Source organism: Desmodus rotundus, chromosome 9 (assembly GCF_022682495.2).
Source record: "Desmodus rotundus isolate HL8 chromosome 9, HLdesRot8A.1, whole genome shotgun sequence".
NCBI lineage: Eukaryota > Metazoa > Chordata > Mammalia > Chiroptera > Phyllostomidae > Desmodus > Desmodus rotundus.
Genome location: NC_071395.1, coordinates 70224798 through 70730395, shown reverse-complemented (window position 1 = coordinate 70730395; position 505598 = coordinate 70224798). Strand labels below are relative to the sequence as shown.

The following is a 505598-nucleotide window of genomic DNA, read 5'->3' as shown; positions in this document are numbered from 1 at the left end:
GAGCTGCACTGGTCAGGGCATGTCTCACCCAGTTTGATGCAGATTCAATGCAGCGCCAAGAAAAACTCCCATAGAGTTGCAGTTGGAACTTGCTAAGGTGTGCTAAACTGATGGGGAATAGCGAAGGACTAATAATATACAAAACACTCCTTAGGAAGAAGACTATGTGGGTGGTCAGAGGTACTGGTGGGTAATTTTCTTACACGAGATAAAAATGTATTCTAACTTTGTGACTATGTGGTATTGTTGCAGGTGTAGACAAACGCAAGTCAGTGGAAACAGGTCTACATATATGTGGGAATGTGGTTTACGAGAGAGGCGGCATCACAGATCAGTGGGGATGGGGGAGCACGTTCAATGAAATGGTGCTGACACAAGTGATTATCCACACTGCTTTTTATTGCTAAATAATATTCCATTGTATGGATTTACCATGATTTAAACATTTACCTTTGACGGACATTTGGGCTTTTTCCAGTTTGGGGTTATTACAAATCAATCCGCTGTGATCATTCATGTGCAAGCCTTTGCAGGGACGTATGCTTTCACCTCTTCTGGACAAATACCCGGAAGGGAATGGCTGGAGTATACGGTAGGCATGTGTTTAACATTTTAACAAACTGTTAAACCGTTTCCCAAACTGGTTGTATTATTTTATATTCCCACCAATATGTATGAGTTCCAATTGTTCCATATCCTTGATAACATTTTGTGGACAAGACTCTATAATTAATCTAACCAAAAGTAACTCAGGCCTATAACATCCTTAGTAAAAGGATATCTTTGCCTTAAGCAAGCCCTGCCCATTGTTTCTGTACATCTAAGTTAATGCAGCTTTGAAATGCATTTTTTTCCAGACCCCCTCAGGAGGGTAACCACCCTCAAGAGAGCACGTAATCATGTTACTGATCCTGTGAGCCAACCATAGAGATTTCCGTGTCTTGCTTTCTCTACATTTTCCTTATTCCCTTCTTAATTCCAAATGCACAAAAGAAACAGCAAATTACCATTCTGGGAAACATTTTTCTCAGTCTTTCGAGATCTCGTTTCCAGGTGTGCTCTCTGTTGGGCTCTAATAAACTCTAGGAAACTCTTAGAAACATTTTCTACAGGTTTGGGCATTCTTAAGTTGACAATTTAGTATTATCTTTAATTTTTTTTAATCCATTCTACTGTGTATGTAGTGGTGTCTACTTGCGGATTCACTTTGCATTTCCTGGGTAGCTAATCATATCGGACGTCTTTTTTTAATTTGCCACCTACTTTTATGTAAGAATGTCCCAAACTGTAGAATATTTTTATTAGAGTTTGTTTGATCCAAACAGAGGATATGCCTGAGAGAAAGATCTCAATAGACTGAGAAATATGGTTCCCAGGATGACAGTTTGCATTTTTTTAATGCATTTGAAATCAAGGAGGGAGCAAGACTACATGAATGTATGAGGAAGGTAGGCAGGGAAATGCCTGTGACTGGAATACAGCATAGTTGTGTGCTCTCTTGAGGGTGGTTACCCTTCTGAGAGGCCTGGGGAAAAAGGCATTTCAAAGGTGTGTTAACTTAAATGTACAAAAAGGTGTGTTAACCTAGATGCACAGAAACAATGGACAAGGCTTGCTGACGGCACAGATGAGCCTTTTACTGAAGACGTTATATGTCTGTGGTGTGACTACCAACTCTGACTTGCTCAGTTAGGAATTTATAATCAGTTCACCCTGGGAGGTTACTTTCCCTAGAATCCCTGTCCCCTTTTTCCCCACAGGTGTATGATCCATTTTCACTTATTTTTGTGAGGTATGGATCCAAAGTTCTGGTTTTTGGTTGTTGTTTTGCTGTTTTTACATATGGGTATCTAGTTGTTCTAGCAAGATTACCTCTTTGTCAAACATCATTGACTCCTTGTGTGTGGGTATACTTCTTTTTCTTTTCACTTTTTTCTTCTTTTTCATTTTTCTTATTTATTGAAATATATTGACATGTAACTTGGTGTAAGGGGTACAGCATGTTAATTTAATACATTTACATATATTTAATTTTTTTATTTTTCAATTACAGTTGGCAATTCCCAATTACAGTGGGAATTACGATGTTCAGTTTCAATTCAATGTTATATTCACCTCAGGTTTATAGCATAGCGGTTGGTTATTAATATAACGTATGAAGTGATCCTCCAATAAGTCTAGTACCCACCTTGCACTATACATAAGCAGTACAGTACTGCTGACTATAGTCCCTATGTTGTACTCTATATTCCCATGACAATTCTGTAACTGCCCATTTGTACTTCTTAATCCCTTCACTTTTTTTCACCCAGGTCCCCCACCCCCTCTCTCATCAGGCAACCATCAGTTTGTTCTCTGTATCTAGGAGTCTGTTTCTGCTTTGTTTGTTCATTTGTTTTGTTTTTTATATTCCACGTATAAGTGAAATTATATGGTAATTGTCTTTCTCTGATTTATTTCACTTAGCACAGTACCCTCCAGGTCCATCCATGTTGTTGCAAATGACAAGATTTCATTCTTTTCATAGCTGAATAATACTCCATTGTATATATGTACTGCATCTTCTTTACTCAATTGTCTGTTGATGAACACTTAGGTTGCTTCCATACCTTGGCTACTGTAAATAATGCTGCAATGCACGTAAGGATGCGTATGTCTTTCTGAATTAGTGTTTTGGACTTCTTTCAATAAGTACTCAGTAGTGGGATTGCTGGGTCATATGGTAGTTCTATTTTTAATTTTTTGAGGAACCTCCAAACTGTTTTCCATAGCAGCTATACCAATTTGCAATCTCTGCGGGTCTATTTCTTGATTCTCTGTTTCATTGATCTGCTTGTGTATCTTCATGCCAATACCACTCTGCCTGGATTAGTGTAGTTTGATAAAGTCTTGAAATCAGATAGCATAAGTGTTGTTTTAATTTAATGTTAATTAATGTTTACTTTAATGTTGTTTTGCTACTCTATGTTTACATTTTCAGATAAATTTTAGAATCATTTTGTCAGTTTAAACCAGAAAGATGCCTACTGGGATTTCACTTGGGATTTCATTGAATCTATGGATCAGTTTGGGCAGAATTCCTATCTAATAAGTATTGAGTCTTTCGATCCAGCAACATGATATATCTTTCCATTTACATGGGTCTTCTTTAATTTCAGCAATATTTTATAGTTTTCATTATATAGGTCTTCAATATCTTTACCAGATTTATCTCTAGATGCTTTATATTTTCTGACACTTTTGTAAAAAGTATTGTTTTTTTAATTTCAATTTTTAATTATTTGTTGGTAGTCTATTGAGATATAATTGATTTTGTATGTTGACCGTATATCCTGAAACATTGCTAAACTCGCTTATTGGTGGAGTAGCTTTTTACACATTCTTTGGGATTTCTCCATAGACAATTATGCTCTTTGTGAATCAAAATTATTTTTATTCTTTTCCTACCCTTTTTCTTCTGTGTTATAGCCATCAGTTTTCTGTTGAACTGTTTTGAGTTTACCAGGGGCACTGTTAAATCCCTGCGCCCTTAATTTCAGATATCATATTTCTTAATACTGAAATGCCCACTTGATTCTTTTTTAAATCCAACTCCACGGAAGTTTTCCATCTTTTCATTCATTTTGTCTGTCTTTCCCTCTGTTTCCTTTAACATACTTATAATAGTCATTTTAAAGTCACTGTCTGGCTACTCCAACATCTGGGCCGCCTGCAAGTCTGCTGCTGCCGTCTGATTTTTTCTCTCGATTATTGGTCATGTTTTCCTGTCTCCATACTTGTTCCATTAATTGCCATTGTATGCTGGACAACGTTTATAAAGGAACCGTGAACACTGAAGTCAATGTTATTTTCTTCCAGTGAGAGTTTGTCCTTTCCTGGGCTAGGCTCATGGAGTGAGGGGTTGAACATCTCAGTCCAATCAGAAACAAGCTAGTTCAGGAATGGAGCCCAGCTCCAGCTCCCCTCAGTCCACCTTTGATTTAAGTGTCTGCATGGCGAGACCGATCGTGTATTTGCGAATTGCAACTCTCTCCAGCAGGACTATGTACTATTTCTCAGTACTACGAGACTACAGGAGACCTCATGCTGCATTTACAGCCCAGCTCCCCAGCTTCCACGCTGTCCCAGCAGTCAGCAAATATCCCATGGGCAAATCGATGTTCAGTTTGAGAACTGTCCGATTCCAGACCATCACGCCAGCACATGCAGCCGGTGAAGGCACTGCTCATTTCTCTTTCCCTATGAGAAGCCTCCCTCTGTGGCAAGCCGGATCCTCAGTCTTTGCTTGGATTCAACAAATGTCCTTTGGAAGAAAAAGGTTGTTGGTTGGTCTCGGCTCATCTGAGAAACGTTCTTCCTTTTCTGAAATTTCAGCTAATCTCCATCTCTATGGTTCTGTTCCTGTTCTAGTTGTTTGCCTAGTTTGCTCTTGTTTTTGTTGTAGGTGTGGTCGTTAATAACTGTGAGTTTGCTGTCATTTTTACTGTTCATGTTTTTTATCTTCTTTTTCTATCACATGGAGGGTTGTCAATAGGGGAGTAGGAGGGGGAGAGGGGGGGAAAGGTACAGAGAATAAGTAGCATAGATGATAGGTTGAAAATAGACAGGGGGAGGGTAAGAATAGTGTAGGAAATGTAGAAGCCAAAGAACTTATAAGTATGACCCATGGACATGAACTATAGGGGGGGAATGTGGGAGGGAGGGGGTGGGCAGGATGGAGTGGAGTGGGGGGGGGGAAATCTGTAATAGCATAATCAGTAAATATATTTTAAAAAAGAAATTTCAGCTCATCTAATTGTCTTCACTTCCTCGGCTCTTTGATGTGTTTAAAAATATGATTTTTGTAATTTCTCCAGCTGTTTCCAATTGTTGTGGCAGAAGCTTACTACTACTTACTACACTCTACTTGGAACTGGAAGTCCCCATGCAGATTAAACACTTAAAAGTGAAGATAAAACTTTAAAACTTTGAAAAGAAAACATATGAGCACATCTTTATGACCACAGGTTAAAGAAGGATTTCTTTAACATGATAGAAAGTCTTCATCATAAAATAGGATTAAAATATTTAAACCACCTTAAAGTTAATATTTATATTAATTAAAAGACACTATAAATAAAATAAAAAGGCAAACCTCAAGAAATACATAGAAGATATATTTCCAACACATATAGTTAACACTTAGTATCCTGAATACTGTATTCAGATAAATAAATAAGTTAAAGAAAACATCTCAGGGGAAAATGGGCAAAAGACATGAACCTGCATTTCACAGGAAACAAGAGCACAGGCAATAAACAAATAAGATGCGCAAGCTTATTAGTAGTGAGCAGAAAAATCACACGCAAAGTGGGGAGAGTGGTGAACTGTGGAAAGAAAAAGGGTGGTCGGGGAGAAGCCCTTGGCAGGCGTGGATGGGGTGGGGTAATACTTTATTTCTTGGTGGTAGTTAATACATTTAATAACCTAGAAGTCATTTTCTCTCCCTAAGATAATTCTACCCAGTTCTATGAGACTTAAGTCTGCCCCACCGCATTATTATGTGTTTCTCTCACAGGCAACATCATCACTAGTATTTGCTGGCACCTGGGAGGAGCCCCACTGCCTCCCTCATGCACTAACACCTGCAGGATTTGGAGACTCCACTGAAAAAATATTTTATTTATTTATGATTAGAGAGAGGAAGAGGGAGGGGAGGGAAGAGGCAGGGGAGGGAAGAGGAAAGAGAGGGAGAGAAACATCGATTGGTTGCCCTGACTGGGAATCGAACCAGTGACCTTTCAGTTTGCAGCCTGGCCCTCAGTCCACTGAGCCACACCAGTCAGGGCTGGAGGTTCCAATGTTTGATGTCTCATCTCAAATCACTGCATCAACTGCTCGTGGTCTAAGGAAAAACACCGTGTTCATCACTCCCTACCTACTCCTTTCTCCTTGACCCTGGCTGTCCAGAACGCCACACCCGCACCATGGGTCGGCAACCCCTACCTCAGTGACAGAAGAGGGTCTAATTGAACCAGCTTTGTCTGAAGCAGGCGTCTTTAACCATGTTTATGTCACGGACCCCTTTAGCAACCCAATGAAGCCTATGAACCCCATTTCAGAATATTTCTGAAATCCATAAAATAAAATACATAAGATAAAAAGGAAAACAGTTATACTGAATTACAGCTTTAAAATACCATTTAAAAAATTGGAAATCCAGTAACACATGTGCTTCTTTATGAACGTGCTCAATAACACGATCCGGTGGCACATTTGACAGCTGGCGTAAGTTCGACAGTGATGAATGAAAATGATACTGCAGACTACCTGCCGCAACTGTAACGCGAAATAAAAACACCTGTCCGTTGCGACAAGGTCACCGGTGCTGTTTGCTGACACTACTATGATTTGTTGCGTGCATTCGCTATCAAAGGAAATGCTAAATTTCGGTTGGAGGCTGGTGAAAATGAAGGTGTGTGTGTTTCCTCTCAGTTCAGCGACTGCAGGTGAAGAACCCTGAAGGTGGAGGGAGACTTACTCCCACCAGGGGGCGCGGGTATTTTGGAAAGAGGCGCTAACTCCTCTAGCTGAGGGAAACTACCCAAAACAGAGGCTCCCGCCCTTTTCTCTGCTGGGCCTCGGATCCTGCACCCCACGCCATCTCTTCCTCACCTCCATCCCCCTCCCTCACACACACCTGTTGACGGGAGGGGTAACTCTTGGTGGAATCATCTCTAACTCACACAGAGGCTTCCCGGCGTGAACCATCTGCCAGCCGGCAGGCAGAGGGTCTGCCCCCATGGGGGACGCCCCTCGAAGCTGCCCAGGACCGGGCCCTTGGCTGTCACAGTCGTCCTGACTCCGGTCAGTCCGACCAACAAGAACTCATAGAAGTGACACAGGCTCCGGTTCCAGGCCGCCCGCCTGGGCCCTGCCATTCTTCTTTCCATGGACGGTGGGAAGCCAGCGCCCACGGGGGCAGCTTCCGATGAAATCTCAGGAGGGCCACTAGCTTTTTGGAAAGTTCCCTGCTCTTATCTGGGGGCCCCCCAGGAGAGAGTAATGATCTGCACGTTGCCTGCGCCCTGAGTCGTGATGCTGCGATGCTGGAGCTCCCTGTGCTGGCACCTCCCTGACCGGTGCCTCGCAGAACGAGAGTGGAAATAACTTCCTCTGGGTTTGACTGTGTCGCTGCCATTCCCCATACACAAAGCGGAGGAAAGTGTCAGCCCTCCCCTCCTCGCGCGCTCTGTCGCTACCTGAGCTGGCTTTGAATTCATCCGAGAGGCAGCGCAGCGTGATGATGGAGTGGTTAAGAAGCACCGTCCAGACAACCTGAATTAGAAGCCTGGCCTCGCCGCCTACTATACCTGTGAGTTTAGGCGAGGTCGTTAACCCTGTGCGTCCATTTCCTCATCTCCAAAGTGGAAATGATAATAGTCCTGACCTTATAAGGGCGTTAAGTGGATTAAGTGACATGTTACACAGAAAGACCTAGAAGAGTGCCCAGATCACGGAAGTGTCAAATGAGGTTTTGCTACTCTTAATAATTGGCATGAACTTTATAAAATAAGTAAATAAAAACACTTCAGCTCTTCTTTCTGTCCTTAACTCCACTTACCCAAATATCCATTCCAATTTCTTCCTTCCTTCATGACTGTTCTTACCCAAGAAATTAGTCTTTCCCCCTACTTTTCTTTTTATCCTCACCTGAGGACATTTTTCCCCCATTGCTTTAGAGAGACAGGAAGGGAGAGAGGAAGGGAGAGAGAAACATCGATGTGAGAGAGAAGCATCATTTGGTTGCCTCCTGTATGTGCCCTGACCCAGAGTCATACATGCCTGGACCAAGGATCATACGCTCCCAGGTGGGGGGTTGAACCCACAACCCAGGTATGCACCCCAAGTAGAAATCAAACTTGCAATCTTTTGGTTATAAGATGATGCTCCAACCAACTGAGCCACACCAGCCAGGGCTTTTCTTGCCCTGTCTATTCCTTTCCCCCACAAACTTGCCCTCCCCTCCCTAGTCTCTTTTCAGAGCAGTGGAACAAGCGTAGAAGACAGAACCCAGAGACCTGCATCTTGTCCTATTTCTGTGCTTCTCCTCCATGAGCCTCAGCGAAACGTCTTGGGTCCCTTTGGTTTAAAAGGTAGGCTTTACCATTATGCAGGTATGGTCAGGCCAACAGATCAGGAGACAACTGCTGCTGCTGAAAAGGTCATTTGTTACAGTTCCCACGCCCTGCAGGGCCACACAGGGAAGCCCCAGGATCAGCCTTGAGACACAGGAATGGAAGGAAACCCTGGCAAGAGCCTCTATTGTGGTTTTGATGGAAAAGACAAGGTAAGGCAAGGTGAGTAGGCTCAGGAGTGGCTAGTTTGAATCAGTTCAGCAGCTTTGAGGTAAAGGGCACGTCTCTAATTGCATCCCCTTTGCGGCTGATGCATTGCCCTGGGGTAATTAGGACTGGAGAGATGGTGGCGCATCCTGTGATAGCTTGGGTGTGGGCTCTGAATTGGTTGGTTTGCATATCAAAGGCATGCTCCCAGGGAGCTGTTCGCTGTCTCTAAGAATTAGAGATAACTCTGGGAGGCCAGTCCCTCCAGAACCAGCAAGGCCCCAGATGCCCGAGCATCAAGGGTACAGAAAATCAGAAAGCGTAGTTGACTCACCCTTCTACTGTGGACACACATGTGCAACATATATATTTCTATTATGACCATCGTATTTGATCTGACATAGAGGTTAAAGATTCAGTCTCAGGTAGTGGCATCACCAAGAGGGTGAAGAAGGAGACCCCAGCCTCTGTCCCCTGACAAAGACCCACGATTACACAGTCATCCCCAAATAAAAATAGCTCCAGGAGAGTTCGGTTCATTTAAGGAGCTGTAGGCCCTCCAGCTGTGTGTCTGTATGCCAGCGGCCTGGCCCCTTTCACCAGCCTCTCTACTGCCATGTGCACGCCCAAGGTGGGACCCCGCAATGCACACCTACAGCCCGGGTTCCCACAACCACCAGCCTGCCTGCCGTTGGCCCTGGCTCTCACTGCTGGCCTTGGCCCCACCACTACGTGTGTTTGTGTCTGCAGCTGACCTCTGCCACCACACAAGCACCTACAGCAGGCCCCCACACCACTGGCTCCAGCAACCACTGCTGCCTGCCTTGGTCCCTAACTGTTGGACCTGGAGACCCTGCTGAGGACTCCAACAGCCCTTGCAGCCACTACAGATATCCCACAGCTCTTGCCAAGAGCCATGCAGTTATTGATGCTGTGGATCCCAGCGGCCGGAGCTGATGAGACATCATGCCCATCTCCGACCCAGAGACTCCATATGCCCCTGCTCCTGGGGACCTGCACCACTAGACCCAGGGCCACGACATGCTCCAGCATTCTCCAACCACAGGTGCAAGTCTTTCCCTGCTGCAGTCTGTCCATGAAGTCTGGAAGGGGTGACTGCTGCTTTGAATGCACAGGCACCTATAAAAGTCTGCAAGGCCGTGAAGAACCAGGGAAACATGACCCCACCGAAGGAACACAGTGCATGGCCAATAACTGACCCCAAGGAAATGGGGATGTGTGAAGGGCCCAGCAAAGAATTAAAAATAGTTTTCTAAAGATGCTCAGGGAGCAACAAAGGTACACATGGACTCATTAATGGAACCATGAAAACAATACAAGAACAAAATGAGAAGTTCAACAAAGCTAGAAAACAAAAAAGAAGCAAACAGAAATATTGGAGCTGAAGAATGCCGTGACGAACTAAAGAATTCAACAGACATACATCAGCAGACTAGGCCAAGCAGAAGAAAGAATCAGTCAGTTAGAAGACAGATTAATTTAAATTATCCAGTCAGAGGAGAAAAAAGGAAAAAGAACAGAAAGGAATCTGATAAGGGGTTAATACCCAAAATATACAGGGAACTCATACAATTCAACAGCAAACAAAACCAAACAAAAATTAAAAAAAAAACCATACCACAACCCAAACAATCAGATTTTAAAATGAGCAGGGGACTTAACTAGACATTTCTGCAGAGAAGATGTACAGATGGCCAGCAGGTACTGACACATGAAAAGATGCTACACATCACTAGTCATCAGGGAAATGCAAATCTAAATCACAATGTGGCACCCCTCACACCTGTTAGAATGGTGGTTGTCAGGGGCTAGGGGCGTGGGGGACAGGCAGATGATGGTCAAAGGACAGAGACTTTCAGCTGTGGAATGAGTAGGTCTGGGGATGTGCCATACGGTGTGGTGACTATAGTTAACAACACCGTATTTGTGCCCAGAGAGTCATCATGAGAGCGGAGCTTTCATGTTCTCCCCGCAGCAAACACAAGATGGTGATTCAGTGAGGTGAAGCCCGTGGAAACTAACTTTATTGTGGTGAAAATACATTTCAACCTATTTATGTATGAAATCATCACAGTGTACACCTTAAACCCACAGAATGGTATGTGTCAATTATATCTTAATAAAGCTGGGGGAAATTTTTCTTCAAAAAAGGGATACAGTCTCCAGAGTTGGAGGACCTGGGTCCCAATGCTGGTGTCATTTTGTCGCTGTGTGACTTTGAGACAGTTATTTAACCTGTCTGGGCCTTGGATTCTTCCTTTGTAATACAGGGCTGATCGCATCTTAGGTCATAGCGCCATGGGCATGGGAAGAACCCACACGGTAAAGCTGTAAGGATGCGCTGGGCACACAGTGCGGGATCCCTCAGTGCCGATGACCATGATTTCTTGACAACATCAAGCTGCCTTCTGACTCAGGGCCTTCGCCTCTGCAGTCACCGCCGCTGGACAGGCTCTTCCCCACTCTCTTCTCCTGGACAATCCCTTTGTATCCCTCCGATGTCAACCTAAATGTCACTTCCTCAGTGTGGCTCATGCCCAGCCTCCTGCCCTGCCTGGCCTTTGTTACAAGTCCCTCACTGCGCTCCTGTATTCTTTGTCACACTCACTGTCATTGCAATCACATCTTGGTTGTTTGCGTGCTGTTTACTGGATGTCTGTCTTTCCCATCAGGCTTTGAGCCCTGTGAGAACAGGGCCTATGTCTACCTGGTTTCTGCTGCACGCACAGTGCCTGGCACACAGGAGGCGGTCAGTAAGTGCCTGCGCCCTGGGCGAGTCACACAGGCTCACAGCTGCAGGTGCATGGATGCCTCGCCGAGAAGCCATCTGGACTGCTGTCTGAAGAGCAGAAGTACACGGAGTCACAGGCTTCTGACCTTTTCATTTGATGATGGGAAAGCTTCTGGGCCCTTCAACTGCCCTTTATAGACCAAAGAGTCTGGGAAGGAATTCTTGAGGCATCAAAACCTGTGTTGTAGATGACCAGCTGGCCCTGAGACATCAGTTGGCAGAAGTGATGGAATGTGTACAGAAACCTGCAGCTGGCCTGCTCAGGAAAGATGCCGTCTTGGTTTGCTAAAGCAGCTGAATTCCAGGAATACCAGTGGGGAGATTGGGTCATGTCCTACCTGCCTCTCAAGACAAACAAGCTGACAGTTGGGGTAAGGTAGGGGGGAGGTAAAATAACTGCTGAGAGAAAGGAAGGGCCAGATGCATGGACCGGAAAAAGCCCCATAGCAGGTGGAGGTGGACATAATTAATGGAGCCCAGAGAGCGAGCCTGTACATGCCAACTTGTCAAAACCTTGTCCCAAGGAGTCCTGGTCTCGCTAGCCCCTCCCTGAGAAAGCAGAGTGAGAATAGCTTGAGACTGACATGCCAAGCAAACGGACAGCAGGAAATATTCACAAACCAGGGGTTTGCTCAGAGGCCCCAGCCCCTCTGGCTAAAATCAGGATTATGTCTGTGCTGATTTACTTCCCAGCTGGATTTTAGGAAGAGCCTCAAAGAGACCCCTAGGTTATGCCCGAGATTGGCAGGCACGGCCTCCCCTCTCTGGACAAAGAGTTAACATGAAGAGAGATAGGGGAAGAGGCCCCATCCCACAGCCTCTTTCTCTCTGGAACCCCCTTGAGCCCTGGCTCTAGTCCCAGAAGCACATACCCTTTAAAAGTCGAGCCCTTCTCAAACCAAGTGCCCACCTTGCTAGCAATGCACACAGCAATTTTGACCCGGGCCCAGAAATTCCCAGTGGAGATGGGATTGTTCCACTGCAACTTTGTGATGCAGGGGCTCCGAAGGCCACAGCGACTGGGGAGCACTGCTCTTCAGCAGTCAGGGGCCAGAGGTGCTGGGCATCTGCAGCACAGAGGAGACAGTCCTGCACAGCATGACATCCCATGCAGCTTTTAAAAGTCCCGCTGGACATTCACAGATGAAAAATCATCTGTGCCCAGAGGGTAACTTTAGTTCGTCTATGAATGCAAAGGTTTGGTTTGGTTTCATCTTGATGCACAGTTTTAACATGCCTTAGCATTTCCAGGAAGGCAACTTGACCAAGAACTATTGGCCACTTTGGAAAATCATGCTGCTTTGTGCAACGCCACTCAAGATGTTTGGTCACCAGAATGACACACCTCTATCAGACGTCATTTATTACTGTGATCTTCTTGGTAATTCTACTTTTAGACGGAGGCATTCAGTTATGCCATCTAATGTAGTTATGCCCAAGCGTTTACATATTGAAATGCATGTTAGTATACTATGTGCAACCTAATTTTTAATTCTTCCTTATATTACCATCAGGCCGCTATGTTGATGGAGGGAGAAAATTATGCGTGACGGAAAACTATATTGTCTATAAATCTCATTTCAGGGTGATCAGGGTGGGTGTCACAAAGTACTCATGGTAAAGACGAGGAGGGTGCTGTGGGGAGCCTCAGGTGGGTTTCACGGCCTTGGGTGGATGGTGGAACATCAGCTGGTGTGCAGCTAATGTTTTAGCTTAACCATGCACTTGATTTGTAGACAAGCACTGGCTTCTCTGGATTGGAGAAAATTTTGTCTAGTGAGTGGCACTGAATAGAAAATTTTCCTGAATTATAGGTGATGTCGCCGTATATGGCTTACAGACGGAACCACAAAAACAGCACTAGCAAATGATTTGCATCGTTTATCAAAGCCCAGAGTTCTCTGGGCAAGGGACCTAGGGCCATTTACGTTTCCCCAGGTGTTGCGCCTACGCCACCTAGTGGGACACAGGAAAGTAGCAGGTCTGTGAGAAGTTGGGCACTTTAATTTTCAGATCGTTCACAATAATAACTGAATAATATCATCAGCTAATGCTTATGGGGTGCCTACCACAGACTATCATTTTATATATATTAACTCATTTAAGTTACACAATCCTTAGGACATAGGCACTGTTGTCCCCATTTTGCATGTGAAGAAACGGAGGCACAGAGAAGGCCAGTGTCTTGACTATGCTCCAGGCAGGGCTGGGGTTTGAACCCCAGCATCTGGCTCCACACTTGGTATTCTTTTTCACAGTTTCTATTCTCAGTCACCGTGTTTTGGCCTTGCAAGCCTTCTCTATTGGAAGACACTATTCTGAGAGTTAAAAACTACACTGAGTCCGTAGTGCTGCCTGCAGCCATCTCTTCCAGGGCAGGGGGAAGAAGAACAAGTTAATACCTAAGTATCAGGACACATTAAGATGAAGAAAACCCTTTCCTTTTTCAGAGTCATGGAAATCCTTGTGCCCAAGTGGGAGGAGGGCGTTTCATGCCCCTGGCAGATTGTAGGGCCCTGCAATGGCTAACCCCCAGCTCTGCTGTGAGCCCCATGAGGGCAGAGCCCACATGGGCTTGTTCACTCCTGCAGTGCAGTTACTCACCCCAGTGCCTGACATGTACTGCGTGCTCACACGTATTTTTTCCATGATATCTGCAAGGAGATAGCACTCACATACCATACAGTTCCTCCCTCTAAGATGTGCAATACAATGGTTTTTCATATATTCACAGAGTTGTCCAGCCATCATCACAATCAATTTTTATCACGTCCAAAAGAAAACCAGTCTCGTAAGCATTCACTTCTCATTATCCCCAACCCCCAGCCTCAGCCCCTGACAACGACTAATCTACTTTCTGTCTTTGGATTTGCTTATTCCGGGCATTTCATGATAAATGGAACCATATGCGATGTAGCCTTTGGTGAGCGCCTTCTTTCACTTAGCGTATTGTTTTCAAGCCTCATCCATGTTGCAGCATTTATTAGTACCTTGTTCCTTTTTGTGGCTGAATTATACTGCATTAAGTTGCCACGTTTTACTCATTCATTCACCAGTCGACGGCCATTTGGGTTGTTCTCCCTTTTTGGCTATTGTGAAGACTGCTACTGCCAACATTTGTGTACGAGTGTTTGCATGGACTCGGTTGTCATTTCTCCGGGGTGTGTATATACCCAGGAGTGGAACTGCTGGGTCATGTGGTGGCTGCATGTTTCACCTTCTGAGCAGCTGCCGGACTGTTTTCCAGGGGCTGCACCGTGTTTCCCATCCCCGCCAGGAATGCACGAGGGTTCTAGTATCTCCACACCTTCACTAACGCTAGCTGTCAGCTGTCTTTTTATTGTAGCCACCCTAGTTGGTGTGAAGTGGTATCCTCGCGTGGGGCTGTGGGTTTTTCATCAGAGACTAATAGGCTCCCAGGCTGTTGGACCTGGATGGGGCCTCAGCAATCACGTAGCTCGATGTGCTCATTCTACAGGGGAAGCAGTGAAGGTGAAGAGGGAAGGGACTATCCCAAGCTCACAACTGGCAAAGGAGGCAGTACAGAATCTACATAGTTTTTTCTTTTAAAAGGTAAAGAAAACTAAAGGCAGATATCTTAAAAAGAATTATATTTTCTCTAAATCTAGAAGTTTGTAGGGCTATAAAAACCAGAAGACAATGAACCAATAACAAATAACTGATAGTCACAAATAGTTCTGTTCATGGATCCTCTGCATGACTTGGCACAGAGCAAAGCAAGCACTTCTCTTCCACTGCCCTGGTTAAGGCCGAGAAGATCCCTGCCTCAGAGCTGCGAGTGTAAATAAAGGGTTTTGGACCCTATACCTGAAGGGATCCTATGTCTAACACGTGTCTGTATATAAGTTAACAGAGACATTCTTGGACATGCAAAAGCCCACCATCAAAAAGTCCACCATCCATATACCCTTCCCCTAAGGATTACTCAAAGTAGCATTTCAGTTCTGGAGAAATTAAAATAAGTAACTGAAGAATGAGACGTTTATATGAAAGCATGGTGAACAATGAAGACAGAAAAATGCAATTTTAAATCTCAATACAAATATTTAAAATAATTTCTGAAAGAGAATGCTGATGATATAAAATATTAATCAGATGCAGTCGTGGTTCATGCCGGCAACCTCCTGTAGCAGGTGAGCTGTGCGGAGGGTCCTAGGGGCCCGCTGCGTGCGGACTCCCGACCCTGAGCCTGGAGGAGGCACACCGGAACAGGCTTGCCCCAAGCTCTTCCCTGGCCGACTGCTGCTTCTCGCCTGATGAATGTGGAGTTCCTTCACCCTTCCGTTGGGTCCTCTTAAACTTTTCTGTTTCAGGAGTGTGAATGACACATTTCCCTAGTTTTCGGTGGCGACAGTCATTTCAGTGGTGATTGGAGGAGGCGTGTCACTAGCTATCTTGGATCAAGGGCGAGAGGACTAGGTTGACACGGTCTTGAGGTGCTTCCTGACATGATGACAGTGGGCGACATAACTTTGACACGGTCTTGAGGTGCTTCCTGACATGATGACAGTGGGCGACATAACTTCGCGTCTTTGGACAAGACTTCTCAACCCTCCCAGCATCAGCACCCTCCCCTTCCGAAACAGATCTCTCCACCCCTGAGGCCAGCGCAAAGCTAGAGTGGGTAGGATGGGCGTCTTTCTCTTGGACATCCGTGTGCCCTTGTGATACCAATCCTGCCCTCCTGTGCTTCTGGCTCAACTCCGCTGGAGCGGGCGCGGCAGGATGCGAGGTGGGAGCGAGGAGTTGGGGTTCCGCCCAGGGCGGCCTGGGAAGCAGGGTGGCCGCGGGGGTGAGGAGCCGCAGGAGCCGGGCCGGCCTGACACCACCTGGCGGAGTCTCGGGGAAGAGTCTTAAAAGCGCGCGCTCCTCGGCGCCCAGCGCACTCCAGCAGGAGCCGCAGAGAGCTCGCCTGCTTCTCCCACCGGGCGCCTCGGGAGGTAAGTGCCGTCCGCCGGCCGGAGTCGGGGCCGGTGGGGGCAGCCCGGAGCGGACCCGCGCTCGCCAAGCCCTAGCTCGGGCTGTGGTTGGAGGGCGGCGCCCAAGTTTTCTGAAGGCCTTGGAGGGCAGCTGGAGCAGCTCGGTGCCGGGGCGGGGATGGCGCGGGTGGGCGAGAGCTGGGACCGTCTGGGGGCGACCTTCCGGGCAGGGCTTCGGGGAGAGACTCCCGCGCGCGGCGTACGCGCGAGCCCCGACCCCGCGCACTGAGCACTTGGCGCGCTCTGGCCGCCGTCCCAGCGAGCCCCAGCCTGCTGGAGCCACCACCCGGCTCCGCGCCTTCCTGCCCGCCCGGGTACCTTTGCAGCCCTCTAGCTCCGCGGTCGCTCCGCGGTCGCTCCGCGGTCGCGCCCGGTCACGCCGGCTGGTCGCGCTCGGCGGCCGGCCAAGCCCGCCCTGGCCCCGCCGCGCCCGCGCCCCGGGCCACCCCGCCCGGCCTCTCCGCTCTACGCCCCTCTCCTTCCCCATCTCCAGCCGCTCTCTATTTTCACACCTCCCAGTGCCCCGGCCCCGGCGCCTGATTCAGTGCTTAGTAATTAATTTGGCGTTTCAGAATGGTCACCGGGCTGGATAATGGGCGCATTCATCCCCCGGGCTAATCTGAACAGAGGTGGGAAGAAAGGCTTTCACAGACAGAAAATGCCATTCGCTGAGCGCTCAAAGGGGCTGTCACTCCCAGAATAAATCGCCGCCGCGCCCGCCGGCTTCTCTGGCCATTTCCATACAGCCTCGGCCGCGCCGCGGACTCGCCCGCCTCGGCCCCGGCTCCGGCTCTCGGGAATCACTCACTCGAGTGCCTTCGACGGGAAAGCCGGGCGAGAACGAGACCCGGGCAGGGGCCTAGGGGAAAAGGGAAGGCAGGGGGCTCGGGTTAAGGCCGCAGGGGACAAAGAGCTTGATTAGAAAATCAAATCTAAACTAGAAGGAGGCACAGCTATTCAAGGCGAGGACTTGGGAGCTGGGACTTGGGAAGCACCCGTCCAAAACCCCGCGGTTCGCAAAAGGGAAGGACCCGCGCCGCCCAGTGCGGTGGGTAGCGCGCCAGAGGCCACACAACAGGTCAGCGAATCTCCTCACCTGCGCGTGGAATCCAGTGCACAAGCGCGGATCACAGAAGCAGGGCCCGCTGGTGCAGTTCTGACCCTCACCAGATGTTTAATTCGGGTTCCCTGCGATATCAGCGCTTTCGCCGGCGGGGCAGGGGAGGTGACCACGTGCCTGCCACTCTCCTCGCCTGCCCGGACCCAAGGGTGACCACGGCTTTATCGTCTGACCTCCTCTTGACCCGGGGTCTCCCCTGGTGTTGGACACGCTGGTCTGCGTGCTCCGAAAGCCAGGGCCTTTCCCTGGCGGCGCCCCTGCCTTGGGGCGAAGCCGCGTCGTGCGATCCCGCCGCAGCCCTACCCCAGAGCCTCCGGGTGAGCAGGGCCATCTTGACTCTGTCCAAGGGGAAGCTCCAGGCTCTTGATTTTTCTGCAGTAGGGGCTCTCCGAGCTTCCCTCTCGCGGGGTCCCGTGGGGCCCTCCCTTCTGGGGAAGAGACAGAGCTGTGGTTCTAAGCTAGAAACTCAGCTTGATTGAGAGGCTGGAGTGACAAGGGAAACAGCTGGCCAGAAGGGACATTCCTGGAATAGCCAGAAGGGTGTCCAGAGTGTAGAGGGGATCGAATCCCATGCCACGCACCAACTTCTGAGTGGAAGCCACACCTCCCTTGAGTGTGGCTTTCCTTGTCTGCAAAGCAAGAATGAAATGAGATCACATCTGGCTCCACATGCAGGGCCCTCAGCAGAAGGACCCCACATGCCTCACACCCCCAACCACCAGTCGGGCCACACACACTCCCGGCATCTCCCCAAGTCCTCACCGATACCCCTCCTTGGGGCTTTAGTGACTCCCCATTTTTGCCTCAGGCTGCCTCCACCCACTTTTGCTGCAGCTCTCCTGGAAACTAAACATTCCAAGAGCTGGAAGGGGCCTTTCAAAGATTCTAAGACCATTGTACAGATGGTGATACTGACACCATCAGTGACCTGCCAGTGTCTTCCAGCTTGTCAGAGAACTTGAACTAGAATGGATTTCACAGCAGTGTGAATCTCAGACTCTGGGCAACAGCCCCTCCGCGAGGGAGGAGCTCAGAAATCTGCATTTTAAACAAGCTTCCTAAAGCATTTGATGTAGGTGGTATAGGCACTATATTTAGGGAAATGTGGCCCAGACTGGGCTTTCCCCCTGCAGTCTCTTCCCTCCCAGGACCACAGGCCCAGCCTCCTTTCTGGACTGGAATAGTCCTGACTATCTCCTATCCCTATTGGAGGCCTGTAGTGGGTGGAGTCTACTTCTAGGCAGGAGGTACCTCTGGATCCCCTGGATGTGCTGCTTGTGAGGGAGCAGCTGTAGGTGAGCTGAGCACATGAGAAATGGTCTAAGTGAGCAGAAGACTCACTGGACACTGAGTCCCAGAGCTAGGGGCCTTCACTTACCAACACACATGGATAGCTGGACCTAACACTGTGCACCACAGGCCCCACACAGACAGTACAAATGTGCCTGGAGGGCCCCTTAGCAAGGCAAACCCTGCCCACACCAGGGAGTGAGCAGCCCGCCGCCATAAGGAATCTGTGCCAGCAATAACCCAGGTGCGGGCTGTGGCCCAGAATACCCAACACCTGCCCCTTCACCACCCTGGGGCTCAGAGAAGAGAAGGGGGGACAGAGGAAAGGTCTGGAAGGGTGGGTGGGGAGGAAAGCTGTTAAGAACAGAGAGAGGGCAGGGGAAGGGACGAGTCCCTATTTATGTAAGCCGTTTGTAGCTGCGGATTGTAAAACTAGGCAGGATTCTCTGGAGTAATTCATAGTGTTTGGACAAGACAAACATTGTTCTGCTTTAAACAAACCTCCAGAAAGGTCAGCCTGGTTCATCCCTTTGCTGCAAGTCGCTGAGACTATCCAGATGATGAGAAAATCAGATCTTTGCTGAGGGGGCCTGGGCAGGAGGCGGTTGTCTCCTGAGGCCTTTGGATGCAGGGTGAGGGCACTCAGCTCAGGGAGGGTCCTTGGCTCCCACTGACAAGGCCTGGCTCCCACTCTGGAGCCAGGAGACATGTGTGTGTGTGTGTGTGTGTGTGTGTGTGTGTGTGTGTGTGTGTGACAGATGATGAGGTCTTGATGATGCCAAGGAACATCCAAGTTCTGGAGTAAGGCGAACATGACCTGCATTGTGAGTCCTCTTTATGTGGAATTGAAACAAAGGTTCGTGGATATAGAACTAAATTAGAACCACTAAGCCCAAGCCCAGATATGCTCCTGGATACCAAGAAATCACTGTTCCTTACATATGAATGCATTGGCTGGGCCCCTCTCTGTTCATTTAGCAAACGTTTTTTGAGTGCCTACTATTTGCTAGGTGTTGAGTATATAGTAGTAGGGAGCAATAAAGATGTTGCACCCAGCTGTGGGGCCTACAGTCCGGCTCCCCCACCCCACCCTTGTTTTCCCTAAGAAGAGAATCTTCTCACAATTTTACTTCTAGTATCTCTCCTACCACCATTGCCTCTGTAAACCCCTGGCTGAGATAACACATTGGTTCCCAGACTGAGCCTGGCAGCTGGTGCAGTCAGGGTGCGGCAAGTGTGAGCTGTCACTGTGACTGTGATTGGGACTATGAGTACAGACTCCACTCTTGAGCGGTCTACCTGACCCCACACTGAAGTGAGTACTTTTTATTGATACTTATTATTCATGCTCATTGACCTATTGTGAATTAGTAATTAGTGAAGTGTTACGAACCCCAAGTCCAGTCTTTCTGTAGTGCTAGGTGTCACTGTCTTGCACATGATCTCCAGTTGCCCGGGGCAGCTCATCGTCCTCTCGAGTGGGTGGCGTCCCTGTGGTAACCATGCTCATGGTAGTGGTGCTGGGTTAGCTGCTTCCATACAACTTTATACAGATTGTGTTTGTTTAGTGCTTTGGACACTTCAGGCTCTTTTGAATATACTTATTTACTCAGTACTTTTGATATTCATGGGAGACTTGGATAGATGGAAGGAAGGAAGGATGGAAGGAAAGAAGGAAAGAAGGGGAGGAAGTGAGGAAGGAAGGAAGGAAGGAACAGACACAGACAATATTAGTATCCACATTTTTCAGAAAAGGAAATTGATGCTCAAAGAGGTGAAAGGACTTGGCCACTGTCTTTGTTCAGGCTGCTATAACACAATACCATAGACTGGGTGGCTTGAGTAACAAACATTTATTTCTCATAGTTCTGGAGGCTGGGAAGTCCAAGACCAAGGTGTAGGCCAATGTAGTTCCTGGCGAAGGCTCTCTTCCTTGTTTTCAGACAGTTAGCTGCCTTTTTGCAGAGGGATTTGTCTGTCACATCTCTTATAGGGGCACTGATCCCACCATTGGGGATTAGGGCTTCAATCTGTGAATAGGGAGGGGCACGATCACTTAGCCCATAGTACAAATGGGCTCAGAGGGGCGGGCAAAGGTCAGAGAGTATGTACGGCTGGAGCACAGTCTGAGCGATATTCTTCGTCCTGCACCATCCTGCTGACCCCCTAAGGAGCTCTCCGCCAGTAGGCCTAGGAGCCTGGGCTCCCTGTAAGCGAGGTGTCCAGTGAGAGGTTAGGAAGTAGCTTTCTAGGCTAGGTCATGGCCATCCACCCTATGTCTAGTTTCTGGCATCAGTCTGGGGACTAGCCTGGTGGCAGTCCTTGCCTGATGTTAGTGGCATCAGTGAGAAAGAGGTCCCCTCCTTCCCCCATATCCTACTTTCCTTTAATACCTTATTGTGCTTGAGTAATTCACATCCTTATCCAATCCGTTTGGAATCAATGGGCCATGTGTGTTTTCATCCTATCTACCCCTTGGATTAAGCCCCCTTACATGTTCTCCCTATGTGATGTGCAGACCAGTAATACCTCATTTTACTATTTGGGGAGAATAAGCTGTTTCACATAGGTTTTTTTCTTCCTTTTGCGGTTAACAGGAGGTTACTCCTTTAAGCATAGAAACATTTTATGTAATAATTTTTTATTTAAAACATTTTTCCATCCAAATCATGATATTTTTTCCACCTAAGTCAGCAGGATTGACTATGAAGCAGGTGTTCCCGAGATGCGGTTGAATGGGTGACCCACAGCCTATTTCGATGACTCACAGCCATCATTAGGAACATCAGCTCTGGGGTAGTTTAGTCAGTCTCCTTGCCTCAGTTTTCTCACTTGTAAGCTGGGGAGCACTGGATGGTTGCTCTCTAGGGGCTCCTTCTAGTCTTGTTTATTTCTGCTGGGCTCTAATACAGTAATGAATCTAGGTGGGACCTGTCCTGAGTCCCTGGGTGGTAGCTGGGGTGGATTCTACTGTCAGCTGTCACTTCTCAGTGTAACAATGTTCAGCAGTCACCCCATTCCCCCAGGGATCCCAATGTGTGGTTCTCTGTGACTCCAGAAGAACAGATGATGCCTGACCTCAGCATATAAACATATCTAAGTGAAGAAAGTTCTGGCCTTCTGTGGACTAAAATCCCTGACATCGTGGCTCCTCTTCTCTCAAATGATCAGGAGGCTATCGACTTACTTCTGCAATATCTTCGGAATCGTAAACAGTGCCACAACCCTGCCCTCCAGGAAAGAGGGTTTGCAATTCCTTAATAGTTACAGCAAGCGCTTGGCAAGCTTATGTTGAAGGCACTGAACTCAGCATTGTGGGAGGTAAAGGACAGTGAGACGTGGCCATAGCTCATGAGAAGACCTAAAGGAAGACTTCACAGATTTCAAAGCCCAGAATGTTTAGTGTTTCCTCTTTTTGTTCCTTTCATTTACCCCGAGCTTACCTTTTAATATTTGCAAGGGACCCTCTTAATTCTGGCCTTTCTGGGTTGTTGGTATACTAGCTTCCTCTGGCCACTGTAACAAATCCCCACAAACTAGGTGGCTTAAGACAACAGAAATTTATTCTTTTACAATTCTAGAGGCCAGAAGTTTGAAATCACTATCACTGGATTGAAATCAAAGGATGTGCTCCCTCTGCAGGCTCTGGAGAGGAATGAGTTCCTTGTGTCTTTTAGCTTCTTGTGGCCGTCAACACTCCTTGGCTTGTGGCCATACCACTCTATGTCTGTGTCTTCACATGGCCTTCTCCTCTTCTATCTTGTCAGATCTCCCTCTGCCTCTCTCTTATGAGGACACTGGTGATGGCATTTAGGCCCCACCCAGAAAATCCATGATGATATCCCCATCTCATGATCCTTAGTAGCATCTGCGAAGACTTGTGTGTGTGTGTCATATAAGGTAACATTCATAGGCTCCAAGGATTAAGATATCATTGGGGGGGAAGTGCGTTTTTCAGCCTAACATAACTGGTCACTGCCATCAGTTGTCCGTAATTCTGTGGTCTTTGATCAGTTTTAATGAATTTGTAATACACGTCTATTCTGTGCCAGACAGTCTTTTAGACACTGAAGATTGAGAGGAAAGAGACACAGTTCCTCCCTCAAGAAGCTAATGGATTAGTCAGGGAAGCAATATAATATTAAGAGAAACAGGGAAAAGCAACTCCAAGGCCTTGGAGTTACCCAGGATGGATCCCGAAGACTTTAAATTACTGATCAATGTCTGTAATGGCCTGCATACCCTGACCGGTACCTACCTCTCTGTCTTCACCTCCTACCCCTCCCGACCTGGCTCACCAAGCCTCCACCAAGCTGGCCTCATTCCGGTCCTCATATAAGTCAAGCTCTGCCTCAGGATCTTTGCACTTCCTGTTTCCTTTGCTTGGATGCAATGTCCCCCTTCCCCCAATATCCCACAGCTCACTTCCACACTTAACTCTGCTCTACTGGATCCTTCTTAGAGACACCCCAGCCCCCAACCAAGTACCTTGTCTAAAAGCTACCTTTCCTGCTGGCCCTCTCTGTGCCTTCCTCTGTGTTATTTGTGATCCTAGCACTTACCACAACCAAAGCGCTCCTGTCTGGGCCATCTCTACTTCCACAAGCATTCTGAGATGTGGTAACTAGAATTCCTAGAAGACCCTAAATGCATGTTATTTTCAGTTTTTACTTCCAGTTTTCTTCCCAAGAATGCATTTAGCCTTTTGTTGTTGTTTTATTAGCACAATGGGCTAAATTTCAAATGGATTAGAATGGGTCGGGCCCTTCTATGGGGAATTTGTGAACGCGAGGAACCGGCTTTTAGCTGCCCTAATGACTGGAAGTGTGCAGAGGGTGGGGCCTACTGGCATTGAGTGGACAGGGGCCAGGGATGCTAAATGTTCTGTAGTGGGCAGGACTGTTGTGCCCAATGAAAAAATTTCTAGTCCCCAATGTCAATAGCACCTGTGGAGAAACAATCTTAAGGAAATAGTTGGTATTCAATTACCAAAATAGTATTTTCAACCTTTGGCCTTTTTCATCCTATAAGAGTATTTCAAATTATTTCTCCCTAAATGCATCCCCTTCTGCTAACCTGTCCATGTTCCGCGGCCCATTCATGCGGCCTCCTGAGATCCTCCAATCCTCCCCCTTCCTCTTGGTAGCTCTCCTGTGTCACCTTTAAATTTTGAGGTTTCACTGAGAAGACTCCCTCCTTCGGATTTTGTCTAAATGTTCAATGAATTGAGCCCCAATTTTGGGCTCAGAGCACCCCCCGCCCCCACCACCACACACACTATTTTCTCCACCTAGAGAGCCATCCTTTTATTTGCATCCTTTGTTTCCGGCCTCCAAGGCCGGGCTTCCATCCATGACAAAGCTTCCCCCACGGTGCCCCATTTTCTTTATTTTAATAGAGCGTTCAGGGTGGGACCTTGTCAAAAGCTTTTTGCAAATGAAAATAAATTACATCTGCTGGTTCCCCTTATCCACAGGCATTTCACCCCTTCAAAGAGCTCTGGTAGATTAAAGGATTTGCTGGATTTGGGGTTTGTATGGTTTCTATGCCCAACTCCTGAATCCTCAGCCAAGAAGCCTGCAATAGGGAGGCCTGAGTTGAAGATGCAGATAAACAAGACTGAAGAAACAGATAAATCTCCGGGACCCCTACGCACTGTGCTAGCCTGTCTTCCCATGCTCTATCTAAAACCTTCTCCAGGACAGTCACCTCGTTTGAAATCGTGCCCAGGGACCTGGGATGGATCCCTTGAGCAATCTCCAGGAAGCTGGTTAGATGAGCGGAGCTCTAGAAGCCTTAAAATAAGAGGATGCCCCTAATTCTTCCAGGTTGAAGGATCTGGAAGCCTGATCTGAGAATTACAAGTATTAAAAAAACAAATAGCCCTGGCCGGCATGGCTCAGTTGGTTGGGTGTCATCCCACAAAGTGAAAGGTCGCTGGTTCGATTCCTGGTCAGGGCACATCCCTGGGATGCAGGCCTTATCCCCGGTTGGGGTGCATGCAAGAGGCAAATTGATGTTTCTCTCACACATGGATGTTTCTCTCCCTCTCTTTCTCCCTACCTTCCCCCTCTCTAAAATAAATAAATAAAATCGTAAAAACAAACGATCCCCCTGTAAAAGATCACATATTGAGCCTCTACTCTGTTCCAGCTTCTTTCCTTTCAGATACATCTTTGTAATGCCCCTAACAAGCCCATAAGGTAAGTGTGATGACCCCCATTTCACTCTGAGAAAGCTGATGCTCAGATGGGTTAAGAAACTTGCTCAAGGTCATATAATCAGTTAGTGGTGGATTGGAATCAAACTCTAAGTTAAATTCTTTCCATTTCCAAAAGAAACACAATCAATCCGGGCCCCGCCTACCCTTTTGGAAGGGCCAGACACTGGGATCACCTTTGCTGCTACAATTTCCAGTCTCTGTTGGGAGTCCTGGAAATCAAATCATTTAATGTCTGTCCTTTTAACTGAACCAGACATGCTCAGGAGCACAGCTGAGCCAGGTCACAGCTCATATTTCCGGTAGACCTGACTCCCTTCTCCTGTCTCAGGATGACTGAGACCCATTGATGCTGGAAAGCTATGGCAGCCACGCCCATCTTGCCTATGGGAGCCAAGAGCTCCATACACTGGAACCAGACCATTAGTTCAAATCTCTGCCCCTCTACTTACTGGTGATGTCATCTTCAGCAAATTCCTTCTCTGTGTCTCAGTTTCCTCCCCTGTACAATGGAGATAATACTACTTACCTCATCAGGTTGTTATGAATATTATGAGGTAGTGATTGGTAAAGTCCTTGGAAGAGTGCTCGGCACAGAGCAACCATTATATAAATACTTGATGGAAAAAGTGAAGCTCTCAGTCATGCCCGACATGAAGGCCCCTCGGGTCATCTCATTTCTCCTGAGCCCTCAGTCTCTTCCTGTCCTCTTTCCTCACAAACCGTTAGCCTGTGCCATGTGGTGCCCCTGACCCTGGGACTTGCCCTTCCCCGCATCCTCACCCTGTGCACTGATTGCTCCTCCCACCTTCAGGTATTGCATGTTTTAGGAATTCTTGCGGCACACCAGTGTGCTGTGGCATACTGGTTGAAAATCGCTGATCTACGTCACTTCCCTTTCTTTGAAGACATCAGCCCCTGGTTCAGTCTTCACCTCTGACGCAAAAGCCCTGATGTTGGTCCGGAGTGTCTACAATACCCAGGTGGACAGCCCATGGAATACCTTGACCTCCTTATCCCCAGTCGTCTTCACCTCTGCTTGCCCGCAGAGCCACCCCTCCCTGTACCCTCCCTCAGTGGGCCTGTCCCCACCCAGAGCTCTCCCGCTCCGGAATCCTCAATTCAGGCGTCTGGTTTGGGAACACAGTGTCCTAAGTTGTTCCTCACCACATTTCTTCTATATTCCTGAATCCTCTGGGCCAGCTCTGTCCAACAGAACTTTCTGTGACGGTAGAAGTGTTCTCTTTTGGCGCTATCCAAATCAGGGGCAATTGAGGACTTGAGCTTTAAATTGTATTTAACTTTAATTCATTCAAGCTGAAACTGAAATAGCTGTGTGTGGTTACTGGCTGTCGTATTTGAACAGCACAGCTCTAGACCCCTGGCATCTCTATTTCCTCTTCTGTCTGCGACCTGTCTTCACTTCCTCCGCTCTTTAGCTTTGTCTCCATGGTCCATCGCATCAGCCACCCTCTTCCCCTTGTCCTCCTGTTCCACCTCCTGAAACAAATCCTCAACTCTAGATTAAACCCACTGTTCTGCTGCTTTCTCTAGGCCTGCACTGGGGGCCGCTGAGCACTGCTGGGGGGAGGGGAGGCCTGTGACTTCGCTGGTTTGCATTCTTTCTCATAGTCAGCCACTTCAACAGGACTTTTATCTGCCCTGCAAACATTATCCTCTTTTCTGTAATGACCCAATCAAGCCTTCTCCCCCATCCCCAAACCTCCAAAGCTCCCACCTGCTCCCTCACTCTCAGCAGGGGGTGCCACTTCCTATCCTATGGCAACCAGAGAAGCTTTCAAACCACTTGACCACAAATTTCTCAAGGCTGGTTGTATCTGTCTTCAACCTTTCTCCTTGTGCTCCTTCCTATCAACTTTTAGGCACGTTTAAATAGCTTTATGTTGTAAACAACAATAAAAATCCCAGTCTTCCCTCAATCCTCCCTCTGTCACCCCATCTATCACTTCATTCCCACTATCCCCCTATCTCTTTCCTACCACTTGTTTTCACACTTCTTGACAGTTGTCTGCACTCACTATCTTCCACTTTCTCACCTCCCATTCACTCCATAACCTGCAGCAGTCTGGCTTCTGTCCTTATCACCCCTCTGCCACTGCTAGTCAAGGTCACCAGTGATTTCCTTGTAGCTTAATCCAAAGGACTCCTTTCAGATCTTATCTTGACCTTGAAAGCGTGTGACCCTGCTCACGGCCCCTCTTTCTCTGAACTTGCCTGTTGGTTTCTAGGACACCTGAGTCTCCTGTTTTCCTCCTTCTATTCTGGCTACCTTTAGGTTTTCTTGAAACTGCCACATTCTCCTCTTCCTAGGGTGATCCTTGGGCTCAGGTAAGGCTGGGTGCCAAGGAGGGGCTCCCCCTCCCCGCACATTCCTTGCAGAAACACCTGGGAATTTGCTTTCTCACCCACGAGCCACACTGGTGTGTTTTGAACTCCAGTTTGTACCATGGATCCTGCTGCTTAGAGCCTCACACGCCTTTGCGGGTGTGTATTTATAACCCCACTTTGGAAGCTCTCACGACACTTGGACATCTGTTTTTTTCATTTGTCCCCTCAGAAGGCAGTATGCTTTCGGAAGGGACACTGACAAATTAGAGGGCACTGGGAGAGTGCAGACTAGTCAGAAAACAATGTCCTATGAGAAACCTTTAAAATAACTGGGAGTATTTAGCCTAGAAGACCTAAAACTGAGGGATGATGGAGGGCTGATTTCAAAAATTTGAAGAGGGAGAACCTCGGTCTGGGCTGCTGTGTGGAGTTGGAATCAGACCAACTGTACAAGTGACAGGGAGGTGGGCTCGAGGAGGCAGCAGGTTCTGCTGGGTCCCAGAGTGCTTCTGACTGCCAGATAAAGGCGAGACCGTCCTGCTCACCAGAACTACCAAAGAACATACGCTTAGGCCGAAGGACAACAATAAAAGTGGAAAGGTCTCTCTCTCAACTCCCCTCCAGAAGAGCAGTGGCCTGGGATCAGCGGGCAACTTAAGAGCTACACTCCAGGGAGAGCAGTTTCAACCCTGCTGCCTTGCCCAGCCCAGTGGGCTGGGGGGCAAGTGGAGCACCCTGATTTGCCTCACTCAGTGTGTCTTGTCCCGTGTTTTGGTGGGCCCCACCGGCTTATATTGTGCGCTATCCCCAAAACCGCCCCCCAGAGCCCACCGCTGGGACTGGCAGGGGGATGCTGTTGAGTGTGATTGCTTGTCACCTCACACTGAGTTCCCTTTATGAAGCCTCCCAGCAGAAGTTCCTGTCTGGGTTTAGTACTGAGAATAGTTGTAATTCTCTTGAGTAACAGGTCTGTTTTTATCTCATGGACACGGAATTGTGTAACTGACATGGTCTCCTTTTCATTTTGGCTGCTTGGTGGGCGTGGGGGGAGGAAAGCTAAGGGACAGATTTGTGGCCCACTCACAGGAGGTGAACAGGGCCTTCCAGAATGCATTATAGCTTCATTCCCATCTCTACTTGGTCTTCCTCTTGGTTGTTCTTTCTTCTCTTAGCTTCCTTCTTATTTTGCTATACAAAATTGAGAACATACAAACAAAAATAAGTAAAAATCACCTTTAATCTCACCATCCAGAGATAACCACAATTAACAGTGCTGTCTTTGTATGCATACTTTTTCAAAGAGAATCAGTGAGAGTATACTGTGCACCGTGCTTTTTGGACTATAGTGTTATGTAATTTGCTTGTTTCACTTTATAATTCTATTAATTAAAATGTTTATTAAATAATTTCAATTTTCTATAACAATCTAGCAATTTAATACTAAGAACAAATGGTTTCTACACCCACTTACTATGTGCCTGGCTTTATGTGTATTTACATATATATGTGAAAGTATATTCATATAGATTATATAAGTGCAATATGTACATATATACATGTTATAGGCTATAATATTCATATGTTCACTCGTTGGTGCTCACAACCCTATGAGGTAGATATCATTGTACCCCTTTTGAAAATGAGGAAAATAAGGCACAGAAAGTTGCAAAACTTGCCAGCGTCACACTCTGGCTCCAAACTGCTAGGCTGCCTTTCATACCATTGGAATTTCACAGTCCACAGTGGTTAAACATTTTGTTTATCTCCTTTCAGCTCACCTTCTAATTTATGTTATTTTGCCATGCTTTAAGTACCCTTGTAAGTCACCTGAAATCCTCTCTGCCACAAGGTAAGGCATAAATAACCGGTGTAGAGTGGTAGTGGCACAAGAAGGCAAAGCTAATGTGCTACCCCAGGGGAGAGGATGGGCCCAGGCAGTCCTGCGGTGGAATGGATTTATTTCCTTGGGCTGGGTGAACTCCCATGCCTGGAAGAGCTGGCTTGGGTGGCTGTCTCGCAGGGACGCAGGGAAAGGCATTCTTTCAAGACTGAGCTGGGCCAGACCAACCCTGAGGCCCCTTCTTAGAGTCTCAGAGTTTATGAAAATGCCAATAAGACAAAATAAAGCACTTAATGGAGCTAATGCAGCAAGTCAGCTGTAGGGCCAGAACCAGGACCCTGAACTTTCAATCCAGATCTATTACTAGTAACAAATAAACCAAGAGAAATTGAGTCCAAACTGTCATCAGCCCAGTGCCTTTCTTTCTCCAAAGCTCTTTGGCTGCTGCTACAAGATGGTCAAAGGATACTGTCGCTGTGCTCAGTCCTTTTTAAGGTGGCAGAAAGTGAGTCAAGAAGGAGAAGCTGGGTGGGCCGGAGGATGTCCCATGAGACTACAGTTGCATGGGAATATCTATTTGGCAAATGTGAAGAGAGAAATGGGCCGAGGTCTCTAGCCTTGGATTTGATGTTTACTAGATGGGAGATTTGGACAAATTTCTTCACCTCCTGAGACCTCAGTGTCTTCAGCTGCAACGAGGAGTTCATACCTGCTTCGTAAAGCTGTTGTGGGGCTCCCGTGAGGTAGTATGGGGTACAGTACCCTTTAAAACCCGGGCCAGGAAGTAGTATGAGCCTGCCGCTGGGAATCCGGGGAGGCTGGGCTTCCCCCAGCCTGAGGCTCCGCAGACCTGTCCAGAGGTGCGTTGGCCGGTGCCTGGGTGCTGTCCGGCATCTTTTCCTGCCCACCTCAGCTCCCCCGGCAAGAAAGCAGACAGGTTCCCGGCAGGCCCAACTGCACAGTGACAACCGTGCGTGTGTGGAGGGCGCGTTACGGAGGGGCAGGCGGTTCTCGCCAGACCCCAGGGGCTTCGGGCGGGAGGGGTGAGCAAGCAGAGGTTCCGTCCCCTCTTCTTCGTGACCCCGGGATCTTTGCGGACAGGGGCACCGCGCTGGACACAGTGCCACCGGGGCCATCAGGCTGGGTTAGAGGAAGGCCCGACCTCAGCGCAGCAAAGAAAACAAACACAGATGTGTTTGGATGGGACCATGAGGGAGAAAATCGTCCCCTCCCCCACCCCCACCCCCGCCCGCGCCCGCGCGTTCCCAGAGGCGTGGGGCCGGCGGAAACCTGCTAGGCTCCCGGGGCAGCGCGGGGCCGGGGCCAGGCTGACAGTCCCCGGCCGGCCCCTCCTCCCTCCAAGGGGTGCGCGCGGGCCCAGCCCCCTCTCCGGGGTTTCCCCGGGCGCTCTTCTAGCTTTCTCTTTGTCTTTGCTTCGCTTCCTCGGGCTCCCGGGTTCCCACCCGCTCGTGTTCTCGGCTCTCTCCGCGTCCCAGGCCGGTTCCGTTTTACTTTCTTCTTTCCCGGGGTGAAAACTTTGCTCGCAGGCGGCGGTTGCTCGCCGACGTTATTGGCCGGCGCCCCGCCCGGCGGTCCCGCCCCCCGCCCCCGCGCTCCCCTCCGCCCCCCACTCCCCTCTCGAGTGGCGGCGGCGGCGGCGGAGCCTTCCGAGGCGTGCGTGCGTGTGTGTGAGTAAGCGCCAGCGAGCGTGAGTGTGTGTGCGCCCCGGGCGCTGGGTGGGCAGCACTCGGACCGCGGCGGGAGACGGGCGGCCGCCTCGTCACTCGGGAGAGACAGGCGGCGGCAGCGGCGGGGCCGGGGCCGGGCTGGGTAGCGGCGGCCGCGCGGGGCATGGAGTTGGCAAGCCCGCGCTGAGGCAGGACGCGTCTGCTGGCTGCGAGTGAGAGGCTTTAGCTGCGCGGCGTGCGGGCTCCCCGGCCGGGGCCGGAGCCGGAGCCCGGCAAACTTTTCTTTCTGTTTTGCCTTCTCCAGAGGTAAAGTCCCGAATGCGGAGTCTCCGGCGGGGACGGGATCTGGGGCACCGGAGAGGGATCCCAGTTTGCAGGAGGAAGAGGCGCGGATCGTGCGGGGTTGGGGGCCCCCGCGCTCTTCCGCACCTGAGACTTGGGGTGCTAGGTGGGCTCTCTGCGGACAGGCAGACCCGAGCGGGCATGCCCCTTGGGCGGCGTGGAGGCGGTGATGGCTGGGAAGCCGAGCGTTAGCCTGCGGCCCCGGTTCTCCGCTCAGCCGGGGAGAAGCGCGGGCAATTCTTGCTTGGGGGCCCCGGATTCGCCTTCCTCTGCGAGGCGGGCAAGTCGGGCGCGGGGTTGGTGCTGGAGAAGCTGGGCGTTCGCCCGCGCCCCGGCTCTTTGCCCCGCGGGGGATGGAGGGCGCGGGGCGGGCTGGCTGAGCACAGCTCCCCTCTTTCCGCAGGCGCCTTCTGCGGCGGGCGGACCGACTCCTCGGCGCGGCGGGGCCGGGGCAAGCTGGACGCAGCATGATGCGCGCAGTGTGGGAGGCGCTGGCAGCGCTGGCGGCGGTGGCGTGCCTGGTGGGCGCGGTGCGCGGCGGGCCCGGGCTCAGCATGTTCGCGGGCCAGGCGGCGCAGCCGGACCCCTGCTCGGATGAGAACGGCCATCCCCGCCGCTGCATCCCCGACTTTGTCAACGCGGCCTTCGGCAAGGACGTGCGCGTGTCCAGCACCTGCGGCCGGCCCCCGGCGCGCTACTGCGTGGTGAGCGAGCGCGGCGAGGAGCGGCTGCGCTCCTGCCACCTCTGCAACGCGTCCGACCCCAAGAAGGCGCACCCACCTGCCTTTCTCACCGATCTCAATAACCCGCACAACCTGACGTGCTGGCAGTCCGAGAACTACCTGCAGTTTCCACACAACGTCACGCTCACGCTGTCGCTCGGCAAGAAGTTCGAGGTGACTTACGTGAGCCTGCAGTTCTGCTCTCCACGGCCCGAGTCCATGGCCATCTACAAGTCCATGGACTACGGGCGCACGTGGGTGCCTTTCCAGTTCTACTCCACGCAGTGCCGCAAGATGTACAACCGGCCGCACCGCGCGCCCATCACCAAGCAGAACGAGCAGGAGGCGGTGTGTACTGACTCGCACACTGACATGCGCCCGCTCTCGGGCGGCCTCATCGCCTTCAGCACGCTGGACGGGCGGCCCTCGGCGCACGACTTCGACAACTCGCCGGTGCTGCAGGACTGGGTCACGGCCACCGACATCCGAGTGGCCTTCAGCCGCCTGCACACCTTCGGGGACGAGAACGAGGATGACTCGGAGCTGGCGCGGGACTCGTACTTTTATGCGGTGTCCGACCTGCAGGTGGGTGGCCGCTGCAAGTGCAACGGACACGCGGCCCGCTGCGTGCGCGACCGCGACGACAGCCTGGTGTGCGACTGCAGGCACAACACGGCCGGTCCCGAGTGCGACCGCTGCAAACCCTTTCACTACGACCGGCCCTGGCAGCGCGCCACCGCCCGCGAGGCCAACGAGTGCGTGGGTGAGTGGAGGGCCGCGGGGGTGCGGGCGGCAGGCGGGGACTCGGGTGGCTGCTCCCGGGCCTCGCAGCCACGAGTTCTCTGCAGCGTCAGCGGCAGCCGCACGAGGATGATCCGTTGCGGTAATGCCTTTGGGATGGTGGGATGTGCATTCCGGGATGTAGTGGGCCCAAGAGGGCCGAGAGCACGACCACTCTCCGGCGTGGCGCTGGCCGTGGATTCTCGGGTTTGCACCCAACACACCCTGTGAAGCCAAGAAGAAGCGCGAGAAATGCCACGGGGGAGAGGGTTTTGCAGAAAATCTGCCAACTGGTCCCTCTATCCTCGGATCCAAATGCAAACTCATTGCCTAACCCTTAGTTTCGCGGGTCCTTGCGATCCATCTCCGCCCCACCCCTCCCCCCTTTCCGAGGGCTGCAGCTGGGCGCGCAGTTGGGGATCCCGGCCGGGTTCCCGGGAAGTTCCAGCCCCACAACCGTAAATCCCTTGGGAGATGGCAGAAGGGTTTGCAGTTTGGGGCTAGTTCTGTACCCGACGAATTGTCTTTTATGGTTTGAAAAACAATTTTTTTTTTTCTTTTGGACAGCGTGTTTGTGTTAGCAAAAGAATGATGTGATTTAAATTACTATCTACAGATTACAAAGAAGAGTTCAGTAATTTTAAACCAATTCAATTCTGGTTCACAAAAGAAGTATTCCAGAATTTTTTGTTAGTGTGAGAGTTCGGTGCAATTACACAGTTTTGAATTAACCAAAGGTCCAGATTCTCACTTTTTAATGGGTTTTCAGTTCCTGTAAGAGAAAACTGACAAAACCGGCATTGGGGAATACGTTGTGTCAGAAATGAGGCTTTTGAAAAAAATGGATACGTTCTATTTCTGAATTGCACAGTTTTGCTGCTATAGAAACTTTCAGGCACCAGTTTCTCCCGCCCGGGGTGGGGGGAAGAGGGGGCAGATAGTAAGACAATACTTTACTTTTCCAGTATGAGGCGTAAATTTTCAAATCCATCATTTTGTTTCAATGAAAATTATTTAGTTTGTAAAGTGCCATTTGGTGTGCATCTTTTGTGAACGTACAGAGCTTCCCTCCGCCTCTCCCCACCCCCCAGACAGCCGGTGTGAGTCTGCAGGGGCTTCGCCCTCTGCGGCGCATTGCCGTTTGCTGGTCCCCACAAACACACGTTTTGAGGTCTGGTTCTGATTAATTGTGTCATGTTGTTGTCGAATAGTTTGTGCCTCATGACTGCGGATGCAGACTTTTGAGCAATCGAATGGAAAACATGTCTTGGAGAGCCGGGTCGCGCTGAGGCCCAGCAGGGCCTCCCGTTGCATGGCGGGGCCTCCATTTTTGCACTCAGTGTGTCCCGAGTTTGCAGACCTAATTGTTCACCCCCCTCGTTTTAGAGACGAAGCTGGTCGCGGGTTTGAAGAGAGTTTTCAGGATGCCCCAGTGAGATAGTAGTTATACCCGGAATTAGTGCTCTTTGAGAATAAAATTCCTTTGATCTGGTCAAGTTCTTCAGAAATGTTGGTTTTTCCCACTCTTCCCCTTTTCTCGCTTTCCTCTTTTCTTTTCTTCCTTTTGTGCGGAAAAACCCTGTATTGACATTCCAAGGGCCTCCCAGGGTTTTGCTATCAGTTTTAGTTTGTATGTGCATATGAAAGATACCTTTGAATTGTCACCAGCAGGGTCTAATTGGACGAATGCAAGTGAATACATTGAGGCAAATAAACTGGACTTTGTGGTAACATTTTACTGGTTTGAAGATTCCTCTCATTGTTGGATTTGTTCAGATTTGTCAGCCACCCCTATTTCTCCCTTTGCTTTGGAGACAGAGCCCACATTTGCTGTAATACTGGTTATGCACTTGAAATAACCTCTGTCATTTAGGATTTTGTCTTTTGACTGAAGCACTAACTATGCACAAATTGGATAGACCGTTTTTTTTTAGGCCAAATTGAGCAATCAACATATTAACTAAATGTAATTAGTAAGCCTTTTTGCTCAAAAAGTTTAATTAGGCCTAATAAGTACATAATCTACATGACAAATAATAGGCTAACGATATTTTCTGGTTTTTACTGAAGTTATTTTAATTCTCAGTAGCTAAAGAATCTTTAGATTTTGCCAATTACTCAGTCATGTTATAAAAGCAAAGCCAATTCAATTTATTAACTTTGTTGAAGTTATTTATAGTTTCCTTTTTGAATAGATGTTCTGACACCTTGTAGATACAGACGGGAAAGTCAGGTTGAAGTTTTCCTAAAGTCTAAACTGAAGCCTTAGTGATTTTTCCATCATTCTGCAAAAGAGAAAGCCAGTAAAGACAATTTAAAAGTGATTTACAATTAAAGGTCGAGCTTTTTATGAAAAGGCCCTGTAGTGGAGATGCGTGAATGAATTACTATTTGACAGGTGTTTGAGACACTACGGGGCCCTGTGCTAGGAAAAAGCATTAATAAATCCTTCAAACACTAACTTTTGTACTATCAGCGGCTCAGATTTTTCCCCCAACATAATCCCAGCTTGCGAATTTCACACTGTTGACATATAAAGCCAAGCTACCCAGATTATTTACAACTAAGGCAAAGTAGAGAAGTGTCTATATTCTTTATTCCAAAAATCAGTCTTGATAAAAATAAAACATGGTCACAGTGCTAGTCTGTCTTTGTCTTTTAAAATGAAGCATGATTAAGAATAGACTGAAATGGTACCCTTCTCCAGGTTAACCCCATTCGTAAAACTCTAAAAAAATGGTTGCTACTATTTCACAAAGTCGCTCTTCTACATAGGGCCAGGATACTTTCAGATGAGTAAAAAATGCATTTATCCTATAGGTTTCCTTTGGTCCAGCTTTCTTTCTGGTGTTGTTTCAAGGTTGAGTTCTCTGTGGAATAAATGTGAACCTTTGTAAAACCCAATTTTATTTTAAATGCAATTTTGGATTTCTTCCGGGGGAAAAAACCCCCCTCAAAACAATATGAAAGACAAGACTATGTATAATGTTACAGCCTCGACAGCTCTCCGTGGAATAACTAAATACTTTCTTCTGCCCATATGTATCAACAGTACTCACATGTGCATTTACATTCATGGTGGAAAGAAGCATCCATGCATGGTGGGGGGGGGTGCATCAAGGGAAAATGCATGAACAGTTTTAAACCACCTGGGTTGCTAGGCCCTTTTTTCTCCCTTCCTTTTTTCCCCCCCAAAAGAGCATCTGAAGACCATATTGTGTTTCATAAATTATTGACATCAGTTTTAATCAGTGTCCCCCTGACGTCGGAGCTGTGTTAGTATTTAGTGCCTGACTAAGCATGCTGTTTAATCTTACTGTGGGGATGTCAGCGTGAACCCCTGCCTGGTTTGTGACAGGGTGAGCTTGTGAAAACTCGTTTTGCGACTCACTCTATGGTTTTGCATTGCCCAGCTGAAACCCAAAACCCACACAAAAGACATCTCTGCAAGATGAGCACAGTGCTGGGCTGGCCTCCTGTGGTCATGGGTACCTGCCACATAATGCCCGGAATTGTTTAAACATGGCTTTGGGAGGGGGTTTTCATGCTGTAAGTGGCCCTAGTGTTTGGGCCTACCATCACCCCCAGCAAGAGAAGGAGGTGAGGTTATGTTGGTGGCGTTGCCGTGAGAAATCCAATGCCCCACTAAAGACTCCTGCAAAATCAGAAGGCCCTCGTTGTTTGCTGCCTCGTCCGGAGTCTGGCACAGAGCTGTACATCAGTGGATGCTTTTGTAGTCGTAGTAATTATTGTAATGATTGTCATTGTGATGATTAACTCCCAAGGGCTTATATTTTGCCAAGTGCTCACATTAATTTAGTCATTTAATCATTATGCCTATGCTAATAATAGGTGCTGTTATTGTTTTTATTTTACAGGTGAGGAAACCATAACCTAGAGACATTAACGGTTTACCCAAAGGCTACTAGCTATTAGTACTACACATAGCTAGTAGGTGGTGGAGCTGGAACTCCAACCTGATATTATGCTCTTACTGCATCCTCTGCTGCCTCCCCATGGGATAGATGGGTGGATGAACAGCAGTTACACATCTGCGAACAGGAGAAAAATTGGCACAACCTGTTACTTCTTGATAAAACAGGTGGTTCCCATGTTATATTACCTAGTACTATGTTATATTACTGTATGTATTATGTTTATGCATGCTTAAATATGAGATTATGTATAACAAGTTGTTCTTTATTTTAGTTGTCAGGCCTAGTGGGAGCTGGGAGTTAGGAACATAAATGAAAAGGGTTTCAGTACTCTCTTGTGGGTGCTCAGCATGCACAGGCGTTGTGGATGGCCAAGGCTTTCTTCATTCCAGGGCCTGTGATCTCTCTCGAAGGTGCTAGACAGAGGTCATAGTCAGAAAGTCCTCTTGAACCGAGGCCTTCTCCTTTCTCCCTGATGCTTGGATTCTCTTTGCTTCTTTGGAACATACTGAAAAAAAAAAAAAATCTAGGCAGTGACTTAGAAATGGCGTTGTTAAAGAGAGGAGTTTAATGGCATATCCTGGTCACCAGCACCGTGCTGGTGGGGGCAGCTTTTGTGCGTCAGCAGCACAGGGCTGTCATTTATCTCTGCTGGCCCCATGGCAGCTGGAGTGAGGGTCTTTCGGGGGCTCTCATTAGCGCCTGGTGGGCCGGGCGGCTGCTCCCTCCTGTCTGCAGAGAAGAGAAACAGAGTGGCGTCGGGTGACCCCCGTGGGGCGGGTCTCTGCACTCCCAGGCCCTGCCAAGCTCTCCTTCGGCCCTGCCCAGACTTCTCCCTGACCTCCTCCTCCTGCAGAAAAATGAGATCCTCGGAAAAGTATTTGAGACTTCATGTCCAGAGAAAATATTGGAAAGGCAGTGGGTTGAAATTCAAATGTTCCCTGGAAGGAATCCCCTCATTTTCTGCTCACAGCTGGTATCGATATTTCCTTCTTGAGATGAGTTGTGCTTTTCATTAAGTAGATTTTTTGTCTTGGGATTAAACCAACATTGTATTCTTAATAGACTTTTATGTTTACACTTCAAAAGTCCACTGGGTTGGTATTCGTGTTATCTTGATGGCTTCTATAGTTTCTGCTGTGCACACTGGCCTCACCAAAATAAATGGCTCTCCAGGGAACTGGATTATAAAACAGCCTTATCTGTCGATGCACAAGTACGGATGTTTTGTGAGCCAGTATTTTTTTCTTTCTTTTAGAAATGACAATCATCCCTTGGGTTTCTGCAGTGCCTTAAATTAGTGGGAGACCAGAGGTATAAGAGGGCTTATAAAACACTCAGGATTTAAGCCCAATACTTGCAAAGCAGCCCACAGCAGTTTGTCTGTCGTCTGGAGAGACACACATCAGTCCTTGTGGTCTCCACAGCCGTGGAAGGTGTGGCATTGGTTGGGGTGGCTGGGGAGCCTCAGACTTTAGAATGTCAGTCCACGGTGCTTGTCAGGTTGCGTCCTGAAAACAGACTACAAACCCCTACTCAATGCCAGGCATTGTACTAGGTGCTTCATATGTGCTTTGTTTCAATTAATCAGATTGCCACAAGGAACGGAAGCTTTTCAGAAACAGATGTCCCTGCCACCAAAGGGCAGTCTTTACACAGACTGAATTAAGTGCGGACAGGTCTGCAGGGCACATCTTGGCTTATTCAGTGACAGACGCCACTGCACGCACAGAGAGCGGGGGGATCAGCAGCGCTAGTTCTGAAGGCTGGTCCATGTGAAAGCCGTGTCCTATTATAACCGGCTCTGAGGCCCGGTATTTTTGAAGAGTGCCTGAAATGCGCGAGCTGCCTGGGACAGTGCTCCGGATGCAGGGCTGTTAGACGTCGTGCTGACTGCTCTCCTGAGGTCTGACTGGTGTAGCACAGCACAGTGCTACAGTATTGCATTCCCATGTTCTTGTTTCAAAGATGCATCTCTATTATAACCTCAGAATTAAGTTTGAATCTGCCTTCGGAACGTTGTGTGAATTTTCCCTCCATGTCTGGAGGCAGAGACCCATTTCAGTCATCAGGCCTTTGCCTGTAGAGATAATGCAGGCTCTTCCCACCCCCAGCCCCTGGGACACCTCAGCTAGGTGAGTGTTCAGCCCTGGCTACACGATTTTGTGCCAGTTCTACCCTCTGACAGGGAGAAGGGACTGTGGTCCCGTGATGGAGGAGATGTGGAATGCCTCTCCTCGGAGCTTTTCCCTTCTGACACGTTGGTGCCTGTCCCAGGCCTCCTTGGTGATGGACATTTCTATCAGAGGCATCTGCCGGCACTTGGAGAACAAGGGAAGATAGTCTGAGAGGACAGGTGTCCAGGAGTTCTGCCAAGAAATGGAGAAGTGTGCTCTGCCTTTTCCCGTGTTAGGGTCATGCCTGCAGGCCATGGATCTTTCTGCCCTTGGGATTAGCATAGTGGCTACAGTGTGGTTGAAGTGAGTTCATGCTGCAGTGTGTTTATGCCTGTAAAGAAGACCCAGAAGAAGGATGTCTCCATAGGTATGGTAGACTTCCAGGCTTTTTAAAGGGGTGGCTCTCCAGAGAGTGGAGTAAATTTGTTGGGTTAGAACCTTGGAAGGCCGAAAGTAACACCCTAGTTCATTGTGTCGACTGTTACTGAGCCTTCCCGACTCAGCTGGAGCCTGGAGAAGATGCTGGAGATCTGTGTCACGCAGGGTTCGTTCGGGATCAGCCTGTGTGAGGTGTCGGGCCTCCTCAGACGGTTGCTTTTTCACTGGGGGCCCATCCCTGCCCTCTCCTTGACTGCTGCTGTTGCTAGATTTTCTAGGTTTTTCCTCCAGTCCTTTTCTGCCTACAGATGAGAGATTATGGGTTGTCATGTCCAATTTCTACCCATTCCAGAGGCTCCACTCCTACGTTAGACAATGTGTAAAACCTCAGGGATCTTTAAAGGGGCTGGATCTGAATAACTGAGTCCTAGGCAACAAGGAAATGAGATACCTCTCTTAGTTTCTGGGGGCCTGTATGTTGCGCTGTATTCCATATTTGAGATCCCCAAGCGACGCACACTTCCTGCCTGCCTGATGACCAGTGTCAATGCTTGGAATGGCTCTGAGTGAGTGCTTAGTAGGTATGCTGCCACTCCCCAATTCTGAAACCAGGGCAGACATTGCTAATCAATCACAGCACTCTTTCCTCCTAAGTCCAGAGATGGTCTTAAGGCATTGGATCCTTCTTGATATAATACCCTAGGCAGCCATTACTACTTATTCGGAATTAGCCTAAGAGATGAAAACCATATGTCATTTTCAGTCTCAGAAGACTTTCCCCCGCCACCCCAGCCAGCAGACAAGGATGTGTACTCTGTAAGCGGATGTTGCTGGAGCTTTCCGTGGTCAGGTGGCTCTGCTGGCTCTGGCATGCAGAGAGTGTGACGTGGATGCCCTCCTGCAGGTGGAGTATGCTCTCACCTGGGAGGTTCTGCATGTGGAAAGTGAATACTTGCACTCATCGTAAACATGGGTGGGTCCCCAGAGTGAGGAAGTTTGCCAAGTGCCCAGGATGCTAGGGAGGCACTGAGGGTCTCAGAGCAGGTGTTTGATTTGGCTCCTGTGTTACGGGAGAATTGGAGTGTGGTTCGCTTCATGTTTCTCCTGCATTTGTTCTGTCGTGGTGCTTTTGTTTCCTTCCATGCCAAGATTGTCTAGAGACCACAGTTCCCTGGAAAGGGGGGTCTCCTGGGAGCGGCCGCTCCAGAGTTCCTCCGGCAGTCCCCTGTACCGGGAGAGCTCCACACTCCTCCTAAACATGACCTACTTGGCTTGGATTCCCTCTCCCCTGCACGAGGGTTTTCCACCTGGGAAGCTGGGCCCTTGACCCCAGGCCACGTCTCTGTGTGGCACTGAGACGTGGGGACTCTGCGCAGACCCGTCCCTGAGCACTCTGCTTCCACTTGGGCCGGCGCAGAGAGTGCTGAACAATAACAGCCCCGACCCCAGCATGAAAAAGGAAACACATTGTGTTTACAGATACAGAATTTGGCATCTGAAACATGAAAGTACCTTTGGGTTGGGCGCCCCAGGGCAGGGCTGTTGGACACCAGCCCCCCTGCTCTGAGTCCTGCGGCCAACTTGTTTCCTCTGCTGGAAGCCAGGCCTTAGAGGTGGGCAGGTTGATCTCAGCCAACTCTTTATTCCCAGACCCAGCCCTGTCTCACTTCGTGGCTCAGACCCGGAGAGATCCACGGTGAGAAAGTGCTCGGCCTTCCCAGCTGCCCCGAGGGAGGAAATTGCTCCTCATTCCAATCCACAGAAATCAATCCTTCTTAACCCACATGGTCAGACAGACTTGCCATCCTGATACGCAGGAATGCTGGGGAGGAGTGGTCTGGGCGTTGTTCCCTTGTATTTCTCACCCTGTTTATGGTTGGAACCAGGGTTTGACAGTTGGAGTTTCTGTTGTTGTTGTTGTTGTTGGGTGGTGGCTTTTTTTAAAAAAAAAAATTAAAGGTCTTTGCAGAAGAATAAGATCCAGTGAAAGTGAAAAGCATGTATGGCTATTTCTGATCCATGGGAAATAGTTCTAAAATCAAGGTCAGAGAGCTCGGCATTTTGTTTAATAATGTATGAAGTACCAAGATGTACGCGTCAGGGGTGTGGGCGAGAGCCCCTCTCCAGCCTGGGGCTGCCTGGGTTAAATCTGGCTCCACCCGCAGCCTGAGAGCTTGGGCACCTTATTTGTTCTGGGCGGTCACTGTTCTATTGTCTTGGGGGCTGTGCTCAGGACCACGCTGGTGTATGATGCAGGATGGGGAGTGGGAGGAGCCCTCGCAGTTTTCTGTGGAGGGGCTCAGTGGAGGGTGTAGGAAGCACGCCCAAAGGCAAAGTGCTCATCCTCAACTTCGGGCTTTTGTCAGCGTCCGTCTCTATAGCTCTCTCCCAGTCACACGCTCTGTGCTAAACACTTTACAGGTGTCACCTCATTTAGTCCTCGTCAGGGCGTTACAAGGTGGGTTCTATTATTATTCCGTAAACTTCATTGAAGGTAACATACATGCAGAGAAGCACATGAGTCATAAGCACACAGCTCTCGGACTTCTCACAGTGTGAGCACACCTGCATAACCAGCTCCCTCATCAAGGACATGCCAGCACCCCAGAAGCTGCCCTGTGCCCCCTTCCAGTCACCACGTTCCCTGCCCACCATGCAATGGTTTGGACTGTTTCTGAATTGTATGTAAATCGAAGCATATTCTGGCTTCTTTTGCTCAGTAGTCAACTTGTGGTATTTACCCATGGATAGTCACAGTTTTATTAGTTCCTGTTGCTTTATAGTGATCTATGATATTCACATATACATTTGTTTATTTGTTCCATTTATGGTGGCCATTTGGGCTGTTTCCAGATTTTAGGTATTAAAAACAGTGCCACTGTGGCCACATGTGTCCGTGTCTCCGTGTACATGTGAATGCCTTTCTGTAGGGTGTGCATCTAGACGTGGAATCTCTGGGTCCTAGAGTCGGTGTGTCTTCAGCTGTAGTGGAAGGTGGTTATACACTGGCTATACATTTTGTGGAAAGTTTTACACAGCACTTTACAGGTGAAGAAACAGAGGCACACGTAGGCTACATAACTTGCCCAAGGTTGCACAGTCGCGCGGCCAGCAAGCAAGTGGTAGAGTTGGATTAGAGTCCGAGTGGCATGGCTCTGGAGTCTTGCTTTTCCACCACCTTACCTAGTTGTCGTTCATCTTCAACTTGTACATACCCCGTCAAGGAAAACTGGTAACACCAAGGGGCAGAGGTGACTTTGGGGAAGTTCAGTTGCTTCTCTGGGCCTTATTCTTTTCTTCCGTAGAATGAGGGGTGGGGCCACGAAGACCATCTTCAGCCCCGATACTTGGTGTCTCGGGGAGTGCACCCCCTTCCTGATGACTTTCCCGGTCTACACCCCCCATCCCGTCTCTACCCGAAGCAGCTCTCAGCTTGAATGATGTATTTCCCATCCCCTCCCTTCCATTGCGGTCCCTCAAAGACTGCTCAGGCTCTGACTGGGGACCTCACTTGGCCTGCCCTCCAAGACTACTGGGAATATCCCCATCTCTCACTCCCGGCTCTTCCGTTTGGCTATTGGAAGACATGGGATCTATTCCGTCTTTGCCCTCTGGTGTGTTTAGCTGGATGAATGTGTACAACGTCCACTCATCTGTGTAACTAGCTCAGTCATCAATAAATAAAGTATTTTCCTAAGGCTCCATTACACCCTTCCCATCACCCCTGCCCCCACTCACACACTGTAACCACCATATTGACTTCCAACACCATAGATTTCATTTTGCTGGTTCTTGAACTTCATATCAATGAAATCATAGTGTGTGTTCTCTTCAATACTTGGCCTCTTTGGCTCAGCACTATTTCCTTGTAAAGAGTTTTAAATATAACTTACCTTAGTCCTTTTTAGTTTGGTGGATGATCTCAACTTCGTGGGGGGGGCGATCCTCCCTCTTGCTTCGTCAGCCGACCTTACCTCATAGTGAGTGATTTCCTTGTGTGTTTCGCCCTGTCAGACTGTGAGCTTATCTTTATTGGGGATTTTGTGAAAATCACATTGGTCTTAGTTCTGGAAATGCTTCTATTGAGTGATTTTGCCAGATATCCTAGAGTTATCATTGGCTTGGGACCGATTTTTCCATTAATTAACTACCTTGGAAATTCCTGTGTCAAATAAGGAATACGCATTTTGCCTCTCATCTCTAGCAGGCCCAAGTTTCATTCTCCCACTGAAGACTTTTTCTCCCTCTCCTCAAGAGTTTTGTTGTCACTTGAGGCTGATGGACAAAGATGCTTAGTCTCCCTTTCCCTTCAGGTGCATTCGGAAGGTCCAGGCCTTGTGCCACCTGGGCTACTTGCTGCAGTTTCTCAACTGGTCTCCCTGCCTCTGCCCTTGTCCTCCGGCCTCCCAGTCTGTTCTTCCTGGTGGTTCTCCCTGCTCAGCTGTCTGAATGGATGGCTTCCTCAGTGCCTCTTAGTCTTTGGTCATTTGTCATTTCTCAGTGCAGCCTGCCCTGACTATCCTATTTAATATCCTAAAACAATTTCCTTATTAGTGCCTGTCTGTGTCTGTCTCTTCATCCCCCCCCACATCCCTGATCACCCTTATCTTGCTCTGTTTTCTATCCCCATTATATTTATCAGCTTCTAACATACTATTTTATTTACTTATTATGTTTATAAACTGTCTTCCCATTCTCCCACTTGTTTTATTCTAGCACTTGTTAGAATATACATTTACGCAAAGGCAAATTCCTTGTCTGGTTTGGCCACAGGGGGCCTGGCATGTCAGTAGGGTCTCATTTCTAACTCCTGGCCTTGTGGGAGCCTCGGCCTCGGTGCATGTCATGTCTCTGTGTGGGCACCAAAACTCAAGCCCATGGCCGTCAGGCCTGTTTCCAGGTCTCATAACTGGTATTTCTTTCCCCTTATCTCCCCCTCTTGATTGCCCCAGCCCCAGTGTTCCTTTGATACTTTGGCTTCAGATCCTTATTTCCTCTTACATCTGAGGATTTCCTTTTATTTCTTGTGAGATCTGCTGCTCATTAAATATTTTTAAAAATGACATCTCCTCTAGTATTTTTTAGAGGTTTGCAGTAGGAGTTCTGCATTAGCTCAGGTCACTTTGTTGCCAGAACTCGAGTTGTATATTTATTCCTTCATCCATCTGGAATTGTGACACATGGTGTGAAGGTAAAGATTTCCACTTTTTCTCACCAAATATTTAGCCAGTTGTTCAGTGACACTTATTGAAAAAATTATTCTCACTGATTTAAGATGCCACATTTACTAAATGCTTAAGTATTGTATAAACTTGGATCTGTTCTCTGGATTTTCCATTTGTTTCCCTGATCTGTCGAATATTTTCCTGCCATTTCCTATCTGGGTAGTGCATTTCAAAATCTCGTGGGATCAGTATTTACTCAGTATTTATTCACTTATTCTTTTTCATTGGTTATTTTTTGGTTATTCTCATTTGCTACTTTTATTTATTTATGCATAGGCTTTAGATGAGTTTGTCAAGTCTCAATGTAAATGCCATTGGTAATTTGATAGCAGTATTGTTAAAATAAAGGTGGGGATCACTGATAATCTTACACTTTTTAAATTGGAGCACTATCAATACAACTGTTGTACTTAATGACTAGATTATTTAAATGTCTCTGTTAGGGTTGTTAGGACATCAAAAGGGTAGGTACAAGTCTGGATAAAATCACAAATTGTGTGTTTCCCTTTGGTCTAGCAGATACATTTTAAATTTTATTGAGGTATAATGGAAATTCAGTGAATTGCGCCTATTTAAATGAGTGTTATTTGGTTAGTTTGGCATATGCACGTGCCTATGACATCATTACCACACTGAAGATAAAGACCATATCCATCAGCCTCATATTTCTGAATGGTCCTTGGTAATTCCTTTCACACCTCTTGCCCCTTTTTACCATTGTACTTTCTGTCATTTCATATTAGTTTGTCTTTTCTAGATTTTTATATAAATGGAGTCATAGCATATATTCTTTTTTGTTGGGTTTCTTTCAGTCTGCATGAGTATTTTGAGACTGCCCGTGATGTCATGTTCAATAGTCACTCACTCCCTTTTACTGGGCATACCATTCCGTTGTATGGATATACCACAATTTATCCATTCACCTGCAGGTGGACATTTAGGTTATTTCTAGTTTTGGGCTATTACAGGTAAAGCAGCTATGAACATTCCTGTACCCATTTTTGAATGGACTCTGCTTTTATCTCTCTTGGGTAAGTATGTGGAAGAGAAATGACAGAGGATGATATGATAGGTGTATGCTTAACTTTTAAAGAAACTGCCAAACTTACTGAACTCATGGGATTTGTAGCTTGGGGTTTGTAGCTTGGGGTGTTCTATTCAAGAACCAGATGTGATGTTGCAAGATAATTTTATTTACTGGTAGCAAGTAAAGTAGATAGGATTCACATCCTGTCTAAAGCTCTGTATTCCCCAAAGAGACACTTAGCTATTGCTTATATACACTATTTAGTCAATTATACATGGATTTCTTCTTTGCAGTTAGCTACACTTATGCTGTTCAGTTTCTGTCAGACTCATCCTGTTTACAGCTGATGTGCTACATTTTAACTTTTAGCAAAAATAACACTTAGTAACAACATTTAGAACTGCCCAAACCTTGAGACCCTTGCCCTCTCTAACAATTCCACCCTCCTCTCCTGCTCCCGATTTTTCATTCCTCATTCTTGAGGGAATGTGAATGAGGGTCATACTTCTGTAACTGCTTCCTGCTGAACATGGATGGGGGTATGTCTTTGAGTTAGAGGATTGAAATTCTCTGGCTGTCTGACTTATGAAAGCCTTGGGGTCCCCTAGGTTCTGGGATTCCAGAGATCAGGAGTGCTTAAAGAGAGCTCTACTCTAACAGGAGACATGCATTATAAGGGGTGAGGCAGAAGTGGTAAAATCAAGGAGACGGAGACCCTGCCACCCATAAACTCATACTCCTGTGGGGATCCAATGAGCAAGGTGGACCAGAGTGACAGCCTCCTTGAGGACAAAGGTACCAGCGAGGGAGAGAAGGGGAAGGTGCTGTCATATTTGAATCTCTTTCTGTATGATCCAGGACACCAAACCATGATTTATATTCAGGAATCACTTACTGACCCACTAAGTCTACCCAGGACTTTGAAGCACAGGTAGGATCTGGGCAGGAGGTGACTATGCAGAGAGGGTGAGCCCAGGTCGGGAAGCACAGCAACCCCAGAGGAGGAAGGGATACCAGATACCTCAGTTCCACACAAGATCCAGTGGGTGTCCCCTGGTTCCTCCAGCACAGTGATGCCTGTTGCCATGTGACGGAGTGAAAATCTGCACCTCCTAAGGCAGCTGGGCCTGAGGAGGGCGGACAGCTTGGGAGGAGGTCCTGACACAGCCTCTGCATCTGCTCTCTTGGGACAGTATACCACAGAACACTCCTGCCCCAGAGGAGGGTAGAAGGTAAGGCCGAACACGAGAGGCCACCCTGTTTAGGCCCCAGCACAGGGCCCTCTGTGATCAGACATCCCATTAGAATACCATTCCCTAGTTAGCCAGCTCCACAGCTGCAGCTTCTAGATTAAGCCCTTCTGAAAATCAGGATAAAAGGAGAAAACATTCACCACCTTTGAAAATTTTAAAAAATTTAATTCTTTAAAATTTTTTATTGCTGACACTATTACAGATATCCCCCATTACCTACCCACCCCCGAGCCCTTACCCTCTAATTATTTTTATTGATTTTTAGAGAGAGAGAGGAAGCGGGGAGAGACACACACACGTGGATTTGTTGTTCCACTTATTTGTGCATTCATTGGTTGATTCTTGTATGTGCCCTGCCCCCAGGGATCAGACCCACAACCTTGGTGTATTGGGATGATGCTCTGAGCAAGTAAGCTACCTGGCGAGGGCTCACTTGCTACCTCCTTGTCTCTCAAACTTGCTGCCCAGTAGGCGCTGGGATGAGCCCTGAGATGAGATCACCTGAGATCTATATAACTCATAGTTTCCATCTTTCACAGACTGTGGCCCCTTTGCCCCTTGTCCCCAGATTGGAAACAGTAGGAGCTCGAGACTGAAGGTGAGAACAGGGGACAGCCACGGGTACCAGCTGTGATGGGACAGGAGAGGAAGGGAAGGCGAGTCCGCTGTGACGGCTGGAGCAGTTGCTCACAGGGGACCCCGCCCCACCTCCCCTCTTCCTCCCCCGCACCTTTCCCCTCGCTGCAGAGGCCCACAGCACTCGCCTCTTATGGCAGTGGCAGTCCGGCTCCTCTCAGTCTCTGGCTTCTGGGCTGCTAGAGAAAAGGGGCTGATAAGGCCTCCCCAAGGCTGCCCCCCCTGCCCCTAACAGGTGGCGCTGTGAGAGGCAGAGGACAGGCCCAGGATGCCTGGCTTAACAGTCAGGGCTCACATGACTCAAACTGCTACGAGGAAGGTTCGTGTGGTGTGGCCTCCCTGCCCATCTCCCTTGCAGCTCACACTCAGCAGTGTGGTGTTCTGTCCCTAAACCTCCATGGCTGCCTCTGCTGTGACAAAACATGGGGCTGCTCCACCCTGCTGCTTTTCCAGCAGAGCAAGTGCCCAGTCAGCCCATTCCACTGCCAGTCAGCAGACTCCCAAAGACATAGGGGGCTGAGCCCAGGCGGAGTGGAGGCCACTTCCTAAGGAGGGGACACAGTTTAGAAGCACCTCATCCTGCCTGTGGATGCAGACAGCAAGCTCTCTCACCTTGGCCTGTTAATGGAACATCTCTTTATATCAGTTAAACTCTTTGAAGAGATGTGGCATGTAATTTTTTTTATCCTTTGCAGCGGTGTCCAACCCGCGGCCCACAGACTGCATGCGGCCCAGGATGGCTATGAATGCAGCCCGACACAAAATCATAAATTTACTTAAAACATTATGAGATTTTCTTTTTGTAATTATGTGTCACAGTGTATTTAATGTGTGGCCCAAGACCACTCTTCTTCCAGTGTGGCCCAGAGACGCCAATGGCCACCCCTGCTTTAGAAGAAGAGAAACAGTGGCAGTCTTACTCAAACAGTTCATAGATAAAACTGGTAATTCTTTCTGGATAACCCGAAGCATATATCTTTATACCATTTGCCGTAGACTGGCCTGCAAGTCCCACAGCCAAACCTTTGCTCCTCATTCTTGCTTGTAAGGGATCCTCTCTTCTCTCCCAGTCACCTCCACTGGAAACCATAAGCTCACCTGCTTGTCCTCAGTGAAGGGGTGTGGCCTGTCTGGTGGGCATCTCTCTTGTCACTCAGGAAACTGCTGGGGTGCCATTCCCATCTCCCAGCATGAGCTCCACCCTGGCTGTGGGTGCTCCGGAGAGTGCACTCCTTGGGTGGAAGCAGGACTGGGGTTGTGTGGGCAAGCTTATGTGTAACAAAAGTGATCCTAAATGAGCTCAAGGGAAACGCTGAAACCTGAGGAAGCAAAGAAGCCTTGCTTAGAAAACAATGCCTTCCAAATCCACAGTAGACTCCCAGCCTGGAGCGAGGCTGCCTTGGACAGGACAGGCAGGTTCCTACCATGGACCCATTTGTTATATTTCTTAATTTATATGAGGCCTTAATTTCTTTAAGTCAAATGAACAGATCCAGTTCTGGAGAGTACACCCCAAGGGGCTGCATTCAGGGATAGAATTTGAGTTTCCCATAGCTGGCACATTGACATATAAGATGAACCAGGCAAACCCAAACGTACTCACAAAGAACAACATCCCACACCTGCAGGACAGACAACCAAACCAGAGATGGTCTCCTCAGGATGTTTTGTATTGCCCTGCAGGCATTCCTGAGCCCTTCAGAGTTAGACTAGGTCAGGCCCTGTATCCGGTGTCCCAAGCATGCACTGGAACTGAAACTATTTTTCTGACAACCTATACCCCAGATGGAAATAGGAACATTAATTAAAGTGACCAGAGGGGCTGTCTACCTCCTTTCCAAAATGCCAAATGAAACAGGCTCAGGTGGCCAGTCTGCTGCACTGTGGAGGCAGAGCAGGCAGCTGTTCCTCAGTGGCGAGAGCCCAGTGCAGTCTCCTCCAAACAGATCTCTGTCCAGTGGAGATGCAGGCAAGCAAGCCCTGGATGAGCTGCCACTGCTGACTGCCAACTGCTTTGCCAAGTGTCCACACCAGGCCAAGGAAGTCCTTTGAAAGTCCCAAGTCTTGAATCCTCAAGTTTGTTAATGAACTCAAGGGGTTTGCCTCTTGGGGTGCTCTATTCAAGAAGGAGAGGTGGCTGTAGCAAGGTACTTTTATTTACTTGCAGCAAGTAAAGGAGACGGGATTTACATCCAAAGCTCTCTCCCTGAAGGGAAGCGTAGCCATTGCTTATATTTATTTTTACATTTGGTCAATTACATTTTGATTTCTCCTTTGTTAGCTACACTTACCCTGTTGAGTTCCTGTCAAGCTCATCCTGTTTATGGCTGCATCTGCAAAACACTGTGCTACATTTGAACTTTTAGAAAGAATAACATTTAGTAATCACATTTGGAACTCCCTAGAATTTGATACCCTTGTGTTGTTTAACAAAACTGTTTTCCAAATTGGTAGAACCACTTTACATTTATAGCAGCAATGTATGAGAGTTCCAGTTTCTCCAGTTCCAGTTCCTCATCGACATTTGGTATGGTCAGTCTTTTTTAGTTTTATCCATTCCAGTAGGTATGTAGCATTTAGCTTTACAATTTTAAGTGTTACAATCCAGAAGCTTTGAACATTTCCACTTATTTATGTCTTCTTTTATGTCCTTCTGTAGAGTGTATACATTTCTTTGTATTAGCTGCACACTTACATTTATTTCTCTGTACTTATAATATTTATTACTATTATGAAAGGGATTTTTTTCTAATTTTATTTTCTAATGGGGTATTGCTGACATATAGGAAAGCTGTTGATTTTTATGTAAGTATTTTGTAACCAGCAACTTTACTGAACTCTTTAAATTAGTTCACATAGTGTTTCAGTTAATTCTCTTCTCTTGGACTTTTTTCATGTTCAACTATAATCCACAAATCATGAATATTTTAGTTCTTCTTTTCTAATACCTGCATTTACATTTTTCTTGTCCTATTGCATTGGCTCGAAGTTCAAAGTTACAGTATATAATAACTGTAAGATAAACCCATGGGTTGATCCTGACTTGAGTGGGAATGTTCTAGAGTCTCATCACTGAGTATGTTAGCTACTAGTTTCAGATCAATACTCATTATTGTTCTCAATGCAGTGATCTCTAGTCCCGGTTTAGTGGGAGGCTTGCTCCTTTTTGTTGTTGTTTTAAATAAAGAATATATGGAATGTTAATCCTTTGGATGTCAGTCAAAATGATCATACGATACTTCTGCTTTGACTGTTAATGAATTATAGTAGTTGATTTCCTAAATTAACAGCTGTATTGAAATATAATTTGCATAACATACAATTCATTCATTTAAAATGTATAATTCAGTGGTTTTTATTATGCTTAGAATGGTACAAGCCTCACTAAAATTAATCTCAGAACATTTTTCTCATCTCCAAAAGAAAGCTTGTACTCATTAGCAGTCACTTTCCATTTCCTCCCTGGGACCAGCACTCAAGCTCTAGGCAACCACAAATCTACTTTCGATCTCTATGAATTTGCATATTATGGATGTTTCCTCTAAATAGAATCACGCAATATATGGCCTTTTGTGACTGACTTCTTTCACTGAGCTTAATGCTTTCATGGTTCCATCCATGTTTTAGTATATGTGTCAGTATTTCATTATTTGTATGACCAAATAATACTGTGTTGTGTGGATATGCTGCATTTTATTTATTTATCCTTAATTTGGTGGACATCTGTGTTGTTTCTACTTTTTGGCTATTATGAATAATGCTCATATGAACACTGATGTACAGGTTTTTCTTTGCATACATGTTTTTATTTCTTTTGCATTTATAATTAGGAGTAGAATTATTGGGCCATATGGTAATGCTGTTTAACCATTCGAGGAACTGCCAGAATGCTTTCCAATGCGGCTGCACCATTTTACGTTCCCATTAGTAAAAGATGAGGACTCCCCTGGCTGGTGTGACTCAGTGGATTGAGTGCTGGCCTGTGAACCAGAGGGTCGCCAGTTCAATTCCCAGTCAGGGCACATGCCTGGGTTGTGGGCCAGGTCCCCAATAGGGGGTTGTGAGAAACAACCACATATTGGTGTTTCTCTCCCTCTCTTTCTCCAACCCTTCCCATCTGACTAAAAATAAATAAAATCTGGAAAAAAAAAGATGAGGATTCCAGTTTTTCCACATCCTCATCAATATTTATCTTCTACCTTTCTTTATTGTAGCCTTTCTGGTGAGTGTGAAGTGAGATCTCATAGTGGCTTTGTGATTTTCTAAGTTTGAACTGTCCTAGCATTCTTGGAATATAATCTACTTGGTGATATATTATGGTTTGCTAGTATTTATTTTTGAGTTTTATATCTGTTCAAAACTGAGATTTGTCTGAGCTTTTTTAAAAAACAGATTTTATTTATTTACTTTTAGAGAGAGAAGAAGAGAGGGAGAGAAACATGGATGTATAAGAGAAACATCGATTGGTTGCCTCTCACAAGCCCCCAGCCAGGGATCAGGCCTGCAACCCAGGCGTGTGCGCTGACTGGGGATCAAACTGGCGACCTTTTGGTTTCTGCAACAACACCCAACCCACTGAGCCACACCAGCCAGGGCCGAGTTGTTTGTTTGTTTGTTTGCTTTTTGTATCAGGGCTATTCTAATCTTATGAAATGATGTGAAAAGTTTTCATTCTTTTCTGTGCTCTGGAATGATTTCAGTAGCATGAGAAATATCTGTTCCTTGGCAATTTGTTAGAATTAGACCATCTGGGCCCTGTGCCATTTTTGGAAGTAGTTATTTGATAACCATTTCAACTTCTTGCATGCTTGTATGTTTATTCAGGAATTTTTCAACTGATTTTTGAGTCAAATCTGGTAATTTCTTTTCCAAGAAAATAATTATTTGCCCAGATTTTTTAAAGCCTGTTTTTATATAGGCATCGCTAGAGATATTTTAAAAAGTTTCCATATGTGGCTCTATCACCTTTCTAATTTCGATTAGTGAATAGATTTATTTTCACTCTTTGCCTGAGTTCTTTGTTTTCTCGACATTTTTTGAAGTGATGATAACAACACCTGACGACACCTACTGACTGCTCACGGTGTGCCGGGCCCTGTGCTCAGTGCTTCGTACGTGCAGTCTAATTTTTAAAGTCGTTACAACTCTGGAGTTGGGTACTATTACTGCCATTTTGCCCGTGGCTGAGAAATTCAGCGGTTTCACTTGCCTGATGTCGCACGGCCACAAGCCCGGAGCTACAGTTCAAACAAGACCTTTCTGCTCTCAGAGCTGGGGAGCCTATCTGCTATTTTAGGCTGCCACTTATGCATGAGTGTTTGATTGTTTTTAATTTTTCTAATTTATGTTTGGTGTTTATTCATTTCTTATTTAGTCTTTTGTGGTCCCCCTCATAGTTTTAGTTGAATGCTGAGTTCAAGTGATATCACTGTTTTCTTATTCCTGTGGAGCAGCACAGCCATTTAAGGCAATGACTTTTCTTTCTGGGGCTGCTTTGACCGCTTCGCATCCGCTTTGCTTTGCTCTTGTCGCTGCTGTACAGTGATGGTGGTTTTGATCTTCTTTCTGCTCCGAAGTTATTTGTGAATTGGGTTTTCATTTCCAGGAGGCTATGTCCTCACTATTCAGTATATATTTTGTGATTAATTTCCAATTTTATTTTATTGCAGCTAGTGCTTTTCTAAAAGAATCTTCTGTGTGTAACATTTTCTTGATATTCTATGGGAACTGATAGAGAACTCTGTTTTTAGGGTACAAACTTCAATGTATTTATTAAATCATCTTACTGATTACATTCTGCAGGTACTCTGCCTTCCCGTTTCTAGTTTTGCCTTCTTGGAACAAAAACACAATATTAATGGGGGACTTTCACATATCACTCTCAGTATTTTTTTTTAAAGATTTTATGGTTTTATTTTTAGAGAGAGGGGAAGGAAGGGAGAAAGAGAGGAGGGAGGGGACAAAGAGAGGGACAAAGAATGGGAGAGAAACATTGGTTGCCTCTCATGTGTGCCCTGACTGGGGACCAAGCCCGCAACCCAGGTGTGTGCCCTGACCAGGAATCGAACCAGTGACCTTTCGCTTTGTGGGAAAACGCTCCAATCAACTGAGCCACACCAGTCAGGGCTCACTCTCAGTATTTAACAAGTTAAGTGACCAAGTCATCCAACCTTTTCAAAGTTAAGAAATGTGCAAAAGCATGTGAGGCAAACGAACACCAAGTAAAAGCAGGGGTCACTAAATAGTATCTACCTGAAGTGTAGAGTTCAGAGCGCCACGCATCAAATAGAACAAAGCTGGTTGTTTTACAGTGACATTAGAAAAAGGACACCACATTAGAAAAAGGACACCTTATCTTCAGCTTGAATAGACATCCCCTGGCCTTGGTCTGCTCCTTGGCGAAGAGGGTGAGTTGGACAGATGATTTCTCAGCTCCTTCCAGCACTCTTCCATGATGATGATTTTGGGGTTCCCTACCAAGTGGTGCCAGGGAGGGAATAAACTGGGAATGAGGATCAGAAGCAAAGAAAAGGTCAGGATGACTCCTGGCTGAAACTGGAGCAGTTTGAGCTGACAGCTGGGGCTGAGATTATTGCTTTGGCTCATCCCTGTCCTTACATGAGCATCTGCCTCATTGACTTTTGGCTGCAGAGCAGATTTGCTGAAATAGAAGCCAGGCTGCAAGGACAAGATGGTGAGGCCACGAGAACTCACTGATACGGGCGCCGCCTCCTGTGATGAAATGTGACCCCAAATGGCTTCATTTGGCCCTGAAATGGGCCACCACCACCCTCCAGGAGCTCTCAGCTCTCTGAAAGAGCGTTTTCATAGGTGACTTCCTATCCTATGGGAACAGGCAGGTTACCTAGCTCCTGCCTCTATTTCTCCCTATTCTCCTGCCAAGGGATAATTAATTCATGGGAGAAAGAGGGGATGCTAAAGAGAGGCCTGTGTTTCACAGGGTACCAGGACCATACTGAAAAATCATGAGCTAGGTATCTCATTTAAGACGTTAAAAAAAATTAACAGAATAACCCAGAAAAGAAAAGGAGGGGTGGATAAAAATAAGAGCAGAAGCCACCGAAATGAAAAACAAATATCCAAGAGAGGATCAACCAAAGCCAAAAGTTGGTTGTTTGGAAAGACTAATAAAATAAACTAACATCTGGAAAGATTGGTAAAGAACAAGAAGAGAATTCATAAATAAAACATTAGGAAGGAGAAGGAGACATAACTAGAGATCTGACAGAGTCTAAAAAAAATCATACTACAAACCACCTTATGCTACTAAATCTTAAACCCACGGCGTGTTTCTCATAGAGCTGTCCACAGGTGATCTGCACCGAAACCCTCTGTGGGACGAAATGAAAAACACGGGTAACTGGGACGTCATCACAATTTAAATTTGTGCCTCAGGAAAAACAATAAATAAATAAAATAAATTTATGCCTCAAAGGACACTGTCTAAGAAATGAACAAACAACCCACAGAGTGGGAAAAAATTTAAACATCAAGCATCCGATAAGAGTCCAGAATACATAAGCATTATAATATTCGTGTATAAAGAAATCTTACAACACGACAAAAAGACAACCCAATGTAACAACAAAGGACTTAACAGACATTTCTCCATAGAAGACAAACGAGTGGCCAATAAGCACATGAGAAATTGTCAACATCATTGGCCATTAGAGAAATTTAAATTAACACCGTAATGAGATTTTACTTCACACTCACTAGGACAGGTAATAATAAAAAAGACAGGTAATAACAAGTGTTGAAAGAATGTGGAGAAATTAGAGTCTTTATGCATACGAAAATAGTTCCTCACAAGGTTAAATAGTCTCAGTGTGACCCAGCAATTCCCCTCCTGGCTGGCATACACGCAAGAGAAGTGAAAATACATACCACACAAAAACCTGTACACAGATGCCCGAATCAGCAATATTCTTAGCAGCCAAAAAGTGGGAACAAGCCAACTGTTGAATGGTATATTCACGCAGGGGAATGTTATTCTGCCATATAAAGGAATGGAGTACTGACACATGTTTAAACATGGATATGCCTTGAAAACTTGATGATGATTGAAAGCCAGTCCAGAAGACGTCATACTGTATGATTCGACTCATGTGAAATGTCCAGAATGGGCAAATCCATGCAGGAGGCAGACTAGTGGGGGCCAGAGACTGAAGGAAGGGATAAACGGGGAGTGACTCTTTAATGGGCATAGCTTTTCTTTTCTTTTTTTTTTAATTTACTTTTTTTAATCTTGTGAACTCATGTTCCAACTGGGGAAGTGAGGTTCAGTTCTTTTATTTTAATACTATTTCTGTTATTTTATTTATTTTTTAAAGATTTTATTTATTTCCATAGAGAGAGGGTAAGGGAGGGAGAAAGAAACATAGATGTGTGAGAGAAACATCTATTGGCTGCCTCTCGAATGCCCCCACCCTGGGACCCAGCCCACAACCCAGGCCTGTGGCCCACTGGGAACTGACCCAGCAACCTTTCGACTCGCACCCTCAGTCCACTGAGCCACACCAGCCAGGGGCTGGATTTTCTTTTTGAGATGATGAAAATATTCTGGAATTAGGTAGTGTTGATGGACAACCATATGAATATATTAAAAAAAACCCATGGAATTGTACACTTTTAAAGAGTAAATTATATGGTATATGAATTATAATGTAGGAAAAAAAACTCCATGGGGAGTGGGAAATGCTTATTAAAATGTGTATTTCTGAGCCTTCCCCTAGCTTAATGAGGCTACCTCTTTGGGGATGGGGCCTAGAAATCTATGCTTTGGTGAATACTTAGATGAAACCAGAGCCCAGAAAGATCTAAGAAGACTGCCTACTTTTCCTGTTAGTAGAGTTCCAACACTAATGTAAAAAGAAGGATGGAAATAAAATATTACTGTTTGAGTGAAAAAAACCAATCCCGGTAATAGTTGTCGAGAACCATAATGTCTGCTAAAGTTAGGAGGTGAAAGTGTGATGAGAAATAGAAAACTTACAGAGTGTCAAAGTATCCCCCCACAATTTCAAATGGAAACAATAACTTTACAATGAGGAAATCAGGCAGATATCACTGTAACCAAGTGGTCCAAATTAACACTGGAATATACTGATACCAGGTGCCACCTGATAGGATGCCCTGAGGAGACACAACATCACTTCCCTGGGATCTTGCTAAAAGTACATAACCTGAGTTTATTCCTGAAGAAACAATAGACGATCCTAAATGAGAGGCATTCTACAAAGTGACTGGCTTGTACTCTTCAAGACTATCAAAGTTGCTGTGATTGGTGTGGCTCAGTGGGTTGGGCATCGTTCTGCAAACCAAAAAGGTGGCCAGTTCGATTCCCAGTCAGGGCACATGCCTGGGTTGCAGGCCAGGTCCCCAGTGGGGGATGCGCAAGAGGCAACCAATGGATGTTTCTCTCTCTCTCCTTCTCCCTCCCTTCCCCCCTTTCTAAAAATAAATAAATAAAATCATTTTAAAAAAAGTATCGAGGTCATTAAAGACAGAGTGAGAGACTGTCACAGACTGGAGGAGACAAAGGAGACATGAAACCTCAATGCGGTGTGGAGTCATCCTGGACCAAAAAAGGACGTTGGTGGGACAGTTGGCGAATTGTGTGAGGTCTGTAGATTTCAGTTTCCTGGATTCAACCATTGTGGGATGGGTATAAGCACTTGGGGAAGCTGGGTGAAGGGTATACAGGAATTATTTGTACCATTTTGCAACTTTCTTGTAAGTCTAAGATTATTTCCAATTGAAAAATGAAAAAGAAACCACTATCCTAGAGCACCATGGTTCCCAGTTTGCAAACCACTGGTGTTGTAGGAAGAACTGGCTTTGGAATCAGACGAGCCTCAGCTGGAAACCTAGTCCAACTACCAGCTACACTTGAGCCTCTCAGCCTCACTCGCTCACCTATGAGATGGAGTTAGCTGTGCCTCTCTCCAAGGGCTGTTGGATGGTTGAACTGAAACTATGTATGTAAAGTGCTAAGTGCAGTGTCTGCGTATCTCAGGTGCTCAGGAAATGCCTACCCTCCCCAGTGATTCATGCACTCAGAGTTATTCTCCCTACTCATCAGCCTCAGGTCCCTTGGAGGAAGGCAGTCAGCCTTCTGGGCTGGGCTGTTTTGGCCTGGCAAGGAGCCATTTAAGCTTCCTGGCCTGGCAGCTGAGCAAAGGTGCATCATGGGAGAGGGGGATTTGACCGAGGTTGCGATGGGGAAAGTAGCCTGGCCTGGGAGCTTTCTCACAGGCTTTCCTTGGCAGGCTGCTTAAAGTTACACCAACTTCAAACAAAAAGAGTTTTCAGACACAAAGAAAGGCTCAACCTGGCCAGTGCCAGGCCTGGCTTGGCAGTTGAAGTCAGAAATCCTAAGTTCTTGGTGCTCACAGACAGGCCAGACCATCCTGGAAGTTCTCCTGCCCCCACTCCAGGAATGCCAAGAACCTGCAGTAGAGCTCTCCTCCGTGCCTGCTCCAATTGTTGACCCTGGGTCCAAATTAATTAGAGTTAAATAAGAGCCAGTTCCCCCATGGTGTTTATTCTGTTGACAGCTGAGCCCGGGCGACAGGCCCAAAGGTGGTGGTCCTCCCACCTGCCTTTGCTCCTGCGTCCTCCCACTTTGCAGCCTGTGCTGTGTGTGCTACGATGGCTTTCAGAACTGATTATTTATTTAATTGATTTATTTTCCCAGCTTTTTGGAGAAATAATTGACCATCATCACTGTTTAAGGTGTACATACAACATTCTGGTTTGATTTACATAGAGTACTGTGAAATAATTACCACAATAGGCTTTGCTAACATCCATCATCTTATACAGATATAATAAAAAGAAAAGAAAAAATTCCTCCTTGTGATGAGAACTCTTAGGCTGTGCTCTCTTAACAACCTTCTTGTATGTCAGTCATACAGAAGAGGTAGCTACAGTCATTGTGTTGTACATTACATCCCTAGTGCTTATTTTTTTTAAAAAAGATTTTATTAATTTACTTTTAGAGGGGAAGGGAGGGAGAAAGAGAGGGAGAGGAACGTCAGTCAGTTGCCTCTCTCACGCCCCCAACTGGACACCTGGCCCAAAACCCAGGCATGTGCCTGACTGGGAATTGAACCAGTGACCATTATGTTTGCAGAATGACGTCCAGCCCACTGAGCTACACCAGTCAGGGCCTAGTACTTATCTCTTAACTGGAAGTTTGTACCTTTATATCATAAAAAAAAAAGAAAAGAAAAGAAAAGAAAAAGCAGGTAGTGTTAGCTTCCCATTGGTTCAGGTACTTGGGGTAGTTTTTCAGTTGTGTTTTTACTTAGGCCCCCTCCATGTCCTATTACTTGGGACTGCATGTGACAAAAGAGACCCAAGAGGGTGAGCCAGAGTTAAGGCACAGCTGTAGAACCTTGGAGGGACCGAGTGCATTTTACATGTGCTTCCTCCACATTCCACCTCTCCGTGCGCACCCTGGAGAAACGTGCACAAAAAGGCACATGCAAATGTGTGTGTCCCGGGTTCAGGTATGTCTAGATTGATCTTTCTCTGTTACCTTTCTTATTTATTGTCTCTACATTACACACACACACACACACACACACACAACTCCCTCGAGAGAACACAGCCTTAATATCTACCAGTAAGGAAATAGCTGGATACACTGAGGTACTTGCAACATAGAATTTAATGCTGCAGGTAAAGTCAGAAGTCTGCATGGACAGGACTTCATAATACACCCAGTACCATATCACTGACACACCAAACCGAAATCATGCTTGTCTGTCAGGGAGCACAGTGCTGCCCAGAGCAGAGGGGCTCCGCCCTCCTCCTCTCTCTGCCCCTGCCCCAGCTCTGGCACCTGAGAGCTCTCATCGCCTGCTCTAGCAATGGCATTGGTTGCAGGAAATGGGTGACTTAATTGAGTTTGTCGTTATTATGTGGGTTATTAATTCAATTCATTAAATTAATGAAGAACCAGGCCCAGAGTTGATTCTTTCTCAGTGCTGAACTGGACCATGTAATTGGCAAACTGCAGCCTGTGGGCCAAAGTCTGCCTGTTGCCTGTGTTGTAAATAAACTCCTATTGGAACACAGCCACGCCTGTTTGTTTATGGATGGTCTGTGGCTGCTTTCCCCGCAACAGCAGAGCTGGGTAGCTGCAAGAGACCCCATGGCCTGCAAAGCCTAAAAGAGTTACTCTCTGGCCTTTTACTGAAAGAGTTTGTTGAACCTTGTCCTAAATCCTTCTCCCAGACCAGTCCCGTTTCTTCTAATACCTGGGGGATAGTGAAAGGCACTGGCCCCTCCTGCTGCTGCTGCTGCTGCTGCTGCTGCTGCTGCATGACTCTGGGGTTTGGAAGAGCTGTCAGTAAAAGCCTGGACTAAAGGTTCCTTTATTATGAATTAATCGTTCAGAGAGTTGCTGCATCCCCTTGCCTCTAGCACTCGAAGTCCTGCAGCGCCGTCCTGTTGAATGAAGGTTCTCTGTGGGCATTAGCTCGAGAACTTCTGAAATGCTTTGTTTGATAACTGACCTCCCCCTCCCCCGTCCAGCAGACTGGACAGGCCTCTGACTGTTATCTTTGTGTCTTCAGGGCCTAGCAATATGCTGGCACATAGCAGGTACTTAATAAAGATACAGTGGATAAATGCATCTGTGAAAAGTATTTTTTAAAAACAGCATCCTCTTCAGTCTGTCTCTTCTTCCCCCTGGGACAGCCTACTTAGAGAGCATCCACCAGAAATTAAAGAAATCCATTCACCTTAATAAAATGACCAGCTGTGCAAATGTCAAGCAAATGGCTCACGGGTCTAGTGCGTCATGGGTGAAAGGGAGTGTTTTGCCTCCTTCCCCGGGGCTGATGAAGGTGGAGGGTGGCCTAGGTGCAGTGTGGAGCCGCCCACCTTGCCACAAATGACTTGGCTCCACCAGGTCCACAGACCCACAGACCCATCGTGTTTGTCACAGCTGCTGAGACGCTTTCCCACAGACTGGGTGGCCACCCTTTTGCTTTGGCCGAGATCCCCTGATGGTTGCTTGACATCACATTTTGAGTCCAAATGTAGGAAATGCGAGGCGAGAAGGGAGAATCTGACCTGACGGGATCTAAGGGGAACGCGGGAAGGGATCTAAGGGGAACGCGGGAACGTGATTCTCTCTCCTAGGGAATCTAGCAACTAGGTTAACGTTTCCAGAAGTGTTCCTGTCTTATCCACAAGCTGATTTCAGCACCAGGGCGATTAGCTAGAGCTGTGTGCCACACAGAGCGAAGTCCCTGACAAGCTGAATGGGAACTTCAGGAAGAATCACTTGTTCAGGCCTGCCTTATGTGCGGAAGCAGGACAGCCCCGCCCAGGTTCCTCCCACTGGCCTCACTGGAAGTGGCCCCCGCTTTCTCCCTGCACAGGGATGGAGGGCGAAGTACAGGGGTGGGGGGGGGCCGGGGGGGCGGCTCAGGAAGGATTAACCCCCGTTTGTTCTATAAAGGAGATATTCATCTTGCCTTGTGGAGGGGGCTTTCACTGGAATGAAAAGTTCCCCCATGCAGTATTTATCAAAAGGTGCCCTCATGAAGCAGAAAGAAAGGGCGGGGGAGGGGAGCGAAATTCTTCAGAACAAGAGTCAGAGAGCGAGCACACACTCTAAATAAATGAAATACGAGGGCAGGTTGAGTTTGGCCAGCGAGGAGGGAGATTATGCCAAGCCGCAGAGCTTTCAAGGGCCCGAGCACCTCGCCTGGCCCACCGTCCGTCTGTCCGTCAGCCTCCAGCGGGGCTACACAACGAGAGCTTTGGGATGCTAATGGCCCTTTAGGAATGCTAAATGGAGCATTTCTGTTGCAACAAAGGGGCAAAATGAGAGGAGAAAGGAATTTTAGTTTTGAAGTTTCCTCAGGGGAGGACCAAACAATGGTGTTCAAAATGGACAGTGTAAAAGTTTTATCTGTGTTACTAAGAAGAAGAATGAAGTGCACACGGCCCTCTTGGCGGCATCGCGGTGGGGTTAAATGGGTACCAGAGTAGATCAGTAGAGGCTGGATGGGAGTTTGCAGGGTTTCATTCAGCCCTCCCTGGGCAAAGGGCAGCCGGTTCAGTTGAGGACTGCTAGGTGGGTGCCCGTGTAACCTGAGACACTTCTGCCTGCCTTGCTGCATGCATTTAAGCACTCGCTTATTCCCCCACTCATTCACTCCGTCCATTCATTCACTTACTCATTCTCTCATTCATGTGTTCAGTTATCTGCTCATCTCACCAACAGTCAGATGCTGAGTATCCACAGTGTCCAGGCAGAGTTCTGAATGCCGCAAACACCGTGGTGGACAAGCAGGGTCTCTGCTCCCCCGGAGCCGATGCCCTTTCCCGGACCAGACATTAGACAAGTCAACGATGGGAGGTAAGAGCAGGGAGTGCTTGGAGGGCAGCAGGGGAAGTCTCTCTGACAAGGTGCATTTGGGCTGAGACCTGAATGAGAAGAAGCCAGCCATGCAGAGGTTGGAAGTAAGGCTGTTTCCTGCTGAGAACAAGTGCAGAAGGCCTGGCTCAGGGAGGAGCTTGCTGTGTTGAGGAGCAGAGAAAAGGCCCACAGGAAGGAGAGTGGGGACATGGGAGAGGCAGTAGAGAGGAAGGCAGGAGGGCTGCCCCCAACACGGGGTTTTATGGGCTCGGTAAAAAGGTTAGATTTGATTCTGGGGACCATGGGAAGCTTTTGGAAGATTTCAGGTGGGCTGGTGGCCTGTCTTGCTGCTGGTGGATAATGCAGGGAAGGGCCCTGGGCTGGACATCTGAGATCCAGGGGCTGCCCACCAGCCTGAGGTGGAGAGTGTGGGGTGGTGAGTGGTGGCCCAGGGCAGTTTGGGGCAGAGGAAGAGCAAGCATTAGCACTCTCGTGGGCCAGTGTTCATTAGCCCAGGCCATGGGGACTGTGCCCATGGCCCTGGAGTGCCATTCTCAAACAGGTGAGCGCTTACCCCCGTGTGCCCAGGCTCTGCTCAAAGTCCAGAAATAGAATTTCCACCCTATGAGGTTGGGGGAGGGGAGCCAGGGCAGGAGGCCCAGAGCCCCTAGGAGCAGTTACCAGGTAGGGATGGAGGGGACCCTTTTGCTGAAAGTGAAAGCAGGGTACTCACACCTGCAGCGGCCAGCCTGCTACCCTGTCCCTTTTCTCTGGGTGTAGTCGTACCTCATCAAGGTCTCCATCAGGCATCCCCTCTGCCCTCCAGTACACCCCCAGGGCCAGTAGGGTGGGGCTAGGAGCACTTTCTGGAGCCTCAGAATGTAACTTGGACACATTCTCTTCGTTGTCCGGGCAGGGGCACCAGGGAGAAGTGAGAGGATCAGCAGTCTGAGATGCTGGGGTGCTCGAGGGCACCTCTCTTCCTGGCCCAGGCTGTTGTTAATAAGTCCCTCAAGTTCAGAGTGCCATGAGACACTCTCTGAGGCCGGAGGACACTTGAACCCTCTGGGCCACAGGTAATATCAGGAAAGTGTGCTCCATGCAGGTGAGCCATGTGGGGTGGATCAGGCCACTGGCAGCAGGAAGGCTGTTGCTGGAATCCAGAGGAGAGGACAACTGAGCCTGGGTTGGTGGCCTTGAGGATGGGAAATAAGGGAGTCAGTCTTCTGAAGGAAGACGTCCTAAGATTTGGGGCTGTCCCAGGATGATGACGAGCTGTGCGTGTGTGCTTGCTTCGCGCTCCCCCCTTTGTGATACCGTCGCGCTTGCCTTTTTACCCCACCTGCTCTTTATCCTCAAGATTATCTTCATACAAAATCTTTTGTGGAAGTTCAGTGAGGAAAACAGCTAAAAGTTGAGCTGCTCTGGCCGAAGGAGGTATTGGTGACGGGGGTGGGTGGGGGGTGGCTGGAGTGTGTCGCCCCTCAAAGGACCAAAGAACCCCGAGGGCTTTGGGGAAAATGGTCTGTAAACAGAGGCCTGAAACCAAATATACAACCTTTTATTTTTGACCTCACTGAATTACTTCCTAAACAACCAGCAATCACGTATGTTGGCTGAAATAATTTCATGCTTTTGTTTTTAATATCCTCACCCAAGGACAATTTTGTCATTGCTTTTGTCATTGAGGGAGAGAGGAAACAGCTAGTGGCTGCCTCCCATATGCACCCTGATGGAGGACTGAGCCCACAACCCAGGCAATATGCCCTGACTGGGAGTCGACCTCACAACCTTTTGGTTACGGGATGACCCTCTAACCAACTGAGTGACACCGGCCAGGGCAAAATAACTTCATCACTGAATCTTCACTTCGATGTATGACTGGTTGGTTGCACACAGATCTGGGGGACCCCCGAGTCTGTTTCCTAGTGCCTGCCCCGGTTATCACTGTCTTCCCTGCTCTTGCTCTTCTTGCTGGACCACTTTCCAGGGACAGTAGTCTGACCTGTCCGCCTTTTGCTTGGTGACCGTTCTCACTCTGCTTACTGCACCTTCGTCTCCCTGTGTTCATTGATTTCTCAGGTATTTTCCATTCCACAATACTTTGACTGTTCTTTCTTTCTTGTTTTTATAATTCGTCTGCTGATTGCAGTTTACAAAACATCTCCATGAAGACGTCAGGTGGGAAGGCGATGTTGTTGACCCACAGAGCAGGCTCGGTGACGTCCGGCCAAGGTCAGGTTTGAGAGGCCCCATGTAAGAACATTTTCCAGAATATTATACATGGCCCCTTTAAGTGCAACACTTTTTATATCATCTTATTCATTTTGAATAACAATCTTTCTAAAATGCATTTTGTACTCCTATGCCTTAAACAGAGCATCCCAAACCTAATCCAGCTTTTTCTAAATGACTCAGGTCATCTGTCTGAAGCTTGTCAGTGACTGGGTTGTGTTGAATGCGGTTTACAGAAGCGCGTAGGACTCCAGGTCCTGGCAGTCAGTGGCTCCGTGTGGCCAACCACGTCTTTTTTTTCTTTTTTTAATCTTCACCCAAAGATATGTTTTTTAAAAAAATGATTTTAGCAAGAGAGGGAGGGAGGTGGGGGGGGAGAGAGAGAGACAGAGAAAGAGAAACATTGATCGCTTGTCTCTCATATGCACACAGACCCGGAATCGAACCCAAGACGTTTTGGTGTACGGGACAGTGCTCCAACCAACTGAGCCACCTGGCCAGGGCCACCAACTAGGTCTTGACAGTTAGCATTGTATAGTGGAAGTCTCACTTTTCCTGTCCATAAAATGGGGTTACTTATACCTATTTTATAGGATTTTGGTGAGGATTAGGGCCTACAGAGGGTATTTGACCTATGGTAGGCCCTAAAAAGAGTAGCGTTAAGAAAAGAATGAAAACTTGCAATAGATGCTAAGGAGGTCAGATGGTTTCCATTGTGAGCTCTTTTACTGTGTTTGATCTAGTTTTGTGTTTTGAGCCCCAGGTACCAGGAACCTCCCCCACCACACTTTCCACCCCAATGTTTGTTTTTTAGGAACTGAGGGAGACTGATGGTATAGTGGTTTAAGAGCTTACATTTTGGAGGCAGACTGCCTGGGTTCTAATCCTGGCTCTGCTACTTTCCGGCCATTGACTTTGAGCAAATTCCTTAATTTCTCTGCATCTCAGTTTACTCATTGCAAAAATAGGTATTAGGAACATTAAATAACTTAATACACATAAAGCTTGTAGTGAAATGCCTGGCACATATTATATTATTATTCTCTATAATAATTATATATTATATTATGACTCTATATTATCATTCATTGTGATGCCTACCTACTACGTGTGCAGGAGCCGGAGCATAATATGAAGATGTCTGAGGCTCTTTTCCTACCTACAAATAAGCCTGGGGGAAAATGGGGCACATACACATTGAGGAAGTCTTGTAGGTATCTCAGAAAATAAACACAAAATTACCACATGACCCGGCAATTCCACTCCTACACATATATGCAAAAGAATAGAAAGCAGGGAAGCAAATTGGATCTTGTACACCAGCGTTCATAGCAGCATTGTTACCAACAGCCAAAAGGGGGAACAGCCCAAAGGCCCATCAGTGGATAAGCGGATAAGCACAATGTGGTATGTTCATATAATGGAATATCATTCAGCTATAAAAAGAAGTGAAGTACTGATACATGTGGATGAACCTAAGAATGTGCTAAGTGACAGAAGACAGACACAAAAGGTCACATGTTATATGACTCCATTGATAAGAAATATCCAGAATGGGCAAAGCCATGGAGACAGTGGTTGCCAGGCTGGAGGGAGGGGAACTGGGGAGTGACTGCTTACTGGGTACGGGGTCTCCTTTGGGGATGATGAAAACGTTTTGGAACTAGCCGGGTGATGGTTGTACAATGATGGTCGTACAATGTCGTGAATGCACTAAATGCTACTGCATTGCACATTGAAGTGGCTAATTTTATGTCATGTGAATTTCACCTCAATTAAAAAAAAAGGGATCCGTGCAGAGGGCGAGTCTAGCCCACCAGGGTCATGTGCGGCTGAGTGAGCGTGTCTGTGAGCACTGAGGACAAAGCAGGGGCTGGCAGGGGGCAAGAATGCCATTGGTCAGAGGAAATGGGGCGCAGTGCACTCGGGTGCATGTGTGTTTGCATATTTGTTCCACACCCTGGCCATCAGGGTTAGGGTGGGCTGTGGAGGAATAAAAGTGTATTTTACAACAAGGTGTGGTGCCAGCCATGGGCTTGGGGACGTGTGTGGCAGGGAACATGGGAAGTTGTCATGCTCTTTGCAGAATACTCGCTTGTATGTCTGGCTTGCTCTTAACTAGCCAGCACTCAGATGGGACAAGAGGAGCAGGCAACAAAGGTATAAGTGGGAGAAATGAATAACTGAGAAAGCGTCACACTGAGAACGTTCCTTTACAACCAGTTACTCTGCCACAGTTACTTTAACTGAGTCACTTCAGGTGGGTTCACTTTGCTTTGGGGAAAGACTGCCGCGTTCTGTTTTCCTGGTAGGACACTCCAGTCCAGCTAGTAGAGCCCCAGGCTTCCAGGGCGGTGGAGGAGGCCTGGAAGGAGAGGTAGGGGAGGGCTCGGTAGGGGTTACTGGGTTCTCTTTCCTAGAAAAGAGAGGACCTAGGTGGTGGGGGGAGAATGGGGTGAGGAAGGTGGCAGATTCTAGGCAGGTGAGTGCAGTGCGTGATGATGGCCCAAAGGGAAAGCATGGAGCTGGCACTTCCGGGGAACATCCAGTAGTCAGTGAGAGAGCAGCAGGGGATGGAGCAGAGAGGGGGCGGGGCGGGGTGGCGGCCAGTCAATGAATGGGGGATTTACACGGGCAAGTGGTTGTCACACGGTAGCGTGCATCAGGGCCACAAACTGCTGGGCCCTGCCCAGATTCAGCAGGTCTGGCGTGAGGCCCCATAATTTGTTTTCTAACAAGTTCCCCGATGGTGCTGATACCTCCTGGGCTGGGGACCACACTAGGAAAATCGCTAAGAGGCAGAGCTCCGCCGCCCCCTCGCCCCCCAGCAGTTTTTTAGCAGGGTCGGGTCAGGTCTGACATCGGTGCGAATGGCGGCCCCAGGACAGGGCTGCGGGAGCCAGTCACTCATTAAATAGGCGGTTGTGTTGTTCAGTCAGTCTCATATCAATTGTTAGCCCTGGATGCTCGACCTGCTAACAAAGCATCTTCAAGGCCTTTGTATTTTAAGGACTACAGCCTTTCTCGGTATGAAGTTTTCCAACTCCAGATTAGGGCTGTGGCCTAACAGAAGATTTGTATGACCCTTCTGGGGTTACAGAAGCAAATCTAGAAACACGTTGTTTCTGAAGTGTTGAGATATTCTGGATGTTTTAATGAACCATAATGACAAAGAACAGACCATTTGAACTCGGATCCTTTCTGGAAATTTCAGGCTGTGATTATTGAGCCAGAACGTTTCTCAAGCTTTTCGACACATTTTTTGAGACCCCCCTATTCAGGGCTCTCCTGCAGAAATACGGCTTCTCCAGGTGTGCATTTAACACTTCATAGCAGCCAGCCAAGTCTTGAGCTAAGGGAAAAAGCCCTCCTACCCTCGGTTTCAAACGGTTTTGAAATGCTAATTCACAGCCCTGCAGCGTTCTGACAGCCCTGAGCGTTACTCAGGGCAATCAGGCACCTTGATTATCTCCGATGTGTGAAAGGGAAATTGCTGCTACCCAAGAGTCACCCTGCTTTTTAAGAGAAAGCTCAGAAAAATAGCACATTAAATCATGTTCAGGCATTACATTTTGCGTGTCCTGGCTGAGGGTATCGGATACCCAGCGTATCCGCAGGTGTGACAGTGTGGACTCACAGTTGAAATGTAACGGATTTGCCAGTGTTGCTTTATGTTGGAAAAAAACACAGGGTTGTGGCCAGTGTTTTCAGAATTTGTTACATGCTTCGTTAAAATCTGAAAGCGCATTTGCTTAAGCTTCTCCTTTTCTGTTTTCCACTGAGAAATCCTGCCCCGGAGATGAGGCGGTCAGTATCTTTTTGTTTTTAAGGAAAGACTAATTTTTCACCCACCCTGTAGCCTTTTGTAGATATCATTAATGACCTTTAAAGCTCTTTTTTTTGGTATTTTTGCCACAATACATACAAAATAGTGTTTCTCCATGGTTCAAGCTCAAAGGCAGGATTGGGACCATCGTGCGAAGGTGCCACGTGATGCTCTGAAGGGGGCTGGTGTGGGTGTTCAGTAGAGTGAGGGTTCTCTTCCAACCGAGACTCAAACATGCCTCGCCTCTCGGAGGGAGCCGTGGTCAGAGCCCACTGCTTCTGGGAATGAGAGAAGCCCATCTGGATCCCTTTATCCAGGGTTGTCCAGTATGATTTACATGCTTTTTAAATCATCAAGTAAGCAATACAGCGCATCCTGGTCACCAGTCCCTTATTTGGCTATTTCTTGTTCAAGATCAAGTGGGTGGCTGTAGCCTGTTGTTGTCCTTGGAGGAGTAGGAAGGAGGGTTATGCTGTCTTGTAGAAACCAAGTCAATGGGTGTGTGTGTGTGTGTGTGTTGAGTAAACAGTCCTGTTCCCTGGCTGATTACACAGTAACTGGTTAGGGCTGTAGGCGGGTAAATCTGTGCATCCATCCATTTCTTGTCCAGCCGTCTCTCCTGGTTACTCCCCCTCTACCTGACCTTTGCACGTGGGAGCTTGCTCCGGATGGAGTTCTCGCCTCTCTTCTTCTGACACAGTCTCTCTGTAGGTGACTTCATCCTTTCTCTTGACTTTTCTTAAAGCTGTGCAGGGCCTCCCAGTTTTCCCTCCCTGGCCCTGGCCTCTCTTTGGAGCTCCAAACCCCGCTGTCCCCCATTTCTCATCTCCACTGGGATATCTACTGGGGACCTCAAACTGCTCAGGCCAAACACCTAGGAGAGTTGCCTTCCATTCCTGTCTCTCACCACCTCCCCTTTTCCCAAACAATTTATCACCCAGTCTGATCAGTACCCTCCAAAGTATTTCTAATCAGTTTCTTTCGTGTCATTTCTCAGACGACCACTGAAGCCTCTTCCTTGTGCTTCCAGGTTGACTCATTTCCACACTTACTGCAGGGAAGACACAACCCCCCTGCTTTAAACCCTGAGTGGCTTCCCTTGAGTTCCCTGCCCGTGACATGCCAGCCTGCATCTTAGGCACATGCCCCGCCCTGCAGCCACACTGGCTGCCCATCTTCAGACCCCCTCCGCTCTAGCCTGCTCTTTCTCTGTCCCTTGGGCTGTTTCCCCTCATCTCTCAGGTTTCAGCCCGGATGCCTTGCTCAGAGGCCTTCCCTAACTAGTAGTGACCCCACAGGCCCACAGTGTCTTATTGTCATGTTTTCACCATCTGGAAGATCTTGTTTACATATTTGCTCACTCATTTGATGCCTGTTTCCTGACACGAGACTGCAGATGCCACTGGGACAGGCACCGAGTCTGCTGTGAGATCTCTCTCCCAGTCCCCGGACCAGTCCCCAGTTCAGCGTGTGAGCTCAGCAGAAATCTGCACTGAATGGAGGGCGGCCGGCAGGCCTGCGTGATCACGTTCAGACACTGTGCTGGGCGCCTCCCAAAGTGTGGACAACGTGCTCGTGTAAGGGAAGTACGTGGAAATTTAAACACTTTTTACTGACTGGTTCCTTGGAAGGCAGGAAAGCTTAATTTAAACAAATTATTATAATGAACAGAGTTAAGCATAAATGCACCAAATCCTCATTTATCACTTTGCTAATCCTAGCTTTTGTGCAAGAACATTTACCTTTAGTTTGAGATTACATGCAGTCATGTGTCTGGAGAATGGCATAAAATATATGTATTACGAATGGACACCCCAATCTGGATGTACTCATGAGACATTAAAAAAATGGATAAAATGCAATAGCAAATATCATTGTCTGATTAAAAAAGTCACTAATTGTATCAAAGACATCGGCTGTCATTGGTTGCATTCAAACAGGCGCTAGCAGATTCTCAGAGTGGTTGAACTGAAGGCACAGGTCGTGCAGGTAAAGCACTGAAAATGGCACTGCTGGTGTTGGCGGGGATGTGGACATGGCATTGACTAAAGTCATTGAATACACCTTTAGAAGAGGGTGGAGGATGAAGGAGCCATATGTGCTCTGAGATGTAGAGTGAGCCATAGAAAATAATAAACATTCTGAGTCTCAGTTTCTTTGAGCTTCCTGTTACCACAGAATAATGGCTTATTGAGAGCAAATACATTTGTCAGTGAAATAAGGTACATTGTCTACACAACACTGTAGTTGCATGCATGCACCCCCATTGATCTTTGACAAAGTGCCACCCGTCTGCCTTCTGCTGTGGTTCGGATTCTTCATCCCTGTCCTCTACAGAATCGGGTCCAAGTTTCTTCACATGGAATTTGAGGCCCTTCTCAGTCTGTCCCTAATGTCCATTCTTCTAACTTGTTCAGCCACCTTCTGTGTTCCATCAGGTTTGTGCTATACAAGTACCCTTGGGCCTGGGTCCGGAGTTCTTCCAGCATCTCTGCCTGTCTTGCCCTTCAGTAGGTGAGTTGAATTGGGGTGGGGCCCCAGGCTTGGGAGGTGAACACCTAGCCCATCATTCTTCAGCCAGAATGCTCCCTGCCCAGGTGCTGGATGTCCTGGTGCAAACTCACACCTGCTTCTGCCCCCGCGGCACAGTGCCTCTGAGGAGACGCTTAAAGGGTTATTGACTGGGTAAATGAAAGAACAGCCAGGCTAAAGGGGATTGATGAGCTCGTGAAGTTCCGCTTTGGTGTGAATAGAGTCAGATTATGTTCCCTAGTTAAGGCTCCCCCCCCCCCACTTTTATAGGCCTTTTCTCACTTTAGACACTCGGGAGGGAACAGCATGTCCACCTCAAGTTTTCAGTGTGGGATCTAAGGTGCAGGAGAGGGTGCGGCTGGATTCCACAGGGCACAGCAGCAATGCAAACTGCCCCTAGCTCTCTTCCTGCCCGATGTCCTGCATTCTGGACACCGCCCCCCACTCCGCCATCAGTACAGGAATAAGCTCGTCTGCTCTTCAGGGTAGTACGCTGAATTTTCCTATCCTTGCACGGGCCTCTGGCTTCCCTGCCTGGCTCCTTTCATCGTTTGTGAAGACTGGGCACCGAGAGGCCTGTGCCAACGACTTTCACAATCCTGTGGGGATGGTGGGTTGCTGAGACACTTTTCTCAACTGTTAAATTTGAACCTCTTAGACACCAAGATCTCGCTTCCCCTCCCAGGAATTTTCCTATTAAAACATTTTAAAGGTCTATTCAACTAGTTTATAGTTATGGGAATTAAAAAAAATGAGTGGAAATTAAGTTTTAGGAACATTTCTTTCTGGTCTTCTTTAAAGATCAGTTTAATTTCCACTTTATTGGCTTGTTATTCCAAAGCAGAAGAATGAACATTTTTTTCTTTCATGTTTCATAATTAAAAAACCCTCAGCAGACTCTGCACATAAACTATTTTAGTTTGACTATGGATTAATCACTTTCACTTTGTTAAAACAAAATAATGGAGCCAAGAAGGTCATTTTCTTTTAGAGAAGAGTTTGAATCTTCTGAGTGACATCCTTCCTTAAACTCCCCGGTCTCTCTACGTTGGAGGTCTTGCCTTGTTTGCAAGGGAGACCTAGCTTCTTGGGATTTGGGACAGATGGGCCAACCGGCAACTTGAAGTAAGAGCCCGAGCGGGAGTGTTGCATCAGGCTTCCCCTTGCTCCTAAGGAAGAAAAACTGGTCAGGTTGCCCCCTCCCTGCACTAAGAAAGTGTTTGAAGTTTGGATCCCCTGTTTGTGACTCTAATATGTTTCACCTTTGACGCCCTTGGTGAGGGCACCGAGACCCAGGGTCACGCTACAGGCCAACTGAATCGCGCATCACAGCCCTCCTGGGAAGATACTGGTGGGGAACCCACATACAAGCAGGCAGCCTTTTGGGGAAAAGAGTGAGTGAGTCTAGCTTGTTCCCAGGCATGTGGCTGCGAGCTTTTATATCCAGAGCACGTTGGGAATCCTCCCCTCGCCTTTTCTTAGTGGGCTATGTAGCGACATAAGAGGTGGGACTCCTGTGGAGAGAGGTTCAAACTTCTGTCGTGTACTGTGACGTTGGACAGGTGTCTCAGCCACTCTGTGACTCAGGTTCTCCTTTTATCTGTTGGGGCTGACATTAATGCCTCCACCCAGGATTGCTGTGAGTTAAATGAGCTGGCTCGAGTGCTTACTTAGAGTTTGGGTGTTTGGTTCACATCAAGTGCTCAGTGAGAGTTAGCTGTAAGCCTTCTGGGCGGGTGTTATTTGATTGCTGGTCAGGACGATTCAGAAGTGTCACGTGTGGTTGTTCCCCCCACCCAGAAAGGAAGTTCTGTCTAAACCCACTGGCTGTGTGGAGAGGTCGTAGAGGCGCAGGGGAGCGGGCCCAGAGCCACGGCAGCTCCTCTAGCCTGCCTTTGGAAAAGGACTGTGTGATGAAAAGAAGGAATTAGAACCCAAATCTCCTATCTCCTTGTCCAGTGTTTTCACCGCCGCTCCAGGCCGCCGCTGGTTTGGAGCTCACAGTTATGGTATGTGTGCTTTATGGGGTCAGACCCACACCTGGGGCTTCTCGAGACTTCTGGGGTGCTCTGTTTCCACACGTCCCTGCCATGTGTGACTGCCACACTGCTTCTCGCTAGAGCCCTTCTCTGGCCCTCAGCTCATCCTGCTCTCCACAGACTGCTTCGCAGTTCCTCCAACTCTTGGAACGTTCCGTATTCGAAGAAGAGCCACAAACCACGAAGGCTGCAGGCTCGGGAATCAGCTCCTTCCCACCTCTGTTAGCTGCCTGGGGAGTCTGCCCTCCCAGGGGACACGGGTCTGATTTTGAGGGAACGCAGGTTGCCTGACACCGATGCCCCTGGACAGAGCGATTTTCTTTGGTTTTCCTCGAGCATTTGAAGGGCAGTCTCTGGAACGGCCGCATTAAGCCCCCGACACGGTCCAAGACGTGCTCTGAGCCTGCTTTGACCACTTTTCTAAGACAATAATATCTCTTCACGTTCTCGGTAATTAGACTCTGTAATCCCTCCGGTTCTACTCGGCTTGACCTTTATCTTAAATTAAATTTTTTATATGAAGTTGGGAAAAAAACCCAACAAACCAAAAATGTAGCTTGCAAAGACAAAAATGTATTAAAATGAATTATAGTTCCTATGTCGGGGGCTGTAGGACTTGGCTTAGCCTACCCTGCGTCTGAGGGTGTGCCCACCTGCCCGCCTGGACAGCGAGGACCCCACACACATGCCCTTCAGCCAGCAGCCTGGAATGGAGGTCTGGGGACAATGTGGCAGTCACACGGTGGCCAATTTCACTTGAATTGTTTCCCCTACACCCTAGAAAGGGACTTAAACTGCAAACATATGTCTCCACAGTCACGTTCAGGGTCTCATTTCCCTCCGGGAGAAGTCTGAATGGATGCCGGTGAGGCTGAGATACGGGGGTGTGAGGAGCTGCCCTACGTGGCACGGTGGTCTCTGTACGTCACAGTCCCTCGCAGATGCTGCAGTTTCAGCATCCCTACAGAGGGGCCTGAGAACCTGCATTGGCCTTTGGGGGATCTGAGCAGACAGGCAACCCAGGGAGATGGGAGGGGAGCCAGGGCTGGGAGACAGCTGCTTGCCCTTCACAGAGCTGAGCTCTGCCACCACATCTCTGGAGCCAGAGCCCCAGGGGGAGCACCTTCTGTGTTGACCCACCTTTTCCTGGGTGTCTGCAGGAAGTCCCTTGCCCCAGCTCTCCAGCTTCGCACCAGCCCCCTCCCTGGTGGCCCTGGAGCCTGCGTTATTTGCTGTTTTTTCAAGCAAGCACCACACCCTTGGACTGTCTGCCAAGAAGGACCATTGTTCATGAGAATTCCTCGCTGACTCCAGCTAACCCTTAGATGCACTGTACTGGGGTTGTGCCCTGAATTATTCCTTGTCATTTTTAAGTGCCCCTCCTCCTGACTTACCCTTTTCATTTCTGACCCCAACCTTCTCATCAAGCCTGCTGTTGTTGTCCAGAAGGCTCTGAGAGGTCGGCAGGGGTGAAGCCCTTCGGGGAAATTTAAAGAGGCCTCTTGACCTGGCCTCTGAAGCAGCTCTGCGTCCTGGGCTCAGCCTCAGAGAGGAGGAGGCAGGGTGGCCCCAGCTCAGGTGGGGAAGGATGTCAGGTAATCTCAGCTGCCGGGAGGGAGTGGGGTGGGGTGCAGAGCACCAGGGGACGTGAGTGAAGGCAGGCGTGGGGTGGGAATGGGAGAGGAGGCTAAGGAATGAAAACCAGTATCTTCCCCCAACCAGAATTGAGCTGATTAACCTGTAGAAGTGGAGGTCCTGCCAAGCCCAACTTCCTTGTTTCCAGAAACCTTGGCACAGAGGCCCCCGTTCCTGGCAGAGGCCCGTCCTCATCAGGGGAACCAGCAGAGCAGCTGCTGTGATTTTCTTTTTCCTCTCATTTCTGGCAATCCCGAATGGGACTGTTTACTTTTTTCTTCCCCTTTCCTTCCCCACCCTCCTGTAGCAGGGAGTTGGTTCTGGTTAATGTTGAAGATCATAACATGATTACCCCAAGTCTCATGAAATTAAATCACTTTTCTTCAAAGAGAAAGGGGTGGGGGGGACCGTCTGGCTGGTAGGCCGGCGAGGGACGAGCGGATATTGGAAGCAGGCTGACAGCCGCGCTTCAGTGTGCCCGGCGAGGCCGGCGAGGAGGTGGCAGCTGCACAGGGGCCTGGCTCTGCAAATGGTGGCACTGGCAGTGGCTTGGAGGAGCTGGGCTCCCACCTGTGCCCCAGACACCTGCCTGTGGAGTACAGGGAATGGTGTGGGAGGTGGTGAAGGTGTGTGGGGGGTGATTCAGGGAGCAGAACCTGAAAGTCGTGTGGGAAGAAACTGAGCTCTTAAAGCAAGTCCCTGGGAGAGTTCTCCACCACATCCGGGCTGGGAGTTCATCAGGGCGGGGCACGTTTTTAGGGCAGCTTTCCCACTGGAATAGCCTGGGATGGAAATCTCAGTTTTCGCAAGGAAGGTGATAATGTCAGTGGTAGGCTTGGGGCTTGTGTGTGCGTGTGTGTATCTTTCTCATTAAATTTTAAGGGTCAAGAGGATTTCAGGGATTCTCCAGCATCTGACACACTTAACCCTGACAAAGGACGCCCAGTTTCTGCTTTGTCCCCTCCTGTGGTGTCCACTCTCTTGCAAGGCCAATTCTTGGAGAGATGTGCTGGGAATTGCACCTGTTCATCCCGGTTGTGCCTCCCCGGAACGCAGGACAGGGCAGTCCAGCGTGCTCAGTGGTAGGTGTTTGGAAAGTGCTTGCTGTGAGTGTGTCTGTCGCTGTCTCCTCGGCAGGGCAGGCTGTTGGGATTACCAGTTCCTCTGGGTGCAGTAGGTTCAGTACTCCCTCTTTGGGTGTTTTCCTGAGCTGGTCCCCACCATTTTTCAATGGTCTTGCAAGGGAAACAGGAAAGAGGGAAGCCATTTAGAAAGATGCGTGATTCTAATGCATTTAGGAAGATGTGTGATTCTTGTTGCCAGTGTCCAGAATGCTGAGGACAGAAACCAGCCCGAGAGGCCCAAGAACTGGGGGTTATGTGAAGACTTTAGGGGGTTGGTCTGCCGGCACCAAGAGCCAAAGGGCGCCACTTAGGCAACAAAGGGAGCACTGGAGAGAAGGCATTGGTGCTGGCCACTGGCGGCGTGGAACTCCAGAGCAGGAGGGAAAAGGTAGTGAGGGTGGCAGAGTGGAAGTTCGGCGGTTGCATTTTTCAGAAGGATTAAGGATGGGATGCGGCCAGCTCACTCCTGTTGGCGCTCTGTGCTGTGACTCATTCTCATCAAGGGTCACTGAGCGTCTCTCTGTGCGTGGCCTTGGGCTGAACTCCTCACCTGGCCAGCCTTCTCGAAAATGTGTGTCATTTCTTACAAGGCAGAGTCGTGGAGCGGGTGAGCGGGTGTGCAGATCAGTGGAAATTCATCTCCACCGTTGGAAAAACAACTCCAAGTTCATGACTCGTTGGCGTTAGAGGTGTGACTGTAAAGGATGGAGCGATTTTTTGTTTTTCACCAAACAGATGAGTGTCCCGTCCACTTTAGTAGCCACTCTGGGAGGAGAAACATTTCTTCCACTGGGCGGTGGAGCCGTTCTATCAGCCCCATGGGGGAGGCCAGTCGCGTTACTTCATAGTCAACGATGAGTTTTTATCCAACAACAACATCACCCAAGCTTGATCCTGGAGCCTGGGTGCACCGTACTTGACACCCAAGGGTTGAGACTGGATATAAAAGTACTCTCTGGATGCTGGGGTCCAGGAGCTGCCACCACCTGGGATATTCAGCAACTCCTGAGGGTAGTTCCTGGAGACCAGTCCCAGAAATGTTTCAGGCAATGGTGTCGTTGTTGGAATTATTGCACAGTCCTCACCTCGCCTTTCCCAACACCCAAGGGTCTTACTCAAAGAATGTGTGGATGTGGAATGTTCTGGCTTGCTAAAAAGTCAGTCTCACCATGTTGTGGTCAGATCTAGTTGGTTTGTATAACATGAGGCCCGTTGAGAGGTGGTATAGCACAATGGTTGAGGGCCTGGATTCTGGAGCCAGACGACCAGAGTTCAAATCCCAGCCTTATCACCTAATGATGGTATGACCTTGGGCCAAGAAGTTAGGGAGGCCCCATGGGCTAGGGGAGGTCTTGAGGTGATGCCACTAAATCCAGGGCCCCTTGAGGCATTTTAGAAACTAACTGGCCAAAGAAATGGAGCGATTGCCCAAGATCACTCAGCTGGTGTCAGTCATGAGAGCAGGTTGGAGAGCCTCACCCTGTGGAAGACATGGAACCCACTGTGTCCTTGAGTACTCGTGACAGCTACCACCTCCACTAACAAAAGGGTCTCCCCATGCCAGAGTGGTGCAGACACAACCCCAGGTGAGCAGCCTGCAAAGTCCCCTGCCCACCCCATCCCCACACAAACTGGCATGGTGGAAAGAACTTCAAGGTCAAGGTATAACAAAGGAACGCTCAGGCACGCCCCCCTTCCTACCAGTTCACAGTTTTTTGCCTTTCAGCATGCCCAGCAGGCAATTAAATGAATGCACAGAACCATGCATTTTGTGCTGGTGGTGATTTAAGTATTTTGATAATCAATTATTGTCACTCCTGTGTGACTTTCCCAACTGCCCAGCACCACCCAGGGTGGGGTGTCCCTAGGCTAGGACTCAGGTGTCCTGGCTCCACATTGTCAGAAGTGCTCCCTTGCTGGAGGGGACAGGGCTCCCCTGCACTGGTGCTAGGAAATCTAGTGGAGACCATCATCACGTCCCCAAGTAGTGGTGATTTAGAGAAGCTTGACTCTGAGTTGTGGGTCAAGAGTATGAGTCCTAGAGTTTTGCTTACGTGGCATGGAAGTCAGAGGCAGAGGAAACACAATTCTGAAGCACTGGTCACAGTGCTGCTTTCCCCGTCTCTTTCCTGGATGCGCACCCTGCCCTGTTCTGCAGCAGGTGATGGTCAGACAGTTGGGCGAACGCAGCCATGTTATCATTTTCTTTCCGGTTTTGGGCATCTTGAAATCAACAAAGGAAGAGACAGAAAAAAGAACTGATAACAGCTGGAGATAAAATGTCTCCAAAATGTGGGCCATGGAAATGGAAAGACTTTTTTTAAAGAAAAGAGATGGAAGAAATGATGTAGGTCTTGGCCAGGGAGAGAGACAGAGTTTGGGGCTCCATGTTGTTTGAGGAGCAGACCCAGGAGAACATAAGTTCAGATGCATTAGAGGTGAGACAGAGGGCATCCAGAGGCAACAGGATATTGGAGGTGGAGCCCGGGGCTGGGAGACAAGACTTGGTTTCTGATTCAGGCTATACCAGCAGCTCATTTTAGTGCTTTGAGCACCACACTTTACTTCTCTGAGCCTCAACTGCAAAATAGGGCTAATAAGCCCCAGCTCCCTCACAAGGTGATCGTGAAGAGTAAATAAATGAGCTAAGACAAAGATGGCATACTTTATTTTTAAAGTGTATAAATAATAATAATTATTTATTACAATATTATTAGTATTATTAATATGATGTACCTGGTAGCTATGGAGTGGAAAAGGTTGGGGAGGTGAATTTGAACTGCTAGCAGAATATCCAGGAGAACTGGAAAGATGGTGGAGAGGTCACTGGAAGACACTTAAGGCAGAAGAAATGACGTATGAACCACCCCTTTATCTCCTCTTAGAGAAGATATGCAAAACCTCACAAGAGGGCCAAGAATCCCTCTGAGTGGGGATGGCAGGGCTGAGGCTCCATCACCCTTTGTTGGTCATCGTATCTGTGGGGTTTCTGGGGCCCTGGGTACCAGGTTGGGAGTGTAAAGGTCAACCCAAAGCTGTTTTCCGTGACAACAGGCTGCATTGCCATCCCTCAATGCTGGTGCTCCCGTTCCCAGACAGTGGTTAAGCTCTCCTTGTCCACACTGAGTATTTGTTCTTTTGCCCTTCCTTCTCTCCTCCTCTCCTGTCTTACTTTGAACCCTTTCTTTGGGGAACATAGAAAATGACTTAGGAGTCTGGAGTACAGCTGACTGGAAAGACCTCACACATCTAGGGATGGTCCCAGTGGCTTCTGTAGCCTCCCCAACATTTGCCCCTCACACATACCAGCCTTTGGATCTGGGGAGGAGACCCACTGCAGGAAGCAGGGCCTGAAATGGTAAGGCAGAAGAAGCTGGACGCTACGCAGCTCCTGAACTCCCCTGTGTAGCCTGGAACTGAGGTCCTAATGAAAGGGCCCCTCTGCAGACCTTTGCCGCCATGCAGTCGGAGTAGAACCCTGCTTGAGGACGGTGGGTCATTAGTCTTGGGGGGAGCAGGTGCGTAGGGGGTGAGCCAGGTGGGCTTGTGCTCCTTCTCTTCCAGCCTGGCTGTCTCTTCCGTGTCTGACATACTTCTTCCTGAGCTTTGGGCTTGTTCCTAGTCCTCCTGAGAAAGAGTCTTGCACCCTGGCTGGTGTGGCTCAGTGGGCTGAGTGCCAGCCTGTGAACCAAAGGGTGGTTGGTTTGATTCCCAGTCAGGGCACATGCCTGGGTTTCAGGCCAGGTCCCCAGTAGGGGGCATGTGAGAGGCAACCACACATTGATGTTACTCTCCCTCCTTTCCCCTCTCTAAAAACAAAATAAATAAAATCTTAAAAAAAAAAAGTGCCTTGTATAATGACATGGGCTGGGAGCTTACCTTTCTCCCCTCCCCCCGTACTGATGGCTTCAGGGGTTAGCAAAGTTTCTTTTTTCTTGAACACCATCCTCTTCCCCTAACACTCCCTCTGGCTGCTCCTGGCCCCTGAAGGAGGAGAGGTACCCCAGGCAGCTACAATTCCCAGATCTCCACAGGCTCCCATGGTTTCTTCAGCACACCATGGAAACAGTCTAACTGTGCCAACCAGTGACCTTGATAGCAAAATTCACCGGCCCTGCTTGGCCTCCCTGAAGCATTAGGCCCCATGGCCTTTTTCCCCTTTGAAACTCTGTTCTTCACCCTCGTCTTCATGGGCATGGTTCCCCCCCACGTCTGGCCTCTCTTCCTTCTTCTCCAGCACCTGAAATGTGGGTGCGCTCTGAGGTGAGCCCTGCCTTCTATGCTTCTTACCCCAATGACTTCATTTATTCTTAGAGGTGAGATGTAAATGGCTCTGAGTTATCTGCCTGTGTTCTCATCTGTTTGGAAACATTAAATATGTTATCTCACACTTCAGACATTTGAAACCGCATCCATAAGCCAAGATGTACTACTACTCTGTCGTCTTTCCTATTTAGGCTGAAGCAAGCCCTCAGGAACCCCATCTTCATCTTTGATTTCTCAACCGATCACCCAGTCTCATTGATTATCCCATTGTAACTTCCCATCTGCACCTGTTCCTTCCCACTCTTACCACCAACATGCATCTTCTCTTCACCTGGAGACATGACAACCCTCCCAGTTAGTCTCCTCGCCTGCCGCCCTTTTCTCCACACCCCACCTGTCCTGCAGATCCACGCCCACTGTTATAAAGTCCCTCCTTCCATCCTGACCCATCAGCAAGGAAGCAGACCTGTGGGCACAGGGACAGTTCTAAGCTCAGGCCGCCTTTCTCAACATTTTTATTCCTTTGAGGGAAAGATTGATGACAGGCCGGTAAAGTTATGTGTGACAGGAAGCTGGGGTGCGTGTGGCGTGGGTTCGCCATACAGGAAGCCCTTTAATGTCCCATGGTGGAAGGCAGTAGATCGCTGGATAATCAAATAAGTCAGATAAACATTTAAATATTCCATTTTAACTTAAGACATGTAAATGTACGTCCATTAGCCAAGCTTTTTCTTAGGGCCAAGACATTTTCTTAGCATCCGGGTGTGCCCATTGGCTTCCATGGTCTTTCTTGAGTGTAAACCTTGCCTGCAATACATCGTCTCTAGTCTCCAGTTTCACGGAAGTGAAGCAGGTCCTTGGAGAAATTTGAGAAGTTATTTGAGTCCAGAATCTTAGATTTTTTGTGACTTCTTTTCAGTCTTTCTCAGATACCTTCTCACATCTCAGTTGACAGCGCTGCTTGTGTAAATTCAGTGACTGACTTTTGTTGAGTCCAGTTTAGCTTTGGTAGAAACAACAGCACTTCTCACGCTGCTTTAAATGAGTGGGGAGCCCACCCAGCCGCCTGGCGAGAGCGGCAGCGCCCAGACGCAGTGCAGCGAGCCTGGCAGCTCCGAGCGGCGCTCGCGCTGCTGTGGGTCCTGGGCTGAGGGTTTCACAGAGGGAAGGGAAAGTGTAAATTATGGTGGCGGGTGTTATGAGCAGAGGCTGGTCACGAGAGCTTTGTTTTCTAAGTTTGGATGACAGAATCAACTGAGCTAATCAGTTGAAAAATTCATGGGGATAAAATCTAAAGTCTTTGCTGTACGTTACAGAAATGGATAGCACTGTTACAGTATAGTGGGTAACTATATTATCAGAGAGACTGAAGGGTTTTAGTTGAAGGGAAAATTTATGAGTCCAACTACGCAGTGTGGCTGCCAAAGGAAGCTAATGTAATCTTCAATCACCAATCACCCCCCCACAACATTCGTTCCACCTTCCTCTGCGTACAGCCAAGCCGCGCAGGGGAGAATTGTCTGTGATTTGTATAATCCAATCAGGATGACTCTGTCTTCTTTGCCACATGATTGATCAACACACAGCATTTCCCTGGCTACAGAAATTGGTTCCGGAATAGACGTATGACCCAGTTTGGTCCAAAGAGGCATAAGAGGATATTGGCTAGAGGCCTTTGTAATAAGGTATCTTAACTCTTCTGGAGAAGATTCTGGAAACCAGCCCTCTCTCTTTACCTTGGATGGTATGTGGATACAGAGCCTGGAACTGCTGCATCCATTTTGCCACCCTGAGGAACAGCCTCCCTAGGAAGATACTGATACCACAGGGGCCTACAGCACAGATAGAAGATACCCAGTTCTTGATGATGTCCTCAGTGAAGCCAGTTCTACCTCCAGACCTTTCAGTGACCCAAACCAGAAAATTCTCTTAAGCCTTTTTGACTTGAGTTTTCTGTTCCTTGGTACACAGAGAATTTTATTTGCCACAGAGATGAGAGCCCAGCTTCCTCAGGCAGAGCCACATGTACTTGGGACACTGCATTTGCTTCTGGGTCTCGGCCTTGTAAAGGCACAGCGAGGAGCTGCCAGACAGATGATAAAGACCTGCTAGGCTCCAGGGGGATATGGAGTCAAGTTTTTATAGCACGTACAGTGGGGGTAATGACTCACTTTTATGTACAGATTCATAACAGCGCTCTTTTAATTGGAAAGCGCAATTATGAGGTTTAAAAGGATGAGTTTTGTAGAAATGTGAAATTGTTCATGTTTCAGGAGCACATGTATTGCATGCGATAAGATATACTTGCAGCCTCCAGGAACATGCTGGGAATAGCAAGAGAACATTTTCACAAAGGCATGGGATGATTTGAATAAAAAGAAGCTGTTTTGTCTAGTCATTTTGTGGGAGGGAAACCCAAATCCCAAACTGTCATCATTCCAGTACAGAAATAGCCACTAGAGTGTTGTTTTCACAAGAGGCTGTCACAGGGTGGCCGTTGAGGGAGTGTGGAATGACTTGTTCAGGAGATTTACATCTGGGGAGCAATATCCCATGAGAGTTGGCCCCCCTTTCTGACCTCGCTACAAGTGGAGGTGGAAGGAGACCTCTGGACATGCTACAGCTCACTCCGCAGCCTTCCTGTGGGCTTCTTCAGTCCTGGTTCTGTTCTTCGCAGCTTTAACACTTCCTTCTGATACTCAGAGTAACAGGAGTGAGGCCAGCAACTTCTCTCCCTTGTACAGGACACTGCAGAAACAAACAAAAGGAATGAGCTGTGTGTCTTGGGCAGGAACCTCCTGGCTAGCTGTAGGCTGTTTCTGTACCACAGAAACCTCAAAACATACTGGCCCAGGCAAAGTGGATGTTTATTTCTCTTTTGCTCAATAGCTCGGAGTTAGGGGGTGAGCTGGGTGAGGAGGCAGCCCTGCTCCATGATGTCGTTCAGGACAGGACCCAACCCCCGTCTTGCTGCTCTACCACCCTCTGGGGTGCTTTCCTTATCTTCATGGTAGAAGCAGTTTCTCCAGAACCCTGGGTTCATTCCAGCCTGCCAGAGAGCGGAGAGTAACTTCCCTTAAGGAAGTGATGCGGAAGTTGCACGTATCATTTCTACTCATCTTGCAGCACCTCGAACTGGTTACGACCACACCTGGCTGTAAGGTGTCCTAAGAAGTATGGTCTCAAGCTGGGTGGCCTTGTGCCCACAACTGAAAGAGAGGGGCAGAATGGGTAGAGACAGTTAGCTTCTCTGCTATAGAGCCTCTCAGTTCCTGCACCTATAGTACAGTGCCCATAGGATGGCGAGCAGTCCCTCCAGCCCTGGCCTTACCCCTGCTAAGCCTCAGTAACTTCCCCTGTAAAACGGAAATAACAAAAGTGCTGACCTTGATGACATGTGGGAAAGGACTTTGCCCAGCACCCGTACACAGGTGGGTGCTCAAATGGGAGCTTCCCTTGTGGCTGTTTTCAATCAGCCAATCCACACACAGGTTTTGTGTTTAGAGTTCTGGAGATTCAGTGGTGAACACACCAGAGGGAAGCCCCAGTCCTTGGGGAGTTCCTGTTCTAGTGGGGGCACAGTGGTGCATCCTTGGGGAGAATGGTCTGTTCTTCTGACCACCCTCCGCCCTGGCTCTCCCTGTTACTGAACGTGGGATTTCCAGCTTGGGCTCTTTGCAAGAGTCGTCCAGGTGGTTGCTTGCAGTTAGCATTTATTGAGCACCTTGTGTGTGCCTGGCAGTGTGCAAAGCTCTTTGCATGCATTGCCTCATTTATTCTCACTGTGATCCGAGGAAGTCGAACTATTATTCTCATTTTAGAACTGAGAAAAATGAGGTTCATAAAGGTTAAGCAGCTTAACCAAGGTGACACCATAAGTCTGTTCTGTCAGAGTCAGACTCAGGATTCAAGCCCAGGCTGCCTGCTCTGGAGCCTTCTTTAACCTGCCACACTGGAAGGAGGAATGGGAGTTGGCCAGGTGGGCTGGGGTCAGGAGTATTCCAGGGAGAGGCAGGCACAGGGCCCACAGATGACACATCTCAGGGAAGTTGAGGACCCAAAGAAGCTCTGTGTGGCTGCAGTGGTGTGGGTGAGGGGTGAGAGAAGAGGCCGGGCAATGGGGCAGGATCCAGCCCACAAGCCCATGTGGACCATGTCTGATGAAAATAGGAAGAAGGCATTGAAGAATTTTAAATGGAATGGGGGGCTTGTTAGGGTTTGTGCTGTGGAAGGATCGTTCTGATCGCAAAGGAGACAGTGGACCTGAGGAGGAGGAGACTGAAACAGGGAGACAGCAGTTGGCAGGAGGGGAGAGGTGGGTTCTGAAGTCGACTGCTTCCCCCAAGAAAGTCCTGGGGCTGAAAGAGGAAGGCTGCCCGCTGCACATGCTGTTACCCTTAGAGCTCCCGCCAGGTGCCCTTCCCGCAGACGCTGGTGGGGAAATCGAGCTGGGGGAGCAGATCTCACTCCTCTCTTTTCTCAGGACAGTGCCCTCCCTTTTGGGGGCTCTGGGCCTGTGCCGATTTGCCCAATAGCCTTCAAGTGAATTCACAGACTGATGAAGAAAGCGATAGCTCTATCTTTTATATATTTCCTTTTTGAAGGCTGAAGAAAAGGTCCACACGAAGCCAGATCTTGGCTTCCCAGAGTTGACCCTTTTAAGGACTGTGACTTTGTAGAACACAAGAGAGGAAGGTTTCCATGTGGGTGCTCCCCGAGTGTGCCCATGCTGTGGCCAGGTGACCCTTCAACCTGGCCCAGGGTCCAGAGGGAGTGCAGTGCATCTGAGCCATGCCTCTCAAGGCTAAGGGCCTGGCCCAGGAGGGTCAGGGTGTAAGAGCCCTCGTGGTCCCAGGATAATAGAGAGAGCTCCTTGGACTTCCTGCCCCAGGGAGCGCATAATCTACTCAGGAGCAGATGTAGAAACACCAACTCCACCAGGAGGCTAAATGAAGCCACTCTGTCCCATGCTCCCAGATGCTGTCCCCACCTTCCCTGAGGCTGTGCTGTGGCTTTTGGTGCCTTTCCTGGAGGATGGAGCTGCCATGTGCAGAGCTGAGTGCTGTACCTCCAGGCTGGGCAAGTGAGGGAGAGCCCCAGCTCCACCAAGCTGGTGCCGGTGGTGAACAGGTGGCCCTGATGGGGACAGGCAGGAGGCAAGGGGAACAGCTGAAGCCCATGCTGAGAGGGTCCTGTGGGCGCCCAGATGGGCATCCATCTGCAGATTGGCCTCCAGGGTCCTTTGGCCACCTGTTCTATGACTTGAAATTTCCCATCGTCCTGCTCTTGAAGATCTGGAGGGATCTTTAGTGAGTTGGGGTCAGGAGTTGGGGTCCCAGGCCCAGTTTATCACCAGTTCACTGGGAAATGAGGGGCCAGCCCTTCCTCTATCTGCACCTAAGTCTCCTTTTTAAGAAACAAGGGGTTGGCCTAAGCTGAGACGTCCTCTGAGGTCCCTCTCAGCTGAGAGGCTGGGCAGTGGTCTGGAGCTGCTCACACCCCAGGGACCAAGGCTAAATGGGGGTCCCAGACAGATGGGTGGACAGGCTCCAGGTCCGACTCTTCAGCACTCCCAGGTGGGTTGGGCATTTGGGGACCGAGACCTCGGGCAGACCCGGAAGCCTGGAACACGTTCAGATGTCGCAGATGCGGGAGTTTTCTGCTTCAGTTCTCTTCTTTGCAGGGCTTGGGTTTTTAGAAAGGGTTGGCAGCTTGGCTGAGCCACAGTAACTATTTCCGAGCTGGCGGGAAGCATTGCGCGGATGACCTCAGGGTTGAAAATCTGTTCTCCTTCCATTATAAAGAGTTTGAATGACTTCAAATGCAGAGGAACAGCGTCTCTCCGGGTTCCTTGTGGCCAACCATCATGAAACCCTCTCGCACCTGTTCACCCTGCAAAGCATGAAGTGTCTGATCTATTTAAATGGCTGGGTTGACTGATTAATTTCTCTGTAGCCCCATGCCTGGGCCTTGGGTGGCCGCCATGGGAACGGAGGTGATGGATGTAGGGTTGGTGCGCTCAGCCTGGGGAAAGGCACTTCTCCGTTGTGGAGAACTGAGAAAACCAGGCACAAGGAGCCTGATCTGTGCTCTCTTTATTACTAAATTAATGCACATGTTTTCGTCCTCTGCAGTTGTTACTGTCTGTGCTTTTGACAAACACGTTGGAGCAGCTTCTGGAAGACGGTGCTTTCTTGTTGAGAACGTGCATCTTCATGAAAGTTTTGCCTAAGTCTTTCTGATGCTCTCTTCTGGGTCCCTGGTGGGTTTCTTGCTGTTGGTCAAACCTGAGGGATAATTGCCTCTTCTGAGAACCCCTGCCCTGCCCCCTTCCCCAGCCCACACAGGCCCCCTTAGCCTGGGCGCCCTCAGCCACTCTGGGCCCTTCTCCCTCTGCTCACCCCAAACACCCCAAACACCGTGCTGCTGGAGACCGGGCTTGTGTTCACAGCTGCAGCCCTTGCGTGTGATCTTCTTTTTCCAGTCCGGGGTTTCATCTCCCTTTTATAACCTGGCTCCTGCCGCCAGCCTCCTGCAACTTCTGGCGAGCACTTGTTAGAGTGGCCAAACAGATTATTTTTTAAAAACATGAACAAAGCTATCTGGACACAGCAGCATAGTTACCAAGCAAAGTGAACACTGCTCCATTTTGTACCCAGAGATCCCGAAGCCCACGTGTCTGCCCATCCCTTTGAGGTCCAGTGGGGAGATGGCATTTGAGGACATGGAGATCTGCCGAGGCCACAGCATAGGCCACGGGTGTGAGCAGAGGATGGTACTCACACCTGCTTCCTCCCAACTTCAGGCATCGATTCATCTTTTGGTGGGAACCAGGGGCAGTGCCCTAGGCTGGTGGTTGATTTTTCTCTTCCCCAAGCAATTAAGGACTCACCCTGTGACACTGAGGAAGGGAGTCATTTAATGTCTCTGGCCTCTGATGAGCAGAAAGATGGGCATATCGATGCTGGTGTATGAAGCCGCATGGTATGCGAGGCAGCAGCTCTCGAGGACTTGCTGGGGCTGACTTCTTGCTGCCTGCCTTCTTCGGCCATCTCTGCTCCCCCACAGAAACCAGGCCAAGTGCCCGGGGAACATTTAGCTTTTTGTTGTGAGCAGGGGAGAATTAGAAAGTCAAATGCTTTTATGGACTGGGAGCCAAGAGAAGTGGGCAGGGAGACTGGTAGGGCCTGGCAGAGGCTTGGCTGCACTTGGGGTGCTTGTCCTTCCTGAGACTGCTGCAGGGAGGGAGGGTGCACCCAGGGTCTGGGAGGGGGCCCTGCCGCCCCCACTGTGCTCTCTAGTCCCGAGGCTGGCGTGGCAGAGCCGACAAAAGGGAGGGTGTTGAACAAGTGCCAGCTTGAGAAGGGCACTGGATGCCAGGCAGAGAAGGCAGCAGTGCCAAATGAAAGGTCTCTGGAGTGCTGGTTATGTCTCACTTTCTACCGTAACACCTCGTTTATTTGGCATTATCTGAGAGTAAGCTGTTCTTCCTAAGTGGCTTCTAAAGAACTGAAGCTCCTCCCCTAAACTTTAAAGATCAAAGCATTTTGTGTGTCAAGCTTTTTAAAAAAAATTGTGGTAAAATACTCATAGCGTAAAATTACCATCTTAACCATGTCTAAGTGTACAGCTCAGTGGTGTTGAGTATATTTACATTATTGTTGGGCAACCATCGCCACCGTCTGTTTCCAGAACTTTTTTATCATCACAAGGCGCACCTTAGTTGCCATTAAACACAAACTCCCCAGTCCCCTTCCCCACCCCCTGGCAATCACCGTTCTGCTTTCTCTCTCTGGTACCTCACATGAGTGGAATCACACAGGATTTGTCTTATTGCCCTGGCTTATTTTACCTAACATAATGTCCCCAGCGTTCACATATGTTGTAGCATGTGTCAGAACTTCCTTTATTTTAAAGAATAAATAATACGCTATTGTATGCAGAGACCACATTTTGTTTATCTGTCCTGTTGATGGACACTTGGGTTGCTTCCACCTCTTGGCTATTGTGAGTAGTGCTGCTGTGAATATGGGTGTATTCAGGTTTCTTTTACAAACAACTTAAAAAAATTTTTTATGTCAGAAGTGTATTTATTTAAAAACATTTTTAAAATATAGACAAGTTGACATCAAAATTTCAACTAAACTGCAGAACGGTCATTACTGAGAAACACCTGAAGTCCAGCTGAACAGAAGTCCTATAATGAGGATACGAAAAAGAAGCCACGTTGAGGCTGTGGGAGGGGTGGAGATGCAGAAGGGGCAGGCCCCCCACACACACGTGTGGTAGTTAAAAATTGGGAGGGATAATCTCAGCTATGGAGGTCCCCCCTGAGGAGTGAGGAGTCCCGGCCCTACATAAGGCTCCCCAGCCCAGGGCTCCGGGGCACAGAAGAGAAGTCTCCATAACTTCTGGCTGTGGAAACCAGATTGCGGCTGAGGGAGATGGAGGGCTTCTGGAGTCCCAGGCATTCCTCTTAAAGAGCCAGTGCACAGACTTACCCGGACTCACTTGCTCTGAGCTCCAGCACTGGAGCAGCAGCTTGAAAGGTGCCAGGGCCACATGGGAGGAACTGAATTGCCTGGCTTCAGGAGATGGCTAATGGGGCAGCTTACTCCCAGGCAGAAGTGCTGACAGAAGCCACTGTTCCTTTGCTGAGCCCTCCTGCCTACAGGCACTGGTGGGTGCCATATCTGAGTCTCCACAACCTGACTGACAGCATTGTCTGCCTCTCTTCCAACAGCCACCCTGCCCCTGTTACTCTCTGAGACGCTGCCCAACCAACTTGCAGGCCTATCCATGCCCCTTCCAGTGGTGTTTCCATAAAAATGGCCTGTCTTTTCTCATGCAGCAGACATTCCTAAAATTTCTCAAAGGTCTGCACACCCCAAACAAGCAGCATCTGGCCTCAGCATGTCCTGTATTTCTTGCTAAACAACTCCAAGTCCTGCACTAGTGTCAGCTGGCCTCCATTCACAGCTTGGCCTCTCCCAAAGGGCACTTCTAAACCCAGCAAAGTGACAACCATCTGAAGATTGCTTTGTAGCTCATGCTGGGTGGCCCTGCGCAGGGCACAGGCAGTGGTTGACCTTGGTCTGCACCTCCTGGGAGGCCCCAGAGCCAGTACACGAAGTGGACAACTTCAGAACACATTGGAGCACCACCCAAACACTTCCAGAAGTGACACAATGAAGGGGTGAACTTGGTGGGCACCAGAGCCCTGCTGAAGACAGTCCTACTCTGTGGGGTGGGCACCCGCACAGCAGCTCCTTCCTTGTAGTTGTGGCTGGTCCTCATAGTGGATCAGCCTCGGGGTCGATCCCCCCATTGACTTGCCAACAACAAACAAGCTTCAACTACAACAGGAGATTACACACAGCCCATGTGGGGAGCACATCTGGAGCACCCCACTTGGGTGACCAACTAGAAAGACTGTGCCACTGGGCCCCACAGGACATCTACTACATAAGGTCACTGTACCAAGAATGGGAGACATAGCAGCTCTAACTAATACATAGAAACAGACACAGGGCAGTAGCCGAAGTGAGGAGACAAAGAAACATGGCACAAATGAAAGAACAGGATAAAACTCCAGGAAAAGAGCTAAATAAAATAGAGACAAGCAATCTACTAGATACAGAATTCAAGACACTGATTATAAGGACACTTAAAAAACAAGGTCCTGACCATTGTAGCTCAATTGGTGGGGCTTCATCTCTCAAAACAAAGGGTTGCTGGTTTGATTCCCAGGGCAGGGCCTGTGCCTAGGTCCCCAGTTGGGGCATGTACAAGAGGCAGCCTGTCATTATTTCTCTCACATCAGTGGTTCCCTCCCTCTCTTTCTTCCTCCCTTCCCCTCTCTCTAAAATAAATAAATAAATAAATAAATAAATACTAAAAATGAACATAGGAGAACACTTGGGGTGATGAACACATAATAAATATACAGACGATGTGTTATAGAATTGCACAATTGACACCGATGTGATTTTATTAACCAATGTCACCCCAATAAATTCAATAACAGTAAAATAGAATAAAATTTAAAAAACATTTTAAAGTTTATTTGAGCAGTTTCAAACCAGGAAATGGTTAGGAGCCCTCTACTGACAGGAGCTCAGAGAGAGACTTTTACAGAGAAAAAGTAGAAACAAAGTAGGGGGAAATAACATAGGGGAAGAACAGATCAACTTGGCAAGAGCTTAAAGAGATAGGAAACATAAAAATGGAGATAGAAAACATGAAAAAAAGGCTAATTAGAAATAAAGAATACAGTAACTGAAATAAAGAATATCCTAGAAGAAATCAACCACAAATTAGCTGAAGCAAAGGATCAAGTCAGCAATTAGAAAGATAAGGAAGCGGAAAAACAACCAATCAGGATAGCAAAAAGAAAAAAATAAACCGACAGTGTTGGGGACAATATCAAACATAACAACATCCACGTGATGGGGTGCCAGAAGGAGGAGAGAGCAAGCGATTGAAATCCTATTTGAAAAAAATAATGGCAGAAAACTTCCCTAGCTTGGTGAAGGAAATAGACACACAAGTCCAAGAAGCACAGAGTCCCCCAAAAGATGAACCCAAGGAGACCACACCAAGACACATCATAAGTAAAACACCAAGGGTTAAAGAGAGAGAATCTTAAAAGCAGCAAGCGAAAAGCAGGTAGTGACCTAAAGGGGAACTCCCATAAGACTCTGCTGATTTCTCAAAAGAAGCTTTGCAGGCCAGAAGGGATTAACAAATATTCAAAGTGGTGAAAAGCAAGGACTTGCAACCAAGATTACTCTACCCAGCAAAGCTATCATTTGAAATCAAAGGACATTTAAAGAGTTTCCCAGGCTTCTGGCCAAGATGGAGGCGTAGGTAGACACACTGCACCTCTTCGCACAACCAAAAGAAGGACAACAACAATTTAAAAACAAAAAACAAACAGAACTGACAGAAAATTGAACTGCATGGAAGTCTGACAACCAAGGAGATAAAAAAGAAACATCCAGACTGGTAGGAGGGGCGGAGACAGGCAGCCGGGGTGGAGAGGACTCGTGGCAGGGCGGCAGCTGGTGGACCCAGCGAGGTGGCAGATTGTGGAACAGGGAGTGGGACAGCTAGCAGACCCCGAGACCCCACATTCATGCACAGATAAACCGGGAGGAACAGCGGGGAGCAAGGCAGACTGTGCAGCCCAGGGTCCAGTGCGGGGAAATAAAGCCTCAAACTTCTCATTGAAAACACCCGTGGGGATTGAGGCGGCAGTAGGAGAAACTCCCAGCCTCACAGGAGAGGTCGTTGGAGAGACCCACAAGGGCCTAGAATGTACACAAGCCTACCCACTTGCGAATTAGCACCAGAGGGGCCCAGTTTGACTGTGGGAGCGGAGGGAGTGACTGAAAACAGGCAGAGAGTGGAGCAAGCACCATTGCTCCCTCTTGGCCCCTCCCCCACATAAAGCGTCACAGCCCAGTGACCAGCATTACCCCGCCCTGGTGAACACATAAGGCCCTGCCCCTTTATGTAACAGGTGTGCCAAGGCAAAAAAAAAAAAAAAAAAAAAAAAAACCCAAATGAAAGAACAGATCAAAGCTCCAGAAATAATACCAATAAGCAACGAAGAGATAGCCAACCTATCAGATGCACAGTTCAAAACACTGGTAATCAGGAAGCTCACAGAATTGGTTGATTTGGCTGCAAATGAGATGAAAAAATGAAGGCTATGCTAAGAGAAACAAAGGAAAATGTACAGGGAACCAATAGTCATGCGAAGGAAACTGGGACTCACATCAATAGTGTGGACCAGAAGGAAGAAAGAAACATCCAACCAGAAAAGAATGAAGAAACAAGAATTCAGAAAAATGAGGAGAGGCTTAGGAACCTCCAGGATATCTTTAAATGTTCCAATATCCGAATTATAGGGGTATCAGAAGGAGAAGAGGAAGAACAAAAAATTGAAAACTTATTTGAACAAATAATGAAGGAGAACTTCCCCAATCTGGCAAAGGAAATAGACTTCCAGGAAGTCCAGGAAGCTCAGAGAGTCCCAAAGAAGCTGGACCCAAGGAGGAACACACCAAGGCACATCATAATTACATTACCCAAGATTAAACAGAAGGAGACAACCTTAGAAGCAGCAAGAGAAAAGGACACAGTTAGCTACGAAGGAGTTCCCATAAGACTGTCAGCTGATTTCTCAAAAGAGACCTTACAGGCAAGAAGGGACTGGCAAGAAGTATTCCAAGTCATGAAAGGCAAGGACCTACATCCAAGATTACTGTATCCAGCAAAGCTATCATTTAGAATGGAAGGGAAGATAAAGTGCTTCTCAGATAAGGTCAAGTTAAAAGAGTTCATCATCACCAAGCCCTTATCATATGAAATGTTAAAGGGATTTATCTAAGAAAAAGAAGATAAAAAATATGAATAGTAAAAATGACAGCAAACCCACAGTTATGAACAACTACATCTAAAACAAAAACAAAAGCAAACTAAGCAAACAACTAGAACAGGAACAGAACCACAGAAATGGAGATCACATGGAGGGTTATCAACAAGGGAGTGGGGGGGGGGGAAGGTACAGAGAATAAGTAGCATAAATGGTAGGTAGAAAATAGACAGGGGGAGGGTAAGAATAGTATAGGAAGTGTAGAATCCAAAGAACTGATATGTATGACCCATGGACATGAACTATGGGGGGGGGAATGTAGGAGGGAGGGCGTGGGCAGGATGGAGTGGAGTGAAAGGCGGGAAATGGGACAACTGCAATAGCATAATCAATAAATATATTAAAAAAAAAATTTCCCAGAGAAGAAAAAGCTAAAGGAGTTCATCACCAATTCAGTATTACAAGAAAAATTAAAGGATCTTCTTTAATAGAAGAAAACAGAAAGAGAAAAATAAGTAATTAAATGGCAATAAGTACATACGTATTAACAATTACTTTAAAGGCCAATAGATGAAATGTTTCAATCAAAAGGCACAGAGTGACTGAATGGATGAGAATACAAGACCCATACATATTGTGGCTACAAGAGACTTCAGATCGAAAGACACACACAGACTGAAAGTAAAGGGATGGGAAAAGATATCTTGTGAAAATGGAAACAAACAAAAAAGCTGGGGTAGTAATACTTATACTAGACAAATATATTTTATCATTATTATTTTTAATTCTCACCTGAGGACGTGCCTATTGATTGTAGAGAGGGAAAGGGAGGGAGAGGGAAAGAGACAATTAATGTGAGAAAGAAATATCAATCGGTTGCCTCCTGCACACACCCCAACCAGGGACCGAAACTGCAACCCAGGCACGTGCTCTGACAGGGAATTGGACATGCAACCTTTCAGTTTATAGGAGACCCTGCAACCAACTGAGCCACACCAGCCAGGGCCAAAGTACACTTCAAAACGAAGGCTATATCCAGAGACAAAGAAGGATCCAGCAGTTCCACTTTTGGGTATTTATCTGAAGAAACCCAAAACACTAATTTAAGAAGACATGCATCCATATGTTCATTGCTGCATTCTTTACAATAGCCAAGATACAAGTGCAATCTAAGTGCCCATCGTAGATGAATGGATAAAGATGATTTGGTATATATATACAATGGAATATTGCTCAGTCATAAAAAAGAATGAAACATTGCATTTGTAGCAACATGGATGGACCCAGAGGGTATTGTGCACTCTGAGTGGAGTAAATCAGACAGAGAATGACAAATACCTATGATTTCACATAAATGCAGAATCTAAACAATAAAATTAATGAACAAACAAAACAGAAATAAACTCATAGGTACAGAGAACACTTGGAAGGTAGCCAGTGGTGAAGGGGTTGGGGGAGCTGGGTGAAAAATGGGTTAAGAAGCACAGATTGGTAATTACAAAATAGTTGGAGGGATGTAAAATATAGGGAAATAGTAATATTGTAATTACTATGTATGGTGTCAGATGGGTACTAGATTTATTGGGGTGATCATTTTATAAATTACATAAATGTCTAATTATTAAGTTGTACCCCTGAAACTAATATAACATTGGACATCAATTGTGATTGAAAAAGAAAAAATTATTTTTAAAAAAGAAAATAGATTACTCAGTGACAACTACAGGACATTAAGCTCTATAAAGCTCTAAACATTATATGTTGTAATCATTATCAAAGATAATCAGGGAAATTATTTAATAAAGATGGAAATCTGAGAGAAAAAAATGTAGACAAGTTAAAACAAAAAAATCACCCATAGTCTCATTATTCAGGGAAACTTTTGGTGTATATATGTTTACACTTTGATATACATACTTCAATATCACTTAATAGTACATATATACATTCAGCTACTAAAAACAAGATTTTATATTCAAGCACACACTATTTTGTAACTTGCTTTGTTATTACCAATATCTTGACTCCATCGCTGCAACAATTTTAATAATTGCTTAGCACTTTAGCACATGAATGCACCACTAATCCTAACCTGTTTCCCACTAGTTTTCCAGTTTTTCCCTGTCACCAACAGCTTGTGAAATTCATCCTTGGGGTTCAACCTCTTCTATGTGTTTAGTCCTTTCTTTGGGATAGAGTCTTAGAATCACAGTTGGTGGATTAGAGGGTGTGAACGTTTTTTAATTTCTTGAGTCTTTTAGGCATATCGGTAAATTGCTTGTCAGATGAGTTTTACTTATTTGTATTTTAATCAGCAGCCTGGAAGAGTAGTGTTTTCCCCACCCCCTCATAGATACTAAGTACTATCATTTAAAAAGTCATTTGCCCATTTGAATGGTAAGAAACAGCATCTTGGTTGAAAAAGTATGCATTTCTTTGAACATTTTTTATATGTTTGTTAGCTGTCTATATTCCTTCTTTTGAGAGTTGCTTATTCATGCCCTTTGTGTATTTTTCCATGGGGTGATTAATATTTTCCTATCAATTTGTAAGATATCTTTGTATATCAAGGCTGTAAATTGTTTGTTCTATCAATTGCAAACAGTTTCATCCCAGTTTGCCCTTTGCCTCTCAGTTTTGCTACTAGTGCTTATTGATATAAAAATGCTTTTATTTTTTTATGCAGAGATGTTTCTGAATGTTTTCTTTTTAAGTTCTCTCTTCAGGGTCATTCTTAGCAATTACGCTTCTCTAATATATTCTCTAATATCTATATGTTATATAGATGAAGATCTAGTATAGATCTTCATCTATATTTTAGTTTATTCTAACACTTCATACTTAAATTTTGAATCCCTTCACTTTTTCACACTTAAATCTTGAATTTATTTCTAAAATCATCTGATGTCTCAGGGGAGGTAAAGAATCCAACCTTGCGTTTTCCCAGTGCTGTCCTCCTCTTGCTGGTTCCCAGTGCTTCCTTTGTCATCTGTTAATTCTCACATATTCTTGGTTCTGTTTCTTCAGTTCTTTGTGTCCGATGATATGAATCTCTGTTCTTTTGCCAGTTCCACTCTGTTTTAATATTTTAATTATTTTAGGGCATGAATCCCATGATTACAGAATTTCTTGGCTGTTCTCTTGCATTTTATTTCCAAATTAATTTTAGAGTGATTTGGTCAACTTGGAAAAAAAAATTCCTGTGTGATTCTGATTGAAATTACATTAAGTTTGTAGATGAATGTTGAGGTAATTGGAATCTTTATAATATCAGATCTGCTCATCTGGAGCAGTATATCAATATATCCATCAGCTGTTCACATGGTTTTCTCATATAGGTCCCTGTACATTTCTTACATTGACACTTGGGTATTTTGATTTGTTTGCAGGCAAGATGAATGGTATCTTTCCTCAGTATATTTCTGAATTGTTTGCTGTTGGTTTGTATAAAAGAAATAGATTTTTATGTATTTTTTAGTAATTGGCTTGCCCTCTGAACTGAGGGACAAGTCTTCCTGGGTTTTATGGTAGTCCATTATGGCATCTTCTGTCTCTTTCTTTCAGCATTTCTGTTATTCATTCTCTTTTCTTGTCTCATTGCATTGGCTACACCACCCAGGCAGCAGGCACCTTTTCTGAATTCTGACTTAGGTGAGAATGTCTCTCTTTAGTGTTTCAAATGTCTGTGTTTAAAGAGTGTTATGCTAATCTTATTTTGATGTTTCAGAGACATTGTTAGTATATAATTAAAGATCATTCTGTCATACAGTAAAATTGCCAGGGATACATGAATGTTACATGTCTATTTGTGGGTTCCAAAGTTTATTTTCTTGCACTTTCACTCTTTCTCTCTTACATTTGTGACTTTCTGGAACTATGCTTCTATCATTCCTCTTGTTCCCAAGCTGTTATCAATTATGTCTGCTATCACCGGGTCTACTTCCAAAAGTTACTCCTCTCCTCTTCTTTCTTTTTTTAAACCATTGTTTTAACTGAGTATGGAGAACATTTTAAGCACTACAAAAGTAAAAATTCAATAGGAAAAAACTCAAACACTGAAGTAAAAAGTGTGTCCTCTCACACCAAATGCTTGTTCACTTGGAGAAAGGTAGTATTTTGTATCCTTCCAGATACATTCAATGCATAGACCAGAACATATATGAATATATATCTTTGTATTTTTTTACATAAATAGAAGCATGGTATTCCCACAGGTAAGTGCTTTTTTCCACTTAATATATAGTGGAAATCTTTCTAAATCAGCACATACAGATCCCTTATTATGCTGTGGAATGGAGGCAACATTATTTATTTATACAGTCCTTGGTGTATTTAGGTTCTCCCGGTCTTTTGCTATAATAAAAACAGGTGCAGTAAATGTCTGTATGAATATGAACCTTTGCTCTCCTCTAATTTTCTGCTCCTCCCTTCTCCCTCTTTATTACAAAATTCTATAAGGAACATTTTAGATGTACATTTGTATCAATTCATGATTTCCTTATAATGAATTCCAACAGGTGAATTTCTGGGTTAGAGGATAAGCATGTTTTAAATTTAAATTTGCTTTCCAAAAAGATCAAAGCAATCATGTTTATACCAGAAATATATGAGAATTCTTCAAACTCCTGCCCACAAAAGTTACTATTTAAAAATTTTTACCTATGTATTAGGTGAAATAATTACCATATATCATATTTAGAAGTTAAGTTTAAAATCTACATTATTTTGAAAAAATTAAATGATGTAGAAAAAATGAGAAGAAAAAGCTATTGAGTAATCCTTTTCTAATGAGAAATAATCACCACTAACATTTTAATGCCAGTCCTTCAAGACATCTTGCTATGTGTAACTGTGCATACATTTTACCTGTGTCATTTAGTAACCTGCATTTTCTGCTTAGCAATATGTCAGAAATATCTGAACTGGTCAGTAAGCTAGATCTACATCATCATTTTAATGGCTTATGTGGATTGCTAGAATTCACATAAACAACTAACTTTGTCTACCTTATGATGCAAATAATTTTTTTCCATTATGGCATTTGCCTTTTAATTATGTTTGTGGGTTTTCTTTAAATCCAAAGGTTAATTTTTATGATATGTCAGTATCTTTTTTAAGGGTTTTGCCTTTGTCATTCTCCTGCCAAACTGAAAATTTCTCTAGCCAACTAACCTCTGTTTACCCAACCAAGTGGTTTTAGTTCATGCTGTTCCCCATCTGGAAGGCCTTCCCTTCTAGTTTCTAAGTGTTGGGATACCCTATCCATTCACTGTTCACTCAAACTCCTCTTCCTCCCCGAAGCCTCCTTTATTCTCTACAACCAGGCATTTTTTCCTCCACTAAATTCATGATGTCATGTCTACATTATATTCTCATCTCACTTGTAACATTTATCACATTGTCCCTAACAGTTATGCTCTTGTAGACCATATGCTCTTTGAGGGCTAGGACCGTCTTCCATGTCTGTGACTCTAGCATCATCCAACTCAAAGCTGGGCACATAGCAGGGCCTGAGTAAATACTGGCTAGATTGAATCAAATTGGCTTTGGGAGGACCCACAGATCAGGTCTAGCTCAGGGAGTTTATTGGCATGACTCGAGCAAGACCAGACACGGGTTACTCCTAGTTTCTTTACTGATTGCGGAATTCTCCATACTTGTGGTTTGTCATTCCTAAGAATTGCACACTTGTTATTTGTTGGCTTTTTACACATGCCGACCCAGTGACATCTGGCTCTCTTGGCAAAAGGCCTGGCCCTTGGGACACTGTTATGAACAGACAATGCTTGAGGAGCAGGCCAGTTGTGTCTAATCCAGCCCAGGGCCCCTGACAGTGACCTGGCCAGGTGAGTGGAGAACTTAGCCTTAACTTATGTAGCACAGCTCAAGCCTGGATTTCATCATGAGACCTGGCTGGATGGGAGGCCTGGAGACAGCCTTGTAAGACATTAAGATCCCTGTTGTATCTTCTCATTGGGAGGTGTGTGAGCTGTCCCTAAGAAAGAGAAATAATAAACGAGACAAGGTGCTCTACTTCATTAGTCATCAGGGGAGTGCAAGTCCAAGCCACAAGGCACTACCACTACCAAAGTGGCTAAAAGGATAAGAAAGTGTCAAGTATTGGTGAAATACTCTGCTGGCAGGAGTGTCAAGTGGGACAGCCAGTTTTGGAAAACTGGCTTAATCTACTAAAGTTGATGTGTGTACAGTGCTGTACACTACACCGTACAGCCCGGTGATTCCACTGCTAGGTGTACACCCATAAGAAGTGTGTACCTATGTTTACCAAGAGACATGTGTTCTAAGCCCATAGCAGCCCTCTCTGTAATGGTCCAACCTGGACCCTAGTCATAAACACCCCAAACAATAAAATAGAAAGATACATTGTCATGTCTCATGCAGCAGAAAGCCGTACAAGAATGAGTGCGAATAACCCACAACTACATGCAGCAGCTGGCTGAACCTCACAAACATAATGCTGAGTACAAACAGCCAGACACAGACTGTATGATTCCACTTACATAAAGTGTAACAACAGGCAAAGCCAATGCGCGCTGTTAGGAGCCAGGATATTCGTCGCCCTGGGGTGCTGGACGGTAGTGACTACGGCAGGAGGGCGACTTAAAGGGCCATCTGGGGAGGGTGGCAGTATCCTGGTCCTTGATCTGGGTGCTGATGACATGGGTGTGTTCAGTTTGGGAAAATTCCATGAACACTATACTTAGCTGAGCCTTTTTCTGACAGATACTATATGTCAAGACCAAGTTAAAAAGTAATTGACAGGGTATATACCCAAAAGAATTGAAAACAGGGACATGAATAGGTATTTGTCACCCACGTTTATAGCAGCATTATTCACAACAGCCAAAGGTGGAAGCAACCCAAATACCTATCGACAGATGAGAGGATAAACAAAATGTGATTATATACATATATTTTTTCAGCCTTAAGAAAGAAGGAAATTCTGACATGCTACAACATAGAGGAAACTGAAAGACATTGTTATGCTAAGTAAAATAAGCCAGACACAAGAGGGTAATACTGTGTGATTCTACTTATATGAGGTTCAGAGTCGAATTTATAGAGACAGAGAGTCGGAGGGCGCTGTCGGGCTGCGGGCGGGGAGGAATGGGGTCAGGGTTTACCGGCACGAAGTTCCTTTCGGGAAGATGAAGCAGGTCTGGAGACGGATGGCGGTGATGGCTGCACAACAGTGTGGATGTGCTTAGTGCCACTGAGCTGCGACAATGAAAAATGGTTAAGATAGTGCATATTTCACCACAACAAAAAACCCAGATAATTGTAAATAATTATTGACAGCACCAGAGAGGCTCTGACAGGAAGTGTGCTGCTGAGCCCTGGAAGGGAGCTGTGAGTGCAGAGGGCTCTGGAAGCCGTTCTGAGGGGTGGAGAAGGCCCCGTGTGACCTTGGAGGTAACAATAGGATCAGAACCGCCAGGCAAACAGCCTGACATGTCGAAGCTGGCACATTTGAGGGTGCTCCTGCCAGCCAGAACGCTGGCACATCCGGCTGACTGTTTGCCCCACAACGCCCTGGTCCGGCTGTTTTGTGAACTCAGTGCAGTATTGCCGGCGGGTGGTGGAGACAGGGAGTCTTCGGAGGAGGCGACTTGGCCAGCGGAAGGGCGGGATTTCCCATGTGGGCTTTAGTCTGTGGAGAGGGAGGTTGGCATCACAGTCCCGACAGGACAGCCAGGGCCCGCTGCCCACAGGACATTTCAGAGTCACAGTCGAATTCCTCCACATGACGGGGCCAGGCCTGGACCACAGGGCGCGCCTCCAAGTGGGGCACCCCAAGGGTGGGGTGACCTGTCTCCAGGTCTCACTGTGGCCACAGAGGCCCTGCTGACCATGTGGGGCCCATGAGAGACCCAGCAGTGGGGGTCCTGGGGGAGCACCCTGTACTCGGGACCCACTGCGGGCAGAGCTCATGCTTCCTGTCTGGGCCAGGATGCTGGGAACTGTGTGGTCAGGTGTTTTGTTCTGAGTGTCCACTTTGGAATGGGAAGGCATAGTGTTAACTCTTTTACCAGCAGGGACAGGGTTCCCAGAAAAGCTTCCTTCTGACACCTGGACTTCTGGGGCCAGCCCCTGGCCGGTCAGATGAGGCTACTCTGGTCCTAGGAAATCGGCTTTTCCATCTCCACCACCCCACCCAAGGCTGGTCTTTTAAGCAGCCAGCCGCCTCTGTGGGCCTTCACTGGAGGATCTGGAGTCTGGTATGTGTGAACGGTGGCCTGGAAAGGCTTACGAACATTTTTGAGCCGAGAAAAGAATGTTCCCAGTCGGCAGGTGGATGTAGGAGGCATTAACCCAGAATAATCGTTCCTGCTCTGATGGTTTCATTATAAATCTGTGGAGACGTGGGAGTTCCTCGGTGTTAGTGATATTATCCTTAGCTTCTACGTGGAGAGGAAGCGGGGGGTTGAGGGCTCCATGCTAAGGAGGAGCAGGATTTGCCTGTAAAGGTTTTTTTGGGGGGTTCCTTGGGATCTCTCTCTCTCTCTCTCCCCCGCGCCCCTCCATGCTATTGATGGAGAACAACCAACCTATCTCTGGCTCTCCAGGAACTGTGCGAATCCCCCACCCAACCTGTGGGTGGGATAAAAAAGGGAGGCTGCCCAAAGATAGAGGGGAGAGGAGAAGGAAAAAGGAATGAATGGTGAGCGGACATATCCTAGTGTTCTGATCGAAGTGACTAGTCTGGGGGTGGGGGAACCAAGAGACCTTCTAGGTCAGTGGTTCCCAAAGTGGGGCCTCAGGATACATCAGCATCCCCTGGGAACTTGTTAGCAATGTGAGTTTTGGGGCGCCACCTCAGACCCACCAAATCAGAACCTGCATTTTAACGAGAGCCTCCAGGTGACTCATGTGCACATTGAAGTCTGTGAAGCACTGAATGGGCCACACTTCCTGGCCCATTCACAGCCCAGAGCTGTGAAGTGGCTTGTCTGTGATCCCATAGGTGGTTCACTTCAAAGGTGGGACTTTCTACCTGCTGTATAGGTGAGATGGGCAGAGTTAGTCCCTGACTCTTGGTACTGAGGATGTGTGCCTAAGTAGACCCATTTGCGTTTTGTGTCTTGGGGACAGATATTTTGTGCGAGCTATTATCATAGAAAGATGGTGGAATTGTGAAGCTGGGGACCTCCCCGAAGTGAACACACGGAGCTGAATACCCTAGATGCTCTGAGCTTGGTTCTGATCACAAACTTGCCATCTGGTTGCTGGCATTTCAAAATATACTTTGTTCTGTCATCATCATCGTCGTCATTGTCATCCTCACAGCCCTGACTGTTTATCAAGCATTTACTGGGATCTGTGCCCTGTGCTTATTAACATGCAGGCTTTCTCACTTGTCACCCCAACCACACACTTATTTAAAACTGAGGAAACTGGGGCCCAGAAAGGGGAGCAATGTGCTCACAGTCACTCATCAAGATGAGAGAAGCGACGGAACTTGGACCCAGGCCCGTGTGGCTCCGCCATTGCACTGGGGAGGTGAGGTAAAACCATAATACATTTTGTATTTGTGACACTTTCCACATTTTATGGTTCTAGGGCAGAAGTTATCCTGATAAGTGCCAAATCTGTTTAGTTATTATTACCATATGTTAAAGTATATCAAGACACTTTATAAATGCTAATGTCTCCATCAGTTTAAGTTTCCATATGCATTTTAATTATAAAGACTGAAATGGAAATTCTATATATCTCAGCCAGTTGAGAGAAAAAATTCCTAAGTGCTCAAATAAGTGTTATTTATGCTGTTGTCAATGAATAAATAAATAAATAAATAAATAAGTGAAGGACAGGTGGGCACTTTCTCCTTCGTTAGGACTGTTTGCAGATTTTACATTCGAAGTGAAAGAGGAAGTCAGAGTGGGAAGGAGGCCTGTGTAAACAGGGGGACCCAGTGGATTAGATCTGTGGCTCATTCCGCTGCGAATGGGCCATAGATGTCCAGGGCTTGCTGGCTTCTCCCAACTTCCCACAGGTTGGAGTCCCTTTGGTGATTGATTGTTGTATTTTTAGCTTCTGGTGGGAGGGGGTTGGCAAACTGTGGTCCATGGGCAAAATCCAGCCAGTCAGGTGTGTTTGTGAATCAAGTTTTATCAGAACACAGCCACACTCACTTGTTTACATTGTGTCTGTGGCTGCTTTCACACTGAGTTGTGAATGGCCGAGTTGAGTCACTGAGGCAGAAACTGTATGTCCTGAAGCCAACAATGTTTACTCTCTGGTCCTTTACATTAAAAAGTTTGTCAAACCCTTGCCTAATCTCATCTTCTGGGTGTTTCAAAGTTTTCTTTCTACTGTGTGTCATAGATGCTTGAAACTCATTCATACATTGGTTAATTTGTTTGTCAAACATGGTTTGATCATAGTGGTAAGAAATCTTAGCTCAAGAGGCTGTGGGCTCATGAGAAAAAAGATTTAATCAAAGACTGTGGGCTTGATAATAAACATTTGATGAACTTGCTGTGGTCGGGGTTCTTAGCTGCAAATAACAGCATCCACTAACTCAAGCAGAAAGGGATTTGTTTGTCAATAGTTTAGATAACTCTCAGAATTGTTGGGAGGACTGAAGAAAAAACTTAAGGTGGACGTCCAGGAACAAAACCCTAAAACCACCCCCCAGAACAAGCCACCAAGGGAGCTGCTGCCTCTGCCACAGTCAGGAAGTTGCAGAACCAGGTGGTAGAGCCATTTCTGCCAGCTCCAGAACACCGCCTCCCCCACAGCCCAACCTATGAAACAGCGCCACACCCTGCCACAGCCCCACTGTCTCACGTGAAGTGCAAATCACACACAGAGCCTAGCTGCAAGGGAGTCTGGAAAGCGTTTCCAGCTCTCTAGCCCCTGGATGTTGATCGGACAATCCGCAGCTACACAGCCACTACCTCCGTAGTTTTGCCTTCAAAGATAAATATAAAGTGTTCAACTCCTTTACTTACACATTAAGATTTGAAAACTTAAGACAATATATATTCAGTAAACGTAGCATATGAGTCTGGCCCAGAATGCCCAAGAGAGCAGGAATAGGTACTATGGAAGTTTTTCTCAGACACATCTCCCAATCCCACCTGTTTATCTTTTTTTTGTTCTATCAGTTTTATTGGTCAGATATCTAGAATTTATTATATAAATCTTTCAAAATAACTAGATTTGATAAGAACAGTTTACAGTTCAGTTCGGATTGCACAAATACTTGACACAGGAATCCATTTTTACAAATTCATGTGTTTCCTCGTGAGTATACTTTAATAAAGAAAGTAAGTCTCTGCACTTCTTACAGAAGAATGTGTGCGGTTTTCCCCCCATTCATCACCGTTCCGGGTTTTCTGTCATGGGGTGTCCATCTCACCCAATCAACCAAATCACATTTGCTGCTGCTTTTCATTTTCAACTACTGTTGAGATTCACACTGCTAGGAATTTGGGGGCTTCTTTTCTAATCTTTCCCGATCTGAAAGAATCCATGTATTTAGGCTAGAAGAGATCCTTTAAACAACACTCCTCAATGGAACTTGCATCAGGCTAATCACCGTGCTGGGTGAATGACCTTTGTTCGCTTTGCACTTAGGCAATAGCTGCGGGTAGTTTTACTGCCTCTGTATCAAGCAGAAGGGGTAAATGCTCACATTCCCAAGTTCCTAAATGAAAAGAACGAAACCCTGGAAACAAGAGTTAAATAGAAATATTAAGGAAGCTAAAACATTTGCTGTTGATTAGAGTAGAGAACATTTTTAAGTTCAAGGTCTCTCCCAGGTTGAAGAAGACATAAAAGAAATAAAGTATAAGGATATGGCAGTAATTTTATAAAATATGGAAAAACTGAAAAAGGTTAATCACTTAGGTCAGTGGCGGGTCATATTCAGAGTGCCAGAAGATACAGACTTTGTGGTTAGCTGAACTCAATATTTGACCTTCGTTTTAATGCTGTGGCTTTGAAATAACTTAATCAATGCTCACCTGCCCAAAGCACATAATCATTCAGGCCAGGAGAACTTTACAGAACAGTGCGCACGTTTACCTGAAGGGACAGGACCCACAAGGGGCAACGTTTGGCGTTCATTCCATTCCTTCACTGTTACTGAAAAACGTGTCCACTTGGCAAAGCTCGTCTTACTTTTAGTAGCAAGAACTAAAACCAAGAGACTCGCATCACATTCCTGAGTACTCAGCTCCACTTATCCAACGTTCTTAAAAAGATTCTGTAACCACGCCCTTGTCCGACAGGAGATTTAACAGTACGTGGGGACTATAATATGTCCCATTTCTCTTCTCTTTTATTTCTCTTGATTTCTTTCTTATCCAGTGTAACAAGGGCTACAAGTTTTTACCAAAATAGTTCAGCAGTAGTTGGAAACTGAAAGTGTTCCATCACATTATAATGGGTCACGTTTACATACTAACTAGAAGATGGTCAAAGTGTCTACTGCAGTGATTTTGCAAATGCAGCGCTGTTGATGTATCCATCATTGTTCTTGTCTTGTAACATGCCATCTATTAAGTTCCTTTGCTCCTCTTCACTAGTTGGTGGTGCCTGTTCATAGCTTCTTCCTTGTGGACAGGAGTGATGGCTGTGGATAGTACTGGGCTGTCAAGCAAATTATTGCCGTCATAAGCATGCATTTTGAAATAATGGAGCTGCAGTTCTTGTGGGGACGTCTCCCCCTCTGGTTTGTTGATGACATCTTCTAGATGTTCCATGATATACTTTTGATTGTGCACAGTGTTCTTACCCACACCCACGCTGCCGGGATGGGAGGAGCCAGCTTCCCCGCCTCCCTCTCCCCTGGGCTCCTGGGCCCTGGCACCTGGGGCACAAGTGGCCCAGAGAAAGCCACCCAGGAAGGGGGCTCTGAGCAGCTGCAGAGATCTCGCAGTCTCCGGTACCCTCGCGGCCCCTCCCCCCTCCTATTTCTTTCAAAGCTCTAGAGTCACCCACCACCTTCAGGTAGAAGGAGGTAGAAGTCTACCCTCTGTGCTCTGAGAACACTTGATGGGACCACCATCCAAGAAGTTGTGATATTCTTCTTCATACGATAATTACGTGCTTGCTTGTTTTTTCTTCCATTTTTTAAACTTTTTTAAAAAATAAGAGAACAATATTGACACAGTACCTTGATAGACCTTTCATTCTGTTCTGTTCCACTAAACTCTCTTCTTCCCAGAGACGAATAGTATAGTTGATTTATCTTCCCATATTTTCAACTTTTACTACATATGTGTGTTTATGCACAATACAGAGTGTTGTGCACAAGCTAGTGAGTTTATGTACAAGGCTGTCACACCAGATGTATCATTTTGCAATGGCTGTGTTTTTGAGATGGGTCCATGTGGCTTCATCGGGCTCTACTTCATTCATTTTCAGGGTCATAGGGTATGACATTGTATAAACAAGCTGCAACTCATTTGTCCATTTCCCGCTGGTGGCCATTCAGCCTCTCGCCCCAGTTTTTTTTTTTTTAAACATTGCTGCAATCAGCAGCTTTATCTATCCTTCCTGGGGTTATATGTGAGATTTCTGGAGGGTAGACACCAAGAACCAGAATTGTTTGGCTGTTTCCACCACAACTAGCTCAGATGATTGTTTCAATTCCCACCAGCTCTATATGGAAGCTTTCATTTCCCTATTTTAGCTAACACTTGATATTATCAGATGTGTATATTTTTGTCAGTCCAATGGGCTTGTTTAAATTTTCATATGCATTGTTTTAATTTGCATATACCTATTATTAGTGAGATTGAGCATCTTTTCATATGTGTATTGGCTATACAGGTTTCCTTTCTGTCACATGAATATTCATGTGTGTGTGTGTGTGTGTTCTGTTGGGTTTTCTTGTTTATTTTTTGGAGTTCTTTATATATTCTAGATACAATCCTTTGTTGTATGTGGTGCCATTATTTTCTCCTGGTCTGTCATTGTCATTTTTCCCTCTGTCCTTTGTATCCTCTGACCTGGTTTTGCTTCATGCAGATGTTTGAATGAAGACAGGATGATGCTTCCCTACCGGATGCTGGCTGACTCAGAGTGCCAGCTTCTATTTCATTGAGTAAACCCGAAACCCCGTTAACTGCTGCCCCTGGAGGTGGGAAGAGCAGAACTCCTTTTCCTTCCTCCCACCTCCTCCATCTTTCTGTACCTCAGTGTGTTCGTTTCCTAGGGCTGCTAGAAGACCCACCCAGTCTGGGGGGCTTAGAACAGCAGAAGTTCGCTTTCCCACAGTCAGGAGGCCAGAAGTCTGAAATCCACACATTGGCCAGGTTGTTTTTTTCTGGAGGCTCATAGGGAGAATTTGGTCCCTGCCCTCCTTAGTCTCTGCAGGGTGCTGGCAACCCTTGGAGACGCCAGGTTCCAGTCTCTGCTTCCGTCTTCGCACGGCCTTCCCTTCTGTGTGCCGCTGTGTCTTCTCCTTTTCGGCTTCTTATAAGAACGCCCATCACTGGATTTAGGGCCCACCCTAAATCCAGGGTGATCTGATATCAAGAGCCTAAACTTAATTACATCTGCAAAGACCCTGTTTCTAAATAAGGTCACATTCACAGGCCCTGGGAATTAGGACATAGACATGTATTCTGGGGGCTATTCAACCTACTGCATTAGACAAACTCCTCAGATCCCAGAGAAGAACGAGGCTAAAAGCAGGCCATGTGTGTGTTGGGGGGGGCGGTTTAGGGTGCAGTTTTGGGGGTTCGTGGAGGAGGAAGAGCACGTTCTGAGAGAGGTGGTGTGTTCTGTGAGGTGCCACTCATTCCCTTGGAGAAGAACAGCCGTACGGGTTGGGCATGTAGTTTGTCAAGAGTCCCAGAAAACAGGCAGTGGCTCCCAACCTATGCCTCTGCCACGGAGCCGAGCTGGTGACTGTACCCTGCAAAGTGGGCCGAGAAGGGGCCAAGGGTGGGCTACTCTGTCCATTAAAAGATATTGAACTTTACAGATTCTGCCCCTTTAAAGATAAGCAAAGGGAAAACAAATGGACTTCTAGGGGAAATAGAGCAGAACCGAGGGAAAAGAACGGCACCATTGAGCCCCGTTACTTGTGGAGTCCGTGTTTGCGAATTTGCGCAGTCCCTAATACTTATCTGTAACCCCGAAAACAATCCCCGTGGCCCTTTCACAGTGATGGTGGCTGAGCAGAGCAGTTCAAGAACCTGAGTCACCCGATGTACCCGTCCCCGGCTGAGGAGAGCGAGGCCAGGCTCTGCCCTCTTGTTTCAGCTCTTACTGTGAACAAGTGTTGCTTTTTTGTTTGTTTTTTTTGTGGTCTACTTGGTCCCACGTTTTTTAAATTTTTGTGCTTTTTCTTGGCAATTTCACCGTTTAAAATGGCTCCAGGTATAGTGCTGAAGCTCTGTCTAGTGTCCCTAAGCACAAGAAGGCTGTGATATGCCTTACAGAGAAAACACGTGTGTTAGATAAGCTTCCTTCAGGCATAAGTGACAGTGCTGTTGGCCACAAGTTCATTGCTAGTGAATCAGCAGTGTATATAAAATACGGTGTCTTTAAACAGGAACACACGTAAAACAAGGTTCAGTGTTGATCAATTTGTGGAAATGGGACCAGAGGCTTGCAGGAACCAAACTCTGTGTTTCCTAAGGAGCAGGGTTCAGAATTCGCTAAGCGAGTGTTCCCAGCAGCTTTATAGGCTGTAACTGCCGTGAACAGTGAGAATCCACCGGATCTGAGAGAGCCTGCCTCCGAAGATGATTACACCATAAGACCCAGGAGCACCTGCCAGGAAATTGGCGCCTGCAAATTGCAGGAAGACACATTCTCAGGGCAACTGAAGCCAACCTTCCTCAGCATTGGACAGTCTGAGATTAGAAGGCATCAGGAGAAGATGGAAGTGGAGATGAAACAGGGGGAAAGATGACGAGAAAACTACATAGTTAATCTGCAGGATTGAAATACATTCAGCAGAAAAATGTGTCCAACAATAGATTAGTTAAATAAACACTAATATAGCCATAAAGTGAACTACGTACGATTCGGTTATTAAGAAATTGTGCCTTATTTATTGACTTAAAAAGAATAAGAAAAAGAGAAGAATTTAAAATAGCATGAGCATGTAATGTTTTTAATTTCTTTTTTAAAAAAAACCATGTACGTGCTTACTTAGAAAAAGGTCTGGATGACTGCATGAAGGTATTCAAGATGGGATAAATGTTGCTGTTAGTAGACAACAAGCATGTGTTTCCGTAGAGGATGATTTTTTGCAAAAGATGTATTGATGTATCAACTTAAGTTTAAAAATATTGAAGTGAGGGTGAGAGGAAAAAGGCGTCCTCCATGCGAACGGAGGGGAAAGACACCCCCCCCCCCCCCCCCCCCCCCCCCCGTCCTGTGTCGCTCCTGGTGGCAGCACTTACTGCATCTGCACCTGTGCCATCTCCCTCCTCAGACGGTGGAGCCCCCGGGGGCAGCTTTTGTGTTTCCAAACCCCATGGGAGGGCTTGTGCACGGGGCTCAGGGCGTCCTCCTTGGGGGGGAAAGTGTGGAGGGGCAGTGCCCAGCCTGGGCTGCATCTGAAGGCTCTGCCCCCCAGTCCTCCTGGCCTGTGGGTCTCCCTCCACTCCTCTGCCTTCCTCCAGCGCAGGCTTCCTAAGCGTGGGGACTGTGACACATGGCAGGGTCCAGTGAAAGTGGGGGGAATGGAGAACAGGTGAGCTCGTGCTCCTCCGGGTGGACCAGAAGGTGTTTTGACACTGATTCTGGAAGTGCAAGGCCTCTGAGAAAACTTTTCCAGTTTTGGGTGGGAGTGTAGGAGATGGAGGTGGTTCTGCGAGTGCTGCAAAGATCCACTCTGTTGGTGTCAGCTTAGCACGTGTCCCCAGGGTCGGGGTGGGGTGTGCAGGTGTCCTGCTGACCCTGAAAATCTCCCTCTCAGTGCTCAAGTCAGGGAAGGAGCCCCATCTCTGTGCTGAAACGGAGTCCTTGTCTGCAGATGCACCTGGAGCTGGACAGAGCCCGGCTGAGATCTGGAGAAGGATTTGATAAACCTGGAAGGCTCCCACTCCAGTGTGCCAGAGCTCATTTAAACACCAGCTTTGCCGGCACACTAGGAGGCCTCAGAAAGAGGGAAGGCAGGCAGGAGCGAGCTCTTTGCACTGACTCATCTTCCCCCCAGGGCCCATGACACATGGTGCTGACATTTTCTGAGGCCTCAGCCCCCGGAGACAACAGACAGGCTGTGGTGAGCCCCTGGGGGCTCTGGGGCAGCCCTGGATGGACTTGGGGCTCTTGATGGCCCCGTGTGTGATGGAGGAGAGCCTGTGAGGCTGAAGAGTGAGGTCCTTGCTGCCTGCTAGGCCTCAGAGAAAGGGAACTCATGTCTCCCTCTCTGTGAATAGTCGGAGAATTTTCCTCTCATAAACAAAACAAATGTGAGCTGATAGGGTGGAGGCCCCAGAGACAGGCTGGGTGGCCCTTTCTTCAACGTCTTTGCATTTGTTTCTCCAGGGGGCAGATTGCGGAAGCTTTTTAGAAGCCCGGAAAGCCGCCTGTGGGTCTCATCAACTTACTTGGTTAACCGGTGCTGGCCAGGGCTCTGTTGTTCTTGGAGAAGAGGCTGTGAGCTTTTCAGATCCCTGTGCACACAGGCAAGTGGCTCAGCAGAGCCCTGAACCCAGGACGATGGAGCAGGTGCTTCGTGTGAGGGCAGGCCTTGTGGTATCGTGGGCAGAGCCCTCGTGGGGTCAGAAAGCAACCTCCAGTTTTGACCCACCCCTCCCACCAACTCCCTGGGTGGCCTTTGCAAGTCCTCACTTCATTGGGCCTTAGCTGCCCCATCTTTGGCTCCTGAAGGTCAAGCTGGGTGATTCCTAGAGTCTCTACTGGCTGTTTGGTTCCATGAACCATTTGAAGGAACCACTGTGATGGTGGGGGCTTCCTCCCGAGGCCCCCCCTCCCCCGCCCCCTTTCTCTGCAACATCTCACTGACTTGGCCCGGTTTTGTTTCCAAAGCTGAAGTCCCAGGCTTTCTGTGGAGCCGAGGAAGACGGGGCTTGCCTCAGCTTGACAACCGGGGCCGGAGAACACTGCCATCCATCACGTTCTCATTGTCACTTTAGAAGGTCCCAGAAGGTCAGCTTCCAATTGCCTCTCAGTACAGAGTCTTGTTTGTATTGCTTGGGGACTGCCCTTTCACAGAGCTAGCGGAAAAACACGCCTTGTCCGCCCCAGAAGAGGTGATGAGAAATGTATTATTTTGAAGGTCGACCAGAAGTAGAAGTTTGGAGAACGTTTTCCTATATTGAAGTCCAAGTATGGGATATAACTATTTTTAAGCAGTGAGCACATCCTATTTATTTTCTTTATCATTGACTAACTATATTTTGGCCACTTTCAGGAAGGATTTGTGGTTGAGGTACCAGGGGTGGCTTTTGATATGAAAATGTGTATTGTGACTCCCTGAATGGGTGTGGGGGCCGGCAGAGGTGGGCCCCACTGGGTGGAGGAGGGGCCTCGGTGCAGGTCCTGCCCTGCGGGGAGCGACACCGGGGAAGCTGTGAGGCCTGAAAGGGTGCTTTTAGGAAAGTCTGGATCAGACATGATGTTATAGGAAAAAATGCAGCGTCTAAGGAAACAGCACATGAATAGAGAGAAAGCCGAGAGACGGGGCAGGGAGGCCGAGAGGACATAAAACAGATTGTCATCGGGAGCTAGGGAAAGGGGCTGGGCCGCTGACGGGAGGGAAAATGGCAGAGGCTCTCGCTTCTCCAGGGAAGGCTGAGCGTGCGGGTGGAGCAGATGCAGAAGGGCTGGTGAGGCCAAGAGCCGGGCCTGTGCATTTCTGAGGCATGAAGACGGCAGAGCCCCAAGACAGAGCCACTGGCCCTCGGGCCATGCCCGTGGGACAAGCATGTGCCCTCTCGCCCTGACCCCCACACCTTTTTGGGTGGGGGACAGGGTCCACAGCAGGGGGAAGGAGTCATCTTGCACAGGACACGCTCTAGAAAGGAGTGAGAGGGAATCCGCCCCCATTGTTCCCGCCATACTGCAAGTGAGACAGGCGGGTGCTCTGTGGCAGGCTGCAGGCGGTTTCCAGCAGGGCTGTAGGGTGGCCAGGTGACCCGCAGCAGGTTATTCCCTGTGCCTCAGTTTCCTCTCCTGAAAAAGAGGGTTGATGTCAGTGTCTACCTCAAAGGGATGTGAGGATTAATTCTTTTTTAATGTCAATATTTTCTTTATAGCTCAAACAGAGCTTATCTCTTGATTTTCACAGCTTTAAAGAAGCGAACGTATCAATAACAGTTTAACGTACCCTCCTGAGTTTATCTCCTTTTCAAATCAATGTTACCGTGTTACCGGGTTTGACATTTTCTCAGAAACCAGTGATGCATACCCAATTTTAAACTTCCTTTGATTACTTAACTGTTTTTTACTAGACAGCTCTGTGAGCTGATTTAAAAAATAAAGTAAAATCAAGGGAACTTTCTAATTTGTCTTGGGATTATAGTAAACAAAATTCGTGAATCAGGTTTAGATCAAAACAGCTTCCTGGTCAGGTGGGCTTCCAGTAGGCTGGTGGAGGCTGGTTTACTGAGCTTTGTTTCCCTGGGGGCTCCACAGGCCCTGGGGGCAGCAGAGAGTGAATACCCTGGTGGCGTTGGTGGGGGGAGGGGGTGTTAACAGCCTTCACAGGGCCACTGGCGAAGGGGTACATTCAAGAGCAGACGTTAGTTTTGATTGTCCTGAACTTGGCACGACTTGTCAGGTCTCTGGCACACGGTGGCAGGTACTTGATAAACACCAGATTCCTTCTGGAGCTCCCGCTGGTTTGCAGCTCCACGTCCTCATCCTCCCCATCCTCGCTCGCCCTCGCCGCAGGCCAGACCAGGAGCAGGGTGTTCACTGTCCTCTCTGTGTTTCACTTCTTCAGGAACTGCCGGACTGGACCGTTTCCCAAAGTGGCGGCACCGTTTTACATCCCCCCCTGGGGAAGCACGGGGGTTCCACTTTCTCCGAGTCCTCAGCCGCACGTGTTAGCGTCTGCCTCTTGATTCTAGACATCCGAGAAGGTGTGCGTCGGCATCTTACCATAGCTTTGGTGTGCCTTTCCCTGATGGCGAGTGGTGTGAAGCCTCTCTTCATGTGCTTCTTGGCCATTTGTGTATCTTCTTTGGAGAAATGTCTGTTTAAATCTTAAAACAATTTTTTGCTTGTTTAAATCGGTAAGTTAGTTCTTAGGAGTGCTTGGCGGAAGGCCTTGAGTGCCGAAGTGCAGTGTAAGTTGCTGTTAGGGAGAGTCCCCAGGACTTGGCGTGCCTGACTCCTCACCTACCTGTGCTAAGGATTTGGGGGTCGGTGGGTGCTGCATAAATGACCAAACAGGCAGAAGCCGATGGTTTTATATTTCACCTCTTGGGGAGAGGCTGGAACACTTGCCACCCCACCAGACTTTGGGGGGGGTTTCCCCAAGTCCCTATGGTGGGGCACAGGCCTGCCCATACCTGATGACTTTGGTGACAACTTCAGTGCCACACAGGGTTTAGATTCTGTACACCCACAAGCCCCTGAGAGGCTGCCGGCAGGGTGTTGGCTGGCAGTGTCGGTGGGGGCCAAGTGGAGACGTCCCAAGTCCTGACCCCCACCCCTCACGTCACAGCAGCTTCCTCTGGTGCTGCGGTTCACGGCGCTTACATCGTCCCCGTGTTGCTTCGTACCAGCTGCTCGCTGCTCAGGGGGCTGTTTGGCTCAGTACAAGCTTTCCTTTTCATTTTCTTTTTGCTTAAAAATACTCAGGTTTTTCCAAGAGTCGATTAGTCCTTGGTGATGAGTGATCAAAGGTTTGGTTCAACCTCGGCAGTTCAAGTACAGCAGACCCCGAAATAACGAATGTCGTTTTGTTCAACGTCATTAAAGCATCGATGAGAAAAAACACGTCGGTGCCTGGGCCGCTGTGTGCGGAGTGGACCCGTTCTCCCCACGTCTGCGTGGTTTTCTCCGGGACTCCGGTTCCCTCCCATGTCCCCACTCTGCGCGTGTGCCGTGAATTGGCAAGTCTCGGCTGTCCCAGGAAGAGTGTGAGGTGTGTGTGTGAGCGGCCCTGCAGCGGAAGGGCGTTCCGTCCCAGGTGGGTCCCACTTTGTGCCCTGAGCTGCTGGGATGGGCAGCGGGCACCTGAGACCCTGAACAGGAATAAGCGGGTTGGAAAAATAATGATCTGACTTGTTTTTATTAACATTTCTTGCATGTATATGTGGCTCACATTTATTTCAGTGCTTAATATTAGAAGTGTTTTGAGTCTTTATTTAGAGGTTGGTGATGTGTTCGTGACCAGGAATATGCTGTAGGAACTTACCTCTTGTGTTTCTCGATTGGCCTGTGATAAAATTGGTTTTGTTGTACATCGTTGTGTTTAAACCCGAAGTTTCCAAGTACCTACTGATGTTAAGTGACGACATCTTTGGGGCTCCCTGGAGACCTGCTGTGAGCCTCAGGACAAGAGACAATTAAGGACCTTGAGGAATAAACTACCAGGCTATACGTCATCCTGTGTGGTGTGTGGCGGGACTGGGAAGGAGGCCAACCCTGTTTCAATAGAGGGCCATGAAGGGCAAGGGAAAATTAGGGTGCAAGGGTCCAGGTGGACACTTCGGGCAGGTGGCTGGATGCCGTCATTAGTATTCCCCTGAGGGACGCGCCGGGCATTGAAGAACTGGGTCCCCACAGCCAGCTTGTTACTGACCCTGCTGGTGATGAAACTCCTGTCTCCTACTGAAGGACGGTTTTCCCCTCTTCCTAGAGGCCATTTATGTTCGGGTTCGAGTTCCCTGTGGCCTTCCTTCACTTCTTTACCCCGAACTTCCCGGCTGCTCCCTCTCTGGCTGTGTGGGTGTGCTGGTGCGGGGAGTTTATTTCTCCTCCGACGTTGCCTCCTGGCAATGGTGCCTCACTCATCCCACTTTTGATTTCCTCCCCCATCTTCTCTGTTAATCCGTGCCTGCTTGAAGCCTGCTTCCTCTGCGCTTTTCCCTGCTCAGTTCAGGCACCGCTTTTCTCTCTGGGACCTTGCAGCATTTCTGTGCGGACCTATGATTATTATTATCCCGGCGCTGGGATCCTTTGTGCTTGCTCATCTGAGCGGTGGAGGCCCTGCCACCTTCCCACCCTCTGCCCACGCCCCTGATGAACGTGGTCTACAGCCTCCTGCACCCGGTCAGCCGCCCCAGGGCCCAGCCCAGGTTGGCAACTCTGGTCAGTAATGCGTTTGTCCCTGGACACAGAACAGCTGCCCTTCCACTGCCACAGAACACTGCCCCTCCACAGCCCTGGTCTTTTCCTCACCCTGCAACCGGGTGATGGCACTCGCTTCCTTAAGCCGGTCCTCCTGTCACCATTGCTGGAACTCTCAGTGACACCCCCCCACAATTGCTCAGTGACCCTCTTCTTGATGTGGGAAAGTTGGACTGTGACCCGGTTGGTGCCCGGGGCTGTATTATCTTTCTCAGTCGCATGCAATTTGGGGGTCTACGGAGTTAGTTTCAGAATTACACTTTTTTTTAGCAGCAACCCCCCCACCACATACCCTGAAGCCCCCTCAAGTTTGACTCATAACTAGCCAATGGTGACTTGGATGGGAGGCTTTGGGGCCCAGGCGGCGCTTGAGTTTCCCAATGATCCCCCTGACCAGATGGCCCTGAGCAGGGGGGTCTCCTGGACCGTGGCTTCCCCAGGCGTGGGCAGGTTGTAGGCGTAGCTCCAAGCCCCTGCGCTGGTGCTTCTGTTCTGATTAAACTTTTTTATTGTTTTATTTCTCATGTTACCGAATCAATGCCGGTTAGCTGTAGAAAAATTACAAATTAATAGACTAGGGGGGGAAAAAGGAAAATGCAGGTAATGGTTCATCCCACCTGCTGGGGAGACGGTGTTAACCCCTGGACTGTCCATGGCCTTGTAGACCTTTGCACGTGTGCGTGTTTCTGTTACGCATTTCAGTCACCCTGCTCTTGGTTTAAAATATTTTTATTGTCTTTCCATCTTATTGAATAGTCTTCTAACCTGTGGTGTTGTGTGACTGCGTAGCACTGCATCTCTGGATGGACCAGACTCAATCAGCCAGGCATTTGGATCGGCGCGTTCGGGCTGTTTTCGGGTCTGTTGCACGCTAAGCTTTGCTGTGTTGAGGATCCTTCCACCTGGCATTCCCAGTGCTCCCTACGGATACACTCCTAGACCTGGGGTTGCTAGGTCAAAGAGTAAGCACATGGTTAAGACTTCTGCTACAGGTTTCATTATTGCTCTCCCCAAAATGCGTGTCCCTGTTTCTTTAAATGTATTGGGCATTTGTTGTGCTAAAAAATATTGGCTACCTTGGAAGACAAAAAGTGGTCTTAGTTGTTTTAATTTGTATGTCTTTGAAAACTAACAAGGAAGAGAGAACATTTTTGTAAGTTTATGTTTTGTGTATTACATATTGGGGAATTTATACATTTTTCTAGTAAGAGTTCACTTTTTTCCTTAATGCACTGTTTGTATATTAAAGATTGTAACTTTTTGCCCATCTTTTATCTTACAAGTAGTTCTCTCAGGTTGTTATGGATGTTATTGTTATTTAAAATTTAGAATTTGTGGTGTTTTTTGACATAGAAAGTTTAAAATTGTCATGTATCCAGATATATGTTTTAGGATTTTTGCTTTTGGTGCTGTCCTGTAGGAAGGCCTTCTCAACCCCAGGATTATAGAAATATTTACTTACATTTTCTTCTAGTAATTTTTGTAGTTTTGCTTTTCAATCTGCCAGGACTGTCGTGGAAGAAGGCATGGGAGCAGATACAATCGTTACACTTCCCGAGTGGTAAACCAGCTGCCTTAGCACCACTTGTTACTCATTCCGTCCTTTTCCTCCCAGCTTCCCCCTCACTTCATGAAATAAGTAGGTCTCACTTCAGACTTTCTATTTGATTACATTCTCTCTCTATTCTTGTGCCGAGTTGACCCTGTTTTCATTCTTGTGGCCAAGGACGCACTTTAAGGCTCGGGGGAAGCTTTGTGAGTGGCACAGCTCCATGTGAAAAGCCAGGGACTGCTCACCTCGTTCTCCCATCTCTGTGTGTTATGATCACTGTCTTCTTCCCTGGTGACCGTAAGTCATCTGTATGTTTTGAAGCTTTTCTTCAGGGATCCTGAGTACAGTGACTGTCACCTGAACCAGCAAGTGCTGAGGTCTGTTACTAAATGTTAGGCTTGTCCCTTGCCACAGTGCCCAGCGCCCAGGAAAGGCAGGTCTGTGTCAGCCCGGGTGCCCCAGTTGCACTGCCATGTCAGAATCACACCTGTTTTTCTTAAAAACCAGCAGCCCCACTCTGTTGGTTCTTTGACTGTTACATGCTTTTCTTCCCCAGTTGGGCGTGCCGGGCACAGTCCTTGCTCTTTCCTTCCTGGGTGGGGTGGGCGTGGGGGGGGTGGGAGTTCAGAGTGGAAATGTGGTGGAGGACATGAAGCCCCTCCCTCACTCCCACTGCAGGGCGGTTGCCGCAACAGTCAGTCGGACAGACGTGTCCTCCAGGTACTTCCCCCCACACACCGTCGCTCTGATTCCACTTCCTGAACTCAGGGGATCGTGTGGGTGGGAAGCCTGCTGGGTGGTCTGCCCAGACTTCCACGGGATCCTTGGCCACACCCAGGGCCCAAGGTGGTCCTGGGCTGCCCTCAGACCACACTCAGTCATGCTGTCTCTGCCAGCGATGCCTTTGGTGATGGTGACGATGAGGAAGAGCTGCTGGTGACCAGGCAGTGGTTGATGATGCAGTGGAAACCCTGCAGAGGTGTCCTGTTCACAGACTAGAGTTTAATTACTGAGCACCTCCCTGCTTGTGCCCTGCGTGATAGTAGATGCCATGGGGGGTTAAAAGGAACTGTGTTTTCAGCGCTCCCCTCATTCTGTTAGCCAAGGCCATAGTCAGGTGGCCGAGCTTCCCGCTCCCAGCCCCTGGGGTCTGCCTGGCTCAGTCTGAGCCCTGACTCTGCCACCACTGTGACATTTGGACAGATGCCTTAACTTTTCCTCAGTTTCCTCATCTGTCAAATGGGCTGCTTCCCAGGGTTGTTGTGAGGACTAATGAGCTAGTATATTTGAACATTTCACAGCGCCTGATGCATGCCGTGTGTTTGCAGTTACCGTTGTTTCTGTTGTATACGTGTGCGTCTCTCCTGCACTTCACGAAGGCCTTCTGTCCTTTGTTGTCTTCCACAGCTGGGTGCCCTGTAAGTATCTGTTACTGAGAACACCAGTGTGCAGTATTATTATCCCTCATCGTGCTGGGCGCTCTGTCACATCACCTGATCTAATCTTCAGAAAGCCTTTAAATTAGGTGCTGTGTTAGTTTTACAGATGAGAAACCCACAGCTTAGGGAGGCTAAGTAACTTGCCAAAGGCTGTCCAGCCAACAAGTGGCAGGGCCAAAATTCTCCCCCCGCCCCCGCACAGCCAGACCCCAAAGGGGAATCAGGATGAGGATGTGTGAAGAACGGGGTGGGAACAAGGAAGACACATTTGAAAGAGAACAATAGAGCATATAAGGAATTTAATAGGTTCTACCGATGTGGGTGATACAGAACCAAAGGGCTAATGGGCAGTCCCGCGTGGATTTCATGGCTTTCAGTTTCTGAAGGAAATGAAAACACGCTTTGCACATAAAAGGGCTTAGACACTCAGTTGGACTCCCAGGGGTGCTCTGCCTGCCCACTCTGGCCTGCTGAGCTCCAGGTTCTGGAGCTGTGGGGGAGTGTTCCCGGGAGGAGAAGGGCTTGAGGGTCTGGCTCCAACAACTGGTAGGAGGTCTGTGGTTAAGGGTCAGGTGGGAGCCCCGGGAAGCCATCGCACACAGGGGAACATCCAGCCTCGTTGGGAGTCGCAGCCCTGAGAGCATCCCACTGTGGGAGGGCCACAGGCACCAGCTGGAGGGTGCTGGTGTCTAGGCAGTGGGGAGCCAGGCTGGGTGTTTATGTGAGGAGCTAATGGGCTCATTTTCACCTGGGGGACAGGCTGTACAGCAGGCTGCCCTGTGTCCCATTACATCCTGAAGAAGGACCTGGGGAAGGCAGCCATGGGTGGAGCAAGTGGGAGGAAGGAGGCTGGGTGATGGGAGCAGAGAGGCAGGCAGGGGATAGACTGCGGGGGCAGAGAAGAGGAAAGGGAAAATGAGGGTGGGTGCTGAGCTGAGACACGACATGAGCCCGTCTGTAACTTCAGAAGATCAGCCTGGCTGCTCTGTAGGAGGCAGGGGAGGACTCGGGAGTTTCAGGTCAGAGGTGATGGAGGCTTTGGTGTGGGTGGGTGCTGTGGACTCTGGCCAGCAGTGTCTGTGGTGTTGTGGATGAGATGAGACAAATTCACAAGGACTACCGCAGTCCTGTGGAGAAAAAGGGTCGGCACAGCCACTCTCTCAAGGGGAGAGCGCCTCGACCCTTGCCTTGACAGGCTTTTATTGGCTTTTTAATAGAATGCATCAAAGAAGGTTTTCATTCATTATGCTCAGGTTTGCTTTAGGTAATTACTTTTTACAGATAGCAAAGAAAAGGATGTTACTGATTACTTCCTACAGATTAACAAGGAAAAAATGTTGCAAATGCCAGGGAACGATAAAGAGTGATTAATCTGGTTACACTTCAATCCTTGGGAGAATCAGCACAGACTTCAGGAAGTTACTTTAAAGATATGCAGTAAGCTTTTGCTGCTTCAACTCAGGGTGAGGGAGTTTTAGCAAGAGCAAGTCTCAAAGCAGCCTAGGTACAATGCAGGTCTGGTCTCCCATGGGAGAACCTGGGTTTGGTATCCTGTGTGCTGCCACGTGCCTATGGGCTTTCCAATAGGGCTGGGCTACATTTGCCATTGCCAAGCAGATCGGTTCCCTATAGGTGGGATGACGGAGAGAAGCGGGCACATTTGGGATCCTTGTGGGAGTGGTGCCCCCAGAACTCAGGGTGCTACTTGTGGGAATAACTGTAAAGAAATGACCCTGGGTCCTTGACCCTGGGTCCTTCTCAGGTGGTTGCATGACTCCGAAGCTTGGTGCCACTTGTAGGAGGATGGGGCTGTGGTGAAGAGTGAGAGCAATGGCTTCTGTGTCCCCAGTGTGTGGCCTTGGGGATCCTGGTGTAGGCTGGAGAGTGGGACGTTCAGAGGGGTAGCAGATGCAAAGGAGAAGGGACCAGGCTCTATTGCCTGATTTTCCTGGGCATAGTCAGCCTCTGTTGGGCAGGCACACTTGGCCTTGAAAACCACTTTGGGCTCAGGGGGCCGGAGAGGCAAGTATCACGTCCCTGCAGCCCAGTCCTGGGGAATGGTGGAAAGTCTCCTGAGAAAATATGCTATCATCAATTATTTTGTTAATGAGACATGAGTGGCTTGGCGGTGGAGTTAATCTTCCTAGAAATCAGGAAAAAATTTTCAAGTTCATCTGAGGGTATCCTAGGCTCTCATGGCCTCTGTGGTCTGGGAGTGGGAGCTTCTGATCCGATCCTCCCCCCTCCAGAACCTTCCTGTGGTTTACCAGTGGAGTGGAAGGGTACTGAAGGCTGGGCCATGAACGCGATGTTTCTGGCAGTGAGCCCTGGACCAAGGGGACCAGCTGGAGGAAGGTGGAGGTGGAGGTGGCTCCCTAGCCTGACATCTTGAATAGCTCCCTGTCCCCAGTGCACAGTGGAGGGAATGCCCCGCATTTTCTCCCACTCCCCTGCCTTGCTTCACTCTGTTTAGACTAACGTTCTGCACCTAAACCTAAGGCTGCACCTGGGTGTTTTCCTCAGATTCAATTCTTGGAAGGAGGAAGAACCTAGGGTCCTTGACATAGCTGCTCCTTAGGTATATTACCCAGGGAGTCCTCTTACCTGTCCCTCAAGGTCTGTACAATGTTGCATCCCTGTCCTGTTCGAAGGGCTGCCTGGATGAAATTCACTTAAACCGAGTGCAGAGTCCTGACCAAAATCAGAACCTTCCTGGAATTTCCAGGCACTGAGAGAACAGAAAGAAATGGTCCCTAGAGCTAAAACAAACAAACAAAAAAACCCCCTCAGTTGACGTTTATCCAAGGTGCTATGGAACAGAAGAAAGAGAATTTAGAAATGAACCGAGGGGCCTGCCTCCCCGTCTTGGATGCTGCCCTGAGTGACCGGGCCAGGGCCTCCTTTCCTCGCTTGCAAAATCAGGGGCTGGCTCTCATCTGCAGGCCCCTTTCAGCAGTAACACTATCCCGTGCAGCGCTCGCTTTCATTACTTAGTCCAGCAAAAAAGCAAGGGCCGAGATTAACACCCTCAGTTACGTCTTTGCAGAGCTCAGACCTGAGGAAATTGAAAAACACTCCAGCCAGCATGGAACTGGGTTTACGGGGCGTTCATTGGAGACGCCAACGGGCCTCATTAAAAGGCACTTTATCTGGAAGCCCTCGGAGAGCTGGTCCTTGCGGAGGGAAGAGCAGCGTCAGAGATGGAGGCGGACGCGCCGAGCGGCCTGATGCAGTGGAAAGAATGCCGAACTGTGCGTGTCAGCTGCTCTGACTGCTGCCACTCATTAGGTACTTTCCTCTCCCTGATGGCTTTTCCTCTCTGGGAGGAAACAGTCCCTTCAAGCGCCAGTACTGAGTGACCTAGTGAGTTTCCTCGCGTCTGAGGTTCTTTGGAGTCTAAGGTTTGTGTCTATGTTAAAAGGAAAAAATAAATGAAATAAGGAATGCCCCCAAATCATGTGCCACCAGCATCCGCACCCCCCACCCCCAGCCCCCCAGTTCTCTGCTGCCTCTCTGAGATGTCAATGCCTGTGTTTTCTATGACGTTCTCTTTCACGCTGCAGGTCTAGATGCTCATCTGCAGCCAGTGACTAGCGAGCCACACTGGCTGCCTGGCTGACATTGGTTCCAGAAATGGCAAAACGTAGAAGACTGTGCATGTGAGGGTGGATGCAATCTCGGTTAACAAAAAGAGTTTGAAAGCTGTGGCCTCACTGGGCCAGCCATTGTGTCTACACCTCCTGAAGTCAGCCAGATGCTCGGGCATGGGCTGTAGAAGAAGGTGGCTTGTTTGGGAGCAGGCTCTTGGGGTGCTGGTGCTCAGAATCTCTAGGAGTTATATCTTTGTCCCTGAAAGCCATCAAGGGCTTGCTCTGACACCCATGATGGAAGTCTGGTGACTCTTGGGTCCGGCTGGTTGATGGCTGTCTCTTCTGCTCTCTACCTTGATGCGAGTTAGCTTGCAAGTTTAGATTTCTCACCTGAGGAGGCAGGTGATGGGGTGGGAAGGGCAGAGCCTTTGGGGCGGTCAGACATGGGTCTCCTCCCAGCTCTGTCATTCCCACAGGTCAGGTCTTCATGTGCTTGTCCCCTTAGCTCTAAGATAGAGGTAACCCTGAGGACAAAGGGAGGTGGCAGGGAGACCCTTCTCCTCCTCCTCTTTCCTAGGTGCTGGGGGAGGTGATCGGAGACTAAGCAGATGGCTCAGACACTGTCCTCCAGAAGTTTCTGATCTTGTTTGATGATCTCTCTTTCCCCAAAGCCACAGCTGGTTAGGCAGCTCCCACTAGCTGTCCCTCCAACTCAACCACCCCGGGCCTAGTCTACCTGCACCCCCAGACCTGCTCCCACTCTGGGTTTCCCCTTTGTTCCCTGGCATCTCTTGGACCCTAAATGGCTCAGGGCACTCCCCTTCTCCACATGCTGGTGACCCCAGGTCTGCCTAGCACCCCTCCAGTAGGTTTCTTCCTCCCCCCTCCCCCCAACGCTGATTCAGGCCCCTGGCCCACACCTGAATGGTCTCCAGGCTCCATACTGTCCCGCCCAAGTTTGTGAGGCCTTGTGGCACAGTGTTTGTCTTTCCTGTCGTGAGCACTGTATCCCAGCTATCTCTCTGACACTCAGCACCCCATCCTCCTTTCCTGCCTTATTTTTCTCCGTAACATTTGTCATCCTGCACGCCATGTGACTTCTTTTGTGCCCTGTTGATTGTCTGCCTTCAGTCACTGGCCACAGGGATTTTTGTCTGTTTGTTCACTGCTGACTCTCCTATACCTGGCAGAGTGCCTGGCATGTAGCTTTCAGTAAATATTTGCTGAATGAATGAATGAATACATGAATGAATAAAGTGCATTTGCCCCATTTTTAAATGGTCCATTTTGGCCTCTCCAGTATACTCTGGCCTCTTAGAAGGCAGCAGGGCCCTGTCCCTTTTGTCTCTGCTTTGGCCATAGCATTTCCTTGGTTCCTTTTTGATGAATGAATGTGGTCTCAGCCTCTGCCTGCATTGTCTCTAAATAGAAATCTTTGAGCATGCACCTTTGGTCTACGAAAGGCTGGCTTTTGGGGTGGTTACTCTACAGCACCCACTCATCCCTTTAGCACCTGCCCACGGACCCTCTTTCATCCTCTCCCCAAGCCCCTCATCCTCACACTCAGGGCTCAGTATTTTCTCACTCTGTCCACTTATAAGCCGTGTGCTTTCACAAACATTATACAGGGCCACTTCCAAGCCTTTGTTCCTGCCGTCCCACCTACCAGGAGTGTCCTCGCCCTTGGCCTCCTGGAAAACTCCAGTGCATCCCTCACTTGCTTTGAAACCTTCTTGCCTGTGCACACCCGACTGTACCTCCCCTCTAGCAGGGGTGTGCTCCCAAGATCATGTCTACTTTCTGCGCCGGTATGTGCACTTTTCAAGCCAGCTACTAAATTCCTGTGCTCCTTCGTGCCCCTTGGGCCTGGCATACTTTCTGGCATGCGGCTGATCAGTACATTTATCAGGTGAATCAGCAAGGGAATGAACAGCACGTCCACACGGATACTGCTGAGCTCCATTTGACTGAGGGTCGGAAGGAGTGTGGTCTAGCCTGACTCCTGGAGTATTTTAAATGCCACTGGTTAAGGTCCTGGCCAAGTCCCTGCACAGATTATAAATGCTCACAGCCTGTGTGAGTTCTTTCTCCCCTGGAACTGCTGACCATGTTCACACCCAGAGCCATGCCAGCTTCTCAAGCCCTGGGCAACTGTTTCATCCCTTTCCTGTCCCCTCTGGGGGGCCTCCAGTAGGGAAGTCTGTGGCTACCCCTGGGGTAGTCAGAGGGACACAGCTAATTGCATCGCCTGGAGGCCTCTGGGAAGGCAGATGTAAAGTACTGAGCTGGTAGCATCAGGTGTAACTCCTCCCCTGACCTGTTCTTCGGAGAGGTGGTCTGGCTGCAGGCCTTGCTCACTGGGCCTATTGAGCTGTGGCCAGGAGGCCGAGTGCCTGCCCGAGGATGAGCTGCAGAGAGCTGAGCAGCCCAGCACGGGCAGAGCCATCTCTTCCTTGTGTCCCGGAGTTCAGCTGTGCCTGAACCTGGGCCTTAGGTCTACGCAGCAGTTTTTGTCTAGACCTGTAGTGACCATGGTGTGTGTGAGCTGGGGCCCTCGCTTCATTCTTGGCAGAACTGAGAAGCAAGTGGGCCAGCCGTGGCCTTCCACACTGTGAAAGGGCCTTCCGTGTGAATTGTGAAGGAATGGGTGAAAGCCCCATGAATCACAGAAGTGGGGATCTCCCTAAAATACAGACCCCTTTGTTCTGGGGCTGATGATAGCTCTCCTCTTGTCCTCAGATGACTGTGTGTTGTTCTGCCAGTTTCTCCTTAGTGGTAACTGGGTGTACCACCTCCCCCCAAGTTCGTAGCACTTCTGGGGTTGTAGCCACTGCTTCCTCTACCTGTCTCTCTGGATCTTTTGTGAATAACAAGGCTGGCTTTATGGAGGGGCAGCGTTCTTACTCCTTGTGTGTTAAAAATCATCTAGGGAGCTTACTTGGACTAATCAACCAGACTAATCAATTCCTCTTCTGGGGTGGGGAAACCATGCTTTTTTCTTTTTAAAGCTTTCCAAGTGAGTGCACTATGCAATAAGAGCGGGGAACGTTCAGACCGGATGCTCATGCCACTGTTAGACCCAGCTGGTCCTTGTGGCAGCCCTGGGCTTCTGGGGCCCCTCGGTGCACAGATGCTCATGCTCACTGCCTGGCTGGGACGGCCCAGGTGTGAGTGAGTGCAGAAATGGCCCCTGCCTCACGGAAGCTCACAGTTCAAGCCTGAGGCTGGTGGTTGCTTGCTGGGTGTTTACAGACCCGAAATGAACCTCGTCAGGACCACTCAGTACTGGGCCCTGGGAGGGGGGCACACTTGCTCCAGGACTTGATGGTCTAGTTTGGAGGCCAGACCCTGGGACCCAGGCCCAGAGGGTGCAGTCTTTTGAGTGAGCACCCATCACATGCCCCCCCAGTAGCTCTGACCCCGCTGCTCTGACCCAAACCCTCCAAGCTCTCTACCGGGAAACTGGCATGGCCATCCGCCCCAGGGACCCGGGGAGACACAGTGCCCCCAGGTCCTGACACCCCCAGGCACGCCCTCCTCTCCGCCCTCACTCCTTCAGCTGAGGTCTTTGCCTTTGCCAGGTCTTTGCATCTCCCCCTGCTATCACCCCCGATCTGGTCTTTCTGCGCCATCAGAGGGTCACTAGCCTATGGAAAGTGTGTGACAGCTGCTGTCTGGTTCTGAAAGTGCCACGCCCCAGCACACCTTTGCCGACCTCTATGCCTGTCTCCAGCGGCCATTCCCCCCCCCCACCCCATGCAGCCTTTCTGCCAGCCAGACGGTGCTGCTGTCCTTCTCATGTGAGGCTGCTTCTCGCCTCTGAGCCTTTGCGCATCCTGCCGCCTGGGCTTGGAAGACTCAGTTTGTCTCCTGTTCCTGGCAGTATTAGTTCACTAGCCACTCCCAGGGGTCAACTACTCAGTGGTTTGTGACCATCAGACTCTTAGCCTGACCCCTGGAGCAGAGGGCTGGGTTCCCTGGAGCCCATCGAGTTCCTCTGAGGTGTAAAGGCCCCTGGCACTGGTGGGCACTGATGGTGCGTGGAACCTGTTCCTTCTGTAGAGACTAGATGGACCTCTGGCGCCATCCTGCCACCCACAGATTGAGGTTCTGGAGTGGCTGCAGCAGAGTCCTTGCCCTTAGACCACCCCCTGGCAATCTGGTGTGGCTTCTAGATCCCACAGGGCAATGGACCAGCTTTGCTTGTGGGCAACTAGAGTTCCAGCCCTGGGCCCACCTGTGCCAGGCTGAGTGTCAGTGAGTATTGATGGAGTCCAGGCCACACCCAGAGTGTACTCCCCGCCGAAGCGTGTTCTGGGTCACAGCCCCACGCCGATGCCTGTGCGCTCGCTTCCTGCTGCAAACTCTCAGCCCGTTTCCTCACATTTTCCTGGTGCTCTGCACCATCTGCTTTCTGGAACCTTTCTGGAACCTTTCTGGAGTCAGTCCCCACTGAGGAGAAGCTGTCACAGGCCATGCATGGAAGGGGCAGCTTTCCCTGAAAGGAATGGTGGGAAGTTTTCCAATCCCGGGCCAGCAGCCAGGGTCTGTGGACTGAGCACTCACTCCGTTCTTCAGTCTCCCAAACCAAACTGAAATCCACTTTATTCTGAAACAGTCACAAGAACAACCGCACAGTTAAGGGGATGGTGTAGTGAATGCCTGTGTCCAAGCCCAGCTTTATCAGATTGCTACATCATGCATTTTTTCCTTCATCCTCTTTTTTTTTAAAAAAAAGAAATTGGCCTTTAGGAAGTGCCACCCTCCTCCCCACCTCATCTCGCGATGTGGGAACGTGCAGTGTGGAGACAGAAAGGACACAGGAACCAGGGGCAGACCCTGCCCTCTGCCCACCCCCGCCATGCTCCTCACAGAAGTTAGGGTTCTTCCTCTGTGGGACGCCCATCCCTCCGACCTCTGCTGCCCCACTTCTCACTTGTGGGCGGAAAGTGGGTGGAGTGAGGGCAGCGGGAGGCCCCATCTCTGTAGTACCCCAAACTGAGCGTACGTGGATGGTAAGAAAGCAATCAAGTTACTCCTCATTCAGGCAGACTCTGTGCTTCTGGGGTGGGGAGAAAGGCTGATGATCCACTCTCCCGTGCTATTCTGTATTCTGTCTCTGCCGGGAAAGCCTTCCTCCCCTCCCCTGTGTGCCCGTCTTCCATCTAGTCTTCAAGGCCTGGCTCAGGTCACACCTCCTCTGTGAAGATTTGTCTGTCAGGCCCATCAGCAACAGTCTGTGTTTTCTAAACCCCCCTCACGCATCGTCAGTGCCTGGACTTTGAGGCCCATCCATGCTTTGTGCCTCCCTCCCACCAGACTGTAAATTCCCAGAGGCCAGGGACTAAGTATCCTCTCTATTTTTTCACCGCACCCGCTCATTGCACAGGCTGGTGGGCATGAAGATTTAAAAAAATGTTTTTATTTATTGATTTTTTTTTTAAGAGAGAAAAAGAGAGAGAGACATGGATTTGTCCTCCACTTACTTATGCCTTCACTGGTTGGTGCTGGTGTGTGCCCTCTTCAAAGATGAAATGCACAGCCTTCGGGATGAAGCTCTAACCAGCTGAGCTACCTGGCCAGAGCAAGGGCATGAAGATTTGTTGAGGAAATGAATGAATGAACGAATGAATGAATCCACAGATCCAGCAGGGACAGGCATGCTTTACTAGTAAGAGTTGGGAGCATTCGGAGTGTCTTGGGCTGGACCTGGAGCTTTCTCGGGTCTGGCTCCAGGAAGGAGATGGGTGTTTCAGGATGCCCAGAGCAGAGGCTGTTTGCTCAGGGCGGGCCACACAGAAGTCCCGCTAGTCCCGTCATGGAGAACAGTGAGCAACAGGCCAGGCTCCACATCCTCTCCCCCAGCCAGCCTCCCTCTCTTCCCACAGTGAGGCCAGCGGCCTCCAGAAGCCACAAGGCCTGCTAGTTTGCAGGAATCCCGGTGTGTTTTTTCCTGTCGAGTGACTTTAAATTGTCTTTAAAATGATTGCTCAACTTGAAAACCCCTGCCGGCGGTGTCTGTGGTGGTTTGGATCCTGCTCTGCATTTCATTCCTTTCCCCAAATTGTTCGTTATTTCATTTGCATAAATTTTAGTGGTGAGATATTGCCCCAGGCCTAGGAGGCTCAAATAGACCTCTAATGGGGCAGCAGAGATGTGGGGCAGGACTCAGTCTGGCTGAGGCCTGTGTGCCTGCGATTTTCTCAGCTCTGTCCTCTCCAGGAGCTCCTGCAAGGGTGGCTGCAAGGAAGACAAGAACACACTGCTTCCAGGAGGCTCACAACCTCCTGCCTGTCCTTGGCCTTGACCCGTCCCCCACTCTCTGCATGTTGTCACCAGGGTCCTTGTCCAGGTGGGAGACAGAGCCAGACAGACCCTCACTCCCACCTGGGCTCTGGCATCCCCTCCCCATCAGTCAATCCATCCGCACTGACTTATTGAGCGCCACTGGGGTACTGACAGCCAGGCGCTGGGTGCCGCAGTGGGCAGACGGAGAAGCGAAAGACACAAGGAGATAAGACTGTTCTGCAGGGGCCAGTGTGGACAAGACAAGGCAGCTGTGTTAGGTACCAGGCCGGGGGGTACCGGCAGTCAGAGCTTTAGCCAGGGGGGTGGGTGGGTGTGAAGGGGGCTGGGGATGGGATGAGGGGGAGAGAACCTGACCTGAGGGCTGAACACTGTGATTTGAAGAAGGTCGTGGAGGTTGGCCAGGAGCTCTCTGGGGCTGAGCTTCCCACAGGAGTGCCGCAGGCCAGCCTTCCAGTAAGCAGCCCCGCAGGGCCGCAGCCCCTCAGGGGTGCCTGAGTGTGCTGTTTCTTGACAGCGCTTGTGGTGGAGGAGGCGGACAGCTGCTCTGGGTCACCTCGTCGGTGCCATGGAGGAGGGCTTCGTCAGGATCTCGGAGGGAGAGGGAGTGGGTGGCAGGGCTGCAGCACAGACTGCAGTGGGGGGGGAGTTGTGGGGGCAACACAGGGACTGGGGGGACGTGAGGGACCTCAAAAGCCCAGCCGGGGAATCTAGATGTGTCCTTCAGGCTCAGTGGAGCCAGGACAGGTTTCTGGTCAGATGAAGGGCCTGATAAAACAGACACTTGAGACCTATCGATTGGCAGTGGTGTGAGTGCAGGAGGAAGGATTTGGGGACAGAAGCCCTTACCTGATGCCACGTGGGTGGGAAGCTGGCACAGTGAGGGCAGAGGGAGCTCCCAGCAGGCAGCCCCCACTTCTCAGACCTGGCACCGGCCACCTGCCCTCACCGGCCTCCCTTGAGGTAGTGTGGAGGAAACCGATTTTCACCAAACACTGGCTGCAGGGTGGCTGCTGAGGCTGTGGCAAGGACAGACTTGGCTTTCACCTGGCCAGGTCCGGATTTCAGTTCTGAGAGAAGTGACTTCCTCTCTCTCTCCAGCAACTCAGTCATCCCTTGTCTCTCAGTGTCTGCCAAGAACTTCTGTGGGCCCAGCCTGCCTCTGTGTCCAGTAACACAGCAGGGGAGAGCTAAGACAAGGCCCTTAGCCTCAAGGACGAACCGTCACCACACTCAGTGGAATTTACATTAAACGTTTTTGGACCGTGACACATAGTAAAAATACATTTACCGTGGTGAATCATGACCTAGTCATCTATCTATCCATCCGTCCAAAAAAATTTTTAATGAACCCTCACTACGCATGGTTTACCCTGTTTGCTTCTGTTTCTTTAAACACTGCCCCACAGTCCACTCGGCCATCTCAGGACCCGCTAAAGGGTTGTCACCTTCACTTTGCTAAGTGCTGACCATACTGGAGAGGGGAAGCCCAGGCGAATGGCCGTCCGGGAGAGCTGTGTGCTGCTGCTGAAAGGCTCACCCGGCAGCCTGCTCTGGTTTGTGGAAAGGGGGGTCATCGCCGGGGACCGCAGTAAAGACCAGGAGCTCTGCGGGGGGTGGTGGCATTGCTCCCAGCCCCATGTCTGCACCCCCACTTCTGGCATGTAGTGGAGTAGCTACCCTGCCTCTGAAAACAACAGAAGCAAACTATAGGATGAAATTTCAAAAATAAACAAAAACAGAAACTTAAAAAATAAAACAGCAGGGCACCATTGAGCTGGCAGGAGAGAAGGCAGCTGTTGCGGCCCGCAAAGGGAAAGTGGACTGGTCGGGATATGAGTGTCTGTGTCAGACCCTTGTGACCTGGAGCCTTAGCTCTGGGGGGCTTGGGACCAGAGACAGAGGCAGGCAGTCTAGCAGTGGGTGCACCGAACACTTGGGCCCTGATGGCTCCGCTCTCCGTGTTCAGGGCCACAAGAAACAGACCAGCCTCTTGGACCTTCTCACCGGACAGATGGGAAAGGAGGTCTGTAGAGCTCCTGACTGCGAGCCAGTCCTTGGGTGGGGTCAGGGCCCAAATTCACAACCCCTGTGCAGCTCAAGGATGCCTGTGACTGGACTGGGGAAAGAGTAGAGGGATATGGGAGTGATTTGGGGATGTAAATGTAGACAGTACTTGGTGATGGATTAGATAGCAGGATTGAGGGAGTGGGAGGTGACAAAGGCGGGGACTATATTTCCAGCTTTCACTTAAGAGTAGATGGGAGCATCCTAGCCTGGATTTGGGAGGGACTATCATGACTTTGATCTTGGAGCACGTTAAGTTTGAAGTGCCTTTGAGAAGTCTGAGCTGGATATTTGTGTCAGAAGCTTAAAGCAGATTTTTGGACTGGAGATATTGGGTGAGATTATCAAGGGAGCTAGACAAGGGAGAGGAGAGAAGGCCCGAGTTCTCCTGCAAGCACTCCAGCTCTGACTGAGGGCAAGCGTGGAAGGAAGACAGGGCTGTAGGAAGAACACCAGGTGTGGGGGCTGCTAGGAATGTCAAAGGAAGCGAGGATGCAGAGGAGATGAGGCGGACGCTCTCAAAACTGCCGAGAGATCTAATAGGGCTGATCAGACATGCAGCACTGCGGTTGTGGATGCCCTGAGTGTGGCCACTCTAGGGGAATCCTGGCACGGAGGAGGCAGAGGTGGGAAGACTGGAGAGTGAGTGGAGGGGAGGCAATGGAGAAGCTGAGCCGGGAAGGCCAGGGGAGAGGGTGGAGGGGTGAGATGGAAGCTGGAGGGAGGGCTTTCAAAGAGGAGCAGTTTGAACATAATTGCCAGGAGAACTGGACGACAAAAGGGGACCAAAGGAAGAGGCTGAGTACCTGCGTGACAAGGGTGAGGGGATGGTTTATTTTGCCTAAGGGGTGGCAGGGGAGGACTGGCTCTATACAGGGGGGGGGGAGGGTGCCCGCCCCCGTGAAGGCGGCTTCCAGCTCGGGAGCAGCAGGTTGTAGGAGCTCTTGTTTGTCAGCTTCTGTTTCTCTGAGAAATAGAAGGTGAGGCTGCAAACTGCCATTGTGGAGATGAAGAGGGAGACTGTGGGGCTGGAGGTTTAAAGGGGGTGGGGAGTATTGAAATAGGGAATCGGTCCAGTTCCAGTGAGTGGGAGACAGTTGACAGTCTTAAGGACTCGTTCATTCATTCATTCATTCACTGGCAAATATCATTTATTGTGTCCCAGCCACTATGGTCTAGGCCCTGGGGGGTATACACCAGTGAACGAAAAGACAAAAAAAAAAAAAAAAAAAAAAAATCCCTGCCCTTATGGAGCTTAGATTCTGGATGTGGGAGGCACCGTAAGCAAACAAATATGTAAAGTATGCATGTGCTCTGATATAAGAAACAAAATATGTAAAGTATGTGCTGCTGTTAAGATGATAGATGCTGTGGAGGAGGGGTGAGGGGCTGAGGTGGTGAGTGGTCCCAGCAGGCCTCACTAGGGAAGGGAGGGGCCTCTGAGCTAAGGCCTGAAGGCAAGGAGGGGGTGAGGTGGGGCTGGGGAGACTCTGGTGGTGAACTGGGGGAAGTGCCCCCCCCCCCCACCGCCTGACTCCTCCAGAGGGGCTGGCTGTTTGGCCGGGAGCAGGGAAGAGGGAGAAGGTCCTGGTGATAAAGGGCCACACACCCAAGGGCCTGGGGCTTGACTGACTTGTTTAGATGGATGCTGCTGTGACCCGTGAGGGTGGCAGGGTGAGGAGTGGAGAGAAAGCAGGGGTGTGGCCAGGTGACTGGGGCAGGGGGAGGAGCCTGGGCCGAAGGTAGGGGAAAAGATCCCCAGGGAGTTGTTCCCCTTGGCTGGGATGTGAGGGGGGCAGCATGGGCTCTGAGGTTCTGCTCCACCAGCGCCCCCATCTGCAGCAGAGGCCTCGGGAGGGAACCCAGTCGGCTGGTCCACCTCGGAGCCCTCAGGCTGCTTCCCGCGTGTGGGTCTCACCCTGCCTCTTGGCTGTCTTCTGCGCATCACTGACTGAGTTCAGCTCCTCCTCTTTGCAGTGCTGGAATCCTGTGTCGGTGAAGAGTGTGGAGAGCTGGGAGATGGCCTGTCTGGGGCTAAGTAGCATCAGCCTCAGTGGGGAAACCTGGCAACCACACTTCGGCTGCTCAGAGAGGTTTTCCCCCTTCTGTACTGTTCTGACTCTGTTCTGGTGGTTCAGGTTCTGGGAAGGAGAAGTGGTCACACTGAGATCCCCTTAGAATGCCGGTGCCAGCCCTGCCAGGGGAGTGTCAAACTGCCAGGGCCCTCAGAGGTGGGCTGGCCCTGCTCTCCCAGGGACGGAGGCCTGCGGGCATTAAGGCTCTCCCCTGAGGGACTCCCCTGCATCCTGTTCCCCTGGCAGAGTGTCCTGAATAGATTGCTGCCTGCTTTTGGGTCTGTCACCCCATGAGGAACCTGTCCAGGGCACAGGCCACCTCAGCCCTGTGTCGCCATCATCCAGTGGACCTTCCCCAGCTGCCTGGAGCGGTGTTGTCAGAATGGTAACTGGTCCCCTGCGTCGGCGGCTACTGACAGGTGGGCACCTTGGTTGTCCTCATTCCTGGATAAGGAAACCGAGGCACAGAGGGGTTAACTAACCTGCCCAAGATCAAGTTTACTGTGCTAGTATTTGACAGACCCTGTTGCACCCTCGTGCAGCCAGCTCCCGGCCTACCTTCTGTGCTGTGTTTTACTAGCCTTGTCTCATCTGATACAGGGGTGCTGGTAATTACTGTTTCTTTCAAGACCGGGAGAGGTCAGGGCGTACAGGTGGAAGGTTCTAACAGGCCCCAGATCCCCCTCTTGGCACTTCCTACTGCTGCCTCAGTGGCATTTGCTGATGAAACAGACCAGCAAATGGATGAAACCAAGTCCCCACTGGGCCTAATGAATCCTGCTGTTACAGCTTGTTTGCATTTGTTAAGTTAATTCCTTTTCCAGACAGAACCACATCCAGTGTCCCTGCCTCCTTCCCAGTGTTCCGCACCCCTGGGGGCCCTAGCATCCGCCCCAGCCCGTCTCAGTGTCCTAGCTCTGGGCCCGGGGACAAGAAGGGGCTAGCCGGCCAGAAGAGAGGCTGGCCGTGAGGACAGTGGAGCCTGGCTGGGCTCCGTGCTCCCTGGCTGGGGCAGGCGCACGAAATGAAATCTGAACTCTGGAGGGAAGTTTACTGCACAATAAAGGGAGAATGGCCCGCTTTGGGGACAATTAAAGCCATATTACTGTGGAATTACAGAGGACGCCCAGGGAATTAACCAAATCCAAAGCAGCCAAAAGTACCAGGGCCAAGAAATGTGGGGCGTTCACATGTGGGTTCCCCTCGCCCCCCCACACTTGTACAAGGAACCTGTCTGGTTCCCAAAGCCCCTAATTTTAGGTCAAGAAAAGACATTTTCAAAGACTTTACCTGAGGGGAACTATTGTCATAAAACAACCCCTGCCCGGCCCAGCTTGTGCCTTAAACAGTTCTGCTCTGGTTCCATAGCCAACCCAGTCCCCAGCGGAGGGCCGGGGGAGGGCTGACCCCGCCATGTGCAGCTGGGAGAGGAGGGATGGGCCAGGACTCTGAGCAGGAGCCGAGCCAGGTCCAGTCTGGTCTCCGCCGAGAGCTGTGTGGGAGCAGCCAGCGGCCTCGCTGTCCTCACCTGCGAACTGGGCGTGACAGGGCTCTCCTCGCCCACTGTCGGCGACGGCACCGCGAGGGCGCAGCATCTGACAGCAGGCCCCTGCTGCCTTCAGCTTTTTAACTTAATGGCCTCCTTTGGTGAGAATCATGTCAAGCTGTACAGTGTAGGGTGTTTACAGAGCAAATGTGTTTGCACTAGCTTTCTTCTCGTGTCTCCCGAGGAGAGGAAGAGGGCTAGGGTTTGGGGTTTCTGAAGGCACAGGTAGGGTGGCTTCTGCTGTCTAGAATTGGGAGGCCCCTTGGGAGGCCTCCACACTGTTTCACGCGAATGCCGCCCTCGTCTCCACGGCTTACCTTGGGGACGATGGTGGGCGCTTCCCAATGGGCAAGCTGAGGATGTTTAGCAAGGTGGGGGGGTGGGGCACTCGGACCCCTGCATCAGGGGAGCTTGTGGAGTGTGAATGGGACTCTGAGTGTCTGGTGCAGGTGGGTCACCTGTCACAGCTGTGGGGCGGCTGAAGTGGGTTGAGACAGCCAGGTATAAGCTATTCCAACTCTCAGCGCTGGCTTCACCTCCTGCCTTGGCCCTCTGCTCCTACCGCCTGCACACGTCGGGCTTCTGGCTGTGCCTGGGCTCGGCTCTCTCTTCTTTCTCAGAACCCCCAGAGGTCCCTCAGCACACAGCTCTCTTGGTGCATTTCTGCCATAGAGCTTTGAGACCTTGAAAGACCGGCTAGTTTTGACACGAACCCTCCCCCACCCTCCAGCGCTGTCGCTGTGGGGGCCGTGGCAGCGCTGACTCTTGGCTGTGGGGATGTGGTGGCTGTGGTCCCCGGGCCCTGCTCTCTCACTCTAGCTGGTAACTTAGGACATGGCTCCAGAAGGACCACTTGGTTCATTTTCCGCAAATAAATCTGCAAATAAATCCCCCGCGTTTGCCCACAGGTAAGTTCTTCTCCTGTCGGTCTTCCAACACACACAGCCCCTGCCCCGAGGACTGAGGGTCATTTACAGACTGGAAGACTTCCCAGGAAACCCTTCACGCACTCAAGTGTAAGAATATTAACGAGGCCAGTCCTGGCCTCAAACCTGGAAGGTTCTCACAGCCCAGAGGCGAGACGGTGTCTCCCCGAAGGCTCTCGGAGATGGAAGGGACTTTCTCAGTCTAGTTTGTACTGCGTCCCTCTGCTCAGATGCCTGCAGGAGCGGCAGGACCACTCTCCCCGGTGGCCCATTCTATTCCTGGTCAGCTGGGACCTGCCTTCGCCTGTCACTTTCTCAATTCTGTGGCAGGCCACCTATATTCTTCAGTGATAGGATGATGTTTAATTAATTGTAATCTCATAAACACTTTACTGATATCTACACAAATTGTGTCTACTGGTTTGGTTAAACTAGCTGGATTCAGAATTGGGGTTCAGAGTTTGATCAGTTTTCACCACGAAGCACATCCTGATGAAAATGGCCTTTTTTGGGTAAAGACTTTGGGCCATTCTGGTCATAACTGGCTTCCTCTTCCTGTTTCTGCCTAAACAGCAGCTTGATTCCACCTGGGGGTCTTTGCATGTGGGATTGAGGCATTCTGGGGGCTACCAGGGTCCCCGAGAGCCTGCTGGGGACAGCGAGGCGGCCTCTCTGCTCCGCACGGATGGCGGTGTAATGTGAGGCCGGGAGAGCACTCCTGGGGTGGTCAGGTAGGCAGGTGCTCCCCGTCTCTCATGCCCATGTGCCCTCAGACAGGGGTTCCGTTCTCATGGAGCAGCTGGAGAAAGGAAGGTGACTGAGGACGGACAAGGTGATACTGGCCAAACAGGAACTGGAGAAATCAGACAACGCTTGGGGCTCAGAAGGGCCCGAACAGGCCTCTTCCCCGCGGGTCCTGTTGAATTGAGGGCCCTCTTAAGCTCTTCTGGGGCTTTCAGGTGCTGAGAAGATTAGTGTTCCCTTTAATTAAAAATTGTCATGTAAAATCACAGATCGCAGGCAAAGCACACGTTTGATCGGGTGTACAAGGTGCTGGAGACAGGATTGCCAGGCAGCATGTGGGCACACTTCTACTGAAAAGCGTTGGTTGAAATTCCAATTTAACTGGGTGTCCTGTCTCCCCAGTTGCTAACTCTGGCAACCCCAGTTGGCAAATGAACTAGAATGAGAAGGCATGTCGATGCTGACCTGGAGTGGCCCAGGGGATCCCGGGTTCAGCCTGTCCCCATTCATGTGAAGAACCTTGGACTGTTGGGCTAAACTGGCTGTGTGTGTGGTGTCGCATTTCTGGAGCAGTTTAGGCTGCAGGTGAGGCTGGTCTCTGAGCTGAAAAGCCCAAGTCAAAGTTAACTGAAGAATTGAATTAAATAACTGGTCAAGCGGAGAGGGACGCTGCCGTGAGACGGTGGTGACGGGAATGGAAACGGTGTCCTCGGAGTCACATGCTTTCCCGTCTGGGGTCAGGGGCATAGAATCAAGGGCAAGTCATTAACCCACCCTCACCGTCAGCCTCTCCCGATTCTGCTGGAGTCTGGCCTTGCCTCTCCAGCCTGGTCTGTGCCAGACTCAATGATAGGACCCCTCACGGATGGGAAATGACTCCAAGGAGGCAGGGGCCAGGCTTGGCCAGTGAGGCTGGCAAGTCAGCGCTCATAGATCTGTTCCATAAAGCACAGGGAGTGTGTGTACCACCTCTGGGGAAAGAGGTTGGAAGGAAGCCTCGTGCTGCCAGATAGGCATCTGGGCAGGGGTGGGCAAGCCACAGGCAAAGCGCATTTCATGGTGGTGCAAGCCATGGGGGCGGCTTTGCTCAGACGTCTTGTACTTGGAAAATTCTAGGCCTTCCAAAATGGGTTCCAACAGCCATGGAGGTTTATCAAGCTTCTCTCTGCCTACGGCCATGCCAGCCTTGCCTCACCGTGTTGGAGCTCTGGGAGAGCCCCAAATTAGGAGTGCTCCCTAACTTGTGCCAAGTCCTAGGCGAGGTCACTTTGCCTGTTGGGGCCTCATTTTTCTTCTCTCTTCCTAGACAAGAGGGTAAACTTGGACACCTTGGAAGGCTGCCCCAGCCCCAAAAGCCTGCTTCTGCCCTTGGAGGACACCATCCCTTCCCCCTGTTTGGCTGATGGATGCTGGGTTTGGATGGGAGGGGAGCAGGGCTGTTTCTATGGGGTCCTATTATAAGGAAGAAGCAAGACCCCATGTCTGGACCTCTATGTGGAAACCAATACTCTGAAGGGCAAGAGAGTTTCTATCTGGTAGTCAGTAGACAGCCACTGAAAGTTCCAGAACAGGGCAGTGACAAGGTAAGAGGAGTGCTTGAAGGAGCCCTAGGGATGGAGGAGACTGGAGTTGGGAATGCCACACAGTGGGCTGGGGCTGAAGTCCCCAGGGAGGTGACAGGGCAGGGCCACTCTCCCCTGGCTGCCTGGGGGAGGCCAGCAGTGGGAGGACGCTGCAGACAAAGAACTGAGGACGGCTCCGCTTGCACAGGCCTCTTCGCGAGGCATTTCCTCCGCACAGCGCAGGATGTTTGTGCAGCAGGAGCCCCGAGTTATTTCTCCACAGTGAGAGGCCTGGGAGACGTTAGGAGGGGATTGTTTCACAGCCTGGGCGTGGGGTGGGGGTGGGGGTGTGTGGTGCAGCAGCCAAAATAGGGTAGGGGAAAGAAAAGGCTGAGATGTTTACAGAGAAAAAAGTCAGTGGAAAATATGATGGTGAGGTCAAGCCGATGCAGGGGGATGGCCTCCATGCCGTCAGCCAGGGAGAGGCCGGTCGCCCCACACAGTGGGAGAGAAAGCCGCCAGGCTGTGGCTGTGCTTTGGGGAGAATGGTGGCTTCCTGCTACTTTTAATCCTCCCTGCGGCCGTGATCCCAGTTCTGCGAATGGACCGTAGCTTTATCAGCTGGTCTCCCAGCCCAGATGGAGTTCACTCATCTACCTGCTTGAAGGAGGCAAGAGGCACAGATCCCAGATTCATCCCCCAGTCCCTTCTCCAGAAGCCTCAGAGGGCCTGGCTGGGCCTGGGCTCTTCTGTCTGACATCTTGACAAAGGGGCCAGGCCTTTCCCAAGCCCCACAGGTGTGAAGAGCTTGTTACCCTAGTGTTTGTTCAGCCCTATTAGTGGCCTGAAGGACTGTTGACAGAGGGCCCCTTTGTGTGGGACTCAGCTAAAGCTCTCTAAGCCCTCTACAAACACAGGCCACTTATCTCCCGGGACTTTATCGGGAACCATCTGAAGCCCTCCTGGGCTAGGGAACCCGGCCTCCCTGACTCAGGCCTGCCGGGGGCTGGTTTGCCAAAACACTTCCCAGTTTTTGTTTTTATTTTTTATTCATTTTCTCTACCACCTTAGTCCACAAGGATCTCTGTTTCTGTTACCAGAGATAAAGCACAGGTGCGGTCCGGGATCAGAGACTTTGTGTTCAAGTTGGAGTTTTTAAAAACAAGGTTACAGCTTTGCAGGCCTCTGTCTCCCAGAGGAGGCGCCGTCAGAGGGCTCAGTGGGCTCCCCACTTCGAGGCCTGGGCTTCAGGAGCTCCCAGGCCCACTGGGAGGTTCACGGCTGCCAACTGCCCTCCTGGAAATCCTTTTGGCAAGGCTTCCCTGGGGAACCCATGCCTAAAAAGGGGACTACTTTTTTCTCCCTCAGAATGGTTTCCTCTGCCCAGTACCCTAGAGAAGATCCTTGCCACACCCTGTCCTTTTGGAAGACCCAGGTAGTCACCAGTTCTGTCAGGTACTGTCCTTCTGAGGCTGCTTCTCTGCGGAAGGCCCCTGCCACCTTCACTGCGCAATGCCCTTTCAGGGCCGTGATACCGTCATGTCCCATCTCTGATTTTCCCGGGCTGGTGGTGGTCGTAGTGCTCAGCCCTGTAACCTGCCTGCATGGTCCCACTCCTGTGGCGTGTTCACACCTGGAGCACCTCCCACAGAGCTCCCAGGTACCCCCCCCCCCCCGCCCACACACACACAGAGCTTCCCTTCTGATGTGACCCTGACCCCTTCCTTCCTCCCAAGATTTCAACATCCTGCAGCTACAGACTTTTAGGCCTGGAAAGAACTCAGAGGTCATCAGACCTGATGTTCTCATTTTCCAGATAGCCTCTGGAGGCTCAGGGAGGCCTGTGGGCTTTCCAGGACCACATGCGTGGGTGGGGCGCGGGCCCGGACTGGTGCCCAGGTCCCAGGTTTACCACTTCAGGTCCAACTCTCTCCTCCGTCCTTGCTGCCTTGTGTGCCGTTTGATTTTTACGTACTAATAATTACATCATGTATGGGCTCTGAGGTCCTTGTGTTCAGACATCTTTTCTCTCCTCTGCATTATCAGTGGTTATTGCCACCAAAGTGTGGCCCTCGACCAGGCGTCTCAGCCTCACCTGGGAATGTTAGCAGTGCAGAGTCTCCGGCCCCCCTACAACCTACGGATCAGAGGCTGCTGGGGGTGGGGCCCAGCTGTCTGTGGTTTGGTAGGCATCCTGGTGATTCTGTGTGCCCGAGTCTGAGCACCATCACGTGTTGGGGTCTGGGGAGGGAGTTAATGGCTACCTAAACTGAACACCAGAGCTGGAGAGAAGGAGCGGGGGGGACAAAGTTTGGAGAGAGAGAAGCGCAGGCATGCGGACCCTGTGGCGGCTGTGCTTCTCTAGTCGGAGGGGCTCTGTGTGTGTTTGTTGAACAAGAAATGGATGAACAGTCACGCAGAGCAGGTCCTGTTGGGGGTGTCACGGTGGCCCCAGCTCATGTCCTAAGGTGCCATGTCTTTCCTCATGTGCTCTGTGGGGCCCCTGCGAGTCCCATAGGACGTCCTCACCTCACCTGGGCTCTGTCTTGCTCTGCACGGACACTGACTGTCTTCTTGCAGACAAACAGGTTGTCCCGTTATCCTGGCTGTGGCTAGGTGATGTTTTTCAACAGCTGATTTAACATTAACATTGACACAAACACCCCTCAAATATATGCAAACCCTAGAGCCTTGACTAGAACCAAACTGCCCCTGGCTGATGCTTCTGGTCTTTTAGTGGTTGCCCCTGGTCTCTTTGGCTCACCCTGCCAGGTCACCACTGCACTGCATCTGGCTGCGCGATGTCCCCAGTGACAAGCATTAAGCCCTGTGGTCGGTGGTGGGGGTGGGCCTGGGAGTGAGGTGTCAGTGAACTAACCAGACTTTTATCACACCAGGTATCTCCAAAGACTGTGGGGCAGGGACCACATCTGTCCTGCTCACTGTTATATCCCCAGTGCCTCGCCTAGTGTCTGGAACATAGTAGGTGCTCAGTAAATATTTGTTGAATGAATAGATAAATCATGAGCTACCAGATTTGCCATTTGTAAAGTGGGCTTTGACTGTTCTGCAAATGTATCCACGTGTACGATTATTTCTTTTATGCCTGGCTCACCTGCAGACATGAAAGGGTCCAGGCCCTGGAAATACTTGGGCCACTCCTGCCTCAGCCCCTCTCCCAAAGGAGTCCTTTGAGAGCCCGGCTCAGAGGGTCCCCAGGTGCTGGCGGGAGCCAGGTGTGTGGGGAGCAGTGACTGATTAGCCTGGTCATTTCAGGAGAAGCTGAAAACTGGGTTTAGAGTAGACCCCCCTGGGTCTCTTAAAATTCATTATAAACACGGGTCAAACAATTTCTAAATGAATAATATACTAAATAGAGTAACTAAATAGTAAATAAAAGGAAGTAAAGACTACCCCAAACTTTTAAAAATAACTCTCAAATAGTTTTATTATTCTGAAACAATCATTGAAGGAGACGTTCCTTTTAAAACCAGACCTCTGCCTACTGCGCTGACCCAGACTCCCCGCAGCAAACTCTCCCTTCACCTCCCTGGGGACCCTCTCCCCAGACAGTCCTTTTCAGTTCAGTTCTGATTCCAATTCTGCCAAGTGCTTGCGTGCGTCCCCTCTGAGGGCAGGCCTCGGTCCTCCCCGTCCTCCCACCGCTGCCGCCTCCGCACTCTGCACCAGCCTGTGGTCCTCTGAAAGGCTGCAGTTGGTGGCATTCGTTGAAGTTGAAAACTTCTCAACTCCCTGGGTTGCGTTCAAAGCTGCCGGCCTTGCAGCGAAGAGGTGCAAAAATTCACATACCCTGGGGTTGGGGATGTCAGGGCTTCTCAAACTTGGCACTATTGACATCTTGGGCGAGATGACTCTGTGGTGGGGAGCTGTTCCATGCACATTTAGCAGATCCTTGGTCTCTGTCCCCCCATGCTGGGAACACCTCCTCCCCTGGTTGTGATACATGAGAGTGACTGTGACACTTATTACTGCCCGATGTTTGCTGGAGGGCACATTCACCCCCAGGTGAGAACCACGCTCTACTCCTCTCTGCCCCCCTCCCTCCTCCCCCCACCACGGAAACTGAATGCTGTGTGGTGAAGCAGATCTCGCAGTCCTTACTCAGCAGCCCCAGGTAAAATGAGCAAAAGAGCGGGTGAGAGAAGCAACACCAACCCCAACCCTGCAAGTGCCCATCGAGCCCCATCTCCCCTGTGGCCTAGACTCGTGGAAATGGGTGCTAATCATGGCAGGTCTGAGCTGTGCTTACTGGGGGCATGGGGAGCCCTGGGACTGGGACCCATTTCTTGCATGCAAAGCTCCCAGCCTGTGGACAGTGTATATGTGGGCCAGTTACTTTGGACAGTTCAGCTACAGATAAGGCAGTCCAAAATTCCTATATGTGCTGCAGAAATGCCATGGGGCAGCCCTCTCCAAAGAACTGCCCCGGAAAGGAGGGGAGAATGCTGGGGTGATCCTGTGTGCTCGAAGGGCAGAGCAGGGTCCTTGGGCCAAGCACAGAGCTTCTGAGGAGGCTCATCACCAATGACCTGCCTATTCCACTGAAAGCCCCTGAGTCACGTGAAGTTTGGGGGAGCCAGGCCCAGATACCCTGAGGGCCAGGGCCAGGGTATAGCTTGACTATATCTATCCGCTGGATTCTTTCTGGGCCTGGGATAGCCCTGGTGGGTTGGGGGTTAGTTCACCAGGGTCTTCCGGGAGAGGGCCAACACCTGTGTTTGGTAAACTCATCAAACCAATGGATGCAGAGTCAGTCCCTATTGTATGCAAGGGTCTTGGGAGGAGTCTAGGGCATCCTACATGTGGGTTCTTCTCCTTAAAGTACTGCAGTCTACTTGGGCAGCAGAAGCTACATTGATGAGTTAAGAGTAGCAATATAAGTTTTAAATACTTCAAAGCAACAATAAAATAAATGTCACATATCACAAGACCATGCCTTGTCAGGGTACAGTCTAGGCAGACCACACAATCTTCCCTTCGACCTACTACCCACCCCGCTACCCACCCACCCATTCATTCATTCAGCCACCCATTCCCCATCCACCTGCTCATCCATCCACTGCTCCATCTATCCAACCACTCACCCATTCATTATCCATCTGTCTATCCACCCATTTTCCACCTATCCATCTACGCTCACCCACCCACCCACCATCCACTCACCCATCCATCATCCATCCCTCTATCCACCAATCCATCCATTCATCCACTCACCCATTTATCATCCATTCATCTATCCACCCACCCACCCATCTGTCATCCATCCACATTCTCTCTGCCTTACTCTTTCTCTCTCTCATTTGTGCAACAAGAACATACTGAGCTCTGCTCTGGGCTGGAGGGTATAAGGGCAAACACTGTTCCTGGGCTCTGGGAACCCACACCGCTGAGGAGAGCATTGGTGTCTCTTTCTCTAAGAGCTTGCTACTGAGAGTGCTCGCCTGTCCCTTCACCCTCCACCAGAAGGGGTGCTCTGGACAGCTGAGAGTGCATTGTCCATCCTGGTCTCCCTCATGGCTCATCGCACAGGGCCTGGCATATAGCTGGAGCGCCTCCCTGTGTGTTGAATTGAACTGACCTGGGGTTGGTGAGGGTTTGGGCAGTCCAGGCTGGTGGGAGAGGTTTGGAAAGGCTCAAGGAATGGTGGTAACCGGCATATGTTAAAATAGGACCTTGAAGAACTTTTCATGGGAGAAGAAAATGGATCCTCATCTCTTGTGCCCCATTTCCCGTCAGGTTTCTGGGTAAGAAGTGTGTTGGGGGGTGGTTCTCTTCCTTCTCCCTCCTGCCCCATGTTACACCCCTGGGTCTGAAATGCAGCCGCATATGATGTATCCTTGGTGATCCCCACATGGCAGTTGAGTGGGGCATAGAGTTGGGGTCCAGACCAGGCCAGCTCTCTCTGGGTGGCGGGGGGAGCCCTGGACAGGGCAGCCCACGCAGGTTCCTCAGAAGTCGTGCTGCCCAGCCCCCGCCCTTCTTCCCAGGGGTGACCTCTCTGTTCTCACAAAGCTGCCCTTTCCTTCCCGCCTTGAAATCTGATAATGAAACTAATACCCAATATTTTTGCCTCCAAGAGAGGCAGGAGATAAACAAGAAGGCACAAGGGATTAAGGTGTCTCTCTTGAGAAAGGGACTGGGGACGGGCTGGGAGTTGGGTGACATCTTTGTGTGGAGCTGAGGTATCCAGATGTGAGCGGCTTTGCCTGATGCATTTTTCCATTTGTGCAGAGAAAATAAAACAAAGAGAAAAGAAAACAAGCTATAAAATACTTTGCAGAAGGTCTAGCGTGAGCAATTGCCACTTGATGTCCCCTGACAGCTCCAAGAGCAGGGGGGAGGGAGGGAGCCCTGCCTTTTGATGTTCAGCCTCTGAGTTTTCTTTTGTGTGACCAGTTGTTTGGGAAGAACCTTTTGTCGGTGGAAGGGAGATACCGGCCCAAGGTTTTCCTTGGGGTGGGGATGGGGGCTGAGCTCCCAGGAGGGGCTTATAGTCTGGGATTGTCCCATTGGGGGAATGGGGGACAGCTGGAGCCATCCTTAGAGAACAGGACATAGGATTAGCATCTGCATCCAAGAAGGACCCAGAAGATGCTGCTACTGAGGACTTTCCCAGTACAAGAGAGGCCTGCGGAAGTGAGGCCTGGCTGGTCCATCCGGATCCCTGTCCCTGGGCAGGTGTGTCAGGCCCCATGATTTCTATGCTAGTAGGAAAGACCCGATTCCAGGCTCTACTCTAGGCCCAGCTGCTCTTCCTTCCAGTGATGTGGTCCATTCCTCTGGGGCAGTGGAAGAGGAGCCCAAAAACCCGGGTTCCGTCCTGGGGTCCCCACTTACTGGCTTGGTGGTCCCAGGCTGGTAGGTCACTTAACCACTCTGAGTGGCTCCCTGTCATCCTGGACTGGATGAGCCCAAAGGAATGGTGAACTTGTGTATGTACCACAGTCTCTAGTGCTGGTGGGCTGCAGCTTCTTCCTTTGTACTTAGCTGAGCTCTGCCCCAAGGGCTGGAGGTGCTGAGGGATGCTTGTATAGCTCTCAGGAGTCATGTTCTGGCATAAGGTGGGGTCCAGCTGCTTCCAGACTTAAGGTGTGAGCTGAGTCTTCTGTCTCCCCACAGAGCCTCTGCTAAAGCACTTGTCCATCTCTCTTTGTAAATTGAGTGACCAAGTGGGGTGTGTGATTTGGGGGGTGAGGTCAGGAAGAATATTTAAAGAAGCTGATAACATCACAGAAAAATTAAAAGGGCAAATATTTATTTAAAACCTCAAAAGTAATATATAACTAAGAAACTGATAAAAATATTTGCAGTTTGTATAGTAGAAAAGACAAATGGTTTTTAATCCGTTATATTTAAGAGCACCAGACATTATGAAAAAAAAACAAAACACCTTATTTGAAAACTGGGCAAATGGCATGAACAGGCAAAGCACAAAAAATAAAATATAAATAGAAAAACAAACATGGGGAAATGTCCAGCCTCACTGGTAATCAAAGACATGCAAATTAAAGTCATGTGTGTGTGTTTTCCAGACAAATTGGCAAAGATTAAAAAAAAAGAATGCTGATACCAAATGCATATTGTTATTCTTTTCAAGGGTGTGTTGAAATAGGAGCTCTCACATCCTGCTGACGGGAGTGTGAGCCAGGACGGCCTTCCTCGCGGGGAATTTGGCAGTTCGGATCCCTCATAAAAACATGCAGACCCACCCTGGCTGGTGTGGCTCAGTTGGTTGGAGTGTCGTCCCATACACTCAAGGGTCGGGAGTCTGATTCCCGGTCAGGGCACAGGCGTAGGTTGTGGGTTCGATCCTCAGTTGGGGTGTGTATGGAGGCAACCAATCAGTGTTTCTCTGTCTCTCCCTCCCTTCCTCTCTAAAATAAATAAACATATTAAAAAAATTTAAAATGGGTAGACCCAAAATTTAACTACCAATTCTGTTGTGAGAAATTTGCTGTACAACAGTCATCAGAGCAGAGTACAAATTCGTGAGTTCGAAGGTGGGTATCGATGTGCTGTTTGTAATTGTGAAAGACTGGAAACGACCTAACTACCCAGCGCGGGGCGGCCCTGCTTTTAAGTGTGCCCACTGCAGAGCCAAGCATCTCACTGCACACGTCTGTGCACCAGGGCGGTAGACAACCTTCCAAAATTAGGAAGAGTGTTAGCTGACACTAAAACACAGTCACGGTGATGAGGAACTGGGCTATGAGCCTGAGGTGCGCACGTGTCGTCATTGTCTGCGAGAAAGAATTAAACCGCCCCGCAGCTGAGCAAATTGTTCATTAAAGCCGCAAGGACGGACCCCGGTGTTCACAGCAGTCAGTGGAAATCTGAGTGCAGTTTTTTCCTTTCTGCTTTGGTTTTTCAAGTGTCTGGCATTAAACATGTATTTCCTTAGAAATTACATAAAAGGTGATTTAAAACAAGCTTAGCGCAAACACAGGGCAAATCATGTCACTGGGTGAGCAGGACTGGGCTGGAGTTACCCTGGAGTTAGAGACCTAAGGGAGATGGCAGGCCTCAGCTTCCCAGTGGGCGGAGTGAGGAGGTCTGTGTGGGGGCTGGGCTGGGTGCCTGAGCCAGGCAGGTGAGAGGTGAAAATGGCCATGGAAGTGACATTGTGACCAAGACCTGGAAGGTGAGAAGGATGAAGGCAGATGAGGAGGGGGCTTGGGAGAAGAGGGTCCTAGGAGGCAAGGGACAGCATAAGCAAAGTCATGGAGGGGCAGGCAGGCAGGGGGTCCTCACACAGGGCATACTCTGGAGACTGAAAAAGTTTGCTGCCGCTGAAGTTTAAGAGCAAGAGGAGGAAGCAGCATCAGGTATCCAGAGCCCTGGAGGCCATGTTGACTTTATCCAGAGGAAAACCGGGGGCTGTGGAAAGATGTCCATAGGTAAAGGGCATCCTCGGATTGGTGCTCAGGACGCCCGTGCTGGTTACACTGTCCATTCAGAGCAGCCTGGAGGGCTCAGCTCAGGAGACGAGGGCTCAGGCCCTGCAGCCCGGAGAGGAGTGACTGGATTTGGAGCAGACCCTAGGTGCAGACCCCAAAGTGGAAGCTGGAAATATGGGTTTGGGAGTCAGGAGCACAAAGGCGGTCCTGCGGCCATGAGGGGCGAATGAGGCTGACCCGGAGGGCCTCAGAACAGAGGGGAAAGGGTGCTGAATGCTGAGGAGTGTGTAGGGAACAGGAAGAAGGAGCTGGCAGAAGGGAGTCTGAAATCAAGGTGCTGGCAGGGCCGGTCTCCCCTGAAGCCTCTCTCCCTGGCTGGCAGACGGCCACCTTCCCCCGTGTCCTCACTCGTCTTTCCGCTGTGCACGTGTACCCCTGATCTTGCTGTGTGTCCAAGTTTCCTCCTCTGAGGGCATTGGTCAGGTTGGGTGAGGGCCCCCCTTAACAGACTCATTTTAATGTAATTGCCCCTTTCCAGGCCCTATCTCCAAATACAGTCACATTCTGAGGTCCTGGGGTTAGGGAAGCCCATGAATGGGGGGCACGATTCAGCCCCTAGCAAGCAGGATGTGGGCACAAGGAGGATGCCAGCTCCACCTCCCCACTCTGAGGTGTGTACCATGGAGGGAAATGAAATTTCCACCTGGGAGGGAGCAGGAGTCTCGGCCATGGTTCAGGTAGGGCGAGGTTGTCCATAAGCGTACAGATATGTGCAGGGGAGCCCAAGAGCAGCTTTCCCTGGCCTGCGGGAAGGAGGGGCAGAGTCTCCCTGGGCTCCCCTACGTGCCCCTGCCTGACGACTCTCCCTATCTCCTCCCAGCCTGTAGCTGCAACCTGCATGCCCGGCGCTGCCGCTTCAACATGGAGCTCTACAAGCTGTCAGGGCGCAAGAGCGGGGGCGTCTGCCTCAATTGTCGCCACAACACGGCGGGCCGCCACTGCCACTACTGCAAGGAAGGCTACTACCGCGACATGGGCAAGCCCATCACCCACCGGAAGGCCTGCAAAGGTAGGTGGCAGGGGCCGGTCCTTGGCCGCACCGGCTTCCCTCTCTCTGCTCAGCACTGCTTCTCTTTCTTTTTCTGATGATCACACACGCGAATGCAGGGCCCCCGGGATTCGGAGGTGTAGACGGAAACAAAGGGGCGATGGAGAAATGACTCCAAGGAGAAGAAAGGAGAAGGTGTGATCTTTGCAAGGGTGCAGGGCTCCTGGCCCGGCGCCCCGCCCCCTCCCAGCTGCCTGTCCCTCTGCACAGGTGTGCCGCATACCACAGGGCGGGGGTCACGTTCACCAAGCTTACTGTCACACAAAGGGCTCTATTTTACCAAAACCAGGCAGACGGATTTCTTTGGATTGTGCACGCACCTCCCCCCACCCCCCAACGGTCGCACAGACACAGACGCTGCCTGGGCCAGCTTCAGGGGCAGGGTCTCAGAAGGAATATTTAATCCACCTGCAAATAGCTTTACTTCTCGGGACAAAAAATTAAAGGGATCCGGAAGACTATTTTTGTTCACGGGAGCAAGTACTAATGTTTTAACTTTCTGCTGTTTTCTCCCACTAACGAACATGAAGCACGGGTGAGATGACTCAGAGGAGCTGATGGAATGCCAGGGAATTTAATAGCGTTGGGGCAGAAGTGGGACTCCCCATCCCACATTAGCATTTTGGAGAATCAGGGCTCTTCGGGTGCAGAACTTGGGGCCTGGAGCCAGGGCTTGCTGTGAGCGTGGCTTCCCAAGACGATGTCTCTGAGGTCTCTAGGTCCACAATCCAGCACAGACAGGGCTGTGACACTTGAGAGACCCAAGTCGTGGTGGACTCAGACCCAGATGATGAGCTACAGCAGAGAAACCCTTCTGTGGCCACTGCTTAGCCTTTGGATGAAGCCAAAGTATCATCGTCCTAACAGGAAATCCACCAGATGTTGGGCACTTGTGCGTAGGACCAACGAAATAAAAAGCCAGGGCTTCTTGTTCAGGAATTACTAGGAATTTCAAAATGGCAACAGCAGAGCCTCAGCCAAGCACGTGTCCTTACGAGCACGGGGCCCGTGAAGCCAGCCTTGCTTGAATGGAACGCTTTGCTCCAGACAAACCGCTTCCCAGTCTGCATCTTCTGGGAGAAATCCCTCTGATTCCAGAGGAACAGGTGGTTCCAAGCAAGCTCTTCTTTTAGATCTGTGGACTTCAGGCTGCCTCTGGTGGTTGTCTAGGGAAATTTAAGCATAAAGGTAGTTGGGCTATTTCCACCTCAAAAACAACTCATCCAGGTGAGAATCTTCTAGGAGAATGAACAGGGACTGAGAAGGGTGGCCTGAGCAAAGGGACCCAAGAAACGCCTACAGTGGCAGGCAGGCGTGAGCAGGGGCATGACTGGGGACAGAGGGCTTTGGGTTTTCAGAGGACATAATTGGAAGGTATCCAGCTCCCTCACCTATGCCCAAGTGTTTGTTATGTTTCATTTACAGAAGAAATTGAAGCCAGGGTTTTGTAAACAACGGCTTGCACATAGATTTCCTGGGGATTTGGCTAAGAAATGTTAACCAAAAGTGGCCACTCAGCTGGAATATTGCAGAAATCTGCCGGTGGGTGAGAAGGTCCAGGTTCTGTGTGGAAGGGCAGTGGCCACGTACTGTGTTTCTGCTGTCAGAGCAGGAAAGGCCTGTCCCCTGGAGAGACAGGAAGGAGCAGGGCCTTGGCCATCTTGCCATTTGCCGCCCCTCCCTCTCCTCTGTTGCCAGGGTTGGGGGTGGGGTAAGGGCCCCTTGTGGCCTCTTGCTGCGGTGAGTGAGATGTCCAGGAGCCACAGAATTCTGGGAACCTGCAGATGTCCTCTGAGGCTCTGCCACTCTGGTTAAAAGGTGTGGAGACACCCAGCTTCCAGGAGGACGAGATGCAGGCACACCTGGGTGTGGTCCTATCTTACTATTTCAAACGCTGTGTCCTGCCTTAGTGGCTGTGTCCTCCCTCTTAGCCCTGGACAGCGGCTGCCCCCAGGCTTGGTGGGAGCACCAGGAGAAGACCCCCACAGAAGAGGAGAAATGAACGCATGGATGCTGCTCAGAGGGATAGCTGTATGTCCTGCTGGGGCAACGTGACAGGAAAGGGTGGGACTCTCAGTGCGTCCTGATTGGTGAGGAAAAACAATGCTTCCAGGATCCTGCCACCTGATTAGCAAAGGAAAACACTACCTGGCCGGTCCTAACACTGATTGGTGAGAAAAAGCATTACCTGAGGGGCTCTGCTTCATGATTGGTGAAAAAAGACACTGCCTAAAAGAACTGCTGTCTGTGGCGAGCAAGAAAAGGTGGCCTGCAAGGTCCTGCCATTTCACTGGTGAGGAAAGGCACCTTTTGAAAGTTCCAGATCTCTCCCCTCTGCTCTGCTCTTCCTGGTGTCACTTCCTGCTCTTCCTGGATGTGGGAACTTTCAATCCTCAGTTCCCTCACAGGACACTTCTCACCAAGGAGAGACCCTGACATCTCGTCCGGAGCAAGCTGCGGTTCAGTTGCTGCCTGGGGGATGTGTACCCTTGAGATCTGCAAACGGGGGTCTCTTCATCACCTCCGTGGAGTCCGCTGTCTTGTCTTTGCAGGGCTGGACGGTTTCAGGAAATGATTCCTTTGGTGGGAGCATTTGGCCCAGTCTTTTGATCTCTGATGGTTTGCTCTTAGAGGCTTCCAAACTCTTGTTTGGAGGAGCTAACCCTAAGGCCCTGGCCTCCTGGGGTTGACCTCAGGGAGCCCCAGCATAGCCCTCAGGTGAGGGCCGCACTCCTGTTTCAGATGCATTTCAAAGGGGAACTGCGACAACGGGCCAAGGCTCTTGACTCGGGTTGGCAGTTGACCTGAGCAAGGTTAGCAATGGCATCAGGGCCCTCTTTACCCCCTGACTTCCCAGGGCCTGGGGGAAGCCCGGCAGGGGGCTGAGGCCACCCATACACTCCTGGAGACTGGCTAGCTCCCAGCCTCGTTCAGTTTAGAGCAGGGGTGGACCCAGACAAGAACCGCTTGGAGCAATGGCATTAGATTCCAAGTGTTACTATGCAGTCCCCCATTTGGAAAGTTTCATAGCAACAAATTTGTTGGGTTTTTTCTCCTCTCCCGTGGGTTAGAACCAGCCTGGGGCCGGCAGGGCTGGTGCGCACAAAGGGCTGTAATAAACATGCCTGGGGAACAGGCGGCTGCACTCTCCGGCTATTCAGCGCGATTTCACAGCGCTGGGAAGGCCTCATTACGGCGTGGGCTGTTGTCCTACACAAAGTCAGATGAGATGGATTTCTCTCTTTTCTCCACAGAATAGTTTGTGAATGGTACTCGTCTCGGAATCTGTCAAAGATAGGCGGTTTTGTTTACCATTTGTCTTCTTTATGGACTGGGGGGCACTTTCTCTTTGGAGCCAGCAAAGAGGACGTTGCTATTTAACCCTTTCAGCTGTGTCTCCATTTGAATGATATTAATTTATCATCTTCCCAAACCATCTGTGATGGATAAAGACATTCCAGGAGCCTCACGTGAACCGAATTGCGATGAGAATGAAGAAAGTAACCACTGCATTTAGCATCCCTGTACAACGTGCTCTCGTTCCATCTCACTGAGCAGCCCATTCCTTTCACTCATTGCCCTGCCCCCTTCAAGTCCACAGTCAACGTGGCTGAGTGTGGGCTGCCAAGAAGGTGCGAGGCCTGCCTGCGATGGTCCTCACCCCTCACCGTCTTGGCCACTGCACACACTTGCTGCTCTTATCCACCGCATTTCTTCAGGCAGCTCGGTCAGGGGTCGGGGGAGAAGCCAGTACCCTGGGCCGCCCCTGTGGCCCCCTGCCCCCGGATGCTGCTTGCTATTTCTTTCCCACTCCCGCTTCTTTTTCTTCACATCTGGGCACCCTCAGTACAGCAGGTTCCCAAATATTTGCTTTGTTCAACATCGTTTCGTCATGTTGAGGAGCTGTCCCAGGAACTGAACTTGCTTTTATCAGTTAGCCTACGGTAAAATGGTTTCATTGTGTCTATTTTGCTTCACGTCACAGAAGCTACTGACGATGTCTGTACCTTTGTCTCTAACTTGGTGCAGAGCTTCTTGCCCTTGGCTACACTTCAGAACCACTTGGAGATTCAAAAATACTGATGCCTGAGTCCGACCCCCAGAAATTCTGGTTTAACTCATGGGTCTGGATGAGACCCAGGCCCCAGGAACCTGAAAAACTTCCCAAGGTGGGTCCAATGTGTAGCCAAGGCTGAGAACCAGGGCAGTGGGAGAATAAGAAATGAGGACAGTCAGCTGTTCTTGGCTCAGGAAAGGTGGCCTAGGCCCCAGGGTTTATTCTTTTGAGGGGGAGAGACTATCAATGAATTGAAGGTTTTCTTTTTTATGGCTCTCTTGATGAAACTGGGTGGAGGGGATGTATATTTAAAAGTTTTTACAGGTTTAAGTCTTGCCAGGCAAGGCTGGGAGCTTAGCTAGTGCGGCCTGCTGTTCCAGCACCCGGATGAAAGCGCGGTGGACATGGCTGCCAGACTGCGCTCCTGTGTGCGTGTGGGTGTGCCTAGATCCGATCGCTGGAGTGGTTTTAGTCAGGGCAGAGCTAGGAACCTGGGACTGTACCCCTTTCGGACTCCAGGGTGGTGTCCATGAGCCCACAAAAGCCTAAAAGTGTCAGGAGTGTCCCTTCACTTTGTGGGTCTCTTGTCACATTTCCGTTTCCTGTTGTCATTTCCAGGGTGTAGGGAAAAGGGTCAGTCACCTTAGGCTGGAAAGGTACTCGGTGGCTGGAGCAGCTCCCAGCTCAGAGGGCAGAGGCCATGACCCAAGGAGTGGACTCTGTTAGGGCGCAATGAAGGTCCGTGCCCCTGGGGAGAGAGGAAGTCAGAAGACAAGAAAATCCCCATGGAAACTCAGTGCTCAGCTCCAGCTGTGGCTTCTATGGGTGCATCCTTTTCCTGTTCCCTGGGGACTTGGAGGGGGGTGGGATTCAGAAATCTGATCTCCAGATTTGGCTCGAGGGTGAAAGCCTGTAGAACATCAGACAAGTCACATGACCTCTAGACCTCAGTCTTCTCATCAATGAGTCTTTTTCAGATGTATGGTCTCTTGAGTCTCATCCAGCTTTGGCATTACCAATTCCATGTGTTCTTTTTAAATAGTGAAAATTTTATCAGCCCCTGACACACAGAACTGTGTCTTATGTCAGGGAAGTTTGTGACCTGAGACCTTGGACGAGCTGGCAGAAGTCAGGAGGAGGTGCTTTAGTTCCCAGGTCCTTACAGAGGAAGAGCCCCTGCTCTGTGCCTGGACCCATACCGGGCCCTCCTGGCTCCATAACTGGGTCTTCAGGCCCAGCTCTTTGTCTCCGTCCCTGGGGCATCCTTGGCCACTTTCTGCACCTTTCTGGTGCCAGTGCCCTGTCTGTGAAGCCTGTTCTCTTCCCAGTTCCTGGGTCTGGAGCAGACGAGCCTCCGGATCTCGAGCCCTCTGTTCATGGAGGGCGTGCCACTTGGAGAGCAGCAGGTGGGCCCCAGCCAACAGCCTTGGGATGAACAGCTTTTAAAAGCAGGGATCTTAAGAGTTTATCGTGATCCATCCCTAGTTCAAGTTCCATCCCTGGGCAAGGTGCACACTCTTCGATGCTTCAGTTTCCCCATCTGAAAGTGGGGTTAATAATAGTCCCTCCTCCCTCCTATGATTATGGTGTAGATTAAATGAAATGATGTAGAGGTTCCTGGCACGTGGTGTCACTCCATACCTGTTAGCTGGTAGGATTATTCGTACAATTAGAGCACAGGTGGCAAACAAGGCCTGTGGGCTGAATCCGGCCCTCCACCTTGTTTTATCCAGCCCGGCACCTTGTTTCTACCCAGCGACAGCGCTGAGCTGTCGCTTAACTATTAAGGAGTAGTTACATTTATACAGTCCTCAAATGACATTCGGCCCTTTGAAGGCAACTGCGAGGCTGATGTGGCTCCCGGTGAAAATGAGTTTGACACCCCCGAATTAGAGGAAAACAATAACCAGAAGGCCCTGCTGTCACCAACATGCGCGTACAGCAGAGACGGCTCCCTCGCCTCTCCAGTTGCCTTGGTTCTTTCAGTGAGCGGCGGTGCCCCGGAGAGCCAGGCCCCTCTCGCTCGAAGGGCTCGGCCCCAGTGTGGACTTTGAGACTGATTCCCACAGGACTGGGCAAGGTCCTGGGGATGTGTCCTAATGCCTTTTACACTCTGGATAAAGGATTCACACACTTTGGGAGCAAAAATGACACACGAGTTGAACAGCAGAGATGAGTGCCCACCAGCTGCTCATGGAGGCCCTGTGCAGAGAGGTGGGGACGGGCTGCGTGTCCATGAGTGTGGTCGTGTGGAAGTGCCGCTAAGAGAGATCTGGCCCCTGCCCGGTGGCCTGCCTGGGGCCTGGGCGTGCAGACTCGCTCCTCCGCCCCACCCCATCTCCCCCTCCTTTGGGAACCCTCTGTAGGAGCTGTGCCTTTCCCCTCAGCTGTAAATCAGGTACAGAAGACTATAGTTAACTAGATCAGGAGGGTCAAATAACCCAGTTTGGGATTATGGGGCTCCCCTCCCCTTCCACTTCCTGCTGTCTGCACCTTGATCCGAGAGTGGCAGGGGAAAGGAGAGGTTGTGCAACTTGAAACATTAATTCTTTTGTGCCTCGTTAGCGACTGCTGGGAGAAAGAAAAGCATAGCTGTGGAGGAGGTTGACACAGACAGCTGAGATGAAGTTTGTGGATTATCTGTGGGTTTTACCGTGTCTCGCCCCCTCATTGGTGCGGAGGAGTCAGGAGCAGGGAGTGTTCCTAGTCAGGTCATTCTAGGATGTGAGAGGATGGTCTTCCCCTCTCGCCCCTCCTTCTTCCCTCCAGTTCACGGGGTGAATCTGATAACCCGCGCCCCCGCTGTGGAGAGGGCGGCAGATCTGGCCTGAGCTCATTCCCTGATCCTGTGAGTATTTACTGAGCACCTGCTATGAGCAGGAACTGGGGTTATGGTGCTGACCGACAGCCCACATGTTTCCTCAGAGCTCGCCCTCTGGGGGAAGGTTGATAATAAACAAAGAAGACAAAAATGAAAGAGTATTATAAATTGTGCTGAGTTACACGGAGGAAATAAGGAGAGTGGAAAGAGAGAGTATATGTCGGGGGGGGGCCGCTCTGCAAGGTGGTGGGGGCAGGGGACCTCTCTGAGGGCCGCATGTTTGAGACCAAACCTGGGGTGTGAGGAGCGACCAGCCGTGGGGGAGCTGAGGAAAGAGCAGCGCCCATGTCTGGAAGCAGGAAAGGGCTGGTGGGCCTGTGGTCAGAGGGGGCACGAGGCGGGCAGGGTTCGCCCTCAGGCTACAGCACACTCCTGCTTTCTCTGTGGCCGGTGTCCAGGTGCACGGCCAGTCTCACCCAGAGCAGAGAAGTGTCTTCCCTTAATCAAGTGCCATGAGCAGATGTCCCGCCTTGCAGTGACCTGTAGGCCCGGAGTCCCAGGCAGCCTCTGGGGGGACCCCAGGGAGCAGTGACACTTGCTGACAGCCCTGTCCTAGGATTCAGGGCAAGGCGGTTCCTCGGCCTGACACATCTGTACCTGGGAGGCCTTGGGAGGACCAGAAAGGGCATCTCCCCCCTGGACTGTGGTTGGGAAGGGGTTGCCTCCCACACCTGGTACCAGTTTGGGTACTTCCTTCTTACAGGACAGGAAGGATATCACATCGGGTTAGGGCCCACCCCGATGACTTTATCTCAGTGGTCTCTTTAAAGACCTTATCCTGAAACCTAGCCACGTTCTGAGGTATTGGGGTTAGGACCTGAAACATCTGAATGCTGGCAGGGGGTGTGATTCAGTCCATAACTCGAGTTGGGCCCAAAGCTGCCCTTCACGCCTGGCAGGCGGCCTGGGTGGCAGCTATTGGCAACATCAAAGTGAGGATGGGTGCTGTGGCTGTTCCCTCTCCCACCCTCCAGCCTGGAGCTGCTCCAGGGGGTCTGCCCCACACCAGCTCTCCCTCACGTGTCCTGGATCACTGCCATTTGAAGGTCCTCCCTGACCCCAAAGGCCCCTGGAGCCAGGTTTCAGGGAAAGTAGCCAGACCTCCTGATAGGACCCGGATGGATTCCCAGGTGCCATGCTGTGAGCTGCAGTGAGGGGCCAGCCTCAGGAACGTGTCCCCTGATACGGCTGGAGGCCCTCAGGGATCCAGGACAGAGGGCAAAAGCAGCTGCTCAAGACCAGCAGCCTGGGGGCAGGACTGTCTGCCTGCCGGGTCGGTTCTGCCAGGGCTCGGAAACCCTGGGTGTACTCCCCCCGACTGACAGGGAAACCTAGTCTCAGCGAGGCGACCGGGCACTACCTGTAGACAGTGGTGTTGGGCAGGGCGGTCGGTGGGTGTGGACGGAAGGCCTGATGTGGCCAGCAGTGAGTGAGCACTTCCCCTGCCCCCTCGGCCAGGACACTGCTGTGAGCTGCAGCATTGGGGCACTGGGCCCTGGCTCTGGCCACCACGCTGGGCCTTGGGAGCCATATACACACCAAGCCTTGGGCTGTTAAGTTGGAAGTGACTTTAGTGGGAGTGTAGACCTCTGTCCTTACAGGTGAGCCGCCTGAGGCTGAGAGCAAGTGAGGCACTAACCCAGGGTCACACAGTATTACTAGCAGGACAGGCCCAGACCTGGGCCCCCTGGTGCCCACCTAAAACCATCTGTGTGCCCTGAGCTTCTGTCCCTATCTGGTGGCCCAGAGCAAGGACTGTTGGGCTTTTCCTCTGCACCTGGAGGCCCTCCCGCCCGCCTGGTTCCTGAGAAACCTAATCCTGCTGCCTTCTCAGGGCCCTGGGCTTCCGCCTCCTCTCACCTTCCTCGTGTGGAAAACCCCTGGGGTGGATTGTTTCCCATGACCAGGTGCTGCCTGCTCCGTGCAAACGAGGTGACCTCCTGTGGAAGGGATTGACCTCTGCTGAAAAAGGTGGCTGACTTCCAGGGAAATGGGAGCCGCCAGTGGGCTTCCTGTGGCGGAAGATGCTCGGAGCCAGACCAAGTTCTCAGAATTAGGGAGGCTCTCTTCGTCCCCTCACCAGACCCCCTGCAAAGGGGAAGACCTCCACTCAACTGCAGTCCCCATTCCTTTGTTCTCCGCTCAGCCCTGCCCCTGCCCACTGTGCGAGTGTGATTCTGCGCTCACGTGAGTTCTTCTGTGTGTGTCTGTGTGTGTTCATGTTGAAGAAATACAGCAGGGTCCCTTGGGCATTCTCTCCCTAAGGGTCAGGGCCTGGGGCCTCCCTGGCATCGGGCGGGTGGCTCAGGCCCCTTCCCCTTGACACTGCTTGCTGGGTGCCCTCGTCCCAGGCTGGAGAAGAGACCACTGTGGGGTGCTGGCTTCTCTCAGTTCTCCCACACTCTTTTGCACAGAGCGGTAATTTGGACTTTCCTTATAAATAGGATTTGGGGGGAAGTCCTCACTTTGAGTGCAATGCAAGTCTGTCTGTTAGGATTGTATTTGACCATGCTTTACAAAACCTGTCTAACACTGGTTTCAACAGGTTTAAGTATGAATGTCTCCTTGCAGAATAAGAAGGGGGGCGGGGGGGGGCGCATCCCGAGAAGGTGAGGGCTCCATGACACCCTCAGAGATTGGACCTCTGCCACCCCCACGTGGCCTCCTCCCTCTGCCTGCAGGCTGCTTTTTGTTTGTTTTTGTTTTTTAGATTTCATTTATTTTTTTAGAGAGAGAGGGAGGTAGATGGGAAGGGGGGAAAGAAACATCAATGTATGAGAGAAACATCAATAGGTTGCCTCTTGCATGCCCCCAACCAGGGGGTCTGGCCCACACCCCAAGCATGTGCACTAACCTGGAATCAAACAGGCGACCTTTCGCTTTGTGGGAAGACACCCAACTCACTGAGCTGCAGTGGTCAGGGCCTCCGCAGTTTTCCCTGCCAGTCCGCAGACTCACCCTCTGCGTGGCATGCCACTGTCACAGGCAGGTGTGAGGACCGGAGCTGACAGCCGTCTGAGAGTGTGGACATGCTGAGGTGTACACGGTGTCTGGGTGGTGGCATCGCATTGGAGGAACTCTGCCTCGATGGGCCCACGCCCTGGAGGGGACCTGACTAGATTTCTGAGCACTGCCACCCCTCATACCCTATCTCTGGGACCCTTATGGCTTCTCTTCTTGGAACACCGATTTGTGTGGAAGTTCCTGCTTCTGTTGGACCAGGCTGAGGGGCCAGTTGGTCAGTCTCTGCAGAATCCCAGGAGAAAGATTTGGAAACCAGAATAAAGCATCCCCAACTCTCATCAAAGGGTGGGAAATGCCTGCTCCCCCAGCAGACACAGCTGCCCCACTGTCACAGAGGGTGGCCCTCAGCTCCACCTGCCCTCAGCTGGCACAGCTGGAGGTCACCAGCTGCCAGGGTCCTTGGAGGAGGGACACGTGGTACTCCCACTGCTCTCCCATGATAAGGGTGACCTGGACCCATGGTGGTGCCCGTGGGTGACTTCCTCTGTGATCCATCAGTGAGCGAGTAGCGTTTGGTGACCTCCGTCCAGCAAAGTACAAGGGTGCTGAAGTTAAGGGTGCACAGCTCTGCTCTGTCAGTAGTGAGGGGGATGCCCTGGCGTCATCTGAGCATTACCAGCAAACGTGCAGAAGCTGGCCAAGGGCCGCAGCCAGCAGGAGCCTTAGGAGCCCATGTCCCACTGGGGCCATGTCATGAGCTTGGGACCGCAGGAGCCTGTGCTACGGCCTCTGCTTTCTTGTGGCCAACTGAGAGACGCTGCCCATGCTTAGTCGCCTGTCCGGTCCCAAGGGTGGAGTTAAGGGGCAGAGGGAAAGGTCAGCGGTATGGTATCTCCAACCATCCCCTCCTCACATCACCCGTAAGTTACACCAAGGCTGAGTCTCTTCTTACTGTGTTAAAAAAAAAAAAGCCAAAAACAACACCACACCAACAGCAAAAGAAAAGAAAAAACAATGGGGAATGCACCTGAATTTGGGGTAGATTTAAGAAGACAAGTCTCTACCAGAGGGATTTCCTGCTATCTCCAGGGGCGAGCTGGGACAGCCCACTTTCCTCCTGTGGGTCCAGCGGCATGAGAACCCCACAGACAGCCCACCAGGCCGCCAGCTCGGCGCCCAGGGCCTTCTGTCCTGGGTCTGTGTCCGCTGCCCTCTTCTCGCCCATCAGGGAACACCCACGACCAGGACGCCCACCCCTCCCAGAGTTCTGGGAAGCTCTCACATGTCCAGACCCAACTTCAACAAACAATTCCTCACATTCCTGTCCTTTCTGCTCTCCCCGCCTGCCCCCTTCCTCTTCCTAATTCTCACCAGCCAGTCCCGGGCGCAAGGCTGGCCAGGAGGGGCCAGGGCTACATCGGCAGGCTCGTGCTGGCATGGAGAGCAGCACTGGCCGGAGGAGCTCTAGTCCAGCTCTTCTAGGAGCTGTGTTCTCACTTCCTTGGCTTTTATTTTCCCCTTTGGGGCAGAAGCACATAGCAGCTTGTGGCACTAATTGAAATTGCTGCAGGATGCCTTCCTGCTGACAGCCCCACCCCACTTTCCTTGGGAGGGGAAAGGAGGAAGAGGAGAGGCAGAACATTGCACCCTTCATCCTGTCGTCCCTTCCCACTCCCACTCAGAGTCCTCTGCCTGGATTCAGGGCGACAGGACTGAGCAGGGGACTTGGGTCCTGTATTGGGTGAAGCTGTTCTTGCCCAAGCATCAGGAGTGGGTGGGGGCCTTGGTCAGCTCGGGCTGCTGTAACAAAACATCACAGCCTGGGAGACGTAGATAACAGATACGTATGTCTCACAGTGTGGAGGCTGAGAAGTCCAAGGTGGAGGTGCCTGCAGGGTCAGTGCATGGTGAAGGCCTGCCTCCGGGGTGGCAGACGGCCGGCTGCCTTCTTGCTGTGTGCTTGGGGAGCTCTCTGTCCTTCCTCTCATAAAGGCGCCCCTCCCACCATGAGGGCCCCACTCCATGGCTGCATCTAAACCTAATTACCTCCTGAGGGCCCCACCTCCCAATACCATTGTATTGGGGGTTAGGGCTTGAGTTTGGGGGATACAGTCAGTCCACCACAGTGGGGATGGTCCCCCAGTGTCCTCCGGCTGCTGCACTGCTGGATTGGGTTCTTGGGGCACAGGAAGGGAGCTTCAGGGTGCAGTGTGACAGAGTGAACGGGCAACCCTAGCTCTCCAGCCCTTTGCAAACCAGGAGGACGGGCACGAGGCATGCTTTTGCGTGCAGTGGCCACTGGCTTGAGAATCGGGGCTTCACTTCACTGCTCAGCTTGGCCATTCCCTTTCTGTGAGACCTTGGCGGGGGGTTCCTTCACCTCCCCATCTTTGCACATTTAATCAGGTGTTTAAGTAAATGATGACTCTGGTTTCCCCCAGGGCTATAGTTCCTGGGCTTTGTGATCCAGAAGCCTGAGCCTCAGACTCTGGGCTGCACAGGGTAGGTGGGCAGAGCAGGTGGGGAGTAGCAGCCTGGCAGGTCGCACCCCCCTGGTGACACCCTCTGACCTGGCAAACCCCTGGGCTCCATTCGGGTCCAAACCCTCTCCCTCCCACCCAGAGAGTCAGCGAGGAAGCTTGGGGGCCAGCTGCTGGCAATGGTGGAGGAATGAGAAGGCATAAACTTGCCTCGTGGAGAGAAGTGCACCCCCAATTCTGACTCCTTCACTCATGACCAGACCTAGCCTTCCTGCAAACGTACTTGAATGTCGCCTTCCTCTCTGGCCCTTGGAAGGGCTCCCTGACTTCACTGTGCTGCCGCCAAAACAGTCCCTTCAAGTCAGTCCATTGTGATTTTCCTTCCCCGTTTCCAGGTAGGCAGGTGGCCAGTTATCAGAGTTTCTGGAATGTGTGTGGGCTTGGCTGGGCCTGCTCCCCCATCCCTGCTCTTCCCCTGGGTGGCGTCTGTGGGGTGCCACTGGGTGGGGAGGGACCTGAGGAGGGTGTGCACCGGCCCCTTCAGCCCAGCCCGCTGACCTTCCTGTTGTGTGTCCTCCACAGCCTGCGATTGCCACCCTGTGGGCGCTGCTGGCAAAACCTGCAACCAAACCACCGGCCAGTGTCCCTGCAAGGACGGTGTGACCGGCATCACCTGCAACCGCTGCGCCAAAGGCTACCAGCAGAGCCGCTCTCCCATCGCCCCCTGCATAAGTACGTGCGGGCCCCCTGTTCCCAGAGGCTCTGGCTTGGGTGCGGGTGGAGGCCCCTTCCCAGAGGCTGGTCACTGACATCCTGTGAGAGTGGTGCTCATGGATGCCAATCTCTGTGCTCAGTGGGACCCTGTGGGAGACCCTTGAGCCAATGGGGTTCTTGCAGAAGCAGCTAGAGCTCAGCAGAGCCGCTTGTCTGTGGCTGTCTGTCCTGACAAAAAAGTGAGTCTCCTGCTCCTCAGTGGAAGCAAGCCCCCCCCGCCGCTTAGCCCGGGTCCTGTTTCCATATGCCACCTTGACCTTGGACCTTGGACCTGGGATGGGCCTGTACCTAGGGCCACCACTGCTGTGTGGGAATTCCAACACCCAGTGTCTCTGGCAGATTGAGAACAGAAAGGACTGGCACTACACAGCCTGTGAGGGAAGCTGGGCGGGGCTCCCACGGCCCTTTGGGAGGATGGGAGCACCCCTGAGGGTCCTGGAGGCCCTGTCGGGCCAGCCATTCTCCCTGAGTTGCTGGAACTTGGAGAGGGGGTGAGCAAGGTGGCAGGCGTCACTCAGGGGCCTTGACTGAGACGATGTTGATATCTTACACCCGGTAGGATCACACAGGTGTCATGAGCAGAGACTTAGCCCTGGATGGAAGTCAAGCCTGGTCGCCAGCTGGCCCCAGCCCTGGCCTGGTGATGTCCTGTGCAGGGCGGGTCCACACCCAGCAAGGAGGGCAGAAGGAGGAGCCAACCCCAGTCTGCCTGCTGGGCGGACCCTGAGAGGGAGCCTGCTTCTCCAGAGCAGGGTTAGCATTCCTGGCGAGGGAGCTTGGCCCACCACCTGGTTCTATGTGGCTCAGAGTTGTGGGAGTTTTGAGTGTTTGTTTTAGCTTTTTAAATTGAAACAAAAACAAAAGAATACTGTTGCATGACATAAGAAAATGATATGAAAGTTTAGTGTCTAAGTAAAGTTTTATGGGGATGCAGCCATGCCCACTGTTTTTCAGCCCAGCGCTGAGCTGTTTCAACAGAGACCACGTGACCTGCATGTAGAACCTGAAAGGTTTTCCAACTGGCCCTTTGTTGAAGTCGGCCGTCCCTGCTTTAGGGGCTTGGCGTCCCTCAGCTGTGGGAGGGCACTGGCTTTCTGGTCAGACAAAAGGCACTTAACAGTCTTAGACATTAGCAAGAATCTGGGGTCCCTCATGCCAGCAGCCCCTTGGGGTCCTTGGAATGGTCCCCATGGACCTTGCAGGGAACCCCTTCCCCCACACACATCGATAACAGGTGGGAGCTTTAGACCCTGCATCCCACCTGCCCCCATTGGGTGTGGCCTTCACTTCCAGACACACTGGGCTGTGTGGCTTTCTAACCCAGATGCATCCGCAGGTGTTTTCAGGGGTCCCGTAACCGCAGGTTACCCACACCCCAGGCTCGGGAAACTGACCTCAGTGTTCATCCGGGGCAGAATAAGGTGAAATGGTTTTCACAGCAACGTCTAATTGAAAAGTCCTTTTCCATCCTTCCAAAAAGCTGCATAGTATGGCCACCTGGGGTTATGAAAACGGGGGAGGGGGGAAGAGGTCTCACTTTTGAAGGGAGTCAGGCTGTCAGGCTCTCAGAAGTGGCGGGGACCACCGTGTCTGGCCGCCCAGGGCACACATCGGCCTGAGCTGATGTTTCCGAGTCAGAGACACAGAGGCCTCAGACGTGCTCTCTACTGTCCTCTCAAGAGGGCAGGGGATGCCCGGAGAGCCTTCCCACCTCCGACCTGGGCACCTGGCTCCCCATCCTGGGATGTCCCTGTGCTCTTCCTGAGGGCCCTGCCACAGGCACCCAGACAGTGAGTGGGGGACGTGTGCCCTGCTTTGTCAAAGCTCCAGGGGCCACAGGCCCTCGGCGCACACCCGGTGCCAGGCCTAAGGCCAGTGTGGCTCCGTGGCCTCAGCCCCATCTGTGGACTCGCAGGATCAGGCTGGACCATTCCGGTGTTCCCTCTGGAATGTTTCTGCTGGGACCAGGTGGCTCGTAAGGACTAAGAGAGGGCCTAGCCTAAGGTCTGGCTTCTTAATGAGCTGCTGCAACAGGGCACCTGTGGGCTGTTGCTGGAAAACCCCTCAAGAGCAAGATTTGCCTCCAAATTGAGGGCTGGGGCCTCTGCCTACTCCTTCCTGAAGGTGCTTGTGCTGGGGACTCTCAGGTTTGCCCCAGGCCTGCGTGTCCACCTCTATCCACCAGGGCTCCAGTCCCCGCTGATCTGGAGCATAGGGGTCCAAGGGGGTCTTGTCCCAAACAGTCAGATGGGGGCCAGAGTCATCTGGGCTTGTGGAGGCTTTATGACCCTTGTTCACGTGGTCACTCCCCGGGGGGGGGTCCCTGCCCCTCAGGGACAAGAGGAAGCAGGAGCTGGGATACCTGGCCTTCTCCGGAGACTGGCTGAGCCCCTCGCCTTTGTAGAGCACAGGGTTGGAGCCAGAACTCCTAGGAGCTAACTGCCATTCGAGGTAGAAATGGAGCGATTCCAATAAAGCGCATGCTTCTGTCAGGCCTGGTGATCTTCAGTACTGTCCTTTTCTCCTGCCCACAGAGACAGTTTTAGCTCGTGACATGTGCCCATGGGACCCCCGGCAGGGGCGCACCCCACTCCGCACGTGTAAGATACCTCCCGGCCCCCTTACATGGCACCCTGCCATGGGCACCTTCCCCACTAATGAGTGAGGTCAGAGGTGATCAGGGTCTAGTCAGCCATGTGGTGATCAGCAGGGGGGCCTGGGGGAGCCCCTCTCTTGACACCCCTGGGGCCAAGTAGAAAGTAGGGCCAGGGCGCACATGCATACACACAGCCGGCCCTGGCTTGGGTGCGAGGCCAGCCCTCCATGCCATCTGCCCGTCTGCCTTCTCCCCACTCCTGTCCCTTCTTCCCTCCTCAACAATGAGGAGTGTCGCCCTCCATGTCATGTGGAGGGACAGCCTCCATGGGAGACCAGGGAGGTGTGCCGGGGCACCCATGCCAGCGTCCTCCCCCTCCCTGCCCAGGCCTCTCTGGAGTGCTGGTGGTGGGGTTGCTGCAGGAAGGCTGGGAGAGGTCTGCACTGTACTCCTTCTTCTCTAAGGTCAAAAATAACATCATCTCACGTGCTTTCTCCTCCTCCCGTCCTGAACCACACAGAGATCCCTGTGGCACCGCCAACCACTGCAGCCAGCAGCGTGGAAGAGCCAGAAGGTAGGCTTTCCCCTTCCTGTTCATTTCTCACTTTGAGGTGGGGGGTGGTATGGTAGAAAGGGGAGGGGGACTAGAGGGGCCGGAATCCTCTGAACCACCCTCGAGGTGCTACTTGGTGTGAGTGGGACCCCAGGCTGGCCTGAGGAGGATGGAGCCATAGGGCACTTTTCTGTGAGGCCCCCAAAGGAATGAAAGAGGGGGTGTGAGTGCCTGCCGGCTCACGTCCCTCCCAAGCCCCGGAGTCTCGGAGCTGCCCCTCCTGCTCGTCCACCAAAGGTAAGAAGTTGCCTGCCGCCCGACACCAGAAATCAGGGTGGGGGGACAGTGACCTGGGACAGGGAGAGAATCCCACCTTCACTGTGGCTCACGTCCCACTGAAATGGGGCACTTCCTCCGTTGCAAAGGTGGCCCACAAACCACAGCAGGGCCAGCTGCACCCGCGACCTGGCCACCTGCAGAAATCACAGCTATTCTCGCATCTCGTTAGAGGTGAGGCAGACAGCATGCAACCCTGTGAATGCTCACTATTGCTCCACAGTTACAGAAGCCACCAGGCCTGCTGCTACACCCTGATTTAGAATCATTAATAAAGAGCGTGCACATTACGAACTGCTCCATAGATCTTGGTTTTTGAAAATATTTGGGTAAGCGTATTTTAGTATATTAGTTTCCTTTGTAATGCCGCCGAAAGAATGTCCAGCCTAAGAAGAAGTGTTATGAGAGTGTATTTGAGCCAAACTGACAAATCGCTGAGATGCAAAAGTCAGTGGTCTGGAGAAGGGCAGCTCTGCAGCTGTCTTCCCCATCAGAATCGAAGGAGGAGCTCTGACGAGGGCTCCCTGCAATCCCTTGATGGCATTGAGGGGGCTGGAGAAAGCAGACTGGGGAGTCTCTAGGACTGGATGGAAAGTAAAACAGAGAGACACGTACTTCTTTTACATTGGTGGATACAGGCTAGTTAATAATGGGCACGTGGAGATGAACGAAAGAACAGTGAGGGGTGCTGTGGTCTCTAGTGGGGTGAGTGTGACCTGCGGGGTCTGGAAAAGGGGAGCACTCTGACTGTTTAAAGGGACATTTCCCTAGATGCAAAAAGCCAATAGACAGGCTCCCGTAAGGTAAAGACTGATCTTCACCGAGGAAGCTGCTGGCCTTGGATGTGACTCCCTGCCACAACCCGCTTTCCGTTGGGATAGTACATTCATTCAGCCCATCCTGTGTGGTTATGTTCCATCTCCGAGTTTGTAAGGCCCACCAACAGGCCTCCCTGAGCTGTCAGATTTAGTATGTGGTCTCTTTTTCATCCACAGTAGTCCTATGTATTTTACTTATTAAAAAAATGTTTATCCTCATCTGAGGACATTCTTTTAGAGAGAGAGGGAGGGGGAGAGACAGACAGACAGACAAGATATATTGATGTGAAAGAAAAACATTGATTGGTTGCTTTCTTCTACATGTCCCGACGGGATCAAATCTGCAACCTGGGTTTGTGCCCTGATGGGGAATTGAACCCACGACCTTTCAGACTACGGGATGATGCTCCAACCAACTCAGCCACACCAGCCAGGGCCCTATGTATCTTATTTTTGTATTTAAAGATATTACTGTGAGAAAGGGTTTATGGGCGTCACCCTGTCCTTGGCACAAGAAAGGTTATGTGGGTCTCAGAGCCTGGCTGGGTGGGGTGCCCTGCAGAGAGCAGGCCAGGCTTGTACCCAGTAACCTGGTCCTGGGGTCCCACAGTCTTGTGCACTAGCACTTGGAGCAGGAGTGGGAATGGGGGCAGGGAGAGTGACAGTGGTCCCAGCGGACGTCAGTGCTGGCTCTCGGGGACCCCTTTCCTCCTTTCCAGGGAGGCCTGTAGGGAGGTGCGAGGGAGGCTTGCACACCCTGAGGCTGCCTGAATATTTTAGAATAAAGACTGAACTTTTCGAGTGTTGGCAGCGCACTGGGAACTTGAGAGGAAACAGATTTCAAACTTGCATAAATGCACAGTGTACAAAGAGCCCCAGAGAGGAAAGGACAGCGACGCCTTCCAGGGAGTGCTGAGGCCACACTCGGGAAACCCCGAGATATTTTGGTCTTAGGTTGTGGGGTAGAGTCTTCAGTCACCTTTGGTTGAGCTACAAGGGACACTTGGAGGAGAAATGGCGCTGGAGGAAGCTGCCTTGTGGGTACCTGGGCGGTGGGGTGCCAGAAGCCAACGTGGGGGACGAGGAAGCTCTTCTAGGAAAAATACAATTCAAAGGAACGCCCCCAATTCAGCTGTAGGGTAGAGCAGTTTTGAAGCAGGAAGACACTTCCATTTCATGGAGTCTTGACTCTTGCTTCCTTGAACTGACATTAGTCTCGTCAGAACTCACCTGGACGAGCTCCTTGGGCCGTGCACCGGCTTGCCCAGGCCAAGGTGGATCTTCATCATCTCTCTCTTGTGTCTTTTTCCAGTCCTTGCAACTTGACTTTGGATTTCTTGCAGGGGTTTTTTGCTATTTCACTTGTGAATCAGAAATGGGCAATTGGAAAAAAAATTGAGGGGGAAAGTAAAACAATCATAAGATTTCTGTACGGGCCACAGGAAGCTGGCGTAAAACATGCGATGGTCCTCGTTCAAGCAGACAGAGGACTCCTGAGCGAGTACTTAGGAACACTGGCAGCCTCCTCCTTGAACAGTCTGGTGGCAGTTGGTTCATTAATTAACTTTCTGACTCCCTTTGGTTTTGTTACCGTTTATTTCCTTTCTTCCTTCTGAACCTTTGAAAACATGATTTAAACAGAAGTAAGCAGTAATCAAAACCTTACAAAGCACTTTGCTCACAGAAAGGGTTAACCCAGCAGGTGCAATGATTATAGCTTTGACCAGAGCCTTTCCGACCTTCTCTGGTGGTCTGTGGGTGCCCAGGACCTCTGACGCTCACACCAGAGAACTAAGGCCATGCCTGGGCCTCAAGTGCTGGACCCTGGGCCTGCTGCCACACGGCTCTCCTCATCTCGGTAGGCGGGACCATGTGGGCAGGAGGCCAGGGGGCCCCCTGGGAAGCCAGGCCTGGGAGCGCAGCACTTGCGAGCCTGTCAATTCTTGCAGTGTTTGAATAGGGAAGGCCTCTGTGCCAGGGTGCCTGAGAAAAGCTTATTTACTTTTGCCTGCATAACAGAGGAGAATTAATAAACCGAGAATTTGTCCTGAAAGCTGACGGACATAACCTCGCCCTGAACCCATCCCCTTGAAGGGCCAGCTCACTTAGGGAATGCGGTCCACCTGCTGTCGGAGCTGGCTGGAGCCCCATCGTGGGGCGGGAGGCGAGGCCCGCCATGCTCGTGGGAGGTCTGGGGCCAGGGGCCCAGGAGGAGGACCGGCTCGAAGGCAGTAAATAGGGACCACCCACTCCAAACCATCTACTTCTGGTTGTAGAGACCTCTAACTTCTGGGCTAAAAGAGGGTCCCCTGCCTCCCATTGGCCTTCATCAGCTCTGGTAGTTGTGGGTTGCATGTTGTTTGGGTTTGTGGAGGCCCCTGGGTTCAGTGGCTTGAGCCCCAGTTTGGGCCAGGGCGTCTGGGATCGATTCTCTACTGGCTGTGAGGCCTTCAACATGTGAAGACTTCTCCTTGCCGCCTTTTCCCCCCGGGGGTTGGGGGGGTGGCTTCGCTGCCCTGCTTCTCAGGGTGGGAATGACCTTCTTTCTCACCCCTCTCCCCTGCCCCCGTAAGCTTTCTTCCTTTTCAGAAGTGCCTGCTTACTCCCCTCTGCCTCTGATGCCCAGCTTCTCCCACAGTCCCTTGCAGAGGTCTCCAGGGGCAGAGGTGCTGGTGGGTAGTTAATACCTGGCTGGCGTGATGTCTAGCATTTGCCACCTTCCCTGTGTAAACACTCCCTTGTGGCTGATTTCAGACACCCCATCTGATGTCGCTGAAGGTAGGGTTGGGAAGAGACGCATAGGAGCCCCTGTGAGCTGACTCCACCCAGCACCCGTGGACTTCCCTGGAAGTGGAGTGTAGGCATAGGAACATGAAAATACAGGGGAGGAAGGGCTTTTCTCAGCAGGGTCAGAGGCTGTTGGTCTTTCACTGGATTCCTTGGTGCCAGGGCGCTCGGCTCTCTTTTGAGTGGCAACTAGACTCAGGATGGAGGTGCGAGAGCAAGGAGCCAGCTCCTGGGCCTCCCACCTCTCGGCAGGGCCTTGGGTCCTCTCTCTGGGCCCTGTCTCCCCGTGGCATTCACCCTATTTGGGGCCCTGTGCGGTGCCTTCTGCCACCTGTGGCCCCAGCCGGGTAGGGGGGCCTTATAGATGTCACACCTGGTGTCTTCTCAGCACCTCCATTTTTTCATGGAAGATAATTGGGTTTATATAGACCTGTAACCTGGTTAAGCTTCAATTATTCTCGATTTAGACTCTTGTTTCCCAGGATAGGGAAGAGGTGGGTGATTACGGAAAATGAGCCGATGAGACTGGCCTGCAGTGTCAGCCCGGTGCTGGGGGGCGGGCTGGGGGGAGGAGAGGACACTGAGCTGGGAGCTGGACACCTGAGTTCTGCCTCCTCTTGTCCCTCCTCTGTACGGCAGGATGGTGATGACCCTGCCTTGTAGGGTTGATCTGGGGTGGAAGGGGGTGATCCAGATAAAGCTTTCGATTCAGTGATGGGCTTATTATAAATGCTCAGTGAAAAACCAATGGACCCGCATGGAAAACAGAAACACCACAGGACATCAAGGGTTTGAGCTGAGTTAAGGTCTCCGTCCCTTGCTGGGAAGGTGGCGTTGGCAGCGGGAGGTGTCGGCATGAGGACAAGCGTGCAGAGTGGAAACAGACAGCTCTTGAGGAGACCGTGGCAGGGCACAGGGGGCTGCCCAAGGCCAGGGCGGCTGAGGGAACTCTATAACGGCCTCATCCCCACCTCCCCAGCAGCTGGTGTTAGACCCCGAACCCAGCAGAGAGTTGAAGACTAGAAATCAATTAAAGGTCAAGGGCTTGACTTCACTTCACGATAGCCAAAAGGTGGAAGCAGCTGAAACGCCCCTCAGTGGAAGAAGGGATAAACGCAGTGTGCCGCATTCCTGCGATGGTGTAGTATTCAGTCAGGAGAAGGAGCGAGGTGCTGCCACGTGCTGCCACAGGGTGAACCTCGAGAGCATCGTGCCGAGTGAAAGAAACCAGGCGCAAAAGGCCATGGAGCGCGTGACGCCATGTATGTGAAATGCCCGAGTAAGCAAACCGGGGACAGAGTTAGATCTGCCGTTGCCAGGGCCCGGGAGGAAGGAGGAGTGGAGAGTAACCGTTTGGTGGGTGCAGGCTTTCCTTTCGGGGTGATGGTAATGCTCTGGAACTAGGCAGTGGTGACACGTTATGTAACACTGGGGATGCACTTAATGCCAGTGAACTGAACTTTTTAAAAATGGCTAAAGTGTCGAGTGCTTGAGGTCAGAGTCCAAGGGTGAAGTGAATCTGGCTTGTCGGGTTGGGCGAGTGAACAGACCCAGCCATGAGGCCAGGGTGCTGGGGCATGGGTGTGCCTCCCTGTCCCCTTGCTCACTGGCAGAGCTTTGAGGGCAGGGGGTGTCTCTTAGCACCTCCCCATCCTGTCTTCAAGCAGGAATAGCTCAGCCAGCACAGGAAATGGCAGATGTCCTCGGTCGCCTTCCAGACATGTCCCAGTGGCCGTGTGGCCCTGTGTGAAGTAGAAAAGGTCCGGCCGCACGGCCTGCAGCCTACTCCACCTCTCGGGTCATAGGAGACCCAGGTGAGGGACCCCTCAGCCCTCCTGGCGTAAGAGGAAGTGACCTGTGGGTCCGTGGGTGGGAGTGCTGCTGGCTTCAGTGAGGACCTGGCCATGTGGATAACCCAGGCCTTGTACAAGAAGGAGGTCTGGTCGTTGGCGGAGGCCTGGCTTTCAGAGCGTGGTGTGACACAGGGTGCCAGGCTGTCCAGCATCAGCCGTTCAGGAAATGACCATCAAGTGATTATTATGCTGAGGAAATACTGACCCTTGATAAAAGAGAAATAGATTTTTCTGGCTAAATGAAGGAAAAGAGATGACTTTACATACTGCTTACTCTATGCTAGTCACTATTCTTAATCATTAACCGTGTAAGCGTCTCTTCCACCCACACACGGCAGGCGCAGCCGTTCCCCCTGTGTTACACGGGGGAGGCGGGCGCCGGCCGGTCAGTGAGCACCGATGTGTAGCTGGTGTAGCTGGGGTTCCAGCCGAGGTCTCTGGCCTCGGAGTCTGCACTGCATGACCTCTGTGTCATTCTGCTTCTCAGTAGTTACGCTGGTTGGTCGATTCAGGATGATTTTGTAGTGTTTCTGACTGTGTGGTAACATCCTACCAAGACAGACTCACGTGTCCACAGGGAACCTGAAACCAAGGTAGAGACCAAGGGGCGGCCAGTTAAAAGCCAGTGTGCTTGGCAGGTGCCAGTTAAAGTGGCTCTCAAGAGTGTGGTGGCTGGCGTGTGAGGCTCGCATGGCTGCATCCATGGCATCTGGGCACGGGAGGACCAGTTAGCAGAGCTCTGTCCCTTTGGTCACAAGGCAGACCGAGAGAGACAGAGAGGGCAGGTGAATCAGCTTATACCAGAGAGCCAGTGTTGGGGGGGCAGGTCATGGTGACTTCTTTACACACAGGGCAGCCCTCGCATGGTGAAAACACGCCTGTAGACAATCAGCTGAAAATTGCTAAGAATTGTGCAGGGCAGCCATTGCAAAATTAACAAAGGTCAGTGGCTTACACATCAGCAATAACGAGTTAGAAAACGGTGCCATAGCCACTGAGAAGCATGTAATGGGCTACCTGGCCTGTAGGAAGTGCTCAGTGAATGCACGTCATTTTTACGATCATGGAAACAAAATCCCAATTAGAATAGTGACAAAAATATCAGGCACACAGAAATAATGTAGCAATAGAAGGACAGAATATATATTAAAAGAAAGGATGAAACTTTCCAACAGAACACTAAAGAAGACCAGGAAAAAAAAGGAAGGTCTTACATGTTCAGGGAGGGCAAGGCTTAAAATTGTAAAATGTCAAATCTCCTTGAAATAATCTGTAAGTTTAGCATAATTATAGTCAAAAATCCCAGTTGGATGGGACATGAGTCTTAAATTCAGCTAAAAAAATAAATGAGTGAGAATAGCCAAGAATTATTTTTTAAACCAGAGTTAATAAAGAGTGACTTGCTTGCTCTACCAGATTTTTAAAATACTGTGAACAGGACATTTAGATTAGTATGATGCTGGCACAGGAGTAGGGAAGTCACAAAAGCTGAGTAGAAAGTCCAGAGATAGACTCAAATGTAAGCCTAAGAATGTAGAGTGACGAAGCTGTGATAAATTGCTGAGAAAAGGGTGATCAGCAAATGGTGCTGGGAAACCTGGCTGTTTATTTTAAAGTGATAAAATTAGATTTCTCCTTGATGCTGTAAACCAACATAAATCCTAATGGCAATGTTTTAATGAATCCTTAAAAGTTCTAGAATAAAACATGTCAGCATCAATGGAATCTTAGGGTGAGGGAGGCTTTCCTGGTATGATGCAAAAGTCAGAATCATAAAGGGAAAGATTTTAAGCAGGCAAAAATGGAAAACTCCTGTACTTCAAAAATTATTAGCAACATAAAAGCCAAGCTAAAAGAAATATCTGTGATTGGATGACCAAAGATTAATATCTTCAATAAATAAAGAGTGTTTACAATTCAATAAGAAAGGGAGAGCTCCTAATACAAAGTTAGGCTGAGAAAATGGACTGGAAATTTAGGGAATTTGTACAAATGGCAATAAACATCTTAAGTATTATGCTCACTAGTAATAAAGAAATAGCATTAGCAACAATACCATTTGTTTAAAAAAAAACACCGTTCAATCGACACCATTTAGAAAACAAAATTTCCCAGGGTTGACAGAGTTGGGGAAACAGGCGCTCACCTACTCTGGTGATGGAGGGGTGATTTGGCGGTATTACCTTTGTGAAGGAAGGGTCATTAACGTCTTGTATCAAAATGTGTCTCTGACCCTATCATTTCACTTCCAGGAATTTAGGCTAAGGAAATAGTGGTGTGTGCCAAGGTTTAGCTGCAAGGTTGCTCACTGCAGCATTGTTTGTTATAAAGGAGAGAAACAACTAAATGTCTTTCAGGAGAGTTTCAGTTACACAGTTATGGGAGATCCATACAATTATGTTGTCAGAGAAAGTAGAAAGATACAATAATATTGCCGAAGCAGATTACTCAACAGATTACAAATGGAGGGCTGGTTTGGGTTGGTGGAAAGACTGGTTTACAGAGTATTTCAAGTCAATTGTTTTACTATTCTCATATGTTTCTGTGGTTCTCAGCCCGTGGCTATTTTGCCCCCACTGGACACTTGGCCATTTCTGGAGACATTTTTGATTGTCACAGCTCAGGGAAGGGTGCTTCTGGCATCCAGTGGGGAGAGGCCAGGATGCTGCTGAACATCCTGCAGTGCGCAGGACCACCCACCCACAACAAAGACTTGCCCGACCCCAAATGCAAGTAGTGCTGAGGTTGAGAGACTCTGTATATTTATACAGGATAGAAGCTGTGTGTTCTCTCGAAAAGTGCTAAGGAGAGATGCCACTGTATCCGTAGATAACCAGCTCATTTGTGGGTTTCACATTATCTTGAAACGGATGTAGCTGCGGGTTTAGAAAGCTCTGTTTTCTCAAATCAGCAAGCAGTTTCTATGTGATCCTGGGAAATGCTGTGTTCACACAGGGATTTTTGCCTGGTCCTTTTCCCTGGTGAAACTGAGCCCAACCTAGAATGAAACTTATCCCACATTCTGGGTTTTACTATGAATTACTATATTTTGAATTAATTTGATTTAACTGATTGTTAAACATTTTTATTGTGAAGAATCTCAGAGAAGTGGAGAGAACAGTGGACACCCACCCGTGCCTCCCACCTGGACTTAACAATTGGTGTGTTGTTCCATTTGCTTCGACAGGTTATTTTCTGAAACATTTTAAAGAAAAGCTGGCATTATGACATTTCATCCCTAAATCTTTCAGAATGTCCTCTCTGAAAAACAACATTCTCCTCCATCTCCTCCACAGCATCATCACCCCTGACAAAATGACCGGCACTTTAACGTCACCCAGTACCAGTCCGTCTTCAAACTTTCTCAGTTACCCCCCAAATGCCTTTTATAGCTGGTGTGTGCAGTGGTTTAGTTACTGACGCAGTGTGCAGTGACATGTCTCCCAAAGCATTGCATTTGGAAGTGGGTCTGGGTCCCCAGGCGCGGGCTGCTTGTGAGGATATAATGCACATGGAGCGGCGTGTCAAATGAAACGTGCTACCCACATGTCACGTGTCATCATCGTTAGCCTCATGCCCTTAAAGAAGAGGCAGGGCACCTCCACAGCAGAGGGGACAGGGAAGTGAGACAGCACAGTAAATCCTTGCCACACTTCTCCACGGGAGAGCAGAGGGGGCAGGAGCTAGGAGACACTCCGCAGTGATTTAAGGTGCTCATCAAGGGTCAGAAGAAGGGTTTCCGGATCCTGGCTCGAGGGGAGGCTGTCCTGCGCATTTGGGATGGTGTGTGGCATACCTAGCCTCTGCCCTCAGGTTTCCTGACACCAGCCTAGTCCCCCAGAACGCTCCAGGAAAGGAAACCATAGACAGAGTCAAAGGGACAAGGGGCCTGGGGGTGGGACCTGCTCACTCTGCCCTGGCTGGAGACCAGACTGACCCTATATGTATTAGGTTGGACTGAATGGAATTGCCATTTTATTTGACCAATTGTGACCCACAAAAATGGCAATTATGGTCCAACTTACTGCTTACTTTCCCTTGGCCAGGAGACCCTGCTCTGGACAGCCCGCGTGAAGCAGTTTCTCTCTGTCCCTCTTCCTCTCTCTGCCTTTCCCTGACTCTACCCTTCTCTGCCTTTCTCCCTGTGTCCTCATCTCCCTCCTCTTTCTCCTCCACCCCTCTCCACCGCCTTCCTCATCCCCTCAGCCTCCCTGCCCTCCTCCCCCGCCCCCTTTCTCCCTGCTTTGAGGGACTGCACAAAGGGCTGGGGCAGAGGTCAGGCTGGGGGTGAGCAGGGCTGGGAGGGCTCAGCGGCCCCCACCCCTGCCCGGGGCCTGCTCACCCCAGGGAGCACAAAGGAACCCTTTGCTTTGCGTGTTGCAGGCCCCCCATTGTTTCCCTGTGGGGGGCCTTTGCAGGTGGAGCTGCCACCGGCCTGGAGGAGGGCAAAGGGATGAGCTGGGAGGCCAGAGGGGCGAGTAGGGGTGGGATATTTAGCCCTTTTTCCCACTGGGCACTCAGGGGGAATGGCTGATGGGAATGGGACAAGTGACAGATGTCAGTGAGAGGATTGGAATCCCCAGGATCTGCCCCGTGTCACACACTTGTCACAGGGTCCTTGCTGGATGGGGGGTGATGGTGGGGGCGGTGCCGGCTGCAGAACTGGGCTGAGGGGGATGGATGCAGAGACATGCCCCACTCCAGGGTGGCCCCTGCCCAAAGCTGTGCCTGACCCCTCCTTGGGGACTCCTGCTGAGGTCCTGGATGGGTGGGGCACTGGTGGGAAGGTGTGCACAGTGGCTGGCTATGCCAGGCTCCCTGGCCTGAGGCCTGAGGCACACAGACAGCCCTGTCTCCTGTCGGGGTTGCGGCCAGGCTCGGCTGGGAGAACCTCGACGGCCATTGAACTGCTGTGAGTAAAGTCTCCATCCCGGGAGGTGGGGGGTGGGCAGCACCCACAGTGGCCCCTTTGATTTTCTAAATACCTGCCAGACTTAACCTGTGTTAGTCTGCCCCGGCTGCTATAACAAAACACCACGGCCTGGTGGCTTCAACAACAGACACTTATTTTCTCACAGTTCTGGAGACTCAAAGTGTAAGATCGGGGTCCCAGCAGGGTCAGGGTCTAGTGAAGCCCCTCATCCTGGCTTGCAGACTGCTCACTTCCTGTCCTCACTTGGCAGGAGAGAGCTTTCTGGTGCCTCTTCTGATGAGGGCCCTAACTCCACCCTCATGGGCCCCACCCTCTTGACCTCACCTAACCCTGCCTACCTCCAAAGGTCCCGCCTCCAAATACCATCACACTGGGGGTGAGGGCTTCAACGGGGGCACTTTGTTGGGATGCAGTTCAGCCCATAGCAAGTAGTGATAGCAGCAGTCTTAAATACAACCATTTACTAAGAGCATGGATTTTGAGTATTTCATGGCCCTCCCCCCACCCCAATTAAAGTGTCCTGAAGGCCACTTGATAGCTTTGGGCTCAGTCTTCTCAATGAAATGAGGGGGTGAAGCTAAATGATCAATTTGGTCCCCTCCCAGCTCAGAATTTCCTGGGTCCTCACTGGTTGGGAGGCCGACTGGTCACAGGGCCTGGTGGCCACAGAGCTCTTGCCTTAGAGACTCCTTCAGGGCTGTGTTGAGGGGACTGTGGGCGATTGGGACCAAGAAGAGTGCCCAGACCCAGGGGATGGAAGGAGAAGGGAATGGACTGGGGACATTGGCTAACCATTTGCCAGGTGTCCTCCCTGCTATGGACATGGACTTCTAGGGCTGGAAGGACCAACATGGCTTCAAGGCCGGGGAAGCTACCACCTGCCTCTACCACATCTGGTGTGACACTCAGCCTGCCCCCGCCCCACCCCACCTCCCATTGAACAGGACTCTGCTCTCCACTTGCTGTGTCCCTGTGCTCCTAAAGCTTCCCTCCGGGGAAGAGCACGGGGCCTGAATTCAGTAAGATCGGTGGATCTGCGTCTCAGGAGGGGCAGCGTCCCTTTCCGTTCCTTCCACTGGGGAGGTTGGCTTCTCCTTATGAGACATGGTGTCAAGTGTCATTGGCACTGTTTGTGGTCTCTGTTCAAGAGGAAAATGTATTGCAGAATGGAGGAAAGGAGGAAGCCTTCTCGTGTGTAGAGATTAGAAGTGAGTCAGGGTCTGAAATGATTGTATTTTGTGCAGTGAGGTATTTGAAAACCCAGGGTGTGCTGGAGCCAGCGTGCGCCTGCTCACACTGGCCCACGAGAGCGCACTGTGGGCGTCTCTTCCCAGCTCTGCGTTCAGGGCACCATGCTGGTAGTTTGGTATTGGCTGCGATGGGAATATTTACACCTTGGAAATTGGCATATGCTATAAGTCAAAGTTTTTCTTCCCAGAGAGCTGGTTGTTAAATGTTTCTCAGCATTTCTCCCAAAAGGCATCCTGGGAGTGGAATTTTGGATCTTGATACCAGTAGGAAACCTAGAGATGTTCATACAGTCTGGCCGCCACATTTGACAGATGGGGAGATTAGGCCCAGAGAAGCACGGTGACTTGCCCTAGTTGATGGCAGCACTGAGGAGAACCCAGTTTCCCAACCTTGTTACCCACAGTGCCTCAGGCAAGCATCCTTTCAAGTGTTAAGTTGTGGAGAGAAATCAGACCCGGGCTTTTGGAAAAGATTCCTCCTGCTGAAGGAGGAAGTTAGTTCGTGAATGTGTGAGGCAGCACCTTTAGTGAAACTGCTTTCAAGTTTTCTTCGAGCCAAATGGGGTTAGGTTTCTGCCCACTGCTTCCCACCCTCTCCCACCCCCTACCCCCACCTCCCAGCACTGAGCAGTTAGGGATACTTCCCTAGTGTCCTGGCCAGGCATTCCTTCTGTCCCCTGAGGTCACCTTCTTCAGCCCCAGGATGGAAAGTTGTACTTTAGCATCTGAAATGTCCCTGCAGGCCATGGCACCTGTACAGTAGCTGCCACCCTCACCAAACACAGAGACCCCTGAGAAGGTGGCCATCTGTTTAGGTCTGATAGTGCACAATTATCCCGGCTCTGAACTTCACCCCTGTCCTACTTCCTCTTTGTGGCAAATGTACTTCTGTGGATGGGACACAACCTGGAATTCCAATGCCAGGGGCCCTGGGGCCCCAAGACGGGGATTCTTGTGCAGGAGGTTTATTGAAGGGCGTTCTCGGGGGAAACTGGTAAGGGAGTGAGGGAAGCAGGATAGGGCAGGAGAAGAGGCTAGGGAAACGCAGGTTCAAGAGAAGTCAGGTCTCAACGTGATGCCACGGGAAGCACTGGAGAGGGGGCTTACTGGCCCAGTGGAGGGGCTCTGGGCGGGGCACTAGCCACATCTGCTCTACTTGGTAACCTGTTTGAGGGGAAAGCAAGTTTTCCTGGAATTTAGGGACCATCTGTGGATTTCTGTTTTGCCCTCTCTCCAGCAGCCCTATGCTGTAGAAGGACCTGGTGGTGGTTCTCTGGGGCCCCATGTCCTCCCCTGATGTCCAGCCAGTCACTCAGTTGTGATAATCTTATGGTATCTCGCACATCTCTCCTTTATGCCATGCACGCTGCTGCTGGTGGTATCCTAACCAATCTTGGTTTGCTTTCCACCACGCTCATTAACCGGGGAGAGCTGCATGTGTCACAAGCGGCCCCAGCAGGCCATCACAACCTCACAGGTGTCCTGGTTGGGTGGCTGTCTTCCAAGCAGTGAGTCAGGGGTCCAGGCTTCTCCCGTCCTGTGGTTCTGTCCTGCTCTAGGGCCCTGAACTCCTTGCTGGTTTGGAAAGAGGGAGCATAGGGGAATAAATCCGAGACTTTTCCTGGCTGGACCTGCAAGTGTCCTTCATCACTTCTACCCATGTCCCATTGGCCAGAACTTCATCACATGACCACACCTAACCACAAGGAGTTCTGGGTAATGTAGTCTATAAGCCCAGGAGGAAAACAAAATGGTGTTTGGTAACTATATTCAGCTGTTGCCATAGAACTTGCTGTTCACTTTGCTGACTTTATGGGCATCCGTGGCCACCTCTCATTTTATGGAACTGCAGTTATTGGCATCAGAAAGGGATGGTGGACTTTAAGGGTCTTTTCTCTGTGTAGGAAGCACTCCTGGCCGAGGGATGTGCATCCTGCATGATAGCTGCCTGGGCTGGGGGTGTAGGCTCCCTGGGAGCTAAGCCAAGGCAACACTGGGCTCCTAGGCATGACCCCGTTGGCACTGGCTTAACCAGCTAGGCTAACAGGCTGACCAGGCAGCTGGGTGGATGCTACCAGGCTACAAGCATCCCTGTCTTTCGTGACCTTCCCAGTGAGCCCCAGCTTAGTCTCCCCGCCTCCGCTTCACTGAATCACCCTTAGTGTTGACAGCAAGACCAGGCTATGTCCACCACTGGCTCTTGCTGGAAAAGCGTATCCAGAGCCAACTGGATCCCCATTGGGACAGCTTTGTTTTCCCTGCTGAACACAAAATCCCCTGTTCACTTGGAGAGCCGACAAGGAGACCCCGTGGGGCTGGCCCTGTGGGAGCAGATACCAGTGAATACAGTGCCCGAATGGCATCAGCTTATTAAAGGCAAATACACAGGCTAACTCTGCCCTCTTGAGTGGGAGATAGAATGGAGGGCACAGAGCCGTTACAGCGGATTAGCAGCTGCAGACTGACGGAGGCAGGTGCAGCCTTTTCTGCAGTTTGGAAGGGTTTATGAAATACTGATCTTGTGCTCTATAAATCCTTCCCTTGGCCTCATCTGGGCTACAGGCTGAAAATGGGGATTTCTTGTTCATCCAGGCTTGGTAGTGGTTTGAGTACTCCCCTCCCTGCCCCAACTCCCAGCATTCCTTGAGAATTCCGATCTGAGGATTTGTACACTTGTCTGTCTGTTCATTTTCTCTTCATTCTTTCATCAATTACACATTTACTAAGAGCTTGTGCGAGGTGCTGAGGTTACAGAGATGGCTGTAGAACGTGGAGCCTGGAGTTCAAGGAACCATGGTTTACTCAGCAAGAAAGACACATAAACAGGTGACTCTAGTTCAGACTGTTACCTGTTGGAATAGATCCAGTGAGCGTGTGTCAGCAGATGCCCACGTGGTCTTCTAGTGTCAGGCTTGGCCAAGAGCCGGCTCTGTCGTTCTGCCCTCGTTCAAGCTTTAAGTCCAAGGTGGCTTGTCAGCCCTCCAGATAGGCTGCTGTTGTCTAATGCCACTGATGGCAGGTAAGGAGAACCGGTGACACAGCTAGAAATTATGTGGGGTCTACCAGCAAAACCTCTACAAAGCCTATCTTCTGTGGCAGAATTTGCATCTTTAAAAAAAAAAGATTTTATTTATTTTTAGAGAGGGCAAGGGAGGAAGAAGGAGAGGGAGAGAAACATCAATGTGTGGTTTCCTCTTGAGCTCCCCCTACTGGGGACGTGGGCCGAAACCCAGGCGTGTGCCCTGACTGGGAATCGAACCAGCAACCCTTTGGTTCTCCGATCAGCACTCAATCCACTGAGCCACAGCAGCCAGGGCAGAATTTGCATCTTGAAGAAAGCTTAGGGGGCCGTGTTCCTGGGCTCTGACGTAGAGTTGGTCTCCATGTCTTTCCCTTGTAGAGGCGGGACACCGCACCTGTCCCCGCCAGACACCCTTCAGCCAGCTGGGCTCATTTCCAGCAAGCAGAAGTCTCTGTCTGTACTGTCCACCGAGGTTTACAGGGCTCGACTCCAGGCCAAGAGTTTTGATTTTTGACTCTGACCAAAGATGTTTGCATTTGTTCTGTGGCTGAAGGGTTTGACGAGCACTAACAGTGGCGAGGGGGTGACGAAGATGGTTTGGACTTCAAGGTTACCAGAAAGCCCAAGGGCAGAGGCACATGAGATCCAAAGGCTCTGAGGTGACTTGTCCCAGGGGCCCAGGTAGCTGTGCCCCAGTTCCTAACAGGAGCTGGTGCTTTTGGGTGCCGGAATGGAGCTAGACGGTGTCTCCCACACCTGTGGCCTCCTTGGTGGGTGGAAGCTGGTCAGTCCTCTGCCCACCAGAATTGTCTTGGAAGCCCTTGCAGGCGGCCCGTGTGTGAGCTTCGTCGCTGCAGGTCGGGTGCAGCAGTTGGGGGGAGCCCGTGGAACTCACGGCCAGGCCTGAGCCCCAGAGGCACGTCATCCCCTGGTCCCTCTGGTCTTGGGTGGTGGGTGGGAGTCAGGGGAACTGACTCTGAGGGTGTCCTCGAAGACTGGGCAACACGTGGAGCGCCAGCTGGAAATCCTGTGTTTGGGGAGTTCCTGGAGACAGAAGAGATGGCTAAGAAATGGAAGACTGGTAGAAACGATGACCTTGGCCATCTTCTTCCGATATCAGACGAGATCGGGCGCATTCAGGGTGGTATGGCCGTAGACACCTTCTTAAAGCCTACATGTGTCCTGGTGGGGAGTGTCAGGCAGGGATGAAGTCCAGAGCATCCACTGGCCTCTTGGTGGCCTTCAGCCTTTAGGCCCTTCGGCGACTCTTGGGGAGGACAGCCGGGCCTCTGCCTAGAACATGAAGACTCCTCACACCTTCTGAGGGGGGCCGGGGTCTGCGGGTACCAGGAGTATGCAGGGAGCCCTTTACTGTTCACAGCAGATGTAGTGCCTGTGTCCCCCACGTGAGAAGGCAGTGGAGCCTGTCCCGACGGGCGGCGTCGGGGTCTGCCGCGGTTCTGGTGGTGGAGTGAGCCGCCCCCACGATACGGTTTTCAGACACCTGAGGCATAATTCATGGAACTACCATGTACCTTTTTAAATTTTAGCCATTTTAGACGGAAATCTTTCCCAAAGGCATTGCAGTTCCCGGCCTTGCGAAGCTGTGCACAGGGAACACGGTCCCCCGTCAGGATGACACAGCCGTGGCAACAGCGCGCTGGGCTCTAACACGGGTGTGCTCTCGGCGCCTTCTCAGCTGGTCTAGTCCCCGTGGCCTCTGTTCGAAATGGCCTGTAGGTATCCTGTCTGCTTTTCATAGCTTCATGGTCTTCTGTCCCCACCGTTTGCTGGCGGTTCCTTCTTCCTGCGGGCCAGTCATACCTAAAGTCCCTCCAGTGGTGATGACATTTTTTATCAATGTTTGTAAGTAAAAGATAATAAAGGTAGGCGTTTATTAATAAAAACTTGAAGGGGTTTCCTTCGTGAGGGCAGTTAGGCCGCTTAGACCCCTTCCTTCCTGGTTCTCACCTGTATCCCAGAGACTGAGGTAAGCAGGTGAGTGGCCTCTGGTTAAGCAGGATTTTACCTGTACTCAACTTCGATGTTCAGAAAGGGGAGACAGGGTTAGTCTCTTCAGTTCTCACATCGGATGACTGAGGAACAGAGAGGTTAAGAAGCGGGGCCAGCGTGACAGGGGTTCTAAAAGCCGTGTCCTTGGGTTTTGAGGAACTAGGAAGGCTTGAGAGGGCCGGGTACCCTCTCTGAAAGTCTTGAGGGCTGATCTGCTGGTGGAACAGGCTTTTGCTGGGCTGTCCCAGAAGGTGGAAGGAACTAAGGCCACCTGGGGGAGTTAGAGAAGCCGGTGAGGCTCGGCTGGCGAAGTCCTGCCCTGCCCTAGGATGTGGGGTTCAGGCAGCTGGGTGGCAAGCGGAGGTGCAAGGGGGGCCCGACCTTCAAGCCCCCTTTCAGCTCTGAGAAGGCAGATTTCGTGGCCTGTGCCCAGTCTATCAGCAGTTGGCAAATGACAGAGTAAACAGGGATGACAAGGATGTGTCAGCTTTCCTGTGATCAACCAGGAGCATTTTATTGAGTTCTGGACTCCCGTCGGTGCTGAGGTTGATTAATAGTGTCTGCCATGAGCTTGGCCAGGAAATCTGGTGGCTTGCGTGCTGCCCATTTGCTTTTCCTGCTTCCATACTCACTCCCAATCAGTGTCTCCTCGGGCAGCTGTCATTTTTTTCCCCCTGGAGATAAGTCAGTCATCATCGAGTCTTTCAGAGTAGGAACCCGAGTTTCATTCCTGCTCCTTCCTTTCTCTGGCAGCCCGTGATCACAGGCTGAGTCTGGGAGGGGGTGTGGGGCAGGAGGAGGATGGGCAAGTGGTTACCCCAAGGTACTCCTGAATACCAGCAGCCCAGCAGGGGTCCCTGGAGAGGGGGCAGCCCCTGCATTGGTGTGGGGGGAGGTTAAGGGTCATTGCTTAATGGTCATCAGGTTGCCCATAGCTTTGGGAACAAAGACACCCCTGGGTGGCCCTGACCTGGAACGAAGGGCAGCTGGTGTTAGCAGAACTTCCCCCACTGGCAGGCGACCTTGCACACTGAACATTCGGGTGGTCCTGACGCTGCCCACCTAGCCTCCCTGCATGCCCCTGGGCTGCTCACATGGGGTTGTGGGTGGGGAGTGCTTTGTGAGGGCTGCCCAGGTGTGGACTCATCACTGCCCCCTAGAGACAGACTGAGTGCCAGCTGGGCCACGTGGATCGGACACGGTCTCACTCTCAAGAGTGAGGGAGGCAGGGAACAGGGTGAGCCCAAGGCTTGTGTGGCGGGTGGCAGAGCCGGGTCTGCAGCCACCTTCGTGGGAGAATTAGTTCTCTCAGCGTAGTGCACACCGGCTGGGAGGGCTGAGGTGGGCGGCCAAGGGTCCAGGGAAAATTCTGGATGTCCAGGAGCTGGTTCAGCCCACTGAGGTCTCCTGCCTCCAGTCAGGAGGGATTTTTGCAGCCCTGAAGGCTCTGGGCAAGAGGCTTTAATCTAATTACATGCTTTATTTGAGCCAATTTGTTTTCCAATCCATCTTGTTCAGCAAGAAGAAAGAACATGCTGGGGACTCCTGGCACCCTCCAGTTCCCGGTGGAGAAGGGGCTGCCGTCCTGCCTCCCGTGGCCAGCGCAGCCCTGACCTCTCCCAGCCTGGGCGCCCCACCCCACACCGGGCTGCAGGCTGCCCCGGCTCAGGAGGGAGCTGGAGCCGGAGCCGGTCAGCCACTTTCATCTGCTGTGGGGGGAAAAGCTGGGCTTGCTGGTGCCGCTTCTCGTGGAGTCCCAGTGCACCGGGAGGGCTGAAATGCAGTGGGCGTCCAGGCAGCAACCTGGGGGTGCTGCTCGTTCCCCAGGGTCACCCCAGCTCCAAGCCCTCTGGCTCCTCCGGTACAAGCTGCCCTCAGAATTCCAGGCCCAGTATTTTAAATCTGCAAATCTATTTTTCATAATAAGGCAGGCAGTTTAGAATCTGTGTTATTAAAGTCCAAACAAAACACCAAAGCCCTTCAAACCTGCCCGGAGGGGTGAGACTTCTCGGCTCCTGCTGCTCTCCCCAAGTGTCAGCGTTTTGTGTTGAAGCATTTTCCAAAATTGTCTTTTTCTGCCCTCTCCTCAGAATCCTGCTTTGGGTCTTCGCTTTCCTGCTGCTGACTCAGACTCACTCCTCCGGGCAGGTTCCCTTGCAGGGTCTGGTGTCTCCTGCCCTTGGACTAAGGGAGCGAAGGGATTGCTGGGGCTGCAGGCCTCTGCCGGCCACAAGTGGCAGCAACTGAGCCCCCTTTAGTTCAACTCATTCAACAAACATTTTTGAGAGCTCGAATGTGTCCTGGGCTCTGGGGAGCGGGTGAGGCAGAAGATGGACCGAATTGAAAAGTGTGTGACTGCACTCTGACAAGTGCTGGGCCGGAACCAGAACCCTAAAGATGAGTTGGCCTTTCAGGACAGCCACAGGTCGGTCAGCACATACCGGAGCAGCAAATTAAAAAAAATGTTCTCAACTGGGTGTGCCAGGCTTGCAACGAGATTGTTTTGTGTTCCGTGGCTCCTAAATCATAGTGAAAGTAAGGATTGCTAATAGTTTCCAGAGCTATCGTGTCAGGCTGCCTCTCACTAGAACTTCAGGGAGTCATTCCCGCCCCCCCCCCCCCCCCCAGCGTAGGGAGGGAGTGAGGAGCCTGAGGCTCGGACAGGCACGACAATGTGCTCTCGAGGCGCAGCTTGACTGTCACGGGACCAACTGCTGCCCGGCCAGGCTGGAGTCCATCACTGTCCGAGCAGACCATCCCCACCAGTGCGGCACAGCAGTCTGTCCAGCGGACACTCCGGAGCCTGCAAACGGCAGGCTGTGATGAGCAGAGAAGCCCTGAGGTCCCCAGCTCTGGGGCTCCTCGTTTCACGACACAGGTGTCAGGCCCCCTGATTCTGAGTGCCACTGGCGTCCTCTCCAGTCCGGGTCAGGCCCTCTCTGTTGTCAGAAAGCTTAAGGTTTTTTTTTTTTTTTTTTTTTTTCTCTTTTCTTTTTTTTTTTTCTTTTTAATATATTTATTGATTATGCTATTACAGTTGTCCCATTCCCCCCCCACTCCACTCCATCCTGCCCTCCCCCCTCCCTCCCACATTCCCCCCCTATAGTTCATGTCCATAGGTCATACTTATAAGTTCTTTGGCTTCTACATTTCCTACACTATTTTTACCCTCCCCCTGTCTATTTTCCACCTATCATCTATGCTACTTATTCTCTGTACCTTTCCCCCTCTCTCCCCCTCCCACTCCCTTAATGACAACCCTCATGTTCTAGTTGTTTGCCTAGTTTGCTCTCGTTTTTGTTTTATGTGTGGCCGTTAATAACTGTGAGTTTGCTGTCATTTTTACTGTTCCAATTTTTGATCTTCTTTTTCTTAGGTAACTCCCTTTAACATTTCATATAATAAGGGCTTGGTGATGATGAACTTCTTTAACTTGACCTTATCTGAGAAGCACTTTATCTTCCCTTCCATTCTAAGTGATAGCTTTGCTGGATAGAGTAATCTTGGATGTAGGTCCTTGCATTTAGAAAGAAAGCTTAAGGTTTAGAAGATGCCTATGCCCTCCACCCAGGCGTGTCATAGGCGTCCCCAGAATTGCTGTGAAGGGAGCCGACTGTGTCTTGCATTTGGGGAGCCTGTCTGGGTGGGGTGTTGGTCTTACGGGAACATTGCGCTCAGCTTGTTTCACACCACCGTGTTCCTGGGCACATGGGGGCCTAGAGTTCACGTGCAGTGGTGACCCCGCACTGTGCCAGCGGCCAGCGTTTGAGGCACTGCTGGGACAGGAGGCAGGTGGACAATTCTGGACCCTGAGGTGGGGGCTGAGAGCACAGAGGCGCCCAGCTGTGCTCTGGAGCAGAGAGGAAGGGCCCACACATGGGGAGGTGACCCAGGGCTGCGTTGTGAGGAAGGTCGCCGAGGGAAAGGCATTGATGGCTGACCCCAGGAACGAACGGCCCGCTGCAGAGTGTCCGGCTTCTCCAGTGTCCATGGGGTTATACCCGAGATACCCTGCAGACAGTGTGATTCCGTGCCATTCACTGGAATGGAGGAGAAGATACGCTCGCTGCCTGGCTCTGGGGCCGTCGCATAGCCTGGAGAGGGTCTTGGGGGCAGAGGTGCTTCTCTTGGGAGCTCCGTTGCTCAGACCCCACGACACCAGCTGTTTCTTGGTGTGGGTCAGCTGTCGTTTCCACTGAGGCCCGGGGCCAGCTCACCCCATCTCAGATCTAAGCTCCCCTCGTCACGAGGCTCGATGGCGGGGCCCCACTTCCCTGCTGCTCCGCCACCATTTGTCCTCCCCTCGCCATCCCTCAGCTGGGGCCCTTCAGCCCACCCCGCCCAGTTAGCAGAAGCTTCTGGTCCTTCAGGTCCCAGCCGAAAGGTCATCTCCTTGAGAGATCGTTTCTGATCTCCCTTGTCACACCAGTTATTTCCTCCTAAACCCTATGCAGGGTAGGACAGTTGTTATTACTTCTGCCCCATTTCACAGATGGGGAAACTGAGGCTCAGAATGGTCAGGTCATATGCTGGGGATGTGTAAACAGGAAACAACCTCTTTCTCTGGAGCCCCTCAGGGTGGACCCTTGGGCCACAGTGGGGACACAGCCATGGTGAGCTGCAGGGGGTCTTTGAGGAAGGGTGTGTGACGTGGAAACGTGGAAGTTTGCTATTTGGGAAGAGAGGAGGTTGGAGTTGGAGGAGGCCACAGCCACTGTGTCAGACACAGGCCCCATGTCTGGAGCTGTCCCAGTGGGTGGCTCCTGAGGGAAGGTGTGGGAGAGGGGGACAGTGGGCAGCCGGAGTGCTGGCCCCCACTCTGGCCAGCTGAGCCGCGGGTGCGGGAAGAGGGTCCTGTTTACCAGCAGGAAGCACAGGCATCAGACTAAGGCCCTTGACCACCGGTCTGCAGGCCCCGAGAGAGAATGAGGCTCCTGTGGCAGAATGGTAACAGGTTTCTAAGGGCTTGGAGACTGGTCTACATACATCCCTGTATTTAGGTGTCTGCTACATCATATCCCTGTAGCCCCAGGTGTGAGACCCCAGGTGTAGCCCCAGTCATCCATCTCTGATCGTGAGAAAGTTCGAGCCTCCCTTAGCCGGTGCAGCTAAAGACCCTGACCCCTGCAGCCCGAGTGGCCGGGACTGGCTAGGCCTCTCTGGTGGCTTTGCGTTACATTTCAAATAGAATCCAAAGCCTGTGCAGCGCCACACGGCCCACTCAGGCTGTGCGCCTCCTCTCTCTGCCCCTCTGCAGCCTGCATGCGGTCCCTGGGCTGTGCCGGGCTCCATCCTGCCTTCCTGCCTTCGCACGGGCTGTCCTTCCTGCTTGGAATCGCTCGCCCCAGGCCCTCTTAGCCCTGCATCCTTCACTCTGTTCAGGTCTCATTTCTGTGTCACCTCCTCAGGGACCTTTCCCCCGACCACCCCAGCTGGAGCAGTGTCCTTGCTCCCAACCACGTCACCGTCTGTGCACAAAGTCGGCTGGCAACTCACTTCTCCTTTGTCCCTTGGTGTTAACATTGGGGGATTGGGGGAGGATGAAATGACACGCACATGCAGCATTTCTCCACGGCGGGAACCCCACAGGCTGGGAACACAAGTGTCCCCTTGTCGAACACAGATGTCATCTCATCATAGGGGTCACCCTAGCACCCCTAAGTGTATGGTTCCCATCCTCACTGAAGAAGAAACTCTCCTCAATTTTAAATGCAACATTGTATCCTCATTGAAGCAAGATTAAAGGTGTAGGTAAGACAAAGCAACAGTGTAAAAACCAGACATAGTCCTACCACCCAGCATTTCACCTTATTCTATTTCTAGAATAAAATCCAAACCCCTGCCATGATTGATGAGCCCAGGGACCCCTATAAACCATGCAGTCTCATCTCTGGCTGGGCTTCCCCTTCACCAGCTCCAGGCTCCCCGTCTCTTGTTTTCTCACACCTGCCTGGCTCTTTCCTGCCCTGGGTGTTTCACAGGGCTGCGTCCTTGGCATTCTAAATGTCACCTCCTCAGCCTGGCCTTTGCACCTAATTAATTCTCCACCTCCTGCCTCCCCCTGCTCGCTCCCCATCCTCTGCCTGCTCAGTGTCTTCATTCTGGGAGTGTCACTCTGTTCTATGCCCGCTGCATGCAGGGAAGTTTGTATTAATTTTCATCCCAACTACATTGTATAAGTGTGTCTGCCTTTTCCAGTTTGCCAGACGAAAGTCGTATGTTGATTTGACTTTCTCTGATTTTTTGAGATTGAACATTTTTACTTCTCCTTATGCTCTTTTTTCTTCTTTGGCGAATTGCTTGTTCCTCTCCTTTGTATTTTAGACCATTTGTTTGTTTTAATGATTCAAGAGAGTTCATTATATATTAAATGTATGTCCCCTGCCATGTATGTTGCGAACACTTCGGGGCTTTTTTCCAGTTATTTGCCCCCATAGGTTGCAAGGCACCTCACGCCCAGCTGCTCTGCCAGTATATTGCTAGAGGGGGCCTCATTTGGGGGTTCCCGGCCTCTCTGTGCCAGAGCCCAGAGGTAAACGGGCCTTATGCTGTACAGGGCTTGCCGGTGATTGAGCGGAACCAGCACAGGCTTGGAGATGTGGCCGCTCAAGAGCTGCCTGGGCCCCTGCTCTCCCGGGGAGGGAGCTCCGTCCTGGACAGAGCGCTTGGGGGTGAGGGTGCTAATAACTAGGTGGTCTGCCCAGGGGAGGGCCGTTGAGTCCCCTGTACCCTAGGACCACGAGGTGAGAGCTGGCCTCACGGGGGGTGCTCCCCCACACTCACCCCACGAGGGCTGTGATGGAGCCCATGGATACGCGCAGTGGCTTGAGAACTGCACGCATCGAAAACTGGACTCCGGCCTGAGGAGTTCCAGGCAGCTCAGTGGTTCGAGGTCCAATGGGGCCAAAACACTCTCTGTGCAGACTGTCCTAACCTGTCTTTTGTCCCCTGCTGGTGGGCAGAGTGGCCCAGCCAAAATGGCTGGAGCCAGCTAGGCACTCCTCCTGGCCCCAGCACCTTAAGGTGTTCCACCCTGGGCCGGGGGTGGGGGGCGGGGGGGCGGTTGGAGGGGGAAGTGGGACCAGGAACCCGTCCCTTGAGCCAGGCTAGCAGAATCTGAAACTCACTCAGCCCTCCAGGTCTATCCTGGGAGGGACTGTGGTCACCGGGCATCCCTCACTCATGACCCGCACAGCCCTGCCTTCCCGAGTCCCACAGCCCAGAAGCAGAGAGGCAGGGGTGCCGCTGAGAGGAGGCCTTGGCCAGCTCCCCACCCAGCTCCAAGGGAGGTGCCAGATGCAGCGCCCCTGGCTCCAACCAGGGCACGCTGGGCCCCGCCTGCCATATGCTCGGAGATGAGCCTCGCTCTGCGGAGCAGGCCTGCCCAGCAGGACTCTTGGCACCTGGGCACAGGAGGCAGGCCGGCGGGGCCAGCTATGCAAGGTGGAGGAAGAGGAGGGAGGGGCTTGGCCGCTGGGATTGGGCCTGCAAGGCCCCCTCTTGGTTCTTGGCTGTGGGTTGGTCAGCGGAGCAGGTGGGGGGAATAAAAGGGAGGGTTGGCTGCTCCCAGGAGGAGCCAGGACGCCAGCCAGCCAGGATGGGCCTGCTGCGAGCTGCAGATGGCAGCCTCCAGGCCTCCGCGGCTCTTCCCAGGACAGAGCCATCTGAGTGGGGAGCCAGGCGGTCCCTGTGTCCTTCCCTGGCAGCTCCCCTCTCATTAGGGAGGAAGGTGGGAGTGGAGGGCGTCGCAGTGCAGGGGCCCCTGCAGAGCTTCCAGTAGTTGCCCGCACCTTGATGGGAGCCCTGGAGGGCCCCCTGAGAGTGTGGGGGCAGGGAGCTCCCTGCTCATCCTGCGCCCACTGTTCCCGTGGGTCCAGGGCAGGTGGGTCAGCAAGGACGGGAGCCTGCCGGGCATCCAGTACTGGGCCCCGGTGGGCACATGGGGTCGGCCAGCTGACCTGTAGGGTCTGTGTGGGCATGAGCTTATGCTAGCTTTTATATTGGGGTTGGACCGTATGGAACTGCTCTTTTATTAAGTTGAAAATGATTGATTTTAGGCACTTTTACGTGGTTCATCCTAATAGCTTTCCCTCTTTCTCTGTGTATCTGGCCAGACCACACTGCATGAAAAGGATGTGTCTTTTATGTCCACGTGGCCCAGCCTCAGAAACTGTGTGGGTCTGGAGAATTCTTAAGATTATTTATTCAGATGTGATACCTCTTTAGTTCAGCTCGGTCGTGGATGTGACATGCGTCATTCCGATGTCCAAGATCTCAGCCTAAAGCTGTCTGTATGAAGTAGCCTCATCGCTGAAAGGTCTTCAGAGCGTGGCCCTGCTGTTTCAGCCCTTACTTCCTGCGTGTTTCTCTTTTACTCATGGCCGGACACGGCCGTGTACTGTCCACTGTGGTTTTCAGTCTGTTGGTCTTGGGGCTTTACTGAGAATCAATTCTTGGGTGTATTTAGGCCTTTCGAGGTTTTCAGTATTCTACTTTATTAATATCTGCATCTGTTATCAGGTCTTTCCTCCTGCTTTCTTCAGGTTTTGTTTTGCTCATTTCTAACTTCTAGAATTGAATACACTTCATTTATTTTCATTCTTTTTTGCTTAAAACAAACACTATTTATTACACTGTGGTCAGGAAATGTGGCCTGTACAATTTCAGCTCCTTGGAATTAATTTAGCATTCTTTCATACTTTGTGTTTCTGTTTCTCTTTGTATTTCTGACAGTATTTGTTTAATATATTTCAATGTTATTCCACACAAAATGTTCCTTTTTTTTAACTAGTAAGTGAACTTTTTTTGTTACCTAGTGACAAACTTCTTTAAAGCGCTTAAAACTTCTTTAAAAGTTGTAAACTTAAAGCCCTGACACCCGCAAAGCGAAAGGTCACCGGTTCCATTCCCAGCCGCGGCACACGCCTGGGTTGCGGGTTTGGTCCCTGGTTGGGGGCGTGCGAGAGGCAACCCATCGATGTGTCTCTCACGCATCCATGTTTCTCTCCCTCTCTTTCTCCTTCCCTTCCCCTCTTTCTAAGGAAAAAAAAAAGTTGTAAACCTAAATAATTTGCTTTATTTAGTTATGTCCCTCTGAAAAAGTTATTTAATGCATTTCGATCAGTTCTCCCATAGAGTCGCCCCCCTTACAGTCACTGTTTCATTTTAGACGGCTGCTCTCCTACGATGCTCGTGATCGCAGCTGCATTTTATACATTCCACTTGTCCTGTTATTTTCCCCTTCTGGCATATATTCTATAATTTATTGGCATCTTCTCAGGTGTTTTGTGGTTTGTTTCAAAAAGCACTATTTGATCTCATAGCTCTTATTTGTCCGAGTAAAGCTTGAAATGGCGTCTTTTGAGTCCTACCTACTTAAGACAAGAGAGTTGTACTTCCTACCTCATTTTACTTCTTAGTTTTTGTTAATGTGACCTGAAGTTTCAGATCATATTTCGATCACATCAGCATAAAGTTAATATGATCTAAATGTTCATGGTTACTATACATACACATACATTGTCTCATGTTCCCTTTGAAACACTATTTAAATTGCTTTGATAATGGTCTCCAGTTTAAGAATCAAATTTGAAGTCTCTGTGTGCACCAGTTTCAGCGCTCCCCACCAGTGTGTTCGTACTTTGACTCCCCCTCTTAAACTCTTAATTTGGTTCATTTCATAGTTGGAAAACATCCTCAAGTGTTTCTCTCTAAACACTTGGAATGTTTTCCTTGCACCCTTGAGAATGTCTTGTTTATTGTGGCCCGAACACGTGTAAGACAGACTAGCTAGGTATAAAATTCTTGGGTCACAACCTTTTCCCTCCTCAAGACCTGTAGACATTGGTCATCTGGTCAGCTTTTTCCTCTTCTTGGTTTTTAATGTGCGTGCATGTTTTTCCTCATCCTGGTACTTCATGTGTTTTGCAAAGATGTGTTTGGGTGTTGGCCTCTTCCTTGATTAAAAAAACGTTCAGTGAGCCCTTTTCTTGTGCGTGCGTAGAGCTGTCTTTAGCCCAGGAATCCTGTCGTTGGGTGTCCCACTTGGCCTGCACTGCGGTCCTCTCCCAGTTGTATGTCACCTCCCCACTCTTCCCCTTGTACCCTGGTCATTCTCTCTTTCACAGTTCCCACGTCTCTACCCTTTTCCTCGAAATTTTGGGAGAATTTCTCTCACTCATCCTCCATATTTCTGAATCAGTTTTCTACACTATCATTTTTCTTCACTGCTTCCAAAGTGGATTTTAATTAGGCTGCAGGGTTTTTAGGTTTTTGTTCTTTCCAGCTTTTCTTCCTCTGATACGTCACCCTTCTTGTGCCATCGTATGGCCTGTTCAGCTCAGCCTAGTGCTCCCTTACAGCTCTCTTCTGCTATGTCATAGGGGACGTGTCTTGCTAGAATATTTTAGTCTGCCATCCTCATTCAGTTACACATGATCTATGACTGTTTTCCAGCTCTGGCGCCAGAATTTGAATAGTTGTGATGGAGACCGTATGGCTTGCAAAGCCTAAACTATTACTTTTGGCACTTTGCAAAGAAAAAAAAAATTACAGATCCCTGTGCTAGAGTGACAGCTGGATCGCTGTCTTAGCTCCAAGCTGGATGGCAGGGGAATGTATGCAGCTCCATCTCCAGTTCCTAGCTTTTGCCTACCTCTTCCCTCAGTTCGCCCCTGCTCTGTGGAGGTGGTATTCTTGCGCCTCCGCTGCCTGATTTCCTCGCTGTCTGCATCTGTGACTTCGGGAAAAGTGCAGGTTCCAATACCTACTGCAAGCACTGTCCTTCCAGCCCCTCCCCTTCCTGGAGCCTCACCTCCCTGGAGGAGGCCACTGCCACCCGTGCCCCCTCCACTTCCTGCCCACTTGTTTTCTGGTTGTTGTCTGTCTGTCATTTCCCCCTTTTTAAAGATCTTTCTGTTCATCAGACAAAGAACTGTGTCCGGTGGTAAAACCTGGACAGGTTTAGCTTGCTCCAGCACCATCTGCCTTTAATTAATAGAGATTGCTCCCAGATTCCAACACTGGGTCATCTATCAGTTTCATTTTTGGCATTAGTGTGAACTTTTTTTCATTGTCTTTATAGCTATTTTGGAACAAGACAAGGAGGGGCTACATGGGTGCCTGCCAAGTAGATGCCATTTTGAAGGAGTCAGAGCTGCATTTAAGGCTGCGGTCTGTCCGTCTTGAAGCAGTCTCTGTAGCTTCGTGTGTGTTTGGTAAAAGAAGAAAACACAGGAACACTTCCTTTATCCACGGCCCACTTGTCCAGTGACCTCAGTTCTGGAATACAACCCAAACAAAGAGTCCCTATGCAGCCAGATAGCTGCCACCGTGTCCATGTTCTGGAGATTGTTCACTTTACCCAAAGGGAGCATTTTAGTCTCTTATTCCAAGCCTGTTCACCCGTGTCTTGCATAGAATCCTAACAAGCTAGGCCCTCCTGTTTTCCTAGCTCACAACTACATGGGAAGCAGTGAATCTGAAGAGAGTGGGGGACATTTTACGATGACAAGCACACTGACCTGACAAGAATTTCTGGCTGACCAAAAGGAAAGACGTAGGACCCCCCACTCGCCCACCACACACAAAATTATGACCACAAATGTTCAGAGGCTGGCACCGTTTTGTGTAGGGGCAGCCAGCTTGTGTTCCTCTATGTGAGCACCCCCAGTTTTTCCTTGTGCTCACTCAGCTATCTGGGCCTTTCCTTTGCCAGGCTGGGTGCCCTGTGCTAGTCATAGGTGCAGAGACCCTGTCCCCTCCCCCCACAGCTACAGTTGCTTCAGACACTGGCTGCACAGTAGAATCAGTCACCTGGGGGACTTTAAAATCTGGACACTCGGGCTCCCCATGTAATGTATTGGGGGTGGGACTCAGGCGTTGGCTGTTTTACAGTTTCTGGGTAATTCTGCTGAATAGTCCAGGCTGGGAACCAGGGGGGTAGGAGTACAGACTCCGCTGCCAGTCCGCCTCATCCGTAGAATGGGGCCGATGGGCAGGGCGGAGCCATGCTGCGTGCCTCGTTAGCGCCACGTGAGTGGCTGCCATCACCGAGGCGCAGACTGGGTGTTCATGGGGACCGCTGTGATTTGTCAGGCAGGGTCTGGAGCTCAAGCTAATTAGGCAGTGATGGATGCCACAGGTCTTAGTCCGGTTTCTCTCTCAGGTGGATGGCACTCGGCTCTGAAAGGAGAGCTGTAGATGTTACTGGGAGGGAGAGTGATGGATGGGAAGCGGGGAGGGACAGGGCAGGTTGATGCAGGGCTCGGTCACCTTCCCTTCGGCTCTGTAGAGCAGATCTCCCGTGGGACGGGCACCCGGAAACTTTCTGATCTCTAGTTTCTGCCTTGTCTTGCAGAGGGACTCAGTCCCTCTCTCACGGAGTAGCTGTGAGGCTCTGGGGGTGGTGGGTTCAGGGCTGACAGGGAGCGGTGTGTCTTGACCCATGCAGAGGAGCAGGGTGGAGGTGATTTCCTCCTGACCAGAATGCAAGTTCTGACGTGGGCCAATGACTTTCATAAAAAATAACAAATGAGTGACGAGCGTGGATACGAGGCTATCCCGGTAACAACGTCACTGGCACCGCTCGCATTCCATCTCGCTTCCCTCAGCAGAGAGAGCAGGGCGGGCTTCCAGCCGGTGCACTTGGGACCACAAGGACTTGTGCACAACCAGGGCCTTGCCACAGCAGTGGCTCTGCTGTGAGCATCATCTGTCCCTGAGCTGGCAGAGACGTGGCTGAGAGTGGCTGCTCTGGACAGCGAAGTGCAGTGTGATGATGGTGGTGCCCAGGTTGCCATCCCCTCTCAGCTCGACCTCTTGGACTTGGCCATGGCAGAGTGCAGGCCCCTCTCCCTAGGCGACCCAGCCCCTGCATTCCAAGAGGCTCTTCCTCCAGTACCAGCCAGCCAACGAACCAGCTGTCCAGCTAGCCTCCGGTGCTCCTGGGCAGGGCATCCTGGGGTGGGGCTGGGACCAATGGCTCGGACCACAGCAGAGCAGGCAGGGGGGCTGCTTTTCTCTCAGTTCCTGAGACTGGTTCCTAGCTTGGTATCCCAGGGAGCTGGCTCAGGAGGCACAGGGAGCTGCGGGCTGTGACTCCCAGGGCAGCGGGATGCAGCTGTTGTGACTTAAATTGCGGCACCACTCAGTGTATCTCAGGACCTTGAAGGAGGCAGCAACCTCCCACAGGGTCAGAGACTGACCTTGGGGTGATCTCTGACTATTCCCTGCAGACCTCAGCCATGGGTTGGGGGCCAGGTGTGGGGGAGCAGGTGGCACTGGGAGGCCTGAGTTCACGCTCTGCCTTTGTCCTGCGCTCCCACACAAGACACTCCTTCCCCCTAACTTGGCCTTGGTTTTCTGCTCTGCAGAATTAGAGGCTGGTCGCTGCTCCTGGCCAGGCACTTACGTGTGTGTGTGTGTGTGTGTGTGTGTGTTCCTGTCACCTTTTTGTCCCCTTCCCCCACCCTCACCAGGACATATGCCCAGCTCACCTCCACCACCCCACGCTGTCACTGTGTCGAGAACAAGCTGAGCACTCCACAGCCCCAGGCCAACCTGTCCGGTCCCCGCCAGCAGTCCAGGAGTTGCTGGAACACAGAGCGCTCTTCATCCTGGCTCTGAGCCCAACACCCTACTCACTGAGGGCAATGACAGTGACACAGCACTGTTGGTGTTTGGGGGGCACAGCATGGCGTAACCAAGAATGCAGTGATTTTGACATCTCAGACCTGTGTTCGAGGCCCAGTCTTGGTGCCAGCTGTTAGGGATGCATTGTGCAGGTGACCTCAGTTTTTGTATCTGCAGAGTGGGAATAACACCCCCACATCAAAGAGTGGTTGTGAGGATTGAATGAGATCTAGCATGTCGAGTAGTGGTGCAAGGCAGGATGGAAGGATTAATTGGGCATCATGTCTGCCAGGCAGGGAAGGAATTAGACCACCTCATCTGAAGAGCCGAAAGATCTAGCAGGGAGAGGGCGTGATGGGCGGGGCTTGGAGGTGTGTATTTGGTGGGCTGCCACAGGCCGCCCCCAAGAGAAGCAGGCCCATCCCGGGGGGCCCATCCCGCCTGGCTCACACTTGGACTGCGGGAAGCCCCCAGTGATGCCTGGCAGACACAGGCTGGGCAGCCCGGTCTCTCGGCTATAGGGCCCATTAGAACTGAACTCTTCTTCAGGGGGCATTTTATTTGCACACTCCAGTAGAGTGGACACCAAAGGGGTTTTCTAATACTTCATGGGCTGCTAATTTCCTCCATGACCTTTTTTGTTAGGGCTGACCCCAGCCAGAGGCTTCGTGCCATGAAAGCCAGCGCCTGACACGGACCCGGGGCGCAGGGTGACAATGAGGCCTCTATCGGCTTTAATCAGTCTCCAGTTGTGTCTTAAGAACGAGGGAATTTGTGTGGCGTTCAGAAGCCCTGGGTGGCACCAAATGGGGGCCCTCACGGTCCCTCAGGGAGGCCAAGGGGGCTGTGGGCAGCAGCTAAAGGATTCATCAGACTGGGGCGGAGGGGGGACCAGTTCAGGCGAGGGTCTTTGTCCCAAGTGCCTCTTTAGAAGCCAGGCCTGCCCTGAATGGCCGCCCGCCCGGCCTGGCCCACGGGTATCACAGGCCTCTGGGTATGTGGGGAGGCAGCCCCCCTTCGCCGCCAGCCTATTCAGTGCCCGCCTAATTAGGTTTTGTCTGTGCTCCCCTCCCCTGCAGACTGTGATTCCTACTGCAAGGCCTCCAAAGGGAAGCTGAAGATTAACATGAAAAAGTACTGCAAGAAGGACTATGGTGAGTGAGGGTCTGGGGAGGGGGCGGGGCCACAGGACCCACAAGGAGCTGGAGTTGGGCTGCAAGTGGCCCTGCATGGGAGTGGGCGATGAAGTCCCTGTGACTGAGCAGGACCGAGCTGGACAGATCGCACACCCAGGAATTTCTCATCTCCTCCACCTTGGTCCTTGGAGGCAAGGGGCCCGAGGGGCCACAGGGTGTGAGGGCGGGTGTGCCCCAGCTCTGCAGGGTGGCCTCTGGCCTCCAGTGCCCTCACACATTCTGTGGCCATCCAACCTGAGCCTCTGTTGTGTACAGGCTGGTCCATGGCATGTTTAAAGTGAAGACTCCTGAAGCCACCTCTTTATGGGGCTTAACTCCAGCAGGGGCCGAGGTGGGTCAGGGAGCCTGCATTTTAGCAGCTCACTGGTAATTCTGATGCACCGAAGGTTGAACACAACTGAAGGGGGGTCTCCTGGGGTCTCTTTCGGCCAGGAGTTGTGGGGTGGCAGCCCTGGGAGCCACCTGTAGAGATTCCCTGTCACCTGAGCCCTCAGGCTCCCTGAGCTGAGAAGGGAGTGTCCCATCTCCCTACTCTCATCACGCACTGCTCTCCCCAACCCTGGGGACAGTGAGCCCCCTGTACCCTTTCTCTGCTGAGCTCCCCTTTCCTGCCCCCGGAAACACTTGCTGAGAATCCCCTGGTGCCCGCCCTGTCCAGTGGGAGGTGGAGTCCCTTCGTGGTTTCTGGTCCCTGAGAGCGTTCTCACTAGGCAGACCCCTTCGTTTCTGTTGGGGGGGAGCCTATAGGAGGAGGGGAGGCCTTATCGACCCATGTGCCACTGTGCAAAGAGCCGAGTGGGCTCTTCCAAGCAGGACAATCAAACAGGGGTCCTGGAGGAATCACTGAGCCACCCAGTGGCAGAGCTAGGAAGGCCCTGTGTAGAGTCTTGGGGCATCCGTGTGGCAGCCCAGGCCCTGGTTGCCCAGCCAGGAAGTGGCACAGCCAGGAGGCAGGCAGAGGGGCTCTGGCCCAGGTTCTGGTACTCTCCTCTGTGGGGCCCTCTTCCTGACCTGGGAGGCCTGGTGAGTGGGGACTGGTGCCGGTCCCCTTCTAGCCCCTGACTGCTGGCTGTGCCCACCTCCTCACTCCAGCTGTCCCCTCTCCAGAGGCTCCTGGGGTGAATTCCCCATGAAGGTCTGTGTGGCCCCACCAATTCCAGCATCACTCTGGCCTCATCTGGGAAAGGGAGTGGAGGGGCCTCTTCTTTCTGCTGAGTTTCCCAAGTCTGCCCTGGCCATGCTCCTCCGGTGGGGCCTGGGGCAGGTCCAGTTGCGTATTTCAGCCTCCGTGTCCGTGTCTGTAACAGATGTGATGACCTACTGCACGTGCGTGGGAACCACCCAGCACGAGGTCCAGTGTCTGACAGGCTCCCCGTGCAGAGTGACCTCCACTTGTCCACAGGAAGCTGGGCGGGGAGGGTGGGCGGGAGGAAGAAACAGAGCTGGAGCAAGAGAGGTAGAAGGAAGGCCCCCCATGAAGAGGTGTCCTCACCCAGGTCCTGTGCTCCGCCCCTCCTGACGCAAGGGCGTCTGGCAGCCTGGCCCCGTGGGGGTCCTAACTAGGCCAGCTGTTTGAACTACACCTAAGGATTTTTTTCTTTACTAAGGACAATGGTTAGGACCTTTTCGCAGAGTGAAATGAATGATGGGGCCCGAAGGAGCCCAAAGGAATTTTGAGAACTTCTAAAACTTTCTCATTTTACTGCGTGTGTGCAGACAGACCTGCGCACGCACACCCCCCGCCCTGACGCCCTGGGGCGACCAGTCGATCCCAGAGATCCAGTGCACGCCACCCCGGGTTTTGCATCTGTTCAGAAGTGGGCAAGTCATGTACCCCCTGTTCAGACCCCCCTGGGCTTCTGCAGCAAGTTCCTGAAAGCCCCTCAAAGTGTCTGTCCCCCAGTGCAGTGCAGAAACGTCTAGCTTGCTCTGGAAGACAAACCCGGATTTTGAAAACAAACTTTGAAGTGGTTTCAAGAGAAAGGACGCCCGGTCTTTGAGCCAGGGCGACCGCCACATGGAGAGGCCCCAGGTTGTTTCGGATGAAGCTGGTGTGTCCCCAAGCTGCAGAGCCTCGTCTTCCCAGCCCCAGGCGTGCGGGTGTGCTGGGGACCTGGAGCTGAGCCCCTGTGGAATTCAGACTCAGGCGAGAGCCCGGGGATCTGCCCATCCCCGCTGGGCCCCGGCTGAGCTGTGGGGGCCGAGCGCAGGCTGTCCTCACAGGCCCAGAGAGCCCGGAGCCCAGGAGAAGAGCCCCCAGCCTCTTGCTCTGCCTCCCCTCCCAGAACAGGGGCAGGAAGGAAGAGGAATCATTGGCCTGCCTGGGGAAGGGTTGTTTTAATCTTAGTCTTGACGCATCTGTGGAGAGAGGCTAGGAGAAAGAAAGAGCTGAGCAGTCTTTCTGTGAGATGTTGACCCACTGCCCCCATTCTTTTTTCCGAAGAAAAAAAAGGAAAAATTGGACTTTTATTTAAAAGTTACCAAAGTGGATCCCGTTTTCCACCTGGTTCTATTTGACTCAGCCCTGTTTTGCCCTCTTCTGACTTCCTGTCCACCATGGAATTCTCCCCGCCCCACCCCAATACTCCTGGGGACACTTGGCCCCTCAGGGCTCTCCTGGCTTCCTCACCACCAGCCGGCAGGCCCCGCTCTCTGTTCACGGACCCAGAGGGATCCCCAGGCCCTCGTGAACCCTGTCCCTGCTGGGGGCTGCTCTCCTGATGGTGGGGGTTGGTGGGGCAGTCTCTGGGTGCCATCTGACTCCTGCTCCTAGACTCAGCCCTTGTCTTCCCCTCACTCCCGACTCCCTGTGGATCGTCAGAATGAAGTAGGTGTCCAAGGAGGCGGGCTTCATTTCCTCCTACCGCAGGTGGGACCCCGGCCCAGCCTTCTGCTCCTTCTGCAGGCCCTTCCCTGGGTCCCCCTCCTCCCCACATCCCATTTAGCCCAGGGCCCTACCTGTCCAAGGCCAAGGAGGGCAAGGAACAGCTCCACCCGGCCCCCTTTCCAGACTTCACTGAGGCCACCGCTGCTCCTGCCCCACAGCCACAGCCAGGCACCACCCAGCTGTCCACATTTCCACTGCCGGACAAGACATGGGGAGCAGCATGTGTAGGAGAGAAGTGGGGTGCCCCTCCAGGGGCCAACGAGGTCGTGGTCTGCGAAGCTATTGCACCACCCCTTTAGTGTCCTGCTTACCACACCCCAGCCCGTTGCCAGGACTGGCACCGCCCTTCCCACTCCCCCCAAACACTGTGTGATCTGGTCCCCAGGGCTGCCGCTGATAACTCTTGGGGTCACCTAAAAGTTGGGCAGCATCCCCACCCACTTCAGGATCTAGGCCTGTGTGTGCGGCAGGAGGCAGGACAGAGAAGTATCAGGAAGGGGATCTCAGGGGCTTCTGGGGACGGTGGCATGCCAGAGCCTAGCAGGATGGGCGGGCAGACCTCCTGCAGGGGCTCGCTGAGGAGGCGTGAGGGGCACCTACAGGCACAGCGGGAGGATAGCCCAGCAGCCGCTGCAGGCCTGGCTCTGAGATGGGGGTTCATGTCTTGGCTCAGGCCTGAGATTCTCCTTGTGGGGAATCTCCCTGTGTCCTGTGTCCTGTTGGGGATCCTGGACCCCCAAAAGAAGTGTAAGCAGGGGTGTCCCTCCCACATGGGGAGCCGACCTGGGCCAGCCCAGGGAAGATGAGCAGGAAGAGGATGAGGAGGGTGCTGGCCTGAGGGTTGGTGAGCAGGTGAAGCCGGCCAGAGGAGGCCGGGCAAGGAGGGCAGGGAGGGAGGGAGGTCGGAGGGCTGGTAATCTCTGCTCTCTGACTGACAGCCCGGCGGGGAGCCAATTAGGAAACACATTTCCTTCACTGAGAGCCGGGGCACTTGGATGTTCCAGAAGCTGCTAATTGGAACCTTGGGTTTGCCACCCCTGCTGGGTGAGGAGCAGGCCCCTTCTCCAAGGCCAGCTCACAAGCCTTGACGTGGTGCTGTGGTGGAGCATGGATGGGGGGTCTCCATGACCTGGGCCGTGGCCAGCGGACAAAAGGCTGGGGGAAGCGGTGGAATGAGGAATGCCTGGGGACTGGCCTGCCCCGTGTTTTCTCAGACATGTTGCCAGCGAGAGGGGGCCCAGCCTGGGTAGGACTGGGGTGGGCACCGACCGAGACAAGAAGGCATTAAGGTGGGGAGGGCGTCAGGACCAAGCCCACCGTGCTGCTCATGTCTGTCCAGAGAGACCCTACAACAGGGGAGAGGGCCTTCCCATCTCCGTCTGGAGGGAAAGGGGCGCTGGCCCAAGAGTGCAGACGCACACACCCCTGATTTGTTCTGTGACTTGGACAGGGAGCCCCACCAGCCTGGGCCTCAGGGTCCTCATCTGTCACCTGGAGGTGTGACCAAGGGGACCTGCCGTCCAGGTCACGGCTCCACCATGGCGGGTGCTGAGGGCAGGGGTCCGCTGTGACACCTTCATTGCTGCCCACCTCTCCTGGGGCCGCCTCAGTCCTCTGTTGCCCTCTAGGGGAATCAGCTCACCTTGCAAATGCCTGACAGGGCGCCCTGAGAAAGCTGAGTGCGGACAGTTGTCCGCGAAGGACACAGAAGACAGTTTTTATTACTTTTAAGTGTATTAGCAATTCCTGCCAAGTTCTCAGGAAACCTGGCCTTGGACAGGCCCTTCCTCTGTGTGAGTGCTCCGAGTGAGCTACTTGTGGGACAGTGTGTGCACGCGTGTGCACACGGATACCACCAAGTCCGATGCATGTGCCCTCTGTGAGAGTCACCTGCCTGCGGCTCACGGCCTGGGAGCCGGGCTCCAGAACCTGTGCTGTAGAGTCAAGGTGACGAAGGTGACGAGGGTGACGAGGGTGATGGATGACACTCAGTTCCCAAGCACCTGTGGCATGAGGACGTTGGGCCGGGCCTACCCAAGGCCTGGGCACATCTGCCGGTGTGGGAAACACCCCCTTGTAGCCTCCTCACTGGCATGGCGGGAAGGAGGCAAGAGGGCCTGACTTGCCTGCTCCCCTGACCTTCTGCCGTGATGTCCTCACCCCCTGCATCCCGCTGGGCCGTCTAGCCCACTGGCCCCACAAGGCCCCCTGCCCTCCTCCCCGGCCCTGCCTCTCAGCCTCCTGACTTTTTCTTTTCCCATCTCCCTTCCCTCCTCTCCACTCCATCTTGTCCCTGTGGGCCTTTGGAGGTGCCCCGTCTGGTCCTCACCTCCTCGTGTTTGCACAGCCTCCCCTCATCTCACACAGCCGCTGTGCACAGGCAGCCCCGCGCACGCACGCAGTCCTTCCCTCCTTGTGAACTCAGTCGAGTGCCCGCTGTGCACCCATCCTTTTCTGGGTGCTAAGCTTACAGATTCCGAAGGGACATGGGCTGAGCCTCCAAGGCATTTACAGTCTTGGAGGGGCCCAGACACACAGATGAGAACACCGAAGGCAGGCGTGTGGCTGGGGTCCTGCCAGAGGTGGACATAAGCAGGATATAGACTGTCCTCTGAACAGGGTGGGAGGGAGGGCTTCCTGGAGGAGGGAGCCCCAGTAGCCAGTCCTCAGTGGGCGAAGCAGGGCTCCCAGGCCGAGGGAGCAAGGTCTCTAAGCTCAGAAGTAGCAACAGGCTGGGGGAACGGAAGAAGAGTGAGGGTGGGGTGCTGGGTGTAAGGGTGGGGCCAGGGGGAGGCTAGTGTGGGCCTCAGCAGCTGTGTCCATGTTCATGTCCAGAAAGCCCTGTGACCCACCAAGAGCCAGTTCAGCTCGAGGTGCTCCTGCCCACTCCCCCCGGTGCTGCCGCCTGCCTCTTCCCTCTCCGAGATTCAGAAAGGGGGAAGACAGACAGCTCACATTCTGAAAGGTGAGATCATCTCACTTTTGCCAGTTCTTGGAAAAATTATTCGTTCCCAGAAATGTTTATTAGTCACCCCTTTTGTTGAAAGACATTTTGGCACCACCAGATGGAAAAATGAGAATGCCTTTCAGAAGATGATTTGTCTCAAGTATTCCTCCTGAGATCCCACAAGGACCGTTTCTGAGGATACAGCTCAGAGGGGAAGACGTTCTGCGGGGAGAGCTGGGTTTGCGAGACTGTGCGCTCACATGCGCTTTCCCAGCCTGCGGCAGAGGCGGCCTGGGGGCCTACGCGGAAGTCCAGTTTGTAGCAACACACCCCTCTGTGCCCAGGTGCCTCCCAGGCAGTGGAAACCCGAGAGAAGGGCCTCGCCAGGCCAGTGACTGTCCTTGCCCTGAACACCCTGGACCGGGCACCTCACGTCTTTGTTCTCATCTTCACTGAATCCTCAAAAGCACCTGTGAGGCAGGAATTTGTTTCTGTCAATGGGGTGTTGAGACTCAACAAGATGAAACAACATGCCCAAGGTCAGGAACCCCAAGGCCAAGGTCTTTCTCCTCCCTGGTGGAGAGTGCAGCACAGAGTGGGCACAGCGGGCCCTTAGGAGGCTCAAGAACCAGTTTCCTCACAGGACCCTTGACGCTCAGCTATGGATAAGCCTCAGAGGGGAGGCCACAGAGACATCTTCACTGGGGTCACCGTGCTGTTGAGGTGACCGTCACAGTGGTGAGGCTGTGGGAGATGATGAGCCGAGGTGAGGGGTTGCATAGCCGGGATGTCAGTGGTGGTGGCTGAGGTGGGCTTGGCACAGCCATTCTGGCGAGGGGCATGGCTTTGGGGTAGGGGAGGGTCATGGGGAGAACCACCAGGGAGGACGGGGGCCCAAGTGGAGGTGGGCATGATGGGGCTGGTGTGAGAGTGACTGCAGAGCACCGTGGAGCTGTCGGGGGTGAGGGGGTGATGCTGGTGGAGGTGGCAGACATTCCCAGCCCTTGGTTAGCTGCTCAGGCTGGGAATCCGATGGTCAGGAGAGCCTCCCACTGGAGACTCTTCCCCAGCTGGCCCCTGGCTCATGGGGCCTCTCAGCGAACGACGGCCTCCCCTCCTCTCTACACCCCTTCCCCTTCCTTTTCTTGACCTTGGGGTCAGGAGCTATTCTGATCAAGACCAGTCCCTTCGAGGGCAGGGAGCCGGTGGTCACTAACCACGGACGTCCTAGAGACACAAGTTCCCATGTCCGTAGCATGCTGTGACTTTGGGGCTTGGGCGTGAGTGTAGATCTTAGAGGAGCACCCTGGGGGCTGTCCCCCAAAGGGGAGGGCTGCTTGGGGAGCCGGGCAGCTGGCAGGACCCTGGCTGAGGCTGGGGGAGGCCAGCCCCTGACCCTCAGCCTTGCCCAGAGCCCCAGGGAGCAGGACGAGGACCAGCCAGCAGCACGTGTCATGGCGTTTCAGAGGCTCACTGACCCTTTCCTGGGGGTCACTGGCCCCCTGGGGTCCTCCGATTTCCCCACCAGATGTGACCTCCCCCCTTCGGGAGTACCAGCCCCATATGGAGGCCAGATGTGGAGCTGGGTCCGCATGAGTCAGCCTAGGGTGTCGGAATGCGGGTGACCAGGTTGGGCAGGGAGGGCTGGGGGGCCCCAGTGACAGCTCAACATAAAAGCCCACAGGACACTGCATCGACGGGCCTCCTGCCGTGGGTGGGTGGGTGGGGTGCCCGAAGTCCCGGCACAGGGACCCCCGTCCGCACAGACGGGGCAGGGCTTCAGGGCAGGGGCTCCGGTGAGGCCTGTCCTGAGGGCCTGGCAGCTCGCAGCCCTCATCTGTCCTCCTCTGGGGCTTCCTCCTGTCTTTGTTCCTCGCACTGATTTTCCCTCCTCTGAACATCCTGTGTTTAGGAAGGAGGGGTGGGTAGGGAAGGCATTAAGGGGCCGCAAAAGCCATCAGATGAGCGGTAGCTCCTCTCATATCACAGATGCAGGCCCTGAGTCTCCGAGTGGGGTTGGGGGAGACGGGGATCTGCCCAGTGTGCCCGGAGAGCTGGTGCAGTCGGCCTGGGCACATGGTCCTGCTTCTCTGACAGCCCGACGACATGTGTTCTCTCCCTGCTCACCAGGGACCTGTCTCCGGAGCCACAGAGCACTTCACACCGTGCTGAACTCAGATGGGCATGCTCCCCGGGGGGGAGGGGGGCTGCTGGGTCCAGGTGCCCCCCTTCCCCTGAGATCAGTGCCTTGGGCACCAGGGCCCTAGCACCCCGGTCACTGTTCCTGGGGCTTCCTCCCCGAGACCTGCCTGCACCTGGGGGGCAGTCTTCACACACCTGTCAGCCCTGCCTGCGTGTGCCTGGCTCAGGCCCAGACGGAAATGCGCGATGCGGGCACCGCACCTGAGGCCTCCACCCCTCCCAGCCAGGAGCTGTGGAGGCACGATGTAGGTCAGGAATGCCTTTCCAGTGCTCACAGACACCTGAATAGGTCCGTCCGGGTGACCACGGCAGGCTAAGGGTCCCTACCCCCCAGGGCAGCGGCCCCTGTAGAGTGCTGGAGTCTGGGCTGGGTCCTGCTTTGGTTTCTGTTTCTGGACCTGAAGCCCTTGGAGAGGTGGTTTCATCCTTTGAGGGTGGTTTGACTTTTAGGAGCTGGAGCTCGAGCTGAGTGTGGTACTCAGAGGGTGAATGAGGGGACAAAAGTGGCTACTGGGTGCCCACTCCTCCTAGGAGGGGGCAGCACGCAGGGTGTCCTGGGAGTGGGCTGGAAGCACTGGCCCAGCTGGGGAGGAGGGGCTGCTCTTGACTCCCCTGCAGAGGGGCTCCCTGGGGGCTGGGGGCTTGCTGGAGAAGGGGCTCGAGGTCAGGACTGCTGCTCGGGGGCTCTCAGGGGCTCTTGGACGGGTGCACACCCATGGTGGAACAGGTCTAAATTTGCAGCCCGAGCACCCTCTGCACCAGGCCTTCTGTGAGCTCTGAAGGCAGAGAGGCCCTGAGGGACTTGGGGGTGATCAGGGGCTTGAACTGATGCCATGTGGGGGAAGCCTGCCCTCTCGCCATCTTTTCCAGAGGCTGGGACTGCACGGACGCTGAGAGGTGGGGGACGCTTGTTGCTGGACCTTCCAGAAAGGTGGTCCTCAGTGGCCCAGCCAGGGGGCCTTGCCTCTGTGTGTGGGGCTGGGTGGGGGAGCAGGTTGGGCTGCTCCAGCCAGCACGGGCCGGGGGGGGGTGGCAGATGTGGGTAGTGGGGCATCTCCTGAGGCTGTGTGAGGCCCTCAGGGCAGGGACGCTCACCCCTCCTCCAGGGTGATGCCCTGGTAGCTCTGGCCATGCTCATGCTGGTGGGGAGAGGGACAGGGGGCAAGCACTGGATTAGCAGTCCCTTGGGCTGTCCCAGCTCCTCCTTACTGGGAGGGGGAGACTACCAGAGGCGTCCTCCCTGGGTGGCAGGCTCTCTGTCCCTTGGGCTAGTTTTCTAGAGGGCCCAGGCCCAGGGATGAGGGCACCTCGCCAGGGCAGGACGGGGCTCCCCAGGTCCACTCTCCTACCTGAGCCCTTTGAAGAGCAGGGTGGCCAGGCTGTGCTATCTCCTAGGGTATGGCGCTGATGTTGTTTTGAGTTTGGGCTTCCCGTTCCCGTCCCCTCCCCTGGGGATGCCCTGCAGTCAGATGGGCTCAGGCTCCTAACTGTCCCCTCCCACGAGCACAGCTGAAGCACCAGGACCTGGCAGGGAAACTGAGGCAGCCTCCACATTGCTTTTGGTTTTGAGAGATAGGGGCATAACATTCTTCCTTTGGCTGAGGGGGAGAAAGGGGGAACCCTTAGCCAGGTCTAAGTTGGGTGTCCCCACTTTATTCAAGGCTTGAGGCAGGGCCTTTGGGGGTGTGGGGGGAGGTGGTGGCCCCTGGATTCCTGAGGATTCCTGGGGGTGGTGTGTGGCTGGTGGCCGGGTTTGGCCACAGTGAGCCTCCAGGCATCCCCTTCATTTAATAGAAACTGGGCAGGGGCTGCTGTGGCGCCCGTCTTGGGTGTGCTGGCACTGCCCCTGCCCTGCAAGGCCCGCTTGGCGTGCTCGCCCCGTGAGCTCGCCCAGCCCCGTGGCAGGTTAGCTTCCCCGAGAACAGGACTTGGCACTGCTCAGCGGTTCCTTACCTTCACAGGGGACTGGGAAACATGTGGTCAGAGCTGCATTTTATGAAAGCAGCTGCAACTCATGACGTGCTTTCTGTGCTGGGAGATTTATGGGGCTGCATGGTTTTAATGGTTTCAGTGGGGTTAGTGTCCTCCTCCCATTCATCCTGGCCGCTGTCTCTGAGGCAGATGGGTGACAAAACTTCCCTAACTGGGCTGGCCCAACAGGAAGGTATGGCGGGGGTGGGGCAGGGGGGCTGACCACCCAGGCCTCCTTGGGAGGGGCAGCTGCTGGGAAGCCCCTGGGGGCCTGCTGCAAGCAGCCCGTAAATCTAGGAGACCTCCAGGAGGCAGGAAGCCTCCCTGTGGAGGTGTCGAGGCACTCTGGGCTTGCGGGGAGAGGAACCCTCCGGCAGCCCCCAGGGGCCTGTGCCAGGGCACACCCCCAGGCTGACCCCAGCAGGTTGTCTGTCTCAGGTGGGCTGGGCCAGCAGGTGAGCGCATGAGCAACTGTATACTCCTCACTGACCTAGCAGCTCTCCCAGAACCTGGCCCCAGGGCCGCAGCTTTGATCCTAGCAGGGGACCTTCAAAATCTGCAGGGGCACCCCCAATCAGCTGGAAGCTGCCCAAGGTGGTGGCAGTGCCAGGTCCGCAGAGGCCCAGAGCTAGCAGGGGGCAGGCTTGAGGGAATGGGGCACCAGGCAGGGAGGCACAGCCCACTCCCGAGGAATCCAATCACAGAAGGGGACCTGGAGCTTCCCGCTTCTCAGACTGCCAGGGTTGAGGCACCCTGGGAAGGTGGCCAGAGGTCTGCTGCTACGGAAGGACACACAGGTGCCTTGAACTTTGGCTGGGGGTGCAGGAAACAGCACCTGCGAGGGCCCCCAAGCGCTGGGCATGGCCCCCAGGCTGCCGGGTGCCCACTGCCCAGGCCGCTGCCTCTCCACTCCACACTGGCACAGGCTGTGCTCGCTGACTCTAGCCTCCATGGGCCTGGTCCTTGGTCCCCCTCTTGTCCTCTTGGGGTCACAGTATCCCTCCAGAGCCAGGCACAGGCTTCTGCCAAGGAACAGAGAGGCGTGTGCTCCTGCCGGCCAGAGTGGCAGGCTTGAGTTGGAGCAGGGGAAGTCAGTCCTTGCAACCCTGCCCAGCGGCTGAGAAGGGTTAGTTGCATGCAGGCCCTTCCTGTGGGCCCCAGCGTTGCTGGGGGCGGGGTGGGGGTGGCTGCTCCCCGGCCAGCCTCAGTCTCACTAGCAGAGCTGTGCGGCTGGCCTGGCCGCCGGATGGGAGCGTGTACTACACCGGTAAGGGCAGCCCAGGGACTCCAGGAGACAAGTGTGGCCGGGCCCCAGGGGCCTGGAGATCTCACTCCCTGGAACCTGCTCCCTTTCCACTTGTTTTTCCGCTGGTGCCTATTCCATCCTGCAGAAGCCTCCTCTGTAGCCTGCTGGGGGCCCTCAGCTGCCACAGCTCTATTGGGCTTTCTGGGGCCAGTCTCACCCACGCCTCCTCGTGGGCTCCAGCGCCTGCTTCTGTCTGCACTCTGAGAACAGAGCCCCATGGGACACGGGCCCAGCCTGAGCCCCCATTTTTGGTGTGAACGAGGGCTCCTAGGAAGGGAGGGCCTTCAAGGTGTGGACCCCGAGATGGGACCAGGTGGGGCCCACAGCACCAGGGTTGGCCAGCATCTGCCTCAGGCTCTCCCTTGTCCCTGCATCAGAGAACAGCTATTCGGCCTTCGAGCTGGGACCCTCTTCCTGCAGACCAGTCTCCAATTTAAGGCCTCTCAGTGCGCCTCTCATTGTCCTCTTCCGACCTCGTGGCCGGCCTTCCTGAAGGTCATCTCATCTCCTTCAAATCCGAATACAGGGTGGGGGATCCTCACCAAGCCCATGTTCTGGCCTCCTTGGGGTCCACTTAGGCCATCAAGCCAAGGGGACTTAAGTGTCCTAAGGTCTGAGACGAACTGGCCCGAGTGAACGTTATGTGGAGGGGAGGGGCCCACTCTCAGGGGCCATGGTCCCGGGACCAGCAGAGAGGCCGAGGCCACTGTGCACGGCGCCAGGAGACCCTGGCAGGCCTGTCAGAAGTGGCAGCGGCCCCCATACTGTGCTGGGCAGTGCCACGCTGTGCCCTGCCGAACGCGCCTGCCGCGTGCTGAGCAGCTCTGCCTGAGGTCACTGTTTCAATGTGTATCTTGAATATTTTCAGCTGTATGTGCACTGCGGGGACTTGGCCCGTGCTCTGCGTGTGCAGCTCATACTTGGTGGGCTGTGTAATGTGCGGAGGCGTTGCCAAGGGCAGCGGAAATGTGGATTTTTTCCAGTATAATCACGCGAATCCTACCGCCACCCTCTCCTGCCCCTGCCCCAAGCCTGTGCTCTCACCTTATGGAGAGGGAGCTGCCAGGAGCTCCCGGGGCGGGAGCAGGATGAGGGCCAGTGCTTTGTCCTGACTGCCTGGTGTCCCTGCTTTGACCCCTGGGTTCTCGAGAACAGCTAGGTTTCCAGGGGTGGGTGCCCCTCTGGGCTGTGTCCTCAGTGTTAAGCAGGTGCCCTTCAGGCTGTGCTGGCTGTGCCCGGGGAAGTGGGGTGGGGCTTCCTTTGGGTGCCCTGCTCAGTGTTCCAGGGCATTCCTGGGAAGGGGCACGGTGCTCCAGACCAGGGAAGGTGGGGCAGGTGTCGAGTCCTCCTTCGAAGGGCCATGTTCTTGCAAGTCCAGGGAGTAAGAAGGCCTGACCGTGCCCAGCCAGTCCTTCTCAGCACGGCTGGGCCTCATCTGGTCTGCCCCCGCCTGGCCTGGAGCTGCAGCCCAGCATCTTCAGTCACTGGTTTCAACTGTGTTAGTTTTCTAGGGCTGCCAGAGGAAAGCACCACAGACGGTGGTGGGGGTGCAGCACTTAAACAACAGAGAGGTTGGAAGTGCTAGGTCAAGGTGTCGGCAGGGTTGGTTTCTTCTGAGGCCTCTCTTCTTGGCTTGCAGATGGTGCAGCCTTGCTGGGTCTTCACATGGCCCCTCTGTGTGTGCCTGTGTCAGGTCTCCTCGTCTTATCAGGACCGCAGCTGTACTGGATTAGGGCCCACTCTACTAACTTCATCTTAACTTGATCGCTGCTTTAAAGACCCCATCTCCAAATACTGTCACATTCTGAAGTACCAGGAGTTTGGACTTCAACTTGGAAATTTGGGGGGGGGTCACAATTCACACCAAAAGATGCTTAGTGCCTAAGATCAATGCCAAATTCTCCGGGGCCCCAGCGAGAGGCGCCTTCTGTAGCGGCCTTGTGGGGCCACCCCTACCCGCCTTGGCTGGGGGATGCTGTGGCTAGGCTGGGGGTCTGTGGTCCCATGCAGAGAAACAGCCACATCCTGAGGGAGGCTCATTTTGTATTCAGCTCAGTCCTGAGGAGAGGAAACCAGGGCTCTCTGGGAAGCAGGGGGTGGCTCCCCGTTGCTTAGCTAAGGGGCACTCAGTTGCCACGGTGACCTCTGTCTGCACAGTCAAACACACACAACCCAGCCACTTCTCTTGGGCTGGAGGGTTCCCCACCCCCCAGCAGAGTTCACACTGAGTGTTGAGTCCCTTGGTGACAAAAACATGGAAACGGTTGCCATGGCAGCCATTCTTTGGAGCCCTCAGACTGGAGTGCAAAGTTCAGGATGCCCAGGAGCAGCTGAAATGAAAATATGGGAAAATCTGCCATTTCCCTCGCTCCAGAGCGATGACTTGGATGGTATTTGCTGCTGCCCTGGGCCCAGCCATCCCTGCCCCTCCCTGTCTCCCAGCACAGGAGGGGGGCACGTAGGGCCCTGGGAGTGAAGGTGGCAGAGTGGCCCCCAGAATCCTTGAGAAGCCAGCCAGCATGGGAGGCCGGGCTGAGGTGTAGGTGGGCCCAGTTACTGGAGCTGTCAGTGGGCAGGTGATGAGACCTAGGCATTTCCTGGGGACATGTTCTCCTGGTTGCTGAAGCCCCTGAGCCTGCCTGTGCCTCAGTTTCTTCACCTGTAATCTGGAGGGACAAGCTACTGCTCCTTTCTCAGGAGGGCTCAAGCCCACTCAGCAGCCAGCATAATCTCCAGCATGATCCAGGGGGAGGGTGCAGGGTGGGTGGGCTGGGTGGGCTCAGCAAGGGGAAGGCACTCTGTTCTGGCCAAGGGGAGGGAAATATGGCCCCAGGCAGATGGGCCTTGACCCAGGGATGTGGTCAGTTCCTACAGCCTTGCTCTAGTCTTTCTGGACCCTAGTAGCTTGGGGCTCGAGTCCATGAATGGAGACCATTTCGGCAGAGGCCTCTCCATTTATCCCCTGGGGGTGTCTCCCCGCCGGCAGTTCCCTAAGGAGACCCCACGGGTCGCCGGTGACCTGAAATGCACCAAGCAAAAGGCGCTGCAGTTGGGTTGTCGGGAAGCCCACACGTGCACGGCATGTGCGCACACAGAGTCTGTGGATTAGAGGCTCCGGAAAGTCCTGCAGGAAGGAAGTTTCTAGACTTTGTTTAACCCAGTTTGAAAAATGTATTTGAGCCAGGGCTCCCCTCTTTTTGTTTTTCTAAAGCCTTTCCTATTTTTGAAAGATGTTATTTATTTTTAGACAGAGGGGAAGGGAGGGAGAAAGAGAGGGAGAGAAACATCAATGTGTGGTTGCCTCCCGCTCACCCCCCACTGGGGACCTGGCCCACAACCCAGGCATGTGCCCTGACTGGGAATCGAACAGGTGACCCTTCGGTTCACAGGCCAGTGCTCAGTCCACTGAGCCACACCAGCCAGGGCCATTTCCTCCTATTTTTATTTTTTAAAAAAACCTCTTATTATCCAGTGGAAATAACATTCGGTAACACAAGCTGGTGCACTGACTCTCGAGGTGGGTTCCCTGGGGCAGCAGCTTCAGCAGCACTGCGGAATTTGTGAGAAATACATATTCTCCTCCCTCCTCCCCAGATCTTTTGGATTAGAAACTCATTTTTTGACAAGACCTCTGGTGTGAGAACCACTGTACGAGGGGAGATGTTAGCAGAGAATTGGGAGGAAAGGGAACAGCCTGGGGCATTTGAGAGGTGAGGGTGGGAGGGAGGGTGGCCTGGCAGGGATGGGAACTGGGCAGTCCGAGAACTCTGGACTCTGGAAGAGGTGCTGTGGGCACCTTAAGGGCAGGTGCGGGGTGCACTGTGCCTGGGCACTGAGATTCCATTATGGTTTTCTGAGATTGAGTCAAGTACAAGGTTATGTGTCTGGAGGTATCGTGAGTCTTGGTGTTAAGTGGTTGGGACCTTTGGAAATGCCTGGGGAGACACCTGAAGCGGTCTGTGTCCTGTCTGTGTCCCGTCCTGTGTCCCACCCCCCTCCTGTATTCAGCACTGCTCTGAAGGCACCTGCCCTGGGCAGATGGACCTGGTCCAGAGTGCTGGGTGAGGTGGGGAGGATCAGTTTCTATAGGTTTCTTCTTGCCTTCCTCGACCCTAAGAGGGGGCTTGTCCCCAAAGGCAGTGAGTGCTTGGTGGCACCTTCAAAATAGCCATGAGGTAAGACTTGACGCGGTGGCCCTGGGCCGGGTATCAGGAGTTGGGTTACAGTTTAGCTTTGCCACCGTTAGCCCACTCCTTGGAGGGATGCCCTATGCAGCCACTTCCCAGCGCTGGGGACACGTCTTCCTTCTCCATTAAACAGGTGGCCCCAACATTAGCCTCGTAGAGGACAGGACCGACCTGGCCACAGGAGCTGGGCACACATGTGGCGCTACCCATCGCGTGGCCCACCGCCTATCTGTGCTTCCTTGCAGCCGTCCAGATCCACATCCTGAAGGCAGATAAGGCGGGGGACTGGTGGAAGTTCACAGTGAACATCATCTCGGTGTACAAGCAGGGAACAAGCCGCATTCGGCGAGGTGACCAGAGCCTATGGATCCGCTCACGGGACATTGCTTGCAAGTGCCCCAAAATCAAGCCCCTCAAGAAGTACCTGCTGCTGGGCAACGCAGAGGACTCGCCAGACCAAAGCGGCATCGTGGCAGACAAGAGCAGCCTGGTGATCCAGTGGCGGGACACGTGGGCGCGGCGGCTGCGCAAGTTCCAGCAGCGCGAGAAGAAGGGCAAGTGCAAGAAGGCCTAGCGCGGAGGCAGGGGCGCGCCGGGCGGCGGGCGGGGCGCGGGCCGGGAGAGCGCGAGCGGGCGCGGCGCGCCACCGCAGCGACTTGGACTTGGCCCGCGAGGGCTTTCCCAGGTGGGGGGAGGGTGGGGACGGGGCCACGGCCGGCACAGGGGCGGGGCTCTCGGCTGCCTCTCTCCTGGGGGCCCTGCCCCTCGCCCCACTCTGCGCGCCTCCTGGCTACAGGAGCCGCGCGCACGCGCGCGGGGAGTGGTGCGCAGCAGGCCAGGCCCTGGAGAAATGAGGACGAGACTTAGCTACCTCACGGGCTCCTTCCAGAGCAGGGACGGACGCGCTTCCCTAGGGCCAGGATGGGTCGCTGTGGCGGGGGCGGGGCAGACTGACCTGGGCCCCAGGGACTGGCGCAGAACCGTGCAGGTGGGGCCGCACCTGCGGCCTGTGTATGGTTAGGGAGAAGGGCACGTGAGGAGGAGAACTGTGAATTCTCAGGCCCCTAGTTGGGCCGGGGGCTGAGCGAGTCCGGCCAAACTACCACACCAAACATAAAAGACCGAAAATCCCCTCATTTTCCCCCTGACCTTTTTTTGTCACAGGACCCCCTGGTTGGGACAACTTGGGCCCCATCTGAAGGAGCTAGGCAGGCAACTGGGGGCAGCAGAAGCAGCCTGTGCCACCAGGATTCCTCCCACAAGCTGTGGTCTCCTTTGCCACCTGCTGAACTGGTTCTCCTGGGTGGGGGGAGGGGTTCACAATCTGCGAGTCAGAGTAGCAGAAGCCCCTGCGGGTGTCCGTCCCCGCCCAGCTGGGATTTGGGTGCAGGCCCAGGGTTCTGGCCCAAGCACAGGGCCGTGGACCCAAAGACACCCCTGAGAAGCTCAAGCCGGGTGGTCACTGCCTCATACTGGAGCTGCCTGTTGGAGGAGGCATCAGGAAGGCAAAACCTCCCAGAGAGTTTCCTTTTTGGAAACTTGGAACCAGCCCCTTTATGACATTTTCCAGGGGAGGGGAAGGGGCACTGGCTGGGTTTACGGCAGTGACACTATTTGTGTAATGACATCAGCTCCCACAAGGCCCCTCAATAGTGTCAACAGCTGGGAAGGGCCTGGATAGGCATGGAATGCAGGCTGCAAAGGTGGTTAAGCCTGGCTGGGGGAGGGGGCTTGCCAGGGTGGGCTTGCTGGCTCAGCAAGGTGAGGGACCAGGGCCAGAAATGACCAGGTTCCTGGGCACCTAGGAAACCGTGACCACTTTCTGTCACTCCCCAAGGGAAGGGACAAGAAAGCCCGCTAGAACTGCCCCCACCCCGCTATCTTGGTCTAGCGTGGGCGGCACCTCGCCTACACCTTTCCAGCTGTCCCCTTAGTGAGGCCTCCCAGGCCCCCAGGTGTGGCCAGACCCCCATTCCAAAGCTTTCTAGAGACACTGTCTTCAAGCAAGCATCCCAGCCCTTTGGGTCTGATCGTCTGGCCCTGGGCCTGTTTCTCTGCCCTGGGGCCTACTGCTCCGTCTCCTGAGCTCTGCACTGCCCAGCGGCCCTGCTGGCACACGGAGTTAGAAGCCTGGCTCCCTTCTCAGGCAGGAAATTGGTTTCACTTTCCACTGGAGTGTGGCTGCTCAGGAGGGTCACATTAAGTCTGAAGGGTGCCCCTGTGGTCTGGTTTCCCTCTGTCTCCTCTGCTGCAGCCCCCATTCTGGCTGCCATTTAGCGCCTGGCACCTTACCCACATGACCTCTTGTTATCCTCCTGACAACCCTGTGAGACAGGGATTCTCACCCCCGTCTCACCAGCGAGGAAGCTGAAGCACATGTACCCAAGGTCCCCAGGCAAATAAGTGGCAGAACTGGATTCCCACTCCAGAGCCAGGCTTTGTGATCACGGGCTGTGCCGCCCCTGGCTCGCTGCCCACAAGCTTTGTTCCTGGGGGTCACCACTGAGACACTGCCCCTGGTTACTGCCCCTGGTCTGGAGAATGGAGGTGTGTGTGGGAGGGATGGGTACAAGAACACCTTCAGAGGTGCAACAAGAGTGGTGGGTGAGGCTGGTTGTGAACTCACCTCGGGGCAACCCCTGGAAGTCCCAGGTTTTGGAAGGCGGCCTTGGCTGATGTAAGATGCAGTGGAAAGGACATTTGGCTGCTTGGGGTGTTTGGAGGAATTCCAGAAGAGACTGGCACAGATGCCCACGGGGGCAGGGAGAGGACAGAATGGCTCTGGGAAGGGATATCTGTGTTCCCTGAATCCAGGCCTGAGGCTGGGAGCATAGGGGCCTCTCTCCTAGCAGTCGGGCCTCCTTGGACACCTTAGCATTTTGCAGGCACACAGTCCTGTAAAGGCACTCACTACTCAGGCCCTTGTCCTATTCCTACTTTTCCCAGCCTGGCTTCTCTGATTGCCCAGAAGAGCCCCACCGCCTCCTGCCCAGCCTTTGAGTCACCCAGGTTTATGAAGGGCAGGCGCTGGTGGTCTGTGAGGTCCCCCAGCAGCCTGCCAAGCCGTAATGTGTATTGCTTTAAATTCAGCCAGCCTCCAGCCTCGCCCTCCTGTTCAGCACCCTGAGGGCTAAGGCATTCTGGTCCACCAAGGGCCTGGCCCTGGGGAATGTGTCTGGGTGGCCGGGTCAGCCAGGTGGAGGTCATGAGGACACTGTGGGATGTCAGCCCTCCCAGGCCTTCTGCACCTCATAGCCCAGCCGGAACCAGTCCACCGCTCCTCTGAGTCCAGCCACCGACTTCGGCAGTGAGGACCCCTCCTTGGGAGCACCCTCTTCCACCCCACCCCCATTCCGGGGTGGAGACAGAACTAGGAGTTGAGGTGTGCAAAATTTGTACAGTTAGGAAGGGATGTAAAATGGAACTAGATTTTGATTTTGAAGAGTGTATTAACCAGAATTGTGATATGTAGGTGTTTGGAAAAAAACATACCAGATTAGTCTTCTTTTTTAAACAAGCAGATTGCCCAGTTGTCCTTTTTCTCACCTGCTGGGTGGTCTGGAGCCCTTGACAGCGGGGTCCCTGCTTTACTGACACACAGTAATGCTAAAAAGTGGGGTGGAGAGGAGGGGAAGGACAGGGGGCTGCCCCCGTGCCCGCCTGATGGCTGTGGCTGCTGTCCTGAGAAAGTAGGGCAGGAGGCGGCATCCCCAGGTGCTGGGACATGGCAAGGAGGGACACCTCCCGTCCAACCAGGGAGGCTCTGAGCTGCCTCCAGGCTCTTAGTGACCTCCTGGAATTCTGCCTCCAAAGTAGTGTGCAGGAAATGGGTCCAGCCCTTCTTGGGTTTGCCCCAGGTTGGAATGACACCAAAATCAAGGAGACTCTGAGGGATCAAGAAATGGCCCCTCCAAGAAACTGGAAAATGTTGGGGTCTCCATGGTCAAGGGAGGCCCCGCATCGAGAGAGAGACTGAGTGGACAAGGCAGACTCACTGGGGCTCCTGAGCCGAGGGTCGTGGCTGCAGCCACGCCATCCCCTAGTGGTATCAAATGTGTGCTCCAGGGCCCTGCCCTCTGCCCAAACCAAGCTGCCCACTCCGGTGTCTCGGCTGTGCCTTCCCACCCCTGCTCCCCAGTGCACCGCACACCCTGCCTTGGCCCCTCCTGCGTCTTGGAGTTCTGTTCACTCGGAATGGTAAATGTTTAGTTGTGACCATGACATGCTGTTTGGGTCAGTGTCCCTTCCAATGCGTACTAATATATTATGGTTATTATATATGAATATATTTAATGACATGGAAAAAGTTGTGGATTTTTTTTTAAGGGTTTTTTTTTTTTTTCAGTTAGAGTTGTAATGGACCCAGATGGAATGTGTAATGTGGGCCCCACATGATAGAACTAAATTCAAATATCAATTAAATAAACTCTTGTACACTGTTCTTCGTTTCTCAGTTGTGACTGTTGCCTGAGCTATGGGTGGTGCACATGCAGGGAGAGAGGAGGGTGGTGGGTCTCTGGTCTAAGAACTCCCCAGCAAATCAGAGCCACTGACTTTTCACAAAGCCTAACACAGAGCTCCAGCCACCAAAAGGAGGGGTGGGGGCAGCTTTGATTGGAAAGTCCTGTGGGTTTGGTGACGTCAATGTGATTTTAAGCTCAAAGTCTCTCAAATGGGTCAAGCTGCATTTAAGTCCCCAAGACCCATCCCTGCGATCCATCCTTGCTACTCTTTGGGGCTCCAGGCTTGGGGCACTGCAGGGGAGAGGGCAAAGAGGTATTCTGCCCACCTGCCCCAAATTCAGCAGCCGGGCAGGGCACACCCTGGAATGTCCCCACCTGACTTGGCACTTGCAAGCAGAGTTCTTGTCTTTCACAGAACCAGTTTCTTCTAGTCAAAGCTAAGAGGAGACTCATGAGAAAAGATAACAGGGTTAGTAAAACTCAAGACTTTTTTCAGCCATTGCTAAAGGCTCTGTGTGGTGCAGGGACTGGGCCGCTGCCAGCACCACGCAGCCACCAGGAGCTGAGCTCACTGGGTTTCTGAGAAACTATATTTAAACCTCCAAATGGTCGTGATTTCTTTATTAAATAAACAATTCTGTCATTAGCAACATGTTGTGTTGCTATGCAAAGTGGAGCTGATCATCACCAGGAAGCCATAATTTCTGCACCCAGCTGTTTCTAAGACGAGTCTCCAAGATGGGCCTGGTCCGGCCCCTCAGCAATGCCGAGTCAAGTGGCACCTGGGAGGCATGGCAAGCCCTTTCCCTGCAGTGTGGGGAGCTGGCTGAGGGGCCTGCAGCCCCTCCCTGCCCAGCCTCCTCAAAGGGCCAGCTTGAGGAACAGGAGCTGTTCTCAGAACCAGGGGTCAAAGCCAGGGCAGTGAGAGACAGGGGTGGCCTCCAGTGCCCCTGCTGGAATGGCAGTTCCTGACACTGGGTGGTCAGGGACAGGATGCAGGTCGCAGGTGGCCGGAGAGGACAAGAAGGAAAAAGCCGCCTCTGCAGTCTCAGGCCCTTCCCGAGGTCAGCGCAGACCTGGCGGACCCTTTGCCAAGAGACGGGGGCTCAGAGGCTTGTGCCACAGGTGGAAATCTCAGCTGTGGTCATTCTGTTCAAGAGTCCAGTTCTCAAGGACTTGCATGATGTGCTTTTTTTCTGTCCTTCATAAAAAAGTTGTCTGTGACTGACAGTGTCATCTCCTCGGGGAACCCCCACTGCCGGGCCCTGTGGGGCAGCTGCAGCTCAGTCCCAAGGCCTGAAGGAAACCTCTGATTGGAGACTCAGTAGAATGCAGGTTGTAAGCCGCCCCGCTGCCTCCCAGCACCTGCCTCACTCTAGCCAGAGAGAGGCTTTGCCACCTACAAACACAGAGCAGGAAATAAGGTGGGTCACTGCCTCATACAGGCCCCAGGTGGTCTGGAGAGTCCATTTTAGAGACTGACATAGTTAGGCACGAGGAAGCTGAGCGATCCCCATCAGGACACAGGGTCTAGCGCAGTTGTCAAAAGCCCAGACCCCGCTGGGTGGGAGCGCTTCACAGGGCCGGCCGACTTCCAGGGAGGCGTTCGTCAAGCGCCACCCTGCCTGCACCCCCCCCCCCCCCCCCCCCCCGCCTGCCCAGAGCCAGTGCCTGGGGGTGGGGTCTGCCCACTCATGGCAGAGACACTCTGGGGTTTCAGATTTTGTTGCACAGACACCTCTTTCTGTGCTCTCCGAAGACTAAATAAAGACATCAGAAATATGCCAAGAAAAACGGGGAGTGAGAGACAAACAGAGCCAGTGGGAAATACAGTCACGGATGGATGAACTCACTGCTTTATCGAAGGGCAGACCTGACAGCACAGCAGCTCATTCTGGAAGGAGGGACATTGGGAAGAGGTCTGAAGTTGTATAGACCTAGAGGGAAGGTGAATCTTGGCCCACTTGTTAAGGAGATGGTGGGGGGCGGATCTCCACTTAACCAGCAGGGCGAGGTTAGAAAACCCAACCAGATAAAAGATGATCGTCAGTCTTTGCAGACAGCTCTCAGGGTAACCTGGGAGCTGAAGAAGCAGGGATGGGGGTTCTTGGGAAGGGGTGGCCGCCCTGCTGGCTGGGAGGGAAAATGCAGCTGTAAGCACGTGGGCAGCTTGCGCTGACCAGTCAGTGGAGAGCCTGCCGCAGCCTCGTGGAAGGAGGTCCCGGGGCCCGGCAGGGGCCCAGCAGGTCTTGAAAGGAGCAGATCATCCTGGGGCTAAGGAAAGCCAAGGCTTAGTTACAGTTATTAATAATAATGACATTTCAACGGAACAAAAGTACCAGTTGCAACCAGGTATCTGGATTTCTTTATATGGTAACCAGACTCAAAATGCTTATAATTAATAATCAGCTAAGCTAAACAATACTTATGCTGTTATTTTAGTAAAGTCTATTTTCACTGAAAAAGCACCCAAGGTAGGGGTGCTGAAGCCGTCTTGCCGCTTGTCTTTGTGCTGAGAGTAAGGCCTCACAGCTCACAGGACGGACTCCAAGCTTCCCGACACCTCGGAAGGGGAGAAGCAGCCCTTACACCAAACGGTGCCAGAAGATGCCAACTTTACCTTAGCTGTCACTCCAGAGTGGGTCCTGATGCAATACATCCCCAAGAGTGGTTCGGAAATGCCTTGCCACTCACTTCCGGTCTGCCAGTTGGTTCAGAGTGGGGTGGGTATGTCATGTGGGAAGCCCACCCCAAGAAAGCTAAGGAGCAGGGGAGCCTTCCTGCCCAACGCTCCCCCGCCCTCTGGGCCCAGTGCTGCCCAAGGCCCGGGTGGCAGGTCCTTGCAGTCTAACCTGGCCGGCTCTGTCACCCCTCCCCGGCCTGCAGGTCCAGAGATGTGAAGTCACTCGTGCAGGTTGCCCAGCTAGCTGTGCTGGGACAGGCCTCGAGCCCACTCATCTAAAGAACAGAAGCTGTTGTGTGCAGACATCAGCTCAGTGTTTGGCTCAAAAAGGCCTTTCCATGTGGCTGAGCCAGAACGCTGTGGCTCTGGTTCAAAGACGCCCCATGAGTTGCCGGGGCTCCGTGCTGAGCAAGTCAAGAGGAGGTGAGAAAGTCAAACAGACCTTCGGTGTTGCCTCCCGTGAGCCCCAAAGTGGGGGGCTCCAGGGAGACACTGTTTCTATAGATTCGGGGTTTTGCACGACAGCATAGAGAGACGTGGCTCTCCAAATTCCTGATCTTCTGTCGGGTGATCCATTGGCAACCACTCTGCTCCCACCCCACAAGCAAAATGCAGCCAGGGCGCCTGTCCCAAAGCCCTGCCCCCTGTCCAGCACAGTTCCTCTTTCGGGAGCGTGCTCATCTCGCATCAGCTCTGCTTCCATTTCCTCTCCTTCACTTTGCAACCCAGTGCCGCGACAGCGGGGTGGCTCGTGCTCACACCTGCCTCTGCTCCCTGCCCTCTCAAACCTTGGCCCTTCCCATCAGAACACTGCCTGGCCTTTCTACCAAATCTGTGCTGGGGCCTCATGGGGCCTCACCATCTGAGGCCGAGCCTGGGGCTGCGTGTGCTGGCCGCCCCTGGAGGTCCACAGGCACTAGGGTCAAAGAGACAGGAGAGCTCTACCCTGCCCAGGCTTGATCACTGGCCCTCACAAGAGTGTGCTCTGTCATGCTGGGTGGAAAGAGTGGGGTGGAACCCCTGAATATGGATTTGGAGGCTGTCTGGCCCACTGGGTTTCGAGGTGGGGCCGAGGAGGAACATTTCCAGTGGAGTGGAGCAGTGTGCTCCGTGTCTAACTCACTTGCTCCTCACGGCCTCGGTCACACAGCTGGGAAGGGCTGTGGTCATCACTGGGGCCATTTGCCACCCGGTTCAGGCTGTCTGCCTTCTGGGTACTTCCCGGTCCCCTCGTGGGTGAGCAGGGCCAGGTGACTGTCCTGGCCAATGAGCTGGAAGCATAGGAGGTGGTAGCAGAACCCACAGAGGCTATTCCACCGGCCCAGGCTCTGGGTGAGGAGATGTCACTAGAGTGCTATGTTGACCTGCGAGGGACTCAGCACCGGAGCAAGATGCCCAGGTCTGGGTGTGTCTAGGTCACTCCCATTTGGATGTCTATGCAGGCGGCGCTGTCCTGCCTGTTACGGCTGATACAGAGCAGAGTCCCAGTGTGAAGTTGGGCAGGGCTGGAGCGCCTCTCATGGGAGAGAAGCACATGTCACAGCCACACGCACACACCAGATGGAAGGAGGACAGTTCAGGCGTAGCAGGGCCTGCTGGGGCCTTGAGGTGACCCAGCCCCTCTAGGGAAGAGCTGCCGGGAATAGATGGCCCACACTTGGCAGCAATTTACAACTAGCCCAGGAAGTCATGGTCCCCCTCGCCTGCTCCCCCACTGGAGGTGGGTGGACAGGAATCTCAGGTCTAGGAAATGGCACTGTGTCAGGCAGCACCACACTCCTCCTCCTCCTCCATCTGTCTCTGTCCACAGGGGGGTCCAGTCATGCCCTCTTGAGAGCAGTTGCCCACAGTATCTAGGAGATCCACCATAGGCCTGTCCTGTGCTCTTCCTCGGTGAAATCCTGTGCTTTGGATCTTGCTCTGTCACCAACCCGAGTTCCTTCCCCTTTTGCCACGGAGGGCAAAACAAGGTCAGCTGGCCTGGCCTTCTCTCTATACAGATGGGAGAGTGGGCATGAGTCTGGGCCCTCCCCACTCTAGCCCGGAACTCCCTGGCACTCCCATGGGCCTGGGGTCCTTTGCAGGTCTGCCCTTTCCGTACATGCACACACACAAACACACACACATGCGCTGTGCACTCTCACGCACTGGTTGTCAGAGCCAGTTTAGGAGCCAAATGGAGGTGTAGTTCTCCTAACTTCATAATCAGACCTTTCTGTGAACTCTGAATAGTACTTTCCAGACTGATCACTTCCCACCCCACCCACCTTATTCAATAGGCTTCATTCTGGCTGCTTCTAAAGATGTTTCAGCCCTGGCTGGCGGCTCAGTGGGTGGGAGTGTCATCCCATACACCAAAAGGTTGCAGGTTCGATCCCTGGTTGGGGTGCATGCGGGAGGTAACTAATTGATGTCTCTTTTTCTGAAATCAATAAACATATCCTTGGGTGAGGATTTAAAAAAAAAGAAAAAATGTTCCAGCCCTGGAAACTGGGTTACTATCACTGAAGAAATGAAAAAGAATCTAGGTCTAAAGGGAGTCCCAAGAGAACAGCTCTGAGCGAGGCAGCAAGCACCAGCGGGAGCGGTGAGCCTTGTGGGCGATGAGGACAGGTGTGGTCACACACTGGGACATGTGCCTGTGACACAACCCTTGGGGACTCCTTCCTCCTTGCCTGCACAAGCACCCTTGACCATTCACTTAGTTCCTACATGGACATGTGACTTCCTTAGCAGACCACAGTTACAAGGTTACAAGGTGCCTACTGGTTTGGTCTCATCCCCCCTGTGCCAGCTCACCTTCGGGGTAGGTACAATCCACGGGTAGCCACGGGCAGTGACCGTGTGAAGAACCTTGGGCTAGGACCAAAATGACCAAGGTAGGAACCAAAGGGCCACGCTGCGCCTGACACTCCAGTTGGCTCCACAGCTGCCACGCAATTCACTTTGCTGAAACAACGCACACCAGGAGCTCAGAGCTTCGAGGGAATTTATTGAGAGCAGCTTTCATGTATCAAAAGGGTGCTGAGCTTCCTCCATCACCGGCAGGTGTCACAGCTGGTGGTCCCTTTATTGCCACTACTTGGTAGGCCAGACAGCAACGACCACGATAGCCACAAGCAGCAGCAAAATCACCATTATCATCCCTGGAAAACAGAAGCACACGAGCCCCTTTGAGAGACTCACACCAGACGAGCACTGCACATCCATTATGCATCCTCAGAGAGGACAGGGATGCAGCCCTCCAGGAGGCCTGTTCTCTTGGAGCCTTTGGTTTGTGCTTCAACGTGTAACAGGTGTCAGCAGCCCCAGGGTGGGCTGGTGGGTGCAGAAAGGAGGGGCTCCAGGGACGCTGGCGAGTCGGCACCCACCACCTTGCGAGTGCGCCAGCAAAGTGCAGGAGCTCCTGACAGCAGGCCTGGAGGGGGGGACCCGAGGGGACTCCCCACTCAGCATTGGGCGAGGAGGGGTGTGCGCACTCAGCCCCCAGGTCCAGCTTCTGTGTGCAGCCTGGCCCTATTTCCCGTTTGCGCTGATGCAGCAACAGTAAAGCAAAATACTTGAGTTGACAACGATATTCATTCTAGAATCCAGGATCTCTACTCTCCACAGGGCTTTGCCTTTTCTCCTTGAGGCCAAGATACTTACGTCATCCATCTGTAAAAATATCCAAGAGAGGGACTTTTTCTTCATATATAAATTTTTATGTTAGTACTTTTTTTCTGTTTTATTTCCTAACATTTTTGGCTGGGGAAGACAAAGGAGAGCATTGGCCCTCCCAGCCAGTCTGCTCCCTGTGCTCAGCTCTGCCCGCCAGCCCGCCTCACCTCCCCAGCTCATGTGTCTGGCTGGACTTGGGATTGCCTGTTCCCGCGAGACTGATGGAGACCCTGGGGAATACACTTGTCCAGCATGTAATGAGTGCTTAGCACGGCCAGGCACCGAGGCCAGCAGGATCCCGGCAGACAGGAGAGATGGGCATGGCTACCACAAAGGAAGCCGCAATAAACTTACCCCTGAGCTACTGAGGCCCCAAGAGGGAAGCGCGGAGCAGATGCGATCAGGCACCTGGAAATGCTCTCCAAAGGGACAAGAAGTCAAACCCACGAGATCGTGGTGGTGTGGCCACCAGGGCTGCCCACCTCAGACTGCGGCACCGTTGCCAGAAAGGTCAGGGTCCCGAGAATTCAACAGCGTACTTTCTTATAAGAAGCCATTAACACATTATGACCTTATTAGCTGATAGCCACTGGTCATATCTGGCTATTTACATTTCAGTCAATTAAATGGAAATAAAGTGAAAAATTCTGTGTCTCAGTTGCACTAACCCTATTCCAAGTGCGTAAGAGCTACTGGTGGCCAATGGCTCCCACACTGCACGGAGACGATAAAGAACATTTCCATCATCATACAAAGTTCTTTGGACAGAACTGACAGAGTGGGCTGACAGAGTAAGGAGATTTGATTATTCCATTTACCACTGCAGCCCCAGCTTCTCTGAGTGTGCCTGGCGCGGAGACTCAGTCAATGCACATTTGTTGAATCAATGAATGAATGGCTGCTCAGTGTCTTTTCAACACTCACTCTACACTTGGACAGTTTCCCACACTGGGAATTCTGTTTTTTCCCTCTTGTTGAATCAGTTTTGTTAAATTATATTTTTCTGGGAAATTGCCCATTTTTTTCCTGAGTATTCTAAAATACTGGCATAAAACTGGTCATTATTTTCTCGCGATGCACATACTACGCTGTGTCCGTGTCCTCTTCGCCTCTGACTGTGCATCCGTGCGCACCCTCCGGCTCTGCTCTCTTGACTGGTCTGGCTGCAAGTGCGCCTTTTTACTACCCTTTTCCAAGAACAAGTTTGACTTTGCTGATCATCTCTCGTTTATCTGCTGTCTCATTAGTTTCTGCATTTATTTTCCTTATTCCTATTATGCAAATTCAGCCGGTGAACCCTACTATTCAGAGACTTTCTCTGGATTTACTTTACTGTTCTTTCTCTAACTTCTTGAATTGAAAATTAACTCCTTCTTTTTCCATCTTTCTTCTAAATATTACCCCTCTAAACCTATAATTTTGATAGGAAATAATCACTGTTAGATTCCAAATTCTAAATATTTAAGAAATTTCAACAATTTTTCTTTGGCCCAATAATTATTTAGAAGTGTGTTTTAAATTTTCTAGTTATAGTGAAACATACTAACCAAAAAATATATATATTAAATTCTGAGATACTAATACATACACTAATACATATATTTTGATGTGAAAATATCTGTGATTTCTATTGGTGACAAACACCTAAGACCTACTAACACTACTGCAGTCTGTTAACTCCCTTCTTAATTGAAGAAAACGCTAAATCTTAGTTAGAGGTTAGTGAAACTAAGAATGCAATTAGTCGTCTCCTCTGGTTCACAGACCCCCAGGGCTCACTGCGGTTCCGGTAGTGTAAATTTAAAACCCGACCCACGTAAGCCAGCGCATCCATGGTTTCAAATACTAAGAAGTGACAACATATGGCAATCTGTCATCTCCCTGTGACAAGGGGTGCATTTTTCCTAGTACACCCCCTTTCTCTGATGGTCCCATCTTTTCAGAATACTCCCTCTGGGGAACTAAGAACCACCCCCTGCCCCCACTGCCGCCCTGGCTTCATGTGGACATAAACCCAAGTCTCTATGTCAGGCATCAATAAGCTGTGGCCCATGGGCCAAGTCTGGCTTTTGGTCTGTTTCTGTACAACCCATAAGCTAAGAATGGTTTGTATATGATCTAAGAATGGCTTGTATATATTTACAAGGTTGTCGAAAGAAAAAGGAGATGTCGTACTGTCTGCGGTCTGCAAAGCCTAACCTATTTACTGCCTGGCCTTCACCGGAGTGTGCCAGCCCTGCTCTATGTCACTATGGCTGATAACGACCCAGCTGCAGCGTCGGTCCATTCATTTCTGTTCTGGTTTCCAGCTCTCTCTCCATTTATTTCATCTGGGGAGTTCCTTTCTTCCTTGTAAATTCAGCTATGCACTAACATTTTAGGGGGTGTTGTCAAAATTTATCTAGCATTTCAAAATGCTTGTAGTGAGGGGGGTGGTGTGTGTTTGAATATTATCTCCGTCCATCTTCTTGCCAGAACCAGAAGGACAAATCTTTTTGTTCATTTCTGTCTCCAGAAAGGTCTTTAGGTTGATCAAAAGCTCCACTTGGGCAGGAATCCCACTACTTCCTGACAAGGGTGAAGGATTTATATCGCACAACATAAAATAATAACGGAAATGGGGGAAGCAGACGGACCACAGTGGAGTGTCAGGGGCGATGGCTGGCCCCGCAGAGACCAGGCTTGCCCTGAGACAGGGAAGAGCTGAGGTTTCAAGGAAAGGAGAGAGATAATGAGTGGTGTTTCAGGAACAAGCGCTGTCACCTGCTCAGACAGGATCAGAGCCGGGAGGACACTCAAGGAAGAGAAGAAGCTACTCGTGCAGCAAGCATTCTGGACTGAGGCAGCTGCGATGGCCCGAAAGAGAGGCTGATACAAGTGACCTGGAGTTTTCAAGTCAGAGTGATTATGAGAATAGCCGAACAAGTGATGAGAACAAAGAAACCAAGAACAACGGGTTGGGAAGAAGAATCCACACATCCAGTTTTAAACGAACGAGGAGGTCTCAGGGCACTGTGGGCCACTGCACGGGACCGACCTGCCACTCATTTAAGCCAATCCATTCTCCACAATTCAGCTGGAATGGAAATCAGATCTGGCTACTTCCTGGCTTAAAACTCTCCAGTGGTTTAAATTGAAATCCAAACTCTTTGTGGTGGCTTGGTGGGCCCTGTGCAGTCTAGCCTGCCCCCTGAAGCTGCACTCCGTGCCTGTGCTCCAGCCATCCTGGCCTCTGGTTCCCCAGCATGCCGTGCTCCTTCTGGCCTCCCGGCCTTTCCTGATGCCACCCCTTCCACCCAGAAGGCGCTGCCCACCCTTGGCCCAGCGAATCCCTCTTCATCCTTCAACACGCAGCATCAGTGTCATCTCTCAAGGGACTCCGTCTAGACCCCAGTTGACCATGCTCTTGTTGACTCTATCTCTGTAGTGACCCTTCCCAAATCATAAGTTAGGCCCTCAGTCGCTGCCTGTCTCCGTCACTGGAACGGGAGCATCTGTGGCAGGGACTGTGCCTATCTAGTCCACCGCCACAGCCCTGGACCGGGCACAGGGCCCGGCTCACAAAGAAGGCACGGCACACTCTGTTTCACATGAGTAAATTCATATGTGGGCTATCTAGAAGGCACAAGAAGAGCCAATAAAAAAGACACAGAAGCAATAGTCGGTAGTGAGGGAGAAGCTGAGAAAATGTGTCAAGCAGGCCAAGAAAGAGACAATTCAAAAAATGGTCAGCACTGGTCTACGAACACTCCCGAGCCAGCAGGAGGACAGAGAGGAGAGGTCTCAGGCCTGGGCTTCCGGACTGGGACAGCACCCCGCTTGCAGTGGGGAGGGCAGGGCTCCCGGCACTATTACTACAGTGATTTCTCTTTAAGCTGCTAGTCACTCCACTGCAGAAACTGAATCACACAAAGCACGCCCCAGCAAACGTGTGACAGGGCACACAATGCCTGTGAAAAATGAAGATGCACTTCGGCGACTGACAGCAGAGATAGTGTCCCTTGATAAAATGTGATAAAGTGGGTTCTTGTCCCAGGATGAAAAGGGGGACTTTGAGAGCGATGGCAAATAAGACTTCTACATTTTAAACCCTTTCAGAATAACCAGGGGTCCTTTGGATAGGAGATTTTCAATAGGTTTAAGTAAACTTGTGTGCACTGAGGGTCAACTAAGGAAGTCATTTTTAGATGGCAAGTGACAGTGATAAGCAAAAGCCAGTTGCGTCTTTTGGATTCTTTTGGACAAAGAACGGGTGTTTACATACCTTATCACTACGATCTGTTGTCTTTGAGAAGTGTGGCTTTTTTGGAATGGGACCACAGCTCTGACACCTTTCCTGAATGGAGGCTCAACAGGACGTTCCAGAAGGAGTAACCAAGGGTCTTCTTAGAGCTGGGACGCCTCCCTGCCGCAGAGGGAGTACGCACACCCGCCAGGCCCTGCACTGGCTGCCCCGGGTGAGCCTGCACAGCCTTGCTGAATTCTCGGCAGCAAATGACTCACCTCGGCTTCACAGACGAGGGAGCTAAGGTTCTGGAAGGCTCACTCTCCTACTTAAGACCCTACAGCTGGTGGGAGGAAGAGCTAGAATTGGAATCCAGGTGGCAATGAACTCTAGGCCATGATCTTCCCCTTTCTCTGCACAGTACAGGGGGCGGAAGGGCGGGGTGGGGCTGTGCAGTGGTTGGGGAAGAACCTGCTCCCCACAGCGTGAGTTTATCAGGGAGGGAGGCCCAGACTTCTGTGGGCTGCAACACTGGTATAAGGAGTTTCTTCTTCTTTTCCCCCCACCCTATTCTCTCTCCTTTCTCTTCCCTTCCTGCAACTTTTTATGGTGAAAAGCTTTAAACAAATATAAGAATGGACGGAAGAGGATGATGAGCTGTGAGGAACTCATCACTCAGCTTTAACAAAGACTGAGTGGTGGCCAATCTGGTCAACACCCTCTCACCTGCTCCCTGACCCCAGTGCAGTACGAAGCAACTCCCGGGTATATTTCATTAATGATCACTGCAGTATGTATCATTAAAAGAGAAGGCATCATTTAAAAAAAAACCACACCACCACCACCTAAGTCAGAGGGTTGACTACTATTTCTTAGAGACAGAGGCAGGGAAGAGCCTCCACTGTCGTAGGTGCAGGAGCGGCTCCAGCGAGGGGTGCAGGGGTCACCCTGGGGTGGGGCATGAGAAGACTGTGAAGGGTGTTCAGTCACATGTGGAAGAGAGAATGCTCTCTTGCCTCAGACCAGCCCCTAAACCTCAGGGGGTCTAGTCATCCATCCCCTAGCTAAGGAAAAATTGGACATTTCAGAACGAGGAAAGACAGTGAACTTCTGGGAACCTGCCAACTTCTTAAACAATGAATGCTCTTTGCCCACAAGCCCAGCACAGAAACACCTGGTGAGGCTCCGTCCCAAGGGGAGGTGCCCTCCGTGCTTCCTCGGCTCCACACTCGGGCACCGCGGGCCCCTGGCAGGGCGGGCTCGGGCTGCCAAGAGTCAGAGGAGTGGAAAAACATGCCCATTTCCTTTGGTCAGTTCACCAGATGAGTATTACTCAACCACTTACAATATTTACAAGTCCAGCTCACAGCAATTCGAAAAAGATGTGAGAAACCAACCTCTTTTCAAACTGGGAAAGGATATGAAACCCAGTCTCTCAGGAACAGTGTTGTGTTTTCTGAAGATTGTTCATCGGATTAATGGTCCATATTTTTTCCAGTGAAACACTGGAAACCTGCAAATGAGGGAGGCTGTGCTGCCAGCACCTCTGTCGCAGCTGAGTGCAAGCAACAGCTCAGCACTCACTGATGAGGAGGAGGAGGAGGAGGAGGAGGACCTGGCTTTTCTTGAGAGTGAGGGCAGAGCTCTGTATGGGCCACTCCTCCCCTTGGCTGTAGGAAATGCGGGAGATAAGGGTGGTGGGAGGGGGATGGAGGGGCAAGGGGGTGGGAGATAGGGGACATGAAGGGGCAAGTTTATCTGGAACTCTTTTTATCTTTTTTTTTTTTTTTTTTTTTATCAGAAGGAAAGCCATACTGGTTACCTGTTGTTGGTCGTTTTGAAACAAAATATATATTCTCTTACTGTCTGGCTGGTTCTTCACATTGGGGAAGTCATGGCCAGCAAACAAGTCTCACAGAGCTCACCGCCTCTGCAGACCCCTGGAGGACATTTACGAAAGGACCCTGCAGCTGTTCCCCCGACTGCGCGCATCAGTAGGTGACATTTGCTTATGTATTAACCGGTTCATTCCACCGACCAAACACATGTTTCACAGCAGACTCCTGAGTTAGGGTGGGAATAAGCAGGAGAGAAGACAAAACTGGAATATTTGTTTTCAAAAGTTCATGTAAATGTTCCCTCTAATCCCATTATTGGGCAAATAAGCTAAGAAAAGAGTAGACGCCAGCAGAGAAGGTGAACATATTTACACTTTGATTCTCAGATTGAATTGCAGTTACCCTTGAGATCACCCCTTGGCCTAGACCTGCCTGTTCTGCAGCTTCCTGTTTCGCTAGTCGGTCACAGGGCCCAGGCACTTGCCTCCTCCCTCCAGCTGCCACCAAGCTCAGCTGCACTGGGGAAACCATCACAGGGTCGGGTTTGCCCAGATGCAGGTGCGGGGGACAGGCTCCTAGTGCCCCACTGAATATATTTCTCATCACCACTCCAAGGTGCTTTCATTAAAATGCTGTGTCCTCACCTGGCCCTCACCGCTCCCTCCAGGCTTTCCCTCCCCTGTTCCTGGGACAGCGGCCTCCCCAGCTCCTCAGCCACTTCCCTTCCCCACCCTCCCCCAGGTCCAAGGGGTGGGACTTGGATCAGATGCCGCCCCCGACCCCCCAAGCTGCTCAGCCCCTGAGGGAAGCATGGCTCCCCCACACAGAGAAGCATCGACAGCCAGCCAGGCTCCTGCTCTCCAAGGACTGTCCTCCATCTGTGCATTCTTACGTTATTTATCACTATTTCTTTCCTTCAGTCACAGGTTCTCCGAGCACAGGGCTCGTGTTGGTCAGATGTGGTGGAAGCTGGTGGTTTTGGGAGTCAGGGAGACCTGACTTCAGACCTGTTACTTTCCAGCTATGAGACGCTGGGGAAGTTCTTTAACTCTGAATTCTGCCACGTGGAAAATAAGCGTGAAAGTGCTGATGTCGTAGGCTTGTTGTGAGGGTTCAGTACGATGGAGTACATGAAACTTCCAGAACATAACCCGCACCCCATAAACAGGAGCCATGGCGACAACGATTATTCCTGCTCGTTAACCCACTGCCCAGGAATGGGGCCTTGCGTACGGCAGATGCTCCACTAACAGCCTGTGAGAGAGCTGGCCTCCCGGCTTTACAACAGAAATAAAATGTCATTCATTCCAAAAGACCAGGAAGAGGAGTGAACATAGAGGAGCACCTGGGTAGCATTTGGTGCAGGAACAGAGAGCCCAGTTCTAGCTGGGGCCTGGAGGTGAGGACGGGCATCCAGGAAAGGCTGGAAGTTCAGGGTGGACTATCTGGCAGCATCCGTTTCGGCTAGTAGCCACCGCAAGGGCAGCTGTGCCGGGCGAGATAGTCGGGGGCGTGCAGAGCACAGCCAAGCGGACGCCAGGTGAGCGAAGCTGTGAAAAACCGCCCTGTGAAAGGCCTTTGAGGGAGGGAAGGGCAGGGCAGGGACACGCATTGAGGACGGAGGACGGGTCCAGGGTCGAAGGCAGGAGGAGAGGCTAAAGCAGACCCCGGGGGGCCTGGAAACTGCAGGAAGCCTGAGGCAGTGCCCCACCTTGCAACCTGCTCCACGGTGTGCAGCTGACTGTGTGCAGCTGTGTGAGAGGACTGGTGGACAGAGACTTGGGGCTGGGAGCTGGGCACTTCCGCTCTGACGGCACAGACAGTAATGGGAGTGACAACCAAAGTAAAACAGCAAGAACAAAAGTGGAAATAAAGAGGAGCTACTGTCACGCCACACGGCGCACGTGCACACGACGTGGACGGTGCTTAGATCCCTCACTATTCTTGCCACAAGACAGTGAGGCCGGCAGAACGAAAACCTCCCCCTGGTGTGTAGGTGGGAAAATGGGAGCTCAGCGGTCAATCGTGCCACTCAGCCCTTAAGAGAGACCCATGGAGGCAGGAGGCTGGCCGCTGGCAGCAGGTCGGGCTTTGGGCAAATGGCCACATTCTCTTGGGAGGGAGAGTTGCAGAGCTGGGAGCAACCTGGGCAGCCAGGGCTCAGGAAGGGAGGGGCTACCTGGGAGTCCTGTGGATGGGTGGGGGGGGGAAGCCCATGGTGACACCAAAGTGAGAGTGTAACCGCAGAAGTGCCAGTGCGACTTCTCAAAGAAATACATTGGAAGCCGAAGAATTGGGCTAGAATCTGCCTGTGTTCTGGTTCTGACTGAAAACAAAGAAAACTGGAATTAAACACTTCCTAAATTTTCACTGGGTTTATGTCACACTGACCGGATGTGTTTGTGCCTGTGTCTTTCACCGAGATTACAGCCCAGAACACAGCCGAGGGGGAAGAGGCAGGAGCGGGAACTCCAGCCGGGCTGAGCCTCAGTGAGCAAGTTCCCCAGCATCTCCACACCCCGCTTTCCAGGGCTCAGTGGGGGACACATCTCCTAAGGGTGCAGGAGGCTTACGTGGGTGCGTGGCCAGTGCCGCCTACACGCTGGCTCTGTTCTGAAAAGTACAGGCTTCTTGAAGGCAGAAACCATGGTCTTCTCTGAGGTAACTCTTTGGAGTGGCAAGCCAGGTGCCCCAAGTGTGTCGAGGCTGTATTTGTGCTGAGGTGACACAGGGAGGGCGGAGGCACCTTCTTCAGGCTGGCAACTCAGCCCTGTCGTCTGAAGGCCCAGGCCCCATCTGGGGAGAAGTCACTTCCCCCGTCCCTGGGCTGGGGCCCCATTTCAATGCAGACAGGAGGCAATGCTCTGTGTAAATGGAAAAACTTGCAAAGAATCAACAAGAGAACAGTGTAGATAGAGACATCTGGGGGCCAGAGAGCGTGAAACATTCTCAGCAGGAAGCAGGAATCAGGAAAGGTGACCTGAGAGGAGTGGGGGTGGGGAGGACAAAAGAAAGGGCTTGCCTAGAAACAGGAAATTAAAAGGGATTAAGACTGCACAAGACGGGCAGAGGAGCTAGATGGCGGTTCGCAGGGTCCAGGCAGCAGGTGGCTGGGTCACAGCCATGAGGGTGGTGAGGCGAACCCTCGGTCAGCGGGGCCACCACGTGACAGCGTGTCTCGCCAGCCCAGGGAGAGTCAGGTCGCAAGGAGGGGTCAGACTTGTTAGTCAAGCTGTCCCAGTGGGCAGCTGACCAAGGGCGCCGTGCTGAGAGTTCGACTGACCCACACTGAAACCACTCTCAGCAAATGCGTACCGAGTGCCCACTGTGGCTCAGGAACAATGGGCGCCAGGGCACACGCTGGCTCGTTGAGCGGCTCCTGGTCTCACAGCAGAGGCAGAAAAGTCAACCCACCCGCCTCCCCAAAACAAACCCGAGAGCTCTGCAGATGGTACCTTCCGCAGAGGGAGTCTGCAAAAGCTCAGCCATTACTGTTGCTCCCCGCACAGAGAGTGCTGACGAGTTTCTAGGCCCCATCCCTGTTCCGAAAGTGTTAGTCATTTCCTCTCCCTGAAATAAGTGCAGCCTGGCCATCACCACGATTCAACAGCAGAATTCAATTGCAAGTAGATAATCCTTCATATCGGCAATCAGAAGCAGCTGATGATGCGTTGTCAAGTCAATAATTTAATGCCAATTCTCTGAAGCTATCAATAGTTGCTAAGAAATATCCCCTTGGTGTGCTGTGAGTTACTCCCGGGAACGCAACTCTGCCTGGAGTCTGGCAGGAACTCAAGTGTCTCTGAAAAGACAGTCAGGAACTCTGCTGTGGATGTCTTGTTTTGACAATTCCCTCTTGACTAAGTGTCAAAAGATTTCTGGATGGCTCCAGTCAGGCTGTGAATTCACCATTACGGCCCCTTCATCTGTGCCGTTCGGACTGGGAACATCACCTGGCATCAATTAGGGGTGCCAGGCAAGGCGGCAGGAGGGCGCTGCCGCAGAAGTTCTAACTCAGGTGCTGCAAGGCAGGGCGGAGAGGGGCGGCGTTGATCAAGAGAATCCTTTCCAATGTGCCAAATGCTTATGCATCTGATTTTTTTTAAAGGGAATCGTTTGACCAAGATGCAAAAGGCTACTGGGTGGTAGGTCTGAACTGAGTGTGTGTGTGTGGGGACGGGGGGCAGTGGCCATGTCTGCTCCACTCGACTCTGCCTCATGCACACGCTGAGGGGTCCAAGTGAGGCTGACCACACTCTCTCCTCCAGGAATTCTGGCTTTTGGACGAGCAGTGTTGGGGCTCAGTCACAGTAGGTGTGCTAGTCCAGAGGGGTGGTCCACAAACTCAGGCCAGAAGGTCACAGTACGTGCCTTTGTTCCGACTCTTCCTGAGACGTGGCTGGCCCAATTATCCCTTAGATTCTGGCAAGTAACCCAACACCATTCAAATAAATTACATGTTCTTCAACCTAAATGAGCCAGAGTCATTTCCTCTTACTTGTAACCAAGACCTTTCGGTAAAGACACCATCCGCACAAGTAACTGTCTCTCATTATTTGCAAAAATAGGAGCAGCATGAGAACAATCTCACTTTACTGATTTAATGCTGAAAGGCGTTGCTTCTCTGAGGCAACGGCATTGCTTCTCTGAGCATGCGGCCTGGTGTTGCACCCAGCACCCAACTGTGAACGGGCCAAGGCTCCAGCTGAAACATCTCTCGCTGAGAAGAGCCTGCTCAGACCCCGCGCTCTTCTCTTTCACAGCCACACAGCCTACGATGTTACAGGCACTGTTTGATTAGGGCTGCGGGTGCTCAGAAGAGTCCGAGGGAGCTGGAGATGCACTCACGCTCTGGGGCAAGCGGTGTTTGGAGTGAAGGTCGGGGCAAGAGACCTCCCCCCTTGGGGACCCCCCTTCCCTCAGGGCACACTGTGTGGAGCCCATGGGTCCCGGGTGAATGCACACTGTTCCTGCCACCACACTGCTCTTCGTAAGAGCCACACCTGCCACCATGAGGGGTGTCGGGCCCTTTGTATACATTATATTCATTCACACATTGAGTTGCTCAATAAATGCTTAATCCACAAATGGAAGAGAAGGTCCCCACTCCTGATGTGGTTAGGAAAGCAAACACAACACTGATACCCTGGATCTGCACCTCTATTGGCTTCTGATGTATGTGACAAATATTGACTGAGCCCATACAGGGTTCCCGGCACCGGTCTAGGTGCTGGGGACACAGCAATGGACAAAACAGACAGGAATCCCTAACCTCACCGAGTTGCTGTACGTGCGCGTGTGTTGAGGGGTATGGTGGGTGAAGAGTAATGGGCTAGAAGGCCATAAATGCTCCAAAGAAAAACACAGCTTATCTCCCTTCCTACGAAAATGCTAGGTGGTTGCTCACAGGCATGCATCCCTTTCCCCTGGGGCTCCGGGAACGTATGGGAGGCAGGAGCGCTAACGCTTTCCAGAGACCGGCCGGCCCACAGTGGGATTTGGAAACACAGTGTGGGTAAGATTAGGGTGCCTTCCTGCGTGGCACCAGGAAACTGCCATCCCTGAATGTTAATAATATGTAAGCTTAGAAATAACACATTACGAGCGTTGGTTGGAATGAAGAGTGATGTAATGACAACTGGAAACAGAAAAGGGACTTATTATGGAGTGTAGAAAGGAGGGCTGGAGAGGAGGGACTTGCCAATGGGTGCCTGGCCCTCTCCAGGGCGGGGTGGGCGCCCTGGTCAGTGACCTCTGCATCTGCCCAGTCTGTGGGAGCAGTGGTGTCACGAGAAGAAGCGGAACCCTGCGGCCGTTCCTGTGCCCGGTGGAAAGTGTGCGTCCTAAGCTGTTGGCTGCCGCCAGCACTGGGGCCATTTCACTTTGTAGCGGCTCTGGCTGAGCATCACCACGTGCTGGCCGCCAGCTGGTTGCTAAAGTCAAACGGGAGCCAGGTTGTGGTGGGGGAAATAGGGTGGGTAACAGACACAAGATGTCCCCAGAAGTTTGCAGGAATCCGGGCAAATGCATTTCAGTTAAAGTGGGAGTTGCGAGCACCCCCTCTGGGACTTCGGGTGGAGGGCCCCTGGGTCATCCTGGAGGCCACATCTGCCCCCACCTCATCCCAGCATTCCTGTGGCCTCCAAGGTAACATGGATTATATATAACCAAGAGCCACAGTGGGGAGGGCAGAAGAAAGATGACTGTTAAGAGCTGTGGGAGAAAAGAAAAATAAGGGCTGGACAGAGCAGCCAGACGTGGTCCTTTCACTTTAAGAGCCGAGCCTTTTTGCAAATAACCAGAACATATGTCATGACCGCTCACTTTGGCTGCGAGGCTGGTCCTCACTGTTGGGGCAGAAAAATTAGCTCCGCTGTGTTCAAAGGGTCACACCTGCTTTCAAGTGGTCACTGTTAAGCGACTGTAAGCTCTCTGTCCCACCAACTTCCCCCACCGTGTGCATCAGTCCCCAAGGGTGCAGTGAATGACAGAGGATGAGAACCTGTGTGTGTGCATGAACACGAGCTTTCCCTCTTTGGGAGGCCGTGTGTATAGCACACCAACTAGGGCTGCAACCTGGGCGGAGGAGCCAGAGGGCTTGCTTGCATTCAAATCACCGCGCGGTCACCTGGGTAAGGGATCCAATCCCCTGAGCCTAAAATCAGGCGAGTACCACCAACCCTCAGCTCCCACAGCGGTCATGGAGAAGAAAGGAGGTAAAAGCTTAGTGCCAGGTGTACGGCCTGGCACGTGGCGTGTTGTCAGTTGACGTTAGCTGCTCTTACTACCTACTGGAAACTGTTCTTGCTACAAACGGAGCGTTCACAGTCATAAATGGGGAGAGGACACTGATCTGCCCCCTCTCCATTAGCACCTCAGCCACCCGCGCCTTCTCCACTGCACAGCGCTAAGCATGGGAGGAAGGGAGGGCTTCTGGGGAGAAGCTGGCCAGCTTCCTGCCTTCAGGTGCGACCAGCGCCAGTGCAACCACACTGGCTGCCACACTCTCCTTGAAAATCTTCTCTGCCTCACTCTCCAAAAACTCCATCGTGAAATAAGATTTTGAAATTTATGCTTGTGTAAATTCTTCTAACAACCTATGTGCCTAAATGTATACAAATACCTAAAGTGAGAGCGTGGCGATTGTGCTTGCTCTGTCAGAGGGAGGGGTGTCTTCCTCTCAGAGTGCGCCCGCCCACTCACTCGTGTCTGCCTCCTCCACAGGCCCTGGGATGCTAATTCTGGGACGTTGCTGCAGTGAGGGGCCTGGGGGCAGGGATGGCGCAAAGACTACCAGGCTCACTGGTCTGCTGCTAGTTTTTCATTAGTGGCAGGAAGACAGGCAGCAGAGTTGTGAGCCCCATGGGCAGCCCAGGGCTGGTAGAGTGAGAACAAAAAAGAGACTTGGAAGCTGCTCTGCACTGGGTCATGGAAAAAGGGCCTCCTACCAAAAGTAGCACCAGGCTTGCAGTGGGATCTAGGAAATACGCAGGCACCACAGGGACATACGGGCTGCTGAGCTCCGACACCAAATGCATGGTGACACTACAGGGGACACTACACTACGGGGAAGGACACTACACCTGGGCATGGGGAGTGCTGCACTGGTGACACCTCCACTCAGTGCTACGTTCAAACGCTTTCACCACCCCCAGACACCCTCCTGTGGACAGCATGCCGTCTGAGAGCCACCGATCCGCTCAGTGCCGCTGAGTGCGGTGCCAACCCTCTGTGTAGCAGCACACGGCAGGGGTGCCCGAGCAAACCTCCAAAACCCTCTGACACTGTGCAGCTTTGGTGATGTCACCAATGAACCCCCTGAGAAAAACGGACAAGATCCCTGGCTGTACATTCCAGAATATGATTGGCCTAAAAACTATTGAGCAAGAGTTCTGCTGGCAGGAAGGATGCGTGGAGGTATGTGAGGCCCAAGGATTCCTGCAGCAGAGCTGAGACCGGGAAGCAGTGACAGCTGAGGGACACGGACTGGAATCCTCTCACAAGCAATGCGGCTTACATCATTTTTTAAGGATAAGGCAGTCTAGGTAGAAGTCCCCCTCTCCCCTCCTCGGAAGGTGGTCAGTGTGTAAGGCGCTTGAGTAGACCATAAAAATACAGTCACACAAAGACGCATTGATACCACAACTGAGTGTCGTGGGTCACATAATGGCCTGTTCCAGCCAGTATCAGGTGTTTGCCTATCACGTACCAGGCAAAACCCACAGAATATCTGCCCTTCAAATGTGTGTTGTTAGTGCAAATAATAAAGGTGTTCGAAGATAATATTAAAATGATGTCACCACCTTCTCATCCACTCTTCTGAAAAAAGTGTAACAGACCATTCAAAATGTTAGACTTGGCTTTGAAATATTTGTAGACTTACGAGGTCTCTCAGATATTTCAGAAGTCATTTCAAAGGAAAATAGAAAAGCTGGATGATGACACATTCCCCATGAAGTGACCCAGTTTCGCCCCTTGGCCTCTCATTCCCACACGCCACCCTCCCTGCAGCCCTGAGCCTTGCCAGGGACCATCACCGTCTCCAAAGCCCTGTGTCAGCTTCTGCACACCCAGCCCAAGATCCGCTTTAGGCCTCAGCTCACTCATGCTCCCTCCCCACTGACGCACGGCTCTCCAGCCCAAGGCCGCCTCGCGATTGCTTTTGCTAGGCTCTCCTAAACAGTGAGCCCACAAAAATAAACGTGCTCCTCGAGTAAAGTAACAACGGACTGGGTGCATGATTCAAGTCCGTGAGTTCTCCGAGAGGACAGACCATGTGTTTCCATGTCTGTGTCCCAGCAAGGGATACGCAGGGGGCCAGCAGAGACGTCATTTAATACACACTCAACATGTTTTTGTGTTTCGGTTGATTGGACTCACTTATTTAGATTGTTTAGACTCAGATATTGCTTGGATATTAAGAGTCACCGGTACGGATTTCAAATGACATTTTTACTTGGTGGTAGTTAATGTAGGGATGTTCTAGTAGCTAGAACAGTGCTTGGCACATAGTAAGTGCTCAATAACTATGTGTTGAAAATGAATGAATGAGTGAATGAATGAATGCATGAAAGAGTATGAACTATCAATGAAACGGGTTATTAAGGAACATTGGTTCTAAAGAACTACAAAAGGATACAAGTGAAGTAAGTACAGTTGGTATTGCCAAACTCAAAATAACATATTACCCATTAGTGGTTAGTAATTTGAATTTAAAACTCTAGGATAATATATTCTAAATGCATCTTTCAAATAAATGAACAGTTACATGTTAGTGAAACGGTGGGGTTTTACCAGATGTTCATGGGTCTCTTTCTAATGCAGATGATTCAGACTCAGAATTCTCAGCCAAGTGGACCCTTTTTGTATCGAATCCAAAAGTTCCAGTTCAGATTGCACTCATTCCCTGTGAGTTTTTATCACCCTCTGTTTGCAGATGTTCCTGAGAAGGTTATTTCCAAAATCACCTGCTGCTAGAAAGGTGATGTTAGAGCAATGCTACTCTCAGCATGGCCTCAGGTGCATCAGCATCACCTGAGAGCCGGTTAGAATGGGAACTTCAACACCTACTGAGCCTGAGGCCCTGGGGTGGGGGCCAGGAAGCTGGGGGTGAACAAGCCCTCCATGTACTTCTCCTGACACTAAAGTTTGACACTGGGTTACCAGGTAGCATCGAAAGTTCACTAGATGTTCTCTGCTCCATGTAATCAAATGTCATCTGTTAGCCGACACGAAGAGCTGTGGCTTTCTCTGGGCACTACAAAGACAATGAGTTGGGGTCCCCAGCTGGTAGGGCCACTGTCCTGGGGGCAAAAGAGGCACCGAATGACTGTCCTTGCTGGAGACACACAGCCGCACAAGGAAGCGCAGCAGCCGGTTTGTGTTTGACACACAAACTCGTTTTGCTGTCACAGTTCACCCCCAGCCCCACTCCCAGAGTGGTGCGGCCTCAGTTCCTCGGACGGATGTGGTTCTGTTGTGAGGAGGTCTGCAGGACCAGAGCAGCAGCTGAAGTGGCCAGAAGACTGCTCTCACTTACGTAAAAAGAGACTCAGTGAAGCATCTGCACTGGACTGCCAGACTTTTCTATTGAGCATCAGGCTGAGCCAAATGGTTTTCACTGCTGAGGAACTCTGACCCTCTCCTTGGCCACAGAAGCCCAAGAAAAGGCCCAAGAAGAACCTGAGGTGAGAACTACACAGCGGGAAGGAGCTGGTGTGATGTGTTTCAGACGCAATCGCTGGACGCCAGTGGGCCAGTGTGACAGTATGTCCCCACATCAGGGGCCCAGTCTTGGATAGCATTTGTATTCCTAGCACACCCGAAGAATGAAGATTTGGGATGCTGAAGCACTGGGTGCAAAGTAAGTGGAGGGGAGGTGCTTTGTCACTCATGCACAGCTAGCCGCACTGCCTGCCACCCCAGAGCATGCCGGAGAGCTTGTGCTAAAGCAGCCTTCCTCCAGCACTGGGTGGGGGGTGAGGAAATGGGAGAGGGAACGTCCAGTGATTAGTTCCGTATGGTCCTGACATTCTTGAAGTACACTCTTTACACCCCCTGGAACACTTCTGCATTCCTGATAGCAGGACTGCAATGTAAGGTTTTTCCGTCCCGAGCACTGTCTTTTATGGACTCCCCGCAACATCCTAGGAGCGAGACTTGCCTTCCCTCCCTCTTCACGCCCCTCCTCACCACGGCCACGCTCTCCACGCCATTCCTTGTTCTCTTTCTAAGAATGCAATAAACATTTCAGCACAATCTTTTCAATCCACATTATTTATAATATTCTGAACATCCATCGAGCCTGGCTAGAATGCTAAGCAATAAATCAAGCTTAACAACAACAAAAGAGGAAGGGAGAAAAAATCACCCTTTGGCTGGGCTAAAGCCTGAGACATTTCATTCCCCAAAGGGTTTAGTTATGTTAGGGAAAGCGAGATGGGGATGAGACTCAAGGTTTAGAATGACAGAGCCAGGAACTCGAATCTATAGGCATAATCATAACTGTGTAGAAATCTCAAACAAACTTACCTCTCAGGGGTGTCAGGAGGAGAAATGAGATACGTGGGAAGCACTCTGAGTGCTGAATGAAAGCAACTGGAGCCCAGTTCTCCTTTTTGGGCCTGAAAGGTCATCTTCTTGGAATGAAGAGGCTAAGAGTTCTCCTCCTCCACTGGAGCCCCCGGCCTTGCCCGAATGTGGGTCGGGGAGCCTTCAAAGGGGGCCAGCGCCAGGGCCCAGGCAGGCAGAGTGAGTACGGCGCCTGGACACTAGGCCCCAGCTCCGCTAGCAGCGACCCTCCCCACCCCTCCCGCCCCACCCAGGGAGGACCACTCCAGGCCACACACAGCCAGAGGTCTCTCCACAGAAGATTCCACTCCTGCCCGGGGGCGGGAAATGGAACTTGACCCACACCCATACTGTGTGGCGCTATGCGGGTTTATATAGTCTGACTTTCTCCTCACAAAGAGAGTCTGGCTCAAGAGCTCGCTGATGATTTCGAAATTTATCTAAACAAACGTGGAGGCCAGCATAGGCTATTGGCTAATTGCATAATTGGCCTGAGGCCTTCCTGCCTTGGCGACTTCCCCACTCATTCCAAACCTGGCCCTGGAAATCCAAGCTGCTCGGTCTTGCCACGGAGCAGGCGTGTGTTTACGTGGCTGGGCCTCAACTTCACGACTCTGCTCGTGTATAGTCTGTCGTGCTTGCCAATCTGCTCAGAAGTGGTCTCTTCTGACAGTTTCCTGGATATGAGGGCTGCAGCTTTTCCATTCTTGTTGAGTGGCACTGAGTATAAGATTGGAGTAACCGCATCACACCCCCCTTTTTATCATTGTAGGCTCACGCTGGTGCTGGGAAAGGACCGCAATGAGTTGGTCATGAGACTTTTCTCCAAGAAAGTCAGGCGAGAAAGTGACTTTTCTTACTAAAATTGTCAAGGTTGCCGACGAGTCTAGCTTCACCACTCTCCCATTTTGCATTTCAACCTGATTTACTCTTCATGTAGGACAGATTTTGTCGCCCACTTGCTGGATTGGGTCCCACCAACGTTCTAAAAGGTCCTAGCACCAGCTTTGCTTTGTTCATCACTTCCACCAGTGCCCAAAACACGAACAAAGCCAACTCTGTTGATGGTGTCCACGTTTGTTTAAAAAGCTTTCTAAAATACCACAACTTCTTTACCGGGTCCCTGCATCACAGGAGCCACACACTCCTCATGGCTCGACCATCACAGTTAATGGTCCGTTCACAACTCCTGCTTTGTTTGCGTCTGACCGCACGGACCTTCTCCTTCCTCCAGACAGTCAGCACTGAGGGGCCCGCCCAGCCCTCCAGGCTTCCTCCTCACTGGGTTCCCACTCTCACTCCTAGCATCCACGGGGACTTCCCTTCTTAGCTCTCAGCTCCTCAGCTGAACTCTTCTCCCCCTGGAGCTTCGCCCATTCCTCCTACAGAGACAGTTGGCCCACCTCATGCAGGGACACCACCATGCTCTCTCTGCTTCTCCCTTTGGTGCCCTCTCCCTGGTCATTCCACCTTTTCCAACTTGACCCACTCACAGATGCTACCTTCCTATCTTTACTCATACAGTGTCATTGACATGTAAGGAAACGTTAAGCCCACGACTTTAGAGCCACAAAGCTTTGGTTCTAATCCTGGCTACCCCACTTCCCATCTGTGTGATTTTGGGCAAGCTACTCCACCTGTCTGGGCCTTGCCCATAAAATGGGGGTAACAGTAAATAGTATCTATAATGTGCTGGGAATAGTATGTGTGACACAGTAGGTGCTCAATAAACATTCAGTTTTCTTCTTAAGGTTTTACTAGGCATGTTTTATGCTGTGCCCAAAGACCCTTCAAATGGGATCTGTTTTGACCAAGGCTCTGGTTAAGGGGTGAGCCAAGGTAGCTGTGGTTTATATCCCAGGATCCCACCCACCAAGCCATGGTGACTTGGGCATACAGAGAGTCAGCCACTCCACAGGCTGGCCGGCTGCCTCTGCCCATTTAAGCCCAGCTCATGAAGCTGCACTGAGTAAACAGGTTTTCTCTGGAGTTGAACTAGGAAATAAGGAGCAGTGCAGGCTTGCCAGGGTTGCCCTGCTTCCTCGCAATGGTAACGTGTGTCCTTGTAATAAATCAACCTTTACTGGACAATGGGAGTGATTCTGTTCTCCCTACCCCCACCCAACCAAAAGATCTCCCAGAGAACAAAGTTTAGTAAATAGTATCTCATGCTACAGATATATGCACTTTAAACAAAGGGCAGAATTTGTGTAAAGGATCACATTTTGAGTCATCAGCAAGATGGCTAGAAGGCTTTCTGTTACTTTTGAAATTAGGCTTTTTAGGCCATCGGTGGGATATTTACAGCATGAACAATATCCGCCCCATTTCAAACCCAGATTCTACAGTGTCTGCAGATATAATCAGGATGAAAGTCTTCACAACTTAAGGTAAAAGGAAACTTTTTTCTGGTTAACTTCCTTGTCATTCTGGAGAACGTCCCCACCACTATATCTCAGATGCAATAACTGAAGCTTCCTGGAGCACAGGTTTCGGGTGGAGCTACGAGAAGAGGCAGCTGGAAATGAGAGCTGGTGAAGGTGAGTGAGGGCAGGACTTCAAAGGTTCACGATGGGGTTTAGGTAGAGTAGGGAGGAGAGAAGCTGGTCAATCTCCATCTATCACGTATTCTGGACCAGGCAGCACGTTAGTCACTGGGGGCACAACAGTGGCCAAGATGGAGGGGACACATGGCCCGAGGAATTTGTGTGCCAATGGGGGAGAGAGACACCCAGACTGTAATTAAACCCTTATGACCGGGTAAGTGTTCAGGTAACAAACAAGGAGCTATGATAAGAGCTACTTAAGGGAGCGGCCAGGTAGGGCCTTCTCAGGAGGGGATGAGTTGGGACCTGACAGTTAAGGGTTCTGTCACAAAAAGCAGCTGAGAAAAGACCATTTCAGGCGGAGGGAGTAGTAACCACAGAATACCTGGGGCTTGCACAGATGGAAAAGAGAGCTACTGTGGCTAGACCTGGCCCTGTGAGGGAGAGAGAAATCAACATGAGTTTGGTGATAAGCAAGGGACTAAGTTATGTAGGGCCTTGGGGGCCATGGTAAGGAACTGGGTTTTATTCAAGTACAAGGGAAACCATTGACGGGTATACACAGGGAGTAGCGCTATCTCATTTGTTATACAGACATTTCTGCACTGTGTGGAGACTGAACTGGATGGTACAGACTTCAGGACAAGTCAAGTCAACAAGACCCCCCTGAGAGAACTATCACAGCGTCTAGGCGAGAGGTGGTGCGTGGGCGGTACGGGGTGCTGGCTGTGGAGATGGGGGGATCTGAAATATATTTTAGGACAGAATTACCACAGCTTGCTTCTGGATAAGAAAGGGGGCTGTGATGACAGAAGGAGAAGAAACAAGATTTCAGCTTTGAATAACTAGGTCCACGGTGCCACTTCCTAAAATGACGCGAACAAGGAGGTTCTGGCTATGTTGCACAGGGATCCAGGCTGAGACAGCAAATCAGCAGTTGGTGAGCAGCATAAATCTGAAGCTCAGGAGACAGATCCTGCTTGGCTCGGCGGTGATGGTTAGAGATGGAAAGGCCAAAGAAGAGCCGAGAGAGGAAAGATCCTGGGGGTGCAGAATAGTAGGGATAGGAGAGGAGCAGCAGCAAGAGGGGTGGGGACAAGTAGGGTGGAGAGAGGGAACTCCAAGTGTAGGGACTTCTGACACTAGGAAAAAGGGTTGGTGAAGGGGACTGAAAGGTTAGTCTCTGACTCTGCTACACTGTGTGGCAAGGGCACAGCAGCAACCAAAGTGAGCGTTTATGAAGGGCCTCCTGTGTGCCAAGCACAGCGCTGTTTTGCATGTATCACCTCTAATTCCCATAAGGATCCTCCCTACTGACTTTACTCTCATGGTGATGAGGACGGGGACAGACCCCGAAACTCAGAAAAGCTGAGCAACTTATCTAAGGTTTCAGAGCTCTTCAGTTTCCGGCCTGGGATGTGTCTGGGACTGACTAAGAGCAATGGGCATAGTCAGATGTGTGCAATAACATTACGGCTGTACTTACGTACAAAAGGGCCCAAGAATACCAACAACGTAACTTCCAAACCATCTTCTCTGCTTCCACAGCCAGGTGCCCTGTTCTAGACTAAACTACAAGGACTTCTCGCTGTCTGTCATACCACCCAGTGCCCATGGGCCTCCCTTTAGCTGCTGAGTCCACCCTCTCCTTAAATGTGAATTGAAAGCCTAACCCCATCTATTCCTTGGTTTCCCTTCAGGAACTAAGGAAGGCAAAATTATTACTTGCAGATTCTGAGAATGCCTAAACTGCAAATAACAAAATATTCAACAGAAAACCAATCTGAGCTACAGAGGCTAGTTAATAAAAACATTCATAAATTCCAGCCTCTTCCTCATGAATCAGTCATAGTCAATGAGAAAATACAACTTAAAAGTTTATTCGTACCTAAACTAATGGACAGAGAACAACGGAATTAATAAAAATGGACAGGAGTGATATTTTGAAAATCCTGTAACTTTATTGAGGGTTATAAAAGAAAATTTGAACAAAGAAAGATACCATATATCTGGACGGAAAGATTCAGTACTATGTGCATGGCCGTTCTCTCCAAATTAATATAAACATTTAATTAAGTTTCAAAAATAGTAACAGGATGTTTCAGGAACCCACCAAATTACTGGGAGGCACCTAAGACTATTGCCAGTTTGCATGTAAGGAGACTAGGGCTCTGGGAGGCGAAGGGGGAGGCACAGAACAATGGTCCCACGGTGTCTGCGGCAGAGCTGTGTGTGGGCAGGAGACAGGAGGAGAGTGGGCCACAGAAGGCCCAAGGGTTGTCAGGAGGAATGTGGGCAATGGGGAGCCTCCGAAAGGCTTTACCGAGTGGGGAGAAGTGGAAGTGGAGGGGAAGGGTTGATAAACACCAATCCACATTTTCCAAAGCTCACCCTGGCTCCAGTGCAGAGAATGGTGGGGGGCGGGGGGGCGTGAGGGGGAAGGAGCAAAACTGGGCACAGGGAGACAAGTTAGGAAACAACAGGAGCAATCCTGAAGGTGATGGGCATGTGAAGGCAAGGACAGAAGCGTGTGACTTCCACAGACACAAAGGAGGGAGACTTGACAAGCAGAGGCACCAGCTTGCATGTGGGGCCTGAGCGAGAAGGAAGTGCTGGGAGCAACTCCTGAGAATCTGGCGTGAGAAACTGAGTAGTTGGTGGTCTTGCTCATCAAAATGGAAAAAAGAGAAGGAAGAGCAGGGCTGGAGAAGATCATGGGTCCAGTTGTGGACATCCTGGGTATTATTTTGAGCAAGGTTTGACAGCACGGTATTTGCTTGTCTTCCACTGGGATCATACAGAACTCTTCTGTTGGGCTAGCAAGCCACTGAGGAAAACTTCCTGTTCTGGTGGGCGCTTGGGAGCAGACGGACATCTACTTTAAGTGTCTGAACTCTGAAGCAGATACAGCCCCTTGGAGTGATTGCACACGTGGTGAAAGGGCTCAGGGGTAGGCCCAGCACGACGGCTGGCAGAGGCCTGCCTGGCGAGGCCCTCTTTGGGGTCTTCTCTCCACACCCCTGTCAGAGGCTAAGTGTGGTGCCCCAACTTCATTTTCTCCCCTCTACCCCAAGACTACCAGAGAGTCATTTTATGTTTTTGAACATTTGATAATCTTTTGGTTGGTACTTGAAGATATTTTCTTACTACATCCCTCCTCTTTGACATCCTAGGATGCATTCCTTCATTCATTATATTCCTTCAAACATTATGTTGTTTCAAAGTACGGTAATAAAGTTTTCAATAGAAAGGCATGTCATTGGATGTCATGCTTAAAAAAATATATATTTATTTATTTATTTTTAGAGCGAGGGGTGGGGAGGCAGAAAGAGAGGGAGAGAAACATCAATGTGCGAGAGATACATTGATCGGTTGTCTCTTGAATGTCCCTAACTGGGGACTTGGCCTGCAACCCAGGCATGGGCCCTGACTGGGAATCGAACCAGCAACCTTTCTGTTCACAGGCCAGCACTCAATCTACTGAGCCACACCAGCCAGGGCAGAAAGCCATGCTTTTTGTTAACAAAGTGTTAATGCCTCTGGGTGTCTGTTTTCTTACAATGACCTGCATCACCCTATCCTTAGACTAAGCTCTTTATCATAGTGTAAAGGGAGGTCAGCCAAAGGAAAGCTGGCTGTCTTCTCCGTTGGACACTCTGCTGGAAACCTATTTGGCCAAGAGCAGACCCGAGGTTCTCCGCTCACCTGTGGCAGCACACCACACTGAAGGAAAGGCTCTCAGAGCAAATATCCAAGGAAGAGCGAAACTTACAAATTAGAATATGTGAAACGAGCATGTAGCTTTATGGGGACACACTGTTTTCTTCACCAAACACAACTGTGTGTCCCTGTCGTCTCACAAATGGGTGTCTAAGACACCCACACAGGCGGAAGCAAGGGCATTCGATGCTTGTGTGGAACCTAGGTGGGGCCCCGGGGGCAAGAGAGTGCAGGCCTTTGGACAGGCGTACTCAACAGGAAAAATGGGGGCTCACAACGACAGACCCCAAACCGACTGTGACCCCAGGTAGTGAGCATCTGAGAGAATCCGTTTCACATGAGCTCACACAACAGCCCAGAGTAACTTCCGAGCCTTCGCCATCAAATAATGTCTTTCACTCCGATAAACAGTTGTGGAGAATTAGAAATGACGTTTCTTAAATGAAGGAGGTTTTTCCTTTTTATAAATATTCAACCTTCTGTGTTTGAAATAGAATTCTCAGAGTGTTCATTTCATGGGGGTAAAGTATGAAGTCAAGAAAAGGACACACTATACCAATTAGGAATGTAGAGCTTTTGCAATGGATGGAACGATACTCTTTTCATTTCATGAGCTTAAACCGCATGTATCTTTTTAAATTGAAAACAATTTTCTCGAGCAACTAAAAGTTTCCGACAACTTCTGTCTACAGGGATTAAATTGTCGTTCTGTGTATTTTCTGGAATTATTTTATTAATCAAACACAAAATTATTGTCTATTCCAAAAATCCCGATGAAAACTGTAACCCAAATAATATTCAGGGGTTTTCTTTTGAAGCTGGAAGCCAGCAATTACTGTGCTGGACAAGGCTGCTTTGCTGTGGCGCATTTCCCCGGGAGAGGAAATGATTTTTGAGAATACTGAAGCCTTTTTTATTCTCCAGCAGGCTAGCGACACCTGTGCACGATCTTTCTAGACAACAATAAGACTTTTCTGAGGTTTCATGTCATGAGCATTTAATTTAATAGCTCTGAGAGTTTAAACAGGACACTAATACCTCCGTTCACTGGCACAATTGGTGACCTGGGGATTCCAGTTAACTTAATTTTCCATCCACTAATAGTAACCCATTTAAGCCATGAACTTTCCTCAGCAGAATAGGGGATCTGGACATCGCTTTGTGGGCACATACACTTGTATGTTTTGTCTCTCAGTTCTATACTTTTAAAAAGAAAAATTAGCATTTTGCCCTCCTTAAATCTTCAAATTAGTAAACCAATCAGCAACCATATATAAGAGGCCTCATCAAAAGAGAGAGAAGAGCTTTAACTCTGACAGTCTTAGCTAAAGAAAATAACCCCGTGAAGACAATAAGCTGCATCTCTCGCACCCATGCAGCACTCGTTTACCGTGCGGGCACTTACCTGCACCGGGGGGGGGGGGGGGGGGGGGGGGGATAAACAGTCCGTAGGGGTTTGGGGACTTCAGAAGCTCTCAGATTATATATAGATAAAATCAAAAACTTCATAAGATATGAGAAATGACAAATGTTTAAAGCAAATGAAATGTACTTTTTTGAAATAATTAGTGAAAAGAGAATAAATTTGAAGTTGCCTCTAATCTTTTCACTGGCAGAATAAGGACTTATTTTATATCTTGACTTCAGCTTAGCAGAATTAGAAAGCTTCAAAAGTTCTTAGAAATGTAAAGGTAAATGGGTAAAAATAACAAAAAAAATTCTAATTTTACTTGCGTGGGACCCAAAGACTAGAGGTCCTCCTCAGTCTCCTGTAGCTTTATGCTTTAATTAACAGATGCCAAGTCTTGCAAAGTCACGGGTGGGGCTCAGTTTCTTTCCTCTGATGATTTCCAGCAGGCAACCTTGGCCTTAAGATCTTAAGTTTTCTGGAATACTAGGTTCTATTCTTCCTGGTTCCCAGGCCCCGCCCCTCCGAAGATCTTGATTCAGTGGTTCCAGGAAGAGGCAACAGGCGTTTGGGTTTTTCCGTGAGAACATCATGTGATCCTAATTATCAAGGAAATCTGGAAACTTTGGCTATGAACAAAGACTTGCCTAAGAATGGAGGCCTGGGGGTGGGAGGGAAAAAAGCAGGTTCCCAGGCCCCAGGGTCCAGAGAGTCAGGACCAGTGAACCTTGGGCCAGGAACCTGCCTTTTTAACGAGCACCTCAGGTCACATGTGGTCAAAAGACTAATTGCTCCTTTTGCTGATGATCCACCAAACCCTCTTCTGCAAGTGTCGGAAACACCCAAATTGGGAGAAACCCACGTAAGTCCGAAGTAGTGACATGGGGGCAGCAGCTGGGACACCTCGGTCTTCTGGGCCCCAGCCTGCTTCCTGAAGTTCCTGGTCTAACCTGGATGGGCTGCTGCTCAAAGCCCTGCCTCCAGGGGAAGCCAGGGGAAGCCCAAAGCATCATGGACAACAAGGCGTCTGCCTGTCCCCACCTGGGGCAGATCTAGGATGCCTGTTGGTGCCACTCTCGTAGTTGCAAACAGCGATCCCCTTAGGGGAAGAAACACAGAGTGACAAAGCGCCTTTTGGAATGGTCTTGGCGTGGTTATATCATGCCTGAAAATTGCAAATGAAACTATGACATGTACCATCGCCTGGTCATAAATGAACACACTGTTTACCACAAATTCTGCTGAAATAAACCTGTCTTCATGTACAGTTGCTAAGGCATTTGTGTTTAGAAAAACAAATACTTTAAAGACAAACAATACCTTCATATTTTCCTTTCAAAAGTGACTAATCTACTCAGTACCTCTGAAAAGTTGTAACGGGTTTCTTCTGGAATCCCTGTATTACTGCATTTCACACTTGCCAATAACTATATGAACGTCTTTGGGAATGCAAGGGAAAAAGCAGTCTCGCTAAAGCTTAAAAGAGAGGGGGGGGAGAGGGGAGAGAGAGAGAGAGAAATAGGGCAAGATCATAGATGGGATAAAAACTCCACTTGAATGCTTCCCCATGAAGTCAGTCTACGTTCTGTCCAAATGGTTGAACTCCAGAAGTACCTCAGCAGTTCAGCTGTCTTGATTTCAAACGTCTGCCCACATGGCTCAAATTTGCAACTTAAATATTCGGTATGAAAACAAAGTTATTTAACTGTTAGCATAGGATTCTTCTCCAAAGGGAGACAGAAAGGCACATGTTTCAGCCCACACACATACACTGATCCCTGACTTCTAAATATCGACACACAACACACAGTTATTTTGGCTTTGGAAGACTACACTGTCTGCTATGTTGGGGTGGGCAGTTAAAAAAAAAAAGAAGCTTGTCTTGAACACTGCCAGAGCTGGAGATTTTTATGCACGTACAGTACAAATGGTCCTTTTTCATTTTGTAGAGAAAAAGCACTTTTAAAAAAACAGGTTGTGGGGAGGCTTTGCAGCGGTATTTCACCTCAATACATCTTTCAAGTTTGATAGCTTGTAAGCTCATGGCTTTGGTTCTCGTCTTCAACCTTCAGACAACTCTAAGCTGTCCACAGCAGCTGCGGAGGCCGAGTCTCTAAATGTAATGAAGAAATAATTGCTTCAGGGAACAAAGGGAAGAAAAAAAAGCCCTGCTAGCTGAACTACGTGGCCCCTTGGGATTGCGTGTGGTATGTATTCCTGATTATTACTGTTCAGTGTGGTAAAAAGGAATCCCAGAGCAATCCTAGGGAACCAGAGAAAGTGTGATGTGGTCGCAAGGGTGTGAGTTTCAGGGGCATGCCTGGGTTCAGATTGCAGCTAAGCCCTGATCAGCTCCGTGACCTTGACAAAGTGCCTTCACCTCCTCGTCTTTGATGCGGGCCCAGCTCTGCGGGCCTCACAGGGCTGGGATAAGGGCCGGAGGGGATGGTGCCTGTGGTGTGCTGATTCTGCTAAACACAGCAAATCGAACACCCCTGGTCATCTTGCCCCTCCCCAGCTCCGCCTAAAGGTGAAAAATGATGCAGATTCATAAGTCAAAAGAATAGGGGGGGAAGTGATATCCAACCAGATATGTCAATAAAAAGTTGAAATTAAGGGACAAGCAATAAACGGCAGAGTAAAAGATGAAACAGTGATTGGGGAGTGGGTGGTGGCGTCTAGAGTAGGACACTCCTGTGCTGGGCCCCTGGAAAGGCTGAGATGGGGGGGACCCAGAGTTTCTGAGGGAAGAGCTAACAACAGGGGGACTGGTTAAAGGCTATGTGAGGACCAGTCCAGTCCCAGGTCCATCCACCACCCCCACAACTGGGCAAACCACCTCTTTACTATCCCCTCAGGGAGAAATTGGACCAAAGGAGTTCTAATATGGCAGCAACAGGCTCAGAAGAAAGAAGGGATAAGGCAGGAGGTTGGAACCAGGGGGATGAAATACCAGTTTCCACAGGCAACGGCGAGCTTGCTGTCCTACCCCGTCAGGCTCCCGGGCGCTGACAGCTGAGCTCCTGCTCACCAGGTAGAAGGCGCTCCTCTCGGCAGGAAGGGATGCGGTGAAGAGAAAGACCTAACACACTGTCTGGGGTCCCCAGTAACATGACTAGGTCCTTCCCTGTCTGACAATCCTTTTATGAAACCTACAGCTCAGCACAACCCACCCATGCCCACAGAACTTCTGGTGCTTTGCTCTCACACAGTAATGGGCAGCCATGCATCACTACATGTTTGATGAAGACACGACAAAACCCCAAATCACCCCAACAACACCACCAACACCTGCAACATCAACAAAGCCAGGAAACAGAATTCAGTGAAAAGATACAATGCAAAGAACAGAAGGAAACTTTAGAGGAATACTAATATCCTCAGAGATGCATTTTGTATCTATAAAACTAGAATATTTTAAAGTCAGAAAACATACGAGTTACAAAAATGAGACAGCAACAATAAAGATATTCAATGGAAGAGCTTGAAGATGTAGTCGAAGAAGTGCTCCAGAAGTGAACAAAAAGATAAAGAAACAAACAGGAGGTAAAGTAAGAAGGAAATGAGAGGGTTAAACCAGGAGCCCAATACCACCCCTCTCTCATGTCCTGTGCTGGACAGGATGCCTCTTTGGGGGTTTCCCCGGGTGACTTCAGGTCGGCTTCAAGAAGAAGATGCTGCACGGTGTGGAGAGCAAATTCTGGGAGGAAGGTTTCCATCAGTTCTATCTAAAAGGAGTATCAACTCAAAACCATGTTGCTATCAACCAACTTGAAAGAGTTTCTGTGTGTTCTATAAAATCGCTGCTAAATTACATGCTTTAATTACTGTGGTACATATTCAGTACCAGGGAAACGCGTGCCTTTCCTGAAAAAGCATGTTTCTTTTCTATTAGATACTATCACTGTGTAACACATCGCAGTTCCCTTCTTTGTGTTGGTTTTTCAGGATTCTATTCTTGGTGACAAATTTGACACTCAAACATGGCATTAGTGTAGTGATTTGATATATTCTATTTACGTACTCATATACAGTACATTTAAACACTTTCTACTTCTTCTTTAGCAGCTTTGAGATATACACACATTATATTGTAAGCAATCCCACACGTTCTTTGGAATATAGAGGTTACAACTTATAAATAAAATCTATCCTAGGATAGAATTTGGACTATCTTTGTTCATTTGTTCTACTGGATTCTTCTATCTCAAGGTGGGGGAAGAAACTAGGCTTTGAACAGTCCGCAGGCCTTGCTGCCGGTCTTCATCACTTGCTCTGCAGGCCAGACTCCATGAACTTATCCATGTATTTATGCTGTTGTGTCGATGTTGCTGTTGTTTCTAAGGGAAAGTTCTTTTTCGAAATCCTCCAGCTTTGCCTGAACCAAGCGGGATTGCTCTTCTCATCTGTCTGTGTGCCCCTGAGTGTTGGGTACTGCCAGCTAACCAGACCAGAACCAGAATTCGGGAACGAGCCATCAGAGTTGGGGGCAGATGCCATGCCTGTCCACTGGGCAATTCCTTTACCTGGCCAAAGAAAAACTTCAGACAAATAAGCAGATACGAAGTATCTGAGTCGTATAAGGGTAAGAGTAAAAGCATCTTAAAAGTCAGTGACATAGTCTCAATCTCGGTGCCAGACGGTGGGGCTTCAGTGTGACTGCCTCAGTGGAGACCTACCTCTGCGGTTTCGGCAGGTCACCACCGTGTGGTGGAAGAGAGAGTGACAGGCACATGGGACCAAGGGGGTTCTGGTGTCCGGTTCCGGTTCGGGAATTCGGAATGCTTTTTTTCCAAGCCATAGTTCGGGACAAAAATAGCATCTGTTTATTAAACTTGTCTACGTCCTAATATAACACAGGCTTCAGAAAGACAGTCACGCAGCAAAGCAAAGAGAAAGCACTCGTTTTTCTCTAGCCGCCCCCGTGTATCTCCACCATGCTTTACTCTGCGGCCCCCAGGAAGGCGTTTCTTCTCCCGCCTCCAGTTAAAAAGAGCCCTCTTTAACTTTGACCCTAGCCCTCCCTAGCTCTCACCGCTGGCTTCAGCTGACTAGGGCTCACAAAATCCTCTCACTTAACGACCCTAAACAGCTCTGGAAAAGGCAGAGCCAGTAAGTCTTCTCCAAACTGGCTGTCGCCTGGCTTTTTTTCAGAATTTTCCCCTCAGTTCCTGTGTCCCCAATCTTCAGATACCACTAAGTATCCAATGTCACACCCTGTACCCTTCTTTCCAAACACACGGCCTTATACCTGCACAGAAAGCTGACTCTGAAGATTATTTTCATTCCAGATTAAAGTTATCTGACAAAAGATGGAAGAAAACATGAATGTTGGATAGCTTTCATGATGGGTCACGATAGCTTTCATGTTGGTTAAGCAAATGTAAATTCAATTCACCAACACTGAATTGAGTCTAACTGCCACATAACTGCTGGGAGACTATAGCCATGTGCCTCCCTGTGTGTTGGCCAAACAAGGAAAAGTAACAACAAATATAACACTTGCTTCATGCCAAGCATGTTTTAACTCATTCAATCCCCAAATCTCCTATTAGAGAGAGGTTTCTCTACCCCTTGTTTCTTGTGCTAGGCCATCCTTCTTGCTGAGAGTTCTCTGTGGGCCCTGCAGCGGAGTTAGCAAGATGTGGCGGCAGACAGAAATGGTTGCCAGCAAACCGAACCCTCAGGTTCCAGTACGGAAACAAAATGAGGGATTCTCAAGGTCACACAGCCGGCAGGCGATGGAGCTGGGTTCAAATCCGGCAGTCAGACTGCAGAACTCTCACTCTCAAAATCTCTGCATCACACAGCCCTAACCCTAACTCTAGCCCTAGCCCTAGCCCAAGCCCTAATCCCAACCCAGTGAAGTCATTCCAAAGTCTCTAACCAGTTCAAAAAGTCTTCACAGAAGGTCTGGAACTTTAGAGACATTTTTTTTTTCTTTTCTTTTTTTTTTTTAAATGAGAGCATTATAACTTGGGCATGGGAGAAAGATGAATTATGTTTCTGAGGCAGTTTGGAGAATTCTCAGGTACTTGGTTAACGTCTTGAGTCTGTAACTACACTGACATAGAAGGCACGATCAAGTCCAATGACCCACCCAGAAAACCTCATAATGGGAAAGGACTCTTTAAAAACCATGGGTAGGGGTAACATGCGGTAACTCACCGATGAGGCCAGGTAGAGTCCTGACCCAATAGGGCCAGTGTCCTCATAAGAAGAAGAGACCCCACAGGGCTTGCTCTCTCTCAGCATGCCCACAGGGAAAAGGCCACGTGAGGGTGCAGCCAGAAGGCAGCCACCTGCCACTCAAGGAGAGACCTCACCAGAAACCACCTCTGCTGGCACCTTGACCTTGATTGCCATCTCCAGAACTGGGAGAAAATACATTTCTGTTGTCTAAGCCACCCCATCTGCGGTGGTCGGCTATGGCGGCCTGAGCAGACTAATGCAGTGAGCCTTGGCCTTGCCACCCCCGGCCCGGGGCCGCACTCACTCCTCTTTCCAAATGCAGGGCTCTCTTCCATGGAGCGCTTCTCGTCTGCCCGAGCCACCTTCTCCTGGATGTGCTCATTACACAAAGAGATTTTGTCATAGAACCCACAACACTTTACTGACCTAATTAAAAACAAAAAGTCTGTCTGTCCCTGCTAGACCCTGAGCCCTTTGAAAGAGGAGACTATCTTATTCAACTTTATATTCCTAGTTCCTGGCACATAGCAGGCATTTAATAACTGTTTATGGACTAAATGAAGACATGAGTGAGTTTAGGACATTGTCTTAAAAATGTACATTAGTATAAATGTTATGACATGATTTATTTACTCACTCATTTATTCAGCAATCAAGAAGTAAATGGTTGGGAGAAAAAAGAAGTAAATCATTAGAAGACTAAAAATTAGGGACATTTCTAGATAATAGATAATAAAGAAATGACAAAATGAGGAACTAGCTGTGTAAGAGAATGCAAATACCAGGTATTTGCATGAACTACGTAACATGTGACATGATATAATCTACAATTGAATGTGAAGGATGGCAGGAGAGCAAACGGGCTAAGTGAGCACCACAGTGAGGCACGTGGTGGTCGCATTCCGCCTCTGCTGATACAGTTACGTGGTGACTTTGGGCAAGCTACTGAACTTCTCTGGGCTTCCATGGCCTCATCTTTTTAAAAAAACAAAACAAAACAAAACAAAAAAACAGCCCTGGCTGGTGTGGCTCAGTGGATTGAGCACTGGCCTGCAAAGCAAAAGGTCACTGGTTTGATTCCTGGTTGGGGCAGATGCCTGGGTTGTGGGCCAGGATCTCAACTGGTTGGGAGCTTGTGAGAGGTGACCAATTGATGTATCTCTCACACATCGATGCTTCTCTCTTTTTCTCCCTCCCTTCCCATCCCTCTAAAAATAAATAAGTAAAATCTCTAAAAAAACCCCAACAAATTTTACTGAAGTATAACTCATACAGAAAAGTATACAGGTTGTTAAGGGAAGAGCTCAATAAATTTTCTAGTTGCCACATCTCATAAATGGGGATAATAATAGTATCTGTCATGTAGGGCAAGTGTGAAGGTTAAATGACATAATGCTTGGGAAGTGCTCAGAATGGTGTCCAAAACATAGGGAGCCCCCCACAAATATCAGCTCTCATTCATGTACATTTGCTCAATGTAACTGCAGTTCTAAACCTGTTCAAACCTTGTGTCATTTTTCATATAGCCTGGTAGTATATACCCAGACTTAAGAAGAAAACTGTGGCCTGGCTGGTGTGGCTCAGTTGGATGGAGCATCATCCTATACACCACAAGTTTGCAGGTTTCATTCCCGATCAGGGCACATACCTAGGTTATGGGTTCGATCTCCAGATGGGGCATGCATGGTAGGCAATCAATTGATGGTTTCTCTCTCACATTAATGTTTCTCTCTCTCAAATCAATAAATATATTTTAAAAACTAAAAATAAATAAAAATTAAAAAAGAAAAAATTGTGACTACTACTCCCAATACACTTGTGAATACAGAAACCCACCATCAGAACTGAACATTAGAGTTGCATCATTGCCACCTTTCCTGCCACCCCGGTTTAATGGAGTGACTCTTCATCTACTTAAAATGCCAAGTAAGCGTAGAGTTACAAACAGGGCTAAAGGAGGCAACAGAATAGATTGGGAAATGCTTCCTTGGTCGGTACACGAGAGCGAGAAAACAAAGACTCAGTTTCAGCGTGTGGCTTCTCGGACCAGCTGAGTGGGGGTGCGGTGCTGGGCAGCAGCAGACCCTCGGTGCTGCTCCTTAGCTAAGCGAGGACAGTCAGAGGCACTGTGGAAAGCACAGTTTGGGACCCTGGTGTATTTTAAGCAGTATTCCTGAAAACAAGCTATCTCCATGTGCCTAACAGGCCAGGCCAGACGGTTGCCTAATTGGGGATAACCTGGTGGCTAAAAGGAAGTCCTTTCTGCTCCCAAATGTCCTCCCAGCATAGCTTCGGGGTGCCCCAAATTCCACCACTGGGGGATTCCTGTTGATGTCACGATCATTCTCTTACTCTGTTCCCATTCTTTTACTCAGAAATAGAAGTATCACAGGTGGGGACACTGTGCCCACTATCCGAGCAGGAAGGAACTTAGGGGAGTCCTTTGCTCTTGAGCAGAAGAGGGTGGACAGGAAAGGCACCAATGACGGAAGGGAGCGTGTGTGAGGAGGTGAGGGAGCAGGGCGGGGAACTGGGGAAAGAAGCTGGGCACACAAGAAGAACTTCCTGATCTCCAGATTTTTGCCCAGGGCCAGCCCTGGGACCCACAGGCACCAGAGGGTGTCTGGCAGTGAACAGGCTGATGGAGCAACTAGTCAAGGTTTTCCTAAGTGACTTTCCAACATCTTCCTCACCCTGTCCCAGTGTTGCCTTGTTTTTACCCTCTTCCAAATCACAGATGTACTTCTGTTGTTCAACTTAAAACAACCCCCCCCCCCCCCCCCAGCCAAACCTGAGTGGCATTCTTCCTTGCAAACAGTCCTCTGCAACTCCTCAGAAGATCCAGGTTCTTCTAAGGAGCAAGGGCAGATGTGGCTTAAAAGAAAGATGCTTGAGGGGAATTTACAGTCTGTGACCAATTAGCCAGATGGGCTAACCTTACCACCTGGTTTTTCTCTTGTCGGTGTTTTGTGAGCTCTGTCTCTCCCATTCACTCTCCATTAGCTGGAGAAGGTCATTTCCCTTTGGCCTAAGGGGCTCCTGGTCTGAGGGCCATCTTGGGTTCACATATGCTCTTGGATTTCAGATGGCACTGGTGACCAGGATACGCTTTCTCCAACAGGCATTTGAGCACAGGCACCGTGACCTTTTCTCCTGGATTCATGTCTCCGTAGTTTTCCACAGGTTTGTGAGTTCCAGCTTCAGCTGGTGCAAACGTGCTTACGTGATTAATTCCAAACACATGCCACACAGAATGCTAAATCTTACCATATCTGCATATCATTTATAAAGCAAACCGAGGAACTGAATTTTAGCTACAACACCCAACTATGTGGGACGAGGAGGGGGACTGACTGCCTGTTTCTGTATTCATTCTTGTGCTACTTAGCAGTGATCCCATTATTTCTTGCTTCCAGTCAGTGGACCAGGGTTACTTCTCTTTTTAGAAGCAATCCTTTCGAGTTCTTTGTTATTCTGAATGTAATGTAAACTCCCTTTCTTTCATCTTGGGTTTGCCTCAATCAATGAACTTTTCCAACTCTTGGAGAGGAAGAGAACTTTAAATGGTTATCTAATCGAGATCTTTGAACTTAGGCAGGGTATGAACATAAATCACACAAGATAAACATTTATCTTGCCTATTTTTACAAATTCCGAGTTGAAAATTCCCCAATTGTTTCAAAAGCCACAGAAACTAGACAGGACACATGTTTACAAAGGCATTTCCATGCATCGCACATTCACTTTCCCTGTCAGCCATGGGTTTACTTTCCCAAGAAGAGTGCCATTCGCAAACACAGAACAAAATGACAAATGCCACTTTTCCGACCTGCACTTACTTCCCATGCAAACACTTTTTAACTGACACTTCTCCATCTCTTTATTCTTCCTTTGGCTAGGGCAGGCAGTACATGCTCTCTTGCTTACATCAGCTCCAGCATCATCGAAAATTTTATACAAGGTCAGGTTCTTACAAAATATATGTAAAACTACACAGCAAGAAAAGCTTTAAAAATTAGGTGTCAACACTGAGTCATATTTAAAGCTAGGATAGATGATAAAACACTGAGGTGAAGATATATAAATTAAGGTGGTCCCCCTACATTGGACAGAATTTTCCTAGCCCACTACCTATGTCTGTTGTTGCCGATGAACTTTAGAATCATGTCCGGTACGCCCCAAACTCCCTTCAGAACTCTAAATCAGATGGTATGAAATTTATGTATTAACTTAGGGGAAAATCTGTATCTCCACAATGTAAGCCAGCCTGTCTTTGAATACGGCATACCCCTACATTTATTCAAATCTTCTCTCTGTAAATATAATTTCTCCTGCCAATCAACTGTCACCCTGCACACCACGCTGATGATGGAATAGCTGGCCTGTACCCTTGACCGATGGCTGAGCCAAACACTAAAGCCCATGTTTCAGGGACGGATGTGAGACCCCAGCCAGCCCAGAAAGAAACCTCCCTATGACTTTCCTAATCGTTGTATGGAAGGACCCTTTCCACGGAGGAAGGAGTTGAGTGTGGGGCTGCAAGCGGCCATGAGGAGAGAGCCAGTGTGCAGAGCAGGCAAGAATAAAGCTAAAGCAGGTATAACAGATGGGGTGCAGCCCCACCACCAACCCAAATGGTGTGTTTGTGTGAACTAGAAACAAGTACCCCTTCCTCACATGCCATAAAACTGTTGTCCTGAATATGTAAATCTATGATGATCATACTTTCGAATGGCAAGCCCTTAGGGTAGAGTTGTTTATTGCATGGAACAGCTGAACCCTGCAATTCTAATGGGAAGAGTCCTGGGAGCTTTGGAAGCTGTGCCGGCTCCTGTAGTTCTTCCTTGGGAGTTCTGAAGGCCTCCACTACAGTTATGGTCAACTTCCCCCCTCCTTTACTTTGCCTCTCCTAGGGCTGGGTTTTGAACCTTGTGATGTTTTATAGTTTTATTCATAGGCCCTACTTCTTATAGAGTTTCTGTAGCTATTGTTAATATGATCTCTTCTCTGTTTTTGTGACATTTTCTAACTGATTACGGGCACTATATGAGAAAACAATTTAGTATGTTCATTTTATAACTGGCAAAGGACTTGGCTTTCCTTTTACTTTTTCCGTTGATTCTCTGGAATTTTTCCAGGTAGAAGACTGTAAATATATACACATGATAATAATTTTGATTTCTCTTTTTTAATTTCCATACTCTGGAGGCTAGATCTTCCAAGTTAATTTTCTCCCTGATCAGATCTCACTTTTTACCATCAAGCAAAGTGGAAGCATTTAGCTTGTGGCGTTTATTATGTGGCACAACTATGAAGCGCCCTTTAATGCTTTGAACAGGTGCTTTCTTTTTTTGAAAAACTAAGAACAGACACTCGGTTTTATTAAATGCCTTTTTAGTGTCTATCAAGGTAATTATATGGCTTTCCCCCCATTTATTAGTGTGAAGAATTATGTTAATATATTTCCTAATATGAACCCCTCTTCTCATTCTTGAGATTGATTGGACTTGGGCACAGTGCTTTATTCTCTTAAAAGAGTACTGAATTGCTAGTGTTTTATTTATGATTTTTCTCTTTAGGATAATTATACTCATATGGACTACAGATTTGTGAATATACATTCTTTGTTGGGTTTTGATATCAGAGTTATTCTACCTTTATAAAGTGAAACAGGAAGACTTTCTTTCCCCCTATATTCTGAACAACAGTTTACATAACATGGAAATTATTTTTCCAGGGAAGTTTGAAAAAATTGGCCTATAAAGCTGTTTAGAGCTAGAGCATTTGGGGGAAGATACGTGCTTCTTTTTCTTCTTTTTGCCATTATACTTGACATCTACTTGACTAGTCTTTTTAAATAGGCAGCTCTGATATTTATTAATACATCTATTATTTACATGTATTGAAATGCACTGAATGGTTACCCTCCTCTAGAAGCTACCCTGGCTTTTGCTGACCACGGGCTGTTACATTTGTATTCCTCATGTTTTAAGGTGTCATTCGGCCCAGTTAATAGTAATCTCTAAACAAAAAGATGTGCTCAGTACCAGGCCCTCTCGTCCTCTCCCAAGCCCACAGTGCACTGATGTGGCCTTGTCCGCTCCCTGTGCCCTCTGCGCAGACCTGCAGTGCTGGCAATACTGCTTTTGTGCTGTTAATGATGTTTCTTTACGTGCTTGGTTTTTCTGGGCTGCTTTTTACGGAATTTATTCACACTCCTACAACTTAACCCTAAAAATTAGGTGGTAGGAAATTGCTTCCCAGTTTTTTATTAAAATTACTATAATAACATAATACATTTAGAGATAATGTATGTGTGGTAAAGAAATAAATGCTTCTTCATAACTTGTTAACTTTAGGCAAGCTCATGCAAAAATTGGCCAGTTTACTGAAGAGACGGAAGCACAATGTCCATAAAACTGGGGCCTTCCAGGGTTGGAGAGGCTAACCCCGGCTGCCCCTCAAGTGGTGGAAGGTGAGACGGTGGGTGTCCACAGCCTTCTGGGTGGCCTCCCTGGGAGCCGAGGACAGAGGTTCAGCCCAGTGGCAGAGATCGGGTGTACTGTCATACCTTCAGGCAGCCCCAGAGTAGCTGCTTTTAAAGTGGGGAGGACAGTGTGAATCCAGTTGGGAGTCAGAAAGCCAACGAAAACTGTGTACAGAGACAGAACTTGAAGGTGGGGCCTGGCATGATGAATGGAAGTCCCATAACTTGTGAAGGAAATCACAGCCCTGGGGAGGAGATGGGAAGGAGAGACACAAATAGCTTGTGCAGTTTCGAGGTCACTAGACCACAGGGAGCCACCTCAGGACCTGTTGGAGAAGACTTTCTATCACTCAGAAACCCTGGCCTTTGAGTGGGATTTAGTCATTGGGCAGGGTTTGGGGTTTCTCTCTTGGGAAGGGGATGTGTTCTCGTGTGGAAAAGATGGCTGTGGCTATGCTGGTGGCCAGGCTGCAGGAGCGATCACTAGATGCATCCATCAGGACTCCCTTTCCCTTTCTTCAACAGCAGTGGAGTACATCTCTCAGCCAGGGGAGCACGGAGCTAAATTCTCACCAGTGGACAGCAAGCAGGTGCGGCATGTCCCACATCCAGGTCTGAGAATATCAGCGATGCATGTTAACGCTCTTTTCCTCCTCCTGACATGTGGCGTGGTATGCGCTGGCCCAGCTCTGACCACAGGGGTGAGGGTCCGCACAGCATGGGGGAGAGACAAGACAGAGGGAGAGAGTTGGCCAAGAAAAGGCAATGGCCCCATGAAAAGGCAAAACCATTAGGGACAGACTTCAGATCAGGGATTACCAGGGACTGGGTGGAGAGTGGGGGAGGAGGGAGGGAAGAAACTGACCACCAAAGAGTGTAAGGGAACTATTTGGGGTGGTGGGGATATGCGATATTTTGACTGTGATGGTGGTTACACAATTGAATTTGTCAATAGTCATAGAACTGGTCGCATAAATATGTTGAATTTTACTGTGTAAATTAAACCTTAATACACTTGCCTTAAAGAAAGAAAAGAAATAACCCACTGGAGAAGAGACCTCCCTTTTTCTGAAGAGTTTCTAATTTTTATATAATTGTAATGGTCAATCTTGTATGATACCAAGATTTTGAGCAATGGTAAGGTCATCTCTACTCCAAGGACATAAAGAAACGCTTCTGTGGATTTTTCCTAGACTTCTAATGGTTTTGTTTGCTGCATTTAAAATTTTGACCCTTCAGGAGTTTATCCTGGATGAGGTATAGACCCACCCAGCTTTTTCTTTTGACTGAGAGCTACTCAGTCGTTCCAATACCATTTACTTAATAAGTCCATCCTTATTCCTGATTATGGTTGTAACTATGACCATATGTTAATTTGGAAGATTAATTTTAAGTCCTAACAATTTATTTTAACTTTTTGGCTCAAAATATATATATAAATCAGGTGACATTTCTTTAAAATACCTTCTTTTACATGTAGAATTAATATATGTTTGAAAAAAATAATACACTCACTGAATAAAATGCAGATGAGCAACACTGGGAAAATGAAATAGCCCTAGTTCTGCCATTTGCTAATGTTGGTGTTTTTATGTGCATATGATGTACACACGCACAGGCACGGTGCTGAATAAGCTACTGTAGCAACCGTACTGGAGCATCTGTCCCTTGAACAACATGGATTGGACCTGCATGGGTCCACTTATATGCAGGTTATATGAAAAAATTTCATCATAAGCAAAGTCAAAATACAAATAAGGAAAAAATATTTTAAACTTATCACAAAAGATTCTTTTCCCTAATGTATAAAGGGCTCCATAAAACTAATAGGACAAAGGCCAGCAATAGAAAATGCACCAAGAACATCAATATACTGTTCAGAACAAAAAGAAATACAGTCATTCAAATACATTGAGAGTGCCCTGGCCGGAGTAGCTCCGGGGGTTGTGTGCATCGTCCCACAAAGCACCAGCCCAGTTCCCGGTCAGGGCTCCTGCCTGAGCTGCGGGCCCAGTCCACACACAGGGTGAGTGTGAGAGGCAACCCACTGATGTTTCTCTCACACGTCGATGTTCCTCTCCCTCTCCTTCTCCTACCTTCTCCTCTCTCTAAGAATAAATAAACAAAATCTTAAAAAAAAATTAAAAATGTATTCTGTTTCACTTATAAAATACAAAACAAAGCTATGAGGTTGAACCATATGAAATTACTGATGGTCTACCATTTCTGACCTACATAATTTGCAATTTCATGTGGTTCACCTAATACAGTGAAATATTTTTCATCTATCAGATTGGCAAACTTCCAAAAGCTGAGCAACACACCCTTCTAGTGAGGCTGTGGGGAAACGCTCACACACAGCACCACTGGGAGCGCCAAACCGCACAGGCGCTGCAAAGGGCAGTCTGGCCAAATTTATCAAAACGTCTACGTCTGTCGGTTTATCCTGCAAATATACCTACATGCGTAGAAAACAATGAATGTGCGAGATGCAGGAGATATACACATATGATACATATTATACATATGTAATATGCTACCTTTCCTAAGGGGGGATGGGGTGTAACATACGACACACATATGGTCACACATACACATATTTTTCATATTTCGTTGTATCTGCAGAGAAGAAACACTAGGAGGAGACATGAGAGACCGATAAAAGTGGCTACCTGTATGTGGAAAGGAAAGAGTCAAAAAGGCAGAAGTAAAATTTCTCAGGGCATACCCTGTTCATGGTGGTGGTGGTTAAAAATCAACATAAACAGTAAATAGAAAAGTTGAAAAGTAAAATTGCAGGAATTTGGAAAAACTGACCATTAAAACAACTCATTCACCACAATCTTAAATAATCAACATTACTACAATATGTAATTTATATACTTACAAAGACTTTTACCACTACCAACAAAATAAATTTAAAAAACATGAATCTAAATTCTCTCATTGGGCTGATAATCTTCCATTTGCCCCTGCATCCTTCCTCTGCTCTTCTCTGCCCTCTGTTTTTTTGTGGGCTCTCCTGCCTTCTGCCTTTCTGTTGGATTTGGCAAATGGAGGCACTGGCTGGCGATCAGAGTTCAGGAGAGAGACAGGCTGGAGTATTTCTCCTGTTCCTGCGGCGCTGTGTGCCCTCCACTCCACGCCCCCCCCCCACAAGCACGCCTGCTGCTCTAGCTCTTACTGAGCTTCAGGAACACCGTTTGCTCCTTTGGGAAGGGGGGTAGCATGAGTAATCATTTGCCACTATCGCTAGTCCTGTGTGCCCCATATCTCTCGTTGGTTCCCCCCTCCCTGCATACCCTTCTGCCACGGACCCAGCTGAGAATGCCGTCTATTTTACGGTGGAAACCTGGCTGATAAGTTCAGTCATCTGTTTCTTAGAAAAGCCACTCAAAATTCATTCTTTTATCATTTCTATACCCCAAGGCCAGTTTATTTCTAGAATATTTCACACACCCGCACAAGCGTTTGCTCCCCTGTACCTTTACTACACTTTCTAGGTTAACAATTTTTCTTCCTCTGTCTTCCTTTTAACAAGCCTCTTAAATCCATTCTGCATAGCCGTAAGTTAACCATGAACTCACCCTAATATCCTTCGCCAGAAATACTTTGAACAACTGTACTCTCATCTATCCAGTCATTTGTTCGGCAAATACTGGTTGAGAACTTAGACACTGAGATTATAATGGTGTCTAAAAAACAGACAAGATCCTTACATACTCATGGGGGGTTAAACTCTGTGAGGAGAAAGAGATAATAATTTTTTAATTTTATTTATTTGTTTTTAGAGAGAGACTGAAGGAGAAAGAGGAGAGAAACATCAATGTATGGTTGCCTCTTGAGCGCTTCCTACTGGGGACCTGGCCCACAACCCAGGCATGTGCCCTGACTGGAAATTGAACCAGTGACCCTTTGGTTCGCAGGCCAGCACTCAATCCACTGAGCCACACCAGCCAGGGCGAGAAAGATAATAATTTGATCATACTACAGAATGTGAAATTACAACTGTGCAAGTGTTATAAAAGCAAGATGTAAGAGGGTACAAGTGTCTAGTTTGAGGACAAGAAAGGGCTTCCTGGCGGAAGTGGTGTTTGAGCTGAGAGAGATGGGCAGGCACTGACACGCAGAGAGGATGACCAGACAGAGGAGAGCAGGTGTTTCTGGTTCCTTTTTCCACAGCCTTCTTTCCAACAGGAATGCTCTCCTCCCTCTAAACTCTCTGAGCTTTACCTAGTAGTTAGGTGATGTGGGGAACACAGTATCTGTTTCAACCCAATTTTCGTTCCATCTCCTCACATTTCCAGACCTTCAATTCTATACAAGATTGTATGTCAACCTCTCAACCTCTCAAGACACAGTGCAGAACAGCCTTGTCCCCTCCTTTCAAAGTAAACTGTATTCTAATGACTTTTCCCTAAAGAGAAAACCCATTTTCTACTTGCTAAGTTGATGTGTTTAATACTAAAAACTTCAAGGATAAATGTGAAATGAACCTAAGAAAAATACAACCAGAAAATTATAGGAAGTATGTTTTATTTTTTCCTAAGTGATTTTTTTCTACTTGTTTGTTTGCAATGAGCAGCTTATTCTTTAATTCTGACAACTAAAAAAAAGGGGGGTGGGACAAATTAGCGTGATCCACTGGAAAAACAGAAACAAAAATTCCCCCAACTCCTTCAGGTCGCCAAATCCAGCACTATTTGCAAAGCTGCTAGTCCTGTCTCTAGGACATTTTTCTCACCCATTTATATTGCACAGGATGAAGCAAACATTTTTAAGATTTCAGCTTTTCAAATGCGTGATACTTGTGATAAAGGCTGTGTTCAAGCCCTCCTCTTCACTTAACCTGCCAACCAACATGGGAAACCATTAGCTCAGGCTGCTACAATTAACTCGGGGCTGCTTCTTGAAAGGCTCACACAATTCCCAGCTACTTATCATGCAAACAACCTGGGAGACTCATTTTCCTTGCAATGCAGTAGGAGGGGTAAATTACTGAGATAAGTAGATTATTGGGGAAAAAGTCACACTCAGAGGCCTTATGAAATGATTAGACCCTGGGAAATTCATCCCCTGAAGTCCCGGCCTGATGGCACACATTCACTCTGACTCCTGGACAAGCTACAATGAAGAACCCTCTGTGGAAGCACCAAATACTCCAACTCTGCCGCATTTTCATTAAACTTTTCAACCAGTGGGTTCTTTAGTTTTGATGGGTGAGATTCACCATCTATGAAACAAATTAAAGAAAAGGGGGGAGGTTATCAGACTTGTAAGATTTATAATTTTTTCTAATGTAGTAGAAGTACAAACACAAAAGCCAATAAAATGATTACTGTAGGAAAATACAGTCTTACTGACTTCCTTGTATTCAAAAACTGCATCGAGACAAACCATTTCATATTTGATTAATAGCTGTGTGCAAGTTTACAGCAACAAAACGTATCTTCTCTGTAAGAAGTACTTCTTAGCGCACACATTAGTCAATGATCAAGTTGACTATTATTAGTCGAGTGGATGAACTGCCTGAAATAATGTTTCAGAAAAATATATACGGAAAAGTAATGAAAATAAATGTAACCATGACCGGGAGACAGAAAATGAATCTTTATTTTCTGGCAAGAGGGAGAAACCACCCAACCAGCCAGGAGCTCTGATAACCAACCCCTGAATAAGAGAGTCAGGGAGGTGCCTGTGAGTGTTAATGTGGACTTCCTGGCCCAGCGACTGAACGACGGCCAACAGCTGGTATAAACAAGCACATGTTTCTGGTGAGGAGAACTGTGGGACCGGAGACACTCCAAGGCAGGGAGGCACTCACTTGTCACTACTCTTGGAAATAGTCAAGGAATTACCAACTCTTTAAGTCAAGATTGAAAACCTTAATTCAATGGAGTGAAGTACTTCTGCTTCATATAAGGAATAGTCCCCGACTCCCAGGAACTTAGGCTTCCTCCCACCTGTTTGATAAAGCAGACAAGTGGAGAGATTTTGCCTGAGCCAAGGCCAGTAGGGTGAGGAGCAAGGAGGCTGGGGGTGTGTGTGGGAGGGGGCTTCAGGGAAAGAACAACAGACTACAGAGGAGTGACTCTCCTTTCTTTTGAAGGGCAGATTGGCATTTCGGGGTACAAGGTAACCTGTTCCTCTGTTTCAATATGAAAACTTCAGTGCACTCTATAATTTACTGAAATTCTTGAAGCTCTTCTCTGTGTGTACAATGGGTATGTGCTTGTTTTGGGAGGGAAGTGTGATATGGGATTAACCTTTTGGAGTGGGGTGTGTTTGGAGGTTAGGGGTGGTGGTCGTCCACGTTGATCTGTTCCTATTCAGCTTAGCTACCCTATAGTTATAGATGAAATACCTGAAGTGTAAGAGGTTAGGAGCTTGCCCAAGGTCTCAGTCTTGAGATGGGGTTCAGGTCTACACTGTCTGATTTTGGAACTCCAAGTCTAACACCACACTAGACTTAGAAGGCAGTGGAGGGAAAAGTACCAGCTGATACCGCAAATTGCTTGCTTCATTTAGGAAAGCATGCTTCACTGGGTGCAACAGAATTGATATTTGTAGGGTGATACAGAAAATCCATCACCCTAGATATGCAGTAGTTGCCTAAGTACATTTATCATCAATGGCATAACACTATATTTCGCCAACAGAATTGGGAATCAAATCAGAATGTACAGCAAGGAAATAACATGGGAGATAAAAAGGAAATTTTCTCATTAAAAAATGGCAGATATATTAATGGAGTGCTGCTTTTCGAAACCACAATCTGAGATAGTAACAGTGAGATATTAATCATACTTATGGTTAAAAGGAAAAAAATGTTTTTAATATCTATGTAAAGATGCACATATCTTGGCATCTTTTAAAATAGACAAAGAGAATGAAAATAAAGTACAGTAATTAAGAACATGGACAGTGTGAATCACAGCTCAGACATTTACTAGCTGTGTGACCTTGGGCAAACCGCTTAGCCTTTCTGTGCTTCAGTTTCTTCATCTGTCAAATGTGCACATTAAATGTCCCTGTCTCACTGGAATGTTGGGAGGGTTCAATGAGTTAATATATTAAAATGCTTTGAACAATGCCTGGTACATGTACTATTATATTCTCATCACTCTGTGGGAGCAGGAGGTGCTATCTGAGCACACGCATGTTAAGGGTTATCACTGGAGCCAGTAAATGCACAGGTAGGTCCATGTTGAAGAACCTGCGTGCTGGTGGGCGTGTAGTTGAAATGAATACCCATTGGGTTGGGGCTTACAGGGAAAGAAAGCTGGACTAGTATGTGAGGGAATAGAGATGGGTTAGGAGACAGTCACTCTCAGGGTAAAATGCAGGTCAGAGCAGAGTGAGAAAGTGGAATGATATGTGGTTGGGGTCAAAGAGGACCTTTAGAAGTGATACAGTCCCACACAGACAAACTCCAGGAGGTAGCCATGGAGATGGAGAGTGATGAAACCCTAGTGTTGGACAGATCATCCTCCCTTAGCGTGGCAGCCCGGGACAGGCGACAGAGGTAACTGAACTGAGTGCCCAAACCCTCAGGAAACATGGGGGGATGACTGGACTGTCAAAATATCGTAGCAGTGGAGGTTTCTGTTGTTGATGACAACTCCACTCTTGTTAGTTTGGGCAAAGGGGAATTTTTTTTAAAGGTACTGGGAGCTTAACAAAATCTTTAGGACAACCAGGAAACCGGACTTGGAGGACACACAGCAGGACCAGTGGAGCCAACCCCAGAGGACAGTTGTGCACCACTGCTGCAGCTGCCTAGCACGTGCGCGTGCCAGGTGGCACCACAAGAATGAGGGCTAGACTCTTTGTTGGGCCCCCACAAAGAACTGGACACTCCCAAACACCATCCCACCTGAAGAAGTCATCTCCCCGTGTGTGGCTCACACCTCATAGTGGCCGCTTCTACCTCCAAGTCTTATAAGACAGAAGCCGGGCCACACGGGGATTCCCTGTGGCAAGGAGTCCATGGAATGTATCTTTTAACTTTCCAGTCTCTGTAGTTCAGGGAGGAAAGGAAGGAGGGGGCTGAAGTGGGTTGTGAGGCAGCCAGTCAAAACTCTCACCCTGACTGGTGCGGCTCAGTTGGTTGGGTGTAGTCCTGTAACTGGAAGGTCGTGGGTTCAGTCATGGTCAGGGTGCATACGAGACAGCAACCGACCGATGCTTCTCTGACATCAATGTTTCTCTCCCTCCCTCCCTCCCTTCCTCCCTCCCTCCCTCTTTCTCTGTCTCTTCCTCTCTAAGAGCAATGAGAAAACTATATATCCTTGGGTGGGGGATAAAAAAAAACACAACCCTCGGCCCTCCACCAGTACTGGCAATGTGCAGAATGGGAGAGAGATGCTGCTACAATACAGTATGACTTCCCTGAGGGGAGGACAGGAGAACAGGGTGCTGAGAGCAAAAGGGGAGAGGGAGCGGTATTTTTATGGTTGTGAGATATTAAAGTCATCGAAGAATAAAGACCCTCAGTGAAACAAGGTGCTATAAGAGGAAATCTGTGCTTCAATTGAGCCAATGATAGAAGCAATGTTCTAGGAAAAGGGAATTACTTGATGATGACATATTAGCGAGCATCTTGAAATTCTGGGTCCAGCAGAGATGAATTTCTCCTTGTACCTGGAACTCACCCCAGTACCACTCCCTTCTCACCACTTCCACTTGTCCAACTCCTCCCTTTCAACGGGCCTGTTTTATTTCCCCTACTCTGTCCGCACACACTTGCAGGAAGGAGTTACTCCCTCTACTTGAACCTCTCATACACTCTACCTGTATTATTCTTATCCCGTTTGCCTCATTTTGCCTTGTCTTTACGTTATTTTCCTTGTTTAGCAAGACAGAAATACTAAACAGGATAAGTGAATATTCCATAGCTGAGTACTGAGGGTGGAGGCTGAAAAACTCTGAAAGTGTAACTTGTTTACTGAAGATGTGTCAGTTTCCTGAGTCACTTAAAAATGCTTGGGTATTCCACACAGCAGTTTTTAAGAAGTATAACAATTTCATAACTTAATAAAGCTTTCCTGCATGCAAAAAAAAAAGTGATTTAGATTTCTCTCTCCTTCTTGTGGCAGGATATCTATCTGATGGACTTCTGTGTTCTTCTCAGCTCCTAGTGCAGCTCCTTGCACCATAATACTCTCTGACGAACAAAGAATGAATGAGTTATCATATGCCCTTCCCCATATTATCTGCCAATTTCCAGTTTCTGTGAAGCCAGGTAGCCAGCCACTCTGAGGTTCATTCTAACCAAAATGCTAAACCTCTAAAAGTGTCCATAATTCTGGGTCTTGCTCTACCTATATTACGGGCTTCTCACTGAATTATGAGATTGGAAATATGTATCTTTCATATCTTTATGTATCCTGTAATGCTTACTGTAGTACATACTCAAAGAGAATACTTACTGACTTGTCTAAGCCCCAGATGTGGACAGGCCCTCAACTCTGTCTCACTAAGAATGTCTACTAAGATTTCTACAGGATACTGTACATCTGGATAGAGGAATAGCAGTGACAGATATCAGATCAGATTTACACTGGAAAAGATGTGGTTTAAGAAGAGATAAACAAGATGAGAGGCATAAAAAAGGTATAGCTCTGCAGAAATGAAGAGAACTGGAGAGGAACCCTCAGTGAAAGAGAGATTTCCACAAATTTCTGGGAGAAGACTTATGGGACAGGGATGACTACTTAAGCCAAGGAGGAAGCTGAGGCTTAGAAAACACACGAGGAGCCATAACCAAAGAGGGTGCCAACTTGCCAAGCACAACTGCTGAGAGGCTCCAGAAAGAGAGTGAGAAATGGAGATAAAAACAGATTCATTTAATATCTTCACATGGATCCTCCCACTTACCAGGTAACAAAACCAGCAGGCAGCCAAGTGCTTACACCTACAGAAAAAGCTGGAGTGGGTAGAGCTGCTAGCGTGGATCCTGCTGTCCTCGAGTAGAGTTCTTTGCTTTTTGGCAAAGGGGGTGGGGCTCCCCAGCCACCTGGCCGTGAGGCTTGTTGTCAGCCGTATGCATCCACTCACATAGAGCTTCCCATCAGCCTTTCTACTTCCAGATTTGTACATATGAGCTCATCCCCAAGATGCATCAAGCATATAAAGCAAAGCCCATAGTACGGCATATAATGCATAAATAAAGAAAGAGGAAAACTGACCCTAGAGGGTACAGAGATAATTCTGATAGCAGAAGAGAACTGAAAAACAAACAAACAAAAATGCCCCAAATCTCTAGGTAGCATTCTTGAAGAGACTTGGGAAAAATACCATACCCATAAAAACAAAGACGGGAGAACCAAGATGGCAGCGTAGGTAGACACACTGCGCCTCCTCGCACAACCAGAACTGACAGAAAATCTAACGGCAAGGAAGTCTGACACCAAGTAGATAAAAAAGAAACATACATCCAGACCGGTAGGAGGGGCGGAGATGGCCAGCTGGGGCGGAGAGGACTCGAGTGGCCGTGGTGGGACCCAGACTGGCGATGAAAGGGGCAGGCAGTCTGACCACTAGCAGACCCTGAGGCCCCACATTTGCGCACAGATAAACTGAGAGGGCCGGACTCAGAGTGGCAGAGAACGGGGCAGGCAGAGCGGCGGGTAGTACCCTGCAGCCCCACACTTGCGCACAGATAAACAGGGACGAACGGCGGGGAGCAAAGCAGACCACGTAACCCAGGCCTCCAGGTGGGGGGGGGGGGGATAAAGCCTCAAACCTCTGATTGAAAACGCCCATGGGGGTTGGGGCGGCAGCAGGAGAGACTCCCAGCCTCACAGGAGAGGTTGTTGGAGAGACCCACAGGGGCCTAGAGCGTGCACAAGCCCACCCACTCGGGAACCAGCACCAGAGGGGCCCAATTTGATTGTGGGTAGCGGAGTGAAAGATTGGAGTCCGGTGGAGAGTAGAGCGGGCACCATTGCTCCCTCTCGGCCCCTCCCCCACGTACAGCATCACAGCGCAGCGACCAGTATTACCCCGCCCCAGGGAACACCTAAGGCTCCGCCCCTTTAAGTAACAGATGTGCCAAGACCAAAAAAAAAAAAAAAAAAAAAGGCCCAAATGACAGAACACTTCAAAGCTCCAGAAAAAATACAACTAAGCGAGGAAGAGATAGCCAACCTATCAGATGCACTTCGAAAAGTAGATGAAAAAATGAAGGCTATGCCAAGAGAAACAAAGGAAAATGTACGGGGAACCAATAGTGATGCGAAGGAAACTGGGACTCAAATCAAATATCCAACCAGAAAAGAATGAAGAAACAAGAATTCGGAAAAATGAGGAGAGGCTTAGGAACCTCCAGGACATCTTGAAACGTTCCAAGAGTAGTATAGGGGTGCCAGAAGGAGAAGAGGAAGAACAAAAAATTGAAAACTTATTTGAACAAATAATGAAGGAGAACTTCCCTAATCTGACAAAGGAAATAGACTTCCAGGAAGTCCAGGAAGCTCATAGAGTCCCAAAGAAGCTGGACCCAAGGAGGAATACACCAGGGCACATCATCATTACATTACCCAAGATTAAACAGAAGGAGACAACCTTAGAAGCAGCAAGAGAAAAGGACACAGTTACTTACAAAGGCGTTCCCATAAGACTGTCAGATGATTTCTCAAAAGAGACCCAGCAGGCAAGAAGAGGCTGGAAAGAAGTACTCAAAGTCATGAAAGGCAAGGACCTACATCCAAGACTCCTGTAACCAGCAAAGCTTTCATTTAGAATGGAAGGGAAGATAAAATGCTTCTCAGATCAGGTCAAGTTAAAGAAGTTCATCATCACCAAGCCCTTATTATATGAAATGTTAAAGGGAGTTACCTAAGAAAAAGAAGATAAAAAATATGAACAGTAAAAATGACAGCAAACTGACAGTTATTAACAAACACACCTAAAACCAAAACAAAAGAAAACTAAGCAAACAACTAGAACAGAAACAGAACCACAGAAATGGAGATCACATGGAGGGTTATCAACAGGGGAGTGGGGAGTGGGAGAGAGGGGGGAAAGGTACAGAGAATAAGTAGCATAGATGATAGGTAGAAAATAGACAGGGGGAGGGTAAGAATAGTATAGGAAATGTAGAAGCCAAAGAACTTATATGTATGACCCATGGACATGAACTATAGGGGGGGAATGTGGGAGGGTGGGGGTGGGCAGGATGGAATTGAGTGAAGGGGTGGAAATGGGACAACTGTAATAGCATAATCAATAAATATCGGAAAAAAAAAACAAAAACAGAATCCAGTAAAAAAGAGGAACAGTCAAGAATAAGAAAGAGCTTTTACAAATTGAAAAACCAACACACAGACACATTGTTTTGACATTTGGAAACAGAAATAATAAAAGACCCTAGAGAGAACGGGACATCTGGCTTATGAATGGGAACCTCTGTGACATGTGTGATGAGACAGTGATGTTAGAAGGGGTGAAGTTAGGAGGAGCAAGATTTTTGTTCAGAAGTGAGCCAGTGCCATACTGGGGAGAAGGGAGACAAGCACAAGACTGGGCCAAAGCTCCGTGGTCTATTTGGGTGAAAGACAGTCCAGGCCCCTCGATTTTCCTACACAGATGCCAACAAGAACAAAGGTATCACGGAGGACGGAGGCTACACTGATGGAGTATTTGGAGAATCCCATGAAGTACAGTACATCCCTGGAACAAAAATGGTTTTCTCTGGGATTAGGAAAAGTACAGAAAGGGCAGACTTGATAGCTTATCTCAAAGAAGCTATTAATGAGTAATAGTTGACCACTGCTTTATTTATTACAAAACAGAAATGTCTCATGATTTTTTTTATGTGTACCATATTAAAATCCATCTCATGCACTAGGATTCGGATCATGCGTGGCTGATAGAACATTTCTTTTGGGCAGGCCTAATTTAAGTAAGATTGACCTGTGGTTAAATTGATGTGATCACAGCCTCTTGAACTTTGATGGTAATTTCAATGCAGCAGGTCCATCACTATTTTCCCTTCTACAAGTATATTGGGCTTGATTCGTAATGTTCATCTTTTCACAGAGATGGTGACTGCCATCTCAAAATGTGTAGGAGATTGGTTTTAAATTAATTAATTTTTTAGAGAGAAGTGAAAGAAGGGAGAACAAGAGGGACAGAAACATTGATGTGAGAAAGAAACATCAATCGGCTGCCTCTCATTTGCACCCCAACTGGGGACCAAACCCACAACCCAAGCATGTGTGCCCTGACCAGGAATCGAACCAGTGACCTTTCGCTTGGTGGGATGACTCCCAACCCACTGAGCCACGCCAGCCAGGGCTTGGTTTTATACGTAGATTAATATACCTGGCTATAGTAATATGTTTAAATACTGAGGCCATCCCTTCACTGTCCTTTAGAACAGCAAGGCGCGTCTGTGTTTCGCACTGTGTTCAGGAGCCTGTTAAAGGTGAGGGCTGACGATAAGCCGGCAGTGTCCCCTTTATCTTTTTGGTTCTAACTACGTCACTTCAGTTAACATTCCCTGTATCTAAACTGTTGCCTTTTACTTAATGAAAGACATTTTAGTGTGGTTTGTGTATAATATCAAAAAAGAATATTTAACACTTCTCACATTTTACAGATAATCTCTAAGGTCAGATACTTTTAACATTCAGCATGACATGATATAGCAGAGAACTTTGCCGGTGAGTTCTTTAAGTCAGACTAAGTTACAATTAAGAACTGTCTTGAACAGCTATTCAAAAGCACAGCTGTACTAGTTGTTTGCTTAGTTTGCTTTTGTTTTGGTTTTAGGTGTGGTTGTTAATAACTATGAGTTTGCTGTCATTTTTACTGTTCATATTTTTTATCTTCTTTTTCTTAGGTAACTCCCTTTAACATCTCATATAATAAGGGCTTGGTGATGATGAACTCCTTTAACTTGACCTTATCTGAGAAGCACTTTATCTTCTCTTCCATTCTAAATGATAGCTTTACAGGAACAGAACCACAGAAATGGAGCTCACCTGGAGGGTTATCAACAGGGGAGGGGGAGAGAGGGGGGAAAGGTACAGAGAATAAGTAGCATAAATGATAGGTGGAAAATAGACAGGGGGAGGGTAAGAATAGTGTAGGAAATGTAGAAGCCAAAGATCTTATATGTATGACCCATGGACATGAACTATAGGGGGGAAATGTGGGAGGGAGGGGGTGGGCAGGATGGAGTGGAGTGAGGGGTGGAAATGGGACAACTGTAATAGCATAATCAATAAATATATTTTTAAAATTAAATAAATAAATAAATAAATAAAAAGGAAAAAAATCTCTATTCTAAAAAAAAAGCACAGCTGTAGAAGGACTGTGCACACGTGATGGGTGATGGTGCCCATGCCGCGCACTGGAAGGGTGAGCATACAGGAGATTAGGTCATCAACAGAAAACTGTAAATTATGCGATCATAAAGCTTAAGATAATGAAAAACAAATCTCAGATCAAAAAAGAAAGAAAGATGCTGAAAGCTTCTAAAGTGAAAACAAATAGCATGGCAGTGATGGGGTAAATAAAAACAGACCATGAACAAAGGAACAAGGACCAGACTGGCACGATTTCCCATCGGCCACGCTGGATATCATGAGACATTAAAGCAGATGCTGAGTAATTTACAGTTTAGAATTCTACACCCAGCCAAGCTATCGACTGAGCATGAAGATAGAACATTTCTACATGTGAGAATTCATAAAGTATACACACTACACTGTCCCCCTTTTAGAAAGTTGAGGACGAGGGTTGTTCAGCAAATGAGGGTTAAAATTTTGAGTAAAAGGAAGACACAAGATCAGAGACACAGTGTAAATACACAGGGTTACAACAAATAGAAGTACCAGGATGACAAAATATGCAAAAAGCCCAGAAGAAAACAAAGGCGACCTAGTTCAGATTGGGGCAGAAATGGGGTCTAGAAGGGATAACCTCCAGGAAAACACACAACCGAAGAAGGTAAACAACGAACAAATGAAAAGAGAAACAAATAAAAACCTTGCGGGATTATCTGATACATTTTCCCACGTGGAAATTATTGGGAGGCATTTTAAAGAGATGCTGACATGTTGGGGGGAATTACTCACAAGTGCACTATAAACTGAACAAAGAGAAAAAGGAGTTACCAAGATCTGGAAAATAAAGAAAGTATCAGGAAACAGAAAATAAAATAGTGCCACACCACTTGATTCAGCAGTAAACCATGTTTAGAGTCATGATCCCATCCACATGGGAACAGGACACCCAGGGCTTGAGGATTTCGGTTTCCAGGAAAAGAAGGGGACTCTGTTTAGAAAAACTTCAAAACGAAGTAAAGGCAAGGAAGGTAAGAAGAAAAGAAAGACAACTGTAAACTCCAAGAAATATAAAAGGCAGTATAAATTTTTTTTTTTTGGTATAAGTAAGAGGCTATTGAGAACATGCACATGAGAACAGAGAGTTGGTGGATTTCTGGAAGAGTGAAACGGATTCCAAAGGACAGAGTGAGTTAGAAGCTGGGAGATAGTGGGGAAATGGCGAAAAAGACACATGTTGCCTCTCCTAACAAGAAAGAACGAGAGACTTCCGGCCAAGGTGGAGGTGTAGGTAGACACACTGTTTTCTCCTCGCACAACCAAAAGAAGGACAACAACAATTAAAAAAAAAACAAAACCCAGAACTGACAGAAAACCAAACTGTATGGAAGTCCGACAACCAAGGAGTTAAAGAAGAAGCATTCATCCAGACCGGTGGGCGGGGCAGAGAAAGGCAGCCAGGTGGAGAGGACCCAGTGAGGACGCAGATCCTGGAGCGGGTAGTTCCACATTCGCATGCAGATAAACCAGGAGGATCAAATGGTGAGCGAGACAGACCACACAACCCAGGGTTCCAGGATGGGGAAATAAAGCCTCAAACCTCTGATTGAAAACACCCGCAGGGGTTGAGGCAGCAGCGGGAGAAACTCCCAGCCTCACAGGAGAGTTCGTTAGAGAGACCCACAGGGGCCTAGAGTGTGCACAAATCCACCCACCCAGGAATCAGCACCGAAAGGGCCCAATTTGCTTGTGGGTAGCAGGGCAAGTGATTGAAAACCATCAGAGTGTGGAGCAAGTGCCATTGCTCCCTATGGGACCCCTCCCCCACATACAGTGTCATAATACACTGACATGAGTTGCCCAGCTCTGGTGAACACCTAAGGCTCCGCCCCTTACTACAAAACAGGCGTGGAGGGAAAAAAAAAAGGCCCAAATGAAAGAACAGATCAAAGCTCCAGAAAAAATACAACTAATGCACAGTTCAAAACACTGGTAATCAGGATGCTCACAGAATTGGTTGAATATGGTCACAAATGAGATGAAAAAATGAAGGCTATGCTAAGTGAAATAGAGGAAAATGTACAGGGAGCCAACAGAGACAGGAAGAAAACTGGGACTCAAATCAACGGTGTGGGACAGAAGGAAGAAAGAAACATTCAACCAGAAAAGAATGAAGAAACAAGAATTCGGGAAAATGAGGAGAGGCTTAGGAACCTCCAGGACATCTTGAAACGTTCCAAGAATAGTATAGGGGTGCCAGAAGGAGAAGAGGAAGAACAAAAAATTGAAAACTTATTTGAACAAATAATGAAGGAGAACTTCCCTAATCTGACAAAGGAAATAGACTTCCAGGAAGTCCAGGAAGCTCATAGAGTCCCAAAGAAGCTGGACCCAAGGAGGAATACACCAGGGCACATCATCATTACATTACCCAAGATTAAACAGAAGGAGACAACCTTAGAAGCAGCAAGAGAAAAGGACACAGTTACTTACAAAGGCGTTCCCATAAGACTGTCAGATGATTTCTCAAAAGAGACCCTGCAGGCAAGAAGAGGCTGGAAAGAAGTACTCAAAGTCATGAAAGGCAAGGACCTACATCCAAGATTCCTGTGACCAGCAAAGCTTTCATTTAGAATGGAAGGGCAGATAAAGTGCTTCTCAGATCAGGTCAAGATAAAGGAGTTCATCATCACCAAGCCCTTATTATATGAAATGTTAAAGGGAGTTACCTAAGAAAAAGAAGATAAAAAATATGAACAGTAAAAATGACAGCAAACTGACAGTTATTAACAATCACGCCTAAAACAAAAACTAAAACAAACTAAGCAAACAACTAGAACAGGATCAGAATCACAGAAATGGAGATCACATGGAGGGTTATCAACAGGGGAGTGGGAGGGGGAGAGGGGGGGAAAGGTACAGAGAATAAGTAGCATAAATGGTAGGTAGAAGATAGACAGGGGGAGGGTAAGAATAGTATAGGAAATGTAGAAGCCAAAGAACTTATATGTATGACCCATGGGCATGAACTAAAGGGGGGGAATGTGGGTGTGAGGGGAGTGTGCAGGGCAAAGGGAAATAAAGGGGGGAAAATGGGACAACTGTAATAGCATAATCAATAAAATATATTTTTTAAAAAAGGAGAAACCATCAGAAGAATCACAAATACAACAATAAAATCTAAAAACAATTTTAAGCAAACTAAAATGTGGTGTGTTTTTAAACCAGTGATGGAACGTAAGGTCAGAGGATAGACTTGAACACTGTCCTCTGACCGACACAGGGACCATGACAGAACGCATGGCGCACGGCCTGGCTTTTCAGTGCACCTATGTTCGTGCAGATTTGATCATGTAATAGCTGTCTACTGACTTCTAACTTGGAATCAACCTAAAACCACAGTATAGAAATCTTAATTGTGGTCAAAATGGAATGCGAATTGTCAACAGCTGACAGAAGTGGAGGGTATGAGATGAAAAGAGGGGGAAGGAAGGTAAGGCAAGCATAATGCCCATAACCCATGGAACACGAAATAGACGGTTTAAGTATGTTACTTAAAGGTACAATAGTAATCAACAGAGGAATAAAAACAATGATGTTGTCAAGAGGTGAGGGACTCATGGAGTTGGAATGAAATCCTATATATCAGACCAGGAAGTCAATAGGTAATGTACAAAGTTGAGAAATAATAGAATGGTGTGCATAAACACATTATTTAGAAATATGCAAGCAATCGCCAGAAGAAGGAAAAGCAAAAATGGTTACAAGTGATTGACACTGGGGGTCAGGAGGGACAAGGCTGGGGACTGGTCGATTTAAAAAACAAAAACAAAAACTGTGTACATGCATTACCTAATCCTTTTAAAAGTAAATATTTACTCTGGGACCTGACTATTTTGGCTCATGCCTGCTAAGAAGTGAACCTGTGACATGTGCTACTGGATACACTTATTTTTCCCAGTGTACTTTCCCTCTGGTTATCTAGACATTGGGCAGCAGCACACTCAGATGCTGCCTCGCAGGGCGTGATGAAAAGGATGTAGGAAGTATAAATGGCGGGTTACTGATCCCATAGGGAACTTCTACTACAGTCGTAAAAGAGGAAGATCTGCCCCAGGCTTATTGCCGGAATAACCCTGGTCTTACCAGACTTCCACGTTCCTGCTGGACAGAATAAGTAAAATGTCTTATATTTTCCCTTTGAAAGCACCAGGAACAGCTCAAGGATTTGCACAGCAGAATGAAAGAGGAGCTGTCACTTAGTTCCTTAGGACTCACAGCTTGAAAGGAAAGAGGAGGCCCAGAGGGGCCTGAGGACCGTACCCAGCAGGGGTGACGGAGCACTTCCCCAGTCCGGGGGGTGGGGCCACAGCTCTTAAAGCCACAGATCTCCTCCGTAGGCACAGAGACCCTCTCAGCAGGAATCCATTCACACCAGTCACCCTTGGAGACTGCTATTTATGCTAAAGAAATTTATCCCATTCCATTGTACATTTCTTGTCCAGAGTTCTCTTGGATCCCTTGTTTAAGACCATAGTCCTATATTGTGAGCTGTGGAATGGACAGGCCATTTAAGAGGGCAGAGATGGCTAATGATGGGTCTGTTAGCTTTGCAGTCAGTCTTCCTTTGTGAACCAAACCCAATTTGGGTGCATTTGCTTAAAAAGAAAAGAAAAGAAAAGAAAAAGCAACCTCCCGTTTGGAGTTTAAGAAACGTTAGTTGTGTTCCATTCTTTTTACTTGGGGGAAAAAAACAACACTGGAAGAAACTTTGTAATATTTATAACCCACGCTTTTGGTTGAAATACATTATCCAATGATTTCAGGTGTAGGTGTGAATACAGCCGCTGTGGCTCCTTAAGGTTGGAAGGATATTTGAAAACGGGGGGCCTTTTCATCACTAGAGAGAGGCTAATTTTTATCTTGCAAAAAGTAAAGGGAAGCCCCTTCTGAAATGTTTTCTTTTGAGGCAGAATTTAAACATATGCTACTGCTTTCATTAGTTCTGTGAGCCAAATCCTTATAAATCCTTTGAGTTGACAGATCAATTATTCCTTCTAACAGCTAATGAACTAATAACCCTTGGAAATTTCTCCTTCCCTGGGTTTAAAATAGAAAAAAAAATACTTTAGGGGGAAAAAAATCAATGAATGACTACATAGCAATAAAAAACAATTAAATTCATTATAGCTTTTTAAAAAGAGCTATATTTTGTTTGAAAGCTATGATTTAAAAATTAAAAACATGTCAAATAACCTTATATTTTATAAACATCACAAACATTGCTAAAGTATGCCTTAATCTCATATTGTGTCCTGTCAAAGGAACTGAGAAAGGGCAGAACAAAGAAAAGGAGAGAGAGAGAGACCCTGGAGAAGATGTGAGTGAGAACGGTGGGGTTACCAGGCGCCTGCCCTGTACCAGGCTTTGAGGTGGACCCAGATGAGGGGAGAGGATACACATGAACAGCACTGGAGAAAACGGGAGAGCGCAGGAAAAGGAAGAGACTGTGTTACCCCGGGATTCAACAGCCTAGGACTGTGAAGAGCGGAAGCCTGCACTAAGTAAGCATTTTGCTAACAGGGGGACTAGGGTAGGCGCTGGCACATAGCATAGGGTGGGCATTCAAGGGGTTAGACACGAGGACTCCTCTCACTGAACCATGTGGCGTTGCCCAAGAGGAGCTACGTAATTTGTGGGGCCATGTGACAAGTGAAAATGAGGGTCCCTGGTTCAGAAGTTGTTAAGAATGTCAACAGGGTGACTGCAGAGCATCGGAGCAAGCCGGAGGCCCGCCTGAGCAGGGGCCCCTGTCCGACGGCTCATGACACAAGGTAGACACTGAGGGCTGGAGCCAGGGGCAGAAAGGGGGCTGGAAGAAGGGGAATGCACGAGGCACTGAGTGAGCTCTGATTCCAAGAGTGAAATGGTGTGTCTTCTGTGTGAGCAGGGCACCTCGGGGCAGAGAGGCTTCAACCCTACATTATGGGGAAGGTCAGGACTTCAGTAGCTTCAGAACACTGAAGCACTGGGAAGCTGAGTGAGTGACCTGCTCCAGGTCATGCGGCATCACACGCATCCGCAGCTGTACTTTATGCACAAGTACATACAAGAGTCTGTGTGTTTTTCACTGAGGAACTAGAGCATGGTGACGGTCCAGCCTCAGGCTCCTGAGCATCGCTCTCCTTCCTTCCTGCAGTGCAGTTCCTGGAAGCGGCCAAGTCTTATTTCAAATCAAGTGAGTAGTCTTCTTCTACAACATTAAAATCTCTGCAGGATGATGCCCTGGGAGCACCGTACATGTCCCAGGGAAGGCCACACAGCTCTCCACGCTGGGAGTCCCTGAGCAGCAGGGAGGGTGTGCAGAAAGGGGAACGTAGGAGTCAGAAGACCTGGGCTGGAACCAGAGCGCCAGCGTTACCTAGCCTTGTTCGCTCTAACCGTAACATGGGGATAATTCTAGTCACACCTCCAGCTGTGGGAAGGAAATAAAATGAAACCACACTGACACATCAGAATCTACTTGTGTAGCCTTATCGAGGCCCCCAGGCCACCTGCGTCCCGATGGCCCTGCCAAGATGAAGCCAGGACGGGCTTCATGGGTGTGCACCTTGAGCAGGCACCCCTGGCTTGCACCAACGCTCTGCTGTCGCCTTCTAGACATTCTTAACAACTTCTGAACAAGGGACCCGCATTTCCACTTGTCACACGGCCCCACAAATTACGTAGACCCTCTTGGGCAACGCCACATGGTTCAGCGAGAGGAGTCCAGGAAGATGTCCACCTTTGGCAAATAATGTCCAGTGACCTGCGAGTTTGCAGTAGACACAGTTTTCCAGCATCTGAACCCATTTCTTACTTTTGAGGAATTCTCAGCTATGTGAGCCTTGGTAGGCAGCAGGCCAAAAGGGCCACAGGCTGGCATTTCCTGTCTCTTGCCAGCTAGCTCATCGCCAGTTAGGTGCTATGACTCTGGAGCACGGAGAACTCATTTTGGCATTGGCGGCAGTACCATCAATTCTCCAGGGACCTCAGGGGCCGCCCCTCTAGCTAGAGCAGGTCTGGTGACGAGACCCCCCACTAGGTGGCCTGGTTCTGTGGCAGGGGTATGGTTGCGGGTCTAGACACCTTTGGTTTCCCCACAGGTTATAGCCCGACTCTCCAGCTTCTCAATGATTTATTTTCAAACTACTGAATATCCTTAAATTTTTTTTTAATCCTCCAAGGATATGTTTATTGATTAGAGAGGGAGAGAGGGTGGGGGCAGGGAGAGAGAGACATCAATCGGCTGCCTCCAACACATGCCCCGACCAGGAATCCAACCCTCAGCCTTCTTGTGTATGGGACAACGTTCCAACCAACTGAGCCCCCAGACCAGGGCTCAATATCCTTTTAATAAATTCCTCTTGTATTTAAGTAATCAGAGATGGGTTTTGTTGTTTATAGCCAACAGCTTTTTCTGGTCAAAAGTCGAACTCCGTTATGGGGTTACTACCCTGATGCACACTTGGCTGATAAAAAGCAAAGGAGTCCCGTGTCCCAAGGCAGCACCTGTAGGACCCTGTGGCCCTGGTGACAACAGGAGTGCTGGCACATGCCCACATGGAAGGGACCTGGAGGTCATCTGCTCCACACTCATAAAAGCAGGAATCATCCCAGAATAATTCAATGTCTATATAACATTCAAATAAAGCAGCTCCTGATAACTAGAGGGTATGCTAAGCAGAAGGCCTTATTGCGGGTGACAAACCTCAAGGCTTGGCAGCTCCCAGTTATTCCTTTCCGGGCCAATGGTCACCTTAGCACGTGGGAGGATATCCCTAACTGTCATCAAATTGTCAAGGATGAAGTTCAGGGAACTTCCACATCACTCACGGCAGGCACGTGGAATGCCTTTCCTTTGGACTGGGTGGTATTAGGATGGGACAGCTACCAGAGCATGGTGGGGCTAAGTGCCCTGGGGCCGTGAAAACCAGGGACCACCCAGTAAAGAGCCCACACAAGTACCACTGCCGGATAGAAAACCACAAGTGTCGGACGTGGTGATGCTGCTTCTGGCATCAGGGTCAAAGACGCCCCAGGAAATTATTTTCTCTTCCTTTTATAGCATGTTCTATGGATGGCAACAACATTCTACATTTTGCCAAGGGTTGCGAGAGGAGGCGAAAAGAGAGTTCTGACAAGCTCAGGTCCCACAGCCTGAACCACACTCTGGGCTGAAACAATCGCTCGATCGTTGGCATTACAGCTCTATTTCCACAGTGCCATTCGGCTGGCTGGGTGAGTTCCCAGCCACCGGGGAGTGACATCGGTGCCATTAGCCTGAACAGCAGAAAGGCCCAATTATGAGGGGCCTTCCTGGGAAGTCCAAGATGCAACCCACCCAACTTTGTCTGAACAGCAGGCATGTGAGCAGGGGCAGAAAGGCTGCAGTGACAGAGATGTAATGGCTAGGAGGCAGAGTCCCACAAGGCCACCCAGACAGCTGCAAAGTGGGTGTCAGGGCAGGACACCTAATGCCAAAGGAATGAGTAAGGTCCCTCCCCTCACTCCCAAGCGAATGGCAACAAGACCATGAGCCAAGGGCTGCCGGGTATCACAGGCCAGAGGCGGCAGAGAAGGAGGAATAAGGCAGTTATCATTTATTTGGGATCTGAAATTGGATCTCATAAAGTCAGTGAGGTGCAGGGGAGCACGCAGGCTCAGAAGGTCCAAAGGAGGGCCTGGGCTGGGGTGACCAGGTGAATCAAATGTGGAAGGGTGCCTGCAGAAGGGGACACGGCTGGTCACCGCCAGGAGGAATGCAGGGTTGCAGGGCCCTGCCCCAGGGAGGAGGGGACAGAGGTACGGAGGCTTCAAAGGGAAAGGGAGCACAGTGGGCAGGGAGAGAGAAGCAGAAGGGAAAGCCCTCTGCTCCCTCCTGGGCTTTCCAGCCAGAGGAAAGTACTCATACCAGGGCTTTATTTGAATCTATCACCTCTTATTAGTGTCTTTTGAAATGCGAATTAGCTGATTAACCACTGCTCACAGCCTTCCAACTGCTCTTTATTCTCCAGCATTCAGCAACTTTGTTCTAAATAGGGTAGGCCACAGTAGCCCACCAGGGGGAAATTATTCTCAAGGTTACAAGAACAAGTGACCAGGCAAACTTACTCCCTGGCTGGGTGCAAGGAGCTGGGGGTTAGACTGTGCCTGATGCGGGCCCTCGCTGCCCCAGGCTGACTTCAAAAGCCCTCCGAGGACACCCGGTACCTCCTAGGTGAGCGCTTCGGCCCCTCGTGAGGCCTGATGAACAGGACTCTGGGGGACAGATGGACTCTCTTCTACCCCACCACTCCTGTGTTTACTACATTCATTTTATAACCGATCCATTCGTTCTAGGTCCCTAAGGAATGTCCCTGCACTTGCTTTAGCTCTCTGTTTGGGCCATGGGCTCACGTTTAGGGACAACAAGGGATGACCTCTGGCAGAGCCTCGTCCGCACTTGCTCCTGCCTCCAGTTTGGCAACACGACACAAAGGGGGTATGGCATGTATACACTTTCCAGGCTGAGCCCCTATTCAGAGTGGGCTGCAGCTTGCGCGTAATGGGCCCCCTACAGACAAAGCCAGCAAGTTTCTTAATTAAGTCTAAGTGAAAGACAGATCCCGCTTACATCTTCAGAGAACCTTCCTTCAGAACTTCAAAAACACCCGAGACTGCCTATCAAATCTAGGCAAGAATAACTAGTGAGCAATTTTTTCTCTTTTTTTAAATATAGAAAGCCAAGCCTCGGGCGCCAACTCTTCAGCCCCCTCTCACTTTCCCTGCAATTTTAGACGTGCCTCTGGTTTATAAAACAGGAAACAAAGGGACTTCTTGTGTGTCGGAGGAGCGCTCAGAGGGTCTGCATTTCATTCCGGCCTTCCCCAAAGCACCGGCTGTGTAAAGAGCTCTTTAACTGGTTTCGTCTCATTAACATTACCATGAGGTATCACGGGGTGTGTTAAAGCCCGGCGCATGCACATATATCACATAGGGACAGGTCCTAGTACGGAATTATATTAAAAATTAATTATCGGCTAATTGCCTTTTCAAAAATGTTATTTTTTTCACAACGCCCCACCCCCTGCCGCACTTTCTATCCTAGCCCCAGTACCGCTCCCTCAGACAGACCTTTCTGTTTTCTGGTCTTTGCTGTGATAATGTTCTCTGCAAACAGAAACCAATTATTCTGTAGCAGTAAGTCATCAGGAGTATGAATTGCTTTAATTTTTCCCTCTTTTACCAGCTGCCCAGGGTGGGTGGTGAGGTGGCTGCAATAACGAAGCTGGAATGAATACTAAAGCAGCGCCGAGGCCCGGTGTCCTGCAGGGAAAATGATGTTCAAAAATAAAAATGCGCTTTTGTTGCAAGAAGCTAATCAATGAATTAGACCTTTCCAAAAATGCGCTTTCCACTCCGAATTTGCATTGCCAACGCAGCTTTCCCCAGTGACTCCTGTGCACCTGACTAGCTTGTAAAAATGTCACCTTACTGTTAAAGTGCTAAACACGCCCTGTTTTTCCTCGCTGTTCTCTTCTCCCTACCCCCTTTTGCCTTTTCCCTTCTGCAATTCTTTGCTTTCTCATTAGAAATGCCCGGCAACGTCTGGCAGACAAAGACACTACAAACAAAGTGTATGGAAAAGGGAAAAAAATTAAAAAGGAAAAAAGTGCAGAGGAATTCTTCACTCACTGTTCTCCAGAATACATTAATATCTGAAACTGTTGGCAGAGCCTAAAACCCTTGGGCAGCGAACAATGCAAGCAATGATTCGGAGTCTGGGATCTTCAAATAAACCGGCGCTGTCATGGCCACCAGGAAGGGGATAATGGCGATATTAGCTGACCTTCGCCGAGTTGTTTCTTCAGACCTGACTGCTGAACCTCTGTTTGCTTGTTACTAGGATTTCTTGGCTAAAAAATTTTTTAGCATTTCCCAGGCAATACAAGAGCCAGTTTATTAGGCAAATAAACTAGACCTTAAGCAGTCTTTTCTGCTTCATAATGGGAACCGGGTGAATTGGAAGGAGGGTAGAGTTGGCATCAGGGAGAGTGACTATGAATCGGAGGTCTCACCACTTTTCCTTCACCCAAAGCACCGATGGACAATGAGGCAGATTTTACCAATTATCAAGCGTGCTGGCTTTGGTTCACTTAACCAACACCATCCCTGAGGTAAGGGAGGTAAAGGCTCACAAAAGGAAAGAACAGAAACAGCAGCTTTCTTCCTCCAGACATCTAGATCTTCAATGACATTTCCCTTATCCTAAGTGGACCAGTAACTGAAGGCTGTGTTATAACACATTCAAGTGGAACTAATGGTATTGTATTTCATTCCTCTGTCATAATTACCTAAACGCACTTACGTTATCCAAACCACTCTCTAGTGACAACCTTAATGATGTTCATAAAGTGAGTAATACAGAACTGGATCCTTTTTCAGAGCCTTCAGATTCACAGGGTGGGGCTCTCTGGCTGTCCAGACTATCCACTGGTAATGACTGCATTGCTGTGTGTGTTGACTGCCTCGCCCCCTCTCCCCACTGCAACAGAAGCCCCACTGGGACAAAGACCGCCGTTGTATCCTATCTCACCCAGCACAGCACCTAGCACCCAAGATACTGTTGCCAAAGGAGGTGTTATTTTTTGCCTTTGGAAAAATACGCCGTATCTTTAAAAGCTTTGCGTTGCCACACCCAAAAGGTATGGCTTGCAATAGTTCCTAAAATACGGTATTTCTCCACCATGGTTCCCAACTTTGAAATCAACATATATGATGACAACTGCTAGAAATGTATACTCTTGACTAAAGCAGGAGGTCATGTAAAAATATGATATACACACCTTTCCAAAAAGTTATATACTCATTAGAGTTGGAAACTATGTAAAGATAGAGAAAATTTCTGACTCCAGGAAGAAAAGCAGGTTACATGGCATGTCAGGTAAGATTCCCAACCGGTTTTAACAAGGTAATTGTTACATACATGTGGACATATGTAGGCATGCACACACACAAAAAGACTGGGAACATAGCCCCCACATGTTCATTGTGATGGTAGGTGGTGAATTTTTACTGTTTACTATTTACTATTGTATGACATTTTTTACAGTAAACCTATTATGTTTAAAATCAGAAAAAAAACCTTCAATAAGCTTTTTGCAGGAAAGAAATACATTATTAAATGAGCTACATCTCTGCCTCAAGAGTTTTGAGAAATAAATCACAGTTAATAGAACAGGCACCTAAATGGTGTGTCTAATACACACTCACACACACAAAACACACAGACGTGCTCCCTGGATACACGTGCCTAAAGCTATACAGAAACATGATGGGGGGGGGTTCTGTGGGTATTTATTTATTCATTTCTTTTTTTAGTTTATTGAGACAAAATTGCTGTAGGAATCTGGAGGAAGTTTTCTCTCTCAGCTTGAAGCAACGTGGTTTAACATTTCTGGGTTTTAAAGGAGATTATCTTCAAGGATGCTCAATTACTCTGAATAGGTGTTACATTCCCAGCTGATGGGTTCTCATACCTGTCAGCAGCTGTAAATTAGCATTTCAGAACCCTTCTACAAACATCTTCAGTAGGAGGGTTCAGCACCTAGCAGAAAAGCAAAGGCTGCGTGCAAACCAGGGTGAAATCCCCTTCTCTAGGGAGTGGTAGCTGGAGGGATGTTACAGACCCAGCGGCCAAGTGCAGCCCAGCAGACCCATAGGTCCGCAGTGACCCAGTCAGGGCCCGGAAAACAAACACTGCTGTAAACGCTTAACCGGGCACTGAGAGGTAGGAGCCGTGCTTGGGGAAAGTGTTAGGGCGGCCTGGGATGTCTGATGATCTTTATTCACCAAAGATCCCCATTAGCACTCCCCATTAGCATCGCTCTTTGTGCATTTCTGCTCTTACTCCTACCAGGCCACAGTGAGAAATGGGAGAGGGAAATGAAGTTCAGAACAATTATTGCCTATTTCAACTTAAAACATTCCCTCAAAAATGTCATTCATGTTAATGTACGATGGAACCAGGCAGTCCTAACTGTTCAGGAAACACTGAAAGGGAACTGAGAGCTTCACACATCAGGAAGACTCCCAGGCAAGGCCAAAGCAGGCTGGAAATACATTTCTAAGATGTGTCTGTCATCCCTTCACACCCACATAAAAACCACCCTGGGAATCCCACGGGAAAAATACACGGGGGACCAAAAGTTTTGCACCCTGAACCTGCTTTTTTGGTTACTGATTCTAAGGTGGTTATTAGGAAACAAGATGAAGGAAGAAACTCTGACCCACCCCTCCTCCCCAGTTTCAAGAGATTCAGAGAGAAAAACCTGCTTCAGGAAGGAAGTCTTAGGATGTTTGTCGCAGCCTGATTTGAATTGAGTACGGTAAGTAGGAGGGCTTTGTCGGGGGCCTGACAGCTGGAACCGACCCCCACCCTTTCTCCAGGTGTCCCATGGTTTCCGAGTTGATTAGGTAGGAGTTTTCCTGCCGTGTGTGTTCCCGTCTTCTTCAACTACCTGTAAATCGCCACCCTCACTTCTGAAATCTAAGGCCCTGTCCCCCATCCTTGTCTCCGTTGTCCAAAATGTCACATATACACCCAATGTTGCCTCATTGTCTTTTGAATTTTCACACCTATGTGAATTTCCTATGTACATGTACTAAAATTTTGATTTTATCCTTTTAGTCTGTCTCTGTTAATTTGATTATTAGCCTAGCTAGAAGGACTTAGAAGGTGGGACGGCTGGGCGCACTATCCAAATCTTGTGGACCTGGTTCTCCCTTCCTACCTCCACTCCGCTTCTCCTTGTGGGTGACTGTCTTCTATTTCTACTGGTAATCTCCTTCCAGGGAGCTCCTCCTTATTTTTACTACTTGTTTCCTTTCCTGATAGGTTTTTCAGGCCCTTTACTTCTAATTGTTCAAGTACAGTATAATAATTCAAGCATAGTAACCTCTCTAAATATGATGGTCAAAGTTTCTAAAAATCCCCACCGTGGGAGAGAGTTAAGGAACTTAAAATGATATGGGGGAAAATGGGTTTAAGGTAGTGAGTGAGCCTAAGAAAGCCCTTATGAAAGAATATAGAAGACAGAACTCCGAATACGGAGGTTATCCAGGGCACGTGACACACAGGACGTGAGTCACACCTGGCAGGAACGGTAACCTTCCAGTTACCAAAGCTGTTCTCAAGACCTTCTAGAATCTCCCTCCTCTACAGTTCCCAGTCAATCCATTCTGCTTAGGCACAGATGTGTATGCTAAGCAACATCTTCCTCCTACTCTTCTTAGCTCTCCTTCCAACTGCTTGATCATCTAATCATCTAATCATGTGATCTAGGGTGGGTTGATACCTGCCTCCAAGCTTCCAACCACATCCAGAGACACAGGACACCTTGAGGATTCCAAGCACTGTGGTGACAACCACCTCCTTCCAGTCCCCTACCCTCATTCTCTCCATTCTTCCTTCCCCTCTTTCCTTCTTCACTCATCTGGTATGTACTTCCTAAGGGCCCATCATGCCAGGCACTGTGCTAAATGATGGTTCTCCTTCTATACTTTAAATTCTGGGAGCTGGGGCCAGGTCTGTTTTGTATCTTTAGTACCATACACACTGCATAAAGCAGAACAGATGCCCCATACACCCTTCCTGAATGAATGAATGAATGAGTGAATGAACGAGACAGCTTCTGCTCTTGGGCAGCTAAGGGTCCACTGAGGGACACAGGCCAAACAGTCAGTCTGTAACTGAGAATGAGCACCCAGTAGGTGTCTGTTATAGCCCAGCCCCGGGGAGTTGGGGAAGCCTGTCTAGTGCAGTGATTCTCAGCTGGACATTAGAATCAGAATCTAGAATTTCCTTTCAAAAACTTCAAAATCCCAATGAACTACACTCCAGAACAATTAAATCAGAATCTATAGGGAAAGGGCACTGGTAGTTTTTAAATTCTCCAGGTACTTCTGGCGTGTGGCCTGGGTAGGGGACTGCTGCTCTAGATCCTTCCCACTCACATGTAGGCCCTAAAGTAGCAGCAATACCCGCACACCCTGGGAGCACGCTGGACATGTAGCATCCCAGGCTCTGCTCTAGGCTACTGAGTCTGAGTGCTGCTCTGGAGGATGTGCCATCTACACACAATCCGAAGGACCAAAAGTTAGCCAAGGGAAATGAGGAACACAAAGAAGCAGGTGTTCTGGGCGGAGGCACACTATGTGCAAACCCACTGAAATACAGGAAATGGCAGCTGGCTCAGGATGGCTAGATGACAGACCATGGAGGGAGGGAGAGAAGAGAGGTGGGGTGGGGAGAGGAGGACAGAGGAAGGGGGCAGAGGAAGAGAGAGTGGGAGAGGTAAGAAGAGAGGACGAGAGAGAGGAAGGAGGGGAGGGAAAGAAGGGGATGTGCTGTGTGTGTGTTGGGGCCAGTGCGGTTGGGGGCCTCGGGCTGGATCCCGTTAGGCTATGGAAGGCGTGGTATGGAGTCTGGACTTGATCCCGAGGGCCCTGGGTGGCACTAAGTGTTTTGGCTGGGAAAGACTCAGTCCAACCCCCTGCGGACCCTCCTCTGCTTCAGTGCTTCAGCTCACAACACGCACTTAGGCCGAATTTCTTCCTCATTTCAGACTATCAAAACCCCACCCATCTTTCGGCACCAACTCCACTGCCTTCCAGTCACCATGGCTGGAAATCGGCTTGCTTTCGACCCCAAGAGCACTGTGGACAGACCGTCCGAATGGCCCCGATCACGGCCACTCTGTTTCTGCAGTCACACCTTAGCTACCGTCTTCCCTCGCCTAACACTAGACCAAAGCTGTTCAGAGAACAGTGCCCAAGGTTCCCCTATCTCAGGATCATCGAGGTGCTTATTAGACAGTGAGGCCCAAGATCCCCTCAGTCGGTTTCTCTGCACATGGGGCTCAGGTGTTTGCATTTTGAAAAGCACTCACTGCAGGTGATGCTCATGGATACCAAAGCCAGAGAAGCGGGTGCAAAACTGCGGCCCCTTGGAGCTCTGGGCCACCTCACACATCCTCAGGCCCGACACACACCTCTGTGTACAACCCTGGCGCCCCCTCCTAGGTAGATGAGTGAATGAAGTGGTGTCACATCTTCCCTCTACTTGTCTGTGCCTAAATAACAAATCAAGGTGCCCAAAAACAAACCAAGAAAACTTACAGGAAGTTAATTACATACAGAAAAGAGCTCCTGCATTCCCGGTTTGTACTGCCTACTGGGCTCCACTCAGAAAGGGCTTTTCTGTAGGGGCCAGGAACGGGTCTGGTTTCCGTCATCATGGATATAAGACAGGACTGGAATCAAGCTTTCCCACAGAGGCGATGTAAGGACCAAAAGAGAGATGTATCTTTGAAAGCATCAGGGACACTTCTTCCTCTTACTACAATTACCTTTTTAAAGAGGTCATTCAGGAGCTAAGAAACACTAATCACACCCTCTCTTGTGTTACTGCGGTTGTCACGCTTCCTTCTCTCTCCCACTAGACTTTAAGCAACTTGCAGGCGGGACTATGGCCAGTGCACCTTGGGGACCCTCCCTATAGCTCAGTATCACTGAAGGGACTCAATAAATATGTGATGAATGGATGAAAGATGACTATGTCACAGAAGCCCAAATGTAATAAATAATAGTTCATGTGGAATCTGCACCTGTGGGAGAATTCTCCACACACCTGCTGAGGCCAGGACTCCTGTTTACTCAGCCTATCAGAGAGGGCAGCTGTTCCATTCCCTCTGTGACCTTCTAACCTGGAAAGGGCTGAGATTTTCCCCAACACACACACTCTCCCAACACTTAATAGGCCCATTAAATAGACTTGCCCTTTCATGTCAATCTAGTAAAGTTCCATTTAAAAATTGGTTTTGTTGAACATTTTTGTCAAATAAGAATAATGAGGAGATATTAAAGGTATCTGGTTACCTTAGTTCATAGAGACGTTACTAATTTCATCTGCAAAAGGAAAGAGTGACAAAATGCTGACATTTTTCTCCTATCATTTAAATCCAAACATCATAGGGTGACATTCAGGTCCTGATTTCCCAGAAGAACCACTCGGACGGATCCCAAACCCACCCGGCAGAGCAGAACCGTTACCCTACTTTGTGTGCACTGAATGCACTGCTGTCTCACATCCGCGCTGCCTGTGAAGCAGCCCCTAAACCGTCATGTGGAAGGGACCACGCTCCTCTGGTAGGCACCACTGTCAAAGTATGATGTGAGAAAAAATTGTTTTAAATCCTCACCCAAAGATGTGTTTATTGATTGTAGAGAGAGAGAAGAAGGAAGTGGGGGGCAGGGGAGAGAACAAGAGAGAGAAACAGAGAGCGCATGCGATGTGAAAACCATTGATTGGTTGCCTCCTGTATGCGCCCTGACTTGGGGATTGAACACACAACCTAGGAATGTGTTCTGAGGGGGGGACTGAACCTGCAACCTTTTGGTGTATGGGATGATGTCTGAATCAAATGAACCACTGGACCAGGGCAATGATGTGAAAGTTTTTAAATTAAGCAATTGAGCATGGAAATGGAGACTTTTCCACAGGCCACCGTGCAGCCGTCAGCTGGGGCTAACCTCTGTTGAGAGCGGGAGCTCTGAGGCAGTGGCTCTTGACCTCAGGCTCACTTGTTTCTGCACCTGCCTGACTTTGCTGCCCTGTGGTGACCACAGAGAAGGAGGTGTGGCTCTTTTCCCCAAGACCTTTGTATCCACAGATTGTTAATAAACACATGCTTGGCACACAGTATTGGCCACAACAGAAACCAACTCTTAAGTCGAGTTGAAGGAAGGTGGGGAGTAGAATGGCAAATGGAGGGAAGACCACTCATGTGAACAAACACTTGGGAGCAGAAATGAACGAATGAGCTGGGGTTGGAGAAGTGAGATCACTGGTTTGGTCGGGATGGAAGGTTTCCATGAGATCCAGGAAGAAGGTGGCAGCGGAGACAAAGGGGAGAGAGACAGCAGAGGGCTTTCGAGCCAGAGCCAAGGACTCTGGGCTATGTCCTGGGGGATGCTGAATGGAGCTCAGGAAGGTTTCCTCCCACCAGCCTGGCAGATGAGAGCGATGTTTCACAATGGTCACCTGGGGGGCCATGTCTAAGATGCATGGGAGAAAAGTGAGACCAGAGACGGGGACACTGGTGAGCCGACACAGGATGGTACTATATCAGCAACCCAGCCTGCATGACCGTGGTGACAGAGAGAATGCAGAGGGAAGAGACTGCCTGTATCAGTAATACCATGGCCTGGGGAGCAGAAGGCACTGGAGGAAGAGGGATAGATGGTGGCCATAATGGTCCAGCTGGAGCTGCTGAAGAATGGAGGTACCAGACCCAATACTGGAGAGAAGCTGGTGGTCTGCTTTGGTTTCAAGGGTGTACAGGTCTGTGAGTCTAAGGTAGCGGGTGGGAGCTGTAAATGATGAATTCGGTCTGAGACATGCTGAGTGCCAGGAAATGACAGGGTGGGCAAGAGACAGACAGGAAGATAAGGGGTACACATGCAGGGTGACATGGAGAGGTGAGGATGACTGGAACCAGAGGACGGGGAAGATTTCTGAGAAAGAAGAACAGAGGTCTGATGACAGTCTGCCCACCAAACCAGCAACATGTCTGCTCTGTTTCGAGAAAGAGCGGAGGTTTAATTCTTCCATATGTAACCTTAGAAACCAAACCAAACTGTCGCCTTGGATACTCCCAACCACTCCAAGTTTTTACTGAGCCTTTGGCGTGATGGATGGGGCTCAGTTTACCCAGAGATAGTAAAATCAGACAAAAGGAGTTAACGACAGCTGCTCTCTCTACTGGTAGGTGCAGAACAGCCATAAAGAAACCACAACAAGATGACATCTATTTAAACAGCCAAACTGATCCTTGTGTACTGTGTTTCTCTTCTCTGAAAACGCCCCCCATACCTTTAAAGCCATACTGCAGCTCTTCAAAGCCTCTCATATAAAGAACCTCGAAGTGAAAGATGCCAAGATAATCCTAGACCTTAAAGAGGCCTTGATTTATCCTTTCACAATTGGTTCCCATGCTGCGCCCCCTTTCCATGGCCTTTTCACTTTTTCAGAACTTAACTATAAATTCTGCCACCAGATCAGGGAAGGCAGGCAGGGTGGTGATGGATGTCAGACCAGGGGTGGGGCAGGTGAGGTGCAGATCCTGACTGGGAACAGATAAGCATGCACCCTGGCAAGGGCTGCCGGCTGCCTGCAGATTTCTCACAGGCTGCGCCAGTTCCGAATCACCCAGCGACCCTCCTTCCCTCCCACCCTCCTGCTCCCCAGCCCTCGCCCCCATCTGCCCTTCCAGGCCTCCCTTCTGCTACCAATGTTTAGCTCTGCTCACTCCTGCGCTGGTGAAATGAGGCTTCCGCTCCTGGTTTGGGTTCTTTTTTGAAAAATATCAGGTTAATTAATCCTAATTAAAAAATAAAGTTAATTCCGATCCAGGGTCCCTTAACCTAATTTTTTTTTAAAGAGCAGATAATGCAAAAATGAGGCCCAAGAACAATTACTGACAATGGTACAATATATATAAAATAAGCTACAAAATATAAAAATAGTCACTGAAAGCAAAGTTAAATCACCTTGTTCATGTCCCAGGATTTTTGCTGCAAAGGTCTAGGGCTCTTCCCTGCATTTACCTGTAGGTTTCACTGTTAAGCAAAGGGGGCACTTTCTATGTGATGCGGGGGTGAGGGAATGGGACAAGCAGGGTCGGATACCTGAGGAGGCTCCAGGCAAAACGTGGCAGTCTGTCTTTGACACCAAACTTTTCCTTCCTCCCTCCCTCCCTCCCTCCCTTCCTTCCTTCTTGTGCTCCCCTCCTACCACCTGGTCCCCCTCTGCCCAGCACCCAGGCACCCTAAGGTCTCACCACAACACTGCCCTGGGCTTGCCAAAATGGCACTGTTCTGTGGCAGGGCTGCCCCTGGCCCACACTGTCACCTCATCCAGGCCTCCCCTCCCTTCCCCAGTATATAAAATTATTTTCCCATTCAAGCTCCAATCTCCCTAACGTGAATGATTTTCTGGTGATATTTTAAAAAAATGAAATTGAGTTACTGTAAGGGTGAACAACATACTCTCTGCCCTCCCGAGATCCCACACCTGCCACACCCAGCCTTGGCAGCCGTGTTAGAAACGTGTGGCCTTAAATCTCGGGTCATAACTTGGCAGCCAGGGAGCCAGGCCCGGCCTGCAGTTGGGTTTTGACCTAGGCAGTGTTTTAAGAAATGGCAAGTTTTCACCTACAATCAGGTTTTTCTCTTCCTCTTTCTTTGAAAGAGGGCAGCAGCGCCTCTGACAGCCCAGGGCCCACGAACCCAGGGGCAGGATCCCCCGTCCAGGGGCATGCCCACGCTCCGGTTCACAGGGTATTCGCCGCTCCCAGCTCTCAGGTGCCTGGTCTGCGGCTCTCATCTTCCTTGCCCGCCTGGCCTGTGAATTCGTGACCCTGGCCTCCATGACTCTCTGAGGATGGCACATGAAAGGACCCCACCGAAGCGGGGAGAGAGACATGCTGAGGTGTGGGCCTTTCCTGGCCTCCCGCCACAGATCTGGACATCTGCCATGCCGCACCCAAACCTCCACATGTCTCAGTTATGATTCTTTCCGGAAGCCTAGAAACAATCACTGAAGGTCCCTCCACTGCCGAGACCAGGGAGTCACTGTCCAGGCAGCTGATTCCACGGGGGAACGCAGGGTGCATTCTTGACACAGGGCCTTTCTCCTCGGCCGGTCAGGACCACCCTTTACCCCTTCTCCCCTCTCATCTGGGAAACTTCTTTCCCTTCTTCCACCAGCCTCCCCCACCTCTCCGTGACTCAGCCATGGATAGCCACAGGAGCGTGCATCTTTCAGCAGTCCGCCTGTCCATCCCACTTAACCTCAGTCCTCAACACTCTGGGGTGTCATGGAAAATTAAGAACTTTTAAGAGGCCCCAGGGAAAGAAAAATTTTAGCAACTGATGACCACAAACCACAAGCACTGGCTACATCTGGTCACGTCCTTTATGCAACTCAAAAAACTTTATCAAACTCTCAATGGGGGTCTTGTGGACTATGCAGGTCTGAGGGTTGAGTTCACATGCATCCAAATCAAGTATTTTAGGAAGAAAGAAAACAAACTCAGAAGCCAGGAGGCCAGGGCATGAACAGGCTCCCTTGAGCCTCTAACCTGCTGACAGGCAGCAGGGACACCACTGGGGAGGCTGTGCTGAGTGGGCTCCAGTGGGCCCTTCCCGCCAGCTTTAGCGGCAAGTGACTCAGGCAGCACTGCCTCTCCTTGTCAGCAGCTTCCAAAGTTAGATGTGCCCCCAACTTATCCCAGTTCACTTTAATAACCTATTGTTACTCTATGTAAGTGTTTTGAACTTCTAAACCAGGAAACCCCAGCCCTCCCAAATTGACTGTGCTACTTTTTTATAAGAATTAGTCAGTTTTTCGTTTTATTTTGAGAGACAGGGAGAGACAGACAGAGACAGAGAGAGAGAGAGACAGAGAGAGAGAACACCGATTTGCTGTTCCACTTATTCATGTATTCACTGGTTGGCTTTTGTCTGTGCCCTGACCAGGGACCTAACCTGCAACCTTGGCATTTCGGGATGACCCTCTAATCAGCTGAGCTACCTGGCCAGGGCCTAGACCTTGTTATTAATGGCTTTTTTTTTCCTTTACCATTTTAATGTATAAATTCATTGGTATTCATTACATTCACAGTGTTGTACAACCATCACTAATATCTTTATCCAGAACTTTTTCATCATCCCAAAAGGAAACCTCATACCCATTAAACAATCGCTCCCCGTTCCTCCCAATCCCCAGCCCCTGGCAGCCATTAATCTGCAGTCTGTCTCTACAAACTTCCCTATTCCAGACATTTTGTACAAATGGAAACATTCGATATGTGGCCTTTTGGGTCTGGCTTCCTTCAGTTAACATAATGTTTCAAAGTTCGTCCATATCGTGAGCCTGTACTTGTACTTCATTCCTTTTTCTGGTTAAATAATATTACGCTGTGTGTGTAAGCTTCGCAGAATGAACATTGGTGGCTGGTAAGTTGCTAGGCTGTCACACTGCTGGTGACTGCTAAGTTTGCTTACTCTGTCCAAATATCGTTCCTCCTTTGTAACTAGTAAATAACCAGGGGAGGGTAATCTGAGACTGTGAATATCCTACTTCCTACAACCCTTCACGCAGTAGTTTGCCACTCGCCTGTGATTCTGAGACAATTACGCTGGCGGTTACAAGATGGCGACTTTATAATTTCATCATTCTTCTGCATCTATTGGCTCGCAAGATGACCCTCTCTCCGCCCTTCCCTCTGCCTTTTTTGACTATCGCTGTGAACTCATGGACGCATTTTTAAAATTCAGTGTTTACTGCCATCATTTTCCTTTTTATCGCTCCAATTTCCCCAACTTTGACCAATGGGAGTCGCCGTAAGCCAGCTTCTGTGTTCTTTTCATACACCATCATCACTGTATGCCCGTTTCGTTGATTTCTGACAAAAGATGTATGCGTGACATAATTCTCCGACCCAGACCTGAAATGGGCAGTTTCTGCGAGGAGCCCAGGTTCTTTTCTGTGGTGAATAGTATTTAGAAGCCAGAATCTGGGTGCTTACTGCTACTGGAGTATCTTTGCTTCTAGGCTCTTTCAGTGCTTAAAAGTAGAACATTAAAAATAAATAAAGTAGGAAATTTATCATTTTTTAATCATGAGTCCACAATGATATTTCTAATTCAAATCTAACACCGCAAAGTTTGTCCTTACTTTTCCCATTTGCTAACTGTATCTCCCTGGTTCCTAAGATCATCAACGTATTTACTCTGTTACGAACACACCAAGTAGATTCAGAATGACTCTACTAATATCACTCCCAACAACAAACCTGCTTAGTAGAGTTCAAGATTTCTGCAGTTCATCAGCCTGCAAATATATCCAACTAAGGGCATTAAAAGATCTACTTTAAAATTACTTAAATTCTTTTTTATTGAATAAACTATATTTTTAACGAACAGATTTTGTTTGCTGTTTAGAAGCTTACCCTTCAAGACAAACAGAATCTACAAACCTAAACACCTCAACATTAGAAAAAAGTTATTGTATTAAAATGATTTATGCACAAGTTTAAAAAATCAAATAATTCTAAAAAGGTTTATAATAATAAAAAAAACCCCAGCAATCTGTGCCACTCCCTTCTAACCACTTCATCACTAACCTCCACATTTTAAAATAATATACTCATACCATAATCTCAGAATTCCAACAGTTTGGGAGGTTACATAGTTATTTCCTCCTTCAGTATAGAAGGATTTAGATTTAGCTTTTTTATACTCCACCTCTTCCCTCTCCCATCTTCCTTACAGTTAAATCAGACATTTTGGTCATATTAACAACTAACATTGACGTTATTATGACTATGTACATATTCACTCTTAGGTAACACATTATAATTATGTTTCCTTTTTTGCAGTACTTTTTGTTTACCTGGAGTTAGCAATTTTCTTTCTTTTTCAATTGCTTAGATTTTCTCCAACTAAATCCCACACTCTCCAGCAGCCTCTCAGTGCAATTCATCATGAGGGAAACGTATCATTCTAGTTTCTCCGCAGCTTCCAGCTCTGTTCTGGAATGGTGGTTCTCTTGGCCTGCTGTACAGCACATACCCTGGGCTTTCCCACTGCTATAATCCAGTGAGTTCTCTTTCCTTCTCTCCCTTCTTTGTGGAATCGCAGATCTCCTTGCCACAGTTACTTTCTCCTGTGAGGCAAGTACATCTGCCAGAAGCATCCTGCAATACTCCACTGCTGAGATGCTGGGTACCACGCTAATTTCATATCCTTTGAATGTCCCCCCCACCCATTGGCTTCTTTGGGAAGCTTACAGGAACTCCTCTTTATCTGGATATTTTAAAATGTGATTATGCAGTGCTTTAACATGGGTCTTTTCTTCATTTCTTAGGCTCGGTACTTAGTGGACTCTTTCAATTATGGTCATTCCTTCCCTCAGTTCTAGGAAAATTTCTTGCATTATTTCCTTTGAAGATTTTCTTATTCCTCTTTTCTCATTGTGATATTCCTGTTGTTTGGATCTTGGACTGACCCTCTAATTTTTATATCCTCCCTTGTCTTTTGTTTCTAATATATGGAAGATCTCTTCAAATTTACCTTCTCCTTAAAACTGCAGAAGGTGGCCAGTGGGCCTTTCTGTTTCACATTTTAGAGACAACTTCTCACAGTTCCTTCTTTCACAAACAGACAGAAAGGAGATAACTGAAGGATGTAAGCCAACGTAACTATAAGACATTATAGTTACTGTAATGTCAACTACTGTACATTTGTTCGTATCTATAATTATTTAATGTGCAAGTGGTAGGTCCATCTGCCAAGCAGTAGAAGTGTCACCATTCCTTTTGGTATCTCAGTGTGACAACACCACTTTCTTCTGCTAATGACAATCTACATATTTGGGATTTTTTGAAATTCATATTTCCTGGCACGACTTGAAGAATGGCTCTAACTAAAAAGTCCTTTAAAACACACACAAACCGTTTCCAGTTCAACAGGTCCATGAATAACCTAATAGTTCTGAAAGAAACATCAAAGGCTGGGAAAACATCTCAGATGATTTTTGGTGAAATAGATACAGAGCATCCCATGGCCCCCATGGAAAGGGCCTATGTGTCTACCAGCTGCACACTCGCCCTTCTCTGCTCTGCCACACTGGGGCATGGAGTCTGCAAACCGCTTTCCCAGGCTCCTGTTTTGTTCTGTTAATACAAGGTGATGGTAGGAGCTCAGGAAGCAAGAAGGGCGATGAAGATCCTTCTCTCTTTCCTCATCTACTTCCAGCAGTGTCTCTGCAAGTGTGCATTGTTGCTTTGATGATCCCAGCTATAGCCACAGCAGTCTCTCTTGAGCAGTCCCAGAACCAGCAAGGCAGGCCCCGGCGCGTCTGTGGGCGTCTCTCTCCTTGTGGTCCCAGCTCCATTCTGGGAGCGCCCTCCTAGGCGCTTCCAGTCCTGGCTCAGAAGCATCCCCGGAGTGCAGCAGTGAGCACGCCGCTGGGCTCTGCAGCCCCACTTCCACACCTTCCCTCTCCCAGGTCTACGGGTGGCAGCTGCTTCATACAGCTACTACTTTCAGGACCACTTCGCTCTCCCCTTTTAGTCTCTCAGTCCTTCTGGCAGTATTGTAACAGGTTCTCTGCATTAAGTCTCTCCTCGGTGGGTCACTCTTTTTCCTGACTGGCCCCTGATGAATAAGACATCCCTGAGGATAAAACTTAAAAAAAAAAAACACAAAAAAACCCCAATCCCTCTACAAGTCCTCAAACAGTTAAAGGCCCAGTGCTTCATCTATGGTTATGATCGCAAAAGTATAGTCTGACTTTAACTGTTTTATCGATAAAGCCGCACATCTCTAGAAGATGGCAGATTTACCCAAACGTGAAGTCCTAAATTAAAGGCAGTATCTACCACTTTCCAAACTAAGTAACTAAATGCGCGGCAGGCCCTTTTCCATAAAGTCTGACTGATACAACAACGGTTTGCACACACTGCTGAAATAACCAACCTCCCCCCGCGAAACAAAACAGTCTTTCAATGGGAAGATGAAACCAAGTTGGGAGAAGGCTGCTCCAGTCTTCAATTTTGTGAAATGCAGCCATGCCTCATCACTCAGGTGGTAAGTCACTATCTTCAACACACTTTAAAATGAGTAATGAAAATGGCAAGAAAGCAGATACAAAAGATATTTTTAAAAGCAAGTTGTCACAGTACATCATAAAGATATCATTCAATAACATTTTTAAAATGCACGTCTTGGGCTCTTCCTGTATTCTGTTATATTCTATAACACACTTCCAGATGGCTCCATGCTCTGTGACACATCAAGGGAGAGAGTGACTGGCTGGGACAGACAAAACAAACCAGGGGATGGCAAGGCTTCATACATGCGAGCTGAGAGGGTGGGATGTGGCTGAGGACAGAGGCTTTTGGAGGAATGTTCCTACAGAGATGAGGAATAGAGAAGAGCAGTGGAGAGAGCAAGACTGGAACTACATGAAAACAGGGAAGGAAAAAGAAGGAAAAAAAGACTAGAAAGAGAGAAGATGGAAAAGAGGCGAGAGGGAGAGTATGGGGGTACAGGGAAACCCAGCAACTCAGAGCCAGAGATGCACCTTCAGGGTGGGTGTGTTAAGGTTCCCCGAGAGGGGCTGACGGGGGAGTCCAGGGCCTAGGAAGTCAGCCCCTCGGGGGCAGCTAGTGCTGCAGGGCTGTTTGCTCAGAGAAGCCTGTTTAGGATTATTTACAGCACCCTCTCCCAGAAGCAAAGGATATCGAATCCAACTTTCAACAGTAACTGGAAGAAAAGGGAGGTTCCTGTCTGTGGGAGTTATTACCCTCAAAGTAAACACACCAGCCCCGCCCCCCTGGGGGTGGGGGGAAGGTTGAGTAGAGTGCCTCCAATCCCCGCAGAGAAATTCTCCAGAGGGCTCCTCATTATCTTTGTCACGTACAAACTAAGCAGCTTTACTGAGCAGCTTTCCAGGTACTCAGTGACGCCAGAGACACGTGACTGGGCTTCACAGAAATGAGCAGGGTAGGCCGGCACAGTCTGCAGCCACTTTGGAGAGAAAAACAGTCATAGGTGAGAAGAACAGTCATAGGACAAAGAGAAGCTACTTCCAGTGGGTTTTCCTCCACCCCTCGCCCCTTCACAGATGGACGTAGAGCACAATCACAGTCTCCACTTTGCAAAGTGATTAGAAGTAGGTTCATTTGGTACTTACAGACTAAAAGGGCTTCCCCTGAAAAACCTGCCTCAGGCCTAGAATGAACTCATGCAACTGGCAGTGAAGGCCCTTCTTCTGCAGGGAAGGAGGGATATTTAAACTTAATCACACTGCAACAGTTAGATTCATTGGAGCAATCACATGCCACCAAACATATAAGCCAAAGCTTAAGGAATACTTATGGAAGTAGAAAACCCACAGGAAGCAGTTCCAGAACATTTTTTTTTAAAGAAAGAGAAGCACAGTTGAAAAAAGAGACAAAAGAGATGTAAAATTGGTGACAAAGAACAGCCATTTTTTGGAAGGACTGGAAGCTGAACCTTTCTCAGGAACAGAAGTATGAAACAAACTCAGGGTCACAGTGAGCTGTGCCTGCTGCCTGCCGACACAGCAGAGGGCATTACTGAAATCACATAAGAAGTCTAATCTCGGAGGAATGACAACGGGAAAAGAGAAGTCTGCAAATCACACATTCCAGGCAGAAAACTGTCCTTCCAGGTTTCAAAAATAAGTTGCCATTATTTCAGATGTATGAATACAGTGTCTCATTGATCAGTTAACTATGCTTTATTAATATTAAGAGAAATGGCAATAAGATATAGTAAAGATAATGCTTAATTTACTTACCCCTATTTTTAAAATGTCCTCTAGTTTTTGAAGCCATTTTTTCCTATTTCTATTTTATTTAGGCAAATCAAATAGATATTATTAAGACTCTGTTACTGCATCATGTAAACAATGGTTGTGTGGACCAGTATGGCACATTATTTTACAGATGCCTGGGAATTTTGGAAATTATATTATCCTAACTCTGCCACAATCTCATGGACTGGAGAGCACCGAGTACTCACTCAGTTTTTAGTCAGAAAAGAATGCTGCTGTGATGAAACGCACAGCACATGACACCCCCCGGCAGCCACTTTTAAGTGCACGGCTCCGCGGCACGAGCGTGTTTACACCGTGTGCTCCCGCCACCGCCATGTTCATTCATTCTTTAAAGTGAGCGTTTTCAGTTTTCTTTCCAGTTCTCTGAGTGTTTATAGGTAAGAGGTTGTACCAGATAAATCGCAACACAATGATGAAAAACCAAAGATCTATTTCTGTAAGAGTTTTTTAAAAATAAGACTTTTCAGAAGACCAGGAGTCATTTTGAAAGGAATTACTGCTAGAGGTCCAAACAGGAAGAAGGGCTCTGGGAAGCATGAATCAGGTGTGGAAGGACACGCGGGGGGCCTTTGGGGCGTGTGCCCCACCCGTGCACCGTCAGCCGCGCCCAGGTGCATGAGACGCAAGGAGACCTGCGGTGCTGCCCTGGGAGAAGTCCTGTGTCACGGAAGGCTGATCCCCAGTCCAATCCAAACATCATTTTGCTGCTAATCCGGAGAAATTGATCTCAGTGTTCACGCTCACAGACAGAGAAAACCCAACAGTGATGTAAAATGAGCCCCAAATCAATTATTCTAAGGAATTGAGTGTTGGCTCAATGACTGAAAATTGACATTACGGCCTGGCTCTGAAAGACAAAGGAAAAGTGAGTCAAAGAATAAATACCGAGTCACTAGTGAGGTTCTGTTGAGCTGGCTGATGGATCCCTAGAGCTGATAAAAACTTTAATTAATGCAACAATGCCTACAGTCAAGTTCTTTAAAAGCTAATATCAGGACTCATAATACTGTATTTCCAAAGGGTTTGCAAAAGGATAATTATCTGTTTTCTGAATACCACAAATCCCCTTAAACTATCTAACCCCATTCTACTTCACTCAAACATGTGCAGTTCCAAGTGGGCAACTGTGATGTTGGGACCAAAAAGAAGCCATGAGGGCCTGTTCTCTGGACTGTAAGTCCTGCTTTGCAATGGAGCTGCCCTCACAAGGGCACCGCCATGCAGTGGGCGGCATGGCGCGGCAGCAGGAGTAGATTTACTCACGGACGGAACAACGGCAGTGGCTGACAGAGAGGCTTTGCAGTGAGTTAGAAATGACTACTGCCAGGTATTAACTGGTATAATTTCTAAAAATGTTATACCCTCTTCTTTAATTTTGCTTGTTTCTATGTGAACCCTGAGAAAGAAGACACCTACTAAGAAGGGCTCCTGGTGGCTAACTGGGCTCAAATGTTAGAAAACAGAGCCCAGCAGCCATTTCTACACAAGGGCCTCTCACACAAACTGCACTTCAGGGAGAAGCCTGCACTGAACTACCTGCCTCTGCACTGAACTGCCTGTCTGCACTGTGTTTCTGCCATCTCAGCCAGTCCTTATCCAGACCAGTGTGGCTCAGTTGGTTGGGTGTTGTCCCGCAAAGCAAAAGGTCGCCGGTTCGATTCCTGGTCAGGGCACATGCCTAGGTCATGGGTTCAGTCCCCAGTTGGGGTGCCTGTGAGAGACAACCAATGGATGTTTCTCTCTCATGTCATGTTTCTCTCCCTCTCTTTCTTCCCTCCTTTCCCTCTCTCTAAAAATAAATAAAATCTTTTTTTTTTTTTTTTAAAGGAGTTCCTGGAAGCCTATTTCAACCAATGGGACTGAGGCTTTCCCTGTCCAAATAGAACTGCACGGCTCTGACCAACCAGAGCAGCTCTATTCTAGCCAATTAGGAAAGTGACTTTTGGACCAATCAAACTGCGAGGATTTGGGGTCCTCATTTGCAAGAGGCTGGACCAATTAGGCACCAGGTGCAGGGCCTTCTGTCTGTATAAGCCAGCTCCCTTCTGGCTCTGGGAGCACATTTTTCCTTTCCATCAAACACTGAAGACTGTTTCCCTGGCTGAGCTGAAACACAAGGATGGGTTAACACTATTCAACTGTATTTATCAATGGTTATTGTTTCTCATAGGCAACGTTGGGTATCACAGCTAGGGGTAAAGTAAAACAATCTCATTCTCTGAGGGCACACCTACAGCTGGCTGGGACTAGAGGAACTCTTAAACAGAATGGCAAGCACTAGAAAGTTGGGAGGCAATCTGACACTTAAGTTTTTTTTTTTTTTTGATAATACACAAGGAAGACAATCTACTTGTGAATAATTATGAGTTTAATAACCCTAAAACCAGCTACATGTCCATTTAATCATTTTATAATTAAAATTGTTAAGGGGTGGGGGTGAGAGGCATGAAAATCTCTACCAAAACTTAAATTTTAGTAAACATTCCCCCCAAATTAAAAATGCCTACCAGCTCACTTTTTAAAATATAACTAAAAATAGTCCCAGAGCTATAAAACCAACTTAAGAGAAAAGCATTAGGAATCTCTATATGCCAACTACTTTTGAACACAGGACTGAAGAGCTATTCTAAATAACCCATCCCTTTATTTTCCTATCAAAATACATACCACCAAACCTTCTCATACCTTCTCTCTTTTTCTTGTTTTGTTCTGATGATAAAAATTATATACTCATATGTTTGTTAAAAACATTTTCAACCAACACAGCAATATGTAACACTTACGGTAAAAGTCTGCTTAGGCGTGATTTACCTCTGCCAGCGTCTCAAGGGTGGTGCTGGCCACCCTTGTGAACGAAGAGAATGACAAAGGTCTGACCTAGATCTGATTTACGTGTGTGTGTGTGTGTGTGTCTAAGCCATTGATTCTACATGTAAAAAGACATCAAGTGACTTCCCTCCCAGGCTTATCCAGCTTGGGCAATTACAGTCACAGCAGAATCCAATTCTTCATTTCATTTGAATTTACAAATGTAAAATAAAATCGATACATGAACGAGCAGCACCTGAGTGTAATGGTGAACTGCTGAAGGATTAGTGTGGGTTGGCAAAATATCTTGAGTGCCGATGGGGTGCTCTTTCCCCATAAGCAGTAGACAAACAACAGAGGTAAAGTATACTCTGAGTACATGAAGCATGCTCTGTCCTAGACCCACCCACAGCACTGCATCCTACCGCGTGTCTAAATGCAGCCAGTACTTGCCGATCCCCATAGGGCCGGGTGAAAGCAGACGGATTCACTGGTGAACAAACATTACCGAAAACACACCCAAACATGTACATCAGCAGTAGCATCAACCAAGGTCCATAGAGTGTAAGTATTATTCCATAACAACATAAGCCACTCTTGGAAATCACACCTTATTTTTCCAAGCCGCACCAAGCAAATACAATAATCAAAAAATGGTTCTACTTTGTGATTGTTACTGACCCCTTGATGATAGCAAAAGTCACTACCTCATCACAGATTACAGGCGTGTAGAGCCCTCTGAGGTGGTCACGGTGACAGCTCTGAGGCTGTCAGCCCTGATCAATCACCTTTCATTACGTAAAGGTTTTCCAATTTTGTGCTCTCAAAAGCTATGCTTTGCCTGGATTAAGCTGAAGCATCAACATTCGAACTTATTGCTCCTATTACTGTTCCCTAAATAAATGCTTTTAGAAGAAAAACTAGCTTTTCCACAGTAGGAACTCAAAATCAAAGCTGACCACAGCCATGTGGTCACGTAAAAGACATATTTAACCACAAACACTTCACAGGTGCACATTATACAAACTCCGTGAGCAGCCCTGGGCCCGGAGGGAGGGGCGTTTAAAGTGCCAGGAGGAGAGGTCACGAGTTGTACGACTTAGCTCCCGAAATGAATACTGAGCGATTCCGATGTATTCATTGCGATGCCACAGTACTCTGGGATTTCAGAAGCAGTCTCCCGTGAGTTTTACAATATATGGTTTTACTACCTGTACCTGTTATCTTCGTGATGGAGAAAAGTCATTTTTCTAAAATGTAGCAGATATGTCTGGAGGGGAACGATTTAAAATCAATTGAAAAAGGTATTTTTAAAAAATAAGAGCACCTAAGAAAGGGACTCAATCTTGTTTATCTTTGTAATCTTGATAGCCGGTTAGACATTTGCTGCATTAAGACACCAAATCCATAAGATGGGAGCCCATTTATATAAATGTGGTCAAGGTTACAATCGTGCACATTCTTCTGTCCTAAAAAACAGACTTTTCATTATGGTTTTTAATGGCTACATAAATGTGACAAAGCCAGAAACAGAGTGGTAAGAACGGAAAGTGACGGAGGGGGAAGAGACGTATTTCAGAGCTAGCCTCACGCAGGCCCAGGGGCTGGCTGCAGAGATGAGAGCCAGCGGTCCCAAAGCAGCACTTGTGCTATTGGGCCCACACGGGGCTTTTTTAATGTTAACTTATTGTCAACGTTAAAATGTCGGGAGGTTTCACTTAAAGGTCCAGATTTCAGGCTCCTCTTAAAAAAAAATAAACAAACAGATGATCTGGCAATTCTAGGCCTGCATCCCCAGGGGCAGGAATCTGGTTTATCCTCTTGTTTGCCACTGGAGGTAGCCACAGCGGCCCGCTGCAGTCCCTAGGGGTTGCTGCCTGGCCTCTGGAAGCATTTGAAGTGATGAAGGAAGGGTTGAGCCTGAAAATACAGGAAGCACAGGAGAGGAAGCTTATTCTGAGATAAAGATAATGGGTCTACGAAGAATGTGTACAGATTGAGAGAGTGCCAGGGACAGTCCCGAGAAAGTGATGGGAAGCAGAAGAAGATGCAGACCTTGAGATTCAAGTGACATTCATATCTGAGATGCAGAACTGTCAGTTGCCCATGAAGCCATCCAAGAGAGTCAATGACGTAGCTTAAAGAAAAAGTGTCAAGAAAAAGAAGAGCAGAGAACAGAGCCGTCAGTACTGTCCTCAAGAGAAGAGGAAAAATAAAAAATAACAGAAGAGGAAAAATAAAAAATAAAAGAACAATCAAAGAGACAAGGGAGGCTAAACTAGCACCAGAGGCTCTCCAAGACCTGGTGCCACCACACCAGTCCAGCTTCCTTTTTTCCGCCTCTCCCACAGGTGCCCTCAACCCCAGGCAGCTAGTCCTATTTGTTGTTTAAGAAACCGAGTACTGTTGCCTGCCTCAGTGCCTCCTACACACCCGCGTTTCCTACTGCCTGAAATGCTGCTTTCTCCCACCCGCCTTTGTCACATTTCGATTCCACCTTCTACAAGGAGCTCCAGTGGCCCCAGTGAGGCTGCTTCCACAGTGCCCTGTGTACCATGAGCAGAGCCTTTCTTGCGCTGCCCTGCGTTTGCCACCTTCCCGCTAGGCTCGGCACCAGGTGCCAGGTCTTCTCTACCGTTGGATCCTCAGTGGCTGGCATGGCATTCAGCAAAGAGCAGAGCAAAGGGAGGGAAGGAGTAAGCAACTGGAGTGGTAGGACAAATCTTCGGGTAATGCTACGTCACAGAAATCAAGGAAGAAGAGCCATTTCTTCTTTGAACAATCTGGAATACTAGGAGTCATTTAAGGGGAGTGAAGAGAGGCACTGTATTTTAGCAAGAACCTGTCACTAACAAGTTTAGGTGGGGGATGGTTTCTGATACACTATTAGGAAGTAATTTGGAAATATGTATCAAAAGGCTTACCACTACTCACACCCTAGGTCTAAAAGTATCTACTTGGGAAGTCCATCTGCAATGTACAACATGTTTTATTTGTTTTGTTTTTTTCCCTGGCTGTTCAGATCTAACCCCCATTTCCATTTTGAGGGAGCTCCCATCCCACCGGGGATGCCAACAGGCCAGATTCTCCCTCTGCAGCCCCCTCCCCAGCAGCCAGGCCTGGCCATTCTGGCACTCCTCCTCTGACGGGGCAGCAGAGGTGGTCAGAGGCGTGGCCTCACTCAGCAACTCTGGATGCAGCGTCCCCACCTGGCTCTCCCTGCCCAGGGACAGCTGCACTGACCCCTGGCCCTCCAGTATCCTGTCACTCCTCCGAACCTCAAACAGCTCTCTCAGCGGGACCCCATTTTTATAAGACAGCCAGAGTCAGTCTCTGATCTGGCCCTGGAAACATCCTTAACTGATATCCTGCCTGATAGAAAAAAAATCCTAAATATGGGAAAAAAGCTTTATGTGTATAACGCAACATTATCTATCCAGCAAAATGTGGAAATAATCTAAATTCCCCCAAACAGGAGTATTGAAGTAAATGATAGTACAGCTGATAGAATAGCTGTACTAATAGTACTAAAAGGAAAACACATTTATAATAAAATGTTGCAATTAGAAGGGTTTAAATATAGTATTATTGTACTCTTACAAAAATACTAGTTGTAGGGGAAGATGACTGGAAATACGAAAATATTGAATAGAAGTATCTTTTTCTTAAAATTTTAATTAATTTAAAAGTTCTGAAGATACAGCTTCAAGCGTGCTCCCCCTACCCCTACTGGGAAGGAGCCGATACTAATGAGATCTGCTCTTCTGCACCCTCCTGGTGCTGACAACATCTGCGCTGAATGGACTGCACTGGATCCCTCTGCCTCCGCTCCCCTGCATCCTCTGTGTGGCCCTCCCTCTGCCTCTTAAATGGGATCACAGACCCTGCTTACTCTGCTTTTGCGCTTTACCAGAAGGAGCTTCTCCTACTCATTCTTCAGAGCTCTGCTCAGTGTTGTGTCCTCCTGGAAACCTCTGGAACCCCCTAGGCTGACTTACACCCTTTTCCTCCAGTGCTACATATGAAGGATTCATGAGTGTGTCCCACAGGCCCTTAGTTCCCTGAGGGCAGAGACAGTGCCCTGTGTACCTTTCAGCTCCAGTACCTCACCTGGTGCCTGATGCATTGACGATGCCTGGTGTTGGTGTGGAAGAAGAAGGGATGCGTGAGTGTGCAAAAAGCACCAAGCCCGAGGACGTGCTCTGAAGGCAGATGGGGCGTTAGTAGAGGACTGGGCATTTCTCCACAGAGACTGAATGGACAATGACATGAGGAAGTACAGACACACATGTACGTAAAGAAAAAGGGAGCTGAGGAATTTAACCAGATTATGTCAACAAAGGAGGGCAAAAGAAAGAAGAAAAGTAAGGAAACAACAGGCAAGAAGAATATTCTGGACAAACAGTAAGATAAATAAAAGAACCTGCCTGGTTATTCTTTTGCTTCAGATTGTTTGTGTTCGTGGAAGTGTTTTAGAAATCATCCCTTCAGAGATTAAACTGTCTCTGAGGGCTGTGAAACGAACCAGACTGCTTCTTGTGGCTCAGTTCCTCACCTGGGTCGCGTTAGGTTCCACAGAGCTAACCTGAGCACGAGGGCTTGCAGCGCCGCACGGAGATCGGGCAGCACCATCCTCCCGCCGCCGCCCGGGTGCCAGAGGCGGCCTTCACTAGTGTCCTGATGGGTACCGGGCTTCGGATGCAAAGTTCTACATTCCAGTTTACTTTTAAAAATCAACTCCATTGCCAGTCATTGCTAACTCCATAGCTCTAGCACATCCCTGCACAACCTACTCACGGTGTCACCATTCTTCCCAAAGGCCTCTGTATACTGGCTTCAAACAGAGCCTCTAGGTCCTATTGGTTGGGGCGGCTCTTGGCAGCCAATTTAAACTCGCATTTGACCAGAACTGGCCTTTATTAAGGACTCTCTAGAACCAGTCACTATGCCACCCAGCTTGTTCTCATTATTTCGCAGAATCACCACGGGTACTAGGAATTGTTACCCTCATTTTACAGAGAAGGGAGCTGAGACTCAGGACAAGCAGCTCAACCCAGGTTGTAAGAGGCAGAGCCCCAGCTGTGGCCTGGGTCTGTGTGGCTCCACACCCATGCTGGCCTGTACTCGTCTTAACCATTGTGAGCTGAAGGCAAAGCTGATGGTTCCAGATTGAGAGAGTGTTAATGCAAATGTTAGCTGGGCTGCTTTCTAACCACAGCACTGAAACCTTGCTAAAATCACAATAAATGTGCTCAGACAACACTACGTAATAGTCAATACGCTGAGAAGCAATAGTGTCCCTCAGCCCAAGTCCTTCAGAATTCTTCGTCTGGCCCTGCACAACTGGCCCCGTCCCTCAGACTCAGACGCGGCTCTGTTTTGCATTCTAATGAGAGCCAGGCGCACGGAATATTTAAACTGCAATGACAAAGATCCTGCTTTTACACGGAGTCCTTAATACAAGCAACAGCTCTGAAAATACATATAGGTACCGATGGAAAATATCCGTCTAGTTTTCCTTTAGAAGCTGGAAAACGACAATACTGTTTTCTACTTGATGCTATTATTGAGGCAGGGGTAGGTGAAGAAAAGAGAGTAAAAACCACGCAAAGATCTCAGTAAAAATTTTAAAGCCCGGGCTCCGAGTGAAAGGTTCACAAAGGGGTGCTTGAATCCTTTGTTAACAACTGAACAAACAAATTCATCACCAGGCCCTTCTGTGTGGCCCCCTTGCACTTCGGTCTGTACTTATAACTAGAAATTTCCTCACTGTGAAAGCATCTATGACTGACAGACAGATCAGATCAGCAAGGAAGATATGCTGAGGACAGGGAAACAAAAGACCATTTCACGGTTCACAACCTGTTTTTGCTCTCCCTTAAGTAAAACGATGCACCGGCTGCCATGCTCAGCCCACTGAAGTGCTCCCAGTTAAACAGTTAGAGTGCCCTTACACAGGCGTGAGGTGCTTAATTCCTACCCCTCAAAGAGTTAAAATATACCTTGCCTGCAGTTTCCTGTATATATATACGTATGCGTTTACATATGGAATGATCGACCTGGGCTTGCGTTTGGGAACAGCTCTGTCTTGAATCTCCTGGACCAAGCCCCTGCCCCCCAGATACTTGTATACTTGTATCAATATTTGTATACTCATGTTCGTAGGGGCATTATTCATAGTAGTCACAGATGGAAACGACCCGGGAGACCACTGACAGAGAAATGGACACAATGCAGTATGTACATTCAATGGAACGTATTCAGCTTAAAAAAAAAGGGAAGGAAATTATGACGCACGCTACAACTTAGAGGAATATTGACGGCACAGTGCTAAGTGAAATAAGGCAGACACAAAAGGGTGCGCATGGCGTGGTTCCACTTAGGTGAGGTTCCCGCAGTAGAGGCAGAAAGGAGGATGGCACGGGCAGAGGCTGGGAGGGGCAATGGGGAGCTAGTATGTAATGAGGACAGGGTTTCAGTCTGGGATGATGACAAGTTCTGGACGTGGATGGTGGTGATGGTGGCACAACAAGGTACCTGTGCTTAGTGTCACTGAGCTGAGCACTAAAAAAGTTACAATGGTAAATTTCATGGTATATATATTTTATCACAATAAAACACATTTTAAAAATAAAAGATCTGGCTAAGTTTGCATAGGGCTGCTAGACCTACTCAGCAAATTCTACAATATGCTTTGTGTTCAAATTCTACAATATGCTTAATATTGATCAATGAAAGTCTTAGCAGGTAATCATTAGGTGTCATCAATACAGGTCTGACCTCCCTAGAGCTGTGGAGAAACCAGCACTGCTTGTCAACAAACACAGATTTCCCTTTAAAAATATAAATGTACCACATTTTCCTTTAGAGGTATCGGGTATCATACATGGTAGGAGGATAGTCATTTGGGTGTTGATCTACAATATTATTGGAACTGCTAAGTAAATATTAGGAAAAAATTGAAGGGACAAGAGAAACAAATGTCTCCAAAGTCTTTCCTTTGAAAGAATAAAGAAATTCCTTCTTTCAGCACCTAACACTGTTGTGCTGTTGCACCTCTCCCTTCTGAGTCGCCACATGCAGCTCTGTTGTAGGTAATATGCATTAAAGATAATATATACCTATTACATAACTGCTGTGTCACATATAAATAAATATAAGTGAGGCATGAGGTAATTTTACAGTTGATATACTTTAAGATACCAAGTTTTTAAAAATATGCATTTCAGTAATTTTGGGAGTCTCTAAATGTCTTCTATTAAAAAAATGAAGCAGTTCAGCTCAGAAGGTTTATGGAAATTTCTGAGTCTAAAAACCAACAGTAGGTAATACCGTGAAATAAAGAACTGGCAACAGCATTAGTAACACTCCTCACTGTGACTTGGTGAAGGGCGTATGGTGAATGGAGCCCACGTGCAAACCCCAAACGTACTACTGACGTGTCTGTGAATGTGTTCATTCCAAAATGATAGCAACGTTGACTGCTTAGCACACAGAGAAAGACCTCAGGAATGTCATCAGTGACCTGGGAAGAGCCTTCCTACTTTAGGCATGTTAACGATAATAGCGGATACCTGCTCATTGCTTACTCTGTGCCGAACGCTGTTCTAAGTGCTATGTATCTATATGTCTGCATCTGTGTCAGTATCATCTATAACTATTTCCTTATCTACATTAGTCCACTTACGCCGTAAACAGCCCTCTCACCCGTCTCAGCAAGGAGAAGCCCGAGGCACAGGGCGGCCACATGGCTTGTGCGGCAGCGCCCGGTGTGAGTGCAGGCTCTAGGGCCTCTCTACATACACACGGAAGTTCAGGGCAGACGGGCAGCGTGAGACACCTGACATACTCCATACAATTGAACTTTGATAACCGGGCCATCCACTCTTTACAGTTGAGGAAACCAGGCTCAGCAAGATTAAGTTTATATACAAATCAAAGATAGTAAGAGAGGGAGGTGGGCGTGAACCCACACTACTCTATCTCCAAAGTTTCAGGATCAAGGGCAGGGAACAAAGGCCCTATGGACAGAAGTCATGTGAGAAAGTTGTAAGGTGTAATCAAGGAGGCTTTGCTCCTGGTGGGAAGGAGGAAGCACGTGCCTCCCGGAAGGGAAGCTCAGAGCGGGCTGGTACCTGACAGATGAGAACTGGGGTCGGGCAGCAGAGCAGGTGATAAAAGGGAAGCAGGGAGGCCCCTCAGAGTTTCACCTCCTCTGAGGTTCCAGGGTCCCGCTCTGCCTGGCTCTCTCTCACTCTGCTGCTCTAGACTTCTGTTTAACTAGAACACAGGCAAGGAAGGCTGTGCTGCTCAACGAATACATCTCAGGCGACCTCTGAACAGAGTCACTGTTCTACAGCCAGATGGATCAGAGGGACCCATTACACTTTTTCATACTGAAAGGGCTACAAGGGAGGCAAACCATGTGCTTGGATCGCTAGTTTTTTATTGTACTGTATTTCTATTTACAATAAAAGTACTAGCTTTATAAACTTGGTCCACCTTCGTGAGATGATGGGAAGCGAAACGTGGGAAGCACCAAATAACAATCACCGTGATTTCTACAACTGTCCCCACTCACCATATTTTGCTGTGTATGATGCACACTTTTCTGTCCAAATTTTTGAGGAAAAAATAAGGATGCACATTATACATGGGTAGTACTAATTCTATATCTATATAAATGTTCTTAATTCTTTTACTTATGCTTATGCATTGAAAGTGTAACTCTAGAAAGCATACAATGATATCTGTGTGCAAAATAATATCCTGGAATACGATAATCAGTTTTGTTTCTAAATATAAATAAATAAGATTTTGAATTAACAAATGAAAACAAAAGATTTTTTTCCTGAAAGTTTGGTCCAAAAATGTGGGCGCGCATTATACACAGGAGAGCATTATATACGGCAAAATACGGTATCATCACTTGCCTTGGGCAAAGCGCTGTACACGGGCAGTATGATTTAAACCTTGCAAAAATCTGCATCAGAACTTCTGCAGAATAGCAAGCACCTGTGTCAGAACTGCTTGACGTACTTGTCAAATAATGAATACTCTGGAACTCCAACCTAACCCTACTCAATCAGATCCTCTAGGGGGAGGCCTGGGAATCAGCATTTAAAAAATCACTCCATGTGAATTCCCACTTTACTTACAAGGTATAAAGTAATAAGTAAAGTGACTGCCAAACATAACATCACTGAGTGTAGAATCTGGACTCACGTGAGCTTTGGAACCTGGGCTTCACCAATCCTGCTGTGACTGAGTGAAAACAAGGGGCAACAGTGAATGAGACTGCCTTTAAGCCCCAGGAACTCTACCGCCACCAAGCTGCATACAGTCACACAAGTTCCCCAACTATTCTTTTCTAGAAACATACAGAAAGGTTTCTTATTTTGCATTTTAAAGAATGAATGCATTATCCTTTCCCTGAACTCAAAACAATCCACTTCGTTTGAACAGGATTTAGGCTATCTTTTAGTAAAGATGACCTAAATGGGACCGCCAGTTGTAGAGGAGCAATCAAACCCCTGTGGCCAGGAGGCAAACGTGGGAAACTCACAGCAGAGTGAACCGCAAGGGACGCCGGGGCAGACCCTAACTCCCGCTGTCTTACCGCAAGATGCTGACTTTCTGTCCACCAAGTTCACACGCCTGGTTTCAGTGCGAAGCTTCTCGTCTGTTTTATCCACCAGGTTGGCAAGGTCATCAATTATCTCTGTAAGGGAACCAAAGAGGCATGGTTAATGCTCCAAAACACCCTGGTTCACATCCCAGTATCAGAGCTGTGGTGGTCCTTCCCACTAGTAATTCTCCCAAGTGCGCTGAGTGAAGAGGCGCGGAACTCATGTGTGTTCTTTGAAAACTGCCATTCTGATTCAAAAATGGTGGGAAACAGTAGCGGTAAAGGGAAAAAACCGGTTTACAACCATTCCAGGAGACAGAGGAGAGATGTCAAAAGTTCAAGGGAAAGAAAGCATGTTTACGGCCAGCCAACTTGTCATTCAAGTTAAAAAGGTAACCGACAGATAGTAGAGAGGAGTACAGGGACAACTGGGGTCTTTCTTAAGAAAAGTTCTTCATGATGAAATGCAGTCAACCAAGAATGGAGAAGCCAGAGACCAGGGCATGAGAGATGATGGTGGGAATGGACCCCATTTAAATACTGAGCAGAGGATAAACAGATCGTGGATTAGGTTACGGAAAGGTAGGTAAGTGTTACACGGTGAGGATGTAATTATAACTGAAAGCCAGGAAGCATTGGGGGAGGTGAAAAGAAATGGAAGGTGAGAATTTCTCCATTGCTCACAGCAGAGCCATAGCAAGCTGTTAAAAAGTAAAACATTTAGAAACTCATAGCTTTATAAAATCACCAAAGCTTCAATGTTTTATGTAATTTTTTTGTTAACCTTAGATGGATTTTTTAGTAATTACTCTCTTGTAAAAAATCCTTTATGTGGTTTATCTTTTTTTTTAACATTTATCATTTAAAAGTGAAATGAAGCACTTAACATTTAAGATAGCATATACACTATGATCCTAATTATGCAAAAATATTTCTCTATCCTTTTATATATATAAACCTATAAGGCTATATCTGGATGATGCTTATCTAGTGTCAGTAATGATTATTTCTAGGTGGGAGGATCCTGGGTGATCTTCTTTATATTTTCTTTATTATTTGAATTTCTTATGATGAAAATATTTTTTTCAATTTTGCTTCTATTTCTTCCCTCTCTTCCTCTCTTTTTTAGCGATTGCTTTAGAGATATGTTGGCCAATACACATCACCACTTTTCTTAAGAATTAAATAAAACAGACAAGTCAAAGATTTGAGATGAGTTTTGAAGGCCACGCAGTGAGGAAGCAGGGAAGGGCAATCCATGCAAAAAGAATAGCAAGAGGAAGGCAGGCGAGCTGGGCGTTCTTCCCTCTAGCCTCCTGCAGCTTCTTTTTACCTACAGACCCTTTTATTTTTGTATTCAGATTTTCTGTTTGTAAGTCTTTCCATTCACAGAAAGACTCTGACAGAAACTAACTTTTATTCTTCTCTGCTCCCACCCCAGGAGAGTACCTGGCACACAGCAAGGCGAAATAAGCACTCAAAGATAAAGGTAACGGAGGAATGGAGCCCGAAAGATAAAATCACGAAGTAATTTCAAAGCATTTTGCTGGTTCTTTAAAAAGTGGATCTAAGTCACGTTTGTTGAATATTATTTACATACCACCTGTCCGGAGAATCTTTCACTGTTCATTCATAACTCTCTTCCCTGGTATTCAGTGACACACTCTCCCCCCCTTCCCCTCTCCCCTACCCAGAAGCTCCATCAGGTTCTCCTCCTCCTCTGAAATGTTGGTGATCCCAAGGGATCTGTATATTTTTACTCTATAATACCACAATGATGATTTTATATACCTTTTAGTTCATCAATATTTAAATTAAAATCCTGAAAACTTTCTGCTCTCTACAGCCCTCCAACCTTCTTGATCCAGGTGGCAAACTGCCGACTCTCAGGGTCGCTAAAACTAAACGCTCCCTCTTCCGCCAAATCCCATGGCCATCAAATAATGGCACGGAGGCAGGAGATAGTCAGGAGGAGGAAATTCAGAGGTGCCCCAGGGCTAAGATAAAGGACATCGATACAAGACAGAGACCCTGTCCTAAGACCCGTTGTTCCTGCTTTCTGGAAAAGCACTGAACCATGTTGAATCATGAATGCACCTGTGCAGAAGATGCTACATGACCCCTGCTTCATTATAATAGCATTACAATAAATTGCCATTATGGGACCTCACTTCCCTGGTCACCAATCAAGGGAAATCATGGGAGACCACATGTGCGGTAGCTTTAAAGTAATACAACTACTTGTACATGTGCAATAAAAGCCCGCCAAAAATTGCCAGGGGGGATCTGCCCTGTGAATCCCTCCACCCCTGAGGTCAAAATCTGTTCAGAGTTGGCCCACTCTCATGTTCTGTGGAGTGTACTATTGCTCAACAAATCTGCTCTCTCTTTCTGCTATGAACTCTGTGTGTTTGGTTCAATTCTTTGTCCGCCATCACCAAGAACCTGGTTACCTGTGCCCACCTGTGACAGCACCACCATTCATTTGCTGGCCCAAGACAGAAACCTCAGGAGTTACCTGGCCTTCTCCCTTCCCCATCTCTTTCATCACACATTCTATTTTTAGCCACTCTAGTTGATTTCCAGCCCCAGTTATCTCTTAATCCTACCATTTCTCCTAAACTCTTACTAATATCTCACAAAAATCCTCCAGGGCTTCTGGGACAATGTCCTAACTTACCTTCCTGTTTCTGCTCCTGAATCCTTTCAATCCATTCTCCATACTATAGTGAGGGACGTACTTTTTTCATATCTTACTTAATTAAAATTTAAACAGCCGTATGTGGCTAGTGACTATTATATTGAATTACAAAGCTCTAAGCACTTAGTTTTTAGAAAAAGAGAGAAGACCAAAACACATTCCCACTACCAGTATCACCACCACTACTGAGAGTTATTGCTTTAAAAAAATCAACAGAGGGAATAAAAATAAATACTAAAAATGCATGATTCACTCAAAAGAAGGCAAAAAGGAGGTACAGAGGAACAAAGGCTAGACAGGACAAAAAGAATGTAAATCCCTAGATGGCAGACTGAAACCCAACTATATTAGCAGTCGATTAAATATAAATGGGCAGACTGCTCAATTAAAAGACAAAGAATGTCAGGCAAGATTTTAAAAAAAAAGACAACACAACTATAGGCTTCCCCAAGAAACTCACTTTAAATATGAGGCATAGAAAGTGTCTGCGTGAGAAAGCTGGCGTGATTTTATTAGCATCAGACCAGATAGGCTTCAAGCCAAGGAGTATGATCGGAGGTGAAGAGGAAGTTTTCATCACGACGAAAGAACACATGTGACGAAAACGGAAAAATCCCCCCTTGTATTTAAATATTAAGGAAACTACCTCTAAACAACCCATGGGATAAAAATCAAATCACAAGGGAACAGAGAAAATGTTTTGAACTGAATGATAAAGACAATCCAAAATAAAGGCCTGGAATGCAAGTAAAGCAGTGCTCAGAGGAAGCCCACTGGTAATAGGACACACACACAATAGGCCAGAAGATGTAAAACTCGATGACCAGACTAAAGGAGATAATCACACGAGCATTTCAATAAATGCATAAAAAGGGTTTGACACAACTCAGTGTTCACTAATGACAGAAATTCTCAAAAAAACAGGAGTGAAAGGGAGCCCCCTCTGCCTGATGGAGGGCGGCCCTGAAAAACGCCCAGCCAACAGCACACTTACTAGTAAGCGCTGACCACTTTTTCTCTAAGGTTAGGAGCAAGGCATCTGACAACCTGTTGAATACTTTATTTGAAGGCAAAAATATTTAAAAAGAAGATGTAAATATGTATATCTGACATGACTGTATACATAGAATACTCTATGGAATCTATTTTAAAGCTACTAGTACAAATGATTTAACAAATCCACAGATACACAATCAATTATGTAAAGCAGTGTGTTTCTATGTACTAGTGACAAGCAACTGAAATGTGAAAGTAAAAAATATCATTTAAAATAGAATAAAAAACTATATCAAATACCTAGAAATAAATCTAACAAAAAATGTGCAAGACCTCTGTGCTGAACACTATAAAACAGTGTGGGGGAAATCGGAGACCTAAATAAATGGAGAGCTAGGCCATGTTCATGAACTAAAAGACTCAGTATTTTAAAGTTATCTCTTCATTCTCCTCAACCGATCTGTAGATTCAGTATAATTCCAATCAAAATCCTAGCAGGCTTCAAATATGAAACTGGCAAGCCAACGCTAAAGTGTGCACGGAGTGCAAGTGATTTAGAATTGCCAAAATAATCTTGACAAAGAAAAAATAAAGGTGGAGATATTACGTCACCAAAATTCAAGATTTATTACAAATATATAAGGCCAAGAAACTGGTCAATTGATCTTATCAAAAAATTTCTGCTCATGCAAAGATACCATTAAGAAAATTAATAAACAAACCACAGACTGGTAAATATTTATAAACCATATATCTGATAATTCATAAAGAACTCCTATTAACATATTAACAATAAAAATTGCAAACAAACCTAATTTAAAAATAGGCAAAAGACCCCACCAGACGTTTTGTAGGAGGAGATATATACGAATGGCCAAATGCACATGAAAAGGAGCTCCACATTATTAGTCATTAGGGAAATGCAAATCTAACCACTGCAGGCACCACTCCACCCCCATTAGAATGAGCAAACTAAGACTCACAATACTAATTATTGGGGAAGATTTGGCACAAAGGTAATTGTAGACGTGTTTGTCAGTTTTATCAAGTTAACCATACATCTACCCTATGACCCAGAAATTTCACTCCTAAGTATTTACCAAACAAAAATAAAAACATGTGACCCTTTTCACACCTGTACAAAAATATACATAGCAGTCTTATTCATTAAAACCCCAAACTAGAAACAACCCTAATATCCATCAATAGAAGAATGAATAAGCAAACTGGGGTATATCTGTACAATGGAATACTATTCAACAACAAAAACAAAGAGCTACTTATAAATACAACTGCATAAATCTCAAAACCATTTTGTTAGCTAAAATAAGAAAATAAAATCAATATATACTTGATGACTCCTTTTATATGAAGTATACAGATAAACCTAATCCATTGGATAGAAATCAGAAGGTAGTCTCGTTGGGGGATGGTGCATGAGGAAAGTGGCATGAGGGAATTTTCCAGATGATAGAAATGTTCTAAATAGTCACACAAATGTATACAGTTGTCAAAAGACATGGAACTGAACACTATAGATGTGTGGATTTCGTTGTATGTAAATTATACCTCAACTAAAAATGTAAATCTGGGCTTCTAGCCAAGATGCAGGCATAGGTAGACACACTATGCCTCCTCGCACAACCAAAAGAAGGACAACAACAATTTAAAAGCAAAAAACAACCAGAACTGACAGAAAATCCAACTGTATGGAAGTCCGACGACCAAGGAGATAAAGAAGAAACATTCATCCAGACCTGTAGGAGGGGTGGAGATGGGCAGCCGGGGAGGAGAGGACTCCCAGTAACACGGTGGGTGATGGAACCACAGAGGTGGCGGATTGTGGAACGGGGCAGGCCAGGCTGCAGCTGACCGACCCCACAAGGTGGTGGCTGGCAGACCCTGTGGCCCCACATTTGCACATAGATAAACCGGGAGGAACGGTGGGGGAGCGAAGCAAACCACGCATCCCAAGGCTCCAGCACAGGGAAATAAAGCCTCAAACCTCTGATTGAAAACACCTGTTGGGGTTGAGGCAGCAGCAGGAGAAACTCCCAGACTAACAGGAGAGTTCGTTGGAGAGACCCACAGGGCCTAGAGCGTTTACAAGCCCACCCACTCAGGAATAAGCACCAGAGGGGCCCAGTTTGATTGTGGGTAACGGAGGGAGTGACTGAAAACTGGCAGAGAGTGGAGCAAGAGCCATTGCTTCTTCTCGCCCCCTCCCCCACGTACAGTGTCACAGCACAGCGATCAGCGTTACCCTGCCCTGGTGAACACCTCAGGCTCTGCCCCTTTACATAACAGTTGCACCAAGACAAAAAAAAAAAAAAAGGCCCAAATGAAAGAACAGATCAAAGCTCTGGAAAAAATACAACTAAGCAACGAAGAGATAGCCAACCTATCAGATGCACAGTTCAAAACACTGGTAATCAGGAAATTCACAGAATTAGTTGAATTCGGTCACAAATTAGATGAAAAAATGAAGGCTATGCTAAGTGAAATAAAGGAAAATGTACAGGGAACCAATAGTGATGGGAAGGAAACTGGGACTCAAATCAACAGTGTGGACCAGAAGGAAGCAAGAAACATCCAATCAGAAAAGAATGAAGAAACAAGAATTCGGAAAAATGAGGAGAGGCTTAGGAACCTCCAGGGCATCTTGAAACGTTCCAACATCTGAATTATAGGGGTGCCAGAAGGAGAAGAGGAAGAACAAAAAATTGAAAACTTATTTGAACAAATAATGAAGGAGAACTTCTCTAATCTGGCAAAGGAAATAGACTTCCAGGAAGTCCAGGAATCTCAGAGAGTCCCAAAGAAGTTGGACCCAAGGAGGAACACACCAAGGCACATCATAATTACATCAGCCAAGATTAAACAGGAGAGAATCTTAGAAGCGGCAAGAGAAAAGGACACAGTTACCTACAAAGGAGTTCCCATAAGACTGTCAGCTGATTTCTCCAAAGAGACCTTACAGGCAAGAAGGGGCTGGCAAGAAGTATTCCAAGTCATGAAAGGCAAGGACCTACATCCAAGATTACTGTATCCAGCAAAGCTATCATTTAGAATGGAAGGGCAGATAAAGTGCTCCTCAGATCAGGTCAAGTTAAAGGAGTTCATCATCACCAAGCCCTTATTATATGAAATGTTAAAGGGATTTATATAAGAAAAAGAAGATAAAAAATATGAACAGTAAAAATGACAGCAAACTCACAGTTATTAACAACCACACCTAAAACAAAAACAAAAGCAAACTAAGCAAACAACTAGAACAGGAACAGAACCATAGAGATGGAGATCACATGGAGGGTTATCAACAGGGGAGTGGAAGGGGGAGAGAGGGGGAAAGGTACAGAGAATAAGTAGCATAAATGGTAGGTAGAAGATAGACAGGGGGAGGGTAAGAATAGTATAGGAAATGTAGAAGCCAAAGAACTTATATGTATGACCCATGGACATGAACTAAAGGGGGGGAATGTGGGTGCAAGGGGGGTGTGCAGGGCAAAGGGAAATAAAGGGGGAAAAATGGGACAAGTGTAATAGCATAATCAATAAATATATTTAAAAAATGTAAATCCAAAAAAAATAAAAGTTTACAATATTATTATATTCCTAAGGTTTTCCAGGAAGGAAGGAACAAAAGAAGTCAGGCAGGCAGACAGGTCTACACACATGGATGCTGGGAAGAGAAAGCAAACGATGCTAACAAAATTTTAGAGCTGCAAGAAGTCCTGGGTCATCTTCTTGTTCACACCTCCCCACCCCTGTTTAAGATACCCCTGCGGTGGAACAGCTAAATCTTGCCAAACACTCCCAGTGACCGGTAACATGGAAACTCATGCGAAAATCAGTTCCATGGCTGGGCTGGAGGGTGAGTAGTCATTGTAAGGTTCTGTATATTGAGCTGAAAATCTGCCTGCTTTCAACTTTTACTTTAGTTATTGCTAGAACAGCACAGTTCCAGTGTTCTTCCACTTAGCCCCGAACTTTAATATATCTCCAAAGGAAGAGAGTTTTAGACCTGGTGACGCTTTGATGCTTTGGGCATACTATTCATCCTGAAATGTGTGCAAGTACTTAGGATACATTGTTTCAATTCTGTCTAGTCAGCAAAGAACACAGTTGACTTTATTGTATTATAAGTGGTTATTTTTATGATCCATTCCTCAAGTTCTGTCGGGATATTCCACAGTAACACTTATGCTTTCTATAGTTGCTCGGTACATTGTCCTCTCATGACCAATTACGGGCAGAATTTCATGAAGAGCTTTAATGCCGCAACATAAGCCTCTGTCATTATAAGAAAGTCAAGCACAAAATATTCCTTGTCTGACACTAAATATAGGTCAGCTGTTATATATAATGGGGTTTCTAGAGAGATTTCTTTTTAAATTTGTAAATATTCATAATTTGGAGGTAAATACAAATTGTGTATCAGATTAGCTCAGCAAAATCAGTAGTAAACACTGAAGGTGTTAATATTTTATATATTAGACAAAATACAAAGTTTTTCATTTTGGTTGGTAAACCTCTTCTGATTACTAGTTTATTGATTTCTGTTTTCATGCAACTCAATTTTTAAGTTCTGAAAGTTATGTCATTGAGGTTTATAAGTGGGGGAAAAAGTAAAAAATTACCCGAATGCCCCAGTAATCACTTCTGTATGTTCCCTTCTAAGATCTGACATTTACATATATTCTATATAATTGTAATATATAAGCCTTTGCCCCCCATTAACATGATATCATTTGTACTCTTTCATGTTGCTACACCCCCTTCACAGTTATAATTTCAACGGTTACAAAATACTCACCATTAAAAAACCATTCATTAAAAACAACCCATTGTGAAATGCTTAGAATATTTGTCTATTTCTACATAATGAGTCAATGAATTCTTTCCTCTATTACCATTTTCCTTCTTTTGTATCATTTCCTTAAGTTAACAAAGTGCGATTATGATGGCTGGATGGACTTTGAAACACGGTGCCAAATCAGTTTTTCAAAGCAGCGGTCCCCAACCTTTATTGGCAGGAGACCAGTTTTTTCCAAGGAACGGGGCTGGGGGGCGGGCCGGTGGGGCGGGGGCGGACAGGAGGCGGAGCTCAGGCAGGGGTTTCCCTCGCAGCCAGTTCCTAACAGGGCACTAACTGGTACCGGTCCGCAGCCCGGACGTTGGGGACCCCAGTTTTAAAGGTTCATACTGCCGCTGTCGGTTGGTTTGATGGAATGATTCCACGTGTCAGTTAGGACCTCAGAAGGAGACTTCCCAGGGCAGGGGGGTAGGGGAATTCCTCTAACCAGCGTCTGTTGAGAGCAAATTAAACACAGGTTTCAGAGTACAGATTGAGAAACAACCAGCTGATTCTTTCAAATTCCTGACAGTACAGCCTCCAAAGAGAAACTGATTATTTGGCTTCCTGGTAAGTATTTGCATTTGGTTTCCAGAAGGAGCCTATATTTCTCTCATGTGCTAATTTAGGAGGCCAAATGCATTCCAACATAGAGTGGAAAAAATGGACAATGTAAAGTGTGATGCAAAATTAACAGAATCTAACAAATATTATATGGTATCAAAATATCTGACTCCAATTATATTCCATACTTTTTCTACTCCCAATTACCATCTCAATAAATTCTATACAAAGGCAGAAAGTGTGTTACCTTTACTGTCAGGTAAGTATGGTGCCCTTTTGTATTCACAATGAATGCTGGCCGCTGTAGTCACTAAGTTATTATGCCTTTAGCTTATATTGCTAATAACACTTGAAAAAAATATCAACAAGCAAGCAAACAGTGAATAAAGAGCTTTTCTTGAGGGCATTAGTTTAACTCCCTCTATTCCCTACAACAGAAACTAAAAGGCGGGGGAGGGGAGATGACCTCTGATACTAGGAAACCTGTCAAATATATTACAGAAACCAGGAACAGAAAGACCAACCTGAGACCCGGCAAGGGAAAGCACTCACTCACCTGCGGCGCCCTAGGGCAGCTGGCAGCAAACTCGCGCCCAAGCAGAGCCTCTGGGAAGTGCTCAGGCTTTGGGGGCCTAGGAGAGATCCTCGAGGCCACACCTGCTCAAGCATCTGAGGCAGGAACACGTGGGCCAGGCGAGGCGGCGGTGCAGGCTCCTTTGGTGCTTCTCTTTATTACCAATTAAGGCCTTTCTTTATTTACCTGGGCCCGAAAATGTGTAGGCTATGCTAAGACAGAACCCTTTCCAAATTTACAAAATTTCTTTTTAAATTTATTGATTTTAGAGAGAGAGGATGGGGGGAAGAGAGAGAGAGATTAATTGATTTGTTGTTCCACTTATTAATACATTCATTGGTTGCTTCTTGTATGTGCCCTGACCAGGGATCAAACCTGCAACCTTGGCATATGAGATGAAGCTCTAACCACCTGAGCTACCCAGCCAGGGCATCTTTCCCAACTTCTACAATATCAATAGAGAGACAATGAGCTAGCTCCCTGTGAAGATGAGCAAAGAGCCAATGGGTATAAATAAAGAACTCAAAATGAGGGAGCATCTGAGGGCTATTTGAGGGAATGTCCTCTCCCTATGCCCTGTCCCTTCTGCCCTAGAAAAAAACAACAAAATTCCTTCCAGAATATGAGAAACCTTGAGAAATTGGTTTACTTTTTAAAAACAAGATGCAAGAGGACACCAAGCCAACCAGAACAGAGAGCCACAATGCGAGAACAACTTCGGATTACTAGGAACACCGCATCCAGATAGAAACATAATTGTTAAATTAAAAACCACAGTGAAGGCAGTTAAACAGATTGTAACCTAAATAAGGCATTTAGAAAATAAGCTTGAATTGTATCCCAGAAGTCAGAGAAAAAGGTTAGAGAGGACAATATATGGGAGGGGGAAAAAAAAAAAGAGACAGGGATAAAGATCCAGGAAAACTGAAGGAGAAACAATAACCAAATAACAAATTTTCTTTGAGCTGAAAAAACATTTGAGTTTTAATATAAAAAAACCCAAATTCTGAACATTAATGAAAAAGGTCTAGAAATAAAAAAAAATGCTGAAGCATTCAAATGGTAGGCAAAGGGGAAAAGCTTCCAGCTTTTGAAATTAAGAACATTAAAGAATTAAAGAAAATTAAACTGGCATCAGACTGTTCTCATGAATAACTAAGTACCAGAAGACACTAGGATAAAAAGGTATGAGGGCCCAGGGCTGCAGCCTAAGGATTCACGGTCTAGCCAGGCTTCGGTGCAGGCTTGTGGGTAAGAGGAAGGCGTAACTGTGCGAGGGATCAGAAAGCACCCACCCAGCTGGGTGATCCAGGGAACGAGGTTGTGGAAATAGGAGCACTTACTGAAACAAAACTGTACAGGTGTGTGGCAGTCAAATTCTTAGAGCATCATACAAGGGCAACCAACTGCTCACCTCTGTGTAGGCTCCTGAAGCCAACACGTGCCTTTGGCCAGAGCCTCACCTAGCTGTCATTGAGGCATTTTGGTTTACTCTTCCCTTGTTGCAGGAAGTCTGCGGTGCCCTTCACAGTAGCAGAGGATTGCCCCAAAGCCTTATGGCCTGCCCAGCCTTAACCTTGGTATGTGCCAAAGCACCTGCAGCTGCCACAAAACATGTTTAAAAATCCAGTGAGACCATCTTCCTACATTTCTTCATGACAGAAAGAGCAGTATCACTTGGACACTTTCGTCTGCCGTTACAGCTCCAAACTGTCAGAACACAAAGTAAGTGGCAGGAAGACAGACCAAGTGCAGTGCATTACATATGCAAAACATTGCGTTTAGGAGGGCTAAGCGGCTGAGAGCTTTGCCCCAGCTGCACTAACATTTGCTGCCCGAGGGTGGCCTAGCTTCCGTCTGCAGAAAGCACGCGGCAGCTCTCAGAGCTGGGGAGAAATACAGATGATCAGTGTGCCACGGTGAACTGCTGCACGTGCGTTACCTATGCGTAAGCGTGTATTAGATACATTTATATTTTATACACATTTATGTTTATATACATACACATGTGATATATATATATATATCTCAAAGGATAAAATATATATTATCTTTGTGTGTGAGAGAGGAATAAATGTATCTTAGAAAAACATTTGAGACAGATATCATTGTAACATCCCCCCAAAGTATTGTGGATACCACCCAGGTACCATTTCTGGAAAAAAATTACTTAAAGTATTTTCAGATGATGAAGAAATGAGTGAAAAAAGGGAAATCAAGATTGATTAAGTCATGATACAAGAATATAAAATGTAAAATAAATCATAGTAAGTAATGAATTCACTAAATTTGAAATGTAATTCACATATAGAAAAGTACATGTACTGAAATACTTGTACAGTTTAATGAATTATTACGAAGTAAATACCATTTAATTATCGCCAAAGTCAAGAAAAAGGCGGCTGCACAAACTTCAACACCCGTCTCCTCCCTCCCATCCCTGCATTCCCATCTCATCACTACCTCCTCCCTCTTCCCCCAAAGCAACTACCATTCTAACTTTTACTCAATCACTTCCATGCCTTTTTGTATCATTTTATCACCCCTAAGAAATCAAAGATTCACACCATTATGCAATCACTTATGTAATAACTGATTCAGGGAAGGGTCATCAATTAGTGGTGGAACCACTGAGTGAAGGGCTGTTGGGAAGCAGCATATTCACTGTCTCAAAGTACCACTCCAGGGGTTTCTTCTTAGTTACAAAGTGGAAAAGGCACCCTTACAATGATGAAATATGGCAAATGCTACCTTAACCAAGTGAGTAAACTTACCATCAGCAATAGTGGGGCCAGCTGTCATTTTAGATCTCCTTAAGTACCGCAATGAAAAGTATACAACTATACTTGTGTCTTTTACGGAAAATGTTTAAGTCTAATCATTAAGGAAACACTCAGACAAATCCAGATTGGGGGAAATCCCACAACACAATTAGCATGAGCTCTTTAAAAACATCCATGGAAAAAAAAGGGGAGGGGGAGATAGTCTAAATTAAAGGACCATAAAGAGCCATGATGAATAAATGCAATCTTTAATCTTTGTCTGAATTCTGGAGTGACCCCTCAAAAAAATAAGTGATTAAAGAGCACTATCAGGGCAATTGGAGAAATTTAAATATGGACTCCATATTAAACAATATTACCATATCATGGGTAAGTTACTTGGGTATGCTAATGATATTGTGGATACGTAGGACAACATGATAGTTCTTAGAAGATACAGGCTGAAATATTTTGGAGACACCCTCACCTACTTTTAAATGGTTTACTAAAATATACATACAAAGCAAGAACAAACGCCCGATGGGCATATCTTCAACTTTTCTGTAGGTTTTAAAAAAAACTTTAAAGAGAAAGTTAAAGAAAAAAAATCACAGATTCAGAAGATTGGGTTAAAGAAAAAGAAAAGAAACCCTAGTATACACAGGTGGGAAATACACAGCAGAATGGGGTAACTAAAGCCCCAGATTTCAGGCTGGAAGAACAAAAAGGGAGACCTAAGAGACCAAAAAAGTACTACAACGATAGAGAGGGAGGAGCTTAGAAAAGAAACTCCTCAAAGCTGTCTGTGCCCTCTTGGCCTCCTCTCAGCTGTGCATTCATGGAGATGAACTACGGGACAGAAAACCATCCAATTCCCAGATGGCCACTGACTGGCACACACGTATGGGGCAGACACAAGCAGCAAAAGCTTTGAAGACTTAATTGACACTAAAACTACAAGCCACAGGAAGCCAGTTGGAACTTGTGGCCTCGAGCCAATCAAGTCAAATGCCTGCTAGAACACAAAAATATCAACATCCCTGTGGGATTTAAACAACAGTCACAGTCTCAAAACATAATAATCAAAAAGTCCAAAACACAATCCAAAATTACTCAGCCTATAAGGAACCAGAAAATCTCAAAATGCAGGAGAAAAGACCATCAACAAATGCCAGTGCCGACAGGACACAGTCGTTACCCGACCAAGACTTTAAAGCAGCTATTATAAAAACGCCCAACACTCGAGGTGAACACTCTGGAAACAAATGAAAAGACAGAAAGTTTCAGCAAAGAAACAAATGACATTGAGAAGAGCCAAATGCAAATTTTGAAACTAAAAAATACAATAATCAAATTAGAAAAACTCACTGGGTTGGCTCAATAGCAGTATGGAGAAGACAGAGGAAAGAGGCAGTGAACTGGAAGGTAGGTCAATAGAAATTATCCAATCCGAACAATGAGGAGAAAAAGGGAGTGGGATGGGGAGAATTACCGTAGCCGCAGGGACCCGAGGACAATCACAAAAGGTCAAATGTCGTCCAAGTCCCAGAAGGACAGCAAAAGAGAGTGGGGCAGCAAAAATATGTGAAGGATAAATGGCTGAAATTTTCTTAAATTTGGCAAAAAACATACACCTACAATTCAAGAAGCTCAGCAAACCCCGAACAAGAGAAACACAAAGAAATCCTTGCCAAGACACATCATATCCAAACTGCTGATCACTAAAGACAAAGACAAAAATCTTGAAAACAACCAAAGAAAAATTTGATACATTACTTACAGGTGACCAAAGAGTTGAAAGAAAAAGAAGTATAACATTTTTAAAGTTCCACTGAAAGAAAAGAACTGTCAACACAGAAGTCCATCTCCGGTGAAAATATCCTTCAGGAATAAAGGTGGAAGAAACACTGTCAGATGAATAAGTGCTAAGAAAATTTGTTGTAAACAGACCCAGAAAAGACTCTAAAACCACCCCCAAACAAACACCCCACTGTAGTGGTAAAATATTGATTCTAAGTTGACTATAAAATGTAAAATACATATTATCATCTCTAGTAACCACCAACATAACTATACAAAGAGATAGAATAAAAACACAAGAGAAAAATGTTGCTGAAATACTAAAGTTCATACACATGGTTCAATTTATATGATATTCTCCAAAAGACACAGCTGGTGGAGCACACAGCCGGTGGTGCCCAAGGTTAGGGGCGGGGAGGGTATGACCCCCGAGGAACAGCACAGGGGAGTTTTTTGAGTGATGGAGCTGGTCTGTGTCCTGTTTGTTGCAGCAGTTATTCAAACCTATGTATGTGTTAAAATTCACAGTACTATCCATATACACAAAGTCAGTTTTGCTGTGTATTAATGAAAAATTTCAAATTAAAGAAGATAAAATGAACAAAGGGAGATACGGGTAAAGGTAGAATCTCATAGAACAGTGGTATATAGAGAACAAGAGGAATAAAAACAGAAGCAAAGAAGGAGGCAAAAAAAAAAAAAAAAGCACCAGAAAAAACGCCGTCACAGAGAGCAGCACTATAAAAAAAAGGTGCGGAATATACCACGTCCCCTAGACTGGCCACTGGGCAGTTGGTGCCGGCTGTGCTAAGAGCTGCTTTGGGAGGTAAGGGGAAGAGGAGGGCACTTTGTCTGAGCTGCAGAGGTGAATGCATGCCAAGTGTGGGATGGGAAGACAGCCAGACTAGACTGGTGTGTTAGGGAAAGCTCATATATAAAACCATAACAACTGCTAATATTTACTAAACACTTACTATGTGCTAAGCCATTGGTTTCCAATCTGGAGCTGTATATGCTTAGTTATAGTTACAGCTAGAAAAAATCTTCCACATTCCTCAGTGTTAAGTTATTCTATTTAAATTATTTAATAAAAATATATAGATATATGTTCTTTGTTTACGGCTCTTTATTCTATACTCCTAAGAATAAATATTCATATTAAAAATAAAATCTACAAAACTAAAATTCTAACAACAGTAATTTAACCTTAACAGATAGAGCTTACTGTGTGAGTACTAAATGGCTGCTGAAAACATGAACATGATCCCAGCTAAGACAGAGGTCCTTCGGGCTGCCCTGCTATGTTTTGTTCCAGCTGTGGAGACACCCTTTACACAGCGCATAGGGACAGACTTCCCTTCTCTTGGAAACAAACACATCATTACATACTAAGTATATCTTTTTTTCTCATCAGCCAAGAACCACTGGGATCCATGACAATCGCACACACAAATACAGATGTGGGCAAGAACTGCATGGTGGGACGCGATACAGTGGTCATCCCGATGATCCAGAAGATTCTCTTGATTTTTAAATATTATCAGAGTAGGAAAATACAAAATTTAAAGACAGTCATAAACAAACAAACAAACAAACACACAAATCCAGAGCCCAGAGAAGACACCAGCAGCCCTAATTTGTAGACACAATGCTAACAGCATAACATACGTTATCTTTACCCAGGCATTAAACAGCTTATGGTAGGTACAATCAATAAAGATCTCACCAGTTCTCCTGTCCCTTCGACAAAAAATTTACTTTAAAAAATGTAAGCCATATCAAAATTCTTGCTAAATAAGGTGACAATAAGAAAATACTTCCCATTATTTGAGAAGACTGGAATCCTGGTGATAATGTGCTCAGCTCTGACTGAAGTGGTTTACAGATAATCGACATGTATTTTTTAGCACTCTGCATGCATACAAAGGTTACATACTCTATGAATCCAATTATATGATATTCTGGAAAAAGCAAACCTATAGAGAGAATAAAATAATCGGCAGTTGCCAGGAGTTCAGAAGGAAGGGGAAAGGGATAAATAAGTGAAGCGTAGGGGATTCGGGCACAGTAAAAATATTTTGTATGGTATTGTAATGGTAGACATGTGACATTATGCATTTGTCAAACTTTACAGCACAGAGTGAACATTAACGAATATAAATTTTTAAAAAATCGTTCAGGAGGCTGTGGATTCCAGGAAAGAATGCAGGCTGTGATAAGCGCATCTAAATGTTCTACAAATGTTTACAACAACATCGCCGAAAGGGGTGGAAAGGAAAGGTGAGGGCTTGAGTTCCTCTGGAAACGGGTGGAGTCTGCAAGACGAAGGGCAAAGGAAGTGCACGAAAATCAGCACTGCACTCGGGGTGCTGACGCAGTCTCCACAGGGGAATGACGACTCAATTCAGACACTGCTGATACATGCACACTGAAACTGAATAATTACAGAAATAGACGGTGGTGGTAGGAGCCAACCTCTCCCTGTTGGAGTGGGAATTTAAAGATAAGCAAGGGGATGAGGCTGGAGGGATCCATGCGGTAATGCGTTAGGTGGAGACATCAGGATGAACTCACGTTTAACTTAACATAAATGAAGGCGGTGACATACAGATGTGTGTATGTGTTCAGTTTAGTAAACAACATACGTTTCTGCGCTTTGTCAACTGAGAAAGAACAAAAAAAGCAAAACCCCAATAGCAATGAACCCTCTTAGCACCCAGATTTTGGTTTCTAATACCGTTCTCTAATTGGAAAAAACCCAAACAACAAAAAACCCCACACAAGATGAGTCTGAAATATCTGGTCGTACCAGAAATAAAAAAGTGCTTTAAAAACAAACAAAAACAGCCCTGGCTGGCGTAGCTCAGTGGATTGAGTGCGGGCTGCAAACCAAAGGGTTGCTGGTTTGATTCCCAGTCAGGGCACATGCCTGGGTTGCAGGCCAGGTCCCCAGTGGGGGCCACATGAGAGGCAACCACACATTGATATTTCTCTCTCTTTCTCCCCCACTTCCCCTCTTTCTAAAAATAAATAAATAAAATCTTAAAAAAACAAAAAACAAAAACACCCACCACACATCTGTGGGGGTGTGCAAAGGTGCACAGGAGCCAACCAAAAGAGCTCTCGATAGCCAAAGCTGAAGAATCTGAGCAAGAAAATAGTTTTGAATATAGCCAAAAGTACAAAATAAATTTTCATAACTCTATACATGATTGAGTAAGTTCACAAATGGGAAAGAAGAGACAAGTCTCCCACGCAGAATTCCGAACAGTGTATGTAGACACTGGTCTTCACAGAGAGGAGGGGGTAGCTGGGCGTGGGCTACATGCAGTGACTGCCTTCTAAGAAGTAAAGTATGGAAATGGGGAAGAGGGAAAGTAACTTTACAGTGGAGAAGCATGACAAACAGGACCCCAACCAGGTGACCAAGGTCAACAATGACAGTCACAAATCATGTTGACAATATGTAGCCTTAATATGCTACCATGAAAATGGCACTTTACCTCTGTGGTATTCCTCCTAATACCTTGTAACTCTAGTCTTACCATGAGAAAAACATCAGACAAAGTCTGGCTGTGTAGTATCCTACAAAATACCTGACCAGCCTCCTTCGAACTGCCAACCTCATCAAAAACAGAGCCTGAGAAACGGTCACAGCCAAGAGGAGCCTGCGGAGGCCTGGCAATGCAATGCCCACAGTGTCCTGGATGAGATCCCGGAACTGAAAAAGGCCGTTAGGTAAAACCTGTGGGAATCTGAATAAACCAGGGGCTGCAGTTAATAATTATACACTGATATATAATTACATATTGATATACCATGCTAATGTAAATGTTAATAACGGGAATCCAGGTGTGGGCTATATGGGAATCCACTTGTATTATCTTCTCGATTTTTTTGTAAATCTAAAACTGTTCTAAAGAATAAAGTTTATTGTTAAAAAAAAACCCCAAAACCCCTGCATCTAACTTACTGGGCTGGCCAAAAAGTCATTTAGTTTTTCCATAAAATAAAAGACACATTTTTTCATTTTCATCAATAACTTTATTGATTTGGATAGTTTAAGCATGTCAGCTATCTTCTGCTATTAGCTTCTAGTGGGTAGAGGCCAGGGGTGCTCCTAAACATCTTCCAATGAGTAAGACACCCCCACAGCAGAGAATTATTTGGCCAAAATATCAACAATACCAAAAAACTTCACAAACCACTTCTGACACATTCGATCAGTCACGGCACCTTCTCCTTACACTACACAAATCTTTTTTGTTTTTTGCTTTTCAGTTGCATTTTTACCTTTCTTGAAATAATAAAGCATAATATGCCCAAAATGTTGCACATCTTCTTCCATCTTCAATATTTAAAATGGCTGCACAAAAATTCACCAATTTTGTTAAGTTTTTTAAATGCACGCTGATATAACAGCTGTCACAATACAATCTAACAAAGTTGTTTTGAATGAAGTTAAAGACAACCAAGTACTATGTTAGGGTGGGTGGGGATATCCCCCTGGCAACCTAAGTCCGCCCCTTATCCTATCAAAGATGTCAGAATATCAGGATGGGTGGGGATATCCGACTGACAAGCCAGAGCTGGAGGGGAACCACCAATGATGGATCGCAGCTTTGTTCCAGGAGACCAATCCCTAGGCATCAAGGGGAGCCAATCAGAATTTTGGTGTATAAAGCCCCACCATATTCCCTGCTGGGTATGACTTCTTCTGCCCCCTCTCTCCGGTCCGGAGAATTTCGTCTGAGAGCGCAAACCCCAAATAAAGTTCTGAACTGCCTAATTTTGTGGCTGATTGGCTTTTATTCCTCAGCGGACTTTTTGGTCAGCCCAATATTTAAAGAAGACACATCCAACATATTCCTCAAGGTCAGAAACCAGGCAAGTAAATCTATAGTCTCATCATGTCTAATCAATGTTTTAGAAAACAAAAACAAAAAAGCCCTGACGTGGTGAAGTCACGCCACCTGATACCAAGGCTCCCTATAAAGCGCCCGCAATCCAGGCAGGCAGGACAGTCTGGCGTGGACAAAAGCCAGCGGGACAGAAGAGTCCAGAAACAGATTCCCACATGTGGCCAACTGGTGTCCGTACGATCCTTAGGTTCCATAAGAAATGCCAGCAGGCCTATTTCTCCAATTTTCTTAGGAACCCTATTTATATGTAGGAGTGAGAACACAGTAAGGGAATGTACGAATTCTTGAGAGGCTCCTGAGAGCAATATACTGTTTCTGTTAATCCTGAGGAGGGCCCTGTGAGGCAAGTGTTACTAGAGTCGAAGCTCAAAGAGGTTAAGTGATTTGCAGTTCCGTGGCTGCTAAGTGGCAAAGTTGGTCTAAACTGCAATCTGCCTGATTCCAGAGGCTCTATTTTAATCACATTCAGAAAGAAAAAAGGAGATACCAGACCAAACATTCGAAGACTGCCTTGTTTGTTCTGTTCTGTTTTGCTCTGTTTGAAAGATGACATCATTCAAGCTTCCCCTATAAAATACCTTCCAAACTACTGTTAAGTAAATGTTGAGTTATAATTTATTACAATGAACATATTAGTTTATTAAGCCAAATTTATGATCTGGGTGGGTGTTTCTGTGTGTCGAGTATATACTTTGTAGAAACAAGGCTTTTTTGCACGGTCAGTAGAATTATTTAAAAACTATGAAACTGAAAAATAATCTTACTTATAATTGTTATAAAAATATACAGTTGTTCCTTGTCATTGTGCTGTACCTTGCTGGTCATTATTACAATTATCCAGTGCCATGGCTGTGGTCAAGAATATAACTTCCAACTAAGCCAAGGTCATATGCTAACATTTTTTCCCCCTCTCTCACAATTGATTATAGGGACCCAAACTATTAGATCTCTGCTCCCTCTGAAAAATTGCACACATTTCAAATCCAACAGAATATGTCCCTCTGAGAATTATTTCCCTAAATACACAGCATTGCTTTTCCATATCTGGTCCGCTACTAGCTATTTGGAGTATATTCATGATGTTAAATATTTAGAGCGTGTTCAATTTCTTCTAACATAGTTAGGACAACATTTATACACCCAATGAGAACATTAGTAAAGCTCAAATGTTATTTCTGGGTTCTACCTCTGAGACTACATCAGAACAGACCAGCTTTTAATGAAATTCATAAAATGTTGTTATTTCTAAGTTAGGGCTTACTCTCCCTGTTTCAATTGGATTTCATATAGATGAAGAATTTTAAGTATACTTATGATGATGGCAACACCATTTTAATGCACCATAATCATTTATTATCTCATCTGATACTCCTCACAATCTTGAGAAGTAGATAGGGAAACTGTTACAGTATTTTACAGACGTCAAAACAAGCCCACACAGATTATGTAACTTGTCCAAGTTACCTCATGAGTAAGTAGTAACACCCAAGAAGATGCCTCTCTGGATTTCAATTCAAAAGCTTTCCTCAGTAGCTCATGCCTCTGATGTCTCAAATTTCAGGTCTATGTCTAACTCCAGACTAAACACAGTCTGCATTTTTCCCATTCCACTGGAGCATCGCCTTGATTTCTCTGTTTCCCTTTCTTACAGAAGATCTCTGATGAAGCTCAGATAGTGGTTAAGACAGAGGTTCTAAGCAACTGAGTACCACGACATCCATCAGTCAGAAAGGGGAAATTAACCATGTCCTCATTTAAAAAAAAACATTTCTCCACTCAAGAAGAGAACAGTCCTCTTTAGCAGCAAAGTTACCTACCTTTTTCCCAACTAGTCTTCATACTCTGGACATATTTTAGGTATGTTTCTCTATTCTAAAAAGGGGGTGTAGATGAAGGAGACCCATGCCAACATCCTCCTGAGGCCAGGGATTAATCACAGGCAGGTGTCTTAGAGCCACAATCCACCCATGTATCTTCGACTTTCTGATTTCATATAAACTTTTAATAAGCCTAGTGTTTACCTTTATATGTATTTTTTCTTTACTTTTCATTGTTTATGCTAATTTCCACTTTCCTCTCCTTTGGCCACCTGCACCCAGCCCCTGCTCCCCTCCCCTCAGGCCATCACCTCACTGTCGTCTGTGTCCATGGGTCATCATATATGTTCTCTGGGTATTTTTAAACACTCCCAGCATAGAAAAAAATATCCAAATGCAAAGTACTATAAAAAGCATAGGATAACTAAAAATGATGGACAGGGGTTCCATTAATTAAAGAACTGCTGACTTGAAAATGTTCCAATTTTATAAGCTGTATCAATAAACTGATACTTTGCATTATGTTTTATCCCTCTGTGCCAGTTATCAATCTATTTCCTCTCGTCTCCAAATTCACCTTTCATTAACAACTCTGCCACTAAGGGCTGAACTATGTAAACCTCTCCTTTGCAGTGGGCATGATGTTACACCTTACCAGGAGAGGGCGCTGGAGGGACAAAGCTAGAGGAAAGGGTCACTCCAGGGCTGGGCTTGCTAGTGTTTTTTCCTCCTCCTGCTGCCGTGACTGGGGGGAGCTCTGGGTCTGGGATGCTGGGCACCATGAAACAAAAAGAGAAGTAGTAAATAAAAGTGTGCCTACTAAGACACATGAGACCCAGCACACTACCCCTCCTTCCTAACCTCTTTCCCCAGCCAGCATCCAGCACTCTAGGGGCAGATGCCCTCTCAGAGGAAACTGGAGGATTATCTCCCAGAAACAGACTAGCCCAACCGAAAAGATACATATATTCTGACATTTGAAACTCCTGTAATGAAATGGTTGGTCTCCTCTCTACTGTCCTAAAGTGAGGCCCACCAATTAAACTTCAGCCAACACAAAGTCCTTCCAATCAACTTTTGGTGCCTCGCTTTAAAATATGAGCATTTAGAATCAACAGACATTTGAAAAAAGGTTCCAAAATAAACCCCTTTCTTGTTTGAGCCAAACACATATACACACACAGATAGATCACAGAAGACAATGTATCCACAAAATTATAACCAAAGGGTAAAAGGAACTTTCAGAGAACAAGAAAGAGTTCTTAGAAATTAGGGTGGCAATAATATCATAGTTGAGTCTTGACTGTGGTCATGGTTACATGAATCTACACATGTGATGAGATGACACAGATACTTTTCCAACGTCAAATCCCTGGCTTTGCTACTGTGCTATAATAATGAAAGAAGCAGCCATTGGGGGCAACAGGGTAAAAGATCTATGGAACCCCTGTCCTACCTTCATAACCTCCTGTCAATCTGTAATGATTTCAAAATAAAAAGTTAAAAAGTTTTTGAAAGGTAGAACAGTGAGGGAGGGAGAAGGAAGGAAAGAATTAGAAGGAAGATAGAGTTGAGGACATCATTTAAGAAATAAACTACTAAGACAAAGCAACGAAAAATAAGAGAAAAAAATTTTAATTAAATGGAGGATCAATTCTTGGGCCCACCACTGACAATAGGAACTAGAGAGAGAGAGTGAAAAGAGAAAAATCATGTGGAGGAAATTAGCAAAATAATACAAGAAAGTTTCCCAAAATTTAAGAACATGTGCACCCTGATGAAAAGTGAGTAGGATGTGTTCAGAACAATGAGTGAAAAAAGTCACACCCATATCATTGTGAGATTTCAGAATGTTAGAGATGAAAAGACTTTAACAGCTTTCAGAGAGAGAGAGGGAAGAAAAAAATAGCTCATGCACAATGGGAGCCAGAATGGCAGAGCTTCCAAAAACAACCCTGAAAGCTGGAAGCTCACGAAGGAAGGGGTGCCTTCAAAGTTCTGAGAACCGCCTCCAACCCAGAAGGCAGTCACTCACTCCTTCAATCAGACGTGATGGGAGAATAAAGTATTGTCAAACACGTAAGGTCTTCATTTGTCTTACTTCCCATTCACCCTTTGTTTTGGAAGTTCCTGGAGAATGTGTTTCACAAAAAGTGGAGAGGGAAGAAAGAGGAAGACCTGAGATCCAGAAAACAGGGGACTACACATCAAAGAGAGACAGAGCACTCTGCACCTGTAGAGCGGTGGCACAGGGACATCACTCCCACAGTGAGGCAGGTGGCTGCGGCAGTCAGTCCAGATTGGACCAGGGAGATAAGAGGCTCCAATCACTGGATGAAACTGACAGACCACTGCTCTGGCCTGAACTGTGCCCCACCCCTCTCCCCAGTTCATCGGATGAAATCCTAACCCCCAAGGTGACAGTAGTATGGAGCCCTCACAAATGGGATTAATGCCTTATAAAGGGGACCCCACAGAGCTCCCTAGCCCTGTCTGCCACATGAGAACACAAGGAGAAGTCTGCAAACTGGAGGAGAGCCCTCACCTGGCCATGCTGGCACCTGAACTCAGACTTCCAGCCTCCAGAACTGGGAGAAATAAGTGTCAGTCATTTATAAGGCTCCCAGTCTGTGCTATTTTGATATAGCAGCCAGAATGGACTAGGACAGCTACCAACAGTGTCTGCCCATATTGAAAGGAATTTTACAATTCTATCAGAGGGTTTCTTTTGAAGGGAGGTGCGATTAAAACAAAATATCAATAAAAACAACTATGCAAATTAAAAAATAAGAAAGAGGCAATTACCGACTTCAAAGGGAAAATGGTGTCATGAAATAACATCTGATTCTAGGACACACTGTGGCTCAGGCATGAGCAACACTCGCATAGTCGTAATTCCGTAAATACTAATTTAACTAGAATGTGTTAGCAGTGCGGGGGGGGGGGGGGAGTGTGCATGCATAGGATTACCACAGGTTAAATGCACACCCTCCTTTGGAGGAACTCCGCAGACTCTTAAGAGTGAAAACATTAAGACAGAGCAGCACATTATTCTGAAACATAAGTACTGTACTATAGACAGGGACAAAAAAAAAAAAAAAAAAAAGGACCGCTAAAAAATGGGATCACTACTTCCCAGGGAGAGGATTCCAAGGAGGGGAGGGCTGACGGGAAGGGACCTGGCTTCTCCTAAGCCTTCTAATTTTCTCTGATTTTTCAAAGTATGTAGCAGTATTATTCAGATAAAAAATAAAAATTAATTTAAGAAATTAGGTCCAAAGAAGAACTTTAAATCTGCTGATAAGAAATCATCTTTTTATTCTCTAATTTAAGCATGTGTAGACTTCTGGCCAAGATGGGAGACATAGGTAGATACGCTTTGCCTCCTCACACAACCAAAAGGAGGACAACAAATTTAAAAACAAAAAACAATCAAAACTGCCAGAAAATCGAACTGTATGGAATTCCAACAATCAAGGAGTTAAAGAAAAAACATTCATTCAGACCGGTAGGAGGGACAGAGATGGGCAGCAGGGAGGAGGGACAGAGATGGGCAGCAGGGATGGAGAGGACTCCAGGCAAGGTGGTAGCTGGAGGACCGGGGCAGGCAAGGCGGTGGCTGGCAGAGCGGGTGGTTCCACATTTACGTGCGGATAAACGGGAAGGAAAAGCTGGGGAGCAAGACAGACCATGCAACCCAGGGTTCCAGTGCAAGGAAATAAAGCCTCAGAACTTCTGACTGAAAAATCCTGTGGAGGTTGAGGCAGTGGGAGAAACTCCCAGCCTCACAGGAAAGTTTATTGGAGAGAGCCACAGGGTCCTAGAACATTCACAAACCCACCCACCTGGGAATCAGCATCAAAAGGGCCCAATTTGCTTGTGGGTAGCAGGGGAAGTGACTGAAAGCCGGCAGAAAGAGGAGCAAGAGGCATTGTTCCCTCTCAGACTCCTCCCCCACATACAGCGCCATAATACAATGACATGGGTTGCCCCGCCAGGTGAACACCTAAGCCTCCACCCCTTACTACGTAACTGGTACACTGAGGTGAAGAAATATGGCCCAAATGAAAGAACAGTTCAAAGCTCCAGAAAAAACACATCTAAGCAAAGAATAGATAGCCAACCTATCAGATGCACAGTTCAAATAACTGCTAATCAGGATGTTCACAGAAATGGCTGAGGATGGTTGCAAAATAGAGGAAAAAGTGAAGGCTATGAAAAGTGAAATAAAGGAAAACGCACAGGGAACCAACAGTGACAGGAAGGGAACCGGGACTCAAATCAATTGCTGGGACCAGAAGGAAGAAATAAACATTCAACTAGAACAGAATGAGGAAACAAGAATTCAAAAGAACGAGGAGAGGCTTGGGAAAATCCAGGACAACTTTAAATGTTCCAACATCCAAATCCTAGGGGTGCCAGAAGGAGAAGAGGAAGAACAAGAAATTGAAAACTTATTTGAACAAATAATGAAGGAGAACTTCCCTAATCTGGTAAAGGAAATAGACTTCCAGGAAGTCCAGGAAGCTCAGAGAGTCCCAAGAAGTTGGACCCAAGGGAGCACACACCAAGGCACATCATAATTACACTACTCAAGATTAAAGATAAAGAGAGAATCTTAAAAGTGGCAAGAAAAAAGGAGACAGTTACCTACAAAGGCGTTCCCATAGGACTATCAGCTAATTTCTCAAAAGAGACCTTATGGACAAGAAGGGGCTGGAAAGAAGTATTCCAAGTCATGAAAGGCAAGGACCTACATACATCCAAGATTACTGTATCCAGCAAAGCTTTCATTTAGAATGGAAGGGCAGATAAAGTGCTTCTCAGATCAGGTCAAGTTAAAGGAGTTCATCATCATCGAGCCCTTATTATATGAAATGTTACAGTGATTTATCTAAGAAAAAGAAGATAAAAAATACAAACAGTAAAATGACAACAAACTCACAACCATCAACAAGTGAACCTAACAAAACAAAAACAAAAGTGAACTAAACAAACAATTAGAACGGGAACAGATTCACAGAAATGGAGATCACATGGAGGGTTATCAATAGGGAGGGGAAGGGGGAACAATGGTGAAAAGGGTACAGGGAGTAAGAAGCATAAATGGTAGGTATGAAATAGTCAGGGGAGGGTAGGAATAGTATAGGAAATGTAAAAGCCAAAGAACTTATATGTATGACCCATGGGCATGAACTAAGGTGGGGGAATGATGGTGGGAGGGGGTACAGGGTGGAGGGGAATAAAGGGGAGGAAAAAGGAGACAACTGTAATAGCATAATCAATAAAATATATTAAAAAATGAAAAAAGCATGTATGGACAAAAATTAAGTAATAAATTTTACACTTTTTGCTAAATTGAAGTTCCCATCCTCACCATTTATCTAAGAAATGTCAATTTAAAAGTCTCAGTCTTCATCTCTCCACTCGGTCTCTGGCTATACATGAGTATTAAGTACAAGGAAGGGGAAAGCCAGCGCTGAGTATTGTAGTCTGCTTGTAGAACATCTTCTCCCATGTGGATAAAGAACTACCATCAGTTGGGAGCCAGCCTTTCAAGCCATTTCACTTAGTGTGGACCTTCGCCATGTCCCAATTAGACCACCCTTGAAAAAGCTGACCATCAAAAGTCCTGGACCTCAGAGCTGAGAGGCCGCACCTTGGAAGTAACAAGGCTTGGTTAGAAACCACAAAGCCACACTTAGTCACACTCTCCAGGATTCATTCACTCTCCAGGGCTCTGGCCTCCCTGTTTAGGAACAGAGACTGAGGAGCATCAGGTTAACTTTTTTTCCCCTTTAACAATGTGGCCACAAAAAAGATGGATCAGAGAAAACAAGGCAGACAATGTAACTGGATTTCAGGCAGACATGCCACAAAAGAACTAAAACTATTATCTCCTGTGACTAATCACTTGGAAATGTGTCCTATTTTGCAAAACAGCGGGGAGGAAGCGCCCTGTGTAGGTCCAGGAGAATCGAGGATTCTGAGAAATACATAAGGATAAACCAGGAAGACAAGTAATAGTCATACCTACCTGAATGCACTCAGAGCCACGCCACACTCTGGAAATCAAAGTTAGGTCCATGTACCCTACCCCCAAACCCCCGCTGCTCAGAACCTCACTCCTCCAAGTGTGGTCCTGGGTCAGCGGCGGGGCCATCCCCTGGGGGCTTGTTAGGCATGCAGACCTCAGGACTAATGAATCAAACCTGCATTTTAACAAGATCCCAGTGACACTTCTGCCCATTCAAGTTTGAGAAGCGCTGACTTAGAAAATAGAGCAAGGAGTCCTTCCAGCCTTCCCTTCTTCGGATGGTGCTGGAAGCGGTGGAAGCCGGACAACAGCCAAGGCGGCTGAAATGGCCGGGCAGCCACAGAGCCGTGCCCAGTGTGTGTGTGAAAGGGGCCAGGCGGGCCTGGCAACCAGGTCTCATCTGGAAACTGATCCCAGGACCATCCATTGTTTCTCAGGAGCTTGGTTTTAGACTAAAATTAGCCTAAGTATGAGCCACAGATTTTCCTTTTAGCTGCCTATTTTATTTAAACAAAAAATGCTCAACATTAATTTTAGTTGTACTTAATTGAATAATTTCTCGGGGGAATAGTTCAGGGAGAGTTTAAAACTGCCTGTTTCCAAAAGCCATTACAAATTGGCATATACGATAATGTCACTGTGCCAACCCAAACAGCGTGCTTCAATGTCCCTGGGGCCGCCCTCACTCCAGATGTGTTCTGAACTCCCAGTGAGAGAATGCAGGCAGAAACCATATTTACACGAAGTAGTACTTTGAATATCCTTTTCCAATTATCTGGAATGAGATAATAGATCCCTAATTGGAAGCACTGGGTGGGGGGAAGATCAGGCCATGGTTTCTCCCTTGTGAATGCTTTTTATTATTAAAAGCTACAAGACTCTGTCCAAGAGTAAAAGAAATCTCTGTTGCCACATTTAATCATCCGAACAACTATAATGTTAGAAACCATCCCATGGTCACCTCTAATTAACTAGCTGATTTTTAAAAGATTGATCTTTTCCTATGAATCATAAATGCAAAAGGACTGGGGTTGGAGGGAGGAGAGATGAAACTTGAGTGAAAGAAATCCAAAAACCACTTTGGCAAGAGAACAAACCAAAGCGGCGGCCTGCAGGTGTGGTTCCTGCCCCCCCAACCCCCCACCCAGCTGTTTCCGGCTTGCGTGAATGGCACAGATTCTGAACTGCTGTCTTGTTTCTTACTCATGGTGGTTACAACAGCACTGCCAGGTAAGCCACCACTGTTCATGACTGATTCGTTAACGTGCATCCCCAGATTAACTTTGCTTATAAGAAATCATCTTTTTATTCTCTAATTTAAGCATGTATAGACAAAAATTAAGCAATGCATTACATACTTTTTGCTAAATCAAAGTTTCCATCCTTACCATTTAGCTGATACATGTCCGCTTAAAAATTCTGGTATAAGGCAAATAAGAATTTGGGACAAATCGGCACAGTGGCCCCTGGAGGGGAGGCTGGCCCCCACACATCACAGAGCCCTGTCACGTGCCACGCAGCCCCGGCATGCTTAGTTCCTGAAGCTGTTTTCCCAGGTGTCACAGAGAAGTGATCTGAAAAACTAGGCATAAATGTAGCTGTTCTTGGCTGGTAGCAAGATACACTTGGAAACCTTGTTCCCTAAATGTTCAAAATTGGAAAGGGTTTTCTAAATAAAAATTAATTATCGAATTCCATGTGTTGACAAGCAAACACTCTAATGTTTATGCTTCAACTTGACAAAGGAAATTTAAGCATATTACCCAGAAACCTCTAAAGAAAACAAAGTCCATGTATGGTACTCACTCCATTACATTTTTTCCCCTAAAATGTTTAAAAACATTTTTATCATGGAATGTAAATGCAAAGAGAAAAAAAGACTTATATGTACAGTTTAACAAATAGTAGCAAAGTGAAAACTGTGTAACTACCACATGCTCACGCAGCTTGGTGCTGCAATACTGTATACCAATCTCCCAGTACAAATCCAACCTCAGTCGCTCAACTATGCCATCAGCAAACTTTATGCCGGATACTATTATGTGCAAAGTTAACCACTTTACCAAGTATTACTTGCTAGCATATTTACTCAAATAACTACCACAAGTCCTTAATTGTTACCTACCTGTGTTTCAAATAAAATAAATATATAACTCTATCATATGGACAGGGAGAATTTTCCTCCAATAAATCTATACCAGAGGTTTGTGCTCTTGGGATGCTTAACAATCTATCACTTCTGAAAGGACCACAAGAAAGGGCTTGGTGGTCAGTCACACCCAGACGTGAACTTTTCTCTCTGACCTGGACCAGCAGTGAATGATGTTGCCCATGTCCCTGTGATTAACCCCTGAAGTCAGGCCTCTCCCCTCAGGACAAAGGCCTCCCCACTTGGGAGCTACTTAGAACTTTCCCAAGCACCTTGCAAACTGTCTTATTTTTCATGCTATTTCGAGACCTGAAAAAAGCATCTGTTCCAGTATAAAGACACTAAAATCCCTGGTTATAAGATTAATGTTCTCTTAACTCTAAGGGAAGCTTAATCTGTAGCTTTGCTTTAGGAGAAATAGTTTTACCTTATTCATCACAAAGTTTTCAAGTCAACTCAGTTTGTGAGATTCTCAGAAGCAGTTCAGCTGTTTCCAAATTGCACATCGGAAAATTCCTATGTTACATAGTCCAGGATAATCAATGTTAAAACAATATACAAAACAGCATCATTTCCTTACTAGGCGCCATTTCTGTCGGGAAAGGAGGGAGACATTCAAACCAAGATGGTAATTTAAGCCAATAATCTATAAACTGGCGTGTGCAAGATGATTCACTGGAATGTGGAAAGAAAAAACTAAAACCTCTATGAATATGCTATATTTGAAACACCTCAACATTTTCTAATTTCTAATTTGAGGAGCCGCATATATAGATAACAGTAGTACACATTTTATAAATATAATTATAAAAGAATATTCTAGAAAGCTGCTCACAATTGTCACTAATGTGATGAATGACCTAAAAATGTTGGAGGCCGTTGTATTAAGAGTGGTATAGAGCGACCAGAGAAGAACACAGGACGATATAACCAGGAGTCTGAAAGTTAAATGTCTTTGTCATTATCGAAGAAAACCTTAAGTAAGTCCTAGTAGTAATAATTTAGCATTCAGTCAACTTGAGTTGCAAGAGGGTTAAAAAACTACACAAAATAGTAGAACCAAGATGGCGGCGTAGGTAGACACACTGCGCCTCCTCGCACAACCAGAACTGACAGAAAATCGAATGGCAAGGAAGTCCCACACCAAGGAAATAAAAAATAAACATTCATCCAGACCCTTAGGAGGGGCGGAGAGGACTCGAGTTGCCGTGGTGGGACCGAGACTGGCGGAGTGTGGGACGAACGGGGCAGGCAGTCTGACCACTAGCAGACCCTGCGGCCCCACATTCGCGCAGCTAGGCCGAGAGGGCCGGACTCGGAGTGGCAGAGAGCAGGGCAGGCAGAGCGGCGGGTAGCACCCTGCGGCCCCACATTTCCGCACAGATAAACCAGACAAACAGCAGGGAGTGAAGCAGATGGCGCAACCCAGGGCTCCAACTCGGGGAAATAAAGCCTCAAACCTCTGATTGAAAACGCCCATGGGGGTTGAGGCGGCAGCAGGAGAGACTCCCAGCCTCACAGGAGAGGTCATTGGAGAGACCCACAGGGGCCTAGAGCGTGCACAGGCCGACCCACTCAGGAACCAGCACCAGAGGGGCCCAATTTGATTGTGGGTAGCGGAGTGAAAGATTGGAGTCCAGTGCAGAGTGGAGCCAGCGCCATTGCTCCCTCTCGGCCACTCCCCCACGTACAGGGTCACAGCCCAGCGACCAGCGTTACCCCGCCCCGGGGAACACCTAAGGCTCTGCCCCTTTAAGTGATAGACACGCCAGGACAAAAAAAAAAAAAAAAAAAAAAAAAAAGGCCCAAATGACAGAACACTTCAAAGCTCCAGAAAAAATACAACTAAGCAATGAAGAGATAGCCGACCTATCGGATGCACAGTTCAAAACACTGGTTATCAAGACGCTCACAGAATTGGTTGAATCTGTTCGAAAACCAGATGAAAAACTGAAGCCTATGCTAAGACAAACAAAGGAAAATGTACAGGGAACCAATAGTGATGCGAAGAAAACTGGGACTCAAATCAACGGTGTGGACCAGAAGGAAGAAAGAAACATCCAACCAGAAAAGAATGAAGAAACAAGAATTCAAAAAAATGAGGAGAGGCTTAGGAACCTCCAGGACATCTTGAAACGTTCCAACATCCGAATTATAGGGGTACCAGAAGGAGAAGAGGAAGAACAAAAAATTGAAAACTTATTTGAACAAATAATGAAGGAGAACTTCCCCATTCTGGCAAAGGAAATAGACCTCCAGGAAGTCCAGGAAGCTCAGAGAGTCCCAAAGAAGCTGGGCCCAAGGAGGAACACACCAAGGCACATAATTACATTAGCCAAGATTAAACAGGAGAGAATCTTAGAAGCGGCAAGAGAAAAGGATACAGTTACCTACAAAGGTCTTCCCATAAGACTGTCAGCTGATTTCTCAAAAGAGACCTTACAGACAAGAAGGGGCTGGCAAGAAGTATTCCAAATCATGAAAGGCAAGGACCTACATCCAAGATTACTGTATCCAGCAAACCTATCATTTAGAATGGAAGGGCAGATACAGTGCTTCTCAGATAAGGTCAAGTTAAAGGAGTTCATCATCACCAAGCCCTTATTATATGAAATGTTAAAGGGAGTTACCTAAGAAAAAGAAGATAAAAAATATGAACAGTAAAAATGACAGCAAACTCACAGTTATTAACGACCACACCTAAAACAAAAACAAGAGCAAACTAGGCAAACAACTAGAACAGAAACAGAACCACAGAGATGGAGATCACATGGAGGGTTGTCAATAGGGGAGTGGGAGAGGGAGAGGGAGGGAAAGGTACAGAGAATAAGTAGCATAAATGATAGGTGGAAAATAGACAGGGGGAGGGTAAAAATAGTGTAGGAAATGTAGAAGCCAAAGAACTTATAAGTATGACCCATGGACATGAACTATGGGGGGGAATGTGGGAGGGAGGGGGTGGGCAGGATGGAGTGGAGTAAGGGGGGGGAAATGGGACAACTGTAATAGCATAATCAATAAATATATTTTAAAAAAACCACACAAATACATCATCAAAGAACACAGTAGTAAAATATGCATATTAGGGAAAGTGGAACAAGAGATATAAGGAAATTCTCTGTATTATTTTTGCAACTTTTCTACAAATCTAAAATTACTTCAAAATAAAACACTTAAAATAAAAGAGGTTTGTAACTAATCCCAGTACCAGAATTTGCATCTCGTTTTAGACAAAGCAGAGTGCAGGTGAACCCTAATACTGCACACTTACTTGCATGACCTGACACCCACCGGTCTCCCCATGTCCCGACCCCCGGAAGTTATACGGCCATAAGAGGGGCCATTGGGGGTGATCTCACTGTTCCACTTCCCTGTAGCATTTTGAGAACTTTTGTCAAAATATGTTTGTTCACGGAGTGCTCTGTGCATATAAACTGGATTTGTCTTTGGAGTCCTCAAAGATGACAGAAAATAGGTTGAGAACTGCTGAACCATAGAGGTATAGAGGAAGCAGAGAAAGGGCATGCTCAGAGGGAGAGACAATGAAGAGTTTCAGAACACGACTGGGTGTTTGCTTGAGGAGAACAATGGCAATGGGACAAAGAGTGCCTAACAACACCTAAGCATGGGGGGCCAACTCTCTGTCAGACACTGGACTGAGCACTGGGCATACAAGAGTGATGGGGCAGACACTGCCCCTGCCCCCAGGAAGCTCATGGTCTGCACCAGAGACAACCAGACCAGGGAGGAGACTGCAATAGCGCAATAGAGAAGTAACAGGAGCTGAGCTAAGCCAGGAACATTAAGATGGGAAGGGAGAGGCCAGGAGGAGGGACAGTGAGGAACAGAACTCACCCCACTTGTCTCAAGAAGAAATTCCTTGCCCACAGGCAAACTGATTGGTGCTAAGTGGATCTTCTCTCATGAGACACAGAATGGCAGGGCAGCCCCTACAGTGTCACTGTACAAAAGTTGGCACCGTGCAGGGTAACTGGGTGTGAACTGAGAGGCCAAGGGTGGGGCAGGGGGAGCTGCCACAGTCCCAAGGGAGACTGTTTCTGGAGATCTGGAAGTCAGCCCCATCCGAGCACCCAAGGAAGGGGCTTCCCGGGTATCAGACAGGAATTCCTCAGGCCGGAGCTGAGGGGTTGAAGGGGAGGCTTTCTTTGTTGTTTTTTCTGTTATTATCCGCCTCAGCCAGGGCATTCCCAGGCCTAAAGAAGCCACCACTGAGTTTCCAGTGTTTCAGACCACCCCAGCACCACATCCATCCACAGAACATTCACTGAATGAACAGATGAAGACAAAGGATCCTGAGGTCAAGAGCACCCGCATGAAGGTGGTGAAACGGACAGGAATGTGTCCCTCTCCTCTCCCTCCCTCCCTTCCTTACTTCCTCCCTTCCTTTAAAATTTCCAGTCTGTCACAGGCCAATGCTTTTGTAAAATACAGTAAAACTGATTTACTAGGAAAATGAAATTTAAAAAAATCCACAAAGTGCAAACCCACTAATAGTGCACGTGGATGTCATGGCAATGCCAAAATGCTATATAAAAGTCTGAATTCTTAGCCTCAATTTGTGTACTTAGCTCAATGGGCACTGCTAACGAACAGTTCAGGACAGGTTCCGGTCCAGTACCCACAGTTTGGGTTAGGGGACCTGCCTGAGCCGAGTTTACACAGTGAGCACCCTGCTGGTGCTTCTGAAGTGCTCAATCAGAACTACAGCTGCTGCCCAGGGGTCACGGGGCCAGACAGCTCTAACCAGGGTCAACCCTAAGACCCAGTACGTACAAAACTGTTCATGTCTTTTTAGATCTTCCCCCATCCCAAAACACAGCTTTGGTGCTTGTTTTGGTTTGATCTCTGAAGCCTGAATTCTGCATCCCACCCCTTCCCACAGTGTGAGGAAGGGCAGTAGGGCTCCACACACTTGTGGCAAGGTTGGTGAATGGCCTCTTTTTCTAGTGTCTTCAGGCTTCACACCCTGTCTCCAGGCACCTCTCCTTCTGCCTTTAAATACTTACCTCACTCTGGGTTCCTCCTCTTGCGTTTTAATATTAAAAAAGAAAAAAAGCCCTCACGATTCTTCACGTGACCTTGATGCCCTCCCAAGTTCTCTCCTGTCTTGGTTGTGCCTTCCTGTCACAAGCAGGCTTCTGGCACCTGGGTCAACTCCTGTGGCGTCTGTGGCCTCTTCAGAGACATCCTAGAACCTGGCCCCCACGCACCAATGCACTCTCGTGAAACTGGTCCCCAATCCATCACCTTGACATACAACTTTCACAAAGCAATGGCCTTTCTTCTTGATCGCCCAACACAACTTCCCCATGGCTTTTAAAACACATTGCCCACCTCACCTTTGGAAACTCTCCTCCATGAATCCCATGGAAGCATACTAACTTACTTCTGAAGTCTTGTATCTCTAACTTCTGTGGCTGCCTTGTCTTCCTTTGGGGTGTTTCCAAGTCTTTGTACTGGGCCCCTCTTGTGTGTAAGGATAATGACTCTCCTGGATTGACCACAACTTGACAATGACCCCCAAGTGAACAACTCCAGGCAGTCATTTCCCTTGGGCTCTCTGGAGTCCAAGCATCTCTGGAGCCACGAGGATGAGAAGGCCCCACCAGTGTCTCAAGTGTGCTTCCCAGCCTGGGTGCCCACTAGCAGCACCCGGGGCTCTTCTAAGCGGCCCCGCCCATGGGCCGCACACTCAGAGATTCTGGTTTACTCAGCAGGGCTAAGGCCTTTTCTCCCCCCTCTGTACTAAGCGTTTAAAGGACTGCCCGAGAACAATGTCTTTGAAATTTGGCAGCACATACTGGAAGCATCTGGGGGAGCTTAAAAAAATACAGATGACTGGTTCCTAGTCCCATAAATTCCAACTGAGTTAGTTGTATTATTAAAAAAAAATACATTGGTCTATGTCCCTGGTTCCTGGCACAGAGTTCCTAAAGCCCTGGGCCTTCCCTTGGTGATAGGAATATCTTTTGTTATTCATAACAAACCCCTTTCAACCACACCCGAGTTTACCCTAAGGAGGTGACTCTTGGTGCGCCCCCATCCCCACAGCTTCGGGATGGGGGCTGGTCGCAGAAGGAACGACGTGATTAGAGGACTGAAGCGCTCAGCCCCACCCCTGGAACGCACAGAGGGAGAAGGTGCTGAAGGTGACTGGGGTTCAATCACCATCAGCAATGATTTGACCAATCTTCCTGGGTAATGGAACCTCCATAAAAACCCAAAACAATGGGGTTCACAGAGCTTCTGAGCAGGTGACAGCATCTTCCTCTTGTTGGCATTGGGTGTAGAATGGACACTGAGATTTAAAAACTCCCCAGGTGGTTCTGATAGGCAGCAAAGGGTGAGAACCGCTGCCCGAGATAACATGGGTACATAGGTGCCTGCCTTTCACTCCAAATAAGACCTTCCTTCCTATTCTAAATACTCCCCTAACTTCCCGGCCAGTGTGACTTAGTGCTGCATCATACAGCCCCGTCTCATTCACTGTAGTTTTGTGTGCAGAAGTCTTCCCTCTGACTCTGACTGGAGCGCAGGCTTTTGGAAGATTCAGGTACCGTTATCTCATTCTCTCCCAACATGCACATCGCCAACCACCTTGCCAGGCCTACAGCGGGTATTCAGCACAGTGCTGATTAAGAATTAGTTTTCGGGTGGTAACACTGAATCTAAGCCCAAATTCCTTGTTACAGTAGGGCTTCTTGAAGGAAATGAAGTGAACTGTACACTTCTTTTTAACCTCCTGTGACAGCTAGCACGATTCTTTGCATTTTTTATACTAAATCAAGATTTATTAGCTTACAGCCACAGAATCTAAAACAGCAATCTTAACGTATTCTTTTTTCCCCCAGAGAGAAACTTTACATTTTAAAAGTGTTTATTTTGAAAAAAAAAAAATAGTTTTTACATCATGATTGATTAAATTGACCATTCCTCCACTAAGTAGCAAAATACTTTTCCAGAGAGTTCTAAGCATTGAGTCAATCCTACAAATATTATTCTAAAGAAAAATGAGGCACTAAAAAAAATATATAGGATAGATCCCCATTAGGAGATGGTTCTAGACCTGACCCAGAAAAGACCACTAAATGCAAGAAATAAAATGCAATGGACTAGTTCCTCCTGAAAAATGGGAAAATATTTTAATTGAGAATCAATTGTCTTAATTGCATATTAACAGTCTCTAACTTACCTTACGAAAGCCTGTTAATAGTCAGTCACCTTTTTAAACAAGGGGAGTGTACTATGGGTTCCACAAATATGTGGCATCAGCTGGGATCATCATAAAATGAGTGAGAAACTTGATTTTTAGCAGCAAGATCAACAAATAGGGAGTAGATATTCAGCATCTGGTGATCATTTCATGATGTATATAAATACCGAATCACTATGACGAACACCTGAAACTAAACAGGATATTATATGATAATTATACTTCAATTTAAAAAAATGATCTCTCCGAGAATGCCAAGGGCTGCTCACACTGGGCACTGGAAACCCTTTTTATCAGAGTTGGTCACTGGGTCATCGACGGGCAGTGGCTGCAGAGCCCACTGCAAACTGCAAGGAGCACCCACAGCCCCACGGAGAGGCCTGTGTTTCCTGAGCTCACGGTTCTCTCTCTTGCTCTTACAGAACCTGGTTTGTTAACACAAACAAAACGAGGAGGAGGGAGAGACAGGAACAACACATGAGCAGTCCAGCTACTACATCTCAGAGGATACACAAAAACTCAGGATGAATTAGGACTTGGCTGTGTGTGAACTAGGAATTATCTTTTATTTTAGTCTAGGTTAAGTTTTCAGCAATTGTGTCAAGGTCACCCTGCTGTCCGCTAACTAACCTGTCTGAGTACCATGCATTGGACTTGAACTATAGTGAATCAACTTGCTGCCCCCTGCTCTAACTGCCCCTCTGAATAAGAGTGTTGGGCTGTAGAAATGAAGAATCAGAAATACTTCTCATACTCTCTATCACAATATTCTCATTGAAAAACTAGAAAAGCACAGTCTCATCAAGTATTCTTAGATGGGTAACCCCATGGCGCACGAACACACTCAGCACACATTTATCGACTGACTGAATCCTAGGACCTCATCAATGTACCGAACATCAGCCGCTAGGGACCCTTAGAAATCACGGCCCTCAGCTGCGGCCCCAAACCTCTGCATTCTCTCAGCCCTGACCCCACAGCCACCTCTCTTCCCATTCTCAGCAGGTGCTCTTGTCAGTTATTTCACAGAGAAAGAGAGGTCCTTTAAGAAAAAACACTGCCAAGTCCACCCCTCTACCTCTAAACTTACCTGTAAGCACCCATTAGCTCTGTGTGCGTGTCCTTGCTCTTCCTTGCAGGACACTCTGCCACCTGCCTTCTGGATCCCAGTATGCACCCCCTTCTTTGGACCTTGCTCCACCCACAGCTCTCTCCTGTATCTTTAAGGAGATAAAATGGCCCCTTCTTCAGCTTGCAAACATGCTCAAAATTTCCCTTCCCATTAAAAACCAGCCCTGAAGCTCATGCTTTTAAAGCTTCCTTCTTTCCTTCGACACCAACCCACTTGAGAAGTTAGTCTACCATTCTGCCTCCACGACTTGAAGCCTCGCTCACTCTCAGCCCTTGACGACGGGGCTTATGGTACCATTATCCTGGGGACACTGCTCCTGCTGCAGTGAATTGAGGACCTACCGAGAAGTCCAAGGCTTATTTTTAGTTTTCATCCCACTGACTTTTCTACAGAACTTGAAACTTCTCAGAACCCTGGACTCCCTACTCCCTCACTGCCATTTTCTGGGGACTCCAAACTGTCATCTTCTCCAACCAGAACAGGGCTTCTCAACATGGCATTGAGAACTGGCATTTTTATAGGCAAAATGTATGTCCATGCTCACAAATACATTTTTGGGGGGTGAAGGGCCCACAGTTCCCCCAGCTTCGCAGAGGGCTCCCTGGCACCCCTGAAGGGAAGAAGTACTGCGGGATTGCTGCAGTGGCCTCCTCACTGGCTTCCCTGCCTCGAGTCCTTACACCGTCTAATCCTCACAGCCGCTGAACTCCTGTCTAATCCAGCCTTCACGTCACTACCAAAATTATTTTTCAGATCCTACCAGATGGGGGCGAATCTGGTCTGCCTCTCTTACTGTATGTAAAGTGTACAATACAATGTGTTGGAATACGGACATGCTCCTTCACTTACATACTGACCATGGGCTACCTTTTCCTGTGAGGCGTGACTGGCTTTTTCTATCTTTTTTTAATTTTTATTATTTTTTAAAGATTTTACTTATTTGTTTTCAGAGAGAAGGGAATGGAGGGAGAAAAAGGAGGAGGAAAACATCAACGTGTGAGAGATATATCCATTGGCTGCCTCTGAAACACACCCAACCAGGGACCCAGCCCACAACCCAGGCATGTGCCCTCACTGGGAATCAAACTAGCGACCCTTTGGTTCAGAGGCCGGCATTCAGTCCACTGAGCCACACCAGCCAGGGCTGCTTTTTCTTTTATTGAGGTGAAATTCACATAACGCAAAACTAACAGTTTTTAAAATATATATATTTATTGATTATGCTATTACAGTTGTCCCATTTCCCCCTCTTCACTCCACTTCATCCTGCCCACCCCCTCCCTCCCACATTCCCCCCCTATACTTCATGTCCATGGGTCATACATGTAAGTTCTTCGGCTTCTACATTTCCTATACTATTCTTACCCTCTCCCTGTCTATTTTCTACCTACCATTTATGCTACTTATTCTCTGTACCTTTCACCCTTCTCTCCCCCTCCCATTCCCCTGTTGATAACCCTCCATGTGATCTCCAGTTCTGTGGTTCTGTTCCTGTTCTAGTTGTTTGCTTAGCTTGCTTTTGTTTTTGTTTTAGGTGTGGTTGTTCATAACTGTGACTTTGCTGTCATTTTTACTGTTCCTATTTTTTATCTTCTTTTTCTTACATAAATCTTTAACATTTCATATAATAAGGGCTTGGTGATGATGAACTCCTTTAACTTGACCTGATCTGAGAAGCATTTTATCTGCCCTTCCATTCTAAATGATAGCTTTGCTGGATACAGTCATCTTGGATGTAGGTCCTTGCCTTTCATGACTTGGAATACTTCTTTCCAGCCCCTTCTTGTCTGTAAGGTCTCTTTTGAGAAATCAGCTGACAGTCTTATGGGAACCCCTTTGTAGGTAACTGTGTCCTTTTCTCTTGCTGCTTCTAAGATTCTCTCCTTATTTTTAATCTTGGCTAATGTAATTATAATGTGCCTTGGTGTGTTCCTCCTTGGGTCCAGCTTCTTTGGGACTCTCTGAGCTTCCTGGACTTCCCAGAAGTCTATTTCCTTTGCCAGATTAGGGAAGTTGTCCTTCTCATTTTTGTTCAAGTAAGTTTTCAATTTCTTGTTCTTCCTCTTCTCCTTCTGGTACCCCTATAATTCGGATGTTGGAACGTTTCAAGATGTCCTGGAGGTTCCTAAGCCTCTCCTCATTTTTTTGAATTCTTGTTTCTTCATTCTTTTCTGGTTGGATGTTTCTTTCTTCCTTCTGGTCCACACCATTGATTTGAGTCCCAGTTTCCTTCTCATGACTATTGGTTCCCTGTACATTTTCCTTTGTTTCTCTTAGCATAGCCTTCATTTTTTCATCTAATTTCTGGCAAATTCAACCAATTCTGTGAGCTTCCTGATTACCAATGTTTTGAACTGTGCATCTGATAGATTGGCTATCTCTTCATTGCTTAGTTGTATGTTTCCTGGAGCTTTGATCTGTTCTTTCATTTGGGCAATTTTTTTTTGTCTTGGTGTGCCTGTTACGTGAAAGGGTGGAGCCTTAGGTATTCACCAGGGCAGGGTAACGCTGGTAGCTGTGTTATGATGCTGTTATGTGGGGGAGGGGGCGAGAGGGAGCAATGGAGCTTGCTCCACTCTTTGCCGGTTTTCAGTCACTCCCTCTATTACCCACACTCAAATTGGGCCCCTCTGGTGCTGATTCCCAAGTGGCTGGGCTTGTGCACACTCTAGGCCCCTGTGGTTCTCTCCAACGAACTCTCCTGTGAGGCTGGGAGTTTCTCCTGCTGCCACCTCAACCCCCACGGGTGTTTTCAATCAGAGGTTTGAGGCTTTATTTCCCCCACACTGGATCCCTGGGTTGTGTGGTCTGCTTCGCTCCCCCACCATTCCTCCTGGTTTATCTATGCGCAAATGTGGGGCCACAGGGTCTGCCAGCCACCACCTTGTGGGGTCTGTGAGCTGCAGCCTGGCCTGCCCTGTTCCATAATCTGCCACCCTGCTGGTTCCGTCACCCGCAGTGTTGCTGCGAGTCCTCTCCTCCCCGGCTGCCTGTCTCCGCCCCTCCTACTGGTCTGGATGACTGTTTCTTCTTTATCTCCTTGGTTGTCGGACTTTCACACAGTTTGATTTTCTGTCAGTTCTGGTTGTTTTTTGTTTTTAAATTGTTGTCCTTCTTTTGGTTGTGCGAGGAGGCACAGTGTTGTGTACTTACGCCTCCATCTTGGCTGGAAGCAAAAATTAACAGTTTTAAAGTGATCAGTTCAGTGGTGCTGAGTACACTCACATGTTGAGCAACCGCCACCTCTTGTCTAGTTCCGAGCATTTTCATCTGCCCACAGGAAAACCCGGCATCCACTAAGCGGTCGCGTCCCAATGCACCCTCACCGCAGCCCCTGGCAACCATCAGTCTGTGTTGTCTTTATGGATTTGCTTATTCTAGCCATTGCATATAAATGAAGTCATACAACAGGTGACCTTCTGTGTCCGACTTCTCTCACTCAGCCTGGCGTTTTGAGGTTCACGCACAGGATAGCATGGACCAGTACTTCACTCCGTCTCATGGCTGCATAACACGCCATCAGGCAGGCCACAGTGTGTTGCCCACCCAGAGCCGCTGTTGCACCACAGCTGCAGAGGTCAGAGAGGGGCAGGTGGAAGGGGAACGTGACGGCCTACTGCAAAGCTGAAGATATTACCCGGCTCTTTATGGAAAAAGGTCTGACAACCCCAGGGTTATGCAGGTCTTGACCTTTAGAAGTAGTGGTTTTGAGAATCAGCACATTAATAGCCACTGAGGCATTATCTGGAACGGAAAAATACTGGAACTAAAATGTCTATCATTAGAGAACTGGGTAAGTTATGGTAAATCCATACTGTGTAATGCTATGTACTCCTCAGAGGAATCAGGTGAATGTGTACATGCTCACAGGGAAACATTTCCTAGTTGGATTAGGTTTTAAAAAGCACAGGATTATAATACAAGTAGTACATATATAAGTATTCCCTTTTTCTTAAAAAATAATAAGCCGTAAATAAGTACATGAGTTCATATCTGCATAAAAATTCCCTGAGAATCACAAGGAACTTTCTCTCACCATATTGTACTTTTCTGTAACTGTCTGGACTTTACAACTTTACAAGTGCCTTTATTAGCACTGTTAAAAGATATTAAAAGGAAATTGTGGTCCATTTACTTCTATTCTTTTAAATCTCTGTATTTACATGGGATAATGAAAAAGCAATCTAATAAATACTATGTTTTTAAAGAGGAAAATAAAAAAGAAGATCCAAAACCTGTTAAAACCTGGTATGAGTTATGTTTTGTGGTTTTCTTAATGATCTTTCATTGTTTCTTCCCCTACAGGTCAGTGATCCTCCAAAGAAAAAAGAAAAATTCCTACCACAGCTACACTCTGCACCAGATGGCCTTTTCAGATGCTGTCCACGTCAGTCATGCACTAGGTTTCGATCCCAGCTTTCCGCTGATTATTATTGAAAAGCATACCATATCTGTCAGACACAGGACACTGCAAATCTTCCACTGCCAGAGCTCAGCATGGCAGGGACTTGGGCTTCAGCACGCAAGTCATTCGTGACAGGTTGGTTTGCAGGGTTTATCTCTGTATGCTGATGGTCCCTAAACATTTTCCAGATGTGTTGACCTCATAAACCTGCCACCTACCACAGGCTGTGAAAGAACTTCTCCAAGACTGTATTTTTCCCACCCCTCAACTATTGCGAGCCCCTGGGATCCTGGCTGGGTAGCCCCCTACGTTTTGAAGTTAGGCTGGGTGCCAGCCTTGAGCCTGGAAAAGACAGTGGTGGCTAAAGCAGCTCAGCAGAAGGCCAGTTTTGCACCTGTCAAGCCCTCCCTGTTTGTGCCCCCAGGCTCGAAGCCTGCCCGTTCCTTGCTCCTTGGGAGTTAAGCTTCTGCTTTGTTCTGGGTGCCTGCAAGATTGGGGGCCTGCCTTATTTTCCCAGCCAGTCTGTCCTTGAACCCTGCCCCTTTGGTTGGGACCCTATACTTGCTGCTGAAGTTCCCTGTCAACTCCCAACCCACAACAGATGCCCAGACAAGCACCATTCTCCCCCTGCCTCCCAGGATCCCTGTGTGCCTGGGGCACACCTGCATCCCACAGAGTAGCTGGCCTTCCTCCTTCGCCTACAGCTAGGAGCTCCTTTCTCTCCAGATCCCTTCTTCTCCCACCATGAAACTCTGGTTGCTAGATCCTTACTCCTCCCCTCTGGCCTATCACTGATCAAGCCCTTCTAACAGCATCAGCTTCCTCACTGAAGCATTCTGGCCGAGTCACTGGGGCATGATGGATATTCACAGTGTATTTTCTTCAGAGTTACAAAATAAAGTGAACGGAGGAACCGACCCCAAATTGAAATATCTTTCTTGAGATATTTCTTTTATAGAGTTGCCTCTATACAAGGCACTTTGCATATCTTCCAAGGAGTCAAAGCACGGGCAGTCCTCTTCCCTTAGGGAGTTTGAAATTCGGTGCAGTAAAAACAAACTCAGAAATCATTACAAATAATCCAATGCAGAGAACACTCCAGGACAACGAGAGAGGCGCCAAGTGCCATGGAGTGTAAAGGATGAAGAGATCGTGGCTGACGGAGAAGCACAGGGGAAGGGTCGTGCATGAGGCAGCACTTGCGGCTGGTTCTGATGAATGGTCGGGATTTCTATGGGGCGGGGTGCAGGCCACAGTTCTGACTAGGAGAAAGTCTATATATCAGTGCCTGTGTATAAATAATGAGCAAATCTGGCCTCTTGTCAATATGTGCTTTCTAATCAGCTGGCTTTTTGTTTGAAACACTATATCATCCAAAATTCTTTTAATATATCACACAGTCCCCCATCCAGGTATTTTTTGTTGTTGTTCAATTACAGTTGTCCCGATTTTCCCCCCGTTGCTCTCCCCTTCTAACCTCTCCCCACCCCCAGCTCCACAGTCAATCCCCACCCTGTTGTCTATGTCCATGGGTCCTGCATACAGGTTCCTTGACCAGCTACTTCCCTTTCTTTCCCCCGTTACCCACCTTCCCCTCTCCCCTCTGGTCACTGTCATTTTGTTGCTTATTTCCATGTCTCTGGTTCTATTTTGCTCATTTGGTTCTTTCTTTTCAATAACTTAATTATCCATTCACTGTATTTTTAAATTATGTGTACTATTAATATCTGTATGATAAATGCCATGATTCCTCTGTCATTCAAAGATGTGGGCCTGAAATGAGGGGCACTCTACTTCATAACCACACTTAATAATGATAATAGCTCCCAGCCATTGAGCACGGCATGGACCTTAAACACTGCCACCTAAAGGCTTTCACAGTGAAAAGTAAACCATTTTCTAAAATTTCATTATAATCATTATGATCAAAATTTTTATGTATTAAGATGTTACCTTCAGTAATACTTGCCAAATAATTGCAACACAGGGTTTGGTTCTTCCTTCCAGTTAAATCACAGGTAAACGGTACAGCCTTCCGAGCTGTGCTGAGCAAGGAAGCCTCCCTGAGACAGCCTGCCGGTGTCCCACTCACCCAGACCCGTAGTGGTCACTGGGGTTACGGACATCAGCCCTGCAAAAACATCTCAACACCCACATCGAAAGGCCTGTGCCTCTGCGGACAGGTCAGTCTCAATCTCTGCCGTGCTGTCTGTCTGTCTGTCTGTCTCTCGCTCACACCCACATAGTGCTAAAGCGTGGCTTCGACGTCACACCCTTTATGCTGTGCTACTCGTCCCTCTCTTCTCCAGCAGGATCAGCCAAACACTAAAAGGCACCCCACTAATGAGGACCCAGACAATGTCTTTTAACTTGATAAAGTGCCAACATAGCACCCAAACCCTGAGTTTCGACAGACTGAAGGATTTCTCCTACGTCAATAAAGAACTGAGGTGGAAAATCCATTCTCGGAAGATTTTCAGAGGTGCTGGCCTAAGAAAACAAAATAACTCAAAGTAAGTTATGTCTATATGTATTTATTAGTGAAGAGGTGGAGGGGAAGTCAAAAATCCCTATTTTACCACTAATTACCTTCTAATTTCTATGATTTTCCCAATTACCTTCAGCTTCCCAAAGTTCACATTTCCTATTTTCGCCTTACTAAGTGGTGGTGGAGGTGGGAGTTATTTTCTGGAGGCTTATAGGCATTTGCCAATTTGCAAAGAGAATGAATTCCAAAAGTGTATTAGTGAGCTGGTTGTTAATAACCCAAGCATGCCAGAATACACTTTCTCAAAGAAATAATGTATCCATGGCAGACTGGTTGGCAGGCAGCCCATGAAACTTACACCACATCTTAAGAGCCACAACATTAGTCCAGTCGTACCTGATCACCATACAACACTCTGAACCTGAGTCTACTGTGAAATGCCAGCCACACACCCTCTCAGTGTGGCAGTTGCTATCACCTTGGCATCCTCAGACTTGTCTATGGAAGGAGAAGGGCAAAGTTCATGTGGGCATTCCTGTTATAACGTGATACATGCATTCCTGGAAAACCTTACATCCTGCAAAAATAACAGGGTTTATGGTGGAAAAGAGTATTAGGGGCAGACCACTTAAAATCCATGTAACTTTGTAACCAGAGACCTAACCAAAAGAATAATTAATACCCAGGGAGATGACCTGGACAGCCCAGGCCAGCAGCTCAGCGGTGGCTGCAGCTGCCTCAGGGACATTAGGTACGCACAGAACCACAGAGTGGCAGGGCTGGCCTGCACACACAGGGAGGCTGAGCCAGAGGTCCACTGTCAAGGTGGACACAGAGTGGGTAGCCCTGCCAGAGGCCCAGAGTCCTTCAAGGCTGGTGCTGCCTTCTCTAGAGATGGGGCCCTAGGAGCAGGTGCTTATTTTTAATTTTCTTAAAATGGAGTTGAAAGGGCGTGTGCTGCCTGTGAGGACCCTTTCCTTTCTTGCCCAAGGCTGTAATTCTACTCCTACTCTTCCTCTTGCTCCTCTTGCCAAAGCAAAACTGCCTCTGAACCAATCTAACATCCAGGATCTGCCTACATCATTTCTCTCTTTTCAAGGAGCTACGGACCCAGCGCCACAGCAGACCGACTGTGCTCCCAGGACCAGAGACTTCACTCCTCCTCCGAGCTCTCCTGGTTGGAGAACCTTTCCAGGTCTCCCATTTCCCAAATTCTGAGCTAGAGAAGAAGGGACAGCCATCCTACAGGAGGTAACTTCTCTTGACATCCAAGCCAATTTGGGGAATTCATTTGCATTCTACTTAGCCAGCAGAAGTGATTCTTAATCTCTCTCAAAGTATGTGACTCCTGTGTACGTGAGGCTGATGGCAAGACTGGTCCTGGCCAATAGAATGTAGTATGAGCCACAAATGAAATTTAAAAATTTTAGCAGCTACTTTAAAAAAGTAAAAAACCCAAATATATCTAATATTATATTTTATATAACCTAGTATACCCAAAGTATGTAATGAATATAAAAATTATTAACAAGATTTCTGTATTCTTTTTGCATATCAAATCTTCAAAATACAGTATTATTTTGCTCACATAGCACATCTTGATTTGGATTAATCACATTTCAAGTGCTCAAAACCCACTTGTGGCCATGGCTGCTGTGTTAGCACAGTTCTATTCAGATCCTCTGTGGATAGCAAAGCGTCATATTCCTAAAGGTTCAGAATTAAAAGGATATACAACCTATTGAAGCACAGAAAACATTTAAGCTCATATTCATATTCCTACAAAGGGTACCTTTCACATGTTAGTTTCCACGCAAATGTATTAGTCCCTAATTAGCCAGGCCACTCAGTTAACCAGAACATCCTATGCTCTAACTACACTCACTGTTTGAATTATTTCTTTTAAAGATTTTATTTATTCATTTTTAGAGAGAGGGGAAGGGATGGAGAAAGAGAGCGAGAAACGTCGATATGAGAGAAAAACATCATATGTGCCCTGACCGGGGACTGAACCTGGAACCCAGGCATGTGCCCTGACCAGGAATTGAACCAGTGACCATTCCCTTTGCAGGACGATGCCCAACCAATTGAGCCACATTAGTCAGGGCAGTGTTTGAATTTTTCACAGTTTTATTGAGATATGATTCACGTATCATAAAGTCACCCATTTCGAGTATATAATTCAATGGTTTTTAGTATATTACATTAATTTTAAAAAAATTTGGTAAAGTATATGTAATGTAAAATTTGCCACTTTGACCATTTTTAAGTGTACAATTCAGTAGCATTAATTATAACCGCAATGTTATAACCCTCACTGCTATCTATTTCCAGAAGTTTTACCACCTCAATAGAAACGCTCAACATCTACATTCTAGAACGTAGGCCTCCTCTCAATTTTCCTGAGGAAAGCGATACAGCTAAGCTGACTTATTTAAGATCAACAGGCGAAACATCTTGGCGTGAACATCATGCCATCAGGGCCAGGGGTACTGTCCTGTATTTGCAGAAATTTCCCAGAAACCCCACTCCTTCCTCTTTCCAAAACTGGAAAGTTCCTAGGATAACATCTTGGTTCACAAAATGTTGTGTCACGCTGAGTACCTCGGCATAGGTCCCACTCCCCTCCACTCGGTCTCCTGGGTTTCTAACAATAAAATCAAACATTTTAAAAATGGTATTACTATAATACCATTTAAAGATTGAAGACATACAACTCCACCATAACTTTAAGTTAAAAACACATATTTGAAGAAATAAAATTCTAATTCTAATGCTTTACTTTAACATTTACTTCAAACAGGAAAACACTGCATTATGGGGTTTTTTTTTCACCTAGTTTCTTTGTTTGTTTTTAGGTTCTCAAGGAAAAAAAGATGTTCCAATTGATTTTGTGTATTTTATTCTGGTAAAACAAGGTGGAGAAAAGACTGCAGAGCTGATTAATTCCAGTGTAACCTCCTCACCCGGGGCCAGTGCTTGCAAGCAGATGTGCTGGCTAAAAACTCCAGGTCACTCCTAGCACGTTATTTAAAGTAACCTCCCGTTCCTCAGAAGAGTCTGGCAAGCAGCTTGCCGTCTACGGCACACACTGGGACACATGGAGAGGTGGGATTTAATATCTCTTGATGTGCACTCCCCATTTATTTCCAAACCTTTGTATCTACGTAGGAAACTAAACGCCCCACAGTCACCTATATACTGTACTAAGTATTAGCCACTGAAATAAAAGATGAGGAAGCAATTTTAGGCATATTTACCACAAATGTGTTTTGGGAACTTTCACCTTGTTTCTCATAAACTAGAGAGTGTATTCACGTTTCTTTTGATTTCTAATGACCAATGCATTTAAACGATTAACATTTCATTTGCAACACGTGTCCGGGTCAGAACTAGCAGCTGGACTGTTTATTTTGCTAGCTGGTGATAGAATTAAATACAGAGTCTTTGAAAACATTTACCAGCTTTCCCGCTAACCTTCTGTGTACTTTCCAAATTAGGCAACTTTGATTTTTATTAGCTAAAGGTTTACATACTGCAATGCTAATTAACACTGTTACCTTCAGAGTAAATTGTTTATAGCTCAGGTGCGGTTTAAAATATTTCCTCACGCGACACTCTTGAGATTGAGGAGAAGAAAAGTTGAACTCGTTCACTTTAGAGCAACAATTTTCCTTGGTGCGTCAAACAACATTTAGGCCGCACAGATACAGAGGCCGTCAGGGAGGCCGGTTGTGAAAATGGTCTGAGTCCTCTACAAAACCCGCAGCTTCCTTTGCGAGTTCCCAAGCACTTCGCAATCACAAACTCGCTGTCCTTGTGGAGGGCCTCGTCACGCATTCTTAAAATTTATTCTTTGACACCAGTAGACACAGTAGACAGGCATGAGCTTGGACCCCAGACCCATCTGACTTAAAAATCATGACTCTTGCCTATTAAGCTATATATAGTCTTAGTGAAAGAATTTAACCTGAGTCATGGTTTCTAGCTCTGCAAAATGGAAATAATTATTCCTGCCTCATAAGTTGATTGTGCACACTTGCACAGAACAGACGCTCAATTCAGTGGTTCTGGATGGAATCAAAGATCCTCCGTCACTAAGCCGTTCCCAGTATCTTCAGCCCACAGCATTGCTCACTATACATTCGCCCACTCAGTCAAAAGCGATCCACTGGCTCCACTGGAGGTGAAAAGACAGATCAAATCTGGCCCCTTCTCTTGAGGAACACACAGTATGTCTGGGGGTTGCAGCATTAAATGGGGAAAATCCAAGCTAGTGAATACTTTAGTCACTTCATGGAGTATCGTGGGGGCCCACAGCAAGGGGCCCCACTCTTCCTAGGAGAGTGGGGAAGAGTTTTGTGGGGATGACGGTTGAACCATGGCCATGTCGTGTTCATAGGGAGCTGGGATGGGAGATGAGGCTGCCTAGGGCCAAGATGGGCTTTAGTATGCGACCTCTAAAAGTTGCTGTTTTATCCTAAATGTGACAAGGAGCCACTGGAGGCTTTTAGCATGAAAGTAACACAATAAGATTTGTTTTTAGGAAGCTAATTCTGTCAGCAGAGGGGAAGACTTCTTGTCACATGAGCCGATGACAGGAAGCCTGTGGGGCTGTGGCAGTAGTTCTGGAAGGGTCTGAGATGAAGGCAGAGGAGGTAGAGGTGCGAGGAGAGCTGTGAGAGACAGTGTCAGAGGTGAAATCAGCCGAACTGAGTGACTGGCAGCAGATGGCTGAGCTGGAAGATAAGCTGGATGGGGACAGCAATAACCAGAAAGAACTACAGGGAGTGGAGCAGGCTTGCGGGGGGAGACAATGAATTGAGTTTTTAGACACAGTGCATTGGAGGTACCTCTCTAGGTGAAGATGCTGGATAAAGTTGGAAATACAGCTCTAAGATTGTGGAGAAACAGAGATCGAAACATGATCAGCATTTATATAAGGGTGAGGTCAGAGGAATAGATCAGGATGTGGGTTAGCCATTAGGAATAGGAAAGGACCCAATAACAGCACGCAGAGTAAGGGGAAACCGAGAACAGAGCCCCGAAGAGCACAGGATATAAGCGATGCTTCCCTGTATGGCTCAGTGTGAACTTAATTATATGTTTCCTTTTATCATTATTTACCTGCATTGTGAGAACACACCGTCTCCCCACATAGATTAAAAAGATAGTGCTTACTACAGCCACTGCTTCGAGAGCACCCAGCACAGTACCAGATATGTACAAGACACACACAGAACTGAAAGAAGGGAAACTTACATGGAGCAGAAGAAAGTTAGGGTTGCATTTTTAAAGGGCCTTAAGTATCTCCCTAAGGAATTTTAACATCATCCATTAGATAATAAGAAAACAACCAAAGTTTTTGGAGCATTGAAGTCATGAAACAAAAATAGTATTTTTAAAAGATTTATGCAGGATGGAAGAAAAAATAGTGATTCTGCAGCAAAGAAACCCATTAGAAATGGACTGTGGAAGCTGAACCACTGGTCCCAGGAACCCTAGAGCCAAAAGGGATACCATCCATCCAGCTGACCGACTGGAACAACATGCATGGGTCCTAATTTCTTTTTTAATGGACCACCTCCGACCTATTAAAGGAGAGAGAACCAAGGACTGCACAAAAGGTGCATAACAGGTGGGCAGGTAGAATGGGAAAAGTAGGCAAGGAGATCTGTTTACATGTAAAAGTGTTCAGAGGCCTGACACACATGAGGTAACAGGAAGAGGAGGGCAAGGCATCCAGAATGCTTATGGTTGTGAAAAATATCAACACCTAGTCCCCCCTTACTGTGGTTTCACTTTCTGAGGTTCCAGTTACCTGGTGATTAACTGCAGTCTGAAAATACTATATTAAAAATTCTAGAAATAAACAATTTGTAAGTTATTTTTTTAAATACTCACCCAAGGACATGTTTATTGATTTTAGAGAGAGAAGAAGGGAGGGAGAGAAAAAGAAACACTGATGTGAGAGACAAACTGACTGGTTTGCCTCCCATATGCACCCCAAACTGGGATCGAACCCACAATCTCAGTATGTACCCTGACCAGGGATCGAACCCACAACCTTTTGGTGCACAGGATGACACTCCAACAAAATGAGCTACCCAGCCAGGACAACAATTCAAAAGTTTTAAATTGCATGCCAGTCTGAGTAGTGATGAAATCTCGGGCTGTCCCGCTCCATCCCAACCAGGATGTGAATCATCCTTTGTCCAGTGCTTGTGTTCAAGGCACCCTTATTTTACTTAACAATTGCCTCAAAGAGCAAGAATAGTGAAAACTCTATCATAGGTGTGTATGTATAGGAAAAACATGTATAGGGTTTGGTGCAATCTGCAGTTTCAGGGATCCAGTGGGGGTCTTGAAATGCATCCCCAATAAATGGGGGGACTACTGTACACACACCAACAAAATCTGTCGGGGGTAAGATCACCAACATGCTTAGGAGAGAAGCTGGATTCTTCAGGCTACTCGAGTAGCATAGAGGATGATGAAGGACTGCCTGCAAAGTCTGCAAGAGCTGAAAGATATTTGGCCAGTATCACCACAGCCGAGCTCTGGGATGTGGGGATATTAGGTGGATTTACGAAAGAAAAAAGCAGCATTGTGCGTCCGCTGCCTCCCACCATCTGTTCCTCCCCCAGGTTAGCCGAATGAGACAGACTCTCCGGGCAAGATATTGATTCACATTTTTCAAGTGCTGACTCCTGGTTTGGAGAGAGAGCTGAGGTCAGAATTCTTGGGTCCTTTTCCAGCCAAACCGATTTTAGGACAGGCAAGCAATCACAGAATGCTCTTCCGTGCAATAAATATGAAAATACTTAACCTCCCTGGGGCATTATGAAGCATAAATCATGTCTTTAAAGGCACTGTGACAAGCTGAAATGAAAAGCATTCAAGGTAGAAAAACACAATGAGAGCACTACCACAGCCACTCACTGAATTTTGTGTAGGTAGTTGTAATATTAACTTAATGAGTTTTATGGTTTTGAAAGTACTCATCAATAGCTAAATATTAGGTTGCTAAAATACTCTATGACTCACTCATCTGTCTAAATATGCTACAGACACTAACATTTATCAGCTTGCTCAAAATGGCTAGTTTCTTTTCTTTCTCCCTCACTCCCCTTATCTTCCTCTCTCCCTCTTTATAAAGTACTTCTTAAAGGAGCCATTAACAAGAGGATTCACTCATCGGGGCGAAAATGACTTGCAGCTGGAAGATCTGATACACGCATGGATCCCTTCTCAGGCTGATGGGAACAGAGTCCAGGGCAGGGGTGTGGGAGCCAGGAACCCACACGGAGAGGAAGAAGGGCGGGATTAGCTGTAACTTCTTCAAAAGTGAACAAATAAACCCTAGGAGTGTGACGACTGTAGCCTTTTCAGTGACGCAAGGTCTGATGCATATACTATGAAGAACAAATTAAATTCTAAAAATCACAGCTAAACATTTACCCCAAGTTTCTGAAATGTTGGGCCTTGATAGTTTGTTACTCCTCTTACAAAAGGAAACTAGCTGAGATTAATCCAATTAATACCCATACCTGTTAGGCTAGGCCTTGTATCTGTGAGAAATTCAGTCTGTCTTTCCACTTTCATACTCTCTCTTTGCTTTATCATTGTTAACCAACGAAACTAAGCTGGAAGAGATTACCATCACCACCGTCCGCGCTGGGAAAGTCCAACCCCTTGTCCAGTTTAGGGATCTTCTAATGCTCCCAGCTTCACTTTCACTTGCGGCCACTGCCATGATTCTATGAGCATATTTAATCACTAGAAAGTGCTTCCTAAGGTAAAAACCAGAGCTGGCATCCATGGGCCCGAGTTCTGGCCTGTGGAGTAAGGTGAAACAAGCCTATTTCTACTTTAAAATTTTGATAATCTCTCCTTTACAACACATCTCTTTTTCCCCTCCTTACATACCCAGGCCCTTGCAAATCCAGGTGTGATCCAAAGGCCCAGGTTTGGCACTGTCCAGATGCCCGTCGGAAATGCAGACCCTCGGGCCCCACCCAGACCTCCTGACTCAGAATCTGCAGTTCAGCAAGAGTCCCAGGTAAGTCATATGCACATGAAAGTCTGGGAAAAACCACTTTAGACCGGTGGTTGGTAAGCATTTTCTGCGATGGGCCAGATGGTAAACATTTTAGGCTTTGCAGGCCATATGTCTTTGTCACAACTACTCAACTCTGCTGTTACGGTGCAGAAGCAACCATAGATAAAATTGTAATCAAGCAAGCGTAACTGTATTAAAAATAGAAAAAAAAGTTAGGGACACTGAAGTTTAAATTTTGTATATTTTCACACCAGGAAATAGTATTCTGCTTTGAGGTTTTAAAAAAAATCATTTAAAAATATACAAACCTAAATTCTTCCTTGTGTACTCACAAAAACAGGCAGTGGGCTGTCGGTGGATGAGCCCCACTCTACACCCTGGTCCTTCAATGCGAACACGACAGCATCTGTTCGTGCTCCCTGAGCTGGGTCCCCAACTCCACATAATGCATTCCAGCTCCTTAAGGTGGCATGCGTAACTGAATCAAACACAACGGGTGATTTTTAAAAATATAAAGTAGGGGAAAACCATTATTTCTTTTTTACTTCTACACAGTATCTCTTTTAATGTAGACTGATGTTTAACACCACACTTATTTTAATATAGGCGTACACAACACTCCTGGATAGTATCATATTTGTGAATAATTAAAAGGTATTTAACCTTTTTGCAAAATGGACTTTTAACTTCAATAGTCATATCTTCTCATGCTATAATAATTGATGATTACTAACACTACTATACTTTCATCTACATAAATGTCATTTTTATCAAGAAAGCACCATCCATATTCCTTCTTGCTGGGTCAGAGGGAGGTCTAGAGCTGGAACCCACAAACACACACTACTATTTAAAATTTTTTTAAAAGATTGTATTTATTTTAGACAGAGGGGAAGGGAGGGAGAAAGAGAGGGAGAGAAACATCAGTGTGTGGTTGCCTCTCACACACCCCCTACTGGGGACCTGATGGGGCCCACAACGCAGGCACGTGCCCTGACTGGGAATCAAAACGGCAACCCTTTGGTTCACAGGCTGGTGCTCAATCCACTGAGCCACACCAGCCAGGGCCACACACTGCTATTTTAAAATTCTCACCAAAATGTGCCCCTGTGTACACCAAAAGTAAAAAGGCACATGGCAAAGGGTGGTCTGTTATTAAGTTCCTCTCCACGTGGGATTTTTCAAACTTAGTGAAGATGAATAAGGGAAAGCTGGAGGCTAAGTATGGGATGGCATACACTAACCCATTTCCAGAACCCTGGAAGATCTCATCAGTAAAGGGACAGAAAGAAGGGAACTCAGAAAGGACGGGGCTGAGAATTCCATTCACAATCTAATGGCTTCCGACCTGAGCTCCTCCACTAGATCCTACCTGGGAAAACACTGAATTAGAGGACTCAAAGGTACTTTCTAACTCTAAAATGTGGGATGTGTCTCTGGTACCATTACTTATCTAGTTATATGGGCTCCAAGGCTGGGAGTCCTCTCCTCCACATCCCCTGCTCTGAGACCTCCCTCCACATCTATCACCAAAGCCTGTCGATTCCTCCTTTCCCCTCTCACATGTGGCCCTCTTTCACCTCCTGTTGTCACTCATCCTAGTCAGTGCTCTACCCCAAATTTACTGCAGCTGTCCCCACTGGCCACTGACATCCACAAGACTTCACAGCACTCCCTGACTGAATCCACAGTGAAGCACTGTTTCATTTTGGTGCTGTCGCTGCCATTCTAACCAGTCTTCAGCAGCTTCTCCACATGTGAAACATTAGCCCTGCAGCCCAGGTGCACTCCGGTCTTCCCTGTCAGGTCCCTGTGACTGGCCCCCTCTCGGCCTCCAGCACCCAGAGGGTGTTTTCACTCCTGTGCCCCAGCCTCTCTCACTTGCTTCCCTCACCTCCAAGCTGGGATCAACCTGTCCACCTCAGGCCAAATGAGAGGCATATAGATATATGCAAATAATTAACAATCCTGACTACAGGAAAGCAAATGCTTAAGATGGGCGCAGTAGAAAAAAGTAGATTAAAATGACAAGGGGCCTTAAATACTTGGTCATAAAAATATTATTTGACATTGTTCTCATTTTCCTCAAATCACTCTGGCTGCTGCCACACACCCTTCCAATTAACAGCAGCATCCCTCAGAACTCTGTCCGAGGCCCTCAGCTCTTCTCTGTGTTCAGCTTCAATTGCCATTTGCACACACCGACTCTCAGATCTAAATTTCAAATCAATAGAGCTCCAAATTCAAAGGAAGCAGACTTTCTGACATACCTAATTTTGGAGTATCTCAACGATAGCCCACTGCCTCTTTCTGTACAGTGCACAAGGAAGAATTTGGTTTTTCTTATTTTTTTTAATGACTTAAAAAAAAACCCCGAAGCAAATACTATTTTATCATGTGAAAATTACATCAATTTTAAACCTCAGTGTCCCTAAAGTTTTTTTTTTTAATACCTTTGAACAAAATCTACTTCTGTCCATATCTTGCCCCAACCCAAGCACTCTAGTCCAGCCCAACATTATCCCACGACTGAACTACTTTCAGCCACCTCTTAACCGGTTCCCTGTCTTTAGTCCTGACACCCTCACCCTCCTGGCCATCACCCACATGACTGCAAAGTCATCTTTCCTTTATGTGAGTGTAACTGGTCACCGTGGAGCAACAGGGGTGCCTGGAGGCAGTGATGGTGGAGGCAGGCATGGTCTCTAAGTGGCAGAGGAGAGTAGAGGCCGTGGTGTATCGGCAGCTCAGAATGTAGAGGATGTGAGACATCCCATGGACTCACCAAAATACAGGGTTCAACAGAAGCAACTCCACTGAGCATGGTCGGTAGGGAATGTGAATGTCTCTGAACATTTCACCTAAAATGTCATATGGTGTGCTCGAGTGTGATATTTCTATGTTATAGAATTATGTGCTTATGATTTTGTAATGAAGTATTTTATGTAATAAAAAAGGGGCATTATTTGTGCCGGACGCTGTATTTAAAAAAGGGAGTCAGTGAGAACTCGAAATTAATGTTAGTACTGCCTAAGTGAGTATTAATATTAACATAAATTCATTTATACTCAAAAGCTGATGAAATTGGGAAGTGTTCTGGCTACAGATGATATGTAGACAATCTGATAGATGGAAGAGCCAGGGGGCTGTGGAGAGTTGCTTAGATGTTTGAGAAGATCCTGGTAAATCATAGCAGGTAACGTCAAAGAAAACTACCATGCCCTCCTATAACGTGTCCTCCTCGCGCATAACCTTCAAGGGCAGGCTTGGGTCCTAGGAGGGTCATATATTCAACCCAAGAGGGCAATACCACTATTCTTATGAGTTTGGAATAGTCATGTTCGGGGCTGAATAGTTAAATTGAATATTCAAAGCAGCTCTAGGGTCTTCAATTCTTTACTCTTTGCCAAAACAGAACTAAGAATTGAGTCGCTTGTTCACTATCTACTGTGTGCCTGCTATGTGCAAGGGGAGAACACAAAGATCACACACAGTCTCTATCCTAAAGGAACTTGAAATCGAGCAATGCAGTACAGTCGGCCACAGTTTCATGTGGAATATGACTGGACGGTACCATCAAGCCCATCTAATATAAGTGCTTACTGAACCAGAAATCCCTTCCACGACTCAAGAAGAATGGCCCAGCTGGGCAGCAATTTGAGGTCAAAGGGATTTCCACTCTCTCTTTCCACAGTTCCCGTCTCTCTACTTCATCTACTTTATTTTCATTAGCTCCTCCCTGGGCTGGAGATGCCTACTTTCTATGGAGAAATGAGCACTCCACCTACTCTGACCACGGTGCAAACAACTCTATTGCTCCTCACACTTCTGTACTAAATGACCACAGGGTCTGTTTACCCAGAGAACTAACATGATCACAGACAAGAAAGAGCAATCATTTGTTTTTTTAGGGTATTTTCCCAGAAGTGGGATTGCTGGGTCACAAGGCAGGTCCATTTTTAATTTTTTGAGGAAATTCTGTACTGTTTTCCACAGTGGCTGCACCAACCTGCATTCCCACCAACAGTGCACAAGGGTCCTCCTTTCTCCACATCCTCACCAGCACTTGCTATTTGTTGATTTATTGATGATAGCTCATCGGACCAGTGTGACGTGCTATCTTATTGTGGTTTTATATGCATTTCTCTGATGATTAGTGACAATGAGCATCCTTTCATATGTCTATTGTCCATCTGTATGTCCTCTTTGGAGAAGTGTCTATTCAGGTCCTTTGCCCATTTCTTATTTGGATTGTTAGGGTTTTGGGGGGGGTTTTGGTGTTGAGTTTTATAAGTTCCTTATAAATTTTGAATACTAAGCCCTTATCAGATGTATCGGCGAATTATGTTCTCACATTCAGTGGGTTGTCTTTTTATTGTTATTGGTGGTTTCCTTTGCTGTGCAAAACTTTTTAGTTTGAGGTAGTCCCGTTTGTTGATTTTTTCTTTTGTTTCCCTTGCCCAAGGCAATAAATCAGAAAAAACAATGCTGTAAGAAATGTCAGAGATTTTACTATGTTTTCCTCTAGGATTTTTAAGGTTTTGGGTCTAACATTTAAGTCTTTAATGCACTTCGAGCTTATTCTTGTGTGTGGTGTAAGCTGGTGGTCTAGTTCCTTTTTTGCACGTATCTGTCCAATTTTGCCAACACCATGTAGTGAATAGGCCATCTTTACCCTTTGTGTGCTTTTGCCTTCTTTGTCAAATATCGACTAATATTAAGGTGTAGGTTTATTTCTGGGCTCTCTATGCTGTTCCATCTGTCTGTTTATATGTCTGTTTGGTACATTTACACAGGAATACTACTACTCAGCCATAAAAAAGAAGGAAATCTTACCTTTTGTGACAGCATGGATGGACCTGGAGAGTATTATGCTAAGTGAAATAAGCCAGGAGGTGAAAGTCAAGTACCATTTCACTTACATGTGGAATCTAATTAACAAAATTAACAAAGTGGAGACAGACTCATGGATATACAGGACAGACTGACAGAGAGGACAGCTGTCAGAGGAGAGGGAATTGGAGGCTGGGTGAGAAAGGTGAAGGGATTAAGCAAAGAAATAAAAAGAAAGACTCATGGACACGGACAACAGTATGGTGACTGCCAGAGGAAAGTGGGAGGTAGAGAGGGTATAGGGGGAATAAATGGTGATGGAAAGAGACTTGACTTGGGGTGAACACACAATACAGTGTACAGATGATATATTATAGAATTGTATACCAGAAACCTATATAATTTTATTAACCGATGTCACTCCAATAAATTTGATTAAAAATATATTTTAAAAAAGAACAATAAATTGTGTTACTAAATTCTCCACCAAATGATATACAACTTTTCTTTCTGGCCCCTCTTCAAAGTTTTCCACTTTGCCTTCCCCTACCCATGAACAGCTTCCTCATCCCTGTGGCTCATTCACTCGCACCCATCGACAACATACCACCGCACTGTGTCGTTGTTGGTCCCTCACAAAACGACTTCCTGGCACTCCTGCTTCCCGGCCACAGGGCCTCGCTCCATTCCTCACTCACATAACCTTTCATACGTTTTTCTCTTGGTTGCTCCTTCAGCTCTATCAACTCGAAGTTCCTCTGCTATATATACCCTGAGTTCTGAACTGTCCAGGCACTGCTCGGCCCTAGTGAACTTTAGAAAGGTCTGTTAAAAGTTCACAACTAGTACGACAACATCATGTGTTCCGGTTAGCACTGATTCGATGGAATTATTTCCAGCGCAGCAGGTGATCAATCTGTGTTAGACAGCAACACGTTTGCCTGCACAAATGAGCTGGACCCTGCTGCCACATACTTACCCTATAATTCGTAATAGTAATAAACCTAAATTGAAGTCTTATAGCGTATTTCACATCAAAATGTTGGCTTCACCTTGAGCTTGAGGAAAACAACTGAAATTCTAAACCGTGGGATCTTTTTAATTGTAGTGGGGAACCCCAGAGATGGTACAAGTAGCATGAGCGCACAGTCTTTACCAGAGAAAAACGAAAGACACTTCTCTTGGGTGTGTGAATATACACAGGTATTTTTTCTCTCCTTTTTTTAGTGCAACTTCCTGACCTCTGAAAACAATTTCCTCAGGACACTGACTATGGATATTTGCATGGATTTTTCAATAGCTGGTTGTGTAAAGGGAGACAGACTTTTTTGTCTTTACCCCCGAAAAGAATTAAAACAGACTCTTTCTTTCAAGAGTTGGCAGAGATATGTGGCAGAGGGGTCCAGCTCATTTGTACAGGCAAACACGCTGCTGTCTAACACAGATTGATCACCAGCTGGGAAGCAAGTCATTCCGCTGTAGGTTCACAATAACACTGGCTCTCCGCTGCTCTGCTGACCACCAGCGACAGATTGATGTGCAGTCTCTGAGCGAAGGAGCTGGCTACAGAGGAGCACTTGGGGAAGCTAAGCAGGTTGCAAGTGTGTTATTCATGGACTCCCTGCCTAGAAAAATAAAAGTTTCCCACCTTTCTGACCTGGATTTGGAGAACTATTAGGGACTGAGTTTGCTTTGTGAGTTGGAAGGCTGTGTACAGCTTTCCCGAGCAACATAAAAAATGAATACCTATTGGCACTTTCCAATGAAATGCCAAAATCCACAAAGAGAAATGACCAAGGAGCATTTTTTTCCCTTTCCCACTGTGAGTGAGAAAGAAAAGACATGATATTTCATGTCACTGCCAAAGAGTTTGTTTTGTAAAAACAAATGAAGAAGTACAGCTTGTTACCTCATCCGTAGGAGATAGTCCAGGGTCTCAGAAAAAGAACAGCAGTCTGCTGGGGTTTTTTTTTAGGATGATAAGAGTGAAACTCCCCAAAAAGAAGAGCTTGAAAACACCAGGCCAGCAGACAAGACATGTTTACTGTTTAAGAAAATTGGCACCCAAGTGACCAATTTGAAAAAAAAAAACAACTTGCTGATGTCTTTTATTCTGTGTAAGTTTGGGTTATTATATTTTCCAAAATTTTGCACTTTTTAAAAACTGTTAAGATGCTTCCAACCTATTTAGTAAGTAATACTAAAAGTATTACTTACTTTTCAAACCATTTTGAAACCTTAGGTACATTCACGTTTCATTAGTGGTTTTTTGCACTTGCTTTCCAGATCTTTTAGCCAAAGACATTCAGCACAAGAAAACGGAGCAATTACCCGGGCTCAGGGACTATCTCATCACCCACGGTGGTGCCGGAGCCTGGAAGGACACTTGGCACACAGCAGATCCCCACCAAGTATTTGCTGACTGACCGACGGCCTTTTTGCTGGAAGCCAACTTAGCAACACCATTACTTGTTTTTCTAGCCTAGTTGAAGGTTTAATGACAAAATTTCATGAGCAATTTTCCCACAAATTTCAAAACACATCTTAATGAAGAAACACAATCATGATTATACCATTTCTATTGTTACCACCTGGTCTGTAGTTAGCACTGTTAAATTAAAGCTGAGTATAAAGAAGACACGTAGCCCAGGGGATTCATTTCTGCAGAGCTAGTGGAGGGAGGAAGCAAACTACTGTTTTCCTTTTCAGGGGAGTGCTGTGGGGGTTCCCCTCCACAAAGACAGAAAGGAATAAATACACACTAGTAATTATGGGGAGAAGCAACAGTTCTCTGGCAGGAGTACAAAGCCAGGAAATTTAACAGTTTCCAGAGAGTTGCATGTGCTTTTCAGGGAAAAGGTTTGTGATAGCACTTCCTAATGAAACGCCAAAATCCACACCGAGAATGACTGAGTAGCAGTTTTTTTTGTTTTCCCACTGAGAGTGAGATAGAAGATACACGACGTTTCATGTCACCGCCAAATTCATTTGTTTTGTAACAATATATGGAGAGAGACAGCTTATTACACCACCTGTACTATACTATGTGTTAGTATGTTAATAGGTAATTAATCTTGATTTGATAGGATTTAAGATTTTTATTTTTTGGCACATATGCTCAAGCTATTATGTTATAAATCTCAAACATTTCAGCAAATGTCATCCTGATTGTTCCCTACTGCATAGAACACGACCAGTGAAATATTCAAGGTCAAGAACTTGGATTCTTTACCCACCGTACTCAGGAAAACCAATTTATTGTTCTGTCTTGGTAAAGAGAGGTGATTTCTTCGGGGCCTATATCATATTGGCAGTCAATCTAGAAAACATAATTACTTTTAGGCAAAGGCGGTTTGTTAAGTACATTAATCTCTCCCTGTGAATTTAAACACATATTCTGTAACTATTACTATGATAAAATTTGGAGTTCCACATTTTATACTACTTTTTAAGAATTAATTGTGTGTTTAGTATGTTTGAATGATGCACAAGGTCTAACATAAATCAAGAGTTTTTGCAATGGGGTAAAAATCCTAGGAAGGTTTTAAGGTCTTTTTAAAGCAACCTTAATATTGCATTGTTCTGGTTTAGCAAGTTAATTTTCTCATCAATGTACTGGAATAAATATATTTAATTATGTTTGGCATTAAACCAAATTATTACAAATCTTTATTTAACTCGAACTAAATTTAAGCATTTTCTAAAATATAAGCTACAGGTGAATCTGCGTGCTCACTGATGTTTACTTGTAACCCCAAATACAACACCCAGGGCGCTCTCAGTCCTTACGGGGCAGGTGCAAAGTGGTGAACAAGCTGAGCCCCTGGACTGACACCCTGTTCCCAAATGAGGTGAAACGGGACGACGCTCCCCCTTCTTGTTTTCACATCTCACACTCGAAACAAGGGTCTCTTTCCTGGTCTATTTAGTGCCGTATTTCTTCACACTTTTGTGCTTTTGTTAGTGGTTTTGCTTGTTTAGAATGACCCACAGTATTAGCTGCCACGTGCCTTACAGGAAAAAATGCAGGTATTACAGAAGGCTTGTTCAGGTTGTCGACCATGAGCTCAATGTTAACGAATTGACAACATTTATTAAATGATATGTCTTTAAACAGAAAGACACTTAAAACAAGGCTACATAGTGATCAGTTGTGAAGATGTTATGACCAAAGGCTTGAGGGGACCTGAGCCTGTATTTCCCCTGGGAGCGGTTGTTCAGTATTCCCTAATGCATGTTCACTGTGACTTTAGAGAACATTAATACTGCAAATAATGAGAATCGACTCTAATTATTTTTTTAAATGAACTTAATACAAAATTTTTGCTATTCAGAGAGAGATTTTGCTTTTGAGGGGTAAGGATAAGCTCTCTACACTATAGGAAGTGTTAATGGAACCAATTTTTAAAGAAATACTAAAAATGGCTAAAATTTTTTAAGTGACAATACCAAATGCTGATAAGAAGGAGGTACAACTAAAATTCTAACACATTGCTGGGTAGGAATGCAAATAGTACAGACACTTTGGAAAACAGCTTGTTTCTTAGAAGATGAAACAGATGCTGATCATATAAACCAGCGATCCTACTCCAAGGTATTTACCCAAGAAAAATACAAACATTTGTTCACACAAAAAGATAAACATAAATGTGTGTAGCAACTTTATTCAACACTGTCAAAAGCTAGAAACAGGCCTGGGCTGGGCAGATCAGTGGGCTAGATCATCATCCTGATTTGCCAAGGTTTCGAGTTTGGTCCCTGGTCAGGGTGCACACAGGAAGCAACCACTGAACAAATAAATAAAGGGAGCAACAAATAAATGTTTCCCTCTCTCTCTAAAAACGTTAATAAGTAAAAAATTTTTTAAAAGCTGGAAACAACTTCAACTGGAGATTTAATGGACAAATTGTTGTATAGAGATACAATGGAATATTCTTCAGCAGTAAAAAGAAAGGAACTATGAGTGAATCTCAAATGCTTTTCTTCTTAGTAAAAGTAATCAGATACAAAACCTACATATCGCATGATTCCATTTTACTCCATTTTGGAAAAGGCAAAACTGTAGGGGCAGAAAACAAATCAGTGATGCCCAGAGGCTGGGGAGGGAGGGAGTTGACTGCAAAGGGGAGTGAGAGAGCTTTGTGGGGTGACAGGCCTGTTCTACAGCATGATTGTCTATGTTTATTCAAATTCAGAACTGTTCAAAAAATTACTATACATAAATTATAACTCAGTAAACCTAACACACTCACACAAAGGTAACAAAGGAAAGTGATGTTTTAATGACAGACATTCCTTCAGAGTCCCCTCTGACTTTCACCGATGTTCAAAGGCACAGTTTAATCTAGCTAGCATATAAACTGATGCTTAATCTTGCTTTTTAAAAACCTGATTAATTTTGCCACTTGAGCCAGGACTAGCAGGATGGTCTGGCAAGGTAAGACCCCTCAATCAGCTTCCAATCAGCATCCTCGGTGCGGTCATTCAGGAGCGCTTCTCATGAACGGGTCTTACTTTTCGGTGGTCTTCTCGGGATTTTGTGCACAGATATGCTCTTAACTACCAGTGGAAGAAGTCCAACTGACGTCCTGAAACCAGGCCTCTTTGGTGGCCTTCCTCCCTAGCAGCTGCCACCTTCTCCTGCCTCCTCACAACAGAACATTTGCAGAGCACAGACTGTGTACCGGGCCCCATGCTGGGCCCCAGGAATACAAAATGGACCAGACAGCCTGGCCTGCCTTACATCACCGCCTCACTCTACCTCCTGGTAACGGTGCCTCCACGAACTTGAGCCTTCAAAACTTCTGGTATGAGTTATATTTGAGAATTCTTTCCTTTGTTTATATTGTCTCTCCTTCCAGCGTTTATCTTCTGAATTATTCACTTTCACCAGAGCTAATCCTTACCATAATCCCATTAACTTCTTAAAGTCTGACTCAAAGAGTAGCCCCAGCTGATTCTGCCAAAATCCATCTCCTTGTGGAGAAAAAGCAAGGTCACACAAGTCACTGCCATCTCATCTCATCTTTTCATCGTGTGCTTTTTTGTCACTAAGTGTGCTACCTACAAAGACAGACAATCCCAGTTTGAGAACTTACACAAGGCATCATTTCAATGTTTAATGTAATCTTCCAAAGTAAGCACTAATTCCCTTTGGGTACAAGGGCTTTATAATTTTTCTTAGTGAAATGGTGCTTCTGACATAGATATGGCCCCTGCTAAAGTTCATGGTTTCTCATGAATTATAGAACTTAAAATATTATATACTTTGTGGCAGGTAAAAGTAACTAGAATCCATATTCCAAGAGTTATAATTTAGGTCCCACAATACATATGTCCAAGTTATTTGTATAATTTTATAAATAAACCCATCTCTAAGTTTTCCTTTCAAGGAAAAATGAGTATTTATGAAAGAATGAAAAAAATACTCAAAGTGCTGTTTTTTCCCCAAATCATAAGAAACAAATGCACAATTTAAATATACGCATATATACATATATACACTTGCACATTTATGCACATAGTCCTTGGATTCTTAGAAAATTGAACAAAAGTTTCATTGCTTAGAAAATCTGAGCTTGATCATTTGCTTCTTTTTTCTTATACGGTTTAATTTACACTATATCTGATGTATGTTTTTCTCTTAGTCCAATTAAGTTATCTTGACGATTTACAGTGAAGATGTAGAGGCACTTACTATAATCTTTCTTAATATAAGGGGCATGAATTGTTCTGCTGGGGTCAAATAATGAAGAGTAACTGTAAGAAAGGTCCCAACAATGTCACCATCATTATGATGGGGCTGGCATGAGACTCAAATTCCAGTTACTCAGCAGGAACTACAATGTAATCTGGTATCCTCTTTGATGTTTTATTCTAAGTACCTTAATTTATTTTCACCCCAGACATTCCCCAGCACCTGAGAGCTTCTTGGTGGAGCCATTGTCTTGCCTAGAAATACCTGAAACGATTAGCTCTATTTTTCCTCCTTTCAAACACAAGAGTGCTTGTGGGGAAGAAAACTGATGCTGGGGAAAGGTGGGATAAGAGGGAAAGAAAACTCTCTTCAATCTTTAACGGAATTTAGCTACCAATTTTTTTTTTTTAAAAAACCAACTTTGTGCAACTAGAAATTTAATATAAATATGTTCCTATTTCTAAACACTGGTTCTTCGTTCCACAATTACACTGCTTCCTGGCAGAGGATATCAGTTCTTTAAAACATGCTGTAGCTCTGAAAAATTCAGACGGGGGTAGGCAGTACCCACCTTTGGGAGCTGATGCCGAGCCTGCTGAAGCCCAAGCAAAGAAATAAACATGGGGCAGATGGCCATATGGACAGTGACTCTGGGCCCTCTGGATGACAGTGGCAGAACACCCAGGGGCTCTTGCATATATACTTGAGCCCCTGAAAGGTCAGCACTGCAAGGTCAAGTTACATGAGGAGTGTTCGCAGCGAATGAACTTCCACCCCCACCCCCTACCCTGCCAGCTGTTGATGACTTTGGTGTGAAAACCCACCGGGGAACTCTCAGACAACCAAGTGTCTCAGGAGGATGGGCTGGACCTCCATCTTCTTCTAAGCCCTTATTGTTTCTAGAGCCCAACTTAGCTAGAAATTGTGGGGGGATCCAAAAGGTTAATTTCCTAGGCCCTGAAATTTCCTGTTACTGGTTCATGGTGTAGGTTCATCCAGTCCACTGTAAAACTCCAGGAAAACCAAGGAAGATAACGCTATAAATCAGCTCAGTTGCCATAGCTATAGGAAAAACATGCTTACCCCGTGAAGAAAATACTATTGTTATCAACACTGACTGCACTCTAATGGTCCATGGTGAAGAATACTCCTGTTCAGATCCGAACTAGACAGGAACACGGGCACCGTGTAGAGCCTTCAAACGGCACTTTATACCTCCTATTAGTCATCTTTCTTGTAAAATACTGCAATTCTCTGTTCACAGTGCTGCTGGCCACTACAGTGTAAATTCTTTGGAGAGGGAAGAAGGTAGGAGAACATATTCCCATTTCTCTTTGTACCCAGTACCTTACACGGTGCAACTAGTGGCTGTCGAACAAATGTTGGGTGAGTTCCTAAGTAAAATCTGCCACGAGTCTCCTGCTCTCCTGGGAGGACTTCCTGTTAAGACGCCCTGAGCGCTTCTGTAAAAGCCTCTGTCCTTGCCTAGGTGGACGACAGGGATGAGTGGATGGTGACTGAAGCAGAGGGAAGCGTGGGGCTGGGGGGTGTTGCTATGTCTAACAAGGTTTTCAGTGACATAAAACACTGACCTCAAAAACGCAAAGGAGTTTGAATAAAATCACTTTGATAAAATTAAACTGGAGAAGTCTGTATCTCCAAATGTTTTCTGAGTCATTTAAAATATGTATAGTTAAATAATAAACTGAATAGCATAAGTATACCATTGATTATTTGAACTATAGACTTGAAACTATATATGTATGTGTGTATGTGTGTATATGAGCCAAGTTGAACAAGAAATTGGTGGGGGGCAGAGTCCTCTCTTTGGAAAAGTAAGGAATTATATTTAGGAATGCATTTTTTAAAATATTTTATTTATTTATTTTTAGAGAGGGGGAAGGGAAGGAGAAAGAGGGAGAAAAACATCAGTGTATGGTTGCCTCTCTTGCTCCCCCTACCGGGGACCTGGCCTGCAACCCAGACAGGTGCCCTGAACGGGAATCAGACTAGCGACCCTTTGGTTTGCAGGCCGATGCTCAATCCACTGAGCCACACCAGCCAGGGCTAGGAATGCATTTTTACAGGAGTACATAAATAACTGTGAAGACTCTGGGGGATACCAGGGGAGGCACAGTAAGGAAAATATTTTGGCATGTTAGCGTGGGAAAAAAAAGCACAAATAAAAAGATTACAATAGAGTAAGTAATTAAAACAACAGTTGAGTAGAAGATAGTAAGATTTTTGACTGCAGTGTCAGGAAGGGAAGGCCAGGGAAGGAGGAACCCCAAATACGGACAAGAAAACAGAAACTCTAGCAACAGAGTCTATGTGCTTTGCAGACGGCACATTTCCTTATTAACAAAGGAGGCTGACCATACACACACAACTTTCCCTCCAGGACTCTCTCAGAATTATTTATAAAACTTTGTAACTCACTATTGTAAGGGAAAGTCTGCAACCAATAAGCTGAAGTAAGGTTCTGACCATTTCTCATACGAAAGTCCATACTGACGAACTCCTCTGTGGTGTGCAGCTCATCCCCCACCTGGGATTCAGGCACACGATTTACTGCCCCCAGCACACCCCCTTGCCCCTCGCTTTCCCTAACAATACAACTGTGGTTCACACAGAAGCCAGATCCCGGGAGGGCCCATCATGACCAAGAATGTTAGGTATATCCAATGTGCACCCAGCGGAGGAGGCCCTCACTGGATGGGCAGGGAGAGGCTGGATGCCATGTGAAGAGGGCCTGCCCTGTCTTCCCATGGGCATGATCCTTATCTACTTTAGAAAAGACTTTGCTGGCGAAGCGGGGGAAGAAGGCAGTAAAGCTGAGCAAGTGCATTTGGGGTGCGGAGGAGGAAGTGAATGCAGAAGTAGGTGCGGGACTCTGTTTGGTCTTTGGAGAAGAAATTACACAAGTTAATTTGAGCCCAGAGGTGGTAGAGAAAGGGCCTGGAAACCAACAGAAACAGCACTTGACCTTTGGCCTCCCACATCTGAAGCTGGGCTGAGCCTCCAGCTGAGTTCGCCAAGGCCACTGAACAGCTGTCCAATGACAGCCGCTTTCATAGCTGTCAGCGACATTCGACATTCAGCCGAAGCCAGTACTGGGCTGTTCCCGATCTCAGACATGGAAACAGAGTCTACGTTTCCTTCACTTCTCCCTCTGCCTGAGCGATCCTAAATTAGGAAATCATCTGGATTTGTAAAAATAATCACTTCTTGGCACGTTCACAGAGTCTGCTGAAATGTTACCGTGGAAAGCAGAGTCTGAGTGCCTGGAGGTCACAATAGGAAATGAATCTGGCAATTTGAAAGTGCACCTGCCGAAGTTCCAGGCCATCTCAGTATTCAAATAACTTATCCTTCCTTCCAAACATCTTTTGTGTCCTTTATTTCTTTTTTTAAACAGTTTTTTCAATTCGACAAATACTCATTTAGAGCCTGCTTCATATACAGTACTCTGCAAAGCACATGTGTGTCAACCAGGATGGCTCAGGCTGCAAGCACCAGAAAATCAGACAGAGTAGACTAAACACACAAGGCAGAAACTTGCCTCAGGTGCTGAGAAATGCAGGGGTAGCTCCAAAATCAGCTGATTCGGAAGTTCAGCAGTCATTAAGTATCCAGGTTCTTTTCACCTTTGTATTAGTTTCCTATTGCTGCTGTAACAAATGACCATGGACTTAGTGGCTTAATACAGCACAAGCTTATCTTATAGTTTTGGAGGTTGGAAGTCTGATGTGGGTCTCACTGGGTTAAAATCAGTGTGCCAGCGGGGCTGCCTTCCTTTTGGAGGCTCTAGGGAGAGGCCTGTCTCCTTGCCTGCACCAGGTTCTAGAGGCTGCCGGCATTCCTTGGCTCCTGGCCCCTCCACTCTTTAAAGCCAGCAATGACTGGGTGAGTCTTTCTCCCACCACATCCCTCTGGCATGTACTCTTCTGTCTCCCTCTTCCACTTTTAAGAACCCGTGTGATTACATCGGGCCCATCTGAACAAATGCAAGATAATCTCACCATCTCAAGGCCCATACCCTTCATCATACCTGCAGAGTCCCGTCTGCGGTGTAAAGTAATAGTCACAGTTTCCAGGACCAGGACATGGAATCTTCGGGAGCTATCTGGCCCACTACAACCTCTACCCCTCTGGACCCAGTGAGGGCTTTGCCCTCAGACTGGTTTCTCTCATGGTCACGGAATGGTAATTAGAGTAGTTCCAAGTGTCTTATCCAGACAGACCCTCCAGGAGGTGAAAAGGGTGAGTCACCTCTTCCTTAGAAGGAAAAGGAAACCTTTGCCAGCAGCCCTGGAACAGATTCTGCTCTGTGTTTAATTGACAGCGATGGGTCACCTGCCCATTATCGATCCACTTTTTGATAAGAAGAGGTTCACTGTAATTTGGGGTGGCTGTCAGAGACTCAGCCACTGTGTCAGCCATAATGTAGCAAATGCCAAGAAGGAAGATAATTACTATTTATAGAACACTTGTAACTAAAGATCCACTACTGAGCTAGATGTTTGCTTGGTAAACCAATTTTACCAAGAAAACTGAGGCTCAATTTGAATTTTACTATTTATTCTAGTTATAGATATTTCTGTGTACACCATTTCATACATGGATGTAGATATGCTGGTTATTAAGGACAGGAGAGTTGGGTGGACACCCCCTGGTTTCTACCCAAAGAAGATGCTCTTGCTCCTCAAAGGGCAGAAACCCAAACTCCCAATGCAGCGTAAGCACACCTGAGAGGTTGCTGAGAAGACTGCTCTCCCAGAGGAAGACGATGACGTGATGAAAGGACATGACCATGTGGATGCTAAGCACCAGGGGTCTAAATTTCACAGGTGTACTGGTCAGGGTCCAATCAGGTGACGGAGACCATACCAGTTATTTCAACAGAGAAAAATCTAACCATAGAGAACTGCAAATAAAATCTAACCATAGGTAACTGAATGGGTAAAACCACAACTCTACGGTGTCATAGAAGCAGTTCAGGTAGCAAAAAGGAAGCATTTAACATTGTTAAAATTAGGAGCCTGGAGGTGGGCTCTATGGAAACGATCCTCAAACTTCTGCGGAGGAAGGGCCATGGAGGGGGAGCCCAGATCCAGAGGGCAGCCCAAGAAGCCGATCCTGCAAGTGCTGAAGAATGGCGAACTGAAGCCAGGCTGCTTCTGGAAGGAACCGCTGCTGCCTGTGTGATGCGAGCAGACCGGGAGCAAACTGGAAGGTGCGTGGCAGGTCCTCATCCTTCCTGCACTCCCTGCAGGCAGAGCTGATTTGGAAGCTGGCCAGGCAGAAATGTGGGTGTAGTGTGCCAGCTCCACCGTCACCAAGGACAGCCGGAGGGTGTGTTTAAGTTGAGAGACAATGGCTTAATAATGAGGACAATATCAGTGGTACCAGCAGCAAAGCCTCATTCCCTGGCACATCTTAGCGAATGATAAAGGAGATGCAGGGCTTCCAGGTATAAACAATTATTTTATTTTTTTCTTAAAGCTTTCACATTTTGGAACTGCTTATTTAGCTTTCTGGACTTCACTGTTTCCTCCCTCTGCAGCAACATCACAACACTTACTACTAATTCTTTTTTTGAATCCTCACTGGAGGATATGTTTATTGACTTGAGAGAGAGAGAGAGAGAGATGGAGGAGGAGAGGGAAGGGAGGGAGGGAGAGTGGGGAGAAGAGAGAGAGAGAAACATCGATATGAGAGAGAAACATTGATCACTGGCCTCCCATACATGTCCTGACTGGTGATCGAACCCACAACCTTTTGGCACATGGGGGCAATGTTCCAACCAACTGAGCTGCCCAGCAAAGGCTTACTACAACTTCCTGAACATTGCTATCACTCCTATTACTTTTTTTGGGTAGAGGGTGGACAAGAATACAGTCATATTTGTGTTATCAATATCTCTGAAAAAGGGGCTAAATTAACAACTTCTATCATGTAGGCAGGCAGTTACTATGTACAGTGGTTAAAAGAAGTACTTTGTCATAAGATAGATCTGGGTTCAAATCCTGGTTTTGACACTTTAGACAACTTACTTCGCCCGCCCCAGCCTCACTTCCCCCAGCTGTCACACAGGGATGGCAACAGTACTTACCTCTAAGTCTGCTGTGAAGACTGACTTTATTAATGACCACCAGCAAACGTATTAAGTGGGCCACCAACTGGGTTTTTCCCCTATGCATCTACAGCCTGGGAAAGAAAGATGCTGCCCGTCCATGCTTTTGGGGAAAGGCTGTCTTTTGGAAAAGGCTGGTTTGTAGCTTTTCCACAGCATTCTTACCTCTACAACAGCTCTGACCTCACTGTAATTAGTTTGTAATAACTCATCATCTTTCCAACTAAAATGGGAGTTCCTTAAAACTAGAACTGCATTATTTTTCACCATGTACATAGCTCCAGAAAAAAGAAGTGATTTTCTGTGACATATCTGAACAATGGATCACCCCCAAATATGAGCTGATGAACAGAGTCCCACACTGGGAGGGGGTGGAGGCAAGGCATGTCAGTGTGGAGAGGGCTGGTTTTCAGAGGCAGTAGGACGGTGAGGGGGCGTGTACCAGAATCACCCAAACTTTTTCCAGAGGCACATCCCCCTTAGGAAATTATTAATACAGGGTTCCTTTGGGAGCTGGACATAAGATACCACAGTGTTTGTGCCTCCGGGTTTCCTCGCCCATTGCCACAGACCCTGGCTCTGCGAATTCACACTCTCCTCGTGTTTGCATCTGGGTATCTGGCTACCCTTTGGGATTACCGTGAGTCCTCTCTTACCGGGAAGGCAAGACTATCTCTACTTTATATTGGCTTCTGCCTCTATCTCCGGCTCCCAAAGGGACCCTGCATTACACCTTCCTCAGGGGGATGTGCCAGAACTGAGGGTGGCAGAAGGTGGAGGGTGTATGCCTCTGGAAGAAGCCCCGGGTGATTTTCAGACACATGCTCTCACCAAACACAGCTCTTGCTCAGTCACACAAGGCCCGCCCACAGCACAAGGCCTTCATGTCAGGACACCTGAAGTCAAGTCAGAAAGTGACAGGAAACCCCTGGAGCGATTTAATGAAGACAACTAACCTGGTAACTTCATACTAGTATTAAGCAAACCAAAGCAGAGATCATTTATGACTAAACTGAGAACAAAACCTCATTTCAACACTGAGTCCTTTTCCCTTTCAAGAATTTCTGTTAGGAAAAAGAATGTGAAATGATAAAGCACACAATGAAACTCTAAATAACAATTGTCTGGGAGCAACATTCCTTTTAATAAAGTGAGTCTGCACCGAGAAGGCTGGTTGGGAGCAACCTCTTGGCTCCTCTGCATTGGGCGATATCAGCTGAGGGAGAGAGTCAGAGAGAGACCTAGAAAAATATATCAGCTGAGGAGCGAACCATACTTCCCCGGTACCAGAAGAAGGGGATCCAGCATCTAGGCCACAACCCTCCAAAGTCCAAGGGAGAAATGTCCGTTCAGCCTGGGCCCTAAAGGTAGTGAAGCAAGATCTCCCTAGTCTTCTGCAAAGAGGACCCCACTGAGGAGTAAAGTACAAGAACCCCATTCCAGAGCATATCCCTATGCCTAACTGGCCTAATGGTGCACAGCCTGAGCGGCCTCTCCCGCTTCACCGCTGTGTGGTCCCAGGCAAGTATTCAGTTCCCAGAGTTTTCCCATCTGTAAAATGGGAATGGCACTGCCACTCCCATACGGTACTCTCCATAAACCAGGAAGAATGGTTCCTGGAACACAACAGGCACCCGATATGCATTACCAAGCTCGTGTTTTTTTCCCCCCAACTACAGAATTACTGATAATAAACAGTATCACTGGACTCTATTTCATCAAGTTATTTTTTAGTATTAAGTTCTTCCCTCCAAATCAAAATAAATCTCCAATTCAAAGTCAATATTTTATTTATCAAAGGACTGAAATATTCTGCTTTTAGACAGTTGCCATATATCCTCTATACCTTTCCTAAATCTGACTCTTAAAAATCAGCAGCAGCGCCTTGGCCAGTGTGACTCAGTTGGTTGGAGCATCTTCCCATAATCAAAGGGTTGTGGGTTCAATTCTCAGGGCAAATAACTAGGTTGCAGGTTCAATTCCCAGTTCTGGGATGTACAAGAGGCAACCAATCAATGCTTCTCTCTCGCATTGATGTCCCTCTTTCTCCCTTCCTTTTGCCCTTCCTCTATCTCTAAAAGCAATGAAAAAATGTCCTCAGATGAGGATTAAAAAAAAAAAATCAGCAGCAGCAAGAGGCAATTAGCAAAAGGAGTAGATGCTTTAGAAAAAGATTTCTAAGGTATTCCTACAAACAGAAAGCTATGCTGAGGGATTTAAATTATTATCTGCAATTATGACCCTTCAATTATGATGTACAATTATTTTAGGAAGACACCTGCAACAAAGGCAAATGTTTATACTTATAAGTCTACCACTGGTATAATCCTTAAATCAAGTCTCAAACTTAGACATGGAGGAAGTTGAATAAGTGATGGTTGAACAACTTTTCCTTTAGATTTACAAAACAGCACAAGAAGGAAAGAAGATACTTAAATATGAAGTCAAACCATGAGTCCTGGCCTCCGGTACTTACTAAGCACAATACTAAGATTCCTGGAGGGCTCTAAGGCTGAAAAATGCCAAGTATGTGTCCGAAGTGCAGCGTGTCAGAAGTGGCCATCTAAGCAACGTTCCAACCAGCGCGGTAGCCGACGCGGGGCCAGCTACAGAACCTCAGCGCCCTCTCACGCCAGTCTCAGCCTCTCACATACACACTCTTGGTCATGCCTTCGAGCGTTTTCAGTGTTAATATATTCTGCACCACGAAGCTATTCAGAAGTATTCTTCTCCCCTAAGTCAAGCAATTTTCTCTCCTTTCTCACCAAAAACATTTCCTCAGTCATAGGCAGAGGATTATTGCTTCAGGTTGTTGTTTTTTTAAAACCGGAGAAATGTCAGGCATGTTATTTTCAGAGTGATTTACACAGCTCTAGTGTTATAACTAAACAGAAAGAACAAAGATGCTAAAATATTAATCATCCTGCCCAGCTGTCCACCCAGAATAGCTGAAAATGGCAACACACTGCTGCCTCTGGCCGCGTGTCTACACTGCTGCCTGCGCAGCTCACAGACACCCCCTTCCTGAGCATATGGAGCAATCTCGGGAGAGAATGTGCCTCGGTGAACCCTGACTAGCCAATCAAAACCAGAAGGTTCCAAGTTCAGTGACTAATATCAGAAATGAATTGTGCGTGGTGAAAAGGACATTTTGTGCAGCGGGGAAATTTATACCCTGAGATCAGCACATCACAGGTGTGCAGGATCACCTGGAGAAACGGAACTTTCAAAAAGGCAAGTTCAAACAGTTCTTCAAGCAGCACGCCTGCCATCACAGAGCGCAAAAAACTAAATAGCGCTCTGCGGGGTCTGAGCACTGTGACAACAGCAGGGGCTGCCACGGACTGAGGGCTCCCAGGGCTCGGCTGGGGGCAGCCCCCATGCTCAGTTCTGCAGACGCGTGATGCTGCCATTTCATCCTCACAGCCCGTAAGGTCAGTGTTATCACCCCTGGTCTAGGGGGAGAGAAGCGTGGAAACATGAAGTCAATTGCTCTTGGTCACACAGCTAGAGAACGGGGGGTGGAGGGGGCTCTCCAATCCAAAGCCTTTGTTCTTAGCCACCATACTATTCAATATTCTTTAGTCCCTTTCTCAGGCTCTGAAGCTCGTAGGAAAGGGTTTTTAAAAAAAGATTTGGGAAAATTAGATGGAAAAGTCTTAAAACATGAACAGGCAGAGGTTGAGCAGGATGGTCTTGGAAAGTATGGGGGGGCACCTGTTTCCAAAGTGGACTATATTCATTAACACCACAGGAGATGAATTAAGTGCTACTTCTGAGATGAAAGACATTTTAGCTGCTGAGAGGGACCAACATTGTGACATTCCCACATACAGCGTGTGAATGAGCATTTGCCAGCTCTTCGAACGCGATATAAAACAGTAAAAACTCAGACAGGGTCCTAGAGATTCCTGGCCAGTTTCATCCTAGGAGCTATAATGGTGTTATATCCCCACGCTGGTCGGCAGCAACAGTGACACAGACCAGTGTCCAGCATGCTTCCACCCCATCTCCCTTGGCCCAGTGGGGTGCACAAGGACAGTGATGTGGCCCTGTGGTCCATGAGTAGCAGTGGAATCTCAACTGAACATTCAACAAACCTTCACTAACCACCTACAAGGCATGGTGAGGACAATCGCTGAATATACGTGAAGCAGTGTGCTCTTTGTGTTTTATCTCATTTAATCCTCACCAACCCCTGGGAGCCGAGTTCTGTTGCCTGCCCACTTTAGAAATGAAACAACTGAGGAACACGGAAGAGGTGAGCAGTTTGCCCGAGTCTCAGGCTTCATCGCTAAGGCGATGCCGTAGCAGGCTCTATGGAGTGAAACACTGCCCTCAAGTCCAGACCTCACACAAAAGTAAAGACAGAGACGCTTCCCAGCCCCACTCCCTCCCCCACGGACACCACCGCCCTGTGACTGGGGGACATCGAGAGGCAGACCTCCCCCTTCCCCTTGAGGAGTGGGAATTGTGCTCAGTTAACTGTGAGATGAGATCTTCCTGCAGAAGGGTTCACTTTGGAAAGGGAAGAGGGAAGGGGAAGAAAAAAACCCCAGAAGTGTCTCAAACAGCAACAACCACCTACTCCTGCTTCTCTGAAAGCAGGACACCCCTCCCCTGAGAGGGGGAAGCTGTGGTGCCCCCGCAGCCTGCCCTGCAGAGAAGCTCAGGGCTCGGGAAGGCTGCAGATTGCAGGGTCTGGGGCGCCACCTCTGACCTGCCCACCTGTTCCAGTCATGTCCGAGGCCTTTTACCTAACTCAGTAATTACCGGCCCCACTATTGATCAAATGTCAATTCAGAATGGCTCTTGAGTTGATGTTAGATACCAGAAAACACTTCTGAGAAGGAGGTACTTTGTTCTCTTTCGAAAGGTAGAGACAGCATAAAAGCTAATTCCTAAGGAAAACCATTTTGCTTCCAACTGAACTGGGAGTTTGGTTCTTGAAGTGGCTTCTTGCGGAGAAGTTTACTATTCTCCAATTAAAAATCTGCTTATTTCATCTTTCCCTTAATTAGTTAGTAGTAAGGATAACCAATCTGTGAAATTTTTAAAAGAATATAACTATAGAGTCAGATAGGTTTTCTTTTTCAAAGTGAAAGGGGTGGGGTGCTGAACATGCAATTAAGTGGAACACTGGTGCGTATAAAATGAAGCAAATAATCAATTCTATTTGGTCTAAGTTTTTTTTATTGTTATTTCCCAAATTCCTGAAGAGAAACCTTTGTATGTGCTGACAGATTCCAATTGATTTTGAACAACTGCAACTGAATAAAAGTTTTTAAACACAGAAGGCCCTAAAATATATAGCACCCGTAATAATGCACAATGAACTATAAAAGGTAAGGAAAGGGTACACTGTTCCACACTTTATCCCAGCTGATAATGAAGCTATGGTTAGAAACAGGGGAGAAGCAATATACGGACTTAATTCCAAAGATTTGTGAAAATGTGGGGTACGGGCCAATCATTTCCAGGGACATGCGTTCTAGTTTACTCATGTCCCATCTGACCCGTTATTTCTTCCTCTACAGACCGAACAGTTTTCAAACGCTTAACCCTGATTCACTGTGTGGTGGACCCAAAGGACAGGCACCATCCAGTTCCCCTTCAAGGAAGGCCTTCCTGTCCCTGGCTGCCAGGAATGCCGTCGGCAGGCAGCTTTAGGCCGTCAGCCGCCTTATGGATTGACTCAAGGACAAGGGGCTGTCTGGCCAAGGACAGGCTCTTCCCACGGTATTCCGTATTCAGTGACTGATCAAGATGGAGGTATCAAGGCCCAGATACGTGTGGTCAACATGGGCTGACTCTGACAGCCCATTTGGGCCCTAGAACTTCCCATGGGGGTGGCTGAGGCTGTCTCGGGTTCAGCTTCTCCTGCCCACCCTGCGCGCATGGCCTCCCTCCCACAGGTGCCGATCCCTCAGGTGCCAATCCCTCAGGTGCCAATCCCTCAGGTGCTCCCTAATAAACACCCTGTGTACTAAACTCCCTCCTGTGTGTGCTCCCAGGAGAAGCCAACCTGTGATTCAATGACTCTATGAATAAGAAAAAGAGATTCCATTTTCAAGGTAAGTGGCACAGGTTAAATGAAGAGGCTGGAAAAAAGCTTTCCTAATTAACCTGGTACTTTCATCCTCTATTTGACCCATACTCCATGGGGCTTTAAAATTCAACCTAAAAAAAGCCCCAGCAGCTCAGCCTGGGTTGGTCTTCTGCATTATTTCAGATACAGGAGCACAACAGGCTTCTCAGTGCGGCGAGCTGAGCTACCTGGTTGGCCCACAAATTCCCCAGAGCAGCGTTAAGTAGTGCTACCACCTGGTACTTAAATGTGCTTGAACTCCTGGACCATCAGATGTATTCCTGTCCAAATCTAAGTCCTAGCTCACGTCTATGTGTCTTTGTCTCTATCTTTCTCATTCTCTCTCTCTCTCTCTCTCTCTCTCTCTCTCTCTCTCTCTCACACACACACACACACACACACACACACACACACACACACACACGCTCCATGTCTCTCTCTCTTCTTGCACACGGAAAACAGAGGCCTGACTGCAGTGGTGCTAGTTAGGTTAGAAGTACACAAGTGATATAAGATGAAAATCAAATACAGTCACCTCATTAATTTATATCCCAAACCACTACTTCAAGCCCAATCTTCCATGAGCCCACTGAAACACATTTCCCGTAAACGCTGAGTCATAGGCACACAGCATTTACCACTGAAGTATACACGAAGGCTCATTATATGTACAGGGGTGGGCAAGCAGGTTTGTAAAGAACTCTGTGCCACAGTGTGCTTGAGCACAGCACGTAGACTACGAGACTGGGAACAATGAAGGCCGGCAATCTGAGCACCAGCAGGACTGCACCTAAGTGCACTGTGCTGCTGTGACATTCCTTTGCGTTAATGAAGCTACTGTGACACTCATAAGCTGCATGTCCTCTTGCATATGAACAACGGCACACCTACCTTTGCCCATCCCTGTGAACATACTCTAATTGACTAGCTGTTATTTCTTTATACAATAAGAAACTTTTAAAGTTCCGTTTATAAATTTCAAACTAACCAAACTGACTGACAGAATGCTTTTACCTTTGATCTCAATCTAGTTCCTAAAGTGGATTGGTTTAAAATAGTTAAAACAATGGTATTAATGATAAAAAATAAAATGACGGGTCTTTATCATGGCCCTCACAGCGCTTCCTCTCAGGGCTCTCTTTCTCCTGGCAGTGCTGTCCAGATGGAAAGAGAACAGTGTCCCCACCCAACACAAACGGTCAGGGCCACGTTCGCTCCCGCCCCAGCTCCTTTAAGGATTCTAAATCAAGTGAAACTCCTGCTCAGCAACTTCAGTTCCTTTCGTGTGCTGTCTTTCCCTGCCCAAGCACTTGGTTCTAATCAGACCACTTCCTTCCTGCTGCTTTGGTTTTTATTACCAAAGTTCTTCAATCCTTTTCACCACCCCATATGCTAAAAAACTTCCACTTTTTTTTTTTTTTAAAAAAGCACATTCTCTGAGACTCCTAAAGAAAAACCAAGCTCAGCTGAAGGTCTTCAATAATGGAATTGGCCTCCAAATATTCTAGACGAAACTATGAAGAGATCAAGGTTGTCTTCAGCGGCTTTTACTTTTTGCGGTGTCCCTTCCCTTCTAAAGAGCGCATGCCTGCTTTTCTCAGGAAACAAGCGTTCTCATTCTTCAGAGACCCTCAATCCCAGGGAAATGTAATAACAGGATTAATAAATCATAGTTGGTTCAGACCTCTGTTCAGAGAAGAATGAACACAGCAGGCCTAACTGCTGTTCTTAGAAAGGCCAGATTACAAAGTTGGCTGGGCATTTGGGAACTTGACTTTGGGGAGGGTTCCCACTATTAACTGATAAGAGTGGCCACTGTTCCTAAACCGCACAAACAACACAGTCGATGCTGAACACCTGCTCTCCTTCTGGGAGTCTGGAATCTGGGCACGTGCCAGGCAGAGGGCGCCCTCATGACCGACAGCCTCCGGACACCCTGGGCCCTGGGTCTTTAATGAGCTTCCCCGGTTGGCAACATTTCAGAGGGAGGGACACATCGTGTTGTTGGGGATTTAAGTGCATCCTGTGGGGCTCCATTGGAAGAGGCCCCCTGGAAGCTTGTGCCTGGTCTTCTTTGAAATTCACCCCATGCCCCTTTTCTCCGGGCTGATTTTGGTTTGTATCCTTTCCCTGTCAAGCTATAACCAGGAGTAGAACTAGAATCGGTTCTCATTATTTGCAGTACTTACATCCTATAGAGTCACCATGAACACTGAATGAACAAACATTGAACCACTGCTACTAAAGGAAATAGGTATGGGGGGTGGGGCAAAAAACCCAGAGTCTATTTACAAACAATTGTGTATTTATCCTTACATGTTTAAACTTCAGGCACCTTTAACTTGATAGTATACACCTACTGAGACTTTTTTTCACAGCTCAAAACAGTTTTTGAACTCATCGATTTTGATGCCTTTTAGTGCTTCTGCTGTTTTTTGTTTCATCTCTTTCACATCAGCAAAACGTTTCCTTGTGAGGAGTTTTTTCCTTCAGGGAAACAAACAAACAAACAAAACTGTCACTAAGGGGGAGATCGGGTGAACAGGAGGGTGGGACACGGAGGTCGTGCCGTTTTGGGTCAAAAACTGCTGAACGCTCAGCGCAGTGTGGGCAGGTGTGCTGGTAAATCACCCATCATGAAATGGGCAAATGTGTTGAGTCTTCAAAAAAAATTCAGTGAAGCCAAACACAGCCTCTTACAACAACTCCAGCTGGCACACTGATACAGATGGGTTCCTAGAACACTCACCTAGTGGGGGAAGCCTGTGGTACAAGGGGCCTGACCTCTAGGAGATAATTCCTGTTTTTTGTGTGTGTGTCCTCCCTCATGTGTGTGCATTATGTGTGTGGATATACATTTTATTTACATGTATCTACATGTATATTGCACATGGACCATATCTTAAATCCAAAAATCAACTTATTGTGGTAGATTCTATTTTCTGTATTTTTCAAAAGAGAAATTAAGGTTCAGAAGTGTAAACTGACTTGCCTGAGGCTGCCCCACGAACAGGAGCCAGAACTGGGATTCAAACTCCATCCAACTGGCCCCAGAGCAGGAGTCTCCATCCTTTGGTCATCTCTGTATGAGAGCAAAAATAAAAAGGCAGAGCATCGCCTTATCTGACTTTGGCTGAGAATGCGCTCAATGGATCACTCAAATTTTTCACCTCTTTACACATGTCCATGAATAATTGCAAAAGTACTGCAAGTATTGATTTGGGGGTTCTACGTTTTAGTGAGTAGGCAAGGGTATGCTTAGTTCTCTGAGTCCCTCTAGCAAATCACCAAACCTGGGGCTGATGTTGGGGGCCCTGGCACAACGTCCATCCAAGAAGAGCCCCAGGTTTCCCCTTCCTGCAAAGGGACCAAGGAGGAGGGAAAATATTGTCTTTGGGCCAAAGTGGCAGGAGGTGAAGCTTCCAGTGTGACCTGCTCTTTGCAGCTGAGATTGCTTTGGCCTTTTCTTTGGGACTCTCTTTGGTCTCTCCTTTTTGGTTGCTTTTTTGCGTCATTCTGCAGTTCAGCTGCTACAGTTGGCTGGACATTCTCCCTCTTGGAAGTCAAATAGGAACTGTGGTGAGCCCCAGGGGAAAGGGAGCCTGATGAGTCACCGGGCCAGCTGTCCCGGGACCTAAGGATAAATGCCCTTTTCATTGACAACTGTTTCCACAGCTTTTCCTTTAGAAAATCCTTGCCTCTTTCTCATGAGATGGCCTCTCAGACTGGACAGGGTGAAGACCAAGATATGAGCCCAGAAGAAAGGAGTCAAGGAGGCACTAGGCCAGAAGGGAGAAAGAGTCCTTATGACCCAAAGTGGGCCCAACCAGTTCATCATCGGAGTGCCAGCCAGCAGCAAAGCCAGAGGGTATAAACCCTGTGCGCAGGTCTGAATATCGTTTCTGCAGTCTCAGCAAATTCAAAGAATCTGGGTTCCTCACGTGGTCAAAGATTTAATCAACAGTGCCTATGAATGAAGTCTCTAAAAAACTCTTCAACAATGAGGTTCAGGGAGCTTCTGGGTTGGTGAACACACTGATATGCTTTGGGAAGGTGACATACCTGCAGAGGGTGTGGACACTTTATGGGGACCCCTACCCTAAGTCCTTGCCCTATGCACATCTTCCGTTTGGCTTTCCCAAGGCGCATCATTTACAAGAAAACTGTAATCACAAGCATAGCGTTTTCCTGAGTTCTGGGAGTTGTTCTGCAAATTACTGAATCCTGAAGGGGGACGATGGGAACCCTGTATTTGTAGCCAGTGAGGTGGAAGTGCTCAGGGAGAGTGGGGACTTGCTGTCGGCACTGGAAACCAAGGTGGTCTTTGGGGACTGTGCCTTAAACCTGTGGAATCTAACATTGATTCCAAGTACGGTAAATGGGGTAAAAATTGAGTTACGCCAGTGGACACCCACTTGGTGACAGCCAATCATTAGAATGATACAATGGCCATTACTACCTGGAGTACTTTCTCCCCCACCCCCCAGGAGGCCCTGTTACTATAAACTGACCCCTTCCTAGAGATGAGTAATCAATGTTCTCATAAGGAACCCATTTTACACTAACTGGTATTTAATACCATCAGTGCCTGGAAGATAATCACCTTCCATATCTCTGTCATATATCATAGGCAAGTTCATCTATAATCACATCAGATGATAACTTGGAGCCCTAGAGAACAAGACTATATTAAAAGCTTGTTTAATTGAAGCTTCCAGAACACCAGCGGCTTCAGCAAAATGATTTCTCATAGATACTGTGACCTCATAAAAAACATAAAGAGACTTTGAGCTCAAGATATTAGAGTGAGCATACATAGCTGCCCCTCTCCTTCCCAAACCCAATGAAATTGCCAGGAAAGGTATTTTTGAAAGAATAAACCCACAGTGGCACTGAAAACATGAAGGAGGGCTATAAGTAAATAAAGCATTTTAAAGTCTCTCTTAAAAAACAAAGACAGTTGGGACTGTATTGACAAATAAACAACAACTGAAAAAAACATTGCCACTTTAAATACATGATCAGAGATATAGACAGGAGTTCTTTCTTCCCCACAGAACCCTGGAGAGGCTCCAAGCTTGGAGTCAATTGCTACTGGGAACCAAAAAAATGGCCTACAAAGAAGTGCTATCAGGAGAAACGGGCACTGAGTGGCGCATTATCTGCAGAGCAGCCGGGCCAGCAGGCCCTTGCCCCGCCCTGTGTGGACTGCAGTTTGCAGTCGTGGCTCCAAGCTGGAACCACCAGACTAGCTCTTTCTAGAGAGGAAGGCTTGCCTGGCAGTGCCCAGGGTGCTGGTGTTCAGGCTAGCAAATGAGTCAATAGGAGAGCCTCTAGGATAGACACAGTGGAGAAAAGAAATAAAATGCACGAGGTCTGTCTGGAAAAAGTCCAGCCATTGTTAATATAAGAACGGTTTGCCAACATCAATGAAACCTGGCAGCCAAGGAGAGTGGACTGCAATGCACATGTGTGAACAATGACAACTTCACTGTACTAGTCAGTGGGGGCGGTAGACCCCATTGAGTGAGCATGTGTACTGTGCCGCTGTCACATTCAAAATGACTGAGTGAGTAGAGCAGTGAGTCTGCATCAAATTTTACGCTAAGCTTGAATATTCGTCCATGGAAACTATTCAGATGACTCAGAAGGCCGCAGCTGTGGGCAACTGGTGACTGGCAGCTCATCATGACAACGCACCCACTCATGCATCACGTCTTGTGCAGAGATTTTTGGTGAAACATCCATCACCCAGGTGACTCAGCTGTCCTACGGCCCCAGATTTGGCGCCCTGTGACTTCTGGTTTGTCCCAAAACTAAAATCACCTTTGAAAGAGAAAAGATTTCAGACCGTCGATGAAATTCAGGAAAATAAAACAGGGCAGCTGATCACAATTAGGAGAATTGTGTGAGGTCCCACAGTGCCTACTTTGGAGGGGACTGAGGCGTCATTGTCCTGTATACAATGTTTCTTGTTTCTTCTTTAATAAATGTCTCTATTTTTCATAGTACATGGCTGGTCACCTTCTAAACAGACCCTGTATAAAAGATGTCACCCCAAGATTAAAGTTCTCCTTACCTGTGTAACTTCGGGGTAAGAGTTACCACAAAGGGTCTTGAATCTGCCTGTATCCGCTTCTACCTAAGCACATACCCTAAAGGGAAGCCTGCCTCACAGTCTACCCCGCCCATGTACACTGAGGACATAATCAGTTCTCCCATTCAAGCAGGTTGGTTTGGGGTAAATGCACTTACCTAAATACAAAGGAATCCTATGTCAGCTGCCTATACTTATCGACATGGTCCTTAATTCATAAATATGACATCAATGAAGAATTAGCAGATATGTAAGGAAAAGCCCACAGTATGTGTATTAGTTTGCGAGGGCTGCCGTAACAAAGTACCAAGACAGGGTAGCTGGAACAACAGAAGTTTATTTTCTCACAATTCTAGAGGCCAGACATATGAGATCCGGCGTCAGCAAGACTGGGTCCTTGTGAGGCCCCTCTCTTTAACCTGAAGGTGACCTTCTTCTCCTGTGTCTCCCCTCTGAGTCTGTCTATGTCCTCTTTCCCTCCCCTTACAAGGACATCAACCACACTGGATTAGGGCCCACCCTAATGCTCACTTTTTAGCTTAATTACCTCTTTAAAAACCCTCTTTCCCGATACAATCACATTCTGAAGTTTTGGAAGTAAGGACTTCAATATATGAATTTTCAGGGGACGTCATTCAGTCCATAATGGAATGAAAGAGAATGATTGAGATCAGCAAACCAAAACTTTATCGAGAGGAAACAGAGATAATGCAAGAAGCAGAAGGGAATGTTAAAAATAAAACAACAAACAATTGGAAGACTTGAGTAGTAGAATGGCTACAACAATTTTAATAGAATCAGTAAAACACGTTAGTAAATCTAAATAAAACACTGACTATAAAACAACATGAAACATGAGGACTTTGAAGGAAGGTTTAAGAATTCTCAACTTGATTTATTCAGTGATATTTATTTGCTTTTCACTTTGCTATTAAAAAATATATAAACTTGCATGTTAAAAATAGAAAGGTGGCCATGGCCCAAGGTGGGTGGCCTAACTGAGCATCTCATTCGTGGACGGGGAGAGAGGAAATTAGTTTTCCCATAAACCTGCCATGTCCTAGCTCCTGGCTCTATGTGAAGAGCCCACGTCCAGCCCCTCTCAGTGCTCAGGCACCACAGCCTCAAATCCCATCCCTGCATGAGTGTGAGAAGGCCAGGCCCGGAGGGACGGATCTGCTTCAGTTTCTCCGAGGGCCTCCAGACTTCAATTCCGCTTGCCGCCACGGTTTGTGCCTTTGTTTCCAACACCTGAGAACTCCCTCTCTTGCTTCCACACTCAGCTAAAAGTTGGAAGCCAATTTTTTAAAATACACGGGTGGGCAAAAGGAGGTTTACAGTTGTGAGGGTATGAAACACAGTTTATTCTTGTATTATTATTTATTAATTATAGTATTATTTTCCACACAAATGCCTGTTAACCTGCCTTTGCCCCACCCTGTGTTTCATCCAACATTTCCATGTGTTGGAAAGAGGGAGTGGTGGGACTCCTCCTTCAGCTCAGTCTACCATTTTCACCAAAAGTCTGTACTGCGGATAAATAGAGTTAACAATAAAAAGTACTTTTAGAGCACTTACAATGTATGAGGCACTATCCCAAGAGCTTCACACATATCTACTCATTTCTTCTTCATAAGAACACTGTAAAATAGGCACTAAAATCCCCATTTTACAGACAAGAAAGCTATGACAGAGGAGGTAAGTAACTTGCTTGAGGTCACATAGCTAATACATATCAGAGGCAGTTGGGCTGTTAACTGATAAATACCGCCCCTCTGACACTCACTTATGACATTCGAGCAACAGTTTTGGTGCTCCTCCCTCCTCAGCAAGATTTGTTAGCATGATTATACCTCCCAGTGGTTGGGTGGGCACATGATTACCTCTGACCAATAAGGTGTGAATGAAACTGACATGTCACTTTTGGGCCAGAGCATCTAATTGCAGGAACGAGACCCTCCTGAGCTCTCTTACTCTCTGGCACAGCAACCAGCAATGTTTGAAATGGTGGCTCTTCTACCAGCCGGGGATCTTAAGTAACTATGCCCACCACTTACCCAACCTGAGCTGGCTTCCCATTGTTGCTGTAACAAATTACCACCACCTTAGTGGCTGAAAACACACACACAAGAGTATTGCCTTAGAGTTCTGAAGTTCGGAAGTCTGCCGTGAGTCTCCCAGGGCCAAAACCAGGAGTCGGCGGGGCTGAATCCCTTTCTGGAGGCTGTAGGGGAGAATTACATTTCCTTGCCTTTTCCAGCTTCTAGAGGCTGCTGGCATTCCTTGGTTTGGGGCTCCCTCCTCCATCTTCAAAGACAGCAACAGGAGATTGAGTCCTCACATCACATCACTCCGAACTGTAACTTCTACCTCTGCCTCCCACTTTTAAGGACCTCTGTGATTACATTGGGCCCCCAGATAATCCCAAATAAATTTCCTAAGGTCAGCTGACTTAGCAACCTTCAATCCATCTGCAACCTGATGCCCCTGGGCCATGTAATCTAACATATTCACACGTTCCAGTACACAGACGTCTTTTTTTGGAGGGGGGGTACTCTTCTGCCTACCAATCAAGTCAGAATCTCCAGGGGTGAGGCCCAGGCCTCAATATCACTTACAGCTCCCCAGACGATTTCACTGTGCTGCAAGTGGGAGAACCAGTGCCCTTGTTGAATATGCGCAGACAATATATTTAGTACTCTACTTTTATACTGCCTTTCCTAAGTTCACGTGACAGACATAAATCCCACACATGCACAGAGGAACACAGTTACATATATACGTATCTGCCAGCCTGGTCACAGCCAGAGACCCTTCTAACCACATTTTAACCCCATCCTTTCGCTTCCCCGTCCATGCCTCCCGGGGCCTCATCTTCGTTCTAGATCCAGCTGCATACACGTGTACACAGACAAATGAGGTATTTTCCGTAAGTTGCCAAAAGAAGCTGGTTTTCCCTGCGGTGGCCTCCCAGGGGCTGCAGTTAGGCTGGTGGTTTCGAATGGGCACATTGGCTCCTCAGAAATAGGGCCGAGTCAGCCACTTTCTTTCATAGAAACTAAGGGACGCTCTGAGGATAACAATTATATCCCTGCTAGGACTGTAATCAGCCTCTATCCCTTTCGTCACAATCAAAAAGGCCATTATGCCCATAGGTGTTGCTATCGGCCCCATCTGGATTCTGACTCTGACCTGAGTGGGTAGTGGGAAATCTGGGACACTGGAGAAGGGCCACTTTTGTGGTAAATAGCTCTATTTGCTTTACTGACCTACTGAATCATTCTCTTGGTTTTCCTTAAATGACAGAAACAATAGGCTGAGATAAAGGCGAACCAGACCATTTTGGAATCCAGTATCAAAACCTGACTAACAAAATACAGTGTACTTAGAACATAACCACAAAGCCGAAGGGTCAAATTAGCATCCATTTAGAAATTCAGCTTCCAATCTTCTCATATAGAATTAAAAAGGGCCTGACCAGCACCAGTAACTGGCCTGTCCCTATGCCAGTGACCAAACCTAATGAGGACAAGGAGTAGCTGGTAGGTGGAGCTGCCAGCGCCAGGAGACCTCCCCTTCAAGGTGAACTGCAGGGGTGGCTGGGCACAACTACCCAGGTGCTGTTCCAGAACCAAGAGCTGCAGGGCCGGTTTACTGGGAAGTCCCCTGAAGCTCATGCTCCAGAGGACAGGGCCCTTTGGAAAGAACACAAACGAGAAAAAGAACAGGTCTGACTTGACTGAAGTAGAGTTGCTGAGACCCCATCTCGGCACTGGCCACACTGTCAGGGCAGCACCGAGCAGAACCACAGAGGCGCGGTTCTGGTGGACAAAGCAGCTGCTTCACGACTCTCTGCTGGTGTGTGCCAGTCCTCATCATTCTTTCTGACATTCCAAGGTCCCAAACTTGGCCAATCCTCTTTATGTCTCTCTGTTGATCTTTGAGACTTTCCCTGCTTTCTGAAAGAAGCTGTGGTGAGAAGGAAGACCACATATCCGCACAGCGTCGATACTGGGATCACAGGGACCATGTGCTCTTTGAAGAGGCTAGAAAATGACGACTATGCTCCCTGAAGGACACAAAGTAACCGACGATCTCACATACCTATCAGTGAACTACCAGCACAAAGGGATGTCAGAGCCTGTCAGCTGACCTTTCAAGCTGAAAGTTCAGAAAAGCCATGTGGTAGGCTGAGTAATATGCACCCACATCCTGATCCCTGGAATCGGTGAGCATTACCTTATATAGCAAAGGGACTTTGCAGGTGTGTTAATAAATTAAGGATAAAAAAGGGGAAGGGAGTAAGATGTAAAATTGCAGCTATAAAAACAGTCACAGGGATGTAAAGTACAGCAAAGAAATATTGCAATAGTCGTGCGGGGTAACAGGTGGGTACTAGACTTCCCAGGGTGATCTCTCCATAAGGTATATAAGTATCTAATCACGATGTTGTACACCTGAAACTAACAGAATATTGTATGTCAACTGTAATTTAAAAATTTTTAAATCATAATTAATTAATTAAAGATATGAGCCAGAGAGATCATCCTGGGTCATGTGGTTGGGGACCAAATGTAATTACGAGTGTCCTTACAAAAGGGAGGCAGAGAGAAAAGTGCACAGAAGGCAACGTGACAACTGAACAAGATGCTGTGGTGCTGGCTTCACACATGAAGGAAGGGGCCCCAGGCAAGGGGCGCAGGGAATGAGGCTCCAGAAGCTAGAAAAAGCCAGGAAATGAATTCTCCCCCTAGGGTCTTGGAGGGGACACCTTGATTTCGGTCCTGTGAAACTGCTTTCAGACTTCTGATCTCCAGAACTGGAAGGGAGTTTGTGTTGTTTTAAGCCACTGAGTTTGTGATAATTTGTTAGAATAGCAACAGGAAACTAACTTAGGTTTGGCCTGGGCTTTGGGAGGTTTAAAAGCTCCCTATGTGATTCTAATACGCGGCCATATGATAACTATGGGACTAGAGAGAAGACAAGATAAGGACATGCTGGCGTGACCGCTTGCTTATGTGGGGAGAAGTGCATGGTAACGTCACCTGGGAAGTCAGCAGGTCACCTCACCAAAGAATGAACCATCAGCTCGTAACCACGTCCCATAGGTGACTGTACAGTGGCTTGTGGAAGCACATCGCAGGGTGGGCATGCTTCACCAGCATGGCGCTGTTGCTAGTCTGGCCCGCGGGACAGGCCGAACTTCCTTGGGATGAAGAACAATTATACATGACAGGCAGATTTTCTACAGAGCTACCATTCTCACCAAGACTGTCTTTCAAGGAAGAAATTGGCCATAACTGAATTACGTGCAAATACATGAACTAGCACCAACAGGCAAAGGACTAAACTGCCCTCCTCCCCATGCTTCAACTAGTAAAACCCACTATTAGGACTTTAAACATGAAGAGTTTCTCTACTTGTTTTTTTTTTTTTAAATTATTTTATTGTCATTTAATTACAGTTGTCTGCATTTACTTACCACCACTCCCCCCCACCCCAGCCATGCCCTCTCCATTTGTTTTATTAATCTATTTACTTATAATAGATAGATAAAATTAATTAATTAATGACACAGAAATGGGATAGTAAGTGCTGTGGGAACAAATCTCAATCTTCACAGAGATCGAGAAAGGTGTAACTACTTGCACAATTGTGACAGGGGCAGCCCCCCCTCCAGAGCAAGGTCGGCTCACTCCTGGGGTTTCCACACTCACTCACATGTGACAACTGCACTTGAAAGCCGTTCCTTCATGAGACTCCTTGTGCTACCACCAAAAGCTAAAACTGCACAACATCTTCCGTTTTATTTTCTCTCCCTACTTTGCCTTCCTCAGAGAGGAAACTAGTGCAGTAGAAGAGGAGGTCACATTAGACTCAGAAGACCTCAGGTGGACTTCCGGTTCCATCACGTGTAGGTGACGTGACATTAGGAGGACCCTCAGCCACTCTGAGCCTCACCTCTAAGAAACAGAGATAATACTGCCTTCATGGTGTTGATTAAATGAAATGACACATGTGCAAGTGCTCAGCACGTAGTAGGAGCTTCAATGAAACTCAGTCATCACACATTACCACTTGCTGAAGCTTCTCACATATCGTCTTAGGTCGCCCCTCGTGAGCTCTGGCACCGTGTCTCCCACCATCTCAACACTTTGACTCGGCTCCCTCACTGGACATGTCTAAACTGGATTTACACCCTCCACTCACAAACCAGTGACCCTCCCACCCCCGACTGTACCCATCACAGTCCACTGCCTTCCTCTGCTCTCCTCCATTCCTATTGCTGCATAAGAGCCGGTCAGACATGCTCTCCAGTTAAAGCTCTGTCTCTCCCAAGCCATCCTGCTTATGGAATGAAAATCAATCTTTCTTCAAGCAGACTCATCACATCACGCCCTGAATAACATCCTCAAGCACTTTCTCACCCTGCAGCCTGGTATCTGTGACGGAAGAAGAGCCAGCTCCACTGGGCACACAGGCGACAGAGTCCCCGCAGCCTCTGTGGGCCTCATGTCAGTGTACAGTGCACTGGGCAATTTTACCACATTCCACAGGAAGAAAAGCTCTTGGAATAAATGCGTCATAAAACACAGTATTTTTAAAGCAGCTCCAGAGACCTGGAAATTTTTTAATCAAATTTCTTTACATAGTATTTAGTGACCACAATCTGAATCTGCCACAAACCACCCTCAATTACATTAAATATAATAACCCACTGATATTAAACCACTTTTCATGTTTTGTAACATTAAAATCATTTAACAAACACTCAAGCCTTCGGTATTCACGCTAAATGACAAATTTGGTCAATCTCAGACGCGCTCTTACCGTTTTGTTCATCCAGCTCATTGCCAATCTCTCGCCCCATTTGCTTTTGGCGACTGATGATAGAAGAAAGGGCATCAAGGCCTGCGTCCTGTTCTGAAAGAACAAGTAAAACAACCAACTGAAAACCAAAGGAAAACAATTCAAAGTCCAGCGATATATCCAGGCATATCACACAACTCGATACATGATAAAAGAAACACTTTAAATCAGTCCAAAAAAGAGAGAGAAAACAGTTACCATTATTGGAACAAAGCAGAGGAAAAAAAAATTAAATACCTACCTCAGTCCTTAACCTGATTTCCAGATGAATTAAAATTTCAAATATTAAAAATGAATATAAGATTTGACTACATAAACATTTAAACTTTCAAATACTTAATACATAAAGAGCACGTACAAATCAATAAGAAAGACTTAATTTCCCAATGTATACAATGGGCAAAGGATACAGACAGGAAATGAAAATGGGAGAGAATGCTCATACCCAGGTTAACTAAAGTGTGGTGCTCCTAAATTCTATGTCATGGGAGGACAGTTAATACCCCTTTCTAGAGGAGCAAATTGTGCCTGTCTTTTGTCTATCAATTCCGTGTCTAGGAATGTTTGTAAGAAAACATTCAGGTAGTTTGCAAGACGTATATACTCTGACACTCCTTAAAACACTGCTTCCTGTGCAATGCCTCAGCTCCAAATATACCCCTTGGTACTGGTCTGTGAGAATGGACCTGGGTCCTTTCAATCTTCTCCTTTGCCAGCTCTGTCAGCAGAGGGACTGCAGAGGCATCACAAGAGGAAAAGGTGTTGCTTCCTGCCTCCAGCCTGCTGCCCCAACAGGCACCTGCAGAGTGTGTGGCTTCTTCAGTGTGCAGAGGCCAGCAGTCCCAAGGCCAGCAGCTTCTGCCCGTCACCTCTCCTTGGGCAGTTTCATAACAGAGTGCCTCCAGTCTGACACTTGCCCGTGAAGAGGATTCCCTGGCACCCTAGAGGGCAGATTCTAGCAACTTCCACCGGTTTGGCTGCACAGCACAGTCACTTCTCTGAAATCGTTACTTTAATTCCCTATTATAGTTAGTAATTCTGTATATTAAACTTTCTCTGTTCAGCTTTCTTTCTTCTAATTGGACCCACACTGATACATTTAGAATAGAGAAGAATGGGGAACTATCCAAGTCCCCAAATACAGTGATTTGTTTAAAAACATAATATAGTCATATTATAAAACACTATATAGCCATTAAAAGTAATATTGTCCATGTATATTTTGATGTTGAAAAAAGTCTATGATATGTTATTAAGTAAAAAAACAGGACACAAAACAATAAATAGTAAAATAGCATTATTAAATGTATTGCTTTTCTAGATTTTGAAAATTTAAAGAGAAAAGAACTCAAATTACTCAAAGTCTTTTCTTTAAAATTTGATATTGGTTTGTTCTTTGTTTCTTTAACTAGGTAGTCTCGGGGATTTCTTTGTAAGGAATTTTTTCTTCGCTTCCAGATGCATGTGGAAGAACATCCTGAGGCTGAATCGAAGGGGTCTTTCTACCGGAGCAATGTGTCAGCGGAGGTTAACTTGCCAACTGTGGCTTCATTTGTTGATGGGGCTTTTAAAATGACTGATTCACATAAAGGCTTATCTACAAAAGCGGAAATCACAAAGGTCTTCTTATCCAAGATCACGTTAACATTTACTTATATTTTTTCTAATCTTCTTATGAAAGTAAGCCATTACACTTAACTCGTTAATTCATCTGGAATTTATTTAAACTAATGGTGTGAGGGAAGGACTCCTTAGTGACATTTTTTGACACTACGTATTTTTTAAACTATACAAATGACCTGCTTTCTCTAGGGATCATTCTAAAGGACCATTTTACAGCAAAATCTCTTTATAATGAGGTCCTTTTGGTCTTTAGTAACAACCTCTTGGAAGGCCTCCAAGACAAATCTATCATCAACCTAGTACTGCTATAGGATGACCAATATTATAGTAAAATTCCAAATGCATCCCCAAAATAACCTGTATATATAGGATTGACGGTCAGGTGTCAACATGAATTGAAAGGTAAAATGATTTAAAAGAGGAAAGGCAATTCCTCTACAGTTTCCATTTAGGAAAAGAATCATTAAAGTTACGGAGTTGCTTTATCTAGGAGCCACACAGGCTAGGAGTGAAAAATGCCTACAGTGTCGTCTTTTCTCTCAACCCTGTTTCACTGTACAGTTTAAACTACCTAAAGGTTGTATCTAATGCAAAACAGAAAGAGCGCTCAAAATTCTGCTCCACTCAGATGATTTCTGTAAGAACTCAGCAGCTCCTCATGATGTTTAAGTGCTACAACAACTTTTTATCCCACAATCCAAAGACACAGGCAGCTGAGAGAGCCGAGACCCTGAGTATACTGATACTGACAACCAGAGCATCTCCAAGTTCCAAAGCAGCGCTTCTAAGGGCAGGTGGTACGGTCATCTTAGAGACAGTGAACAAAATAAAATGCTGCCACTTGCACAGATGTAAACCATGAAGAACCTTGCAGACAGTCACACAGAACCATGTAAAACTACGATGTCATAACTAATAGCTCACTACTGTAACCTGCCCTACCCTATCACATATCCCAAGTCATTACATCACAATAGAGCATCTGCAACACACCACACTCTATCAATCATTCTTCAATTTTACAGTGATGTTAATTTTTTAAAAATGGATGACCGTTGTGATACAAAGAATAACAGCCTCCTAAAGATGTCCACTTCCTAGTCTCTGGAACCAGGCAATACATGACCTTCCTCAGCAAAAGGAATGTTGCAGTTGTGATTAAGATTAAGGCATTTGAAATGGGAAGATTGTTCTGGATTATCCAGGTGGACACAAGGTAATCGTGAGTCTTTAAAACTGAGAACCTTTACCGGCTGCGATCACAGGGAGACATGAAGAAGGATGTGAAGGATATAAGCAGCTGGCTTCGAAGACTGGAGAAGGGATCCCTGAGCCCAGGGATGTTGGTCGCCTCTAGAAGCTGGAAAAGGCGAGCAGATGACTTCTCCTCTGGAGCCTCCATCAGGGACCGCCCTGCCGACACCTGGGTCCTGGCCCAGTGAGAACTTCTGACCCACAGACTGTTCGATAACAAATTTGTATTTAAGTGACTAAATTTATACTAACTTATTATGACAGGCTAGAAAACTAATACAATCATTTTTTGAAAATCCCTTTGGAATAATTAGGTGTTTGGAGCCTTTCTATCTTTAGATGTTCAGAAAAACTATCTTCTAAGCAAATACCATGTAATTGTGGGAGGCCTATCTGGTGACTGCAGATGAAAAAGAAAGGGACAGTCATCATACTGTATTCTCACCAAAAATAACAAACTCGATTCTGATCAAGCCACTAAATCTAACTACCAATTTACAGAAAATATGTGGGGCAGAGGAATATTTTAATATATGGGCAAACAAATAGCAAGATCTAGATGATGGGAAACTACACAGCAAATGACCCAGTTTCTTCAACCAAGAAACTGCAAAGAAAAAAAAAGAGAGAGAGTTGGCAAAGGAACCTATCTATTAAAGACACTGAAGGGACATCAATTAGTTGCAATGTACAGACTATATTCAGATCCTGAATTGAACAACCTAAAAAAAACCCACAAAAGCAAACATCATGGGAAAATCAGGGAAATCTGAACACTGGGTGTTTGATTGTATTATGGAATTATTGTTAACTTGCTAAGGGTGAAAATGACATTGGGATTGTATTTTTTAAAACCAATTCTTATCGTTTGAAAACACACTTCGGAAATATATTCTGGAATATTCACCAATGAAATGATGTAACATCTGAGATTTGTTTCAAAACTAGCCCACGGGACGGGTAGGTGGGCAGACACACGGACAGAACACAATGGCCTGTGAGGAGATAGTTGCTGAAGCAACTGATGGGTCAAGTGGAGTCATTACCTTACTCTCTGTACTGTTATATGTTTGAAATTTTCCATAGCGAAATATTATCAACATTTTAACAAGTAAGTAAAACAGAGGGACAGCTCTAAGAGCTGCAACCTCAGGCCCCCGCTAAGCATGTGACAAGAGCCCCCAGGGCTAGGGCTGTGTCTTCTTTTCCTGTGTCTTCACCCTGGTTCAGAGCCCACCTGCTGGCACTGAGCAAGTACTTAACAAACCATGTTTAAACCAAGGAATAACCAAAGGGACCTCTAGGTTTGTAGAAGAAAGAAATACAGTCTCTGCTAGACATGTGAAAGGGCTTCCAGTCAACACGAGACAGCCTTCTGAGTTCAGGTAGAAGAGCAGTAGTTGAGGTTACTTTGCCCAGTGCCCAGAGAGGAGCAATGGAAAACCTCCCATTTAACATGTAGAAGGAGCTCTCTCTGGGAAAGGAGAAGTAAGGAACAAATGAGGAACAGTTAATCCCTTTATTCGCAATGGAAAGACCCTTAGAGCGAGATCGAAGAGTAGGTGTTTTTATTGTTTTGAGATCTAGTGAAGAACTCCTGGTCTGGGGGCAGTCGTTAAGAAAGGACGTCTTCAAGTTATGTGGTTGTGACCGTAAGCGCTCGAAGATCAGCTACTGAGATTTGCCTGTGCAAAATGGGGCGTGGCTCGCCACCTCCCAGCCACTGTTTCACACGGAAGTATTTAGAGGCCTAAGGACACTGAAATCTAGAACTAACATGTAACTTTCTGCTAGAGTCTAGAAAAAAACATCTATAAAATAACAGTTAAGAATAGATGGGGCTAATTAAGAAACCATATCAACAAAGACCTTCTGAGCACCTTCTCCAAGGTCTGCCGCCATCTCAGACACAAGGGTCTGTACTACTCGAAAGGCTGCCTTCCTTTGCTCTACCTCAGCAGTTTCTGAGGCTCTCTTGTTATAGCCATCACCTCACCCATCTTATGCCTAATGTCCATCTGTGCCTCAAATTTCAGCATCAGTAACACAGAAGCCAAGATTGGCTAATTCGTTGTAACTAGGCCTCGCTTCTAAGTTGGGAAAGGAAGGCATTCATTGCCTCGAGTCTACATGCTACCAATAAACTGTTATTTTATGATGGTTTTTGAAGCATTTCTAAGGGTCAACTAAAGCACAGAAAGGCTAACAGAGTCCATGGGCAAAGGAAAGTTGGAAAGGACCCTTCGTTCTTCTTTCTTTTTACCCAGTGCAGGACCTGACGATGAAGCAAAGCCATGGCAACCGCAGCCCATCACCAAGACTCTTGAGGCAGAGAAAAGGCTAATAAGGTTTTGTGCAAAGATTTACTTCCATTTTTATGTTAATCCTTGAAAAGCAACTTGCTCAGAAAGCAAAGAGGGACACAGCATTTCAAAACACAAAGGCAAAAGTAGAAAAACAAATGGACCTACGATATGTGCTGCTACTCTCCCCAGTTCCTTCTCCCCACACTCCAACAAGCCCCAAAGGCTAGGAGGCTTTCAATGGGTGGGCATCCCAACAAGGCTTCTCTCTGTTTGAAAGACTCACCGACAAAAACTGGCAGGTGGTATCCTCTCACACCCAAACTACAGCAGTCTCTGAGTGTAGCACCTTCTCGGTGACAGGGATACATTTCCTAATTGAAAACAGTTTTTCCTGGCAAAAAGCAGCCGTGCCAGAAAATTCATTAGTATTATCTAGCAAGAAATGCTTTTCAGGGACCATGAATCTGACCAATAAAGGACTGTAAATAAATGGTTGTGCTACGTGTAAAGCTGCACTGCTCTGAATTTTCTCACTTTGCTTCAAACATGATGATGGGCGGAATATGTAGAACTGAAGATATAAAGGAGGCACCGTGTCTCATTTACTGGGTATTTTCACAATAGAATTAGTCTTCTGCTTCTGGCCAAGATGAACAGACAGAGACTAGATTTACTTCTGGCTAGAAACTGGAAACACACACACACACACACACACAACCTCAGGCAAAATATACAAAACAACAGTTTCAAGACCCAGACCACAGGAAGTGAAGGACAGTGACCCCTGAGATCTGGGAAACAAATGAGATGAGTTCTGTGACTGCCCCAGAGCTCTGCCTGGAGGGCGCTGCCCGCTTTGGCGTTGGGACAGAGGGACCCAGGTGGAGCCGGCCATCTCTGAGTTGAAAAGAATCCAAATAGGTCAAGGGGCCTAGAGTATACAGGGCCCAGGATCAGAGAGAGGAGAGTGGCACAGAGAGAAAACCGGAGGTTTGCACAGGGTCTGCCTTGAGACTTCAGCTGAATGTAGGTCAGGGCATTTACATGAGGAAACTAACCTGGGCTGGGGAAAGAACCACCTGAAAGGGACCTCTGAGCTCAGGCAGGGTTGGTCCCAGTTCCCATTCCCACTGACCAGGTCACCTCACGGTTCACAAGGCAGAGGACAGGCATACCTCATTCTAGCGCGCTTCACTCTATTGCACTTCACAGATGTTGTGTTTTTTACAAATTGAAGGCAAGACCCTCCACTAGCAAAAAGATGACAACCCACTTTTATCGCGATACTCACTTTGTCGCAGTGGACTGGAAGCAAACCTGCAGTGCCCCCGAGGTATGTCTGTGCTAAGAATGGTTTGGCTCAGTAGTAGGGTAAATTACTACTAGACTGGCGTCGGCAAACATTTTTCTATAAAGGGCCTGATATTATGTATTTTAGGCTTTGTAGTTCATACAGTCTTAAGACCAACTGCTGACTTTTGGGGCTGTAGCAGGAAAGCATCCGCAGATGCAATACAAGAGCATGGCTGGGCCCCCATAATAGTTACAGACACTGAACTTTAAATTTCATATAATTTTTACAGTCACAAAATAGTCTTCTTTGGACTATTTTAGAACCACTCAGAAATGTAAAGAACATTTTTAGTTGACATACCGTAAGAAACAGGTAGCAGGCCAGATGCAGCCACTGGCAATGGGCCTGCTGAACCCTGCCCTCAGGTAAACATGGCTCTGGCCCACATTACAAAGCAGATCCAAATAACTGCATCCCAGGAAAAAAATCTCAAGGGTGTTTCTAGAAATACAAAAATATCCAGTACCAAACAAAGACAAATCCATAACACCTGGCTTCCAAATGAGTGCTTCTGTTCTAAGACCAGAAACAAGGCAAGGACATCTGCTCTCACCATTTCTATGCAACTCAACACTGCATTAGAGTCTGTGGCAAGGCCAACATGGCGAGAAAAAAAAATAAAAGGCACCCAGAACGAAGAGGTAAAACTACATCAATTTAAAAAATAGTGTCAGAGTGGATTAAAACACAAGACCCAGATATATGTTGTCTATGAGAACCCCACTTTAAATATAAAAGTTAAAAGTACATATAGATTAAAAGTAAATAGTGCACTGACCGAGTGGCTCATTTGGTTGGAGCATCCTCCCATACACCAAAAAAAGGTTGTGGGTTCAATTCCTGGTCAGGGCACATACCTAGGCTGCAGGTTCAATCCCCAGTCAGGGCGTGTACGGGAGGCAACCAATTGATGTTTCTCTCTCACATCGACGTTTCCTTCCCTCTCTCTTTAAAATCAGTGAACATATCCTCGGGTGAGGATTAAAAAAAAAGTAAATAGATGGAGAAAGATATACCATGCTAATACTAATCAAAAGAAAGCAGGATTAGCTATATTAATCTCAGGCAGAGCTGACTTCAAAGCAAATAAAGTTATGGGGCATAAAGAAGGACAGAATATAATTAAAAGGGGGTCAATTCTCCAAAAAGACGCGATCCTTAATGTGTATGTGCCTAATAACAGAGCATCAAATTACATGAGGCAACAAGTGATAGAACTGCCAGGAGAAATAAATGAATCTACTATCTACTGGGAGACCGCAACACCCCTTTATTAGAAATGGACAGATCCAGCAGGCAGAAAATCAGTAAAAACATAAACTCAACAAGATAAAACACTCCTTAACAAATCTACAATAGAAATCATAAAATGTTTGCCCTCAGACTATAATAGAATTACATTAGAAAATAATAAGAAAATAAATGGAAATGCCAAAATATATGAAGATTAAACAACACACTTTTAAATAACACATGGTCAAAGAAGAAATTTCAAAAGAAATTTTAAAATATTTTGAACTAATGAAAACACAACTTATCAAAATTTATAAAGTGCAGCAAAAGCAGTGTGTAGAGGAAAATTTATAGCATTGACTGCATATATTAGAAAAGAAGAACAATCTAAGATCAATAATCTAAGCTTCCAACTCAAGAAACTAGAAAAAGAAGAGCAAATTAAATACAAAATAAGCAAAAGATAAGAAATAAGAATTAGGGAAGAAATCAATAAAAGTGAAAACAGAAAATAAAAAAAAACCCAATTCTACTTCTTTGAAAAGATAAAAAAATAATAAGCCTCTGACCAGGATAACTAAGAAAAGAAGAAAAGATACAAATTACTAATAGAAATGAAAGAGGAAACATCACTCAGATCTCAGAGACATTAAAAGGATAATAAAGAAATACTATAAACAACTCTACGCCACCACATTTGATAACCTAGGTGAAATGGACTAATTTCTCAAAAGACACAAGCTGCCAAAATTCATACAGGAAGAAATAGACAATTTGAATAGACTTATATCTAAAGAAGTTGAGTTAACAATTCATAACCACCACAAACAGAAAGCACCAGACCCAGATGGGTTCACTGTTGAAGTCTACCAAACATTTGAAGAAGAAATTATAACACTCTTCTACAATGTCTTTCCAAGGAAAGAAGCAGAGAAAATACTTCCCAGTTCATTCTATGAGGCTATCATCATCCTACACCGAAACTAGACAAAGGCATTATAAGGAAAAACAAAAACAAAATACTACAGACCACTATCACTCATGAACATAGATTTTAAAAATTCTATAAAAATATTAGCAAATCAAATCCAACAACTATAAAAAAAATTATACACCATAATCAAGTGGGATTTATCCCAGATATGTAAGGCTGGTTCAACATTCAACAACCAATTAAAGTAAGCCATCACAATTTGTTGAAAAGAGTATCTTTGCTCCTTTGTCCTACCTTAGCTCTGTTGTCAAAGACCAGTTGATTACATTTATAGGATCTATTTTGGGACTCTATTCTGTTCCATTGATCTACTGGTGTATTTTTTCACCAGTACTCAATTTTTCTTTATCTTTAATTTTCTGTAGTTTGAAAACGATATGCCTAGGTGTGTTTGGGCTTTGTTTTGTTTTTTAAATGTATCCTGCTTGGTGTTCTCTGAGCTTCCCTGGTTTGGTGTCTGACATTACTATGGGGTAATTCCCAGTCACTGCTTCAAATATTTCTTCTGTTCCTTTCTTTCTTTTTTCTACTTATGGTATTTGCATTACAGATAAAACTTTTGTAGTCGTCCCACAGTCCTTGGATATTCTGTTCTCTTGGTTCTCTTTGCGTCTCACTTTTTGAGGTTTCTATTGAGATGTCCCAAGCTCAAAGATTCTTTCCTCAGCTGTGTCTAGTCTGCTAATAAGCCCATCTTTGTTAGTGTTTTCTATCTCCACATTTCTTTTTGGTTCTTTCTTAAGATTTTCATCTCTGTGCTTACATTGCCCATCTGTTCTTCAACTCTGTCTACTTTATCCATTGAGTCCTTAGCATAATTAATCATAGTTGTCTTAAATTTTTTTAATGTATTGATTTTAGAGAGGGAGAGGAAGGGCAAGGGAGAGAAAAGGGGAGAGAGAGAGAGAGAGAGAGAAAGGAGAGATACTGACTCACTGTTCCACCCATTTATGCATTCACTGGCTGATTCCTGCACGTGCCCTGACCAGTCATCGAACCCACAGCCTTGGTGCACCGGGATGACCCTCCCACCTGAGCTAGACCAAGTCAGGGCCAGTAACAGTTGTTTTAAATTCCTGGTCTGATAATTCCAACATCTCTGCCATGTCTGTTCCTGATGCTTGCTCTGTCTCTTCAAACTGATTTTTTTTTTGGCCTTTTGGTATGCCTTGTTTTTTTTTCTTAATAGTACAAGTAAAAGGAACTGCTATAAACAGGCCTTTAGTAAAAATATGGTGGTAATATGATTTCACTTATATGTGGAATCTAATGAACAAAAGAAACAAGAAAAATAGAAACAGACTCACAGATACAGAAAACAGACTGACAGAGGAGAGAGGGGTTGGGGGTTGGGTGAAAACTGAAGGAATTAAGCAGTACAAATTGGTAGCTGCAGAATAGCCACAGACATGCAAATTGCAGCATGGAGAAGAGAGTCAATAAAGCTGAGATAATTGGGTGTGGGGCCAGGCAGTGGGGGGACCACTCCGGAGAGTGCGTGGTTTCCCGGCCACTTCGCTGTACATCTGAAACCAGTGTGGAATGGTACTGATTGTAAACTGTGGTTGAAAAAGAAAAGTTTTTAAAAATATGGTGGTAAGGTGTAAGGAGAGTACTACAGTCCTGTGATTACGTCTCTGTCTTCTGGTGAGCCTATGCTCTGGACTGTGAACTTTCCCACTGACTCATAGTTTCTTTCTCCCCTTGCCTTAGGTGGTAGGCTGGGGCTGGGCATTTCCTTTCCCCCCAGTCAGTTAGACTCTGATAATTCCCCAGCATGCAGGTTCCAGTGAACTAGTTTCTCCTGAAGGCAGACCTTGTTAAGAACAGAGTGCCCTGTTGTACTCCAAAATGGTTTCTACCCCCCGCTCCCAAACCCTTCCAGAAAGCATGAAGAGATTTTTCTCTGATATTTGTGTGAGAACCTGGTTGAGCTCTCGGAAGTAAATCTCACTAAACTGTGAGGACCTCTCCGTAACTGGATCCCGCTGAAGTTGTTAACTTTCAGACCTGCCCACACTAAGCCTCCAGCAATTGTTCAAGTACAGTACTGGTCCTTGTGCTGGGTTCTGCCTGGGAGGTTTTGCTCCCAAGTAAGCCAAGACTCCCTGTATTTGCTTGTCTGTTTTCTCCAGTCTAGCAAGAAGCAACTTGCTCTGTATCCTCCCTTCTCACTAACAGATCCAGGAAGAGTTGTGGATTTTTCCATTGGTTCAGTTGGTTGTTAGGATGTAGGGACCACATTCTAGGTTCTTACATGCAGAACAAGGAAACTGGAAGTCTGGCAAAAACTTTTTAGATATTACACCAAAAGCGTTGAAACAAATAATTGATAAGCTGGACTTCATTAAAATGTGAAACTTCTGCTCTGTGACTTGTGCTTTGTGGTAAGAGTGAGGACCTATCATTGAAAATAGCCAAAGGCCAAAACTGTAACTTTAATCTCATGGATTGTGCTGGAGACAATTAGCATAGGCCTAGGTGAGACTGCACATAGAGGCTTGGTTGAATGAATGGATGAATGAATGATTACATCCAGCTAAAGACTGAATCCAGAAGACATTTCTTAGATTGCCACCAGCGGGCAGCCAATTCAGATGACATTCTCCACCAGCACCCACCTGCGGCCTTGGTGTCAAGGTGTGCTCACAAGTCCTAAGCAAGTGACCAGCTTTCTTCACTGCTATATATTTTATTAAATAAATGATATATCCCTCAAAAGAATATGGAACACTTCGTGAATCTGCATGACAGTGAAAGACACTGTCAAGAAAATGAGCCCTGAGGAAGCTAATAAATCGCGGGGCCAGCTGCTGTAAGACGGTGGCTCTGGTGGGACAGTCGCCAGGGATGGCAGAGCGCAAGGATGGAGCGGGTGTCTGGGCTGCTCTCCTGGACGCTGAGCAGAGTCTTGTGGCTCTCCAGCCTTTTTGAGCGGGGAACTGCCCAGTAGCCCTGGATGATGGAAGACAAAGCGCTAGAGGTTTATGGACTGTGCTTAAGAGTAAAACTTCAGTGGTGTTTACCATTTAAACGTAAGTTGGAAATCTACATTTCTGAAGGAACCCACTCAACAGAGGAGGACATCAACAAGCAGATAAATGACAAAGAACGAGTGGCAGCTGCAATGGAGAACCCCAACTACGGGAAATTGTGGAACAGTGTGTCCTTGAACCTCACTAATAGCTGTTTTAAGAGCCATTGAACTTTAATTGTTTGATATGTTTGTTTAAACTCTTTATAAAATGTAAAAGACTCATGTCTAGTACATAGGTGATTTATACCTCAAAGCATTTTTTAAAGGATGGTTTTCAAGCAAGATTTAATATAAGGTAGTACTTAGTTTGTTCAATGTACAACATTCTCAGGATTTATAACACTTAAATGATCAGACAAAAATATTTTCTAGTTATGTGTAAGATGAGTTGCTATTTTTCTGATGCCTATTCTGATACAACTGCTTTTCATGTCAAATATTTACTGTGCCCAAATGTATTCAGTTGAAATCATTACTCTGTAAAATAAATAAAACAGAGATGGTTCTTGTAATGACCAAAAAAAAAGAAAAAAAAAAAAGAAAAGAAAATGAGCCCTGACTAGTGTGGTTCAGTGGGTAGGGTGTCGTCCGCAAACCAAAAGGTCCCCATGCCTGGGCTGCAGGCTGGGTCTCATTTGAGGGCATGCGAGGGGCCACCGACTGATGTTTCCCTCCCTCTCTTCTCCTCTGTCTAAAAATAAATAAATAAAATCTTTAACAAAAGAAAATTAGAAGACAAGCCAGAGTGGGAGAAAATATTTGCAAAAGACATATCTGATAAAGGTCGGTTTTCCAAAACAGGTAAGAATTCTTAATGGGCCTAAGACCTTAACAAACAGACACCTCACCAAAAAGAAATACAGAGATGACAAATAAGGATATAAAACAATGCTCCACATATGTAATTGAGAAATGCAGATTAAAACAATGAGCTACCACTACATATCTATTAAAACGGCAAGATCCGAAACTGACAACATTAAATGCTGGAGAGGATGCAGAGCAACACGGACTCTCACGCATTGCTGGTGCGAACGCAAAATGGTACGGCCACTCTGAACGACAGTTTGGTGGCTTCTTATAAAAGCAAATACACCCTTACCATACAATACAGCTATCATACACCTTGGTATTTACCCAAAGAGTTGGCAACTTATATGCACACAAAAACCTGCACGCAGATATTTATAGCAGCTGTATTCGTTATTGCCAAAACTGGGAAGCAGCTGGCAGATACTTTAGTAGATGAGTAAATAAACTTGGCATATCCAGAATTATTCAGTGCTAAGAAGAAATGAGCTATCCTATTACTGACTGAAAAAAGCCAACGTGAAAAAGCTATTACTGTATGACTCCAACTATATGACATTCTGGAAAAGGCAAAACATGGAGAAAGATCAGAGGTCACAAAGGATTGAGCGGGGAGGGAAGGATAATAAGCAGGCAGGGCACAGAGGATTTTTAGGGCACTGGAAATACTCAGTATGTTACCCTAGTAATGGATGCATATCATTTATATATTTATCCAAAACCGCTGAAGGGACAACACGAAGAGTGAGCCTTAAGATGCACTATAGACTCTGGGTGACGATGATGAGTAGCGTAGGTTCCTAGGTGCAGCAGATGTCCCACTCTGGTGGGGGATGTTAGTAACGGGAGAAGACTACACATGGGAACTACCTACCTTCCTCTGAATTTTGCTGTGTGCTAAGACTGCTCTAAAAAATTGTCTTAAAAAATGTAAAACTGTCTTTATTTACAGAAAATATAATCACCTGTATAAAAATTCTACATATTCTACAAAAAGAAAAATTATAGGACAAATCAGTAAGTTTAGCATTGTTGCATGATCCCAGATGAATATATAAAAATCAATTGTACTTTTATATATTAGCAACAATCAGAAACAGAATTTTTAAAATGCCATTAATGAGAATAAAAATATGAAATACTAAGAGATAAATATGACAAAAGATGTATAATACATGCACAGTAAAAACTGCAAGAGCAATGGTGAGAAAAATTAAAGAAAAACTAAATAAATAGAGATATACAAGGGACTAAATGGCAATGAAAAAATACATGAAGATGAAATTTAAATAAATAAATGGAGAGACATACCATATTCATGGGTCAGAAGTTTAATATCGTTAAAATGTCAATTCTTCCCAATTTAATCTAAAAATTCAATGTAATCCCAATCAAAATTTCAAGGTTTTTTCTGTAGAAATTGGAAAGTAGATTCTAAAATTCTCATGAAAATGCAGAAGATCCACCATTTCCAAAAAACAATTTTTTTAAATAAGTGTGAAAGAATTATAATACCTGACAAAAACTTATAAAGATGCAATAACTGAGATAGTATGTCAGTGACATAAAGGTAAATAAAGAGACCAGTGGGAAAGAACGGACAGCCCACAAACAGGCCCACACACGTATGATCAATTGATTTTTGACAAACGTAGATTAATTCTGTAGAGAAAGGACAGTCTTTTTTAAAAATGGTGCTGGGACAAACAGATATCCAAATGCAAAACAAACAGACAAACAAAGAAACACAAAACTTGAATTTCTACTTATAGCTCTTTATGTAAAAAATTAACTCAGATCACAGACCTAACGTAACACTTAAAACCATAAAATTTCTAGAAAAAAAAACAAAGCAGCAAACCTTTGTGGCTTTAGGTAGTCAAATATTTCTAACTGGACTTCATCAAAATTAAGTGCTTCTGCTCTTTAAAAGATATCATTAAATAACGAAAAATATAAGCCATAGAGAGAGAAAAAATATTTATAAAACTGTATCTGACAAATAACACATGAAAGGGTATGTAAGGAAACTCTTACAACTCAATAATAGACAAACAGCCAATGAGAAGTAGGTAAACAATGTGAACATACACTTCAGCAAAGAAGACAGACTGATGATGGCAAAGAGGCGCACACCAAGATTCACTAGTCATCGGGGAGATTCACATTCAAACCACAATGAAATGCAACACACACCTGTTAAAATGTCTAAAATTAAAAACCTGACTATACCTAGTTTTGGTAAGGATCCAAAACAATTAGAAGACATACATTTTTGGTGGTGGTGTAATATATAATATAGCACAACCACTTTCAAAACTACTATGGCGATTTCTTTAAAAGTTAAGCACACATCTACAATGACTGAGTCTCTCCACTGGCAGGCACTTACCCAGGAAATGAAGTTTATGTCTATACAGTGACCTGCACGTGACTGTTACAGCAGTTTATTGGTAATACTGAGATACTCATCAGCATGTGAATGGGTGCAGATTGTGGTTTAGCCACACCATGGAACACTATTCGGCGATACAAAAGAATGAAATCCCGATCCCTGCAACAAGGGGGATGAATCTGAAAATAACTATGCTTAGATAAGGAAGCCAGACTCCCTCCTCCCAATAGGAGTACGTACTGTATGATTCCATTTACACACAAGTATAGAAAATAGAAACTAATTTACAGCGACAGAAGGCAGAGCAGTAGCTGTCTAGGGGTTGGGGGAAGGGCAACAGTAACAATTACAAAGAGACATGAAGAAAGTTTGGGGGACCAGTGATTATTTTCATTGTTTTGATTACAGTGATGGTTTCACAGGTACACACAATATGTTGAAGCTTCCTGAATCATTTGCTTTGTGTGCTATTTATAATAATGTCAACTATACCTCCATAAAGCTGTTTTTAAAAGTAGAATAGAGAGAATAACCTATATTTCAATACTGATATGAAAAAAAATGTCCACAGCACATATTAAGTAAAAAATAGCTGTGGAATTACATATATCATAATCCCATTTATGCAAAATATGTGTGCTTACACTGAATATATATGTATAGAAAAAAAGCCTGAGGAAATATATGTTCATTTGTTTACATATTGGAGAAGCAATATGGAAAGCTTTTCACTTTATACATCCCTGTATTGTTTGATATTTGTATAATCATCATGCATTACTTCTGAAATTTAAAAAATAGAAGACAGTAAAAGAAATAATTAGCAGGTTTAAAAGCCACTGGGCAAGATAAACTTGAAAGTAAAGGCCCAAGTGACTTATTTTATGTAAGAAAAAGATGGAGCTTGTGTTGGGAGAATAAAACTCCCACTTGTGGAGAGAAGGAGGCGCACACCCCAGATTCCCCTGGGCTTAGCAGGCTCAGAGCTATCTGCACGCTCTCTCTCAGGAGCCAGTCACTACCTCCCTGGGGTACCTCCATGGATGACATCATCTGTCTATTGCTCAGGTATCCTGAGGCACAAAACCACCAAGGGCTTTAAGAGACCAACAGCTCTCCCTCTGATCTTCAGTGTGTACAAGGGACACTCCAGACTCTAGTAAACACCTGACAAGGTTTCTGAGCCCACACTCCTTGGGTGTTCAGTACCTTGGATGATTTTCTGCTGCTGTTGTCGGATTTCGTCAAAACCCAAGCCTCTGGTCTCCTCCGACTCCTCAAAGAGCCAAGGGTTTGGGACGCCTCGCTTGGCCCCTCCCGTCATCAGGCTGGACCTAGGAACAACATTAAATGTGTTACATAACTCAGAAAATATAGCTCTGCTGCAAATTACTCCCACAAGTGCAGAAGTGGCCAGCCTCGGGTGCTTTGAAAATTCAATTCGACCACAATTTATTGCATCCTCGTTCATGCCAGCGACTGTGCTCAGTGCTGGAGGAGACCTGCGGATGAGGAAAGCACAAGCCCTGTCCTCTGGAGAATTACAGCCTGTTAAGGAGACTATGGCAGCACATAATACCCCTCCTAATCCTCCAAAACACATCTGAGTCAGTAATCATAAATGAGGGTCTTAAATTACAAAAACACAGGCCAAAGGGAAATGGCCTTTTTTTCAGGACAAAGTCTGTCTCACCGGCGATGTGACATCAAAGGCACAAATTTCATCTCAAGAAGATGCCAGGTTGTGACCACAGATGACAGCATTGAAAAATGACCATATAATTTTCTATTAATGGGTATTTGGTAGCTCATAGACAGAAACACATGCAGGGGTTCAAATCTAATTTTATGAACAAAATGTAGCATTCATAACATGATACACGAATTCTGAATCATCAACCTAATCTTTATTCCCTCTAGTGAACCACGTGCCCCTTCGGCACCAGACATACTGGTCTCCTTGCTGTCTGAGAACTGGGAGCACACGTTTGCAGCCTCAGTCCCATGTTTACAGGGTTCCTCTCATCTCAACCATCTCCTCTCCGTCCCCACCTGCCCACATTCTGGCCAAGGCACAACGGCCATCTTGTTCATAAAGCCACCTCCGACCTCTTCAACCCAGATGCGAACAGTCACTCACCTTAGAGTTCACAGGATTCACAAAAAATGATGGTAATGGCAATGGTGACATGCCAGTCGTACCAGTGACAACAGCAGCTACCATGTGTTAAGTATCTGTTGTGGGCAGGTACAGCTCCAGGCCATTTATATGTGTTCGCTCACATTATTTGTAATTCTTCCAGACTTTTCTTTTCACATCTCTCATGCTGTCTATAAATAACCGCTACCCTATTGTTGACCCTCTTACATAAGTGAGCCTCATGTCTACTAGACAGAAGGCAGGAACTGAAAGTCACCCTTGACGGGACTGCACACCGCTCCCCAACACGGAGTGAACGGCTGTCAGCATAAGTCAGCCCTGGCTCTACCACCCCCAGCGCTGCAGTAGTACATGTCTCCGAGAGCTGCTGGGAATAAAAATTATAATCCATTTATTCAGAAAACATTTACTTAGTACTTACTATGTGGTAGGCATTGCTCTCATCAATGGCGAGGAGTTAAAAAACAGAATATAGACAAAACAGACCAAAATCTCTGCCCTTATAAAGTATATATTTTTGTTACAGGTGCTGTTTTCATTCTGGTCGGGGTGAACAATGAGCAAAAAGGGGGAAAGTGCCTGATGTAGTGCTTAGAAGGTAATAACCATTCAGTAAATGTTAACCATTATCATTCTACCAATTACTGTACTGTATTCGCTGGAGGCACTTAAGTATAATTTATTAATAAATGAGAATATCTCAAAGAGCTATGTTAACTTCATTTTTTAGCTTAGCACTATAAACCCATAGAATAATACCATATGTATCAACAAACACACCCATACAAAATTGGAAGAAAACTACTGATTCCTTAGACTAAGATTTTAAGCACCGAGCTGGTTTCTCCACCCAAGCACTCTAGCACGCAGGCAGAAGCATGGCCTTCTTCCACTCCCCTGAAAAGGCTCATGTGCTTGTGTAAAGCCTTACTTTACTTGGTTGGCCCCCAGTACCTACAATGTCAAGATTTCAGATTTAGTCCATATAATAATCATTCAATTTCATTATTCTTGAAGACAGGAGAAGAAAGCAATGGAAAAAGGAAAGAAAGAAGGAAGTTTACATCAAAGTACATCCCTAACTCTTATACCACCGTGCAAGTGACAGCTCTTGATTGAAACAGGAGACTCGGGATTTTGCATATGGTCCACTATGAAAGCAAGGCCTGAAACATCGGTGAGAGGTGTAGCAAGTAACCTCAGGGCACCTATTCCAGCTAAGAGCATCCATTCAAATTAGTACACTGCACCTGAGTTGACAGTTAACACTATTCCCCTAAAGCTAATGTCTCTATGTCCCACTGGTAGTGCATGCCACACCTGGAGCTTCTTATTTTTAATTATTAAAGGAGAAAATGCAAGAAAATTGTTTTAGCAATCTCAGAAAAAATGGCAAATGAGAACTACAGCCTTTAATTTTGTGTGTGTTATGTAAGTATATTTACAACACCTACTAGAGAATAGAAGTACAACATGGGCAAAGTTTAATATTGATATAACGTACCCATTACAGAAAGAAAAACCTCATCAACACCAGACATACGAGATTGTCCCAGGGCTGAATTCGCAACTATAAAAGTTCTAAGCACTGAAAGAAAGCAACAGTGAAAATGATTCCCTCATGCCTTCTTTCTTGGTTATCTGGTTCCAAAATTTTTGTGAAGTGTTTCAAGGCAGAACTACCTCTCTCTCTCTTTTCTTTTGGAGTTTGTACTTTGCCGATGCCCTGCACCTACTGGGAAACCCAGCGATGGCTGTGCCCTTACTAACGAAGCAGGTATCACTGTGCAGAAGCCTTGGTTTCCTTTTTGTTAGGTCTACGCTCAACCCAACATCTGGGCCTGATGCCTCTTATTACTCAGTCTTCTCCTAGGTAAAATATATACACAATATGTATATTAAATATGTACTTATACTTAATATATAAATTTTAAGTATGTATTTATATATTAAATCTATAATATATAAATACATTTATAAAATAATTTCAGACATAATTCTTGCTTTCAAGGAGTTTATAATCAAACTGAAAAGGCAAACTGACCACACATGAAGCGATTACTAACTGAAATAAGAGAACTGCTAGCTCTGCGGCCCTGGGCAGTTCCAGTGGCCTCTTCAGCCCATTAAACAAGCAAACTAAGTAGGGCAATAGTTTTCAAAAGTTCTGGTCCAGCACTTGAGGAATAAGACACCTTCATTAATAGTGGGGTTGGGAGGTGAGTGGGGAAGACTCATCGTAGTGGGGGAAGCCAGGTCTTCCTTTTATTCCTACAGAAGATAATTTTCTATCATTGGAAATCACTGAATTAGATGATCTTTAAGATCCTTACTGCTTTAATTAATTTTTTTTCTCATTAAGTAGTAAATTGCATAAATAAGAACAGAGGAAGAAAAGAACAATCTTCCTCTTATTCTTTTTGGAGAATGAAATCCATTCTCCTTTCCCCTCATCTTCCTATTTCCAGTTCAAGGCCATCACAAGACCCACTGGCTAAGGCCAAAAACCTTGGAATGATCTCTGACTCTATCTTACATACCTCCAGCATCTAGTCCATCAGGAAATCCTTCAAAACATATCTAAAATCTGACTGCTTCTCCTTTATTGCTTCCACCGCGGTACTCCTGCCTCTACTCCTCCCCTCTGCAATCAGCTCCCCGCACAGCCGTCAGCGTGGTCACTGTGAAAGTAAACGTGCTCCCACGCACTCTGAGAGCACAGCATCTTTACGGTAACCGACAAGCCACGCCAGCCTCCGTGCTGTTTCTAGAAACACTGAGCACATTCCCATCACAGGGCCTTTGCACCCGCTGTTCCCTCCGACCCACCATGGTCAAGGCACTGTCCCCAGAGGTCACGTGGCCTTGCTCCTTCATTCATTCCACTCTACTCAAATGTCATCTCACAGCAGTTTCCCTGATGACTCTATCCAAAATAGTACTCTTCCCTATAACTCCTTAGCCACCCCCATCCTGCTTTATTTTTCTTTCTAGTACTTAAACCACCTGCTATCACACATTACATATTTGTTGATTATCTGTCTCCTACACGAGGCTGCAAGTTCCACAAGGGTAGGGGCTGTCTTGATTGTCGGTATATCCTCAGTACCTGACACAGCAGGCACTGAAAAAATGTTGAGTGAATTAATGTATTTAGCAAAAAAACCCTGAAAAAATAAATAAGCATAGTCAGGAAATTATAATATCATACGCTGGTACTCTTTCGTAATTTCCAAGGCATTTCTCAAACATTATTTCCTGTGGATTGTACATAAGACTGTGTGTAAGTCAGACTTGGTATTACTGACAAGAAAGCCAAGACATCGCAATGACTTTCTCAAGGTCGCACACTCAGCAGCAGAGTGAAAGGTTCGACCCACAGCTCCTGACTCTTAATCCAGGGCACTTTCTTTCCACCATCTCAAGAAAGGTTCCACAGAGAGGAGGAGACTCAAGACAGGGTTGGAGAATGGGTGAGGTTTAGCTAAGTGCAGGAGAGAGATGGAAGACATCCCAAGAAAGGGCAGAACGTGAGGGATGTCTCATGGGCAGGGAACACAAGCCTCATTCATGCGTGGGATAACCGTGGAGAGTGGCTGACATTCCAGGGCTGGATCTAGTGGTACTGATTCCAAAACAGGTAGCCATTTTGAACCTCTGTCTGTTCTCCTAGAGGCTTTCATCCTCATACTCATCCCGAATCTTGTAATTTTAGCCCCTAGTTGCTCCCCATCCCATAAATCCTCAGGCAACAACTTTCACTATCTGCAGCCAAACTTCCCTAAAGAATGAACATTGCCCATCAATTCTACCTCCTGACCCTCCCAGTTCGTCCTTCAAACCACTGCAGTCCAACTTCGGCCTCATCACGCTACTAAAATTCTCGCTCACAATCTTACTGCCAAACCTCCTTCCAGTTATCGCTTTGCCCCTCTCCTAGGCCTCTCGTGTCACAGCTACCATGCTCCCTTACCCATGAACCTCTCCTCCCCTGGGTTCTTCCACACCACTCTCTCCCTCTGACAGATCCTTCTCTGTAATTTGCAGGTAGCCCTTCCCCCGTCTGCCCCTTAAATATTGGTGTTCTTTAGGAATTCTATGTAGATCTTCTCTTTTCACTCTATTGTCTCTCTGGGCAATTTCATCTGTTCCACTGACTTCAGGCCATAAGAACAGGAGCTAGCAGTGCTTAAATGCTTTTTTATGCCCGACGCAAACTCAATAGTACACTTTCTCTTGAGTCATTGTGGTGGTGGATTCTTACCTGTGGATGCGAGAGGGGCATGCTCCCTTCCCTAGCAGGGTGATATCAGAATCTGGGGGTGAGGGTGGGACAAACAAGAACAAAACAAATGAACAAGGAAAACAGAAACAGACTCACAGATACAAAAACATGCTGACGGTTGCCGGAGGGGAGGAGGGACAGGAGACAGGGTGAAAAAGGTGAAGGGATTAAGAACTACAAATTAGTAACCACAACATAGTCCCAGGGGTGTAAAGTGCAGCATAGGGAATATAGTCAATACCATTATGATAACTATGTGTGGTGCCAGGTGAGCACTGGAAATACTGGGGGGACCACTTTGTAAAGTATATGACTGACCCCCGAAACTAACACAAAATAATATTGAATATAATCTGTAATTAAAAATAAAAATTAAGCCCTGGCTGGCGTAGCTCAGTGGATTGAGCACAGGCTGCATACCAAAGGGTTGCCGGTTCGATTCCCAGTCAGGGCACGTGCCTGGGTTGCGGGCCAGGTCCCCAGTGGGGGCCAGATGAGAGGCAACCACACATTGATATTTCTCTCTCTTTCTCCCCCCTTTCTACTCTCTCTAAAAATAAATAAATAAAATCTTTAAAAAAATAAAATAAATAGTTTAAAAAATATTAATTGAAATTAAAATTAAAAAAGACCTGGGGGGTAGAGGAAGGAAAAGCACATACACAGTTAAAAAGAAACCCCACATATAAAATCCTGGTGAGGCACATCTTTCCAGCCCTCATCCTGATTGGAAATGACTGTGTTAAAGACTTCCAAATTTATCTCTACCCAGGATACTCCCCTACAGGGTCTACATCTGCATTTATTGTTTTTCATTTAGGGATCTCTAACTGGTATTGCACTCCCAATCCAATATATGCAAAAATCAAATTCATCACTTTCACCCCAAATGCTGTTTCTCCTCTTCTGCTCTCTATTCTGGTCGGCAGCATCACTGGGTTCCCAAATTGTCCAGATCTGCTCCCTCCCCGCCAACCCCACACCTCATCATTTACCAAGGCCTCCCTCAGAGGTGGTTCTCAACTATGTGCCCGCACTTCCATCCCCACTGGCATGGCCCTGGCCTAGACCCATCAGCTCTCACGTAAAAGACAGTCACAGCCTTCTGACTGGTCTCCTTGTTCCCTGTCACCTTCTTTCCAGGTGTCTAGTACTGAGCTGCCAGAACTGTCTTTGTAAAGCGGAGTCTTGCCATTAGCACTTTGTTTTCAAACTTTCACGACTCCCTCGAAGGTACAGATCAAGTTTAAGCTCTACAATATGGCCCCAGTGATCTCTGCAACGTCATCCGCCAACACCCCCTTCCGTGCCCGTCGCTTCCTTCAGCCCTCCAGACTGCTCACCACGGCTCAGACAAAGGCACAAACTTTCACACTCTCATGTTTTTGTATGAGTCTGGAGGGTCCCCACCCCCACCCCTTTGTCCATCTGGCAAAATTCTATTCATCCCCTAAGGCTCAACCCAAATGTCACTTCTGCTGTTCAGTCTTTCCTGATCCCAATCCCCACCCCCTTCCCCTGAATCAATCACTCCCTGGTGCTCCCACGGCACTTTGTTCAAAACCTCTGGCGTGGCATTTATCAAGCGGGATTGTAGTTAGTTATTTACTCATCTGTCTCCCTTGCTGAATTACGAGCTCTGGAGGGGAAGAGGCCACATGGCAGTCATGTTCATGCCGCTAGTGCCAAACACGCAGTGCGCAGGGCGCGCTGGGAAGAAGTCTTCCGCGCGTGTTCATGACACAGAACTAGGAAAACCACTAAACTTTTTAAGCAAGGGAGACAAAACCAGAGGGGCATTTTTGTTTGAGATTTTTTTTTAAAGAGAAAAAAGGAAAAGAAATTTTAACAAACTGCTACCTGCCTTTCAGACTTCAGCTGCAAAGCCTGACGCTGTTCCAGCAGATGGAAAGGACAGCACTTAAGAGGGAAGTCTGTCACTAAAACACCTTGTAGCTCAACCCCACTTTCGGAAAGGCACGGGAGTGTTTCTCCTTTGAAGAGCAAGGTAACAAAAGGAAATGCTTAAACATCTATCCTTTTGAGATTACGTAGACTTGAAAAAATATTTTAATAATTAAACAATTTTTATCCATATTCTTTCAAGATAGAAGTTACCTAAAAAATGGAACTTATCTAATAAATGCCACATTAATAAATAGGTTACATTATATCTTATAAAGATTTTACCAAAACAATCATAGCTGCTAAGAGATACTATAAAGCCCTGGCTGGTGTGGCTCAGTGGATTGAGTGCTGGCCTTCAAACCAAAGGGTCGCTGGTTCAATTCCCAGTCAGGGCACATGCCAGGGTTGTGGGCCAGGTACCCAGTAGGGGGCCCTCAAGAGGCAACCACACATTAATGTTTCTCTCCCTCTCTCCTTCCCTTCTGCTCCCTCTAAAAATAAATAAAAATATTTTTTAACAAATAAAGATATGCTATAGAAATATTGCATTTCCATCCCCAGAGGCAAATGATGTTCATTATTAAATGATGATGATATCTGAAGGCGGCACAGATAATCCATGCTATTCTGCTGACAAATGCAACTGAAGCTTGTTCGAGTTCACAGGGAGGGCATTCTTATCAAGTGAACACAGAACTGAAAAAGCAGTGAATTCCAAGAAATAGCTTTCTTTAGCTTCTCTTAACATTTCAAAAAGATGTCAAAATTACTATATAAAATGTTTGTTTTATCTGAAAAAAATATCAGTGAGTATTCACAGACCACAGGGAGGTCTGCAGTTAGGACTAGAGAAGATATTTCTAGGGTGTCAGTGAACTGAGAAAATGCTATTATGGTATGAAAGGGAATTCCTTTTTCAAGACTTTTTTTTCTTTCTGTGATTAGAGAGATGCACAGCAGCTCCAATTTCAATCAAAAGTAGATTCTCTGACATCAATTCTTTAGAGGCAAGAAGTGGCAATATTCCGTAGACTAGGTTACAGTGAGGAGAGGCTGCAGAGGCTGGTGTAATCTAGGCTCAAAGTGAGAGGGTCGGACCAGGGAAGCAATAAGAAGGAACAGCAAGAAAGGGCCAATTTACACAGTGATTCCAGGGAAAACTCCACAAGTGTTGGGAAACAGGCTGGATGCAGGGCCTGAGACTGCCAAGCTCGGTGACTTGGGGAACTGGCACAACTTAGGGAAAGGGAAATCTTTCATTTCCTTTCAGAGTTTTCTCCAACTTCAACACAGTTCCTGACAACACAGCCCCAAAGGAAAATCGCTCCTTTGAGGTCATGCTCTATGGATCTATTTGCAGCCACATTTACTAGATGGCTAGCTTCTGAAGTCCAGTATGCTCTCCTATTCTTTTCTTGTATCCCTTCCACCTGTCCTTCCTACAAATACTGAGTGCCTTCTATGTACCTGGCACTACTCTGGGGGCTTGGAAGTGAACATGAGGACAAATTCCTGACCTTAGAGAGCTGATACTTCAGTGACAATGAATGCCTAAACTGTGCCCTTTGAAAAAGTAAACACTCAAAATAACTTTTTTTTGTTAAATTGAGTAAATAATTTTTATTGTGTATCAGTCTGGAGCAATAAGAACTCAAACAAGGAAAATATCTTACATATCACCCAAGGAAATTCTCATCATAGCATCTTTAAAATTTACCACCATCAAATATTTTTTCTAATTTTAAACAAATCCCATTTTATCCCTATTCATTGCTGGCCAAATTTACCAAGAAAAAGTTCAACATTAAGTTAAAAACTTAAACAGTTTATAGAAAAGTAGAAATGCAGGGTGGAAAAGGCCATAAAGAGGCCACCACGTTGGCCTCCAACCTGAGTTTGAGAAACCCAGGGGTGCTACTCCTGAGAGTCATGCCCGCGGACTGAAATCAAGCAAATAAAACCAAAGGAACAAGTCTTCACCTTAAGAGTGGCTGTCACTGTACCTGACGAGGGGTTAAGAAGGGGCAATATACAAAAACATGCAAATTCTAAGTGGAAAATCAATTAGCTGCTCTACTAAATTAATGGTGACTGAGAGCCACCTGCTGGTTAGCGAGAAAAATTCAACCACAAAATAAACGTTAAGCAACCCAATAATTACCACTTATTATAAGCAGCTCCGTACTTTACTATACAATGCTCTCTTGAAAATGTTTCGAAACAGAATGAGCCAAAGTCGAAAATATGCTTACCTATTAGGAGGGGGCTTCTCGTGCCAGAGCTGTGCCTTTCTGACACTACTTCAAATAAGGAACACGCCACACCTTCGTTCACTTTGCTCATCACAACCAAACACACTTACATGAGAAATCCAGGGAGTGCTCGACTGAGGTTAACAACCTGCGTTTAGGCATCTGGCAGGCCCAGCAACTCCGTCTTCTGTCAACGCTGTTTTGTCCCTCAGTACATTTGTTCCCATTCTCATTCATTTCACAAAATAAGGATTAAATGCACTAAAATATTCAAAAAATTGTGCAAATGAACACTGTTCTATGGATAAAGATGTAAGTCTAGGGAAACAAAATTATTGGCTGGCAGAGAGTAGGACTAAACACTCTATAGCGTTCAAACTCTAGTGTTGAAAATTTTACATAGAATTTGCCAGCTGATACACAAAACTCCAAACCTGGCATTAAAAGACTAAAAAGTAAACAGGGTGCCACACAGTAAACATAAACAGGGTGTCAATGAGTAATGCATATATACTCAAGATGCACAAAGCCAATACCACCTACACAGTCACCATTTCCACCTCAATAACCTTTCTTTTTATTGCCTCAGTTAATCAGATTTATACCTAAAGACCCAGATTAATGAGATGGGCACCCATGCTTTTAACTAAGGTGTGCTTTCCCTCTGCGGGCAGGGCCCAGGAATCTGCACACTCCCTCAGGTGAGTTTTATTTACACAGTCAGGAACCTACATGCAGATTGGTATAGAAATTATGGGTCTAGAAAGAGGAGGATTAGAGAAAGTACACAAGTAGGCAGGAGATTATATGGTGTACGAATCTCCACAAGGGGTATCTCAAGTCTTGTTCCTTCCATGGTCTCCATTTCTTCCACCTCACATGTCTCTTTTCCCATGGAGACCACTCATGGCCCACACCACACAAGTCAGCACTTAATTACAAGCTACCACACATTGTTTGCTGATTCTTTTGTGCAGGGTAGAAAGACCTCCCCAAATAGCTGGTCAGTTCTGGATTCCCCTTTGCTAAGACGAGTGACAGCAAGTGTTTCGTAATGTTTATAAAGCACTTCATAAAGCAAGAGTATATGCTTTTACATATATCTCTCATTTGAACTTCACAATATTTTGAAGAGTCACAATTATCTTCATGTGAGATAAAATGAAATGGAAGTCAAAATTCAAACCTAGGTTTTCTAGTACTAAACCCTTTATTCCTTCCACTGATTGATACCTGCTAGGTTAATACTACACTGCTGGAACATCGGGAGGCGGATAATATCTTCTACATGCAGTGAACAAGAGGAAGGCAAAGTCTGCAAAGCCAGTGGGAAATAAACGAGTGAGGGACCGCACAGGAGCCATCCCCGCATGCCAAAACTGGGAGACAGAGAGGCCTGAGAGCCCAAACCATGGCAAAGGACAAGACGACTTTCTAGTTCTTTCTGTGCTGCTTATTCACCTTGGGCACAGTGACTTCTCAAAGAATCAGTCTCCTCATCTGTAAGCCAAAAATCAATCCCTTCCCTGCTTACCTCTGAAAATTATTATGAGGGTCAAATAAAATAATATATGAAAGTGTTTGGTAAATAAAAAAGAGAGGGAGGGAGACATAGTAAACTATTCTCTTTTCAATAAAGAAGAAAATTTTTTTAGCAGTTTCTTAAAAATTTCACTTAAAAAAAAGCACAAGTTGAAAAGTATTAAATAGGCTTTTTAAAAATCAACATAACTAACTTACAATATGGTGTGTACCGGCAACTCCTCTTTCTTCTCCCTGCTTCATAAACTGGGATTTCCATTTTTTCAATTCCCAGATGATTTTTATAACTTAAAATTAATGCATACAGAGGTACCAAATCTTTTTATTGTCCTTATCAAAAGTCACAATTATACCAGTAGTTAAGGACTGCAATTTGAAACAACTTACCACACTTCACTCCTCAGATCAGCAAACCCCAACAAGCCCTGTAGCACACCCTGCCAGCTGCGGCGGAGGGAAAGGCTCCCCCGCATATTCCCAGGGGACAGAAAGCACTACGACTTTCAAGAAACAGACACAACAGTACCTGTGCAATTCTGAGTACCCGTACCTTTGTCCCAGGAACCCACACATTCTTCATGGGCATTTGCTGCAACATTGCTTATAATGACAAAAAACTGAACCACCCAATATCCACCACATGGGGAATGGTTGTAAAATAACTGCATATTCTCATTGTGAATAATGTAACTGCTGAAAAAAACATTTTGTTAGATCTGTTGATTTGGAGGAAGGCCAACATTTAAATAAAAAGAATAAATTACAGAGTATGGATAGTACTATTTTGTTTTCTTAAAATAACAGAAAGGAAAACTCACATTTATGTAAATGTACTTGTAAATATTTGTATAAGCACAGATAAACGCAGGGGAGGAAACCTTCCCAACGGTTAACACTGGTTACTTTAGGAGAATGGCACTGGAGGGAATGAAAAGGAGAGAAACACTTAACTTTTGGATTACACCTCAGTATGGTTTGACTTGTTATGATGAACATGTAGAATGTTGGTAATTTGATTTAATCCAATAAAGATAAGTCATTTCCCCATGGGGTGGTGGAACAGGGGAAGGGAACATAATAGGGGAACAAATACCCACAAATGTAAAAGATAATAAGTGAAGATTATTAGAAAGAGGGATTGAAAGAGAACCTTCTTTCAAAACTAAGAATGGAAAACAAAAACTAAAATAAAAAAACACCAAAATGAAACATCTTTTTCCAGGGGGGTAAAAACAATGTAAGAGAAAGATACGAAAGGAACAGGCAAGGAAGGAAGACGGAGGGAAGGAAACAAGAATACGCAGACTGGGGCTGGGCAGGGTCCACAGAGTCACTGAGAAGGAGTGGAAATCGACAGCCAGGTCTGCAGTCACACGTGCAGAGGAGGAGGGGAAAAGTCGGAGAGCGCTGAAGTGAGACGAGTCCTTTTCTAAAATTTGGCAGTACAAGCAATCTTAACACTCTCTCCTCACTTTCAAGGGAGAAAAATGCTAACTTTCCAAAATCTAGAAACTGGGACTAATGACTTGAGCAACTTCCCCCTTCCATTGGCTTACATCTCCATCTTGTGGTCCGTTCAGAACATAGCTCTTAGTGTGAGTGTGTGTGTTGGTATGTACTCATATGTCTGTATGCAAGTGTGTAAGTGTATATATGGTTATACACATATATACTTACCAGTATTCAGGTATTATATACTATACTTTTATTACAAATATTATACATAAGTATATATAATGATACATATGTATATCATAAGTATACTTATATATACACACACCTACTTATATAATACATGTGAGTACTACATAAAAATGTATACATGTATGCAAGGTATGCTTGGAAAAAAACCCAACTATTGTTAATATAACGAAAATGGTTTGCGCGACATCAATACAACCTGGCAGCCAAGGAGAGTGGACTGGAATGCGCATGCGTGAACAATGATGACTTCACTGTACTAGTCAGTAGGGGCAGTAGACGCCATTTAGTGAGCATGTGTACTGTGTGGCCAGTGCATTCAAAATGACTGAGTGAGTAGAGATACAAATCTGCATCAAATTTTGTGTTAAGCTCAAACATTCCTCCATGGAAACCATTCAGGTGCTTCAGAAGGCTGCAACTATGAGCAACTGGTGATTGGCAGCTTCATCACAACGACGTGCCCACTCATGCATCATGTGTCATTCAGAGTTTTTTGGCAAAATATCAAATCACCCAGGTCACTCAGCCGCCGCTTAAACCCCAACTTGGCGCCCTGTGACTTCTGGCTTTTTCCAAAACTAAAATCACCTTTCAAAGGGAAGAGATTTCAGGCCATCGATGATATTCAGGAAAATAAAACAGGGCAGCTGATGGAGATTGGGAAAACTGTGTGAGGTCCCAAGGTGACTACTTTGAAGGGGACCGAGGCATCATTGTCTTATGTACAATGTTTCTTGTATCTTGTATCTTCAATAAATGTCTCTATTTTTCATATTATATGGCTGGATACCTTTTGGACAGACTTCATATGTACTTACATACATATTTTTAAATTCAAGTAGAACGGTACAAACAGAAATACCCTAAGTGTATAGCTCAAAGATAATTCACAAAATGAACCTCAGTTAATTACTACCTAAGGCAAAAAAACAGGGCTCTAGCAAAACTCCAGGACTCTTTATGTCCCCTCTCGTCACTAAGCCCCCAAATGGAGACAATTCTGTGGTTTTTAACACCAGAAGTTAGTCTTTTCTGTTGTTTTTTTAATATATTTATTGATTATGCTATTATAGTTGTCCCATTTCCCCTCTTCACTGCATCCTGCCCACCCCCTCCCTCCCACATTCCCCCCTATAGTTCATGTCCATGGGTCATACATATAAGTTCTTTGGCTTCTACATTTCCTATACTATTCTTACCCTCCCCCTGTCTATTTTCTACCTACCATTTATGCTATTTATTCTCTGTACCTTTTCCCCCTGTCTCCCCCTCCCACTCCCCTGTTGATAACCCTCCATGTGATCTCCATTTCTGTGATTCTGTTCCTGTTCCAGTTGTTTGCTCAGCTTGCTTTTGTTTTTGTTTTAGGTGTGGTTGTTCATAACTGTGAGTTTGCTGTCATTTTTACTGTTCATATTTTTTATCTTCTTTTTCTTAGATAAATCCCTTTAACATTTCATATAATAAGGGCTTGGTGGTGATGAACTCCTTTAACTTGACCTTATCTGAGAAGCACTTTATCTGCCCTTTCATTCTAAATGATAGCTTTGCTGGATAGAGCAATCTGGGATGTAGGTCCTTGCCTTTCATGACTTGGAATACTTCTTTCTAGCCCCTTCTTGCCTGCAAGGTCTCTTTGGAGAAATCAGCTGGGAACCCCTTTGTAGGTAACTGTGTCCTTTTCTCTTGCTGCTTCTAAGATTCTCTCCTTATCTTTAATCTTGGGTAATGTAATGATGATGTGCCTTGGTGTGTTCCTCCTTGGATCCAGCTTCTTTGGGACTCTCTGAGCTTCCTGGACTTCCCAGAAGTCTATTTCCTTTGCCAGATTAGGGAAGTTCTCCTTCATTATTTGTTCAAATGAGTTTTCAATTTTTTGTTCTTCCTCTTCTTATAGCACCCCCATAATTCGGATGTTGGAACGTTTCAAGATGTCCTGGAGGTTCCCAAGCCCCTCCTCATTTTTCCGAATTCTTGTCTCTTCATTCTTTTCTGGTTGGATGTTTCTTTCTTCCTTCTGGTCCACACCCTTGATTTGAGTACCAGTTCCCTTCCCACCACTATTGGTTCCCTGTACATTTTCCTTTGTTTGTCTTAGCATAGCCTTCATTTTTTAATCTAATTTGTGAACAAATTCAACCAATTCTGTGAGTGTCTTAATAACCAGTGTTTTGAACTGTGCATCTGATAGGTTGGCTATCTCTTCCTCACTTAGCTGCATTTTTTCTGGAGCTTTGATCTGTTCTTTCATTTGGGCCATTTTTTTGTCTTGGTGCACCTGTTACACAAAAGGGCGGAGCCTTAGGTGTTCACCGGGGTGGGGTAACGCTGGTTGCTGTGCTGTGACACTGTATGTGGGGGAGGGGCCGAGAGGGAGCAATGGAGCTTGCTCCACTCTCTGCCGGATTTCAGTCACTCCCTCCTCTACCCACAATCAAATTGGCCCCTTTGGTGCTGATTCCCGAGTGGCTGGGCTTGTGCACACTCTAGGCCCCTGTGGTCTCTCCAAGGAACTCTCCTGTGAGGCTGGGAGTTTCTCCTGCTGCCACCTCAACCCCCACAGGTGTTTTCAATCAGAGGTTTGAGGCTTTATTTCCCTGTGCTGGAGCCTTGGGATGCGTGGTCTGCTTCGCTCCCCCACTGTTCCTCCCGGTTTATCTATATGCAAATGTGGGGCCACAGGGTCTGCCAGCCACCACCTTGTGGGGTCTGCTGGCTGCAGCCTGGCCTGCCCAGCTCCACAATCCGCCACCTTGCTGGGTCCACCAGCTGCCGACTTGCCGCAAGTCCTTTCCGCCCCCTCTGCCCCGGCTGCCCGTCTCTGCCCCTCCTATTGGTCTGGATGAATGTTTCTTCTTTATCTCCTTGGTTGTCAGACTTCCATACTGTTCGATTTTCTGTCAGTTCTGGTTGTTTTTGTTTTTAAATTGTCGTCGTCCTTCTTTTGGTTGTGCGAGGAGGCACAGTGTGTCTACCTGCGCCTCCATCTTGGCCGGAAGCCGTAAGTTAGTCTTTATAGGAATGGGAATGCACAGTATGTGCTCTCCTCTGGCTCACTTTGCTCAACGTGTTGAGACTCACCCATCGTGTGGGCGCAGCTGCAGACCGTGCCTCTCACCTGCTGTGGAGTGCCACTGCACAGTGCGCGTGACGGATGTATTCACTGTGGTGGACATGTTCTTTGGGCTGCTTCCTGGTAGGACTATTAAGAATAATGCTACTGTAAACAGTTCTGAACATGTCCTTTGTATACTTCAGTTTTAAGGGGTACAGTCAAAGAATTTTCCGAAGTGGCTGTACGACTGGCAGTCCCACCAGTAATATACGAGAACTCCAGTCACTCCATATCCTGCAACACTTGACTATCATTTTAATTTCAACCATTCTGGTAGGTGTAATAATATGACACCATGGTCTTAGTTTGCAACTTCCTGATGACTAATGAAGATAGACACCTTTTCATGTGTCTATCAGTCATTCAATATTTTCTTTGGTGAAGTCCAACTTCAAGTATTCTGCCTATCTGTTTTTGGTCTGCTTTTTTTCTTGATTACAGTTCCTTACACACATATGCCAGCGCAACTCCTGAGTAGGATAAATGTACTGCAAGTACAGGTTCCTGCTCTGTGGCTTGCCTTTTCACCCCCTTTGTGATATCTTTTATTAAACAGAATTTATTTTAATAAAATCCAACTTATCATGTATTACCTTCATTTTTAGTCATTTTTTCTGTCCAAGAAATCTCTGCCTATCCCAAGGCCATAGAAGATACTCTCCTGTGTTCTTCTAGAAGCTTTCAGTTTTACCTTTTACATTTAGACCCACAATCCTTTTGGAACTGATCTTCACGGAGGATGACAGCAGAGGCTGAGATTCGTTTTTTCCCATATGGCTCTGCAGCTGACCTAACACTGTTTACTGAGATCATTCTTTCCTCCACTGCACTGCACTGTCAGCTTTGTCATAAATCAAGTGACAATACATGTGTGGGGCTGTTTCTGGACTCAGTTTTGTCCCACTGGTTTAACTGCCTATCCTTTTGCCAACACCACACTGCAGCTCTAAGGTGGGACTGGATAACATAATGTGAGTCCTTAAGGCTTTTGTTCTTCAGAATTGCCTTGGCTCTCTTTGGCTCATTGAATTGCCACGTAAACCTCAGAATCATCTGAAGCGACAAACGAAAACAAAGCAAAAGACTGGCTGGTGACCCCACGGCTCAATTCTGATATAACCGACACCTGTGCAGTGTTGAGTCTTCCGGTCTCTAATCACGGCAAATCCCTCTACTGTGCTTTCCTTCATTTTTCTAAGTAATGTTTATAGTTGTGAGCATAGAGGCTTCATGTGTCTCCTATTTGATTCATTTCTACATAGTTCATATTTGTAATGTTATTATAAATGGCTTTTTAAAAATTGTTTTCATTTGGTATTTGTTGTCCAGCTTTCAAAACCTTCTGAGGAGACGAACTACCAGCTTGCTACTGCTAACCTGTTTGTGAACGGGCTATGCAACATTACAAAGGATTTCAAGATTCAATGTAATCCCAATTATGAAAATAAAAAGCAGTTGATATTTGATTAACTGATCTGGAGTTTACATTAAAAAAAGCGAAATTCTTAAAAAGGAACAATGACAGGAAACTAGCCCTATCATGTAATAAAACATAATGAAGCCTCACAATTAATGGTACCAGCACCATGAGTAGACAAAGAGATCGATGGAACACATTAAAAAGTCCAGAGAAGATGGACAACTCAGTAAAAAAAAAATGTAGTCAGTCACAAAAACAGGGTAGCCAGGTAGGATAAAAGTTGGACTGATATTCTTCACCAAATTAATTTCCAAATGGATCAAATATTTAACAGTTACAAAAATAAAATCATGAAAGTACTAAAAAAAACACAGGATAATTTATTTATAACCTTGGTTTACTATAACTATATATAATTACTTAACTCTACTAAGAAATAACTAAAAGTACCTTCAAATATTAGATTGGAATAGGATACAAAAGTTTAGTAACACTGTCTTTAGAAGACTATATGGAAATAGGCACTCACAGAAATCGCTAGTGCTAGCACAAGTCTAAATTGGTTCTATGAAAATGATAAATGGATACTCTTCGACCCAGCCATCCTACTTCTAAGAACTTACCTAGAGACATACTTACACACATATATAATACCTTACATATAAGGTTTTTCACCACTATATTTTTGTAATAGAAAAATATATGTATTAATAATGGACTGAAAACAACACACATCTCTCTTTAAAAAAAAAGATTTCATTTACTTATTTTTAGAGAGAGGGGAAAGGAGGGAGAAAGAGAGGGAGAGAAACATCAATGTGTGGTTGCCTCTCACACGCCCTCCATTGGGGACCCTGCACACAACCCAGGCATGTGCCCTGACTGGGAAATGAACAAAGACCGTTTGGTTCACAGGTCAGCACTCAATCCAGAGCCACACCAGCCAGGGCAACACATATATCTCTTATAGGACAGCAGTTAACAAAATTATGGTATGTGCATAAGTAAAATATTACAAAGCTATGAAAACTAATGATAAAACCCTACGTGCTGGTTTGGGAAGATCTCCAAAATACCTAACTAGATGACAAAGGAATGAGGAAGAATGGTATGGATAATATGCCACCATATGTGTAAAAGATGAAGGAAAATAAGAAACTATATTTATATATGTTCTAGTATATACTTCAGAGAACCCTGGAAGGATATGCCAAAAATTAAGTGATACTTATATCAAGGAGTGGGGGACGCAGTGGGAGGGAGGCTTTCCATTGAATACTGTTACAAGCTTTTTGATTTCTTAACCGTGTGAACATATCACTTATGCAAAATACACCCTTCTTCCTCTCCTATTGTTGTTCGGAGTGTGTCTGAGATGAGGCAGTCAGATGATAAAGATAACACTCTGAGAAAAGCAAAACAGAGAATCTGCATCTGTGGTAACATCACTGGACTGAAGAATTAAACATCTTCAATTCTCTAATCTGGAACTTCTTACGTGAAAAAGACTTTCCCTATTCAAGCCATTTTGAGGAGGGTTATCTGTTACTCGCTGCTGAGGGCATCCTCACTGCCACTGCCACACTAGCGTAGTGACTAAACCAGACATCCATGGGTTGTGCAGAGGGGTTAAGAACCGTAAGTACCATACGCTTTTGCAGACCCCTTATTCAGTCCTCCTCCTCCTCTCTCTGCTGCAATAAGAATAGCCCTCCCCCTGTAGTCTTCAGTATACAGACCCTTTTGCACTTAATTTCTTTTGTGTTGCGGATTTTTTTTTTATGTTTACCCTACCTGACTGAATGAGCATTATGAAAGATGAACAAATCCTATCAAAGTCACTTCTTTGTTTACATCATGTGTCTCTATTAACTTCTGATTCTAAACTTTGCCAAGAAGGTAGCCACACTGCACCAAAGTTATTTACTGTTTCATCAAACTACCCAAAATAATCAGTGAGGCAGAGACAAAGCTCTATGTTTCACCAAGTCCCATTTCATTTTCCTCTTCATGAACAAAGACTACATTTCCCAGCCTCCTTTGCAGTTAGGTGGAAGTCGTATGACTGGTTATGGCCAAGGAGCTGGGTGTATGAAAATTCCAGCCTACAGCATACAAGAGGGGTGCAAATTCTCCACACCCTCTCTCTGTCATAGTGAACATGGAGGCCGTGTATCAAGACAGCACAGCCGAAAGATGAAAACAACCTAAATCCCCAAGTCCCGTCTTAAAGGCTGCTGCCCTGAGCACTACTGGACTTTGCAAAAGGCAAGCAAAAGAAAGCTGTCACGGGATAAACTCCTGAGAGTCCCAGGTTTGTTTTATTATCAAAGCCCCCACCTATTACATCCTTAGTCAACCTTTCAATTGACCAACATCTACTGAGTACCTAGGACATACCAACTCTGTGCTAGGTGTCTATGAATGATACAGAAAACAACGCAGATTTTTTTTTCACTGAGCAAATATTATCAAGCACTGTGCTAAGCTTTGGTCTCTAAGTAAATTAGCTCCTCGCTGATATTCTCTCAAAGCAAAATATACAGCACTTTTCTGCTGAACTTACTTATTTGTATGACTCTTTAATTCATGTCTGTCTCTCTCACTGAACACATAGTTCAAATGCACAAACTATGTGTTTCTTATTGTGTTGGGGTTTTTTGCTACCACATATCTGGTACTATTGCTTGGCCCATAGTGGACACTCAATAAATATCTACTTAATGAAAGCAGGGTCCTATTTACAGCAACATTTTTGCTTCTTTAACTATTTTATTAAATTAGAGATTTTTAATAATCTTGACTATACTTAATACCGCCTTGGTTCAACTATCCTTGCGCTCACTGAAATAGAGAGAAAAGCAAAGCTTTCCTGATTTCAGCACCTCCTTTACACATCAGAAAACTAGGAAGTTGGTGTATTTCTGGGACATAAGATAAATTTTTATGGCTTCTGCATTGTCTCACATGAGCAGGCTAATGATGCAGGTGTATGTACATTCCTTAGCAATTTCCTACTTCTAGAAGAGTAGGCTGATCATGTGTTAATAACTTTAAGCAACATGAAGTATAAGTCAATGATTCTTTAGGAAATCTCAGTCCTATTAGATACAAATTGTGCTTCCTATAACCAAAACTTTAAATTGCAATAAAACATTCAATGATTTAAAATGGGGCAGGGACAGTACTTTTGAGGTAATATTTAGTGTAAATTTTTCTTTTGTCTACTTTGGCTCCCAATACAGTGATATGAAATATAAATTGGAAGTATCATTTTTTTGGCAGCTCAAAGAAAAAGTATCTGAAATTAAATTTAAATGAAATGTTTACATTATCATCTTCTATTCTTTTGATTTTAGCCATTGGTCTGCTTGTTAGTATCCATTCCTGACAGATAATTACCATCCTCACCGCTAAATACCTTCCTGCCCCGAATAATCCTCAATACAGTTGGTGGTGTGAAGATGAAAGGCTAACCAATTAGCCACCCCCTACCGCCGAGTCAATCACACAGTCTTTGCGCTGATCGCAGAGCAGTGGAGTGTGCAATGATTTTTTTCTCTTTACAGACAAAGATTTAACTAATCGTGAGACTTAGCAATGCCCCTAAATATAAAGGGCAATAGGGTTTTCAAGCAGAAGCTGTGTCATTGCTTTATAAGTCACGGCTTATCTTCTAAGAAAGATTGTTACACAGAGACTTCTTTAACAAGTTTCCAAATGCCCCAGATTAGTCACCCATTGCTTATTTAGACCAAAGTCTCACGTCAAGGCTTTCTGCTTTAGAACAATGATCAGTAATCCGTAAGGTGAAGCTAAGATTCTGTCACATGACAGCTATACATTCAATTCTGTGATGGCCATATTAATGTCTGTATAAGGGAAATGCTAGTCCAGACTGAAGTCTGACAATATTTTTCCCTCCTTAATGGGGCAACATATGAGGAGAAGGAGCAAAGAGCCGGAAAGGGAGGGGCAGAAGGACCCCAGGGAATGAGGGATGGGGAAGAAAAAGAGAGGAGGCAGAGGACTAGCATGAGTGAGAGAGGGGGAGGAGTGCGCAAAGGGGACAGGAAGGAGAGGAAGAGGGCGGAGCTCCCAGAGGGCAGAGAGAATCAGCGGGTTCCAAAGGAGTCCCTCCTGGTCAGGCACCCTGATCTTGCGGGAATGCTGCCGCTTATTACGGGGCCCTGAAGTTCTGATTAGCAGATGAACCCCAGTTCTCCAGCAGCACAGGTGTTGTGGTGATACTCTAGCACGAACGGCAAATGTGCCATAGGGAGCACATCTACAGCATTTTGAAGTTCGGATGAGGCCTTCTAGCCAATGTGTTTCTGCAGGTCATGACCTAAAGGAAAGAGCTGCCACCACCCCATCCCCCAGTGACAAGGCAACCCACATTGTATCAGGAATTACAAAAGCAAACAAAAATGTGGGAGGAACCCAGAACTAGTAACTGACTGTGAGGAGGACTGAGGAAATCTCTGTGAGTCATTGAAGAGACCAGACAAACCGACCGGCAGAGAGAGGAATGGCATTTCTCCAAAGACAGAGCTGAAAGGTCCCTGACAGCTGGTGTCAGAAGTGATTAGGCCACCTGACAATCGGGAGGCAGGAGGGCAGGGTGAACCTGTTAGCAGAAACTGGTCACGGCTATGACTGAACTCAGATCCTCAGAAGGCTTGGTCCAGGCAGAAGAATTATTAAGGTATAAGAAACTGGGAATGAAGAGGAGGACTCGAATGGGGAGTTTGGGTTCTTTTTTTTTTTTTAAGGCAATAACAACACTCTGACATAGGCAGGTGGGTAAAATTAAAGACCAGGAACTCTGAGCTCAAATCTAATCTACTTCTAGCAATCTACTCTAACTTGAACCTTCACTCACTCACTCGTCCACACTTAGGCCGTTTGACCCACCAAGTCTCCAATGGCGCGACCCTCCCTGACTAGCTGGGTCAGGGCTATCTGGGTGTCCATTTCGTAGCCCATGAACAGATTCCTGAGGCTTTTTCTACATAGTATTTGAGAATGATTTTATCTAGTACACATTTTCTTATTAATCAGATTCTGCTGGAATGTCTACAGAATCTGAACTTTCTGGACAGTTACGGGCTGAACTGTGTCCCTACAAAAATTCATTTGCTCAAGTTCTAACCCCTAAGACCTCAGAATATAACAGTATCTGGAGACAGGTTCTTTAAAGAGGTCATTAAGTTAAAATGAGGTCATTAGAATGAGCCTTAATTCATATGACTGGTATCTTTGTAAGAAGAGGAAATTGACACAGACTCACACAGAAATGACCATGTGAAGACAGGGAGACATCTACAAGCCAAGGAGAGAGGCCTAGGACAGATCCTTGCGTCACGGACCTCAGAAGGAACCGACCCTGCTGCTGACACCTTGATCCTGGACTTCTAGACTCACATGAACTCCAGAACTGTGAGGAAATTCATTTCTGTTGTTTAAGCCACCAAGTCTGTGGTACACTTTGCTACAGCAGCCCTATCAAACTAATACAGGCAGGTATATGTAGACCTATTCCTGTTAGGTAGGTACAGTGGATCTAAACAAATCCTAGTCCAATACGGATTCACCAAATAATTCACCTTCCACGTCACCTACACTGTCTCTCCTTTTTTTTACCTGCAATAATTTACTTTCTTCATGGCGATTAGTATGTAACTTTCACATGAGTTTCTTGCTCTTGGCCAGACTCCATGTGACCTGGAATACACCATCACTGTCCGTTAGGCCCTTTTTCACCTTCTCCATCACTCCTCAGCAGTCGCTTGTACTCTCCAGTGCTTACCTACTTTTAAACAGCATTCTTCTGGAAGCTTATTCTCAACTACTCTGGACTTCTGCTCCTGAACAGAAAAGATGCGACGATACATATGCTTCCCTCAGTTTCATATCGGAGCTCGTAGAAAAGCCCAGGTAGTTTCCCGAATTACCTCCATCCCTCAGGACATTGGATCATTGCTTCTCCTTGTCCAGATCTTGTCCCCATGCCACCCCAACTGTGCAGGCCCACAATGTACGCCAGCCTGAAACACAGGGCTGGGGGCAGGCCTAGTGGCAGGACTGTAGACGTTTCCATAGGCCTCCATCCCAAACACCTCTGCCACCAGCCTGCCACATTCCCTAAACTTCTCCCACCAATTAATTTACTTTGGGCCAAGGAGCCTTCAGCTAGAGCACCACCAGAAGATAAGTCACTGCCCGCGTGGATTCCGTTGTGAGAATGAATGTGTGACGGCTTACTGACAGAACAAGCAGCAAGCTGCGCACTGAGGAAAGGGGACACAAGATTTGGAAGGGGTGAATGAGAGGGCAGAGGACCACGTGCAGAACATGGAACAAGACTGGCCAGGGAGGCCAGGTCCCTCTTGAGCACTCAGAGGGTGGGACAGGAAGGACAGGAGGTCTCCTGGAAACAAAGGAGGCAGCATGAACCCCTGGGGCCCCCTCCTACCCGAACAGTGTGCAATGTACAGCAATAACATCTGATGTTTGTAAAGGTTTTAGAGCTTACAAAGCCCTTCACACAACAATCACCTCCTCTGTTCCAAACAAGGAAAAGAGGCAGAACACAGACAACATTTTAAGGTCACTGATTTTCAAGCCCAGATGACTGAGTAACTAGTAAGCAACAGAGCTGAGTCCTTCTCATGCTGGTCCAGCTAGTATGGTCCAGCGGTGGGGGCCGCAGTGGGGGTCACATCTGAAGACACACAGATCTACAGGAAATCCAAACTCTAAGATGGACTGGCTTTAGAAGTTTGTGCGCGTTACTTGACTCCTCCATTTTTCTCTGGTAAAATGGGGATGTTATAAAGATCTCCCAGGAGAAGGCCCTCAGAGAGCCCAGCACAGTGCCTGGTGCACAGAAAACAAACAGCAGGCACAGCCATGCACTCTCACCACACCAGGAAGCAAAGGTTCAAACCTGCCGCCTGTCACCATCACCTGAGGGGTGTCCCCAGCATTGCTGCTCCCCGGGCCTCTCACCAGATGCCTAAGTCAGGCTCTGCAAGTATATGGTCCAGACTCTTGTTATTTCTTCTTTTCTCTTTCTTGCCTTCTTTTCTTATTTTTTATCTGCTTCTTGAGTGATTCTAAGGCAAAATGCCACAATTAAGAACAAACAATACAAAGCTGTATTTCTCAAACTGTATGTACGGTGCATTCAAATCACCCGAGCAGGTTCAGTAGGGCTTGGGGGGCGAGTCTGAGATTCTGCATTTCTGACACGCTCCCAGGTGACCTTGACACTACTCATATGCAGGCCGCACTTGAAATAATAGCAAGGATGCCAAGATTCCCACAGGAGAGAAGGGGAGGTGACAGAAAAAAAGAAGGGGTGAGATGCAAGAGGGGGCGAAAACCACACCAAAAGCACAAAGACAATGCATAAGTTGGCTCATTCAACATCATCAAATGACACATGAAGAGCAGTAAGCAAGGCCTGATATCGTAGACTCTTATCAAATGGTAACTGTCACTGCTCATCAGAAGTCCACCTTCACCACTACAAACACTACAAAGGGTTTAAATGGTTTCTCCCCCTCTGACCATCACCTCTCTACATGGTCCCTACGCCCCCATGAAACCTGCCCCCCCCTGACCCCCAGCTGACTAAGCCTTTAATTTCTGGACTAAAACGACCTCTTCCTTCAATGTAAAGACCGTTCTTGACAGCTGGTACTCTCTTTTCAGCTTGCATCCCCTTGGTCACCTGTTCAATTTTTCCAACTGCGGATCAGTGCCATCCGCTTACTTCACTGTGGTCCCTGTACCCGAGGGACCAGAGACCGCCAGAGAAATATCGGGCCCCACGATGAATCGGCAGGCCCACTGCAGGCTTCTGTTGTTTAAACACCTTGCCCAGGACACAACTCCTCCCTCACTGGCTCCTTGGTGTTTCCCCACAGAAAGGACTTAACGAGTTCACCTAGCTTCCTGTATTTCATAACCTCTTTCTAAAATCCTTGGGTCACATGTTCCTGAGAAGACCAGGACCAAGAGGGAGCTCCTCCTCTTCAGCTTGCCCCAGGGCAGTGGTCTGCTATCCCAGCTGCAGAATCACCCCAGACCCCCTATGCCCCACGCCCACTCTAACTTAATTGTTTGAGGCAGGGCCTGGTAGTGTGTGGCCAAGGGTCAAACCCACTGCCCATGGGAAGTCATTATTCCTAACTAGGAACTAACAGGAGCAAGCTGCCTCTCCGCAAAGACAGCCTCATCCTTGGTGGGGACGGGACGAGGGAGAGAGGGAGTCTGGAATGAACAGAGTTCTGGAAGCAGGGGGGAGGCCAATTCTAAAGATGTAACAATTTACGGTTCATTAACCTCAACCTTGGAAAGCTGGACCACTCCTCTGGGTCTTCCAGCAGAGCTGGGTGCAGGGCGGCTGCCACCTCCAGAGTGGGAATCACTCACTGGCAGAGAACAGGGAAAAGAATCCAACCACTGCACTCCGGCCTCCATGAGCCACAGCCTAAATCTTACGAAGACACATTTTTTGAAGGTGCCAATTGAAAAGAAAACAAACCATTTTCCCAGGTAAGTATGTGACTTCAGGAGTTTAAAAGGCAGCTAACGTAGTGGAAAGCTCAACCAAGGAATACAAAAGAAATTTTCTGACTTCGCTGGTACTCTATCTAAATACCCTTCCTCTGAGACGGGACTCAGCCAAACACACCCAGTTTACTAAACCTAAAAAATTAATGAAAACTAAATGGAATAGATATGACAGGGAAGCACTATAAATGAACAGAATATATTTTACTGATTAAAGGAAGGAAGTCATTCAGGAAACAGCTGTACTCTCTGCAAATAAACCGTCTCCCACCATGAAATCCCTGTAAATGAAAACATCATACCTGATGAGATCTGGCTCTGCACCCTCGTTCTTAAAGGATGCCAGAAGTAGTCTCTCTCGAGTTACAAGATCATCCAATAGGCTCTGTCTTCGGTCCCCTTCAAGCTGGGTTCTGCAGACATCTTGTTAAGGTCCAACAGTGGGTGAATTAGCTCATTTTACCTGTCACGTTATTAAGTGAGCCCTTCAAGACAGTTGTGACTGCCTCAGACTCTGATCAACCCCATCCAGAAGAGACCTGAACCACCGCCCTTCTTCTCTCGCTCTGACCTTCGAGGAAAGGACTTGGACAGAACCATGGCAGGGGACTGCACACCCTGACATGGAGCCACCCACAAATTCCTTTGTGAGAAATACAGCAGGTAAACATGACTTTCGTCCTGGTGACCAACACTGTAATGATTATTCCCATACGGGAGGACAGTATGACTCTGAGTCCTTAGATTTTGAGCTTTAGCTGTCAATGGCCAAGACTGTTTTCCTACACATCAATGTGCTAAACAGTGTTAAAAAAAAAAAAAGAAAAAACAAAAAAAAAGCATCTATATTGCCCTCTTTCTTCCATGCTAACACCTATTGACACCTGGAATATACTTTGTAAAGTGCTACTTTATGCAACAGATTCGCTCTAACAGTTGTTATGATCATTTTATTATTTAAATACATTGCATGATCTAAAGAGAAATGCAAAGAGATAATCATATTTTAATGTGTCAATCTACCAGACTAGGAAACCAAAGCCTATTAGTCCTATTTTGACCACTACCTATGATCTTAAACCAGTTATTTCTGCTGTGTTTGTATGTTATGCAAGATAAACTCTAACACCTTTTCCAGCACAATTCATAAATTATGGTTAAAAAAACTAAACCAGGATTAAATCTCAAGTTTTATATACTAGGTTTCTTGAAGCAAACTATGAGTTCTAGGCTGAGCATGTGTGTGTGTGTGTGTGTGTGTGTCTATGTGTTTTAAAAAACAAAACAAATAAACCCTGGCTGGTGTGGCTCAGTGAGTTAGGCATTGTCCTGCAAACTGAAAGATCACCGGTTCGATTCCCAGTCAGGGCACATGACTGAGTTGTGGGCCAGGTCCCAAGTTGGGGGTGTGTGAGAGGCAACTGATCGATGTTCCCCTCGCACATGGGTGTTTCTCTCCCTCTCTTTCTCCCTCCCTTCCCCTCTCTCAAAAAATAAATATATATAACATTTTAAAAAAATTAAAAATATAAAACAAAACTAAGGAAATGTTGATGGAGAAAACTTCTGCCTCAAAGAGAACATGTGAAGAAAGCTAACGAACACTTTGAAAGGACATGTCTGACACAAGACAAAAAAACAGGCACAAAAATAAGCCACATCAACATGCTGGGTTTTATCTTCCTTTTACCTTTTTACTGAATGGCCTTTGCTTTATTAGCACTAAAACACTGGTGATTCAAAGTGACCTCGGCCACACTGCCTAGTTCTAGTAAGACATTAGTGAGACTGCTGCTTTGGATTTATAGACACTTTTCTTACTTTCTTTTCTTTTTTTTTTTTTTTGACACTTTTCTTTCTAAAAGAGAGTTGGCAATCATCAAATTTAGGCCCCCGCAAATCCTAAGGAACTGGCAGAAACAAGTAGCAGCATGACTATTCCCTGGGTGGAAAAACTGCGGTCCTGTGAATATATAGCTTTTCTTGCTAATTTTGAATATAAAGAGCTGGCCAACTAGTGAAATAGTAAATAAACCTGTAAAAAAAAGTCCCCAATAATAAAGAGTTGTTAGAAAAATCATAAGCCTCCCAAACCAATGTCGCTAAGTAGTACTGGTGGCTTTAGATATTAAAAAATAATAGTAATAAATGAATTCTCTCAGCATTGCAGAATGCCATGCTTTTCTGAGTGAAATTATTACCACTGCTTTTCCGACTCCTCCCCAACGGTGGTCACTGCGCTCCCCACCATGGAAACCATGCAGCAACAACACAAACTAAGAAACAGTGGGCTTAAGTACTTCTTCTGCATTAATAAAAGGGCCAAACATTAGTCTTTCAATCAATGCAACATCAACAATAAATATTGATGTGCTTCTGATTAGTGGTAAATTGTCAGTAAAGCAGAGACCTTTCTTCTAAAAGAAGTTCCTCAAAAAGCAAAACCAAAAATGACAGAAGCCATAACATGAATTATACAGGACAAAATGGGAATTTTAAATTGTGGAAACTATTAATTATATCACAATACTATGCTCAACCTACTCTGGCAACCTGTGGTTTTCAGCATCCAACTACCCAAGCAAACATAAGCTCAACTATAATCCAATATTACAATTAAACACAGATTTAATTGGCTCAGGATTTAACTATAAAAATAAATTACAAGAGTATTCTTAGAAGACATAGAAGAACTTTTTAATAATCTTGGAGTAGTGAAAATCTTTCTAAATTGAAAACCTACAGGCATGAAGGTAAAGATAAAACTGGCTTTATAAAAAATTTAAATATCTGCAAAAAATTACAAGTTACAAGTTAATAGTGACAAATTTGGAAAGGCAAAAGAAGTAACAGAGCACAGAAAAAAAACGCTAATAACGCTAATCAAAGGAAAAACACTCAGCTTTGCATTAGTAAAAGAAATGCAAACTGAAATGATACATCGATCTCACCTATCGGGTAGGGAGCTGCTGGCGAGGGAGTTCTGGAAGGAGCCCAGGAATGAGGCTCTCTCAGATGTTCTTGGCAGGAATGTAAACAGGTTCAACCAATTGCCAGATTGCCTTCCAAATATCTAACCAAATTTAAATGGCACATTCTTTCAACAGGCATATCTCCTGCAAACATATTCACACATCTATAGAGACTCAGGAAGAAAGATGTTCACTGCAGCATTATTCATAATAGCTAAATACTGGAGATATCCGAAAGCTCAATAAGGAACTAGCACATCTACACAATGGAATGTTTTGTGGCCCCCAAAATACCAGGGAAGCTTCTCATGTACTGATGATAATGATAGGTAACATTTCTGAGCACTCACCACGTGCTTACGTGAATTATTTGATATGGAATAATTTGCAAAATGCAGTGTTAAACCAAAATATAAATATTCAAAAAAGCAGTAGCCGCAGCAAAGAGCTAAATAGCAAATAGTACATTCCCACTGCATTAAAAAAAAAGAAATCAGATAGCCATCTATATGTTTGTATATACACAGAAAATCTCTGGAAGGATATGCAAACAACTGTCTCTAAAAAGGGGAGCTAGGAATTCAGAGTGTGAGGGAGACTTATTTTTTTATTGACGTTTGTATTGTTTGATTCTGTCATGCTAATTAATAAAAACACATTTCAAAACCATATGCAGAGTATAACACCTTTATGGTCAAAAGGTCTTTGTGTGTATTATGTATATGCACATACACACACACGCATATTTGTTCATGCCTAGAAAAGCCTAGGATGACAGGTACCAACCATCAGCATTGTTAACTATGAACAATGAGGTGGAACAGGATGGGGATGAGGAAAAGGGAGCAGAGGCATTGGTAAAAAACTAACAAAAACAACTGTGTAGGAAGAAAGTACTTCTAATAATAAAAACAATAAAGACAACTTTTAAAATTTAGCAGACAATTACAGATTTAAACTAGTTATGAATGGACAAACTTAATTGGAGAACATCAGTTTCAAGAGCAGTAAAACTTGGTGATTGTGTTTGGTAGATTAGTAACTGAAGCACACAATCACAGACAGGTAATGCTGGAAGAGACCTTAGAGACCCGCTAACCCAATACTCTTGTTCTCCTGACCAGGCAACTGGCGCCCAGCGTGCCTGAGTCCCCTGGCTGGTCACGCAGTGAGGGGCTAGCCCAGCTCTTTCTGCACAAGGTCATGGCTTCCCCACCAGGTCGTGCGGGGCTTGACCACCAACACGTTCCAGGGCCTCTCCAACCTGAAGTTCCCTGCACTGCTCCTTTAATTTTGCCACTCCTTAGCATACTGTTAAAAATAATAACACTGGTAATACTAATTCAGAATATCCCTGCCTTGGCCAGGTAGCTCTGTTGGTTAGAGCATCGTCCTGATACACCAAGGTTGCAGGTTTGATCCCCCCCGCCCGCCCCCATCCAGGCACATGCAATAATCAACCAATGAATGCATAAGGAAGTGGAACACCAAATTGACATCTCTCTCCCTTTCCTTTCCTAAGATCCATATTTTTTAAAAAGTATATTCCCACAAACTTCCTGTAAATCTGGGAAAATTAATCAATGCTCCACTGGGAACATTATGCCTCTTTATTTTTAATCTCTTCAGAGAAGAGAGAGCATAAGGAGAATGGCGGGAGGGGTTGTTGTTAACATGAGGCTGAAGAATAACCTAGGCAACGATCCTGCTGCTCGTATGGATACTCAGGGCAGTCGGGGGCATGGCGACAGGGTAAGGAAGGATGAGAAAATAGGGCACACAGGCAGTGGCCGGTGCAGGGGTCTCCTCTCCCACCACCAAGATGCATAACCAAAGAAGGTCAGCGAACACACAGAAGAGGAAAAGGAAGCTCTAAGTACCATCGTACACTTTCATCAGTCTGGAGGAGACAGAAGGTTGTCACTGAGAGCAGATCGTGATTTCATATTATCAATACCTACTACCAACGTTGTGAAGCCCAGCTTCTCTGCATAACCTGGAGGGCACACCCAACCTAGGATGAGGTGCACTGAACATGGTGTGGACCCACGGGATGCCTCACCCCACTGCAGCTCCTGCATTTTCTCTATCCTGTAGAAAGCTTAAGAATTTAAGCAAGCCTTACTCGTAAATTAATTGCTCTGGAGAAGGAAGAGTTTGCAGATAAACACTTCCCGGTGCCATAACAGAACTGCAGAGGACAGCTTAGGCCCCTAGAGACCAGATTTTTCTGGCTCACAAAGCATTTCAGATTTTTTTTTTAAAAAAAACAATCTCTACTGAATATCTGTCGTGCAGAGGCCTCCCTCAAAGCGCTGATCACATTTTGCAAGTACTATTTTAATACTGTCACTATCTATGTGCTATGATCTAACCTCCTGACGTGATAAACCCTATAAGGACGGACCATGTGTAAACTCTCAATGGTAGCTGTAACTTTTGCAATCATGAAATAACAAGTAGCAGCTGATTCTCAAAGAGGGCTTATTTTATGCAAAGCACCTTCTATGCATATAATTTAATCCTCACAAGCCGATAAACCAGGTATACTTCAGTTATCCCTTTTTTTCAGAGACAAGTAAAACAAGGCATGAAGCGATTCAGCAACTTATCCAAGGTTACCCAGAAAGTATTGATTTCATCTTTTATTGAGCACCCACCATATGCGGGACTAGTCCTGTGAGGTGCTTTAAATGCATTTTCTTCAACTTTCACAACAGCCTCGTAGAGTATAATTACTCCTACCCTGTAGAATGAAAGCAAGGTCAAGGAAGACTGAATCGTCCTTTGGCCCTGAGGAGGTGGCGAAGCAGCTTCCACCTCAGTTCTGCCTGGTTCCAAAGCCAGGGTTGTTCCTACTACACCAACGGTGCCCCGACTCTTGGATTCCATGGAGCAGAACCTTTCCAAACAGACTGGGGAAGAAGGGAGGCCTATATAAAGTTCCCGAGTACATATTTTGCCATGCATGGATATTCAAAAAACCACAACAGACAAAACTGTTTTTACTCTTGTGGTAAAAAAAACAAGGAGATTTTAACATAAAAATTAGGAAGAACCATGTAACGAACTATAAATCAAAAAATCTGCTGACATAAACATGATCTTGTCTTTATTTTCCTCACAATACGAGGCTCCAGTGCAAACTGTCACGGACCGGTGCAGGGTCTGCGAACCACTTCACGTCCATCGGAGCCGTGAGGGGCTATCACCGAAGTCTATTCCGTTAGCTTCTCCACACCTCCCTATATTCGAGTGTGTTAGAACGAGGTCGCTGCATCTAACTCTCTATCTACCTTTGTTTCCTCAAAAGAATAAAACGTGGAGAAAAGTTATTCATAGATGTTTTTAAATTATTCTACAGAACTTCTCCCAAGACACCAAAATATATTTTGATACTGAATCCCTTTGTAAAGACATTTTAAAATTCTCTTTAAAGCAGCAAAGATCGTGCCTGTGAATACCCAAGCTTCACAAAAAGCCAATCCTACGAGTAATAGCACCTGAAATTTCACACACAGCCTCCCGCAGCACACACCTTTTCCCAACCGGTGAGGCAATCATTGTTCCCATCTCAGAGAAGCCCTGGGAATAGAGTTCATGTTCTTCAGCAATTTTAAACTCTCTGGCTGCAGGAGTCTGGTTTATGAATTGCAAACTAACCATTTCAAAAGCACAGAGCCTTCATTTTAATTTCACATGTATTCTTGCCAGGAGAAAAGTACTTTTTTCAGGAAAGAGCAGTAACATCTTGTGCCTAAACTCCATGAATTTAATTGTTTGGAAGGTATTTTCATGGTACTTATCTTTCTAGCAACTCCTAGTGTTCTTTGGAAAGCTTCACGGATGCAGAAGGGCATAAATTTACTCAGCAAAGTGCCATAAACTCTCAACTACCCGACACAGTAAGGAAATGTGGCATTCAAATATTCACATTGAAAAGGTCACCCAACATTAATTATGCCTCAAAAAAAGGATTAAAAAGTCACTCCATTGGCGATTTATGGACAAAAAAGTTTCTAAGAATTACAGCATCATAAAGTATACCTAATAAACCCCAGTGAACACTGTTTAATCTTGGCGATGATTAAGGAGGGCGGCGAGGGTCTGCTCTGCAAACAGGGTTTCTCTGGGCACTACAACAGCACGCCAATTAGCAGGGAATTCTAGCTGAAGACGTGCCAGGTGACAGTTGACTGTGTTATTTCTACTAAAGTAGAATTCAGCTTTTAAACCACTGCCTTGGCGGCCAGACAGCCCTGCACTTGGACCTTGGCCTTCCATTTCCCAGCTGTGGGGTCCAGGGCAAGTTACTTAAGATCTCAAAGATTCCTCTCCTCTGTGTAGAAACTCCTCTGCTGGAAGACTGGCTTCTCTCTCCCGCTCCATCAGTGACTCGGGGCGCAAAGTCTGACCTAAGCCTCAATACTGTTTCTGTAAGGAAGGGAAGGAACCACCCAAACAAGCTAACAATGGGAGGTTATCAGGACTGACAAATTGCTCTCTGACAGATCTGAAATCTGGGGGTAACTGCCATAGAATTGTTTAAAATATCTGGGAAGAGGAAGGTCAGGGGAGGCAAGGTGGATGGGGGAAAGAAAATTAAAAAGAGGCCTTCATTACACAGAAACCATCCTTTCCATCCTGTCAAAAAACAAAAACCAAAAAACTAGTCTCCCTGAAAATATAAAGGTTTGGAGCGCCCCCATGAGGTGGATTATCTGAATTCCATCCTTAGTACTGGGTTCCATTCCAGCAGAAATAGACACAAGAGTTTGAAAAAATACATAGGATTTTAAAGAAAGCTATTATATTCCCGTTGAGTTTTTGATTTCTCCTAGGAAATTCTAAGTTATCCACATCAATGTCCTTAAATATTTTCATAATGTATTTAATAATTCTGTTTGTTATTTTTAAATGCTTAGTGTTCAATTAAGCAATTCGGAGATCACGGCAACACCAAAGTCTATGAGATTTCACAAGATGGTCAGGCGGCAAACACGTAGAAGAACAAAGTCAATTACTACTATGGAATGCTTAGTACTCTCTATAATTAATAACTACCAAGACATTATTATTAGAGAATAGTAAAAGTTCTTAATTTGTATCTTCTGTGCCCTATATGTTTAGCACATTAATTTTGTAAGATGACTAATAATTGGCTACCTTAATGGAAGTTAGCAAATACATAGTTGTTAGTATTGTATTGTGTAACAATACTTAGGTTACCTTTCTAATATATGTGGTTTAGGTAACAATAAAATGAGTTCACACACCTTTGACCTCATGTGCAGACTTCCTAATACTTAGTACCAAAAGTGGAAAAAACAGCCGTACCAATCTGAATCTAGTTGAGGTCTATATATTAAGACTTGTTGATTTTAATAAAATAAAAACTCCTATTGTAAGAGACTAATTGCAGTAACAAATGATACCACATGGAGGGTAAAGTTACAAACTAAATGTATCAAGAATATTCCAATTAAAAATAAGGTCCCTCTTGCTTATGGAAATTAAGCTTTTTGAAACCTCAGTGGGTTAATAAGTGAGTATTTGGAAAATTATGCACCTAATCTATTTTTTAAAGATTTTATTTATTTACTTTTAGAGAAGGGAAAGGGAGGGAGAAAAGAGAGGGAGAAATATCGAATCATTGCCTTTTGCACACCCCCAACTGGGGACCTGGCCTACAACCCAGGCATGCACCCTGACTAAGAACCGAACCAGCAACCTTTTGGTTCAGAGGCTGGCATTCAATCCACTGAGCCACACTAGCCAGGGCATGCACCTAATCTAAATCAACTTCCCTGGTGCCATAAGGGATTACACTTAGGGAAAAATTTTTAAAACATTTTCTATTTTTTAATCTAAAACACTATATTCCTATATTTCTCCATATTTAAAAGTGGGTAGTGCCTCAGCCAGTGTGGCTCAGCTGATTGGGTGGAGTCCCACAAACAGAAGTGTCGCAGGTTCGATTCCCAGTCCAGGTGTACAAGAGGCAACCAGTGTTTCTCACATCAGTGTTTCTCTCCCTCTCTTTCTCCATCCCGTCCCCTCTCTCTAAACCCTCTCTCCCTTCCTCACTCCCTGAAAACAATGAAAAAATGTCCTTGGATAAGGAAAAAATAAATTAAAATGGGCAGTAACAACTGTTTCCTGAGATACTAAAATCTGGGATTTGAGTATGAACTACTGACAATTTTAAGAAATGAAGTGATAAGTTTGAGGTCAGTTTTCAAACCCACATAAATTCAGGTTTAAAGGATTCATTTAATTAATAAGGCATATGTATTTTGCTAAATTGATCAGATTATGAATTTCTTTAAAAAAATGTTTTAATACTTGACAGCGTTGGTGGAAGACTGAGCTAATGACAGAACTTGCTTCAAGCAACTTCCTCCCCACCCCCACCAAACTCCCAAACCCGAGGCAGTGTCTATACGCCATGGAAGAATCTTAAGGCAAACAAGTTACATCTCAATAATCTACATAAACAGGAAAAAAATGTATGGTTTCTACTGGTACTGGGCTCTCAGAAAATGAAATAGATCATCCAACATTCTGGGAACTCCAGAAGTGGACGCACTGCTCAGGACTGCCACAGAAGCTTTCCCACAGGGGCAGTGGCTAACCGTCTTCACGGCGTCTAGACTGGGCAGCGCAGGGCTCCACGTAAACACAGTGCTGACAGCATTCGCTCCCTGCACTGTGAAGGTTACACCCAAATAAGTCCATTCCTTCAGTATCTTGCTTCGCCAGCATATTCGCTGTAACACATGTAACAGACATTCAAAACAGAAATCAAGATTATAGACAATATTTTGGAAACCAGGTCTTCCTCAAGCTGTGGAAAAATGTGGGTGGTCCACATTCCTTCCTTTCTTAAAATACGACTGTTTTTCCTCCCACTCTAGAAAAGAGGTGGAAATGTTTACATGGATACATCTGATGTGTTGACACAGCTCTTAGCAATAAGTCCTTCAAAAGGGCGATCTTTTCCTTCAGATTCTGCAACAAAGCTCTGATTGTCACCGTAAGCTGAAAAGAAAAGAACACATCCTAAGTATGCTAGTCCAGAGGGAGAGAATCTACTAAAAGTATCACATAAACACTGCTTTATGTACTATGATTCAATCAAGCGAGGGCTGGAAGAGACACTCAGCCAGCCTCCCAAGGACAAGCTCAGGGTCGAAGGAATCTTAATGGTCACTCTACAACCTGACCAGGTGGTAAACCACTCCAGATCTGAACACTGACAGTGACTGGAAATTGTCACTTTGCCCTTGCTGTCTACTGAATTCTGTCTCCTGAGAACTGACCCTCTGATCCTGTCTCTCTTGAAGAAGTGCAGGAAACTGCTCCCCAGGCTTCATTGTCCCGGGTGAGAAATCTACCACACACTCACCCCTGCTTCAAATGACAAGACGTCAAGGGCCACTGCCATCCCCGCCAGTGCTCTCTAAACACACTGGTGTACTTACTTAAGCTCATCTGAAGGTTTTATAGCAGTGTGTGCTTTGTATACAAAAGGAATGTTACCCACACATCACTCATTTTCCAGGACTGTGTGAATTTTTTCCAATCATTCTACAAACCCAGAGGAAATTTTTGTTTGTGACTCTAAGTGCTGCATTAAAAGATGAAGGATGAGTGGGGAGAGAGATTCTCAGAAATTTAGAAATATGAAAAATAAAATTGCCCGTGTAAATTAAACAGTCAGCCATGGATGAAATCAGAGATATATTTAAAAAGACATATTATCACAAGTATAATTTGCTATTTTGTTAAAAGTAGCAATTATACAACTACAGTGGGAGCAGGGGCTCCCTCCTTAGATGAACAGCAGAACACCAGAAACTGGCCAAGGGGTACACACATGAAGCAACCCTCAGAGGTATCAACCGCCCTGGCTGGGTGGCTCAGTTGGTTGGAGCATCGTCCTGTACAGCAAAGGGTTGTGGGTTCAATTTCCAGTCAGGGCACATGCCTAGGCTCTAGGTGTGATCCCAGGCCAGGGTGCGTACAGGAAGTAACCAATAAATGTTTCTCTCTCACATGGATGTTTCTTTCTCTCTCTCTTCCTCTCTCTAAAAGTCAATAAAAAATATATTATTGGGTGAGGATTGAAAAAAAAAAGATATCAAGAGCCAAGAAAGAAAAGTTGAGCCTTAACTATTCTAACACCTCTGGAAGCCATAGAAAATCCACCCACATGGGGAAACACCAAGGAGAGGGGATTTCTCCTCGTTCAAAAAGTAAAGAGCTAAACAAACAAGTAAAAAAGCAACACACACACACACACACACACACACACACACACACCAGGCTTAAAAAGAGTCTACAAAATTAGACCAAACACCAAACATGTTCAAGAGATGAAAGAGTATGTAGCCATTAAAGTTATAACTAAAATCTAAATTTGTTAACATAGGATATCCATCACAATTAAAAGAAAAAATAATCAAGTCATAAAACAAAATGTCACCCACTCAAGGAAAAATAATCCAGGAACCTAATATACCAAAATGGCAAGGTGGTTATCTCTAAGTAGTGGGATTTCATAATAATTATAAGAAAATGATTACTTTTAGGATCAGGAAAAGTCTATTATCATAATTTAACAGAAACTTTCTAAAGGACAGAAAAAGAAGGAATGCCTACTTCATACTTTAGGCTAGCGCACCCCAGTAACGAGCACTGACGGAGATAATGGAGGAAAGGAAACCACAGGCCAGTCTCCATTAAGGCTTAAAAATGTGAAAGTCTTTTTACATCTGCAAAGCAAATTCATAATTAAATTAAAAATCGCAATATGCCATCACCAAGTAGAATTTATTCTAGTAATTTAAGAATAGTTTGATGTTAGAAAATCTAATAAAGCTAATAGTGTTAATGATTAAAAACAGAATAAATATATGATTAATACAGCATGGGGGAAATGAATTAAAAACAAAACAAAGTAAGAAAATTATGAATGGAACAATACTGTCTTAACTGCAATATTATTTAATTTTGGTCTAGTTCTAACCAATGCAATAAGACAAGTTAAAGAAATACATAAGGAATAGAAAGGAGATAAAATTATCATTATTTGCAGATTATTAATAGTCGATTTAGAAAAGTTAAAAGAATCAAATGAAAGATTACTAGAAAAAAATTCACTATGCCAATCATCCATAAAATGAAAAAAATCAAGGCATTTGTAAATTCAGTTATACCTGGGGAGAAATTTTTAAATTATTATTTAAATTTCATTAACAATATTGACAAAATATAAAAATTATCTAGCACAGTCCCTGGCATATAGTAACTTCAGGATATACTGCTGAAGGAATGAGTAAAAGGAAACACTCAATTTTTACATTGTAAAAATGTAAATGCTCTCCAATGTAATCTATAAATGTACTACGCATCTATTCAAAATCCCTTTTGAAGGTCTTTCATAGAAGAGGAGGTGGCAATTTGAGGCATAGCACAAAATTCTTTTTAATGGAGCTATGAAAAATCACTCTAAAAGAGGGAAAAATGAAAAAATATATAGAAAATCCATGAATAGGTGTAAAAAAGGGGGCATTAAACAATCAGGCATTAAATCTTTATTTAAAAAAAACTACAAAAGTATGATCCTGGCAGTTACCAACAACTTCATTACTGCAAGAGAACAGAAGGTCCAGAAGCAGCGCAGCTGTGTAAAATTTGAGCTCAGTGAATGAGCCCTGGCTGGTGTAGCTCAGTGGATTGAGTGTGGGCCTGTGAACCAAAGGGTCACCAGTTCAATTCCCAGTCAGGGCACATGCCTGGGTTGCAGGTCAGGTCCCCAGTAGGGGACGCATGAGAGGCAACCACACACTGATGTTTCTCTCCCTTTCTTTCTCCCTCCCTTCCCCTCTCTCTAAAAATAAATAAATAGAAATTTTTAAAAAATATAATTTCAGTTAATGAAATACAGAATATTTCATATGGGGGGGAGGTAATTCATAATTTAGCAAATGGAGAAAAAATCAGATGTCTGTAATACACCAAAATAAAACTCAAATATTATAAAGATTTGTGTTTAAAAAAATAAAAACATAAGAAATTCTTAAGGTAGACATCAGAGGTAGACAGCTATCCAAAGACATCAACAAGGCCGGAATATTTATATGGAACTCAGACACCAATGGGTTGTCTTTACCTGTCTGCTAATGATACAAGTCACAGTAATAATAATACTGCCCTTTGCTTTTTCTATATAACCCAACTGTTTTTGATACCTGAACATATATAACTGTTAATACTCTTTTCATGGCTTATGTAAATATACAAGATGCCAAACACAGAAAGTGAGACAGAAGGCAAAATGTGGACCATGACAATTCACAGGACAAAACTGATGCAGAGTGTTTTTTCACACTGAAGGCTGTGAGACCGGAGTGCCCTTCCTTCTGTGGGGAGAATCAGGCCTCCCCTCAGATCCATGGTAACAGCACTGCCCCACTCCCAGTGGTCAACCAGATGAGACCACACTATGTGACCAAAAGGCTGATCAGCAATGCACCCTTCAGATTGATTTATGACCAAAAGGGAAAACTGTGAATGAAAAAAAGCAGTTCTGTGCAAAGTAACCTCACAGCATGATCTGATCATAAATTACTAACTAGGCAGGTAGGTCGTGGTCAGCAGTCATGCCCCAGGCCGATTGCTTCTTTTGTGAAAGGGGTTAAGCAAGCCCTGTCCACTGTTTTTGCACATCTAAGTTAACACACTTTTGAAAAACCAGAAGTGATACCACTGGAAGCAAGTATTAACCCTCAGGAGAGCAAATAATCTTGTTAATTATCCTATAATCCAATTCCCACCTTGCTTTCTTCAATCTTCCTTACATCCATTCCTTAATTTCAAATAAATAGAAAAAGCCAGAAAACTTATTCTCTAGAGCATTTGATACCTTGCTCTCTGGCATATGTTGTCAGTTTGGCTCAAATAAACACTTATAAAAATTCAAAAAAAATTTAGACAATTAGAAAAATTATTTATATAATCTCTGAGTGTGAAAGGCCTTTTTCCAATTTTTAAAAAATTTTTCAATTATAGTTGATATAAGATATATTCATTTCAGGTGTGAAAATCCTTTCTAAGCAATAGCTGCCCTTCCTCTGTAAGAGAAGACCACAAATAAAATACTAATCAACGAAACAAACAGGCAAGCAAAATACAACCAGAGACATTGAAATAAAGAACAATGTGACAGTAACCAGAGGATAATACGGAGTGATGGGGAGGGGGCATCAAGGAACATATATGAAGGACACATGGACAAAGCCAAAGAAGGTGGGTTCGAGGGTGGGAGGCGGGGTGAGTGGAGCAGGGGGCATGGTGAGGTGAAAATGGAGACAATTGTACCTGAACAACAATAAAAAGAAAAAGGAAAAAATACTGATAATTTCAAATAAAATTTAAGAATAAGTACATATTAAAATATGTCATTTACAAAAACAAAAGCCAAACTAATAGAAAAATATTTGTACCAAATATGCCAGATCAAGGCTTAATATAGTAAACGTATATGTGCAGAACACTTTAAAGTTAAGGAATAATAAATTAGGCTAAGGACATATACATATACAGTCAATTCCTAAAGGATGAAATACAAACATCCAAAAAATATACAAAAAGATGTTTAGTAACATAAGGAATAAAAAAATGCCTAGTGAACTATTGTATACTTTCAACTAACAGGGTAAGATTTTTAAAAGATAGTCAGAAATGGTATAGAAATATAATCTCATTATGTATGTGTGTATGTGTGTGTGTGTGTGTATATATATATATATACACACACACACACATATATATATATCTATATATATATATATACACACACACACACATATATATATATATCCCCCCTGAGGCTGCCCTGGAATTAATTTTATACAACCTAAATCCAGAAAGCCTACATTGAGGAATTTACTCTAGTCTGGGCAATAATCCAGTCACACTGAAAATGCATTTATAATTAGAAATAATCTAATTGCCCAAGAAGATGGTACTGGTTAAATGAATCAGAGATCTAAATGTAAAAAAATCAAACCATACACTTACTAGAAGAAAACAGGGATAAATTCCTTATAACCCTGCAAATACAGAAGCTATGAGTGAAAATAGAGAACCAATTAAAGATTGATAGTGAACTTCATTTAAAGAAACAAAACTTTCACAGGACAAAAGATACTATACGCAAAGTTAAACACATGACAAAGGAAAGAGAACAGTTACACTACATAAGAAACAGCTAATCTCGCTAATATATAACGAGCTCTTGAAGACTAAAAGACCAACAATCCAAGAGAAATATGGACAAAAGACAAGAAGTGAGTTAACAGAAAAAAATATATATATTAAAAATAATGCTTAAGCATGTGAAACATACACTTCACATGAATCACAATATGAAAATTCCTAATTAAAACTACTCTGAAATAGTCTATCTCACTTATCAGACTGGCAACAATTGAGAATGACAATGCCCCACTGGCCGGCCTGTGCAGACAGACGCTCTCACACAGCACTGGTAGGGGCGCCCAAAGAGACAACCCCTGCGGAAGGAAATCTGGCAATAAGGAAAAAAATAAATCACGTATGCCTTGGTTCTGAGAATTCGCCTGTAAAAGGCACTAGGCACAAATACAAAGAAAAAAGCACAAAGCTATTTATTGCAGCATTATTCAGAACAGCAAAGACTGGAAACAATCTACATGCCCAACCTTAGAAGACAGATTAAATGAACTACGGTACATCTACATACCAGAACACTACACAGTCCCAATGAATTAATATGGAGAGATTTCTATATTATTTTTTTAAAGAGCAAGATAGCAAGATTAAAAAATCATTTTGTTTAAAAGGAAGAAAAATACACACATACATGCTTATTTCTGCAAAAAGTAATACAAGAAGAATAAACCAGAAATTAATGAAAATGGTTACTTACAAGAAGGAGGTGAAGAAGGGGTGAAAAAGTGTGACATGGGAACAAAACTTTGCGTGTACCTTTGTATATAATTTGCCTTTTTATCAGTTTAAATGTTTTACATATTTAAAATTAAATCAACGAGGTGGAGGTAAGTAAATCCTAAAAATGAATATAAACAGAAACAAAAAAAAAGAAAGTACAGCATAAGACAAAGAAAGAAAATCAATTTTTACATTTTTAAACGGAACACGTAAAAAAGACTTATTCTTTTGGCGAGCGTGCAAACTCAGAAAAATGAGGACACTGCCTCTGGCCCTGCAAAGACATACTCTGTGGGGGAAAGAGTGCCAGCCCTGGAATAGACTACGATTGTTAGAAACTTGTAAAGTAAGTAAAACAGAAGAAATTAAGGAAACGCCATGCCTCAAATGGCCTCAGTGATCAAGTAACTCTTAACTGTTTGGTTATAATGTCAATCCAACAAACGTGCGCATAAAAGCCATCATACATGCACGCGTGTACACACATGTCCCTGCACACGCACACACACACACCCTCAGAAATAGAAGGGTTTTCAGACCTCAAAGCTCAAACAAGTCACTTCAAGTACTAATTCTCTCCCGGTCTTACCCTGGTTGTATTTTCACCATTTCTTTCATACTGGTTTCGTTGTTGAATTTTCTCAGCAATCTCTTGTGCAATTTGGCAAGTAGAATCGTATGTGGAGAACCTGTATGAAAGTCATAAGGGGAGGAAATTGTTTAAGTTACTTTAAGAAAATGTCTGCAACATATATTTATATATTATATGTGAATATATACATATATACTTCATGTGTATGAAAAAAGCAGGTGATATGAGACATTACATAATTAAGAAAACAGGAGGAAGGATCATAAGGAAGACTGGGTCCTGGTCCCAGCTTTGCCACATTTCCTCTTTCCCTCTTCCATATTTCATCTATAAAAAGAGCAACTTAGGGGAGGTATCGCACTTCCTAACTACAAATTATACTACAAAAATATACAAATTATAGTATTAAACTATACTACAAAGCTACAATAACCAAAACAATATGGTACTGGAAGAAAAAGAGACACACAGACCAATGGAACAGAACTCAGAACCCAGAAGTAAACCCACATGTATGTGGGCAACTGATTTTTGACAAGGGAACCAAAAACATACAATGGAGAAAAGAAAACCTCTTCAATAAATGGTGCTGGGAAAATTGGAAAGCTACATTCATAAGAATAAAACTACACTGCTATTTAATACCATACACAAATGTTAACACAAAATGGATCAAAGACTTAAATATAAGACCTGAAACAATGAAATACATAGAAGAAAACTAAACTTATGAACTAAACTTATAGTACCAAACTTATGAACCTCAGTCTCAGAGAGGATTTTATGAATTTGACCCCAGTGCAAGGGAAGTAAAAGCAAAAATAAATGAATGAGACTATATCAAACTAAAAAGCTTCTGCACAGCAAAAAAAAGTCCACCAAGCAAACAAAAGACAACCAACCCAATGGGAGAAGATATTTGCAAACAATACCTCCAATAAGAGGCTAATATCTAAAATATATAATGAACTCACTCACACAACTCAACAACAAAAACAAACCAATTTAAAAAATGAGCAGAGGACACGAACAGACACTTTTCCCAACAAGACATACAAAGGCAGACAGATATATGAAAAGATGCTCAACTTCACTTGTATACGGAAAATGCAAATCAAAACTACAATGAGATATCCCCTCACACGTTAGAATGGTTATTATCCACAAGACAAGTAGTAAGTGTTGGAGAGGATGTGAAGAAAAAGGAACCCTCATTCATAGTGTGCTCATGGGAATGTGAATGGTACAGCTACTATGGAAAGCAATATGAAGGTTCCTCAAAAAATTAAGAATAGAACTACCATGTAATCCAGAAATTCCTCTTGTAGGTATCTACCCGAAAAAGTTGACAACATTTATAAAGATCTATGTACCCCGATGTTCACTGCAGCATATTCATGGTTGCCAAGACATAAAAACAACCTAAGTGTCGTCCAATGAATAACTGGCTAAAGCTGTGGTACAAATACGCAATGGAATAGTACTCGGCTGTAAGAAAAGACGGAACACTGACATCGGTGACAACATGGGTCAATCCTGAGACTATCATGATAAGAGAAGTCAGATGGAAAAGGACAAAAACAATATGATTTCACTCACATGTGAGATGTAAAACAGAATGCAACAAATGAACAAATAAAACAAACAGAGACACTCACAGTCAACAGTATGGTGGTTACCAGAGGGAAAGGGGAGTTACAGGGAGATGGAAAAAGGGTCGGAAAAATGTTGAGGGAAGACCACCTGACTTTGGATGGTGATCACACCATGCAATATACATATGATGTATTATAGGATTAACTGTACACTTAAAACTTACATAATCGTATTAATGAATATCACCCCAATACATTTAATTTTGAAAAAATTTTGAGAGGGATCCAAAACGGTGTCAGAGTAGGTGGAAAGTACACTCACTTCCTCCCAGGACCAAACTGGTATTACAACTAAAATATAGAACAATCAGCCTGAATAACCAACTGAAGACTAGCTGAACTGAAGTCTTGTAGCCAAGGATTCACAGGAGAAGCCACGTTGACACTGGTAGTAAGGGTGGAAACACAAAAAGGTCTGGCCCTGCTCCTAGCAAGGAGCACAGGCTGAGATTCCAGAGGAATATCTCAGCTGCAAAGGTTCCCCTTGAGGAACAAGGGGCCTCAACCTCACACTGGGCTCCTCAGCCCAGAGCACTGAAGCTAGAAGAGGCATGCATATAACAACTGGCTGTGAAAATTAGCAGAGATCTGCCAGGGAGAGAAGGGAGTAGAGAAACAGCTGCCCTCTTATAGGGCCAGCACACAAAATCTTGTTCGCAGTCACTCACCCTGGACTCCCTAGGAGGGAGGGCAGAGCGCACTAGATTTCTGTGAGGTGGGGCTGGGTTGTGTGGCTCTGGGGAGAGCGCTGAAGGGACAGCTGCCAGGATCCCTGTGCTGAGTCCCTCTCCCACCCCGCAGAGGCCACCTTTCACAGGTGGAGCACTCCCCTCCTTAAGGCATCAGCCTGGGGGAAGGCAATAGCCACACCCTCTGGACTCCCTGTTGCCCCACCCAGCTGAGCTCCCACCCCGCTGAGGAGGCAGCTGTCAGGGACTGAGTGTAGAGGTCTGGGCAGACTTAAGGGGCATCAGTGACTGAGTAGTGTGGTTTTGGGGTGAGGACCATTCCACCCACTTTCCTGTAACCCTGTCCAGTGCCTCTCCTCACGGGACATCCACTAGCCTCACTCTCCCAACCCCTGATAGCAAGGGATGGGGTAGGGGCAGGAGGAAGAGACAGGCCAGTTCCCCAGGAGGTCTGGGCAGAATCCAGGACAGACTAAGTTGTGTGGCTCTGGAGCAGGGACCACACTCCACCCATCTTCCCCAAAGTTGGCCAGGGCCTCCCACTCATTGAAGATCCACCTACCCCCACCTCTCCCTGCACAACTCCTGGAAGCCCTGCCGTGCTGAGCTCAGGCTCCCAAAAGAACCTGGAACAAACTGAGCTGTGTGACTCTAAGACAGGGGCCATTTTTCCCTTGCACATACAACCAGTGCAGAACCCTCCTTCACACAGCCAAATCTTGGTCTGTTTGGCCTTGATAAATTCTGCCGGCCTCACCCTGATGACTCCCCGAGACTGCACCCACCACAAAGGTCTGCGGGCACCCAGAGAGTGGCAGCTAGACTTGATACACTGGCACTTCTGTTGAGTGGCCTCAGGCCCAGCACTGGCACCAAGTTTGAACTGCTATCAATCCAGTGAACACCACTCACCCCTACCCAGTGACTCACTGAGAACCTGTCCCATGCAACTTAAGTACTGCCACAGGCCCTTTCAGTGATTGAGCCTAACAGCCAGCCAGTAGGCAGACGCAAGGGAGATGGATTCTGGGGTGCCTGGGTCTTCTGAAGACCTGTCTTTGGGTTTGGTGGTGGTGGAAGTCAGCCTTGTTGTGCAACTTGGTATTTTTCACACACACCTAGGTCCAGCAGAAGCAGTCACAAACTGGGGTGTCTCAAGGTCAGTCCCAGGTAGCATCAATCATTGACTCACATCAGAATCCCTCCCAAGAGGCCCCAGAACCAACAAACCCAGTAGCCAGCTTCAGACAACATCAGAGCGGAATGGAATTAGCCTCGCTAGTGGCTTACACAAAGAGAGATTTCTGCAGGCACCAGACTCTGCTGAGGCAAACTCCACTTTGTGTGGTCAGTCCCTGTGCAGCAGCTCTTACTTACACTGTGGCGGGGTTTGAACCTCAGTCAGCCAGCCTGAGGGTCAACCCTACACGTGAACAAGCCAATAGCAATCAAGACTCAATTACAACAGGAGGGCTCACATAACCCACACAAGGGACATTCCTGGACAACCCAGCTTAGGTGATTAAGGAGACTGTGCCACAGGGTCCAGCAGAATACCTACTACATAAGGCCAACTTACCAAGAGTGGGAAGCATAGCAGTCTACCTAATACACTGAGACATACACGAAGGGGCAGCCAAAAGGGGGAGACAAAGAATCATGCCCCAAATGAAAGAACAGAAGAAATCTCCAGAAAAAGAGCTAAATGAAATGAAGGCAAGTAATTACCAGAGTTCAAAACAATGGTTATAAGAATGCTTAAGGAACTTAGTGAGAACTTCAACAACATGAAAAAGGACATAGGAACCATAAAAAAGAATGAGTCAAAAATAAATAATACAATATCTGAAATGGAGAATACACTAGAAGGAGTCAATATCAGATTAGATGAAGCAGAGGATAAAACCAGTGATTTGGAAAACAAGATAACAGCAAAAAGTAAACAGAATTTTTAGAAATGAGGACAGTTTAAGGGACCTTTGGGACAACATGAAGCGTAACAACATCCACATCACAGGGGTACCAGAAGGAGAAAAGAGAGAGCAAGGGGTTGAGAACCTATTCAAAGAAATAATGCCTGAAAACTTCCCTAACCTGATGGGGAAATAAAAAAGACACACAAGTCCAGGAAGTGCAGGGAGTCACAAACAAGAGATATGCAAAGAGGACCACATAAGGACACATTATAATTAAAACGGCAAAAGTTAAAGACAAAGAGAAAATCTTTTTACTGTTGTTCAATAAAGAGAGAATCTTAAAAACATCAAGAAAAAGACAATTAGTGACCTACAAGGGAGTTCTCGTAAGACTGTCACCTGATTTCTCAACAGAAACATTTCAGGGCAGAAAAGAATGGCATAAAATATTCAAAGTGATGAAAAGCAAGGATACACAAAGTAAACTACTTTACCCAGCAAGGCTATCATTTAAAATTGAAGGAGAAATAAAGAGCTTCCCAGACGAGAAAAAGCTAAAGGAATTCATTACCACCAAACCAGTATAACAAGAAATATTAAAAGGTCTTTCTGAAAAAGAAAAATAAAAAAAGCCAGAGGAACGTAGCTATGAAGAATAAAATGGCAATTAATCTGTAGTTACCAATAATCACTTAAAATGTAAATGGCTTAAATATGCCAATCAAAAGGCAAAGGGTAGCCGAATGGGTAAGAAAACAAAGTGCACATACATACTGTCTGCAGGAGACATACCTCAGAACTGAAGATGCTCACTGACTAAAAAGGATAGAAAAAGATATTTCGTGCAAATAGAAATAAAAAAATGTTGGGGTAGCAAGACTTATATCAGACAAAATAGACTTTAAAACAAAGGCTATAACTTTTTAAAAAGGCAATAATAAGAGACAAAGAAGGACACTACATAATGATAAAGGGACCCAACAAGAGGATATAACTCTTGTAAACATTTCTACACCCAAAACATGAGAGCACCGAAGTAGATAAAGCAGATCTTAATGAACATAAAAGGAGAGAGTGACAGTAACACAGTCATAGCAGGGGATTTTGACACTCCTCTAACATCAATGGATAGACCTTCCAGACAGAAAATCAACAAGGCAACAGTGGCCTTAAATGACACACTCGCAGGAAAAAATGAAGGATAAAAATCACATGATCATATCAATAAATGCAGAAAAAGCATTTGATAAAATCCAGCACCCACTTATGATTAAAAAAAAAACCCAACAAACCTCTCAGCATAATGGGAATAGAGGAAACATACCTCAACATAATAAAGTCCGTACATGACAAACCAACAGACAACATCACTCTCCATGGGCAAAGTCTACAAGTGTCCCCTTAAGATGAGGCACAGGGATGTCTGCTTTCACCATTCTTATTCACATAGCACTGGAAGTCCTAGACACAGCAATGTGACAAGAAGAAGAAGTAAAAGGCATCCAAATTGGAAAGGAAGAAATAAAGCTCTCATTATTTGCAGATTACATGATACTGTATATAGAGAATCCTAAAGATTCCACCAAAAGAACAACAACAAAAACCCTACTAGAACTGATAAAAGAATTCAGTAAAGTAGGATACAATATAAATATCCAGAAATCAGCTGCATTTTTATACACCAATAATGAACTATCAGAAAGAGAAACTAAGAAAACAATACCATTTACAATTGCATTAAAAAAAACCCCTAGAAATAAATGTAACCAAGGATGTAAAAGACCTGTACTTGAAAAATTATAAGACACTAAAGAAAGAAATGGAAGAAGATACAGATAGGAGGAAGCATACACCTTGTTTGTAGACAGGAAAAATTAACATCAAAATGTCCATTCTACCCAAAGCAATCCACAGATTTAATGCAATTCCTGTGAAGATACCAATGGTGTACTTCACAAAACTAGAATAAACAGCCCCAAAATTGATATGGAACCACAAAAGATTACAAATAGCCTCAGCAATCTTGAGAAAGAAAAATAAAGTTGGAAGTATCATGCTAACTCCTATTAAACTATACTATAAGGCCACAGTAATCAAAATAGCATGGAACTGGCATAAAAACAGACATAGATAAACAGAACAGACCAGAGAACCCAGAAATAAACCCACAACTTTATGGTCAATTAATATTTGACAAAGAAGCAAGAACATACAATAGGAACAAGACAGTCTATTCAATAAATGGTGTTGGAAAACCTGGACAGATACCTGTGAAAAAATGAAACTAGACCACCTTCTTACACTATACAAAAGAATAAACTCAAAGTTGATTAAAGACTTAAATGTAAGACTTGAAACCATAAAAATCCTGGAAAACACAGACAGTAAAACCTTGTACATTTTTCTTAGTAATATTTTTTTCTGATATATCTCCTTGGGCAAGGGAAACAAAAGAAAAATAAACAATGGGACTACATCAAACTAAAAAGTTTTTGCACAGCAAAGGAAACCATTAACAAAATGAAAAGATAACCCAATGAATGGGAGAAGATATTCACTAATGATACATCTGACAAAGGGTTAATATCCAAAATTTATAAAGAACATATACAACTCAACACCAAAAAAACAAATAATCCAATTAAAAAGTGGGCAAAGGACCTGAATAGACACTTCTCCAAAGAGGCCATATAGATGGCCAATAGATATGTGAGAAGATACTCAATGTCACTAACCATCACAGAAATGCAAATTAAAAGTACAATGAGGTATCACCTCATACCTGTCAGAATGGCTTCAGCAACAAATCAACAAACCACAAGTGCTGGGGAGGCCGTGGAGAAAAGGAAACCCACATGCACTGTGGGTGGGAACGCAGGCTGGTGCAGCCACTGTGGAAGGCAGTATGGAGTGTCTTCAAAAAGTTAAAAATGGAACTGCCTTATGACACAGAGATTCCACTTCTGGGAGTATATCCAAAGAAAACAAAACCCTAATTCAAAAGAATATATGCCCCCCTCTGCTCGCTGCAGCATTATTTACAACAGCCCAGATTTGGAAGCAGCCCAAGTGCCCATCAGTAGATGAGTGCATAAAAAAGCTGCGGTACATTTACACAACGGAATGCTACTTGGATGTAAACAAAGGAAATCCTACCTTTTTCAACAGTATGAACGGACCTGGAGGGTATCATGCTAAGTGAAATAAGCCAGCCAGAGAAAGACAAGTACCATATGATCTCACTTATATGTGGAATCTAATGAACAAAATACACTAATATACAAAACAGAATCCGACTCATAGATAGAGGGAACGGACTGACAGCTGTCAGAGGGAAGGGGGGTTGGGGAGCTGAGTGAAAAATGTAAAGGAATTAAGAAAAAAAAAAGACCCTCGTGGACACAGACAACAGTGATGACCAGAGGGAAAAGGGGGTGAGGGGAGGTAGAAGAGGGTAAAGGGGAGACAAATGGTGATGGCCGGAGATTTGACTTGGGGTGGTGAACACACAACACAATATACAGATGATGTATTACAGAACTGTACACCTGAAACCTATATAATTTTATTAACCAATGTCACCCCAATACATTCAATAAATGTTTTTTAAAAAATAAAAATTTTTTAAAGAGGAGCTGAGGCCTGCCTCTGTGGTTCCAGAACATACATATGAAAATCAATAACAAGGTACAATACACCTCTCACCAAATGTGGGGTAGAAATAGTAAGTAGTTCTGGAATTCTGAAGTGAGAGAAATAGCTGTCCTGGAGGCACCCAGACCTGACAGGAATAGGCCAAAGGCTACATCTTGGGCTGAGGCACCAGCTTCAAGCAAGCCTCTTATTCTGACAGAAGAGAGGAGCACTTTTTGGTTGTGGCAAAAGGCGCGAGAGCAAGCAAAGATGAAGGGAACAACATGTGCCTGGCACAGTCAGCTGCACGGCAGCCCTGGGAAGGAAGAGAAAGTATAAAATGATAAAGGGGAGAAGCAGGTAGTTTCTGAAGAGCCTTGAACACCAGTCTAGTCAGTTTTACACATAAAGCAAGGTCTTGATGAGGTTAAATGAAATGCTGAAGGGCAAAATTCTGGGGGTCTTGCCCCAATCCTTGTGTTCTCCCTTTAGCCATAAAGAACTATGGTTCTGAAACTTGGCTACATATTGAAATAACTGGGGAATCTTAAAAAAAAATACACACACACACACACACACACACACACAACCGATTCCTGGCTCCCACCCCGGAGCACTGTGATTAAATCAGTATGGGTTTGACCTGGACAGGAAGGCTTGTGAAAGCTCCCAGATGGTTCCAATCTGTAGCAAAGTTTGGCAACCACTGGCTGGGCAGTAATAGGCAACCTCATCACGGTATCCAACATACAAGTGCCTCAAGTACTAGTTCAGCAAAACCTCACTCCATTTACATAAACTGTTGGGAAGGAGAGAAAAGTGGAGGGAGACCAATGGAAGACTTCTTGAGATATTCAATTACATAACCCATCACCAGTATTCACTACTGCAAGGCATAGGGCTATGAAAGATTGGCCTACAGTAGAAATAGACAGCATAAGAAAGATTTAAAAGAAAAGAAAAGAGATTAGTGAATAATCTGATGCTTTAAGGAGTGAAGGAAAAGTAGATGATTAGTTTTCAGGCCTAATGATGCTGTGACAGAGACTGAGGAACTGGAAAAGGGAAAAACGAGAGAAATTTCCAGACCGTGAACTAGGCCTCCTTCTAGCACAAAAATACTGAATGCACAGTTAAATTGATATATATACACATAATATTTACATTAAAATACACTCAGAAAAAAGACATAAAGAACAGAAATGAAAGAAAAATAGCAAAATATCGATAATTCCAGAAATTGGATTATGAATATAAAGGGACTCATCATACTATTCCACTGTGTATGTATTTTTTACCTTCCACAATACAATTTTTAAAAAGTAAATAGACGAGAGCACTTCCGGCCAAGATGGAGGCATAGGTAGATACAGTTTGCCTCCTCGCACAACCAAAAGAAGGACAACAGAAAATTTAAAAACAAAAAATAACCAGAACAGCCAGAAAATCAAACTGTATGGAAGTCCAACAACCAAGGAGTTAAAAAAGAAACATTCATTCAGACAGGGAGGAGGGGCGGAGAAGGGCAGCCGGGCGGAGAGGACTCGCATCAAAGTGGTGACTGGAGGGCAGGGAGGGCAAGGAGGCGGCCGGTGGAGCAGGTGGTCCCACATTTACGTGTGGATAAACTGGGAGGAGCAACTGAGGAGCAAGACCTCGAAACCCAGGGTTCCAGCTCCGGGAAATAAAGCCTCAAAACCTCTAATTGTTAAAACCTGTGGGGGGTTGAGGCAGCGGTGGGAGAAACTCCCAAACTCACAGGAGAGTCCGTTGGAGAGACTCACAATGTACACAAACCCACCCCACCTGGGAATCAGCACCAGAAGAGCCCAATTTGCTTGTGGGTATCGGGAGAAGTACCTGAAAGCCAGCTGAGCGCTAGCAAGCTCATTGTTCCCTCTCAGACCCCTCCCCCACATACAGCGCCACAACACAGCAACATGGGTTGCCCCACCCTGGCAAATACCTAAGGCCCCACCCCTTACTACTAACAGGCTCACTGAGACAAAGAAATATGAAAGAACAGATCAAAGCTCCAAAAATGTAACTAAGCAAAGAACAGATAGCCAACCTATCAGATGCAGAGTTCAAAACATTGGTAATCAGGATGCTCACAGAATTGGTTGAATATGGTCACAAATTAGAGGAAAAAGTGAAGGCTATGCAAAGTGAAATAAAGGAAAATGCACAGGGAACCAACAGTGAAGGGAAGGAACTCGGGACTCAAATCAACAATTTGGAGCACAAGGAAGGAGTAAACATTCAACCAAAACAGAATGAAGAAACAAGAATTCAAAAAAAATAAGGAGAGGCTTAGGAACCTCCAGGGCAACTTCAAACATTCCAACATCCAAATTACAGGGTGCCGGAAGAAGAAGAGGAAGAGCAAGAAACTGAAAAATTATTTGAACAAATAGTGAAGGAAAACTCCCCCAATCTGGCAAAGGAAATAGACTTCCAGGAAGTCCAGGAAGCTCAGAGAGTCCCAAAGAAGCTGGATCCAAGGAGGAACACACCAAGGCACATCATAATTAGATTTCCCAAGATGAAACAGAAGGAGAGAATCTTAGAAGCAGCAAGAGAAAAGGACACAGTTATCTACAAAGGAGTTCCCATAAGACTGTCAGCTGATTTCTCAAAAGAGACCTTACAGGCAAGAAGGGGCTGGAAAGAAGTATTCCAAGCATGAAAGGCAAGGACCTACATCCAAGATTACTGTATCCAGCAAAGCTATCATTTAGAATGGAAGGGCAGATAAAGTACATCCCAGATTAGGTCAAGTTAAAGGAGTTCATCATCGCCAAGCCCTTATTATATGAAATGTTAAAGGGACTTATCTAAGAAAAAGATCAAAAATATGAACAGTAAAATGACACCAAAGTCACACCTATCAACAAATGAACCTAGAATACAACAAAAACAAAAACAAACTAAGCAAACAACTAAAACTGGAACAGAATCACAGAACTGGAGATCACATGGAAGGTTACTAAGGGGGATGGTGGAGAAAAAGGGGGAAAAGGTACAGGGAATAAGAAGCATAAATGGTAGGTAGAAGATAGACAGGGGGAGGGTAAGAATAGTATAGGAAATGTAGAAGCCAAAGAACTTACATGTACGACCCACAGACATGAACTAAGGTGGGCGAATGTTGGTGGGAGGGGGAGATGCAGGGCAGAGGGGAACCAATGTAAGGAAAAAATGCCACAACTGTAATAGCATAATCAGTAAAATATATTTTTTAAAAAGTAGAGATGAAAAAGTCCAATGTTCACTAATTCCTTTTTTTATTAACAAGAGCTTCAAAAAATAAGTTCAACAAGAATATAAAACTATTAAGATTTAAATGTAATGTTTCCAGAAATGGTATATCATCAACAAATAAGTTGCCCCACTTGAAGCCAATTAACTTTATTAGCAAAGAGTTCAGAGACAATAATCACTCACTACTATTAAACAGTGAGCTAACCACTTGCTGTGATATGGCATTTAAGTGCTAAACATTAGAACACTATTCAGGAGCAAAGCATCGTTGACCTATGATTTTCAATAGCACAAAGGCAAAGCTACGGTCGAGTCTGTTTTTATAGGTTTTTCAAAGTTCCATTCCATACTCCTCTCTACCTTCCAGATCAGCAACCCATTTTGCAAAGTAAACCCATGGTAGCACAGCCAACTTCCCCCACTGGTTTTTTCAAGAGTCAAATGAGAAAGCCACTGAATCAAACTACTTGAGAGTAACAAGAAAAATTATAAATGTTTTTTCAACATTAGCTATGGAAGAGGCTTGGGGTCCAGTGATAGCTTCCACCAATCTGAATGGATGACCTGGGGCCTCTCCTCTGCTTCTGAGCTTTATATCCTACCTTACGTGTAATGTGAGGGAGTTAGCTTCCAGGAGGCGGACAGCAATTTAGCAATATATTATCAAGGGCCTTAAAATGTTCACCCCTTGGATCCAATAGTTTCACTTCTCAGAAGTGTACCAAGGAAATAAGAGATGGAATAAAGGTGTAGTCTCTATAATAATTAAAAACGAAACAAAAATACCCTAATATTACAAGAGGCACAAAGAAGAATAATTAAATAAAATATGGTTATTCCTGGCATTATTATGCACCATAAGAATGTGTTGTCAGTGCTCTTCCTCCCCCACATGCACGCATCTCCCAAACCCTAAGGGACCCCACTAGAATTGCAACCAGGGGAGCAATGGCCAGCAGTAGCTCATCCAGGGCTAACCCCCTGAGCCTGTCTCCACCGCCCCTTTTCTCTGACTTCCCTGAGAGCCAAGGCAGCCCCGTCCAGTCCCTCTTCTGTTGCTTCTTCTATCCAGGTTTAGTAAACGTACTCTCAAAATCAGAAAAAAAAAGTATTGTCAGTAAATATTAATAATATGGAAACATTCCCTGGTTTGTAAACATATACATACACGTGTATACACATTAAAGTAATAGATACATCTTAAAAATCAATAGTGGTTATTATTCCAAATTATAGAGTTAAAGATGTCGATCTTCTCCTCTACCAATATTCAGTATTTTCTAAATTTTCTATCAGGGTGTATAAAATTGTTAAAAATAGGTGGAAAAAATTAGTGTTAAATCAATGAAGCCATTGGCCCAGATGACTTGCATCTCAGGGACTGCTAACTTTGGTCTTGCAACCCATTCTCCTAATGTCCAGACTTAAGCAATTATAAACTGCCTTAGAAATGCCAACATTAGACATATATTCCAACAAGAATTTTACAGAACTATGTCTTTAATTATTTTTTTAAAAGGTTCAAGTCCAATATGTTAAAGCAATACGTTCCTTGGGAGTGGAACTTGTGTCTTTCATCATTCAGTCCTTAGAGATTTAATTGTTGAATAAATTAAACAGCTATTTTACCGCAACAGTTGTTGCTGTAGAAAGTCTCATGATTTTGACTCAGGTAAGGGTCAAATACCTTATAAACAAATGCATAATTTCCCTCCCAGATCCCTACAAGTGTTTTGAAGGACCCACAAGACGTAGGTCCTAGTGCCAAGTGGTTACTAATCGGCTGGTGACCATGGATTCTGAACCTCAGTTTCTCCACCTGTGAAATAAGGGGATTCGCCAGATGGGCAGGCATCCCACAAAAAGGTTACTTCTATTTCACTTTCACAGGAGTCCAGGGAAGCCAGCTCCACAACCAGAACAAGCGGGAAATTCCGCTGGCGAGATGCAGCGGAGAAGGGTTAGAGAAGTGTTCAGATTTCAGCACTAGCCCTCCGGTCCCAGGGGTTCACCAGGTCTCCGCCCCCAGCTACCCCAGCAAACACCGAGGATGGCGGGATGCGCCAGTGTCCCCGCCGGCAGGGGAAGGGTCCTTGCTGCCCCGCCTCTCACTCCGAAAGGCTTTTAATTGCAATGCCCAACGATCGGCCGCTTCCGGAAAACCCGGCCACTACCCCAAAGACCTTCGGCGCGCTGCCGTCGACACCCAGGACTCACCAGGGGTCCGGAGCCATAGTGCAGTCTCCTCCCGCTTCTCGGACACTTCCTGCTCTCAGCAGCTGACTACGGCGGCCCGCGTGGCTCATATCCCGCGGCTCGACCCGAACGCAACCGGAACGAGGTGTTAGCAAAGGGAATATATTCATATACTAGGTCCTCCAAACTATGATAAAGAAAAGTGCTCCCCTGGGGAACAGTAGGTTGGAACAATCTGCATCCGCTAAGAGACGCGAACAGCTGGGTGCAGTTAAAATTATTGAACATAATTTAAGCATTTTCCCTGGAAGTGGGAGCGCCCCCAAACCTCTAATAGTTAACAGAAAATTTTGCCCAGCTTAAAACAAAAATGATGTTGCTGATCGTTGCACAACAGTATAAATTACTAAAATTCACTTTAAGTGAATTTTATGAGGTACAAATTAAACCCCAATAAAGCTTTAAAAATTCTTTATCCAGCTTCAAACAACAGGCCTGAGGATGTATTAATTACATATTATTTTATGGCAAGTCATCCAATCAAAAGAAATCCTGAGTCTGATTAATTTTTAAATGCCATTAGGTGCTTGATTATATAGTTACAAAAAGATCACAGACTCATTACATGGGGGAAGAAATAATTTGTTCTGTGCATTTGGTGCTCCCTAAATTTCCAGAGAAATACGAAAAAGAAACCCTCTTTCTGTTTGCAACAGAGCATGAATAGGAATTTGAAATCCGCAGGCTGGCTTTAGCGCGGGCTTGGAGCTGATGCTCATGCGCACGTCCGTTACCATAACGACCGGAGACGCCGCAAGTCTGGAGCTTGAAAGTGAGAGTTGTCTCTTCTGGTGATGGAGAACCAAATTGCGCCGAACACCGAGGTGGCCGAACTGGAGCTTGAGGCTGTGATCGGCTTCAATGGTGAGGCGATGAGCATGTTTGGGCTGGGTGGTTTGGGAGAAGATGTAGTGAAGGGGCACTACAGCTTCTCCTGCACCAAAACTTCAGGGTCACTTCCTCGCTCAGTGTCTCAGTGAGCAGAATGGTTATTGCCAGCATCTAAAGGGACCAAATGCCTCTTCACCGGGCCCTGAGGATGAGTAAGGGTGGTTGTAACCCATCCCAGCTGATGTATTTATTTATAAGAAAGGGTTGGGAAGGTTACTTGTGCTTGAGCAACTGCTTCAGGGAATGATCTTTGTGCTCTAACCCGAAAGAAGGATTCTTATTGTAAGGACTTCACACCACTATAGCAATCGAAAAGGACGCCAGGGGGAGCTGTAGAAGGGAGACGCTTTGGTCAGAGGGGGCCTGGTTGTTCTGCTCAAATCCTTATTTATGACTGCCTATTATTTTGGACATTAAGGGGGGAAATGATGTTTGGGTTTTTTTTCTGAAGGGTAAAAACAAGCAATGAATTACATTTTAGAAAAGCGAACATTTTAAAAGCACATTGTGATGCCTGAAAGCTTTAAAATTGTAAAATTGTACTTACAGAACAATCAATGACCAAGATTTTAAGAGCATGGCTGGTGACTCTTATCTTCATTTTAACTTAACCATGTCTGACAGAAAGTGAACACTTAGTACATCTGAGATATTGGCCATCTTTAGAGCTGGTTCCACAATCATTGGTAAAGGAAGTGAGAGGCCTGCAGTCTGGGTGGAGGGTCACACTGGTGACCAGGGTAGATCCTCAAACAGAGACTCTGCAGCCCAATTCATGCTGTTTTGTAGAGTAAATGTAGGGCAAATTATATCCCAATCTCTTCCATGGTGATTAATTACTAATTATCTTGGCCTTTTAGAATGGCCCATATTAACTGTTTTTACCTTACTGGTTTTGTGACAATTTATATTCTCTCCTAGTGAAATATGCATGTATTTAGAATCACCGTATGCCAAGTAATATGCTATTCACTGAGAATACAAGGGCAATTGCAAGTATTTCTCTGGGCTATAGACCCAAAAGGGTATTAGTTTGGTTCTAGGCAACCATACTCGACATGGACACATTGTTTTCCAAAGCAATTTTATCAGTTTTTTCCCTCTGACCAAGCAGTGCATGAGTGTTCCCTTTGTTCCACATCATCTCTAACACTTGGTATTGTCAGTCTTTTTTAACCTTAGCCAGATGATAACTAATTTCGGATGTAATTTGCATTTCCTGATTACTTGTGAAGTTGCATATCTTTTGATATGTTTGTTGGCTCTTTTATTTTCTCCATCAGAAATTGCCTGTTCTACCCTTCGAACAGGCAATTTTTACTCATTTTTACAATGAGTAAAAATGTTCTGCTCATTTTTCTGTGGGGCAGTTTGTATTTGCTTTGTATATTCTGAATGTAATCCATACTTATATTTGCAAAAATAAATATATTTACATACATAGCAAATATCTCCTGGTTTGGCATTTTCTTTTCATTTTTTGGTAAAGATAAAATTTTGTCTTTACCAAACTATCATTTCTGTCTTTTGTCTTAGAAGTTTTTAATTTTAAGCATAACTGGATGCATATGTTGGCCTTTTGAGCTAGGATTTGCTCTTCTTATGATATGTTTAAGAAATCATTTCCTACAGCTTGTATATACATTGAGTCTTGTTTTTCACATTGAGATCCTTAAGCTACCTGGAATGTATTGTTTATGGGTGGTGTGAATTAGGATCTAATTTTACTTTTTCCATATGGATGGCCATGTGATTATTTATAAGGAGACTGCAATTAGAAAAAAATAAGTATGTATTTTAGTAGGAATAGATCACCCCAGGCACAAAACTTAGGATAATGAGAATTTACGGCATTAAAAAGGAACAAAGTGAAAGAAATCATCAGCTCAATAAATATATTTGACCATTTGAGCAAAAAAAAAATCTATTGAGCTACTGGGATCACACTATGCACCAAAATAAATTCCAGAAGGAGTTAAATGTAAAAGATGAATAAGACCAGAAGGCTATATTAATAAATATTTATGACTCTTTGGGGGGGTGGGAAATAGCAATAACAAAGATGTTAAAATATCCAGGAATAAACATAACGTGTGAGATCTTTCTGAAGAAAAATTGGAAATGCTACTGGGCAAGAGAGACATAAAAGAAGATTTCATGGAAAAACATACCCTGTTTTTAGAAAGGAGACATTATAAAAATTATCTTTCCTTAAATTACATATTTAATGCATCCCACTAAAAATGAATTTTAACAAGTCAAGCTGAAATTAAAGTTTATATTGTAAAATAAATATGAAGCACAGCTGAAAAGAGTCCTGACCAAAGATGAGTGATAAGGGAGGACTTGTGTCTGTTTCACATCAAAGCATATTACAAAGGAGTGTCAGTGTTGACATGGTTCTTGGCAAATATCTGGAAGGTGGCATCTCCCTGTGAGAGGTCCTGGGCTTCTTCAGTGTGCCTGGTGATTTAGACCTGAAACCAAAATTTTATCTTTACCCAACTTGCAGCCAGGGTAGTGAATTCCCACTTTCCCTATGCCCATGCACCCACGGGAGCCTACGCACCCACGGGCCGCACTCACGAGGGCAGACTGGCTGCTTGTGCTTCTTCTAGTCTTCCTGTGTGGGCCTTGCCGTTCAAAGCGAGGCTACTGGGCCAGCTGCAGCACCAGCAGCGCTTGGGGGCTCATCAGAAATGCGGAATCTCTGCCCCATCCCAGACCTAAAATCAGAACCTACATTTCAACCAGACTTCCTGGGGATTTCATGTCCATTAAAGTTGAAGAAGTCATATACTGTACTAAACTGACCTTGTCAGTGGAATAAAATTACCTGTCACCTCCGCCCCCTTATTTTAGTTGAACTAAGGCTTATTTCAAAAGTGTTCTCCTTTGTACACAACTTTGAAAAAATTACCAGTCATTTTTGTGCCTTACTATTACTTTTAATCTGTCTCGTTTAGGACATGTGCCCGCTGGTCTGAAATGCCATCCTGACCAGGAGCATCTGATTTACCCTCTGGGTTGCACAGTGCTCATTCAGGCAATAAATACTAAGGAACAGTATTTCCTGCAGGGTCACGGCAACAACGTCTCCTGCGTGACCGTCTCCCAGAGTGGAGTTTACATTGCCTCGGGACAAGTCACATTCATGGGCTTCAAGGTGAATAAACTGAAAGTAACTCATTGTGAACTGATTTAGAAGTGCCTGCCTAGCAAAACTGCCCCACTCTGGCTTAGCGCTGACTGTGCTTTTACCCCTCCTGTTCTTCCTCTTGACTTCTCTTTGACCTCGCTTTCAATCTATCAGGCTGAGAGTGGAGGAATCCGATGTTTTTACACCAGATGTTGCTGCTGGTGACTGATAAAGCTCAGGAACAAAAGCCACTGTTTAAAACCCTTTCCAGTTTGTTGCTGTCATGTTTGTAGAACCTGCTGTAATTTCTAGAAAAGTGACGTTATGGATCATTTTTCACTGGAAGGCGCAGCCCTCCCCTTAGTCCTTCAAAGCCTGCCTCTGATCTGACTGTATCATCTCTCCCCCAGGCAGATATCATTCTGTGGGATTATAAGAAAAGGGAGCTGATTGCTCGGCTGTCTCTTCACAAGGGCAAAATTGAAGATCTGGCCTTTTCACCGAATGATTTGTACTTGGTATCATTAGGAGGCCCGGATGATGGAAGGTAGGGAACTAATTAATGTGTTTACTTATTGTCCAGCGACATATTTCTAGTCGTGTCAAGTACCCTCTCCCCTCTAACATTCCCTGTTGGCTTGTCTACGTGTGTGTGTGTGTGTGTGTGTGTGAGAAAACCCATGAGGAAAATTTCATAGGACCGTGGTTCTCAACCCTGGCTGTGCATTGAAATCCACTGGGGGGCTTTAGAAAATTACTGATGCCCGGCTCCACCTTCAGAGAGTCTTTAAGAGTAACAAAAGCTTCCCACATGATTTTAATGCACATCTAAATTCTGAAAAAAAAAAAAAGAAAAAAAAAAGGACATCATCATCAGAAGCAGCATGAAAGACAACAGCTAACTTTTGTGAGTACTTACAATGTGACAGGCGGGTGCTGCGCTTTAACTGCATTATCTCATTTAAGCCTCACAACAACTCCATCAGGTGGGAAGCGGGAGGAACTAAATGAGCAACAGAAGCTACCAGCTGGTGAGCAGCAGAGCTGGGAGACAAACCCTGGCGGTGTGACTCCAGAGGTGGCCTTTTTAACTTGCCTCACCAAGACGTGATCTTTGCCCTCAAGGAACTCACAGAAGGCAGAGAATACACACAAATGAAATGGGGGTTGGGGGGGAGGGAGGTGGGGAGGAAGTATTTAAAAACATCATATCAGGAAGAACAATGAACATAGGACGTATGCCTTTGCAAATAGTCTGTAGAAGAAAAATAATAACGCCTGAGGTTTGTGTAGGGTTCAATACTTTGGTGCACCTTCACAGGTACTTTCCTGTTTGAGCTCCACAGGTTTATTATCAATGAAATTCATGTTTATGTGTAGTTATACGTGTATGTTGATAGTTCTTGATGGATACAAGTCCACAGAATTTGTATGAGATTTTCTCCTTTAATAGTTGTGCCCTTCCTATGTTGAATGGTCACACCTTCCCTGGGCCATCCCCATTTGGCTGTTTTTGATAAGAAATGTACCCAGAAATCATCTATTAATGTTCTTAGCTTAACTTAAAGCATTCATTCTCAACTTTGGGTGCACACTGGAATCACCCAAGGAAGTTTTAAAACTCCCGATGCCTGGGTCCCACCCCAGAGGTTCCTGGAGCTTGGCAATCAGGCCACTTCCACTTTTACCATCTTTCTGCCAGAAAGATGCCAAGACTAGGCTTCGGGGAGGAAAAATAATGGCCCCTTAATCAAGGTGAATCTGCAAAATTGTTCACTCTGTAATTTTAAGTTTGATTTTAGACTTTCTAAAATGTACTTGCAGAAAATTGGGGGATGTTGAGAAAAACATTCTGAAGAAAGTTTCTTTTCTAAAGAAAGAAAAACAAACCTTGCTGGACAAGAAAATGCCCATCCCTGAAGAGCCATGGTGGCGAGGAAGACAGGGTTCTGAGGGCTGCTTTTGGATAACCAGGGATCAGCCCCGGACTGTGGGAGGGGCCATCCTACCCTCACCACCAGGCTTCTGTGGGGGGAGGAGGAACAGAAGGGATGCTGGGAACTGTAGTAGGCATCTGACAGTTGGAGTGTGCGTGCATTTTCAAAATATTTTGCAAACTATTTATGAACCTTGTTTGCATTATTGTTACCATATATCAGTGTTGTAATGCAGCTTTTTGATTGACTTTATATCAAGGATATATTCCGTGTGTACAGGTGGATGTGTACGTACCTCATTCTTTGCAATGACTGCATAGTATTCCTTGTACAGATGTGCTGGAATTTATCCAGCTAATTCTCTTTCTGTGTAAGTGACTTTTACCTATTTTTAAATTCTAAACTTGTTTTTGAACAATTAAAGCTCTACTTGTCCATGGTTTATAAAGAAAGTGTGTCACCCTGCTATGCAGATGGGTTCAAAATCCGTACTCCCTCCACCGTGAAGGGCTTTCCTTGCCAGAGGCACTTGGATTCTTTTTTTACAGCACTCCTGAGATATATTTCACATGCGATAAAATTCATCCACTTAAGGAATACAGTCGAGTGGTTTTAGTATGGTGGTTAGTTGAGTGGGGTTTTGGTGGGGTTTTTTTGCTAGAATACTTCCAAGGAAATTCTTTACATGCTATGTTGTGTAGCCATCAGTACCATTCATTTTAGAACATTGTCAACACCCCCAAAAGAAACCCCATGCCCATTAGCAGTCACCCCTCATTCCTACTCGACCAGCACCATCCCAGCCCCAGGCAACCACAAATCTACTTTCTGTCTCTATATGTTTGCCTGCTCTGGATGTTTAGAATATATGGAGTCATATAGTATGTGATCTTTTGTGACTGATTTCTTTTATTAAGCATAATGTTTCCAAGGTTCATCCATATTATGGATATATCAGTACTTCATTATCTTCTGTTGTCAAATAATATTCCATTGTATGGATATACCACTTTTTCTTTATCCATTCATCAGCTGATGGGTTTGGGGGTCTTTTCTGCTCTTAGGCTATTATCCACAATGCTGCTATGAACATTCATGTATAAGATTTTGTATGTATGCATCTTTTCATTTTTCTTGGGTGTAAGGTACTTGGTTTTAAGAGGGTTTTCTTTTTTTTTGGTTCACCTGGTTATCAGTATACATTTTTAAGTGATATGTCTCTTGACTTTTCCACCTTAGATGGTATCTATAAATTTCTTACTAAGGAAAAAATGTATGGCTCTTATACTATCTCCTGCCTCCCCATTCTTGGGGAGCTTGATTATACCTTGATTTTAGATTACCTGTGATAACACATTCTATGTGTAGAAAATTTGGGAAATATAAGTAGGCATAATTTTACATTAACAAGTTTTGCAACATTTGTATTCTATTTCTTTAATACTTTGATTCAGATGTTTAATGTAATACCCTCTCCCTAGCATTTTTACTATTATCATCCAACACTATGAAATTTAGGACTGAGATGTATGATTACACCCAGAAAGAAGGAAATGGAACCGAAAGCTGTGCCGCTCAAGGAGGGGCCCCAAGACCAGTGGCATCAGCATCACCTGGGACTTTTGAGAAAAGCAAATTCTCAGGCCCCACCCAGACCTTCTGAATGAGAAGCTCCAGGGTGGGTCCCAGTGGCCTCTTTTTCAACAAGCCCTACAAATGATTCTGATTCACGTTCAATTTTGAGAATACTGCCTTAAGTTGTCGTCTTTCCTGCTTTTTCTTTTTCTGGAATACTTCCCCAGGGAAATTTTTTTACATGATATAAATGAGAGCTAAGCTTTTCTGTCCTGAGTGTCTGAAGAAATGTCTTTATTTTAGCGTCAGCCTTGATTGATGCACTCACTGGTTTCTAGCCTCATAATCATTTTCCTTCAAAAATTCCTGTGTCACTCATTTGTCTTCTCATGTCCAGTGTGACTGAGGCAATGTCAATGTCATTCTTTTATTCCCTGGTAAGTAACCTGTATTCTTCTTTCTTCCTAAAACTACCAAAAGAACTGTTTCTTCTTTTGAAAGCCTGTCTTCCCCTGACTGTCTTGCCCCTCTCTCTTTGGCAGTGTCGTGGTGTGGAGCATAGCCAAGAGGGACGCCATCTGTGGCAGCCCAGCGGCCGGCCTCAACGTTGGGAACGCCACCACCGTGACCTTCTCCGGCTGCCGCGATGAGATGTTCGTCACTGCCGGGAAGTACGTGTCAGCGGTCAGGGTTTCTGAATCCATAACCCACTTCATTTGCTTATGCAGATAACAGGGTCATTCCAATTTGGGGGAACATGTTTTCAATCCTGAAAACATATCTTACAGTTTTTTAAATATGGTTACTTGAAAATTCTGTGCTTCCTACTGAAAATGTTCTGCTCGTCTGCTAAATTCATTTTAGGTTCTGGTCTGTTTGTTACTGATAACATGTTACCCACCGTGCGGGCTCCCAGAGTATTTTGCACAATTGCACAGATTCACTTACTGGTTGTTTCTTGCCACCTGCTCTTGATTTAGGGTTCATGAAATGACAGTTTGAGAATGAACCGTTCCAGGAAGTTTCAAGCATTTGACTCTTAGCCACATGAGAGATCATTTCCAGCAGAGGACCAAGCTTAGGGCCTGAACAGAGGCCAGCATCTGCTTAACAGGAAAAATTAACTTAAAGATTCACCCCAATCAGAGGCCTGTTTGGAGTCTGAGGTGAAGATTAAACCTATGTAAAATCATCCCATTTTATGTAACATATCAGTCCAAAGGTCAGAAATCTGTGAATGTGGGCTTGAAGTGTGTGTTGGCTGGAGCTCTCCTTTTCAGCCCATCTGTGGTTTCCCATCTGTGGGGGGCGCACACTGTCGTTACCCGCCCAGCCAGAGTCAGGCCTGTGTGCCGCTCTGCCTCTGTACTGTTTCCTGCCCCCTCCTGGCGCTTGCAGCACGCATTTGTCCCCTGGACAATTATGAGAAGGATACATTCGGAGGCCAGGACACTAACTGGCTGGTGTGAAAACCAGCCCCCAAGGAGCAAATCTTATTAGGACACACTCCGACCCTAAAGCCGCTGCTCCTGTCCTCCCCTGTCTCAGAGGCCACCGGCGCCCACGAAGCTCCTCAGCTCCTTCCAGGTTTGCGGAGTTGTTCCACGAAGCTTTTGTGTTAGGCGGTCTCTCTGCTGCTCGGCAGCTGCCTCAGCAGTGGGCATCAACCGATCTGACATCTGAGGCTGTTTCTCCAGGACCCAAAACTTGAATTGAAGCCAAAACAATTTCTTTTAGGACAGTCTCTGATCTAGGTCTGCTTTAAATTCATCTGACGCTGATAACTGAGAAAAAGTACTCTTAAGTAAGATTTTCAGTATGGCACCGTACACTGTGGTTCTCCATGATGGTCCCAATTTCAGGTGTTCCATTATATTGTCCCCTAGAGATACCCTGCAAATTCCAAATGACAGTTACCAGGAAGGCCATGGAGAAGCTAATTGTTTTTAGTTTAGAAAGTACATTTAAAATACTCATTGAACACTTAACTATGTGCATTACTCTAGGGGCTAAAGGAAAAGAAAAACTGAACTCGATCAATATATTTTTAATATTTTCTGTCTTAGGCTATTAGCTAAAGTCTTTGTGATGTTAACCATGATATATTTATACAATTATTAACTCAGTAACTCAACATATAATAATTAAATATCACCACTATGGCAAATATTGTGTTAAATGCTGATTTTTTTCCTTTTTAAATGAATTTATTGGGGTGACAAGATGATACAGGTTTCAGGTGCACAATTCTACAACACATACATCATCTGTACACTGTATTGTGTGTTCACCACCCCTAGGCTCTGATTTTGTTGGACTTGTTGTTGCTTAGTCTCATTTCTCCTTCTTTGAGGATGAGATTCTCCATAATGAAGTCCTTCCCTTTAAAAAATTTCCTCACAAATCAAAACATTGAAAGAAACATACCTAATGAACTCTGGTTTGCTCTTCATTTGTTTCCTTGCTTGTCTGTACGTCTCTCTATTTTCATTCTAGTGGGTAGAGTGTGTGCTTCCCAGTGAGAGAGCCGGAGGGAATCTTGGTCTGGTGTTAGCGGGCTCTGCCTTTTCTCATTGGGAGAGTTGGGGCATCATAAAACCTCCCCTGCAGGGTGGGTGTGAGGACCAAACGGAAGATCTTAGGTGGAGCACTAGGCTATAACAAACCCTCAAATACATCTAGTTCTCTTCTCTTCAGCTTCAAGAAATACAGACGACAGAGGACATGAAGTGGTTGGAGGGTGGGTACTCATTTGACTGTGAATTTCTCTTCTATAGTGGGACAATTCGAGTGTGGGAACTGGATCTCCCAAATAGAAAAATCTGGCCCACTGAGTGCCAAACAGGACAGATGAAAAGAATAGTCATGAGTATTACGGCAAGTATTACTTTGTGTTATTTTAAGTAACTGTTAGTACCAGTTCCTGTTAACAGTGCTGACCAAGGTGTGTGTGTTCTGTGTATATGTACATTGGGCCTGGGGTGGGTGGGTGAGGTCTGGACTTAAGAAATGTCAATTGAGGAGGCACAGGTGAGGGAGAGTCTCCCTTCTGGAGCTCCTTTTAGAAGGCGGGGAGTCACTAGACACAACTCTGGGTAGGCCCTGTGTTACTGGGACCTGGGCTGCCACCTGGAGGGAAGCAGGATAGCAGAAGGCACATCCCCATGCTGCTCATGTTATTTCTGCCACTGGAGATAAAGTTTCTAACAATGAAACTCATTGAAATGCAGCCTTTCCATAAAGAGGAGCTATTCATATGTTTTAATTGTGGATTCACACACGTAGACATGTAACCCCACCTCCTTTGACATGTGCCTCTTGTCTAATGCAAAGTCATTTCATGAAATAGGCTTTGGAAAATATGAGATGAAGCAAATGCATATTCTCCTTGGAGAAGTACAACTTCCTCCAAGGAGTCCTTAGGAGGAGTCTCAGGGGTTGGAGCCAGCAGGGCCTGCCCACTAACATCAGACACAAATGGACTTCCAGTGAAATGCACAGGCTAAATGGAGTCTAATATTTCCTCCCGCTCTGAGCCTGGCCTCGAGCTTTTCTTGCCCACCTTTAGGTCTGAGAAAACAGAAGTGGCCACATCCACCTGCGTAGGTCTTCCTGGTGTCTCAGAGGAAACTCATTCCATCCCTGAGTGAGGCTCGTGGGCCTCACTGGAGAAACCCAGGTCTTCAGGTTTCTTTTTCTCTCTGACTCCCAGATGGCCAGTGATGACAGCTTTTTCTACCTTGGCACCACAACTGGAGATATTCTAAAAATGAACCCTAGGACTAAACTGCTGGCAGACGCTGGGCCTGTGAAGGACAAATTCAGTCTGGTGAGTAGAGACCATCAAAGTCTGCTCCACTTTGCTGTTTTCTAGTGATTTCTTCCCTTCGCTGCCAGCACAGACTCTATGGGAAAAAGAAAAACTCTGTGATGTACCTAAGGTCACGCCTAACCTTGCTAGACGCATTGGCTAGTTCTCTAAGCCCTCACCTCTGGTTTATATTCAGGGCAAAGGTAATCCTGGGTGACCTCAATTAGGGATCAAAACCACACCTTTTTCACATCTTCAAAGCACAGGGCCAGTGGCTTTGTGATTTGTAACCACACTGATCCCAGCATTTGGGCAGCCCTGCTGCCGTGTACAAGAGAAGCGTGTTCTTTGATCTATAAAATTACACGGACATATAATTTTTTCCTAATCTAATAACTAGATCTTAGATTTCAGCCTTGGCCAGCATTATAAGTCATAAGAAGACCTAGAAATTGATTGTTTATATTTGTAGAATTCCTAACAATTCTGGTTAAAAGTCCAGTGAAAGCCTTTGATATTTAACCAAAATAAAAAGCCTACAATTAAAGGATGATTTTACAGAGTGAATGCCGCTCTTCCCAGTGCCCTAGAAAGTTACAGGGGCTCCTTCTACTCAAATGAATGTGAAAGCCCGTGCACCTGCCTGTCATGTCTGATAATGGAACAGACGGTTCTAACTGAGCTTAGATACCTTCCAAATAGCAAGAAGCTTTACAATGTAGCACTGTGTTCCTGGGAACGTGTCAGAGTTTTCTTAATCACATAATCATCTAATATCCCAGCTTTTAAGGAGATGCATTAGAATGGGAAAAGCCATAATATTAGTGGATAAGGGTTTAGAAATAATCCCACAGGAGATTGAGATGAGATCAATGTCTTTCAAGTTATTTTAGGAGAGGGATTCCAGAATATTAAGCAGCTGAAGGCAAAGCAGATCAGGCCAAAGGAGGAGCCCTGCCAGTTCTGACTCCTGAGACAGCCCCCAAAGCTCCACAAAACACCATGTGAAAACTGCTGGGTATTTTTGCCTCCCAGCACTTGGGATCTACATGCCTCCCCAGGAAAGATGCTGTTCCTCAAGCCCTTGTCACTTAAGTGCTATCCACAGAGGCACCAGGAATGCTTTGGCTGCTAACCATGCAGGTGTGACGGTAAATTCCACAAAGCAGCGATTCCGATATGCCTGTTACACAACTGGGCGGAAGTCATTCCCGTGGGACGAAGGGATAGGAGGTACCACTGGAGAATTTGGTTGGAATACCAAGTGATTGTGATACCCATTTGAAATTCTGCTTAAATGTTTGCCCGACAGTTAAAAAGGTAAAGAATTAAAATGGCTTCTAGTGGATCTGTTAGGCATACAGCACTGAAATGAAGAAGATGATTATAGCAATGACAACACTGAAGATGGTACATGCTCAGTAAATGTTTGTGTGGCAGGCAGACATGGAGCAAACACTTCCCTTGCATTGTCTCATTTGATCTCACCACAGTCTGATGAGATGGGTCCCCTTTTTCTCCCTGCTTTACGGATGAGGAAACAGAGGCACGTACCATTTAAGATCTCATGGCTGACAAGTAGTGGAACTGAGATACAAACCTAGGCAGACTAGCTCCAGAACATGTGCGTTTGAACAGTATCATCTACAGTCTCAAAGTGTACCTAGAAATTACGAATATGTCACTTTGAGGCTCTGTTGAATTCTTTATCCTGTACTTCCCCAAGTCCCCGAGCAAATGCTAAAAATATTTATGAGGGCTGGCTGTCTCTTCATGGGCCAGGCACCACCCTGTTGTCCTGGTGTGGCGCTTTTAGAGTTGGGGCCAGGGGGAACAAATAATTCTGGTTTGTGCCTTCATATCCCTGAGTATTGGTTTCTCTTCTGGAACATTATGAAATGACTTTTGAGCCAAAACAGGCAAAATTCAATTTAATGTAACTTGGAAGGACATAATATTTGTTTCATAATATTCAAACTTGATTAAGACACAAGCCCATACAGAAATTAGCTACATTATTACAGAAAGCTTTAAAATGAAATGCTGGTCATGCACATTTTTAAGTTAGAACTTCATCGTGGGAGCTGTAAAATGGCCATCACACCTCCCCCAAATTTGAAGAGGACTTGAATTCAAATGTTTTGTATTATTTGTAAGATTATGTACTGTGTGCTTTAGTTCAGAAAATATAGTCACCAAACAATAAGGAGTCTTGTGCTTTTCTGGATGTCGAATATGGTCTCTTTGTATGATAAGAATTAAGTGAAAACGGTGCCAACTGGGGCATAAACATTGCTCTGGCTGCGCTTGTGCCTTCTGCTCTCTCCTTCGTTTGAGTGAATATGAAGTGTTCCTTTTTAACGTATTCGGAACGCACAGGCGAAAGGGAGGACTCCTGGTGAAGTGTGTTTGCTCCTTGCAGGACCGGGAGCACTACTTCCAACTGGAGCTCACTGCCGGTCCCGAGCCCTCCGGCCGGCGCCGGAGTGCACCACAGGCAGCAGCTGCGTGCGCTTCATCCACACCATGCAGGGCAGCGCTGACAGGGCCTTGGACGTGCCCACCGTGTCAGGTCCCCCATTGGTTCTTCACGACAAAACCAGCTGGCCTCCTTAATGCTCTTTCTCCCCCTAGGGAGTGTCAGCTATCAAGTGCCTGAAGATGGGGGGGCTGTTGGTGGGCTCAGGAGCTGGATTGCTGGTCTTCTGTAAAAGCCCCAGCTACAAACCTATCAAGTAAGTTCTACATCGTTGGGATGGGGAGAGACCCGCCAGGGGGAGGTTTGCTGAAAGCCTGCAACTAAGTGACATTGGCAAAGTGATATTTGGCTAAGGAATTTCATCTTGCTGTTAAAATGAGTAATTAGAATCACAATAGATGGTGGTTTCTTTGCCAATAATACAAGACAATGGCCTATGTTGAATCAAACCAAAGTAGTTCACTATTACCCAGGGAAGTACTTGTCTTCTAATAAACACATGTTTTTATTTAGCTGATACATCAAGCCCTGACAGAGGAAATACGCTGTTCTGAACTTACTCAACAAGGAACCTCAAATTTCAAACTTTCATAATTGGTTTATTCAATGAAATTTATTGTGCAATGGGTACCAATTATGTACCCATTAACTACTAGTTAATGCATTTGAATACAAGTTTTAAAACAATAACCAATATTCGCCAGCCATTTCTGTGTACCATTTACTATATTCTTCATAGCTTTTCATCGCTGTGTACAAGACACTGTACTTTTCATGGCTTTTCTAATTAAAATGAAATGAAATAAAACTTTCTACATTGTTATGAATAAGTAGTTCAGTGAAGGAGCTGGAATATGACTTGGGGTCTACCCTTCCTTCCTTTACTGCCTTATGTCCCACCAACACATAAATCTCTGTAAAATACTGCATTTCCTGGGCTGGTTCTTTGCCCAAGAGCCCCCATTGAATTCTTAGTGTCAATACTAAATTGGTTGCAGAGAAGGTTGGGTTTCTAGGCCCTCATTTATTTATATATTCTTTTTTTTAAGTTCATACTCATTAAACACTTGGGGAGCAGGGGGGAATTTGGAAAGTGGAAGAAGATAAAATAATCCCTGAAAGTTCTGATGAAGATACCCACGATTAACACTTTATTTCTTCTTGTCTGTTATTCATATAATTTTTAAAATAATTGTACTTATTATGTGTATAATGTTTTATATTCTGTTTTTTACTTAATGCAAACAGCATAAACATTTTTAATATTACTATATAATATTTTTAAATTATTGTGGGGATATAGATATATATTCCATAATCTTTTAAAGATGATTTTAATGGCTAAGCAAATATTCTCTGTAGTTGCTGTCTCATAGGTCATTTAACCATTTCATTACAACTGCACGGTTAGGCTGCTTCCAACTTTTCACTCTTTTCAATAAGGTTGTGGTAACATCCTTTGACATAAAGGTTCTTTTCCGCTGGTGCTAGGGTTATTTCCCAGGGATGGAACTCATGAAGTGTTTCATTGCCATGGCCTGTTGTGCCCACATGCCTGCCTGGAACATTCCCTCTGTTCAAATCCTACCGTGTTGCACAACCCACTGCAGACTGTGTCTCACTGATAAAGATTTCCTTTTGGAACCTACACTTGCCTCCTGCTTTGTGACCAAGGGTACCCCAGTATTGTACCTCCTGCCTTTCCAACCGTGTCACCTCCTCGAATGCATTTCCCAGGTCATGTGCCTGACTTGTGCCCTCTGTGATACTTCAGATGGTTAATAAATAATTGTTGATTAAGTGAATCTACTTTACCTTTTTGCTTCTTTTTAAAGGAAAATCCAGTTAGAAGGTGGTATCACTTCTATCACGCTTCGAGGGGAAGGACACCAGTTTTTTGTAGGAACAGAGGAATCACACATTTATTGTGTCAACTTCACAGATTTCAAAGAGACTCTCATATTGACTTGTCACTTTGAAGCTGTACAGGACATTGTCTTTCCATTGTAAGTAGAATATGAAAATATTTTTCACCCCTAAAAACAATAAGAATATGGAGATTTGGTGCAGTGTGCAAGGAAATTTAATTTTATTAATGCATTTTACTATCTATTAACATAATAAATCATAATAGATTATGATTTTTTCCTTAAATTTTTCTATCATGGTGAATTATTTTAATATATTTTTCTATGGCCTTCACCACACAACTACATTAGGTTTTACAATTCAAATTTAGACTTATTTAGAATGTTAGCTTTTCTATTAAATGCATCACGAAAAGGATAAATAGACTGGCAAATCTTTTCTACACTTCCCTAGCTCTATGTGGAAAAAGCGTAGCAGTGCCTTTTCCCAACTTCTTTCAAGTCATTTGTTTTGCATCTCTTGAGTCTTCTGCACACTTGGTGCCGGTGAGCGTGAAAGGCCTTCTGCATCTGGTTGCAGTATTTCTTGTTGAATTTCACACAAAACAAGTGAAACAGCCATCAGCAGTTTTGATATCAAAAAGAGCTTCTGTCATAGTTTGCCACTGTTTGATATTGAAACATATTTTGTCTTCAGTGAGATTCATTCTTTGAAGCTGGTCAGTTTTTGCTCTGAACTTCCTCCGTATAGAGCTTGAATTTACAAAATTCACAACTGTTGTTCTACAGGTAGCCGGACTCAGTTTGAAAACTCTACCCTTGAGATCCAGGAAATGTAGTTTTGGCTCCCTGAGTCCTTGTGGTTAGGTTTTCCCAAATATTAGTGATAGTGAAAATGGCTGCAGCTTCCCATTAGGTGAATCTTTTTTGAAAATTGATTGACCATTTCCTTTTTGTCTCACTTTTCACCTCCTTTTTCTAAGGAGCTTCCTATAAAATTATTTGGTTTGGGTGCTTTATGTAAAAGTAGATTTTCAACTATCTTTTTAAATTCTCATATGGTTATTCAGGTTTTGTAACTCTTCTTTTACTTACCTTTCTTTTTGAAAAGAAGCTTTTTAGAAATATAATTTATGTTCCGTAAAGTTCACACATTTAGAGCATACAATTCAATGTTTTGGGGCATGTTTACAGAGCTGTGGAACCATTACTGTGATCTAATTTTAGTACATTTCATTATTTTGAAAAGAAGCCTACTACTAGTCACTAGCCAATTCTCTTTTGTCCCCTCCCTCCTGCTGAGTTGCAGAGACAGCTGAGCTAGAGGAAGAACATGGAGTACCTGTATGTGGTGGCCCAGACTGCATTCTTCTTCTACTTGCTAATTTAGTTGTGTTAATGTACTTGGTTTTCAGCTGCTGTTACTTTGCATACCAAAGCATTAATATGCTGGGAGAGAGCATGCACAAATAAATATTGCTGTGACTTCTGCAATATTCTGCTATCATTTGCCTATTTATCAATTGTATGTCTTTTCCAACTCCTTATTTTTAACCTATTTGTATTGTTTCATTTTAGATAAGTCTTGTTCTTCCAAAGAATTTAATCCATTCATATTTATTACTATCTAATAAGTTTATAAACATTTTCTATTTAACGTGTTTCCTTTTTTTCCTTTCCTTGTCTTTTGTTGTTAGGGGTCACATTTTATTTGGTCCAGTCTTCCCCTCCCCCACTGCAGGTAACTAGGAAATTATTCATTTCATTTTCATTCATTTAGAGGTTACCCTTGAATTTTTAACATGCATATTTGAGCTTTTTTTTGTCAAAGACTTCAGTTAACCAACATTGATACTCTATTTTCCAAAGTAACAAGAGTCTCAATATATTTTATTTTCCTCTTCACCTTTCTCCTATCACATTTCATGCTAAAATTATTTAGAATTATAAACCAGATTATATTATTATTGTTTTTGCAATTAATTATATTTAACTATGAATTTTGTTCTTTGCTTTTATCACTCTCTTTTTTTCATGCATCTTCCTCTTTGATTTTTTTTTTTTGTAATTTTTTTCAGAGGCAGTTTGTGTATAGAATATTTGGTCTTATATATTTATATCATGAATATATCTTTGTTTAACCCTCAGACTTGAGTGATCATTTGGCTAGGTATAAGAGGGATTTTAGTGAACTTTCTAATGAAGTATAACTTACATATGGAAAGCACATAAATTATGAGTAATCATGAAATATCACACCTATATGACTACCACCCAAGCCAAGCAATAGAACATTTGCAATATCCCAAAACACCCCTCCCAATTACTACCCTCATACTCTTCCTTAAAGATAATCACTACCTGAACTTCTAGTCCCATAGATTACTTTTATCTACTTTTGAACTTTATGTAAATGGAATAATTCAGTATGTACTTTAAAAGTCATTTTTTTCTCTATGGAAGCTTTTAATGTTGTCAATGTCATCCAGATCGTCTTATCCTTAGTGATTTTTTGTCTAGTTGTTTTATCAGTTACTGTGAGAAATGTATTAAATTCTCAAGCAAAAGCCCTGGCTGGTGTGGCTCACTGGACTGAGTGCCAGCCTGTGAACCAGAGGGTTGCTGGTTCGGTTCCCATGTCAGGGCACATGCCTGGGTTGTGGGCCAGGTCCCCAGTAGGGGGCATGTGAGAGGCAACCACGCATTGATGTTTTTCTCCCTTTCTTTCTCCCTTAACCTCTCTAAAAATAAGTAAATAAAATCTTTAACAAAAATTCTCAAGCAATGAATGTAGATTTCTCTCTTTAGTCATTGCTTTTTTTATCCAGTCTAATAATCTCTTTTTATTTAAAATATTTAGTCCATTTACATTTAATGTAACTTTTGATACAGTTGTATTAAATCTTTTATTTTGTTATTTGTTTTCTTTTGTTCCCACTGTTCTTTGTTCTTCTATTACTTCTTTCTGTCCACATTTTGTTTAAATTAGATATTGTTAGCATTCTATTTTGATTGTTCTATTGGCTTTCTACCTATATATGTTTGCATTAATTTTTAGTGGTTGCTCTGAGAATGACAATATACATCTTTAATATACCACAGTCTGCTTAGAGTTAATGTTAGATACTTCAAGTAAAATACAGTATAAAACTTTGCAACACCCACTTTTATCCTTAGTATTATTGTTTTCATGTATACCTATTATATGTTATAAACCCATCAATATAATATTTATAATTTTTGCTTAAACAGCCATAAATATTTTTCAAAAATTTAATTAATTAAGCATTTCTGATGCTCTTTATTCTTTCTTAAATATCTACATTATCATTTGGTGTTGTTTCCTTTCAGTCTATAGAATTTTGTTTAGCATTTTAAAAGATGTATCGGTCTCTGAGGAAGAACTCCCTCAGCTTTGTTTCTTACTGATTTGTAACATACATATCTACAGCCACTCTATTTCTGTCATCTCTATTTCTACACTCATGAGATTTTAGATGTTAGGGAGGAAGCATATGGTCCTAGTGTACCATCTCGATCCAATCAGTCTGGTTATTTCTGGAACTTAACATTTCAGATCCTAAACTGCGGACACTCTGCTACTTGAATGGCTCATTTTGGACTAGACTTGGACCCTGAGGAAGTGGACTGTTTATCAAGGGTAGAGAGAGTCTGGAAAGTTCTCTAGGTGTATTTATTCTATGATATTTGATTTTCACAAAGGGTCCATGCATCTCCTTAAGAGCTCACTTTCCCAAAGGAGAAGCTCATTCACTGAAGGTTGTGTCCAATATAAAACTTCTCTTATTTTAAGTAACTGTTATTACTCTAAGGTTGGCTTTTGATCTCTGTTATTGTGACTGTTTGGCAAGGAGTTCCATCTTATCTGCTGTCCTGTTTAGCATTTATTCTTTCTAAGTCACTAGTCCACCATAATAATTTTATCTCTGAGCCCCAAAGCAAAAATTGCGGAAAAGATCCACTTATTTGCTATTAATTCAAAGTGAGTAGATCGTAACACAAGTGAAAGGGACTCTGTTTTCATCAATGTGCTTATGAGGAAATGTAGAAAAATTTGGAGAAGTACTTAAATCTGAAATTTAGCCCAGTCTCTACCAAAACATTAGCTAGACTTCCATACTTGTAAAGCAGATGGTCTTTATCGTACCTCAGTGTGACTCCTTTTTATACACAAACTGGAATAATCTATAATTTTTTGACGTATTGGTATTTTTAATTCTATATTACAAGTTGTCCTTTTAAAAAAAACCTGACAGACCAATTACTCTGAGATTCTCTTCCTTGTCCACAATCTTATATTTTCTCATAACTAAGCAAAGAAGTGTTTTGGGTTATGTGCAAACCTGAATTCTAGTACCCTTTTTATTTTCTTTATTGAAATTTTAATGATTATCTACTTCACGGGAAAAGTTTTGTTTAGCCTCTAAATATAAATATTTCACGATGTAATTTATGTCAAGAAATGTTACTTACTGCTCCCCAGTCCGCCAGGACGTTGAAGACTTTTATATTGGCATTTTCTCTTTGCGCAAGTTTGTCCCAACCCTTCCTCAAGGGAAAGGACTACGAAAGATTATTCACAGAAGATTTGTCGGCCTCAAGTGCCACTTCATATAAGAAATCTGTAAGACCATCAAGCCTTGAGATAATCGGTGCCTAAAAGGCATCCTTTCCTTTATCCTTATGAAACATACTTTTGCTGTCAAACATGCATCTAAGGAACATGGGGCATCTTGTATGGCTGCATCTCACATCCTCTTGGTGGGTTCTTTTCAGCGGCACGGATGAGCTATTTGCCACCTGTGCCAAGAAGGACATCAGAGTGTGGCATACACTGTCTAACAGGGAGCTGCTGCGCATCACTATACCCAACATGACCTGCCATAGCATCGATTTCATGAGAGACGGCAAGAGCATCATTTCGGGTATCGTTGGCACTCTAAGATCTGGCCTCCTGCTGTGTCTGTGGCTTGGGATCTTGTCATTCTCGTTATACCCTGGTCTCTACCAGTGGATGACCTGGAACAGCCTCCCGCTGTCCACCCAGCCCTCCTTGCTTCTATTCTAGCCTCCCTTTGGCGTTCTGTTCCAGCTGGGAGACTTTCTGAGCTGGGAGGAACAAAATTTCTCTTCTCCCAAATTGTTACGTGGAGCATGTAGCTCTCTCTCTAGCAGGGAAACTTAGTAATTCAATTATGAAATGGATTTGAGCCCTCAGTGAGTACCAGGTACTTGTATTAGAACCCCTTTTGTTGTCCAAGGGGTAAAACCTTGGCTCTAAGTTATATCTCAAAGGGAATATACTTTTAATTTGGTTGATTATTTTATGCCCCAAATTCTAACATAAATTATAGACATCATAATATTCCATGTATACATACTTTAGTATCTATCTCTAAAACTAATATTCTCCTATAAATTAATAATTTATTCAAAACCAAGGGGGGATGGAATCAGGGTAGGGTGGTGGGGATGGCTGGGGTGGGGGGGAGTGGTGGAGGGAAAAAGCAGACAGCTGTACTTGGACAATAATAAAATAAAAAAAGGAAAAAATACAATAATTTATTAATACTTCTTATGTTCAATCCATGTAAAAATTTCCTCAGATGTGACAAGTAGACTCAGCGGTTCACATCAGTGGAAAGCCAGTGGATCTTCAGGTTCAGCTATTAAATGGTGACATCAGAAGCCCATCACATTCCTCTTTCTTGGCTCCATGTCCTGCATGCTGGTCTCCCCTGGGCATGTTTTCCCTCCACACAGAGGCTTCCAGGAGCTCCTGGCTTGCATCACACCGAGAGCTCACAAACATTCAGGCCATCATTGCCTCCTGTTTCTCTTACACCCCACACTCATTCCTCCCTCATGAGCACCCCCATCAGAGCACATCCAAGGCCCCATCACTTCTTATCATTTTCACCCCCATCTCAGTCACCAGCTGTCTCTCTCTCTCTCAATTACCTGAATGGCTTCCCACCAGGTCACCCTGCTTCTGCCCCTGACTTCCACCCCTCTCCCTCAGACTGTTCTGAACACAGAAGCCAGAAATCTCTTTTTAAAGAGAGTCAGATCATGCCACTCCTAGGGTTCAAAGGTCTTTCACTCTCAGAGAATAAAGGACAAAGTCACTTCGATTGCCCACAAGACCGTACGTGACCTTCTCACCTCCCCCACCTCCACTTTTTACCTCTGACTTTGTCCCTTCCTGGTTATCCCCACTGGCCATACTTGTTCTTTGCTATTCGTCACACACACTGCACATAGTGTCTTGGTCTAGCTGTTCGGTCTGCCTGGAGCGTTCTTTTCCCAGAGAGCCCCATGAGTCACTCCCTCACCACCACCACCACCCCACTTCCGCAAGTCTTTAATGAAATAGGATCTGCCTTGAGGATCCTATTTATAATTGCTAAGGTCAATAGGTGACAGTAAAGATGATGAGAAGGACCTGGTCACATGAAAATGTGGGAAAGAACATTTCAGACAGAGGGGACAGCCTTGAGGTGGGCAATAGCTTTGAGGTGGGCAATAGGTTGGTGTATTTGAGGGCTAGAAGATGACCAGTGTGTCTGCATCTTAGAGGGTAAGGTCAGGACCAGCGTTCAGGGAGAGTGGTAGTAGAGGAGATTGAGGATCTTGAAAGTTCTTGATCAAGGAGGTAACATGATTTTAAGAGGTTCACCCTGACCTCTGCATAGATCATTGATTGTAGGTGAGCAAGAACCCAAGGCCAGGGAAAAGCCATTATAATAATCCAGGAGAGACAGGCTGATGGCTTGGGTGAGGATGGTCCCAGTGGATGAGTTAAAAGTGTTCGGATTCAGAATGTTTTTTAACTGTGGTGTTGTTGGGGCCTGCTGATGGATTCAATGTTGAGTTGGGTTGGGTGGAAGGAATAGAGAGGAATCAAGAATGACTCTGAAGTTCTTGGCTTGAGCAACTGGATAAACAGTGGCAACTTTTATTGAGCTGGGGAAGACGGTGGGGGTGGGGGGACATAGCATCAGGTTTAAAGGCAGGAGGGAGAGTGGGAAGTCAACATTTATTTAGGGATGTTAAATTATACACCCCACATGCTATATCCAACAAGTAGTTGAATGTACAAGTTTTGCAGCTCAGGGGAGAGTGGGAGCTGGTCTACCTCCTTCCTCCTCATTCCAACTTCCCTCCCTTGGAGCCGGATGTTCACGGAGGCAGGTTCAACTAAGGCAAGCCACACATTTCCCTCAGCCAGGCACGACCAGTTTGGGGAATCGGGAAAGTGGTAGGGGATTGGCCTCTTTCCTCCATCCTCTCCACTGCTCCCCAGTCCTGACATTCACCTGTGATTTAGGAGAGTAATAGTCAGCAGTGAGAGTGTGATGTATTGATCTTGCCTGTTTTTGTTTTCCTTTCCTGCCAGCATGGGATGACGGGAAAATCCGAGCCTTCGCCCCCGAGACAGGCCGGTTGATGTACGTCATTAACAATGCCCACAGGATCGGCGTGACAGCCATCGCTACCACCAGTGACTGTAAAAGGGTCATCAGCGGCGGTGGGGAAGGGGAGGTAAAATCTTTTTTTAAAAATAGCCCTCGATATAGTGTGACTACCTGATAAGAGATCACTTACTTGATTTTTTTTTTTTAACCTGTTCTAGGAGTCAGGCCAGGACCAAATTAAGATTTTGATGAAACCCTAAAATATATCATAAATTGAAATTCTGATAATATAAATCTGCATATAAATACATTTGTTCACAGAAAGGACATTTAAGATGCAGACATGGAAATGTTCTGTATGGAATGGAGCTAGGAATCCAAGTTGGTGTCCTGCCAGAGTTTTGGAATACATACTTGTTCTTTCCCTTCAAAGACTGTAGTTATATAAGTTGTCTTTATCTTGTCTTTTAAAGGAGATGCTATTTTTAGAATTACTGAAATCATGACACTTGACCTTTTCCTTCCATCATTTCGAGGAGCCTACAGCATCTTTCGCTCATTCACCGCGGTGCCTCTCCTCTCTTCCTCCCCGGCTGCTCTCCTATCCCACAGCCTGCCCTTTCTCGACACGGCATGTTTTCTTTTCCTTTCTTTTCTCCGTGCTATGATAGCAATGACATAAGGGAGAAGGAAGACACAGCATCTTGTGTCGGCTTTAGCAGAGTTTGGGCCAAGCAGATGAGCAGCTGAGTGTCTGGGCTCCAGAGTCGCACTGCCTGGGCGCCGGTTCACCCACCCTGTTCCAGCCGTGAGAACTGGCCAGCGTGTGCTCTTTAACCTCACTGGCCTTCAGCTTCCTGTGGTCATGTGGCGATAGCACTGCTCCCATCAATGAGACATTTTGCACTCTTTATATGCTCTAAGTCCTCAAATTCTGGGGTGCGTTTTACACTCAGAGCACACCTCCCTCTGGACTACCCACTTTTCAGGTGCACTATAGACATATCGAGCCCTCAACAATCCCCCATCTCTGCCTATCGCTACCCTCCTGGCTTGACTCCCTTCCCTTATCCCTTCAGCCACGCTGTTGCTGACACCCTCAGCATCCTCCTCTCTCCTTCAGCCTCTTGCGACGTCTGCCTTGCTGATGCCCAGACATGGCTGGGACCAGACCAGTTGCATTCGAGGCTCCTGAACCTGAGCTGATGAGGGCTGTGGGAGGAAATGACACATTACAAAGTGATTGCCCTTGACCCTGCTCAGCAGTGTTCTGACCATGTCAGCTTTTCCTGTCATTCCCCACAGCTGTTTCAGAACCTTCCTTCCAAAAACCATAGTCTTCAAGGTCTTTGTAAGTACTACAGGCCAGGGCTGTTGGCCAGCAGGTGTACGCTGGTGTGAATGCACCAGTTGCTAAAATACTCAGGAACTTCCATTTTCACTGGTAAATGGCCATTGCCTGAGTTGTGAAGACCCCAATCCCACCACCTTGTCCCCTTCCCCCTCAGCATACCTAAACCACCCCTGCAGTCCCACAACTAAGGGGCTAATGCCCAGCACCTCCAAAGTCCTAGTCCTGGGGTTCTTTGGCTGGAGCCCACACCATACTATGAGGAAAAAGGTCAAATGCATTCCCCCACACGTAGTGGGATTTCAACACTGGAGATTTGTTTTCTTTGGCCAAAGTCCTTGTCCCATCCCACGTCATAACAGAGGAAAATTACTTGGACACCAAAGAAAAGAATATGGCTCCCCTCATTTGGGATACCTCATGCTTCGCAATTTTCTTTACTAAGAAAGTGTTTTAGAATGTGTTTCTTCATTTAAGGTTATTTTCCTCTGATCGGGTACACATAAATCACCTGTCCTAACACCAGGTTTTAGTGTGGTGTTCACCTGGACGACCATCCTTTCGGTGCCTTGTGCTACTTACACAAAGCAGTTTCTGCGCTTCTTGTTTTTCATAGGTCCAATGCATTCATTATACGAAGGCATAAGCATCTGATACATTGTTATGTTTTCTGATATAGTTTAACAGAGCATTTATCCGTTACAGGACATGCAATAATGACGAAATAACTTTCCTTTTTTACTACAGTTAGGGCATCGTATGGACTGTTTAGAAATTTTGTGTGTGGGCAGTTGTATTACCTATGCATTTCACTTCAGGATAGCAAAGGGGTATTATAAAATATATTTTTTGATAAAAAGTAGGTATTATTCTTGATGGGGCTGAAATCCATTAGTTTTTAAATGATTAAAATTGAGCCGCTGATGTGAAAGTCTGGACACGGCTCTGAGTGCCCACGAGGTTTCCAGATGGCACCAGAAACTTGAGAGCAGTGCTCGGAAGAAATGAGTAGACATGCTGCTTCTCTCGGGTTAGCGGCAGCCCTTGAGTTACCCATTTTAGTAGCTGGAACCTAATACATTTCTCAGCCCTGAAAGTAGAAGCAGGTGCAGAATCATTAGGCGCGTTTTTCTGGCTCCATGGAAGATACTCTTGGCCTACAACTTAGCATTCCCACCCCACTCAACCAAGGGAGAGCGGGTCAGGCAGAGCAGAGGTGGGAGAGCTCTTAGAATTTTTTTTATCCCTTCAAAAGTCCTGAGTGCACATTTTGAGCCTGTGCCTTGTGGCTTTCAGGTGAGGGTGTGGCAGATAGGCTGCCAGATCCAGAAGCTGGAGGAGGCCCTGAAGGAGCACCAGTCCTCCGTGTCCTGCATCCGGGTGAAGAAGAACAACGAGGAGTGTGTCACAGCCAGCACGGATGGCACCTGCATCATTTGGGACCTTGTGTAGGTACCTGTGATGGGGAGGACGAAGCGGCACTTACAAGCCCAACAATGCCATCATTGTATTGAACTTGAAAGATGATTCAAATGAAGTGTAGAAACCTTATTTAAGAAAACATAAAGTGGTGCTCATCAGGAGCCATTCATCCCCATGGCTACTCATGGATGCTGGTGGAAAGCATATAGTTTTCAGGAAGAGCTGGATGTTAGAAGTTTCTGGACAGATAGGGAGGTCGCTTTCCGGATACATGGTGGAGCGTAATTTAACTTACACTAATTCAACTCTTAAGTATTCCCCCAAAAGGGAGAAGGGAAATAACTTAAGTAATGTAGGCAGTTCTTCTGGTCCTTCTGGACACCCTGTCAGTCCCAGAATGAGCTTGCTGTGGGTGGGAGTGTGGGGCAGGTGGGGTTGCCCTTCCCCCTTGGTTGGCCTCACTCTCAGGGGCCCCTCATACTGTAAGCATATTGTTGTCTCCATAGAGTGCATGATTCCAAGCTAACTAGACCAGGGCAGGTGAACTTTATTATTAAAGTAATTCAAAGTATTTTCAAGAATTTTTTTTTACTATGAGCATTTTTTCTGTGGGTTTATTTTGAGAATTAGATGCTGTTCCACCAATCTCTCCTCCCACCCAGCACCCTTCTACCACTACTAAGACGCCTCCCTTCTGTGTATAACCAACCACATTAGAAATACTTAAGTACAGAGGTGGGAGGAAATATATATACACATATTTATATCTCTATAAAAATACAGATATTGATATAGCAAAAGAATATAAAGTATTCTTGATTGGAGAGAATAGAATGGGAACTAAAGGCAAAGGCAGAGCACTTTTTATTTAATACATTAAAAAACAAAACCAAAGTACACCTGTGTCTTTGGGCTCTGTGTGTCTCCAACTTTGATGGGCATACAAAATAGCTGGGAATCTTGGTTAAGTGTTGATTTTGATTCTAAGGTCTAGAGTAGCATCTGAGATCTTGAATTTGTAAAAGCTCCCAAATGATGCCGCTGGTGCTGGTCCAAGGACCACACTTGTGGGAGGGGTTAGCCTTCAGCTGAACTTCCCACCGGGAAAATACATGACTAGAAGTGCATACCTATGCTTGTTTCCACGAATGGTTGGTGACTGCTTCAAAGCTTTAAGCCCCCTTGTTCTATAGCAGGAATATTTGCTTAATTTGTGCCAAAGTCTTTAAAAATGTTCAATTCAGATACCACATTTGAAAACTTCCATAATGAGAAGAAACTGTGCAGAAGGTCCATTTTTTAGCCAGTGGAGCCTGGCCTGTGGGATGGGAGCCCAGCCTCCTTGTCAGTGGAAGGAGAAGCTAATTTCCGTATTTTTGGTACAGTACCTAAAGCAGTGATTCTCAAACTGTTGTGCACATTAGAATCAACTGGGATGCTGATTAAAAATGCAGATCTGTGGGCTTTTTCCGAACCTACTGAATCCAATCTATTTCAGTAAGGCCCAATGATACCCAAATTTTAAAGCTCTGCCCACACTTTGCCACTCAGCTTGCCTAGACTTTCACTTCAAAAATGGCAGCCTCGGGAATAAAGGGCTGTGTGGAAGGTAGCAGGTTGACTCTGAGTTCAGCCTCTTCTACCTTCTTGCTGGATCTCGAGGCTTCCCATTTAGTCCTGTGCTTTGCCTTTAGAAAAGCTCCCCCCCCCCCACCCCTTTTCTGACTGCCCCATAGGTGCAGTAGGAAAATGTGGAAGTGGAGTGGGCAGCATAACAGGAAGTCTGTTGGGAATAAATAAACCAACCCTAATCCAAGCTTGTACCAAATCCAATTTGAACAGTAACTACATTTTCTAGGGGAGAGAAAGTCAAGTTTTCCAGCTTTTGAATCTATTTTTCAGACATCTTAGGAGGAATCAGATGATCCTGGCCAATACCTTGTTCCAGTGTGTTTGTTACCACCCTGAGGAGTTCCAGATCATCACCAGCGGGACAGACAGAAAGGTAACTGCTCCTGGCGAGAGCTAAGCTCTTTCTGGTACAACAGAAAAGCAGTGAAGTGTTGTGGCTGAGGGTGCAGGCTCTGGGGTCGTGCCACTTCAGATGACGGCTTTGCAGTTTATCAGCCGTGCATGCCACTTTGGAAAGGCTCTATCATCTTTTGGTGCCATTGCTTCCTCATCTGTAAAATGGAAATGATGATGTCACCAACCTCACAGAGTTGCTGTGAGGATTAAAGTCATGCTTGAATGTAATGCTCATAGCAGGGTGCCTGCCCCTTGTAGGTACTCGATACATACTGGCTTTTACTATTAGGAAATTTCTGAGGCCAGAAAGGAATTGCTGTGCCCAAGCCAGTTGTCACCGTGACTAAATTCAAATCAAATGACAATAGAGCTCCTCATCTCTTCTCATTGATCTGCTTCACCAATGTATTAAAAATCTTTTAAGTTGGAGAGTCTGGTCTGTGTCCTTGAGTGAAGATTGGTCCTTTTGGGAGAAACATTTCCCCTTGGAGAAGTAAGAGGTGTTAGAGAGGCACATGGAGAAGCAAAAATGCTGGGGTGTCACGTACCCTGCCAGCCACATCAGATCAGCTTAATTATGGGTACATCCAATTAATGGGTTTGGATTCTTCTAATTCAGATTTTGAGATGACTTTGAGATCACTGGAGAAGAGGTTGCATATTTATCTTTTCCTAGCTATAGAAAATGTTGATGAGTTAAAAGTATAAAAATATTGTAGGGAAAATACTAAAGGTGCCTCTCCCACCTCCCACCACCCCCAAATTAGAATCTAGGAGTAAAGTTTTTTCCTGTTTAAACTTCCCAGGTGACTGGGGACTACTTTCCAAAGACACTTTATCATAAAAACCCAATGCTGCTTGGTCCAACCAGGACTTGCCTGACACAGATAGGATGCCATGGGGGGCCATGGGGATTTGCCTCAGTTCTAGTCTCTGTAGGCTGGCCTTCTTGTGTCTCGTCAGCCCAGACTGGCTGATGCCTGCCCAACCCATGTTGACCTGTGGCCTAAGTGGGCTTCCTCTTGGAACGGGGGTCGGATAGCTATGAGGGAGTTAACCACCACGTCATAATAAATACTTTGATATATGGTTCATAAAGTTTGTAAATTAGTGTGGTATTTGCCATATTTTAGGTTTCAGCTTATGAGACTTGAACCAGCCTATTTCCCTCTTACTAGAATTTTTGCCGGAATGTTTAAACCATAAATCATAAGTCTGTAAAACTATTCTAAGTGCAGGGGACATGACAGTGTCCCTGCTGTCATGGAGCTTACTTACTGTATGCATTTCATTTTGGGTAGGAGGGCATGGACTTGGACAGTACACATGTAAACAAATCCATGGATGAACAGTGAGTGAACAGGTGAACGAGAAGATATGAGATGGTGAAAGAGCTGAAAAGAAAATAGAACAGGTTCTGTGACACTGGCTGGCAAGAAGAAAGCTGCTTAGCTAGCTGGTCAGTGAGTCACCTTACAGAGGTGACCTGGGAGCTGAGTGAGGCCGAAGTGACCTAGCCATACTTATGTCTCAGGGAAGACCATCCCAGGCAGAGGATATTCAGGAAAGCCTGAGGCCTGGTCAAACGGCGCAGGAGAGGGTCCCTTTGACTCCTTTGGCTGATAAAGCAGGTAGTCAAGCACAGACTACTTCTATGGGTGTGCTCCCCGAGAAAGAAGGATTTGGGTGTGTTTTTAATAATTCTTTCAGCTTTCACTAGAAAGTAGAACTTTATGTTAAAGCAATTGAGCATCAAATGAAATCATATATAAATCACATACATATAAATTATATATATAAGTAATATACCTATAAATCATATATATCTTACACAATTTCTAGCAGAGGAATACAGATTCCCAGCATAAAGACTGGAACACAGCAAGTTTCCATCCACATGAACAAAGGCAGTGGTGAAATGCATGCCCAAGTTCACACTCTTGATTTCTGGTCAAATGCTTTTTGTTTAGAAAGAAATTTTAGTTTTGAATACGCTGTACATTTATGTTTCAAAGTTCAAAAGGCATAAAAGCAGTACATTCAGAGAAAAATCTCTCTCCTTGAGCTCTGTCTTTCCCCGACTTCACCCATGATCTAGTTTCCCTCCCCAGGAGGGGACAGATATTAATGGTTTGTCTTTAAAAGTCTACCCTTTGGCATGCTAATTGCTTTGAGGCAGAAGAGAAAGTTGGGAGTAGGGGTGGGGTGAGGAGGAGGGAGGGACAGCCACGGTCAGCAGTTGGCTGTGTAGGGCGCAGACTCCGGAACTCTCTGGACTGCTCGTTCCCCAAGCTGAGGGAAGCAAGTGCCCTCCCTTCCACAAGACTGGCAGACGTGGGAGAGCCGATGTAGTGGCTGTTTCTTTTTTTTTTTTTTACAACTGACTTCAGACTCAGTCTGCCTGGTCTGATCAAAAGCACTTCTGTCGCAATCCGGGTTTACCAGCACATCGTCTCTTTAAATAGAACACGAATTTAAAAACCAATACTAAAAATATTAAAATGGTTTCTCCACCCCTGCTTTAGCCTATTTATAATTTCAGCCGGCATATCATCCCGTGATGTATTTTGCCACCTTCTATATAAAGTAGAACCATCTTTTGTTAGCACGTGAGTGGATGATTCCACTGAGCTGAGCCCTGCCTAATGCTTCTCTCCGGAATTCCAGATTGCTTACTGGGAAGTATTTGACGGGTCAGTAATCAGAGAGTTGGAAGGTTCCTTGTCGGGGTCAATCAATGGTATGGATATCACACTGGAAGGAGTGCACTTTGTCACAGGTTAGTACTGGGGTCAGAAAAAAAAGCCAAGCCTGACTTAGGTAAATAGGGACATGGAACTCTCAGGCAGGAGGTCATTGGAAGTGACCACAAAAGGGTCTAGAGGGCACATGGTTTGAGTCATGCCTGAGCACTGCAGCCAGTGTGGCTGGAAAAGAAAATGGAGAAGTCACATGTCAGTAAGAGGAAATGTTTGCCCAGCAGCCTGAGGGGCACAAGTAAAAGCTAAGCCTCACATTGCTGGCATTTTGGGGGAGGGGTGGGTGGCTTTCATGGCCTGGGATGTCCGCTGTGCATTGTTCTGTTATTTCCTGCTGAAGTTTCAAATGCCAGGCTTTTAAATCAGTATTTCCTGGGGGCATTTACTATGCAACATGCCTGTTGGAACAACATCAGTATCATTTCCTGCCAGGCCCTTAGATTCTTTGGGACATTAACAATGAATTCTCCAAATGAATTAAAGTTTCAAAAACAGGTTTACTGAAAATAAGATATAAAGGCAGACGTATATGTGGACCTCCACACTTCCAGAGAAAAGACAGGAAGGAACTAAACCGAGATGTTATTAGTGGTTCTTTCTGCATGGTGGGATCAAGGGCGATGCCAACTCTTTGTATTTTTTTCCTCAAATTTACTACACCAGACCTATACTTTATAATCAAGGAAAAGAGTTATTATAAAGACATCTTTTTCTTCCTTTAAATTGGCCCCAGGGAATGTGTTGAAAATAATTCAGTTATTTGAAATCAAGGCTATTTCTCTGTATTATGTTATAGCAATGCCATATAAATGTCTTTTTTCAGGTGGACATGACCATATGGTCAAAGTTTGGGATTATAATGAAGGTGAAGTGACTCATGTTGGGGTTGGACACAGTGGCAACATCAAGCGCATTCGGATAAGTCCAGGAAATCGGTACATCATCAGCGTGAGCGCCGACGGAGCCATTCTGAGGTGGAAGTACCCATTTGCCTCGTGAAGCAGCGGAGACGCACAGCGCCTGCCGCTGAGATAACTTAAGACTGCTCTTGATGGGTTTTTTTGTTCTTTAGTCAAAATATTTTATCTTAAGTTTCTCCATTCCTTTGTAGAATGTATTTGACATTCTTAAACTGTATATTAAAATTGAAATATGGTCAAGAATAATTGGTCCAAGCTGTAATTTAAAGCCTTTTTATTATGAATAAACTTCCGGTTGTTGGTTTCCTATCGTAAACTCTTTTCTAGGACTCAGCAAACCCCACAGCCCTTCCTCATGGTACATCCACAGATGACTTTGCTGATATTCTCCGAAAACAAGGAAGGCGAACTCACCTTCTTAATTAGCATTTCATTGGTCAAGCTGCACAGGGCAAGATGTGGGTTTGAATCTAGATCTTGGGTAGTTTTTTATTTTTATTTTTTGTTTATTGACTTTAGAGAGAAAGGAAGGGAGAGAGAGAAATACCAATTTGCTGTTCCATTTATTTACGCATTCATTGGTTGGCCTGCATGTGCCCTGCTCTGGGATCAAACCAGCAAACCTGGCATATCGGGAGGGCACCCCAACCAACTGAACTACCTGGTCAGGGATAGTTTTATTTATTTTTTATTCGCTGAGCCACTGTTTTACCTGTTGTAACACAAGAATAAATTCCTGCTCAGAAGGTTGCTGTAAGAATTAGGTGAAATAGCCTGGGCTGGTGTGGCTCAGTGGATTGAGCACCAGCCTGCGAACCAAGGTGCCTCGGGTTGGATTCCCAGTCAGGGGCGTGCCCAGGTTGCCGGCCAGGTCCCATAGAGGGCTCACTAGAGGCAACCACACATTGCTGTTTCTCTCCCTTTCTCTCTGAAAAAACAAAAACAAAAACAAATA

The 505598-nt window shown here is 46.7% G+C and overlaps 3 protein-coding genes and 2 pseudogenes across 13 annotated transcripts; 3 read left to right on the top strand and 2 right to left on the bottom strand.

The window, feature by feature from the left end:
• Nucleotides 1-15894: 15894 nt before the first annotated feature.
• On the top strand, nucleotides 15895-213752 carry NTN1 (netrin 1). 5 transcript variants are annotated; one of them, XM_045199253.2, is made up of 7 exons: nucleotides 15895-16097; nucleotides 31389-32470; nucleotides 145439-145627; nucleotides 158631-158780; nucleotides 161939-161992; nucleotides 193695-193769; nucleotides 209557-213752. In XM_045199253.2, the coding sequence occupies exons 2-7, from the start codon at nucleotides 31453-31455 to the stop codon at nucleotides 209883-209885; spliced, it is 1815 nt and encodes a 604-aa protein (XP_045055188.1). In that variant the 5' UTR covers nucleotides 15895-16097; nucleotides 31389-31452; the 3' UTR covers nucleotides 209886-213752. The 5 variants fall into 5 exon arrangements, with proteins under 5 accessions (XP_045055188.1, XP_053767800.1, XP_053767799.1 ...); XM_053911825.1 differs by lacking the exon at nucleotides 15895-16097 and adding an exon at nucleotides 30601-30643; XM_053911824.1 differs by lacking the exon at nucleotides 15895-16097 and adding an exon at nucleotides 30625-30663.
• Nucleotides 103245-104392, bottom strand: LOC112308663 (multiple coagulation factor deficiency protein 2 homolog pseudogene; annotated as a pseudogene).
• Nucleotides 213753-219429: 5677 nt separating the features above from the next.
• STX8 (syntaxin 8) lies at nucleotides 219430-473153 on the bottom strand. Of its 2 annotated transcripts, none has more exons than XM_024564833.3 (8): nucleotides 472986-473153; nucleotides 459609-459708; nucleotides 452967-453061; nucleotides 443351-443461; nucleotides 417285-417409; nucleotides 401031-401123; nucleotides 311842-311943; nucleotides 219430-219603 (listed from the first exon to the last, which is right to left on the bottom strand). In XM_024564833.3, the coding sequence occupies exons 1-8, from the start codon at nucleotides 473132-473134 to the stop codon at nucleotides 219536-219538; spliced, it is 843 nt and encodes a 280-aa protein (XP_024420601.3). In that variant the 5' UTR covers nucleotides 473135-473153; the 3' UTR covers nucleotides 219430-219535. The 2 variants fall into 2 exon arrangements, with proteins under 2 accessions (XP_024420601.3, XP_024420600.2); XM_024564832.4 differs by lacking the exon at nucleotides 219430-219603 and adding an exon at nucleotides 262176-262836.
• Nucleotides 412636-413016, top strand: LOC112308664 (cytosolic iron-sulfur assembly component 2A pseudogene; annotated as a pseudogene).
• A 620-nt stretch (nucleotides 473154-473773) lies between the features above and the next one.
• Nucleotides 473774-504900, top strand: CFAP52 (cilia and flagella associated protein 52). 6 transcript variants are annotated; one of them, XM_045199296.3, is made up of 14 exons: nucleotides 473774-473888; nucleotides 476995-477081; nucleotides 477469-477601; nucleotides 481109-481237; nucleotides 483344-483443; nucleotides 484279-484395; nucleotides 487012-487112; nucleotides 488692-488862; nucleotides 493522-493670; nucleotides 496145-496290; nucleotides 498811-498962; nucleotides 500839-500941; nucleotides 503632-503743; nucleotides 504547-504897. In XM_045199296.3, the coding sequence occupies exons 1-14, from the start codon at nucleotides 473819-473821 to the stop codon at nucleotides 504720-504722; spliced, it is 1746 nt and encodes a 581-aa protein (XP_045055231.2). In that variant the 5' UTR covers nucleotides 473774-473818; the 3' UTR covers nucleotides 504723-504897. The 6 variants fall into 6 exon arrangements, with proteins under 6 accessions (XP_045055231.2, XP_024420928.2, XP_045055232.2 ...); XM_024565160.4 differs by having other exon boundaries at nucleotides 476882-477081; nucleotides 477465-477601; XM_045199298.3 differs by having other exon boundaries at nucleotides 473820-473888; nucleotides 477465-477601; nucleotides 504547-504896.
• The last annotated feature ends 698 nt before the right edge of the window (nucleotides 504901-505598 follow it).

What these genes read in the sequence shown, in the direction of transcription:
- NTN1 (XM_045199253.2), top strand. Translation starts at nt 31,453, where the DNA reads ATGATGCGCGCAGTGTGGGAGGCGCTGGCAGCGCTGGCGGCGGTGGCG. An exon ending in CCACCGGAAGGCCTGCAAAG is followed by an intron (nt 145,628 to 158,630) that starts GTAGGTGGCAGG and finishes TGTCCTCCACAG; the next exon opens with CCTGCGATTGCCACCCTGTG. An exon ending in CAGCGTGGAAGAGCCAGAAG is followed by an intron (nt 161,993 to 193,694) that starts GTAGGCTTTCCC and finishes CCTCCCCTGCAG; the next exon opens with ACTGTGATTCCTACTGCAAG.
- STX8 (XM_024564832.4), bottom strand. Translation starts at nt 473,134, where the DNA reads ATGAATATATTCCCTTTGCTAACACCTCGTTCCGGTTGCGTTCGGGTC. An exon ending in TGAGCTGGATGAACAAAACG is followed by an intron (nt 311,944 to 401,030) that starts GTAAGAGCGCGT and finishes GTTCCCTTACAG; the next exon opens with AGATAATTGATGACCTTGCC. An exon ending in CAGAAAGTCAGCATCTTGCG is followed by an intron (nt 262,837 to 311,841) that starts GTAAGACAGCGG and finishes TTTGTTTCATAG; the next exon opens with ATGGTGAATCTCACCCATCA.
- CFAP52 (XM_024565160.4), top strand. Translation starts at nt 473,819, where the DNA reads ATGGAGAACCAAATTGCGCCGAACACCGAGGTGGCCGAACTGGAGCTT. An exon ending in GGCTGTGATCGGCTTCAATG is followed by an intron (nt 473,889 to 476,881) that starts GTGAGGCGATGA and finishes TGTCTCGTTTAG; the next exon opens with GACATGTGCCCGCTGGTCTG. An exon ending in GCGGCGGTGGGGAAGGGGAG is followed by an intron (nt 496,291 to 498,810) that starts GTAAAATCTTTT and finishes TGTGGCTTTCAG; the next exon opens with GTGAGGGTGTGGCAGATAGG.